The 414525-nt window shown below is 64.6% G+C and overlaps 14 protein-coding genes and 1 pseudogene across 65 annotated transcripts; 8 read left to right on the forward strand and 7 right to left on the reverse strand.

Moving 5' to 3' along the window:
* Window positions 1-3031: 3031 nt before the first annotated feature.
* Window positions 3032-25328, reverse strand: GPAA1 (glycosylphosphatidylinositol anchor attachment 1). Its single transcript, XM_065054711.1, has 13 exons — window positions 25107-25328; window positions 24734-24866; window positions 21313-21492; window positions 18805-18916; window positions 17197-17344; window positions 14758-14859; window positions 14494-14690; window positions 12159-12355; window positions 11937-12090; window positions 10964-11047; window positions 10017-10213; window positions 7805-7975; window positions 3032-5264 (listed from the first exon to the last, which is right to left on the reverse strand). Exons 2-13 carry the CDS (start codon window positions 24805-24807, stop codon window positions 5021-5023), a joined length of 1860 nt encoding a protein of 619 aa, XP_064910783.1. The 5' UTR covers window positions 24808-24866; window positions 25107-25328; the 3' UTR covers window positions 3032-5020.
* Window positions 25329-30101: 4773 nt separating this feature from the next.
* Window positions 30102-30220, forward strand: LOC135578920 (5S ribosomal RNA; annotated as a pseudogene).
* A 782-nt stretch (window positions 30221-31002) lies between these two features.
* Window positions 31003-70833, reverse strand: EXOSC4 (exosome component 4). Its single transcript, XM_065054722.1, has 3 exons — window positions 70521-70833; window positions 68687-68893; window positions 31003-31426 (listed from the first exon to the last, which is right to left on the reverse strand). Exons 1-3 carry the CDS (start codon window positions 70689-70691, stop codon window positions 31067-31069), a joined length of 738 nt encoding a protein of 245 aa, XP_064910794.1. The 5' UTR covers window positions 70692-70833; the 3' UTR covers window positions 31003-31066.
* A 942-nt stretch (window positions 70834-71775) lies between these two features.
* OPLAH (5-oxoprolinase, ATP-hydrolysing) lies at window positions 71776-115065 on the forward strand. Of its 6 annotated transcripts, none has more exons than XR_010470829.1 (29): window positions 71776-71983; window positions 73247-73438; window positions 77475-77589; window positions 79082-79205; window positions 80073-80268; window positions 80345-80510; window positions 80572-80710; window positions 83362-83429; window positions 84412-84680; window positions 84765-84877; window positions 87251-87421; window positions 88740-88877; window positions 90495-90633; window positions 90724-90836; window positions 92098-92249; window positions 93085-93245; window positions 93318-93419; window positions 96216-96390; window positions 98470-98654; window positions 102170-102301; window positions 104999-105133; window positions 108109-108258; window positions 109207-109364; window positions 110156-110428; window positions 110551-110604; window positions 110727-110887; window positions 112262-112359; window positions 113575-114760; window positions 114831-115065. XR_010470829.1 is itself a non-coding variant. In XM_065054713.1 (29 exons), the coding sequence occupies exons 1-28, from the start codon at window positions 71810-71812 to the stop codon at window positions 113761-113763; spliced, it is 4242 nt and encodes a 1413-aa protein (XP_064910785.1). In that variant the 5' UTR covers window positions 71776-71809; the 3' UTR covers window positions 113764-113769; window positions 113800-115065. The 6 variants fall into 6 exon arrangements, 5 of the variants coding, with proteins under 5 accessions (XP_064910785.1, XP_064910784.1, XP_064910786.1 ...); XM_065054713.1 differs by having other exon boundaries at window positions 113575-113769; window positions 113800-115065; XM_065054712.1 differs by having other exon boundaries at window positions 113575-115065.
* A 797-nt stretch (window positions 115066-115862) lies between these two features.
* On the reverse strand, window positions 115863-128982 carry LOC102087601 (sphingomyelin phosphodiesterase 5-like). The gene is made up of 8 exons (XM_065054718.1): window positions 128619-128982; window positions 122754-123997; window positions 122607-122679; window positions 121093-121233; window positions 120103-120192; window positions 119355-119418; window positions 117836-117980; window positions 115863-116648 (listed from the first exon to the last, which is right to left on the reverse strand). The coding sequence occupies exons 2-8, from the start codon at window positions 123894-123896 to the stop codon at window positions 116553-116555; spliced, it is 1752 nt and encodes a 583-aa protein (XP_064910790.1). The 5' UTR covers window positions 123897-123997; window positions 128619-128982; the 3' UTR covers window positions 115863-116552.
* A 1148-nt stretch (window positions 128983-130130) lies between these two features.
* On the reverse strand, window positions 130131-134640 carry SPATC1 (spermatogenesis and centriole associated 1). 3 transcript variants are annotated; one of them, XM_065054720.1, is made up of 6 exons: window positions 134283-134640; window positions 133751-134209; window positions 132703-132969; window positions 131992-132057; window positions 130661-130791; window positions 130131-130581 (listed from the first exon to the last, which is right to left on the reverse strand). In XM_065054720.1, exons 1-6 carry the CDS (start codon window positions 134521-134523, stop codon window positions 130276-130278), a joined length of 1470 nt encoding a protein of 489 aa, XP_064910792.1. In that variant the 5' UTR covers window positions 134524-134640; the 3' UTR covers window positions 130131-130275. The 3 variants fall into 3 exon arrangements, with proteins under 3 accessions (XP_064910792.1, XP_064910793.1, XP_064910791.1); XM_065054721.1 differs by lacking the exon at window positions 131992-132057; XM_065054719.1 differs by having other exon boundaries at window positions 131992-132969.
* Window positions 134641-136922: 2282 nt separating this feature from the next.
* On the reverse strand, window positions 136923-149142 carry GRINA (glutamate ionotropic receptor NMDA type subunit associated protein 1). Its single transcript, XM_065054727.1, is given in 8 exon segments — window positions 136923-137587; window positions 138571-138714; window positions 139787-139915; window positions 141197-141397; window positions 141472-141584; window positions 142074-142275; window positions 142277-142427; window positions 148994-149142. Coding segments are annotated over 7 exon segments (1062 nt in total). The 5' UTR covers window positions 142400-142427; window positions 148994-149142; the 3' UTR covers window positions 136923-137437.
* Window positions 149077-168245, forward strand: PARP10 (poly(ADP-ribose) polymerase family member 10). 3 transcript variants are annotated; one of them, XM_065054725.1, is made up of 11 exons: window positions 149077-149577; window positions 149931-150093; window positions 157434-157679; window positions 158837-159210; window positions 159290-159894; window positions 159967-160179; window positions 160259-160397; window positions 161841-162683; window positions 162762-162895; window positions 163006-163147; window positions 167222-168245. In XM_065054725.1, exons 1-11 carry the CDS (start codon window positions 149250-149252, stop codon window positions 167560-167562), a joined length of 3528 nt encoding a protein of 1175 aa, XP_064910797.1. In that variant the 5' UTR covers window positions 149077-149249; the 3' UTR covers window positions 167563-168245. The 3 variants fall into 3 exon arrangements, with proteins under 3 accessions (XP_064910797.1, XP_064910795.1, XP_064910798.1); XM_065054723.1 differs by having other exon boundaries at window positions 149078-149577; window positions 162970-163147; XM_065054726.1 differs by having other exon boundaries at window positions 149458-149577; window positions 158977-159210; window positions 162970-163147.
* A 3428-nt stretch (window positions 168246-171673) lies between these two features.
* Window positions 171674-256639, forward strand: PLEC (plectin). Of its 36 annotated transcripts, none has more exons than XM_065054749.1 (35): window positions 171674-171700; window positions 181790-181979; window positions 217541-217602; window positions 218413-218427; window positions 218845-218934; window positions 219260-219295; window positions 220782-220859; window positions 220968-221060; window positions 221184-221350; window positions 222468-222583; window positions 222655-222761; window positions 224565-224683; window positions 225177-225276; window positions 226048-226175; window positions 228626-228719; window positions 228789-228943; window positions 230281-230575; window positions 232346-232423; window positions 233203-233364; window positions 236469-236573; window positions 237276-237371; window positions 237457-237582; window positions 238621-238773; window positions 238852-239006; window positions 240083-240209; window positions 240776-240959; window positions 241052-241209; window positions 242815-242993; window positions 243553-243691; window positions 243827-244183; window positions 244272-244355; window positions 244480-244584; window positions 244793-244891; window positions 246232-249612; window positions 250231-256639. In XM_065054749.1, the coding sequence occupies exons 1-35, from the start codon at window positions 171689-171691 to the stop codon at window positions 256561-256563; spliced, it is 13878 nt and encodes a 4625-aa protein (XP_064910821.1). In that variant the 5' UTR covers window positions 171674-171688; the 3' UTR covers window positions 256564-256639. The 36 variants fall into 36 exon arrangements, with proteins under 36 accessions (XP_064910821.1, XP_064910810.1, XP_064910822.1 ...); XM_065054738.1 differs by lacking the exon at window positions 171674-171700 and adding an exon at window positions 175732-176238; XM_065054750.1 differs by lacking the exon at window positions 171674-171700 and adding an exon at window positions 177365-177493.
* A 3-nt stretch (window positions 256640-256642) lies between these two features.
* LOC110365826 (microtubule-actin cross-linking factor 1, isoforms 6/7-like) lies at window positions 256643-298652 on the forward strand. Of its 3 annotated transcripts, XM_065054770.1 has the most exons (41): window positions 256643-257164; window positions 257635-257775; window positions 262915-262994; window positions 263513-263690; window positions 271577-271747; window positions 271846-272012; window positions 272289-272448; window positions 272793-272877; window positions 273555-273784; window positions 274027-274146; window positions 274271-274372; window positions 274858-275076; window positions 276686-276889; window positions 276980-277211; window positions 277359-277585; window positions 277890-278012; window positions 279210-279311; window positions 279979-280080; window positions 280811-280957; window positions 281549-281704; window positions 282920-283117; window positions 283366-283494; window positions 284126-284296; window positions 284366-284521; window positions 286367-286573; window positions 287565-287684; window positions 287964-288133; window positions 289178-289337; window positions 290497-290694; window positions 292409-292534; window positions 293163-293306; window positions 294824-295012; window positions 295556-295664; window positions 295738-295904; window positions 296200-296362; window positions 296523-296677; window positions 296746-296820; window positions 297131-297248; window positions 297390-297574; window positions 297638-297758; window positions 297906-298652. In XM_065054770.1, exons 1-41 carry the CDS (start codon window positions 256922-256924, stop codon window positions 297950-297952), a joined length of 6297 nt encoding a protein of 2098 aa, XP_064910842.1. In that variant the 5' UTR covers window positions 256643-256921; the 3' UTR covers window positions 297953-298652. The 3 variants fall into 3 exon arrangements, with proteins under 3 accessions (XP_064910842.1, XP_064910843.1, XP_064910844.1); XM_065054771.1 differs by lacking the exons at window positions 256643-257164; window positions 257635-257775; window positions 262915-262994; window positions 263513-263690 and adding exons at window positions 266992-267205; window positions 270379-270995; XM_065054772.1 differs by lacking the exons at window positions 256643-257164; window positions 257635-257775; window positions 262915-262994; window positions 263513-263690 and adding an exon at window positions 269644-270995.
* A 5432-nt stretch (window positions 298653-304084) lies between these two features.
* Window positions 304085-323899, forward strand: EPPK1 (epiplakin 1). 2 transcript variants are annotated; one of them, XM_065054728.1, is made up of 2 exons: window positions 304085-304227; window positions 308650-323899. In XM_065054728.1, the coding sequence occupies exon 2, from the start codon at window positions 308685-308687 to the stop codon at window positions 323832-323834; it is 15150 nt and encodes a 5049-aa protein (XP_064910800.1). In that variant the 5' UTR covers window positions 304085-304227; window positions 308650-308684; the 3' UTR covers window positions 323835-323899. The 2 variants fall into 2 exon arrangements, with proteins under 2 accessions (XP_064910800.1, XP_064910801.1); XM_065054729.1 differs by lacking the exon at window positions 304085-304227 and adding an exon at window positions 306595-307056.
* A 17144-nt stretch (window positions 323900-341043) lies between these two features.
* LOC110360539 (epiplakin) lies at window positions 341044-350244 on the forward strand. The gene is made up of 2 exons (XM_065054773.1): window positions 341044-341182; window positions 347059-350244. The coding sequence occupies exon 2, from the start codon at window positions 347112-347114 to the stop codon at window positions 350055-350057; it is 2946 nt and encodes a 981-aa protein (XP_064910845.1). The 5' UTR covers window positions 341044-341182; window positions 347059-347111; the 3' UTR covers window positions 350058-350244.
* A 7027-nt stretch (window positions 350245-357271) lies between these two features.
* LOC110360540 (chloride intracellular channel protein 6-like) lies at window positions 357272-360596 on the reverse strand. Of its 3 annotated transcripts, XM_065054775.1 has the most exons (3): window positions 358841-360579; window positions 358298-358503; window positions 357272-358184 (listed from the first exon to the last, which is right to left on the reverse strand). In XM_065054775.1, exons 1-3 carry the CDS (start codon window positions 359973-359975, stop codon window positions 358119-358121), a joined length of 1407 nt encoding a protein of 468 aa, XP_064910847.1. In that variant the 5' UTR covers window positions 359976-360579; the 3' UTR covers window positions 357272-358118. The 3 variants fall into 3 exon arrangements, 2 of the variants coding, with proteins under 2 accessions (XP_064910847.1, XP_064910846.1); XR_010470830.1 differs by having other exon boundaries at window positions 357272-358503; window positions 359568-360596; XM_065054774.1 differs by having other exon boundaries at window positions 357272-358503.
* A 4201-nt stretch (window positions 360597-364797) lies between these two features.
* NRBP2 (nuclear receptor binding protein 2) lies at window positions 364798-412144 on the forward strand. 3 transcript variants are annotated; one of them, XM_065054777.1, is made up of 19 exons: window positions 364799-365027; window positions 365058-365202; window positions 388879-389001; window positions 389916-390017; window positions 390240-390329; window positions 392017-392057; window positions 392132-392226; window positions 393369-393392; window positions 394410-394493; window positions 395581-395636; window positions 397539-397634; window positions 399221-399353; window positions 400445-400547; window positions 400667-400717; window positions 401249-401384; window positions 404444-404497; window positions 404932-404995; window positions 406207-406262; window positions 410857-412144. In XM_065054777.1, exons 2-19 carry the CDS (start codon window positions 365086-365088, stop codon window positions 410923-410925), a joined length of 1494 nt encoding a protein of 497 aa, XP_064910849.1. In that variant the 5' UTR covers window positions 364799-365027; window positions 365058-365085; the 3' UTR covers window positions 410926-412144. The 3 variants fall into 3 exon arrangements, with proteins under 3 accessions (XP_064910851.1, XP_064910849.1, XP_064910850.1); XM_065054778.1 differs by lacking the exon at window positions 410857-412144 and adding an exon at window positions 410009-410401 and having other exon boundaries at window positions 364799-365202; XM_065054779.1 differs by lacking the exons at window positions 389916-390017; window positions 390240-390329 and having other exon boundaries at window positions 364798-365202.
* Window positions 410461-412173, reverse strand: LOC135578756 (uncharacterized). The gene has a single exon (XM_065054780.1). It carries the CDS (start codon window positions 412171-412173, stop codon window positions 411133-411135), a length of 1041 nt encoding a protein of 346 aa, XP_064910852.1. The 3' UTR covers window positions 410461-411132.
* Between the last annotated feature and the right edge of the window lie 2352 nt (window positions 412174-414525).

The following is a 414525-nucleotide window of genomic DNA, read 5'->3' on the forward strand; positions in this document are numbered from 1 at the left end:
CCCCGGGACCGACCGACCGGGGAGAGAGAGACCCCCGGGACAGACCGGCCGGGGAGAGAGACCCCCGGGACAAACCCCCCCCAGAACCGGCCGGGGAGAGAGAGACCCCCGGGACAGACCGGGGAGAGACCCCGGGACAGACCCCCCGAAACTGACTGGGGAGAGACCCCCGGGACAGACCCCCCACAACCGGCCAGGGAGAGACCCCGGGACAGACCCCCCGGGACTGACCAGGGAGAGACCCCTGGGACAGACCCCCCGGGACCAACCACGCAGAGACCCCCGGGACAGACCCCCCCTGTACACACTGTCCTGGGACCCCCCGGTACAGCCTGGGGAGAGACCCCTGGGCCCAGCCCCCAGTCACACCGTGCCGGGACCCCCCGTAACCAAGCCCCCCCGGGATTTGACTGGGGAGAGACCCCCGCACTGACTCCCCCGGGACCGAACCCCCCGGGACTGACCCCCCCACACCGTAGGGACCGGGGAGACCCCCGTGCCCGCCCTGCCCCCCCAGCCTTGGCAGCCCCCCAGCCAGCGTTTCTGCAGCTCCGGCAGCACGGGGGGCGGCACCGCCCGCGCTCCCCCCACGGCCTCTCACACCCGGCACTAATTACCGAGCACACGCTGTTAATTGGGGTGACGGCTCATCCAGGGACAACGACCCGCGGGACAAACTGCGACCCCCAAAGCTGCCCCTGCCCCCCAGACCCGGTTCTGACCCAGCTCCTCAATGGGGGCCGAGCCGCCCCTCCCGTCCCTCAATTTGGGACGTTTTCCGAGGTTTGGGTTTGTTCTGCGCGGCACTAACGACGATTCACCCGCCGCTAAAGGACAGTGACACTGACCTTGGGCTGAGCTCATTGGGGATGGTGACACTGACCTTGGGCTGAGCTCACCGGGACAGTGACACTGACCTTGGGCTGAGCTCACCGGGACAGTGACACTGACCTTGGGCTGAGCTCACCAGGACGGTGACACTGACCTTGGGCTGAGCTCACCGGGACAGTGACACTGACCTTGGGCTGAGCTCACCGGGACAGTGACATTGACCTTGGGCTGAGCTCACCAGGACAGTGACACTGACCTTGGGCTGAGCTCACCGGGACAGTGACACTGACCTTGGGCTGAGCTCACCAGGACAGTGACACTGACCTTGGGCTGAGCTCACCGGGACAGTGACACTGACCTTGGGCTGAGCTCACCGGGACAGTGACACTGACCTTGGGCTGAGCTCACCAGGACAGTGACACTGACCTTGGGCTGAGCTCACCAGGACAGTGACACTGACCTTGGGCTGAGCTCACCGGGACAGTGACACTGACCTTGGGCTGAGCTCATTGGGGATGGTGACATTGACCTTGGGCTGAGCTCACCAGGACAGTGACACTGACCTTGGGCTGAGCTCACCAGGACAGTGACACTGACCTTGGGCTGAGCTCACCGGGACAGTGACACTGACCTTGGGCTGAGCTCACCGGGACAGTGACACTGACCTTGGGCTGAGCTCATTGGGGACAGTGACACTGACCTTGGGCTGAGCTCATCCAGGACAGTGACACTGACCTTGGGCTGAGCTCATCCAGGCCAGTGACACTGACCTTGGGCTGAGCTCATTGGGAATGGTGACATTGACCTTGGGCTGAGCTCACCGGGACAGTGACACTGACCTTGGGCTGAGCTCACTGGGACAGTGACATAGACCTTGGGCTAAGCTCACCTGGGACAGTGACACTGACCTTGGGCTGAGCTTATTGGGAATGGTGACATTGACCTTGGGCTGAGCTCACCCATGACAGTGACACTGACCTTGGGCTGAGCTCACCTGGGACAGTGACACTGACCTTGGGCTGAGCTCACCAGGACAGTGACACTGACCTTGGGCTGAGCTCACCAGGATGGTGACACTGACCTTGGGCTGAGCTCACCAGGACGGTGACACTGACCTTGGGCTGAGCTCACCGGGACAGTGACACTGACCTTGGGCTGAGCTCACCTGGGACAGTGACACTGACCTTGGGCTGAGCTCATTGGGGATGGTGACACTGACCTTGGGCTGAGCTCACCGGGACAGTGACACTGACCTTGGGCTGAGCTCACCAGGACAGTGACACTGACCTTGGGCTGAGCTCACCGGGACAGTGACACTGACCTTGGGCTCAGCTCACCAGGACAGTGACACTGACCTTGGGCTCAGCTCACCCAGGACGGTGACACTGACCTTGGGCTGAGCTCACCAGGACAGTGACACTGACCTTGGGCTCAGCTCACCCAGGACGGTGACACTGACCTTGGGCTGAGCTCACCTGGGACAGTGACATTGACCTTGGGCTGAGCTCATTGGGGATGGTGACATTGACCTTGGGCTGAGCTCACCAGGACAGTGACACTGACCTTGGGCTGAGCTCACCTGGGACAGTGACACTGACCTTGGGCTGAGCTCACCTGGGACAGTGACACTGACCTTGGGCTCAGCTCACCAGGATAGTGACATTGACCTTGGGCTCAGCTCACCCGGGACAGTGACACTGACCTTGGGCTGAGCTCATCGGGGACAGTGACACTGACCTTGGGCTGAGCTCACCAGGACAGTGACATTGACCTTGGGCTGAGCTCACCTGGGACAGTGACACTGACCTCGGGCTCAGCTCACCGGCTCAGTGACACTGACCTTGGGTTCAGCTCACCAGGACAGTGACACTGACCTTGGGCTCAGCTCACCTGGGACAGTGACACTGACCTTGGGCTCAGCTCACCTGGGACAGTGACACTGACCTCGGGCTCAGCTCACCGGCTCAGTGACATTGACCTTGTGCTCAGCTCACCAGGACGGTGACACTGACCTTGGGCTGAGCTCACCAGGACGGTGACACTGACCTTGGGCTGAGCTCACCCGTCTCTCCCTCCCCCTCTCTCCCTCCGTTCCGGGCTCACAGCAGCAGCACCCGGCGGGTTTTGCTGTTAAGCCCTCGCTGGGTCTTTACGCCGCAGCTGGCGGTTGTGCCAGGTCTCTGCTGTAACTGCACGGAGCTGCAGGGAATCTGGGGTTTAATGGAACCTCCCGGGCGGTTGGTGGCACTTGGTGTCCCCACAGCCACACAGGGGCTGGGACACGGCCCCTGACCAGCCCGGGCTCCCCACCCCCCCACGGGGGTCCCCACTGCCCCCCAGGGCAGGACCCGCTGCCTCCATGGGGGGCTGAGCTGGGGCTGCTGTCCCTGGCCTGGGGGATGGGGACGCTGTCAGCGGGTCCGTCTGTGGGTCTGTCCATGGGTCTGGGGTCTGTCTGTGGGTCCGTCCATGTGTCTGCCTGTAGGTCTGTCAGCGGGTCCGCCTATGGGTCTGTCCATGGGTCTGGGGTCTGTCTGTGGGTCCATCCATGGGTCTGTCTGTAGGTCTGTCAGTGGCTCTGCCTGTGGGTCTGTCCATGGGTCTGGGGTCTGTCTGTGGGTCCGTCCATGTGTCTGTCTGTAGGTCTGTCAGTGGCTCCATCTGTGGGTCTGTCCATGTGTCTGTCTGTAGGTCTGTCAGTGGCTCCATCTGTGGGTCTGTCCATGGGTCTGGGGTCTGTCTGTGGGTCCGTCCATGGGTCTGTCTGTAGGTCTGTCAGTGGCTCCGCCTGTGGGTCTGTCCATGGGTCCACCTGTGGGTCTGTGTGTCAGTCTGTCCGTGGCTCCGTCCATGTGTCTGTCTGCAGGTCTGCCAGCAGGTCCATCTGTGTGTCTGTCCATGTGTCTGTCTGTAGGTCTGTCTGTAACTCTGTCAGTGGGTCCATCCATGTGTCTGTCAGTTGGTCTGTCTGTGGGTCTGTCTGTGGGTCCATCTGTGGGTGGGTCCCTCCTTGACTCCATCCCTGGATCCATCTGAGGGTCTGTCTGTACGTCTGTCCGTGGGTCCATCTGTGGGTCTGTCCATAGGTCCGTCTGTGGGTGGGTCCCTCTGTGGCTCCATCCCTGGATCCATCTGAGGGTCTGTCTGTATGTCTGTCAGTGGGTCCATCTGAGGGTCTGTCTGTATGTCTGTCAGTGGGTCCATCTGTGGGTCTGTCTGTAGGTCTGTCAGTGGGTCCATCTGTGGGTCTGTCTGTAGGTCTGTCAGTGGGTCCATCTGAGGGTCTGTCTGTATGTCTGTCAGTGGGTCCATCTGTGGGTCTGTCTGTAGGTCTGTCAGTGGGTGGGTCCCTCCATGACTCCATCCCTAGATCCATCTGTGCGTGTCTGTACGTCTGTCAGTGCGTCCGTCTGTGGGCCTGTCTGTGTCTGTCCGTGGGTCCCTCTGTGGCTCCATCCCCAGATCCATCTGAGGGTCTGTCTGTAGGTCTGTCCGTGGGTCCATCTGTGGGTCTGTCTGTATGTCTGTCAGTGGGTCCATCTGTGGGTGGGTCCCTCTGTGGCTCCATCCCTGGATCCGTCTGAGGGTCTGTCTGTACGTCTGTCAGTGGGTCCGTCTGTGGGTCTGTCTATGTGTCTGTCCGTGGGTCCCTCCATGACTCCATCCCCGGATCCATATGTGGGTCTGTCTGTATGTCTGTCAGTGGGTCCCTCTGTAGGTCTGTCTATGTGTCTGTCTGTGGATCCGTCTGTGGGTGGGTCCCTCCATGACTCTGTCCGAGGATCCATCTGAGGGTCCGTCTGTGGGTCTGTCTATGTGTCTGTCTGTGGGTCTATCAGTGGGCCTGTCCGTGGGTCTGTCCCTCCGTGGCTCTATCCCTGGATCCATCTCTGGATCTGTCCATAGTTCTGTCCGTGGGTCTGTCCGTGGGTCTGTCCGTGGCTCCATCCCTGGGTCTGTCCGTGGGTCTGTCCATGGGTGGATCCCTCCGTGGCTCTATCCCTGGATCCATCTCTGGATCTGTCCATAGTTCTGTCCGTGGCTCCATCCCTGGGTCTGTCCGTGGGTCTGTCCGTGGCTCCATCCATGCGCCTGTCCGTGGGTCTGTCGGTGTGTCTGTCGGCGGGTGAGTCCCTCGGCGGCTCCCCGGGTGGCTCCGTGGCGTGCCGGGTGTCGGTGTGTCCGCGGCTCACCGCCAGAAGAGCACGTTCCAGAGCAGCAGCCAGCAGGGGTACGTGGCCAGCGCCAGCAGCGGCGCCAGGAAGGCCCCGTGCAGGTGGTGCAGCAGCAGCCCCTGCGCCAGCGCCGCCAGGAACAGCTGCCAGCCCTCGCCCGGCGCCGCCGGCGCCTCCACCAGCTCCCGCTGCACGAAGATGCCCAGCAGCAGCGTCACCGCCGGCGTCGCCAGCACCAGCAGCGCCGCCAGCAGCACCCTGGGGAGGGGACACAGTCAGCGGGGGCGCGGGGAGACCCTGCAGTGTCCCCACAGTGTCCCCTACAGCACCCTGGGGAGGGGACATGGTCAGTGGGGGCACGGGGGAGACCCTGCAGTGTCCCCACAGTGTCCCCTACAGCACCCTGCAGAGGGGACACGGTCAGCGGGGGCACGGGGAGACCCTGCAGTGTCCCCCCAGTGTCCCCTACAGCACCCTGGGGAGGGGACATGGTCAGTGGGGGCACGGGGGAGACCCTGCAGTGTCCCCACAGTGTCCCCTACAGCACCCTGTGCAGGGGACACGGTCAGTGGGGGCACAGGGGAGACCCTGCAGTGTCCCCACAGTGTCCCCTACAGCACCCTGGGGAGGGGACACGGTCAGTGGGGGCACAGGGAGACCCTGCAGTGTCCCCCCAGTGTCCCCTACAGCACCTTGGGGAGGGGACATGGTCAGTGGGGGCACAGGGGAGACCCTGCAGTGTCCCCCCAGTGTCCCCTACAGCACCTTGGGGAGGGGACATGGTCAGTGGGGGCACAGGGGAGACCCTGCAGTGTCCCCCCAGTGTCCCCTACAGCACCCTGGGGAGGGGACACGGTCAGCGGGGGCACGGGGGAGACCCTGCAGTGTCCCCAACAGCACCCTGGGGAGGGGACACGGTCAGCGGGGGCACGGGGAGACCCTGCAGTGTCCCCACAGTGTCCCCAGCAGCACCCTGAGGAGGGGACACGGTCAGCAGGGGCACAGGGGAGACCCTGCAGTGTCCCCACAGTGTCCCCTACAGCACCCTGCGGAGGGGACACGGTCAGTGGGGGCACGGGGGAGACCCTGCAGTGTCCCCACAGTGTCCCCTACAGCACCCTGAGGAGGGGACACGGTCAGCGGGAGCACGGGCGAGACCCTGCAGTGTCCCCCCAGTGTCCCCAGCAGTACCCTGCGGAGGGGACACGGTCAGTGGGGGCACAGGGAGACCCTGCAGTGTCCCCACAGTGTCCCCTACAGCACCCTGCAGAGGGGACACGGTCAGTAGGGGCACATGGGTGACCCTGCAGTGTCCCCACAGTGTCCCCTACAGCACCCTGGGGAGGGGACACAGTCAGTAGGGGCACATGGGTGACCCTGCAGTGTCCCCACAGTGTCCCCTACAGCACCCTGCGGAGGGGACACGGTCAGCGGGGGCACGGGGGTGACCCTGCAGTGTCCCCAACAGCACCCTGGGGAGGGGACACAGGGGAGACCCTGCAGTGTCCCCACAGTGTCCCCTACAGCACCCTGTGGAGGGGACACGGTGAGTCGGGGCACAGGGGTGACCCTGCAGTGTCCCCTACAGCACCCTGCGCAGGGGACACGGTCAATGGGGGCACAGGGAGACCCTGCAGTGTCCCCACAGTGTCCCCAGCAGCACCCTGCGGAGGGGACACGGTGAGTGGGGGCATGGGGGAGACCCTGCAGTGTCCCCACAGTGTCCCCTGCAGCACCCTGGGGAGGGGACACGGTCAGCTGGGGCAAGGGGGTGACCCTGCAGTGTCCCCTACAGCACCCTGCGGAGGGGACACGGTCAATGGGGGCACAGGGGAGACCCTGCAGTGTCCCCACAGTGTCCCCAGCAGCACCCTGGGGAGGGGACACGGTCAGTGGGGGCACGGGGGAGACCCTGCAGTGTCCCCTGCAGCACCCTGCACGGGGGACACAGTCAGTGGGGGCATGGGGGAGACCCTGCGTTGTCCACCCAATGTACCCTCAGCATCCCCCTGGCATCACCCCAGGGACAGAGCTTGGGGTCCCCTGGTGTCCCCTGGCCCTGGGGAGAGACCCCTGTGCCCCTCTGACGTCCCCCAGCAGCACCTTGGTTGGGGTGGGGGGTGACACAGGGGAATGGGGGAGACCCCAATGTAGCCCAAGCATCCCCTCAGCAAGACCCCCGTGTGCCCCCGTGTTCCCTTGGCAGTGCCCCAGGGACAGCCCCAGTGTCCCCTGTCACCCCCCACCCCAGGGACAGCCCCAGTGTCCCCTGTCACCCCCCACCCCAGGGAAAGCCCCAGTGCCCCCTGTCACCCCCCACCCCAGCGACAGCCCCGGTGTCCCCTGTCACCCCCCACCCCAGGGACAGCCCCAGTGTCCCCTGTCATCCCCCACCCCAGGGACAGCCCCAGTGTCCCCACAGCACCCCCACCCCAGCAACAGCCCCAGTGTCCCCTGTCACCCCCCACCCCAGCGACAGCCCCAGTGTCCTCTGTCACCCCCCACCCGGGGACAGCCCCAGTGTCACCACAGCACCCCCACCCCAGCGACAGCCCCAGTGTCCCCACAGCACCCCCACCCCAGGGACAGCCCCAGTGTCCCCTGTCACCCCCCACCCCAGCAACAGCCCCAGTGTCCCCACAACACCCCCACCCCAGGGACAGCCCCAGTGTCACCACAGCACCCCCACCCCAGGGAAAGCCCCAGTGCCCCCTGTCACCCCCCACCCCAGCGACAGCCCCAGTGTCCCCACAGCACTCCTACCCCAGGGACACCCCCGTGTCCCCTGTCACCCTGACCTGGGCCCGCGGGGCTGCACGGCGGCGGCGGCGGGGACCATGGTGACAGCCAGCAGGAACCCCAGCGAGAAGTTGAGCAGCGCCAGGCACGTCAGCTGCAGCGCCAGCGCCAGCAGGGCCACCAGCTTCAGCGTCATCCAGCCGCGGTCACCGCTGTCCCCCGACAGCACCCTGCGGGATGGGCACGTCACTGGGGACAGGGACATCTACCCAGGGACAGAGACACCAGCCCAGGGACAGGGACACCAGCCCCAGGCACTGCTGTCCCCCGCCAGCACCATGTGGAATGGGGACATCAGTGGGGACAGGGACATCAGCTCTGGGACAGGGACACCAGCCCCAGGCACTGCTGTCCCCCGACCGCACCCTGTGGGATGGGGACGTCACTGGGGACAGGGACATCAGCCAGGGCAGGGGACATCAATCCAGGGACAGGGACATCAGCCCCAGGCACTGCTGTCCCCCAACAGCACCCTGCGGGATGGGGACGTCACTGGGGACAGGGACATCAGCTGGGGACAGGGACACCAGCCCCAGGCACTGCTGTCCCCCAACAGCACCCTGCGGGATGGGGACGTCACTGGGGACAGGGACATCAGCTCTGGGGACAGGGACACCAGCCCCAGGCACTGCTGTCCCCCGCCAGCACCATGTGGAATGGGGACGTCACTGGGGACAGGGACATCAGCTGGGGACAGAGACACCAGCCCAGGGACAGGGACACCAGCCCCAGGCACTGCTGTCCCCCAACAGCACCCTGTGGGACGGGGACATCAGCTGTGGGGACAGGGACATCAGCTGGGGACAGGGACATCAGCCCCAGGCACTGCTGTCCCCCAACAGCACCCTGCGGGATGGGGACGTCACTGGGGACAGGGACATCAGCTCTGGGACAGGGGACATCAGCTCCAGGCACTGCTGTCCCTCAACAGCACCCTGCGGGATGGGGACATCAGCCAGGGACAGCGGGGACAAGAGCGTGACAATCAGCCCCATAGAGACAGGGGGAACAAGCAGCCCCACAGGCACTGGGGGGGACAATAAGCCCCATGGGGACAGAGGGTGACAATCAGCCCTGCAGGGATAGCAGGGTGACAATTAGCCCCATGGAGACAGGAAGGTGACAATCAGCCCTGCAGGGATAGCAGGGTGACAATCAGCCCCATGGGGACAGGAGGGTGACAGTCAGCCCTGCAGGGATAGCAGGGTGACAGCCCCATGGAGACAGGGGGATGATCAGCCCCAAGGGGACAGGAGGGTGACAGTCAGCCCCATGGAGACAGAGGGACAGTCAGCCCCATGGGGCCAGGAGGGTGACAATCAGCCCCCCGGGGACAGGAGGGTGACAATGAGCCCCATGGGGCCAGGGGGGTGACAATCAGCCCCCCGGGGACAGGAGGGTGAAAATCAGGCCCCCGGGGACAGGAGGGTGACAATGAGCCCCATGGGGACAGGAGGGTGACAATCAGCCCCCCAGGGAAAGGAGGGTGACAATGAGCCCCATGGGGACAGGAGGGTGACAGTCAGCCCCATGGGGACAGAGGGACAGTCAGCCCCATGGGGACAAGAGGGTGACAATCAGCCCCCCGGGGACAGGAGGGTGACAATGAGCCCCATGGGGCCAGGGGGGTGACAATGAGCCCCATGGGGACAGGAGGGTGACAATCACCCCCCGGGGACAAGGAGGGTGACAATGAGCCCCATGGGGCCAGGGGGTGACAATCAGCCCCCCGGGGACAGGAGGGTGACAATCAGCCCCATGGGGCCAGGGGGGTGACAATGAGCCCCATGGGGACAGGAGGGTGACAATCAGCCCCCCGGGGACAGGAGGGTGACAATCAGCCCCAAGGGGACAGGAGGGTGACAGTCAGACCCACAGGGACAGGAGGGTGACAGTCAGACCCATGGGGACAGAGGGACAATCAGCCCCATGGGGACAAGAGGGTGACAATCAGCCCCCCGGGGACAGGAGGGTGACAATGAGCCCCATGGGGCCAGGGGGGTGACAATGAGCCCCATGGGGACAGGAGGGTGACAATCAGCCCCCCGGGGACAGGAGGGTGACAATCAGCCTCAAGGGGACAGGAGGGTGACAGTCAGCCCCATGGGGACAGAGGGACAGTCAGCCCCATGGGGACAAGAGGGTGACAATCAGCCCCCCGGGGACAGGAGGGTGACAATGAGCCGCATGGGGCCAGGGGGTGACAGTCACCGGTGCGTGCTGTGGGGCAGGGCCATGCCGGCCACGTAGATGGCGATGAGGGTGAGCACGACGGCTTCGGCCTCGGACACGGGGAAGTGCTGGGTGGCCACGTGCTGCCCCAGCACCGGCAGGTAGTAGAGGGCGACGCCGGCGGCGTGGCAGATCAGCACCGGCGGCACCAGCGCCAGCAGCCCCGGCTGCGGCTCCTGCGGGAACACGGGGGGCAGGGACACGGGGGGCAGGGGACATGGGGAGTTCGGGGGACACGGGGGGTTCGGGGGACACGGCGGGGTCGGGGGACACGGCGGGGTCGGGGGACACGGGGGGGGTGGTCAGGGAACATGGGGGATTCAGGGGACACGGGGGTCAGGGACACGGGGGGTTCGGGGGACACGGGGGTCAGGGGACACGGGGGGTTCGGGGACACGGGGGTCAGGGAACACGGGGAGTTCAGGGGACACGGGGAGTTCAGGGGACGGGGAGCGGTCGGGGAACACGGGGGGGGTCAGGGGACACGGGGGGGTGGTCAGGGAACATGGGGGGTTCAGGGGACACGGGGGTCAGGGAATGGGGGGGTCAGGGGACAGGGGGGGTTCAGGGGACACGGGGGGGGGTCGGGGAACACGGGGGGGGGCAGAGAGCATGGGGAGGGGGCAGAGAGCATGGCGGGGCATAGAGAGCATTGGGGGGGGCAGAGAGCATTGGGGGGGGCAGGGAACACGGCGGGGGGGTCAGGGAGCACAGGGCGGGGGGGCAGGGAGCACGGGGTGGGGGGGCAGGGAGCACGGGGGGGTCATGGAACACAGGGGGGGTCAGGGAACACAGGGGGGGTCAGGGAACACAGGGGGGGTCAGGGGAACACGGGGGCGTCAGGGGAACACGGGGGGGTCACAGGAACATGGGGGGGTCACGGGAACACGGGGGGACCCCAGCGGCGGGGGGGTGGCGGTTCTCACCTCCCCGGGCGCCCGGTCCCCGTCCCAGAGCCGCTCGGCGCCGGCCGGCTCGCTCCTGCTGAGCTTCAGCCACAGGTCCAGCGCGTGGCCGTCAGGGAAAGCAGCCGGGGAGGCGGACACCCCCAGCCCCCCCGCGCCCAGCACGACCACAGAACCACGGAAAGCTTTGGGGCGACGGGACCCCCCAAGGTCACCCGGTGCACCCCCAGGGACATCCCACCAGCTCAGGGTGCTCAGAGCCCCGTCCAGCCCGGCCTGGGGTGTCCCAGGGATGGTTCATCTACCACCGCTCCGGGTACCCGGGCTGGGCTCACCACCCTCACCGCAACAATCCCTTTTATCACCCAAATCTCCCTGTTTCAGCTCAAAACCATCACCCCCCGTCCCATCGCTACTGAAATCTCTGTCCCTCCTTCCCCATCAAGCCCTTTGTTGGCAGCTGCTTCACCCAACCTCCAGAAAAACCCTCCAGATCCGCAATCTGGCACTAAAAGCATCAGCATTAACATCTACTAGAGGGGTGTTTTTAGGGTGATATTTTCAGGACAATACTTTTTAGGGCAATATTGTTTCAGGGCGGTAGTTTTTAGGATGCTATTGTTTCAGGGCAATATCGTTTCAGGGCAATATTGTTTCAGGGCAATATTTGTTAGGATGCTATCGTTTCAGGGCGCTATTATTTACGATGGTATTTCCCTTCCTGCACAAATAACCGCACGATTTTTCCCATTAAGCAGAACATTTGAGCAGAACAGCTCCTCTCCGGCCTTTTTGTGCGTAGAACCGGCAAACCTGCATCTTTATAATGAACCTACGATACTTACCTCGGTGCTGTTCATAGTGCCGTATGACGGCTGAGGTTGGACCTTGGGAATTCTGCTACCCAGCCTAAATCTCCCTGGTTTAGTCCGAAGCCATCGCCACTAAAACCCGCGTCCCCGTCTGCCCCCGGGCCCGTGAAGCACAAGGATATCCTGAGGATGAGGACGAGGAGCAGGAGGCCGAAGGCCGGCATGTAGATGCCGATGGAGACGAAGCGGGACAGCGAGGGCAGCAGGTAGAAGAAGTAGGACTGGTGCAGGCGCTCCAGGAGGTTGTTGAGCTTCCGGAACATTCCCTCCAGCGTCCTGCGGGCAGCGGAGCGGCCAGGGGGCTGCCGGCACCCCCGGGGCCCCCCGCGACCCCCCGTACTCACTTGCCCACGGTGGCCATGTCGTACTTGTTCTGGCGGAAGCTGTTGATGCCGCGCAGGGTGACGGCCTCGATGCGGTAGCGCAGGAACAGCCCGTGGTCGCCACGCGGCTGCCCCGAGGCCTGCGCCAGCACCATGAGCAGCAGCGTCTGCAGGCTGTGCAGGTACCCGGGCACCGAGTCCCAGTCCGAGCGCGGCAGCTGCGGGACAGGGCACCGGGGCGCTGCGTCACCGTGTCACTGAGCCACCACATCGCCGTGTCACCGCGTCACCGTGTCACCGCGTCACTGCGTCACCATGTCACTGTGCCACCACATCGCCGCGTCACTGCGTCACCGTGTCACTGTGCCACCACATCGCCGCGTCACCGAATCACCATGTCACCACGTCACTGCGTCACCGTGTCACTGCGTCACCGTGTCACTGTGCCACCACATCGCCACGTCACCGCGTCACTGCATCACCGCGTCACTGCGTCACCATGTCACCCGCGTCACCGCGTCACTGTGCCACCACATTGCCACGTCACCACATCACTGCGTCACCGTGTCACTGTGCCACCACATCACCGCGTCACCGCATCACTGCGTCACCACGTCACCGTGTCACTGTGCCACCACATCACCGCGTCACCGCGTCACCATGTCACTGCGTCACTGCGTCACCGTGTCACTGCGCCACCACATCGCCGCGTCACCGCGTCACTGCGTCGCTGTGTCACTGCGTCGCCGCGTCACTGCGTCGCCACGTCACTGCGTCACCACGTCACTGTGCCACCACATCGCCGCGTCACCGTGTCACTGCGTCGCCATGTCACTGCGTCACCGCGTCACTGTGCCACCACATCGCCGTGTCATCGAATCACCACGTCACCGTGTCACCGCGTCACCGTGTCACCGCGTCACTGCGTCACCGCGTCACTGCGTCACCGTGTCACTGTTTCACTGCATCACTGTGTCACCATGTCACTGCATCACTGCGTCACCGCATCACCATGTCACCGTGTAACTGTGTCACCGTGTCACTGCATCACTGCGTCACCGTGTCACTGCGTCACCGCGTCACCGTGTCACTGCATCACCGTGTCACTGCATCACCGTGTCCCCGTGTCACTGCGTCACCATGTCCCCGTGTCACTGCGTCACCACGTCACCGTGTCACTGCGTTGCCGCGTCACCACATCACTGGGTCACTGTGTCACCGTGTCACTGCGTCACTGTGTCACATCACCACATCACCGCATCACTACGTCACCACGTCACCGTGTCACTACGTCACCACGTCACTGTGTCACTACATCACCATGTCACTGCGTCACCATGTCACCGTGTCACCGCATCACTGTGTCACAACATCACTGCGTCACCGCATCACTGTGTCACAACGTCACCACGTCACCGTGTCGCATCACCGTGTCACATCACCGCATCACCACGTCACTGTGTCACCACGCCACCACGTCACCGCGTCACATAACTGTGTCACTGTGTCACCACACCACCGTGTCACTGCATGACTGCGTCAACACATCACTGTGTCACTGCATCACCGTGTCACTGCACCACTGTGTCACCATGTCACTGTGTCACTGCATCACAGTGTCACTGTGTCACTGCATGACTGCGTCACCACGTCACTGTGTCACCGCATCACCATGTCACTGCATCACCACATCACTGTGTCACTGTGTCACCACGTCACCCTGTGACAGAGCCCCTCAACATCACCGAGTCCAACCACAACCCGCCCTGTCCCTGCCCCACGTCCTGAGAACCTCGTGTCCGTCTGGAGGGGGCACAAGGACCCCTTGGGGGGTATGGAGGGCTGGGGGAGACACGGGGACCCCCCAGCTTGGGATGGGGGTGCAGGGGGCACATCCCTCCAGGGCTGGTGACTCCAGCACTGCCCTGGGCAGCCTGTTCAATGCCCCACAGCCCTTTGGGGAAGAAATTGTTCCCACATCCAACCTCAACCTCCCCTGGGCAACTTGAGGCCGTTTCCTCTGCTCCTGGCGCTTGTTCCTGGGGAGCAGAGCCCGACCCCCCTGGCTCCAAGCTCCTTTCAGGCAGTTCAGAGATCAGAAGGTCTCCCCTCAGCTCCTGTTCTCCAGCTGAACCCCCAGCTCCCTCAGTCTCCATCACACTTGTGCTCCAGCCCCTCACCAGCTCCGCTCCCTTCTCTCCACTCGCTCCAGCACCTCAAGGGTTTCTTGGTGTGAGGGGACCCCAGGGTTCGGGTTTGGCCCCCCAGGTCCCAGCACAGCGCTGGTCACTGCCCCGGTCCCCTGGCCACACCAGGCAGGCCACGGTGGCCCCGGTGCGTCAGCCGCAGGTCCCACCTTGCCCTGGATGGTGCAGAGCAGCCCGTTCTTCTGGCAGAAGGCGTGGAAGAGGTTGAGCAGGTCGAGGTTGGGCAGCTGCCCGTTCAGCCCCTCCACGGCCACGTCCAAGCTGGTCACCACGTCACTGCTCAGCTCCAGCGCGATGGCCGCCTGGATGGCGCCGGCGCGGCCCGGCGTCCCCGAGGACTGCACCTCTGCGGGGACACGGCGGTGTCAGCGCCGGCAGCCCCCCGGCGCAGCCGCGGCCCCCGCGCCCCTCACCGGTGAGGTTGACGCCGTGGTACGCCTCCAGCCAGGCCTCCATGCCCAGCAGGTCGTGCTCGTTCACCAGGAAGATGATGTCCTTGGCCCAGTAGATCTGGCCTGGGGACAACGCGGTGGCTGTGGCAGGCGGGACCTGGCCCGGCAAAGCCCAGTTCCTGGCCCAGCAAAGCCCAGTTCCTGGCCCAGCAAAGCCCAGTTCCTGGCCCAGCACAGCCCAGGCCCTGGCCCAGCACAGCCCAGGCCCTGGCCCAGCAAAGCCCAGTTCCTGGCCCAGCAAAGCCCAGTTCCCGGCCCAGCAAAGCCCAGTTCCCGGCCCAGCACAGCCCAGTTCCTGGCCCGGCACAGCCCAGTTCCTGGCCCGGCACAGCCCAGTTCCTGGCCCGGCACAGCCCAGTTCCTGGCCCGGCACAGCCTGGCACAGCCCCTGTAAAGCTCAGCCCATGACCCAACAAAGCCCAGTCCCTGACCCCCCCAGCAAAACCCAGTCCCTGCCCCCCCCAGCAAAGTCCAGTTCCTGCCGCAGTAAAGTCCAGTTCCTGGCCCAACAAAGCCCCAGCAAAGCTCAGCACAGCCCCAGCAAAGCCTCACTCCTGCCTACCAAGGCCTGGCAAAGCCCCAGTAAAGCTCAGTCCATGACCCAAAGAAGCCCACAGTCCATGCCCCCCCAGCAAAACCCAGTCCCTGCCCCCCCATCAAAGCCCAGTCCCTGCCCCAGTAAAGTCTAGTTCCTGGCCCAACAAAGCCCAGGCCCTGGCCCAACAAAGCCCAGGCCCTGCCCTAGTAAAGCCCCAGCAAAACGCAGCACAGCCCCAGCAAAGCCTAGCTCCTGCCTCACCAAAGCCTGGCACAGCCCCTGTAAAGCTCAGCCCGTGACCCAACAAAACCCAGTCCCTGCCCCCCCAGCAAAACCCAGTCCCTGCCCTAGTAAAGCTCCAACAAAGCCCAGTCCCTGCCCTAGTAAAGTCCAGTTCCTGGCCCAACAAAGCCCATGCCCTGCCCCAGCAAAGCTCAGCACGGCCCCAGCAAAGCCTAGCTCCTGCCTCACCAAAGCCTGGCATAGCCCCAGTAAAGCCCAGTCCCTGCTCTAGTAAAGCCCCAGCAAAGCCCATGCGCTGCCAAAACAAAACCCAGCACAGTCCAGTCCCTGCCCCAGCAAAGCTCAAGCCCTGCCTTAGTAAAGCCCCAGCAAAGCCTAGTTCCTGCCCTGACAAAGCCTGGCACAGCCCAGTCCCTGCCCCAGTAAAGCCTGGCAGAGGCCCAGCAGTGCCCAGCACATTGCCAGCAAAGCCCAGTCCCTGCCAAAACAAAACCCAGTAAAGCCCAGGCCCTGTCCCAACAAAGCCGAGTTTCTGCCCCAGTAAAGCCCAGTCCCAGCCCACCAAAGCCCCATCAAAGCCCAGTCCCTGCCCTCCCAGTAAAGCCCAGTCCTTGCTCTAGTAAAGCCCAGTCCCTGCTCTAGCAAAGCCCAGTCCCTGCTCTAGCAAAGCCCAGTCCCTGCTCTAGCAAAGCCCAGTCCCTGCTCTAGCAAAGCCCTGGCAAAGCTTAGCACAGCGCCAGCAAACACTAGTTCCTGCCCCACCAAAACCTGGCACAGCCCCAGCAAAGCCCAGTCCCTGTCCCAGCAAATCCTAGTCTCTGTCTCACCAAAGCCCAGTCCCTGTCCCATCAAAGCCCCAGCAAAACTCAGCACAGCCCCAGCAAAGCCCAAGTCCTGTCCTGGCAAAGATCAGTCCCTGCCCCAGTAAAGCCCAAGCCCTGTCCTGGCAAAGCCCAAGCCCTGCCCCGGTAAAGCCCAAGCCCTCTCTTGGCAAAGCCCAAGCCCTGTCCTGGCAAAGCCCAAGCCCTGCCCCGGTAAAGCCCAAGCCCTGTCTTGGCAAAGCCCAAGCCCTGTTCCCCCAGTAAAGCCCAAGCCCTGTCCTGTCAAAGCCCAAGCCCTGTCCTGGCAAAGCCCAAGCCCTGCCCCGGTAAAGCCCAAGCCCTGTCTCGGCAAAGCCCAAGCCCTGTCCTGGCAAAGCCCAAGCCCTGTCCTGGCAAAGCCCAAGCCCTGTCCTGGCAAAGCCCAAGCCCTGCCCCGGTAAAGCCCAAGCCCTGTCTTGGCAAAGCCCAAGCCCTGTTCCCCCAGTAAAGCCCAAGCCCTGTCCTGTCAAAGCCCAAGCCCTGTCCTGGCAAAGCCCAAGCCCTGCCCCGGTAAAGCCCAAGCCCTGTCTCGGCAAAGCCCAAGCCCTGTCCTGGCAAAGCCCAAGCCCTGTCCTGGCAAAGCCCAAGCCCTGTCCTGGCAAAGCCCAAGCCCTGTCCCAGCACAGCGCAGTCCCAGCAGAACCCTCGCCATCCTGCCCCCCAACCACCGTCCCCCAGGCCAGAGGCGGGCGGGTGCCAGCTCTCCCCGTCCCCCCCAGCCCAGGGTCCCCGGCACACGGCCCGGCAGCCCGTGCTCACCCCTGAAGTGCGCGGCCAGCGCCAGCAGCAGCCCCAGCGCCTGGTGGTTGTGCGGCCCCTCGCTGCACGGGGCGCTCAGCACCAGCGCCTCGGTGCTGGCCCCGCGGGGGGCACGCAGGATCCCGTACACGTTGGTGCCCGACACCATCTGTGGGGATATGGGGAGAATGGGGGGTCAAGGGGGCACAGGGACCCCCAGGGACCCACAGGATCCCATACACGTTGGTGCCCGACACCATCTGTGGGGATACGGGGAGAATGGGGGGTCAAGGGGGCACAGGGACCCCCAGGGACCCACAGGATCCCATACACGTTGGTGCCCCACACCATCTGTGGGGATATGGGGGGATCAGGGGGGTCAGGGACACCCTGCGGACCCACAGGATCCCATACACGTTGGTGCCCCACACCATCTGTGGCGATGGGGGATATGGGGGGTATGGGGGACAGGGCTTGGGATGGGAGGCTGGGGGGGTACGGGGACCCCCTGGTTCAGGATGGGGGGCTTGGGCCCGCAGAATCCCATACATACTGGTGTCTGACACCGTCTGTGGGGACAGGGGTCCTGTGGGCTGGGAGGGGTCTTGGGGGGGCACAAGGACCCCATGGGGGGTATGGGGGGCTGGGGGTGCACAAGGAGCCCCCCAGCTTAGGATGGGGGTGCAGGGGGACACAGGGCTCAGGATGGGGGTGCAGGGCTCAGGATGGGGGTGCAGGGGGCACAGGGCTCAGGATGGGGGTGCAGGGCTCAGGATGGGGTGCAGGGGGCTCGGGATTGGGGGGCAGGGGGGAGGCACAGGGCTCAGGATGGGGCGCAGGGCTCAGGATGGGGGTGCACAGGGCTCAGGATGGGGGAACGGGGGGAGGCACAGGGCTCAGGATGGGGCGCAGGGCTCAGGATGGGGGTGCAGGGGGGCGCAGGGGGCACAGGATGGGGCGCAGGGGGCACAGGATGGGGCGCAGGGGGCTCAGGATGGGGCGCAGGGGGCACAGGATGGGGTGCACAGGGCTCAGGATGGGGCGCAGGGCTCAGGACGGGGCGCAGGGGGCTCAGGATGGGGCGCAGGGGGCTCAGGATGGGGCGCAGGGGGCACAGGATGGGGCGCAGGGCTCAGGATGGGGCGCAGGGGGCACAGGATGGGGCGCAGGGGGCACAGGATGGGGTGCACAGGGCTCAGGATGGGGCGCAGGGCTCAGGACGGGGCGCAGGGGGCTCAGGATGGGGCGCAGGGGGCTCAGGATGGGGCGCAGGGGGCACAGGATGGGGCGCAGGGGGCACAGGATGGGGCGCAGGGGGTGCAGGGGGGCACAAAGCTCAGGATGGGGCGCAGGGCTCAGGATGGGGCGCAGGGGGCACAGGATGGGGCGCAGGGGGCACAGGGGGACACAAAGCTCAGGATGTGGCGCAGGGGGCTCAGGATGGGGCGCAGGGCACAGGATGGGGTGCAGGGGGCACAGGATGGGGCGCAGGGGGCACAGGGGGGCACAAAGCTCAGGATGGGGCGCAGGGCTCAGGACGGGGCGCAGGGGGCACAGGATGGGGCGCAGGGGGCTCAGGATGGGGCACAGGGCTCAGTGAGCCCGTCGGGGGGCAGGGGGTGCACTCACGTATCGCTCGCGCGCCTCGTCGGGGAAGGGCAGCGTGCGCGAGAAGGGCTGCGTGTGGACCTCCAGCCCCACCTGCCACATGGTCTGCTGCAGCCAGCCCACCGGCATGCCCCTGCGGACACCCACGGGGGACCCGCCCGTCACCACGGGCACCGGGACCCTGCCCTGTCACCACGGGCACAGGGACCCTCCCCGTCACCACCGCCACGGGCACGGGGACCCTCTGCGTCACCACTGCCACGGGCACGGGGACGCTCCCGTGTCACCACGGGCACAGCGACCCTCCCCTGTCACCCCTGCCACGGGCACGGGGACCCTCCAGTCACCCCCACCACAGCGACCCTCCTGTGTCACCGCTGCCATGGGGACGGGGACCCTCCTATGTCACCACAGGCACGGGGACCCTCCCATGTCACCACCGCCATGGGCACGGGGATGCTCCTGTGTCACCACTGCCACGGGCATGGGGACCCTCCCCTGTCACCACTGCCACGGGCATGGGGATGCTCCTGTGTCACCACCGCCACGGGCACGGGGACCCTCCCCTGTCACCACTGCCACGGGCACGGGGACCCTCCTGTGTCACCACCGCCATGGACATGGGGACCGTCCCCTGTTACCCCCGCCACGGTGACCCTCCCGTCACCCACACTACGGCGACCCTCCTGTGTCACCGCTGCCATGGGGACGGAGACCCTCCTGTGTCACTACAGGCATGGGGACCCTCCCGTGTCACCACCGCCACGGGGACCTTCCCATGTCACCCCCAGCACGGGGACCCTCCTGAGTCACCCCCAGCACGGGCACGGGGACCCTCGCCTGTCACCACGGGCACGGGGACCCTCCCGTGTCACCACGGGCACGGGGACCCAGAGCGGCGGGGGATGAAGCGCCCCGGCCGGGCTCCCACACCCTCCCTGCCAACCTCGGTACCGCGCCCAAATCCCCGTTTCAGCTCAAAAATTCCCCCTCGCACCCCATTTTTCCCACTCTCACCCCAATATTCCCCCACCACCCCATTCTCCCCCCGGTCCCCACTCTCACCCCATTTCCCCCCCTCTTTCACCCCATTCTCCCCCACATCCCATTTTCCCACTCTCACCCCAATATTTCCCCATTCCCCCCATTCCCCCTCCTCTCACCCCAGATCCCCCACTCCCACCCCAATATTTCCCACTCCCACCCCAATATCCGCTCCCCACCCCATTTCCCCATCACCCCATATTCTCCCCCTCACCCCAATTCCCCCCCTTGCCCCATATTCCCCCACCCCATTTCCCCATCTCCCCCCAATACTCACCCAGCTCTCACCCCAATTCCCCCCCACCCCATTTCCACATTCTCCCCAATTTCCCTCCTGGCACCCCAATATTTCCCCCCCACACCCCATATGTCCCCCCACTCTCACCTCATCCCCCTCTCTCCCCAATATTCCCCCATCACCCCCATTCTCCCCATTCCCCCCTCCTCCCCAACATTCCCCCACCCCAATTTCCCCATCTCACTCCACACGCCCCCTCCACCCCCATCCCCCCATCACCCCCCTTCCCTGCTCACCCCATTCTCCCCATCTCACCCCGATATCTCCCCCCACCCCATTTCCCCCATTCTCCCCCCATTCCCCCTCCTCCCACCCCAATATTTCCCACTCTCACCCCAATATTCCCCCATCACCCCCATTCTCCCCATTCCCCCTACCTCCCCAACATTCCCCCACCCCAATTTCCCCATCTCACCCCACACGTCCCCTCCACCCCCATCACCCCCTCACCCCACTTCCCTGCTCACCCCGTATTCCCCATCTCACCCCGATATTTCCCCCCCCACCCCATTTCCCCCATTCTCCCCCCATTCCCCCTCCTCTCACCCCAATATTTCCCACTCTCACCCCAATATTCTCCCATCACCCCCATTCTCCCCATTCCCCCTCCTCCCCAACATTCCCCCACCCCAATTTCCCCATCTCACCCCACACGTCCCCTCCACCCCCCTTACCCCCATCACCCCCACTCCCCATCTCACCCCGATATCTCCCCCCACCCCATTTCCCCCATTCTCCCCCCATTCCCCCTCCTCTCACCCCAATATTTCCCACTCTCACCCCAATATTCCCCCATCACCCCCATTCTCCCAATTCCCCCCATTCTCACCCCAATTCCCCCTCTCTCCCCAACATTCCCCCACCCCAATTTCCCCATCTCACCCCACACATCCCCTCCACCCCCCTCACCCGCTCACCCCATTCTCCCCATCTCACCCCGATATCTCCCCCCAGCCCATTTCCCCCATTCTCCCCCCATTCCCCCTCCTCTCTCCCCAATATTCCCCCATCACCCCCATTCTCCCCATTCCCCCTCCTCCCCAACATTCCCCCACCCCAATTTCCCCATCTCACCCCACACGTCCCCTCCACCCCCATCACCCCATCACCCCCACTCCCCATCTCACCCCACACTCCCCATCTCCCCCCGATATCTCCCCCCACCCCAGCCCCCCCGCGCCCCTCACCCCGCTCTCCTCTTGTGCGCCGCGAAGTCCCGCGCGTAGTTGAGCGCGCGCTGCGCCAGCGGGAACTGCTCCTCCACCATGGTGGAGCCCATGGCGTTCTCCGACATGTGCGTGCGCGGCGCCAGCGGGGGCAGCGCCAGCGCCAGGAACCAGCACAGCCCCCCCGCGTAGCTCAGGACGCTGCGGGACATGGGGGACATGGGGACACTGCGCCAGGAACCAGCACAGCCCCCCCGCGTAGCTCAGGACGCTGTGGGGACAGGGGACATGGGGGGACATGGGGACATGGGGGGACATGGGGACACTGCGCCAGGAACCAGCACAGCCCCCCCGCGTAGCTCAGGACGCTGCGGGACATGGGGGACATGGGGACACTGCGCCAGGAACCAGCACAGCCCCCCCGCGTAGCTCGGGACATGGGGGGACATGGGGGGACATGGGGGGACATGGGGGGACATGGGGGGACATGGGGGGACATGGGGGGACATGGGGACACTGCGCCAGGAACCAGCACAGCCCCCCCGTGTAGCTCAGGATGCTGCTGGACATGGGGGGACATGGGGGACATGGGGGACATGGGGGGACATGGGGACACAGCGCCAGGAACCAGCACAGCCCCCCCGCGTAGCTCAGGACGCTGCGGGGTCAGGGGACATGGGGGACATGAAGTGATGGGGGGACATGGGGGGACATGGGGGGCATAGGGGACATGGGGACACAGCGCCAGGAACCAGCACAGCCCCCCCGCGTAGCTCAGGACGCTGCGGGGACAGGGGGACGTGGGGGACATGTGGGACATGAGGTGAGGGGGGGGACACGGGGGACATGAGGTGATAGGGGGACATGGGAGGACATGAAGTGATGGGGGGACATGGGGTGAGGGAGGACACAAGGTGAGGGGGGACATGGGGTGGGGGGGGGACATAGGGGACATGAGGTGATAGGTGGACACGAGGGGACATGAAGTGATGGGGGGACATGGGGGGACATGTGGTGAGGGGGGGACACAGCGCCAGGAACCAGCACAGCCCCCCAAGTAGCTCAGGACACTGTGGGGACATGTGGGACATGGGGGACATGTGGGACATGGGGGACACGAGGTGAGGGGGAACATGGGGGGGACATGGGAGGACATGGAGACATGAGGTGAAGGGGGACACGAGGTGAGGGGGAACATGGGGGACAAGAGGTGATAGGGGGACACGAAGGGACATGAAGTGATGGGGGGACATGGGGGACATGGGGACACAGCGCCAGGAACCAGCACAGCCCCCCCACGTAGCTCAGGATGCTGTGGGGACAGGGGGGACATGGGGGACATGGGGACATGGGGGACATGGGAACACAGCGCCAGGAACCAGCACAGCCCCCCCATGTAGCTCAGGACGCTGCAGGACATGGGGGACATGGGGGACATGGGGGACATGCGGGACACGGGGGGACATGCGGGACATGGGGGACATGGGGACACAGCGCCAGGAACCAGCACAGCCCCCCCGCGTAGCTCAGGATGCTGTGGGGACAGGGGGACATGGGGGACATGGGGGACATGGGGTGGGGGGGGGACACGGGGTGAGGGGGGGGACATGAAGTGATGGGGGGACATGGGGACACAGCGCCAGGAACCAGCAGAGCCCCCCAAGTAGCTCAGGATGCTGCGGGGACACGGGGGACATGGGGTGAGGGGGGAACACAAGGAGACTTGGGGGCACATGGGGTAAAGGGGGACACGGGAAGACACAAGGTGAGGGGGGACATGGGGGGACTCCGGGGGGGACATGGGTGAGGGGGGACATGGGGGGACACGGGGTGAGGGGGGACACGGGGAGACTCAGGGAGACATGTGGTGAAGGGGGACACGAGGTGAAGGGGGGACATGGGGGGCACAGGAATGAGGGGGGGACACAGGGGAACATGGGGTGATGGGGGGACATGGGGGGCACGGGGTGAGGGGGACACACGGAGGGACTCGGGGTGAGGGGGGGACACCAGCACAGCCCCCCAGGTAACTCAGGCCGCTGTGGGGACACAAGGGATACGGGGTAAGGGGGGGACACGGGGGGACACAGGGGACACAGGGTGAGGGGGGGAAATGGGGGGACACAGGACCTCGGGGGGGCACACGGGGATGACACAGGGGGACACGGGGCCTCGGGGGGGCACATGGGGGGGACACAGGGGGACACGGGGCTCAGGGGGGGACACGGGACCTTGGGGGGGCACACGGGGGGGACACAGGGGGACACGGGGCTCAGGGGGGACAAAGGAGCTTGAGGGGGCAACACAGGGCTCAGGGGGGACACGGGGCTCGGGGGGGGCACACGGGGGGGACACAGGGGGACACGGGGCTCAGGGGGACAGGGCTCAGGAGGGAAGGACACGGGGGGCACACAGGGCCTTGGGGGAGGGGGACAGGGCGGGGGGACACGGGGGACGGGGACAAAGGGCTCACACTGAGCCTTAAGTGGGGGACACGGGGGGATGCGGGGGGACATGGTGCTCGGGGGGGGGACAGCGAGCCTCGAGAGGGGGACATGGGGGGACAGGGGGTTCAGGGGGGACACTGAGCCTCGAGAGGGGGACATGGGGGGACAGGGGGTTCAGGGGGGGACACTGAGCCTCAAGAGGGGGACATGGGGGGACAGGGGGTTCAGGGGGGACACTGGGCCTCGAGAGGGGGACACGGGGTGACAGGGGGTTCAGGGGGGACACTGAGCCTCGAGAGGGGGACACGGGGGGACAGGGGGTTCAGGGGGACACTGAGCCTCGAGAGGGGGACACGGGGGACATGGGGCTTGGGGGGGACACTGAGCCTCGAGAGGGGGACATGGGGTGACAGGGGGTTCGGGAGGGACACCAAGCCTTGAGTGGGGACATTGAGCCTTGAGGGGGGGACATGGGGAGGACATGGGGGGACGCGGTGCTCATGGGGGGACAGCGAGCCTCGAGAGGGGGACACAGGGGGACACGGGGCTTGCGGGGGACACTGAGCATCAAGAGGGGGACACAGGGTGACAGGGGGTTCAGGGGGGGACACTGAGCCTCGAGAGGGGAACATGGAGGGACACAAGGCTCGGGGGGGACACTGAGCGTCAACAGGGGGACACGGGGGGACACGGGGCTCGGGGGGGGACACTGAGCCTCGAGAGGGGGACACGGGGGGACAGGGGGTTCAGGGGGGACACTGAGCCTCGAGAGGGGGACACGGGGGGACACAGGGCTTGGGGGGGACACTGAGCCTTGAGAGGGGGACACGGGGGGACACGGGGCTTGGGGGGGACACTGAGCGTCAACAGGGGGACACGGAGGGACACAAGGCTCGGGGGGGACACTGAGCCCCGAGAGGTGGACACGGGGGGACACGGGGCTCGGGGGGGACACTGAGCGTCAACAGGGGGACACGGGTGCCGGGGTGACTCACCAGAGCGGGGTGTTGAGGCGCAGGAGCAGGCGGGACAGCGCCCGCCGGCAGTGCGGGTCCGACAGCAGCCCCATGGCGGGGGCGCCGCTGCGGGGACGCGGGGCTGGACCTATGGATGCTATGGGGGCTGGACCTATGGATGCTATGGGGGCTGGAGCTATGGATGCTATGGGGGCTGGACCTATGGATGCTATGGGGGCTGGACCTATGGACGCTATGGGGGCTGGACCTATGGACGCTATGGGGACTGGACCTATGGATGCTATGGGGACTGGAGCTATGGATGCTATGGGGGCTGGACCTAGGGATGCTATGGGGGCTGGTCCTATGGATGCTATGGGGACTGGAGCTAGGGATGCTATGGTGGCTGGACCTATGGATGCTATGGGGGCTAGACCTAGGGACGCTATGGGGGCTGAACCTATAGACGCTATGGGGGCTGGACCTATGGATGCTATGGGGGCTGGACCTATGGATGCTATGGGGGCTGGACCTAGGGACACCCCCGGGGCTGCCCACGGACCCACGGACCCACAGCCGCCTGCACCCCCCACCTGCCCCACACACCCCACAGCCCCTGTCCCTGCCCCACATGAACCCCACGGCCCAGCCCCTGCCCCACAGCCCCCAGCTCTGCCCCACACACCCCACAACCACCACTTCTGCCCCACACACCCCCACCCCACAACCACCACTTCTGCCCCACACACCCTCCAGCTCTGCCCCACATACCCCCCACTTCTGCCCCACACATCCATCTCTGCCCCAGTCCCCCCAGCTCTGCCCCACACCCCCCACAGCCCCCGTCCCTGCCCCACACGCTCCCCACGGCCCAGCCCCTGCCCCACAGCCCGTGTCCTGCCGCACCTCACCCTCCGCACCCCGCCCACCTCCCCGCGGTGCTCCCTGTCCCCCCGGTACCCCCCGTGTCCCCCCCGGTGTCCCCGGTACCCCCGGTGTGCCCCCCGGTACCCCCGTGTCCCCCCGGTGTCCCCCCGTGTCCCCCCCGGTACCCCCGGTGTCCCCCCGGTACCCCCCGTGTCCCCCCAGTACCCCCGGTGTCCCCCCGTGTCCTCCCGTGTCCCCCCGGTACCCCCGCTGTCCCCCCGGTGTTCCCCCGTCCAACCCACCTCCGGGTGCCACCGCCCGCTCAGGCCGCTCAATCGCCCGCGGATCGGGACAGGCCGGGGCGCGGAGCCCAGAGACGTCGATGGGTCCCGCCCGCCCACCGCACTGCGCATGCGCCGGAGGCTCGGGGAGGCGGGGCGGGGATTGGTGGTGGGGGGGGGGGGGGATGGGGCAATGGGGTGTGCAATGGGGTGTGCAATGGGGTGTGCAATGGGGGTGTGTGCAATGGGGGTGTGCAATGGGGGTGTGCAATGGGGTGTGCAATGGGGTGTGCAATGGGGGTGTGCAATGGGGTGTGCAATGGGGGGGTGTGCAATGGGGGGGTGCAATGGGGGGGTGCAATGGGGGTGTGCAATGGGGGAGCGTGCAATGGGGGTGTGCAATGGGGGGGTGCAATGGGGGTGTGCAATGGGGGTGTGTGCAATGGGGGGGTGTGCAATGGGGTGTGCAATGGGGGTGTGCAATGGGGGTGTGCAATGGGGGGGTGTGCAATGGGGTGTGCAATGGGGTGTGCAATGGGGGTGTGCAATGGGGGGGTGCAAGGAGGTGTGCAATAGGGTGTGCAATGGGGTGTGCAATGGGGTGTGCAATGGGGGTGTGCAATGGGGGTGTGCAAGGGGGTGTGCAATGGGGGTGTGTGCAATGGGGGTTGCAATGGGGGTGTGCAATGGGGTGTGCAATGGGGTGTGCAACGGGGGGGTGCAATGGGGGTGTGCAATGGGGGGGTGTGCAATGGGGGGGTGTGCAATGGGGTGTGCAATGGGGGGGTGCAATGGGGTGTGCAATGGCGTGTGCAATGGGGGTGTGCAATGGGGGGTGTGTAACGGGATGTGCAATAGGGGGTGTGCAATGGGGGGTGTGCAATGGGGGGTGTGCAGTGGGGGGTGTGTAACGGGATGTGCAATGGGGGGTGTGCAATGGGGGGTGTGCAATGGGGGGTGTGCGATGGGGGGTGTGCAGTGGGGGTGTGCAATGGGGTGTGCAATGGGGGGTGTGCAATGGGGGGGTGTGCAATGGGGGTGTGCAATGGGGTGTGCAATGGGGTGCAATGGGGTGTGCAATGGGGGGTGTGCAAGGGGGGTGTGCAATGGGGTGTGCAATGGGGGGTGTGCAAGGGGGGTGTGCAATGAGGGGTGTGCAATGGGGGGTGTGCAATGGGGGGTGTGCAAGGGGGGTGTGCAATGGGGGGTGTGCAATGGGGGGTGTGCAGTGGGGGTGTGCAATGGGGTGTGCAATGGGGTGTGCAATGGGGGGTGTGCAAGGGGGGTGTGCAATGGGGTGTGCAATGGGGGGTGTGCAAGGGGGGTGTGCAATAAGGGGTGTGCAATGGGGGGTGTGCAATGGGGGGTGTGCAATGGGGGATGTGCAAGGGGGGTGTGCAATGGGGGGTGTGTAACGGGATGTGCAATGAGGGGTGTGCAATGGGGGGTGTACAGTGGGGGGTGTGCAATGGGGGGTGTGTAATGGGATGTGCAATGGGGGGTGTGCAGTGGGGGGTGTGCAATGGGGGGTGCAATGGGGTGTGCAATGGGGGGTGTGCAATGGGGGGTGTGCAATGGGGGGGTGTGCAATGGGGGGTGTGCAATGGGGTGTGCAATGGGGGGGTGTGCAATGGGGGTGTGCAATGGGGTGTGCAATGGGGTGTGCAATGGAGTGTGCAAAGGGGATGTGCAATGGAGTGTGTAATGGGGGGTTAAATGGGGTGTGCAAGGGGGTGTGCAATGGGGGACACAATGGGGGATGCAATGGGGGTGTCCAAAGGGGTTGTGCAATGGGTTGTGCAATGGAGTGTGCAAGGGGGTGTGCAAGGGAGTGTGCAATGGGGGGTGTGTAACGGGATGTGCAATGGGGGGTGTGCAATGGGGGGTGTGCAATGGGGGGGTGTGCAATGGGGGTGTGCAATGGGGGGGTGCAATGGGGGTGTGCAATGGGGGGTGTGCAATGGGGGGTGTGCAATGGGGGTGTGCAATGAGGGGGTGCAAGGGGGTGTGCAATGGGGGTGTGCAAGGGGGGGTGCAATGGGGGGTGCAATGGGGGGTGCAATAGGGGGGTGCAATAGGGGGGTGCAAGGGGGGGTGCAATGGGGGTGTGCAATGGGGGTGTGCAATGGGGTGTGCAAGGAGGTGTGCAATAGGGTGTGCAATGGGGGGTGCAATGGGGTGTGCAATGGCGGGGTGCAAGGGGGTGTGCAAGGGGGTGTGCAAGGGGGGTGTGCAACGGGGGTTGTGCAAGGGGGTGTGCAATGGAGTGTGCAAAGGGGATGTGCAATGGAGTGTGTAATGGGGGGTTAAATGGGGTGTGCAAGGGTGTGTGGAATGGGGGTGTGTAACGGAATGTGCAATGGGGGGTGTGCAATGGGGGGTTTGTAATGGGATGTGCAATGGGGGATGTGCAATGGGGGGTGTGTAACGGGATGTGCAATGGGGGGTGTGCAATGGGGGGTGTGCAAGTGTGTTGTGCTCAGCCCCTCCCCCGTGGGCAGAGCTCGGTGTCCCCAACGTTCCTGCGTGGGCTGAGCTCTCGTGCAAACACGAGCGTGCAAGCTGGGCACAGAAGGGGCTCCAGTGCACCAGGAGTCCAGCGTCTGCACCAAAACCGGCACCGTTAGCGCTTGGTTACGCTATTAAACCGAGCTCATCCCAGCCCCCTTCCTCCCTTCCCTCCTCATCCCCTCCGCGTCGGGCAGCGAGCGAGTGGCTGCGTGGTCGCACCTGGGTTAAACCACGGCGGGGACGCTGTGGCACACGGCACGTGGCCTATGGCACAGGGCACGTGGCGTACGGCACACGGCGTATGGCACACGGCACGTGGCGTATGGCACATGGCACATGGCGTACGGCACACAGCACGTGGCGTATGGCACAGGGCACATGGCATACGGCACACGGCGTATGGCACACGGCACGCGGCGTATGGCACAGGGCACGTGGTGTATGGAGCACGTGGCATATGGAACACAGCACGTGGCGTATGGCACACAGCACATGGCGTACGGCACACGGCACGTGGCGTATGGCACATGGCACATGGCGTACGGCACACAGCACGTGGCGTATGGCACAGGGCACATGGCATACGGCACACGGCGTATGGCACACGGCACGCGGCGTATGGCACAGGGCACGTGGTGTATGGAGCACGTGGCATATGGAACACAGCACGTGGCGTATGGCACACAGCACATGGCGTACGGCACACGGCACGTGGCGTATGGAACATGGCACGTGGCGTATGGCACACAGCACATGGCGTATGGCACGTGGCACGTGGTGTACGGCACATGGCACGTGGCGTATGGAACACGGCACATGGCGTACGGCACGTGGCATATGGCACGTGGCATATGGCACGTGGCACGTGGCGTACGGCACAGGGCATGTGGCGTATGGCACAGGGCACGTGGCGTACGGCACGCAGCACATGGCGTATGGCACATGGCACGTGGCACGTGGCGTATGGAGCACGTGGCGTACGGCACACAGCACGTGGCGTATGGAACACAGCACATAGCGTACGGAACACGGCATGTGGCGTATGGAGCATGTGGCGTACGGCACACGGCATGTGCTGTACGGCACACAGCACGTGGCGTATGGCACACGGCACGTGCCGTACGGCATGGTGTCCTGGTTTTGGTAAAAACAAGGGTGTCTTATAGTGAATTTTCTTGTTAGCTTAATTATTCCGACCAACCGCACTGTCCTGAGAGCCAGAGACGTGTCTCACGGGCACCCAGACAAAGGGCCCTGGGTGGGCCACGCAGCAACAGGTGTGTTAGGAGTGTAAGGAGTGCAAATGACACCTCAGGTGGGTAAATCACCCCCGTATGTGTGGTGTGTGAACGCTGGGTGCGGGTTGCGGATGAGCGGGTTGAACGCTGCCCATGAGATACGCGCGGGAGAGTGGTGACAACACACACAACACGAGTGCGGGGGGTTGGGGTAACAGCGTTTGAAAGAACAGCCAGGTCTATGTCTGTAAAACCAGGTCCCAGTGTAGGCTGGGAACGAGCTGTTGGAGCAGGGAAAGGGACCTGTGGGTGCTGGGGACAGCAGGGTGACCATGAGCCAGCACTGGCCCTTGTGGCCAGGAAGCCAATGGGACCTGGGGTGGGTTAGAAGGGGGGGTCAGTAGGTCAGAGAGGTTCTCCTGCCCCTCTGCTCTGCCCTTGAAAAAGGGTTTAGCTCAGATAGTGTTAGGATATACTTTGGGAACATATATATATATATATATGTAATATATATACAGCCATACCACCCTGAGAACAGCTGGTCTCATCTGATGTGGGAAGCTAAGCAGGGTCGGGCCCGGTCAGTACTTGGATGGGAGACCAGGTGGGAACAGCGGGTGCTGTGGGCTGAGCCAGCACTGGGCCTTGTGGCCAGGAAGCCAATGGGACCTGGGGTGGGTTAGAAGGATGTCAGGGGGCGAAGGGCCCTCAAAGCTCATCCAGCGCAATCCCCCCATGGAGCAGGAACACCCAGCTGAGGTGACACAGGAAGGTGTCCAGGGGGTTGGAATGTCTGCACAGAAGGAGACTCCACAACCCCCTGGGCAGCCTGGGCCAGGCTCTGCCACCCTCACCCCAACAAGTTGCTTCTCCTCTTGCAGTGGAACCTCCTGTGTTCCAGTTTGCACCCATTGCCCCTTGTCCTGTCCCTGGTTGTCACCAGAAGAGCCTGGCTCCATCCTCCTGACACTGCCCCTTTCCATATTGATCCCCAGGAATGAGTCCCCCCTCAGTGTCCTCTTGTCCAGCTCCAGAGCCCCAGCTCCCTCAGCCTTTCCTCACACGGGAGATGCTCCACTCCCTCCAGCATCTTGGTGGCTGCGCTGGACTCTCTCCAGCAGTTCCCTGTCCTGCTGGAACTGAGGGGCCACAGCTGGACACAATATTCCAGGTGTGGTCTCCCCAGGGCAGAGCAGAGGGGCAGGAGAACCTCTCTGACCTACTGACCACCCCCTTCTAACCCACCCCAGGTCCCATTGCCTTCCTGGCCACAAGGGCCAGTGCTGGCTCATGGTCACCCTGCTGTCCCCAGCACCCCCAGCTCCTTTTCCCCTATCGATCTTGCACTCAAACCCCGACACATGGCACACGGCACAGCCCAGCGCGGCACGGCGGGGCGAGCTCCACGGTGTACGGCACACACGGCGGCGCACGGCTTGCCCCACAGCTCTTTATTGCCAAATCACCGCGTCCCCTCAGTCCCCCAGCAGCGCGGCCACCTCCCGCAGCCGCTGCCGCACCACGCGGTCCAGCACGGCGTGCAGCGCGCGGCACGCGGCCCCCGCCGCCTCCAGCACCCGCGGCAGCCGCTCCTGGTGCAGCCGGGCGCTGAGCTGCAGCTGCGCCAGCTGCCCCCCCGCCGGCAGCAGCGCCAGCGCCAGCACCGGCCCCCCCGCCGCCTCCTCGGGCACGCTCAGGTCGGCCAGCGCCGCGTCCTCCGCCAGCCCCGCCGTGCTGGCGCACACGTAGTCGCGCATGGGGATGCCGGCGTCCATCACGGCCAGCGTGGCCGCGTTCACCCCCGCGCAGAACGTGCCGCCGTCCGCCTGCAGGATCTGGGGAGAAAACATAGAAATTGGGGGCTAAGGGCTGGGGAGAGGTCGCCACGGGGACAGCGGCGCCGAGCCCGGCGCGGGGCGGGTCAGCAGGCACGCGGCCGGGCGCCCACGCCCTCGCTGCGGCACTGACAGCGCACCCAAATCGCCCCGTTTCAGCCCAAACCGCCACCCCCGTGCCATCGCCGCCGAGAGCTCTGTCCCACCGGCCCCATCGCCCCGGCGCCGGCAGCCGGTCATCCCGCCGCCAGAAAGCTGCCCATGGCCAGAGAACGGCACGCAGAGCATCGGCACCGACATGCAGGGCAGGGAACTCGGGACGACGTTTGGTTAGAACAATCTCTTTCAGAACCGTACCCGTCCGGGCAAGACTGTCCAGGGACGATGTTCCTTAAGGACAAGAAGTTTTAGGACAATATGTTGTAGGGCGGTATTTTCTCAGACAGCATTTTGTAGGACAGTGTTGGTTAGGGCAACAGTTTTCGGAAATTATTGCACCAGGCAAATATTGACCCAGAACCGCAATGACTTTTGCACCAAGCAAATAGTGAACCAAACCCATTGCTCCGAAACCGCAACAACTTTTGCACCGAGCAAATAGTGACCCAAAACCCTGTCGCTCCAAAACCGCAATGACTTTTGCACCAAGCAAATATTGAACCGAAACCCTGTTGCTCCAAAACCGCAATAACTTTTGCACCGAGCAAATATTGACCCAAAACCCCATTGCTCTGAAACCGCAACAACTTTTGCACCAACCAAATAGTGACCCAAAACCGCAATAACTTTTGCACCAAGCAAATATTGAACCAAAACCCCATTGCTCTGAAACTGCAATAACTTTTGCACCAACCAAATATTGACCCAAAACTGCAATCACTTTTGCACCAAGCAGCTACTGCCCCAAAACCGCAATAACTTTTGCACCAAGCAGATACTGCCCCAAAACCGCAATAACTTTTGCACCAAGCAGATACTGCCCCAAAACCGCAATAACTTTTGCACCAAGCAAATATGGACCCAAAACCGCAATAACTTTTGCACCAATCAAATACTGCCCCAAAACCGCAATAACTTTTGCACCAAGCAGCTACTGCCCCAAAACCGCAATGACTTTTGCACCAAGGAAATATCGAACCTAAATCCTGTTGCTCCAAAACTGCAATAACTTTCGCAGCGAGCAAATACTGAACCAAAACCCCATTGCTCTGAAACCGCAATGACTTTTGCACCAAGCAGATACTGCCCCAAAACCGCAATATCTTTTGCACCAAGCACATATTGAACCAAAACCGCAATGACTTTTGCACCAAACAAATACTGCCCCAAAACCGCAATGACTTTTGCACCAAGCACATACTGACCCAAAACCGCAATAACTTTTGTACCAAGCAGCTACTGCCCCAAAACCGCAATGACTTTTGCACCAAGCAAATATTGACCCAAAACCGCAATGACTTTTGCACCAATCAAATGCTGCCCCAAAACCGCAATAAATTTTGCACCAAGCACATACTGACCCAAAACCGCAATAACTTTTGCACCAAGCAGCTACTGCCCCAAAACCGCAATAACTTTTGCACCAAGCAAATATCAAACCTAAGCCCTGTTGCTCCAAAATCGCAATAACTTTTGCACCAAGCAGATACTGACCTGAAACCCCATTGCTCTGAAACTGCAATAACTTTTGCACCAACCACATACTGAACCAGAACTGCAATAACTTTTGCACCAACCAAATATTGAGCCAAAACCACAATGACTTTTGCACCAAGCAAATATTGACCCAAAACCGCAACGACTTTTGCACCAAACAAATACTGCCCCAAAACCGCAATGACTTTTGCACCAAGCACATACTGACCCAAAACCGCAATGACTTATGCACCAAGCAAATACTGCCCCAAAACCGCAATAACTTTTGCACCAAGCACATACTGACCCAAAACCGCAATGACTTTTGCACCAAGCAAATACTGCCCCAAAACCGCAATAACTTTTGCACCAAGCACATACTGACCCAAAACCGCAATGACTTTTGCACCAAGCAAATATTGACCCAAAACCGCAATGACTTTTGCACCAAGCAGCTACTGCCCCAAAACCGCGATAAATTTTGGACCAAGCACATACTGACCCAAAACCGCAATGACTTTTGCACCAAGCAGATACTGCCCCAAAACCGCAATAACTTTTGCACCAAGCAGCAACTGCCCCAAAACCGCAATGACTTTTGCACCAAGCAAATACTGACCCAAAACCGCAATGACTTTTGCACCAATCAAATACTGCCCCAAAACCGCAATGACTTTTGCACCAAGCAGATACTGCCCCAAAACCGCAATGACTTTTGCACCAAGCAAATATTGAGCCAAAACCGCAATGACTTTTGCACCAAGCAGCTACTGCCCCAAAACCGCAATAACTTTTGCACCAAGCACATACTGACCCAAAACCGCAATGACTTTTGCACCAAGCACATACTGACCCAAAACCGCAATGACTTTTGCACCAAGCAAATATTGAGCCAAAACCGCAATGACTTTTGCACCAAGCAGCTACTGCCCCAAAACCGCAATAACTTTTGCATCAATCAGATACTGACCTGAAACCCCATTGCTCTGAAACTGCAATAACTTTTGCACCAACCACATACTGAACCAGAACTGCAATAACTTTTGCACCAAGCAAATATTGACCCAAAACCGCAATGACTTTTGCACCAATCAAATACTGCCCCAAAACCGCAATGACTTTTGCACCAAGCACATACTGACCCAAAACCGCAATAACTTTTGGACCAATCAAATATTGAGCCAAAACCGCAATAACTTTTGCACCAAGCAAATATTGACCCAAAACCGCAATGACTTTTGCACCAATCAAATACTGCCCCAAAACCGCAATGACTTTTGCACCAAGCAAATACTGCCCCAAAACCGCAATAACTTTTGCACCAAGCACATACTGACCCAAAACCGCAATGACTTTTGCACCAAGCAAATATGGACCCAAAACCGCAATAACTTTTGCACCAAGCAGCTACTGCCCCAAAACCGCAATGACTTTTGCACCAAGCAGATACTGCCCCAAAACCGCAATAACTTTTGCACCAAGCAGCTACTGCCCCAAAACCGCAATGACTTTTGCACCAAGCAAATATTGACCCAAAACCGCAATGACTTTTGCACCAATCAAATACTGCCCCAAAACCGCAATAAATTTTGCACCAAGCACATACTGACCCAAAACCGCAATGACTTTTGCACCAAGCAGATACTGCCCCAAAACCGCAATAACTTTTGCACCAAGCACATACTGACCCAAAACCGCAATGACTTTTGCACCAAGCAGATACTGCCCCAAAACCGCAATAACTTTTGCACCAAGCACATATTGAGCCAAAACCGCAATAACTTTTGCACCAATCAAATATTGAGCCAAAACCGCAATAACTTTTGCACCAAGCAGATACTGCCCCAAAACCGCAATAACTTTTGCACCAAGCACATACTGACCCGAAACCCCATTGCTCTGAAACTGCAATAACTTTTGCACCAACAACATACTGAACCAGAACTGCAATAACTTTTGCACCAACCAAATATTGAGCCAAAACCACAATGACTTTTGCACCAAGCAAATATTGACCCAAAACCGCAACGACTTTTGCACCAAACAAATACTGCCCCAAAACCGCAATGACTTTTGCACCAAGCACATACTGACCCAAAACCGCAATGACTTTTGCACCAAGCAGATACTGCCCCAAAACCGCAATAACTTTTGCACCAATCAAATATTGAGCCAAAACCGCAATAACTTTTGCACCAAGCACATACTGACCCAAAACCGCAATGACTTTTGCACCAAGCAAATACTGCCCCAAAACCGCAATAACTTTTGCACCAAGCACATACTGACCCAAAACCGCAATGACTTTTGCACCAAGCAGATACTGGCCCAAAACCGCAATAACTTTTGCACCAAGCACATACTGAACCAAAACCGCAATGACTTTTGCACCAAGCAAATACTGCCCCAAAACCGCAATAACTTTTGCACCAAGCACATACTGACCCAAAACCGCAATGACTTTTGCACCAAGCAGATACTGCCCCAAAACCGCAATATCTTTTGCACCAAGCACATATTGAACCAAAACTGCAATGACTTTTGCACCAAACAAATACTGCCCCAAAACCGCAATGACTTTTGCACCAAGCACATACTGACCCAAAACCGCAATAACTTTTGCACCAAGCAAATATCGACCCAAAACCGCAATAACTTTTGTACCAAGCAGCTACTGCCCCAAAACCGCAATGACTTTTGCACCAAGCAAATATTGACCCAAAACCGCAATGACTTTTGCACCAATCAAATACTGCCCCAAAACCGCAATAAATTTTGCACCAAGCACATACTGACCCAAAACCGCAATAACTTTTGCACCAAGCAGCTACTGCCCCAAAACCGCAATAACTTTTGCACCAAGCACATACTGAGCCAAAACCGCAATAACTTTTGCACCAAGCAAATATCAAACCTAAGCCCTGTTGCTCCAAAATCGCAATAACTTTTGCACCAAGCAGATACTGACCTGAAACCCCATTGCTCTGAAACTGCAATAACTTTTGCACCAACCACATACTGAACCAGAACTGCAATAACCTTTGCACCAATCAAATATTGAGCCAAAACCACAATGACTTTTGCACCAAGCAAATATTGACCCAAAACCGCAACGACTTTTGCACCAAACAAATACTGCCCCAAAACCGCAATGACTTTTGCACCAAGCACATACTGACCCAAAACCGCAATGACTTATGCACCAAGCAAATACTGCCCCAAAACCGCAATAACTTTTGCACCAAGCACATACTGACCCAAAACCGCAATAACTTTTGGACCAATCAAATATTGAGCCAAAACCACAATAACTTTTGCACCAAGCAAATACTGCCCCAAAACCGCAATGACTTTTGCACCAAGCACATACTGACCCAAAACCGCAATAACTTTTGCACCAAGCAGATACTGCCCCAAAACCGCAATAACTTTTGCACCAAGCACATACTGACCCATAACCGCAATAACTTTTGCACCAAGCAAATATTGAGCCAAAACCGCAATAACTTTTGCACCAAGCAGCTACTGCCCCAAAACCGCAATAACTTTTGCACCAAGCAAATATGGACCCAAAACCGCAATAACTTTTGCACCAAGCAGCTACTGCCCCAAAACCGCAATGACTTTTGCACCAAGCAAATATTGACCCAAAACCGCAATGACTTTTGCACCAATCAAATACTGCCCCAAAACCGCAATAAATTTTGCACCAAGCACATACTGACCCAAAACCGCAATGACTTTTGCACCAAGCAGATACTGCCCCAAAACCGCAATAACTTTTGCACCAAGCACATACTGACCCAAAACCGCAATAACTTTTGCACCAAGCAAATACTGCCCCAAAACCGCAATGACTTTTGCACCAAGCACATACTGACCCAAAACCGCAATGACTTTTGCACCAAGCAGATACTGCCCCAAAACCGCAATAACTTTTGCACCAAGCACATATTGAGCCAAAACCGCAATAACTTTTGCACCAAGCAGATACTGCCCCAAAACCGCAATAACTTTTGCACCAAGCACATACTGACCCAAAACCGCAATGACTTTTGCACCAAGCACATACTGACCCAAAACCGCAATAACTTTTGCACCAAGCACATATTGAGCCAAAACCGCAATAACTTTTGCACCAATCAAATATTGAGCCAAACCCGCAATAACTTTTGCACCAAGCAGATACTGCCCCAAAACCGCAATAACTTTTGCACCAAGCAGATACTGCCCCAAAACCGCAATAACTTTTGCACCAAGCACATATGGAACCAAAACCGCAATGACTTATGCACGAAGCAAATATTGAGCCAAAACCGCAATAACTTTTGCACCAAGCAGCTACTGCCCCAAAACCGCAATAACTTTTGCACCAAGCAAATATTGAGCCAAAACCGCAATGACTTTTGCACCAAGCAGCTACTGCCCCAAAACCGCAATGACTTTTGCACCAAGCAAATATTGACCCAAAACCGCAATGACTTTTGCACCAATCAAATACTGCCCCAAAACCGCAATAAATTTTGCACCAAGCACATACTGACCCAAAACCGCAATGACTTTTGCACCAAGCAGATACTGCCCCAAAACCGCAATAACTTTTGCACCAAGCACATACTGACCCAAAACCGCAATGACTTTTGCACCAAGCAGATACTGCCCCAAAACCACAATAACTTTTGCACCAAGCACATACTGACCCAAAACCGCAATGACTTTTGCACCAAGCACATACTGCCCCAAAACCGCAATAACTTTTGCACCAAGCAAATATTGAGCCAAAACCGCAATGACTTTTGCACCAAGCAGCTACTGCCCCAAAACCGCAATAACTTTTGCACCAAGCAGATACTGACCCAAAACCCCATTGCTCTGAAACTGCAATAACTTTTGCACCAAGATACTGAACCAGAACTGCAATAGTTTTTGCACCAAGCAAATATTGAGCCAAAACCGCAATGACTTTTGCACCAAGCAAATATCGAACCTAAATCCTGTTGCTCCAAAACCGCAATAACTTTTGCACCAAGCAGATACTGACCCAAAACCCCATTGCTCTGAAACTGCAATAACTTTTGCACCAAGATACTGAACCAGAACTGCAATAGTTTTTGCACCAAGCAAATATTGAGCCAAAACTGCAATAACTTTTGCACCAAACAGCTACTGCCCCAAAAGTGCAATAACTTTTGCACCAAGCACATACTGAGCCAAAACCGCAATAACTTTTGCACCAAGCAAATATTAAGCCAAAACCACAATGACTTTTGCACCAACCAAATATTGAGCCAAAACCGCAATGACTTTTGCACCAAGCAGATACTGCCCCAAAACCGCAATGACTTTTGCACCAAGCAAATACTGCCCCAAAACCGCAATAACTTTTGCACCAAGCACATACTGACCCAAAACAGCAATGAGTTTTGCACCAAGCAAATACTGCCCCAAAACCGCAATAATTTTTGCACCAAGCACATAATGACCCAAAACCGCAATGACTTTTGCACCAAGCAGATACTGACCCGAAACCCCATTGCTCTGAAACTGCAATAACTTTTGCACCAACCACATACTGAACCAGAACTGCAATAACTTTTGCACCAACCAAATATTGAGCCAAAACCACAATGACTTTTGCACCAACCAAATATTGAGCCAAAACCGCAATGACTTTTGCACCAAGCAGATACTGCCCCAAAACCGCAATGACTTTTGCACCAAGCACATACTGACCCAAAACCGCAATGACTTTTGCACCAAGCAAATACTGCCCCAAAACCGCAATAACTTTTGCACCAAGCGCATACTGACCCAAAACCGCAATGACTTTTGCACCAAGCAGATACTGGCCCAAAACCGCAATAACTTTTGCACCAAGCACATACTGACCCAAAACCGCAATGACTTTTGCACCAAACAAATACTGCCCCAAAACCGCAATGACTTTTGCACCAAGCAAATATCGACCCAAAACCGCAATAACTTTTGCACCAAGCAAATACTGCCCCAAAACCGCAATAACTTTTGTACCAAGCAAATATCGACCCAAAACCGCAATGACTTTTGCACCAAGCAAATATTGACCCAAAACCGCAATGACTTTTGCACCAATCAAATACTGCCCCAAAACCGCAATGACTTTTGCACCAAGCACATACTGACCCAAAACCGCAATGACTTTTGCACCAAGCAGATAATGCCCCAAAACCGCAATAACTTTTGCACCAAGCACATACTGCCCCAAAACCGCAATGACTTTTGCACCAAGCAGATACTGCCCCAAAACCGCAATAACTTTTGCACCAAGCACATATTGAACCAAAACCGCAATGACTTATGCACCAAGCAAATATTGAGCCAAAACCGCAATAACTTTTGCACCAAGCAGCTACTGCCCCAAAACCGCAATAACTTTTGCACCAAGCAAATATGGACCCAAAACCGCAATAACTTTTGCACCAAGCAGCTACTGCCCCAAAACCGCAATGACTTTTGCACCAAGCAAATATTGACCCAAAACCGCAATGACTTTTGCACCAATCAAATACTGCCCCAAAACCGCAATAAATTTTGCACCAAGCACATACTGACCCAAAACCGCAATGACTTTTGCACCAAGCAGATACTGCCCCAAAACCGCAATAACTTTTGCACCAAGCACATACTGACCCAAAACCGCAATAACTTTTGCACCAAGCACATACTGCCCCAAAACCGCAATGACTTTTGCACCAAGCACATACTGACCCAAAACCGCAATGACTTTTGCACCAAGCAGATACTGCCCCAAAACCGCAATAACTTTTGCACCAAGCACATACTGACCCAAAACCGCAATGACTTTTGCACCAAGCACATACTGACCCAAAACCGCAATAACTTTTGCACCAAGCACATATTGAGCCAAAACCGCAATAACTTTTGCACCAATCAAATATTGAGCCAAACCCGCAATAACTTTTGCACCAAGCAGATACTGCCCCAAAACCGCAATAACTTTTGCACCAAGCACATACTGACCCAAAACCGCAATGACTTTTGCACCAAGCAAATACTGCCCCAAAACCGCAATAACTTTTGCACCAAGCACATACTGACCCAAAACCGCAATGACTTTTGCACCAAGCAGATACTGCCCCAAAACCGCAATAACTTTTGCACCAAGCACATATGGAACCAAAACCGCAATGACTTATGCACGAAGCAAATATTGAGCCAAAACCGCAATAACTTTTGCACCAAGCAGCTACTGCCCCAAAACCGCAATAACTTTTGCACCAAGCAAATATGGACCCAAAACCGCAATAACTTTTGCACCAAGCAGCTACTGCCCCAAAACCGCAATGACTTTTGCACCAAGCAAATATTGACCCAAAACCGCAATGACTTTTGCACCAATCAAATACTGCCCCAAAATCGCAATAAATTTTGCACCAAGCACATACTGACCCAAAACCGCAATAAATTTTGCACCAAGCACATACTGACCCAAAACCGCAATGACTTTTGCACCAAGCAGATACTGCCCCAAAACCGCAATAACTTTTGCACCAAGCACATATTGAGCCAAAACCGCAATAACTTTTGCACCAATCAAATATTGAGCCAAAACCGCAATAACTTTTGCACCAAGCAGATACTGCCCCAAAACCGCAATAACTTTTGCACCAAGCACATACTGACCCAAAACCGCAATAACTTTTGCACCAAGCAAATACTGCCCCAAAACCGCAATAACTTTTGCACCAAGCACATACTGACCCAAAACCGCAATGACTTTTGCACCAAGCAGATACTGCCCCAAAACCGCAATAACTTTTGCACCAAGCAGCTACTGCCCCAAAACCGCAATGACTTTTGCACCAAGCAAATATTGACCCAAAACCGCAATGACTTTTGCACCAATCAAATACTGCCCCAAAACCGCAATGACTTTTGCACCAAGCACATACTGACCCAAAACCGCAATGACTTTTGCACCAAGCAAATACTGCCCCAAAACCGCAATAACTTTTGCACCAAGCACATATTGAGCCAAAACCGCAATAACTTTTGCACCAATCAAATATTGAGCCAAAACCGCAATAACTTTTGCACCAAGCAGATACTGCCCCAAAACCGCAATAACTTTTGCACCAAGCACATACTGACCCAAAACCGCAATGACTTTTGCACCAAGCACATACTGAACCAGAACTGCAATAACTTTTGCACCAACCAAATATTGAGCCAAAACCACACTGACTTTTGCACCAAGCAAATATTGACCCAAAACCGCAACGACTTTTGCACCAAGCAAATACTGCCCCAAAACCGCAATGACTTTTGCACCAAGCAAATACTGCCCCAAAACCGCAATAACTTTTGCACCAAGCACATACTGACCCAAAACCGCAATGACTTTTGCACCAAGCAGATACTGCCACAAAACCGCAATGACTTTTGCACCAAGCACATACTGACCCAAAACCGCAATGACTTTTGCACCAGGCAAATACTGCCCCAAAACCGCAATAACTTTTGCACCAAGTACATACTGACCCAAAACCGCAATGACTTTTGCACCAAGCAGATACTGCCCCAAAACCGCAATAACTTTTGCACCAAGCACATATTGAGCCAAAACCGCAATAACTTTTGCACCAATCAAATATTGAGCCAAAACCGCAATAACTTTTGCACCAAGCAGATACTGCCCCAAAACCGCAATAACTTTTGCACCAAGCACATACTGACCCAAAACCGCAATGACTTTTGCACCAAGCACATACTGACCCGAAACCCCATTGCTCTGAAACTGCAATAACTTTTGCACCAACCACATACTGAACCAGAACTGCAATAACTTTTGCACCAAGCAGATACTGCCCCAAAACCGCAATGACTTTTGCACCAATCAAATATTGAGCCAAAACCGCAACGACTTTTGCACCAAACAAATACTGCCCCAAAACCGCAATGACTTTTGCACCAAGCACATACTGACCCAAAACCGCAATGACTTATGCACCAAGCAAATACTGCCCCAAAACCGCAATAACTTTTGCACCAAGCACATACTGACCCAAAACCGCAATGACTTTTGCACCAAGCAGATACTGCCCCAAAACCGCAATGACTTGTGCACCAATCAAATATTGAGCCAAAACCGCTATAGCTTTTGCACCAAGCAAATATTGACCCAAAACCGCAATGACTTTTGCACCAAGCACATACTGACCCAAAACCGCAATGACTTTTGCACCAAGCACATACTGACCCGAAACCCCATTGCTCTGAAACTGCAATAACTTTTGCACCAACCACATACTGAACCAGAACTGCAATAACTTTTGCACCAACCAAATATTGAGCCAAAACCACAATGACTTTTGCACCAACCAAATATTGAGCCAAAACCGCAATGACTTTTGCACCAAGCAGATACTGCCCCAAAACCGCAATGACTTTTGCACCAAGCACATACTGACCCAAAACCGCAATGACTTTTGCACCAAGCAAATACTGCCCCAAAACCGCAATAACTTTTGCACCAAGCACATACTGACCCAAAACCGCAATGACTTTTGCACCAAGCAGATACTGGCCCAAAACCGCAATAACTTTTGCACCAAGCACATACTGACCCAAAACCGCAATGACTTTTGCACCAAACAAATACTGCCCCAAAACCGCAATGACTTTTGCACCAAGCAAATATCGACCCAAAACCGCAATAACTTTTGCACCAAGCAGATACTGGCCCAAAACCGCAATAACTTTTGCACCAAGAACATACTGACCCAAAACCGCAATGAATTTCGCACCAAACAAATACTGCCCCAAAACCGCAATGACTTTTGCACCAAGCAAATATCGACCCAAAACCGCAATAACTTTTGCACCAAGCAAATACTGCCCCAAAACCGCAATAACTTTTGTACCAAGCAAATATCGACCCAAAACCGCAATGACTTTTGCACCAAGCAAATATTGACCCAAAACCGCAATGACTTTTGCACCAATCAAATACTGCCCCAAAACCGCAATGACTTTTGCACCAAGCACATACTGACCCAAAACCGCAATGACTTTTGCACCAAGCAAATACTGCCCCAAAACCGCAATAATTTTGCACCAAGCACATACTGACCCAAAACCGCAATGACTTTTGCACCAAGCAGATACTGCCCCAAAACCGCAATAACTTTTGCACCAAGCACATATTGAACCAAAACCGCAATGACTTATGCACCAAGCAAATATTGAGCCAAAACCGCAATAACTTTTGCACCAAGCAGCTACTGCCCCAAAACCGCAATAACTTTTGCACCAAGCAAATATGGACCCAAAACCGCAATAACTTTTGCACCAAGCAGCTACTGCCCCAAAACCGCAACGACTTTTGCACCAAGCAAATATTGACCCAAAACCGCAATGACTTTTGCACCAATCAAATACTGCCCCAAAACCGCAATAAATTTTGCACCAAGCACATACTGACCCAAAACCGCAATGACTTTTGCACCAAGCAGATACTGCCCCAAAACCGCAATAACTTTTGCACCAAGCACATACTGACCCAAAACCGCAATAACTTTTGCACCAAGCAAATACTGCCCCAAAACCGCAATGACTTTTGCACCAAGCACATACTGACCCAAAACCGCAATGACTTTTGCACCAAGCAGATACTGCCCCAAAACCGCAATAACTTTTGCACCAAGCACATACTGACCCAAAACCACAATGACTTTTGCACCAAGCACATACTGACCCAAAACCGCAATAACTTTTGCACCAAGCACATATTGAGCCAAAACCGCAATAACTTTTGCACCAATCAAATATTGAGCCAAACCCGCAATAACTTTTGCACCAAGCAGATACTGCCCCAAAACCGCAATAACTTTTGCACCAAGCACATATGGAACCAAAACCGCAATGACTTATGCACCAAGCAAATATTGAGCCAAAACCGCAATAACTTTTGCACCAAGCAGCTACTGCCCCAAAACCGCAATAACTTTTGCACCAAGCAAATATGGACCCAAAACCGCAATAACTTTTGCACCAAGCAGCTACTGCCCCAAAACCGCAATGACTTTTGCACCAAGCAAATATTGACCCAAAACCGCAATGACTTTTGCACCAATCAAATACTGCCCCAAAATCGCAATAAATTTTGCACCAAGCACATACTGACCCAAAACCGCAATGACTTTTGCACCAAGCAGATAATGCCCCAAAACCGCAATAACTTTTGCACCAAGCACATACTGCCCCAAAACCGCAATAACTTTTGCACCAAGCACATACTGAGCCAAAACCGCAATAACTTTTGCACCAAGCAGATACTGACCTGAAACCCCATTGCTCTGAAACTGCAATAACTTTTCCACCAACCACATACTGAACCAGAACTGCAATAACCTTTGCACCAACCAAATATTGAGCCAAAACCACAATGACTTTTGCACCAAGCAAATATTGACCCAAAACCGCAATGACTTTTGCACCAAGCACATACTGACCCAAAACCGCAATGACTTATGCACCAAGCAAATACTGCCCCAAAACCGCAATAACTTTTGCACCAAGCACATACTGACCCAAAACCGCAATAACTTTTGGACCAATCAAATATTGAGCCAAAACCGCAATAACTTTTGCACCAAGCAAATACTGCCCCAAAACCGCAATGACTTTTGCGCCAAGCACATACTGACCCAAAACCGCAATGACTTTTGCACCAAGCACATACTGCCCCAAAACCGCAATAACTTTTGCACCAAGCACATACTGACCCAAAACCGCAATGACTTTTGCACCAAGCACATACTGACCCAAAACCGCAATAAATTTTGCACCAAGCACATACTGACCCAAAACCGCAATGACTTTTCCACCAAGCAGATACTGCCCCAAAACCGCAATGACTTTTGCACCAAGCACATACTGACCCAAAACCGCAATGACTTTTGCACCAAGCAGATACTGCCCCAAAACCGCAATAACTTTTGCACCAAGCACATATTGAGCCAAAACCGCAATAACTTTTGCACCAATCAAATATTGAGCCAAAACCGCAATAACTTTTGCACCAAGCAGATACTGCCCCAAAACCGCAATAACTTTTGCACCAAGCACATACTGACCCAAAACCGCAATGACTTTTGCACCAAGCACATACTGACCCGAAACCCCATTGCTCTGAAACTGCAATAACTTTTGCACCAACCACATACTGAACCAGAACTGCAATAACTTTTGCACCAACCAAATATTGAGCCAAAACCACAATGACTTTTGCACCAAGCAAATATTGACCCAAAACCGCAACGACTTTTGCACCAAACAAATACTGCCCCAAAACCGCAATGACTTTTGCACCAAGCATATACTGACCCAAAACCGCAATGACTTATGCACCAAGCAAATACTGCCCCAAAACCGCAATAACTTTTGCACCAAGCACATACTGACCCAAAACCGCAATGACTTTTGCACCAAGCAGATACTGCCCCAAAACCGCAATGACTTTTGCACCAATCAAATATTGAGCCAAAACCGCTATAACTTTTGCACCAAGCAAATATTGACCCAAAACCGCAATGACTTTTGCACCAAGCACATACTGACCCAAAACCGCAATGACTTTTGCACCAAGCAGATACTGACCCGAAACCCCATTGCTCTGAAACTGCAATAACTTTTGCACCAACCACATACTGAACCAGAACTGCAATAACTTTTGCACCAACCAAATATTGAGCCAAAACCACAATGACTTTTGCACCAACCAAATATTGAGCCAAAACCGCAATGACTTTTGCACCAAGCAGATACTGCCCCAAAACCGCAATGACTTTTGCACCAAGCACATACTGACCCAAAACCGCAATGTCTTTTGCACCAAGCAAATACTGCCCCAAAACCGCAATAACTTTTGCACCAAGCACATACTGACCCAAAACCGCAATGACTTTTGCACCAAACAAATACTGCCCCAAAACCGCAATGACTTTTGCACCAAGCAAATATCGACCCAAAACCGCAATAACTTTTGCACCAAGCAAATACTGCCCCAAAACCGCAATAACTTTTGCACCAAGCAAATATCGACCCAAAACCGCAATGACTTTTGCACCAAGCAAATATTGACCCAAAACCGCAATGACTTTTGCACCAAGCAAATACTGCCCCAAAACCGCAATAACTTTTGCACCAAGCACATACTGACCCAAAACCGCAATGACTTTTGCACCAAGCAGATACTGACCCAAAACCGCAATGACTTTTGCACCAAGCACATATTGAACCAAAACCGCAATGACTTATGCACCAAGCAAATATTGAGCCAAAACCGCAATAACTTTTGCACCAATCAAATACTGCCCCAAAACCGCAATGACTTTTGCACCAAGCACATACTGACCCAAAACCGCAATGACTTTTGCACCAAGCAAATACTGCCCCAAAACCGCAATAACTTTTGCACCAAGCACATACTGACCCAAAACCGCAATGACTTTTGCACCAAGCAGATACTGCCCCAAAACCGCAATGACTTTTGCACCAAGCACATATTGAACCAAAACCGCAATGACTTATGCACCAAGCAAATACTGCCCCAAAACCGCAATAACTTTTGCACCAATCAAATACTGCCCCAAAACCGCAATGACTTTTGCACCAAGCACATACTGACCCAAAACCGCAATGACTTTTGCACCAAGCAAATACTGCCCCAAAACCGCAATAACTTTTGCACCAAGCACATACTGACCCAAAACCGCAATGACTTTTGCACCAAGCAGATACTGACCCAAAACCGCAATGACTTTTGCACCAAGCACATATTGAACCAAAACCGCAATGACTTATGCACCAAGCAAATATTGAGCCAAAACCGCAATAACTTTTGCACCAAGCAGCTACTGCCCCAAAACCGCAATAACTTTTGCACCAAGCAAATATGGACCCAAAACCGCAATAACTTTTGCACCAAGCAGCTACTGCCCAAAAACCGCAATGACTTTTGCACCAAGCAAATATTGACCCAAAACCGCAATGACTTTTGCACCAATCAAATACTGCCCCAAAACCGCAATAAATTTTGCACCAAGCACATACTGACCCAAAACCGCAATGACTTTTGCACCAAGCAGATACTGCCCCAAAACCGCAATAACTTTTGCACCAAGCACATACTGACCCAAAACCGCAATAACTTTTGCACCAAGCAAATACTGCCCCAAAACCACAATGACTTTTGCACCAAGCACATACTGACCCAAAACCGCAATGACTTTTGCACCAAGCAGATACTGCCCCAAAACCGCAATAACTTTTGCACCAAGCACATACTGACCCAAAACCGCAATGACTTTTGCACCAAGCACATACTGACCCAAAACCGCAATAACTTTTGCACCAAGCACATATTGAGCCAAAACCGCAATAACTTTTGCACCAATCAAATATTGAGCCAAACCCGCAATAACTTTTGCACCAAGCAGATACTGCCCCAAAACCGCAATAACTTTTGCACCAAGCACATACTGACCCAAAACCGCAATGACTTTTGCACCAAGCAAATACTGCCCCAAAACCGCAATAACTTTTGCACCAAGCACATACTGACCCAAAACCGCAATGACTTTTGCACCAAGCAGATACTGCCCCAAAACCGCAATAACTTTTGCACCAAGCACATATGGAACCAAAACCGCAATGACTTATGCACGAAGCAAATATTGAGCCAAAACCGCAATGACTTTTGCACCAATCAAATATTGAGCCAAAACCGCAATAACTTTTGCACCAAGCAGATACTGCCCCAAAACCGCAATAACTTTTGCACCAAGCACATACTGACCCAAAACCGCAATGACTTTTGCACCAAGCACATACTGACCCGAAACCCCATTGCTCTGAAACTGCAATAACTTTTGCACCAACCACATACTGAACCAGAACTGCAATAACTTTTGCACCAACCAAATATTGAGCCAAAACCACAATGACTTTTGCACCAAGCAAATATTGACCCAAAACCGCAACGACTTTTGCACCAAATACTGCCCCAAAACCGCAATGACTTTTGCACCAAGCACATACTGACCCAAAACCGCAATGACTTATGCACCAAGCAAATACTGCCCCAAAACCGCAATAACTTTTGCACCAAGCACATACTGACCCAAAACCGCAATGACTTTTGCACCAAGCAGATACTGCCCCAAAACCGCAATGACTTTTGCACCAATCAAATATTGAGCCAAAACCGCTATAACTTTTGCACCAAGCAAATATTGACCCAAAACCGCAATGACTTTTGCACCAAGCACATACTGACCCAAAACCGCAATGACTTTTGCACCAAGCAGATACTGACCCGAAACCCCATTGCTCTGAAACTGCAATAACTTTTGCACCAACCACATACTGAACCAGAACTGCAATAACTTTTGCACCAACCAAATATTGAGCCAAAACCACAATGACTTTTGCACCAACCAAATATTGAGCCAAAACCGCAATGACTTTTGCACCAAGCAGATACTGCCCCAAAACCGCAATGACTTTTGCACCAAGCACATACTGACCCAAAACCGCAATGACTTTTGCACCAAGCAAATACTGCCCCAAAACCGCAATAACTTTTGCACCAAGCACATACTGACCCAAAACCGCAATGACTTTTGCACCAAGCAGATACTGGCCCAAAACCGCAATAACTTTTGCACCAAGCACATACTGACCCAAAACCGCAATGACTTTTGCACCAAACAAATACTGCCCCAAAACCGCAATGACTTTTGCACCAAGCAAATATCGACCCAAAACCGCAATAACTTTTGCACCAAGCAAATACTGCCCCAAAACCGCAATAACTTTTGTACCAAGCAAATATCGACCCAAAACCGCAATGACTTTTGCACCAAGCAAATATTGACCCAAAACCGCAATGACTTTTGCACCAATCAAATACTGCCCCAAAACCGCAATGACTTTTGCACCAAGCACATACTGACCCAAAACCGCAATGACTTTTGCACCAAGCAAATACTGCCCCAAAACCGCAATGACTTTTGCACCAAGCACATACTGACCCAAAACCGCAATGACTTTTGCACCAAGCAGATACTGCCCCAAAACCGCAATAACTTTTGCACCAAGCACATATGGAACCAAAACCGCAATGACTTATGCACCAAGCAAATATTGAGCCAAAACCGCAATAACTTTTGCACCAAGCAGCTACTGCCCCAAAACCGCAATGACTTTTGCACCAAGCAAATATTGACCCAAAACCGCAATGACTTTTGCACCAAGCAAATATTGACCCAAAACCGCAATGACTTTTGCACCAATCAAATACTGCCCCAAAACCGCAATGACTTTTGCACCAAGCACATACTGACCCAAAACCGCAATGACTTTTGCACCAAGCAAATACTGCCCCAAAACCGCAATGACTTTTGCACCAAGCACATACTGACCCAAAACCGCAATGACTTTTGCACCAAGCAGATACTGCCCCAAAACCGCAATAACTTTTGCACCAAGCACATATGGAACCAAAACCGCAATGACTTATGCACCAAGCAAATATTGAGCCAAAACCGCAATAACTTTTGCACCAAGCAGCTACTGCCCCAAAACCGCAATGACTTTTGCACCAAGCAAATATTGACCCAAAACCGCAATGACTTTTGCACCAATCAAATACTGCCCCAAAACCGCAATAAATTTTGCACCAAGCACATACTGACCCAAAACCGCAATGACTTTTGCACCAAGCAGATACTGCCCCAAAACCGCAATAACTTTTGCACCAAGCACATACTGACCCAAAACCGCAATAACTTTTGCACCAAGCAAATACTGCCCCAAAACCGCAATGACTTTTGCACCAAGCACATACTGACCCAAAACCACAATGACTTTTGCACCAAGCAGATACTGCCCCAAAACCGCAATAACTTTTGCACCAAGCACATACTGACCCAAAACCGCAATAACTTTTGCACCAAGCACATATTGAGCCAAAACCGCAATAACTTTTGCACCAATCAAATATTGAGCCAAACCCGCAATAACTTTTGCACCAAGCAGATACTGCCCCAAAACCGCAATAACTTTTGCACCAAGCACATACTGACCCAAAACCGCAATGACTTTTGCACCAAGCAAATACTGCCCCAAAACCGCAATAACTTTTGCACCAAGCACATACTGACCCAAAACCGCAATGACTTTTGCACCAAGCAGATACTGCCCCAAAACCGCAATAACTTTTGCACCAAGCACATATGGAACCAAAACCGCAATGACTTATGCACGAAGCAAATATTGAGCCAAAACCGCAATAACTTTTGCACCAAGCAGCTACTGCCCCAAAACCGCAATAACTTTTGCACCAAGCAAATATGGACCCAAAACCGCAATAACTTTTGCACCAAGCAGCTACTGCCCCAGAACCGCAATGACTTTTGCACCAAGCAAATATTGACCCAAAACCGCAATGACTTTTGCACCAATCAAATACTGCCCCAAAATCGCAATAAATTTTGCACCAAGCACATACTGACCCAAAACCGCAATGACTTTTGCACCAAGCAGATAATGCCCCAAAACCGCAATAACTTTTGCACCAAGCACATACTGACCCAAAACCGCAATAACTTTTGCACCAAGCACATACTGACCCAAAACCGCAATGACTTTTGCACCAATCAAATACTGCCCCAAAACCGCAATGACTTTTGCACCAAGCACATACTGACCCAAAACCGCAATGACTTTTGCACCAAGCAGCTACTGCCCCAAAACCGCAATGACTTTTGCACCAAGCAAATATTGACCCAAAACCGCAATGACTTTTGCACCAATCAAATACTGCCCCAAAACCGCAATAAATTTTGCACCAAGCACATACTGACCCAAAACCGCAATGACTTTTGCACCAAGCAGATACTGCCCCAAAACCGCAATAACTTTTGCACCAAGCACATATTGAGCCAAAACCGCAATAACTTTTGCACCAATCAAATATTGAGCCAAAACCGCAATAACTTTTGCACCAAGCAGATACTGCCCCAAAACCGCAATAACTTTTGCACCAAGCACATACTGACCCAAAACCGCAATGACTTTTGCACCAAGCACATACTGAATCAGAACTGCAATAACTTTTGCACCAACCAAATATTGAGCCAAAACCACACTGACTTTTGCACCAAGCAAATATTGACCCAAAACCGCAACGACTTTTGCACCAAGCAAATACTGCCCCAAAACCGCAATGACTTTTGCACCAAGCAAATACTGCCCCAAAACCGCAATAACTTTTGCACCAAGCACATACTGACCCAAAACCGCAATGACTTTTGCACCAAGCAGATACTGCCCCAAAACCGCAATGACTTTTGCACCAAGCACATACTGACCCAAAACCGCAATGACTTTTGCACCAAGCAAATACTGCCCCAAAACCGCAATAACTTTTGCACCAAGCACATACTGACCCAAAACCGCAATGACTTTTGCACCAAGCAGATACTGGCCCAAAACCGCAATAACTTTTGCACCAAGCAAATATTGACCCAAAACCGCAATGACTTTTGCACCAAGCACATACTGACCCAAAACCGCAATGACTTTTGCACCAAGCACATATTGACCCAAAACCGCAATGACTTTTGCACCAATCAAATACTGCCCCAAAACCGCAATGACTTTTGCACCAAGCACATACTGACCCAAAACCGCAATAACTTTTGCACCAAGCACATATTGAACCAAAACCGCAATGACTTATGCACAAAGCAAATATTGAGCCAAAACCGCAATAACTTTTGCACCAAGCAGCTACTGCCCCAAAACCGCAATAACTTTTGCACCAAGCAAATATGGACCCAAAACCGCAATAACTTTTACACCAAGCAGCTACTGCCCCAAAACCGCAATGACTTTTGCACCAAGCACATACTGACCCAAAACCGCAATGACTTTTGCACCAATCAAATACTGCCCCAAAACCGCAATAAATTTTGCACCAAGCACATACTGACCCAAAACCGCAATGACTTTTGCACCAAGCAGATACTGCCCCAAAACCGCAATAACTTTTGCACCAAGCACATACTGACCCATAACCGCAATAACTTTTGCACCAAGCAAATACTGACCCAAAACAGCAATGACTTTTGCACCAAGCAGATACTGCCCCAAAACCGCAATAACTTTTGCACCAAGCACATACTGACCCAAAACCGCAATGACTTTTGCACCAAGCAGATACTGCCCCAAAACCGCAATAACTTTTGCACCAAGCACATACTGACCCAAAACCGCAATGACTTTTGCACCAAACAAATACTGCCCCAAAACCGCAATGACTTTTGCACCAAGCAAATATCGACCCAAAACCGCAATAACTTTTGCACCAAGCAAATATCGACCCAAAACCGCAATAACTTTTGTACCAAGCAAATATCGACCCAAAACCGCAATAACTTTTGTACCAAGCAAATATTGAACCAAAACCGCAATGACTTTTGCACCAATCAAATACTGCCCCAAAACCGCAATAAATTTTGCACCAAGCACATACTGCCCCAAAACCGCAATGACTTTTGCACCAAGCAAATACTGCCCCAAAACCGCAATAACTTTTGCACCAAGCAGCTACTGCCCCAAAACCGCAATAACTTTTGCACCAAGCACATACTGAGCCAAAACCGCAATAACTTTTGCACCAAGCAAATATCAAACCTAAGCCCTGTTGCTCCAAAATCGCAATAACTTTTGCACCAAGCAGATACTGACCTGAAACCCCATTGCTCTGAAACTGCAATAACTTTTGCACCAACCACATACTGAACCAGAACTGCAATAACCTTTGCACCAACCAAATATTGAGCCAAAACCACAATGACTTTTGCACCAAGCAAATATTGACCCAAAACCGCAATGACTTTTGCACCAAGCACATACTGACCCAAAACCGCAATGACTTATGCACCAAGCAAATACTGCCCCAAAACCGCAATAACTTTTGCACCAAGCACATACTGACCCAAAACCGCAATAACTTTTGCACCAATCAAATATTGAGCCAAAACCGCAATAACTTTTGCACCAAGCAGATACTGCCCCAAAACCGCAATAACTTTTGCACCAAGCACATACTGACCCAAAACCGCAATGACTTTTGCACCAAGCACATACTGACCCGAAACCCCATTGCTCTGAAACTGCAATAACTTTTGCACCAACCACATACTGAACCAGAACTGCAATAACTTTTGCACCAACCAAATATTGAGCCAAAACCACAATGACTTTTGCACCAAGCAAATATTGACCCAAAACCGCAACGACTTTTGCACCAAACAAATACTGCCCCAAAACCGCAATGACTTTTGCACCAAGCACATACTGACCCAAAACCGCAATGACTTATGCACCAAGCAAATACTGCCCCAAAACCGCAATAACTTTTGCACCAAGCACATACTGACCCAAAACCGCAATGACTTTTGCACCAAGCAGATACTGCCCCAAAACCGCAATGACTTTTGCACCAATCAAATATTGAGCCAAAACCGCTATAACTTTTGCACCAAGCAAATATTGACCCAAAACCGCAATGACTTTTGCACCAAGCACATACTGACCCAAAACCGCAATGACTTTTGCACCAAGCAGATACTGACCCGAAACCCCATTGCTCTGAAACTGCAATAACTTTTGCACCAACCACATACTGAGCCAGAACTGCAATAACTTTTGCACCAACCAAATATTGAGCCAAAACCACAATGACTTTTGCACCAACCAAATATTGAGCCAAAACCGCAATGACTTTTGCACCAAGCAGATACTGCCCCAAAACCGCAATGACTTTTGCACCAAGCACATACTGACCCAAAACCGCAATGACTTTTGCACCAAGCAAATACTGCCCCAAAACCGCAATAACTTTTGCACCAAGCACATACTGACCCAAAACCGCAATGACTTTTGCACCAAGCAGATACTGGCCCAAAACCGCAATAACTTTTGCACCAAGCACATACTGACCCAAAACCGCAATGACTTTTGCACCAAACAAATACTGCCCCAAAACCGCAATGACTTTTGCACCAAGCAAATATCGACCCAAAACCGCAATAACTTTTGCACCAAGCAAATACTGCCCCAAAACCGCAATAACTTTTGTACCAAGCAAATATCGACCCAAAACCGCAATGACTTTTGCACCAAGCAAATATTGACCCAAAACCGCAATGACTTTTGCACCAATCAAATACTGCCCCAAAACCGCAATGACTTTTGCACCAAGCACATACTGACCCAAAACCGCAATGACTTTTGCACCAAGCAGATACTGCCCCAAAACCGCAATAACTTTTGCACCAAGCACATATTGAACCAAAACCGCAATGACTTATGCACCAAGCAAATATTGAGCCAAAACCGCAATAACTTTTGCACCAAGCAGCTACTGCCCCAAAACCGCAATAACTTTTGCACCAAGCAAATATGGACCCAAAACCGCAATAACTTTTGCACCAAGCAGCTACTGCCCCAAAACCGCAATGACTTTTGCACCAAGCAAATATTGACCCAAAACCGCAATGACTTTTGCACCAATCAAATACTGCCCCAAAACCGCAATAAATTTTGCACCAAGCACATACTGACCCAAAACCGCAATGACTTTTGCACCAAGCAGATACTGACCCATAACCGCAATAACTTTTGCACCAAGCACATACTGACCCAAAACCGCAATAACTTTTGCACCAAGCAAATACTGCCCCAAAACCGCAATGACTTTTGCACCAAGCACATACTGACCCAAAACCGCAATGACTTTTGCACCAAGCAGATACTGCCCCAAAACCGCAATAACTTTTGCACCAAGCACATACTGACCCAAAACCGCAATGACTTTTGCACCAAGCACATACTGACCCAAAACCGCAATAACTTTTGCACCAAGCACATATTGAGCCAAAACCGCAATAACTTTTGCACCAATCAAATATTGAGCCAAACCCGCAATAACTTTTGCACCAAGCACATACTGACCCAAAACCGCAATAACTTTTGCACCAAGCACATATTGAGCCAAAACCGCAATAACTTTTGCACCAATCAAATATTGAGCCAAAACCGCAATAACTTTTGCACCAAGCACATACTGACCCAAAACCGCAATGACTTTTGCACCAAGCAAATACTGCCCCAAAACCGCAATAACTTTTGCACCAAGCACATACTGACCCAAAACCGCAATGACTTTTGCACCAAGCAGATACTGCCCCAAAACCGCAATAACTTTTGCACCAAGCACATATGGAACCAAAACCGCAATGACTTATGCACGAAGCAAATATTGAGCCAAAACCGCAATAACTTTTGCACCAAGCAGCTACTGCCCCAAAACCGCAATAACTTTTGCACCAAGCAAATATGGACCCAAAACCGCAATAACTTTTGCACCAAGCAGCTACTGCCCCAAAACCGCAATGACTTTTGCACCAAGCAAATATTGACCCAAAACCGCAATGACTTTTGCACCAATCAAATACTGCCCCAAAACCGCAATAAATTTTGCACCAAGCACATACTGACCCAAAACCGCAATGACTTTTGCACCAAGCAGATAATGCCCCAAAACCGCAATAACTTTTGCACCAAGCACATACTGACCCAAAACCGCAATAACTTTTGCACCAAGCACATACTGACCCAAAACCGCAATGACTTTTGCACCAAGCAAATATTGACCCAAAACCGCAATGACTTTTGCACCAATCAAATACTGCCCCAAAACCGCAATGACTTTTGCACCAAGCACATACTGACCCAAAACCGCAATGACTTTTGCACCAAGCAGATACTGCCCCAAAACCGCAATAACTTTTGCACCAAGCACATATTGAGCCAAAACCGCAATAACTTTTGCACCAATCAAATATTGAGCCAAAACCGCAATAACTTTTGCACCAAGCAGATACTGCCCCAAAACCGCAATAACTTTTGCACCAAGCACATACTGACCCAAAACCGCAATGACTTTTGCACCAAGCACATACTGAATCAGAACTGCAATAACTTTTGCACCAACCAAATATTGAGCCAAAACCGCAACGACTTTTGCACCAAGCAAATACTGCCCCAAAACCGCAATGACTTTTGCACCAAGCAAATACTGCCCCAAAACCGCAATAACTTTTGCACCAAGCACATACTGACCCAAAACCGCAATGACTTTTGCACCAAGCAGATACTGCCCCAAAACCGCAATGACTTTTGCACCAAGCACATACTGACCCAAAACCGCAATGACTTTTGCACCAAGCAAATACTGCCACAAAACCGCAATAACTTTTGCACCAAGCACATACTGACCCAAAACCGCAATGACTTTTGCACCAAGCAGATACTGCCCCAAAACCGCAATAACTTTTGCACCAATCAAATACTGCCCCAAAACCGCAATGACTTTTGCACCAAGCACATACTGACCCGAAACCCCATTGCTCTGAAACTGCAATAATTTTTGCACCAACCACATACTGAACCAGAACTGCAATAACTTTTGCACCAACCAAATATTGAGCCAAAACCACAATGACTTTTGCACCAAGCAAATATTGACCCAAAACCGCAACGACTTTTGCACCAAACAAATACTGCCCCAAAACCGCAATGACTTTTGCACCAAGCACATACTGACCCAAAACCGCAATGACTTATGCACCAAGCAAATACTGCCCCAAAACCGCAATAACTTTTGCACCAAGCACATACTGACCCAAAACCGCAATGACTTTTGCACCAAGCAGATACTGCCCCAAAACCGCAATGACTTTTGCACCAAGCAGATACTGCCCCAAAACCGCTATAACTTTTGCACCAAGCAAATATTGACCCAAAACCGCAATGACTTTTGCACCAAGCACATACTGACCCAAAACCGCAATGACTTTTGCACCAAGCAGATACTGACCCGAAACCCCATTGCTCTGAAACTGCAATAACTTTTGCACCAACCACATACTGAACCAGAACTGCAATAACTTTTGCACCAACCAAATATTGAGCCAAAACCACAATGACTTTTGCACCAACCAAATATTGAGCCAAAACCGCAATGACTTTTGCACCAAGCAGATACTGCCCCAAAACCGCAATGACTTTTGCACCAAGCACATACTGACCCAAAACCGCAATGACTTTTGCACCAAGCAAATACTGCCCCAAAACCGCAATAACTTTTGCACCAAGCACATACTGACCCAAAACCGCAATGACTTTTGCACCAAGCAGATACTGGCCCAAAACCGCAATAACTTTTGCACCAAGCACATACTGACCCAAAACCGCAATGACTTTTGCACCAAACAAATACTGCCCCAAAACCGCAATGACTTTTGCACCAAGCAAATATCGACCCAAAACCGCAATAACTTTTGCACCAAGCAAATACTGCCCCAAAACCGCAATGACTTTTGCACCAAGCACATACTGACCCAAAACCGCAATGACTTTTGCACCAAGCAAATACTGCCCCAAAACCGCAATAACTTTTGCACCAAGCACATACTGACCCAAAACCGCAATGACTTTTGCACCAAGCAGATACTGCTCCAAAACCGCAATAACTTTTGCACCAAGCACATATGGAACCAAAACCGCAATGACTTATGCACCAAGCAAATATTGAGCCAAAACCGCAATAACTTTTGCACCAAGCAGCTACTGCCCCAAAACCGCAATAACTTTTGCACCAAGCAAATATGGACCCAAAACCGCAATAACTTTTGCACCAAGCAGCTACTGCCCCAAAACCGCAATGACTTTTGCACCAAGCAAATATTGACCCAAAACCGCAATGACTTTTGCACCAATCAAATACTGCCCCAAAACCGCAATAAATTTTGCACCAAGCACATACTGACCCAAAACCGCAATGACTTTTGCACCAAGCAGATACTGCCCCAAAACCGCAATAACTTTTGCACCAAGCACATACTGACCCAAAACCGCAATAACTTTTGCACCAAGCAAATACTGCCCCAAAACCGCAATGACTTTTGCACCAAGCACATACTGACCCAAAACCGCAATGACTTTTGCACCAAGCAAATACTGCCCCAAAACCGCAATAACTTTTGCACCAAGCACATACTGACCCAAAACCGCAATGACTTTTGCACCAAGCAGATACTGCCCCAAAACCGCAATGACTTTTGCACCAAGCAAATATTGACCCAAAACCGCAATGACTTTTGCACCAATCAAATACTGCCCCAAAACCGCAATAAATTTTGCACCAAGCACATACTGACCCAAAACCGCAATGACTTTTGCACCAAGCAGATACTGCCCCAAAACCGCAATAACTTTTGCACCAAGCACATACTGACCCAAAACCGCAATGACTTTTGCACCAAGCAGATACTGCCCCAAAACCGCAATAACTTTTGCACCAAGCACATATTGAGCCAAAACCGCAATAACTTTTGCACCAATCAAATATTGAGCCAAAACCGCAATAACTTTTGCACCAAGCAGATACTGCCCCAAAACCGCAATAACTTTTGCACCAAGCACATACTGACCCAAAACCGCAATGACTTTTGCACCAAGCACATACTGAACCAGAACTGCAATGACTTTTGCACCAAGCACATACTGAACCAGAACTGCAATAACTTTTGCACCAACCAAATATTGAGCCAAAACCACAATGACTTTTGCACCAAGCAAATATTGACCCAAAACCGCAACGACTTTTGCACCAAACAAATACTGCCCCAAAACCGCAATGACTTTTGCACCAATCAAATACTGCCCCAAAACCGCAATAACTTTTGCACCAAGCACATACTGCCCCAAAACCGCAATGACTTTTGCACCAAGCACATACTGACCCAAAACCGCAATGACTTTTGCACCAAGCAAATACTGCCCCAAAACCGCAATAACTTTTGCACCAAGCACATACTGACCCAAAACCGCAATGACTTTTGCACCAAGCAGATACTGGCCCAAAACCGCAATAACTTTTGCACCAAGCAAATATTGACCCAAAACCGCAATGACTTTTGCACCAAGCACATACTGACCCAAAACCGCAATGACTTTTGCACCAAACAAATACTGCCCCAAAACCGCAATGACTTTTGCACCAAGCAAATATCGACCCAAAACCGCAATAACTTTTGCACCAAGCAAATATCGACCCAAAACCGCAATAACTTTTGTACCAAGCAGCTACTGCCCCAAAACCGCAATAACTTTTGTACCAAGCAGCTACTGCCCCAAAACCGCAATGACTTTTGCACCAAGCAAATATTGAACCAAAACCGCAATGACTTTTGCACCAATCAAATACTGCCCCAAAACCGCAATAAATTTTGCACCAAGCACATACTGCCCCAAAACCGCAATGACTTTTGCACCAAGCACATACTGCCCCAAAACCGCAATGACTTTTGCACCAAGCAGCTACTGCCCCAAAACCGCAATAACTTTTGCACCAAGCAGCTACTGCCCCAAAACCGCAATAACTTTTGCACCAAGCACATACTGAGCCAAAACCGCAATAACTTTTGCACCAAGCAAATATCAAACCTAAGCCCTGTTGCTCCAAAATCGCAATAACTTTTGCACCAAGCAGATACTGACCTGAAACCCCATTGCTCTGAAACTGCAATAACTTTTGCACCAACCACATACTGAACCAGAACTGCAATAACCTTTGCACCAACCAAATATTGAGCCAAAACCGCAATGACTTTTGCACCAATCAAATACTGCCCCAAAACCGCAATAAATTTTGCACCAAGCACATACTGACCCAAAACCGCAATGACTTTTGCACCAAGCAGATACTGCCCCAAAACCGCAATAACTTTTGCACCAAGCACATATTGAGCCAAAACCGCAATAACTTTTGCACCAATCAAATATTGAGCCAAAACCGCAATAACTTTTGCACCAAGCAGATACTGCCCCAAAACCGCAATAACTTTTGCACCAAGCACATACTGACCCAAAACCGCAATGACTTTTGCACCAAGCACATACTGACCCGAAACCCCATTGCTCTGAAACTGCAATAACTTTTGCACCAACCACATACTGAATCAGAACTGCAATAACTTTTGCACCAACCAAATATTGAGCCAAAACCACACTGACTTTTGCACCAAGCAAATACTGCCCCAAAACCGCAATAACTTTTGCACCAAGCACATACTGACCCAAAACCGCAATGACTTTTGCACCAAGCACATACTGACCCAAAACCGCAATGACTTTTGCACCAAGCAAATACTGCCCCAAAACCGCAATAACTTTTGCACCAAGCACATACTGACCCAAAACCGCAATGACTTTTGCACCAAGCACATATTGACCCAAAACCGCAATGACTTTTGCACCAAGCACATACTGACCCAAAACCGCAATGACTTTTGCACCAAGCACATATTGACCCAAAACCGCAATGACTTTTGCACCAATCAAATACTGCCCCAAAACCGCAATGACTTTTGCACCAAGCACATACTGCCCCAAAACCGCAATAACTTTTGCACCAAGCACATATTGAACCAAAACCGCAATGACTTATGCACAAAGCAAATATTGAGCCAAAACCGCAATAACTTTTGCACCAAGCAGCTACTGCCCCAAAACCGCAATAACTTTTGCACCAAGCAAATATGGACCCAAAACCGCAATAACTTTTGCACCAAGCAGCTACTGCCCCAAAACCGCAATGACTTTTGCACCAATCAAATACTGCCCCAAAACCGCAATAAATTTTGCACCAAGCACATACTGACCCAAAACCGCAATGACTTTTGCACCAAGCAGATACTGCCCCAAAACCGCAATAACTTTTGCACCAAGCACATACTGACCCATAACCGCAATAACTTTTGCACCAAGCAAATACTGACCCACAACAGCAATGACTTTTGCACCAAGCAGATACTGCCCCAAAACCGCAATAACTTTTGCACCAAGCACATACTGACCCAAAACCGCAATGACTTTTGCACCAAGCAGATACTGCCCCAAAACCGCAATAACTTTTGCACCAAGCAGCTACTGCCCCAAAACCGCAATAACTTTTGCACCAAGCACATACTGAGCCAAAACCGCAATAACTTTTGCACCAAGCAAATATCAAACCTAAGCCCTGTTGCTCCAAAATCGCAATAACTTTTGCACCAAGCAGATACTGACCTGAAACCCCATTGCTCTGAAACTGCAATAACTTTTGCACCAACCACATACTGAACCAGAACTGCAATAACCTTTGCACCAACCAAATATTGAGCCAAAACCACAATGACTTTTGCACCAAGCAAATATTGACCCAAAACCGCAACGACTTTTGCACCAAACAAATACTGCCCCAAAACCGCAATGACTTTTGCACCAAGCACATACTGACCCAAAACCGCAATGACTTATGCACCAAGCAAATACTGCCCCAAAACCGCAATAACTTTTGCACCAAGCACATACTGACCCAAAACCGCAATAACTTTTGGACCAATCAAATATTGAGCCAAAACCGCAATAACTTTTGCACCAAGCACATACTGACCCAAAACCGCAATGACTTTTGCACCAAGCACATACTGCCCCAAAACCGCAATAACTTTTGCACCAAGCACATACTGACCCAAAACCGCAATGACTTTTGCACCAAGCACATACTGACCCAAAACCGCAATAAATTTTGCACCAAGCAGCTACTGCCCCAAAACCGCAATAAATTTTGCACCAAGCAGATACTGCCCCAAAACCGCAATGACTTTTGCACCAAGCAGATACTGCCCCAAAACCGCAATAACTTTTGCACCAAGCAGCTACTGCCCCAAAACCGCAATGACTTTTGCACCAAGCAAATATTGACCCAAAACCGCAATGACTTTTGCACCAATCAAATACTGCCCCAAAACCGCAATAACTTTTGCACCCAGCACATACTGACCCAAAACCGCAATGACTTTTGCACCAAGCAGATACTGCCCCAAAACCGCAATAACTTTTGCACCAAGCACATATTGAGCCAAAACCGCAATAACTTTTGCACCAAGCAGATACTGCCCCAAAACCGCAATAACTTTTGCACCAAGCACATACTGACTCAAAACCGCAATGACTTTTGCACCAAGCACATACTGACCCGAAACCCCATTGCTCTGAAACTGCAATAACTTTTGCACCAACCACATACTGAACCAGAACTGCAATAACTTTTGCACCAACCAAATATTGAGCCAAAACCACAATGACTTTTGCACCAAGCAAATATTGACCCAAAACCGCAACGACTTTTGCACCAAACAAATACTGCCCCAAAACCGCAATGACTTTTGCACCAAGCACATACTGACCCAAAACCGCAATGACTTATGCACCAAGCAAATACTGCCCCAAAACCGCAATAACTTTTGCACCAAGCACATACTGACCCAAAACCGCAATGACTTTTGCACCAAGCAGATACTGCCCCAAAACCGCAATGACTTTTGCACCAATCAAATATTGAGCCAAAACCGCAATAACTTTTGCACCAAGCACATACTGACCCAAAACCGCAATGACTTTTGCACCAAGCAGATACTGCCCCAAAACCGCAATGACTTTTGCACCAAACAAATATTGAGCCAAAACCGCAATAACTTTTGCACCAAGCAAATATTGACCCAAAACCGCAATGACTTTTGCACCAAGCACATACTGACCCAAAACCGCAATGACTTTTGCACCAAGCACATACTGACCCAAAACCGCAATGACTTTTGCACCAAGCACATACTGACCCAAAACCGCAATGACTTTTGCACCAAGCAGATACTGCCCCAAAACCGCAATAACTTTTGCACCAAGCACATATTGAACCCAAACCGCAATGACTTATGCACCAAGCAAATATTGAGCCAAAACCGCAATAACTTTTGCACCAAGCAGCTACTGCCCCAAAACCGCAATAACTTTTGCACCAAGCAAATATGGACCCAAAACCGCAATAACTTTTGCACCAAGCAAATATGGACCCAAAACCTCAATAACTTTTGCACCAAACAGCTACTGCCCCAAAACCGCAATGACTTTTGCACCAAGCAAATATTGACCCAAAACCGCAATGACTTTTGCACCAATCAAATACTGCCCCAAAACCGCAATAAATTTTGCACCAAGCACATACTGACCCAAAACCGCAATGACTTTTGCACCAAGCAGATACTGCCCCAAAACCACAATAACTTTTGCACCAAGCACATACTGACCCAAAACCGCAATAACTTTTGCACCAAGCAAATACTGCCCCAAAACCGCAATGACTTTTGCACCAAGCACATACTGACCCAAAACCGCAATGACTTTTGCACCAAGCAGATACTGCCCCAAAACCGCAATAACTTTTGCACCAAGCACATATTGAGCCAAAACCGCAATAACTTTTGCACCAATCAAATATTGAGCCAAACCCGCAATAACTTTTGCACCAAGCAGATACTGCCCCAAAACCGCAATAACTTTTGCACCAAGCACATACTGACCCAAAACCGCAATGACTTTTGCACCAAGCAAATACTGCCCCAAAACCGCAATAACTTTTGCACCAAGCACATACTGACCCAAAACCGCAATGACTTTTGCACCAAGCAGCTACTGCCCCAAAACCGCAATGACTTTTGCACCAAGCAAATATTGACCCAAAACCGCAATGACTTTTGCACCAATCAAATACTGCCCCAAAACCGCAATAAATTTTGCACCAAGCACATACTGACCCAAAACCGCAATGACTTTTGCACCAAGCAGATACTGCCCCAAAACCGCAATAACTTTTGCACCAAGCACATATTGAGCCAAAACCGCAATAACTTTTGCACCAATCAAATATTGAGCCAAAACCACAATGACTTTTGCACCAAGCAAATATTGACCCAAAACCACAACGACTTTTGCACCAAACAAATACTGCCCCAAAACCGCAATGACTTTTGCACCAAGCACATACTGACCCAAAACCGCAATGACTTTTGCACCAAGCAGATACTGCCCCAAAACCGCAATGACTTTTGCACCAATCAAATATTGAGCCAAAACCGCAATAACTTTTGCACCAAGCAAATATTGACCCAAAACCGCAATGACTTTTGCACCAAGCACATACTGACCCAAAACCGCAATGACTTTTGCACCAAGCACATACTGACCCAAAAACGCAATGACTTTTGCACCAAGCAAATACTGCCCCAAAACCGCAATAACTTTTGCACCAAGCACATACTGACCCAAAACCGCAATGACTTTTGCACCAAGCAGATACTGCCCCAAAACCGCAATAACTTTTGCACCAAGCACATATTGAACCAAAACCGCAATAACTTTTGCACCAAGCAGCTACTGCCCCAAAACCGCAATAACTTTTGCACCAAGCAAATATGGACCCAAAACCGCAATAACTTTTGCACCAAGCAGCTACTGCCCCAAAACCGCAATGACTTTTGCACCAAGCAAATATTGACCCAAAACCGCAATGACTTTTGCACCAATCAAATACTGCCCCAAAACCGCAATAAATTTTGCACCAAGCACATACTGACCCAAAACCGCAATGACTTTTGCACCAAGCAGATACTGCCCCAAAACCGCAATAACTTTTGCACCAAGCACATACTGACCCAAAACCGCAATGACTTTTGCACCAAGCACATACTGACCCGAAACCCCATTGCTCTGAAACTGCAATAACTTTTGCACCAACCACATACTGAACCAGAACTGCAATAACTTTTGCACTAACCAAATATTGAGCCAAAACCACAATGACTTTTGCACCAAGCAAATATTGACCCAAAACCGCAATGACTTATGGACCAAGCAAATACTGCCCCAAAACCGCAATAACTTTTGCACCAAGCACATACTGACCCAAAACCGCAATAACTTTTGGACCAATCAAATATTGAGCCAAAACCGCAATAACTTTTGCACCAAGCAAATACTGCCCCAAAACCGCAATGACTTTTGCACCAAGCACATACTGACCCAAAACCGCAATGACTTTTGCACCAAGCAAATACTGCCCCAAAACCGCAATAACTTTTGCACCAAGCACATACTGACCCAAAACCGCAATGACTTTTGCACCAAGCAAATACTGCCCCAAAACCGCAATAACTTTTGCACCAAGCACATACTGACCCAAAACCGCAATGACTTTTGCACCAAGCAAATACTGCCCCAAAACCGCAATAACTTTTGCACCAAGCACATACTGACCCAAAACCGCAATGACTTTTGCACCAAGCAAATATTGACCCAAAACCGCAATGACTTTTGCACCAATCAAATACTGCCCCAAAACCGCAATGACTTTTGCACCAAGCACATACTGACCCAAAACCGCAATGACTTTTGCACCAAGCAGATACTGCCCCAAAACCGCAATAACTTTTGCACCAAGCAGCTACTGCCCCAAAACCGCAATGACTTTTGCACCAAGCAAATATTGACCCAAAACCGCAATGACTTTTGCACCAATCAAATACTGCCCCAAAACCGCAATAAATTTTGCACCAAGCACATACTGACCCAAAACCGCAATGACTTTTGCACCAAGCAGATACTGCCCCAAAACCGCAATAACTTTTGCACCAAGCACATACTGACCCAAAACCGCAATGACTTTTGCACCAAGCAGATACTGCCCCAAAACCGCAATAACTTTTGCACCAAGCACATATTGAGCCAAAACCGCAATAACTTTTGCACCAATCAAATATTGAGCCAAAACCGCAATAACTTTTGCACCAAGCAGATACTGCCCCAAAACCGCAATGACTTATGCACCAAGCAAATACTGCCCCAAAACCGCAATAACTTTTGCACCAAGCACATACTGACCCAAAACCGCAATGACTTTTGCACCAAGCAGATACTGCCCCAAAACCGCAATGACTTTTGCACCAAGCACATACTGACCCAAAACCGCAATGACTTTTGCACCAAGCAAATACTGCCCCAAAACCGCAATAACTTTTGCACCAAGCACATACTGACCCAAAACCGCAATGACTTTTGCACCAAGCAAATATTGCCCCAAAACCGCAATAACTTTTGCACCAAGCACATACTGACCCAAAACCGCAATGACTTTTGCACCAAGCAGATACTGCCCCAAAACCGCAATATCTTTTGCACCAAGCACATATTGAACCAAAACCGCAATGACTTTTGCACCAAACAAATACTGCCGCAAAACCGCAATGACTTTTGCACCAAGCACATACTGACCCAAAACCGCAATAACTTTTGCACCAAGCAAATATCGACCCAAAACCGCAATAACTTTTGTACCAAGCAGCTACTGCCCCAAAACCGCAATGACTTTTGCACCAAGCAAATATTGACCCAAAACCGCAATGACTTTTGCACCAAGCAGATACTGCCCCAAAACCGCAATAACTTTTGCACCAAGCAGCTACTGCCCCAAAACCGCAATAACTTTTGCACCAAGCACATACTGAGCCAAAACCGCAATAACTTTTGCACCAAGCAAATATCAAACCTAAGCCCTGTTGCTCCAAAATCGCAATAACTTTTGCACCAAGCAGATACTGACCCGAAACCCCATTGCTCTGAAACTGCAATAACTTTTTCACCAACCACATACTGCACCAGAACTGCAATAACTTTTGCACCAACCAAATATTGAGCCAAAACCGCAATGACTTTTGCACCAATCAAATATTGACCCAAAACCGCAATAACTTTTGCACCAAGCACATACTGACCCAAAACCGCAATGACTTTTGCACCAAGCACATACTGACCCAAAACCGCAATGACTTTTGCACCAAGCAAATACTGCCCCAAAACCGCAATAACTTTTGCACCAAGCACATACTGACCCAAAACCGCAATAACTTTTGCACCAAGGAAATATTGACCCAAAACCGCAATGACTTTTGCACCAATCAAATACTGCCCCAAAGCCGCAATAACTTTTGCACCAAGCACATACTGCCCCAAAACCGCAATAACTTTAGCACCAAGCACATACTGACCCAAAACCGCAATGACTTTTGCACCAATCAAATATTGAGCCAGAACCGCAATAACTTTTGCACCAAGCAAATATGGACCCAAAACCGCAATAACTTTTGCACCAAGCAGCTACTGCCCCAAAACCGCAATGACTTTTGCACCAAGCAAATATTGACCCCAAACCGCAATGACTTTTGCACCAATCAAATACTGCCCCAAAACCGCAATGACTTTTGCACCAAGCAGATACTGCCCCAAAACCGCAATGACTTTTGCACCAATCAAATACTGCCCCAAAACCGCAATAACTTTTGCACCAAGCACATACTGACCCAAAACCGCAATGACTTTTGCACCAAGCAGATACTGCCCCAAAACCGCAATGACTTTTGCACCAAGCACATACTGACCCAAAACCGCAATGACTTTTGCACCAAGCACATACTGACCCAAAACCGCAATGACTTTTGCACCAAGCAAATACTGCCCCAAAACCGCAATAACTTTTGCACCAAGCACATACTGACCCAAAACCGCAATGACTTTTGCACCAAGCAAATATTGAACCAAAACCCCATTGCTCTGAAACTGCAATAACTTTTGCACCAAGATACTGAACCAGAACTGCAATAGTTTTTGCACCAAGCAAATATCAAACCTAAGCCCTGTTGCTCCAAAATCGCAATAACTTTTGCACCAAGCAGATACTGACCCGAAACCCCATTGCTCTGAAACTGCAATAACTTCTGCACCAACTACATACTGAACCAGAACTGCAATAACTTTTGCACCAACCAAATATTGAGCGAAAACGGCAATGACTTCTGCACCAAGCAAATATTGACCCAAAACCGCAATGACTTTTGCACCAAGCAAATACTGCCCCAAAACCGCAATAACTTTTGCACCAAGCAAATATTGACCCAAAACCGCAATGACTTTTGCACCAATCAAATACTGCCCCAAAACCGCAATGACTTTTGCACCAAGCACATACTGACCCAAAACCGCAATGACTTTTGCACCAAGCACATACTGACCCAAAACCGCAATAACTTTTGCACCAAGCACATACTGACCCAAAACCGCAATGACTTTTGCACCAAGCAGATACTGACCCGAAACCCCATTGCTCTGAAACTGCAATAACTTTTGCACCAACCACATACTGAACCAGAACCGCAATAACTTTTGCACCAAGCAAATATTGAACCAAAACCCCATTGCTCTGAAACTGCAATAACTTTTGCACCAACCAAATATTGAGCCAAAACCGCAATGACTTTTGCACCAATCAAATACTGCCCCAAAACCGCAATAACTTTTGCACCAAGCAAATACTGCCCCAAAACCGCAATAACTTTTGCACCAAGCAAATACTGCCCCAAAACCGCAATAACTTTTGCACCAACCAAATATTGAGCCAAAACCGCAATAACTTATGCACCAAGCAAATATTGAGCCAAAACCGCAGTAACTTTTGCACCAAGCAGATGCTGACCCAACCCCCCGTGTTTTTGTCACCTGCACGTAGATGTCGATCTGGGAGCGGGGGAAGAGGTGCGTGAGGATGGCGGCCTCGAAGGTGTCGCGCAGCAGCAGCGCCAGCTCCCCCGCCTGCCGGTCGCCGTGCGGGCGCCGCCGCCGCTCGCCGGTGCTGAACGTGGCCATGCTGAACTGGCAGTTCACCAGCGCCCGCTCCGGCAGCGCCTTCCCGCGGGACCCCCGCATCTGGGGGGACACCGGGAGCTGGGGGCGTGGACCCCGCGGGGGGAACCGGGGGGATGGGGGGGGCACAGGGGAATGGGGGACCACGGGGAGCTGTGGGGATCCTGGGGAATGGGGGGTCGGGGGGTGCAGAGGGTCAGGGGAGCGCGGGGATTAGGGGAAGGGGGGGTCAGGGGAATGGGGGGACCTGGGGACTGGGGGGATTGGGGGGGGACAGAGGGGCAGAGGGCTGGGGGGTATGGGGGTGGGGGAAAATGGGGGGGAACAGAGGGATTGCAGGAATGGGGGGTCCGGGGAATGGGGGGTCCCAGGGGAATGGGGGTTCCCAGGGGAATGGGGGGTCCCAGGGGAATGGGGGTCCAGGATGGGGGGTCCCAGGGGAATGGGGGGTCCCAGGGGAATGGGGGTCCAGGATGGGGGGTCCCAGGGGAATGGGGGGTCCGGGCAGCAGAACTCTGGGGGGAATGGGGGGAGTGGGAGAATGGGGGGGAACGGAGGGCTCAGGGGAATGGGGGTGTCCAGGGAATGGGGGCTGGGGGTCCCAAGGGAGGGGGGATTCAAGGGAATGGGGGAGCAGAGGGAATGGGGGCAGTGGGAGAAATGGCGGGGAGCGCACGGATCAGGGGAATGGGGGTCCCAGGGGAATGCTGGGTCTGGGGGGCCAGGGGAGCAGACAGTGGGGGGGAATGGGGGGAGTGGGAGAATTGGGGGGTAATGGAGGGGCAGGAGGGATCAGGGGAATGGGGGGTCTCGGGAATGGGGGGCCAGGGGATGGGGGACCCAAGGGAATGGGGAGCAGAGGGAATGGGGAGAGTGGGAGAAATGGGGGGGAGCGCACGGATCAGGGGAATGGGGGTCCGGGGAATGGGGGGTCCCAGGGGAATTGGGGGTCCGGGGATGGGGGACCAGGGGGGCAGAGGGCTGGGGGAATGGGGGGAGTGGGAGAATTGGGGGGGAACGGAGGGATCTGGGGAACGGGGGGTCCGGGGAATGGGGGATCTGGGGAATGGGGGGTCCAGAGATGGGGGGTCCCAGGGAATGAGGGGTCCGGGGAATGGGGGTCCTGGGAATGGGGGGCCAGAGATGGGGGGTCCCAGGGAATGAGGGGTCCAGGGAATGGGGGTCCTGGGAATGGGGGATCAGGGATGGGGGGTCCCAGGGGAATGGGGGTTCCCAGGGAATGAGGGGTCCGGGGAATGGGGGGTCCAGGGAATGGGGGGTCCTGGGAATGGGGGTCTCAGGGATGGAGGAGTCCTGGGAATGGGGGGCAAGGGATGGGGAGTCCAGAGATGGGGGGTCCGGGGAATGGGGGGTCCCAGGGATGTGGGGGTCTGGGGAATGGGGGGTCCGGGGAATGGGGGGTCCGGGGAATGGGGGTCCTGGGAATGGGGGGTCCGGGGAATGGGGGTCCTGGGAATGGGGGTCCTGGGATGGGGGGTCCCAGGGGAATTGGGGGTCCGCGGATGGGGGGCCAGGGGAGCAGAGGGCTGGGTGAATGGGGGAGTGGGAGAATTGGGGGGGAACGGAGGGATCAGGGGAACGGGGGGTCCGGGGAATGGGGGTCCCGGGGGCCAAGGGTGGGAGCGGAGTCCCCGGAAGGCCCAGTGCTGGAGTCCCCGGCGCCGCTCACCTCGTGTGGCCCGTAGACCACGGCCAGCGCCTTGGTGTTGCCCTGCTCGATGTAGGCCGAGCCGTCGGCCTGCTCGAACACGCCCATGCGGGCTCGGACCTTGCGGATCTCGGCGGGCCGGCGCCCGTCCGCCCGGTACCCCTCGTCCGACAGCAGCTCGGTTGCCGCCATCGCTCCCGCTCCGGACTACAACTCCCGGCGTGCCCCGCGCGGGCCGGACTACAACTCCCGGCGTGCCCCGCGAGGGTGCTCCGCTTGCCAGAGCCCGCGTTCTTCCTGCAGCAGGCCACGCCCCCTCTCCCCCGAGGCCACGCCCCACTTCTGCCGAGTCTGACCGAGTCCTGCCGAGTTCTACCGAGTCCTGCCGAATCCCACCGAGTCCTACCGAGTTCTACCGAACCCTACGGAACCCTTCCGAACCATACCGAATCCTACCGAGCCCTGCCGAATCCCACCGAGTCCTGCCGAGTTCTACCGAGTCTTGCCGAGTCCTACCGAACCCTACGGAGCCCTTCCGAACCATACCGAGTCCTGCCGAGTCCTACCGAACCCTACGGAGCCCTTCCGAACCCTACCGAATCCCACCGAGTCCTACCGAACCCTACGTAGCCCTTCCGAACCCTACGGAGCCCTTCCGAGTCCTACAGAGTCCCACCGAGTCCTACCGAACCCTACGGAGCCCTTCCGAACCATACCGAGTCCTGCCGATTCCTACGGAGTCCCACCGAGCCCTGCTGTGTCCTACCGAGTTCTACCCAGCCCTACCGAGACCTGCGGATCCCTACCGAGTCCTACGGAGCCCTGCGGAGCCCTACCGAGCCCTACGGAGCCCTACCCTGTCGTATCGTGTCCTACCGAGCCTTGCTGAGCCCTACCGAGTCCTACGGAGCCGTGCGGGAACGGACCGAGAGCTGCGGAGCCTTACCCTACGGAGCCGTGCGGGAACGGACCGAGCCCTGCTGAGCCTTACCGGGACCTGCGGAGCCTTACCGAGCCCTACCGAGTTCTACCGAGCCTTACCGAGCCCTACGGAGCCGTGAGGGAACGGACCGAGCCCTGCTGAGCCCTACCGGCTCCTGCGGAGCCTTACCGAGCCCTACGGAGCAGTGAGGGAACGGACCGAGCCCTGCTGAGCCCTACCGGGACCTGCGGAGCCTTACCGAGGCGGACCGAGCCGTGCGGTAAAGTCCCGACCCGTGCGGAGCCCTGCTGGTCCGTACCGAGCCGTCCGCTAAGTTCCCGAGCCGTCCGGTGAAGCCCCGAGCCGCCCGGTCCCGTCCCGTCCGGCCATGGCGGCGTCGCCCGGTCCCCGCGGGTTCCAATTCGCCATCGACCGCGGCGGCACCTTCACCGACGTGTTCGCCCGCTGCCCCGGCGGCCGCGTCCGCGTCCTCAAGCTGCTCTCCGAGGATCCCGCGTACCCCGACGCCCCCACCGAGGGCATCCGCCGCGTGCTGGAGGAGGTGCGGCCCCACGACCCCCGGGACCCCCCCGGGACCCCCCCCGGGACATCCCCGGGATCCCCCCGACATCCCCGGGACACCCCTGACATCCCCAGGACATCCCCGGGACCCCCCCGACATCCCCGGGACACCCCCGGGACACCCCTGACATCCCCAGGACATCCCCGGGACCCCCCTGACATCCCCGGGATCCCCGAGACATCCCCGGGACCCCCCCGACATCCCCGGGACACCCCCGGGACACCCCTGACATCCCCAGGACATCCCCGGGACCCCCCTGACATCCCCGGGACCCCCGAGACATCCCCAGGACCCCCCCGGGACCCCCTCGACATCCCCGGGACACCCCCCCGGGACCCCCCTCAGACATCCCTGGGACCCCCCCCAGACATCCCTGGAACCCCACCCCGGGGACCCCCAAGACATCCCCGGGATCCCCCCAACATCCCCGGGAGCTCCCCGGGACCCCCCAGACATCCCTGGGACCCACCCAGAACCCCCCCCGGGACCCCCTCGACATCCCCGGGACCCCCTTGACATCCCCGGGACCCCCCAGACATCCCTTGGACTCCCCCCGAGACCCCCCCCCGGACCCCCTCGACATCCCCGGGACCCCCCCTGGGACCCCCCAGGATCCTCTTTGGGACCCCCTGGGACTGCCCCAGGGTCACCCCTGGAACCCCCCAGGACACCCCCCAAGACCCTTCCCCCCGGCACCTCCTCAGGACCCCCCAGGGTCCCCCCAGCTGGCCCAGTTCCCCCTCCCAGGGCTGGGGGTCCCGCTCGCCCTGTGCTGGGAGGGCTGGGGGTCCGTGGGGCTGGGGGTCCCTGGTGGAGCTGTGGGGCTGCGGGTCTGTGATGGGTCCATGGGGCAGGGGGTCCCTGGTGGAGCCGTGGGGCTGGGGGTCTGTGATGGGTCCATGGGGCTGGGGGTCCCAGTGGGGCCGTGGGGCTGGGGGTCTGTGATGGGTCCATGGGGCTGTGGGTCCCGGTGGGGCCGTGGGGCTGGGGGTCTGTGATGGGTCCATGGGGCTGGGGGTCCCGGTGGGGCTGTGGGGCTGGGTGTCTGTGATGGGTCCATGGGGCTGTGGGGCTGGGGATCTGTGATGGGTCCATGGGGCTGGGGGTCTGTGATGGGTCCATGGGGCAGGGGGTCCTGGTGGGGCTGGGGGTCTGTGATGGGTCCATGGGGCTGTGGGGCTGGGGGTCTGTGATGGGTCCATGGGGCTGGGGGTCCTGGTGGGGCTGACGGCGGTGCGGCAGGAGCGGGGGGTGCCGCTGCCGCGGGACCAGCCCCTGGACGCCACCGGCATCGAGTGGATCCGCATGGGGACCACGGTGGCCACCAACGCGCTGCTGGAGCGCCGGGGCGAGCGCCTGGCGCTGCTGGTCACCCGCGGCTTCCGCGACCTGCTGCACATCGGCAACCAGGCGCGCCCCGACCTCTTTGACCTGGTGAGCGCGGCGCCACCCGCACCGCGGCACCACCCGCACCGTGGTGCCCACCGTGGCCGGGATGGGCTGGCGGGTCCCTGGGGCCCATGGAGACCATGGTTGGGGTGGCAAGTCCCTGTGTGACCTATGTCATCTGGGATGGGGTGGCAGGTCCCTCTGTGACCTCTATCATCTGGGATGGGGTGGCAGGTCCCTGTGTGACCTATGTCATCTGGGATGGGGTGGCAGGTCCCTCTGTGACCTATGTCATCTGGGATGGGGTGGCAGGTCCCTGTGACCCATGGAGACCATGGTTGGGGCAGCAGGTCCCTGTGTGACCTATATCATCTGGGATGGGGTGGCAGGTCCCTGTGTGACCTATATCATCTGGGATGGGGTGGCAGGTCCCTGTGACCCATGGAGACCATGGTTGGGGTGGCAAGTCCCTGTGTGACCTATGTCATCTGGGATGGGGTGGCAGGTCCCTCTGTGACCTATGTCATCTGGGATGGGGTGGCAGGTCCCTCTGTGACATATGTCATCTGGGATGGGGTGGCAGGTCCCAGTGTGACCTATGTCATCTGGGGCTGGAGTGGCAGGTCCCTGTGACCCACAGTGTCCAAGGCTGGGGTGGCTTGTCCCTGAGGTCCCTGTGACCCATGGTGACCACGGCTGGGGTGCCAGGTCCCTGTGTGACCCACAGTGACCATGGTTAGGATGGCAGGTCACTGTGTGACCCACATCATCTGGGACAGGGGTGCCAGGTCCCTGTGACCCACGGTGACCACGGTTGGGGTGGCAGGTCCCTGAGTGACCCACGGTGTCCAAGGATGGGGTGGCCGGTCCCTGAGGTCCCTGTGACCCATGGTGACCACAGCTGGGGTGGCAGGTCCCAGTGTGACCCATGGTGACCACAGCTGGGGTGGCAGGTCCCTGTGACCCACACCATGTGGGGCTGGGGTAGCAGGTCCCTGTGAGACCCACATTGTCTGGGGCTTGAGTGACAGGTCCCTGAGGTCCCTGTGACCCATGGTGACCAGGGGTGGGGTGACAGGTCCCCATGACGCACGTGTCCAGGCTTGGCGTGCCATGTCCCTGTGTGACCCCCAGCATCTGGGGCTGGGGTGGCACGTCCCTGTGTGACCCCACCCTCTGGGACCCGGTTGCCACATCCCCCTGATCTGTGACATTGCAGCGGCATGTCCCCGTGACCCACACTGTCTGTGCCGTGGGTCACACGTCCCTGTGACCCACAGCGTCCAGTCCTGGGCTGTCACATCCCCGTGACCCCACTGTCCGGGATCGGGGGCCGTGTCCCCCGTGTGCGGGGTCCCGATGTCCCCATGTTCCCAGCGCAGGGTCCAGGTGTCCCTGTGTCCCCAGTGCAGGATCCCAGTGTCCCCGTGTTCCCAGTGCAAGGTCCCTGTGTCCCCGTGTTCCCAGCGCAGGATCCCGGTGTCCCCAGCGCAGGGTGCTGCTGTCGCCGTGTTCCCAGCGCAGGGTCCCTGTGTCCCCGTGTCCCCGTGTGCAGGGTCCCGATGTCCCCGTGTGCAGGGTCCTTGTGTCCCCGTGTCCCCAGCGCAGGGTCCCGATGTGTCCCACGTGTGCAGGGTCCCGATGTCCCCATGTCCCCAGCGCAGGGTCCCGGTGTCCTTGTGTCCCCTGTGTGCAGTGTCCCGGTGTCCCCGTGTCCCCAGAACAGGGTCTCGGTGTCCCCGTGTGCAGGGTCCCTGTGTCCCCGTGTCCCCAGCGCACGGTCCCGATGTCCCTGTGTCCCCTGTGTGTAGGGTCCCGATGTCCCCGTGTGCAGGGTCCCGGTGTCCCCGTGTCCCCAGCGCAGGGATGTCCCCGTGTGCAGGGTCCCTGTGTCTCCGTGTCCCCAGCGCAGGGTCCCGATGTCCCCGTGTGCAGGGTCCCGGTGTCCCCGTGTCCCCAGCGCAGGGTCCCGATGTCCCTGTGTGCAGGGTCCCTGTGTCCCCGTGTCCCCAGCGCAGGGTCCCGATGTCCCTGTGTGCAGGGTCCCTGTGTCCCCGTGTCCCCAGCGCAGGATCCCGATGTCCCTGTGTGCAGGGTCCCTGTGTCCCCGTGTCCCCAGCTCCTGTCCCCGTGTCCCCAGCTCCTGGCACCGCGCTGCCGCGACCGCGTGACCGGCCCGTCCCGGCTCGGCACGTGTCCCCGCGTGACCCGCACGGCCGGGCTCGCGCTGCCGCGGTCCCGTGACCGGCGGGGGCCGCGTGTCCCCGCGTGTCCCCGCGTGCCCCCCGCGCGGCGGGGCCGGCCCCGTGTCCCGTGTCCCGTGAGCAGCGCTGGGCCCCGCGCCAGCGGCACAGCCGGGTCCCAATGGCCACGCAGTGTCCCCAGTGACATCCCTGCAGTGTCTCCCAGTGTCCCTGGGGAGACCTTCCCCCAGTGTCTCCAGTGACGTCCCCATGGTGTCCCTGGGGTGACGTCCCCCCAGTGTCCCCAGGGTGACATCCCCCCAGTGTCTTCCAGTGACATTCCTGCGGTGTCCTTGGGGTCATGTCCCCCTAGTGTCCCCAGTGACATCCCTGCAGTGTCCCCCAGTGTCTCCAGTGACGTCCCCATGGTGTCCCTGGGGTGACGTCCCCCCATTGTCCCCAGGTTGACATCTCCCCAGTGTCTTCCAGTGACATCATGTCCCCCTAGTGTCCCCCAGTGACATTCCTGCGGTGTCCTTGGGGTCATGTCCCCCTAGTGTCCCCCAGTGACATTCCTGCGGTGTCCTTGGGGTCATGTCCCCCTAGTGTCCCCCAGTGACATCGCTGCGGTGTCCTTGGGGTGATGTCCCCTACAGTGTCCCCCAGTGATGTTCCTGTGGTGTCCTTGGGGTCATGTCCCCCTTGTGTCCCCCAGTGACATCGCTGCGGTGTCCCCCGGCTGATGTCCCCTACAGTGTCCCCCAGTGACACCCCCACAGTGTCCCCTGGCTCATGTCCCCTGGTGTCCCCCAGTGATGTCCCCACAGTGTCCTCAGGGTGATGTCCCCACAGTGTCCTCAGGGTGACGTCCTTGCAGTGTCCTCAGCGTGATGTCCCCCTGGTGCCCCCCAGGTGACGTCCCTGCAGTGTCCCCCACTGATGTCCCCCAGTGTCCCTGGGGTGATGTCCCCCCCAGTGTCCCCCGCTGATGTCCCCCAGTGTCCCTGGGGTGACATCCCCACAGTGTCCCCCAGGGTGATGTCCCTGCAGTGTCCTCAGGGTGATGTCCCCCCGGTGTCCCCCAGGTGACATCCCCATGGTGTCCCAAGGGGACGTCCTTGCAGTGTCCCCGAGTGATGTCCCCCAGTGTCCACAGGGTGATGTCCCCGCAATGTCCCTGGGGTGACATTCCCCCAGTGTCTCCAGTGACGTCCCCATGGTGTCCCTGGGGTGATGGCCCTGCAGTGTCCCCCAGTGACATCCCTGCAGTGTCCCCCAGTGACGTCCCTCCAGTGTCCTCAGGGTGATGTCCCTGCAGTGTCCTCAGAGTGATGTCCCCCTGGGTGCCCCCCGGGTGACGTCCCCACAGTGTCTCCCACTGACGTCCCCCAGTGTCCACAGGGTGATGTCCCTGCAGCGTCCTCAGGGTGATGTCACCCCAGTGTCCCCTGGGTGATGTCCCCATGGTGTCCCAAGGGGAAGTTCCCACAGTGTCCCCCAGGGTGATGTCCCTGCAGTGTCCTCAGGGTGATGTCCCCGCAGTGTCCATGGGGTGATGTCCCTGCAGTGTCCTCAGGGTGATGTCCCCCCGGGTGACATCCCCATGGTGTCCCAAGGGGACGTCCCCGCAGCGTCCACAGGGTGATGTCCCCGCAGTGTCCATGGGGTGATGGCCCTGCAGTGTCCCCAAGTGACATCCCTGCAGTGTCCCCCAGTGTCCCCAGGACGACACCCCTGCAGTGTCCCTGGGGTGACGTTCCCCCAGTGTCTGCAGTGACGTCCCCGTGGTGTCCCTAGGGGCGCTGTCCCCGCGCTGTCCCTGGGGTGACGTTCCCCCAGTGTCTGCAGTGACGTCCCCGTGGTGTCCCCGGGGCGCTGTCCCCGTGGTGTCCCCGCAGGCGGTGGCCATGCCCGAGGTGCTGTACGAGGAGGTGATCGAGGTGGACGAGCGGCTCATCCCGCACCAGCCCGACTGCCGCCTGCCCGGCAGCGCCAGCCTGCCACGCCTGGAAGGTGGGGACGCCACCACGGTGACAGTGGGGACGCCACCGCGGTGGTGACAATGGGGATGGCCACCGCGGTGACAGTGGGGACGCCACCGCGGCGGTGACAATGGGGATGGCCACCGTGGTGACAGTGGGGATGGCCACTGCGGGGTGACAATGGGGATGGCCACCGGGGTGACAGTGGGGACGACACCGTGGGGGTGACAACGGGGATGGCCACCGTGGGGACAGTGGGGATGGCCACTGCAGGGTGACGATGGGGACGCCACCGCGGGGGTGGTGATGGGGATGCCACCCCGGGGTGATGATGGAGACGCCACTGAAGGGTGACAATGGGGACGCCACCGTGGGATGACGATGGGGATGCCACCGCGGGGTGACAACGGGGATGGCCACCGTGGGGACAATGTGGATGCCACTGTGGGGGTGACAATGGGGATGGCCACCGCGGTGACAGTGGGGACGACACCGTGGGGGTGACAACGGGGATGGCCACCGTGGTGACAGTGGGGACGCCACCGTGGGGGTGACAATGGGGATGGCCACCGTGGTGACAGTGGGGATGGCCACTGCGGGGTGACAACGGGGACGGCCACCGGGGTGACAGTGGGGACAACACCGTGGGGGTGACAATGTGGATGGCCACCGCGGTGACAGTGGGGATGCCACCGTGGGGGTGACGACAGGGATGGCCACCGTGGTGACCAGTGGAGATGCTACCGCGGGGTGACAATGGGGATGGCCACCGTGGTGACAGTGGGGATGCCACGGCGGGGGTGACAATGGGGACGCCACCACGGGGTGACAATGGGGATGGCCACTGTGGGGGTGACGATGGGAACACCACTGTGGGATGACAATGGGGACACCACCGTGGGATGATGATGGGGAACCCTGTGGTGACAGCTGGGGACGCCACCGAGGGGTGACAATGGGGACACCACCGTGGGGTGACGATGGGCATGCCTCTGCGGGGGGTGATAATGGGGATGGCCACCGCGGGGGTGACGGTGGGGACGCCACCGTGGGGGTGACAGTGGGGACCCCACTGCAGGGGTGACGGTTGGGACGCCACCATGGGGTGACAATGGGGATGGCCACCGAGGGGTGACAGTGGGGATGGCCACTGTGGGGGTGACGATGGGGACGCCACCGTGGTGACAGCTGGGGATGCCACTGTAGGGGTGACAGTGGGGATGCCACCGTGGGGGTGACAATGGGGATGGCCACAGCGGTGACAGTGGGGACGCCACCGTGGGGTGACGATGGGGAAGGCCACCGTGGTGACAATGGGGACGCCACCGTGGGGGTGACAACGGGCATGGCCACCGTGGTGACAATGGGGACGCCACCGTGGGGTGACGATGGGGACACCACCGTGGGGTGACAATGGGGATGGCCATCGCGGGGGTGACGATGGGGACGCCACCGTGGGGTGACAATGGGGACGCCACCACGGGTGACGATGGGGACGCCGCGGTGACCGGGCCTGCCCGCAGGCACCACGGGGCCGGCGCTGCTGGTGCAGCGGCCGCTGGAGCTGTCGGCGCTGCGGCCGGAGCTGGAGCGGGTGCTGGCGCGCGGCATCCGCAGCCTGGCTGTGCTGCTGCTGCACTCCTACGCGTGAGTCCCGGCACACCGGCACCCCTGGCCCCGGCACCGCGTGTCCCCGGTGCTGTGTGTCCCCATCACCGTGTGTCCCCGGCACACACGTGTCCCCGTCACATGCATGTCCCTGTTACCTTGTGTCCCCGTCACCCGTGTGTCCCCATCACCATGTGTCCCCATCACCTACGTGTCCCATCACCCGTGTGTCCCCATCACCCATGTGTCCCTCTCACCATGTCTCCAGGTCACCGCGTGTCCCCGTCACCCGCGTGTACCCGTCACCTGCGTGTCCCTGTCACCTGCGTGTCCCTGTCACCGCATGTCCCCGTCACCGCATGTCCCTGTTGCTGTGTGTCCCCGTCACCATGTGTCCCCATCACCGTGTGTCTTCATCACCGTGTGTCACCCACGTGTCCCAGTCACCGTGTGTCCCCGTCACCCTTGTGTCCCCGTCACCTGCGTGTACCTGTCACCCGCATGTCCCTGTCACCGTGTGTCCTCATCACCCCCATGTAACTGTCACTGTGTGTCCCTGTCACCCACATGTCCCTGTCACCTGCATGTCCCATCACCTATGTGTCCCCGTCTCCTGCATGTCCCTGTCACCCACATGTCCCTGTCACCTATGTGTCCGGGTCACCCGTGTGTCTCCGTCACCTGTGTGTCCCTTTCACTGTGTGTCCCCATCACCCACGTCACCGTGTCCCTGTCACCCGTGTGACCCCATCACTGTGTGTCCTGTCACCGTGTGTCCCTGTCACCTCGTGTCCCGTCACCACTGTCATCGTGTCCCATCACCTTGTGTCCCCATCACCTCATGTCCCGTCACCATGTCCCGTCCCTGCGTGTCCCCGTCACCCCCGTCCCTGCGTGTCCCCGCAGGTGGCCGGGCCACGAGGAGCAGGTGGGGGCCCTGGCGCGGGAGCTGGGTTTCCAGCACGTGTCGCTGTCCTCGTCGGTGGCGCCCATGGCGCGGGCGGTGCCGCGCGGCTACACGGCGTGCGCCGACGCCTACCTGACGCCCTGCGTGCAGCGCTACCTGCGCGGCTTCCGCGCCGGCTTCGCCGACCAGCTGCGGGTGAGCCGCGCCGCCGAACCCCCCGCGTCGCTACTGGTGCCGGCGGCCCCGGCGTCACCGTCGCCACGTGCCGCAGGACGTGCCGGTGCTGTTCATGCGCTCGGACGGCGGGCTCACCCCCATGGAGCAGTTCGGCGGCGCGGGCGCCATCCTGTCCGGGCCGGCGGGCGGCGTGGTTGGCTACGCCGCCACCGCGTTCCGGCGCCAGGAGGGCCGGCCGGTCATCGGCTTCGACATGGGCGGTGAGCAGCGGGGGGGGCGGCGGGGCGGCACGCGCCGCGCGGTGCTGACCCCCCTCCCCAGGCACCTCCACCGACGTGAGCCGCTACGCCGGGGACCTGGAGCACGTCTTCGAGGCCACCACAGCCGGCGTCACCATCCAGGCGCCGCAGCTCGACATCAACACCGTGGCGGCCGGAGGAGGCTCCCGCCTCTTCTTCAGGTGGGTGGGGGGCGCCCCGGGGGGCTGTGGTGGCTTCAGGTGGCACCGATGGGTGGGGGCACCAATGGGTGCCATGGGCAGGACACAGGGGGACAAGGGGCTCGGTGGAGCCAGGGCTGTGATGACACACATGTATTCAGATGGGTGGGGGGCTCAGGGCACCCATGGGTGCTGCGGGTGGGCGGGGGTTCAGGGGGCTGTGGTGGCTTCAGGTGGCGCCGATGGGTGGGGGCACCTGTGGGCAGGACACAGGGGGACAAGGGGCTTGGTGGAGCTGGGCCATGGTGACACATGGGTTCAGATGGGTGGGGGGAACTGGGCACCCATGGGTGCTGCGGGTGGGCGGGGGCTTCAGGTGGCACTGATGGGTGGGGGCACTCGTGGGTGCCATGGGCAGGTCACAGGGGGACAAGGGGCTCGGTGGAGCTGGGCCATGGTGACACGTGGATTCAGATGGGTGGGGGAACTGGGCACCCATGGGTGCTGCGGGTGGGCGGGGGGTTCAGATGGCACAGATGGGTGGGGGCACCTGTGGGCAGGACACAGGGGGACAAGGGGCTCGGTGGAGCTGGGCCATGGTGACACATGGGTTCAGATGGGTGGGGGAACTGGGCACCCATGGGTGCTGCGGGTGGGTGGGGGACTTCAGGTGGCACCGATGGGTGGGGGCACCCATTGGTAGGTAACAGGGGGACAAGGGACCTGGTGGAACTGGGTCATGGTGACACATGGATTCAGATGGTTGGGGGGAACTGGGCACCCATGGGTGCTGCGGGTGGGCGGGGGTTCAGGGGGCTGCGGTGGCTTCAGGTGGCACCGATGGGTGGGGGCACCCATGGGTAGGTCACAGGGGGACAAGGGACTTGGTGGAACTGGGTCATGGTGACACATGGATTCAGATGGGTGGGGGGAACTGGGCACCCATGGGTGCTGCGGGTGGGCAGGGGGTTCAGTGGGGCTGTGGTGCCTTCAGGTGGCACCGATGGGTGGGGGCACCCATGGGTGCCATGGGCAGGACACAGGGGGACAAGGGGCTCGATGGAGCCAGGGCTGTGGTGACACACATGGATTCAGATGGGTGGGGGAACTGGGCACCCATGGGTGCTGCGGGTGAGTGGGGGCACATGGGGGCTGCGGTGGCTTCAGGTGGCGCCGATGGGTGGGGGCACCCGTGGGCAGGACACAGGGGGACAAGAGGCTCGGTGGAGCTGGGCTGTGGTGACACACATGGATTCAGATGGGTGGGGGAATTGTGCACCCATGGGTGCTGCGGGTGGGTGGGGGGCTTCAGGTGGCACCGATGGGTGGGGGCACCCGTGGGTAGGACACAGAGGGAAAAGGGGCTTGGTGGAACTGGGCCATGGTGACACATGGATTCAGATGGGTGGGGGGCTCAGGGCACCCATGGGTGCTGCGGGTGGGCGGGGGTTCAGGGGGCTGCGGTGGCTTCAGGTGGCACCGATGGGTGGGGGCACCCATGGGTAGGTCACAGGGGGACAAGGGACTTGGTGGAACTGGGTCATGGTGACACATGGATTCAGATGGGTGGGGGGAACTGGGCACCCATGGGTGCTGCGGGTGGGCGGGGGTTCAGTGGGGCTGTGGTGCCTTCAGGTGGCACCGATGGGTGGGGGCACCAATGGGTGCCATGGGCAGGACACAGGGGGACAAGGGGCTCGATGGAGCCAGGGCTGTGGTGACACACATGGATTCAGATGGGTGGGGGAACTGGGCACCCATGGGTGCTGCGGGTGAGTGGGGGCACATGGGGGCTGCGGTGGCTTCAGGTGGCACAGATGGGTGGGGGCACCCATGGGCAGGACACAGGGGGACAAGAGGCTTGGTGGAGCTGGGCTGTGGTGACACACATGGATTCAGATGGGTGGGGGAATTGTGCACCCATGGGTGCTGCGGGTGGGTGGGGGGCTTCAGGTGGCACCGATGGGTGGGGGCACCCGTGGGTAGGACACAGAGGGAAAAGGGGCTTGGTGGAACTGGGCCATGGTGACACATGGATTCAGATGGGTAGGGGGCTCAGGGCACCCATGGGTGCTGCGGGTGGGCGGGGGTTCAGGGGGCTGCGGTGGCTTCAGGTGGCGCCGATGGGTGGGGGCACCCTTGGCCAGGACACAGGGATAAGGGGGCTCGGTGGAGCTGGGGCCGTGGTGGCAAATGTGGTTTTGGGTGGGTGGGGGGCTCAGAGCACCCATGGGTGCTGTGGGCAGGGTGTGGAGGGACGAGGGCGCTCAGCGGAGCCACGGCAACACGGGTGGGTGGGGGGCACCCATGGGTGCTGTGGGCAGGGTGTGGAGGGACGAGGGGGCTCAGCAGAGCGGCGGCAGCACGGGTGGGTGGGGGGCACCCATGGGTGCTGTGGGCAGGGTGTGGAGGGACGAGGGGGCTCAGCAGAGCGGCGGCAGCACGGGTGGGTGGGGGGTACCCATGGGTGCTGTGGGCAGGGTGTGGAGGGACGAGGGCGCTCAGCGGAGCCGCGGCAGCACGGGTGGGTGGGGGGCACCCATGGGTGCTGTGGGCAGGGTGTGGAGGGACGAGGGGGCTCAGCAGAGCGGCGGCAGCACGGGTGGGTGGGGGTCACCCATGGGTGCTGTGGCAGCTGCGGTCGCCAAGCCAGGACCCTCCTGTCCCCCCAGGTCTGGGCTCTACGTGGTCGGTCCTGAGTCTGCGGGTGCCAACCCCGGCCCTGCCTGCTACCGCAAGGGTGGGTGACGGTGACACCGACGGGTCACCCCCAGCGTCCCCATAACCACCCAGTGTGTCACCCCCATTGTCCTCATAACCACCCAGCTTGTCACCCATTGTCCCCGTAACCACGCAGCGTGTCCCACTGTGGGGCCACCCTCCCTGTCCATTCGCCACCTTCGTGGTTCCACTGCAGGGTCACCCTCAGTGTCCCCATCCCCACCAGGGGTCCCACCCTCACTGTCCCCTCCACACCCAGGGGGTCCCTCATGGTCCCATCTCCCTCAGGGGGTCCCACCCTCACTGTCCCCATGCAGGGGGTCCCACCCTCACCATCCCCTCCCCACCTCGGGGGTCCCACTGCAGGGCCACCCTCACTGTCCCCATCCCCAGCCAGGGGGTCCCACCCTCACCGTTCCATGTCCCTTGGGGGTCCCACCCTGACTGTCCCCACCCAGGGGTCCCACGCTCACTGTCCCCACCTTCACCATCCCATCCCTACCAGGGGTCCCACCCTCACCATCCCATCCCCACCCAGGGGGTCCCATGCTCATGGTCCCATCTCCCTCAGGGGGTCCCATCCTCACCATCCCACCCCACCCAGGGGTCCCACCCTCACCATCCCCTCCCCACCCCGGGGATCCCACTGCAGGGCCACCCTCACTGTCCCCATCCCCACCCAGGGGGTCCCACCCTCATGGTCCCACCCCACCCAGGGGGTCCCAACCTCACCATCCCATCCCCACCCGGGGGTCCCACCCTCACCATCCCACCCCACTCAGGGAGTCCCATCCTCACCATCCCATCCCCACCCAGGGGATCCCACCCTGACTGTCCCCTCCCCACCCAAGGGGTCCCATCTTCACCCAGGGGTCCCACCCTCACTGTCCCCATCCCCACCCAGAGGTCCCACCCTCATGGTCCCATCTCCCTCAGGGGGTCCCACCCTCAGTGTCCCCACCCGGGGGTCCCCCCGCTCACCGTCCCGTCCCCGTCCCCAGGGGGTCCCCTGACGGTCACCGACGCCAACCTGTGCCTGGGCCGCCTGCTCCCCGAGTTCTTCCCGCGCATCTTCGGGCCGGGCGAGGACCAGCCGCTGTGCCGGGACGCGGCGGCGCGGGCCTTCCGCGCCATGGCCGCCGACATCGCCGCCTTCAACGCCACCAGCGGCCCCGGCCCCGGCGCCGAGCCCTCGGTGGAGGAGGTGGCCATGGGCTTCGTGCGGGTGGCCAACGAGGCCATGTGCCGGCCCATCCGCGCGCTCACGCAGGTGGGACGGGGCGCCGGGGGCCTGGGGGTGATGGCGCTGCCGGTGTCGCCGGTGTCACCCCGCGGGGTGTGTGTGTGTCCCCAGGCGCGGGGGCACGACACGGCGCAGCACGTGCTGGCGTGCTTTGGGGGCGCAGGGGGGCAGCACGCCTGCGCCATCGCCCGCGCGCTCGGCATGAGCCGCGTCTTCATCCACAAGTAGGTTTGGGGTTCGGGGACCCCCCCTCTGCCGGCACCACACAAATGGGGTCCTGGGGGGTGGGGGCACCCTCTGGGGTGGGGGGCTGGACCCCCCTGGGGGATGCGCTTGGGCTGGGGGGCCATGAGCACTGGGTTTGGGGTGTCCCTGGGGACAGATCTGGGTTTGGGGTGTCCTGGTCCCCAGGGGATGTGCTCGGTTTGGGGTGCCCTGTGTCTGGGTTTGGGGTGTCCTGGTCCCCAGGGGATGTGCTGGGTTTGGGGTGCCCCAGGGGCTGGGTTTGGAGTGCCCTGTGTCGTTCCCAGGTTTGGGGTGTCCCCAGGGTACCCCATTGTTGGGTCTGGGGTGTCCCTGGGTTCCCTGTTGTTAGGTTTAGGGTATCCTTGGGTTCCCCATTGTTGGGTGTGGGGTACCCCCAGGTTCCCCATTGTTGGGTGTGGGGTGTTCCTCGTGCCCCGTTGTTGGGTGTGGGGTGTCCATGGTGCCCTGTTGCTGGGTTGAGGTACGCCTGGGTTCCCCATTGTTGGGTGTGGGGTGTCCCTGGTGCCTGGTTACTGGGTTGGGGTATCCCCTGGATTCCCCATTGTTGGGTATGAGGTGTCCCTGCGTTCCCCATTGTTGGGTGTGGGGTGTCCCTGGTGCCTGGTTACTGGGTTGGGGTATCCCCAGGTTCCCCATTGTTGGGTGTGGGGTACCCCTGGGTTCTCCATTGTTGGGTGTGGGGTGTCCCTGGGTTCCCCATTGTTGGGTGTGGGGTGTCCCTGGGTTCCCCATTGTGGGGTGTGGGGTACCCCTTGGTTCCCCATTGTTGAGTGTGGGGTGTCCCTGCGTTCCCCATTGTTGGGTCTGGGGTGTCCATGGGTTCCCCATTGTTGGGTGTGGGGTGTCCCTGGTACCCCATTGTTGGGTTTGGGGTATCCCTGGGTTCCCTGTTGCTGGGTCTGGGGTGTCCCTGGGTTCCCCATTGTTGAGTTGTGGTATCCCTGGGTTCCCCGTTGTTGGGCTGAGGTACCACTGGGTTCCCCATTGTTGGGTCTGGGGTGTACCCAGGTGCCCCATTGTTTGGTTGAAATATCCCTGGGTTCCCCGTTGTTGGGTTTGGGATACCCCTGGGTTCCCCATTGCTGGGTGGGGTGTCCCTGGGTGCCCTGTTTCCAGGTTTGGGGTGTCCCCAGCTGCCCCATTGTTGGGCTGAGGTATCCTTGGGATCCCTGTTGTTGGATGTGGCGTGTCCCTGGGTTCCCCATTGTTGGGTTTGGGGTATCCCTGGGTTCCCCATTGTTGGGTGTGGGGTGTCCCTGGGTTCCCCATTGTTGGGTGTGGGGTGTCCCTGGTGCCTGGTTACTGGGTTGGGCTATCCCCAGGTTCCCCATTGTTGGGTTGGGGTGTCCCTGGGTTCCCTGTTTCCAGGTTTGGGGTGTCCCTGGGTTCCCCATTGTTGGGTGTGGGGTGTCCCTGGGTGCCCTGTTTCCAGGTTTGGGGTGTCTCCAGGTGCCCCATTGTTGGGTGTGGGGTATCCTTGGGTTCCCCATTGTTAGGTTGAGGTATCCTTGGGTTCCCCATTGTTGGGTGTGGGGTACCCCTGGGTTCCCCATTGTTGGGTTGAGGTATCCCCCGATTTCCCCACTGTTGGGTGTGGGGTGTCCCTGGTGCCTGGTTACTGGGTTGGGGTATCCCCAGGTTCCCCATTGTTGGGTGTGGGGTGTCCCTGGGTTCCCCATTGTTGGGTGTGGGGTACCCCTTGGTTCCCCATTGTTGGGTTGGGGTGTCCCTGGGTTCCCTGTTTCCAGGTTTGGGGTGTCCCTGGGTTCCCCATTGTTGGGTTGGGGTGTCCCTGGGTTCCCTGTTTCCAGGTGTGGGGTATCCCTGTGTTCCCCATTGTTGGGTTTGGGGTACCCCTGGGTTCCCCATTGTTGGGTGTGGGGTACCCCTTGGTTCTCCATTGTTGGGTGTGGGGTATCCCTGTGTTCCCCATTGTTGGGTTTGGGGTGTCCCTGGGTTCCCCATTGTTGGGTTGGGGTGTCCCTGGGTTCCCTGTTTCCAGGTGTGGGGTATCCCTGTGTTCCCCATTGTTGGGTTTGGGGTACCCCTGGGTTCCCCATTGTTGGGTGTGGGGTATCCCTGTGTTCCCCATTGTTGGGTGTGGGGTACCCCTGGGTTCCCCATTGTTGGGTTTGGGGTGTCCCTGGTGCCCCATTGTTGGGTCTGGGGTGTCCCTGGGTTCCCTGTTGTTTGGTGCGGGGTGCCCCTGGTTCCCAGCATCCGCTGTGCGCGGCGGTGCCAGCGGCGCCGGCGCAGCGGTGCCGGTGCGGTTATGGCGCGGCGGTGCCGGTGCGGTTATGGCGCGGCAGCGGCGGTGCGGTGTGCGGCAGGCACAGCGGGCTGCTGTCGGCGCTGGGGCTGGCGCTGGCGGACGTGGTGCAGGAGGCGCAGGAGCCGTGCGCGCTGCGCTACGAGCCGCAGAGCTTCGCCCGGCTGGACGCGCGGCTGGACGCGCTGCGGCGGCGCTGCCGGGACGCGCTGCGCCAACAGGGCTTCTCCGGGTCAGCCGCGCACCGCCACACCGGGGCACACGGGGGACACGGGGGACGCAGGGGGCAGCTGGGGACACGGGGGGGCAGCTGGGGACACGGGGGTCACCTGGGGACACGGGGGGACGTGGGGGTCACCTGGGGTCACGGGGGGACACCTGGGGACACGGGGGGTACGGGGGACACAGGGGTCACCTGGGGACACGGGGGGGCGGCAGCGTGGGGACACACGGGGACAGCAGTGTGGGCATGGGGACATGGGGACACTGCCTGGGGACACACGGGGACAGCAGCGCGGGCATGGGGACATGGGGACACCAGCCAGGGACACCTTGGGGACATGTGGGGACAGCAGCGCGGGCATGGGGATACTGCCTGGGGACAACAGCGCGGGGATGGGGACAGTCGGGGACACTGCCCGGGGACATGTGGGGACAGCAGCATGGACATGGGGACATGGGGACACCACCCAGGGACACCTTGGGGACATGTGGGGACAGCAGCACGGACATGGGGACACCGTGGGGACACACAGGGACAGCAGTGCGGGTACACACGGGGACAGCAGCGCGGGCATGGGGACACCGGCTGGGGACATGTGGGGACAGCAGTGCAGGCATGGGGACATGCAGGGTCAGCAGCGCGGGGATGGGGACACCAGCTGGGGAAACGTGGGGACAGCAGCGTGGGCATGGGGACACAGGGACACCACCGAGGGACACCTTGGGGACATGTGGGGACAGCAACGTGGGCATGGGGACATGCGGGGACACTGCCTGGGGACACGCGAGGACAGCAGCATGGGCATGGGGACATGGGGACACCACCCAGGGACACATGGGGACAGCAGCACAAGGATGGGGACACACAGGGACACTGCCTGGGGACATATGGGGAGGACATCACCCCAGAGCACAGGGGCACATGGGGACATCACCATGGGGCATGGGGACATCACCCCAGGCACAGGGGCACATGGGGACACCGCCCGGGGCACATGGGGACATCATCCCAGGGCACAGGGGCGCATGGGGACATCACCTGGGGCATGGGGACATCACCTCAGGGCACAGGAGCACATGGGGACATCACCCGGGGCATGGGGACATCACCCTGGGGCATGGGGACATTACCCTAGGGCACAGGGGTGCATGGGGACATCACGCTGGGGCATGGGGACATCACCCCAGAGCACAGGGGCGCATGGGGACATCACACTGGGGCACATGGCGACACCACCCAGGGCACATGGGGACATCGCCCGTGTCACGGGGGCACCTGGGGCCAGCAGCGGTGCCACGGGCGCCGCGGTGACACGCCGGGCCCGCAGGGAGCAGATCCGCACCGAGGGGTTCCTGCACCTGCGCTACGAGGGCACCGACTGCGCCCTGATGTGCTCGGCCAAGGGCCACCCGCCCACCGACCGCTCCTGCCGCGCCGGAGACTTCCTGGCCGCCTTCACCAGCCGGTGCGGCACCGCGCTGCCACCCCATCCGGCACTGCCACCCCGTCCGGCACTGCCACCCTGTCCCAGCACTGCCACCCCATCCAGCACTGCCACCCTGTCCCGGCACTGCCACCCTGTCCCAGCACTGCCACCCCGTCCGGCACTGCCACCCTGTCCCGGCACTGCCACCCTGTCCCAGCACTGCCACCCCGTCCGGCACTGCCACCCTGTCCCAGCACTGCCACCCTGTCCCAGCACTGCCACCCCATCCAGCACTGCCACCCCATCCGGCACTGCCACCCTGTCCCAGCACTGCCACCCCATCCAGCACTGCCACCCCGTCCAGCACTGCCACCCTGTCCCAGCACTGCCACCCTGTCCCAGCACTGCCACCCCATCCAGCACTGCCACCCCGTCCAGCACTGCCACCCCATCCGGCACTGCCACCCCGTCCAGCACTGCCACCCCATCCAGCACTGCCACCCCATCCGGCACTGCCACCCCATCCAGCACTGCCACCCCATCCGGCACTGCCACCCTGTCCCAGCGCTGCCACCCCGTCCAGCACTGCCACCCTGTCCCAGCACTGCCACCCCATCCGGCACTGCCACCCTGTCCCGGCACTGCCACCCCGTCCCGGCACTGCCACCCTGTCCCGGCACTGCCACCCCGTCCAGCACTGCCACCCTGTCCCGGCACTGCCACCCTGTCCCAGCACTGCCACCCTGTCCCGGCACTGCCACCCTGTCCCAGCACTGCCACCCTGTCCCGGCACTGCCACCCCACCCAGCACTGCCACCCTGTTCCTGCACTGCCACCCCGTCCAGCACTGCCACCCTGTCCCAGCACTGCCACCCCATCCAGCACTGTCACCCAGCACTGTCACCCCTGCACTGTCACCCTTGCACTGAAACCCCCATCCCAGCACTGTCACCACATCCCAGCACTGCCAGCCCTGTGTTGGCGCTGTCACCGCTGCACTGTCACCCTGTCCCAGCACTGCCACCCCATCCCAGCACTGCCACCCCTGCACTGTCACCCCATCCCAGCACTGTCACCCCATCCCAGTACTGCGACCCCCATCCCAGCACTGCCACCCCTGCACTGTCACCCCATCCCAGCACTGTCACCCCATCCCAGTACTGCGACCCCCATTCCAGTACTGTCACCCCCATCCCAGCACCGTGACCCCCATCCCAGCACCATGATCCCCATCCTGGAACCATGATCCCCGTCTCAGTGCCATGATCTTCATTCCAGCACCACAATCCCCGTCCCAGCACCATGATCCTCATCCTAGCACCATGATTCCCATCCTGGTGCCATGATCTTCATCCCAGCACCATGATCCCCATCCCAGCACCATGATTCCCATCCTGGTGCCATGATCTTCGTCCCAGCACCATGATCCCCATCCCAGCACCATGATCCCCATCCCCGTGCCACGATGCCTGTCCTGGTGCCACCATCCCCTCCCGGCACCACAGTCCCCATCTGGGCACCGTGATCCCTGTCTCATCACCACGATCCCTTTACCAGCACCGTGATCCCCACTCCGGCAGCACCGCACCGCACCGGCTGTGCCGGGGGGTGCCCCGGTGTCCCCTCCCCGCAGCGTCACCCCATCCCATCCCGCAGGTACCAGGCGGAGTTCGGCTTCACCATCCCGGGCCGCGCCGTGCTGGTGGACGACGTGCGCGTCCGCGGCACCGGCAGCAGCGGCGTCAGCTGCGACACCCCCCTGGAGCCCAGCGGGAAACTGCCCCGCGTGGAGACCGTGAGAGGGGGTTTGGGGGGTGCGGGCGGTCCGGGGGGGTCTGGGGACGCGGGGGTCCCGTGGACCGGGGTGACCCGCGGGGTCCCGCAGGTGACGCGGTGCTATTTCGAGGAGGGGTACATGGACACCCCGGTGTTCCTGCTGGAGGAGCTGGGCTGCGGCCACAGCATCCCCGGCCCCGCCATCCTCATCGACAAGAACAGGTGGGCACGGGGGACCAGAGAGATAATGGGGACCCCAGGGGGGTGATGGGGACACCAGAGAGCCAATGGGGACCCCAGGGGGGTGATGGGGACACCAGAGAGCAAATGGAGACCCCAGGGGGGTGATGGGGACACCAGAGAGTCCATGGGGACCCCAGGGGGGTGATGGGGACACCAGAGAGCAAATGGAGACCCCAGGGGGGTGATGGGGACACCAGAGAGTCAATGGAGACCCCAGGGGGGTGATGGGGACACCAGAGAGCCAATGGAGACCCCAGGGGGACAGTAGGACCTCAAGGGGATGGGGGGACCCCAGAGAGCCAATGGGGACCCCAGGGAGGTGATGGGGACCCCAGAGAGCCAATGGGGACCCCATAGGGGTGATGGGGACACCAGAGAGCCAGTGGAGACCCCAGGGGGGTAGTGGGACCCAGGAGGGGATGGAGAACCCAGAGAGCCAATAGGGACCCCAGGGGGGTGATGGGGACACCAGAGAGCCAATGGGGACCCCAGCGGGGTGATGGGGTCCCCAGAGAGCCAATGGAGACCCCAGGGGGACAGCGGGATCCCAAGGGGCTGATGGGACCCCAGAGAGCCAATGGGGACCCCAGGGGGACAGCAGGACCCCAAGGGGTTGGGGGGACCCAGAGAGCCAATGGGGACCCCAGAAAATCGATGGGGACCCCAGGGGGACAGCAGCACTCTGTGGGAGAGATGGGACCCCAGAGAGCCAATGGGGACCCCAGGGGGACAGCGGCACCCCAAGGGGGTGATGGGACCCCAGAGAGCCAATGGGGACCCCAGAGGGACAGCGGGAATCCAAGGGAAAGGTGGGGACCTTGGGGGGATGTTGGGGACACCAGAGAGCCAGTGGGGACCCCAGTGGGACAGTGAGACCCTGAGGGGATGGTGGGGACCCCAGGGGGCTGATGGGGACCCTGGAGGGCTGGTGGGGACCCCAGGGAGCTGGTGGGGACTTTGGGGAACTGGTGGGACCCCACGAGTCTGGCAGGGACCCCAAGAAGCTGGTGGGACCCCGGGGAGCTGGTGAGACCCCAGGGAGCTGGTGGGGACCCTGGGGGGCTGATGGGGACCCCAAGGGGCTGGTGGGACCCCGGGGAGCTGGTGGGACCCCAGGGAGCTGGTGGGGACCCTGGGGGGCTGATGGGGACCCCAAGGGGCTCGTGGGACCCCGGGGAGCTGGTGGGACCCCTGTCAACCCCGTGTCCCCATGTCGCGGAGCCGCCCCCTGTCCCCCCAGCACCATCGTGGTGGAGCCGGGCTGCACCGCCAGCATCACCCAGTTCGGTGACATCGACATCGCCGTGGGCTCAGGGACCCCACGCGCCGTGGGGCCGCAGCTTGACGCCGTCCAGCTCTCCATCTTCTCCCACCGCTTCATGAGCATCGCAGGTTGGGGGCAGCACGGGGGGCGGGGGGTACCAAGGTCACTGTCACTGTCCCAGTGAGCTCAGCCCAAGGTCAGTGTCACTGTCCTGGTGAGCTGAGCCCAAGGTCAGTGTCACCATCCTAGGTGAGCTCAGCCCAAGGTCAGTGTCACCATCCTAGGTGAGCTCAGCCCAAGGTCAATGTCACTGTCCTGGTGAGCTGAGCCCAAGGTCAATATCACCATCCTGGTGAGCTCAGCCCAAGGTCAATGTCACTGTCCTGGTGAGCTGAGCCCAAGGTCAATGTCACCATCCTGGTGAGCTGAGCCCAAGGTCAATGTCACTGTCCTGGTGAGCTGAGTCCAAGGTCAATGTCACTGTCTCCAGTGAGCTCAGCCCAAGGTCCGTTTCACTGTCCTGGTGAGCTCAGCCCAAGGTCAGTGTCACTGTCCTGGTGAGCTGAGCCCAAGGTCAGTGTCACTGTCCCGGGTGAGCTGAGCCCAAGGTCAGTGTCACTGTCCCCAGTGAGCTCAGCCCAAGGTCGGTGTCACTGTCCCCAGTGAGCTCAGCCCAAGGTCAATGTCACCATGTCCCGTGTCCCATGTCCCACGTCCCCATGTCCCCTCAGAGCAGATGGGCCGTGTCCTGCAGCACATGGCCACGTCCCCTGACCCCATGTCCCATGTCCCCTGATGTCCCCTCAGAGCAGATGGGCCGTGTCCTGCAGCACACGGCCATGTCCCCTGACCCCATGTCCCGTGTCCCATGTCCCCTCAGAGCAGATGGGCCGTGTCCTGCAGCGCACAGCCATGTCCCCTGACCCCGTGTCCCATGTCCCATGTCCCCTGATGTCCCCTCAGAGCAGATGGGCCGTGTCCTGCAGCGCACGGCCATCTCCACCAACATCAAGGAGCGCCTGGACTTCTCGTGCGCGCTGTTTGGGCCGGACGGGGGGCTGGTGTCCAACGCGCCCCACATCCCGGTGCACCTGGGCGCCATGCAGGAGACCGTGCAGTTCCAGGTGGGGCTTGGACCCCCGGGACCACCCCCTGGGACCCCCCGGACAGTCCCCAACGCCCCCGGTGCCCTGCAGATCCGTCACCTGGGCGAGGAGCTGCGGGACGGGGACGTGATCCTGAGCAACCACCCGAGCGCCGGCGGCAGCCACCTGCCCGACCTCACCGTCATCACCCCCGTGAGCCGCCGGCCGAGTGCCGGGCACCCCGGGCACGGGGACACCCTGGGCACGGGGACACCCTGGGCGTGGGGACACCCTGGGCACGGGGACACCCTGGGCATGGGGACACCCTGGGCACGGGGGCACCCTGGGGTGCAGGGACACCCTGGGCATGGGGACACCCCGGGGTGCAGGGACACCCTGGGGTGCAGAGACACCCTGGGCGCAGGGACACCCTGGGCATGGGGACACCCTGGGGTGCAAGGACACCCTGGGCACGGGGACACCCTGGGCATGGGGACACCCTGGGGTGCAGGGACACCCTGGGCACGGGGACACCCTGGGCATGGGGACACCCTGGGCATGGGGACACCCTGGGGTGCAGGGACACCCTGGGCGCAGATGGGGACACCCTGGGGTGCAGGGACACCCTGGGCATGGGGACACCCTGGGGTGCAGGGACCCACCATCTGGTTTGCAGAGACACCCCCAGGATGCAGGGACCCCCTCGAGGGCACAGAGACCACCCCCAGGGCACAGGGACACCGTTGGGGTGCAGGGACCCCCCTGGGGTGCAGGGACACCCCTGGGGTGCAGGGACCCCCCAGGATACAGGGACCCCCTAGGGCACAGGGACAACCCCGGGGTGCAGGGACACCCCCAGGGCACAGGGACCCCCCAGGATACAGGGACCCCCCCATGGTGAAGAGACCCACCATCTGGGTTGCAGGGACACCCCCAGGATGCAGAGACCCCCCCGGGCACAGGGACACCCCCAGGGCACAGGGAACCCCCTGAGGTGCAGGGACCCCCCAGGGCACAGGGACCCCCCTGGGGCACAGAGACCCCCCCCCAGGGCACACAGACACCGCTGGGGTGCATGGACCCACCATCTGGGGTGCAGAGACCCCCCTGGGGTGCAGGGACCCACCATCTGGGGTGCAGAGACACCTCCAGGATGCAGGGACCCCCTCGAGGGCACAGGGACACCGACGAGGTGCAGGGACACCCCCCAGGAATCAGGGACACCCCCAGGGTGCAAGGACCCCCACCAGGGCACAGAGACAACCCCAGGGCACAGGGACACCCCCAGGGCACAGGGACACCACTGGGACGCAGGGACCCCCCTGGGGCACAGGGACACCCCGGGGCACAGGGACACCCCCAGGGCACAGGAACACCCCTGGGGCACAGGGACACCACTGGGTCGCAGGGACCCCCCTGGGGCACAGGGACACCCCCAGGGCACAGGGACCCCCCCGGGGCACAGGGACCCCCAGGGCACAGGGACACCCCCAGGGCACAGGGACACCCCCGGGGCACAGGGACCCCCCAGGGCACAAGGACCCCCCCGAGGTGCAGGGACCAACCTGGGGTGCAGGGACCCACCCCCTGGGCTGCAGGATCCTCCTGGGGTTCAGGGACTCCCCCAGGACACAGGGACCCCCAGGCTGCAGGGACCCCCACCATGATGCAGGGACCCCCACCATGACACAGGGGCCCCGAGGGTGCAGGGACCCCCGGCGGGACACAGGGACCCCAGGCTGCAGGGACCCCGGTGGGACACAGGGACCCTAGGCTGCAGGGACCCCACCAGGACACAGACAGCCCCCCCACAGCACAAGGACACCCCCAGGGCACAGGGACCCACCCCTGGACTGCAGAGACCACCCTGGGGTGCAGGGAGCACCCTGGGGATCAGGGACCCCCCTGTGCATAGGAACCCTCCCCAGGGTGCAGGGACCCCCACCAGGGCACAAGGATCCCGAGGGTGCAGGGACCCCGGTGGGACACAGGGACCCCGTGGCACAGGGACCCCGGTGGGACACAGGGGCCCGGTGGGACACGGGCACCCCATGGCACAGGGACCTCGGTGGGGCACAGGGACCCCAGGATGCAGGAACCCCGGTGGGACACAGGGACCCCCAAGCTGCAGGGACCCCGGTGGGACACAGGGACCCCAGGACGCAGGAACCCCAGTGGGACACAGGGACCCCCTGGCACAGGGACCCCCCACAACACAGGAACCCCAGTGGGACACAGGGACCCCGTGTTGCAATGCCCCCCGGTGGGACACAGGGACCCCCATGGCGCAGGGACCCGGTGGGACACGGGCACCCCATGGCACAGGGACCCCGGTGGGACACAGGGACCCTGGGACGCAGTGCCCCCCCCAGCACAGGGACCCGGTGGGACACGGGACCCCGTGTCGCAGTGCCCCCAGTGGGACACAGGGACCCCAGGACGCGGTGCCCCCCGCACAACACAGGGACTCCGGTGGGACACAGGACCCCGTGGCGCAGTGTCCCCGGTGGGACACAGGGACCCCAGGACACAGGGACCCCGGTGGGACACAGGGACCCCATGGCACAGGGACCCCGAGACGCAGTGGCCCCCACAGCACAGGGACCCGGTGGGACACGGGACCCCGTGTGGCAGTGTCCCCCCCAGCACAGGGACCCCGGTGGGACACAGGGACCCGGTGGGACACGGGCACCCCGTGTCGCAGGGACCCGGTGGGACACAGGGACCCCATGGCACAGGGACCCCAGTGGGACACGGGACCCCGTGTGGCAGTGTCCCCCCCAGCACAGGGACCCCGGTGGGACAGAGGGACCCGGTGGGACACGGGACCCCGCATGGCAGTGTCCCCTCCAGCACAGGGACCCCGGTGGGACAGAGGGACCCGGTGCGACACGGGACCCCGCGTGGCAGTGTCCCCCCCAGCACAGGGACCCCGGTGGGACAGAGGGACCCGGTGCGACACGGGACCCCGCGTGGCAGTGTCCCCGGTGGCAGCGCGTGTGCCCGCAGGTGTTCTGGCCCGGCGAGCCCCGGCCCGTGTTCTTCGTGGCCAGCCGCGGGCACCACGCGGACATCGGGGGCAGCACCCCCGGCTCCATGCCCCCCCACTCCACCGCGCTGTGCCAGGAGGGGGCCACCTTCCTCTCCTTCAAACTGGTCCAGGGCGGCGTCTTCCAGGAGGAGGGTGCGGACCTGGGGACAGGGGGACAGGGGGACAGCGGGGATGGTGGGCACAGTGGGGATGGTGGGGACAATGGGGATGGTGGGGACAATGGGAACGTGGTGCGGACCTGGGGACAGGGGGACAGCGGGGATGGTGGGGACAGTGGGGATGGTGGGGACAATGGGGATGGTGGGGACAATGGTGATGTTGGGGACAATGGGGACGTGGTGCAGACCTGGGGACAGGGGGACAGCAGGTACAGCGGGGATGGTGGGGACAGTGGGGATGGTGGGGACAATGGTGATGTTGGGGACAATGGGGACGTGGTGCGGACATGGGTACCTGGGGACAGCAGGGCTGGTGGGGACAGCAGGGATGTGATGGGGATGATGGGGACAATGGGGATGTGGTGGGGACATGGGGACAGAGGGACACCGGGGACAGCGGGGATGTGATGGGGATGGTGGGGACAATGGGGATGTGGTGTGGATATAGGGATAGCGGGGACAGCGGGGACAGTGGGGATGTGACGGGGATGGTGGGGACAATGGGGACGTGGTGGGGACAATGGGGACGTGGTGGGGACCCGGGGACAGGGGGATAGTGGGGACAGTGAGGACAGCAGGGATATGATGGGGATGGTGGGGACAATGAGGATGTGGTGGGGACAATGGGGATGTGGTACGGACGTGGGGACAGAGGGGATGTGACGGGGATGGTGGGGACAATGGGGACGTGATGTGGACATAGGGACAGTGGCGACAGCGGGGATGTGACCGGGATGGTGGGGACAAAGGGGACGTGGTGAAGACATGGGGACAGGGGGACAGTGGGGACAGTGAGGATGTGACGGGTATGGTGGGGACAATGGGGATGGTGGGGACAATGGGGATGTGGTGGAGACATGGGGACAGGGGGACAGCAGGGATGTGACGGGGATGGTGGGGATGCAGTGGGGACAATGGGGATGGTGGGGACAATGGGGACAGTGGGGACATGATGGGGACAGTGGGGATGTGATTGGGATGGTGGGGATGTGATTGGGATGGTGGGGACATGGGGATGTGATGGGGACGGTGGGGACATGGTGGGGACAGTGGGGATATGGTGGGGACAGTGAAAATGTGGTGGGGACAGCGGGGATGTGACTTGGGACGATGGGGGTGTAGTGGGGACAGTGGGGCTGTGGTGGGGATGGCTGGGACAGTGGGGATGTGGTGGGGACGATGGGGACACAGTGGGTACATCAGGGACACAATAGAGATGATGGGGACAGTGGGGATGTGGTGGGGACAGTAGGGATGTGGTGGGGACGATGGGGCACAATAGGATGGTGGGGACAGTGGGGATGTGGTGGGGACATCAGGGACATGCTGGGGATGGTGGACATAGTGGGGATGTGGTGGGGACAGTGGGGACATGGTGGGGGTGGCGGAGACATGGTGGGGACAGTGGGGACAATGTGGTGATGGCAGGGACATGGTGGTGATGGCAGGGACATGGTGGGGACAGTGGGGACATGGTGGGGACAGTGGGGACATGGTGGTGATGGTGGGGACATGGTGGGGACAGTGGGGACATGGTGGGGACAGTGGGGACAATGTGGTGATGGCAGGGACATGGTGGTGATGGTGGGGACATGGTGGGGACAGTGGGGACATGGTGGGGACAGTGGGGACATGGTGGTGATGGTGGGGACATGGTGGGGACAGTGGGGACATGGTGGGGATGGCAGAGACATGGTGGTGATGGCAGGGACATGGTGGTGATGGTGGGGACATGGTGGGAATGGCGGGGACATGGTGGGGATGGTGGGGACGTGGTGAAGATGGTGGGGACATGGTGGGGACAGTGGGGACGTGGTGGGGATGGCGGGGACATGGTGGTGGTGGTGGGGATGGCGGGGACATGGTGGAGATGGTGGGGATGGCAGGACACAGTGGGGACATGGTGGGGACAGCAGGGACATGGTGGGGATGGCGGGGACATGGTGGTGATGGCGGGGATGGCAGGACACAGTGGGGACACGAGGGACAGCGAGGACACGACGAGCGCGGTGGGGCCGCGTCCCCATCCCCGCTGACGCGTCCCTGTCCCCAGCGGTGACCGAGGCGCTGATGGCGCCGGGCCGTGTCCCCGGCTGCAGCGGGACCCGCGCCCTGGGGGACAACCTGTCGGACCTGCGGGCGCAGGTGGCGGCGAACCGGCGCGGCATCCGCCTGGTCACCGAGCTGATCCAGCAGCACGGGCTGCCCGCCGTGCAGGCCTACATGGGACACATCCAGGTGGGGCTGCCGTGCCGGTGTCCCCTGGGGTCACCTTGAACCCCCAATGTCCCCCGGTGTCCCCCTGGTGTCCCCTTGAACCCCCAGTGTCCCCCAGTGTCCCCCTGGCCAGCACGGGCTGCCCGCTGTGCAGCCCTACATGGGACACATCCAGGTGGGGCCGCCATGGTGCTGTCCCCTTGGAGTCCCCCCAGTGTCCCCTTGGAACCCCTGGTGTCCCTCCGATGTCCCCCTGGTGTCCCTTTGAACCCCCAGTGTCCCCTGGTGTCCCCTGGTGTCACCTTGGACCACCAGCGTCCCCTGGTGTCCCCCTGGTGTCCCCTTGAACCCCCAGTGTCCCCCAGTGTCCCCCTGGCCAGCACAGGCTGCCCTCTGTGCAGCCCTACATGGGACACATCCAGGTGGGGCCGCCATGGTGCTGTCCCCTTGGAGTCCCCCCAGTGTCACCTTGGACCCCTGGTGTCCCTCCGATGTCCCCCTGGTGTCCCTTTGAACCCCCAGTGTCCCCTGGTGTCCCCTGGTGTCACCTTGGACCACCAGCGTCCCCTGGTGTCCCCCTGGTGTCCCCTTGAACCCCCAATGTCCCCCCGGTGTCCCCTGGTGTCCCCTTGAACCCCCAGTGTCCCCCTGGTGTCCCCTTGCACCCCCAGTGTCCCCCAGTGTCCCCCTGGCCAGCACGGGCTGCCCTCTGTGCAGCCCTACATGGGACACATCCAGGTGGGGCCGCCATGACGGTGTCCCCTGGGGTCACCTTGAACCCCCAATGTCCCCCCGGTGTCCCCCTGGTGTCCCCTTGAACCCCCAGTGTCCCCCGCTGTCCCCCTGGTGTCCCCTTGAACCCCCAGTGTCCCCCAGTGTCCCCTGGTGTCCCCTTGAACCTCCAATGTCCCCCTGGTGTCCCCCTGGTGTCCCCTTGAACCCCCAATGTCCCCCTGGTTTCCCTCTGGTGTCCCCTTGAACCCCCAATGTCCCCCTGGTGTCCCCGTGGTGTCACCTTGAACCCCCAGTGTCCCCAGGTGTCCCCTGGTGTCCCCTTGAACCCCCAATGTCCCCCCGGTATCCCCCTGGTGTCCCCTTGAACCCCCAGTGTCCCCTGGTGTCCCCTTGAACCTCCAAAGTCCCCCTGGTGTCCCCCTGGTGTCACCTTGAACCCCCGGTGTCCCCCTGGCCAGCACAGGCTGCCCTCTGTGCAGCCCTGCATGGGACACATCCAGGTGGGGCCGCCATGGTGCTGTCCCCTTGGAGTCCCCCCAGTGTCACCTTGGACCCCTGGTGTCCCTCCACTGTCTCCCTGGTGTCCCTTTGAACCCCCAATGTCCCCCCGGTGTCCCCTGGTGTCCCCTTGAACCTCCAATGTCCCCCTGGTGTCCCCCTGGCCAGCACGGGCTGCCCGTCGTGCAGGTCCACATGGGACACATCCAGGTGGGGCCGCCATGGCGGTGTCCCCTGGGGTCACCTTGGACCCCTGGTGTCCCTCCGGTGTCCCCTCAGTGTCCCCTTGGACCTACCAATGTCCCCCTGGCCACCGTGGTGTCCCACTGGTGTCCCCATGTGTCATGCAGGCCTACATGGGACACATACAGGTGGGACCGCTGTGTCGGTGTCCCCTGGTGTCACTTTGGACCCCCAGTGTCCCCCCGGTGTCCCCCTGGTGTCCCCTTGCACCCCCAGTGTCCCCCAGTGTCCCCCTGGCCAGCACGGGCTGCCCGCTGTGCAGCCCTACATGGGACACATCCAGGTGGGGCCGCCATGGTGCTGTCCCCTTGGAGTCCCCCCAGTGTCACCTTGGACCCCTGGTGTCCCTCTGGTGTCCCCCTGGTGTCCCCTTGAACCCCCAATGTCCCCCCGGTATCCCCCTGGTGTCCCCTTGAACCCCCAATGTCCCCCTGGTGTCCCCCTGGTGTCCCCTTGAACCCCCAGTGTCCCCTGGTGTCCCCTGGTGTCCCCTTGAACCCCCAGTGTCCCCCAGTGTCCCCTGGTGTCCTGTTGAACCCCCAATGTCCCCCCGGTGTCCCCTGGTGTCCCCTTGAACCCCCAGTGTCCCCCTGGTGTCCCCTTGAACCCCCAGTGTCCCCTGGTGTCCCCTGGTGTCCCGTTGAACCCCCAATGTCCCCCCGGTATCCCCCTGGTGTCCCCTTGAACCCCCAATGTCCCCCTGGTGTCCCCCTGGTGTCCCCTTGAACCCCCAATGTCCCCCCGGTGTCCCCTGGTGTCCCCTTGAACCCCCAGTGTCCCCCAGTGTCCCCCTGGCCAGCACGGGCTGCCCTCTGTGCAGCCCTACATGGGACACATCCAGGTGGGGCCGCCATGGTGCTGTCCCCTTGGAGTCCCCCCAGTGTCACCTTGGACCCCTGGTGTCCCTCTGGTGTCCCCCTGGTGTCCCTTTGAACCCCCAGTGTCCCCTGGTGTCCCCTGGTGTCACCTTGGACCACCAGCGTCCCCTGGTGTTCCCCTGGTGTCTCCTTGAACCCCCAGTGTCCCCCGGTGTCCCCTGGTGTCACCTTGAACCCCCAGTGTCCCCCTGGCCAGCACGGGCTGCACAGTGGGGGACACATCCAGGTGGGACCGCCATGGTGCTGTCCCCTTGGAGTCCCCCCAGTGTCCCCTTGGAACCCCTGGTGTCCTCCCACTGTCCCCTCAGTGTCCCCTTGGACCCACCAATGTCCCTCTGGCCACCATGGTGTCCCACTGGTGTCCCCATGTGTCATGCAGCCCTACATGGGACACATCCAGGTGGGGACTGTCATGGCGGTGTCACCTTGGTGTCCCCCTCGTGTCCTCTTGGACCCCTGGTGTTCCTTTGGATGCCCCAATGTCCCCCTGATGTCCCTCCAGTGTCCCCTTGGACCTCCTGGTGTCCTCCTGGTGTCCCCTTGGACCCTCCTGCATCCCCCAATATCCCTCTGGTGTCCCCTTGGTGTCCTCCCCAGTGTCCCCTCGGACCCACCAATGTCCCCTCAGTGTTCCTCTGACCACTGTGATGTCCCCCGGTGTCCCCACATGTCGTGCGGGTCCACATGGGCCACACCCAGGTGGGACCCACCATGACAGTGTCCCCTGGCCCCCAGTGTCCCCTGGCCCCCCTGGTGTCCCCCAGCCCCTGTGACCCCTATGTCCCTGGTGTCCCCCAGTCCCCGTGACCACGGTGTCCCCGCGGTGTCCCTGTGTCCCCCAGCCCCCGTGACCGCGGTGTCCCCGCGGTGTCCCCGCGGTGTCCCCCAGTCCCCGTGACCGCGGTGTCCCCGCGGTGTCCCTGTGTCCCCCAGCCCCCGTGACCGCAGTGTCCCCATGGTGTCCCCGCAGTGTCCCCCAGTCCCCGTGACCGCAGTGTCCCTGTGGTGTCCCCGTGTCCCCACGGTGTCCCCGCGGTGTCCCCCAGTCCCGTGACTGCGGTGTCTCCATGGTGTCCCCGCGGTGTCCCCCAGTCCCCGTGACCGTGGTGTCCCCGCGGTGTCCCGGTGTCCCCCAGCCCCCGTGACCGCGGTGTCCCCTCGGTGTCCCCGCGGTGTCCCCAGGCCAACGCGGAGGTGGCGGTGCGGGAGATGCTGCGGGGCTTTGCCGCGGGCGGGAGGACGACGCTGGAGGCTGAGGACCAGATGGATGACGGGTCCCCCATCCGGCTGCGGGTGCAGCTGGACCCCCGCGAGGTGAGGGGCTGGGATCCACCTGCCCCGGGATCCACCTGGCCTGGGATCTGCTCCAGTCCTGGGATCCACCTGCCCCTGGGATCCCCCTGCCCCGGGATCCACCTGCTCCTGGGATCTACTCCAGTCCTGGGATCCACCTGCCCCTGGGATCCACATGGCCCTGGGATCTGCTCCAGTCCTGGGATCCACCTGCCCCTGGGATCCACATGGCCCTGGGATCTACTCCAGTCCTGGGATCCACCTGCCCCTGGGATCCACCTGCCCCGGGATCCACCTGCCCCTGGGATCTACTCCAGTCCTGGGATCCCCCCACCTCGGGATCCCCCTGCCCCGGGATCCACCTGCCCCTGGGATCCCCCCACCCTGGGATCCCCCCGCCCTGGGATCCCCCCGCCCCGGGATCCACCTGCCCCGGGATCCACCTGCCCCTGGGATCCACCTGCCCCTGGGATCTACTCCAGTCCAGGGATCCACCTGCCCCTGGGATCCCCCTGCCCCGGGATCCACCTGCTCCTGGGATCTACTCCAGTCCTGGGATCCACCTGCCCCTGGGATCCACCTGGCCTGGGATCCACCTGCCCCTGGGATCTGCACCAGTTCTGGGATTCACCTGCCCCTGGGATCCACTCCAGTCCTGGGGTCCCCCCTGGCCCTGGGATCTGCCCTGGGATCCCCTCCCAGCACCGGGATTTCCCCCTCCCCCCCAAGTCCTGGGGTCCCCCCTGGCCCTAGGATCTGCCCTGGGATCCACCTGCCCCAGGATCCCCCCCAGCCCTGGGATCCCCCTGGCCCTGGGATCTGCCCTGGGATCCACCTGCCCTAGGATCCACCACCACCCCACCCCACCCCGGATCCACCTGCCCCAGGGATCCACTCCACCCCTGGGATCCCCCCGCCCCTGGGATCCACCTGTCCTGGGATCCACCTGCCCTGGGATCCACCTGCCTCTGGGATCTGCTCCAGTTCTGGGATTCACCTGCCCCTGGGATCCACTCCAGTCCTGGGGTCCCCCCTGGCCCTGGGATCCTGGGAATCCGCCCCCAGCCCCAGGATCCCGGAGATTCCCCCAGCGCTGGGATCTCCCCTCAGCCCCAGGATCCCCCCTGTTCCCAGGATGCTGGAGATCCCCCCAGCCCCGGGATCCTGGGGACCCCCCCATTCCCAGGATCCCCCATTCCCAGGACCCCCAGCCCCGGGATGCAGGAGATCCCACCCAGCCGGGCTTTGGGGAGCCCCCCGTTTGTGGGGGGCACATGGGACCACCCCATCACTGCTGTCCCCATTGTCCCCATTGTCCACCCTGTCCCCCGTCCCCTGTCCCCATTGTCCCCATTGTCCCCATTGTCCCGACTGCTCCCACTTGTCCCCATTGTCCCCACTGACCTCACTGTTCCCTCTGTCCCCCTGTCCCCATTGTCCCCATTGTCCCCATTGTCCCGACTGTTCCCACTTGTCCCCATTGTCCCCACTGACCTCACTGTTCCCTCTGTCCCCGTGTCCCCATTGTCCCCACTGTCCCCATTGTTCCCATTGTCCCCACTGTCCCCACTGTCCCACATCCTCATTATCTCCATTGTTCTTAACTGTTCCCACTGTCCCCATTGTCCCCCCTGTCCTCACTGTCCCCCTGTCCTCATTGTCCCCATTGTTCCCATTGTCCCCCTGTCCCCATTGTTCCCACTGTCCACATTGTCCCCACCGTCCCCCTGTTCCCACTGTCCCCACTGTCCCCATTGTCCCCACTGTCCTCACTGTTCCCACTATCCCCATTGTCCCCACTGTCCCCATTGTTCCCACTGTTCTCACTGTCCCCACTGTCCCCTGTCCCCATTGTGCCCTGTCCCCTGTCCCATGTCCTCTGTCCCGTGTCCTGTGTCCCGTGTCCTGTGTCCCCATTGTCCCATGTCCCATGTCCCATGTCCCGTGCCCCGTGTTCTGTGTCCCTGTCCCTGTCTGTGTCCCCTGTCCCATCCCGTGTCCCCTGTCTCACTGTCCCCTGTCCCATGTCCCCTGTCCCATCCCCTGTCCTGTGTCCCCTGTCCTGTGTCCCCTGTCCTGTGTCCCCTGTCCATGTCCCCTGTCCCCTGTCTGTGTCCCCTATCCTGTGTCCCCTGTGCCCTGTCCCCTGTCCCATGTCCCCTGTCCATGTCCCCTGTCCCGTGTCCCGTGTCCCCTGTCCTGTGTCCCATGTCCATGTCCCCTATCTGTGTCCCCTGTCCTGTGTCCTGTGTCCCCTGTCCCATGTCCCCTGTCTGTGTCCCCTGTCCTGTGTCCCCTGTGCCCTGTCCCCTGTCCCATGTCCCCTGTCCATGTCCCCTGTCCCGTGTCCCCTGTCCGTGTCCCCTGTTCTGTGTCCCATGTCCATGTCCCCTATCTGTGTCCCCTGTCCTGTGTCCTGTGTCCCCTGTCCCATGTCCCCTGTCTGTGTCCCGTGTCCTGTGTCCCCTGTGCCCTGTCCCCTGTCCCATGTCCCCTGTCCATGTCCCCTGTCCCGTGTCCCCTGTCCTGTGTCCCATGTCCATGTCCCCTATCTGTGTCCCCTGTCTGTGTCCCATGTCCCATGTCCTGTGTCCCCTGTCCGTCTCCCGTGTCCCCTGTCTGCATCCCCTGTCTGTGTCCCCTGTCCCCTGTCCCCTGTCCCATGTCCGTGTCCCGTGTCCCATGTCCCCCATCCCATGCCATGCCTGTGTCCCTTAGGGCAGCGCCGTGTTCGACTTCTCGGGCTCGGGCCCCGAGGTGCTGGGGAACCTGAACGCTCCCCGCGCCATCACGCTGTCGGCGCTCATCTACTGCCTGCGCTGCATGCTGCGCCGCGACCTGCCGCTCAACCAGGTGCCTGCGCGGGACCCCCGCGACACCCCCGACACGGGACCCCCGGGACACCCCCGACACGGGACCCCCGGGACACCCCCGACACGGGACCCCTGGGACACCCCCGACACGGGACCTCGCGGGACACCCCCCGTCATGGGACCCCCGGGACACCCCCCACGCGGGATCCCTGTGGGACACCCCCCACTCGGGACCCCCCCGGGACACCCCCCATCATGGAACCCCCGGGACACCCCCTGATGTGGGACCCCCGGGACACCCCCCACGCGGGACCCCCGCGACACCCCCGACACGGGACCCCCGCGGGACACCCCCCACGCGGGACCCCCCCGGGACACCCCCCGACACGGGAGCCCCCGGGACACGCCCTGACACGGGACCCCCGGGACACCCCCTGCGCAGGACCCCCGTGACACCCCCCGACATGTGACCCCCCCGGGACACCCCCCAACATGGGACCCACCTGGGACACCCCCCGACATGGGACCCCCCGGGACACCCCCCGCGCAGGACCCCCGCAACACCCCCCGACATGGGACCCACCTGGGACACCCCCCGATATGGGACCCCCTGGGACACCCCCCGACACGGGACCCCCAGGACACCCCCTCACTGTGAGACCTCGCTGGACACCCCCTGACATGGGACCCCCCCGGGACACCCCTGACTGTGACACCCCCCGGGACACCCCCTGACTGTGAGACCCCCTGGGACACCCCCTGACTGTGAGACCCCCCCCGGGACACCCCAACTGTGAGACCCTCTGGGACACCCCGTGATGTGACACCCCCCCAGGGACACCCCAACTGTGACACCCCCCCGGGACACCCCCTGACTGTGAGACCCCCCTGGGACACCCCTGATGTAGGACCCCCGGGACACCCCCTTACTGCGGGAACCCCGGGACACCCCAACTGTGGGAGCCCTGGGGCACCCCCTGACTGTGACACCCCCACGGGACACCCCCTCACTGTGAGACCCCCCCGGGACACCCCCTCACTGTGACACCCCCCGGGACACCCTCCGTGCGGGCCCCCTGGGACACCCCTAGACACGGGACCCCCCGGGACACCCCCCGCGTGGGACCCCCGGGACACCCCCCACACGGGACCCCCCTGGGACACCCCCCACGCGGGACCCGGGACACCCCCTGACATGGGACCCCCGGGACACCCCCCGCGCGGGACCCCCGGGACAACCCTGACTGTGACATCCCCCAGGACACCCCCCACGCGGGACCCCCGGGACACCCCTGACTGTGACACCCCCCCGGGACACCCCTGATTGTGACACTCCCCTGGGACACCCCTGACTGTGACAGCCCCCGGGACACCCCAACTGTGGGACCCCCCCGGACACCCCCCACGTGACACCCCCCCGGGACACCCCCTGACTGTGACACCCCCCCGGGACACCCCCTCACTGTGAGACCCTCCGGGACACCCCCCAACACGGGATGCCCCGGGGCACCCCCTGACTGGGAGGACCCCCCCGGGACACCCCCGACTGCCAGACCCCCGGCTGGGGACACCCCGACTGCGGGACCCCCGGCAGGGCCCCCCGACTGTGGGACCCCCAGCTGTGACCCCCCCTGACTGCCGGACCCCTGGCTGGGGACCTCTCAACTGCAGGACCCCCCAGTGGGACCTCCAGCTGGGGACCCCCCAACTGGGGACACCCCAACAATGGGACCCCCGGCTGGGGACCCCTGGGCTGTGCCACCCCCCGGCTGCGGGACCCCCACCCCCTGATTCATCGCGGGTGGGGGGTCCGGGATCCTGATCCTGTGGGCCGGGGGATCTGGGGTGCTGGTCCCCAGAGTGGGGGGTCCTGGGAACCTGACCCAGGGTCGGGTCGGGGGGGACCCTGCACCCCTAGAATTGGGGGGCTGGGACCCTGACCCCCTGGGTTGGGGTCCTGGGGCTCTGATTTTGTGGGGTGGGGGGCTCTGGGACCCTGATCCCCAGAATGGGGGGTCTGGGACCCTAATCCCCTGGGTTGGGGTCCTGGGACCCTGATCCTGTGGGACAGGTGGGGGTCTGGGACCCTGCACCCCTGGAATGGGGGGGCTGGGACCCTGATCCCCTGGGTTGGGGGTCCTGGGACCCTAATTCTATGGGGTGGGGGGCTCTGGGACCCTGATCCTGTGGGTTGGGGGTCCTGGGACCCTGATTCTATGGGGTGGGGGGCTCTGGGACCCTGATCCTGTGGGTTGGGGGTCCTGGGACCCTGATTCTATGGGGTGGGGGGCTCTGGGACCCTGATCCCGTGGGTTGGGGGTCCTGGGACCCTGATTCTATGGGGTGGGGGGCTCTGGGACCCTGATCCCGTGGGTTGGGGGTCCTGGGACCCTGATTCTATGGGGTGGGGGGCTCTGGGACCCTGATCCCGTGGGTTGGGGTCCTGGGACCCTGATCCTGTGGGACAGGTGGGGGTCTGGGACCCTGCACCCCTGGAATGGGGGGGCTGGGACCCTGATCCCCTGGGTTGGGGGTCCTGGGACCCTAATTCTATGGGGTGGGGGGCTCTGGGACCCTGATCCTGTGGGTTGGGGGTCCTGGGACCCTGATTCTATGGGGTGGGGGGCTCTGGGACCCTGATCCTGTGGGTTGGGGGTCCTGGGACCCTGATTCTATGGGGTGGGGGGCTCTGGGACCCTGATCCCGTGGGTTGGGGGTCCTGGGACCCTGATTCTATGGGGTGGGGGGCTCTGGGACCCTGATCCCGTGGGTTGGGGGTCCTGGGACCCTGATTCTATGGGGTGGGGGGCTCTGGGACCCTGATCCCGTGGGTTGGGGTCCTGGGACCCTGATTCTATGGGGTGGGGGGCTCTGGGACCCTGATCCCGTGGGTTGGGGGTCCTGGGACCCTGACTCTGGGGGGGGGGCTCTGGGACCCTGATCCCGTGGGTTGGGGGTCCTGGGACCCTGACTCTGGGGGGGGGGCTCTGGGACCCTGACCCCCGGCTCCCCCAGGGCTGCCTGGCCCCCGTGCGCGTGCTGATCCCCAAGGGCTCCATCCTGGACCCCTCCCCCGAGGCCGCCGTGGTGGGGGGCAACGTGCTGACGTCACAGCGCCTGGTGGATGTGATCCTGCGGGCGTTCGGCGCCTGCGCCGCCTCGCAGGTTTGGGGGGGGGGGTCCTGGGGGGGGGCGGTCCCAGGGTTGGGGGATTGGGGTGGGGGTCCTGAGGATTGGGGAGCCCAGGGGTCCAGGGTGCTTGTGGTTGGGGGTCCCAGGGGTTGGGATCCCGGGGGTTGGGGGTCCAGGGGTTGGGGGTCCCAGGGGTTGGGATCCCGGGGGTTGGGGGTCCCAGGGGTTGGGGGTCCCAGGGGTTGGGATCCCGGGGGTTGGGATCCCAGGTGTTGGGGGTCCCAGGGATTGGGGGTCCCAGGGGTTGGGGATCCCAGGGGTTGGGATCCCAGGGGTTGGGGGTCCGGGGGTTTGGGATCTGGGGGTTGGGGGTGTCGGGGGTCTGGGGTACCGGGGTCCTGGGACTGGGGGTCCCGGGGGTCGGGGGTCGGGGTCCAGGTCTCACCCCTGTGGTGTGTCTGTGTCCCCCGTGTCTCCATGTGTCCCCATGTCCCCCATGTCCCCATGTCCCCTGTGTCTTCACGTACCCTGTGTCCCCGTGTCCCCCCGTGTCCCCCCGTGTCCCGTCTCCCTGTGTCCCGTGTCCCCGTGTGTCCCCCCGTGTCCCTGTGTCCCTCCATGTCCCTGTGTCCCCATGTCCCCGTGTGTCCCCCCGTGTCCCTGTGTGTTCCCCCGTGTCCCATGTCCCTGTGTCCCGTGTCCCCGTGTGTCCCCCCGTGTCCCTGTGTCCTTCCATGTCCCTGTGTCTCCATGTCCTCGTGTGTCCCCCCGTGTCCCTGTGTCCCCGTGTCCCATGTCCCGTGTCCCCGTGTGTCCCTGTGTGTCCCTGTGTCCCTCCATGTCCCTGTGTCCCATTGTGTCCCCTGTGTCCCCGTGTCCCCCCGTGTCCTCTGTCCCTGTGGCCCTCCATGTCCCTGTGTCCCCATGTCCCCGTGTCCCGTGTCCCCGTGTCCCCGTGTCCCGTGTCCCGTGTGTCCCCAGGGCTGCATGAACAACGTGACATTCGGGGACTCCCGCGTGGGTTACTACGAGACCGTGGCGGGGGGCGCGGGGGCGGGGCCGGGCTGGCGCGGCCGCGGGGGCGTGCACACGCACATGACCAACACCCGCGTGACCGACCCCGAGATCCTCGAGACCAGGTGAGGGGGACCCCAAAACTGGGGGGACCCCAAAACCACGGGGGACCCCAAAACTGAGGGGACCCCAAATCCAAGGGGGGGACACCCCGGGGTCATGGGGGGACACGGGGTGCGGGGGAGCCCACACGCACATGACCAACACCCGCGTGACCGACCCCGAGACCAGGTGGGGGGGACCCCAAAACTGGGGGGGGACACCCCGAGGTCATGGGGGGACATGGGGTGGGGAGGAGTCCACACGCACATGACCAACACCCGCGTGACCGACCCCGAGCTCCTCGAGACCAGGTGGGGGGGACCCCAAAACTGGGGGGAGACCCCAAAACCAGGGGGGACCTCAAAACCGGGGGGGGGACAACCCAAACTCGGGGGGACACCCCGGGGTCATGGGGGGAAATGGGGTGCGGGGGGGTCCACACGCACATGACCAATACCCGCGCGACTGACCCCGAGATCCTTGAGACCAGGTGAGGGGGACCCCAAATCTGGGGGGACCCCAAACCCGGGGGGGGACCCCAAAGTGGGGGGGACACCCCAGGGTCATGGGGGGACACCCCGAGATCCTTGAACTACGGTGAGGAGGGAACCCTGAGATCATGGTGGGGACATGGGGTCATATGGGATCAAGGGGGGACACCCCGAGATCCTGGAGATGAGGTGGGGGGGACCCCAAAACCGTGTGGGGAGCGGGGGGACCCTGGGATACTCGAGCTGCGGTGACGGGGGATCCCGAGGTCCTGGGGGGTGGGGGGGACAGGGGGGTCTGGGGGTTCAGGGTCCCCTGTTCCCAGGTACCCGGTGGTGCTGGGGGGTCTGGGGGGTCTGGGGGTTCAGGGTCCCCCACGTGTCCCCAGGTACCCGGTGGTGCTGGGGGTTTGGGGGTTCAGGGTCCCCCACGTGTCCCCAGGTACCCGGTGGTGCTGGGGGGTTTGGGGGTTCAGGGTCCCCTGTCCCCAGGTGCCCGGTGGTGCTGGGGGTTTGGGGGTTCAGGGTCCCCCACGTGTCCCCAGGTACCCGGTGGTGCTGGGGGGTCTGGGGGTTCAGGGTCCCCCACGTGTCCCCAGGTACCCGGTGGTGCTGGGGGGTCTGGGGGGTTTGGGGGTTCAGGGTCCCGTGTCCCCAGGTACCTGGTGGTGCTGGGGGGTCTGGGGGGTTTGGGGGTTCAGGGTCCCCCACGTGTCCCCAGGTACCCGGTGGTGCTGGGGGGTTTGGGGGTTCAGGGTCCCCCACGTGTCCCCAGGTACCCGGTGGTGCTGGGGGGTCTGGGGGGTTTGGGGGTTCAGGGTCCCGTGTCCCCAGGTACCTGGTGGTGCTGGGGGGTCTGGGGGGTTTGGGGGTTCAGGGTCCCCCACGTGTCCCCAGGTACCCGGTGGTGCTGCGGCGGTTCGCGCTGCGGGGGGGCTCGGGGGGCGCGGGGCGCTGGCCGGGGGGCGACGGTGTCATCCGGGAGCTGCTGTTCCGCCGGGCCCTGCTGCTGTCGGTGCTGAGCGAGCGCCGCGCCGTGCCGCCCTACGGGATGGCGGGTGAGAGGGACCCCCTGAGACCCCCAAAACCCCCCTGAGACCCCCAAAACCCCCCTGAGACCCCCCACAGCCCCCACAGCCCCTGCTGCTGTCGGTGCTGAGCGAGCGCCGCGCCGTGCCGCCCTACGGGATGGCGGGTGAGAGGGACCCCCCGAAACCCCCCAGAGACCCCCAAAACCCCCCTGAGACCCCAGAGACCGCCAGAGCCCCCCAAAACCCCCCTGAGACCCCCCACAGCCCCCATAGCCCCTGCTGCTGTTGGTGCTGAGCGAGCGCCGCGCTGTGCCGCCACAGGGGATGGCGGGTGAGAGGGACCCCCCGAAACCCCCCAGAGACCCCCTGAGCCCCCCAAAACCCCCCTGAGCCCCCCAAAACCCTCCTGAGACCCCTAAAACCCCCCCAAAACCCCCCTGAGCCCCCCAAAAGCCCCCTGAGACCCCCAGAGCCCCCCACAGCCCCCACAGCCCCCATAGCCCCTGCTGCTGTCGGTGCTGAGCAAGCGCCGTGCTGTGCCGCCCTACGGGATGGCGGGTGAGAGGGACCCCCAGAGACCCCCAAAACCCCCCTGAGACCCCTAAAACCCCCCCAAAACCCCCCAGAGCCCCCCTGAGACCTCCAAAACCCCCCTGAGCCCCCCAAAACCCCCCTGAGACCCCCCACAGCCCCCATAGCCCCTGCTGCTGTCGGTGCTGAGCAAGCGCCGTGCTGTGCCGCCCTACGGGATGGCGGGTGAGAGGGACCCCCCGAAACCCCCAGAGACCCCCAGAGCCCCCCAGAGACCCCCAAAACCCCCCAGAGCCCCCCAAAACCCCCCTGAGACCCCCAAAACCCCCCTGAGACCCCCAAAACCTCCCAGAGACCCCCGAAACCCCCACAGCCCCCCATAGTCCCCTGAAATCCCCCATAGCCCCCCCAACCCCCCCAAAACCCCGCATAGTCCCCCATAGCCCCCCAAAAACCCCCATAGTCCCCTGAAAGCCCCCCGAGCCCCTGGACCCCCTGACCCCCCCTGAACCCCAATCCCCCTGACCCCCCGTGACCCCTCTGACCCCCGTGACCCCCCATGACCCCCCCGACCCCCCTGACTCGCTGTGACCCCCCATGATCTCCCTGACCCCACGACCCCCCCGACCCCCCTGACCCCTGTGACCCCCCGACCCCCTGTGACCCCTGTGCTCCCCTGACCCCGTGCCCCCTGCAGGGGGTCACCCTGGGGCGCGGGGGCTGAACCTGCTGAACCCCAACCCGCCAGCCCCCCTGACCCCTGTGACCCCCCCGACCCCTGTGACCCCCCTGACCCCTGTGACCCTCCTGACCCCTCTGACCCCCCTGACCCCCCCGACCCCGTGCCCCCTGACCCCGTGCCCCCCTCAGGGGGTCACCCCGGGGCGCGGGGGCTGAACCTGCTGCTGCGCCGGGACGGCCGAACCGTCAGCCTGGGGGGGAAGAGCTCGGTGACTGTGGAGCCGGGGGTGAGCAGCAACACACAACAACACACACACAGCAACACACACACAGCAACACACAGCAACACACACAGCAACACACACCAACACACACACACACAGCAACACACACACCAACACACACACAGCAACACACACACCAACACACAGCAACACACACCAACACACACACACACAGCAACACACACACCAACACACACACAGCAACACACACACCAACACACAGCAACACACACCAACACACACACACACAGCAACACACACACCAACACACACACCAACACACACACACACACACAGCAACACACACACCAACACACCAACACACAGCAACACACACACCAACACACACACACACACCAACACACACACACACAGCAACACACACAACAACACACACACACACACCAACACACACCAACACACACACACACAGCAACACACACAACAACACACACACCAACACACACAGCAACACACACACACAGCAACACACACACCAACACACCAACACACAGCAACACACACACACCACAGCAACACACACACACACACCACAGCCCCCCCACAGCACCACACACAGCCCACAGCACCCCAACACACACACACACACACAGCACACACAGCACCACACACCCCCCACAGCACCACACACCCACAGCCCACAGCCCCCCACACCCCCACACCCCAACACACCCCACAGCCCCCCACCCCACAGCACCCCACACAGCCCACAGCCCTCCCACCCCACAGCCCACACCCCACACACCCACCCTACACCCCACCCCACAGCCCCCCCACAGCCCCCCCAACAGAGTCCCCCCAAACACCCCCAGACACCCCATAACCCCCATCACCCCCATAACCCCCCAGATCACCCCATAACCCCCAACACCCCAATAACCCCCTAGATCACCCCATAACCCCCAGCACCCCCATAACCCCCCACACCCCCAGATCACCCCATAACCCCCAGCACCCCCCAGCACCCCCATAAACCCCCACACCCCCAGATCACCCCATAAGCCCCCAGATCACCCCATAGCCCCCCACACCCCATAACCCCCAGATCACCCCATAGCCCCCCATAACCCCCAGATCACCCCATAACCCCCAGATCACCCCATAACCCCCCAGCACCCCCAGATCACCCCATAGCCCCCCACACCCCATAACCCCCAGATCACCCCATAGCCCCCCAGCCCGTCTCTGTCTCCCCAGGACGTTTTCCGCCTGCTGACCCCCGGCGGGGGGGGCTACGGCCCCCCAGGAGAGGGGGATGGGGCCGGGGGGGACCCCCCCGGGGACAGGGGACCCCCCCGGGACCCCCGGGACCCCCCGGTGCCGCCGCGGAGCTTCCTGGAGCGCGGGAGCCTCTTCGAGTTCCGGCGCGCGCAGGAGACCGTGTGAGCGCCGCCCCACAGCCGGGGGGCAGCCCCACAGCCCCCCCACAGCCGGGGGGCAGCCCCATAGCCCCCCCGCCATGGGGCAGCCCCACAGCCCCCCCACAGCCGGGGGGCGGCCCCATAGCTCCCCCTCCATGGGGCAGCCCCATAGCCCCCCCGCCATGGGGCAGCCCCACAGCCCCCCCACAGCCGGGGGGCAGCCCCATAGCCCCCCCGCCATGGGGCAGCCCCACAGCCCCCCCACAGCCGGGGGGCGGCCCCATAGCTCCCCCTCCATGGGGCAGCCCCATAGCCCCCCCACCATGGGGCAGCCCCACAGCCCCCCCACAGCCGGGGGGCAGCCCCATAACCCAACCACACATGGGCCATGGGGCAGCCCCACATCCCAACTGCACATACAGCCAATGGGGCAGCCCCACATCCCAACCACACCATGGGGCAGCCCCACAACCCCCTATGCTATGGGGCAGACCCTCACGCCCCCCACGCGATGGGGCAGCCCCACATCCCAACTGCACACACAGCTGGAGGGCAGCCCCACAACCCAACCACACCATGGGGCAGCTCCGCAGCCCCCCCACCACGGGGCAGCCCCACACCCCCCCCACAGCCGGGGGGCAGCCCCACATCCCAACCACATACACAGCCCATGGGGCAGCCCCACATCCCAACCACACACGCACAATCTGTGGGGCAGCCCCCCAAACCCAATGCACAGCCCAAGGAGCAGCCCCTCAACTCCAGCTCTGGGGGGCTGCCCCCCAACTCCAGACACGCACACACTCCGTGGGGCAGCCCCACAGCCCCAGGTACAGACCCCAGCGCATGTACGCACACGCCGTGGGGCAGCCCCCCAACCCAGGTATGCACATTCTATGGGGCAGCCCCCCAACCAGCTACGCACACACTATGGGGCAGCCCCACAACCCAGCTACGCACATTCTATGGGGCAGCCCCCCAACCCAGCTACGCACACTCTATGGGGCAGCCCCCCAACCCAGGTACGCACACACCGTGGGGCAGCCCCCCAACCCAGCTATGCACATTCTATGGGGCAGCCCCCCAACCCAGCTACGCACACGCCGTGGGGCAGCCCCCCAACCCCAGCACTCCAAGAAGCAGCACCCCCCTCCATACACAATCTATGGGGCAGCCCCCCAACTCCACAGGCACTGTGGGGCAGCTCCCCACTCCCACAGACCCCAGGGGCACACGTGGGGCTCAGCCCCCCCAGTGGAGGGACCGAGCCCCGAATGTCGGGGGCTCCCCCCACCCCCCAATAAACGAGCCCTCGGGCCCCACCTGCGCGGACGTGAGAGCGTTTTGGGGTCCCCGTGGAGCTGCCCCCAAGTGTCCCCATGGAATGGTCCCCAAGTGTCTCCATAGAGCTGTCCCCAGTGTCCCCATGGAATGGTCCCCAGTGTCCCCATGGAGCTGTCCTCAAGCGTCCCCATGGAGCTGTCCCCAGTGTCCCCATGGAATGGGCCACAGTGTCCCCATAGAGCTGTCCCCAGTGTCCCCATGGAGCTGTCCCCAGGTGTCCCCATGGAGCTGTCCCCAAGTGTCCCCATGGAATGGTCCCCAGTGTCCCCATGGAATGGTCCCCAGTGTCCCCATGGAGCTGTCCCCAGTGTCCCCATGGAGCTGTCCCCAGGGTCCCCATGGAGCTGTCCCCAGTGTCCCCATGGAATGGGCCCCAGGGTCCCCATGGAGCTGTCCCCAGTGTCCCCATGGAGCTGTCCTCAAGTGACCCCATGGAATGGTCCCCAAGTGTACCCATGGAGCTGTCCCCAAGTGTCCCCATGGAGCTGTCCCCATGGAATGGTCCCCAAGTGTCCCCATAGAGATGTCCCCAAGTGTCCCCATGGAATGGTCCCCAGGGTCCCCATAGAGATGTCCCCAAGTGTCCCCATGGAATGGTCCCCAGGGTCCCCATAGAGATGTCCCCAAGTGTCCCCATGGAATGGTCCCCAGGGTCCCCATAGAGCTGTCCCCAGTGTCCCCATGGAATGGGCCCCAGTGTCCCCAGTGTCCCCATGGAGCTGTCCCCAGTGTCCCCAGTGTCCCCATGGGGGCTGTGGTGGGGGTGGGGGCAGCAGCAGCTGTTGCACTCGAGGCTTTTATTTCACTGCTTGGTAAAACCGCGGCTGGTGCCAGCGCTGCCGGATCGCGGCTGGATCACCACCAGATCACCGTCAGATCACCGCCAGATTTCCACCAGATCTCCACCAGCTCGTGGCTGGATCACCACCAGATCACAGCCGGGTCGCTGCCAGATCACCACCAGATCACTGCCAGATTGCGGCTGGATCACCACCAGGTCACTGCCGAATCACCACTGGATCCCTTCCAGATCACTGCCGGATCGCAGCTGGATCACCGCCAGATCACCGCCAGATCGCGGCCGGTTTGCCGCAGAATCGCTGCTACACCACATCCCGCCCCAGTCCCACGGGCCACCGGCACGTTGTGCTGCCACCAACACGCGTGGGGCACAGGAGCCGTCCCCGTGTCCCCAGATCGGTGCCGCGCTCAGGGGGACACGTCCCGCTGTCCCCAGGGCTCAGGAGGAGCCGTCCCCGTGTCCCCACGTCGGTGCTGGGGCTCAGGGGGACACGTCCCAGTGTCCCTGGTGTCCCTGGGGCTCAGGGTCCGTCCCAGTGTCCCCGGTGGGTTCTGGGCTCAGGGTCCGTCCTGGTGTCCCCAATGTCCCCGGGGCTCAGGGTCCGTCCCGGTGTCCCCGGTGGGTTCCAGGCTCAGGGTCCGTCCCGGCGTCCCCGGCGTGTTCCGGGCTCAGGGCTGGTCGGGCGCCACGCGCAGCCGCAGCGCCACGGGCAGGTGGTCGGAACGCGTGGCCAGCTGCGTGATGACCGACACGCCGGCCACCTCCTGCGGGACCCAACCGTCAGCGCCCACACGACAGGGACACGCGACAGGGACAGGGACAGGGGACACGGACACGGGACATGGGACAGGGACAAGGGGCAGGGACACGGGACATGGGACACAGGACATGGACACGGACATGGGACAGGGACACGGGACACGCGACAGGGACACGGGACAAGGGACAGGGACACGGGACACGGGACACGGGACACGGGACACGGGACACGGGACATGGACACGGACATGGGACACGGGACACGGGACACGGGACATGGACACGGACATGGGACAGGGACAAGGGACATGGGACATGGACACGGGACACGGGACAACGGACACGGACATGGGACAGGGACAGGGACAAGGGACAGGGACATGGGACATGGACACGGGACAAGGGACATGGGACATGGGACACAGGACAAGGGACGTGGGACATGGACACAGGACATGGGAAAAGGGACATGGGACATGGACAAGGGACATGGAACATTGGACACGGGACATGGGACACGGGACACGGGACAAGAGACAAGGGACATGGGACATGGACACGGGACACGGGACATGGGACAAGAGACACGGGCATGGGACATGGACAGGGGATAGGGGACATGGGACACGGACACAGACACGGGACATGGACACAGGACATGGACAGGGGATAGGGGACATGGGACACGGACACAGACACGGGACATGGACACAGGACATGGACAGGGGACATGGACACGGGACATGGACACGGATATGGACAAGGGACATGGACACGGGACACGGACACAGGACATGGGACATGGACACGGGACATGGACACGGATATGGACAAGGGACACGGACACAGGACATGGACACAGGACACGGGACACGGGAAAAGGGACAAGGAACAAGGGACATGGGACATGGACACAGGACACGGGACACAGGACACAGACACGGGACATGGGACACGGACACGGGACACAGACACAGGACATGGGACACGGGACACGGGACACAGGACACGGACACGGAACATGGGACATGGACAGGGGACATGGGACATGGACACAGGACATGGACACGGGACACGGACTCTGGACATGGACAGGGGACACAGGACACGAGACATGGACATGGGACATGGACACGGACACAGACACGGGACACAACTGGGACACGGACACAGACACGGACACGGGACTCACGGTGCGGGCGCCGCGGTGCTGCCGGTACACGATGTAATCCACGCGCCGGCCGCGCCACGGGCCGGGGGCCAGCGGGTCCGGCTCCCCGCTGGCCAGGATCGGGCCCGCCAGGTACCGCTGCCGCCCCCCCGGCTGTGACAGCGTCCTGCGGGGACACGGGGGACAGGGCACAAGGATGCGGTGACATGGGGACACGGGGACATGAGGACAGTGGCACAGGGATGCGGTGACATGGGGACATGGGGACACGGGGACATGAGGACAGTGGCAGAGGGATGCGGTGACATGGGACACGGGGACATGAGGACAGTGGCACAGGGATGCGGTGACATGGGGACGCGGGGACATGAGGACAGTGGCACAGGGATGCGGTGACATGGGGACACGGGGACATGAGGACAGTGGCACAGGGATGCGGTGACATGGGACACGGGGACATGAGGACAGTGGCACAGGGATGCGGTGACATGGGGACATGGGGACATGAGGACAGTGGCACAGGGATGCTGTGACATGGGACATGGTGGCATGAGGACAGTGGCACAGGGATGCGGTGACATGGGGACGCGGGGACATGAGGACAGTGGCACAGGGATGCGGTGACATGGGACAAGGGGACATGAGGACAGTGGCACAGGGATGCGGTGACATGGGACACAGGGACATGAGGACAATGGCACAGGGATGCGGTGACATGGGGACACGGGGACATGAGGACAGTGGCACAGGGATGCGGTGACATGGGGACATGGGGACACGGGGACATGAGAACAGCGGCACAGGGATGCGGTGACATGGGAACACGGGGACATGAGGACAGTGGCACAGGGATGCGGTGACATGGGACAAGGGGACATGAGGACAGTGGCACAGGGATGTGGTGACATGGGACACAGGGACATGAGGACAGTGGCACAGGGATGCAGTGACATGGGGACACGGGGACATGAGGACAGTGGCACAGGGATGTGGTGACATGGGGACATGGGGACATGAGGACAGTGGCACAGGGATGTGGTGACATGGGGACGCAGTGACATGAGGACAGTGGCACAGGGATGCGGTGACATGGGATGTGGTGACATGAGGACAGTGGCACAGGGATGCGGTGACATGGGGACACAGGCATGAGGACAGTGGCACAGGGATGTGGTGACATGGGATGTGGTGACATGAGGACAGTGGCACAGGGATGCAGTGACATGGGGACACAGGCATGAGGACAGTGGCACAGGGATGTGGTGACATGGGATGTGGTGGCATGAGGACAGTGGCACAGGGACATAGTGGCATGGGGACGTGGTGGCACAGGACACAATGGCAGAGCATACAGTGGATGGGAATGTGGGGACATGGGGACGCAGTGACACAGGGACATGGTGGCACAGGGACATGGGGACACAGGGACATGGGGACACAGGGCCCCCACGCTGCCCGTGTCACCCCCTCCAGGACAGGGTGTCTCGGTGGCCCTTCCCAGCCCCGTCCCCTCCCCTGTCCCCCCGTGTCCCCCTGTCACCTCCTCATCTTCTCTGGGGTGGACACGGGCTCCTCGTAGATGCGCAGGTAGTTGAGCAGGGTCCCTGTGGGGACAGGGAGGGGACACGGGGAGGGGACACGGGGGTGAGCAGGGTCCCTGTGGGGACAGGGAGGGGACACGGGGAGGGGACACGGGAGTGAGCAGGGTCCCTGTGGGGACAGGGAGGGGACACGGGGGTGAGCAGGGTCCCTGTGGGGACAGGGAGGGGACACGGGGAGGGGACACGGGGGTGAGCAGGGTCCCTGCGGGGACAGGGAGGGGACACGGGGATGGGACACGGGGAGGGGACACAGGGAGGGGACACGGGGGTAAGCAGGGTTCCTGCGGGGACAGGGAGGGGACACAGGGAGGGGACACGGGGAGGGGACACGGGGAGGGGACACGGGGGTGAGCATGGACCCTGTGGGGACAGGGAGGGGACACAGGTAGGGGACACGGGGGTGAGCAGGGACCCTGTGGGGACAGGGAGGGGACACAGGGAGGGGACACGGGGAGGGGACACGGGGGTGAGCAGGGTCCCTGTGGGGACAGGGAGGGGACACGGGGATGGGACACGGGGGTGAGCAAGGTCCCTGTGGGGACAGGGAGGGGACACGGGGAGGGGACACGGGGTGAGCGGGACACGGGGGTGACCGGGACCCCGTGTCGCTCATGGGACAGGGAGGGGACACGGGGTGAGCGGGACGCCGTGTCGCTCAGGGGACAGCGGTGCCGGGGTTTGTCCCACCTATGGCCCAGGGGGCGTCCAGCCCCGCCCCCCGCCGGCACGGGTCCTGGTACAGCTGGAACAGCTGGTGCCGCTGGTTCAGCTCGTCACCTGCGGGGACACGTCTGCACTGTCACCCCCGGGTCCCCAAAACACAAGCCACCCATTGTTTCCAAACCGCCACTACCGGTGTCCCCAAACCGCCACCCTTTTGTCCCCAAAGCCCCGCCCCCCGTGTCCCCAAACCCCCACCCCTGTGTCACCAAACCGCCACCCCTTGTGTCCCCAAACCGCCACCCCTGTGTCCCCAAAGCCCCGCCCCCCGTGTCCCCAAACCCCCACCCCTGTGTCACCAAACCGCCACCCCTTGTTTCCCCAAAACTCCTCCCCTTGTGTCCCCAAAGCCCCATCCCCCGTGTCCCCAAACTGCCACCCCCGTGTCTCCAAACCCCCGCCGCTCATGTCCCCAAACCCACATCCCTTGCGTCCCCAAAGCCCCGCCCCTTGTGTCCCCAAACCCACACCCCTTGCGTCCCTAAACTGCCAACCCCCCGTGTCCCCAAACCGCCACCCCTGTGTCCCCAAACCCCCACCCCCGTGTCCCCAAACCGCCACCCCTTGTGTCCCCAAACCGCCACCCCTTGTGTCCCCAAACCGCCACCCCTGTGTCCCCAAACCCCCACCCCCGTGTCCCCAAACCGCCACCCCTTGTGTCCTCAAACCGCCAACCCCGTGTCTCCAAAGCCCCGCCCCTTGTGTCCCCAAACCGCCACCCCTTGTGTCCCCAAACCCACACCCCTTGTGTCCCCAAAACCCCGCCCCTTGTGTCCCCAAACCGCCACCCCTGTGTCCCCAAAGCCTCGCCCCTTGTGTCTTCAAACCGCCACTCTCCGTGTCCCCAAACCGCACCCCCGTGTCCCCAAACCGCCACCCCTGTGTCCCTAAACCGCCATCCCCGTGTCCCCAAAGCCCCGCCCCTTGTGTCCCCAAACCGCCCCCCCGTGTCCCCACCCCGGGAGCAGTTGTCGAAGTTGAGGTCCCCGCACAGGACATCAAAGGCCACCAGGTCCCCGCGCTGCTCCTGCTCCTCCCGGAACAGCTGCAGCCACCGCAGCGACAGCGACAGCTGCTCCTCCCGCGTGGCGGCATCGGCTGCGGGACACGCGGGACACGCGGGGACACGCGGGGACACGCGGGGACACGGTGTCACCGCTGTGCTGGCACCGCCGGGACCCCCATACCGCCGGAACCCCCAAACACCACCGGGACCCCCCAAACACCGCCGGGACCCCCCAAACACAGCCGGGACCCCCCCAAACACCGCCGGGACCGCCAAACACAACCGGGACCCCCCAAACACCACCGGGACCCCCCAAACACGGCCGGGATACCCCTCGGCAGTGACACGGGGACAAATGCGACACCACCCCCCGGCCTTCCCTCGGCAGTGACATGGGGACACACGGGACACCACCACCCGTGCTGGCACCGCCAAGACCCCCCCCGCAGTGACACGGGGACACACGGGACACCACGGCCCAGACCCCCCTTTGCTGTGACATAGGGACACGCGGGGCATCACCGCCCGTGCTGGCACCGCCAAGACCCTCCCCGCAGTGACATGGGGACACACAGGACACCACGGCCAAGACACCCCCTTGGCAGTGACATGGGGACACGCATGACACCACCGCCAAGATCCCCCCTTGGCAGCGACATGGGGACACACGGGACATCACCGCCTTCGCTGGCACCCGCCCGACCCCCCCTGCAGTGACACCGGGACACACACGACACCACGGCCCAGACCCCCCCTTGGCAGCGACACGGGGACACGCGGGGCATCACCGCCCATGCTGGCACCTCCGGGATCCCCCCCGCAGTGACACGAGGACACACGCGACACCACGGCCCAGACCCCCCGTTAGCTGTGACATGGGGACACGCGGGACACCACCGCCCGCGCTGGGAACCCCCCGTGGCAGCGACACGGGGACACACGGGGCATCACCGCCCATGCTGGCACCTCTGGGATCCCCCCCGCAGTGACACGAGGACACACGCGACACCACGGCCCAGACCCCCAGTTAGCTGTGACATGGGGACACGCGGGACACCACCACCCGCGCTGGGAACCCCCCGTGGCAGCGACACACGGGGCATCACCGCCCATGCTGGCACCTCTGGGATCCCCCCCGCAGTGACACGGGGACACACACGACACCGCCCCCCCGGCCTCCCCTCGGCAGTGACATGGGGACACACACGACACCACGGCCAAGACCCCCCCTTAGCTGTGACATGGGGACACACATGATACTACCCCCTCGCAGTGACATGGGTACACACGGGACACCACGGCCCAGAGCCCCCCTTAGCTGTGACATGGGGACACACGCGACACCACCGCCCGCGCTGGCACCACCGGGACCCCCCCACTGCAGTGACACGGGGACACACGCGACACCGCCCCCCGGTGCCCCCCCCGCAGTGACACGGGGACACAGCCCCATCCCCGCGCTGACCTGCGGGCGCCTGCAGGTGCGTGCAGCCGATGTAACCCACGACGCGCCGCCCCCGCGCCGAGCCCAGCAGCACCTGCGGGGACACGGGACCCTCAGGGCGGGCCGGCCGGGCCGGGGGGGCCCAGCCCCGCGGGGGGGCCCGCTCACCTGCGCCACCAGCAGCCCCTTGGCCGCCAGCGCGTCCTCGCCGCGGCCGTTGGGGAAGGGGCGGTAGCGGGCGGCCAGCGGCGGGAAGCGGCTGGCGAGCAGCAGCCCGCTGCCCAGCAGCACCGGCCGCCCCCCGCGCAGCCCCCGCTCCCCCACGTCCCACAGCACGTGCGGGAACGCGCCCGCCAGCTGCCCGCACACGCGGGACGCGGCCGCGCCGTCGAAAACCTCCTGCAGGCACACGAAGTCCGTGTCGGCGGGGAAACGCTCCGACAGCACCGGCTCGGCCGCCTCTGGCCCCGCGGGGGTCACGGTGGATGTCCCCGCGGGGGTCCCCGCGGGGGTCACGGTGGGGGTCCCCACGAGGGTCACGGTGGATGTCCCCGCGGGGGTCACGGTGGGTGTCCCCACGGGGGTCACGGTGGGGGTTCCCGCGGGGGTGGCCGTGGGTGTCCCCGCGGGGGTCACGGTGGATGTCCCCGCGGGGGTCGCCGCGGGAGTCCCCGCGAGGGTCACGGTGGATGTCCCCGCGGGGGTGGCCGTGGGTGTCCCCGCGGGGGTCGCCTCCTGCACCGCCCCCGCCCGCGCCAGCGCGGGGGTGCGCAGCGTCCCCCCGTAGCCGGTGCTGTCTCGGCGCGGCTCCAGCAGGCCGGCGCGGGCCCCGGGCGCGGGCGGTGGCCGCGGGGCGAGCTGGCGGGCGATGGCGCTGGCCCGCCGCGCCGTGTCGCCCAGGTTGCTGAACTTGGCCAGCCCGCTGGGCAGCAGGCAGACGTTGGCGCTGAGGAAGGTGAAGGTGCGGGGCTGCCGCAGGTCCCAGGGCTCCGCCGCCGCCGTCCCCGCCGTGTACCGGTACCGGAACGGCCGCCGCGCCGCCTGCAGCGGCAGCCACAGCAGCAGCCCCAGCGCCGTCACCGGCAGCGACAGCAGCAGCACGGCCACCAACGCCCCCCCCGCCAGCAGCGCCCCGGTGCAGCCCCGGCACCGCCCGCACCGCCGCCGCCGCCGCCGCCGCCGCTCCGCCGTGGTCGGCCGCAGGTCCAGGAGGCCGTTGGCGGCCCAGAAGCCCGGGGCCAGTAGCCCCTCGGCCAGGCGGTCCAGGGCCGCCAGCGCCCGGTTGGGGAACGGGGAGTCGTGCGGCAGCATGGCCGGGGGGCGCGGGGCCGCGGCGGGGGCGCCCGGCGGGCTGAGCGGGATCGCGACGTCCCCCCGCTCCTGCCCGGGGGCTCCGGTGACACGGGCGTGACCTGCGGGAGAGACACCCGGGTCAGGGCGGGGAGCGGGACCCCCCCGGCCGCCCACCGCCGTTGGAACCTCCCGCGCTCGGGAGCGGCCCCGCGGCCCCGGGAGCTGCCCCGCGGCTGTGCGGGAGCGGCCCCGCGGCTGTACCGGGAGCGGCCCCGCGGTGGTGCGGGAGCGGCCCCCGCGGCTGTACCGGGAGCGGCCCCGCGGTGGTGCGGGAGCGGCCCCGCGGCTGTACCGGAAGCGGCCCCGCGGTTGTGCGGGAGCGGCCCCGCGGCTGTACCGGGAGCGGCCCCCACGGTCCCGGGGCTGCGGCAGCTGCAGGGGCAGGGGCGGCGCGGCCGGACCGGAGCTGCTGTCCTGCCGCGTCTCTGCGGGCCCCCGGGGTCCTGACACCCCCAAACCGCCTCGGGCAGGTGCTGCGGGGGGACTCCCTGGAGCCAGGACCCCCCAGCATCTCCCCCTGCGCCGCCCCCCCCCGTGTCCCCGTGTCACCGGGCTCACCTGCCCGGGGGGCTCGGGGCTGCGTCGCCCGCCGGCTCGGGGCTCTGGAGGCTGCGGGTGAGCCCGGGACCAGCCCGACGGGTTCCCCGGCGTCCGCGCCCCGAACCGGCTCCTCGGCCACCACCTCACAGCGCCCACCGGCACCTGTGGCCGCTGACTCCTGCCTGAGGCCTGCCTAGATCCAGCCTAAATATGGCCTGAGTCCTGCCTAAATACAGCCTGACTCCTGCCTGAGTCGTGCCTAAATACGGCCTAAATCCGGCCTGACTCCTGCCTGAGCCCTGCATAAATACGGCCTGAGTCCTGCCTGAGTCCTGCCTAAAGCCACCCTGAGTCCTGCCTGAGTCCAGCCTGAGTCCTGCCTAAATACAGCCTAAATAAGGCCTGAGACCTGCCTGAGTCCTGCCTGACCCCTGCATAAATGCAGCCTGAGTCCTGCCTGAGTCCGGCCTGAGTGCTGCCTAAATACGGACTGAGTCCTGTCTGGATCCAGCCTGAGTCCTGCCTACAAGCCAGCCTGAGTCCTGCCTGAGTCCTGCCTGCATCCTGCCTAAATCCGGCCTGAGTCCTGCCTGAGTCCGGTCTGAGTCCTGCCTGAGTCTGGGCTGAGTCCTGCCTAAATCTGGCCCAAGTCCAACCTGAGTCCTGCCTAAGTCCAGCCCGAGTCCAACCTGCGTCCTGCCTAAAGCCAGCCTGAGTCCTGCCTAAATACGGCCCAAGTCCAGCCTGAGTCCTGCCTAAAGCCAGCCTGAGTCCTGCCTAAATCTGGCCTGAGTCCAACCTGAGTCCTGCCTGTGTCCTGCCCAAATCCACCCTGAGTCCAACCTGAGTCCTGCCTGAGTCCTGCCTAAATCTGGCCTGAGTCCAACCTGAGTCCTGTCTAAAGCTGGCCTGAGTCCTGCCTAAATACGGCCTGAGTCCAACCTGAGTCCTGCCTGTGTCCTGCCTAAATCCACCCTGAGTCCAACCTGAGTCCTGCCTAAATCCACTCTGAGTCCAACCTGAGTCCTGCCTAAATCCTGCCTGAGTCCAACCTGTATCCTGGCTAAATCCGACCTGAGTCCTGCCTGAGTCCTGCCCGAGTCTTTCTCAACTCCTGCCCAACCCCTGCCTGAGTCCTGCCTGACCTCTGCCCTAGTCCTGCCCAAATCCAGCCTGAGTCCAACCTGAGTCCTGCCCAACTCCTGCCCGAGTCCTGCCCAACTCCTGCCTGACCTCTGCCCTAGTCCTGCCCAAGTCCTGCCCTAGTTGTGCCTGCGTCCTGCTCTAGTCCTGCTCTAGTCCTGCCCAAGTCCTGCCCAAGTCCTGCCCTAGTTGTGCCTGCATCCTGCTCTAGTCCTGCCCAAGTCCTGACCTAGTTGTGCCTGCATCCTGCTCTAGTCCTGCTCTAGTCCTGCCCAAGTCCTGCCCTAGTTGTGCCCGTGTCCTGCTCTAGTCCTGGGGTCACTGAGGTACTGGGGTACTGGGGTTCCTGGGGTCACTTGGGTACTGGGGTCACTGGGGTGCTAGGGTCACTGGGGTCACTGGGGTCACTGGGGTTCCTGAGGTCACTGGGGTACTGGGGTCACTGGGGTGCTAGGGTCACTGGGGTTCCTGAGGTCACTGGGGTGCTGGGGTCACTGGGGTCACTGGGGTCACTGGGGTCACTGGGGTGCTGCGGTCACTGTGGTGCTGGGGTCACTGGGGTCACTGGGGTGCTGGGGTCACTGGGGTGCTGGGGTCACTGGGGTTCCTGGGGTCACTGGGGTCACTGGGGTGCTGGGGCCACTGGGATACTGGGGACTCAGGGTACCGGGGACGCCGGGGTCACTGGGGAGGGCAGCCCCACACCTCTGCCCCACAGCACATCCCCCTGCCCCACAGCACCTCCCCCTGCCCCACGGAGCCTCCCCCTGCCCCACAGCACATCTCCCTGCCCCACAGCACATCTCCCTGCCCCACAGCACCTCCCCCTGCCCCACGGCACCTCCCCCTGCCCCACGGCCCCACGGGCGGCCGGAGCGGCACGTTTGGCCGGACTGAGTCACCCCGGCATTTCCTGGGTGTGGGGACACCCCGACTCCCACGGGCCCATCATTTGCTGTCACGGGAGCCTGAGCGTGCGGGGCCAGGCTGGGAGCAGTGGCCATGGGCATGTCCCCTCGGTGCTGGCAATAGCCACGGGCACTGTCCCCTCAGTGCTGGCAATAGCCATGGGAATGTCCCCATGGTGCTGGCAATAGCCACGGGCACTGTCCCCTCAGTGCTAGCAATAGCCATGGGAATGATGGGAATGTCCCCTTGGTGCTGGCAATAGCCATGGTCACTGTCCCCATGGTGCTGGCAATAGCCACGGGAATGTCCCCTCAGTGCTGGCAATAGCCACGGGCACTGTCCCCATGTGCCAGCAGCAGGAAGGCCATTGTCCCCATGTGCCGGCAACAGGAACTGGCACTGTCCCCATTGTCCCCATGTGCCGGCAGCAGGAGGCCATTGTCCCCGTTGTCCCCATGTTAGCAGCCTCACCGGCAGCGCGGGCCCCACGGGCTGTTTGCGCGGCGGGCGCGGTGGCCGAGCCCTCCCGCTGCCCGCGCTGCTGTGCCCGCAGGCCCCGCCCGGCCCGGCCTGCGCTGCCGGGGCCGCTCCCGCTGCCGGGGCTGCCGGGGCTGCCGGGGCTGCCGGGGCTGCCGGGGCTGCCGGGGCTCCCGCTGCCGGGGCTGCCGGGGCCGCTCCCGCTCCCGCTGCCGGGGCTCCCGGTGCTCCCGGGGCTGCCGGGGCTGCCGGGGCTGTTCCCGCTCCCGGGGGCCGGGCAGTTCCCGAGTCGCCTGTGCCCGATCCCTGCCCAGGATGGATCCCTGCCCAGGCTGGATCCCTGCTCAGGACGGATCCCTGCTCAGGATGGGTCCCGGCTCAGGACGGGTCCCTGCTCAGGATGGATCCCTGCTCAGGATGGATCCCTGGCAGTGCTGGATCCCTGCTCAGGACGGATCCCTGCTCAGGATGGGTCCCTGCTCAGGACGGGTCCCTGCTCAGGATGGATCCCTGCTCAGGATGGATCCCTGGCAGTGAAGTTTCCCTGCCTGTGATGGACCCCTGCTCAGGACGGATCCCTGCTCAGGATGGATCCCTGGCAGTGCTGTTTCCCTGCCTGTGGTGGGTCCCTAGCAATGCTGGTTCCCTGTTCAGGATGGTTCCCTGCTCAGGATGGATCCCGGCTCAGGATGGGTCCCTGTTCAGGATGGATCCCTGGCAGTGCTGGATCCCTGCTCAGGACGGGTCCCTGCTCGCACTCGTTCCCTGCCCGTACCGCTTCTCTGCCCGCACCTCCCGCCACCGCCACCTGTTTCTCTCCCCAGCCCACGCCACGTCCGGTGTCCCCGGTGTCCCCGCTGTCCCCGGTGTCCCCCACTCACCTCCGCGCCCCACGGCGCTGGGGGCCATCGCCGCCGCCGCCACCGGCCGCTGACCGGCAGCGTCCCCTCGGGGTGACAAACCGCTCCGCGGGTGACAAACAAACACCCCGCCGCTGGGGGTGACAAACACCCCGCCGCTGGGGACAGGCGGCACCCGCAGCCACCGCCGGCCCCTGCACCTTGCCCGGTGACACCCAGGACCGGTTCGCCCGGCGCTTTAACCCCTTGGCTGCCGCGGGGGATGAGGAGGGTGGAGCGGGCGCTCACGGCCGCGCATCCCCGCACGCTGCCCGAACCCGCCGGGCCCCGGCACGGGGGGGGCGCACCCTGGTGGGGCCCCCGGACCCCGCATCCCCCCCCGCCACCGCTGTCCGCCCCCGCCCTCCTGTCCCCAGCGTGCCCCCCCGGGGAGGCGAACACCCCCACGGGGCTGGACACGGGGGTCCCCGGCACCCCGACACCTACCCGGGTGCTGCCGCGGCCACCACCCGGCCCGGCCCGGTCTGGCGCGGCTCAGCACGCTCTGCTGCGATGGCATTTCCCGCTGGGGCGGTTTGGTCGCTTCCTGCCGCCGTTTCCCCTCCCGCCACCGGCAGACGGTGGCCCCACAACCGCAACCCAACCGGTCCCCAACCGGTGCCCAACCGCCCCAGCGCCTCCACCGGCACCCCCGGAGTCCCCGGGGGCGCGGGCGGCGATGAGAGCCCCGCCAGGCCCTGAGCGGCTGTACCGTGCGGTGCTGGGGGCACCGGCACCAGCACCGGCACCGGCACCGTCCGGCGGCGGCTCCGCCGGTGTCCGGGAGCCGTTCCCGCTCCCACTTCCGCGTCCGAGCGGCTCCTGGCCCGCGGCCGACAGGAGAGCGAGCGCGGCCTTGACCGCGGGGTGACCCGCCAGCCACCCGGAACGCCGCCTGCGCCGCCGCCCGCGCCCGGCACCGCGACCCGTACCCCGACACTGCTACCTGCACCCCGACACTGCCACCTGCACCCCGGCACTGCCACCTGCACCCCAACACTGCCACCTGTACCCCGACACTGCCACCTGCACCCCGACACTGCCACCTGCACCCCGGCACTGCCACCTGTACCCCGACACTGCCACCTGCACCCCAACACTGCCACCTGTACCCCGACACTGCCACCTGTACCCCGGCACTGCCACCTGCCCCCCAACACTGCCACCTGTACCCCGGCACTGCCACCTGCCCCCCAGCACTGCGACCCATACGCTGACACTGCCACCTGCACCCCGACACTGCCACCTGTACCCCGGCACTGCCACCTGCACCCCAGCACTGCCACCTGCACCCCAACACTGCCACCTGCACCCCAACACTGCGACCCATACGCTGACACTGCCACCTGCACCTCAACACTGCCACCTGCACCCCGGCACTGCGACCCATACCCTGACACTGCCACCTGTACCCCAGCACTGCCACCTGCACCCTGATACTGCCACCTGTACCCCAACACTGCGACCCATACCCCGACACTGCCACCTGTACCCCGGCACTGTGATTCATACCCCGACACTGCCACCTGCACCCCGGCACTGCCACCTGCCCCCCAAGCACTGCCACCTGCACCCCAACACTGCCACCTGCACCCCAGCACTGCGACCCATACCCCAACACTGCCACCTGCACCCCAGCACTGCCACCTGCACCCCAACACTGCCACCTGCACCCCGGCACTGTGATCCATACCCTGACACTGCCACCTGCACCCCAGCACTGCCACCTGCACCCCGACATTTCCACCTGTACCTCAACACTGCCACCTGCACCCCAACACTGTGACCCATACCCCAACATTGCCACCTGCACCTCAACAGTGCCACCCGCACCCCGACACTGTGACCCATACCCTAACACTGCCACCTGCCCCCAACATTGCCACCTGCACCCCGATGCTGCCACCTGCATCCCAGCACTGCAGCCTGCACCCCAACATTGCCACCTGTACCCCGACATTGTCACCTGCACCCCAACACTGCAGCCTACACCCCGACACTGCCACCTGCACCCCACCACTGCCACGTGCACCCCGACATTGCCACCTGTACACCAACATTGCCGCCTGCACCCCAACACTGTGACCCATACCCCTACATTGCTGCCCGCACCCCTACATTGCTGCCCGCACCCCAACATCGCTGCGCACGCCGGTTTCCTCCCCCAGCCGCATCCGGTCCCGGCTGTTGCCGGAGCTGCTGGAGCTGCCGCGGCACCAGGCGCTGCGGGCGCTGCTACAGGTTTATTGCCGGTGCGGGGCTGCGCCTGCCGCGGTGCGGGGGCAGGTGCCGGTGTTTGTTTGCCGGTGCCGGTGTTTGCCAATGCCGGTGTTTGCCGGTGCCGGTGTTCGCCGGTGCCGGCGCGGGGCTCAGTACATGAAGATGGGCCCCCCGTCCATCCTGACCATGAACAGCAGGCAGTCCAGCATGATGGAGGCGTCGAGCCGGGCGCGCAGCGGCACCGCCTCCTCGATGGCGCGGTTCAGCAGCTCCACGGTCACGGCTCCGAACACCGCGGGCCTGGTGGCCTCGTTCAGCGTGCCGTAGGTGTTGATCAGCGCCTCGCAGAACAGCGGGTGCATCTGCGGGTTGTAGCCGCGGCGCCGCAGCCACGGCATCATCTCCGCGTAGCGCCTGGTGGCGGCGACGTAGTCCTGCGGGTTGGTCACGGTGACCTGCAGGGACAGACGTGGCAGAGGCAGCCGGCGCCGCGGGGACCGGCTCCGCGGGGCTGCGGCCGCGGCGCGCACCTACCATGATCTTCTCGGGGATGTTGGAGACGGTGAAGCCGTAGAAGCGCTGCCGGGTGGGGAAGACGTGGGCCAGCATGCGCCGGTCCAGCTGGTAGACCATCTCCCCCACCAGCTGACAGCACAGCGGCACGTCTGTGGAATTGGGGGTTGTTCTGGAACGTGGAGCCCCCAGCATCTCCCCGCGACACCCGACATCTTCCCGTGATCCCCAAAATGTCCCCGTGTAGCCCCCAACACCTTGCCATGGAACCCCCAACATCTCCCGCGACCCCCGAGATCTCCCCATGATGGCCAACGTGTCCCCATGGAGCCCCTCAACACCTCCCCATGATCCCAAACATCCCCCCATGATCCCAAACATCTCCCCATGATCCCAAACATCCCCCCATGACTCCCAACATCTCCCCACGACCCAACATGTCCTCATGGAGCCCCTCAACACCTCCCCATGATCCCAAACATCTCCCCATGATCCCAAACATCCCCCCATGACTCCCAACATCTCCCCATGACCCCAACATGTCCTCATGGAGCCCCCAACACCTCTCCATGGAGCCCCCCAACATCTCCCCATGACCACCGAGATCTCCCCATGATGGCCAACATCTCCCCATGACCCCAACATGTCCCCATGGAGCCCCCCAACATCTCCCTGTGACCCCCAAGATCTCCCCATGGAGCCCCCCAACATCTCCCCATGATCCCCAACATCCCCCTATGACCCCCAGCATGTCCCCATGGAGCCCCCCAACATCTCCCCATGACCACCGAGATCTCCCCATGATGGCCAACATCTCCCCATGAGCCCCAACATGTCCCCATGGAGACCCCCAACATCTCCCCGTGACACCCAGCATGTCCCCATGGAGCCCATGAGATCTCCCCATGACCCCCAACAGGTCCCCATGGAGCCCATGAGATCTCCCCATGATCCCCAACATCCCCATGGAGCCCATGAGATCTCCCCATGATCCCCAACATCCCCATGGAGCCCATGAGATCTCCCCATGACCCCCAACATGTCTCCATGGAGCCCATGAGATCTCCCCACGCCCCCCGAATCTCCGCGTGTCCCCGGGCCAGGCTGGCCGCTGTGCCCACTGTGGGGGTCCCTGTGCGCTGCGCCCGCCGGGGCGGGGGCTCCAAATGCCAGCATGCCGGTGTTGCCGGCACAGCGCCTAGTGCTGCTGTGGTGTCGCCGGGGCAGCTGTCACTGCCCAGTTCTCCTGCGCGTCCCCAGCACGGGGTGACCGGAGCTCATGTCCCCCTGCCCGCGGAGCTGGGGGGCGCGGGGGTGTCCCAGGCGGGACACGGCGCTGCCCCGGCACTCACCGGAGCTTGCCACCGGCCTCAGGCCAGCCAGGGTCCGGTTGGCATCATGAGCAGACCTCTGCTGGCCTGTGGGCAGGGAGACGACCTGCTGCATGGCGTCATTGCCGGGACCGGCACCGCTGGGGCTGGCACCGCTGGGACTGGGGCCACTGGGACCGGCACCGCTGGGGCTGGGGCCACCAGGACTGGGGCCACTGGGTCTGGCACCGCTGGGACTGGCACCGCTGGGGCCACCAGGACTGGGGCCACTGGAACTGGGGCCACTGGGACCAGGAACACTGGAACCGGCACCAGTGGAACTGGGGCCACTGGGACTGGGAACACTGGAACCGGCACCGGTGGAACTGGGGCCACTGGGACTGGGAACACTGGAACCGGCACCGCTGGGACTTGGGCCACTGGGATTGGGAACACTGGAACTGGCACCGCTGGGACTGGGGCCACTGGGACCGGCACTGCTGGGACCAGCACCGCTAGGGCTGGTACCACTGGGACTGGGGCCACTGGAACCGGCACCACTGGGACTGGGGCCGCTGGGACTGGGGCCACTGGAACCAGGAACACTGGGAGCAGCACCGCTGGGACTGGCACCAGTGGGACTGGGGCCAGTGGGACCAGCACCACTGGGACCAGGGCCACTGGGACCAGGAACACTGGGAGCAGAACCGCTGGAACCGCGAACACTGGGACCGGGAACACTGGAACCCGCACCACCGGGACTGGGACCGCTGGGACCGGGACCGCTGGCAACAGCACCGCTGGGACCGGAACCGCTGGCAACAGCATCGCTGGGACCGCTGGCAACAGCACCGCTGGGACCGGGACCACTGGCAACAGCACCGCTGGGACCGCTGGCAACGGCACCGCTGGGAGCGGGACCGCTGGGACCGGGCATGCTGGGACCAGTTTCGATGCGACCAGGACAGGGCATTTCCCACCGCTGGGGGGCGTAGTAATAGTGTTTTGGCACCGGTAGGCCTGCGGGGACAGGGACACAGTGACAGCCACCATGGGGATGGGATGGGATGGGATGGGATGGGATGGGATGGGATGGGATGGGATGGGATGGGTGGGGATGGATGGGTGGGGATGGATGGGATGGGATGGGATGGGATGGGATGGGCGGGGAGGGGATGGGATGGGATGGATGGGATGGATGGGATGGGATGATGGGATGGGATGGGATGGGATGGGATGGGATGGGATGGGATGGGATGGGATGGGATGGGATGGGATGGGGATGGGATGGGATGGGATGGGAGGGGAGGGGAGGGGAGGGGATGGATGAGATCGGATGATGGGATGGGATGGGATGGGATGGGATGGGATGGGATGGGATGGGTGGGGATGGGATGGGTGGGGATGGATGGGTGGGGATGGATGGGATGGGATGGGATGTGATGGGTGGATGGGATGAGATGGGATGGGATGGGATGGGATGGGATGGGATGGGATGGGATGGGTGGATGGGATGAGATGGGATGGGATGGGATGGGATGGGATGGGATGGGATGGGAGGGGAGGGGATGGGATGGGATGGGATGGGATGGGATGGGATGGGATGGGATGGGATGGGATGGGTGGGGATGGATGGGTGGGGATGGATGGGATGGGATGTGATGGGTGGATGGGTGGGATGGGGTGGGGATGGGATGGGGACACGATTGGATGGGATGGGCTGGGTTGGGATGGGAACACGATTGGATGGGATGGGTGGGGATGAGAGTGGCCCTTTGGGGTTGACCCCCACCCCCCATACTTCTGTTGGGCGCGAAGGACTCGATGAAGGACTCGACTTCGCTGCCGCTGTCGCTGCTGCCGAAGCTGCTGTCGAAGCTGGGGCAGCTGGCGAAGCCGCTGAGCCCGCCCCAGCTGTTCAGGCTGCCGCTGCTCAGCGTGGTGTCCCCGGGGTAGCTCTGGAACAGGCGGCTGAGCCCCAGTGATGAGTCCGGGCTGCTGGCATCCCCGGGGTGGCTCTGGAACAGGCGGCTGAGCCCCAGCGACGAGTCCATGGTGCTGGCGTCCCCGGGCTGGCTCTGGAACAGGCGGTTCAGCCCCAGCGACGTCTCCAGGCTGCTGAGCCGGGTGGACTCCCAGGGGTAGCCGCGGTGCACGTGGCTCAGCCCCAGCGACGAGTCCAGGCTGCCGGTGCCGGTGTGGCCGGAGGGCTGGCTGTGGAACAGCTGGCTCAGCCCCAGCGACGAGTCCAGGCTGCTGCCTGCGGGGAGACGGGGGTGTCGGCAGCCGCGGACGCCAGCGCGGGGCTGCTGTGGCACCGGCGCGTCCCTCACCTGAGCCGGGGAAGGGGAACTGTCCGGGGCCGGGCGCGGGGAGGGTCCCCAGGATGGGCGGCGCGGAGCTGGGGACCAGGGCGCCGGGGGGGCCGCGCACGTTGTGGCGCTGGTTGCGCTGCTCCCGCAGCTGCGTCACGATGCGCTTCAGGTCCTCGTTCTCCTGCAGCAGCGCCTGGATCTCCCGCCGCAGCTGGTCGTACACGGCGAACACCGTGGGCCCCGCCGATGGCGCCGCCATGGTGGCGGTGGCCGTGCCGCTCGCTGGTGTCCTGCGGCCGGTGGTGGCGCCGGGGCGGCGGGAGGCCCCTCGCTCGCTGCCGCACGCGGGTGGCCGGGGTGACGCTGGCGGTGGCAGAAGGTTCCACGGCGATGTCACAGAGGGACCTGCCCGCACCACCAGGATTGCGCGGTCGCTGCCACCAGGACCGTGTGGTCACCGCCACCAGGAGTGTGTGGTCACCGCCACCAGGACCGCGTGGTCACTGCCACCAGGACTGCGTGGTCACCATGACCAGGACTGCACGGTCACCGCCACCAGGAGTGTGTGGTCACCGCCACCAGGACCACGTGGTCACGGCCACCAGGACTGCCCGGTGGCACCCGCAGCAGCTGTCACCCCCGCGGGCACGGCCCGGGTGGCAGAGCCGGGTGGCGATGGTGACAGGGACAGGGGCGCAGAGGACACAGCCATGGTCACCGGCTGAATAAAGCACCGTGCGTGGCTGAGCCACGGGCCAGCGGGGACAGACCCCGAGTGCCACCGGTGACAGACCCAAGTGTCACCAGTGACTGACCCCGAGTGTCACCAGTGACCCAAGTGACACCAGTGACTGACCCCAAATGCCACCAGTGTCTGACCCCGAGTGTCACCAGTGACTGACCCCGAGTGTCACCAGTGTCTGACCCTGAGTGTCACCAGTGTCTGACCCCAAGTGTCACCAGTGACTGACCCCGAGTGCCACCGGTGACTGACCCTGAGTGTCACCAGTGACTGACCCCAAGTGTCATCAGTGTCTGACCCCAAGTGTCACCAGTGTCTGACCCCAAGTGTCACCAGTGACTGACCCCGAGTGCCACCGGTGACTGACCCCAAGTGTCATCAGTGTCTGACCCCAAGTGTCACCAGTGTCTGACCCCAAGTGTCACCAGTGACTGACCCTGAGTGTCACCGGTGACTGACCCCAAGTGTCATCAGTGTCTGACCCCAAGTGTCACCAGTGTCTGACCCCAAGTGTCACCAGTGACTGACCCCGAGTGCCACCGGTGACTGACCCCAAGTGTCATCAGTGTCTGACCCCAAGTGTCACCGGTGACTGACCCCGAGTGTCACCAGTGACTGACCCCGAGTGTCACCGGTGACTGACCCCAAGTGTCATCAGTGTCTGACCCCGAGTGTCACCAGTGACTGACCCCGAGTGTCATCACTGACTGACCCCGAGTGTCACCAGTGACTGACCCCAAGTGTCACCAGTGTCTGACCCCAAGTGTCATCGGTGACTGACCCCAAGTGCCATCACTGACTGACCCCGAGTGTCACCAGTGACTGACCCCAAGTGTCACCAGTGACTGACCCCGAGTGTCCCCAGTGTCTGACCCCAAGTGTCACCAGTGACTGACCCCGAGTGTCACCAGTGTCTGACCCTGAGTGTCACCAGTGACTGACCTTGAGTGCCATCACTGACTGACCCTGAGTGTCACCAGTGACCCGAGTGCCACCAGTGTCTGACCCTGAGTGTCACCGGTGACTGACCCCAAGTGTCACCAGTGTCTGACCCCGAGTGTCACCAGTGACAGACCCCAAGTGTCACCAGTGACTGACCCCGAGTGTCACCAGTGACAGACCCCAAGTGTCACCAGTGACTGACCCCAAGTGTCACCAGTGTCTGACCCCAAGTGTCACCAGTGACTGACCCCGAGTGCCACCGGTGACTGACCCCGAGTGTCACCAGTGACTGACCCCAAGTGTCACCAGTGTCTGACCCCAAGTGTCACCGGTGACTGACCCCGAGTGTCACCAGTGTCTGACCCCAAGTGTCACCAGTGTCTGACCCCGAGTGTCCCCAGTGTCTGACCCCAAGTGTCACCAGTGACTGACCCCGAGTGTCACCAGTGTCTGACCCCAAGTGCCACCTGTGACTGACCCCGAGTGTCACCAGTGACTGACCCCGAGTGCCATCACTGACTGACCCCGAGTGTCACCAGTGACTGACCCCAAGTGTCACCAGTGTCTGACCCCAAGTGTCACCAGTGACTGACCCCGAGTGCCACCGGTGACTGACCCCGAGTGTCACCAGTGACTGACCCTGAGTGTCACCGGTGACTGACCCCAAGTGTCACCAGTGTCTGACCCCAAGTGTCATCAGTGACTGACCCCAAGTGTCACCAGTGACTGACCCCGAGTGCCATCACTGACTGACCCCGAGTGTCACCAGTGACTGACCTTGAGTGCCATCACTGACTGACTCCAAGTGCCACCAGTGTCTGACCCCGACTGCCACTGGTGCCAGACCCTGAGTGTCCCCAGTTCCACCCCGAGTGCCAGCAGTGCCAGAGCCCGAGTGTGACCGGTGCCAGCCCCACGCGCCGCGGGCCGTGCCGGCCGTGCCGGCGCCGCGGGAAGCAGAGCCGGGGCCCGGCTGAACTCGAGGGAGTTTATTAACAGCAGGAGCTGGAGCCAGAACGGAGCCGCGGCCGGGGGCGCCGGGAGCCCCGGCAGGGACGGGGCCGGGGGGCCGGGGGGCCGGGGGCTCAGGGCGCGGAGGGGACCGGGGGCCGCGCCGCGGTGCGCAGCAGCGGGTCCTGTCCCCGCGCCGGGGCCGGGGCCGGGGCCGGGGCCGAGCCTGCCCGCGCGGCCGGGCCGAGGGCAGCGCGTGCGCGGGGAGCGGGATGGGGACAAGGGACAAGGGACAAAGTGCTTCCAGTCCGCGTCGAACGCAAGGGGGGGACGGGCCGTATTCACAGCGGGGGCGGGGGGACAGGGCTGTCACCTGGGGGACCCCCACACCCCCTGTCCCCCCCCCGGCCCGGGAGGTGACGTGAGGGCCCCGGGGTCAAAGAAACTCTAACGGGAGAACCGAGGGGTGCGATGAGAACACCGAACAGAACCGGCTACGGGGGGACGGGGGGCACGAACCGGGGCTGCGGGGGGGTCGCTACTCCTTGGCGCGGCCGATGATGGCGAGGATGTAGAGGAAGATGTTGATGATGTCGGTGTAGAGGTTGAGCGCGGCGAACACGTACTCCTCGGGGCTGAGCGCCAGCTGCTTGTTCCCCAGGATCAGCTGCGTGTCCACCGCCAGGAACTGGGGACAGGGACGTCACCGGGGGGGACACGAGCGCCCCACACAACCCCACAGCCGCCCCAGGACCCCCTGCTCCCCCGTCACCGCTGTTCAGCATCACCCTGGGGAGGGTGGGACCCCCCCAGTGGATGGGGACACCCCCCCAGAGGATGGGACACCCCAGAGGATGGGGACACCCCCCAGGAGGATGGGACCCCCCCCAGAGGATGGGGATCCCCCCTGGGAGGTCAGGGAACCCCCCAGGAGGAAGGGACACCCCCAGAGGATGGGACACCCCAGAGGATGGGGACACCCCCCAGGAGGATGGGACACCCCAGAGGATGGGGACACCCCCCCAGAGGATAGGACCCCCCCAGAGGATGGGGATCCCCCCCGGGAGGACAGGGAACCCCCAGGAGGATGGGACCCCCCCCAGGAGAATGGAGAATCCCTGTGAAGACAGAGAACCCCCCAGGAGGACAGGGACCCGCCTGGGAGAACAGGGATCCCCAAGCAGGATAGGGACCTCCCCAGTAGTACAGAGGACCCCCAGAGGATGAGGACACCCCCTGGGAGGATGGGACCCCCCCAGAGGATGGGGATCCCCCTCGGGAGGACAGGGAACCCCCCAGGAGGATGGGACCCCCCCAGAGGATGGGACACCCCAGAGGATGGGGACACCCCCCCAGAGGATGGGGATCCCCCCCAGGAGGACAGGGAACCCCCAAGGAGGATGGGACCCCCCAGAGGATGGGGATCCCCCCCAGGAGGACAGGGAACCCCCAGGAGGATGGGGACCCCTTGCAGGATAATGGTGACCCCCCAGGGGGATGCAGACCCCCCCCCAGGAAGACAGGGAACCCCACAGAAAAATGGGGATCCCTCCAGAAGGATGCAGACCCCCCCGGGAGGACTGGGACCCCCCCAGGAAGACAAGGACCCCCCTGGGAGGTTGGGGCCCCCCCCCCCCAAAGACAGGCCCCCCGGCGGGCGCCCCCACTCACGCAGGTGAAGAGCAGGGCCCCCAGCGAGGCGTAGATGATGTCCAGGATGCGGTTCCGGATGAAGATGCAGAGGATGGAGAAGATGATGAGCACGACCAGGCAGATGATGAGCACGCCCCGGCACGAGGTGAAGTCGTACTTGGTCTGGGGGGGCAGATGGAGCGAGGCGGGGTCGGACGCCCGGTTCCGAGCCCCCAGACCCAGCAGGGAACAAGGGGGGGTCATACACCAGGTTTGGAGCCCCCAGACCCAGCAGGGAACAAGGAGGGGTCGGACGCCCGGTTCCGAGCCCCCAGACCCAGCAGGGAACAAGGGGGGGTCGGACGCCTGGTTTGGAGCCCCCAGCCCCAGCAGGGAACAAGGTGGGGTCATACACCAGGTTTGGAGCCCCCAGACCCAGCAGGGAACAAGGGGGGGTCATACACCAGGTTTGGAGCCCCCAGACCCAGCAGGGAACAAGGGGGGGTCATACACCAGGTTTGGAGCCCCCAGACCCAGCAGGGAGTGAGGGGGGCTCATACACCAGATTTGGAGCCCCCAGATGCAGCAGGGAGCTGGGGGGTCCTACATCCAGCCTGGAGCCCCCAGACCCAGCAGGGAGTAAGGGGGGAGTCGTACACCAAATTAGGAGACACCAGACCCAGCAATGCCTGGGGGACACTGTACACCCCATTTGGAGCCCCCAGCCCCAGCAGGGAACAAGGGGGATCATACACCAGATTTGGAGCCCCTAGACCCAGCAGGGAACAAGAGGGGGTCATACACCAGATTTGGAGCCCCCAGACCCAGCAGGGAACAAGGGGGGATCATACACCAGGTTTGGAGCCCCCAGACCCAGCAGGGAACAAGGGGGGGCCATACGCCGGATTTGGAGCCCCCAGACCCAGCAGGGAGTGAGGGGGGCTCATACACCAGATTTGGAGCCCCCAGCCCCAGCAGGGAACAAGGGGGGGTCATACGCCTGGTTTGGAGCCCCCAGCTCCAGCAGGGAACAAGGGGGGGTCATACGCCTGGTTTGGAGCCCCCAGCCCCAGCAGTGCCTGGGGGACACTGCACACCCCATTGGAGCCCCCAGGCCCAGCAGGGAATGAGGGGGTCCATACAACAAATTTGGAGCCCCCAGACCCAGCAGAGGGTTGGGGGGGTCACCCCCTTGGTTTGGAGCCCCAGCCTCAGCAGGGCCCGGGGGGGGCGCCCCCTGTCCCCCTGCCCTGACCTGCAGGGAGAAGATGACGACGGTGAAGCAGACGACGACGGTGATGCCCACGGCCATGATGACGGCGTCGGTGTCGTAGAAGCTGGCGATCATCCCCACCATGTAGGACAGGCTGACGGTCAGGATGGACTGCGGGACAGACGCACGGACACCGTGTCACGCCAGCTCGGCCACCACCCGCTGATGGTGACGCCACGTGCCCAGCGCCCTTCGTAGGATCCCAGGATGTCAGGGGTTGGAGAGCCCTCAAAGCTCATCCAGCGCAATCCCCCCATGGAGCAGGAACACCCAGCTGAGGTGACACAGGAAGGTGTCCAGGGGGTTGGAATGTCTGCACAGAAGGAGACTCCACAACCCCCTGGGCAGCCTGGGCCAGGCTCTGCCACCCTCACCCCAACAAGTTGCTTCTCCTCTTGCAGTGGAACCTCCTGTGTTCCAGTTTGCACCCATTGCCCCTTGTCCTGTCCCTGGTTGTCACCAGAAGAGCCTGGCTCCATCCTCCTGACACTGCCCCTTTCCATCTTGATCCCCAGCAATGAGTCCCCCCTCAGTGTCCTCTTGTCCAGCTCCAGAGCCCCAGCTCCCTCAGCCTTTCCTCACACGGGAGATGCTCCACTCCCTCCAGCATCTTGGTGGCTGCGCTGGACTCTCTCAGCAGTTCCCTGTCCTGCTGGAACTGAGGGGCCACAGCTGGACACAATATTCCAGGTGTGGTCTCCCCAGGGCAGAGCAGAGGGGCAGGAGAACCTCTCTGACCTACTGACCACCCCCTTCTAACCCACCCCAGGTCCCATTGGCTTCCTGGCCACAAGGGCCCAGTGCTGGCTCAGCCCACAGCACCCGCTGTTTCCACCTGGTCTCCCATCCAAGTACTGACCGGGCCCGACCCTGCTTAGCTTCCCACATCAGATGAGACCAGCTGTTCTCAAGGTGGTATGGCTCTATATATTTTATATATATATATATATATATATATGTTCCCAAAGTATATCCTAACACTACCTGAACTAAACTCTCTTTTCAAGGGCAGAGCAGAGGGGCAGGAGAACCTCTCTGACCTACTGACCACCCCCTTCTAACCCACCCCAGGTACCATCGGCTTCCTGGCCACAAGGGCCAGTGCTGGCTCATGGTCACCCTGCTGTCCCCAGGACCCCCAGGTCCCTTTCCCCTACACTGCTCTCTAATAGCTCATTCCCCAACTTACACTGGAACCTGGGGCTGTTCCTGCCCAGATTCAACACTCTACACTTGTTCTATTCCATTAGTTTTCTCCCCGCCCAGCTCTCAGCCTGTCCAGGTCTCTGACGGCAGCACAGCTTCCAGTGTCACCACTGCTCCCACCGGGCGTCCCCAGAGCCGGGGCCGCCGCCACCGTGTCACCCCGTCCCCGTCCCTCGCCGCGCTCACCAGGGCCACCAGGTTCCAGGGGTGCTTGCGGCGGAAGTCCCCGCAGCAGCTGAGGACGATGAGGGAGATGAAGAACACGGCGTAGGACACGTAGTAGGTCCAGACGTTGCGCCGCACGAAGCCCTTGACGCCCCCCACGAAGGTGAAGACGGCCACGAAGGAGAAGGTGACGCTGAGCTGCAGCGTCAGCACCAGGAACACCTGGGGGACAGGCAGCGGTGACGGGGGGACACCCCGAAACCCCGTGTCCCCCCCGGGGCCCGTCCCGTCCCCACCTTGCGGATGAAGGCCTGCCGGATGCTCTTGTCGTCCCAGTGCGCGCTGGGGAAGTCCTGGTTGTCATAGTAGGAGGGGGGCCCGTCCTCGTGGTAGGTGCTGTGCAGGGGGGCTGCGGGGACACAGGGGTCAGGGGGGGCTCAGGGGGCTGCCTGTACCCCCGAGTCCCTGCCTGTCCCCATCCTGCCGCTGGCCCAGCCCATCCTGTCCCCATCCTGTCCCTGCCGCGGTGGCCGCTCACCGACGCGGGTGACCGCGGTGCCCAGTGTCCACAGCCCGCGGGGGGGCCCGGCTCTGGCTGGGGGGGAGAGCACAGACGGGGCTGAGGGGGGGGCAGAGCCCTGAGCCCCCCAAAACCAGGCTCGCACCGGTGTCCCCACCGAGATGACAACCCCAGCGGTGTCCCCAGTGCCAGGGCCACCACTGGCACCCTGATTCAGTGAGCAGGGCCCCCCCCCAGTTACCTCATCTGGGGGGCTCACAGGGCACAACCCCCTCCGGGGGTCCCACAGCCCTGAGCTACCAGCCAGCCCCCCCCCACCCACCCCACCAGCACCCAGCATGAGGAGACACCCCTTGTCCCCCCCACCCCGCCACTTACAGTCCTGGTCCCCGGGGACCATGGGCTGCGGCTGCGCGTACGGCGGCTGCGCGTAGGGGCCCTGGGGGTACGGCCCCGGGGGGGGGTACGGCCCGGGGGGGTACGGCCCGGGGGGGTACGGCCCCGCCGTGGGGTACGGCCCCGCGGGGGGGTACGGCCCCGGCCCCTGCGGGAAGCCCGGCTGGTTGTAGGGCGCGGGGGGGGGCGAACTGGGGCTGGGGGTACGGGGCGGGGGGGTACGGGGGCTGCGCATAGGCGGGGGGGGCCGTGGGCTGCTGGCCCCCGAAGCCGTCGCTGGTCACCAGGAAGCTCTTCTCGTGGGACATCTTGGCCCCCCGGCTGCTGCCGCCTCCGCTGTGGGGACAGGGGAGAGAGGGGGGGGTCAGGTCTGGTGGCCGTCACCCCCATGGTCATCACCCCCATGGCTATCAGACCCCAATGGCCATCACACCCCATGGCCATCAGAGCCCCAGTCATCACCCGCCCGGTCATCACTCCCCATGGTCATCACCCCCCAAAGGTCATCATCTGCATGGCCATCACCCCCCAATAGCCATCACCCCCAATGGTTATCAGACCCCCGGTCATCACCCCATGGCCATCAGCCCCAATGGCCATCACCTCCTTGGCCATCACCCCCCAATGGCCACCATCCCCAAGAGCCATCACTCCCTTGGCCATCAACCCCAATGGCCATCAACCCCCAATGGCCATCACCTCCTTGGCCATCATCCCCAATGGCCATCATCCCCAATGACCATCACCCCCCAATGGCCATCATCCCTAATGGCCATCAGCCCCCAATGGCTATCACCTCCTTGGCCATCATCCCCAATGGCTATCATCCCCAATGACCATCACCCCCCAGTGGCCATCATCCCAAACGGCCATCAGCCCCCAATGGCCACCATCCCCAATGACCATCATCCCCAATGGCCATCATCCCCAATGGCCATCATCCCCAAGGGCCATCATCCCCAATGGCCATCATCCCCAAGGGCCATCACTCCCTTGGCCATCAACCCATGGCCATCAACCCCCAATGGCTATCACCTCCTTGGCCATCATCCCCAATGGCCATCATCCCCAAAGACCATCACCCCCCAATGGCCATCATCCCCAATGGCCATCACCCCCTTGGCCATCATCCCCAATGGCCATCAACCCCCAATGGCTATCACCTCCTTGGCCATCATCCCCAATGTCTATCATCCCCAATGACCATCATCCCCAATGGCCATCAACCCCAATGGCCATCACCCCCCAATGGCCATCATCCCCAATGGCCATCATCCCCAATGGCCACCACTCCCTTGGCCATCACCCCCAATGGCCATCACTCCCTTGGCCATCATCCCCAAGGCCATCACTCCCTTGGCCATCATCCCCAATGGCCATCACCCCCTTGGCCACCAACCCCAATTGCCATCGCTCCGTTGGCCATCATCCCCAATGGCCATCACCCCCTTGGCCATCACCCCCAATGGCCATCACCTCCTTGGCCATCACCCCCAGCCATCAGCCCCTTGTGGTCATCAACCCCCCCAGTCATCACTCTCACCATCCATAACCCCCCCACGGCGATAACCCACCCTCAGCCATCACCCCCATGGAGATCACCCCCCAGCCATAACCCCCATGGCCATCACCCCCCAGCCATGACCCCCCCCACAACCATCACCCCCATGGCTGTCACTCCCAATGGCCATCATGCCCCCAAGACCATAGCCCCCCCAAGGGCCACAGACCCCCCAGCCATCACCCCCTTGGCCATTAACCCCCCAGTCATCACTCCCACCATCCACCACCCCCCTTGGCCATTAACCCCCAAAACCATAACCCCCAACAGCCATAACCCCCCAACAGCCATAACCCCCAACAGCCATACCCCCCATTGGCCATTAACCCCCAAAACCATAACCCCCAACAGCCATAGCCCCCCTTGGCCATTAACCCCCAACAGCCATAACCCCCCAACAGCCATAACCCCCAACAGCCATACCCCCCATTGGCCATTAACCCCCAAAACCATAACCCCCAACAGCCATAACCCCCAACAGCCATAACCCCCCTTGGCCATTAACCCCCAACAGCCATAACCCCCCAACAGCCATAGCCCCCCTTGGCCATTAACCCCCAACAGCCATAACCCCCCAACAGCCATAGCCCCCCTTGGCCATTAACCCCCCTTGGCCATTAACCCCCCAGTCATCACCCCCACCATCCACACCCCCCTTGGCCATCACCCCCTCAGCCATCACCCCCATGGTCATCACCCCTCTGGCCATCAACCCCCAAAACCAAAACACCGCACCGCTCATAACCCCCCTGGCCATCATCCCCCCACCCCGGTCACCCCCCAGGCAGCCCCGTCCCCCGCAGTGTGGGGTCCCAGTCCCCCCGTCCCCCGCAGTGTGGGGTCCCCGTCCCCCCGTCCCCTGCAGTGTGGGGTCCCAGTCCCCCCCGCAGTGTGGGGTCCCTGTCCCCCCCCGCAGTGTGGGGTCCCAGTCCCCCCCGCAGTGTGGGGTCCCAGTCCCCCCCGCAGTGTGGGGTCCCCGTCCCCCCGTCCCCCACAGTGTGGGCTCCCTGTCCCCCCCTCAATGTGGGCTCCCTGTCCCCCCCTCAGTGTGGGGTCCCCGTCCCCCCGTCCCCCCGCAGTGTGGGGTCCCCGTCCCCCCGCAGTGTGGGCTCCCTGTCCCCCCGCAGTGTGGGGTCCCCGTCCCCCCGTCCCCCGCAGTGTGGGCTCCCCGTCCCCCCGCAGTGTGGGCTCCCTGTCCCCCCCTCAGTGTGGGCTCCCTGTCCCCCCGCAGTGTGGGCTCCCCGTCCCCCGGTACCGCGGGGGCTCCCGGCCCCGGCGCTCCGGCCCGCACAAGATGGCGGCGGGCGGCAGGCCCGTTGCCGTGGCAACTCCATGGCCGCCCCGGCACCCCCCATGGCGGCCCGGCCCGGCCCGGCCCGGCCGCGGCGCTGCCCTGGGCGCCGGCCCCGCCGCGACCCCCGGGCTCCCCCAGCGGGCTGAGCGGAGCCGCCGCCCCGGCTGTGCCGCCGCTCCGGGGCCGCGCTCACAACACCGCTGCGGAAACGGCGGCCCCGGCGGCGCTGAGCCCTCGGCAGCCGGCACCGCGGGGACACGGGGACACGCACGGAGCGGCACGGACAGACAGGGGGACAGGCAGGGACAGACAAGGGGACAGGCAGGGTCGGGCAGGGGGACAGGCAGGGACGGGCAGGGGGACAGGCAGGGACAGACAGGGGGACAGGCAGGGACGGGCAGGGGGACAGGCACGGACAGACAGGGGGACAGGCAGGGACGGGCAGGGGGACAGGCAGGGACAGACAGTGACAAGGAGGGGACAGACAGAGGGACAAGCAGGAACTGGCAGGGACAAGGAGGTGACAGGCAGGGACGGGCAGGGGGACAGACAGAGGGACAGACAGAGGGACAGACAGAGGGACAGACAGGGGGACAGACCTTGGGACAGGCAGGGACAGACAGGGGGACAGGCAGGAACTGGCAGGGACAAGGAGAGGACAGACAGAGGGACAGACAGGGGGATGGACAGGGGGACAGACAGGGACTGGCAGGGACAAGGAGGTGACAGGCAGGGATGGGCAGGGGGACAGGCAGGAGGACAGACAGATGGACAGACAGAAGGACAGACAGGGGGACAGACAGGGCCAGGCAGGGATGGGCAGGGACAAGGAGGGGACAGGCAGGGGGACAGGCAGGGGGACAGACAGAGGGACAGACAGAGGGACAGACAGGGACTGGCAGGGACAAGGAGGGGACAGACAGATGGACAGACAGAGGGACAGACAGGGGGACAGACAGGGCCAGGCAGGGATGGGCAGGGACAAGGAGGGGACAGACAGAGGGACAGACAGGGGGACAGACAGGGGGACAGACAGGGACAGACAGGGGGACAGACAGGGCCAGGCAGGGCCGGGCAGGGCCAGGCAGGGGGACAGGCAGGGGGACAGACAGAGGGACAGGCAGGGGGACAGACAGAGGGACAGGCAGGGGGACAGGCAGGGGGATGGACAGAGGGACAGACAGGGGGACAGACAGAGGGACAGACAGAGGGACAGACAGGGGGACAGGCAGGGCCGGGCAGCTGCCCGCAGGCCGGCAGCGGCAGCTCGGCCAGCCCTGCGCAGCCCGTGTCCGCAGCACGGCCGGTGCGGCAGCCCAGCGCCGCTGTCACCGGGCACGCGGCCGGGCCAGCGCCAGGCCAAGGGCCGGCCCGTGCGCAACCGGGGCTGCTGGCCCGTGGCACACCGGGCCCGCTGCCACGGCGAGGGCGGGGGCTCGGCCTGCGGCACCGCGGCCCGGCGACGCCACCAGCGCCACCGCGGCACCCGGGTGCAGGTGGCACCGGGACACACCGCGGCGGGTGCATACGACACGGGCGGCGTGGGGCACCCACCTGCGGGGCACGAGCGGTGGGGGCACGGGGGGGCTGCGGCGTGCGGGCAGGGGGGGACACAGCATGGGGGGACACAGCGTGGGGTGCAGGGGGTGACACAGCATGGGGTACAGGGGGACACAGCGTGGGGTGCAGGGGGGACACAGCATGGGGTACAGGGGGACACAACATGGGGTACAGGGGGGGACACAGCATGGGGGGACACAGCGTGGGGGGCACACAGCGTGGGGTGCAGGGGGGACACAGCATGGGGCACAGGGGGGGACACAGCATGGGGGGCACACAGCATGGGGTACAGGGGGTGACACAGCATGGGATACGGGGGGGGACACAGCATGGGGTACGGGGGGACACAGCATGGGGGGCACACAGCGTGGGGTGCAGGGGGGCACCCTGCAGGGGGCACCCAGCATGGGGGACAGGGGGGCACCCAGCATGGGGGGCAGAGGGGAACACACCATGGGGGGCTCCCTGAATGGGTGCAGGGGGGCATGTGGCACAGGGTGCACCCCGTATGGGTGACACGGGGTGCATGAGATGTGGGGTGCAGGGGTGCAGGCAGCACGGGGGGCACTGAGTACACGGGGTGCGTGTGACATGGGGTGCATGTGACACAGGGTGCATGTGACACGGGGTGCAGGGGTGCATGTGACACAGGGTGCAGGGGTGCATGTGACACAGGGTGCAGGGGTGCATGTGACACGGGGTGCAGGGGTGCATGCAGCACAGGGTGCATGGGGTGCATGTGACACGGGGTGCAGGGGTGCATGTGACACAGGGTGCAGGGGTGCATGCACCACAGGGTGCATGGGGTGCATGTGACACGGGGTGCAGGGGTGCATGTGACATGGGGTGCATGGGGTGCATGTGACACAGGATGCAGGGGTGCATGTGACACGGGGTGCAGGGGTGCATGTGACACAGGGTGCAGGGGTGCATGTGACATGGGGTGCATGGGGTGCATGTGACACAGGGTGCAGGGGTGCATGTGACACGGGGTGCAGGGGTGCATGCAGCACAGGGTGCAGGGGTGCAGGCGTGGATGCAGAACGGGGCGCAGGGAGGTGCGTGTGACATGGGGTGTGTGTGAGATGGCGCGTGTGTGACATGCGGCACGTGTGACAGGGGTGGCACACTGCGCACAGGGTGCATGTGACATGGGCTGTGTGTGACATGGGATGCAGGGGTGCGTGTGACACGGGGTGCGTGTGACACGGGGTGCAGGGGGTCCGTGTGACACGGGGTGCGTGTGACACGGGGTGCAGGGGGTGCGTGTGACACGGGGTGCAGGGGGTGCATGCAGCACAGGGTGCATGGGGTGCGTGTGACACCGGGTGCGTGTGACATGGGATGCAGGGGTGCGTGTGACACGGGGTGCGTGTGACACAGGGTGCATGGGGTGTGTGTGACACGGGGTGCGTGTGACACAGGGTGCATGGGGTGCGTGTGACACGGGGTGCGTGTGACATGGGATGCAGGGGTGCGCGTGACACGGGGTGCGTGTGACACAGGGTGCAGGGGGTGCATGTGACACGGGGTGCATGGGGTGCGTGTGACACGGGGTGCATGCGACACAGGGTGCAGGGGGTGCGTGTGACACAGGGTGCAGGGGGTGCGTGTGACACAGGGTGCAGGGGTGCATGGGGCAGCCGCAGCGCAGGCTGCACAGCTCCATGCAGCACGGGGTGCAGGGTGCACAGCTGGATGTGGCACAGGGTGCAGGGGGTAGAGGGTGCAGGGGTGACGGCTGCACAGCTGGATGTGGCACGGGGTGTGTGGGTGCAAGATGCACAGCTGGATGTGTCACGGGGTGCAGGGGTGCAGGATTCACAGCTGGATGTGGGGTGCAGGGGGTGCAGGGGCTACAGAGGATGCAGGGGTTGCGGGGGTGCAGGCTGCACAGCTGGATGTGGCACGGGGTGCACGGGTGCAAGCTGCACAGCTGGATGTGGACCGGGGTGCGGGGATACGGGGGTGTAGGCTGCACAGCTGGATGTGGCCCGGGGTGCTGGCCGCACAGCTGGATGTGGCAGGGGTGCGGGGATACAGGGGTGCAGGCTGCACAGCTGGATGCGGCACAGGGTGCAGGCTGCACAGCTGGATGTGGCCCGGGGTGCAGGGCCTGCCCCCCCGCCGGTTGTTCCCGGCGCCCGTAAGCGGCTTTGCCCTGACGCCCGGTAATGCCCCAGCGCGGCCTATTTACGGCAGCATCAATCCTAATCCCCGCAGGGGGGGCCTGCCGCGGGCCCCCCCGTGCCCACGGGACCGGGGTCCCGCCCGGAGAGGCCGCAGTGCGGCCCGGCCCGCCCGGTCCCCCCCGCCGCCCGGCTGCGACACCCCCGGCCCGGCCGCGCTGCGGAATGCGACAGAGCGCTGCGGAGGGGGGGGGGGGGGCCGCTCAGGGGCGGCGCCGAGGCCTCCGCGTCCCCCCCCCCGCACACCAGGACCCCCCCTCCGGTGCGGCGGGACCCCCCATCCCCGGACCCCGCTCACCGGGCCGGGCCGTGCGGCAGCGCTGCCTCCGCTCCGCTCCGCTGGGCGGCGCCTCCGGGAACGGGCGGGGCCTCGACGGGGGCGGGGCTTCCAGAGAGGGGGCGGGGGCACTGTGACTGGTGCTCCGCCCTTATTGGGCGGGGTCTGTGGGAGGGGCGGGGACACTGAGGCGGTGCTCCGCCCTCACTAGGCCGGGCCTGAGGGAGGGGCGGGGCTGTGCCGCAGCGCTGCGACCGCCGGGGCGGGGCTTGCTGGGATGGGCGTGGCCTCGCAGAGAACGCCCCCGTGTGGCGCGGCGCGGCGCTGCCTCGCCTGCCGCCCGTTCCCGCCCGTTCGTGCCTGTTTGTGCCCGTTCCCGCCCGTTCGTGCTCGTTTGTGCCCGTTTGTTCCCGTTTGTTCCCGTTTGTTCCCGTTCCCGCCCGCCCCCCGGGACCAGGGCTGGTTTCCCCGTGTCACGCGTGGGGCTGGTCCCGTGTCCCCCACCCCCGAGGCCCCGCCCTCGCTCCAGCCACTTCCCGTTCCCGGGTCCCCCCGCCCCGTTTCGGTTTCGTTTCGCCGCAGGGGCGGAGCCCGAGCGCTGCCCGGTGCGTGGGGGGGGGTCCTGCCCCGGGGCCTCACCCGGGGCCTGGGGGGCACCAGGGGGTCCCTGGGCCGGGGAGTGGGGGGGGCACGTGGAGCTTGGGGTCACACGTGGGTGCGTGTTGGGGGGGTCTTTGGTACAGGGGGGACAACCCGGGGTGGGGGGCACCAGGGTGTCCCTGGTTTGGGGAATGGGGGGCGGTACGTGGGGTTTGGGTCCTTGGGGGCACCCTGGGGCTGGGGGGGCAGACTTGGCCGGGACGGGGCGGGGGGTGAAGAGGGTCCCGTACCCCCCAACTCGTAGAGCGGAGGACAGGATGGGGTGTTCTGGGGGTCTCCCCAACCCGTGTGTGCGCAGATGGAGGCGGGGGCGGTGCTGGAGGTGCGGGGCGCCCCCCCCGGCACCCCCGAGGAGCTGCTGGTGCTGTACTTCGAGAGCCGGCGGCGCTCGGGGGGGGGCCCGGTCCGGAGCTGCCAGCGCCTCGGGCCCCTCCTCTTCCTCACCTTCGAGAGCCAGCGCGGTGAGCGGGACTGGGAGCACTGGGACGGACTGGGGGACCCAGCGCCACTGCGAGCACTGGGATGGGGCACAATGGGGTCTCTGTTGTCACTGGGAGCACTGGGATGGGGCACAATGGGGTCCCTGTTGTCACTGGGAGCACTGGGATGGGGCACAATGGGGTCCCTGTTGTCACTGGGATCACTGGGATGGGGCACAATGGGGTCCCTGTTCCCACTGGGAGCACTGGGATGGGGCACAATGGGGTCCCTGTTGTCACTGGGAGCACTGGGATGGGGCACAATGGGGGCCCTGTTGTCACTGGGAGCACTGGGATGGGGCACAATGGGGTCCCTGTTGTCACTGGGAGCACTGGGATGGGGCACAATGGGGTCCCTGTTGTCACTGGGATCACTGGGATGGGGCACAATGGGGTCCCTGTTCCCACTGGGAGCACTGGGATGGGGCACAATGGGGTCCCTGTTGTCACTGGGATCACTGGGATGGGGCACAATGGGGTCTCTATTGTCACTGGGAGCACTGGGATGGGGCACAATGGGGTCCCTGTTACCACTGGGATCACTGGGATGGGGCACAACGGGGTCCCTGTTGTCACTGGGAGCACTGGAATGGGGCACAATGGGGTCCCTGTTGTCACTGGGAGCACTGGGATGGGGCACAATGGGGTCCCTGTTGTCACTGGGAGCACTGGGATGGGGCACAATGGGGTCCCTGTTGTCACTGGGAGCACTGGGATGGGGCACAATGGGGTCTCTATTGTCACTGGGAGCACTGGGATGGGGCACAATGGGGTCCATGTTGTCACTGGGATCACTGGAATGGGGCAGAATGGAGTCCCTGTTGTCACTGGGATCACTGGAATGGGGCACAATGGGGTCCCTGTTGTCACTGGGAGCACTGGGATGGGGCACAATGGGGTCCCTGTTGTCACTGGGAGCACTGGGATGGGGCACAATGGGGTCCCTGTTCCCACTGGGAGCACTGGGATGGGGCACAATGGGGTCCCTGTTCCCACTGGGAGCACTGGGATGGGGCACAACGGGGTCCCTGTTGTCACTGGGAGCACTGGGATGGGGCACAATGGGGTCCCTGTTGTCACTGGGAGCACTGGGATGGGGCAGAATGGGGTCCCTGTTCCCACTGGGATCACTGGGATGGGGCAGAATGGGGTCCCTGTTGTCACTGGGAGCACTGGGATGGGGCACAATGGGGTGGGTCCCTGTTGTCACTGGGAGCACTGGGATGGGGCACAATGGGGTCCCTGTTGTCACTGGGAGCACTGGGATGGGGCACAATGGGGTCCCTGTTGTCACTGGGAGCACTGGGATTGGGCACAATGGGGTCCCTGTTGTCACTGGGAGCACTGGGATGGGGCACAATGGGGTCCCTGTTGTCACTGGGAGCACTGGGATGGGGCAGAATGGGGTCCCTGTTGTCACTGGGAGCACTGGGATGGGGCAGAATGGGGTCCCTGTTGTCACTGGGAGCACTGGGACGGACTGGGGGACCCAGCACCACTGGGAGCACTGGGATGGGCACAATGGGGTCCCTGTTCCCACTGGGATCTCTGGAATGGGGCACAATGGGGTCCCTGTTGTCACTGGGAGCACTGGGATGGGGCACAATGGGGTCCCTGTTCCCACTGGGAGCACTGGGATGGGGCACAATGGGGTCTCTGTTGTCACTGGGAGCACTGGGATGGGGCACAATGGGGTCCCTGTTGTCACTGGGAGCACTGGGATGGGGCACAATGGGGTCCATGTTGTCACTGGGATCACTGGAGTGGGGCAGAATGGAGTCCCTGTTGTCACTGGGATCACTGGAATGGGGCACAATGGGGTCCCTGTTGTCACTGGGAGCACTGGGATGGGGCACAATGGGGTCCCTGTTGTCACTGGGAGCACTGGGATGGGGCACAATGGGGTCCCTGTTCCCACTGGGAGCACTGGGATGGGGCACAATGGGGTCCCTGTTCCCACTGGGAGCACTGGGATGGGGCACAACGGGGTCCCTGTTGTCACTGGGAGCACTGGGATGGGGCACAATGGGGTCCCTGTTGTCACTGGGAGCACTGGGATGGGGCAGAATGGGGTCCCTGTTCCCACTGGGATCACTGGGATGGGGCACAATGGGGTCCCTGTTGTCACTGGGAGCACTGGGATGGGGCAGAATGGGGTCCCTGTTGTCACTGGGAGCACTGGGATGGGGCACAATGGGGTGGGTCCCTGTTGTCACTGGGAGCACTGGGATGGGGCACAATGGGGTCCCTGTTGTCACTGGGAGCACTGGGATGGGGCAGAATGGGGTCCCTGTTCCCACTGGGATCACTGGGATGGGGCACAATGGGGTCCCTGTTGTCACTGGGAGCACTGGGATGGGGCAGAATGGGGTCCCTGTTGTCACTGGGAGCACTGGGATGGGGCAGAATGGGGTCCCTGTTGTCACTGGGAGCACTGGGACGGACTGGGGGACCCAGCACCACTGGGAGCACTGGGATGGGCACAATGGGGTCCCTGTTCCCACTGGGATCTCTGGAATGGGGCACAATGGGGTCCCTGTTGTCACTGGGAGCACTGGGATGGGGCACAATGGGGTCCCTGTTCCCACTGGGAGCACTGGGATGGGGCACAATGGGGTCTCTGTTGTCACTGGGAGCACTGGGATGGGGCACAATGGGGTCCCTGTTGTCACTGGGATCACTGGAATGGGGCACAATGGGGTCCCTGTTGTCACTGGGATCACTGGGATGGGGCACAATGGGGTCCATGTTGTCACTGGGCGCACTGGGATGGGGCAGAATGGGGTCCCTGTTGTCACTGGGATCACTGGGATGGGTCACAATGGGGTCTCTATTGTCACTGGGAGCACTGGAATGGGGCACAATGGGGTCCCTGTTCCCACTGGGATCACTGGGATGGGGCACAATGGGGTCCCTGTTGTCACTGGGAGCACTGGGATGGGGCACAATGGGGTCCCTGTTCCCACTGGGAGCACTGGGATGGGGCACAATGGGGTCCCTGTTGTCACTGGGATCACTGGGATGGGTCACAATGGGGTCTCTATTGTCACTGGGATCACTGGGATGGGGCACAATGGGGTCCCTGTTGTCACTGGGAGCACTGGAATGGGGCACAATGGGGTCCCTCTTCCCACTGGGAGCACTGGGATGGGGCAGAATGGGGTCCCTGTTGTCACTGGGATCACTGGGATGGGTCACAATGGGGTCTCTATTGTCACTGGGAGCACTGGGATGGGGCACAATGGGGTCCCTGTTGTCACTGGGATCACTGGGATGGGTCACAATGGGGTCTCTATTGTCACTGGGAGCACTGGGATGGGGCACAATGGGGTCCCTGTTCCCACTGGGATCACTGGGATGGGGCACAATGGGGTCCCTGTTGTCACTGGGAGCACTGGGATGGGGCACAATGGGGTCCCTCTTCCCACTGGGAGCACTGGGATGGGGCACAATGGGGTCCCTGTTGTCACTGGGAGCACTGGGATGGGGCACAATGGGGTCCCTGTTGTCACTGCGAGCACTGGGATGGGGCACAATGGGGTCCCTGTTGTCACTGGGAGCACTGGGATGGGGCATAATGGGGTCCCGGTTGTCACTGGGAGCACTGGGATGGGGCACAATGGGGTCCCTGTTCCCACTGGGAGCACTGGGATGGGGCACAATGGGGTCCCTGTTGTCACTGGGAGCACTGGGATGGGGCACAATGGGGTCCCTGTTGTCACTGGGAGCACTGGGATGGGGCACAATGGGGTCCCTGTTGTCACTGGGAGCACTGGGATGGGGCACAATGGGGTCCCTGTTCCCACTGGGAGCACTGGGATGGGGCACAATGGGGTCCCTGTTGTCACTGCGAGCACTGGGATGGGGCACAATGGGGTGGGTCCCTGTTGTCACTGAGAGCACTGGGATGGGGCACAATGGGGTCCCTGTTGTCACTGCGAGCACTGGGATGGGGCACAATGGGGTGGGTCCCTGTTGTCACTGGGAGCACTGGGATGGGGCACAATGGGGTCCCTGTTGTCACTGGGAGCACTGGGATGGGGCAGAATGGGGTCCCTGTTGTCACTGGGAGCACTGGGATGGGGCAGAATGGGGTCCCTGTTCCCACTGGGATCACTGGGATGGGGCACAATGGGGTCCCTGTTGTCACTGGGAGCACTGGGATGGGGCACAATGGGGTGGGTCCCTGTTGTCACTGGGAGCACTTGGATGGGGCACAATGGGTTCCCTGTTGTCACTGGGAGCACTGGGATGGGGCACAATGGGGTCCCTGTTGTCACTGGGAGCACTGGGATGGGGCACAATGGGGTCCCTGTTGTCACTCGGAGCACTGGGATGGGGCACAATGGGGTCCCTGTTGTCACTGGGATCACTGGGATGGGGCACAATGGGGTCCCTGTTCCCACTGGGAGCACTGGCATGGGGCACAATGGGGTCTCTGTTGTCACTGTGAGCACTGGGATGGGGCACAATGGGGTCCCTGTTCCCACTGGGAGCACTGGGATGGGGCGCAATGGGGTCCCTGTTCCCACTGGGAGCACTGGGATGGGGCACAACGGGGTCCCTGTTGTCACTGGGAGCACTGGGATGGGGCACAATGGGGTCCCTGTTGTCACTGGGAGCACTGGGATGGGGCAGAATGGGGTCCCTGTTCCCACTGGGATCACTGGGATGGGGCACAATGGGGTCCCTGTTGTCACTGGGAGCACTGGGATGGGGCACAATGGGGTGGGTCCCTGTTGTCACTGGGAGCACTGGGATGGGGCACAATGGGGTCCCTGTTGTCACTGGGAGCACTGGGATGGGGCACAATGGGGTCCCTGTTGTCACTGGGAGCACTGGGATTGGGCACAATGGGGTCCCTGTTGTCACTGGGAGCACTGGGATGGGGCACAATGGGGTCCCTGTTGTCACTGGGAGCACTGCGATGGGGCAGAATGGGGTCCCTGTTGTCACTGGGAGCACTGGGACGGACTGGGGGACCCAGCACCACTGGGAGCACTGGGATGGGCACAATGGGGTCCCTGTTCCCACTGGGATCTCTGGAATGGGGCACAATGGGGTCCCTGTTGTCACTGGGATCACTGGAATGGGGCACAATGGGGTCCCTGTTGTCACTGGGATCACTGGGATGGGGCACAATGGGGTCCATGTTGTCACTGGGCGCACTGGGATGGGGCAGAATGGGGTCCCTGTTGTCACTGGGATCACTGGGATGGGTCACAATGGGGTCTCTATTGTCACTGGGAGCACTGGGATGGGGCACAATGGGGTCCCTGTTCCCACTGGGATCACTGGGATGGGGCACAATGGGGTCCCTGTTGTCACTGGGAGCACTGGAATGGGGCACAATGGGGTCCCTGTTGTCACTGGGAGCACTGGGATGGGGCACAATGGGGTCCCTGTTGTCACTGGGAGCACTGGGATTGGGCACAATGGGGTCCCTGTTGTCACTGGGAGCACTGGGATGGGGCACAATGGGGTCCCTGTTGTCACTGGGAGCACTGGGATGGGGCACAATGGGGTCCCTGTTGTCACTGGGAGCACTGGGATGGGGCACAATGGGGTCCCTGTTCCCACTGGGAGCACTGGGATGGGGCACAATGGGGTCCCTGTTGTCACTGGGATCACTGGGATGGGTCACAATGGGGTCTCTATTGTCACTGGGAGCACTGGGATGGGGCACAATGGGGTCCCTGTTCCCACTGGGAGCACTGGGATGGGGCACAATGGGGTCCCTGTTGTCACTGGGAGCACTGGGATGGGGCACAATGGGGTCCCTGTTGTCACTGGGAGCACTGGAATGGGGCACAATGGGGTCTCTGTTGTCACTGGGAGCACTGGGATGGGGCACAATGGGGTCCCTGTTGTCACTGGGAGCACTGGGATGGGGCACAATGGGGTCCCTGTTGTCACTGCGAGCACTGGGATGGGGCACAATGGGGTCCCTGTTGTCACTGGGAGCACTGGGATGGGGCATAATGGGGTCCCGGTTGTCACTGGGAGCACTGGGATGGGGCACAATGGGGTCCCTGTTGTCACTGGGAGCACTGGGATGGGGCACAATGGGGTCCCTGTTGTCAATGGGAGCACTGGGATGGGGCACAATGGGGTCCCTGTTGTCAATGGGAGCACTGGGATGGGGCACAATGGGGTCCCTGTTCCCACTGGGAGCACTGGGATGGGGCACAATGGGGTCCCTGTTGTCACTGGGATCACTGGGATGGGTCACAATGGGGTCTCTATTGTCACTGGGAGCACTGGGATGGGGCACAATGGGGTCCCTGTTCCCACTGGGATCACTGGGATGGGGCACAATGGGGTCCCTGTTGTCACTGGGAGCACTGGAATGGGGCACAATGGGGTCCCTCTTCCCACTGGGAGCACTGGGATGGGGCACAATGGGGTCCCTGTTGTCACTGGGAGCACTGGGATGGGGCACAATGGGGTCCCTGTTGTCACTGCGAGCACTGGGATGGGGCACAATGGGGTCCCTGTTGTCACTGGGAGCACTGGGATGGGGCATAATGGGGTCCCGGTTGTCACTGGGAGCACTGGGATGGGGCACAATGGGGTCCCTGTTCCCACTGGGAGCACTGGGATGGGGCACAATGGGGTCCCTGTTGTCACTGGGAGCACTGGGATGGGGCACAATGGGGTCCCTGTTGTCACTGGGAGCACTGGGATGGGGCAGAATGGGGTCCCTGTTGTCACTGGGAGCACTGGGATGGGGCAGAATGGGGTCCCTGTTCCCACTGGGATCACTGGGATGGGGCACAATGGGGTCCCTGTTGTCACTGGGAGCACTGGGATGGGGCACAATGGGGTCCCTGTTGTCACTGGGAGCACTGGGATGGGGCAGAATGGGGTCCCTGTTGTCACTGGGAGCACTGGGATGGGGCAGAATGGGGTCCCTGTTCCCACTGGGATCACTGGGATGGGGCACAATGGGGTCCCTGTTGTCACTGGGAGCACTGGGATGGGGCACAATGGGGTGGGTCCCTGTTGTCACTGGGAGCACTGGGATGGGGCACAATGGGGTCCCTGTTGTCACTGGGAGAACTGGGATGGGGCAGAATGCGGTTCCTGTTGTCACTAGGAGCACTGGGATGGGGCACAATGGGGTCCCTGTTGTCACTGGGATCACTGGGATGGGGCCCAATGGGGTCCCTGTTCCCACTGGGGGCACTGGGATGGGGCACAATGGGGTCCCTGTTGTCACTGGGGGCACTGGTGGGTGCTGTTGGTCCCCAGCCCCACCGGGAGCACTGGTGGCTGCTGCGCCCCCCGTTTGGCATGTGGTGACCCCGTGTCCCCCGCAGACGCCCAGAACGTGCTGTCCCAGGACAGCCACCGGCTGGGGGGGCTGGAGCTGGGGGTGCTCCCGGCGCCCCCCTGGGACCCCCGGCACCTGCTGCTGACGGGCCTGGAGCCCCGGGACCCCCCCGAGCGCCTGGAGCCGCTGCTGGAGCCGCTGCTGGGCCGGCCCCGCGGCACCGTCGGCGTGTGCCAGGGCCCCATGCCCGGCACGGCCCTGCTGAGCCTGCGGGACCCCCTGAGCCCCACAGGTGGGATACGGTGCGGGGCTGGGGGGACGGGACCCCCTCGCTCTGGGTTGGGGGCTGGGAGCACTGGGGTGATGGGTTGGGGGACTGGGAGCACTGGGGTGAGGGGTTCGGGTGCTGGGAGCACTGGGATGGGAGGTTGGGGTGCTGGGAGCACTGGGGTGAGGTGTTGGGGTGCTGTTAGCACTGGGGTGGGAGGTTGGGGTGCTGGGAGCACTGGGATGATGGGTTGGGGCGCTGGGAGCACTGGGTTGAGGTTTTGGGGTACTGGGAGCACTGGGATGAGTGGTTGGGGTGCTGTTATCACTGGGATGGTGGGTTGGGGTGCTGGGAGCACTGGGATGATGGGTTGGGGCGCTGGGAGCACTGGGATGGTGGGTTGGGGTGCTGGGAGCACTGGGTTGAGGTGTTGGGGTGCTGGGAGCACTGGGATGGGAGGTTGGGGTGCTGGGAGCACTGGGATGATGGGTTGGGGTGCTGGGAGCACTGGGGTGATGGGTTGGGGTACTGGGAGCACTGGGTTGAGGTGTTGGGGTGCTGGGAGCACTGGGATGAGGGGTTCGGGTGCTGGGAGCACTGGGATGATGGGTTGGGGTACTGGGAGCACTGGGTTGAGGTGTTGGGGTGCTGGGAGCACTGGGATGGGAGGTTGGGGTGCTGGGAGCACTGGGATGGTGGGTTGGGATGCTGGGAGCACTGGGATGAGGGGTTGGGGTACTGGGAGCACTGGGATGGGAGGTTGGGATGCTGGGAGCACTGGGATGAGGGGTTGGGGTACTGGGAGCACTGGGATGGGAGGTTGGGATGCTGGGAGCACTGGGATGATGGGTTGGGGTGCTGGGAGCACTGGGATGGTGGGTTGGGGCGCTGGGAGCACTGGGATGATGGGTTGGGGCGCTGGGAGCACTGGGATGATGGGTTGGGGTACTGGGAGCACTGGGATGAGGGGTTGGGGTGCTGGGAGCACTGGGGTGACGGGTTGAGGTTTGGGGCTGCCTGGCACCCGAGCGGTGTTTTGGGGTGCAGTCTGTGGCACTGCTTGCCACCGGGCCAGTGTTTTGGGGTGCCAGGTCTGTGCTGCTACTTGGCACTGGGACGGTGTTTAGGGGCGCAGGGTCTGTGGTGCAGCACCGGTGCCAGGACATCGTTTTGGGGTGCAGGGCTGTGGTGCTGCCGTGCACCAGGATGCTGCTTTGGGCTGCGGGGTCCGTGGCATCGCCCGGCACCAGGGCGGTATTTTGGGGCGCGGCGCCGCGGCACCGGGTGCTGCCGCGTGCCCCCAGCCCCGCTGTCCCGGCAGAGCTGGCGGCGGCGGAGCAGCGCGCGCAGCGGGGGGGCCCGGGGGGGTCGGCGCTGGCGCTGCTGCGGCTGCCACAGACCCCCAGCGTGCTGGTGTGCGCGGCGGCGCCGGCGCTGAGCCGCGACCTGCTGGAGCTTTACTTCGAGAACCGGCGCAGCGGCGGCGGCAGCGTGCGGGACGTGCGGCTGCTGCCCGGCGCCTCCGCCGCCATCGTCACCTTCCGGGAGCCGGCAGGTGAGCGGGGACGCCGGGGCCGTGCCGGGGGATGCCGGGGAACGCGCCCGGCGCCGCTGCCCGTCCCGTCCCCCCGCAGTGGTGCAGCGGGTGCTGCAGAGGCCACACCGGCTGCAGGAGACCGCACTGGCGCTCGCCCCACACTACCCATTCCTGGAGCCGCCCCCGCCGGACACGGAGCCCCCACCGGACACGGAGCCCCCAGTGGACATGGAGCCCCCGCCGGACACGGAGCCCCCGCCGGACACGGAGCCCCCGCCAGACATGGAGCCCCTGTTGGACGTGAACCCGCTGGACATGAATCTGCTGGACATGGAGCTGCCACCAGTCATGGTTCGCCCACTGGAGCCGGCACCACCACCAGCCGCGCTCCCCCCGGCACCTGCCAGGCTGGAGGCGGCAGAGCCGGCAGAGCTGCAGGCATCGAGACTGGTGCCGGAGGAGCCACCAGCTGCTGTCCTGGAGGGGCCTGGCGATGGGGACATGGCTGGTGACGGTGCAGCCAGTGACGAGGACGTGACCATCGCGGGCTGGTGCCAGGAGGGGCCGGCGCAGGACGAGGTGCTGGTGCCGGCGGAGCCGGGCGCCGTGCGGTACCTGCAGCGGCACTACCAGGACCTGCTGGGCAGCATCGGCGACGTGTCCCTGCTGCCGCTGGAGGGGGACGACATCGCCGGCTTCCGGGTGAGTCGTGGGCGGGCGGCTCCCGGCGCCGCGGTGCCCGGCGCGGAGCTGACCGTGCGGTGCCGTGGGCAGGTGCGTGGGGAGCCGGGCCGGTGCCGCGCGGCCGCCGAGTTCGTGCAGAGCCTGCTGGGCAGCGTGGGCATGCAGAGCGTCACCCTGCGCCTCCCCGGCGTGGCGCGGTTCCTGCGGGACAGCGGCGGGCAGAGCGTCCTGCGGCAGCTGGAGCGGCGCTACCAGTGCGTGGCACACCTGCACGGCGCCGCGTGGAGCCCCCCGGACCCGCAGGTACCGCCGCGGTGGGGCGGGGGGGTTGTACCGGTTGCTGCCGCGCGCGGTGACGCTGACACGTCCGCTGACACCGCAGCTGGAGCTGCTGGAGCTGCTGCCCCCAAGCTGCCAATGGGACCCCCTGGCCGCGGCACCGCCCGCGCGGCACCATGACCTGCACGATGACACCGACGGGGGCGACGGTGACGATGGGGACGCCGTTCACTCCAACATCGGTGAGGGGCGGGGGGGCTGCTCTGGTACCCGCTGTGCCAGGGCCACCGCGGGAGGGGCTGGGGGTGCTGGGTCCCCCTGTGCCGTGGTTGGGGCTGGTGCTTGGTGTTGAGGCTGGTGCTGTGGTTGACGCCGCGGTCAGGGCTGTGGGTGACGTTGCGGTGGGGCCTAATGTTGACACCATGGTTCGGTCTGTGGTTGACACTGCAGTCAGGGTTGTGGTTGACGCCACGGTTGGGTGTGCGGTTGACGCCGCGGTTGGGTCTGCAGTTGACGCCACGGTTGGGTCTGCGGTTGACGCCGCGGTTGAGTCTATGGTTGACGCCGCGGTCAGGGCTGTGACTGATGTTGCAGTGGGGCCTAATGTTGACACTGCAGTTGGGTCTATGGTTGATGCCACAGTTGGGTCTATGGTTGAACACCATGGTTGGATCTGTGGTTGACACTGTGGTCCGGGTTGTGGTTGACGCCGCGGTTGGGTCTGTGATTGATGCCACGATTGGGTCTGCGGATGACACTGCGGTTGCGTCTGTGGTTGACACTGCGGTTAGGGTTGTGGTTGATGCCATGGTTAGGTCTGTGGTTAACGCTGCGGTTGACGCTGTGGTTGACACCATGGTTGGGTCTGCGGTTGACGCCATGGTTGGGTCTGCGGTTGACGCCATGGTTGGGTCTATGGTTGATGCCGCAGTTGGGTCTATGGTTGACGCTGCAGTTGGGTCTATGGTTTACACCATAGTTGGGTCTGTGGTTGATGCCACGATTGGGTCTGCGGTTGACGCTGCAGTTGCGTCTGTGGTTGACACTGCGGTCAGGGTTGTGGTTGACGCCATGGTTAGGTCTGTGGTTAACGCCGCGGTTGACGCTGTGGTTGACGCTGCGGTTGGGGCTGTGGTTGATGCCACGATTGGGTCTGTGGTTGATGCCACGATTGGGTCTGTGGTTGATGCCACGATTGGGTCTGCGGTTGACGCCATGGTTGGGTCTGCGGTTGACGCCATGGTTGGGTCTATGGTTGATGCCGCGGTTGGGTCTATGGTTTACACCATAGTTGGGTCTGTGGTTGATGCCACGATTGGGTCTGTGGTTGATGCCACGATTGGGTCTGCGGTTGACGCCATGGTTGGGTCTGCGGTTGACGCCATGGTTGGGTCTATGGTTGATGCCGCGGTTGGGTCTATGGTTTACACCATAGTTGGGTCTGTGGTTGATGCCACGATTGGGTCTGTGGTTGATGCCACGATTGGGTCTGCGGATGACACTGCGGTTGCGTCTGTGGTTGACACTGCGGTCAGGGTTGTGGTTGACGCCATGGTTAGGTCTGTGGTTAACGCCGCGGTTGACGCTGTGGTTGACGCTGCGGTTGGGGCTGTGGTTGACACCGCACTCAGAGCTGGCATTGGTGCTGTGGCCAGTGCCGGCACTGACCCCCGTCTCCCCGGCAGAGGAGATCAAGGAGCTGCTGGCCGCTCTGCGTCCCGATGAAGCCGCCGGCGATGAGGCCGCCCCACTGCCCCCCGGCGACATGGCCATGGAGCAGGAGCCCGAGGCCGATCCCGGTGCCGGCGGTGATGCCGGGGCGGAGGAGGAGGCGCAGCTGGCGCTGGCGGTGCAGCGCTCCATGGACAGCTCGTGGCGCGAGGACGAGGAGCTGGCACGGGCCACCGCGCTGTCCCTGCGCTGCCGGCGCCGGGAGGAGGAGGAGGAGGAGGCGGCCGCGGGGCTGCTGGCGGCGCTGGAGGCGTCTTTGGAGGAGGCGGCGGCGGCAGCGGACACGGCGCAGGTGACGCTGTTCTGCGCCTTTGAGCGGGACGCATCGGCGGCGCCGCGGGAGCTGGAGCGGGCGCTGTGCCGGCGGCTGCGGGCGCGGGAGGTGGCGAGCGAGCGGCTGCGGGCGCTGCCGGGGGCCGTGCGGCCCTGCCTGGCGCTGCTGCAGCGCCGGCACGCCGTGCGCCTGGACCTGCGCGCCGGCGCCGCCACGCTGCGCGGCTTCGCCGAGTACACCGCGCCCGCCGCCCGCGACCTGGCGCAGCTGCTGCAGCGCCTGCCCCAGCGCCATCCCCCCGCCGCCTGCTGGGTGCGCTGGGACCGCGGCGGCACCGCCGTCCCCTACGGCCCCGAGGCTGCGGCGCTGCTGGAGCACGCGTGGCAGCGCCAGGAGCCCCGGCTGGAGCTGCTGCTGGATGGGCGGCCCGTCACCGTCGACCTGCGGCGCATGGAGGAGCTGGACATTGGCGCCGCCGCCGCCGCCGCCGTCTCCCGCAGCTGCCCCCCCGCCGGCCTGCTCGGTGCGTGCGGCTGCCCCGGCGCTGTCCCCCTGCCGCGGGGCGGTGCCGCGGCGCGCTCACCGGGGCCGTGTGCGGCAGGGCTGGGGGCGCCGGGGCCGGAGGACGAGGTGCGGCTGTTGCCGCTGCCTGAGGACTCGCCCGAGTTCCACGACGCCGTCGGCCACTTCTACGCCACGCTGGACGAACTCAGCGGCACCATCGCCGTGGTACAGGTGGGCGCCGGTGGCACCGGGGGCCGCGGGAGCCGCGCGGTGACCCCGGCTGAGCGCCCGCGGTGCCGCGGCAGGTGCAGAAGCTGATCCACCCGCTGCTGTACGAGCAGTACCAGCTCAAAAAGAGCAGCATGGAGCGCGCCGGCGCCGCCGGCACCGCCGTGGAGCGCGTCCTGTTCCACGGCACCACCGAGAGCGCCAGCCGCGAGATCTGCCTGCACGGCTTCAACCGCAGCTTCTGCGGCAGGAACGGTGAGCGGCCGCGGCCGGAACGCCGGGCGGGGGCGCCGGGGCTGGGGGCGCCGGCACCCGCAGTGCCGCGGTGGGGCTGAAGGAGAGGGGTTGGGGGAAATTTGGGGTTTTAGGGGATGAAATTGGGGTCCTTGGGGGTGAAATTTGGGGTTTTAGGGGGTGACATTGGGGATGTTTTCATGGGTGAAATTGGGATTTGGGGGGGGATGAAATTGGGGGTTTTTGGGGGTGAAATTGGGGATTTCTTGGGGGTGAAATTTGGGATTTTTGGGGGTGAAATCCAGGACTTTTGGGGGTGAAATCTTGGACTTTTTGGGGTGAAATTGGGATTTTTTGGGTGTGAAATTGAGGGGTTTGGGGGTGAAACTGGGGATTTTGGGGGTGAAATTGGAGACTTTTTGGGGGTGAAATTGGGATTTTTTGGGGGTGAAATTATGGGTTTGAGGGTTGAAACTGGGGTTTGGGGAGTTGAAATTGGGGGTTTAAGGGGTGAAATTGGGGGTTTGGGGGTGAAATTGGGGTTTTTTTGGGGGTGAACGTGGGATTCTTGACAGTGAAATTGGGGCTTTTGGGGGTGAAAATGGAATTTTTTGGGGTGAAACTGGGATGTTTTGGGGGTGAAATTGAGGGGTTTGGGGTGAAATTGGGATTTTTTGGGGGTGAAATTGGGATATTTTTGGGGGGTGAATCTGGGATTTTTTGGGGGGAGAAATTGGGGGTTTTGGGGGCGAAACTGGGGTTTGGGGAATTGAAATTGGGGATTTTTTCGTGGGTGAAATTGGGCACTTTTGGGGGTGGAATTGGGGGTTTTGGGGGTGAAATTGGGGATTTTGGCGGGTGAAATGGGGTTTTGGGGTTGAACCTGGGATTTTGGGGGTGCAATGGGGTTTTGGGGTGCGATGGGGTTGGGGTGCGATGGGGTTGGGGTGCAATGGGGTTGGGGTGCCATGGGTTGGGGTGCAATGGGTTTTGGGGTGCAATGGTTTTGGGGTGCAATGGGTTGGGGTGGAAGTGGTTTTGGGGTGCAATGGGTTGGTGTGGAAGGGTTTGGGGCGCAATGGGTTTGGGGTGCAATGGGTTTGGGGTGCAAGGGGTTGGGGTGCAATGGGTTTTGGGGTGGAAGGATTGGTGTGGAAGGGTTTGGGGCGCCATGGGTTGGGGTGCCATGGGTTGGGGTGCCATGGGTTGGGGTGCCATGGGTTGGGGTGGAAGGGTTTGGGGCGCAATGGGTTGGGGTGCAATGGGTTTGGGGTGCAAGGGGTTGGGGTACAATGGGTTCTGGAGTGGAAGGATTGGTGTGGAAGGGTTTGGCGTGCAATGGGTTGGGGTGGAAGTGGTTGGGGTGGAAGGGTTTTGGGTTCAATGGGGTTGGGGTGCAATGGGTTTGAGGTGCAATGGGTTGGGGTGTCATGGGTTGGCGTGCAATGGGTTGGGGTGCAATGGCTTTGGGGTGCAATGGTTTTGGGGTGCAATGGGTTGGGGTGCCATGGGTTTGGGGTGCAATGGGTTGGGGTGGAAGTGGTTTTGGGGTGCAATGGGTTGGTGTGGAAGGGTTTGGGGCGCAATGGGTTTTGGGGTGGAAGGATTGGTGTGGAAGGGTTTGGCGTGAAATGGGTTGGGGTGCCATGGGTTGGGGTGGAAGGGTTTTGGGTGCAATGGGTTTGAGGTGCAATGGGTTGGGGTGCCATGGGTTGGCGTGGGATGGGTTGGGGTGCAATGGTTTTGGGGTGCAATGGGTTGGGGTGCAATGGGTTTGAGGCGCAATGGGTTGGGGTGGAAGTGGTTGGGGTGCCATGGGTTTGGGGTGCCATGGGTTGGGGTGCAATGGGTTGGTGTGGAAGGGTTTTGGATGCAATGGGGTTGGGGTGCAAAGGGTTGGAGGTGCAATGGGTTGGGGTGCCATGGGTTGGCGTGGGATGGGTTGGGGTGCAATGGTTTTGGGGTGCAGTGGGTTGGGGTGGAAGTGGTTGGGGTGCAATGGGTTTGGGGTGCAATGGGTTGGGATGCAATGGTTTTGGGGTGCAATGGGTTGGTGTGGAAGGGTTTGGGGTGCCATGGGTTGGGGTGCCATGGGTTGGGGTGGAAGGGTTTGGGGCGCAATGGGTTGGGGTGCAATGGGTTTGGGGTGCAAGGGGTTGGGGTGCAATGGGTTTTGGGGTGGAAGGATTGGTGTGGAAGGGTTTGGCGTGCAATGGGTTGGGGTGCCATGGGTTGGCGTGCAATGGGTTGGGGTGCAATGGTTTTGGGGTGCAATGGTTTTGGGGTGCAATGGGTTGGGGTGCCATGGGTTTGGGGTGCAATGGGTTGGGGTGGAAGTGGTTTTGGGGTGCAATGGGTTGGTGTGGAAGGGTTTGGGGCGCAATGGGTTGGGATGCAATGGTTTTGGGGTTCCATGGGTTGGGGTGCCATGGGTTTGGGGTGCAATGGGTTTGGGGTGCAAGGGGTTGGGGTGCAATGGGTTTGAGGCGCAATGGGTTGGGGTGGAAGTGGTTGGGGTGGAAGGGTTTGGGGTGCCATGGGTTGGGGTGCAATGGGTTGGTGTGGAAGGGTTTTGGGTGCAATAGGGTTGGGGTGCAAAGGGTTTGAGGTGCAATGGGTTGGGGTGCCATGGGTTGGCGTGGGATGGGTTGGGGTGCAATGGTTTTGGGGTGCAGTGGGTTGGGGTGGAAGTGGTTGGGGTGCCATGGGTTTGGGGTGCAATGGGTTGGGATGCAATGGTTTTGGGGTGCAATGGGTTGGTGTGGAAGGGTTTGGGGCGCCATGGGTTGGGGTGCCATGGGTTGGGGTGGAAGGGTTTGGGGCGCAATGGGTTGGGGTGCAATGGGTTTGGGGTGCAATGGGTTGGAATGCAATGGTTTTGGGGTGCAATGGGCTGGTGTGGAAGGGTTTGGCGTGCAATGGGTTGGGGTGCCATGGGTTGGGGTGCCATGGGTTGGGGTGGAAGGGTTTTGGGTGCAATGGGGTTGGGGTGCAATGGGTTTGAGGTGCAATGGGTTGGGGTGCCATGGGTTGGCGTGCAATGGGTTGGGGTGCAATGGTTTTGGGGTGCAATGGGTTGGGGTGGAAGTGGTTGGGGTGCCATGGGTTTGGGGTGCAATGGTTTTGGGGTGCAATGGGTTGGGGTGCAATGGGTTTAAGGTGCAATGGGTTGGGGTGGAAGTGGTTGGGGTGCCATGGGTTTGGGGTGCAATGGGTTGGGATGCAATGGTTTTGGGGTGCAATGGGTTGGTGTGGAAGGGTTTGGGGTGCCATGGGTTGGGGTGCCATGGGTTGGGGTGGAATGGTTTTGGGCGCAATGGGGTTGGGGTGCAATGGGTTTGAGGTGCAATGGGTTGGGGTGCCATGGGTTGGTGTGGAAATGGTTGGGGTGCAGTGGGTTGGTGTGGAAGGGGTTGGGGTGCAATGGGATTTGGGGTGCCAAGGGGTTGGGGTGCAATGGGTTGGGGTGCAGTGGGTTGGTGTGGAAGGGTTTGGGGTGCCATGTGTTGGGGTGGAAGGGTTTTGGGGCACCATGGGTTGTTGTGGAAGGGTTTTGGGTGCCATGGGTTGGTGTGGGATGGGTTGGGGTGCAATGGTTTTGGGGTGCCATGGGTTGGGCTGCCATGGGTTGGTGTGGAAGGGGTTGGGATGCCATGGGTTGGGGTGCAATGGTTTTGGGGTGCCATGGGTTGGGGTGCCATGGGTTGGGGTGCTATGGTTTTGGGGTGCCATGGGTTGGGGTGCCATGGGTTGGTGTGGAAGGGGTTGGGATGCCATGGGTTGGGGTGCCATGGGTTTGGGGTGCCATGGGTTTGGGGTGCCATGGGTTGGGGTGCCATGGGTTGGGGTGCTATGGTTTTGGGGTGCCATGGGTTGGGGTGCCATGGGTTGGTGTGGAAGGGGTTGGGATGCCATGGGTTGGGGTGCAATGGTTTTGGGGTGCCATGGGTTTGGGGTGCCATGGGTTGGGCTGCCATGGTTTGGTGTGGAAGGGTTTGGGGTGCCATGGGTTGGGGTGCAATTGTTTTGGGGTGCCATGGGTTGGGGTGCCCTGGGCCGGCGTGGCCGCGGTGGGTGACGTTGCGGGTGCCGCAGCGGCGCTCTACGGGCTGGGCGTGTACTTCGCGGCGCGCGCGGCGCTGTCGGCGCGGGATCGCTACTCGCCGCGCGGCCCCGGCGGCTCCAAGTTCGTGTTCGTGGCCAAGGTGCTGACCGGGGCGTTCGCGGGGGGGGCGCCGGGGCTGCGCGTGCCCCCCCCCCGGCCCGGCCCCGGGCCCCCCCGGCGCTTCGACAGCGTGGTGGACAACCCCCGCCACCCCGCCATCTTCGTCATCTTCAACGACACCCAGGCCTACCCCCAGTACCTGCTCACCTGCCGGTGCCGCGGGGACCCCCCCAGCCCCCCCAAGTCCTCTGAGCCCACTGATACCCCCTGAGCACCCCCAAACCCCCCTGGGCCCCCCGATGTCCCCCGAGTTCCCCCAGCCCACCAGAGCCCCATTGATAACCTCTGAGCCCCCCCAACCCCTTGAGCCCACCTGAGCACCCCAAACCCCCCTGGGACCCCCCAAGCCCACCTGAGCACCCCCAAACCCCCCCCGAGCCCCCACCTGATGTCTCCTGAGCCCCCCTGAGCACCCCCAAACGCCCCTGGGCCTTTCCTGATGTCTCCTGAGTCCCCCCAAATCCCCTGAGCCCCCCCAAACCCCCGTGGGGCCCCCCCTGATGCCCCCTGAGCTCCCCCAAACCCTCCTGCCCCCCTAAGTCCCCCCAGATCCCCCCCAAGCCCCAATGAGTCCCCCTGGCCCCCCTTGAGCCCCCGGAGCACCCCTGCCCCACCCTGAACCCCCCCACACCCCCTGCCCACCCTGGGCCCCCCAGACCCCCGGCACCGCCAGCCCTGCTGGGGGGCACCAGGGCCCCCAATGCTCCCTGGGGGGTTTGGGGTCTGGGGGCTCCCCAATGGGCCCCGGGGGCTCAGACCGTGGGGGGGTCCCACTCTGCTCCCCCCGAGATGTGGGGGGGCTCGGGGGCGCCAGTGCAATGCGGGTGGAAGCGGAAATAAAGGTGCAGCTTTAGCCCGTATCCCCGCGGGGGGGCTGCGGGTTGGGGTCCCGGAGCTGCTTTGGGCCCTTTGGGCTCATCCCATCTTGTTTGTCCCCCACGCCGGGGTCGGTCCCTCGGGGGGTCCCCGGGCCGGCTGTGCCGGGTTCATTCCGCCCCCCCCCGGCCGCCCTTGGGGTCCCCCCTCCCCACCCCAGGAACATGTGGCCCCGGGGCGGGATCGGGCCCTTCCTGCCCCCCCCTCGGCGGGGCGCGGCCGCTCGGCTCTGCGGTTTGGCAGCGGCTTTGGCACCGGGTTTGGCAGCGGCTTTGGCACCGGGTTTGGCAGCAACGGGAACGGGCCGGAATGTTCCTTCCCCTGCTGCCGTTAACCCTGCCCGTGCTGCCGCCTCCTGCCTGCCCTGCCTGCTCCTGCCTGTTCCTGCCTGCCCCCTGCCTGCCTTGCCTGCTCCTGCCTGCTCCTGCCTGTTCCTGCCTGCTCCTGCCTGCCCTGCCTGTTCCCTGTCTGCCCCTGCCTGCCCCTGCCTGCCCTGCCTGCTCCTGCCTGCTCCTGCCTGCCCCCTGCCTGCTCCTGCCTGCTCCTGCCTGTTCCTGCCTGCTCCTGCCTGCCCTGCCTGTTCCCTGTCTGCCCCTGCCTGCCCCTGCCTGCCCTGCCTGCTCCTGCCTGTTCCTGCCTGCCCCCTGCCTGCCTTGCCTGCTCCTGCCTGTTCCTGCCTGCTCCTGCCTGCCCTGCCTGTTCCCTGTCTGCCCCTGCCTGCCCCTGCCTGCCCTGCCTGCTCCTGCCTGCTCCTGCCTGCTCCTGCCTGTCCTGCCTGCTCCTGCCTGTTCCCTGTCTGCTGCTGCCTGCCCTGCCTGCTCCTGCCTGCTCCCTGTCTGCCCCTGCCTGCCCCTGCCTGCTCCCTGTGTGCCCTTCCTGTCCTGCCTGCCCTGCCTGCTCCCTGCCTGCCCTGCCTGTTCCTGCTTGCCCTGCCTGCTTCTGCCTGCCCTGCCTGCCCCTGCCTGCCCTGCCTGCCCTGCCCGCCCCGGGCTGGCCCCATGGCGGGGGCAGCGGGCAGGGATGGGGACAGGGGACTGGGGACACCCCACGGCATCGCCCCATGGCTGGCGGGGTGTCCGTTTGGTGTGGGGGACACGCGGGGTGCGGGGGACACACGGGGGGACAGGGGACACGCGGGGTGCGGGGACACGCGGGGTGCGGGGGACACACTGGGTGCGGGGGACACGCTGGGTGCGGGGGACACACGGGGTGCAGGGGACACACAGGGCGACAGGGGACACGCGGGGTGCAGGGGACACGCGGGGTGCGGGGGACACACGGGCGGACACGGGACACACGGGCTGCGGGGGACACGCGGGGTGCAGGGGACACACGGGCGGACAGGGGACACACGGGCTGCGGGGGACACGCGGGGTGCAGGGGACACACGGGGTGCGGGGAACACACGGGCGGACAGGGGACACACGGGCTGCGGGGGACACGCGGGGTGCAGGGGACACACGGGCGGACAGGGGACACACGGGCTGCGGGGGACACGCGGGGTGCAGGGGACACACGGGGTGCGGGGGACACGCGGGGTGCAGGGGACACACGGGGGGACAGGGGACACACGGGGTGCGGGGGACACACGGGGTGCAAGGGGACACGCGGGGTGCAGGGACACGGGGGGACAGGGGACACACGGGTGTGCAGGAGACACATGGGGTGCAGGGGACACGCGGGGTGCAGGGACACGGGGACCCGGGACAGGGTGGCAGAGCCAGACAGGGTTCGGGCCGGCAGGAGCGGGGGCTTCGCGAGGGACAGCCCTGTTCCCCCCCCAGCCCTGTCCCCAAAGCCCTGTCCGCCCAATCCTGTGCCCCCCCAGCCTTGTCCCCAAAGCCTTGTGTCCCCCAGCCCGGTGTCCCCCCAGCCCGGTGTCCCCCCAGCCCTGTGTCCCCCCAGCCTTGTCCCTCCAGCCATGTGTCCCCAGCCCTGTGTCCCCCAGCCCTGTGTCCCCCAGCCCGGTGTCCCCCCAGCCCTGTGTCCCCCAGCCCTGTGTCCCCCCAGCCCTGTGTCCCCAGCCCTGTGTCCCCCAGCCCTGTGTCCCCCCAGCCCTGTGTCCCCCACCCTGTGTCCCCCCAGCCTTGTCCCTCCAGCCCTGTGTCCCCCAGCCCTGTGTCCCCCAGCCCTGTGTCCCCCAGCCCTGTGTCCCTAGCCCTGTGTCCCTAGCCCTGTGTCCCCATCTCTGTGTCCCCAGCCCTGTGTCCCCCAGCCCTGTGTCCCCCCAGCCCTGTGTCCCCCACCCTGTGTCCCCCCAGCCTTGTCCCTCCAGCCCTGTGTCCCCAGCCCTGTGTCCCTAGCCCTGTGTCCCCATCTCTGTGTCCCCAGCTCTGTGTCCTCCCAGCCCTGTGTCCCCCCAGCCCTGTGTCCCCCACCCCTGTGTCCCCAGCCCTGTGTCCCCCCAGCCCTGTGTCCCCCCAGCCCTGTCCCCCCGCTGCGGGGCCCGATCCCGGCGTCGCGCATCCCCCCGGCGGGGTTGGTCCCGGTGACAACGGGATGGCCGGGGGGTCTGTCCCCTCCTCCCCTGCGGGGGTGTCCCCAGCCCCGGGGGTTGCCGAAGGGGTGTCCCCGTGACGTCACGCCCCCCCCCGCGGGCCTGGGGACAGTCCCCCGTGACCCGCTGTCCCCCGGGGGGTGCGGTGGCGGCTGCCGGGGCCAACCCGGTGCCACCGGTGCCAAGCGAGCCGGACCTTTGTCCCCTGGCCCCGAGGGGCCCGTGGGGCCGAGCGCCACACTGAAAGGGCCCCTTTGTCCCCGCTCCTGGCGAGCGGTGTCGCTCGCCGCTCCGGTGCCGGGACCCGCACGTGACGGCGGCCGCGCCTGGGGACCCGGGGGGACATCGCGGGGCCGGGCGGGGGACACACGGTGAGCGGCGGCTACGGCGCCCGGGGTCCCCGCACCCCTGGGGGCACCGGCGGGGACAATTGCGCTGGGGGCTGCGGCGGGACATGGGACACGGGGGCGGCTGTGCCGGGGCTCCGTGGGGCTGGGAGGCACCGGCGGGCACTGGGAGACAGTGGGAGGCACCGGGAGGCACTGGGAGGCACCGGGAAGCACTGGAAGTACTGGGAGACACTGGGAGGCACCGGGAGGCACCGGTGGGTGCCAGGAAGCACTGGGAACTACTGGGAGACACTGGGAGGTACTGGGAAGCACAGGGAGGCACCAGGAGGCACTGAGGGGCACCAGGAAGCACTGGGAAGTACTGGGGGGCATCGGGAGGCACTGGGGGGCATCGGGAGGCACTGGAAGTACTGGGAGACACTGGGAGGTACCGGGAAGCACTGGAAAGTACTGGGAGACGCTGGGAGGTACTGGGAAGCATTGGAAGGCACCGGGGGGCGCTGGGGGGCATCAGGAAGCACTGGAAAGTACTGGGAGGTACCGGGAGGCACTGGAAGTACTGGGAGACACTGGGAGGTACCAGGAGGCACCGGGAGGGACTGGGAAGCACCGAGATGCACTGGGAGGTGCCGGGAAGCACCGGGATGTGCTGGGAGGCACTGGGAGACATCAGGAAGTACTGGGAGACGCTGGGAGGTACTGGGAGGCATCAGGAAGTACTGGGAAGTATTGGGAGACACTGGGAGGTGCTGAGAAGCACCGGGAGACATCAGGAAGTACTGGGAAGCACCGGGAGACACTGGGAGGCACCAGGAAGTACTGGGGGGCATCAGGAAGCACTGGAAAGTACTGGGAGGTGCTGGGAGGCACTGGGGGGCATCGGGAAGCACTGGAAAGTACTGGGAGGTGCTGGGAAGCATCAGGAAGCACTGGGGGCACTGGGGGCACTGGGAGGTGTGGGGCTGACGTGCGGGTGCGTTGGCACAGGTGGGGGAGCATCATCCTGGGCACTGTGGGGCAGAGTTTAGTCACCCGTGGGGGTGGGTGCCGTGGGGTGCCAGGCAGGTGTGGGGCGCAGTGGGGTGGATGCCGTGGGCAGTGGCAGGTGTGGAGCGCAGTGGGGTGGGTGCCATGGGGCAGTGGCACGTGTGGGGCGCAGTGGGGTGGGTGCCGTGGGGCAGTGGCAGGTGTGGGGCGCAGTGGGGTGGGTGCCATGGGGCAGTGGCAGGTGTGGGGCGCAGTGGGGTGGGTGCCGTGGGGCAGTGGCAGGTGTGGGGCACCGTGGGGCAGTGGCAGGTGTGGGGCGCAGTGGGGTGGGTGCCATGGGGCAGTGGCAGGTGTGGGGCGCAGTGGGGTGGGTGCCATGGGGCAGTGGCAGGTGTGGGGTGCCGTGGGGCAGTGGCACGTGTGGGGCACAGTGGGGTGGGTGCCATGGGGCAGTGGCAGGTGTGGGGTGCCGTGGGGCAGTGGCATGTGTGGGGCACAGTGGGGTGGGTGCCATGGGGCAGTGGCACATGTGGGGCGCAGTGGGGTGGGTGCCATGGGGCAGTGGCAGGTGTGGGGCACCGTGGGGTGGGTGCCGTGGGGCAGTGGCAGGTGTGGGGCACCGTGGGGTGGGTGCCGTGGGGCAGTGGCAGGTGTGGGGCACAGTGGGGTGGGGCCGTGGGGCAGTGTGAATGCAAGTGTGTGCGTGTGTGCATGCATGTGCATCAATGTGTGCATGGCATGTCTGTGCACGAGTGTGTGCGCGCGCATGCGTGTGCATCTGTGTGTGTGCGTGTGCACACGAGCATATGCGTGCATGCATGTGCATGTGTGCATGCAGGTGCATTAATGTGTGCATGGCATGTCTGTGCATGAGTGTATGTGTGTGCATGCATGTGCATGTGTGCATATGTGTGTGTGCCTGCACATGTGCTTGTGGGTACATACATCTATATCTGTGTGCATGCATGTGCATTAATGTGTGCATGGCATGTCTGTGCATGAGTGTATGTGTGTGCATGCGTGTGCATCTGTGTGCATGCATGTGCATCTGTGTGCATGCATGTGTGCACGCCTCTATGTGTGCTTCTGTGTGCATGCATCTATATCCGTGTGCATGCATATGTGCATGCATGTGCATTAATGTGTGCATGGCATGTCTCTGCATGAGTGTGTGTGTGCACGCATGTGCATCTGTGTGCATGCGTGTGCATGAGCGCATGCATGTCTGTGTGCTTCTGTGTGCATGCATCTATATCTGTGTGTGTGCATCTGTGCGTACATGACCATGAGTGTATGTGTGTGCATGCATGTGCATCTGTGTGCATGTGTGTTCATGTGTGCATCTGTGTGCATGCATGTATGCGTGCTTGTGGGTGCATGCATCTATATCTGTGTGCATGCATGTGCATTAATGTGTGCATGGCATGTCTGTGCATGAGTATATGTGTGTGCATGCGTGTGCAGCTGTGTGCCTGTGTGCATAAGTGTGCATGCATATGCATGCATGTGCATTAATGTGTGCATGGCATGTCTGTGCATGAGTGTATGTGTGTGCATGCGTGTGCATGTGTGCATGTGTGCATATGTGTGCGTGTCTGTACATGCGCTTGTGGGTGCATGCAGCTATATCTGTGTGCATGGCATGTCTGTGCATGAGTGCATGTGTGTGCATGCGTGTGCATCTGTGTGCACATGTGCATCTGTGTGCGTGCATGTATGTGTGCATGTCTGTGTGCTTGTGTGTGCATGCATCTATATCTGTGTGTGCATATGTGCATGCATGTGCATCAATGTGTGCATGACACGTCTCTGCATGAGTGTGTGTGTGCACGCATGTGCATCTGTGTGCATGCGTGTGCATGAGCGCATGCATGTCTGTGTGCTTCTGTGTGCACGCATCTATATCTGTGTGTGTGCATCTGTGCATACATGACCATGAGTGTACGTGTGTGCATGCATGTGCATCTGTGTGCACGTGTGTTCATGTGTGCACCTGTGTGCATGCATGTATGAGTGCTTGTGGGTGCATGCATCTATATCTGTGTGCATGCATGTGCATTAATGTGTGCATGGCATGTCTGTGCATGAGTGTATGTGTGTGCATGCATGTGCATGTGTGTGCATGCGTGTGCATGAGTGTATGTGTGTGCATATGTGTGCATGCATGTGCATGTGTGCGTGCATGTCTGTGTGCTTGTGGGTGCATGCATCCATATCTGTGTGGGTGCATATGTGCATGCATGTGCATTAATGTGTGCATGGCACGTCTGTGCATGAGTGTGCGTGTCTGTGCATGCGTGTGCATGTGTGCATGCATGTGCATGTGTGCATGCACGGCTGTGTGCTTGTGGGTGCATGCATCTATGTCTGTGTGCATGTGTGTGCATACATATGCATGCACATATGTGTGTGTGCACATGTGCGTGTGTGTGCACGTGTGCGTGTGCGTGTGTGTGCACGCGTGTGTGTGTGCACACGTGTGTGCGCACGTGTGCGTGTGTGTGCACGTGTGCGTGTGCACCTGCCCACGCGTGCAGCTCTGTTCCCCTGTGTGCACACGCGTGTGCATGCATGGGTGTGCACGGGTGTGCTCGGGCACCTGCACCCGAACGTGCCACTGGGCACCCAGGGCTCCGTGTCACCGCACCGGCTCCGTGTCACCGCACCGGCTCCGTGTCACCGCACCGGCTCCGCGCGGCTCCAGCCACTGTGGGGCAGCCAGAACTGTCCCTTGTGCCCAGCACCAGCCCCATTCCCAGCACCATTCCTGTTCCCAGCACCATCCTGTTCCCAGCACCATTCCCTGATCTCAGCACCATCCTGTTCCCAGCACTGTCACCCGGCACAGGCAGGGAGCAGGCAGGGAGCGGGCAGGGGCAGGCAGGAGCGGGCAGGGGCAGGCAGGAGCGGGCAGGGAGCGGGCAGGGGCAGGCAGGAGCGGGCAGGGGCAGGCAGGGGCAGGCAGGAGCGGGCAGGGGCAGGCAGGAGCGGGCAGGGGCAGGCAGGGGCAGGCAGGAGCAGGCAGGGGCAGGCAGGAGCGGGCAGGGGCAGGCAGGGGCAGGCAGGAGCGGGCAGGGGCAGGCAGGAGCGGGCAGGGAGCGGGCAGGGGCAGGCAGGAGCGGGCAGGGGCAGGCAGGGGCAGGCAGGAGCGGGCAGGGGCAGGCAGGGGCAGGCAGAAGCGGGCAGGGGCAGGCAGGGGCAGGCAGGGGCAGGCAGGGGCAGGCAGGAGCGGGCAGGGAGCGGGCAGGAGCGGGCAGGAGCGGGCAGGGCGCAGCAGCGGTGCCGGTAGGGGGCGCGGAGGCCGCGTGGCGGGTGAGCCGGTTCCTTCCGTCATCCCCCGCGGCTCACGTGGCCGCGGCTGCGGCACCAGCAGCCGGGAACGGTGCCGGGAACGGTGCCGGGAACGGTGCTGGGAGCGGTGCTGGGAACGGTGCCGGGAGCGGTGCCGGGAACGGTGCTGGGAGCGGTGCTGGGAACGGTGCCGGGAACGGTGCTGGGAGCGGTGCTGGGAACGGTGCTGGGAACGGTGCCGGGAACGGTGCTGGGAGCGGTGCTGGGAGCGGTGCTGGCAATGGCGCTGCCCGCACGGCCACCTGGCGCCGGCGCTGCCCGTACTGCTGCCCGGCAATGGCGCTGCCCGCAATGGCGCTGCCCGTAGTGCTGCCTGGCAATGGCGCTGCCCGCAATGGCGCTGCCCGTAGTGCTGCCTGGCAATGGCGCTGCCCGCAATGGCGCTGCCCGTACAGCTGCCAGCACGGCTGCCCGGCAATGGCGCTGCCCGCACTGGCGCCGCCCGGCAATGGCGCTATCCGGCAATGGCGCTGTCCGGCACTGGCGCTGCCCGCACTGGCGCTGCCCGCACGGCCGCCGGCCCGCGGCTCCTCCTGGCGCCGCAGCGCTCTGCCCACGGCACCGGCAGCCAGGCCTGGGGGGGGTGGGGGTGGAGCCGGCGCCCCCGCGTGCCCACGCCGTGGGGCGCTGTCCCCATTCGGCGTCACCGCCCCCGGGGCCTCCCCGCGGTGGGTGTCCCCAGCGTCCCGGTGTCCCCAGGGTCCCGGTGTGCCCAGCGTCCCGGTGTCCCCAGGGTCCCGGTGTCCCCAGGGTCCCGGTGCCGCGGTGGCGCAGACAGGCGGAGTGGGGGCGGCCGCGCCGGCGGCAGGAACCGGGTCACACGGGGGTAGGCGGTCCCGTACGGTGCTGCACGGTCCTGCACGGCGCTGCATGGTCCTGCACGGCGCTGCACGGCCCTGCACGGTCCTGCGCGGTGCTGCACAGTCCTGCACGGCCCTGCGCAGTGCTGCGCGGTGCTGCACGGCGCTGCGCGGTCCTGCGCGGTGCTGCACGGCCCTGCGCAGTGCTGCGCGGTGCTGCACGGCCCTGCGCGGTGCTGCGCGGTGCTGCGCGGTCCTGCGCGGTGCTGCGCGGCGCTGCGCGGTCCTGCGCGGTGCTGCACGGTCCTGCACGGCCCTGCGCAGTGCTGCGCGGTGCTGCACGGTCCTGCGCGGTGCTGCACGGTGCTGCACGGCCCTGCGCGGTGCTGCACAGTCCTGCACGGCGCTGCGCGGTCCTGCGCGGTGCTGCACGGCGCTGCACGGCCCTGCACGGTCCTGCGCGGTGCTGCACAGTCCTGCACGGCCCTGCGCAGTGCTGCGCGGTGCTGCACGGTGCTGCGCGGTGCTGCGCGGTGCTGCACGGCGCTGCGCGGTCCTGCGCGGTGCTGCACGGCCCTGCGCAGTGCTGCGCGGTGCTGCACGGCCCTGCGCGGTGCTGCGCGGTGCTGCGCGGCGCTGCGCGGTCCTGCGCGGTGCTGCGCGGCGCTGCGCGGTCCTGCGCGGTGCTGCACGGTCCTGCACGGCCCTGCGCGGTGCTGCGCGGTGCTGCACGGTCCTGCGCGGTGCTGCACGGTGCTGCACGGCCCTGCGCGGTGCTGCACAGTCCTGCACGGCGCTGCGCGGTCCTGCGCGGTGCTGCACGGCGCTGCACGGTCCTGCGCGGTGCTGCACGGCGCTGCACGGTCCTGCGCGGTGCTGCACAGTCCTGCACGGCGCTGCACGGTGCTGCACGGTCCTGCGCGGTGCTGCACGGTCCTGCGCGGTGCTGCACAGTCCTGCACGGCACTGCACGGCGCTGCACGGTCCTGCGCGGTGCTGCACGGTCCTGCGCGGCGCTGCACGGTGCTGCATGGCACTGCACGGCGCTGCACGGTCCTGCGCGGTGCTGCAGTCCTGCACGGTGCTACCGGCGGCCGCGGCCCCGGGAGCGCGTGCCGGGGTGCATCGCGGGGGCAAGCACCCCCCGGTGGAGATGGCGGTGATGGCGGTTACAGTGGCGCGGGGGATGGGGTGCAGGGTGAACAGGCGGGGCCCAAACCCCAATCTGCCAGGGCACTGGGAGCACCGGTCCGGTTAACCCTTCCCACGCCGGGAGCACTGGTGAGAGTCAAGCCCCCTGCTGGTGGCACTGGGAGCGCTGGGTGGGGTTAACCCTTCCCATGCTGGCATGCTGGCTGCATTGGCAGCACTGGTCCATTCCCCTCCGCTGGCTGCACTGGGAGCACTGGTCAGTTCTCCCTGCTGGCTGCACTGGGTGCACTGGAAACACTGCTCCGTTCCCCCACTGGCTGCACTAGGAGCACTGGGAACACTGGTCGGTTTCCCTGCCAGCTGCACTGGGAGCACTGGTCGGCTCCCCCACTGGGAACACTGGGAGCACTGGGAGCACTGGTCGGCTCCCCCATTGGCTGCACTGGGAGCACTGGTCGGCTCCCCCACTGGGAGCACTGGGAGCACTGGTTGGCTCCCCCATTGGCTGCACTGGGAGCACTGGTCGGCTCCCCCACTGGGAGCACTGGGAGCACTGGTCGGCTCCCCGCTGGCTGCACTGGGAGCACTGGGAGCACTGGTCCGCTCCCCATTGGCTGCACTGGGAGCACTGGTCGGTTTCCCTGCCGGCTGCACTGGGAGCACTGGTTGGTTCCCCGCTGGCTGCACTGGGAGCACTGGGAGCACTGGTCGGCTCCCCCACTGGGAGCACTGGTCGGTTCCCCCATTGGCTGCACTGGGAGCACTGGGAGCACTGGTCGGCTCCCCGCTGGCTGCACTGGGAGCACTGGTCGGCTCCCCGCTGGCTGCACTGGGAGCACTGGTCCGTTCCCCGTTGGCTGCACTGGGAGCACTGGTCGGCTCCCCGCCGGCTGCTGCGGCCCGTGGGCGGGTGCGGGTGCGGAGCCGAGATACGCGCCCCCTCCCTCCCTCCCTCCCCGCCCCGCCCCCCGCCGCTGCGGAGCGGAACCGGAGCCGGTGCGGGCGGAGCCGCCGCCGCCGCCGCTGCTGCAGCCCCCGGTGCAGCCCCGGTGCGGGCGGAGCCGCCGCTGCAGCCCCCGCTGCCGGTGCGGCCCCCGGTGCGGGCGGAGCTCCCGGTGCAGCCCCCGCTGCCGCAGCCCCCCCGGTCATGCCCGACCGGCGCGGCCCGGCGGACAGCGCGGCGCTGGGTGAGCCGGGGGTGCAGAGGGGTCTGGTCTGGGGGTGCAGAGCGGTCTGTGCAGCATGGGGGGTGTGGAGGTGCAGAGGGGTCTGTGCAGCACGGGGGGCTAGGGGTGCAGAGGGGTCTGTGCAGCATGGGGGAGTCAGGGGGTGCAGAGGGGTCTGGGGGTGCAGAGGGGGCTGTGCAGCACGGGGGGGCTCGGGGTGCAGAGGGGGCTGTGCAGCACGGGGGTCTGGGGGTGCAGAGGGGTCAGGGGGTGCAGAGGGGGCTGTGCAGCACGGGGGGTCAGGGGGTGTAGAGGGGTCTGTGCAGCACGGGGGGGTCAGGGGGAGCAGAGGGGTCAGGGGGTGCAGGGGGTCTGTGCAGCACGGGGGGGTGTGGGGCAGGCGCTGGGGGGCTGAGGCTGCTTCAGGCAGCGCGTCCCTGGGGAGAGGGGGGCAGCGTGGGGGCTCGGGTTGGGGGTGCCACGGACGCTGTGGGTCACGCCTGGGGTGCGGGGGGCTGCGTGGGGCCGGGGGCTACGGGGGGGCGCGGGGATGGAGCCGGTGAGTCCGGCCTGGCACGGGCACGTGCGGCGCTGCCGGGCCCACGGTCACCCCACAGTCACCCCACACCCGCGTGCCCACCCCCACGCTCGGGTGCTTGGCCGGGGGTCCCTGGAGACACCTGTGGGACCCGGCTGGGCTGCGGGGGGGCAGGTTGTCCCCACTCCAGTCCCTGCGCGGCCCCTGGGGGTTTTGGCTGCAATGGCCCAGCCCCCCCCGAGCCGGGAACCCGCGGTTTGCAACTTCTGCAAATGGCGCCTCGGCAGCGCCAGCGCCGGGGGGGCGCACCGGGGGGGCTCGGCGGGGTCTGTCCGCGCCCCCCGGGGCCGGCGGGGGCGGTGACGCGGTCTCGCTGCCCGGCGCTTCCCGGTGCCGAGCGCTGCGGGGCCCGGGGGAAAATAAGCGGAGCTGGTGTCACTGCGGCGGCTGGTGGCGGTGCCGGGGTGGCGGAGGCGGTGCCGCGATGGCGGAGGCGGTGCCGGGGTGGCGGTGCCGGGGTGGCGGTGCCGGGGTGGCGGTGCCGGGGTGGCGGTGCCGGGGTGGCGGTGCCGCGATGGTGGTGGCGGTGCCGGGGTGGCGGTGGCGGTGCCGGGGTGGCGGTGCCGCGATGGTGGTGGCGGTGCCGGGGTGGCGGTGCTGGGGTGGCGGTGGCGGTGCCGGGGTGGCGGTGCCGCGATGGTGGTGGCGGTGCCGGGGTGGCGGTGCTGGGGTGGCGGTGCCGGGTTGGCGGTGCCGCGATGGCGGAGGCGGTGCCGGGGTGGCGGTGCCGGGGTGGCGGTGCCGGGGTGGCGGTGCTGGGGCGGCGGTGCCGCGATGGCGGTGCCGGGATGGTGGTGGCGGTGCCGGGATGGCGGTGGCGGTGCCGGGATGGCGGTGGCGGTGCCACGATGGCGATGGCGGTGCCGGGATGGCGATGGCGGTGCCGCGATGGTGGTGGCGGTGCCAGGATGACGGTGCCGGGGTGGCGATGGCAGTGCCACGATGGCGGTGCCACGATGGCGGTGGCAGTGCCGGGGTGGCGATGGCAGTGCCGGGGTGGTGGAGGCGGTGCCGGGGTGGCGATGGCAGTGCCACGATGGCAGTGGCGGTGCCGGGGTGGCGGTGCCGGGGTGGCGGTGCCGGGGTGGCGGTGCCGGGGTGGCGGAGGCGGCCGCGCCGTTACGGGCTCTGACGTGCGGTTCCGCCCGGCACCGCCGTCCCGCTCCCCCGGCGCGGAGCTGGGGCGGCACCGCGGGGCCGGCGGTCGGTGGGCAGCGCCGAACCGGCCGGTTGGCCTGTGGCACCGTCCCCGGTTGCTTCGCTCCGGCCGGTCTGTCCCTGCCCGAGCCGCGGGGACGGGCTATCGGGTGTCACCGGTGCGGGGTGTCCCCGCAGGCGCGTTCCCGGTGTCCCACAGGCCGGCTCCTCGTCTGCCCCAGGGCGGCGGCTCCGTCCTCGGCGCGTCCCCCTCCCGGCCCGGCACCGCTGCGGCCCCTCGGCAGCACCGGCCGGCACAGCCCCCGGTTCCCCCGGTGCTTCCCGGGGCTCCCGGTGCGGCCGCAGGGCCGGGTGCGGGCGGCTGTGGCGGGAACCCGGCGACGGGTGCGAGGCGGGACGGCTGGGGCGCGCCCGAAGGGAAGGGAAGGGAAGGGAAGGGAAGGGAAGGGAAGGGAAGGGAAGGGAAGGGAAGGGAGCGACGGTGCCGCCGGGGGTCAGTGAGCGGTGCCGGGGGTCAGTGAGCGGTGCCTGGGGTCGGTTGGTGCCCGGCGGTCAGTGAGTGGTGCCAGGGGTCGGGTCGGTGAGCAGTGCAAGGGGTCAGTGAGTGGTGCCGGGGTTTGGTGCCCGGGGTTCGGTGAGCAGTGCCGGAGGTCAGTCGGTGCCCGGGAGGTCGGTGAGCGGTGCAGGGGTTTGGTGTCCAGGGTTTGGTGCCCAGGGTTTGGTGCCTGGGGTTCGGTGAGCGGTGCCGGAGGTCAGTCGGTGCCTGGGAGGTTGATGAGTGGTGCCGGGGTTTGGTGCCCGGGGGTCGGTGAGTGGTGCCGGGGTTTGTTGCCTGGGGTTCGGTGAGTGGTGCCGGAGGTCAGTCAGTGCCCAGGAGGTCGGTGAGTGGTGCCGGGGTTTGGTGCCTGGGGGTTGGTGAGCGGTGCTGGGGGTCGGTCGGTGCCGGGGGTCGGAGAGCCGTGCCCTGTGCCCGGGGGTCAGTCGGTGCCAGGGGTCAGTGAGCGGTGCCAGGGGTTGGGTCGGTGAGCAGTGCCAGGGGTCGGGTCGGTGCCGGGGGTCGGTCGGTGCCCGGGAGTCGATGAGTGGTGCCAGGGGTTGGGTCGGTGAGCAGTGCCGGGGTTCGGCTGGTGCCGGGGGTGGGACAGCCGTGCCTGGTGCCGGGGGTCGGTGAATGGTGCCGTGGGTCGGTGAGCGGTGCCGGGGCTCGGGTCGGTGAGTGGTGTCGGGGGTCAGGTCAGTGCCCGGGGGTCGGTGAGCGGTGCTGGGGGTCGGGTTGGTGGCTGGGTGCCAGGGTTTGGTGCCTGGGGGTTGGGTCGGTGCCCAGGGGGTCAGTGAGTGTGCCGGGGTTCGGTGCCTGGGGGTTGGTGAGTGGTGCCGGGGGTCGGGTCTGTGCCCGGGGTTCAGTGAGTGATGCCAGGGGTGGGGTCGGTGAGCGGTGCCGGGGGTCGGCTGGTGCCAGGGGTCGGCCGGTGCCGGGGTCCCTGACACCGTCCCTGTCCACAGGAGCCGGGCTCGGGGCGGCCAGCGGCGGGGATGGCGGAGGAGAGCTCGAGTGGCAGCAGTGGCTCCCCCGGCGCCGGGGACACGCTGCCCTGGAACCTGTCCAAGCACCAGCGCTCCAAACGCACCAAAGTGGCCGCCGGCAATGGGACGGTGCTGGACCCCGCCGAGCGGGCCGTCATCAGGATCGCAGGTAGGGCAGGCGGTGGGCTCGTGTGCCGCGGGCACGGCGGGGGGGTCCCGGTGAACTGGCAGCGTCGCGGGGGTGTCTGCACCGGGAGCCCCCAGCTGTGGGGGGACAGAGAGGACGAGAGGGGTTCCCCTGCCCCTCTGCTCTGCCCTGGGGAGACCACACCTGGAATATTGTGTCCAGCTGTGGCCCCTCAGTTCCAGCAGGACAGGGAACTGCTGCAGAGAGTCCAGCGCAGCCACCAAGATGCTGGAGGGAGTGGAGCATCTCCCGTGTGAGGAAAGGCTGAGGGAGCTGGGGCTCTGGAGCTGGACAAGAGGACACTGAGGGGGGACTCATTGCTGGGGATCAATGTGGAAAGGGGGAGTGTCAGGAGGATGGAGCCAGGCTCTTCTGGTGACAACCAGGGACAGGACAAGGGGCAATGGGTGCAAACTGGAACACAGGAGGTTCCACTGCAAGAGGAGAAGCAACTTGTTGGGGTGAGGGTGGCAGAGCCTGGCCCAGGCTGCCCAGGGGGTTGTGGAGTCTCCTTCTGTGCAGACATTCCAGCCCCCTGGACACCTTCCTGTGTCACCTCAGCTGGGTGTTCCTGCTCCGGGGGGTTGCGCTGGATGAGCTTTGAGGGCCCTTCAACCCCTGACATCCTGGGATGCTGTGATTCTGTGACATGGGGACCGTGTGCCGGGGGACATGGGGACGTGGGGACTGTGTGCCATGGTGTCCCTGGCTGTGGGGCGGCGTGTCACTGATGGGGTGCGGGGGGCTCCGTGTGCCGGGGGCCTGGGCTGTGCCGGGCAGGTGATGCCGGAGAGGGGACAGGTGCCGAGGAGCCCTGGCTGGTGTGTGCCCGTGGCCCCACAGGGGATGTCCTGGGGGGGCAGGGCGCTGCCGTAGGGCGCTGCCGTGGGGTGATGCCATGGGGCACAGGGGCCAGTGCCGTGGGGAGGGCCCCAGCACGTGCCTGGGGACACGGGTGTGACAGGGAGCCCCAGGCCAGGGTGCCACGGGTGATGCCGCGACTGGAGCCTGTGCCGTGCCAGGGTCAGAGCGGTGGTGCCGCCATGGGGAATGCCGTGCCGTGCCGCATCGTGCTGTGCCACAACACCTGTTGCCAGCAGGGACCCCGGTGTCCCCCTGTGGGGCTGGTGTCAGGTGGTTATGTGGGTGCGGGTGTGGCTGTGCCGTGCCCGTGTGCGGGTGTGGGTCTGGTAGCACCATGCCAGGGGCTGGGTCCGAGTGTGTGTCTGGCTGTACTGTGCAGGTGTGCATCCGGCAGCACCATGCCAGGGTCCAGGTGTGTGTCTGGCTGTGCCGTGCCGGTGTGTGGGTGTGCATCCGGCAGCACCATGCCAGGGTCCGGTTGTGTGTCTGGCTGTGCGGGTGTGCATCTGGGAGCACCGTGCCAGGGTCCCGGTGTGTGTCTGGCTGTGCCGTGCCGGTGTGCGGGTGTGCATCTGGGACCACTGTGCCACGGTCCGGTTGTGTGTCTGTCTGTGTGGGTGTGCATCCGGCAGCACCATGCCAGGGTCCGGGTGTGCGTCTGGCTGTGCCGTGCCAGGGCATGTGGGGCTGAGGCCTCTCGTGGCTCCCATGGGCCCCAGTTGGTGACACGGGGGTGGCCAAGGGGCCCTGGGATGTCCCCATGTGACTGTGTCTCTGTAGCACCTGGGACACGTCCCCTTGTGTGTCCCTGCATGGCCGTGTCCCCAGGGTGTCCCTGCAGCACCCAGGACATGTCCCAGGGATGTCCCTTCGTGGCTGTGTCCCCAAAGTGTCCCCACATGGCCACGTCCCTGCAGCACCTGGGACATGTCCCCTTGTGTGTCCCTTCATGGCTCTGTCCCCACAGTGTCCCCACAGCACCCAGGACATGTCCTTCTTGTGTCCCTGCATGGCCCTGTCCCTACAGTGCCCAGGACATGTCCCTGAGGGGTCCCTGTGTGGCTGTGTCCCCCATGGTGTCCCCATGTGGTTGTGTCCCTGCAGCACCCAGGACATGTCCCCAGGGTGTCCCCACAGCACCAGGACACGTTCCCAGGGTGTCTCCGCGTGGCCGTGTCCCCAGGGTGTCCCCACAGCACCCAGGACACGTTCCCAGGGTGTCCCTGCAGCACCCAGGACACGTTCTCAGGGTGTCCCCATGTGGCCGTGTCCCCAGGGTGTCCCCGCAGCACCCAGGACACGTTCCCAGGGTGTCCCTGCAGCACCCAGGACATGTTCCCAGGGTGTCTCCGTGTGGCCGTGTCCCCAGGGTGTCCCCGCAGCACCCAGGACACGTTCCCAGGGTGTCCCCATGTGGCCGTGTCCCCAGGGTGTCCCTGCAGCACCCAGGACACGTTCTCAGGGTGTCCCTGCAGCACCCAGGACACGTTCCCAGGGTGTCTCCGTGTGGCCGTGTCCCCACGGTGTCCCCACAGCACCCAGGACACGTTCCCAGGGTGTCCCCACAGCACCCAGGACACGTTCCCAGGGTGTCCCCGCAGCACCCAGGACACGTTCCCAGGGTGTCCCCACAGCACCCAGGACACGTTCCCAGGGTGTCCCCGCAGCACCCAGAACACGTTCCCAGGGTGTCCCTACAGCACCCAGGACACGTTCTCAGGGTGTCCCCATGTGGCCGTGTCCCCACGGTGTCCCTACAGCACCCAGGACACGTTCCCAGGGTGTCCCCGCAGCACCCAGGACACGTTCCCAGGGTGTCCCCGCAGCACCCAGGACACGTTCCCAGGGTGTCCCCACAGCACCAGGACACGTTCCCAGGGTGTCCCCGCAGCCCAGGACACGTGCTGGCCGGGCGGGCTGTCCCCAAGGCCGTGCAGTGACAGCGGTGGCCATCAGAGGGCCCCAGGGCCGTGTGTGTCCCCTCGGGCGGGGGGGGACACAGCGGGTGTCCCCTCGGCTGGGGGCGGACCCTCCGGTGGGGACAGTGCCCTGGCTCTGCTGCTGCTGGGGCCGCGGGGACACCCTGGGGACACCCCCAGGGACAGCGGCCAGCAGGGCGGTCCCGGGGGGGACTCATGGTCCCCCCAGCCCCCCAGGGGGGTCCTGTGTCCCCGCTTCCTGCTCCTGCCCTTGGAACGTTGTGTCCCCCCCCAGCCCCGCGTGTCCCCGACACTGGGGCTCTGTGCCCACACAGCCCCATTGCACTCCCACCCCCATGTCCCCAGCAAAGGGGCCCTGTGTCCCCCCAAGTCCCATGTCCCCAACAGTGGGGCCCTATGATGTGTCCCCCCACCACCATGTCCCCAACATTGGGGCCCTGTGTGCCCCCCCAAATCTGTGTCCCCACCCACCCCCATGTCCCCAGCAGTGGGGCCCTGTGTGTCCCCCCAAATCTGTGTGTCCCCCCGCCATCCCCATGTCCCCAGCAGTGGGACCCTGTGTGTCCCCCCTAAATCTATGTGTCCCCCCCACCATCCCCATGTCCCCAGCAGTGGGACCCTGTGTGTCCCCCCTAAATCTCTGTGTCCCCCCCACTATCCCCATGTCCCCAGCAGTGGGTCCCTGTGACCCCCCCAGCCCCCTGTGTCCCCAGCAGTGTCCCCCAAACTCTGTGTCCGCCCCCCACCCCCATGTCCCCAGCAGTGGGACCCCATGTGTCCCCCACCATCCCCATGTCCCCAGCAGTGGGGCTCTGTGTGTCCCCCCCAAATCTATGTGTCCCCCACCATCCCCATGTCCCCAGCAGTGGGGCCCTGTGTGTCCCCCCTAAATCTCTGTGTCCCCCCCACTATCCCCATGTCCCCAGCAGTGGGGCCCTGTGACCCCCCCAGCCCCCTGTGTCCCCAGCAGTGTCCCCTGAACTCTGTGTCCCCCCACAATCCCCATGTCCCCAGCAGTGGGACCCCCTGTGTCCCCCGAACTCTGTGTCTGCCCCCCCCACCCCCATGTCCCCAGCAGTGGGACCCCATGTGTCCCCCCTAACCTGTGTCCCCCCCACAATCCCCATGTCCCCAGCAGTGGGACCCCATGTGTCCCCCAAATCTATGTGTCCCCCACCATCCCCATGTCCCCAGCAGTGGGACCCCATGTGTGCCCCGAACTCTGTGTGTCCCCCACCATCCCCATGTCCCCAGCAGTGGGACCCCATGTGTCCCCCAAACTCTGTGTCTGCTCCCCCACCCCCATGTCCCCAGCAGTGGGGCTCTGTGTGTCCCCCAAAATCTGTGTGTCCCCCACCATCCCCATGTCCCCAGCAGTGGGGTCCTGTGACCCCCCCAGCCCCCTGTGTCCCCAACAGGGGGGCCCTGTGTCTCCCCCCACCCCCATGTCCCCAGTAGGGGGCCCCGTGTCCCCCGCCCGTCCAGCCGTGGCTGTGACCCCCCCAGGGCCCTGTCCCCCCCCACGGCCGGAATTGTTTCCACCACCCGTCCTGTCCCCGATTTAGCAGGGCGGCCGGTGCCCCCCCGCCCTGCGACACCTGTGTCCCCGCGGCTGGGGGGGCTGAGCCTGGGGCAGCCGAGCCCTGCAGCCCCCCGGGGGGCTGGGGGGACACGGGCTGGCCCAGCCACTGGCACCCCTGGCCACTCCGGCCCTCCATCCTCCCTGGGCAGCCCTGGGGACCGGGGGGCCCAACGTAGTGGGGAGGTCCCCATGGCCCCTCGGTCCCCACTGGTGACGGGGTCCCTGGGTCCCCTGGGGCGATGGGGTCCCCTCGGTGCAGCCTGGGGGGGTCCCTGTGGTCTCTGGGGTCCCGGTTGGTGACAGGGTCCCTGCGATGCCTGAGGCCACAGGGTCCCCTCAGTCCAGCCTGCTGGGGGTCCCCTGAGGTCCCTGCTGGTGACAGGGGGGTCAAGCACTGGTGTGTCCCCAATGTGTGCCCAGTGTGCCCCCATACGGCACCCAGCGTGTCTCCATGGGGTGCCCAGCGTGTCCCAGTACAGCATCTGGTGCATCCCCAGTTGTGCCCGATACCCAGCATGTCCCCATGGGGTGCCCATTGTGTCCCCATGGGGTGCCCATTGTGTCCCCATGGGGTGCCCAGTATGTCCCAGTACAGCACCTAGTGTGTCCCTATGGGGTGCCCATTGTGTCCCCATGGGGTGCCTAGTATGTCCCAGTACAGCACCTAGTGTGTCCCCATGGGGTGCCCATTGTGTCCCCATGGGGTGCCCAGTATGTCCCAGTACAGCAACTAGTGTGTCCCTATGGGGTGCCCATTGTGTCCCCATGGGGTGCCCAGTATGTCCCAGTACAGCAACTAGTGTGTCCCCAGGGGGTGCCCATTGTGTCCCCATGGGGTGCCCATTGTGTCCCCATGGGGTGCCCAGGATGTCCCAGTACAGCACCTAGTGTTGTGTCCCATGGGGTGCCCATTGTGTCCCATGGGGTGCCCATTGTGTCCCGTGTCATGCCCAGCAAGACCCTATGTCACATCCAGCATGTCCCCATGTTGCGCCCATTGTATCCCCACGCTGTACCCAGTGTGTCCCCATGTCACGTCCAGCATGTCCCCGTGGGTCATGCCCAGCGTGTCCCCACGTCGTGCCCATTCTGTCCCTGTGTCGTGCCCACCCCCCCCGCCCAGCCCAGCCCCCCATCTATTTCCGTGCCCCCGGCCGTGTCCGTGCCCCCCCGGCCGCGCTCGGGTTTCCCGGGGCTTTGGGCTCTATATTTAGGGCTGACGAGGCTCCGTCCCGCTGGGCTTTGTCACCCGCCCCCTCGCCCAGGGCCACCCGCGGTGTCCCCGGCTGTGGGGCCGTGGGGCAGGGCTGGGGGGCAGCCCCACGGCTGGGACGGGGCCCCGGCGGGGCGGCTCTGGAGCGGGGCCAGGGGGGCGCAGCGCTGTCACCGCGGCACTGGGGACAGTTTGGGACGGTGGCAGCTGGGGCTGGGTCGGGAGCTTTAAAAATACCCCTTGTTCTCATGGGGGCGGCAGCCGGGGGGGCCGTGATGTCCCCACGGGAGGGGACACGCGGTGGGTCCCCAGGGGCAGGACCTGGGGGTCTCTGTGTGTGTGGGGGTCGCCCCATCCGCCCCCCTGAGTGAGACTGGGGAGGGGGCACTGGGTGGGCACACGAGGGTGGGAGCCGGGGGGTCCTGTGCTGCTGGGGGGTGTCTCCAGCACCCCCATCCCATGCCTTGTCACCTGTGCCCCCAGCCCCTGCTGTCACCCACCCCCGCCTCGGGACCCCCCTGGGGCTGTCTGTGCCCCCCCCCCCAGGTGCTGTGGGGTGGGGACAGTCCCGTGTCCCCAGCATCGTCTGACCTGGCTGGGGGGCACCGGGTGCTCCCTCCCGCCCCATGGGGGCTGTGGGGGGCTGTGGTCTGGGGGTGCTGTGTGGGGCTGTGCCCCATGGGTGCTGTGGGGGGCTGTTGTCTGGGGGTGCCGGGGTTCCATTCCCGGGGGTTTCCCGGTGCCATTTTTGGGGTGCCGTTCCCAGGGGTGCTGTGGTTCCCGTTCCCGGGGGTTTCCTGGTGCCGTTTTTGGGGTGCCGTTCCCGGGGGTGCTGTGATTCCCGTTCCCGGGTTCCCGTTCCCGGGGTTCCATTCCCGGGGGTTTCCCGGTGCCGTTTTTGGGGTGCCATTCCCGGGGGTACTGTGGTTCCCGTTCCCGGGGTTCCATTCCCTGGGGTTTCCTGGTGCCGTTTTTGGGGTGCCGTTCCCGGGGGTGCTGTGATTCCCGTTCCCGGGTTCCCGTTCCCGGGGTTCCATTCCCGGGGGTTTCCCGGTGCCGTTTTTGGGGTGGGTGCCGTTCCCGGGGGTGCTGTGATTCCTGTTCCCGGGGGTTTCCCGGTGCCGTTTTTGGGGTGCCGTTCCCGGGGGTGCTGTGGTTCCCATTTCCGGGGCTTTCCCAGTGCCGTTTTTGGGGTGCCGTTCCCGGGGGTGCTGTGGTTCCCATTTCCGGGGCTTTCCCAGTGCCGTTTTTGGGGTGCCGTTCCCGGGGGTGCTGTGGTTCCCATTCTCGGGTTCCCGTTCCCGGGGTTCCATTCCCGGGGGTTTCCCGGTGCCGCTCCCGGGTGCGGTGCCGGGGGGGCGGCAGCGGGCGGTGCCGGGGGGGGGCCGGGGCGGTGTCCGGCGGTCCCTTTAAGGGCTGGGCGGGCTGGAATGTCCCGCCGTGTCCCGTGTCCCCGTCCCTGCCGGGCCGGGCCGGGCCGGGCTCCGCGGGGCTGCGTAGCGGCCGGACCCCCGGCAGCCCCCGGCAGCCCCCGGCCCCCCCCCCCGCCATGGCCGCCCCCGAGCCGGGGTGCCTGCCCCCCCAGCCCGACGAGCAGGATTTCATCCAGGCCTACGAGGACGTGCGGGAGCGATACAAAGGTACGACCCCCTCACCCTGCCCCACGGCGGGGTCCGGGCTGGGGGGGGGGGGGCGCCGGGGGGGCCTCCGGGGGAGCTCGGCCGCTCATTCCCATAATAGGTCACGTCAAGCGGCGCCGCGGCCCCCGGCACCCGGCTCACCCCCCCGGCACCCGCAGGCAACGCCGGGGCCGCGGCCACAAACCGGGGACCCCTCTGGGTGCCCCCATCCGCGGGTGGCCCGGACGGGGGGGCGGTGGCTGTACCGGGGTGTTGGTGGGGACAGGCAGGGGCTGTGTCTGTGTCCTTGGGGGTCTGTCCCCATGTCCCCCAGGGGTCTGTGCCCATTTCCCCCCAGGGGTCTGTCCCCATGTCCCTCAGGAATCTGTGCCTGTGTCCCCCAGGGTCTGTGCCCATGTCCCCCAGGTCTGTGCCCCCCAGGGGTCTGTCCCTGTGTCCCACCGGGGATCTGTGCCCGTTTCCCCCCAGGGTCTGTGCCTGTGTCCCCAAGTTCTGTGCCCGGGTCCCTGCAGGGATCTGTGTCCCCTGGGGGGTCTGTGTCCATGTCCCCCCAGGGCTCTGTGCCCGTGTCCCCCCGGGGTGTGTGACACTCAGTGTGCTGGGGGGGTTGGACCCGCTCGGTGGGCTGGGGGCAGTGCGTGCTGCCGGGGGTTTGGGTGGGCTCTGGAGGTGCCATGGGGAGGGGGCAGAGGTGACAGGGGGTCTGTGGCTGGGGGCCAGTGCTGATGGGTCACAAGCTCTGGTGCTCGGCGGTGGCACTGGTGGCACCGGCATCTCAGGGCACTGGTGCCGCTCCTTGGCAGTGCCGTGGGTGGCATTGGCACCTTGGGGCACAAGACCCGGTTCTCAGTGGTGGCATCGGTGGGATCGGCACCTTGGGGCACAGGCGCTGGTGCTCGGTGGCGGCGTGAGTGGTGCTGGCATTTCGGGACACTGGTGCCGGTGCTCAGCGGTGGCATCGGTGGCGCTGGCATCCGGGGCCCTGGCGCTAGGACTGGGCAGTGCCATTGGCATCTCAGGGCCGCTGCGTCCCCAGGGGACAAGCTCCAGTGCCCGGTGGTGGCATCATCACCTCGGCAGCTCCGCGGCTGCCCCGGGGCAGCGCGTGGCGGGGGGGGCACAGGGTGGCCCAGCGTGGGGCCGCGGCCTCCGCCAGCGTGTCCTTACAAGGGGAGGGAGAGCGAGAGCTGCCTGCCCCCTGCCTGCCCTGCCTGCCCTGCCTGTGCCCTGCCTGTGCCCTGCCTGTTCCCTGCCTGTTCCCTGCCTGTGCCCTGCCTGTGCCCTGCCTGTGCCCTGCCTGCCCCTGCCTGCCCTGCCTGCCCTGCCTGCCCTGCCTGTGCCCTGCCTGTGCCCTACCCGTGCCCTGCCTGTGCCCTGCCTGTGCCCTGCCTGTGCCCTGCCTGTGCCCTGCCTGCCCTGCCTGTGCCCTGCCTGCCCTGCCTGCCCTGCCTGCCCTGCCTGTGCCCTGCCTGCCCTGCCTGCCCTGCCTGTGCCCTGCCTGTGCCCTGCCTGTGCCCTGCCTGCCCTGCCTGCCCTGCCTGCCCTGCCTGTGCCCTGCCTGCCCTGCCTGGCCCTGCCTGGCCCTGCCTGCGCCCTGCCTGCCCCCTGCCTGCCCCCTGCCTGCCCCCTGCCTGCCCTGCCTGTGCCCTGCCTGTGCCCTGCCTGCCCAGCCTGCCCAGCCTGCCCTGCCTGCGCCTGCCCGTGCCCTGCCTGTGCCCTGCCTGTGCCCTGCCTGTGCCCTGCCTGTGCCCTACCTGTGCCCTGCCTGTGCCCTGCCTGCCCTGCCTGCCCTGCCTGTGCCCTGCCTGCCCCCTGCCTGCCCCCTGCCTGCCCCCTGCCTGCCCCCTGCCTGTGCCCTACCTGTGCCCTACCTGTGCCCTGCCTGTGCCCTGCCTGTGCCCTGCCTGCCCTGCCTGCCCTGCCTGCGCCCTGCCTGTGCCCTGCCTGTTCCCTACCTGTGCCCTGCCTGCCCCTGTCTGCCCTTCCTGCCTGCCCTGCCTGCCCTGCCTGCCCTGCCTGCCCTGCCTGCGCCCTGTCTGCCCTGCCTGCCCCTGCCTGTGCCCTGCCTGCCCCGTCTGCCCTGCCTGCCCCTGCCTGCCCTGCCTGCGCCTACCTGCACTCTGCTTGCCCTGCCTGCACCCTGCCTGCCCTGCCTGTCCCTGCCTGCACCCTGCCTGTCCCTGCCTGTCCTGCCTGCTTCTGCCTGTGCGTGGCTGAGCTGGGGGGGGCAGCCCTTTCCCCAGTGCCGGGGCACTGGGTGTCCACGGGTGTCACCGGCTGTCACCCTGGGGCAGCTGCCACGGGCACAGGAGCCGCCTGCCTCTGTGGGGTCCCTGGGGTCTGTGGGTGCCATCCCGGCACGGCCGGTCCCATGGGCCCCCGGTGCCACCAGCACCAGAGCCGCAGCCTGAGCCCCGAGCAGCCGTGGTTTGGGTGGTGGGGGCAGGTGAGCTGGTTCAGTGCCGCGGGTGCAGTGTTGCCATCACGGCCTGGCCGGTGCCGGCTGCTCTCTGCGGCTCCTGCCGCTGTGTCCTGGTGTGTGAGGGTGTGTGTGCCGGCTTAGCCATGCTGGCAGCCCCAGCGCCGGCAGGACAGGGTCCCCAGCCCGCGGGCCAGGCGGTGCTGTCGCGGTTGGTGCCGTGGCCTTGGCCAGGCGGTGCCCTGGCCGAGGGACCAGCGGTGTTGACGTTGGGTGCCGTGAGGAGCTCAGCCTGCCCGAGCCTGGCAGGGCCTGCGAAGCACCGGTGCTGCTGCCGGGGTGGCACACGGTGCAGGGAGCGTGGCCCCTGGCAGGGCCGGGGCTGGGGAACACGGTGCAGCCGCCGGCACTGCGCGGGCAGAACCAAACGCAGGAGAAGGTCCTGCCTGAATGCACTGGGCCTGATCTGTGGGGAAGGGGACAGAGGGGCAGGGGACCTGTAGGGAAGGGGATATCAGGGAAGGGGACAGAGAGGCAGGGGACATGTAGGGCAGGGGACATGTAGGGAAGGGGACACGTGGGACAGGGGACAGAAAGACAGGGGATCAGTGGGCAGGGGACAGAGGGGCAGGGGACAGGCAGGGAAGGGGACACGTGGGGCAGGGGGACAGGTGATGTGTTGGGCAAGAGACAGGGTAGCAGGGGACATGTGGGGCAGGGGACATGTAGGGCGGGAGACACAGGGGCAGGGGACAGCGGGGATGGTGGGGCAGGGGACAGTGGGGACAGTGGGGCAGGGGACAGCGGGGCAGGGGACAATGGGGCAGGGGACAGCGGGGTCTCTGGCAGCAGCTCCGCCACCCGCGGGTTGCACAGGGCTGTGGTTTGCCCGGCGGGCCCGGCAGTGCCAGGACGGAGCTGGGAAGCACCGGCCCAGCCCCGGGGCGCCGCCAAACGCGGTGACACCCCCACAGAGAGGAGACGGTTGGCGGGGAGCCCGGGGCCTGGCAGCTCTGCCAGCCCCGCGTCTGCGGAGCCCCCGGGGCCCAGAGCTGCTGTGCCAGGGGCTGAGCCGGTGGCACCCGTGGCACCGATGTCCCGCTGCAGCAGGGGCTGCCGGTGGCCGGGCGGGGGGACGCACTGCCGTGTGGCGGTGGCAGGAGGGGCCCGGCCAGCGGGGTCTTGGCTGCCGCGGTGCGCCCGTTGTGGCGGGCGGTGTCACGCCGGTTGTGGTGGGCTGTACCGCGCCGGTGTCGCCGTCACTGGGCAGGAGCGGCAGGGGGATCCAGCGGGGAACGGGGCTGGTGGAGGGGGCGGCAGCTCTGGCAGGGAACGGGGGGGCCGGGTGCCCCGTGCCGGTGACCTTGGCTGAGGTGGGTTGCAGCTGGGACCGCGGGGAGATGTCAGGCATTTGCCGGGCGTTTGCCAGCTGTTTGTTTGTTTGCGGGGCGTTTGCCGGCTGTTTGTGCGTTTGCCGGGCGTTTGCCGGGCGTTTGCCGGCTGTTTGCCGGCTGTTTGCCGACTGTTTGTTTGCCGGGCATTTGCCGGGCGTTTGCTGGCTGTTTGCCGGGCGTTTGCCGGCTGTTTGTTTGTTTGCCGGCCGTTTGCCGGCCGTTTGCCGGCTGTTTGTTTGTTTGCCGGCCGTTTGCCGGGCGTTTGCCGGGCGTTTGCCGGCTGTTTGCCGGGCGTTTGCCGGGTGTTTTCAGGGCCACCTCGTGGCTTCCCGATTAGAGACGTTATCGCGGCGCCGGGAGCGCCCGGCAGGAACCGAAACCTGGCCGGGGGCCAGAGCCGCACCCGGGGCTCTCCGGCCGCGCTCCGCTCGGCGCTCCCGGGCCGGCCCCGTGTGGCGCCTGTCACCGCGCTGGGGACAGCGGAGCCCCCAGGGACCCCCGGCTGTGCCGGGCAGTGCGGGGGGACCCCGGCAGCGGGGGGGCCGGGCCGGCCGCAGTGCGGCAGCGGTTCCCGGCAGCCCCGGCGCTGGCGCGGCCCCGCGGAGCCGGGAGGCCCCGGGCACCGAGCCGGGCGGGCGGGGGCACCTGGGGGGCCGGTCACGGGGTGCCGGTGCTCGCCCGGGGGGAGCGGGACGGGGGTCCCGCTGGGGCAGCCGGTGCTTTGCCGGGGCTGGGGGGCAGTGCTGACCCCCCCCGCACAAGGGGGTTCTGACCCCCCCCGGCTGTGCCTGGATTTGAAGTGGGCTGGGGGGTGATGCTGGAGGGTGACACTGTGGGGGGTGACACTGCGGGGCTGTGACACTGTGGTGGGGTGGTGCTCGGGGGTGACACTGCAGTGGGGTGATGCTGGGGGGTGACACTGCGGGGGGGTGACACTGCAGGGGGTGATGCTCGGGGCTGACACTGCAGGGGGTGATGCTGGGGGATAACACAGCGGGGGATGACACTGCGGTGGGGTGATGCTGGGGGGTGACACTACGGGATGGATGATGCTTGGGGGTGACACTGCGGGGGGGTGACACTGCAGTGGGGTGATGCTGGGGGGTGACATTGCAGGGGGTGGTGCTGGGGGGTGACACTGCGGGGGGGTGACACTGCGGTGGGGTGATGCTCGGGGTTGACACTGCGGTGGGGTGATGCTGGGGGGTGACACTATGGGATGGGTGATGCTGGGGGGTGACACTGCAGTGGGGTGATGCTGCGGGGTGACACTGCAGGGGGTAGTGCTGGAGGGTGATGCTGCGGGGGGGTGACACTGCAGGGGGTGATGCTGGGGGGTGACACTGCGGGGGGGTGATGCTGCAGGGTGACCTGAACCCATGTCCAGGTGGGGGGGACAGGTATCCCTTCTCCTGTGTCCCCACCCTGAGGACAGACACCCCCAACACTCCTGGGGGAGGGTCTGCTCGCTCTGTCCCCCCTTGGTCCCTTGTCCCCTGCCAGCGCGGGCTCTGAGGCCTGGTGCCCCGGTGATGGGCTCTGCTGCCAGGGCTGTGCCGGGCCAGGGCTGGGGGGCACACGGGGGGGCTGTATCAGTGGGGGGGGGCACATGGGAGCAGCAGGGGATGGAGGGGCCGAGCACATGGTGGGGCTGTGCTGTGTTGGCTGGGATGGGTGTTGTGCACATGGGGGGGCTGTGCTGGTGGGGGGGCTGTGCAGTGCTGCGTGGGAATGGGGCCCTGTAATGGGGCGTCTGGGCCGTACTGGGTACAGATGGGGGGGTCTGTGCTGATGGTGGGGCTGGAGTGGGGGGGTCCTGTGCTGTACTGGATGGGGATGGGGGGCTGTGCAGTGCTGAGTGGGGATGGGAGGACTACTGGGCTCTGTGCCGTACTGGGGGCTCTGTGCCGTGCTGGGGTCTCTGTGCCGTACTGGGGGCTCTGTGCCGTGCTGGGGGCTCTGTGCCGTACTGGGGGCTCTGTGCCGTACTGGGGGCTCTGTGCCGTGCTGGGGGGTCTGTGCTGTTACAGGGGGCTCTGTGCCATACTGGGGGGGTCTGTGCCGTACTGGGAGGGTCTGTGCCGTGCTGGGGTCTCTGTGCCGTGCTGGGGTCTCTGTGCCGTGCTGGGAGGTCTGTGCTGTACTGGGGGGTCTGTGCTGTTACTGGGGGTCTGTGCCATACTGGGGGTGTGTGTGCTGTACTGGGGGGCTCTGTGCCGTACTGGGGTCTCTGTGCCGTACTGGGGTCTCTGTGCCGTACTGGGGTCTCTGTGCCGTAATGGGGGGTCTGTGCTGTACTGAGGGGTCTGTGCCGTACTGGGGGGTCTGTGCTGTTACTCTGGGGTCTGTGCCGTGCTGGGGGCTCTGTGCCGTAATGAGGGGTCTGTGCCGTAATGAGGGGTCTGTGCTGTACTGGGGGCTCTGTGCCGTGCTGGGGGCTCTGTGCCATAATGAGGGGTCTGTGCCGTAATGAGGGGTCTGTGCTGTACTGGGGGCTCTGTGCCGTACTGGGGGCTCTGTGCCGTAATGAGGGGTCTGTGCTGTACTGGGGGGTCTGTGCTGTACTGGGGGGTCTGTGCTGCACTGGGACGGGGGTTTGCACTGGGGGGTGTGTGCGGATGGGGGTCCGCGCTGTGCCGGGCGGGGCCGGGGATGCGGGGCCGGTCGCGGCAGGTGCGGGGGGGTCGGAGCGGGGGGGGCGGTGCCGCAGCGGCGGGTGGGCTGCGGCGGGGGGGCGGGGCGGGGGCGTGGCCGGCGCGGAGCTGCGGGACCGATCGGCGGCGATCGGCAGCGATCGGGACCGATCGGGGGCGGCCATGGAGGCGTCGCGCTCCATCCACCACGAGATCATCTCCCTGAAAGGTACCGGCGGGGGGGTCCCCAAACCGCATCCCGGGGGCTCCGACAGATCCCCGGGGGCTCCAACCGCATCCCGGGGGCTCCGACAAATCCCCGGGAGTCCAACTGCATCCCGGGGGGTCCAACCGCATCCCGGGGGCTCCGACAGATCCCCGGGGGGTCCAACCGCATCCCGGGGGGTCCGACAGATCCCCGGGAGTCCAACTGCATCCCCGGGGGTCAAACCGCATCCCGGGGGCTCCGACAGATCTCCGGGGGTCCAACTGCATCCCTGGGGGTCAAACCGCATCTCGGGGGGTCCGATAGAACCCCGGGGGGTCCAACTGCATCCCAGGGGCTCTGAGAGATCCCCGCGGGTTCCAACCGCATCCCCGGGGGTCCAGCTGCATCCCGGGGGCTCCAGCCGCATCCCCGGGAGCCTCTGGCCACCGCCGCATCCCTGGAGGCCCCGGCACAGCCCCAGGGGTCCAGCCGCATCCCCGGCAGGGTCCGGCACATCTATGGGGGTGTCCAGTGCGTCCCTCCTGTGCCGGGGCTGCTTGGTGGTGCCGGCAGCTGCCTGCAGTGCAGGCAGGAGGGGTGGGGGTCCCACGTGCCACTGGGGCTGACCAGTGTCACCGAGCCCTTGGCAGCACCATGGGGCTGGGGGCCATGCCGGGGGGCCGTGCTGTGCCAGGGGGGTCGGGGCTGTGCCAGGGAGTTGTGCCGTGCTGGGGGGCCGTGCTGTGCCGGGGACCGTGCTGTGCCCGAGGGCTGTGCTGTGCCAGGGGGCCATGCTGGGGGGCTGTGCCGGGGCCCGTGCTGTGCCGGGGCCCGTGCTGTGCCGCAGAGCCGGTGCACTGGGCCGTGAGTAACGGGCACCGCGGGCGCTGGTCACGGGGCCGCCGGCCCCACCGCCCGTGTGAGCGCAGTGCCTGGCAGCCACCGCGGCGCTGGCACAGGCCCCGGTGGGGGTCGGGGTGCGGCCACGCTCGCTCTGGGGTGCCGGTGCCGCGGTGGCGCCGCCGCCGTGGTGGTGCCGCAGGCCTGGCCGGCTGAGCCCGGCTGTGCCCCCTCCCGCAGAGCCCGGGCTGCCGCAGGCTGATTGATGGTGAGAACCCACACAGCCGGGGGACCCCCGACCCCGGCCTCGTTAATAACGCGGCACTGGCCGCGGCCCCAGCACACGGTGCCCGCGGCTCTGACCGCGGTGCCCTCTGTGAACAGCCGGCCCTTTGTTCTGCTCGGCGCGGGATCCCCCGGCCCTGCCAGCGCTCACGGAGCCGGCACCGGTGCTGGTGGCGGTACCGGCGCGGGGACGGGAGTGAAGGGCCTGTGGCCAGGAGCTGCTGCCTGCGGGGCCCTGCCTGCCCTGCTGCCTGCCCCACTGCCTGCCCCGCTGCCTGCCCCACTGCCCCGCTGCCTGCCCCACTGCCTGCCCCACTGCCTGCCCCACTGCCTGCCCCACTGCCCCGCTGCCTGCCCCGCTGCCTGCCCCGCTGCCTGCCCCACTGCCCGCCCCACTGCCCCGCTGCCTGCCCCGCTGCCTGCCCCGCTGCCTGCCCCACTGCCCACCTGCCTGCCCCACTGCCTGCCCCACTGCCTGCCCCACTGCCTGCCCCACTGCCTGTTCCACTGACTGCACCGCTGCACACCTGCCCACCCCACTGCCTGCCCCACTGCCTGCCCTGCTGCCCGCCCCATTGCCTGCATTGCTGCCTGCACCAGTGCCCATCTGCCTGCCCCACTGCCTGCCCCACTGCCCGCCCCACTGCCCGCCCCACTGCCCGCCCTGCTACCTGCCCCACTGCCCGCCCCACTGCCCGCCCCACTGTCTGCCCCACTGTCTGCCCCACTGCCCGCCCCACTGTCTGCCCCACTGTCTGCCCCACTGCCTGCCCCACTGCCCTCCAGCCTGCCCCACATTCGGGCTGTGCCGCCTGCCCGGGGGCTCGCTGGTGCGAAGGCTCAGCTGTGGGTCAGCCCCCGGCAGTGGGGCGGGGGAGCCCAGCACCATGTGCCCAAGGTGCGGCGCTGGGGCGCGTGGGCGCGTGCCGGGCCGCGGTGGGGCAGGCAGGCAGCGGTGGGGCCGGCAGCGGCTGCGGCTGCGGCAGCGCCGGGATGGGCCAAGCTGGCACCGAGCGGGTCTGGGCAGCGGTGGGTGCGGGGATGGCGGCACCGCGCCCGGTGTCCCCGGCACACGTGTGGCGGGGGGGACGCTGGCGCCGGGGCTGTCACATCGCGTTGGATCACTGCGGCGGGCGCTGACTCGGCACTTCCCAGTGGGCGCCGGATGGTGCAGCCGCGACCTGGCCATGGGGCCCGGGGTGTGGGCGCCTCGTCCTGGGGGGGTCACACTCGTGTCCCTGCGCCCGCTGGCACGGGGACGGGTCCTGGTTCTGCTGGGGGGGCTGGGGGGGCAGGGCTGGGGGTCACAGCGGCGGGAGGGGCTGCACGGGGGGACACGTGTCCCCACAGGCCACAGCCATCTGTCTGCCCGTGTGTCCCCGGTCACACAGCGCGGCCCCCGCCCCTCCCTGCCCTCTGCCCCCCAGCACGGGGAGGGGGCACGGGGGGGCTGGGGGGACCCAGGGTGTCACCACTCCTGTCACCAGCCCTGCACCGGGGGCACAGCTGCCCCACCGCTGCCCCCTGTCCATGTCCCCATCGCTGCCCCCATCCCTGCCCCATCGCTGTCCCCATCCCTGCCCCATCGCTGTCCCCATCACTGCCCCCATCGCTGTCCCCATCCCTGCCCCATCGCTGTCCCCATCACTGCCCCCATCGCTGTCCCCATCACTGCCCCATCGCTGCCCCCATCCCTGCCCCATCACTGTCCCCATCCCTGCCCCATCGCTGTCCCCATCCCTGCCCCATCACTGTCCCCATCCCTGCCCCATCGCTGTCCCCATCACTGCCCCCATCGCTGCCCCCACCACTGCCCCCATCGCTGTCCCCATTGCTGTCCCCATCCCTGTCCCATTGCTGTCCCCATCACTGTCCTCATCATTGTCCCCATCGCTGTCCTCATCATTGTCCCCATTGCTGTCCCATCGCTGTCGCCATCACTGTTTCATCGCTGTCCCCATCACTGTCTCCATCCCCATCCTCCTGTCACTGTCCCCATCACTGCCCCCATCACTGTTCCCCTGTCGCTGCCCCCATCGCTGTCCCCATTGTTGTCCCATCACTGTCCCCATCACTTTTCCCCTGTCACTGCCCCCATTGCTGCCCCCATAGCTGTCCCCGTAGCTGTCCCCATCACTGCTCCCCTGTCACTGCCCCCATCGCTGTCCCCATTGCTGTCCCCATCATTGCTCCCCTGTCACTGCCCCCATCGCTGCCCCCATTGCTGTCCCAATCATTGCTCCCCTGTCACTGCCCCCATCGCTGCCCCCATTGCTGTCCCCATCACTGTCCCCATCACTGCTCCCCTGTCACTGTCCCCATCGCTGTCCCCATCACTGCTCCCCTGTCACTGTCCCCATCGCTGTCCCCATCACCGCAGGGTGCTGGTGACGGGGCCGGGTGTTGTGCTCCAGAATGCCGCGGGGGGGTTTGGCACCGGCTGCTGCTCTCGGGGGTTCCGCTCCCCCCGCATCAGCGGGAGAGGGAAGTTGTGCAAGTCCCGGTGCGGGGCCCTCCCAGCGCTGCCACCGCGGCTGCCACCACCCGTGCCAGTGCGCTGGGACAGCGTGGGGCAGACCCTGTGCGCGTCTCTGTCCCCCTGTGCCAGGGTCTCCGTCCCCTGTGCTGGGGTCTCTGTCCCTTGCGCTGGGTCTCTGTCACCTGTATCGGGGTCTCTGTCCCCTGTGCCAGAGTCTCTGTCCCCTGTGCCAGGGTCTCTGTCCCCTGTGCCAGGTCTCTGTCACCTGTAGCGGAGTCTCAGTCCCCCCCATGCCAGGTCTCTGTGCTCTGTGCCCTGTGCTGGGTCTCTGTCCCCCATGCCGGGGTCTCTGTGCCCTGTGCTGGAGTCTGTGCCACGGTCTCTGTGCCCTGTGCCGGGGTCACTGTGCCCTGTGCCGGGGTCACTGTGCCCTGTGCCGGAGTCTGTGCTGGGGTCTCTGTCCCCTGTGCTGGGGTCTCTGTCACCTGTGCCGGGGTCTCAGTCCCCCCCATGCCGGGGTCTCTGTGCCCTGTGCCGGGGTCTCTGTCCCCCATGCTCGTGAATCTCAGCCCCCCTTGCCCCTGCGCTCCCGGTGGTGCCATCAGCAGGGACGGGGGCACCGGTGCTGGTGCCACTTGTGCAGCTGACACTGTCCCCGAGGCCACAATGTCCCCCGGGTCCCCTGTCCCCCACAGCTGCCAGGGGGTCCCTCCTGTGCCGGGTGCTGTTGTGGTCAGAGTGTCCCCGTGTCCCACCATGGTCAGTGTCCCCATGTCCCAGCGTGGTCCAAGTGTCCCCATGTCCCACCGTGGTCCGAGTGTCCCCATGTCCAACCATAGTCAGTCCCCATGCCCCACCATGGTCCAAGTGTCCCCGTGCCCCACCATGGTTCAAGTGTCCCCATGTCCCACCATGGTCCGAGTGTCCTCATGTCCCACCATGGTCTGAGTGTCCCTGTGTCCCACCATGGTTCAAGTGTCCCCGTGTCCCACCGTGGTCTGAGTGTCCCCGTGTCCCACTGTGGTCTGAGTGTCCCCATGTCCAACCATGGTCAGAGTCCCCATGCCCCACCATGGTTCAAGTGTCCCCATGTCTCACCATGGTCCAAGTGTCCCCGTGTCCCAGCGTGGTCCAAGTGTCCCCATGTCCCACCGTGGTCCGAGTGTCCCCATGTCCAACCATAGTCAGTCCCCATGCCCCACCATGGTCCAAGTGTCCCCATGCCCCACCATGGTTCAAGTGTCCCCATGTCCCACCATGGTCCGAGTGTCCTCATGTCCCACGATGGTCTGAGTGTCCCCATGTCCCACCATGGTCAGTGTCCCTGTGTCCCACCATGGTTCAAGTGTCCCCGTGTCCCACCGTGGTCTGAGTGTCCCCATGTCCAACCATGATCAGAGTCCCCATGCCCCACCATGGTTCAAGTGTCCCCATGTCTCACCATGGTCCAAGTGTCCCCGTGCCCCACCATGGTTCAAGTGTCCCCATGTCCCACCATGGTCTGAGTGTCCTCATGTCCCACCATGGTCAGAGTGTCCCCATGTCCCACCATGGTCAGTGTCCCTGTGTCCCACCATGGTTCAAGTGTCCCCCGTGTCCCACCGTGGTCTGAGTGTCCCCATGCCCCACCATGGTCAGAGTGTCCCCGTGCCCCACCACGCTGGCCGGGGGGTCAGGCATGGTGGCGGTGGTGGCCCTGTCCTGTTTCAGGGCTGTGGGGCTGGGACCCCCTGGCGTGGGGACCCCGTGGGGTGGGGGACCCCCAGTGGCTTTGCCACGGGACTCTGGGGCTCCATGGGGATGTCACATGGGGACGGGCGAGTCCCCGGCACCCCGGGCTGTCCAGAGTCCCGGCTGCTCTTGGCACGGGCGCTGGCACGTGACGGCAGCAGGAAACGATCCGGGTGCCCGCGGGTGGCACCCGCACCCCCCACAGGGCCGGGTGTGCCCGCGGGTGCGGCTCCGGGGTGCCAGCAGTGGGGGGTTCTCCCCACGCGGTGCTCGGGGTCCCCAGGCTGTGGCGCAGCCACGCCGGGTCCCCGCGGTACCGCTGCGTGGGTGGCAGCAGCTGCCGGTGCCGGTGCCGCTGGGGGTGGCCGCGGTGGCAGCTGCCCCGTCCCCACCTGCCGGGCCTGGGGACGAGCGCCCGCCCCGCCGGCTGCTGCGGGACCCTGGGGACGTGGGGACATGGGGCGTGTGTCGCCCCGGGGCTGCAGCCGCCCTGCCGGCCGGGCCCCCCCCGCACAAACAGGGCAGGAGCGGAGCAAATATTGACACTGGCAGGATGGGCCCCTGGAGCGCTGCCTGCAGCCCTGCCTGTGCCCTGCCTCCATCCCTGCCTGTGCCCTGCCTCTATCCCTGCCTGCAGCCCTGCCTGTGCCCTGCCTCCATCCCTGCCTGTGCCCTGCCTCTATCCCTGCCTGCAGCCCTGCCTGTGCCCTGCCTCCATCCCTGCCTGTGCCCTGCCTCCATCCCTGCCTGCAGCCCTGCCTCCATCCCTGCCTCCATCCCTGCCTGCAGCCCTGCCTCTATCCCTGCCTGTGCCCTGCCTCTATCCCTGCCTGCCCCCGTCCCCGCAGCGCTGCCTACAGCCCTGCCTGTGCCCTGCCTCCATCCCTGCCTGTGCCCTGCCTCCATCCCTGCCTGCAGCCCTGCCTCCATCCCTGCCTGTGCCCTGCCTCCATCCCTGCCTCCATCCCTGCCTGCAGCCCTGCCTCCATCCCTGCCTCCATCCCTGCCTCCATCCCTGCCTCCATCCCTGCCTGCAGCCCTGCCTCCATCCCTGCCTGTGCCCTGCCTCTATCCCTGCCTGCCCCCGTCCCCGCAGCGCTGCCTACAGCCCTGCCTGTGCCCTGCCTGCACAGTGCTGCCTGCACTGCCTGACATCATCCCTGCCTCCATCCCTGCCTGCAGCCCTGCCTCCATCCCTGCCTGTGCCCTGCCTGCAGCCCTGCCTGCACAGCCCTGCCTGCACAGCCCTGCCTCCATCCCTGCCCGTGCCCTGCCTCCATCCCTGCCTGCCCCCCTCCCCGCAGCGCTGTCTGCAGCCCTGCCTGCACAGCCCTGCCTGCACAGTGCTGCCTGCACTGCCTGCCATCATCCCAGGTCCATCCCTGCCTGCCCCCTCCCCGCAGCGCTGCCCGCAGCTCTGCCGGCACATCCCTGCCCACATCCCTGCCCACATCCCTGCCCGTCCTCCTGCCTGCACCCAGCGAGCTGCTCCCGGGACCGCGGGGGCCACGTCCTCGGGCAGGTGGCGGCCGCCCCCGCTCCCCCGGCCCCGGTTCTCCCGCCCCTGCTCCCCCCGCTCCCCCGGCCCCAGTTCCCCCGCCCCTGCTCCCCCCGGTTCCCCCGGCGCCGGGCGGCGGCTCCGGGGCGGGGCGGGGCGGGGGGCGGGCGGGCCCGGGGGGTTCCCATGCGGAACCGGCCGGGTGGGTCGGGCGGGCGGCGCGTCCCGTCCCGTCCCCGCCCCGGAGCGGCGGTGGCAGCGCGGGGGGAGCGGGCCCGGCTGCGGCCCCCCCGGCGGGTGGCGGGGCCGGGGAGGGGCCGCTGAGTCAGGGCTGGGCCGAGCGGCGGGAGCGCGGCCTCCCCGACCCCCCCGGCCCGGGGGAGGAGCCGCCGCCGTCTGCGCCCCGCAGGCAGCCAGCGCTCGCCGGGCTGTGCCGGGCTGTGCCGAGCCGTGCCGAGCCGGGCCAGAGCAGAGCGGGCCGTGCCGAACCGTAGCAGACCGCGCCGAGCCGTGCCACACTATCCCGAGCCGTGCCAGATCGTACAGAGCCGTGCCGAGCAGCAGTGACCCGTGCCAGCCCGTACCGAGCCGTGCCAAGCTGCGGTGACCCGTGCCAGAGCACCGCGGGCCGTGCCGAGCCGTACCCGGGCGGTAGCGAGCCGAGCCGTGCGCCGCGCCGACCCGCGCCGACCCGCGCCATGGTGGCCGGGATGCTGATGCCGCTGGAGCGGCTCCGCGCCATCCTGGAGCTGCTGTTCCGCGAGGGCGTGCTGGTGGCCGAGAAGGACCCGCGGCCGCAGCGCGCCCACCCGCAGCTGCCCGGCGTGCCCAACGTGGCGGTGCTGCGCGCCATGGCCTCGCTGCGCTCCCGCGGGCTGGTGCGGGAGACCTTCGCCTGGCGGCACTTCTACTGGTACCTGACGGACGAGGGCATCGCCTACCTGCGCCAGTACCTGCGCCTGCCCCCCGAGATCGTCCCGCTGTCCCTGCAGCGCACCCGCCGCCCCGCCGCCCCCGCCCGCCGCCCCGCCGCCGCCGACACCGCTACCGGCACCGGTCGGACGCGTCCCGCCGGTGCCGACCGGCTCTACCGCAGGAAGGAGGAGGGCGAGCGGCACGTGGAGCCCGTCGCGGCCACCGCTGCGGGGGGAGTGTCACATCCGCCCCCCCAGCCCGGCCCAGCCCCAGGTACCGACCGGCAGCCGCGGGAGGGGAGCCCTGCGCCAGGTCCCCCGGGCTGGGCAGGAGGAGGGTCCGTCTGCCCTCGCCCCCAGGTGCCCCCCGGGTGCTCCCGTGGGTGGGGGCGTGCAGGGGCATCTTCACCCTTCTGGCTCCCGGGGGGGCTCAGCAGCCCCGGCTCCAGAGAGCTCCCCATGGTGAGCTGGTGCCGTGTCCCCCGTCTCCAGCCCCAGGGCAGGCGGCCCCCCCTGTGCGGCCAAGGTCAGGGTCACCTGTGCCCCGGTGCCACAGGGGTGGTCCTGGGGGGCTCGGGGGCCACCGCGGCCCCAGCATCCCGGCAGAGCTCCCGGTGGCCTGTGGGGCGGGGGGGGCAGGCCCTGCTGTACCCCCTGCCTGTGGGCTGGGCGCGGGGGGGCACACAGTGCTGGGGCTGGGGGCATCTCTGGGGGTCCCGGTGGTCCCGGAGGGGGCCGGGTGTGCCGGGGTGCAGTGGGTTGGCTCCCTGGGGTGCGCAAGGGGACACTCGGTGCTTCCGGGGGTGTCACTGCTGCCGCCCCCCGCCGGGGTCCACACGGTGGGCAGGGGGCTGCACCGTGCGGGGGCTGCGCTGTGGGGGAAGCTGTGCCGTGGGGGGGCCGCACCCCCGGCTCCCTGCTGTGCACGGGGTGGGTCCGGACGGACAGACGGACGGACAGCGGCAGCTGGGGCGGACAGGGCTGTGATGGGGAGGGGGCTGCCCGCGGCCGGGGCCTGCGGGGGTGCCCGCCCCGGCTCCCCCCAGCGACACGCGATCCCGACACACGATCGCGGCAGCTGGATCCGGCGGGGCCGCGGGGCTTCAGCTGCCCCGGGCGGGGCGGCTGCAGCCGGTGCCCGAGGCCGCGGTGAGAGACCGTCCCCCCACCGGCCGCCGGTTCCCCCCATCCCGGCCGCCGGTTCCACCCCACCCCGCGGCGGTGACTCAGTCCCGCAGCCCCTGGGCAGCCGCTGCTCCAAGTTTCCAGCCCGGAGGCGCCGGCCTCGTTCGCTGCCAGCGCCGTGAGTCACCGGCCGCCGGGGGGGGCCGAGCCCCCGCTGTCCCCGTGGCTGCGTGGTCCTGCGTGGGGCGGCCTCGCCGCGGCGGCCGCGTCTCGCTCAGCGCATCCCCCGCTCGCCCCCGGCACTGCCCCGCTCGCCTCTTCCCACGGCCCAGGGGCGCCGTGCGCCCCCCCCCACGACCCCGTCCCACGACCCGGGAGGGTCCCCCGAGGTCTGCCCTCCCGCCCGGGGGTCGCTCCCCGCGCTGGGCTGCGGGACCGCGGATGGGTGCTGCGGCGCGGGGGGACCGGCCGTGGGGCTGGGGGCTGCCTGAGACCGTGCCCCGCGTGGGGGGTCCCGTGGGGCGCGGCCGCAGAGCCCCAGCCCTTCCCGGCGCTGCGCCGTCCCGCCGCTCCGCCGAATCCGGGGCCGGGTTTTCCCTCCGCCCCGGGGAGCTGCTGCGGGAAAACCAGGCCTGGACTCCGGGCCGGCGGGGACGGGGTCGCGCCGGCGGCGGGGGGCTGCGGGGGTCCCCGCGGGGTGGAGCGGCTCCTGCCGCCCCCCCAGCTCCCCCAGCCCGGTGCCCGGCCCGGTGGGGCGCGTTCCTGCACCGGCGGGCCCGTTTGCAGTCATTAGTGCCGGTGTAATTAATTCTCCGAGGTGGCGGCCCGGTTAACCCCCCCGGCGCCGGGGGTCCGGGGGTCCCGGGGTGCCGCGGCCGCCCCGTCCCGCCCCCACCCGTGTCATGTTCTAACTCGGGCTCGGTGACGGGCCCCGGTTATTTATATCGGCGCCCGCTCCCTGCCCGCCCCCCCCTGCCCCCGCCACCGGCGGAGCCGCGTTGCACCCTCTCTCCGCGCTGCCCGCTGCTGCCTGCGCCCTGCCCGCGCCTGCCTGCGCCCTCCCGCTCCCTGCCTGCCCATGAAGGTCGTGCCGGGTAGGTGAGACCCGCCGGAACGAGGAAAGGGGGGGGCGGGGGGAGCGCTGGCGCCACCCGGACGGGATATAAAAAGCCGAGATGTGAGTGATGGGGGGGGCGGACCGGGGCGGGGGGGCCGAGGACACTTGGGGTGGGGGGAGGCCCGATCCTGCCGGTAGAGCGGTGAGGAAGGCGTCTCCCCGCCGCGGAGCGGGAGGGGTTAAGGCGGAGCAGGATCTGCCCCGGGGGGGGCGGGCGCTGCAGCGTCCCTGCCCCGCCGAGCCCCAGCCGAGCCCGAGCCGTGTCCCCATGGAGGACACCGGTCACCTCTTCCCCTCGCTGGTGGCCGCGGGACACGCAGCATCCCTGGCCCTGGTCTGGTACTGGCGCCGTCGGGCCGAACCGGGGGATGCAGGTGAGTTCGGCCCCGTTCGGCTCCGCTCGGCTCGGCCTCTCGCCCCGCCCACCCCCACCGGGGGGGTGTGGGAGGAGAGGGGGGAGGAGAGGGGGAGGAGGGACCTGCTGTCCCGCGGGGCGGGGAGGTGGCTCCTGGGGTCTTTAGGGGGTGCCCACCTGCCGGGGGGCGATGCGGCACATCCCGGTACCCGCGGTGACTCAGCGCCGTGACCCCCCCGCCCCGACACCATTGCGAGTGGGGGTACAAGCAGCAGCCCCCCCGGGGCGGAGACGTCGATGCCGTGTCCCGGCCCAGCCCCTCTCGGAGCCCCCGCAGCATCCCCAGCCCCCTCCCCATCATTTTTGGGGATCCGACAGCCGCTGTCTCGCTGCCGGCAAGCAGCAGGTGTTTCCCCGGGCGAGAAGGCGCCAAATATTTTTGGGGACAGGGATCTGGTGACATGGCGGGACGGCAGGGGCCGGGGCAGGGACACTGCGGCGTTGGTGCAGATGCCAGCACTGGCAGGCGGTGCAGGTTATTTGGTGGGTTCGTGACACCCACCCTTTTCACGCCACCATCCCCATCGGCAAAGCCGCATCCTGGGGTCCCATGAGACCCCTCGCAGCCCTCGCCCGTTTGGCCGCAGCCACGTGCATCCCTCCTGCCAGGGCCACATCCGCATGTGCCGTGACACCGGCAGCCGCGGTGCCAGCCGCTGTGGTCCTGCTCCCCCCGCCACGGTCCCGCCCCCCCCCCCAGCACTTTCCAGGGCGTTGGCTGCGGTTTCCGTCGATCTGTGCGCGGCACTGGGAGCTGTCACGCTGCCCGCATCGTGCTGCCCGCGTCGTGCTGCCTGCATCCTGCTGCCTGCATCGTGCTGCCCGCTCCGGGACGGCTCCGGCACCTCCGCCACAGCAGCCAGGCTGGGGAAGCCGCAGCCACGCACTCGCCGCGGTGAGCGGCACCGGTGGGAGATGCTGCAGCTGCCCTGACAGCGAGCGGCCTGGCCTGTGCCGCTGCCTGCGCAGGCAGCACCGCTGCCAGATAAGGCGGGCAGGGCACCTTGACGGGCTGGGGGGGCCGCTGTCCCTGGCGCCCGCCCAGCGCTGCCCGAAGGGCACCCCCAAGGTCACACCTGCCCGGGCCCGTCATCCTGCCGCGCTGTGCCGTGACCTCCCTGTGCGGGGGGCGGGCCGGGGGGCTCCGGCAGCACCGACCGGACCCGGTTCTGCGCCTCCCCGGTCCCCCCTGCGCTCCGGGGGTTTTCTGCCTGTGATCCCCGTGCCGCAGCGTGACACACGCCGGGGGGGCTGGGGTGCTGAGCGGGGGGGCTATTTCTGAGCATCCTTCCTGGAACACGCGCGGGGGGGCTGTCTCGGTGCCGGGAGGGGCTGCCCAGCTCCGCACCGCTCGTGCACATTGCAGTTTTGGCATGGCACCTGGGCGGGTGTTCACCGCAGCACCACGGCCTGGCCGGTGCTCGTGTCCGGTTTCTCCATCCCTGCGCCCAGCTGTGCCGGGGGGGCCACCCCTGCCCCAGCTGTGCCGGGGGGGGCATCCCTGTCCTGCAGCCGCTGCCGGCCTGGGGAGCAGGGCGGGTCCCTGGGGGATGCTCAGCAGAGCGTTGGTGCTGCCACAGGCACCGTGTCCCCGGTCCCCGTGCCCCAAGCAGGGACACCCCGGGGGGGCAGCGTGGGGGGAGCCCCTGGTCCATCCCCAGACGAGGCCAGGCCCCCCCCCAGCGCTCCCCCCTGGCTACTGTGGGGCCGGGATGGAGCAGGGACCGAGCAGGGTGGTGGGTCTGGGGGTGCGGGGCCAGGCGGGGCCGGGGGTGGTGGCACGGTGGTGGTGGTGGCACGGTGGTGATGGTGGCACGGTGGTGGTGGTGGCACGGTGGCAGTGGCACGGTGGTGGCAGCGCGCGGGGCGTTGCTGGCCGTGGCAGTGCTGCCGGCAGCAGGGCCAGGATGCTGCCGGCTGTTTGTTTGGGCCCCGCTCCCGTTGCCAGGGCTGCCAGAACCGTAGCCAGAGACGTGGTGGCGGCAGTGGTGGGCGGGGGAGCCCCCAGAGGTTTGGGAACCCCCCCCCGCCCGCTCCACTCAGCTTTTCCACCGCGCTGGTGGTTCCGGCTGTGCCAGCGTGGGGGCCGGGGGGGTCGGATGCTGCCGCCGGCTGCAGTTTGGCCGGTGACTCATCGGATTCATGGGAAACAGCCACAGCCCGCGCTGGCAGCAGCTGGGTCCCCCCGGCACAGCCCCCCCGGCACAGCCCCCCCGGCACAGCCCCCCCGGCACAGCTGTCGCACGGCACCAAGCCGGTGTGGGGAGACTCTTCCCCACGCTGCCCCACGGCCCCCACGGTTCTGCCCATGGGGCGAGGGGCTCCCCCGCGGGCTGGGGGCGGCCGTGGCAAGCGTGGCCAGGGCAGCACGCACATCCCGAAGGAAACATGTCCCGGTTCCAGGCGGCGTTTCCTGCTCGCCGGGCACTAACCGGCCCGGCCCCCCCGCTCCCCCCAGCTCGTTATCTGCGCGGCGCAGCTGGGCCGTGGGGCAGAGCCGTGGGTCGGTGCCGTGCCCAGCCCCCACGCCCGGCCCGGCCTGGCTAATCCCGTCCTGCGATCACCACGGCCAGTTTTGGCACGCAAGCCCCCGCTCCCCGGCTGCGCGGATGTGCCGAGCCCCGCAACTCCCCGCACCCCAGTGCTGCAAACCCCAAACTCCCCGGGCTTGGCGCTGCCCGGGGATCCCGTCCCCGCCCCCGGTGGCCTTGGGGGGTCCCAGCGCGGGGGGGTCGGTGCCTGGCCGGGATGGGGCCGGGAGCAGGAGGGGCCGCGCTGGCAGCGGCCGTGGGCTGGTTGAGTCACCGGCCGCGGCTCCGCGCCCCCCCGGCAGCGGCCCAGCCCGAGTGGGACGGGGGGAGCCGGGGGAGCGCGGCCGGGCCGGGACGGCACGATGCTGGTCGAGCTGTGCTGCTGCTGCTGCGGCCGAGGAGGCAGGTGCCGGGGTGTCCCCGCGGTGCCGTCCCCCGGAACCCCCGTCCCGCGGGGGCTCCGTCCTGCGCCGGGCCCGGGGGGGCTGCGGGCCGTGGCGCGGGGTGTGGGGTGGCAGCTGCTGCGTGGGTGCCGGCACAGGGGGTCCCGGCAGCTCCCGGGGGGTCAGTGCCGGGGGCTTCTTTCTGCGTGGGGACCCTGGGGGTGTCCCCCCGGGGCTGCCCCGCTCCCCACGCCGGGTCTGCGGCTCCCGGGGGGCGATGCCGGGGAGATTCAGTACCGGGGGGCGATGCCGGGGAGGGCTGGGGGCGCCGGGGGGTAATGTTGGGGTGTCCCGTGGCTGCGGGACTGGGGGGGCTCCCGGGGGCTCGTGCCAGGCGCAGGCAGCTGCCTGCAGCTCACAGGAGCGGGGTGCTGGGGGAACCCCAACCCTGCCTGCAGCGGCGGGAAGGAGCGGGCCGCCGGCCCTGCAGAAAGGGGGGTGCAAGTGCAGGGGTCTGTGGGTGCAGAGGGGGTCTCTGGGTGCAGAGGGGAGGGGTCTCCGGTTGCAGAGGGGGTCTGTGGGTGCAGAGGGGGTCTCTGAATGCAGAGGGGGTCTTTGGATGCAAGGGGAGGGGTCTCCGGTTGCAGAGGAGTTCTCTGGGTGCAGAGGGGAGGGGGTGCCGGTGCTGGCTGGGTCCCCAGCACACGGGTCCCGCCCGGGCGGTGCGCGGGTCCCCGGGGCCCGGGGGTGCGGGCCCGGCGGAGCGGGGCGGGCCGGGCCGGGCGGGGCGGGGCGGGGGCGGGTCCCGCTCGGGACCCGTCCCCGTTGCCGTCGCCGTTGCGGCCCCGTTGCCGTGCGGGCGGTGCGGCGGGCGCGGAGCGAGCATGGCGGGCAGCCCCCCCGGCAGCCCCGCCGCCTCCCCCGGGCCATGGCTGAGCGGCGGCTCCGAGTCCGAGCGGCGGCGGTTCCTGAGCGCCCGGCTCTGCTGCGCCGGTGCGTGGGGCGGCCCCGGGGCGGGAGCGCGGCGGGGGGGCAACCGGGGCGGCGGGAGCGGGGCGGGGCGGGGCGGGGGGAGCCCCGCGGGGCCGGGCCGGGACTCGCTCCGCGCGGGGGGAACGGGAGCGGGACCGGGGCCGTTGCGCGTCCGGGGAGACCCCGGGAACGGGGGGGAGCCCCGGGACGGAGGGGGAAGGCGGGGAGGGGCGGGGCCTGCCCGAGAGCCCCGCCCCCAAGAGCTGGGCTGAGCTGAGCCGAGCTGAGTCGAGCTGAGCTAAGCGAACTAAGCCGGGCTGAACTGAGCTGAGCTGTCCCGAGCTGAGCTGAGCTGAGCCGAGCTAAGTGGCCTTAGCCAAGCTGAATTCAGCTGTGTTGGGCTGAGCCAAGCTGAGCTGAGCTGAGCTGAGCTGGACGGTGCAGAGCCAGCCTGAACTAGGCCAAGCTGAGCTGGGCCGGGCTGTGCTGACCCCCCTCCCCAGCAGACCCCCAGCCCGATGTGACCCCGGCGCTGGCACCGAGCCCCCGGTGCCGTGTCCCCGCAGCCCTGGGCGCTGTGCCAGCGTCCCCACGCGCGGCCGCGGCCTCCCCGGCGGGGCGGGCTCAGGGTCCCCACCCGTGGGTGCAGCCGCGTTCCTCCTGCGCCGGCGGAAGCACCCGCGGCGTTTCACGGCGCTCTCGTTGCCTTGTCGGCCCAGTCGGGGCCGCGCTTTGGCTCGGTTTGGTGGGAACCGCTTCCCACCGGCTGCCCGTGCCGAACCCGCAGCGGGTGCGGGGCTGGGGCGGGCGGGGCTGCCCGCGCCGGGAACCCCCTGTGGCACTGGTGGGGGCGGCCGGGCCGGCAGCGCCCGTTTCCTGCCCGCAGGCAGCCGGTGCAGGCAGGGGGAGCCGCGCTCCGGCTGGCGGGTCTGGGTGCCATGGGGAGGGGCGAGGGTGCTGGGAAGGGTCCCGCTGAGTCCGCCCCGCGTGCCGGTGCTTTGGGGTCCCTGGGTGCCCCCCCTCGCTGTCCATCGCCCGCGGCGGTGCCGCCGTGCTCCGGGGCTGGGGCTTGGGGGGGTCCTGCGCAGGGACGGCAGCCGAGGCGCCGCGGCCCCGTCTGCTCCCGGCCGCTGGGGCGGGGCCGTGGGAGGCGGCTGTGCCGGTGCGGCCGGTGCCGGCACCCGCGGGCCTGGAGCCGAGGGCTGGGGCTGCTCCTGCCCGGCCGGCCGGGCCGGGCTGGCGGCTGCCTGCACCGGGGGCCCTGCCTGCACCGGGGGCCCTGCCTGCACCGGGGCCCTGCCCGCACCGGCAGCGCTGCCTGCACCGGGGGCTGTGCCGGCTCTTGTGCCTCTTCAGCAATTCAAAGCGCCCACGGCGCCGGCTGCCGCGTCCCCACCCACGCTGCCCGCCGGCCCCGGCCCTCCTGCCTGCGACCAGGAGCCGTGTCCCCGTGTCTGCGTGTCCCTGTGTCTCCATGCCGGGCACGGTGGCTGTTGACGAGGAGCCGTGTCCCCGTGTCCCTGTGTCTCCGTACTGGGCGCGGTGGCTGTTGGCGAGGAGCCGTGTCCCTGTGTCTCGGCACATGTGGCAGTGGTGAGGGGGCTATGGCGACGGAGCGCGGGCAGGGTCCCAGGCCGGTGCCTCACCGTGGGACGTGCTGGCTGTGCCGGGATGTGCCGGAGCCGGGGGTGGCTCCGGCCCGGCGCTCGCCAGCAGCTTGTGCTGCTCTGTCACTGCGCGGTGCCCGGGCTGCTGGCGGCGTGCCGGACGGTGCCACAGCCCTGGGGCTCAGGAGAGCTCCTGGCTGCGTGGTGCGGATCCCTGCGCAGCGGCACCGCCACGGCTCGGCTGTCTGTGCAGGTGGAGGCGGTGCCGGTGCCAGTGCCAGCGCCAGCACCAGCCCTGCTGTGCCAGCGCCCCGGCGCAGGTGGAGGAGCACGAGGTGCCCCGGGCTGGCACGGTGCCACAGTGCGTCACCTGGCAGTGCTGCTGCCCCGGCCCCGCGTTGCCCGTCGGCGGTGCCGTCGCCCTGTGTCGTGGTGCCCACGTGCCGGCCACGGTGCAGTGAGCAGCAGCTCTGGTATGTCCCTGCCCTCTGACGTGCACCGCGCCAGATGTGGCCTGCGCCAGATGTGCTCCGGGCGGAAAGTGTGCGTGTGGAGCGCGGTGCCGCCTGCATTCCTGGGCAGCCGCCCGGCCCTGCCCCGGCGGGCAGCGTGCCGGCAGCGTGGTGCTGCCTGCGCCGGGCGCCTCCTCCGGCAGTCCCTGCACACCCACCGGGGCCACCGGCTGCCTGGGGGTCCCACAGCCCCTCTGCCCCATCTCACCGCGCCCCAAATCCTGCCGGCCCCTGTGCCGCCGGCTCTCGGCCCCGGGCCTGGTCTCATGCCACTTGCCTTGGCGGGGCTGCCCGCGGAGGTGGGCGCTGCCGGCGCTCCCACGGCACGCGGAGCCTTGGGCAGGGTGCGCTGTGAGTCACCGCGGGACAACGTGCCGGCCCCGTGGCCCTTGGACTCCGCGCAAGGGTCAGGCTGCGCCCGCCGGCGCCGGCGTTGGTTGGTGCTGGCATTGGCGTTGATTGGTGCTGGCACTGGTGTTGGCGTTGGCGCTGGCGCTGCGTGGGCAGGATGTGGGCGCGGGCCGCGGCGCTGGGCTGTGCCGCGCTGGCAGCGCCCGGGGCGCCCGCGGTGGCGCTTTCCCTGGTTGCCTGTGTCCCCGTGACTGGTGACCTGGGTGCCGTGGGCAGGGGGTGGCCTGGAGCCCTGCGGGGTCCCCCTGCCACCGCGGGATCCCTGTGCCACCGCGGGATCCCTGTGCCCTCCCGAGGTCCTTGTGCTGCCCTGAGGTCCCTGTGCCACTCCAGCGTCCCTGTACCAGCCCAAGGTCTTTGTGTCACCCCAGGGTCTATGTACCACTTTGAGGTCCTCCTGCCACCCCAAGTCCCTGTGCCACCCTGATGTCCCCGAGCAGTGGGGTGCGGAGGGCGAGCAGCAGAGCGGCCGTGGGCTCTCCCGGTGCCACCACCCTGCCCAGAGGTCCCCAGAGCCGGGTCCCCAGGCAGGGACGTGTGGCCGGGTGGGGTCCCACATGGTCCCAGGTGGGACGTGTCACCTGGTGGGATGTGAGCCCTGAATCCTTCCTGCAGTCCCCAAGGCCCGTGGTGTCACTGGTCAGATCCTTCCTGCGGTCCCCAAGGCCGGTGGTGTCACCGGTCAGCGTGGTGTGTGCCGATGGCCACGCGGCAGCAGATGCTCCGTGGTGTGTCCCCCAGGCTCTGAGTGCCCCAAAGCATGGGACGTTCCAGGATGTGGGAGGTGGTTCCCCAGGTCCTGAGGACCCTGGACATGGGACTCGAGTGGTGCCAGGGCCACTGGGGACAGGGCCTGGGGGCTCATGGGGAGCCCAGCTGGGGGACTGTGGGGCTGTGTCCTGAGGACTCTGCGTGGTGGGACAAGATGTCCTGAGCTTGTGAACCTGAGGGTCCCCAGCCTCTGGGCTTGGAATCCTGGGGTTCCCTGGGTGTGGGGACCAGGGCTCCTGCAGCTCTGGGATGTGGGGACTGGGGGGTCCCAAACCCCCTAGACTCACAGACCTGGGGATCCCACGGCCTCAGGTCTGTTGGGACCAGGGATCCTGCAGCTCTGGGATGCGGGGCTGGGGGTCCCAAACCCCTTGGACTCACAGACTTGGGGGTCCAAAGGCCTCAGGTCTGTTGGGACCAGGGGTCCGGCAGCTCTGGGATGTGGGGCTGGGGGTCCCAAACCCCTTGGACTCACAGACCTGGGGGTCCTGAGGCCCCAGGGTGTGGGCACCGGGGGTCCTGCAGCTCCGGGACGTGGGGCAGCAGGTTTCTGGGTACGCCAGGACCAGGACTGGGGATCCCACACCCCCAGACTCCCAGCCCCGGGGGTCCCGCGGTCTGGGGCCGGGGGTGCCGGCTCCCCGGGGGCACCGCGGGGGTCCGGCCCCACGGCCGCGGCCCCGGGCAGGGGAGGGTTAAGCCGCGGGCCGGAGGTTTCCTGTGGGCCGGGGCGGGGGGAGGGAACCCCAGTCTCCTCCCCGGGGCCGCCCCGGCGCTCCCGGCAGCGGGCGGAGCGGCGCTGCGCCGGGCTGAGCTGGGCTTAGCTGAGCTGAGCTGGGCTGAGCTGAGTCGGGGCTCAGCGCGGCAGCAGCATGTCCCGGCAGCGGCTGCGCAGCCAGGAGGAGGCTCTGGCCGGGGGACAGCGCTCGGGCTCCGAGGACAACCTGTACCTGGCCGTGCTGCGCGCCTCGGAGGGCAGGAAAGGTACCGGACGCGGGGCCGCGGGGCGCCCCACCGCGCCCCACAGCGGGCCGAGCCCGGGCCGGGGCCGTGTCCCAGGGACAGACCCCCACGCTGGGGCGGTGTCCCCAAGGCAGGCTATGGGGCAGACCCCCACGCTGGGGCGGTGTCCCCAGAGCGCGCTGTGGGGAAGATTCTGATGTGGGGCGGTGTCCCCAGGGTCAGATTCTCATGCTGGGGCGGTGTCTCCAGGGTCAGACCCCCCCACGCTGGGGCGGTGTCCCTGGGGAGGGCTATGGGTCAGACCCCTACGCTGGGGCGGTGTCCCTGGGGAGGGCTATGGGTCAGATCCCCACACTGGGGCGGTGTCTCCAGGGTCAGACCCGCACCCTGGGGCGGTGTCCCCAGGGCGGGCTGTGGGGCAGCACCATGAGGCTGGAGCCGGTGATGGGGGCCAGGACCGGCTGCCCCCCATGTCCAGGCAGTCGGGGTGTGGGGTCCCCGTGTGGCACGCCTGTCCCTGTCCCCCCCGCCGTGCCGGCCCCGGGCGCTGCCGCCAGCCCTGCCCGCGGTGCCGCCACTTCCTCCCCCGCCCTGCCCGTCCTGCCCGCGGCGTGCCCGTGGGCCCTGCCCGTGGGCCGGCCCTCGTCCCGCCGCGGGGCGGGTGTCGCCGGCCCGGGCTCACCTGGGTGCCGGGGATTTGGGGAGCGGGTCCCGCGGGTGGGTGCGGCGGTGGGGCTGCCCGCCCCGGTGCGCACGTACCCGCCGAGCGAGCGCGCCCCATGCGCTTCCTTCCTGCCGCGCTCCCCGCGCGGTCCCCGTGGGGTCCCCGTGGGGTCCGTGGGCTCGGGGTGCCCGGGGTGCGGGGCGGGCGCCGGGCGCTGCGTGGGCGGATCCCGGCACGCTCTGGCGGGCAGGACCGGGCACGCACCATCCCGGCCCCGCCGGATCGCAGCGGCCCCGGGGGGGTGGTTGTTGTGGGGCGGCGGCCGTGGGGCTGGTGGCATCACCCCGTGTGCCCGAGGTGTCCCATGCTGCCACCAAACCCGGCGGGTGCTGGCTGAGCCTGGCTCCAGCACCGCGGTGACGCTGGGGGCGAGGGGGCGCGGTGCCCACGTGGGGATGGGGGTGCCCATTAGTGGGGTGCAGGGGATGGGATACGTAGGGGTTAGGTGCTCATTAGCGGGTTGAATATGTGGATGCTCATTAGCGGGATGCAGGGCATGGGTGCCCGTTAGTGGGGTGCACATGTAGGTGCCTGTTTGTGGGGTGCAGGGCTCATTAGCGGGATGTACAGGGTGGATGCTCATTAGTGAGGTGCAGGGGATGGACACCTGTTAGTGGGGTATGGGGGGTGGGTGCTCATTAGTGGGCTGCACATGTGAGTGCCCATTAGTGGGGTGCAGCGGGTGGGTGCTTGTTAGTGGGATGTGCAGGGTGGATGCTCATTAGCGAGGTGCAGGGGATGGGTTCCTGTTAGCGGGACATGCAGGGGATAGGTGCTCGTTAGCGGGCTGCACATGTGGGTGCTCATTAGTGGGGTGTAGGGCATGGGATGCACAAGGTGGGTGCTCGTTGGCGGGTTGCACATGTGGGTGCCCATTGGTGGGGTGCAGGGGATGGGACGCACCACAAGGTGGGTGCTTGTTGGCGGGCTGCACATGTGGGTGCCCATTGGTGGGGTGCAGGGGATGGGACGCACCACAAGGTGGGTGCTCGTTAGCGGGCTGCACATGTGGGTGCCCATTAGTGGGTGCAGGGGATGAGATGCACAAGGTGGGCGCTCATTAGCGGGCTGCACATGTGCGTGCCCGTTAGCGGGGTGTTGGGGCTGTGCCCCCTGGGTGCGGGCAATCCCAGCCGGGTGCCCAGCCCCTGTGTCCCCCGTCCCCATCCCCAGGGCCGGGCAGGGGGCACCGTGCCACCTCTCGGCCCCGGCTCTGCCTGCGCTGCCCGTGCAGCGGGGATGGCAGCCGCACCCCACATCAAATCCGGGGTGTCCCTAGAGGAGCCGCCCCAGGGCCACCCCCACCCCATAGAGCAGCCCTGGGCCTGGGGCTGCAGCCGGGGCTGTGCCGGTGCAGACACCCTCTGGGTTCATCCCGGTCCCCAGCACGTCCCACTCGTGGTGATGGGGCTGTGCCGGGGGCTGTGCCGGTGCAGACACCCCCTGGTCCCCAATGCGTCCTGCTTGGAGTGATGGTGCCGTACCAGGGGCTGTGTGTCCTGGTCCCCAGCACGTCCCACTTGCGGTGATGGGGCTGTGCCGGGGGCCGTGCTGGTGCGGACACCCCCTGGTCCCCAACACGTCCCACTTGTGGTGATGGGGCTGTGCCGGGAGATGTGCTGGTGCAGACACGCCCTGGGTTCATTCTGGTCCCCAGCATGTCCCACTTGTGGTGATGGTGCCGTGCCAGGGGCTGGGTGTCCTGGTCCCCAGCACGTCCCACTTGCGGTGATGGTGCTGTGCCGGGGGCCGTGCCGCTGCAGACACCCCCTGGTCCCCAACACGTCCCACTTGCGGTGATGGTGCCGTGCTGGGGGCTGTGCCACTGCAGACACCCCCTGGTCCCCAACACGTCCCACTTGCGGTGATGGTGCCGTGCTGGGGGCTGTGCCACTGCAGACACCCCCAGGCTCAGCTGCACCCCAGACACTGGCGGGGGGGGCGGGTGGGTGCAGACTGGCCGTGGGATCATCCCCGTCCCGTACTGGTTTGGCTGGGGTGAGGGTGCAGCACCTGCAGCTGCCGTGGGGCAGACGCCCCATGGGCCCGTGCTCGGGGCGATGGTGCTGTGCCGGGGGCCGCACCGGTGCAGACACCCCTGGGCTCGTCCCAGTGTCGTACCATGCAGCTCCTGGTGCTGGGGGCTGCGCCGGGGCGGCGCCCGGGCTCTGGGCTGCGGTGGGGGTGTCGGGCAGGGCCGGGCACCCCCGGCATTGCTCATCGCTGGCGCTGGCACCGCAGTGCCGCAGGCACGCAGGGGCCCGTCCCCGTTAACCGTTTCCTTCCCCTCGCCGCCCCGTGAGTCACCGCGCGCCGCAGCCGTTGCTCAGCGCTTCCTGCGGCCCCTCACCCTGCGCTCCGCTCTCTTGCAGATGAACGGGACCGCGTCCAGAAGAAAACCTTCACCAAATGGGTCAACAAGCACCTCATCAAGGTACGGGCACAAACCGCTGGAGAGCCGTGAGCTGGCCGTGCGCTGTGCCGGGGGCAGCACCGGAGTGTCCCCAGCGGCAAACCCAGCGTGGCAGCGCGGCGGAGACCTGGGCAGCGAAGTCCCCTGTTTGGTTGTGCCGGGGGCTGTGCCATCCCGTGGCTGTGCCATCCCGTGGCCGTCCCATGGCTGCGCCCTCCCTGTGCCAGGGACTGTGCGGCCCTGTGGCCATGGTGGGCGCTGTGCCCTCCCTGTGCCGGGGGCTGTGCCGCCCCATGGCCATGGTGGGGGCTGTGCCATCCTGTGGCTGTGCTGGCTGTGGGTCCCCGTGCTCCAGGGGGTCCGTGTCCCTGCCCTGGGCACAAGGGGACCTTTTGTGGCCTTTGGTGCCGGGATCCTGGCAGCTCCGTGGGGATCCCTGCCCTCCTGGCACCACCAGCACTTCCTTTGGGCACCGGGCTGCCCACACCCCTCCTGCCCCCCTGGCGCCCCGTCCTGCTGTCCCCTCTCCTTCCTGTGCCGGGGCCACGCGCCCAACCAAACCGCGCCAGGGCCCCTCCAGCGTGCCGGTGCCTGTCCCCTCGGCGCGGCGGGCACAGCCCCGCGGCAGCTCCTGGCACACGCTGAGGCATCTCCCCAGCCCCGCGCACAGACGTGTCCCCGCGCGCCAGCACCCGGCCCGGTGCCATCGGCGCTGTGGTGTCAGCGCCGGCTCGGGCTGCCCGGGCAGGTCCCATCCCCCTGCCCCCCCCGGCCGCCTCCTCTCGCTGCCTGTCCTGACCCCCCCGTCTCTCTGTCTCTCTCCCCCCGCAGCACTGGCGAGCAGAGGTAGGTCTGTCCGGCTGCCCCCGCTCTGCTCTTCTCACACCTTCCCCCACGCTTGGCCTGACCCCCATGGCTGCCGGGGCGGGGGGAAGTGGGTCTGACCCCCCGGCGTGGGGGCAGCGGGTCTGAGCCCCCATGGCTGCCGGGGTGGGGGCAGCGGGTCTGAGCCCCATTGCTGCCGGGCTGGGGGGCAGTGGGTCTGAGCCCCCCGGCGTGGGGGCAGCAGGTCTCCACGTGTGCCAGAGCGGTGCCGCGGCCGCCACGGTCACTGCTCCGTGGGGCGCGGGGGGAGCTGCCGTGTGCGCTGGGGGGACACGGGGCTGGGGACACCGGGCTGTGCTTGGGGCCGTGTGTGCACCGGCTGCAGGGTGGGGGTCCCCGGGCTCCCGGCCCCACGGTGACGCCGTCCCGCTCCCGCAGGCGCAGCGTCACGTCAACGACCTGTACGAGGATCTGCGCGATGGGCACAACCTCATCTCGCTGCTGGAGGTGCTGTCGGGGGACACGCTGGTAGGTGCCGCCGAACCGCCGCCGCGCCGCCCGCGCCCCCCGGCTCCGCCGCCCCCGGCTCCACCGCCCCCGGCTCCGCCACCCCGGCCGGGCCGCCCCGGCCTCCGCTCTCTCCGCTCTCTCTGCTCCCGCTTCTCCGCCTCTTCCCGGTTTGGCCCGTCCCGGCGAGCGGCCGCACCGCGCCGGGCCCCCGCACCCCCGCCCCACCGCAGCCTCTAACAGCCGACGTCTCTTTGCTTTGGTGACTCCGCTTCTCCGCTGGGCCCCGTCCTGACCGTCCCGTCCCGTCCCCGCCGCGCCGCCTCCTCCTGCTCTGCCGGGGCAGCCGAGGGAGCGCGACGTGATCAGGAACTTGCGGTTGGTGAGTGGTTCTGCCGTTCGCTCTCCGCATGGCCCCGCATGGCGAGACGTTCCTGTGCCGTTCCCCGCGGCTGCGCCGTCCCTGCCGCGCCGGCACCACGGGCCGGCCGAACCCAGCGCCGTGGGGCGGGTTCCCCGGGCCGGGCTGCGCCTGCAGCGCCGAGATAGGATGCGGCGTCACCGGGAGCTGCGCCGCGGGGCTCCCGGTGCCACGTGCCGCACGGCTCCGCAGGGATGCTCCGGTGACGGGCAGCACCGCGCCCGCCCCGGCTCTGCCACCGGGACCGGACCTGCCCAGACCGGCCACGGGTCCCTGGGGGACAGACCGAGCGGCACCGGGGGCTCCGGCAGCTGCTGTCGGGAGCAACGGCGTCACCGGGGGCTGGGGGGCCGGCAGGAGCTGCCCAGGGGACATGGGGGGAGGTTCCTGCTGGGGGTCACCCAGTGTGGGGGCTGCCGGTCCCTGCCTGCGGTGTGACCGGAGCCACGGGAGGGACCGGAGCCATGGGAGCCATGGGAGGGGCTGGAGCGTGCCGGGGAGCCATGGGGTGAGACCGGAGCGTGCCAGGAGCCACGTGCCGGCTCCAGTGTGGCCTTGCCACATCGGCACGGGCGGGACGTGTGGCAAGGAGCTGGCGAGGGCTGCCGGGGCGCCGCGGGCAGGGGCAGAGCCGGGCTGGGCTGTGCCATGGGTCTGGCTATGGCTGTGCTGTGGGTCTGGCTGTGCCAGTGCCACGGGTCTGGCTATAGTGCTGCCGTGGGTCTGGCCATGCTGGTGTTGTGAGTCTGGCTATGGCTGTGCCATGGGTGTGGCTGTGCCAGTGCCGTGGGTCTGGCCAGGCCATGCCACGGGTCTGGCTGTGCCTGTGCCATGGGTCTGGCTATAGTGCTGCTGTGGCTCTGGCCATGCTGATGTCGTGGGTCTGGCTATGGCTGTGCCATGGCTGTGGCTGTGCCGTAGGTCTGGTCATGCCATGCTGTGGATCTGGCCATGCCATGCCGTGCATCTGGCTGTGCCGGTGTCGTGGGGCCGGCGCTCCTGCATGGCCGGGCTGAGCAGGTGCCGGATCTGGCGGCTCGGCTGCCACGCTCGCCATTGTCCGGCCCGGCGGCACTTCCTGCCCGTGGCCCCAGGGACGGGCACAGGATTTCCCGGCAGCTTGGTGGGATCTGGCAGAGCCTGCGCAGGCAGCTGCCGCGGTTTGGCAGCGCTGGTGCCGGGGGTGGGGGGGTTTCCGCGGGCACCGCTCCGGCCCTGCCTGGCGCTCGGCTTCCCTCGGCAGCGCCGCGGTGGCCCCGGCGCCGTGCCGGTGGCGGTTGGGGCTGGAGGCTTTGCCAGGGCGGGTGGGGGCGTCCCCTCCCCGTGGGGACAAAGCGCGGTGGGCGTGTGGCACCGGCATGTTTGGAGCGGGGAGGGGCGGGGGGGTCCCGGTGCTGAGCACCCGGTGGTGCCGGTTGTGCCGCGGCTCACGGCTTTGTCCCCGCAGCCCCGCGAGAAGGGCCGGATGCGCTTCCACAAGCTGCAGAACGTGCAGATCGCCCTCAACTACCTGAAACACCGGCAGGTGAGGGGGGGGACACCGGGACCCCCAGGACCCCCGGGACCCCTGGTACCCCCGGTCCCCAGTCCCCGGGCTGGTGCCGCCGCACTGCAGCCGCCGCTGCTCCCGCAGGTGAAGCTGGTGAACATCCGCAACGATGACATCGCCGACGGGAACCCTAAGCTGACCCTGGGGCTCATCTGGACCATCATCCTGCACTTCCAGGTCAGCGCCGGCGCCGGCACCGCGGGTTTGGTGCCCGGTGTGGGGTGGTGGTGGGGGCCGCGGTGGGAAGGCGGCAGCGCCGTGGAGCCGTGCCCGGCGTCACCACCGCGTGTGTCCCCGCAGATCTCGGACATCCAGGTGACGGGGCAGTCGGAGGACATGACGGCCAAGGAGAAGCTGCTGCTGTGGTCGCAGCGCATGGTGGAGGATTACCAGGGCCTGCGCTGCGACAACTTCACCACCAGCTGGCGCGACGGCCGCCTCTTCAACGCCATCATCCACCGGCACAAGTAGGTGCCGCGGCGGCTCCTCGCCGTGTGCCGGGGCAGCGCCGAACCTGCCTGTGGGCACAGGGCTCGGGCTCCGTGGCAGGGACCCGGCCCCGCACCCCCGTGTCCCCATTTCCGGCAGCCACGCTGGCAGGATTTGGCGCCGGCAGCTATTGGCGGTGCCGGGTGATGCCGCGCGCAGGGCAGGTGTGAGCTCGCCAGGGCCGGCCGCCCCAATCCCACTCTGTGGTGCCGCGGGCACGTGCTCCTGGCAAGCCCCGGCCCATCGGCAGCGCCGCGGCAGCACGGGGAGCCGCATGGCTGCGCCGCCTTCCCACGCTCCCGCCGACCCGCTGCCTGCGTGGGCAGGCGCTGCTCCCCGCGGCGGCGGGCGCGGTGCCGCGCGGCGTGCCGGGGCGCGGCGGGCAGGTCCCCGCGGGCTCTGCCGGGGCCGTCGTGCCGCCGGGAGTACAAGTACGTGCCGGCGCAGCCAGGCGGGGCGGGGGCAGCACCGGTGCCGTGCGGCACTCCACACCGCGCTGCTGCCGCGGCAGGAGCTCAGCGGGCCCGGCATGGAGCGGCACGGGCGGCGTCGGGCCAGGAAGCAGCCGTGGCACCGCGGCATGGGGGGCTCGGCACCGGGGCTGGGGGCCGGGGTGGTGATGCTCTGCGAGGACGTCCCCAAGCACGCGGCGGCCACTGGCGTCACCGGCTCCTTCTACTCCATCCAGCACAGCCTGCGGCTCCAGGAGCTGTAGGCACCGGGGCGTGGGAGGACGTGGGGACACACCAGGGACATGGGGACGCCCCCTGTGCCAGGGCCCTGCATGGGGCTGCCGGGGGGTCCCTGGCTCCTGGTGCTGGTGGGTTGGGGGTGGGGGTCCCGCTGGTGCCGTGGGGCAGGGTGGGGGGCTGCAGGGAGCATGGGCAGCATGGGCAGGGGTGCAGGCAGCACGGGCAGGGGTGCAGGACCCGTCACCCCCAGGGTTCCTCCAAGCAGCCGGTGCCGTGGCTGCTGGACCCCGCGCCATGGGGCAGAGGACGCTGCCACTGGCCCCTGTCCCCTCTGTCCCCTGTCCCCTCTGTCCCCACCGTGCAGCGTCCCCACTGGGACCCTGACCCGTCCCGCTGCCCGCAGGCCGATGCTGATCGACATGAACCGCGTCTACCGCCAGAGCAACCTGGAAAACCTGGACCAGGCCTTCACCGTGGCTGAGCGGGACCTGGGGGTGACGCGGCTGCTGGACCCCGAAGGTTGGTGCAGGGGTCGGTGTCGGGGGTCACCCGCGGGGTCCACGTGCCCCCCTCACCACCCCTCTCCGCAGACGTGGACGTGCCGCAGCCGGACGAGAAGTCCATCATCACCTACGTGTCGTCGCTGTATGACGCCATGCCGCGCGTGCCCGAGGTGCAGGACGGCGTCAAGGCCAACGTGAGTCGGGGGGCCGGGGCATGCGGGTGTCCCCCCCAATGGCACATGGCCCCACGTGTCCCTGGCCCCGTCTGTCACATCCCCGCGCCCCATCCCCTCGTGCGTCCCCATCCCATGCGTGTCCCCTGTTTCCTGGGGACGTTTCCCTGTCCCCACGTATGTCCCCCTCTCCACCTGCATCCCCGTCCCCATGTGTCCCCATCCCCTCGTGCGTCCCCATCCCCATGTGTGTCCCCCTCTTCATGTTTCCCTGTGCCCACGTGGCCCCCTTCCCATGTGCGTCCCCATCCCCAAGTTTCCCTGTCCCCATGTGCATCGCCCTCCCATCGTGCATCCCCGTCCCCACATTTCCCCGTCCTCACGTGTGTCCCTGTCCCCATGTGCGTCCCCATCCCCATGTGCATCCCCCTCTTCACATTTCCCTGTCCCCACGTGCGTCCCCGTCCCCACGTGCGTCCCCCTCTTCACTTTTCCCTGTCCCCACGTGTGTCCCACGTTTCCCTGTCCCCACATATGTCCCCCTCCCCACATGCATCCCCATCCCCATGTTTCCCTGTCCCCACGTGTCTCCCACTTCCCTCGTGCATCCCTGTCCCCACGTGTCCCCCTCCCCACATGCATCCCCATCCCCATGTTTCCCTGTCCCCACATGTGTCCCACTTCCCTCGTGCATCCCTGTCCCCACGTGTCCCCATCCCCACATGCGTCCCCATCCCCACATGTCCCCCTCCCCATGTGCGTCCCCATCCCCATGTGTGTCCCCCTCTTCACGTTTCCCTGTCCCCATGTGTGTCCGCCTCCCCATGTGTGTCCCCATCCCCTTGTTTCCCTGTCCCCACGTGCATCGTCCTCCCATCATGCATCCCCGTCCCCACATTTCCCTGTCCCCATGTGCGTCCCCATCCCCATGTGCATCCCCCTCTTCACATTTCCCTGTCCCCATGTGCGTCCCACGTTTCCCTGTCCCCACATGTGTCCCCCTCCCCACATGCGTCCCCATCCCCATGTTTCCCTGTCCCCACATGTGTCCCACTTCCCTCGTGCATCCCTGTCCCCACGTGTCCCCATCCCCACATGCATCCCCATCCCCACATGTCCCCCTCCCCATGTGCGTCCCCATCCACAAGTTCCCCTGTCCTCATGTACATTGCCCTCCCATTGTGCATCCCCATCCCCACACGTCCCCATCCCCATGTGTGTCCCCCTCTTCATGTTTCCCTGTCCCCACATGTGTCCCCCTCCCCACGTGCATCCCCATCCCCTCGTTTCCCTGTCCCCACGTGCATCACCCTCCCATCGCGCATCCCCGTCCACACATTTCCCTGTCCCCACGTGCATCCCTGTCCCCATGTGCATCCCCCTCTTCACATTTCCCTGTCCCCATGTGCGTCCCACGTTTCCCTGTCCCCACATATGTCCCCCTCCCCACATGCGTCCCCATCCCCATGTTTCCCTGTCCCCACATGTGTCCCACTTCCCTCGTGCATCCCCGTCCCCACATGTCCCCATCCCCACATGCATCCCCGTCCCCACATGTCCCCATCCCCACATGCATCCCCATCCCCACATGTCCCCTTACCCTTGTGCATCCCCATTCCCATGTGTGTCCCTCTCTTCACATTTCCCTGTCCCCATGTGTGTCCCCCTCCCCATGTGTGTCCCCATCCCCTTGTTTCCCTGTCCCCGTGTGCATCGCCCTCCCATTGTGCCTCCCTGTCCCCACACGTCCCGGTCCCCACACGTCCCCATCCCCACACATGTGGGTCCCCACACGTCCCCATCCCCGCACATGTGGGTCCGCAGGAGCTGCAGCTGCGCTGGCAGGAGTACTACGAGCTGGTGACGGTGCTGCTGCAGTGGCTGCGCCAGCACACGGTGCTGTTCGAGGAGCGCCGCTTCCCCGCCAGCTACGAGGAGGTCGAGGTGAGGGAGCCGCGCCGGTGCCGCGGTGCTGGCGCGGGATGAGACGCGGAGCCGCTGCCCGGGAGCCGCTTGGCGCCGGCCCAGCTGGCGGGCGGCCCGGCTGCGGGCTGCATCATGCCCAGTGCGGGCAGCACCGGGCCAGCACGCACCCAGTACCACCGCGCCGCCGGGGACCCAGCTGGTGCTGCAGCTCTGCCGGCCCCCCAGCACAGCCTGGCCGGGAGCCGTGGGGCTCGGGGCTCGGTGCCGTGGGGCGGGGGAACCGTGCGGCTCAGTGCCGTGCCGTGGCAGAGCCGGGGCTCCCCAGGCAGGGAGGGCCCCGCTGACTCAGAGTTTCCAGGCTGCCATGAGTCACCGGTGGCAAACACCAGCTCCTGCCCGGCCCCTTCCTTCCCCGCTGCACACACATGGAAAATGGCTGGGGGGGTCACCCGAGCAGGGGGTCGCGAGGGGTCCGGGGGCTCCGCTGCCCCCCTGAACCGCCCCCTCTCGGCAGATCCTCTGGCGCCAGTTCCTCAAGTTCAAGGAGACGGAGCTGCCGGCCAAGGAGGCTGACAAGAACCGCTCCAAGGCCATCTTCCAGGCGCTGGAGGTGCGCCGCGCCGCTGGCCGCGGGTCCCGCGGGGCTGGGGGCCCGGGGACAGGGGGCCCGGGGGCTTGCAGGGGGTCGGGGGTCCCAGATGTCCAGTGTCCTCGGGTGCCTGGAGGTCCTGGAGGACTGAGGGGGCTCCAGTGTGCTGGGGGTCTCAAGAGTCTGGGGTCCCGGGGAGCTTGGGGGAGACTGGGGGTCCTGGGGTGCCAGGGCAGGTGGGGACTGGGGGTCCCAGGGGTTCTGGGATGCTGGGGGTGCTGGGGGTCACAGGGAGCTGGAATCCTGAGGGGCCAGGGTCCCAGGGCTTTGGGGATCCCAAGATGGTGGGGGGTCCAGGGTCCTGGTGCATGGGGGGGTCCTGGACTCTTGGGTTCCCAAGGGGCTGGAGGTCTCAGGGGTCCGGGATACTGGGAGGGACTGAGGGCCCCAAGGGGCTGGAATTCTGAGGGTCAAGGGGGCCTGGGATGCTGGGGGTCCCAAGGGTCTGGGGTGCTGGGGGGGACTGGGGGTTCTGGGTGCTTCTCTGGTGTGGAGCAGCCGGGATGTGGCCCCAACCCCGGGTCCTGCCCTCGCCCCCAACTCCAGGATCCTGCCCTTGTCCCCAACTCCAGGATCCTGCCCTCGCCCCCCCACTTCGGGTCCTGCCCTCGCCCCCCCACCCGGGTCCTGCCCTTGTGCCCCCACCCCCGGTCCTTCCCTCGCCCCCACCCCGGGTCCTGCCCTCGCCCCCTGGTCCCGCTCGCGCTCTGACGGGCGGGGGGGCACCCGCAGGGTGCGGTGCAGTCGGGGCAGCTGAAGGTGCCCCCCGGGTACCACCCGCTGGACGTGGAGAAGGAATGGGGCAAACTGCACGTGGCCGTGCTGGAGCGGGAGAAGCTGCTGCGGGCCGAGTTCGAGAGGCGAGTGCGGGGGGGCACTGGATGGAGGCCCGGCGGGGGGGCACTGGGATGGGGGGACCCGGCGCGGGGGGCACTGGGATGGGGGACCCAGCAGGATGTCACTGAGATGGGGGACACATCGGTCCGGGGGGGCCGCGCTGTGCTGGCGCTGCTCCCGCTCCCCGCAGCCAAACCGCGGGCTGGGCTGGGCCGGGTGGGGTGTCCCTGCCCCCCCGAGCCCCCCCGGCGGTGGAGCCGCGGGGTGAGTGAGTCACGGGCTCCGGGACGTCAGCGCGGCCGCCGGGTAGAGCGCAGCCCGGGCTGGGCTGGGCTGGGCTGGGCTGGGCTGGGCTCGGCTCTGCCGGGCTCCGCTCGGCTCGGCTCGGCTCTGCTGGGCTCCGCTCAGCTCGGCCTGGCCCCGCCCGGCCCGGGGGGCTCGCAGCGAAGCGGGGGGAGGTGGTGGCAGCGCAGGTTGGGGGGGGGGGGACAGGGTGGGAGGGGCCGGAGCCCGCCCGGGGGTGGAGCGGTGTGGGGGTGACGGGACGGAATGGGGAGCGGGACGGGGTGATGGGACGGGGATGGGGGCGGGATGGGGACAGGGAGCAGGATGGGATGGGGATGGTGGGATGGGGATGGGTCGGGGCTCCTGGCCCAGGCAGAGCTGGGATCTGGGATCCGGGATCCGGGGCTGCAGGGGCGGGATCGGGGCTGGGCGGGCACAGTCGCCGCTGGGCGTGCGGGGCCGGGTCCGGCCGGGCGGGGGCGGGATCGGGGCTGGGATCTGTGCCCCATGGGCTGGATCTGGGCAGGGATGGGATCTGTGCCCCATGGGCTGGATCTGAGCGGAGATGGGATCTGTGCCCCATGGGCTGGATCTGAGCGGAGATGGGATCTGTGCCCCATGGGCTGGATCTGGGCAGAGATGGGATCTGTGCCCCATGGGCTGGATCTGGGCAAGGATGGGATCTGTGCCCCATGGGCTGGATCTGGGCAGGGATGGGATCTGTGCCCCGTGGGCTGGATCTGAGCGGAGATGGGATCTGTGCCCCATGGGCTGGATCTGGGCAAAGATGGGATCTGTGCCCCATGGGCTGGATCTGAGCAGAGATGGGATCTGTGCCCCATGGGCTGGATCTGAGCGGAGATGGGATCTGTGCCCCATGGGCTGGATCTGGGCAAAGATGGGATCTGTGCCCCATGGGCTGGATCTGGGCAGAGATGGGATCTGTGCCCCATGGGCTGGATCTGGGTAAAGATGGGATCTGTGCCCCGTGGGCTGGATCTGGGCAAAGATGGGATCTGTGCCCCGTGGGCTGGATCTGAGCAGAGATGGGATCTGTGCCCCATGGGCTGGATCTGGGTGGAGATGGGATCTGTGCCCCATGGGCTGGATCTGAGCGGAGATGGGATCTGTGCCCCATGGGCTGGATCTGGGTAAAGATGGGATCTGTGCCCCATGGGCTGGATCTGGGTAAAGATGGGATCTGTGCCCCATGGGCTGGATCTGGGCAAAGATGGGATCTGTGCCCCATGGGCTGGATCTGGGCAAAGATGGGATCTGTGCCCCATGGGCTGGATCTGGGTGGAGATGGGATCTGTGCCCCATGGGCTGGATCTGAGCGGAGATGGGATCTGTGCCCCATGGGCTGGATCTGGGTAAAGATGGGATCTGTGCCCCATGGGCTGGATCTGGGCAGGGCTGGGATCTGTGCCCCATGGGCAGGGACAGGATCTGTGCCCCACGGGGCTGAATCCGGGCTGGATAGGGCGGGAACTGGGCTGTGCATGGATGGGATCCGTGCCAGGCAGGGCTGGATCTGTGCTGTCTGTGTTGTGTGTGGATGGGTGGAATCAGCGCCACATGAGCAGGATCCGCGCTCTGCATGGATGGGATCAGCACCACATGGGCAGGGTCCATGCTGTGCACGGACGGGATCAGCACCACACGGGCAGGATCCACGCTGTGCATGGACAGGATCTGTGCCATGCAGCGGTGGGATCTGTTCTGTGCTGGCGCAAAGTCTGTGCTGTGTGCACATAGATGGGATCTGCGCTGTGTGTGGCTGGGATCCACGCTATGCAGGGACAGGATCTGTGCCTTGCACGGGCAGGATCTGTGCCTTCCATAGGCAGGGTCTGTGCCACACGGGCAGGATCAGTGCCACACGGGCAGGATCTGTGCCTTGCATGGGCAGGATCTGTGCCTTCCATAGGCAGGGGCTGTGCCTTTCATGGGCAGGATCAGTGCCACACAGGCAGGATCTGTGCCCCATGGGCAGGGTCTGTGCTGCGTGGGGTGGGATCAGTGCTGCGCATGGATGAGATCAGTGCCATGGGTTAGCACCGTGCCGCGGGCAGGGGGGGTCGCTGCCCGGTGCTGACCCTGTCCCCGTGTCCCCCTGTCCCCGTGTCCCCCTGTCCCCGTGTCCCCCTGTCCCTATGTCCGCCTGTCCCCGTGTGCGTCCCCGCAGGCTGGAGCGGCTGCAGCGCATCGTCAGCAAGCTGCAGATGGAGTCGGGGCTGTGCGAGGAGCAGCTCAACCAGGCGGACACCCTGCTGCAGTCGGTGAGCGGGGACACCGCCGGGGGCCCGTCCCCACCGTGTCCCCCCGGCGCTGACCGTGCATCCCCCCAGGACGTCCGGCTGCTGAACGCGGGGAAGGCGCCGCAGAAGGCGGCCGAGGTGGAGCGGGACCTGGACAAGGCGGACGCCATGATCCGGCTGCTCTTCAACGACGTGCAGACCCTCAAGGACGGGCGGCACCCGCAGGGGGAGCAGATGTACCGCAGGTACGGCCGCGCCGCACCAGACCCGTGGGGCTGCCGCCCCGGGACCCGTGGGGCTGCCGCTCCGGACCCGTGGGGCTGCCGCGCTGGGACCCATGGGGCTGCCTCGCTGGGACCTGTGGGGCTGCTGTGCTGGGACCCGTGTGGCATGTCCCACATGCCATGTCCCACTCTGGGCGCCCTGGTGCTTGTCTGGCTGTGCCCCTGTCACCTGTGTCCCCCACGTGCCCTGTGCCCCCTGTGCACCCCATACCCCCCTTAGCCTCCATGTCCCTCATGCCCCACATTTTCTGTGTCCTCCACATCCCCCATGACTCCCATGTCCCCTGTGCTCCCCACGTCCCCCGTGTCTTCCATGCCCCCCATGTCCTTTGTGCTCCCCATATCCCCTTTGTTTTCTATGTCCCCTGTGTCCCCCTTTCCATCCATGTCCCCTGTGCCCCTCATGTCTCTCTATTTCACCCCTGACCTCCAATGTCCCCATGTCCCTCCAATGTCCCTCCAATGTCCCCTGTGTCCGTCTTCCTTCTATTCCCTCTATTTCCCATGTCCCTCCAATGTCCCCATGTTCCCTATGTCCCTCTTTCCTCTATTCCCCTACAATGTCCCCATGTCCCTCCAATGACCCCATGTCCCTCTTTCCTCTATTCCCTCTATTTCCCCCATGTCCCTCCAGTGTCCCTATGTCCCCTGTGTCCCTCTTTCCTCTATTCCCTCTATTTCCCCCATGTCCCTCCAACGTCCCCATGTCCCCTATGACCCTCTTTCCTCTGTTCCCTCTATTTCCCCCATGTCCCTCCAATGTCCCCATGTCCCTCCAGTGTCCCCATTTCCCCCATGTCCCTCCAATGTCCCCATGTCCCCTATATCCCTCTTTCCTCTATTCCCTCCAATGTACCCATGTCCCTGCAATGTCCCCGTGTCCCCTATATCCCTCTTTCCTCTATTCTCTCCAGTGTCCCCATGTCTCTCCAGTGTCCCCATGTCCCTCCAATGTCCCCATGTCCCCTATGTCCCTCTTTCCTCTATTCTCTCCAATGTCCCCATGTCCCTCCAATGTCCCTATGTCCCCTACATCCCTCTTTCCTCTATTTCCTCCAATGTCCCCATGTCCCTCCAGTGTCCCCATTTCCCCCATGTCCCTCCAATGTCCCCATATCCCCTATATCCCTCTTTCCTGTATTCCCTCTATTTCCCCCATGTCCCTCCAATGTCCCCATGTCCCCTATATCCCTCTTTCGTCTATTCCCTCCAACGTCCCCCGGTCCCTCCCCCGTCCCCTGTGTTCCGTCTCTTCCCCGTGTCCCGGCGCGCCCGTGCCGACGTGCGGCTGCCCGCAGGGTGTACCGCCTGCACGAGCGCCTGGTGGCCATCCGCACCGAGTTCAACCTGCGCCTCAAGTCGGGGGTGGTGGCGGCGGCGCCGGCGCAGCGGCCGCGCGCGGAGCCGGACGAGGCGCCGCTGCGGTACCTGCAGGACCTGCTGGGCTGGGTGGAGGAGAACCAGCGGCGGCTGGCGGCGGCCGAGTGGGGGGTGGACCTGCCCACCGTGGAGGCGCAGCTGGGCGCCCACCGCGGCCTGCACCACTCCGTCGAGGAGTTCCGCGCCAAGATCGAGCGCGCGCGCGCCGACGAGGTGAGCGGGACCCCCTGCGCCCCGCGGCACGAGAGCCCCGGGGCTGCCCCTGCGCCCGGGGGTCCCAAAGAGCCCTGGGGCTGCCCCCATTCCTGCGCCTGGGGGTCCCCTAGGGCTGCCCCTGCACCTGGGGGTCCCAAAGACCCCCGGGGTGCCCCCACCGTGCTCCTGGGAGTCCCCTAGGGCTGCCCCTGCGCCCGGGGGTCCCAAAGAGCCCTGGGGCTGCCCCCATTCCTGCACCTGGGGGTCCCCTAGGGCTGCCCCTGCGCCCAGGGGTCCCAAAGACCCCCAGGGCTGCCCCCACTGTGCTCCTGGGGGTCCCTGCAACCCCTGGGGCTGCCCCTGCTCCTGGGGGCCCCAAAGACCCCTGGGGCTTCCCGCACTCCTCTGCCTGGGGGTCCCCAAGACCCTTGGGGCTGCCCCTGTGCCTGGGGGTCCCCAATAGCCCTGGGGCTGCCCCCACCCCTACTCCTGGGGGTCCCAAAGGCCCTCGGGGCTGCCCCCATTGTGCTCCTGGGGGGTCCCAAAGAGCCCTGGGGCTGCCTCTGCTCCTGGGGGTCCCCTAGGGCTTCCCCTGTGCCTAGGGGTCCCCAAAGACCCCTGGGGCTGCCCCCAACTCTGCTCACGGGGGTCCCAAAGACCCCCGGGGCTGCCCCTGTGCCTGGGGGTCCCTGGAATCCCTGGGACTGCCCCTGCTCCTGGGGATCCCAAAGGCCCCTGGGGCTGCCCCCATTCCTGCTCCTGGGGGTCCCCTAGGGCTGCCCCTGCACCTGGGGGTCCCAAAGAGCCCTGGGGCTGCCCCCATTCCTGCACCTGGGGGTCCCCTAGGGCTGCCCCTGCACCTGGGGGTCCCAAAGACCCCCGGGGTGCCCCCACCGTGCTCCTGGGGGTCCCCTAGGGCTGCCCCTGCGCCCGGGGGTCTCAAAGACCCCTGGGGCTGCCCCCACTGTGCTCCTGGGGGTCCCCGAAACCCCTGGGGCTGCCCCTGCTCCTGGGGGCCCCAAAGACCCCTGGGGCTTCCCGCACTCCTCTGCCTGGGGGTCCCCAAGACCCTTGGGGCTGCCCCTGTGCCTGGGGGTCCCCAATAGCCTTGGGGCTGCCCCCACCCCTACTCCTGGGGGTCCCAAAGGCCCTCGGGGCTGCCCCCATTGTGCTCTTGGGGGGTCCCAAAGACCCCTGGGGCTGCCCCCAACTCTGCTCACGGGGGTCCTAAAGACCCCCGGGGCTGCCCCTGTGCCTGGGGGTCCCTGGAACCCCTGGGACTGCCCCTGCTCCTGGGGATCCCAAAGGCCCCTGGGGCTGCCCCCATTCCTGCTCCTGGGGGTCCCCTAGGGCTGCCCCTGCTCCTGGGGGTCCCAAAGAGCCCTGGGACTGCCCCTGTGCCTGAGAGTCCCCAATAGCCCTGGGGCTGCCCCCACCCCTGCTCCTGGGGGTCCCCAAAACCCCCAGGGCTGCCCCCATTGTGCTCCTGGGGATCCCCTAGGGCTGCCCCTGCTCCTGCTCCCGGGGGTCCCAAACCCCTCAGGTGTGCCCTGTGTTCCCCGCCCCGCTCCCAGGGGTCTCAAACTGCTCAGGGGTGCCCTGTGCCCACCGCCCCGCTCCCAGGGGTCCCCAAACTGCTCAGGGGTGCCCTGTGCCCCCAGCCCCGCCCCGCACCCACCCTCCCCGTTGTTGGGGTCTCCCCCGGCCCCCCTGGGTTGTGGGGGTGCTGGGGGCAGGGCGCCGCTGTCCCGGGGCTGGCGGGTCCCCGCTCACGCCGTGCCCCCCCAGGCGCAGCTGTCCCCCGGCCCCCGCAGCGCCTACCGCGACTGCCTGGGCAAGCTGGACCTGCAGTACGCCGCGCTGCTGGTGAGAGCCGCGCCGGGGACATGGGGGGACCCACGGGGACATGGGGGGGTGTGGGACATGGGGGGACACGGGGACACAGGGCGGGATGTGGGACATGGGGGGACCCACAGGGACACAGGGACGTGGGGGGGATGTGGGACACGGGGGGGTGTGGGACATGGGGGGACATGGGGGCACGGCGGGGTGTGGGACATGGGGACACGGGGGGATGTGAGACATGGGGGACACAGGAACACGGGGGGGTGTGGGACATGGGGACACGGGGACACGGGGGGGTGTGGGACATGGGGACATGGGGGAGTGTAGGACATGGGAACACGGGGACATGGGGGGACACGAGGACACGGGGAGGTGTGGGACATGGGGGGACTCAGGGGGGATGTGAGACATGGGGGGACCCGCGGGGGACACAGTGGGGTGTGGGACATGGGGGCACACGGGGACACATGGGTGGATGTGCAGGTTTGCGGGGTGCAGGTTTGGGGGTGCAGGTTTGGGTGCACATTTGCAGTGCAGGTTTTGGGGGTGCAGGTTTGGGTGCAGGTTTGGGGTCATAGGGCTGGGGTTGCAGGTGTGGGGTGCAGGTGTGGGGTGCAGGTTTTGGGGGGGTGCGGGTTTGGGTGCAGTTTGGGGTCACAGCCAGTGCAGTTTGGGTGCAGGTTTGGGGTGCAGGTTTGGGGGTGCAGTTTGGGTGCAGCTGTGGCTCAGCGCACCCCTCCCATGCCGTGCCGTGCCGTGCCGTGCCACGCCATGCCATGCCATGCCATGCTGTGCCGCAGAGCTCGTCGCGGGCGCGGCTGCGGCAGCTGGAGAGCCTGCACGGCTTCGTCGGCGCCGCCACCAAGGAGCTCATGTGGCTCAACGAGAAGGAGGAGGAGGAGGTGACGTTTGACTGGAGCGACCGCAACCCCAACATGGCGGCCAAGAAGGACAGCTACTCGGTACGGCCGCGGCCCCGGGGCTCACTGGCCCTGGGCGTCACTGGCCCTGGGGGTCACTGGCCCTGGGGGTCACTGGCCCCGGGGGTCACTGGCCCTGGGTGTCACTGGCCCTGGCTCCGGGGCTCACTGGCCCTGGGTGTCACTGGCCCTGGGTGTCACTGGCCCTGGCTCCGGGGCTCACTGGCCCTGGGTGTCACTGGCCCTGGGTGTCACTGGCCCTGGCTCTGGGGCTCACTGGCCCTGGGCGTCACTGGCCCTCCTGTCCCTGCATGTCACTGGCCCTGTCCATCCCCGTCCGTCTGTCCCTGTCCCTGCACAGGTCTGGCCCTGTCTCTACATGTGCTTGTCCCTGCATGTCCCTGTCCCTGTTTGTGCTTGTCCCTCCCTGTCCCTGCACAGTCCTGTCCCTCCGTGTCACTGTCCCTGTCCCTGCACAGTCCTGTCCCTGTCCCTCCCTGTCCCTCCGTGTCACTGTCCCTGTCCCTGCACAGTCCCATCCCTGGGTGTGACTGTCCCCGTCCCTGCACATGGCTGTCAATGCGCAGTCCTGTCCCTGTCCCTCCCTGTCCCTGCATGCTGTTGTCCTGTGTGGTCCTGTCCCTGTGCAGTCCTGTCCCTGTCCCTGGGTGTCCCTGTCCCTGCAGTCCTGTCTGTGTCCCTGGGTGTCTCTGTCCCTGTCCCTGTGTGTCCCTGTCCCTGCACCTGCACAGTCCCTGTCCCTCTGTCCCAGTGGTGACAGATTTTTAAGGTGCCCCCGCACCCTGTGCAGAAGATGCTCTTTGGCCACCCCAGCCTGCTGTCCCTGCCGTGTCACCGTGCTGCACTGTCCCTGCCCTGTCACCCTGCTCTGCTGTCCCTGCCGTGTCACCCCAGCCTGCTGTCCCTGCCGTGTCACCGTGCTGCACTGTCCCTGCCCTGTCACCCTGCTCTGCTGTCCCTGCTCTGTCACCATCCCTGCCGTGTCACCCCAGCCTGCTGTCCCTACCGTGTCACCCCAGCCTGCTGTCCCTTCCCTGTCACCGTGCTGCACTGTCCCTGCCGTGTCACCCTGCTCTGCTGTCCCTGCCGTGTCACCATCCCTGCCGTGTCACCCCAGCCTGCTGTCCCTGCCGTGTCACCATCCCTGCTGTGTCCCCGCACTGTGCTGTCCCTGCCGTGTCCCCGTCCCTGCCGTGTCCCCGTCCCTGCCGTGTCCCCGCGCTGTGCTGTCCCTGCCGTGTCCCCGTCCCTGCCGTGTCCCCGTCCCTGCCGTGTCCCCGTGCTGTGCCGTCCCTGCCGTGTCCCCGTCCCTGCCGTGTCCCCATCCCTGCCGTGTCCCCGTCCCTGCCGTGTCCCCGTCCCTGCCGTGTCGCCGTCCCTGCCGTGTCGCCGTCCCTGCCGTGTCCCCGTCCCTGCCGTGTCGCCGTCCCTGCCGTGTCGCCGTCCCTGCCGTGTCCCCGTGCTGTGCCGCAGCTCCAGCCCCGCTCTGTCCCCTCCTGCCGCCGGCTCTGCCCGTTCTCCCTGATCGGGCCGGAGTTCTTGTCCCCTCGCAGTCACCGACCGGAACCGCATCTGTGCGCTCAGGCTGAGCACCCTGAGACCCCCCTGTCCCCTCCCTGTCCCCTGAGACCCCCCTGTCCCCTCCCTGTCCCCTGAGACCCCCCTGTCCCCTCCCTGTCACCCCCAGCCCCCGTGTCCCCTCCCTGAGACCCCCGTGTCCCCGGCAGCCACATGGACGCACAGACATGCACGGACAGACACACAGACGTGCACGAACACACAGACAGACACACAGGCGCACGGATGGACACACAGACACGTTGGTGCACAGAGGGACGCACAGACACGGACAGATGCACAGACATGCACAGACAGACTCACAGACCACAGACAGACACACAGGTGGACACACGTGCATGCAGACACACACATAGAGATACACAGACAGACAGACACACAGACACACAGGCGGACACACACATAGAGATGGATGAACAGACACGCAGACAGATGCACAGACATGAACAGACACACAGACACAGCTGGACACACAGACAGGTGCACAGACATGTAGACAGGCAGACACACACAGACACAGACACGCACATGTGGGCACACGGACACGCACACATGGTACACACACACACACACACACACACACACACACACACACACACACACGTGGTACACACACACACACACACACACACACGCACACGTGGTACACACACACACACACACACGCACACGCGGTACACACACACACACACACACACGTGGCACGCACACACAGACACACACAGACAGACATGCACACGTGGCACACTCACACACACACAGACACACACACATGTGGGCACACAGACACACACACGTGGTACACACACACACAGACACACACATGCACACGTGGTGTACACACACACACACACACACAAAGACACACGCACACGTGGCACACACAGACACGTGGCACACACAGACACACGCACACACAGACACACGCACACGCACACACAGACACACGCACACACACACACACACACGCACACACAGACACAGACACGTGGCACACACAGACACGTGGCACACACAGACACGTGGCACACACAGACACACGCACACCTGGCACACAGACACACGCACGTGGCACACACAGACACACGCACACACAGACACATGGCACACACAGACACACGCACACACAGACACAGACACACACACGTGGCACACACAGACACACGCACACACAGACACGTGGCACACACAGACACACGCACATGGCACACACAGACACACGCACACACAGACACAGACACACACACGTGGCACACACAGACACACGCACACACAGACACGTGGCACACACAGACACACGCACATGGCACACACAGACACACGCACACAGACACACATTCATGCACACGTGGCACACACGCACACACAGACGCACACGCACACAGACACACACACACACACGTGGTGTGCACGCACACGCAGACACACCCACACCCACCCCCCCACACACATGGCCGGACACACGTCCACGGCTGGACAGACGTCCGTGGCCAGACAGATGCCCGTGGCCGGCCACACGTCCACGCGCACTGTCCGTGCCCGCGCAGGCGCTGATGCGGGAGCTGGAGCTGCGGGAGCGGCGCATCAAGGAGCTGCAGAGCTCGGCGGAGCGGCTGCTGCGGGACGAGCACCCGGCGCGGCACACGCTGGAGGTGGGGCCGGGGTCCTGGGGGGCCTGGGGTCTTGGGGGGGTTGTCAGCGGGACGAGCACCCGGCGCGGCACACGCTGGAGGTGGGGCCGGGGACCATGGGGAACGTGGGCAGCTTTGAGGTCCCTGAGGGGTCACGGGGCGTCTTTGGGGGGCTGAGAAGGGTCTGGGGGACCAGGGGGGATATGGGGGGCCTGGGGGGCCCAGAGGGCGCCTGGGGTGCCAGGGCTGGCATGGGGGGACCTGGGGGGCACTGGGGGGTCTTGAGGGTCTGAGATGGGTCTGGGGGGTCAGGGGGTGCTGAGGGGAGCTGGGGGACCTGGAGGCTCTCCTGGGGGACTGAGGGGACCCAGGGGCTCTTGGGGGACCGAGGGGGGCCAGGGGGAGCATGGGGGTCTTGGAGAGCTGGGGGGAGCCATGGGGCCTGGAGGGGCTCTTGGGAGGCCGAGGGGGGCCAGGGTTGTCTGGGTGGCTGGGTGGTGCCGGTGGTGGTGGTGATGGCAGTGCCAGTGGCAGTGGCGATGGTGATGCCGGTGCCGATGCTGGTGGCAGTGGTGATGCTGGTGGCAGCAGTGGTGGTGGCGGCGATGCTGGTGGCAGTGGTGGCAATGCCGGTGGCAGTGGCGGTGGTGGTGGCGATGCCGGTGCTGGTGCCGGTGGCAGCACGGGCAGGTGACCCTGACGCGTGTCCCGTGTCCCGCGCAGGCGTTCCAGGCGGCCCTGCAGACCCAGTGGAGCTGGATGCTCCAGCTGTGCTGCTGCATCGAGGCGCATCTGAAGGAGAACAGCGCCTACTTCCAGGTACGGGGATTCGGGGGGCATGTGGGGGGGTCCCCGGGTCACCCGCGGCCGGGTGACGACCCAGCTGACCCCCCCGGCCCCCCAGTTCTTCGCTGACGTGCGGGAGGCCGAGGAGTTCCTGCGGAAGACGCAGGAGAACATGAGGAAGAAATACTCGTGTGACCGCAGCATCACGGTGACGCGGCTGGAGGACCTGCTGCAGGACTGCCTGGTGAGGGGCCCAGCCCCCCGGGACCCCGGCTCAGACCCCCTGGCGGGACCCCCCCGGCGGGACCCCGTGGCGGGACCCCCCTGCGGCCCTGGGGTGACCCCCTGCAACCCCAGGGGTAGCACGACTGCCCCCAATGCGTGAGCCCCTCTGCAGCCCCCAAGGTGACCCCCAGACCCCCTGCAGCCCCTGGGGTGATGTGACCACCCCCAATCCCTGAGCCCCCTGTAGCCCCCAAGGTGACCCCCAGACGCCCTGCAGCCCCAGGATGATTCCCCCCAATGTGTGAGCCCCCCTGCAGCCCCTGGGGTGACCCCAGACCCACTGCAACCCCCGGGGTCACCCCCAGCCCCCCAGCAGCCCCAGGGATAACCCCCCAGCCCCCCTGCAGCCCCTGGGGTGACCCGAGACCCACTGCAACCCCCGGGGTCACCCCCAGTTCCCCAAGCAGCCCCAGGGATAACCCCCCAGCCCCCCTGCAGCCCTTGCGGTGACCCCCAGACCCACTGCAACCCCCGGGGTCACCCCCAGCAGCCCCAGGGTGATCCCCCACCAAGCAGCCCCAGGGATGACCCTCCCAGCCCCATTGCAGCCCTTGGGGTGACCCCCCAATGCATGAACCCCTGTTGTGGCCCCATGATGGTCCCCAGACCTCCTGCAACCCTTGGGGTCACCCCCAGATCCCCCTGCAGCCCCACAGTGACCCCTGTGTGCATGGGTCCCCCTGTGGCCCCCGGGGTGACTCCCCCAGTCCCTGAGCCCCCTGCAGCCCCGGGGTGATCCCCCAATCCCTGAGCCCCCTGCAGCCCCCGGGGTGACCCCCATCCCCCTGCAGCCCCCCGAGGATGATTCCCCCAAGCACCCCCCGCTGCACCCCCCACACTGCGGTGACACCCTCCCCACACACAGACCCCGCTTCAGGAGTGACCCCCCCAGTTTCCCGCACCCCACCTTGCTGCAGTGCCCCCCCAAACCCCCCACCCCGCTGCCCCCACCCCGGGGGGTGCAGCGGGCCCCCCTGACCCCCCGTTGGTGCTGCAGGAGCAGAAGGAGCAGCTGGCGGAGTACGGGGCGCAGCTGGGGGGGCTGGCGCGCCGCGCCAAGACCATCGTGCAGCTGAAGCCGCGCGGCGCCGGCGCCCCCCTGCACGGCCGGCCCCCCATCCAGGCCGTCTGCGACTACAAGCAGATCGAGGTGCGGGGATGGTGGGAGGGCCGGGGGGGGACACACATGGGGTCCCCCGCCCGGTCTGACGCCCCTGTGCCCCTCCAGATCACGGTGCACAAGAACGACGAGTGCGCGCTGCTCAGCAACGCGCAGCCGCAGCGCTGGAAGGTGCTGAGCGCCGGCGGCAGCGAGGCCATCGTCCCCTCCGTCTGCTTCCTGCTGCCCCCCCCCAACAGCGAGGCGCTGGACGCCGTGCGCAGGTCAGCGCGGGGACCCCCACCCGCGGGGACCCCCAACCGTGGGGACCTGTCTGTGTGGTTTCCCCTGTCCCTGGGGTCCCTCTGTCCATGTGGTCCCCTGTCTGTGGGGTCCCCCCTATCCATGGGATCCCCTTGTCCATGAGGTCCCCCCTGTCCGGGCAGTCTGGGGGGTTCCCTTGTCTATAGGGCCCCCTTCATCTGTGGGGTCCCCCCTGTCCCTGGGGTCCCTCTGTCCATGGAATTCCTGCTGTCCATGGGGTCCCCCCTGACCATGAGATCCCCACTGTCCGTGGGGTCCCCTTGTCCATAGGGTCCCCTTCATCTGTGGGGTTCCCCCCTGTCCCTGGGGGTCCTTCTGTCTATGGGATCCCTACTGTCTGTGGGGTCCCCCCGACCTTGAGATCCCCACTGTCTGTGGGGTCCCCTTGTCCATGAGGTCCCTCTGTCTATGGGATCCCTGCTGTCCCTGGGGTCCCTCTGTCCATGGAATCTCTGCTGTCCGTGGGGTCCCCCCGACCATGAGATCCCCACTGTCTGTGGGGTTCCCTTGTCCAGGAGGTCCCCCTGTCCGTGCAGTACCTGGATCTGTGGGTCCCTTGTCTGTGGGGTCCCCCTGTCTATGATATGCCCCATCTGTGGGGTCCCTCCTCATCCTTGGGGTCTCCTATGACCTTGGGGTGCCCATGTCTATGATATGCCCCCTGTCTATGGGGTCCCTCCTCATCCTCGGGGTGCTCCAGTCTGTGGGGTTCCCTTGTTTGTGGGGTGCCACTGTCTGTGAGGTCTCTCCTTAGCCGTGGGGTCCCCCCTGTCTGTGTGACCCCCCAGTCCTTGGGGACCCCCAGTCCTTGGGGTCACGCATGTCCTTGAGGTCCCCCCTGTCTGTGTGATCTTTCCTGTCTGTGGGGTCCCTACTCATCCATGGCGTCCCCCTTGTCTGTGGGGTCTCCCCGGACTGTAGGGTCCCCCCATCCCTGGGGTCCCTCCTCAGCCCCTGGCTGTGTGGTCACCCCATCCGCGGTGTCCCCCACCCGTGGGGTCCCCACCGCCCCCCCTGACCCCAGCACCTCCCGCAGGCTGGAGGCCACTCACCAGCAGCTCCTGGAGCTCTGGCACCAGCTGCACCTGGACATGCGCTGCCTCCTGTCCTGGCAGTGCCTGAGCCGCGACATCCAGCAGATCCAGGCCTGGTCGCACCTCACCGTGAGTTGGCCCCAGCGTGGGGTCCTGGGGGTCCCGGGGAACTGGTGGAGCCCCTGGGCACTGGGGAGGCCAAACCTGAACCCTGGGGGCAGCTCTGGGCCCCTCAAGCCAAGAAACCCCTGAGGTGCTGGAGCGAGTGGAGAGAAGGGAATGGAGCTGGTGAGGGGCTGGAGCACAAGTGTGATGGAGACTGAGGGACCTGGGGGTTCAGCTGGAGAACAGGAGCTGAGGGGAGACCTTCTGATCTCTGAACTGCCTGAAAGGAGCTTGGAGCCAGGGGGGTCGGGCTCTGCTCCCCAGGAACAAGCGCCAGGAGCAGAGGAAACGGCCTCAAGTTGCCCAGGGGAGGTTGAGGTTGGATGTGGGAACAATTTCTTCCCCAAAGGGCTGTGGGGCATTGAACAGGCTGCCCAGGGCAGTGCTGGAGTCACCAGCCCTGGAGGGCTGGGCAGACGGACACGAGGTTCTCAGGACAGGGGGCAGAGACAGGGGGGGGTTGTGGTTGGATCACTGACCCTGGGGGTCTTTCCCCCCGGGCGGCGGGGTGACGCGGTGCTCCCGCGCAGTTCCGCTCTCTGCATGCCGAGGAGTGCCGGCAGGTCCTGCGCAGCCTGGACACCCACTACCAGGAGTTCCTGCGCGACAGCCAGGACTCGCAGGCGTTCCAGCCCGACGACCGGCTGCAGGCCGAGCGCGACTACAACGCCTGCACGCACAAGTACGAGCTGCTGCTGCGCAGCCAGGAGAAAGGTGAGCGCCCCGTCCCCGCCGCCCCGGGCTGCGGGTGTCCCTGGGGCCGCAGGGAGCGGGAGGGCGCTGACCCGTCCCCGGCGTCCCCGCAGGCGAGCAGGACGAGTCGCTGTGCAAGAGCTACATCTCGCAGCTGAAGGACATCCGCCTGCAGCTGGAGAGCTGCGAGTCCCGCACCATCCACCGCATCCGCCTGCCCCTGGACAAGGACCCGGCCCGCGAGTGCGCACAGCGCATCTCCGAGCAGCAGGTGCGGCCGCAGGGGACGGGGACCCCGCAGTGCGCATGGGGATGGGGACCCCAGCACCACACAGGGGGACCCTGGCACCACACACGGGGATGGGGACCCCAGCACCACACATGGGGACCCTGGCACCACACATGGGGATGGGGACCCTGACACCACACATGAGGATGGGGACCCTGGCACCGCACACGGGGACCCCAGCACCACACACAGGGATGGGGACCCTAGCACCACACATGGGGACAGGGACCCTGGCACCTGTAACAGGGATGGGGACCCTGACACCACACATGGGGATGGGGACCCTGGTCCCTGTAACAGGGATGGGGACCCTGACACCACACACGGGGATGGGGACCCTGGCACCTGTAACAGGGACGGGGACCCTGTCACTGCATATGGGGATAGGGACCCTGGCACCTGTAACAGGGATGGGGACCCTGTCACTGCACATGGGGATGGGGACCCTGGCACCTGTAACAGGGATGGGGACCCTGTCACTGCACATGGGGATGGGGACCCTGGCACCTGTAACAGGGATGGGGACCCTGTCACTGCACATGGGGATGGGGACCCTGGCACCTGTAACAGGGATGGGGACCCTGTCACTGCACATGGGGATGGGGACCCTGGCACCTGTAACAGGGATGGGGACCCTGTCACTGCACATGGGGATGGGGACCCTGTCACTGCACATGGGGATGGGGACCCTGGCACCTGTAACAGGGATGGGGACCCTGTCACTGCACATGGGGATGGGGACCCTGGCACCTGTAACAGGGATGGGGACCCTGTCACTGCACATGGGGATGGGGACCCTGGCACCTGTAACAGGGATGGGGACCCTGTCACTGCACATGGGGACAGGGACCCTGGTGCCCCCAGCGGGGCTGGGTGTGTCACGGAATCCCCAATCACGGGACGGTTGGGGTGGAAGGGACCTCTGGAGATCCCCTGTCCAAGCCCTGCTAGCGCAGGGTCGAGAGAACAGGTGGCACAGGACACGTTCGGCGGGTTCGAGTGTCCCCAGAGGAGACCCCGCGATGTCTCATGGAATCACAGGATGTCCTGAGCTGGAAGGGACCCACAGGGACCACAGAATCACAGAGTTGGGTTGGAGGGACCTCCCCAGCTCCCCAGTCCCCCCCCTGCCATGAGCAGGGACATTTCCCAGCTCAGGGTGCTCAGAGCCCTGTCCAGCCTGGCCTGGGATGTATCAGGGATGGTTCATCCGCCACCTGTCTGGGAACCCGGGCCAGTAAATCTGGTGAAAGGTGGTTGGAAGAGCATCTCAGCAGGACCAAAAAGATGCACTCTTAGGAGACCACAAAGCAGTTTCCTGTCCCTGCCCAGGACACCCCACAGGTCACCCCGTGTGTCTGAGGACGGTGTCCAGTCTCTTGTTGAACACTGTCGGGTTGGGCCGTGACCCCTCCCTGGGGAGCCTGTTCAGTGCTCTGTCACCCTAGCGCAAAGCCGTTTCTCCTCGTGTCCACCACACGGGTGGGCTGCAGCCCCCTGCGCTGCTCCTCTCCAGGGCGGGGGTGGCCAGGGACACGGTGTCACATGGGGGGACAGTGGGAGTGAGGGACCCTCCTGTCCCCGCAGCAAACCCACCTGGAGCTGGAGGGCATCAAGAAGAACCTGGACAAGGTGAGCGAGAAGACGGAGCAGGTGCTGGCGCAGCCCGAGCAGGCCAGCTCGGCGCCCGTGCTGCGCTCAGAGCTGGACGTGACGCTGCAGAAGATGAGCCAGGTGTACAGCCTGTCCAGCATCTACCTGGAGAAGTGAGTGCCCGACCCCGCGCGGCTCCGGCGTCACCAGCCGGGATGAGCCTGCGCTGGCTGGGTGGGCTCGAGGGGTCCTGCAGGAATCGCGGGATCATCAGATGGTTTGGGGTGGAGGGACCTCCGAAGGTCACCGGCCCAACCTCAGGGACATTTCAGCAGCTCAGGGTGCTCAGAGCCCCGTCCAGCTCTGGGATGTCTCAGGGATGGTTCATCCACCACCTCTCTGGGAACCTGGGCCGGGCTCTCACCACCCTCAGGGCAACAATTCCTTCCTCATGTCCAGCCTGAATCTCCCTCCTTTAGTTTAAACCATCACCCCTTGTCCTATCACACCAGGCCCTGCTCCAAACTCTGTCCTCATCTTTCTTATTGACCCCTTGTAAGTCTGTAACGTCTGCACTAAGGTCTTCCCGGGCTGAGCCCCCAGCTCTCTCAGCCTTTCTCCCCAGGGATGTTCCAGCTCAGATCATTTTCATGGCCCAGCGGTGCTGGAGTGTCCCCCCTTCCCCGAGCTCCGTGCCGCCGGCGCCGGCTGAGCCGTCTCCTCTCCCCGCAGGCTGAAGACCATCAACCTGGTGATCCGCAGCACTCAGGGCGCGGAGGAGCTGGTCAAGAAGTACGAGGACCAGCTGAAGGACGTGCAGACCGTGCCGGCTGACCTCAAGGAGCTGGAGGCCAGCAAGGCCGAGCTCAAGGTAACGGCACCGGGACGGGCTGAGGTTCTTAGGGACGCGGGTTCGTGCCAGGGTTGGGTCAACGGTTGGGCTCGATGATCTTGAGGGTGTTTTCCAACCATTGGATGACCCCGTGACCCCCGTTCTGTGCGGCAGCGGCTGCGTGCGCAGGCCGAGGGCCACCAGCCCTTCTTCAACACGCTGGAGACCGACCTGAGCAAGGCCAAGGACGTCAACGAGCGGATGGTCCGGGGCCACAGCGAGCGCGACGTGGACCTGGAGCGGTACCGGGAGCGCGTGCAGCAGCTGCTGGAGCGCTGGCAGGCGGTGCTGGCGCAGAGCGACCTGCGCCAGCGCGAGCTGGACCAGCTGGGCCGGCAGCTGCGGTACTACCGCGAGAGCTGCGACGCGCTGCTGCTCTGGATCCAGGACGCCAAGCAGCGCCAGGAGCAGATCCAGGCGGTGCCCATCACCGACAGCAAGGCGGTGCGCGAGCAGCTGCTGCAAGAGAAGGTACCGCCAGCGGCGGGATGCGCGGGGCCGGTGCTGCCGGCTGACCGCGGCTGCGGGGCGCATGAGCTCACCCCCGCCTCTCCCCCAGAAACTTCTGGAAGAATGCGACCGCAACAAGGACAAGGTGGAGGAGTGCCAGCGCTACGCCAAGCAGTACATCGACGCCATCAAGGTGCGCCGCCGGCCCTGCCTGCGCCAGGCTGGCCGTCCCGGGGTGCTGTGGCGGGTGTGGGGTGGAGGGGCCGGGGGGCTCACTGGGGACCCCAGCTGGTGTCCTGAGCACCCTGTACCTGCAGGACTACGAGCTGCAGCTGGTGAGCTTCAAGGCGCAGGTGGAGCCCATGGCCTCGCCGGCCAAGAAGCCCAAGGTGCAGTCGGCGTCTGACAGCATCATCCAGGAGGTGAGGGGGGACCCGCGGGTGCCGGGGCGCGGCTGATCCCTGGCGGCTCCTTCCCCGGGAGCGCGGGCGGTGGCTCTCGCCGAAGGGGTGGGCATGGGGGTCTGGCACCGGGCTCGGCTCCCTTGGCCCCGGTGCCGCCGCCGTGCCGGGCAGCGGGGTGGGGGTGCTGTGGGTGCGCTGCCCCGCTGACCCCCGCCATCTGCCACAGTACATAGAGCTGCGGACGCGGTACAGTGAGCTGACCACGCTGACCAGCCAGTACATCAAGTTCATCACCGAGACGCTGCGGCGGCTGGAGGAGGAGGAGGTAGGGCAGCGGCACGGCTCCGGCCACGGTCTCTCTGCCGCGTCACCACGCAGTTTGTGGTGACTCCAGCCCCCATCACTAACGCTGGCCACGGCCTCTAACCCCGCTCTGATCGGGCTCCTGGCTCTGAAGCTGCTGGCTCTGGGCGCAGAGGGTTCCCAAGCCGAGAGGTTTGGCCGGGCCGGCGTGCAGCTGCACCGGCGGGCTCTGGCGAGACTCTGGTAGGCGGCACTTCCCAGATACACGTAGCGCAGTCGGCATCTGCCTTCGCTTGGGCGCTGGGCTCGGGCGCTGGCGCCCGCTGGTTTCTGTCTTCGTAACCTCTCTAACTCTTGGTTTCTGCCCTCGAAGTCGAGCCGCTTTGCCAGTGCTTTGTCTTGGGGGCTGGTTGCGTTGGTGGGGATCTAATGGCGGGTAAATACCCAGGATGACTCTGGCCTCCCTGCACCAGGTACTCACTGTGCGCATGTCCCCGTCCCCACCGCACCCCCCGCTCGCCCTGCGTGCCCCTCCCGCTGCTGCAGCCCCCGCTCCTGTCCGCCTCTGCCGCGGCCCCGCGCCCTCACCGCGTCTCTCGGGGTGGCACGAGGGGACCCGCGGGCCAGCTCCAGCTCCCTGGTGTGTGCCGCCCCCACCCTGCACGGCGCCGCGACGGCCTCGCTCGCGCTGCATGTGGCACCGGCGCCCTGTGGTGCAGCCCCACACCGCACACGAGCTGAGCCGGCCCTGCGGTGTGCGGCCGGCGGGGTTAGGGGTTCGGCGCAGCACGGGCCGGCGCTGGGATCGCTCTGCACCTCGTCGAGGCTTTCCCGGCGGGGAAAGCGCTGCTGGCACCTCCCTGGCCGCCCGCTCCCTCTGTGCCGCTCGCGCTGGTGCTGCCGCTGGGTCTCGCTTCTCCGAGGTGACGGGTGTCTGCGCCGGCGCCTCTCGCATGGGGAGCATGGGGGCTCCTCTCCGTGGGGACAGCGGGCACGGTGGTGGTGCGCACGCCGCTCGCGTCCGTCTCGTTGCCTGCGGCTTTGCTCGCGCTCCATCTCTTCTCTGTGGTACGTGGCCATCTTGCTTCTGGCACCACTGTCTTGGTCCTGTCGCTGTGCTGAGTGAGCCACGGTGCTCGCGTGTCCCATCTGCCACACGTCTTCTGGAAGCCGGTGTCACCGCCTCCAGCTCGTGGGGAGGCTCAGGGACCCGAAGTCATCGCACGCGCATCCTCCGCCCGGCCCGGCCCGTCTCCCGGCGGCGCGTGGTTGTGGCTGGCGCTGACGCCCCGGCTCGGTCGCATCCCTTGTGATTTCTCTCTCTCTCCCCTCTCTGTTTTCTCTGCACCCTTTGCCCTCCAGAAAGCCGCCGAGAAGCTGAAGGAGGAGGAGAGGAAGCGGCTGGCGGAGGTGGAGGCGCAGCTGGAGAAGCAGCGGCAGCTGGCCGAGGCCCACGCCAAAGCCAAGGCGCAGGCGGAGGCGGAGGCGCGGGAGCTGCAGCTCCGCATGCAGGAGGAGGTCACCCGGCGGGAGGTGGTGGCCGTGGACGCCGAGCAGCAGAAGCAGAACATCCAGCAGGAGCTGCTGCAGCTGCGGCAGAACTCGGACCACCAGATCAAGTCCAAGGTCAAGCTGATCGAGGAGGCCGAGTACAACCGCAAGAAGGTGGAGGAGGAGATCCGCCTCATCCGCCTGCAGCTGGAGAGCACCGAGAAGCAGCGGGCGAGCGCCGAGACGGAGCTGCAGGAGCTGCGGGCGCGCGCCGAGGACGCCGAGCGGCAGAAGCGGCAGGCGCAGGAGGAGGCCGAGCGCCTGCGGCGGCAGGTGAAGGAGGAGAGCCAGAAGAAGCGGGAGGCGGAGGAGGAGCTGAAGCGCAAGGTGCAGGCGGAGCGGGACGCGGCGCGGGAGAAGCAGAAGGCGCTGGCGGACCTGGAGCAGCTGCGGCTGCAGGCGGAGGAGGCCGAGCGGCGCATGCGGCAGGCGGAGGCCGAGAAGGAGCGGCAGATCCAGGTGGCGCAGGAGGTGGCCCAGCGCAGCGCCGAGGCCGAGCTGCAGAGCAAGCGGCTGTCCTTCGCCGAGAAGACGGCGCAGCTGGAGCTGTCGCTGCAGCAGGAGCACATCGCGGTGGCCCACCTGCAGGAGGAGGCCGAGCGGCTGAAGAAGCAGCAGCTGGAGGCCGAGCGGTCGCGGGAGGAGGCCGAGAAGGAGCTGGAGCGCTGGCGGCAGAAGGCCAACGAGGCGCTGCGGCTGCGGCTGCAGGCCGAGGAGGTGGCCCACAAGAAGACGCTGGCGCAGGAGGAGGCGGAGAAGCAGAAGGAGGACGCGGAGCGGGAGGCCCGCAAGCGCGCCAAGGCGGAGGAGTCGGCGCTGCGGCAGAAGGAGCTGGCGGAGGAGGAGTTGGAGAAGCAGCGGGAGCTGGCGGAGGGCACGGCCCAGCAGAAGCTGGCGGCCGAGCAGGAGCTGATCCGGCTGAAGGCCGAGATGGAGAACGGGGAGCAGCAGCGGCTGCTGCTGGAGGAGGAGCTGTTCCGGCTGAAGGCGGAGGTGAGCGAGGCCATCCAGAAGCGCAAGGAGGTGGAGGACGAGCTGGCCAAGCTGCGTGCCGAGATGGAGGTGCTGCTGGAGAGCAAGGCCAAGGCGGAGGAGGAGTCGCGCTCCAGCAGCGAGAAGTCCAAGCAGCGGCTGGAGGCCGAGGCCAGCAAGCTGCGGGAGCTGGCCGAGGAGGCCGCCCGCTTGCGCGCCCTCTCCGAGGAGGCCAAGCGGCAGCGGCAGCTGGCGGAGGAGGAGGCCGGGCGGCAGCGCGCCGAGGCCGAGCGCATCCTCAAGGAGAAGCTGGCGGCCATCAACGAGGCGTCGCGGCTGAAGGCGGAGGCGGAGATCGCGCTGAAGGAGAAGGAGGCGGAGAACGAGCGGCTGCGGCGGCTGGCGGAGGACGAGGCGTACCAGCGCAAGCTGCTGGAGGAGCAGGCGGCGCAGCACAAGCAGGACATCGAGGAGAAGATCGCCCAGCTGAAGCGCTCCTCGGAGAGCGAGCTGGAGCGGCAGAAGGGGCTGGTGGAGGACACGCTGCGGCAGCGGCGGCAGGTGGAGGAGGAGATCCGCGGGCTCAAGGCCAGCTTCGAGAAGGCGTCAGCGGGCAAGGCGGAGCTGGAGCGGGAGCTGGGCCGCATCCGCGGCGAGGCCGAGGAGGCGCAGCGCAGCCGGCAGCAGGCGGAGCGCGAGGCTGAGCGGCAGCGGGCGCTGGCGCTGGAGGAGGAGGCGCGGCGGCGCGAGGCCGAGGAGAAGGTGCGCGCCATCGTGGCGGCCGAGGAGGACGCCGCGCGGCAGCGGCGGCTGGCGCTGGAGGAGGTGGAGCGGCTGCGCGCCGCGGTGGAGGAGGCGCGTCGGCAGAAGGAGCTGGCGGAGAAGGAGTCGGAGCGGCAGATCCAGCTGGCGCGGGAGGCGGCGCAGAAGCGCCTGGCGGCGGAGGAGAAGGCGCACCTGGCCGCCGTGCAGCAGAAGGAGCAGGAGCTGCTGCAGACGCGGCAGCAGGAGCAGAGCCTCCTGGAGCGGCTGCGCGAGGAGGCCGAGCGCGCGCGGCGGGCGGCCGAGGAGGCCGAGCTGGCCCGCGGCCGCGCCGAGCAGGACGCCAGCCTGTCCCGGCAGCGCGTGGAGGAGGCCGAGCGGCTGAAGCAGCGCGCGGAGGAGGAGGCGCAGGCCCAGGCGCAGGCGCAGGCGGACGCGGAGAAGCTGCGCAAGGAGGCCGAGCTGGAGGCGGCCAAGCGGGCGCAGGCGGAGCAGGCGGCGCTGCGGCAGAAGCAGCTGGCGGACGCCGAGATGGAGAAGCACAAGAAGTTCGCGGAGCAGACGCTGCGGCAGAAGGCGCAGGTGGAGCAGGAGCTGACCAAGGTGAAGCTGCAGCTGGACGAGACCGACCACCAGAAGGGCATCCTGGACGAGGAGCTGCAGCGGCTGAAGGAGGAGGTGGGCGACGCCGTCCGGCAGAAGGCGCAGGTGGAGGAGGAGCTCTTCAAGGTGCGCGTGCAGATGGAGGAGCTGGCGAAGCTGAAGAGCCGCATCGAGGAGGAGAACAAGGTGCTGATCCTCAAGGACAAGGACAACACGCAGAAGTTCCTGGCGGAGGAGGCCGAGAAGATGAAGCAGGTGGCGGAGGAGGTGGCGCGGCTCAGCGTGGAGGCGCAGGAGGCCGCCCGGCTGCGGCAGCTGGCCGAGGACGACCTGGCGCAGCAGCGGGCGCTGGCGGAGAAGATGCTGAAGGAGAAGATGCAGGCGGTGCAGGAGGCCACGCGGCTGAAGGCGGAGGCGGAGATGCTGCAGAAGCAGAAGGACCTGGCGCAGGAGCACGCCAAGAGGCTGCAGGAGGACAAGGAGCAGATGCAGCAGCGCCTGGCCGAGGAGACCGAGGGCTTCCAGAAGACGCTGGAGGCCGAGCGCCGGCGGCAGCTGGAGATCACGGCCGAGGCCGAGCGCCTCAAGCTGCAGGTGGCCGAGATGAGCGTGGCCCAGGCCAAGGCCGAGGAGGAAGCCAAGCGCTTCAAGAGGCAGGCGGAGGACATCAGCGAAAGGCTGCACGAGACCGAGCTGGCCACGCAGGAGAAGATGACGCTGGTGCACACGCTGGAGATCCAGCGGCACCAGAGCGACCAGGATGCGGAGAAGCTGCGAAAGGCCATTGCCGACCTGGAGCAGGAGAAGGAGAGGCTGAAGCAGGAGGCAGCGCTGCTGCAGCAGAAGGCCGAGGAGGTACTGGGCTGCGGGTCCCCTTGGTGGTGGCGGTGCACGGGGACACCCTCGCTGCGGTGCACGGGGACGCCCTCACTGTGGTGCATGGGGACGCCCTCGCTGCGGCGCAGGCGGGTGCGGAGCCGGCTGCTGGCACCGACCGGGAGGAGGCGGCGTCCCTGAGCTCCCTGCTCCAGCGTTCGTCCCCCAGGTGTGGGGCAGGACCCCTGTGCGTGGGGCAGGGCGTGCGTGGAGCCAGCAGCAGGCGCAGCGAGGTGAACCCGGCCGGGAGGCGTCGGCACAGGAGCTCCCACCCCCGGCTGCTGCCATGGAGGGGGATCCACGCCCCCCATGCCAGCGTTCCGGCGCCGCGGTGTGTCCTTGTTTCTCTCTGGAGATGAGAGCCGTCCACAGGTCCCGCCGCGGTGCCGGGCAGGGAGTCCCTGACCCCGCGGGGGAGCTCATGTCCTTTCCCTGCTCGTCCCACCCCGTGTTGCTTGTCCCTAACCCGGCGCTGCTCCCCTAACTCCTGACCCTGCAGCAGAGTGGTTGAGTGACCGCGCAGCCCCGCCTGGTGCCACCGCGCTGCCTGTCCCCCCCGCTGCCGCCGTCTCACCCCTGTCCTCTCTCCCTCCCCAGATGCAGGTGGCACAGGAGGCGCAGCTCCGCCAGGAGACCCAGCTCCTGCAGCAGACGTTCCTGACGGAGAAGGATGCCCTGCTGCAGAAGGAGAAGTTCATCGAGGAGGAGAAGACGAAGCTGGAGAAGCTCTTCAAAGACGAGGTGGACAAAGCCCAGAACCTGAAGGCGGAGCAGGAGCGGCAGCAGAAGGAGATGGAGCAGGAGAAGCAGCAGCTGAAAGCCATGCTGGACGAAGCCAAGAAGCACCAGCAGGAGGCGGAGGAGAACGTCCGTCAGAAGCAGGAGGAGCTGCAGCAGCTCGAGAGGCAGCGGCAGCAGCAGGAGAAGCTCCTGGAAGAGGAGAACAAGAAGCTGAGGGAGAGGCTGGAGCAGATGCAGGAGGAGTACAAGGCCGCCCTGGCCCAGACGCGAGAGATCATGATCCAGACGGACGACCTGCCCGAGGAGGCTGCGGTGACTGCGGCGCAGCTGCCGGATATGAAGGCCATGCCCAACGGCAGAGACGCAGTGGACGGGCTGGCGCAGAACGGGGAGCCCGAGTTTGCCTTCGAGGGCATCCGTCAGAAGGTGTCCGCGGAGAAGCTGGCTGACGCCGGCATTCTGAGCAAGGAGAGCCTAGACAAGTTGGCGAAGGGCGTGGTGAGCGTTGGCGAGCTCTCGCAGAGGGAAGACATCAAGAGGTACCTGCAGGGCAAGAGCAGCATTGCCGGTTTGTTAATCAAACCCACCAATCAGAAGATGAGCATCTACGAAGCCATGAAGAAGAAGCTGCTGAGCCCGGGCACCGCGCTGGTCCTCCTGGAAGCGCAGGCGGCCTCGGGCTTCATCATCGACCCCGTGCGGAACGCGAGGCTCTCGGTGAACGAGGCGGTGAGGGAAGGGGTGATCGGGCCAGAGCTGCACAACAAGATGCTGTCGGCTGAGCGGGCGGTCACCGGCTACAAGGATCCCTACACGGGCGACAAGATCTCCCTGTTCCAGGCCATGAGCAAGGAGCTCATCGTCAAGGAGCACGGCATCCGCCTGCTGGAGGCCCAGATTGCCACCGGCGGCATCATCGACCCCGTGCACAGCCACCGGCTCCCCGTGGAAGCTGCCTACCAGCGCGGCTACTTCGACGAGGAGATGAACCGGGTGCTGTCCGACCCCAGCGACGACACCAAGGGCTTCTTCGACCCCAACACGCAGGAGAACCTCACCTACATGCAGCTCATGGAGCGGTGTGTGACAGACCCCGACACGGGGCTGTGCCTCCTGCCGCTCACTGACCAGGCGGCCAAGGAGAGAGAGCTGGTCTACACCGACAAAGAAGCCAAGGACGTCTTCAAGAAGGCCACGGTGACAGCACCGTTCGGCAAGTTCCAAGGGAAGACGATGACCATCTGGGAAATCATCAACTCTGAATACTTCACCGAGGACCAAAGGCGGGACCTGATCCAGCAGTACAGGACCGGCAAGATCACGGTGGAGAAGATCATTAAGATCATCATCACGGTTGTGGAGGAAAGCGAGAAGAAGAGCCAGATGTGCTTTGAGGGCCTCCGGGCCCCCGTGCCGGCTGCCGAGCTGCTGGAAAGCAAAATCCTCACCAAGGACCTCTACAACCAGCTGCACCAGGGCAAGAAGACCGTGAAGGACGTGGCGGAGATGGAGTCCGTGCGGCAGTACCTGAAGGGCACGGACGCCATTGCCGGCGTCCTGGTGGAGTCCACCGGCCAGAAGCTGACCTTCTATGATGCCCTGAAGAGAAACCTGCTGAAGCCAGAGGTTGCCCTGTCCCTGCTGGAAGCCCAGGCTGCCACCGGCTACATCGTGGACCCGGTGAGCAACAAGCTGCTCTCCGTTGACGAGGCGGTGAAGGCCGAGGTGGTGGGGCCGGAGTTCCATGAGAAGCTGCTGTCCGCAGAGCGGGCGGTGACGGGCTACAAGGATCCCTACACGGGCCAGACGGTTTCCCTCTTCCAGGCGCTCAAGAAGGGCCTCATTCCCACCGACACCGGGGTCCGTCTCCTGGACGTCCAGCTGGCTACTGGCGGCATCATCGACCCCGTCAACAGCCACCGGCTCCCGCTCGACGTCGCCTACAAGCGGGGCTACCTGGACCCCGAGATACACGAGGCTCTGGCCGAGCTGCAAGGCGACGCCAAGGCCTTCTACTGTCCCAACACCCAGGAGCACCTCACCTACGGCCAGCTGCAGAAGAACTGCCACCGCGACAAGCAGACCGGCCTGTGCCTGCTGCCCCTCTCCGACAGAGCCATCCAGGCGCAGCAGGAGGAGCTCTACACCGACAGCCAGGCCAAGGAGTGCTTTGACAAGGCCACCGTGGAGGTGCCGGTGGGCAGCATGAAGGGCCGGACGATGACCATCTGGGAGCTGATCCACTCCGAGTACTTCACGGAGGAGCACAGGCGGGAGCTCCTCCGGCAGTACAAGACGGGCAAGGTGACCATCGAGAAGATCATCAAGATTGTCATCACCATCATCGAGGAGGCGGAGACCAAGAGGCAGGAGAAGCTGACGTTCAGCGGCCTCCGGGCACCCGTGCCCGCCAGCGAGCTGGTGGAGTCGCACATCATCAGCAAAGCCCAGTACGAGCAGCTGAAGGAGGGCAAGAAGACGGTGAAAGACCTCGCAGAGACAGACGCGGTGAGGAGGTTCCTGCACGGCAGCGACTGCATTGCTGGCGTCTACGTGGAGGCGACCAAGGAGAAGCTGAACATCTACGAGGCCATGAGGAGGAACCTGCTGAGGCCCAGCACTGCCGTGGTCCTCCTGGAGGCCCAGGCAGCCACCGGCTTCTTGATCGACCCCGTGAGGAACCGCAAACTGTACGTCAACGAGGCTGTGAAGGCCGGTGTGGTCGGGCCTGAACTGCACGAGAAGCTGCTGTCAGCCGAGAGGGCTGTGACTGGCTACACCGACCCCTACTCGGGCAACACCATCTCCCTGTTCCAGGCCATGAAGAAAGGACTCATCGTCAAGGAGCACGGCATCCGCCTGCTGGAGGCCCAGATCGCCACCGGCGGCATCATCGACCCCGTCAACAGCCACCGGCTCCCCGTGGAGGTGGCCTACCAGCGCGGCTACTTCGACGAGGAGCTGAACCGGACCCTCTCTGACCCCACCGATGACACCAAGGGCTTCTTCGACCCCAACACGCATGAGAACCTCACGTACAGGCAGCTGAAGGAGAAGTGCATCGAGGACCCGGAGACGGGCCTGTACCTGCTGCCCCTGCGGGAGCCCGAGAAGCCCACGGTGGTGGAGACCACGCAGGTGTACACGGAGGCGGAGACACGGAAGGTGTTTGAGGAGACGCAGGTGGAGATCCCCGTGGGCAGCAGGGCTGGCTCCTCCATGTCGCTGTGGGAGATCATGCACTCGGACCTGCTGCCCGAGGAGCAGCGGAAGCAGCTCATGGAGGAGTTCCAGTCGGGCCGCGTGTCCAAGGAGCGCATGATCATCATCATCATCGAGATCATCGAGAAGACCGAGATCATCAGGCAGCAGAATCTCACCTCCTACGACTACATCCGGCGCCGCATCTCGGCCGAGGACCTCTACGAGGCCAAGATCATCTCCCAGGAGATCTACAACCTGCTGAAGCAGGGCTCCAAGTCCTTCCGGGAGCTCCTGGACGTGGAGACCATCTGGAAGTACCTGTACGGGTCGGGCTGCGTGGCCGGCATCTACATCCCCTCCTCCAAGCAGAAGCTCAGTATCTACCAGGCGCTGAAGAAGGGGCTGATCAACCCTGAAGTGGCCCGCTGCCTCCTGGAGGCCCAGGCTGCCACCGGCTTCATGATTGACCCCATAAAGAACGAGATGCTGACCGTCGACGAAGCCGTCAGGAAGGGCGTGGTGGGGCCTGAAATCCACGACCGGCTCCTGTCTGCGGAGAGGGCCGTGACCGGTTACAGGGACCCGTACAGCGAGCAGAAGATCTCCATCTTCCAGGCCATGAAGAAGGACCTCATCCCCAGCGAAGAGGCCCTCAAGCTCCTGGACGCCCAGATTGCCACCGGTGGCATCATCGACCCGCACCTGGGCTTCCACCTGCCGCTGGAGGTGGCCTACCAGCGGGGCTTCATCAACAAGGAGACGCACGACATGCTGTCCGAGCCCAGCGAGGTGCGGAGCTACGTGGACCCGTCCACGGAGGAGAAGCTGAGCTACACGCAGCTGCTGAAGCGCTGCCGCCGGGACGAGGGCAGCGGGCTCCTCCTGCTCCCGCTCTGCGACACCAGGAAGCTGACGTTCCGCGGGCTGCGCAAGCAGATCACGGTGGAGGAGCTGGTCCGCTCGCAGGTGGTGGACGAGGCCACCGCCCAGCGCCTCCAGGAAGGCCTCACCTCCATCGAGGAGGTCTCCAAGAGCATTAAGAAGTTCCTGGAGGGCACCAGCTGCATTGCTGGCGTCTTCGTGGACTCCACGAAGGAGCGGCTGTCCGTGTACCAGGCCATGAAGAAGGGCATCATCAGGCCGGGCACCGCCTTCGAGCTGCTGGAGGCGCAGGCGGCCACCGGCTACGTGATCGACCCCATCAGGGGCCTCAAGCTGACGGTGGAGGACGCCGTGCGCATGGGCATCGTGGGGCCCGAGTTCAAGGACAAGCTGCTCTCTGCCGAGCGGGCCGTCACCGGCTACCGGGACCCCTACACCGGGAAGCTCATCTCCCTCTTCCAGGCCATGAAGAAGGGCCTGATCCTGAAGGACCACGGGATCCGCCTGCTGGAGGCGCAGATCGCGACGGGCGGCATCATCGACCCCGAGGAGAGCCACCGCCTGCCCGTGGAGATCGCCTACAAGAGGGGCCTCTTCGATGAGGAGATGAACGAGATCCTGCTGGACCCCAGTGACGACACCAAGGGCTTCTTCGACCCCAACACCGAGGAGAACCTCACCTACCTGCAGCTCATGGAGCGGTGCATCACCGACCCGGAGACCGGCCTCTGCCTCCTGCCCCTGAAGGAGAAGAAGCGGGAGAGGAAGACGTCCTCCAAGTCCTCCGTCCGCAAGCGCAGGGTGGTCATCGTCGACCCGGAGACAGGCAAGGAGATGTCTGTGTACGAGGCCTATCGCAAGGGCCTCATCGACCACCCCACATACCTGGAGCTGTCGGAGCAGGAGTGCGAGTGGGAGGAGATCACCACGTCCTCCTCGGACGGCGTGGTCAAGTCCATGATCATCGACCGGCGCTCGGGACGCCAGTATGACATCGACGACGCCATCAGCAAGGGCCTCATCGACCAGTCGGCGCTGGACCAGTACCGCTCGGGCACCCTCTCCATCACCGAGTTCGCGGACATGCTCTCCGGCAACATGAGCGGCTTCCGGTCGCGGTCGTCCTCCGTGGGCTCGTCCTCCTCCTACACCGTCAGCCCGGCCCCCGCACGCACCCAGATCTCCATGTGGAGCGACCCGACCGAGGAGACCGGGCCGGTGGCCGGCATCCTGGACACCGACACCCTGGAGAAGGTGTCCATCACCGAGGCCATGCGCCGCAACCTGGTGGACAACATCACGGGGCAGCGGCTGCTGGAGGCCCAGGCCTGCACCGGCGGCATCATCGACCCCAGCACCGGCGAGAAGTGCTCCGTCGCCGACGCCGTCAGCAAGGGCCTGGTGGACAAGATCATGGTGGACCGCATCAACCTGGCGCAGAAGGCCTTCTACGGCTTCGAGGACCCGCGGACCAAGACGAAGATGTCGGCGGCGCAGGCGCTGAAGAAGGGCTGGCTGTACTACGAGGCCGGGCAGCGGTTCCTGGAGGTGCAGTACCTGACCGGGGGCCTGATCGAGCCCGACGCCACGGGCCGCGTGTCCCTGGACGAGGCGCTGCAGAAGGGCACCATCGACACGCGCACGGCCCAGAAGCTGCGCGACGTCAACACCTACTCCAAGTACCTCACCTGCCCCAAAACCAAGCTCAAGATCTCCTACAAGGACGCCATGGACCGGAGCATGATCGAGGACGGGACGGGCCTGCGGCTGCTGGAGGCCTCCTCGCAGTCCAGCAAGGGCTACTACAGCCCCTACAACGTCAGCGGCGCCAGCTCCGCCGCCGGCTCCCGCTCGGGCTCCCGCACCGGCTCCCGCTCGAGCTCCCGGCGCGGCAGCTTCGACGCCACCGGCTCCGGCTTCTCCATGACCTTCTCTTCCTCCTCCTACTCCTCCTCCAGCTTTGGCCGCAGATACGCCGGGGGCGCCGTGGAGGCGGCCGCGCTGGCGGCTGCGCTGGCCCTGGCGCTGCCGAGCGGCGGCTGCGGGCGGGAGGCGCTCAGGGGGCGCCCCGGGGCGCCGGGGACCCCGCTCCGCGTGGCCTGAGCCCCGTCCCGAGGATCCCGCCGCCTCCCGCTCACGTGTGGCGACGCTGCTGCCCGGCCACTCGTACCTTTCTTAACTTCTAAACTCCGTTCTCTTCCAAAGCAGTGCCTGAAGTTTAACCAAAAAGACTAGACTAATATATTAATATATACAATTATTCTGTCAGTATTTGTATATTAAGAGATGAGAGAGAAGACACACTACCCTCCCAGACCTGCCGCCCCGGCCCTGCCGGCCCCCACCGCTCCGACACCGCGGCAGAGCCGGAAAACCGTTCGTCTTTTTGATCTCACCACTTAGCGACTCTTTTGTAATTAATTAACCTTGCCGGCTTCATCCCCGCCCCCCGAAGGAGGAGATGACCCTTTCCCCGCAGAGGAGGACGCCACGAGCTCCGCGCCAGCACCGCACACCCTGGCCCTCCGCGCCGGCGCCAGAGCCGTCGCCTGGACCCTTCGGCGTGGCGAGGAGGGCCCTCCGCACCCCGGCCCCGAGCCACCCCGGCTCGGCCTCCCGGCTCGACCCCCCGGCACATCCCCCCGGCACATCCCCCGGCACATCTCCCGGCACATCCTGCCACCGCGGAGCCGGCGCCCCCACCGTAAGTGCTGGCGCTGCCCGGTGCTTCCGCTCCGCCGCTTCTCCCACCACCGCCTCCGCCAGCCCGCCCGCCGGGACGCAGCCGCCGCGCTCGGCTCTCCCCGGCCGCCTGGCACACGCCGGCGGCCGCGCTGCCCGTCTGTCTGTCTGTCTGTCTGTCGCTGGTGTATCTGGGAAGTGCTCGCACGAGGTTGATTTCCTGACACTGACCTGGCTTGGTGCTTTGACAGGCGTCCGCCAGAGCCCGCGCCGAGCTCGGCAGAGCCGGCGGTGCCTGCGCCTGGACCCCCCTCGCCAGCGAGGTTCTCGGGACCCTCCGGCGCGGGGGGGCCGTGGGATGCCGCAGCAGCCCGGCGCTCTCGGTAGAAACCAGGCGCATCTCTGTAAACCGGACTCCTTTTCCCGCTCCCGCTGCCGGCTCTGGTTCCCTTGCCGGTGCTGTGCCGCGGTAACGCGCTCTCTCTCTGGCAGACGTCTCTTTCCAGTCCTGCCCGCGACGTCCCCGCGCCGCTGGGCGAGTTCCTCAGCTGGGTCTCCACCGTTGGCAAGTCGTGGATGGGCGCCGGGGAAGCCCAGGACGCGGCGGCTCCGCGGCTGCACTCACCGGCACAGGTAACACCGACCTCCCTGACCTGCCCCGGAGCCGGGGATCCCCACGCCGGGCGTGCGCGGGGGCTTTGCAGGGGGGACGCTGAGGTGTCCGGGGGTGCGATGTTCCTCCAGGCGCAGTTTGGGGTGTGGTGAAGGTTTCCCAGCTGTGGTTGTGCCGGCGGGCGCAGGGCGGGCGCGCGGTGCTGCCGCTGGGCTCAGCAGCCCCCCCGTCTCATCCCGCGTCTCATCCCATCTTCTCTGTCCGCTCTGTTGTAGTGTGGCTGGATGTCCATCCCACCTCCCCTCACCGCCGGCACGGCCGGCACCGCACCTGAGGACGCTGGGACGCGCTCCCCCTCCCTTGGCACTTGCCAGATTCCCCGGGCAGGGACCGGGGGCCGCGCAGCCGAGGCGGGGGGGCTGCCCCGGTGCCCCCCGGCCCCTGCCGTGCTGCACCGGGCCCCGGGCTGGGGCTGAAGCAATAAGTGACACAGTGACGGTGACACCGCGCCGGCCCCCACGGGGCCCGGAGCCCTCAGGACCCCTGCGTGGTGGCCTGGGCCCCCTCGCCCCGTGTGTCCGCAGTGTCCCCCTCCCCAGGGACGGTGTCCGGCGCGGTGCCGCGGCTCAGCCGCGACCTCCACCGCTCCTCTCCTCCTTCGCCCGCTCTCATCGCCACGTGTCCATCGCTCATGTTACTGCTGTGCACCCATTATCATCATTATTATTCTCATTACCCAGTTTTGCTTTTGCATGACACGCTGACGCGGCGGCTCGGCACCGCGGCCCGGTGAGCCAGGGCTCGGGGCCCCGCGCTCTGCACCGGCGTCACCGGCGGGGCGGCTGGGGCCGGTCCGCCATCCAAAGCATCTTTTGGGGGCAAAACACTAAAACCTGACGTGTACATACGGCCGAGTGTTTGTGAAACCTGCGGTCTGGGCCCAGGGCTCTCCCAGCGCCGTCAGTAAAGATCTGATGAAAACAGCTCCGCGTGGTCTCTTCGCCCTCAGGCCTCCTCGCTGTGGCTGTGCCGCAGCATTGCCGCGCGGGCGGGGGCTCCCGGTGGCCTCCTGCCTGTGCCGTGGGCCGCGGGTTGTGGTGGAGTGTGCACCGGGGGTCTGACCGGCACCGGTGTGCCAGGGCACCGGGGGTCTGACCAGCACCGGTGTGCCAGGGCACCAGAGCTCTGACTGGCACCAGTGTGCCAGCGCACCAGGGGTCTCGCCAGCACCCGTTTGCCAGAGCACCAGAGCTCTGACCAGCAGCGGTGTGCCAGGGCACCAGGGGTCTCACCAGCACCCGTGTGCCAGAGCACCAGAGCTCTGACCAGCACCCGTGTGCCAGGGCACCAGGGGTCTCGCCAGCACCCGTGTGCCAGAGCACCAGAGCTCGGACCACCACCGGCAGGTCAGGCTCATGCCCAGCCCTGCCCGGCATCCCCATGGCACCGCCCGTGCCGCAGGTCCCCGGTTTGGGGATGAGCAGTGGTGGCTCATGGTGTGGCAGGTTCCATGCCTCTGGCGGTGCGGTGCCAGCTGTCCCCGGGTGCCTGTGCCGCTGTGTGCCGGGCTGTGCCCGTGCCCTGGGCTCTGCGCCGTGTGTGCCGGTGCTGCCGCGGGGCCGGGGGGCCAGGGCTGCGCTGGCCCGACAGCTGGTGGCAGGTCGGAGCGTTCAGTGGGAGCAGCCGCGGCAAAGCGGGAGACGCCGGCACAGGCGCCTGCTCATGCAGTGCCCGGCGCTGCCTTGGATGGCTCTGGAATCTCCCGGCCTGGTGAGCCAGGTGCCGGGAGCTCGGCCTGCGGTGGGGCCGGGCACCACGCCGGGGGCACCGCAGCCACGTGGGATCCTGGGGGCAGCGTCTGGGGCTGGTGGGGTCTGAGCGGGGGCTGCGGGTTGTGCCGGGGGCTGTGCCGGGAGCTGTGGGGGTGTGCCGGGAGCTGTGGGGCTGTGCCAGGGGCTGCAGTCTGTGCCGGGGGCTGTGCTGGAAGCTTTGGGGTCTGACTGGGGGCTGCAGGTTGTGCCGGGGGCTGTGCCAGGAGCTGTGGGGCTGTGCTGGGGGCTGTGGGGCTGTGCCGGGGGCTGTGGGGCTGTGCTGGGGGCTTTGGGGCTGTGCCGGGGCTATATGGGGCTGTGCCGGGAGCTGTGGGGCTGTCTGTGCTAGGGGCTGTGGGGCTGTGCCGGGGGCTGTGGGGCTGTGATGGGGGCTGTGGGGCTGTGCTAGGGGCTATGGGGCTGTACCGGGGGCTGTGGGGCTGTGCCGGGAGCTGTGGGGCTGTGCTGGGGGCTGTGGGGCTGTGCCGGGGGCTGTGGGGCTGTGCTGGGGCTTTGGGGCTGTGCCGGGGCTATGGGGCTGTGCTGGGGGATTTGGGGCTGTGCCGGGGCTATATGGGGCTGTGCTGGGGGCTATGGGGCTGTGCCGGGAGCTGTGGGGCTGTGCTGGGGGCTGTGGGGCTGTGCCGGGAGCTGTGGGGCTGTACCGGGAGCTGTGGGGCTGTGCTGGGGGCTGTGGGGCTGTGGGGCTGTGCCGGGAGCCGCAGTCTGTGCCGGGAGTGGCCGTGCCGGCCCCAGCAGCCGCAGGGCAGATGGCAGCAGCGCGGGAGCCGTTAATTAATTACATTGTGCACCTGCAATTAGCAGCAGGGCCCTGCCCTCTGGACACCGGGGGTCCCTGTTCCCCCCGAGGCCGGACGCCCCTCACAACCCCCGAGACCACCCGGAACCCTGCGGCCAGCGCCCCGCCCCAGCCCGCTCCACATCTGTGGGGTGAGGAACCCACCAGGTCCTGCCCAGCCCCACATCTGTGGGGTGAGGAACCCACCGGGTCCTGCCCAGCCCCACATCTGTGGGGTGAGGAACCCACCGGGTCCTGCACGGCCCCGGGACCAGCGCCCCTGTGCCGAGGGGACCCCCATGCACCCCCAGCCCCGTGTCGGTTCCGGCACGGGCCAAGCAAAGGGACAGGCCCTGGTGTGGGGTGCAGGGGACGCGGTGGGGAGCAACACCCCCTAAATCCGCGCTGTGTGCGGCCTGGTGCCGTGGGGCCAGCCGTGGGACAGGCCTGTCCCCCCAGGCGGGTGTCCCCCCCCGCAGAGCCGCTGCAGCCACCTTGTGCCACTTCATGTCCCCACTGGGGCCCCCAAAGCCCTTTCCTGTGGGCAGCGTCACCCCGGGCAGCAGCGGCTGGGGACGCGCGGTGGCCTCTCGCTGTCCCCAGAGCCCCCAGCGCAACGGGCGATGGGAACAGCCTGTGCCGTGTACACGCCGGCAGGACGCTTGCTGTGCCGGCACGCTGCGGCTGAGCTAGGCTGCGCCGGGACCCCATGGCCACCATCCCCGCCCCGAGCGCTGTCACCGGTGTCACCGTCAGCCGCGGGTCCCCATCCCGCTGCCGCGGCCGCTCCGAGCGCGTCGTTCCCGTGGCTACCGCCCAAGCGGGGCTGCGGCAGCCGGCTCGGCCCCCTGGCACACAGCCGTGCCAGCTCCGCGCTGCCGCCGCCCCGGGCGCTGCTGGCTCCGGCGCGGTGTGCGCTGCGCTGGGAACGCTCTGTACCGCGGCCACAAAGCCGCGGCGGCCTCTCCCACGGTCCCTCGCCAGCCCTGACCCCGCCGTGGGGGGGCTGCCCAGCGCCGCGTTCCCCCGGCACGGCCGCTGCCCCGGGCACGGAGCCCCCGCAGCGCAGGGGGCCCCACCTCGCCCCAGGGAAATCCCGGGGTGCACCAGCCAGCACGAGCTGTGCCGGGGCTGCTGAACCCCCCTGCAGGGGGGATGGTGGTGGGGACAGTGGTGCAGATGGCAGTGGGGACAGCGGTGGGGACAGCGGTGGTGATGGTGGTGGGGACGGCAGTGGGGACAGCGGTGGTGATGGTGGTGGGGACGGCAGTGGGGACAGGGTTGCAGATGGTAGTGGGGACGGCAGTGGGGACAGGGGTGGGGACAGCGGTGGGGACAGCAGTGGGGACAGTGATGCAGATGGTAGTGGGGATGGCAGTGGGGACGGCAGTGGGGATGGCAGTGGTGACGGTGGTGGGGGACAGCAGTGGTGACAGCGGTGGTGACGGCGGTGGGGACAGCAGTGGGGATGGCAGTGGGGACAGCAGTGGGGATGGCGGTGGGGACAGCAGTGGGGATGGCAGTGGGGACAGCAGTGGGGATGGCGGTGGGTACAGCAGTGGGGACAGCAGTGGGGATGGCAGTGGGGACAGCAGTGGTGATGGCGGTGGGGACAGCAGTGGGGATGGCAGTGGGGATGGCAGTGGGGATGGCAGTGGTGACGGCGGTGGGGACAGCAGTGGGGATGGCAGTGGGGACAGCAGTGGTGATGGCGGTGGGGACAGCAGTGGGGATGGCAGTGGGGATGGCAGTGGTGATGGCGGTGGGGACAGCAGTGGGGACAGCGGTGGTGACGGTGGTGGGGAAGGCAGCGGGGACAGCGGTGTGGCCCAGCAGCCTTGGAGTGCTCCGAGCTGTGGCAGCCGCGGTGCGGTGACCGGTGACCCCTCCCCAGGCACCGCGCGGCTGCTGTCAGGCGGCACCAAATGCCCTTGTTCCGCCCTCACGTCCCAGGGCGCGGTGACGGGATTTCCTGTCCCAGGTGCCACAGCCCTGTGCCGTCCCCCATGCTCCGGGGCGCGCAGGGTTCGGCTCCTCACCCGGAAAAGCCCCAAACCAGGACCATCCCCTCCCGCCTCCCGCCACGTCCCGCCTGCCCCACACCTGCCCCCCGGGCCGTGCCGGGGCACAGGGCCCGATCCTGAGCGTGGGGACAGGGCAGCTGTGAGGATGAGGCGGGTGCGCGGTGCAGCCACAGCCACGCCGGGGGCAGTTTGCCATGGCCACGGTTTGGGTTTAGCCGGGTGCCGGACTGGGCTCTGCGGGGGACCGATATGGGACACCGAAGGGGCCGAGGGGGCTGGCGGGTGCAGAGTGAGACCCGCGAGAAACCCGCGGTGAAAAGAGCAGGGAAATCCGGGAGAACCGCAGCATCCCGTGGCGCTGGTCCCGGCAGAGCTGGAGCCGCCGGTGCCCGCTGCGATGCTGGAGCAGAGGGCAGAGCTGGGGGGTCCAGTCCCCGTGGGGACATGGTGACACCTCGAGACGTCCCCTGCCCCTCTGCCGGTCCTGACGCCTCGTCCCCACCCGTCCCTCTGCTCTCCTTGCAGACCCGCGGCGTCGCGGCCAACGCCGGCGTCTCCGGAGGGAGCGCGGAGGGGTCGTCGCCGGACGGGGAGGACGTGGAGAGGTACATGCGCCATGTGCGTGCCATCGATGGGCTCTGAGCCCTGATGGTGCAGCTGCGGCGAATCCCGCACCGCCGGCCCTGGGTCCCCGCGGGACGGGGAGGGCGCAGGTCACACGTGGGGCGGGAGTGTCCCCTCCAGGGACAGCGGGGCTGGGACGGGAGCAGCCACGGGCGCTGGGTCTGGGGACACGGGGACATGGGGACAGCCTGGGTTTCTGTCACCAACTGGGCTCAGGAAGCGGCGCCAGCAGTGAACCCGGCAGAGGCCACAGCCCCGGGGCTGCTCCCCGTGTGGCGTCCCCTGCCAGGGGACACGTGGGGCTGGGGACACTCGGGGGCTCCGCAAGGCCGGGGCAGACGTGACCGAGCAGCACCGGCCACGCCGGCGGCATGGGGAGCAGGGCCGGTGATGGGGACTCTGCAAGGGGGGTCCCGGTGTCCAGACTGGCCGGGCGGCGGGGTGCACGGGTGCTCACGGCTGGGGACACCTTCGCGGTCCCCGTGTCCCTGGTCCCCAGCCCGGTGGAGCCAGCCCGGTCCCCGGCGTGTCCCCGCTCTCTCGGCAGAGCCTGGCAGCACAGCGAGCGGCCGCAGTGGAGGCTGGAGGTGCAGGAGCAGCTGCTGGCGCTGCGGCACTGGCTGGACGCGGTGGAGAAGCGGCTGCCGGCGCTGCCGGAGCCTGGCGCGGCCCCTCAGGTAACGGGCTCGTCCCCGGGTGCGCGGCAGAACCGCTTAGAGCCGGGCGGGACCCAGCCCGCGGCCCCGCTGGGGAGGTCCTGGTCACCAAGAGCGAGGATGGTGGCAGCGGGACACCGTTCGGCACGGCCCCGCGTGTCTGCTGGTGACACCCATGGGCCACACAAGGTCCCGTGTCCCCGGTTCCTGATGCCAGCCCGGCAGCGCCCACCCAGCCCGTGGCCCCCAGCAGCCCCCTTCCCCACGGACCCTCGCCCGTGAGCGCGAGGCAGCCGTCACCATGGCCTGCGGGGCGGGCGGCATCGCCGCCTCGCAGCCCCGGGGGTGACGGGGCCACCGGCTGCTGCACCGGCTGCTGCACCGGCTGCTCCACGCTCAGCCGCGGCCCTCGGCGCCGCTGTCCCCGTGGTGCGTGTGGCAGTGCAAGGGGCATGCAGCTGTGCACAGTGTGCAATAGTGCACAGAGTGTGCAGCCGTGCAAGGGGCATGCAGCCATGCACAGTGTGCAATAGTGCACAGAGTGTGCAGCCGTGCAAGGGGTGTGCAGCCGTGCACAGTGTGCAATAGTGCACAGAGTGTGCAGCCGTGCAAGGGGCGTGCAGCCGTGCACAGTGTGCAGCCGTGCACAGTGTGCAGCCGTGCACAGTGTGCGATAGTGCACAGAGTGTACAGCCGTGCAAGGGGCGTGCAGCCGTGCACAGTGTGCAATAGTGCACAGAGTGTGCAGCCGTGCACAGTGTGCAATAGTGCACAGAGTGTGCAGCAGTGCAAGGGGCGTGCAGCCGTGCACAGTGTGCGATAGTGCACAGAGTGTGCAGCCGTGCACAGTGTGCAATAGTGCACAGAGTGTGCGGCCATGCACAGAGTGTGCAGTAGTGCATGCAGTGTGCAGCCACACACAGAGCATGCAGCCGTGCATGGGGCTGTGCAGCCGTGCAGAAAGTGTGCAGCTGCGCCAGGGGTTTGCAGCTGTGTACAAGGTGCGAGCAGATGTGCACAGGGTTTGTGCATATGTGCACCAGGTTCGTGCAGCTGTGCATGGGCGTTGTGCAGATGTGCACTTTGTGCATGCTGCCGTGCATCTGGGGGTGTGCAGCTGTGCAACATGTGCGTGCAGCTGTGCATGTGGGGTGTGCAGCTATGAACCAGGTACATGCTGCCGTGCATGTGGGGTGTGCAGCTGTGCACCAGGTGTGCGCAGCTGCGCCAGGGTTGTGCAGCCGTGCATGGGGAGTGTGCAGCTGTGCACCAGGTGTGTGCAGCTGCGCCAGGGATGTGCAGCCGTGCATGGGGGCTGTGCAGCTGTGCACCAGTTGTGTGCAGCTGTGCTGGGGGTGTGCATCTTGCACCAGGTGTGTGCAGCCGTGCATGGGGGGTGTGCAGCCGTGTCCCCGACCCGGGCGTGTGCAGCGCCGTCCCCACCGTCCAGCCCCCACGTGTCCCCGGCTCGCCGTCCCCGCCTGGAGCCCGAGAGCAGCAGCGCGTCCCCCTCGGGCCCAGGCGCCAGCTCCGTCACCCGGCTGCGCCGAGCGGCAGCAGCAGCGCTGGTGCGGGGGCTGCCCCGCCGGCCCCTCCTCGCCGCCCCTGAACAGTCCCTCGCCGGCTCCTTTTGTTGGGGCCGGGCAGCACGCGGGCTCCCGCGCACACATGACGGCACAAACTGAAAGGGCCATTCATGCCGCCCGGGCGCAGACAAAGCCGCGGCCGAGCAGAACCCGCCGGCTCCCGGGATCTGAGGCTGCGGATTCCGGCCGCCGCTCTGGCCGCTGCCCCGCGCCGGGCTCCTGTGCCCGGGGCGCCCGCGCTGCCCCCAGCAGCGCCCGGGGCTGCGGAGTGTGCCAGCCCGGCCGCGGCGGCCGTGCGGGGCGGCAGGCAGCGCGGCTCCGCCAACAGCCGCCTCGGTGCCCACTGCCACGCGGTGCCGCGAGGTGCCCGGGGGGCGCCGGGGGTCCCGATCCTCGTGTGTGCCCCCATGGGGCAATGGGGAGGGGGTAGCCTGAGCCGTGGGGCTGGGGGCAGCAGGCCAGGGGAGCAGCCCCCTGTGCCAGCCCCCCATGCCAGCCCCCCACACCAGACCCCCACGCCAGCCCCTCTTTGCAGTGCTCAGCGCGGCAGCATTGCCCAGCACAGAGGCAGCCGGGAGTGCACGGGGGCTCAGCACCGCCCGCCAGGCCCAGGACCCGCCTGGGTGGCCCAGTTCACTCAGGATGCCCAGTTCACCCGGGGGGTGAACTGCACCGGGGGGTGCTGAGCCCCTCGGCAGCGTGCTGGCGTTGCGGTGCTGCACAGAGCCCGGGTTATGCTGGTTCCCCCCCAGCAGACAAAGCCCCCGGCCCCCCCGCCCGCGGCGTTCAGGGGAGCCCAGGGGAGCCCCATCCACCAGCGCCGGGAAACCGCGGCCTCGTGTGCGGCAGAACCCCGGCCCCGCAGGGCCCGGCCGCTGGGGACGGGGTCACGGCACCGGCGCCCCGCGTGGAGCAGCCCCCGCGGTCCCCGGGCTCCACAGCACCACGGCCCATCCCTGCCGCGCTGAGCCGGGCCCGGCCGGGACACCGGACACCCCGCGGCAGACGGGGAGCGGGGCTGTGACCCCTGTGACCGCGGCAGCGCCGCGACCCGGCGGCTGGAGAGGGTGTGGGGGTCAGCGCACCCCAGGGGCTGTGCTGCCGTGGGGCTGTGTCCTGTGTGTCCGTGATGCTGTGGGGCTGTGCTGCCGTGGGGCTGTGTCCTGTGTGTCCGTGCCGCTGTGGGGCTGTGCCGCCGTGGGGCTGTATCCCGTGCACTGTGCTGCCGTGGGGCTGTGTCGTGTGGGGCTGTGCTACTGTGGGGCTGTGTCCTGTGTGTCCGAACTGCTGTGGGGCTGTGTCCTGCGGGGCTGTGCCGCCGTGGGGCTGTGTCCCGTGGGGCTGCGGGACGGTCCGCAGGCGCCGCTGTGCGCTGCCGGCTCCGGGCCGGGGCCGGGCCGGTGCCGGGGCCGGTGCGGGAGGAGGTGCGGGGCCGGGGCCGGCGCGGGAGCAGGTGCGGGGCCGGGGCCGGGGCCGGGGCCGGCCGGGGGGTGTCCGGGCCGCTCCCGCGGGCAGCGCCGGGCGGGGCAGGCGGTGGGAACGGCGCCGCTCCCCTCCCCCTGCCCGGGATGGCTGCGAGTCCCCGGGGGTTTCCCCGGTAACGGCGGCGTCCGGCGCGCTAAGGGTTAACGCGGCCGTATTGTATCGGCGGGGGGTGCGGCGGGGTCAGCCCTGCGCGCCGAGCCGGGCTCTGCGGGGCCGAGCCGAGCCGAGCCCGAGGTCCCGCCCGCCCGGTCCCCCCGGGTGCCCCCGGGTCCCCCGCACCGCGGGGCGCAGCGCACAAAGGCGGCGACGGGGCCGGGGCGGGCGATGGCCGGGCGGCGGTAACGGGGACCGAGCGCCGCTCCGCTCCGCCGCCGGCTCGGCCCCGCCATGGCCCGGCGGCGCGGCCGGTAGCGGGGGCGGCGGAGCCCCCCGGCCCGGCCCATGGACGCCCGGCTGCGCCGACGGGTGAGTGCGGGGACGGCCCGGGCGGGTCCCTGCGCGGGGGGGCGGCGGGACCGGGGCTGCGGGGCCGGGGGGAGCGGCCGGGGGCGCCCCGATCGCGGTGCTGGTGTCCCCGTGGGGACCCGGCCAGGCGGGTCGAGTGCGGCTGGCGGGGCCACCGTGCGTGGGGCTGACGGGGACACTGCACGTGGGTCTGGCGTGTCAGGCCCCGTGTGAGGTGCAGCCGCGTGTGTGTGCACAGGGACAGCGTGCACTGGGGCTGCGGGGTGTGTGCGTGTGCACGGGGACTGTGGTGCGTGTGCACGGGGACTGTGGTGTGTGTGCGTGTGCACAAGGACTGTGGTGTGTATGTGTGTGCACAGGGACTGTGGGGTGTGTGCGTGTGTGCACGGGGCTGTGGTGCGTGTGCATGAGGCTGTGGGGTGTGTGCATGTGCACAGGGACTGTGGTGTGCGTGCACAGGGACTGTGGTGTGTGCCACAGTGTGTGTGCCACAGTGTGTGTGCCACGGTGTGTGCCACAGCGTGTGTGCCACAGTGTGTGTGCCACAGCGTGTGCCACGGTGTGTGTGCCACAGCGTGTGCCACGGTGTGTGTGCCACGGTGTGTGCCACAGCGTGTGCCACAGTGTGTGTGCCACGGTGTGTGCCACAGCGTGTGTCCCGGTGTGCGGGGCTGTCCGTGTGCACCTGCTCGGGGTGCTCCGGCCGGCACGGTGTCTCCCCGCTGTGGGTACCTGCGCCCGTGGAGCAGCTGCCCCCCAGCCCTGTGCGCGGGTTGGGGTGTCGTGGGTCCCCCCGTGGGGTGATGCCGGGTCTGTGCCCGGTGCCGGCTGCATTGCAGGGCAGGGTGGGTGCGCGTGGGGCGCACTGTCTGTGTGTCCAGCACGGTGTCTGTGTGTCCAGCGCGGTGCTGTGTGTGCGGCATGGTGTCCGTGTGTGCAGCGTGGTGTCTGTGTGTCCGGCACGGTGTCCGTGTGTCCAGCGCGGTGTCCGTGTGTCCAGCGCGGTGTCCGTGTGTGCAGCGTGGTGTCTGTGTGTCCGGCACGGTGTCTGTGTGTCCAGCGCGGTGTCCGTGTGTGCGGTGTCTGCGTGCGGTGTCTATGTGGGTGTCCACGTGGGTGCGTGGGGCGGGGGGTCCGCGTGCAGGCAGAGCCCCAGCCCGGGGGGCAGAGCACCGTGGGCGGGCAGTGGCGCTGTGGGGCTGTGTGCATGTGCGGGTGGGTGCGGGTGGGTGCACATGGGCACAAGGGTGGGCGTCCCGCACTGGGTGCGGGGTCTGGGTACTGGGTCAGGGTGCAGGCAGCAGTGGGTCAGGATGCAGGCAGCAGTGGGTCTGGTTGCAGACAGCAGTGGGTCCGGTTGCAGGCAGTGTGGGTCAGGGTGCAGGCAGCAGTGGGTCAGGGTGCAGGCAGCAGTGGGTCTGGTTGCAGGCAGCAGTGGGTCAGGATGCAGGCAGCGTGGGTCCGGTTGCAGGCAGCAGTGGGTCCGGATGCAGGCAGCAGTGGGTCTGGTTGCAGACAGCAGTGGGTCCGGTTGCAGGCAGCGTGGGTCAGGGTGCAGGCAGCAGTGGGTCAGGGTGCAGGCAGCAGTGGGTCTGGTTGCAGACAGCAGTGGGTCAGGGTGCAGGCAGCAGTGGGTCAGGGTGCAGGCAGCAGCGGGTCAGGATGCAGGCAGCAGCGGGTCAGGATGCAGGCAGCAGCAGTGGGTCTGGTTGCAGACAGCAGTGGGTCTGGTTGCAGACAGCAGTGGGTCTGGTTGCAGACAGCAGTGGGTCAGGGTGCAGGCAGCAGCAGTGGGTCAGGGTGCAGGCAGCAGCAGTGGGTCAGGGTGCAGGCAGCAGCGGGTCAGGGTGCAGGCAGCAGTGGGTCCAGTTGCAGGCAGCAGTGGGTCAGGATGCAGGCAGCAGTGGGTCAGGGTGCAGGCAGCAGTGGGTCAGGGTGCAGGCAGCAGTGGGTCCAGTTGCAGACAGCAGTGGGTCAGGGTGCAGGCAGCGTGGGTCTGGGTGCAGGCAGCAGCAGTGGGTCAGGGTGCAGGCAGCAGTGGGTCAGGATGCAGGCAGCAGCAGTGGGTCAGGGTGCAGGCAGCAGTGGGTCTGGTTGCAGGCAGCAGTGGGTCCAGTTGCAGACAGCAGTGGGTCAGGGTGCAGGCAGCGTGGGTCTGGGTGCAGGCAGCAGCAGTGGGTCAGGGTGCAGGCAGCAGTGGGTCAGGATGCAGGCAGCAGCAGTGGGTCAGGGTGCAGGCAGCAGTGGGTCAGGGTGCAGGCAGCGTGGGTCAGGGTGCAGGCAGCAGTGGGTCAGGGTGCAGGCAGCAGTGGGTCAGGATGCAGGCAGCAGCAGTGGGTCAGGGTGCAGGCAGCAGTGGGTCCGGTTGCAGGCAGCAGTGGGTCAGGGTGCAGGCAGCAGTGGGTCAGGGTGCAGGCAGCGTGGGTCAGGGTGCAGGCAGCAGTGGGTCCGGTTGCAGGCAGCAGTGGGTCCGGTTGCAGGCAGCGTGGGTCTGGGTGCAGGCAGCAGTGGGTCAGGATGCAGGCAGCGTGGGTCAGGGTGCAGGCAGCGCTGCGGCAGGGCTCTGGCGGGGCTGGCGTGGGAGGGTCCTGCCGGCTGGCGCAGGGATTTATGGCTGCGGCAGTGCCGGCAGGGTGGGAGCCGCCTGCCCGTGACGCTGCCTGCTGGGGGTGCCGCAGCCCCCGGCCCTCTCCCCCGGCAGCTCCCCGGCCGCCTTTGTGGGCCCTGTGGCCAGATGGCTCCTTTCTCCCGGCTCCGCGGCCGCCGGGTTAATCTAACGGCACAAAGCGCTGCCGGCCCGAGCATCTGCCCGTCTGCCGCGCGCTGCCTCCCGTGCCCCTCGTGCGCTCGTCTGCTAACGAGGCAGCGCCGGCCGGCAGGGACACACACCCCGGGTGGTGGCGACGCCACCAGTGCCTCGGGGCCCCCTCCCTCCACGTGGGTGACACCAGCGCCTCGTCCCTCGTTGTCTCCAGGCCCCAACTCTCAGCAGCCCTTTGCCCGGGAGGGCTGGGACCCTCAAAGCCCAGTCAGGGATTTGGCAGCACCAGCAGCGGCCGGGGCGCAGGCGCAGCGGGAGCGGGGCCGGAGGGCGACCCGGGCGCAGGACGGGTCCGGGTGCCATGTGGCACCGCGGTGGCTCCGATAACGTGCGTCCTCCTGGCTCGTTTCAGGCCGGGATTTGAGGGGGGGGCCCGGCGCCCGTGCCCGCGCCATGGGGAACTCGGTGAGCCGGCCCAGCTGCCTGGGCGAGAAGAGCCGACGGCCGGACGAGCTCCTCCGGGAGCTGCCGCGCCGCGACACAGGGCTGGATGCGGGGCAGCCGCCCGGCAGGAGCGCCACGGAGGCCTGGCCGGTGCTGCCGGAGAAGCCGCCGGTGGAGAACGGCTGGAGCGCGGTGTCCGGTGCGCGGAGCCGCCCGGGCAGCCCCGTGCTGAAGCGCAGCCAGTCGGAGGTGACGGTGCAGAATGGCAGCTCGGCCTGTGTCCCACTGCGGGGACAGGGACAGGGACAGGGACAGGGACAGGGACAGGCGGGGGGCGCGGCCTGGACGCCCCCCCGGGCCGGTGTCCCCCGCGGCGCCTGGTCCTGGAAACCCGTCACCACGCGGGAGGTGACGGAGGTGACGGAGGTGACCGAGACCATCGTGACGGAGATCGTGGAGGTGACCGAGTACCCCGCCGGCGAGAAGGGCGGCGAGCCCCTGGTCACCCGGACGGTCACGGTGCTGACGGAGCGCGCGGGGGAGCCGGCGGCTGGCGGCCGCTGCGGACAGACGGACACCGTGGAGGTGACAGCGGGCGGGGCCCTTCGCTGCGGGGACGCTGTGCCGGCCCCACGCCACGGGGTGGCCGTGCCAGCGCCGCTGTGTCCCCACATGAGTCTCAGCTTCTGTCTCCCCTCGGGGCGCCGCTGGGGACCAGCCCTGCGTGGGGGGACAGGCCTGTCCCCTCCCTGTGCCGTGGCTTGTGGGGTCCGCAGGGTGCGGGGTGTGTAGACCCCGCTTGGGGGACCCCTGGCACTGCCGGGTCCTTCGGCCCGAGGAGGAGGAGTGTGGGTCTGCGAGAGCCCGGCCTGGCGCAGCCCGGGCGAGCGGGGGACACGGGGCTGTGCGGGGGACACGGGGGACACGGGGCTGCACAGGGGACACGGGGGCTGCGCGAGGGTCACGGGGCTGCACGGGGCGCATGGGGGCTGCGCAAAGGACACGGGGCAGGACCTGGGCTGGTTGGGTCCCTCTGCCCCCTGCGTTGTGGGAACGGAGCATCACGGGGAGGACCATCCCAGCCCCACAGCTGCCCCACGGCTGCCCCACGGCTGCCCCATGGCACCCCCTGCCCCCCTGGGTGGCTCAGCCCCCTATCTTGGCAGGTGTCCCCGCAGACAGTCGCCGTCCCCGAGGAGGCGGCGGGCGCGGAGCGAGGGCAGGACACGCCGGAGAGCCTCCTGGCGTGGGTGGCTGACATGGAGGAGCTGGTGAGGAACCAAAAGCCGCCGTCGGCAGAGGTGAAGGTGGCCAAGGCACAGCTGGAGGAGCAGAAGGTGGGCGGAGAGGCTGGCACGGGGATGGGGGGCCCAGGGCGGATGGCGTGGCCGTCCCGGGTGCCGGAGGGGGTCCCAGCGCCGCCCCTGCCCTGCAGCTCCTGAGGCGGCTGCTGGAGGAGCGGCGGCCGCGCGTGGAGCTGGTGCTGCAGGACCGGGCCATGCTGCCGGCACACGGCACCGGCACCGTGGCGCCCGAGGGGACTGGCGGCCGCCACGGCCTCGGGGAGCGCTGGGACGAGCTGATGCGGGAGGCTGAAGCCAGGTGGGTCGGGGAGCAGGAGCTGCCACATCCCCACGTCCTCAGATCTCACCGGGACGCAGTGGGACCCTCAGCCTGGGCACCGGCAGCCTGTCCTTGGGTGCTCCCGGCACTGCCTCGCCCCTCGTGTTCAGGGGGGCAGATTTGGGTGGGGAGCACCCCAGATGTGGTAGGGGACCCCAGCTGCAGGAACTGCCCCCCAGCTGCAGTGCCCGGGACAGAGGGGGCGCCTGGGCCGGTGCCGTTGCCCTCCCGGCTCACCCAGCGCTCCTGGCGCAGGTACGGCCGCCTGGAGAGGATCCTGCCGGCGGCGCAGGCCTTTCAGGAGGCCGTGGACTCCTTCCAGGAGTGGCTTGGTGCCACCGAGCGGCAGCTGGCCCAGCTGTGGCACGCCAACGGCTGTGTCGGCCGCGTGCAGGACGCCCACCGGCAAACCCAGGTCTGTGCCGCGCCGGGCACGGGGGGCTCGGGCACCCATCGCGGTGGCACAGGGTGGGCTCGGGCACCCACTATGGCACAGGGTGGGCTGGGGCATCTGCTGTGGCACAGGGTGGGCTCGGGCACCCACTATGGCACAGGGTGGGCTGGGGCACCTGCTGTGGCACAGGGTGGGCTGGGCCACCCTTGTGGTGTGGGTGAGCAGGGGCAGCACGGCACAGCGGGATGGGAGAGCCACAGGTGGGGCCATGGGGAGGGCTGGGGGTGGCTGTGGGGACAGGGACGCCAGGCGTGCCGGGGGGCAGCGCGGTGGCCGTGGCTGCCACGGGCGCCTCCCTCGGACAGGCCCTGTGCGAGGAGATCCGCGGGCGGCTGGGAGAGCTGGACGGCGCCCTGGAGAGCGGGCAGCGGGTCCTGGACATGGTGACAGGTGAGTGGGCTCTGCCGGAGGTGCTGGCGCCGGGTGGGACCGCAGGCGCCCCGGGTGTCCTGGGGGATCGGCTCCCATGGTGTAACCGATGGGATCGCAGCGTCCCACGGGTGGAGAGGGGCCGGGGGTGGGGGATGGTGGGACAGGCGGTACCCACAGAGGGGACGGTGAGGAGCTGGAGTTTCAGCTCTGCTGCGGTCTCGGGGAGCAGGAGAGGGGCAGCTGCGGGGGTTGGGACAGTGGTCATCATGGGGGAGGGACAGCGTTGATGCAGCGGGTCCCTGGCCCCAGGGACAGTGTTGGTGCAGCAGGTCCCTTGCCCTGGGGATGGTGTTGGTGCACTGAGTCCCTGACCTCGGGGATGGTGTTGGTGCAGCGGGTCCCTGGCCCCGGGGATGGTGTCGGTGCAGTGGGTCCCTGGCCCCAGGGACAGTGTTGGTGCAGCAGGTTCCTGGCCCCTGGGACAGTGTTGGTGCAGTGGGTCCCTGTCCCCGGGGATGGTGTTGGTGCACTGAGTCCCTGACCTCGGGGACAGTGTTGGTGCAGCGTGTCCCTGGCCCCAGGGATGGTGTTGGTGCACTGAGTCCCTGGCCCCAGGGACGGTGTTGGTGCACTGAGTCCCTGGCCCCAGGGCCACTGGCTGCAGCGGCGCTGATGTGGCCGCGGTGCCGCCGCAGGGGAGGAGGCGCAGCTGGCGCAGGAGAAGCTGGAGTCGCTGAGGATGCGGTACCTGATCGCCGGGCAGAGCTGCGCCGACACGGAGCAGCGGCTGGCGCAGACACTGGAGGCCTCGTCCCGCCTGGGCTCGGCGCAGGAGGAGCTGGCGCCGTGGCTGAGCCGCCTGGAGCAGGAGCTGGGCTGCGGGGACGGCCGGGAGCCCCCGCTCAGCACTGGCGACAGGGAGAAGGTGTGGGACACGGGGCTCTGGGGACGTCACCCTCTGTCCCCTCCACCCAGCCCCACAGTGGTGCTGCCACAGTGGAAGAAGGGCAGTCGGGGCTGGGGGGACACGGTGCGTGGGACTCACCAGGTCACGCAGGAGCTCCCGTGCCAACCAGCGGCTGATGTGCTGGTGTCGCGGAGAGGAGTCCTGGTGGGGCTGATGTCCCTGCCACGGTGGCTGACGGCTCCTCTCCCCCCCTCCTGCAGCTGGAGCAGCTCCTGGCCTCCCAGCTGTCCCACGTGGCCGCGCTGGCCGAGCGCCTGGAGTCCATTGGGCAGGTGCAGCTGGACGCACCGGTGCTGCGCTCACAGCTCGCTGACCAGAAGGTGGGTCTGCAGCGCCGGTGCCGCCCCCCACAGGCGCCCCGTAGTCCCCCGGCGCCCCCAGGGCTCTGCTCCGCGTCCCCGCGCCGGGCTCTGCAGGACCGGCACCGCGCATTTCTCTCCGCAGCTGCTCGCGGCCGAGATCCTGCAGCAGCGTGGGCTGGTGGAGCGGCTGCTGGCGCTGGCGGAGCCGCTGCTGCCGCGCTGCCCCGATGCCCTGCACCTCCAGGTGAGCGGCCGCGCCGGCACTGCGCCGGCAGGGACGCTACGGCACCGGGGGGCAGCCGTGCCTGTGTCCCCATCACCGGGGAATGGGGAATGGCGGTGCCTGTGTCCCCGTCACTGGGGGATGGCTGTGCCTGTGTCCCCGTCACCGGGGTACAGCGGTGCCTGTGTCCCCGTCACTGCGGGATGGCTGTGCCTGTGTCCCCATCACTGGGGGATGGCAGTGCCTGTGTCCCCATCACTGCGGGATGGCTGTGCCTGTGTCCCCATCACTGCGGGATGGCTGTGCCTGTGTCCCCGTCACTGGGGTACAGCGGTGCCTGTGTCCCCGTCACTGTGGGATGGCTGTGCCTGTGTCCCTGTCACTGGGGGATGGTGGTGCTTGTGTCCCCATCACTGGGGGATGGTGGTGCCTGTGTCCCCATCACCGGGGGCAGCGGTGCACGTGTCTCCGGCCCCATGGGACACTGGGTGACCCCGTCCCCGCAGAGCTCGGTGCCGGCGCTGCGGGAGCGCACGGAGCAGCTGTTGGTGCGCAGCGGCGCCTGCGCCGTGCGGCTGGAGCACGCACAGGCCCTGCTGGCCCAGTTCGCCGAGGCGCTCGAGGAGCTGTCGCCCTGGCTGGACGAGACGCAGGGCCTGGGCGTGCAGCTCGCCCCCAGCGCCATCACCTACGAGGCCTTCAAGGAGCAGCAGGCGCTGCTGCAGGTGAGGGTGGGGACACGGGGACACGGGAACACGGGGACGCGTGGGGTCGGGAGCAGAGAACGCGGTGCCTGCGAGGGGACGGGCTGGGGCACCCGACGCACATGAGCAGCGTCCGCTGTGACCAGAGCTGGGGCACAGGGTCGGTGTGATGGAGCACCGGGTGCACCGGGGCAGAGCTGGGGCACAGGTCAGTGTGGTGGAGCACCGGGGTGCACCGGGGCAGAGCTGGGGCGCAGGTCAGTGTGGTGGAGCACCGGGGTGCACCGGGGCAGAGCTGGGGCACAGGTCAGTGTGGTGGAGCACCGGGGTGCACTGGGGCAGAGCTGGGGCGCAGGGTTGTGTGGTGGAGCACTGGGTACACCAGGGCAGAGCTGGGGCGCAGGGTCGGTATGATGGAGCACCGGGTGCACCGGGGCAGAGCTGGGGCGCAGGTCAGTGTGGTGGAGCACCGGAGTGCACCGGGGAAGAGCTGGGGCGCAGGTCAGTGTGGTGGAGCACCGGGTGCACCGGGGCAGAGCTGGGGCACAGGGTCGGTGTGGTGGAGCACCAGGGCAGAGCTGGGGCACAGAGTCAGTGCGGTGGAGCACCGGGTGCACCGGGGCAGAGCTGCGATGCAGGTCAGTGTGGTGGAGCACCGGGTGCACCGGGGCAGAGCTGGGGCGCAGGTCAGTGTGATGGAGCACCGGGTCAGAGCTGGGGCGCAGGTCAATGCGGTGGAGCACCGGGTGCACCGGGGCAGAGCTGGGGCGCAGGGTCGATGTGATGGAGCACCGGGTGCACTGGGGCAGAGCTGGGGCATAGGGTTGTGTGGTGGAGCACCGGGTGCACCGGGGCACAGCTGGGGCATAGGGTCGGTGTGGTGGAGCACTGGGGCAGAGCTGGGGCGCAGGGTCATGTGGAGGAGCACCGGGGTGCACCGGGGCAGAGCTGGGGCACAGGTCAGTGTGGTGGAGCACCGGGGTGCACCGGGGCAGAGCTGGGGCGCAGGTCAATGCGGTGGAGCACCGGGTGCACCGGGGCAGAGCTGGGGCGCAGGTCAATGCGGTGGAGCACCGGGTGCACCGGGGCAGAGCTGGGGCACAGGGTTGTGTGGTGGAGCACCGGGGTGCACCAGGGCAGAGCTGGGGTGCAGGATCAGTGTGGTGGAGCACCGGGGCAGAGCTGCAGCACAGGGTCAGTGTGGTGGAGCACCGGGGTGCACCGGGGCAGAGCTGGGGCGCAGGGTCTGTGCAGTGGAGCACTGGGTGCACCGGGGCAGAGCTGGGGCGCAGGGTTGTGTGGTGGAGCACTGGGTGCACCGGGGCAGAGGTGGGGCGCAGGGTTGTGTGGTGGAGCACCGGGGTGCACCGGGGCAGAGCTGGGGCGCAGGGTCGGTGCGGTGGAGCACCGGGGCAGAGCTGAGGTGCAGGGTCAGTGTGGTGGAGCACCGGGTGCACCGGGGCAGAGCTGGGGCGCAGGGTCGGTGCGGTGGAGCACCGGGGCAGAGCTGAGGTGCAGGGTCAGTGTGGTGGAGCACCGGGGTGCACCGGGGCAGAGCTGGGGCGCAGGGTCGGTGCGGTGGAGCACCGGGTGCACCGGGGCACGTCCCCATGGCCGTTGCTCTGTGCAGTGCCTGCGCGAGGCCATCGCTGAGCACCGGCCGCTGATGGGGAAGCTGCAGCGCGTCTCGGCGCAGCTGGAGGAGCTGAGCCCGGAGCAGGGAGCCACATTCCGGCAGCGCTGGCGCGAGGCGGAGGAGCGGTACGGCCGCATCCGCGAGCGCGTGGGGCAGGCGGCCGCGCTGCTGGAGGACGCTCTGCCGCGGTACAGCCAGGTAGGGGCCGGCACCAGGGGCCGGTGTCCTCGGGGTGTCCGCTGGGGTGTCCTCTGGAGTGCCCCTCCAATGACCGGGCGCCTTCGACAGCTGACGGAGCGCATGGACCTGCTGCGGGAGTGCCTGGAGCGGCTGCAGAGCCGGCTGCAGAGCCAGCCCCCGCTGCGCGGAGACGCGGCACAGCTGCGCGAGCGCCTGCGCGAGAACAGCCTGGTCCTGGCCGAGCTGGACAAGCTGGGAGCGGCGCTGGAGACGGTGCAGGCGCAGGGCGGCGAGCTGCTGGCCAGCATGCCGGCGGCAAACTCCGACGCTGCTGCCAGAGGTACCGGCACAGGGGTCCGATGCGTCCCGGGGGTGGCTGTGCCCTGCACGGCAGCGTGTCCCTGGCCCGGGGCGTCCCGTGGGACGTGTCCCTGCTCGGGGCTGTGTCGGGGGTCCCCAGCCAAGCCCCATGCCCCGGTTCCCGCAGGGATCCAGGAACGGACGGCACAGCTGCTGGCGCAGTGGGGCTGCCTGCGTGGCCACTGCCAGGACCAGGAGCAGCGGCTGCGGGAGCTGCTGGCCCTGGCCGAGCGCTTCTGGCACGGCCTGGCCGAGCTGGCGCTGGCGCTGAGCGACACCCAGCAGCTGGTGCTGGGGCTGGAGGAGGCCGGTAGCGAGCCCGAGGCCATCCGTGCGCGGCTGCGCACCATGCAGGTACGGGCTGGGGGATGGAGGGCAGCCCCATGGCACAGGCAGCACCGTGGCACGGGCAGCCCCACGGCACAGGCAGCACCGTGGCACGGGCAGCCCCATAGCACGGGCAGCCCTGTGGCACGGGCAGCCCTTTGGCACAGGCAGCCCTGCGCCATGGGCAACACTGCGGCACGGGCAGCCCCACGGCACGGGCAGCCCCACGGCATGGGCAGCACCGTGGCACGGGCAGCCCTGCGCCATGGGCAGCACCATGGCATGGGCAGCCCCACGGCACAGGAGCCCCACGGCACCGTCCTGGCCGCAGGCGCTGCGGGAGGAGATCGACTCGCTGCAGGGGGAGCTGGACGCGCTGGGCAGCCTGGGCGTGGAGCTCATGGCGTCCTGCGGGGACCCCGACAAGCCCGACGTCACCAAGAGCCTGGATGATGTGAGTGGCGGCGGGCGCAGCGCGGACAGGCTGTCCCTGCAGTGGGGGTGGGCGTGTGTCCCCCAGACCCTGTCCCCGGGGTGTCCCTGGGGTGTCCCCGGGCTGGGCTGGAGCGGGGTGGCTGTCCCCGGTTGCTGTCCCTGCACAAGGGGCCGTGTCCCTGCCCAGCCGCACCCCCGCACCGCTGCCCACCAGCCCCTGCACCTGCGGCAGCGCCGGCTGCTGCCTCCTGCACCTGCCACTGCTGCGCCGGCCCGTGGTGCCACTGACCCCCATGTCCCCAACCCCCATGTGGTGCCACTGACCCCCATGTCCCCAACCCCCATGTGGTGCCACTGACCCCCGTGTCCCCAACCCCCATGTGGTGCCACTGACCCCCGTGTCCCCAATGCCCGTGTGGTGCCACTGACCCCCGTGTCCCCAATGCCCGTGTGGTGCCACTGACCCCCGTGTCCCCAACACCCGTGTGGTGCCACTGACCCCCGTGTCCCCAACACCCGTGTGGTGCCACTGACTCCCATGTCTCCAACTCCCATGTGGTGCCACTGACTCCCATGTCCCCAACGCCCGTGTGGTGCCACTGACCCCCATGTCTCCAACTGCCGTGTGGTGCCCGTCACCCCCATGTCCCCAACTCCTTTGCGGTACCATTGACTCCCATGTCCCCAATGCCCGTGTGGTGCCACTGACCCCCGTGTCCCTAACGCCTGCATGGTGCCCGTCACCCCCATGTCCCCAGCCCCTGTATGGTGCCCATGACCCCCATGTCCACAACGCCCATGTGGTGCCCATGACCCCCATGTCCCCAACTCCCAGGTGGTGCTGCTGACCCCTGCACCCCTGACCCCACATGGTGCTGATGCTGACCCCTGTGCCCTTGACCTCCACACAGTGCCCTTGACCTCACATGGTGCCCTTGACCCCTGTACCCCTGACCTCATGTGGTGCCACTGACCCCAACCCTGTGCGATGCCCTTGACCTTGGTGCCCTGACTCTGTGCGGTGCCCTTGACCCCGGTGCCCCTGACCGCATGCGGTTCCGTAGACCCTGGTGCCCTGACCCCGCGCGGTGCCACTGACCCCGGTTCCCCTGACCCTGCGTGGTGCCCTTGACCCCGGTGCCCCGACCCCACGCGGTGCCGCCGACCCCGGTGCCCCGACCCTGCGCGGTGCCGCTGACCCCCGGCCCTGCCGCAGCTCTACTCCTCCTGGCACAGCCTGAGCGCGGTGTGGACGGAGCGGAGCGGCCGCCTCGAGGAGCAGCTCCAGGCCGCCCTTGGCTACCAGGACACTGTGCAGGTGGGGCCACGCGGGCAAACCCCCCCAGGGACCTGCTCCCACCCCGTCACCCTCCTGTCCCTGCTTGGGGGGTCAGGGGCTGTGAGGCCACCGCGGTGTCCCTGGGCACAGCCGTGGGGTGGCAGGGCAGTGGGGCAGGGGGCAGTGGGGCAGGGGGCAGCGGGGCAGGGGGCAGCGCGGTGGCCGTGCCTGTGTCCTGCTCCAGCGTGATGTGCCCAGATGGTGACGTGTCCCTTGGTGGGGACGGGGCTGGAGCACCCTTGACCTGTGTCCCTGCCCTCCCTGGGACCATGGCGGCTCCCGGCCCCACGTCTGGTGTGGGGCTGCAGAGCACCAGGGGACGCGGCTGCACCCCAAGGGACATGACTGCACCCCAGGGGACGCGGCTGCACCTCAGGGACGCGGCCGCACCTCAGGGACGTGGCTGCACCTCAGGGACGCGGCTGCACCCTGGGGACATGGCTGCACCCCAAGGGACACAGCTGTGCCCTGAGGGACATGGCTGTGCCCCAAGGGACGTGTTTGTGTCCCCGGGGGGACGTGGCTGCCCCCTGGGGGACAGGGCTATCCTGGACCCCGGCAAGGCTGATGTGTCCGGCGTGCGGGGACAGGGATGGGACGGGGCGGGTGCCCTGGGCCCCCGTCCCACGGTCCCTCTCGGTCCCAGCGGCTGCTGGAGTGGCTGGACGCGGCTGAGCTGCGCATCGCCGAGGAGTTCCTGGTCGGGGGGGACGCGGACATGGTGCAGCAGCAGCTGGCGGAGCTGAAGGTGGGTGGTGCCGTGGGTGGGGCAGCTGGGGGACACGGGGCCTGTCCCAGCAGTGGGGCAGCTTGGACGGTGCTGGTGACCCTGTGGCACCCGCTCTTGGTAGCCAAGGCCCGCCCGGGGTGGCTGAATCCCGCCCCCACAGGGGGCCCTGAGTGTGCAGCGCTCCCTGTGGGGAGGAGCTCTGGGCCTTCCACGCTGTGCCGTGCCACGCTGTGCCACGCTGTGCCATGCCGTGCTGTGCCACGCTGTGCCAGACCATGCCGCGCTGTGCCACGCTGTGCCACGCTGTGCCACACTGTGCCATGCCACACTGTGCCACGCTGTGCCAGACCATGCTGCGCTGTGCCACGCTGTGCCATGCTGTGGCCACACTCTGCCACACTGTGCCATGCCATGCTGTGCCACGCTGTGCCACGCCACGCTGTGCCACGCTGTGCTATGCTGTGCCATGCCACGGTCTGCCACGCTGTGCCATGCTGCGCCACACTGTGCCTAACCATGCAATTTGTGCCAGACCCAGCTGTGCTGTGCCAAAGCAGACCCAGCTCTGCCGTGCCATGCCATGCCTTCCCATGCCGTGCCAAAGCAGACCATGCTCTGCTGTGCCGTGCCAAGGCAGACCCTGCTCTGCCGTGCCATGCCATGCTGGCCATAGCCGGTGTCCCGGCGGAGCCCATCTCCGTGTGTGGGGCGGGGGGTTGGGGGTGTCGTGCTCACGGCTGCCCCACAGGAGTTCAAGCGGGAGCTGTACCAGTGCAAGGTGGATCTGGAGAGTCTGCGGCCCCCGGGGGGCACCGCTCAGGGGGACCCCCCGGCCCCGCTCCGCGACTTCCGCCAGCGCTGGGACCGGCTGGAGGAGGAGATCGTCAGCCGGCAGGTGTGGGGCTGTGCCGGGCAGGGGTCCCGGCACGGGGCAGTGCCGGGGTGCCGGGCTGGGGGTGACCTGCCGTGGGTACGAGGAAGGAGCCACGGCAGGGGGGTGCGTGGGGTGCTGTGGGGGTGCTGGATGGGGTGCGGGTGCGTGGGGTCTGTGTGGGTGCGTGGGGTGCCCTGTGGGTGCGTGGGGTGCTATTTAGGTGTTTGGGGGCCCTGTGGGTGCATGGGGTCTGTGTGGGTGCATGGGGGCCCTGTGGGTGCGTGGGGTACTATTTGGGTGCTTGGGGTCCCTGTGGAGGTGTGGGGTTCATGTGGGTGCATAGGGTGTTATTTGGGTGCCGGGTGTGTGGGCGCACCGGGGTCCATGTGGGTGCACAGGGTGCTATTTGGGTGCTGGGTGTGTGGGTGTGTGGGGGTGCATGGGATGTGTGGGGAGCTATTTGGGTGCTGGGTGCACGGGCTGTGCAGGCACGGGGCGCACGGTGCCCGCGGTGCCCCGGGCACGGTGTGTGTGTGCGGGGCCGTGGGGTCCCGGGCGCATGGCCGGGGCTGCCGGGGCTCCCGCCGACGCGTTGCCGGTTCCGCGGGGCAGCACCAGCTGGAGGCGGCGCTGCTGGGGCTGGGGCAGTTCCAGCACCAGCTGGAGGAGCTGCTGCAGTGGCTGCAGCGCACGGGCGAGCAGCTGCAGGGCCCCGCGCCGCTGCGCCCCGACCTGCAGAGCTGCGAGATCGAGCTGGCCAAGCACAAGGTGAGGGCGGCCGCGGGACGGGGACGGGGACAGGGACGGGGACAGGGTGGCCTGCGTGTCCCCCTGCCTGCGTGTCCCCCCTGCCTGTGTGTCCCCCTTGTCTGCATGTCCCCCTGCCTGCGTGTCCCCCTGTCTGCACGTGTCCCATCCTGCCTGCACATGTCCCTCCTGCCTGCGTGTCCCCCTGCCTGCATGTCCCCCTGCCTGTGTGTCCCTCCATTTGTGTGTCCCTCCATTTGTGTGTCCCCCCATCTGTGTGTCCCCCCTGCCTGCATATCCTCCCTGCCTGCATGTCCCCCCATCTGTGTGTCCCCCCTGCCTGCATATCCTCCCTGCCTGCATGTCCCCCCATCTGTGTGTCCCCCCTGCCTGCGTGTCCCCCGCCTGTGTGTCCCACCCTGCCTGCGTGTCCCCCCTACCTGCACGTGTGTCCCGCCCTGCATGTCCCCTCTGCCTGCGCATTGTGTCCCACCTCACCTGCACCCCGTGTCCCACCCCCTGTGCACCCCGTGTCCCACCTCCCCTGCACCCCGTGTCCCGCGCTGCCTGCGCTCACATCCCGCGCTGCCCCGCTGCTGCCCCGTCCGTTGGGTACCCAATCCAACGATCCAACGGCTGTGTGTCCCCAGCGGGATGTCCCCTGGGGGGGACACGGCACAGCCCTGCCGTGTCCCCTCGCACAGGTCGCAGTCCTGGTTCTCCTGCTGCCCAGCCCCGTCCCAGACAGTTCGGTGCCCTCCCGCCGGCGTGGCCATGGAGCCCCGTGGTGGCAGCAGCCGGGCCGGGCAGGCTGCGGCGGGGGGGAGCAGCGTGTGAACGCGTCCCCTCCCGTGGTGCCGGCACGGAAGGAATGAGCCGTCCCGCGCCTGCGGGAGTTGGCCGAGGCCGCGGCCGACCGGCACTGCTTCCCGTGCCCGGGCACGCTCGGGTGTGACGCACGCAGGGGCCGCGGCGTGCGGGGCTCCGGCCTCCCGTGTGCCCCGTCCCAGCCAGTGCCGCGCGTTTGGCGCCTTCACCTGCCCCGTGCCACGCTCAGGACGAGCTGTGGTGCTGGCTCTGGGGGTCCCCAGTGTGGCAAACCCAGTGCTGCAGGGCTGCCGGCACTGCGGTGGCAGCGCTGACCTGGGCAGCAGAGGTGCCCGGGGTGCGCGGGGCGAGGGGCTTTGCGTGGCCAGGGACGCGGGTGACCCGGTGTGACCGCGGCGCCGTCCCCAGGTGCTGCGCAACGACGTGATGTCCCACGCACGCACGGTGGAGTCGGTGAACGAGGCCGGGCAGGGGCTGCTGCTGTGCAGCCCCGGGGAGAGCGCGGAGGGGCTGCGGCGCAGCCTGCGCCAGCTCAACCAGCGCTGGGACCTGGTGCGCAGCGAGACCGAGAGCCGCCAGCTGGAGCTGGAGAACAACCTCAGCCAGGTACCGGCACCACGCTGGCGTGCCAGGGCTGCTGCTGCGGCGCTGGGCCCTGCAATGCTGAGCCCCCCGGTACTGAGCCCCCAGCGCTGAGCCCCCCATCACTGAGCCCCTCAGCACTGACCCCCCAGCGCTGAACCCCCCAGCACTGAGCCCCCAGCGCTGAGCCCCCAGCACTCAGCCCCCAGTGCTGAGCCCCTCAGTGCTGAGCCCCCATTACTGAGCTCCAGCACTGAGCCCCCCGTCCCCAGGTGCAGGACATCACGCTGGAGATGACGGAGCTGCTGCAGTGGCTGGAGCAGGTGGAGCTGCAGCTCTTCTTCTCCAAGCCGGCCTGGGGCCACCCCGACACCACCAAAGAGACGCTTGCGGCACATCTGGTGAGCACCGGGGCTGTGCTGGATCCGCTCGCTGCGGGGACATCCCTGAGTGTCCCTTGGGGGTGTCCGTGTGCCCCAAATCAGCCCCTCTGAGGTGCCAGGACCCCTCTCTGCTTTCTCCCCTCCCTGACCGGGTAGAGCCCTCCTGCCCTAGGACAACACAAGAGCCATCTCTGTCCCTGTCCCCATCCCCATCCCTGTGCCCATCCCTGTGCCCATCCCCATCCCTGTCCCCATCCCTGTCCCCATCCCTGTCCCTGTCCTCCATCCCCATCCCCGTCCCCATCCCCGTCCCCGTCCCTGTCCCCGTCCCCGTTCCCATCCCTGTTCCCATCCCCATCCCTGTCCCCATCCCTGTCCCATCCCCATCCCAGTCCCTGTCCCCGTCCCTGTCCTCGTCCCTGTTCCCATCCCCATCCCTGTCCCATCCCCATCCTCATCCCTGCCCCCATCCCCGTCCCTGTCCTTGTCCCTGTCCCCATCCCCATCCATGTCCCATCCCCATCCCCATCCCTGTCCCTGTCCCCATCCCTGTCCCCGTCCCTGTCCCCATCCCTGTCCTCGTCCCCGTCCCTGTCCCCATCCCTGTCCCCGTCCCCTGCGGGCTGTGACCCCAGCTCCCTGTGGGCAGGAGCTGTGCAAGGAGCTGGAGGCCAGGCAGGAGTCGTTCTCCGGCGTGCGGGAGCGGCTGCGGCGGCTGCTGGGCGCGTGCGGCGCGGGCCGGCCCTGCGGCACCGAGCACAGCCTGCGCATCCTGCAGCACAAGTGGGACAGCGTCAGCGCCGAGGCCCAGGAGCGGAAGGTGCGTGGGGCGGGGGGGTCCCAGCGCCGCGGGGCGCTGCGGGACCGTCACCGGCTCCCCCGCCCGCAGGAGCGCCTGGCCGAGGGGCTGACGGTCACCGCCGAGTTCCACGGCAGCGTGCAGGAGCTGCTGCGCTGGGTGGCCCACGCCGAGGAGCTGCTGGCGTCCCCTGCGCCGCCCAGCTTCGTCCTGGACACCGTCACCACGCAGCTCCAGGAGCACAAGGCAAGCGTGGGCTGAGCCGTCGCCTCCCGGCCGGGGGTCCTGCCCGGGGTGCCCCTGCACCCCCAGAGCCGATCCACGGGCCGGGGTCGCCCGCAGGGTCCCGCGTGGCAGCGGCGCGGGCTGGGGACGTCCCTCCTGCAGCCTCCGGTGGCTCTTGGCATCTGAAACCACGGCAGGAGACAAGCCAGGGGGGTTGGGGTTGGATGTGGGGAACAACTTCTTCCCCAAAGGGCTGTGGGGCATTGGAAGAGGCTGCCCAGGGCAGTGCTGGAGTCACCATCCCTGGAGGGCTGGACAGACGGACACGAGGTTCTCAGGACAGGGGGCAGGGACAGGGTTGGGTTGTGGTTGGACTTGAGGGTCTCTTCCAACTGGAATGGTTCTATCATTCTGTTCTATGATTCTACTGTCAAACCAGCCCAGTGTTTGCTCCCAGCTCAGGACGAGGTCCTGACCAAATTCACGGGCAGCACGTGGTCGCCCACCAAGATGAGGGAGATTTTCTTTCCTCGAGTCTTCTCAGCCACAGCTGAGACAATATAGACAATATGTGACAATATAGAGAATCCTCTTCCTGCCAGCGCCATGAAGGTCGGTGCGTTGGCGCACGCTGGGAAACACGGCGACCCGGCACACGGGGGCTGCTGCTCCGAGCCAGAACCTTCCCCAGGATCCCATGTCACAACACCATATCTCTAGAAACCGATTTACCAGCTGTACACGTGCTGCTAACGAAGCGAAGTGACACGTGGGAGCCGGGTCCCGGCGTCCCTGGTGTGACCCGTGGGTCCCTCGGTGCCGAGCGGTGCCGTGGAAGAGCCGGGACTTCCCGGGTGCCGAACGTCCGCCCCTGGAGACCAGAGCAAAACACGGCAAAACACCCGGGCAGATGTCAGGAGACAAAACACCGCGAACACCGCAACGCCTGCAGATGTTCCTACAGATATTCCCCGCTGCAGCACTAACCCTGCAGCAGCGCTCGGGATGTAGGATCGTAGAACCCTTGTGGTTGGAGCAGACCCTCAGGATCATCAGCCATAAGCCGGCACGGAGCCGTTTGTGCCGTGCCAGGCCGGCAGCTGTCAGCTGGACAGCCAAAGGATGGTCTGGCACGCTGCGCCCGAGCGCGGCCGCGTTTGCCGGCGCGGGGCAGATTTCCTGAGGAATAGCGGATAGAGTCGTTAATGTAATTGAGGTCAACGTTGGGAGTGAGGTGGCACCCCGGAGACTCCACTGCGGCCCCAGGGCTGCCTGTGTGTCCCTGTCCCCAACCCTGTGTGTCCCCATCCCCAACCCCACACATCCCCGTCCCCAACCCCACGTCCCCATCCCCAGCCCCATGTGTCCCTGTCCCCAACCCCGTGTGTCCCTGTTCCCAACGTTGTGTGTCCCTGTCCCCAACCCCGCACATCCCCGTCCCCAACCCCAACCCCATATGTCCCCATCCCCAACCCTGCACATCCTCATCCCCAACCCCACGTCTCCATCCCCAACCCCATGTGTCCCTGTCCCCAGCCCCACACGTCCCCATCCCCAACCTCGTGTATCCCTGTCCCCAACCTCATACATCCCTGTCCCCGGCCCCATACGTCCCTGTCCCCAACCCCTCACATCCCCATCCCCGACCCCGTGTCCCTGTCCCCAACCCCTGTCCCCAACCCCACACGTCCCTGTCCCCAACCTTGTGTGTCCCCATCCCCAACGCCACATGTCCCCATCCCCAAACTCACACATCCCCAACCCCACACGTCCCTGTCCCCAACCTTGTGTGTCCCCATCCCCAACGCCACATGTCCCCATCCCCAACCTCACACATCCCCAACCCCGTCCCCACGCTGTGTGCAGGCGCTGGTGAAGGAGGCAGCGGCGCGCGGGGAGCAGCTGGGCAGCCTGGAGGCCACGGCGGCGCGGCTCAAGGAGTTCAGCGGGAAGCAGGATGGAGCCGCGGTGCAGAGCCAGGTGCTGGCGGCGCGGGAGCGGCTGGGCCGGCTGCTGCAGCAGGCCGGGGAGCGCGGCGCCGCGCTGGAGGAGGCCCGGCGGCGTGCCAAGCAGGTGCGTGGTGACAGGGACACAGGGGCGCGGGTGCCATGCCGGTGTGGGGGCGTGCGGCGGTGAACGGGGACTGTGCCGTGCTAACCCGGGGCTCAGAGACCTTATTGTGGCCTTTCTGCACTTAAAAAGTGCTGCCGGGAAAGGCTTTGAGGTGCTGGAGTGAGTGGAGAGAAGGGAGCGGAGCTGGTGAGGGGCTGGAGCACAAGTGTGATGGAGACTGAGGGACCTGGGGGTTCAGCTGGAGAACAGGAGCTGAGGGGAGACCTTCTGATCTCTGAACTGCCTGAAAGGAGCTTGGAGCCAGGGGGGTCGGGCTCTGCTCCCCAGGAACAAGCGTCAGGAGCAGAGGAAACGGCCTCAAGTTGCCCAGGGGAGGTTGAGGTTGGATGTGGGAACAATTTCTTTCCCAAAGGGCTGTGGGGCATTGAACAGGCTGCCCAGGGCAGTGCTGGAGTCACCAGCCCTGGAGGGCTGGACAGACAGACACGAGGTTCTCAGGACAGGGGGCAGGGACAGGGGTGGGGGAACAGTTGGACTCAATGATCTTGAAGGTCTCTTCCAACCAAAACAATTCTGTGATTAAAAAGGGCTGATAAGAAAGATGGGGACAGAGTTTGGAGCAGGGTCTGTTGTGACAGGACAAGGGCTGATGGGTTAAACTAAAGGAGGGAGATTCAGGCTGGATATCAGAATGTTTTACCCTGAGGGTGGTGAGAGCCTGGCCCAGGTTCCCAGAGAGGTGGTGGCTGAACCATCCCTGAGACATGCCAGAGCTGGACAGGGCTCTGAGCACCCTGAGCTGGGAAATGTCCCTGAGGTTGGACCGGTGGCATTCGGAGGTCCCTCCACCCCCAACCAGCTGTGGCTCCGTGTCCCTCGCTCTGTGGTGGCCCCAGGCCGTGCAGCTCTGTCGCGGGGCTGCTGTGGCTCCTGGCTCAGGTCACAAGGACCCCCCCCCAGCTCTGCCCCCCCGCCCCGTCCTGCGTTTCAGTTCAGCGAGTCGCGGCGGCTGCTGCTGGACTGGATGGACGAGGTGGAGCGGAGCCTGGAGGAGCTGCAGGACGTGGCCACCAGCCAGGACGAGATCAAGTGCCAGCTGGCTGAGCACAAGGTGGGGCTGCCCCCGGCCCCAGAGGGGGTCCCAGAGGGGGTGCCCGGCCATGGGGAGCAGAGCTGGGGGTGGCCAGGAGGGGGCTCCGAGCTCCCGGCACAACACCCGTGCCGCGATGTGCCACGGCGGCGGGGCCCTTTCCAGGTCCATCTCTGCGGAGTGGGGACACTGGGGGTGGGGGAGCCCTGGCTGAGCGGCATCGGCCCCCCCGGCTGCTCCGGGGCTGCGGAGTCCCTGGGCCGGCAGCCACCGCGGGGGGTCGGGCCCCTCTGCCTGCAGGCGTTCCAGAAGGTTCTGCGCTCCAAGCGGCCGGTGTACGAGGCGACGCTGCGCAGCGGGCGGGCGCTGCGGGAGCGAGCGCGGCTCCCCGAGGACCTGCAGCCGCTGGAGGAGCTGCTGGGGGAGCTGCGCCAGCGCTGGGACGCGCTGTGCGGCCGCGCCGTGGAGAGGTGGGGGGGTGGATGGGGTGGGGTGGATGGGATGGAATGGGATGGGATGGGATGGAATGTGGTGGGATGGGATGGGATGGGATGGGATGGGATGGGATGGGATGGGATGGGATGGATGGGGTGGGATGGGATGGGATGGGATGGACTGTGGTGGGATAGATGGGGTGGGATGGGATGGATGGGGTGGGATGGGATGGATGGATGGGATGGGATGGGGTGGGATGGGATGGGATGGGATGGGACGGGATGGGACGGGATGGGACGGGGTGGGATGGGATGGGATGGGACGGGGTGGGATGGGATGGGATGGGATGGGATGGGATGGGATGGGATGGGATGGGATGGGTTACTTATCCCCTGCTTGCCATGCGGGACCCAGGCAGGGGTCATGGAATTGCCCTTCATCCTTGGGCATCCTTGGCTGAACATGAGCCAGCATGCGCCCAGGTGGCCAAAAAAGCCACCAACATCCTGGCTGGTCCCAGCACTGGGGTGGCCAGCAGGCCCAGCACAGTGACTGTCCCTGTGCTGGGACCTGGGGAGGACAAACCTGAACCCTGGGGGCAGTTTTGGGCCCCTCAGGCCAAGAAAGGCCTTGAGGTGCTGGAGCGAGTGGAGAGAAGGGAGCGGAGCTGGTGAGGGGCTGGAGAAGGAGGTTGAGGTTGGGTCTGGGGAACAATTTCTTCCCCAAAGGGCTGTGGGGCATTGAACAGGCTGCCCAGGGCAGTGCTGGAGTCACCAGCCCTGGAGGGCTGGACAGACGGACATGGGGTTCTCAGGACAGGGGCAGTGCTGGGGTGGGTTATGGTTGGATCGGTGATGTTGAGGGGCTCTTCCAACCAGCACAGTTTGATGATTCTCTGATCCCGCTCCCTGTATCGGGACCCCCTGCCCCAGCTCCCCGGTGCAGCCCGGGTTTGTCGCTGGCACGAGCTGGGCATGTCCAGCCGTGGTGCCAGGCGGCCACGGGGTGGCCGTTCCCGCGCCGTGGGGCTGAGCCACGGCACCGCGCGCCGCCGGCACTGCCCGCGCCGTTCCTCACAGGCAGCACAAACTGGAGGAGAACCTGCTGTTCTCGGGCAAGTTCACGGACGCGCTGCAGGCGCTGATGGACTGGCTGTACCGCGCCGAGCCGCAGCTCAGCGAGGACGTGCCTGTCGGGGGGGACCGCGACCTGGTCAGCGACCTCATGGACAAGCACAAGGTGGGTGTCCCCAGCGCCAGGGGGGTGTCCCAGCACCAGGTGGGAATCCCAGTGCCAGGTAGGTGTCCCCAGCACCAGGTGGGTGTCCCAGCACCAGGTAGGTGTCCCCAGCACCAGGTGGGTGTCCCAGCACCACGCGGGTGTCCCCAGCACCACGTGGGTGTCCCCAGCACCAGGTGGGTGTCCCCAGCATGAGGTGGGTGTCCCAGCACCAGGTGGGTGTCCCCAGCGCCAGGTGGGTGTCCCCAGCACCAGGTAGGTGTCCCCAGCACCAGGTGGGTGTCCCAGCACCACGTGGGTGTCCCCAGCATGAGGTGGGTGTTCCCAGCATGAGGTGGGTGTCCCAGCACCAGGTGGGTGTCCCCAGCACCACATGGGTGTCCCAGTGCCAGGTGGGTGTCTCCAGCACCACGTGGGTGTCCCCAGCACCAGGTGGGTGTCCCAGTGACGTGGGGGTGTCCCTGCCGTGTGTGGCCCTGGCGAGCCCCAGCCGTGCCACCCTCGTCCCGGTCTCCTGCCCTGGATTTACTGCAGTGTTGCAGCGGTCATAGCCCGGTGTTACGGCTGCAGTTCCTCGGTTGTGGCAGCCTGGGGAATCTGTCCTTTTCAGCATCCTGACGTGTCGGTGTTTGTTTTTAACTCTTATTCTGAATCCGGCTGTTCTGAAGTTGTGAACAACCTGGAGTTCATTCTGAAAATAAGCAGATTCCCCCCCCATTGGTTTCAGTTGCTTTGTTGGTGGCAGTTTGCCCTCTACCATCAGTTTCTGACCGTACCAAGCTGAATAACGGGTGGGAACAGCCGGTGGGGCTGTGTCCGCCGGAGCAGCCCCTGCTCCCCGTCCCCGTGCTCCCCGTCCCCCCTGCTCCCTGTCCCCTCTGCTCCCCGTCCCCCGTGCTCCCTGTCCCCTCTGCTCCCCGTCCCCCGAGCTCCCTGTCCCCCCTGCTCCCGTCCCCGCACTCCCCGTCCCCTGCGCTCCCCATCCCCCCTGCTCCCGTCCCCCCTGCTCCCCGTCCCATCTGTTCCCCATCCCCCCTGCTCCCCGTCCCCCGCGCTCCCCGTCCCGGGTCAGTGCTGGGACACACGGGGCCCTGGGGCGCACACCGGGGGTCCAGGAAAGGTGTCAGCCCCCAAAACCGCCCCCACGCCCCATCCGCAGGTGTTCCAGAAGGAGCTGGGCAAGCGCGCCAGCTGCATCAAGATGCTGAAGCGCTCGGTGCGGGACCTGACGCGCGGCAGCAGCAGCGTGGACTCGCAGTGGCTGCAGCGGCAGATGGAGGAGCTGAGCGCGCGCTGGGACCTGGTCTGCCGCCTGTCCGTGGGCAAGCAGGCGCGGCTGGAGGCCGCGCTGCGCCAGGTCCGCCGGGGGCGGCTCGGGGTGCGCAGCCCCGCGGCCTCGGGGGAGGCTCTGCCGGCGGCTGCGGGTGTGCGGGGTGCCCGGGGGTGTGCGGTTGCAGTGTGGGGTGCAGTGTGGGGTGCTGTGCAGGGTGCCCAGGGCTGTGTGCGGCTGCAGTGTGGGGTGCCGCAGTGTGGGGTGCAGTGTGGGGTACCCAGAGCTGTGTGTGGCTGCAGTGTGGGGTGCTGCAGTGTGGGGTGCTGTGCAGGGTGCCCGGGGGTGTGCAGCTGCAGTGTGGGGTGCCGCAGTGTGGGGTGCTGTGTGGGGTACCCAGACCTGTGTGTGGCTGCAGTGTGGGGTGCTGCAGTGTGGGGTACCCAGAGCTGTGTGTGGCTGCAGTGTGGGCTGCTGTGTGGGGTGCCCAGGGGTATGTGGCTGGGTTGTGGGGTGCCCAGGGCTGTATTAGGGGGTGCTGCAGTGTGGGGTGCTGTGTGGGGTACCCAGAGCTGTGTGTGGCTGCACAGTGGGGTGCTGCAGTGTGGGGTGCAGTGTGGGTTGCCCGGGGGTGTGCGGTTGCAGTGTGGGGTGCTGCAGTGTGGGGTGCTGTGCAGGGTGCCCAGGGCTGTGTGCGGTTGCAGTGTGGGGTGCCGCAGTGTGGGGTGCTGTGTGGGGTACCCAGGGCTGTGTGCGGCTGCAGTGTGGGGTGCTGCAGTGTGGGGTGCTGTGTGGGGTACCCAGGGCTGTGTGCGGCTGCAGTGTGGGGTGCTGCAGTGTGGGGTGCAGTGTGGGTTGCCCGGGGGGTGTGTGGCTGCAGTGTGGGGTGCCACAGTGTGGGGTGCTGTGCAGGGTGCCCAGGGCTGTGTGCGGCTGCTGTGTGGGGTGCCCAGGGGTATGTGGCTGGGTTGTGGGGTGCCCAGGGCTGTATTATGGGGTGCTGCAGTGTGGGGTGCTGTGTGGGGTACCCAGGGCTGTGTGCGGCTGCAGTGTGGGGTGCTGCAGTGTGGGGTGCTGTGTGGGGTGCCCGGGCCTGTGTGGCTGCAGGGTGGGGTGCCTGGGGCTGTGTTACGGGGTGCTGTTTGGGCTGCCAGGGCTCTGTGCCTGTGGCCATGTATTGCATGGCTCTGTGTGGGGCTCGGTGTGGGGCTGTGGTGTGTGGGGCTGCGTGGGGCTGTGTGTGGCAAGGTGCCGTGGCCGGCTGCCAGGCCGGGTGGCGCTGGCACTGCTGTGGGTGTGCACGTGTTGCGGTGCTGCCCGGGGTCACATCCCTGGGGAGGCACTGGGGGTTCCGGGAAACCGCGTCCCGGGTCTCCAGCTGGGCTGAGGAGCAGCCCTGTGTCCCTCAGGCCCCGTGTCCCTCACCCCCCCGTGTCCCTCACCCCCCCGTGTCCCTCATCCCCCGTGTCCTCATCCCCCGTGTCCCTCATCCCCCGTGTCCTTCATCCCCCGTGTCCTTCATCCCCCGTGTCCTTCATCCCCCGTGTCCTTCATCCCCCGTGTCCTCATCCCCCGTGTCCTCAGCCCCCGTGTCCTCAGCCCCCGTGTCCCTCAGCCCCTGTGTCCCTTATCCCCTGTGTCCCTGATCCCCTGTGTCCCTCATCCCCCCGCCAGACTCGGGGGCTGGGTCCTGGGGCTCGGGGCTGGCAGGGGCTCAGTGCCGGGTCCTGGGGCTCGGTGCCGGGTCCTGGGGCTCGGGGGCTGTGCGGGGTGCTGAGCGGGTCCCCGTGGTCCCTGGCAGGCTGAGGAGTTTCACACCCTGGTTCACGCCTTCCTGGGCCGCCTCTCCGAGTCGGAGAAAACCCTCAAGTACGGCGTGTTCCCCGAGGAGGAGCTGGCGGTGCAGGAGTGCCAGAGCCAGCTGCAGGTCCGTGCCCGTCCCCGCTGTCCCCGCTGTCCCCGCTGTCCCTGCCTCCCGGGTGGCTCCATCCTTGTCCCAGGACATCCTGTTGCTGAGATTACCCGGCCCCAGTGGACCCTGCCGGGGTGTGGGGCGCCCCACACTGAGACGTGGGATGTGGGGTCCCGTCACACCAGGAGCACAAATGGGGAGCGGCTGAGGGACCTGGGGGGGTTAGAAAGGAAACGGCCTCAAGTCGCGCCAGGGGAGGGTGAGGTTGGATGTGGGAACAATTTCTTCCCCAAAGGGCTGTGGGGCATTGAACAGGCTGCCCAGGGCAGTGCTGGAGTCACCAGCCCTGGAGGGCTGGACAGACAGACACGAGGTTCTCAGGACAGGGGGTGTTATGGTTGGACTTGGTGATCTGAAGGGGCTTTTCCAGCCCAAAGGATTCTGTGATTCTAAGACGTGGCCCAGGCACCCTGAGGAAGTTTGGGGTCCCAAGCACCCCGTGTCAGCGGCCGTGCTCACCCACAGTGTCCTCCCCCCAACACCCGGCTGGGCGCAGGCCGGTCCCCGTGGCACTGGGGGTGCAGGGGGTGCAGGGGTGCCCTGGGTGAGCCCCCTCCGTCCCACGCTCTGCGCTCGCCCCCAGGAGCTGCTGAAGTCCCTGCAGTGCCAGCAGCTGGAGCTGGAGTGCATCACCTCGCTGGGGGAGGAGATCCTGTCCACCTGCCACCCCGACTCCGTCATCACCATCAAGTCCTGGGTCACGGTTGCCAAGAGCCGCTTCCAGGAGGTGAGCCGGGCGTCCCCTCTCTGTCCCTTCGTGGGCTGGAGCAGAGGATGAGTGTGTCCCCACGGCTTTGGCGCAGCGCTCCTGACCAGCACAGTGCGGGGACCCAGGGACACTCACCCCGTCCCTGAGCGGTGCAGTGTGAGGACCTGGGGACACTCATCCCATCCTTGACCAGCACAGTGCGGGGAGCCGGGGACACTCACCCCGTCCCTGCCCGGTTCTGGGGACACTCATCCCATCCTTGACCAGCACAGTGTGGGGACCCAGGGACACTCACCCCATCCCTGAGTGGTGCTGGGGACACTCATCCCGTCCCTGCCCGGTGCTGAGGACACTCATCCCGTCCCTGACCAGTGCTGGGGACACTGGTCCCGTCCCCGAGCGGCACAGTTGGGCTCGTCCTGCCGGTGACCCGCGGCGAGCAGCTGGCCGTGGCTCGGCTCCCGCACAGACCTGCCCGTCCCGACCCGCCGGGAAGCGCCGCCCCGGCCATCCCTGCGCTCCCAGTCCTGCTCCCCATCCTGGGGCGCACTGGGCTCAGCCGGGGCCTCCGCGGTCCCACCATGCTGGTGGTGGCTCATTCCACAGCCGTGAGCTGGCAGATGCCGAGCAGGGAGTCCCCGGGATCCCCATCCTGACCCTGCTCCCACGCCCGGCTCTCCCAAACGGGTCTGACGGGTCCAACCCGTCCCTTGCCCACCTGCACAAAGCCCGTAGCGAGCAGATACCATCAGTGTCTGGTCCGGAGCTGCTCCGGGATCCCACTGCCCGCAGGGAGCTGTCCCGGCCCCGCATGGTGAGGCCGCGGCTCAACCACAGTGAGGGCGGCCGCACGGCCACGGCGGTGCAGACCCAGTACCGGAGCATTCGGCCGCTGCCGCAGGGACCCACTGGCGCTCAGAGCGCCGGCAGCCTCGGCCAGGAGCCCCGCGGCACATGGGGCAGAGCTGTGACCCCTGCCCAGCTGCGCCATGGGGACTCGCTCCTGCCCCGTGGTCAGGGTGGGCCATGGAGCCCCATGTTCCTGCCCCACGTCCCTGCTGCTGGCCGGGGGGTCTGTGTGCTGACCCCATGGAAGGGGGGCCCTGCCTCCTCGTGCAGAGACTCGTCCCCACAAAAAGCGCTGACCCCGCTGTGCCCTGTGGGACGGCAGATGACGGGGTCCACAGCAAAGCCACTGGCCCTGTGTCCCCACCAGCCCTGTGTCCCCACCAGCTCTGCGTCCCCACCAGCCCCGTGTCCCCCACCAGCCTTATGTCCCCACCAGCCCCGTGTCCCCACCAGCCCCGTGTCCCCACCAGCCTTATGTCCCCACCAGCCCCGTGTCCCTGCCAGCCCTGTGTCCCTCTGCAGCCCTGGGGTCTGCAGCAAAGCCACCGGCCCTGTGTCCCCAATCATCCCCACCAGCCCTGTGTGCCCCACCAGCCCCATGTCCCTCCAGCCCATGCCCCCAGCCCATGCTCCAGCCCATGCCCCCGGCCGTGCCCCCGCCCCGGCCCAGCCGCGCCGTGCCGCAGGTGCAGAGCTGGGCGCAGCAGCAGGGCGAGCGGCTGCAGGTGCAGGCGTCCCGGCTGGCGGCCGAGCGGGAGGAGACGGCGCAGCTGCTGGACTGGATCGCGGCGGCCGAGGAGGCGCTGAGCCTGCGGGACCAGGAGCCGCTGCCCGAGGAGGCCGAGCAGCTGGAGGAGCTGAGCGCCCAGCACGCGGTGAGACCCCGCGCCAGCTCCCCCTGCCCGGGCTGCGCCAGGACCCCATCCTTCCCGGTCCTGGCTGCGCTCAGCCCCCCAGGATTTGGGCGCTGAGGCCATGGGTGCAGCCGATGCAGCAGCAGCTTCTACACACCAGCAGCCACAGCCCCAGAGCGTGGGCTCTGCTGCAGGGGCACGAGGAAACGGGCTCAAGTTGCCCAGGGGAGGTTGAGGTTGGATGTGGGAACAATTTCTCCCCCAAAGGGCTGTGGGGCATTGAACAGGCTGCCCAGGGCAGTGCTGGAGTCACCAGCCCTGGAGGGCTGGACAGACGGACACGAGGTTCTCAGGACAGGGGGCAGTGCCGGGGTTGGGTTATGGTTGGATCAATGACCTTGAGGGTGTCTCTCTTCCAGCCAGAATGATTCAGTGGTTCTAAGGGTTGGTGGTGCAGGAGGGTACCAGGGAGGGGGGTCTGCACTCCCGGCTCCAGCCCCTTCCCGGCTGTGCCGGGAACCCGCTGGTGCGGCCGGTGGGTGCTCAGCACCCTGCTCCACGCAGGTGTTCATGGAGGAGCTGAACCGCAAGCAGCCCGACGTGGAGCAGGTCACCAAGAGCTGCAAGCCCAAGCTGGAGCTGGGCACGCCGGCCGCCCGCCGGCTGGCCACACGTAAGGGTCCCGTCGCCCCCGCGCCGTGCCCCGGCACCACGGCCCTGCCCTCACCCCCGTCTTGGTGCTGCAGGGCACCGCAGCACTGGGAAGGCGCAGGGATTGCCGGCGGTGCCGCTCGGGGGGCTGGAGCCCCAGACCCCGCTGATGGCGCAGCTCCTGCACCGCTGGCAGCAGCTCTGGCTGCTGGCGCTGGACCGGCAGTACCGGCTGGAGACGGCCCTGCGGCGCCTGCGCGAGGTAGGGACGGCTGGTGGCCTGCAGTGCGGGGGCTCCTCTCGCCTTCTGCCCCGGGGTGGGACATGGATGGGGACGGCCCCAGGGGTCGGCGGGATGGAGTGGGGTGCCGGGGGTCCCCATGTGTCCCCTTGCCGGGGGCCCTGGCAGAGACCCCTGTGCCAGCGCAGCAGGGTCAGGGCTGGGACAGGATGCGGCCGCGGGGCTGAGCCCCAGCGCAGCTCCTGCGTGGGCACCGCGTTGCCAGGCTGAGGGTCGGGGTGTCCTGCGGCGCGTTAACCCCCCTGTGCCTCCCAAGCTGGAGGAGTTCGCTCACTTCGACTTCGGGGTGTGGAGGAAGCGCTACATGCAGTGGATCAGCCAGATGAAGTCGCGCGTCCTGGACGTGTTCCGCGGCATCGACCGGGACCAGGACGGGCGCATCAGCCAGCGCGAGTTCATCGAGAGCGTCCTCTCCTCCAGTGAGCACCAGGGGCTGGGGCTGCGCGCCCCGGGCGTCCCCTCCTGGGCCTGGGGAGCGAGGCTGGGGGTGCTGGCACCCGGGGGAAATGGGCTCTGCTCAGGGCACCGGGGGTTGGTGCCGACACTGGCGGGGGGGCTGAGGATCCCTGTCCCCGCCAGAGTTCCCCACCAACGTCCTGGAGATGACGGCTGTGGCCAACATCTTCGACATGAACGGCGACGGCTTCATCGACTACTACGAGTTTGTCAGCGCCCTGCACCCCAACCGGGACCCGCTGCGCCGAACCGCCGACGCTGACCAGATCCAGGATGAGGTACGGGGGGTCCGTGGGGCTGGGCGGGGGGTTCCGCCGTGGGGCTGAGCCCAACCTGCCCTCCCCAGGTGAACAGGCAAGTGGCCCAGTGCAACTGCGCCAAGCGCTTCCAGGTGGAGCAGATCAGCGCCAACCGGTACCGGGTGAGTGCCAGAGACTGCCTGGGGTCCTGGCCACGCTCCCACCCCTGCACCGTGCAGCAGCCCCACAGCTCCCCGGGTGTGGGGGCTCCTGCCCCAGACCCTTCACAGTGATTGGGGACACGTCCCCGTGTCCTATGGGGTCCCTGGGTGCAGCCACTGCGGTGCCACAGCAGGGAGGGCAGCGCTGGCGAGGACAGAGGGGCCACCGGGGACCGATGGGCTGGTGACAGGGACATCCGGGTGCTGGTACCTGCTCCAGCTCCCCCTCCCCATCCCCTGCCCCCCCTGCCCTGACACCCCCTCCCCGCAGTTCGGGGAGTCGCAGCAGCTGCGGATGGTGCGGATCCTGCGCAGCACCCTGATGGTGCGGGTCGGGGGGGGCTGGATCGCGCTGGACGAGTTCCTGGTGAAGAACGACCCTTGCAGAGGTGGGTGTGGGGGTCCCGCACCGGGCACGGGGCGCCCGTGGCACCGCGGTGTCAAGCGGGTCCGTGGTGCCCATGGGGCTCCCAGGGTCTCGCACCCCCCGGGGCCGCGGGACCCCCCGCTCAAGTCTCTGCCGTCGCCAGTGAAGGGAAGGACCAACCTGAAGATCAACGAGAAGTACTTGTCCACCGACGCCTTCGGGGCCGCCGGCAAGTGCGCGGGGAACCCGTCGGCCGCCTCCTCCAAAGCGCTGTCCCCCAGCCGCTCCAGCTCCAGCCTCAGCCTCTACAGCAGCGCCTCGGCGCCCAGCAGCCCCATGGCCAGGAAGGTGAGCACCGGGCCCCCCCGCGGTTCCGACCCCCCCACGGGCGCTGATCCTCTCCCTCCCCAGTCGGTGCTGCGGAGGACGCGCTCCGGTGACCGGTGTCCCCGCTCCCGTGGGTCCCTGCTGCCCGATGGCGCGGAGCTGCAGTTCACCGCGGCCGAGGAGAGCACGGCCATGGCACCCCCAGGTGAGGGCTGGGGGGTCTCTGCCCCCCCGGAGCCTGCTATGGGGCCATGGGGCTGTGGCCGTGTGGCGCTGGGCCGTGGGGCTGTCCCCCACCCCAGAGCGCCTGTGCCGGAGGGCAGGCGGCTCCAGCGCCCCCGTGTCCTCGCAGAGCCGCCCGAAGGGTCCCCCCCGGAGCGCCGCAGCCCCTGCCGCTGACCCCCGCCCGCCCCGCGCCCGGCACCGTGGCCACCCCACTCAGGACTCTCCTTGCCGGCGGCCCCGCGGCTGGATGATGGCGAAGCTGCCGGCCCCGTGGTCTCCAGCCCGGAGCTGAAAGCCGAGCTGTCCGTCTGTCTGTCCCCGACCCCGCGGGCTTGGCCCCGCTGGATATGCAAGTACCCCAGACACAGCGAGCCCCCCGGCCCTGGCTGGCGCAGCCCCGTCCCCCTCCCGATGCCCCCGCCGAGCGCCCGGAGCACCCGCAGGGGTGGGGTCAGCCCCAGCCTGGCCCCCCAGCACCGGCTCCCGCGGTACCCCCGGCACTCAGCGCTGCTGGCGGGGGGTCCCCCCACCCCCGTCCTGCCGCCTGTGCCCGGGAGGTGGCTGGATTGGTACCCGGGTGCTGGGCCCCTCGCCAGGTGCAGAGCCCCGATTCTGGTGCTACCCCTCCCCTCGGGCCTTCGGTGTGCGCGGGGCCCTGGCACAGCCGCCCCGGCAGGGAGCGGTGCCACGGGTGGGGGTTCCTCGCCCCCCCGCCAGCAGCCCCCGTGGGCAGCGGGACCCCCCGGCTGCCGCATGTTCCGTCACCCGCTAACCGGGCAGCAGTAGCGCTGAATGTAACCCCGGCCGGGCACGGCCCCGCCGGCCGCCAGAAAGAGTAGGTTTGGTTTTCTATGAGCACCCGGGCCTCGCTGCACTCTGTCTGTCTGTCTGTTTGTCTGTCCGTCCCCGCGCTGTCGGGATGAGGGGCTGTCGGCCGGGCGGTGCGGGGGGATGTAGCACGGGCAGAGCTGGCACACACGAGGCCTGGCTCGGCGGTGCGCGGTGGCCGGGCTCTGCTGGGTGTGCCGCGCTGGGTGCCACCGGCAGAGCCGCCCGGCGCCGCAGCGGGCGAGCCCGGGGCGGTGCGGTGGTGCCAGCGGGCAGCGTGCCGCGGTGCCTCCTTTCCGAGGAAAGCGATGCTGAGATTCCTGCTGTGCCCCACGCCCACAGCGGCAGCGCCAGGAGGTGCCGGGTCCCCGTCCCCCTGTGCTGGCTGCCCCTCTGCCACCTGCAGCCCTGAGGACGCCGGGAACGTCCCCGCGGTCCCTGCCCAGCAGCCACCTGCCCGCCTGGCCCATCCCACACCAGGACACACATCTGGCACCCCCGATGTTCCCCGCTCCAGGAGGGGGACACCTCATGCTCGGGGACTGTCCCCAGTGTCACAGCAGCCGGGCCCTGACCAGCCCCTCCCGTCTCAGGGAGTCCAGCCCCCCCGGTACCAGGGCCGGGGTCTGACGCCCCAGGGCCGGGCTGTGTCCCGGCGCCTCCATGTCCCTGCGGCCCCTCCGGCCCTGCCTGCGGCTCTCAGTCCCATTTCCCCACCTCTGTCCCTCTGTCCCCTAAAGCCGTCCCCACACTCATGGCACCTCTGAACAAACCCCGCATGGGACAGCAGCCGGGGGGGACAGCCTGGAGATGCCAGCGAGTCTGTGCCGGGACATGTCCCCGCAGTGAGGAGCCTGAACGCCCAGCGTGGGGCCGGGGCCCCTCACCGCTGGCACCACTGGCACCGCTGGCACCGCTGAGAGCAGCGCTGAGCCCCCTGCGCTCCACAGGCTGAGCATCCACCGACAAGTCCTGGGACAGTCCGGTGGCACTGCTGGCACAGGCTGGGGCTGCCGACACCGGTTGCGTTGCACATTCCGGAGAGAAATCTCACCCACCACTCCCAGCCAGGGAACACACCCGGCACCACCGGCACCACCGGCCTGTGTCAGCCGCATCGCAGCCCCGGGCGGTGGCGCTGGCCTGGGAAGCACCGACAACAGGCGCGGGGTGGCCGGGACGCACACACAAAGTGTTTGCACAATGTTTGCACAGCTGTGCGCACCCTGGGGATGCGGCTTCACCGCGGCTGGATACGAGGATGGGGGTGACGTGAAGGACAGACACACAGACCCGCAGCACCGGGGTACGGACACAGGTCCCGGTGACACTGCACCGTCCCCAGGGAGACGCAGTGCAGGGGGAGGCCCGGGAGAGCCGCCGCGGCTCACAGCCCTGGGCAGGCTGGCACAGGGGCGCCCGCGGCTGCCGGCATGGTGCTTTGCCGCAGGAGGGCTCCGGGGGCAGCGGGGGACCCAGGTGGAGCCTCAGCCCCAAACGGGCACCATCACACGTGGGCACTTGGCCCCATGGCCGTGCCGCCCCACCACAGAGCAGCCACCCTGGAGCCACCGGCCCCACTGCAGGGACGGGGAGGCAGCAGGTGCCGCCCTGTTGCCCAATCGCCCCAGCGCTTGTCCCACTGTGGGAACCTGGGAGCGGGACTGTCCCCACCCTGCACCCACACACCAGCACGCACCAGCATGGAGCCGCACACAGGCACACAGGGCCACGCACCGGCACACGACCCCACAGCCCAGCACCCTCCGAGGCTCATCCTGACCCGTGCAAACCACCACCAGGCACGGGGTCAGGACGCCGAGGGGACAGCGGCAGTGTCACGGTGGGGACAGAGGCAATAGAGTGGTGGGGATGGCAGCAGTGTCACGGTGGGGATGGTGGCAGTGTCATGGTGGGGACAGAGGCAGTGGCACGGTGGGGACAGAGGCAGTGGCGTGGCAGGGATGGTGGCAGTGGCACCGTGCGGTGGCATGGTGGGTATGGGGGCCGGCAGGGCCGGCGGCTCCAGAGTGGCACGGGTACCTGCCGTCACACCCGCTCTGCTCCGGGCTGTGTCTGGCACGTCCAAGCACAGTGTGTGCAGAACCACTTGCACGGCAGATGTGCGTGCCCAGCCGTGCCCGTGTGTGCAAGCGCCGGCGTTCACCATGTGGCATGGGCGGCGTGTTGGGCTGCGGAGCCCCAGCCGGCATCTCCTGGCGCTGCGCTCAGCGTCCGGGCTGGCGCTGGCACGGTCTGTCCTGGGGACATGCCCGGAGGGACGGGCAGTGCGGTGATGGCACCTGAGCCTGCCCAGCCTCCTCCTGCTGCTGCTGCCGTGCCACCAGTGCCACTCCGGGCCCTGGAGCACCCAGAGCCCCTGGCGCCGTGGGGCTGTGCCCTTGGGGCAGGGGCTGGACCTCAGGGGTCCGTGGGCCCGGACTGCCCGCAGCTGGGACAGACAGACACGGTGCAGAGAGGACACGCAGCCAGTGACACCAGGGGCTGCCTCATGCGGGGGCTGTGCTGGGGGTGTCGGACAGTGTGTCCTGGTGGGTGGCAGCACCGTTTGCCATGGCAAGAGGGCAGCCACTGGGCCCGGTGACGGCATCGCACGGTGACAGCACCGCACAGTGGGGACAGTGAGTCCCCTCCTCTGGGATCGTTCCTGTGGGACCCCTCATCCGGGACCCCTCGCTGGGCTCTGCCAGACCAGCCCCATCCCTGGTGTCCCCGCTGCAGCGTTCCCCGTGACAGCTGGCTCAGCCGTCCCCACCAACCCCCACGGGGGTGTCCCACCGCGGGACGGCTCCTGCAGCACCCGCGACCGCGGCCCGTTGCCTGCGCCTCTGGGCTTTCCCTGCCCGCAGCCAGCGGCTCCGCGGGCTCGACCGGCACAGCGGGGCTGTCACCGCGGCCAGCAGCCACCTCCAGCCTGGCCGCGGCCGCCCACGGGCAGGGAGAGGTGCCCAGGCCGGTCGCTCCCGGTCTCGCTGCGTAGCTGAGATGCTTTGGTGAAACCGCGTACGGCGAGTTGAAGGCGTTCGCGGGAATTGCAGCCACACGTTACCGCTAATTACTGGAACCGGACCCGTCCCCGGCCTCTGGGCACGGCGCCCAGGAAAGCAAAACCAAAACAGCGTTGGCAGGCGTAGCAGCAGAACAGCCCCGCACGGCCCAGCACAGCCCAGTTTGGCCCAGTTTGGCTCAGCGCAGCACACCGGGCTGTGTGATCATGGGCGCGAGGTCCCTCCTGCCCGTCTCTGTGGTGAGGCAGGGACACTATCCCCCTTGGGCCGCCCATGCCAGGCTCCCTGTCACCAGCCATGCCCATGCCCGGCCCCGCTGTGTCATCAGGGCCACCCTTGTCCCCAGCGTGGGCTGGTGGGGCCGGGGCTGCACAGGGACCACGGGCCCAGACCTGCCGGAGGGCGAGCAGGTCGGGTGTCCGCGGCATCGCTGCCGGGAAGCTCTGCAGTGACGGCACCGCTCCAGCACGCTGGGGCTGAGCCCTTGGTGGTGGCACCAACACTCATCCCTGGTTGCCTTGGGATTAAGGGTTCTCAGCAACTCCGGTAAGAGACACCTCTGCAAAAACCGCTGACAACGCCTGTGCAGCCACCGGAAACCCGCATGGTTCCTGGACACAACCTGGTGCCATGTGCCACAGAACAGGCACCGGGATGGGGCAGCTGCCAGCCCGGCCGCCTGATGCGGCCCCTGCCCCTCGCACCATTCAGATATCGCCCCATGGGTCCAGAGCTGAGAATCATCGAATCATCAAATCATTGAGTCATCAAATCATCAAATCATTGAGTCATCAAATCATCGAATCATTGAGTCATCAAATCACCAAATCATTGAGTCATCAAATCACCAAAGCATCAAATCACAGAATCACCACATCATCGGATCACAGAATCACCAAAGCATCAAATCCCAGAATCACAGAATCCCTTTGGTTGGAAGAGCCCCTCAACATCATCGAGTCCAACCACAACCCACCCCGGCACTGCCCCCTGTCCTGAGAACCTCGTGTCCGTCTGTCCAGCCCTCCAGGGCTGGTGACTCCAGCACTGCCCTGGGCAGCCTGTTCAATGCCCCACAGCCCTTTGGGGAAGAAATTGTTCCCACATCCAACCTCAACCTCCCCTGGGCAACTTGAGGCCGTTTCCTCTGCTCCTGGCGCTTGTTCCTGGGGAGCAGAGCCCGACCCCCCTGGCTCCAAGCTCCTTTCAGGCAGTAGAGATCAGAAGGTCTCCCCTCAGCTCCTGTTCTCCAGCTGAACCCCCCAGGTCCCTCACTGCCAGGCCAGCGCCTCTCTCAGCCCCACAACTCCGGTTGCTCGGGGGTGACACCATCCGGAGGGTCCCTCTGCCCCCCGGGACCACCATCCTGGTGCTGCCCGAGCAGCAGGGGCTCCTGCCGGGATACTGGGCCGAGCCGTTCCCAGGGACGCCCCTCCACATGGTGTCACCACACCGGCGCCAGGGCTGTGTGCCCGCCGGACCGCGCGGTGCTGTGCCGCGCCGCAGGCTCCCTGGCCATCCCCTGCCTGGATACCGGCAGCTCTCCAGACAACACACTCCTACACGCCACAAACATCTTGCCCAAGCGGTGCCGCCCCTTCCCCAGCACGGTACCCACGGGCTGGTGCCGCGACGGGGCTGCAGAGCCCCGTGGCCACAAAGGGATCCTTGGCCACGCGCGGTGCTGCCGCCCTTTGGTGCCCACCGAGCACTCACGGCACCAGGGAGAGCAGCGGGGCAATCGGGGCAGAGAGGAGCTGGATGTGGGGCTGGATGTGGGGCTGGCGACACAGACAGGGGTATTTGGGTGACTCACATGGCAACAGGGTGGCTTGGCCTTGTTTTGGGCAATTCAGGCTCCACTTGCTCACCCAGGGATGTGGGCAAGGCTGGGGGGGTGGGGGGCAAGGCTGCCCCCCAGCTGCCGCGGTGCCAGGTCAGAGTCAGGTCGGTCACCCTGCGGCTGCGGCCCGAGGCTGGGCACACACAGACGGTTCGAGGGGACACGGCGATTCGAGGGGACAGACACAGCGATTTGAGGGGACATGGCTGATTCGAGGGGACATGGCCGATTCGAGGGGACATGGCTGTGCAGGAGGGTTGGGGACCAGGGGTGGCAGGGGCTGCCTGGGGAGGGAGCTTGGGGGGAGCTGCCTCCAGGCCGCGGTGCTGGGGCGGTGCTGGGGTGCTGGGGGTTTTTGGGTGATGGGAACAAGGCCAGAGGCTGCCGGGGACAAGAGCAACGCAGGCACGCTGGCCCGGCCGAGATCCGTCCTTTGCAGAGGGCACAACGGCCGCTCTGGGGACAGGGCCACCTGCCCGCCCTGCAGCGCGTCCCTCACCTGCTCACAGCTGCCCCTGGGGACACAGCGCAGGGTGACGCGGCTGCAGGACCCCGCGGCTGGACCCCCGGCACGGCACGGGGGGCGTGGGGCGGGCTGGCCCACATTTGGGGCAGGGTTGGGCCGGTGTGTCATCCCAGGGGCGGGGAAGGGAAAGGTTTTAAACCTGCTCGTGTCCGGGCAGGAAGCGGCGGCGAAGCTGCGGGACTGCGGCAGCGCCGGGGAGCTCGTCCTGCGACCACCAGAGCAGGTAGGCGCGGTCGGGCCGAGCGGGGCCCGGCGGAGCATCGCGGGGCTGCGAGGGGCCGCATGGCACGGAGGCGCATGGGCGGGTCTGGGTATGCGAGGAATGCGGCGCTGCCGGCGCTCGCCGGGCTGCCCGGGCCGCAGCTGGTGCGGGGGTGGGACAGCGGGCACAGGGCGGGGGCGGTGCGGTGCTGTGGCACGCCGGGCACCGCGGGCATTGCGGCTGAGCGCAGCCTGAGGGTGCTGGGCCCGGGTCCTGGCTTGTCCTGGGAGCGGGACGGAGGGTGGTGGCTGCCGGGCAGGACCCTGCAGGGGACGGTCTGCGCTGCCTGGGGGCTGCAATGGGCACAGGGGGCTCCGTGTGACCCAGGAGAGGGCAGCGGGTGACATGGGTGGGATGGTCTGTGCTGCCTCGGGGTCTGAGGGGCTCGGGGGCAGTGGGTGACGTGGGTGGGACGGCTCCTGTGCGAGGTCTGTGCTGCCTTGGGGTCTGAGGGGCTCGGGGGCAGCAGGTGACATGGGTGGGATGGCCTGTGCTGCCTCAGGGTCTGAGGGGCTCAGGGGCAGCGGGTGACACAGGTGGGACGGCTCCTGTGCTGCCTCAGGGTCTGAGGGGCTCGGGGGTAGCGGGTGACATGGGTGGGACGGCTCCTGTGCTGCCTCGGGGTCTGAGGGGCGCGGGAGCCGCGGGAGGGCAGGCAGTGGGGCAGGGCACACGGACCGGCAGCACCGCGGCGGTACCCGGTGGGGTGGGTACGCGGGGCGGGGGGATCGTCCCCCGTGGGCAGGTGTGAGCCCATCCCACGGAGGAGCAGCCCCATCCGGCACCTGCCCGGCAGCTGAGGGGCAGGAGCCGTCGGTGGGACCCATCACCGCAGCCCCTGCTCCGGGGCAGCTAGCGCTGCCCAACAGGAACGCTGGGCGTCCGCGAGTGCCCCAGCACCCTGCTTGTCCCTGTCCCTGTCCCGTCCCCCTGCTGCCACGGCCCCAGCCAACTTCTGTGCTGCTCCCCCTCCCCCTGAAACACCCCCAGCCCAGCCGGTCCCACCAGAGACCCCACAGACTCCCCCGGCCCCACCAGGCTCCCACCCGCAGCCCCAGCCCTCCCCAGCTCTGCTGCCCCCTCCTCTGCCACCCCCTCCCGAAACCCCACCAGTAAAACCTGTCCCTCCTCCCATTCCCTCCCCAGGGCCCCCAGCAGCCTCTCCCTCCCCAGGCAGGGGCACACTGTGGGTGCAGGTGTGGGGTGTCCACGGGACATGGGGCAGAATGGGTGCAGATCTGCACGGTGTCCACGGGACATGGGGCAGAATGTGGGTGCAGATGTGCAGGGTGTCCATGGGATGTGGGGCAGATACGTGGGTGCAGATGTGCGGGGTGTCCGTGGGAGGTGGGACAGCTGTAGGAGCAGATGTGGGGTGACCCATGGGATGTAAGGCAGCTGTGGATGCAGATGCATGAGGTGTCCATAAGACATGGGGCAGCTGTGGGTGCAGATGTGGAGGGTGTCCATGGGACGTGGGGTAGCTGTGGGTGCAGATGTGCGGGGTGTCCATGAGATGTGGGCAGATATGTGGGTGCAGTTGTACAGGGTGTTCACGAGATGTGGGGCAGATATGTGGGTGCAGATGTGCGGGGTGTCCATGGGACGTGGGGCAGCTGTGGGTGCAGATGTGCGGGGTGTCCATGGGGTGTGTGGGAAGAGCCTCGTACCGTGATTCACACCCAGGAGCTGCGCGGCCGCACGGTGCCGGGGGGTGAAGGGGCCGTGCACACGCGTGTGGCACATCCGGGCTCACACCAGCACATTCCCTGACGCTGACAGAAGCTGAAGGTGCGGAGCGGCGGTGCCACTGCCAGGGCGAGCTGCCCGCGTCAGGGAGAGACCGTGGCCACGGGGAGGGGTGCGGGTGCCAGCGCCTGAACCTGTGCCAGGAGCTCCCCGGCTTGGTAGGCAGAGTCGGTTACTAAAAGTTTCCATGGGGCTGACGCCTGCTGACGAACGGGAGCAGAGCCCTCTCCGTGCTGCACGCCCGCTGCCTCCTCCCTGCCCGCGGTGGGCAGGGGGCTCCACCTCAGCCCCGGGGGTCCTGCCGCGGCGCCCAGCCCTGCCGGGATTGGGGTTCCAAGCTGTGCGGTGTTATGAGCAGCAGAGCCCAAATCCCCTCTGCCCACCGGTGCCCGTGGCCAGCCCGGGTCTGGGACGTGTGGGAGCTGCCCAGGGTCCCCGGTACCGCAGCCCGCCCAGCACTGCCCACCCGTTGCCACAGCACAGCCGGGCTGAGCTCAGCTCCGGCCACGCGCGGCACGGCCTGCGCCATCCAACCCGGCATCCCTCTGCCAGCATGGGGCTGCGGCACCGGGAGCAGCTCTTCCAGCCCTGCGGGGTGGCACAACCCGGGGCCGGGTGGGCAGAACCGGGTGAGGGGCTGCCAGCCCCACCACGGGTGAACATGTGCACGGGCTGCCCAGCGCCAGCACCGCGGGCCCGTGTGCCCAGCGTGAGCCTGCGGGACAGAGGGGACAGAGCGAGGCAGGGACCCCCTGCTCCACCACAGCCCACGCACAGCCCCTTGCCGTCCCCACCAGGCAGAGACCCCCGGCCCCAGCCCCACTCTCCTCCTTGGCTCCCCCAGCACGGCTCAGGACTGTCCCGCCCGCCGTCCCCACCTCTTGGCACTGGGTGCAGCCCTGAGCCTGCAAACACAAACACCTTTGCCTGGGCAGATCCGCTCGCACTGACATCACAGGGCGGACGGCGCCGTTGGGCCCTTTCCCCGGGACGGGCAGCGACGCTGGAGTGCACTGGGACAGGAGCCGGGCTGAGGAGGAGGTGCTGGGCCGGGCGGGGGGCGCGGGACGGGCTGGGGCACACGGGGCTGGGCTGGGGCACAGAGCCCATGGAGAGGCTGGTCCCGAGGGGAGCAGGGCCCTGGCATGGCACCACCAGCACTCGCATGGCACTGGTGGCACTGGCACAGCACCGCCAGCACTGGCGTGCTGCCCTGCATGCCCCGGTGTTTACTGTGGCAGCACAGGGAGGGACGTCAGTCTGTGAACCCCAGGCAGGATCTGTGCCCCAGAGATACGGCTGGTCCCCACCGTCCCCGAGCAGAGCCACCGCCGCAGGAGGGTCAGTGTGGCACTGGCACTCCCTGGAGCTGCTGTGCCAGCGCTCACCAGCTCTGTCTCCGTGTGCCGGACAGCCCAGCTCTGGCCGTGTCCTGGAGCTGGGACCGGAGATGCTGGCGGATGAGGCCTCGTCAGCTGGGCCTCACCTGCCTCCGCAGGGCTGGCACACCCCCGGCACAGCCGTGCCACACCAGTGCCACAGGTTCTGTTAAGGGATGGGGCTCAGAAGGGAACAGGAGCCACGTCTGCAGCCCCGCACAGCAGGGCCGCCCTCCCCCCAAACCTCAAACCCCGCTCCCAGCTGCAGGAGCCGCCGCCAGCCCCAGGGCCCAAGGTCCCAGGCACAGGAACAGTGTGCTGCAGGAGCCTCTGCGGCGTGTGCCGCAGCCATGGTGCCGTGGAATAACAGGAACATTTGGGTTGGAAAAGCCCCTCAATATCACCGAGTCCAACCATAACCCACCTCTTGTCCATCTGTCCAGCCCTCCAGGTCTGGTGACTCCAGCACTGCCCTGGGCAGCCTGTTCAATGCCCCACAGCCCTTTGGGCAAGAAATTGTTCCCACACCCAACCTCAACCTACCCTGGCGCAACTTGAGGCCATTTCCTCTGCTCCTGGCGCTTGTTCCTGGGGAGCAGAGCCCGACCCCCCTGGCTCCAAGCTCCTTTCAGGCAGTTCAGAGATCAGAAGGTCTCCCCTCAGCTCCTGTTCTCCAGCTGAACCCCCAGGTCCCTCAGTCTCCATCACACTTGTGCTCTAGCCCCTCACCAGCTCCGCTCCCTTCTCTTAACCTGCTCCAGCAGCTCGGCCCCGGCAGACAGACCAGCCGCTGCTTTTCCCGGTGCCGGCACCAGCAGCAGCCCCAGCGCGCCGGTGCTCCCTGGGGGTCCTGCTTTTGGCTGGTGCTCTGCCCCAAGCCCAGCTCCATCCAGACCTTGAGACAAGCCATGCACAGGCTGTTGGCCACACGTGTGTGACAGCTCGTGGGGACTCTGCGTCTCACCAGAGCCAGCCCAGTGCCCACTGGTCCCACGGGTGCCTCTGCTCCAGCCTCTCATGGTGACGTGTCCTCATGCACCCAGCAAGCCCAGCTCAGGAAGCAGGGGCTGCTCGCCTCTGCCCGGCCTGGCTCAGCATGTTGGGGACACACACAGTGCCCTGACCGTGCCCAGCCTTTGGCTGTTACGTCCTCCTGCCTCAGAAGTGTTTCTTTGTCTTTTTCCCCCATATTTCGCATGCAAACCACACAAAAGCTGATTTCTCACTGGGCTTTCCCATTCTCTCCCCTCTCCAGAGTCTTGAGAGCTGTGAGAGGAGCGCAGTGCGAGGATGGAGAGCCAGCCAGCGGTGAATGGCCACACTGTCCCCATCGCTCACCAGGACAACGTGCCAGGAGCAGACTGTCTGCGCCAGGACAGGCTGCCTGGAAAACAGAAGCAAGCAGCTGGCGGGGATGTGCCGGTGATGGAAGCTCCCGGTGAGGCAGCTGGCAGCATCGCTGGAGTCTGCGTAGGGGCTTCAAAGAAGATCATGAGCTTTTATGATGCCACCAGAGAGCATCTTCTGAGTCTGGATCCGGCACTCTTTCTTCTGGAGGCCCAGGCGGCCACGGGCTCCATCGTTGACCCGGTGTCGCACCGGCAGGTGTCCGTGGCAGAAGCCGTGCAGCTGGGGTTGGTGGGGCTGGAGCTGAAGGAGAAGCTGCTCACCGCTGAGAAAGCGGCCACCGGCTTCCTGGACCCCTACACCGAGGAGAAAATCTCGCTGTACCAGGCGATGCAGAAGGAGCTGCTGGGGAGGGAACAAGGCTCCCGGCTGCTGGAGGCACAGGTGGCAACCGGAGGTGTCATCGACCCGGCCACTGGCCAACGGCTCCCGGCAGATGTTGCCTGCGAGAGGGGGTATTTAGATGAAGAGATGAGACAGGTCCTCTCTGACCCCAGCAATGAGGAGAACAAAGGGTTCCTCAACCCCAGCACTATGGAGAGGGTCACCTACACGGAGCTCATGAAGAGCTGCGTTGTTGATCCGGCCTCGGGCTTCCTCCTGTTGCCCCTGCAAACCACGCTGGCGGGGCTGGGCGGGAGGGTGAGCAGCAGGGAGCTGCTGGACGCCGGCATCGTCAGCCCCGACACGTTCCGAGCTCTTGAGGAGGGAAGAGTTTCTGCCCAGGAGGTGGCAGAGAACCCATCCGTTGGGCGGTTCCTGCGTGGGACGAGGAGCGTGGCCGGCGTCGTCCTGCCCTCCGGTGAGCGGAAAAGCCTTTACCAGGCGCTGAGAGAGCATCTCCTCCTGCCTGGGGCTGCCCTGGCGCTCCTGCAGGTCCAGGCATCCACCGGCAGCCTGGCAGACCCCATAAAGAACAAGAGCTACTCGGTTGACGAGGCTGTCAGGGTGGGTCTCATTGGCCCAGAGCTTCATGAGAAACTGTCTTCAGCAGAGAAGACCATCACTGGCTACAGGGACCCCTCCACTGGAGAAATGCTCTCTCTGTTCCAAGCCATCGGGAAGGGCTTTGTCCCCAGAGATCACGGCATTTGCCTTCTGGAGGCTCAGATGGCCACAGGGGGTATAATCGCTCCAGGCAGGCACCTCCGTGTCCCCACGGAGACAGCCTGCAGGTGGGGGTACCTGGATGAGGCCACCAGACAGCTCCTCTCCAGCCCTACCGAGGACATGAGGGGGTTCTTCGACCCCAGCTCCAAGGAGAAGCTGCTCTACGCAGAGCTGCTCAAGCGCTGCGTCACCGATCCCAACACCGGGCTCCTGCTGCTGCCACTTGGTGGAGACAGCAGAGAAGGATCTGAGGGAGCCCAGCTCTTCTTTGACCACAGGAGCCAAACAGCTCTGGAGAACACGAAGGTATCCGTCACTGCAGGTAAATTCAAGGGAAAGTCAGTGTCCCTCTGGAATCTCCTCTTCTCAGACTACATCCAGGCCCAGCAAAGAGCTGCTCTTGCCCAGCAGTACCTCGCAGGAACTCTCTCCATGCAAGAACTGGGTAAGGTGGTCAGTGCCACCATCGAGGAGATGGCTTCCACCGCTAACGTCACCTTCGAGGGACTGAGGGACCGGGTGACAGCCGACCAGCTCCTGAGCTCTGAAATCATCAACCAGGATTTGTTCAAGAAACTGAAGGAGGGAGAAACGTCAGCCAAAGAGGTTGTCAGCATGGACACGGTCAAGAAGTACCTGCAAGGGACCGGTAGCATTGGTGGGCTCCTTCTTCCTGACTCCCAGGAGAAGATCAGCATCTACCAGGCCAAGCGGAAAGGACTTTTGAGGCCAGGAACATCTCTGATCCTCCTGGAGGCACAGGCTGCTACGGGATTCATCATTGACCCAGCTGCCAACAAAAGGTATTCTGTCGATGAGGCCTTAAGAGCGAACGTCATTGGCCCAGATGTTTACGACAAGCTACTGACCGCAGAGAAATCCGTCACTGGCTACAGAGATCCCTACACGGGCGACAAGATCTCCCTGTTCCAGGCCATGACCAAGGAGCTCATCGTCAAGGATCACGCCATCCGCCTGCTGGAGGCCCAGATCGCCACCGGCGGCATCATCGACCCCGTCAACAGCCACCGCATCCCCGTGGAGGTGGCCTACCGGCGCGGATACTTTGACAAGAAGATGAACGTCATCCTTTCTGACCCCAGCGATGACACCAAGGGCTTCTTCGACCCCAACACCCACGAGAACCTCACCTACCTGCAGCTGAAGGAGAAGTGCATCACCGAGCCGTCCACCGGGCTCTGCCTCCTGCCCCTGAACAGCAGGAAGCACCAGTTCATTGACGATGCCACCAGACGGGTGTTCAGGAGCTCCTGGCTGCCCGTCAGGTTTGGGCGGCTGCGGGGGGAGAAGGTCTCTGTGTGGGACCTGCTCAACTCCGAGTACTTCAGCGAGGGGCGGCGCCGGGAGATATTCAACCACTACCAGCTGCGGAAGCTCACCCTGGAGCAGATTCGAGACATGTTAGAGGAAGAAATGAAGAAATGGGCCCCCATCAAGTTCCAAGCCATGCGGGGCAGCGTCAGCGCCTACCACCTGATGGAAACGGGAGTCATTGACAAGGTCCTGTTTGAGAAGGTGCTGGAGGGCTCCGTCACACCAGAGCAAGTCCTGCACATGGACTCGGTCAGAAAATACCTCTATGGCTCCGGCAGCATCGGGGGGATCGTGCTCCAACCATCAAACCAGAGGATAAGCATTTATGAGGCCATGAAGAAAAACCTCATGGTGCCAGGAGTGGCTCTCCCACTGCTGGAGGCCCAGGCTGCCACGGGCTTCATCATTGACCCTGTGAACAACCAGAAACTCTCTGTGGATGACGCCGTCAAGGAGGGAGTCATTGGGCCAGACGTCCATGAGAAGCTGCAACACGCAGAAGGGGCTGTAACAGGCTACAAAGATCCTTTCACGGGCAAGAAGATCCCTCTCTTCCAGGCAATGAAGAAGGGCCTGATTGCTGACAAACAGGCCATGCAGCTGATGGAGGTGCAGATGGCTACAGGAGGCATCATCGACCCAACATGTGGCCACCACATCCCCACAGAATCCGCGCAGAAGCGAGGGTGCCTGGACGAGGACACGAGCAAGGCCCTTTCTGAGCCCGGTGATGACAACAGAGCCTTCTGCGTCCCGGACAGCAGGGAGACCGTGACCTACGCCGAGCTCATCAAGCGCTGCCAGAAGGACGAGATCTCCGGCTTCCACCTGCTGCCTCTGGCACAGGCGGCTGCCCCAGCCCACACCGACGAGCAAATCCAACGCATTTTTAAGGAAACTGTGGTGAAGGAAAAAGGAGTGTCCCTCTGGGAGCTGATCCACCTCGGGTATTTCACTGAGGAGCAGAGGAGCGACTTTGTGGAGAGGTTCCGCTCTGAGGAGGTGTCGCTGCAGCAGCTGGTTGCTCTTGTCCTCCGGCTGGTCAGGGAGATGGAGATGCAGGCCTGCAGCCACATCACCCTGGAAGGCTTGCGGGGCAGCGTCCCTGTTGTCTGGCTGCTGGATGCCGGCATCATCACTGAGAAGGTGTTTGAGGAGCTGGCTCAGGGCATAACAACTCCCGAGGAGGTGGCTGCGATGGAGAGCGTGAAGAGGTACCTGCAGGGCACAGGCAGCATCGCCGGGGTGTTTGTAGAGGCATCCAAGAAGAAGATGAGCTTCTACGATGCCATGAAGAACAATCTCCTCCTCCCTGGGGCTGCTCTGCGGCTGCTGGAAGCTCAGGCAGCCACCGGGTACCTGATGGACACGGCCACCAACCGCAGACTCAGCGTGAGGGATGCCGTGAAAGCCGGTGTGGTTGGTGAGGAGCTCACCGAGAAACTGCTCCTGGCTGAGAGGGCAGTGACCGGGTACACAGACCCCTACACCGAGAGCTCCATCTCGGTGTGCCAAGCGCTCAGGAAAGAGCTGATTCCCCTGGGAGATGCTGTTCCCCTGCTCGAGGCCCAGCTGGCCACCGGAGGGGTCATCGATCCCGTCCACCACCACCACCTTCCGCTGCAGGCTGCCTGCAGATACGGCTTCTACGACGAGGACCTGAACCAGACCCTCTCTCAGCTGAATGACACCACCAAGGTCTTTTTTGATCCAAACACCAAGGAGAACGTGACCTACCAGCAGCTGAAGGACAGGTGCACCCAGGAGGCTGAGTCAGGCCTCTGGCTCCTTCCTCTGTCAGAAAACGCCGTGTTTTGTGTGGATGAACAGACCATGGAGGTGCTGAAGTCTGTGACGGTTTGTGTCAACATAGGGCGGTTCAAAGGACAGACCGTGTCAGTCTGGGACCTTCTCAACTCTGAATACCTCTCAGACAGCAAGAGAAGAGAGCTGGTGCAAAAGTACAAGGATGAGAAGGCTGAAGTACTGCATGAAATCGTAACCATTGTCACCACCATCATCAAGGAGACTGAGACGCAAGGCAAGAAGTTTGCATTCCAGGGCCTGCGGAAAAGAGTGTCTGCCAGTGACCTCTTCCAGTCTCAACTGATAGACAAAAAAACCCTCGATGAGCTCAACCAGGGGAAGAAAACGGTCAAAGAAGTCACTGAGATGGACTCTGTGCGCAGGTACCTGGAAGGCAGCAACTTCATCGCGGGGGTTCTTATACAACCGAGCAATGAGAAGATGAGCATCTACCAGGCCATGTGGAAGGGCATCCTGCGGCCAGGGACAGCCCTGGTGCTGCTGGAGGCACAGGCGGCCACCGGCTTCATCATCGACCCGGAGCAGAACAAGAAGTATTCGGTGGAAGAGGCATTAACCGCTGGTCTGATTGGAGGGGAGATTTTTGAAAAGCTGCTCTCTGCAGAAAGAGCCGTGACGGGCTACACCGACCCCTACACGAAAGCCCAGATATCCCTGTTTGAAGCGATGAACCAAGAGCTGATTGTGAAGAGCCACGGCATCCGCCTGCTGGAGGCCCAGATCGCCACCGGCGGCATCATCGACCCCGTGCACAGCCACCGCATCCCCGTGGAGGTGGCCTACCGGCGTGGCTACTTTAACCAGGAGATGAACCAGGTGCTGTCCGACCCCAGCGACGACACCAAGGGCTTCTTCGACCCCAACACCCACGAGAACCTCACCTACATGCAGCTCCTGGAGAGATGTGTCCAGGATCCAGAGACTGGGTTGTACATGCTACAAGTTGTACAGGAAGGAGGAAAGTACTTCTACATTGACGAGCTTACAAAACAGGCTTTGCGCTCAACGCCTCTTGAAGTCCGAGTTGGGAAGTTTAAGGACCAAAGAGTTTCTGTCTGGGAAATCCTCTGTTCTCATTACATCTCTGAGCAGAAAAAGAAAGAACTAGTGATGCAGTACAAATCCAAAACCCTCACACTGGAAGAGCTTATAGCGCTCATCCTCAAAATAATTGAGGATACAGAGCAAAGAGCTGAAGCCCTCAAGGTTAAAGGACTCCGGGGGGATGTGTCCGTAGCGGAATTATTTAACTCTGAGATAATTGACAAGAAAACTCTTGATCAGCTGCAGGATGGGAGTCTCACGCTCGGCAGCCTCACAAAGAGGGAGGCCATCAGAAGGTACTTGGATGGCACTGGATGCATTGCTGGGGTTCTGCTCCCATCAAGGAAGGAGAAGATGAGCATCTACCAGGCGCTGGAGAAGGGTCTCCTCACGGAGCAGTGTGCCCTGGGGCTGCTGGAGGCACAGGCTGCCACTGGTTTTCTCATCGACCCGCAGAAGAACAAGCAGCTCTCCGTGGACGAGGCCGTCTCCTGCGGGCTGGTGGGCAGCGAGCTGCACGAGAAGCTGCTGTTGGCAGAGAAAGCTGTGACAGGACACACAGACCCTCGTGCAGGAAATAAAATATCCCTTTTCCAGGCCATAAAGCAAAAGATAACGGGGAAGGAGGACGGGATCCGCCTGCTGGAGGCCCAGATCGCCACCGGCGGCATCATCGACCCCGTGCACAGCCACCGCCTGCCCGTCGAGGTGGCCTACCGGCGCGGGTGCTTGGATGAAGATATGTTTCTCCTGCTTTCTGATCCAGATCATGGTAGCAAAGGTTTTATAGATCCAAACACTCACGAGAAAATCAGTTACAGTCAGCTCCTGCAGAGGTGTTCCAAAGACAGAGACACCGGATTGTACCTGCTGCAGGTCATGGAAAGAGCGGCTGACTATTTCTACATCGATGAGCAAACAAAAAATGCCCTATTATGTACAATGGTACAAGTACCTGTTGGAAAATACAAAGGACAAGTACTGTCACTGTGGGAACTGCTCTGTTCTGAGTACATCACAGAAGAGAAGAGAAAAGAGCTGGTGAAAAAATATAAAGAGGAATCCCATCACATTCTACAGGGAATCATTGACACGATACTAAAAATCATTAAGGAAAAAGAAGAGGACAGAAGTGATGTCTGGTTCCAAGGACTCAGACAACAAGTGACAGCATCAGAGCTTCTCAGCGCTAAGATAATCACAGAAGAAACAATGGAAAAACTCCATGAAGGAAAAGAGTCGGCACAAGAAATAGCCCAAATGGAGACTGTGAGAAGATACCTTGAGGGAACTGGGAGCATCGCCGGCGTGCTGGTGCCCTCCAAAGCCAACCCTGGCAAGATGGAGAAGATGAGCATCTACGCGGCCATGTGGAAGGGCATCCTGAGACCAGGGACAGCGCTGGTGCTGCTGGAGGCGCAGGCGGCCACCGGCTTCATGGTCGACCCGCTCACCAACCAGAAGCTCTCTGTGGACGAGGCCGTGTCCTGCGGGCTGGTGGGCAGCGAGCTGCAAAAGAAACTTCTTTCTGCGGAGAAAGCCGTGACAGGGTACACCCACCCCTGCACGGGGCAAAAGATGTCCCTGTTCCAGGCCATGAAGAAGGAGCTCATCGTCAAGGAGCACGGCATCCGCCTGCTGGAGGCCCAGATCGCCACCGGCGGCATCATCGACCCCGTGCACAGCCACCGGCTCCCCGTGGAAGCTGCCTACCAGCGCGGCTACTTCGACGAGGAGATGAGCCAGGTGCTGTCCGACCCCAGCGACGACACCAAGGGCTTCTTCGACCCCAACACCCACGAGAACCTCACCTACATGCAGCTCCTGCGCCGCTGCGTGCCCGACCCGGACACGGGGCTGCTCATGCTGCAGCTGATGGACAAGGGCTCCGTGCTCTACCAGCTGAGCGAGGACGCCCGCCAAGCCCTGCAGGCCGCCCGCACCAGCCTCAGCGTGGGGCTCTTCCAGGGCCAGAGCGTCACCGTCTGGGAGCTGCTCTTCTCCCGCTACGTCCCCGACCACCGGCGCCAGGACCTGCTCCGCAGGTACAAGGTGGGCACGCTCACCATCAACGAGATGATCACCCTCCTCAGCGCCATCGTCGCCGGGGCTGAGGGACATGGCGCCACCCCGGCCGACACACAGACACAGCAGGAGGCGCTGGCACCGGCCCAGAATGGCGATTCCTTGAGCTCCCGGCGTGAGCGGGAGCTGGAGGCGGAGCTGGAGCTGGAGCGGTCCCTCAAGTCCTACAGCGTCCAGGTCTCGGTCGGCAGCTTCCAGGGCAGGAAGGTCTCCCTGTGGGAGCTGCTCTTCTCCAAGTACGTGTGCGAGGCCAAGAGGCTGGAGCTGCTGGCGCAGGTGAAGTCCGGCGGTCTGGCGCTGGAGCAGTTGGCCGGGCTCCTCACCGGCCTTGTCCAGGAGGCAGAGAAGCGCAGCAGCACCGTCACGTTCAAGGGCCTCAGGAGGCAGGTGACGGCCTCGGACCTGCTGGACTCGGGCATCATCAACAAGGACACGCTGGCCGACCTGGTGCAGGGCTCCAAGACGGTGCAGGAGGTGACGCAGATGGCCTCCGTCAGGCGCTACCTGGACGGCACGGGCTGCATCGCCGGCGTGCTGGTGCCCTCCAAGGCTGACCCCAGCAAGATGGAGAAGATGAGCATCTACGCGGCCATGTGGAAGGGCATCCTGAGGCAGGGCACGGCGCTGGTGCTGCTGGAGGCGCAGGCGGCCACCGGCTTCATGGTCGATCCGCTCACCAACCAGAAGCTCTCTGTGGACGAGGCCGTGTCCTGCGGGCTGGTGGGCAGCGAGCTGCACGAGAAGCTGCTGTCGGCAGAGAGGGCCGTGACGGGCTACACCGACCCCTACACGGACGCCAAGATCTCCCTGTTCCAGGCCATGAAGAAGGAGCTCATCGTCAAGGAGCACGGCATCCGCCTGCTGGAGGCCCAGATCGCCACCGGCGGCATCATCGACCCCGTGCACAGCCACCGGCTGCCCGTGGAAGCTGCCTACCAGCGCGGCTACTTCGACGAGGAGATGAGCCAGGTGCTGTCCGACCCCAGCGACGACACCAAGGGCTTCTTCGACCCCAACACCCACGAGAACCTCACCTACATGCAGCTCCTGCGCCGCTGCGTGCCCGACCCAGACACGGGGCTGCTCATGCTGCAGCTGATGGACAAGGGCTCCGTGCTCTACCAGCTGAGCGAGGACGCCCGCCAAGCCCTGCAGGCCGCCCGCACCAGCCTCAGCGTGGGGCTCTTCCAGGGCCAGAGCGTCACCGTCTGGGAGCTGCTCTTCTCCCGCTACGTCCCCGACCACCGGCGCCAGGACCTGCTCCGCAGGTACAAGGTGGGCACACTCACCATCGACAAGATGATCACCATCCTCACCGCCATCATCACCGGGGCTGAGGGACATGGCACCACCCCGGCCGACACACAGACACAGCAGGAGGCGCCGGCACCGGCCCAGAATGGCGATTCCTTGAGCTCCCGGCGGGAGCGGGAGCGGGAGTTGGAGCCGGAGCTGGAGCGGTCCCTCAAGTCCTACAGCGTCCAGGACTCGGTCGGCAGCTTCCAGGGCAGGAAGGTCTCCCTGTGGGAGCTGCTCTTCTCCAAGTACGTGTGCGAGGCCAAGAGGCTGGAGCTGCTGGCGCAGGTGAAGTCCGGCAGCCTGGCGCTGGAGCAGTTGGCCGGGCTCCTCACCGGCCTCGTCCAGGAGGCAGAGAAGCGCAGCAGCACCGTCACGTTCAAGGGCCTCAGGAGGCAGGTGACGGCCTCGGACCTGCTGGACTCGGGCATCATCGACAAGGACACGCTGGCCGACCTGGTGCAGGGCTCCAAGACGGTGCAGGAGGTGACGCAGATGGCCTCCGTCAAGCGCTACCTGGACGGCACGGGCTGCATCGCCGGCGTGCTGGTGCCCTCCAAGGCTGACCCCAGCAAGATGGAGAAGATGAGCATCTACGCGGCCATGTGGAAGGGCATCCTGAGGCAGGGCACGGCGCTGGTGCTGCTGGAGGCGCAGGCGGCCACCGGCTTCATGGTCGATCCGCTCACCAACCAGAAGCTCTCTGTGGACGAGGCCGTGTCCTGCGGGCTGGTGGGCAGCGAGCTGCACGAGAAGCTGCTGTCGGCAGAGAGGGCCGTGACGGGCTACACCGACCCCTACACGGACGCCAAGATCTCCCTGTTCCAGGCCATGAAGAAGGAGCTCATCGTCAAGGAGCACGGCATCCGCCTGCTGGAGGCCCAGATCGCCACCGGCGGCATCATCGACCCCGTGCACAGCCACCGGCTCCCCGTGGAAGCTGCCTACCAGCGCGGCTACTTCGACGAGGAGATGAGCCAGGTGCTGTCCGACCCCAGCGACGACACCAAGGGCTTCTTCGACCCCAACACCCACGAGAACCTCACCTACATGCAGCTCCTGCGCCGCTGCGTGCCCGACCCGGACACGGGGCTGCTCATGCTGCAGCTGATGGACAAGGGCTCCGTGCTCTACCAGCTGAGCGAGGACGCCCGCCAAGCCCTGCAGGCCGCCCGCACCAGCCTCAGCGTGGGGCTCTTCCAGGGCCAGAGCGTCACCGTCTGGGAGCTGCTCTTCTCCCGCTACGTCCCCGACCACCGGCGCCAGGACCTGCTCCGCAGGTACAAGGTGGGCACGCTCACCATCAACGAGATGATCACCATCCTCGGCGCCATCGTCGCCGAGGCTGAGGGACACAGCGCCGCCCCGGCCGACACACAGACACAGCAGGAGGCGCCGGCACCGGCCCAGAATGGCGATTCCTTGAGCTCCCGGCGTGAGCGGGAGCTGGAGGCGGAGCCGGAGCTGGAGCGGTCCCTCAAGTCCTACAGCGTCCAGGTCTCGGTCGGCAGCTTCCAGGGCAGGAAGGTCTCCCTGTGGGAGCTGCTCTTCTCCAAGTACGTGTGCGAGGCCAAGAGGCTGGAGCTGCTGGCGCAGGTGAAGTCTGGCGGCCTGGCGCTGGAGCAGTTGGCCGGGCTCCTCACCGGCCTCGTCCAGGAGGCAGAGAAGCGCAGCAGCACCGTCACGTTCAAGGGCCTCAGGAGGCAGGTGACGGCCTCGGACCTGCTGGACTCGGGCATCATCGACAAGGACACGCTGGCCGACCTGGTGCAGGGCTCCAAGACGGTGCAGGAGGTGACGCAGATGGCCTCCGTCAAGCGCTACCTGGACGGCACGGGCTGCATCGCCGGCGTGCTGGTGCCCTCCAAGGCTGACCCCAGCAAGATGGAGAAGATGAGCATCTACGCGGCCATGTGGAAGGGCATCCTGAGGCAGGGCACGGCGCTGGTGCTGCTGGAGGCGCAGGCGGCCACCGGCTTCATGGTCGATCCGCTCACCAACCAGAAGCTCTCTGTGGACGAGGCCGTGTCCTGCGGGCTGGTGGGCAGCGAGCTGCACGAGAAGCTGCTGTCGGCAGAGAGGGCCGTGACGGGCTACACCGACCCCTACACGGACGCCAAGATCTCCCTGTTCCAGGCCATGAAGAAGGAGCTCATCGTCAAGGAGCACGGCATCCGCCTGCTGGAGGCCCAGATCGCCACCGGCGGCATCATCGACCCCGTGCACAGCCACCGGCTGCCCGTGGAAGCTGCCTACCAGCGCGGCTACTTCGACGAGGAGATGAGCCAGGTGCTGTCCGACCCCAGCGACGACACCAAGGGCTTCTTCGACCCCAACACCCACGAGAACCTCACCTACATGCAGCTCCTGCGCCGCTGCGTGCCCGACCCGGACACGGGGCTGCTCATGCTGCAGCTGATGGACAAGGGCTCCGTGCTCTACCAGCTGAGCGAGGACGCCCGCCAAGCCCTGCAGGCCGCCCGCACCAGCCTCAGCGTGGGGCTCTTCCAGGGCCAGAGCGTCACCGTCTGGGAGCTGCTCTTCTCCCGCTACGTCCCCGACCACCGGCGCCAGGACCTGCTCCGCAGGTACAAGGTGGGCACGCTCACCATCAACGAGATGATCACCATCCTCACCGCCATCGTCGCCGAGGCTGAGGGACACGGCGCCGCCCCGGCCGACACACAGACACAGCAGGAGGCGCCGGCACCGGCCCAGAATGGCGATTCCTTGAGCTCCCGGCGGGAGCGGGAGCTGGAGGCGGAGCTGGAGCGGTCCCTCAAGTCCTACAGCGTCCAGGTCTCGGTCGGCAGCTTCCAGGGCAGGAAGGTCTCCCTGTGGGAGCTGCTCTTCTCCAAGTACGTGTGCGAGGCCAAGAGGCTAGAGCTGCTGGCGCAGGTGAAGTCTGGCGGCCTGGCGCTGGAGCAGTTGTCCGGGCTCCTCACCGGCCTCGTCCAGGAGGCAGAGAAGCGCAGCAGCACCGTCACGTTCAAGGGCCTCAGGAGGCAGGTGACGGCCTCGGACCTGCTGGACTCGGGCATCATCGACAAGGACACGCTGGCCGACCTGGTGCAGGGCTCCAAGACGGTGCAGGAGGTGACGCAGATGGCCTCCGTGAAGCGCTACCTGGACGGCACGGGCTGCATCGCCGGCGTGCTGGTGCCCTCCAAGGCTGACCCCAGCAAGATGGAGAAGATGAGCATCTACGCGGCCATGTGGAAGGGCATCCTGAGGCAGGGCACGGCGCTGGTGCTGCTGGAGGCGCAGGCGGCCACCGGCTTCATGGTCGATCCGCTCACCAACCAGAAGCTCTCTGTGGACGAGGCCGTGTCCTGCGGGCTGGTGGGCAGCGAGCTGCACGAGAAGCTGCTGTCGGCAGAGAGGGCCGTGACGGGCTACACCGACCCCTACACGGACGCCAAGATCTCCCTGTTCCAGGCCATGAAGAAGGAGCTCATCGTCAAGGAGCACGGCATCCGCCTGCTGGAGGCCCAGATCGCCACCGGCGGCATCATCGACCCCGTGCACAGCCACCGGCTGCCCGTGGAAGCTGCCTACCAGCGCGGCTACTTCGACGAGGAGATGAGCCAGGTGCTGTCCGACCCCAGCGACGACACCAAGGGCTTCTTCGACCCCAACACCCACGAGAACCTCACCTACATGCAGCTCCTGCGCCGCTGCGTGCCCGACCCGGACACGGGGCTGCTCATGCTGCAGCTGATGGACAAGGGCTCCGTGCTCTACCAGCTGAGCGAGGACGCCCGCCAAGCCCTGCAGGCCGCCCGCACCAGCCTCAGCGTGGGGCTCTTCCAGGGCCAGAGCGTCACCGTCTGGGAGCTGCTCTTCTCCCGCTACGTCCCCGACCACCGGCGCCAGGACCTGCTCCGCAGGTACAAGGTGGGCACGCTCACCATCAACGAGATGATCACCATCCTCACCGCCATCGTCGCCGGGGCTGAGGGACACGGCGCCGCCCCGGCCGACACACAGACACAGCAGGAGGCGCCGGCACCGGCCCAGAATGGCGATTCCTTGAGCTCCCGGCGGGAGCGGGAGCTGGAGGCGGAGCTGGAGCGGTCCCTCAAGTCCTACAGCGTCCAGGTCTCGGTCGGCAGCTTCCAGGGCAGGAAGGTCTCCCTGTGGGAGCTGCTCTTCTCCAAGTACGTGTGCGAGGCCAAGAGGCTGGAGCTGCTGGCGCAGGTGAAGTCCGGCGGCCTGGCGTTGGAGCAGTTGTCCGGGCTCCTCACCAGCCTCGTCCAGGAGGCAGAGAAGCGCAGCAGCACCGTCACGTTCAAGGGCCTCAGGAGGCAGGTGACGGCCTCGGACCTGCTGGACTCGGGCATCATCGACAAGGACACGCTGGCCGACCTGGTGCAGGGCTCCAAGACGGTGCAGGAGGTGACGCAGATGGCCTCCGTCAAGCGCTACCTGGACGGCACGGGCTGCATCGCCGGCGTGCTGGTGCCCTCCAAGGCTGACCCCAGCAAGATGGAGAAGATGAGCATCTACGCGGCCATGTGGAAGGGCATCCTGAGGCAGGGCACGGCGCTGGTGCTGCTGGAGGCGCAGGCGGCCACCGGCTACATGGTCGATCCGCTCACCAACCAGAAGCTCTCTGTGGACGAGGCCGTGTCCTGCGGGCTGGTGGGCAGCGAGCTGCACGAGAAGCTGCTGTCGGCAGAGAGGGCCGTGACGGGCTACACCGACCCCTACACGGACGCCAAGATCTCCCTGTTCCAGGCCATGAAGAAGGAGCTCATCGTCAAGGAGCACGGCATCCGCCTGCTGGAGGCCCAGATCGCCACCGGCGGCATCATCGACCCCGTGCACAGCCACCGGCTGCCCGTGGAAGCTGCCTACCAGCGCGGCTACTTCGACGAGGAGATGAGCCAGGTGCTGTCCGACCCCAGCGACGACACCAAGGGCTTCTTCGACCCCAACACCCACGAGAACCTCACCTACATGCAGCTCCTGCGCCGCTGCGTGCCCGACCCGGACACGGGGCTGCTCATGCTGCAGCTGATGGACAAGGGCTCCGTGCTCTACCAGCTGAGCGAGGACGCCCGCCAAGCCCTGCAGGCCGCCCGCACCAGCCTCAGCGTGGGGCTCTTCCAGGGCCAGAGCGTCACCGTCTGGGAGCTGCTCTTCTCCCGCTACGTCCCCGACCACCGGCGCCAGGACCTGCTCCGCAGGTACAAGGTGGGCACGCTCACCATCAACGAGATGATCACCATCCTCACCGCCATCGTCGCCGGGGCTGAGGGACACGGCGCCGCCCCGGCCGACACACAGACACAGCAGGAGGCGCCGGCACCGGCCCAGAATGGCGATTCCTTGAGCTCCCGGCGGGAGCGGGAGCTGGAGGCGGAGCTGGAGCGGTCCCTCAAGTCCTACAGCGTCCAGGTCTCGGTCGGCAGCTTCCAGGGCAGGAAGGTCTCCCTGTGGGAGCTGCTCTTCTCCAAGTACGTGTGCGAGGCCAAGAGGCTAGAGCTGCTGGCGCAGGTGAAGTCTGGCGGCCTGGCGCTGGAGCAGTTGTCCGGGCTCCTCACCGGCCTCGTCCAGGAGGCAGAGAAGCGCAGCAGCACCGTCACGTTCAAGGGCCTCAGGAGGCAGGTGACGGCCTCGGACCTGCTGGACTCGGGCATCATCGACAAGGACACGCTGGCCGACCTGGTGCAGGGCTCCAAGACGGTGCAGGAGGTGACGCAGATGGCCTCCGTGAAGCGCTACCTGGACGGCACGGGCTGCATCGCCGGCGTGCTGGTGCCCTCCAAGGCTGACCCCAGCAAGATGGAGAAGATGAGCATCTACGCGGCCATGTGGAAGGGCATCCTGAGGCAGGGCACGGCGCTGGTGCTGCTGGAGGCGCAGGCGGCCACCGGCTTCATGGTCGATCCGCTCACCAACCAGAAGCTCTCTGTGGACGAGGCCGTGTCCTGCGGGCTGGTGGGCAGCGAGCTGCACGAGAAGCTGCTGTCGGCAGAGAGGGCCGTGACGGGCTACACCGACCCCTACACGGACGCCAAGATCTCCCTGTTCCAGGCCATGAAGAAGGAGCTCATCGTCAAGGAGCACGGCATCCGCCTGCTGGAGGCCCAGATCGCCACCGGCGGCATCATCGACCCCGTGCACAGCCACCGGCTCCCCGTGGAAGCTGCCTACCAGCGCGGCTACTTCGACGAGGAGATGAGCCAGGTGCTGTCCGACCCCAGCGACGACACCAAGGGCTTCTTCGACCCCAACACCCACGAGAACCTCACCTACATGCAGCTCCTGCGCCGCTGCGTGCCCGACCCGGACACTGGTCTTTATTTCCTCAATATCGTTAGAAAATAATTTTATAACCTTTGGCATTTTTTCTTTATTATGGCATTGCTGATGAATTAAGCTCTTGTGAATAATTCTTGTGCTGGTGGTATTTTTCCTTTATTTTTTTTTTAACTCCTCTTTTTTATATTTCTGCTTCTATTCAGAGAATCTCTGTACTGTTTTCTTTCCTTTTCAGTAACCTACCAACATCAGGTTTAGCTTTTAAGTGGCTCCGCAAGCACTCCGCTACAGCCTATTCAGCCTCTGTCTTTAGCGTTTCTGAAGGCAGGAGTCAGCCCGGCATATCTGACATCATTGCGGTGAAATGTTTTGTCCTATTTTCTCATCCAGGTTTAAATGAAGTATGGATTCTGTGGTGTGGGAGGTGTAGTGAGAATGGTATTTTTATTCTTTTTCTAGTCTGTTTTCTAATGCCTCAGGAACACTGACATACAGAGTCAGAATCATCTTGGTTGGAAGAGACCGTCAGGATCTGCCCTCCATCCTGGAGGTGGTTACAGGGCTATAGACGAGCTGCTTAGGCACATGGTTTAGTGCTAGAGTGAGGTTATGGTTGGGCTTGATGACCTTGAGGGTCTCTTCCAACCAGAATGATTCTATAGTTCTGTGTTCAAGTCCAACCATTAACCCAACACTGCCCAGTCCACCACTAACCTGTGTCCCTAAGCACCGCATCTCCACGTCTGTCCAGCCCTCCAGGGCTGGTGACTCCAGCACTGCCCTGGGCAGCCTGTTCAATGCCCCACAGCCCTTTGGGGAAGAAATTGTTCCCACATCCAACCTCAACCTCCCCTGGCGCAACTTGAGGCCGTTTCCTCTGCTCCTGGCGCTTGTTCCTGGGGAGCAGAGCCCGACCCCCCTGGCTCCAAGCTCCTTTCAGGCAGTTCAGAGATCAGAAGGTCTCCCCTCAGCTCCTGTTCTCCAGCTGAACCCCCAGGTCCCTCAGTCTCCATCACACTTGTGCTCCAGCCCCTCACCAGCTCTGCTCCCTTCTCTCCACTCGCTCCAGCACCTCAAGGGTTTCTTGGTGTGAGGGGCCCAGAGCTGCCCCCAGGGTTCGAGTTTGGCCTCCCCAGGCCCAGCACAGGGACGGTCACTGCCCTGTACACTCACTTTACTCACACGCCGTGCTTTCCATCCCTCCAGCTCCCCATGGAGCTTCCATAGTCTCCATGTGTTGTGGGACCCACATGGCACTGGCCATGTCCATGCTGTGCCATATATCCATCCACACACCCACCCACCCATCCATCCACCCGCCCACCCGGGGTCGGGGGAGCCGGCAGCCGAGTGTCCCCTCCCGCTCTCCGCACGTTCCTCAGCTGCTTTGTCTGTCCCGTGTCCTGAGCTGACTCGGCCCACGTGCCACCACCCGGAGGGGCGGCAGCCCCGGAACCACTCAGCCATAGCGTTCAGGTATGAATAAGTCTACCGCCGTTTAATATGAGGAAACTTACTCCCCTTAAATGCCTCACCTGGGGCTATTTGCTTTCATTAACCTCGTAATGTCCTGGAAAATGGATTTTTTGCCACAGCTTGTTTCTCTGATAGCTGGAAACAAGTGTAGATTAACTGTGGAAGCACTTACCATAACCTGCCGTGTAGCCTGGAGATTTGCAGGGGCTCAGAAAGCGAAGGGACAAATGACATGGAGAGAAGTCCACCCGGGGCTGTTAAATGCAATGATCTCTGTCTCAGGAGGCCCCTCAGCCACAGGTGACTACAAGATGGGCCCATGGATTTGTGGATGCCCACTTTGCCTAAGAGATCTTCAACCTGATCCTCCTCAACCAAGGGAACCTCTTCCATGCTCCAGACTTCTTCTTCTGTCTCTACAGTCCAGGATTCCTGAGGGCTGGTCTTAGCAGTAAAGATGGAAGCGAAGAGGGCATTCAGTGACTCTGCCTTTTCTGTATCATCCGCCACCAGGACACCCCCCTCATTCAGCAGTGGACCCACATTTTCCCCAACCTTCCCTTTGCTGCTGATGTACTCGGAAAAGCCCTTCTTGTTGTGCTTGACATCCCCGGCCAGACTTGCCTGCAAGGGGAGCTTGGCCTTCCTCACCACGTCCCTGCACACTCCACCAGCCGCCTTGTGTTGCCCCCAGGTGGTCTGTCCCTTTTCCCATGTTACATTAACATCCTTCTTCCACTCGAGTTTTGACTGGAATTCCTTACTTATCCATGCTGGCCTCCTACTCCCTTTACTTGATTTCTTCCTCATAGGGATGCATCGGTCTTGAGCCTGGAGGAAGCGATGTTTGAATATCAGCCAGCTCTCTTGGACCTTCTGGAGCCCTATCCCATGGGATTCTTCCAAGCAGGCCCTTGAAGAGGCCAAAGTTTGTCTTGCTGAAGTCCATGGTTTTAGTCCTACCTATTGTCCTGCTTCCTCCACGCAGGGTCCTGATCTCCACCATCTCATGGTCGCTGCAGCCGAGGCTGCCCCCAACCATGACATCTTCAAGCAGCCCTTGGTTTGTTAGGAGTAGGTCCAGCGGCACACCCCTCCTCGTTGGCTCCTCCACCATATGTGTCAAGCTGTCACCAACGACCTGCAGGAACCTCCTGGACTGTGCGTGCTCGGCTGTGTTGCCCAACCAGCAAATGCCAGGGTGACTGGAGTCTCCCATAAGCACCAGGGCATGCAATCGTGGGGCTACTCCCAGCTGTCTGTAGATGCCCTCATCAACTTCCTCTTCCTCATCAGGTGGCCTGTAGTAAACACCCACAACAGTGTCCCCCTTGTCCCTTCATTTTTACCTGTGAGGACTCAACTCATTCTTCATAGCCCCCCAGGGAGAGCTTGATACAATCCCACACAGAAGTGCAACTCCTGCACCTCGCCTTGCTGAAGAGCAGAGAGCCCTCCATGACAACATTCCAGTCGTGTGAGCTGTCCCACCACGTCTCCGTGACAGCAATGAGACCACGGCCCTTTGAACACACAGAGATCTCTAATTCTTCCTGTTTATTCCCCACGTTACGCGCTGGTGCACTGTCGAGGGTTTAGATTGCGGGGTGACAATAAAACCCTGGCAGATGTATTGTCAACCCCCTCTCTCCCCCACTTCCCCCCTTTTGCCCCTCCCTCTCCCCCCTTCCCACTCAGGACAGGCGATCGGGAGGGAAAGAAGGACAGAGAGAAGAGAGTTGGAAAAATTAACAATGTTTTACTAATGCTACTAATAAGAATAGAGAAAATAATACAAAATATACAAAACCAGTCTTGAAAATCTCAGCAACTGCAGAGCCGGCACCTGAAGTCCTGGACTGGACTCTGCAGCCAACCGGAGCTGGATTCAGTCTCTCAGTAGGCCTCAGTTCGCAAGGACGACTAGCAAGGTCCTCTCCTAATGTCACCATAAGCAGAAGGGAAAAGGGAAAGGGAAAAGGGACGAGATCCTCGTGATCTCCCACTTTTATATGCAGTATTCACGTGAATGGAATGTTATACACAGTTGGTCAGTTTCTTGGTCACCGGTTTCTCGTTGCCCCTCTCACGAGATGTCCATCCGTGCTTATCAATAAGTTTGCATTCCATTGCTATGTTTACCAAAACACGTGTCTGGTTCTCCAGGAAAACGCAGCTAATATGAAGCTTTAGCTGACAGGCAAAATCACTAAAAGAGAAACTTGTTTTTAGCAAAACCAGGACATGCACAGGCACTTCAGAACAGCACTCAAGCGTGCGGCTTTCTCACGGGGCGCAGAAGGATCCGCTGCAGCCACGTGTGCCCTCGGGGTGGTCGGCCTTCTGGTTCTTGTCCTGGGAGGCAGCTAAGGAATATTTGTCGCTGCTGTGCTTGATCTGGCACGTTCTCTGGTTGGATGTGATTGCATGAGCATTGCCACTTCAGATCCCACCCTCCGAGCTCACCAGTTGAGAGGCTGCTTCACCAGGACGCTTCCCGCTGCGAGGAACGTGAACTCCGCCCAGCGCCAGCAAACGCGGTGCTGCGGAGGCCACCCCATGATCAAAAAAGCCAAAATCGTGGTGCTGACACCAGCCGCAGGGCTGTGTGTTAATAGGGTGCACCCGTCTGTTTCTAACATCACTGCCCACAACTGGAAGGAGAGAGGAGAAAAAAACCTGTGTTCTCAAATCCCCCACCACCCACCCAAGGCCCCGAAGTCTCTTTTAATTGCCCTTGGACTACAGGTCGCATCTTCATCACCACCACATGGAAAACCAGTAATGGGTGGTGGTCCGAGGGCCGTGCCAGGCTGGGAAGGTTCCTGGTGATGTTCTTCACCTGGGCCCCAGGAAGGCAGCAGCCCGCTGTCCGGCAAACTGGACCCTCCGCTGTCCTTGCGCCATCTCCAGAGCTCAGGGCTCTGCTGCGGTGCCAGAGAACTCGCTGCCCCCAGCTGCACGGGACAAAGCACCCGCCTGGATGGGCTCTTGTCCTGCGCCATCGGCCATTCTGTACCTGCCCGCGCCCCTTGCTCTCCAGCCGTCTCCACTCAGTCTCTCATTTCTTTAAGATCACGCAGTCCAGCCATAACCCACCCCGGCACTGCCCCCTGTCCTGAGAACCTCGTGTCCGTCTGTCCAGCCCTCCAGGGCTGGTGACTCCAGCACTGCCCTGGGCAGCCTGTTCAATGCCCCACAGCCCTTTGGGGAAGAAATTGTTCCCACATCCAACCTCAACCTCCCCTGGCGCAACTTGAGGCCGTTTCCTCTGCTCCTGGCGCTTGTTCCTGGGGAGCAGAGCCCGACCCCCCTGGCTCCAAGCTCCTTTCGGGCAGTTCAGAGATCAGAAGGTCTCCCCTCAGCTCCTGTTCTCCAGCTGAACCCCCAGGTCCCTCAGTCTCCATCACACTTGTGCTCCAGCCCCTCACCAGCTCCGCTCTCTTCTCTACACTCTCTCAGCCTTCTCATTTATCAACCTCCATGATGCTTTTCACCTCATCTCCAAGTGTCCCGTTTCCAGCCTTCGCATTCCTTAGCTCGTTTTCTTCTGGCAAAGCCCTGGAGACCCAGCAGGAGCAGGATGGACGTTGCCACCCTCCAGCTGGGGCTGAGCCCTCCCCCTTGCCAGGGTCTCTGTTCCGGGGATAAGTTCCGCCTGTGAGCTGCCCCAGGTTTGTTGTAAACCCAACCTCTGCAAGGCCATTTCTTGATAGGATCTTTGGTCCGATACTCCCGAAGCGCAGGAGCAGCTCTGCAGAGTTGTCCTGAGGCTGGAGGAGCCATCCCAGGTGGCACAATGGCCTGGCCAGCCAGTTCTTCCCCGGGCAGGGGAACAGGGCCCTCCATGGCTGTATGGACATCAGGTCTTGGTTCAGGGGTGATGTTGGACACCCACACACCCGAACAGATAGGAGTATATCTAAGAAATCCCTGTCCCGGGTCAGGCAGCAGAGCCCAGCAGGGACCTGGTAGTGGTGACGGTCCCTGGTGAGGGACCCTGCGGGTGACCTGGGACAAAACGGACGTGGGGGCTGTGATGTGGAACCACATTGTGACCCGTCTGCAGGGCGTGCGGTGCCCAGATCCCAGGAGGTTTCTGGAAAGGCTGGTGATGGGTGCTGGGGAGGAGATGGGACCGTGGGCCAGTGCGGAGGAAGATGGAGGAAAGAGGTTCTGGCGTTGAGGTGGAGGCCCCAGGCGGGAAGGTGGAAACCAGGCCCTCCATGGCAGGATTCCCTGAAGTGGCCTGCGTGCCACGTGAGGTCAGATAGTAACACAGACATGAATTCATGAAACACCTCTGAGAAGCTGGAAAGATATTGTCATAAAAGTTTTGCATCTGCAAGTAAAGGAGAGGCCAAACTTGCACCATTCCAGCATGGTGAAAACCAGCACAGAGAAAAGGGAGGAGCAGGTTAAAGCAGCAGAATCCTATTTAAAAACAGTAGAGTGGAGAACCAAGATAAACATAATACACATAATACACAGGTCCGAGGAGCTGGAATGGCGATGGCACGCCAGGGCCTGCCGGGGGACACCGTGACACCCGGGACGCGGCGGAGCCGGACAGGAGGGTGCGCGGGTGGCAGTGGGGCTGTCATCGGGTGCTCAGAGCTGGGTCAGGGCCACCAACACACCAGCAGAACCCGGGACCCAAACCCCAGCTCCAGGAGCCGGGCGGGCGAGCAGACAGACTCACGGGGCATGAAATCATAAATTATAGGGGCGAGGCAAGCGGGGATGAATATTTGCTATTGTCTGTAAGAGCTGGATATGGGGAAACAGAAGGGAAGATTTTTGCACGCAATTAAGCTGCTTGCTGCCCGGATGTCGTGGAGGAAAAAGCTGCAAATGCTCAAAGGAAAGAAAAGGCAAGAAAAAAACATAGGCCGTTCGGAGCGAGGGGTCACGGGTGGGCCCGAGGGACACGCTGGGGCTGGGCTGCTGTGCCCCGCAGACACGGCCCGGGAAGCGCTCTCAACAGCCACGGAGCAGATGGTGTTAAATTATTCAGCTTTGCAGTGAAAGCGCCAGCTGCAGAAGCTGCAGGAAGGCCAAGCGACATACCGCGTCTGGAATAAAAGCGGCAGGAGATGTCCAGGGCAGGCAGGGAGGCACACGGTGGGAAGCAGTCCCGCGTCCACGCACCCAGCTCTCCCCGGCCAGCAGGAGCCGTCGTGGGTTAACTGATGTGTGCCCAGCGGATCAGACGTGTCCAGGCAACGCACGCCACGTCCATCCAAAGGCACCAGATGACATCCCCAGAGGAGACCAGGCTCCTTGGCGGGGCCTCAACCGGGATCTTGGCAGTGGCCCAGCCTCGGTGGCCACTGTGGATGGAGAACACCTGAGGGACCTGCTCAAAGGGGCCATCGACAGGGACAAACCAGGTACCTGCTCAAAGGGGCCATCGACAGGGACAAACCTGGTACCTGCTCAAAGGGGCCATCGACAGGGACAAACCTGGTACCTGCTCAGAGGGGCCATCGACAGGGACAAACCTGGTACCTGCTCAGAGGGGCCATCGACAGGGACAAACCTGGTACCTGCTCAAAGGGGCCATCGACAGGGACAAACCTGGTACCTGCTCAGAGGGGCCATCAACAGGGACAAACCTGGTACCTGCTCAGAGGGGCCATCGACAGGGACAAACCTGGTACCTGCTCAGAGGGGTCATCGACAGGGACAAACCTGGTACCTGCTCAGAGGGGCCATCGACAGGGACAAACCTGGTACCTGCTCAGAGGGGCCATCGACAGGGACAAACCTGGTACCTGCTCAGAGGGGCCATCAACAGGGACAAACCTGGTACCTGCTCAGAGGGGCCATCGACAGGGACAAACCTGGTACCTACTCAGAGGAGCCATCGACAGGGACAAACCTGGTACCTGCTCAGAGGGGCCATCGACAGGGACAAACCTGGTACGTGCTCAGAGGAGCCATCGACAGGGACACACAGGGACAACCTGACTGACAGATGATGCGGGAGGTGGTGATGGAACCAGCCTGGCCAGTCCCAACAATGGGTCAGGACCTGTGGGGTGAGAGGATGTTCCTTGTTTCTGTTGAGATAAAGAAACAGAGGGAGGCAAACACAGAAACATATAACCTGACCAATTAGTGTTAACGAGGACAATAACCAGCCTGGTCAGGGGCACTAATTGATGGGCTATCAAGGGCGGCTGGCACAACAGCTGGTGGGGGTGTGACCCTGGGGGTCTCAGCAGCTGGAGGGGCCTCGGCTCTGGCCCCACTGACCATGTCCCCAAATCAGCTGCTGAGGGGACATGACGAGCGAGGGGCTGCCCACTGGAGTGGGACCGAGGGTCACAGCCTGTGTGCCAGTGACCTCCCGCCTCTGCCAGCCCCAGGGAACACGGGACGCAGCTGCCCGAGCTGGTGTCCCACGCAGGTCCTGTGTGGGTGCTCCTGGTGGCAGGGTCTGTCTGTGTCCGCCTGTCTGACAGCCCTGTCAGCGTCCTCTGCCTGTGTCTGGGCACTGCCCCCTGTCCTGAGAACCTCATGTCTGTCTGTCCAGCCCTCCAGGGCTGGTGACTCCAGCACTGCCCTGGGCAGCCTGTTCAATGCCCCACAGCCCTTTGGGGAAGAAATTGTTCCCACATCCAACCTCACCCTCCCCTGGCGCAACTTGAGGCCGTTTCCTCTGCTCCTGGCGCTTGTTCCTGGGGAGCAGAGCCCGACCCCCCCTGGCTCCGAGCTCCTTTCACGTAGCTGGCTGCTGGGCAGGACCACACTGGTGGTACTGGTCTGCGCTGGGCACTGCTGGGCTCCAGGGGCCGGGCAGGAGGTGGTGGTTGCTCCAGGTGTCCCTTGGCAGGTGCTCGGTGCCAGGTGGGGCCATTGGCAGGACCCTGATGGTGCTGGTTCCACCGGTGGTGCCGTCTGTCTGCACAGCCGTCCCGGTCCTGTTCCCACTTGTACCAGGCTCTGCTGGAGATGCAGCTGGCAAGGATGCAGCAGCAGTCATGGCAGTGCCCGGTGTCCGTGCTGAGGGCTTCCTGAGGCCCCGCAGGAACGTCCTTGGTGCACTGCAGGACACGCTCCTGCATGGGCTGGTGCTCGTCCCCTCGGCACCGTGGAGGCCTCAGCCCAGGGCACAGGAGGTAGATGCTGCTGCCATAGTCCAGAAAGGCTGGGAGCGCTGGGGGCACTGTGCAAGAGCAGGGAAAATGAGGAGGAGACCAACAGGGTCTTCACAGGGTCCTGGGCCAGGACCTGGGACACTGCAGAGACTGGGAAGGTTTGTCCAGGCCCAGACTCTGAGCACCGAGGACACTGCTGGGGCGGCCCTGAGGATGCCGACAGTGGCTGCCGAGCTCTGGGAGCGAGGACTTTGCATTTCCCTTGGCTGAATCCCAGAGAGGAACCCCGTGGAGCTGAACCGGGGGAAATCCCACGCCCTGGCCCTGGGGAGGGCAGCGGTGCCGGGGTCTGGCCTGCCGGAGGGTGGTTTTGCAGAAAAAGCCTTCCGGTGGACAGGAAGCCAAGGATGAGCCAGCAACGCGCTCCCGCGGCAAAGGCGGCTGCATCAGGCCAAGTGTCTCCAGTGGGTCACAGGGTGATCCTTCCCCTCCAGTCGGCACTGGTGAGGCCACATCTCAGTACTGGGTCCAGTTCTGGGCTACCTGGTACCACAGACAATGGACACACCGGAGAATTCAGCAAACGGTCATGGAGGTGATGAAGGGACTGGAGCTCTGTCCCCCGAGGACAGGCTGAGGGAGCTGGGCCGGTCGTCCTGGAGGAGAAAAGGCGCAGGGGATCCCATCACACATATCAATACCTGGAGGAATGGGGTGAAGATGGAGCCAGGCTCTTGTCAGTGGTGCCCGGTGATGGGACAAGAGGTGAGACAGGGCAGGAGGTTCCCTCTGAACATCAGGACACACGTTTTTGCTGTGAAGGCGGTCAAACATTGGCACAGGTTACCCGAAGAGCTTGCAGAGTCTCCGTCTTTGGAAATACTCCAAATCCAACTGGACATGGACCTCAGCAGCCTCAGGACCTCGGGCGGGTTGTGGCTGCCCCTGGTTTGAGCAGACGGGTGGGTCTCCAGAGGTCCCTTCTGTCCCCTTGGAGGTGACCAACTGACCCAACGCAGCCCTGAGCACCCTGACCTGACGGGACCCGCGCAGGGTGGGATCAGACTCGTCCCTTCCAGCCTCAAGTGGCCTCTGATCCTCCTTTTCTGTCGGATTATTTCTAAGAGCGGAGCGGGCTGTGTGGGCCCGGCAGCCGCAGCCTCTGCTCGCCAGGCTGGCCCAGCGCCTCACAGAACACACTCCACCCGGGAACATGCCCAGGCTGTCATTAATGCTTATTGTGGATAATTAGGCACCAAAGCCACGGAGATGAGCATCACACCCACCTTCCTGCCACATCCCGCTTGCCCCAGGGCATCTTGTCTGGGACCTCGATGGAAGCTGGGGGGCCCTTCTCAGGGGCAGCTCCCCAGACAGTTCTGGGGGTGCCTGTTCGAAGCCTCCCCCTCCCTTTTTGCCCATTTTACCCTTCATGGAAACTCGACATCCTTCACGGCGCCAACAGGAATGGCCGGTGTCACGCTGCACTTCTGGGGGCAACATCCAGCACGTTGGCAGCAGCACCGTGTCCCATGGCCAAGTCCACCCTGCGATGTCCCCACAGCCAAGTCCACTCTGTGACATCCCCACAGCCAAGTCCACTCTGTGACATCCCCACAGCCAAGTCCGCTCTGTGACATCCCCACAGCCAAGTCCGCTCTGCAATGTCCCCACAGCCAAGTCCACTCTGTGACATCCCCACAGCCAAGTCCGCTCTGTGACATCCCCACAGCCAAATCCACTCTGCGACGTCCCCACAGCCAAGTCCGCTCTGTGACATCCCCACAGCCAAGTCCGCTCTGCGATGTCCCCACAGCCAAGTCCACTCTGTGACATCCCCACAGCCAAGTCCACTCTGTGACGTCCCCACAGCCAAGTCCGCTCTGCGATGTCCCCACAGCCGAGGATGCTCTGCACAGGCTGCAGCACATCGGGGGCCCTGTGGCCCCTGGGGAGCAGGAGATGCCACAGCAGAGCTGTCCCTGTGCCCCCGCAGAGCTGTCCCTATGGTGGAGCACAGCTGTCCCTCTGCCACCACAGAGCTGTCCCTGTGCCCCCGCAGAGCTGTCCCCATGTCGGAGCACAGCTGTCCCTGTGCCATCTCCTGGTGTCCCCTCAGGGGAAGGCAGGAGCGTGGGGGTGACCAGGCCAGGTCATCGTTGTGTGTCCCCCTCGCTGTGTCTGGAGCTGCAGATGGAAGCGCTTCTGGCAGGAGCCAAAGGGCGAGCTGGTTCCCTGGCAGGGGTGGCAGGAGCAGTTGCTGTCCCTGTCCCCACCCCTGACCCGCTCATCACCCCCCGTCCCAGTGCACGTCCTCCCTGAGGCACCAGCGCAGGTCTGTGATCCCAGTTCTCCAGGAACCGCGTGTCGGGGTGGACGATGCTCGGAGCTGCGTTCCCACAGAGATCAGAGCTGTGCAGTCACGTGTCTCCAGGCCAGAACAAAAGGATTTTTGTATTTTCTGTGTGTCCGCGGTTCCCTGCCTGTGCCCCTCCCTTGGGTGCTGGGCTTGGCGGGCTCATCGTGGGTTTTGACACAGGACATTGTTGTTTTCCTTCCCTTCAAAAGCACATTGCGTTGCTCGGCTCGGCGGAGCCAGGACAGTCGGAGCAGGTGTGGCAGCAACAGGGACCCGCGGTGGAGGTGACATTCCCCCTCGGGTCCAGCACCCTGGGACACGGCAACCTGGGCTGTACAGACAGACTGGGGGATGAGATGCTGCAGAGCAGCTCTGGTGAGAGGGATCTGGGGGTTCTGGTCTATGGCCAGTGGAACACGAGCCACCAGTGTCCCTGGAGCCGAGAGGGACCCGTGTCCCGGTGCACCCAGCACAGCACGGCCAGCCGGGCAGGGGGGATTGTCCCGCTCTGCGCTGGCCTCACCCGCAGCATTCACTGTGTGCGGGGCTGGGGACACGGGATAAAGGAGATAAAGCTGCTGGAGAGTGTCCAGAATAGGGCACAAAGTTGGTGAAGGGTTTGGGGGGAAACTGTATGAGGAGCAGCTGAACTCACTGGGTTTGTTCAGACTGGATAAGAGGCTAAAAGGAAACCTCATTGCGGTCTGCAGGTTCCTCACAAGGGGAGGAGGAAGGGTGGGTGCTGAGCTCCTCTCTTTAGCGACCAACAACAGAGCCCAGGGAACGGCAGGAGCTGTGCCAGGGGCAGTGGGACACGAGGAAAAGGTTCTTCCCCAGAGGTGCTGGACACTGAACAGGCTCCCCAGGGAGGGGTCACGGCCCAACCTGACAGTGTTCAACAAGAGACTGGACACCGTCCTCAGGCACACGGGTGACCTGTGGGGTGTCCTGGGCAGGGACAGGAGCTGCAACCGACGATCCTGTGGGTCCTGCCAGCTCAGGACACTCTGGTTCTATGGACACTGTGTCCCACAGGGCTCGGCGGGTCCCGGAGCACCCACCCACCTCGGGACACCTCGGCATCCCCGAGCGCGGCTCCACGCCACGGGTACGGCAGGACGCTGGCTGCTGCCATTCTCTCTGGTGAATGTCGTCCCGCCGCCGGGCGCCGGGGCTGCTCACACGGGGCTGTCCCGCGGGGGTGGCCCAAGCACGGGGTGTCTCTCCACAGCAGGCAGGAGCTGTCCCTGCCGCCTGTGTCACCCTCGGCTGCCACCGCCAACGCCAACAGCCAACGCGCCACCGCCGATGCGCTCGTGCCAGCGTCAGCACGTCCAGGGGCTGCTCCGCGGGGACTGACGAGCCCGGGACTGGCTGGAAGGGACACAGGCCAGCGCCCGGCTCAGGCACAGGGCTCCCAAATCAGACACTGAGGGAAAACAACTTCCCCATACCCCTGGTGCGGAAGCATCCCTGGGAAAGCCGTTTGATACCTCCCACCTCCCACCGCCCACCGCCCATCTCCCACCGCCCAGTTCCCACCCCCCACCTCCTACCTCCCCCTCCCATCTCACATTTCCCACCTCTCACCTCCCACCTCCCCCTCCCATCTCACATTTCCCACCTTCACCTCCCACCTCCCATCTCCCACTGCCCAGCTCCCACCTCCCACCTCCCATCTCCCACCTCCCACCTCCCATCTCCCACCTCCCACCTCCCATCTCCCACCTCCTACCTCACATTTCCCATCTCCCACCTCTCACCTCCCATCTCACATTTCCCACCTTCCATCTTGCATCTCCCAGCTCCCATCTCCCAACACCCACCTCACATTTCCCATCTCCCATCTCCCATCTCCCACGTCCCATCCCACATTACCCACCTCTCATCTCCTAGCTCCCATTTCCCATCTTCCAGCTCCCATCTCCCACCTCCCAGCTCACATCTCCCATGTCCCATCCCACATTTCCCAGCTCACATCTCCCACGTCCCATCCCACTTTTCCCATCTCCCATGTCCCATCCCACATTTCCCATCTCCCATCTCCCAGCTCCCAACTCCCAACTCCCAGCTCCCATCTCCCATCATCTCCCATCTCCCACCTCCCAGCTCCCATCTCCCATCTCCCAGCTCCCACCTCTCATCTCCCATCTCCCATCATCTCCCATCTCCCACCTCCCAGCTCCCATCTCCCAGCCCTCTGATGTGGTTGGTGGGGGCAGCCAGGACACCCACACCTTCCGGCAGGTGCGGCCGGGCCACCAGCCTGCAGAGAGCTGAGCGCAGGTGTCTGGGTGCCGGCGTGCCGGGACGCGGCAGGACCAGCTGGTGAGTCACGGCACGGCGGAGCACAGCGGCATCCTCGCGTCTGCACCCCGGCTCCGCTCTCCACGCAGCTCTGGCGAGGGGTGCTTGGAGGTGGGGGCAGCACATGCTTCATTTCAGACACTCCTGGAAACCTGCACACCCCTGATTGCTCTTTATTTATTTTTAGCGTGAAGCATGTCTGCTCCTTTAATACCCAACAGCTTCGGGGCCACACAGGTCCGGCTGGCTGCGGCGGGGCAGCAGCCCGGCACTGCGCTGCCACATGGATCCTGAGCTGACACAAGTGTCACCAGAGAGTGACGCTGAGCACAGGGTGTGCAGCCCCCCCAGACCCCACACCCCAACAGAGGGTGACACTGAGCACAGGGTGTGCAGCCCCCCCAGACCCCACACCCCAACAGATGGTGACGCTGAGCACAGGGTGTGCAGCCCCCCCAGACCCCACACCCCAACAGAGGGTGACGCTGAGCACAGGGTGTGCAGCCCCCCCAGACCCCACACCCCAACAGAGGGTGACGCTGAGCACAGGGTGTGCAGCCCCCCCAGACCCCACACCCCAACAGAGGGTGACGCTGAGCACAGGGTGTGCAGCCCCCCCAGACCCCCACACCCCAACAGAGGGTGACGATGAGCACAGGGTGTGCAGCCCCCCCAGACCCCACACCCCAACAGATGGTGACGCTGAGCACAGGGTGTGCAGCCCCCCCAGACCCCACACCCCAACAGAGGGTGACGCTGAGCACAGGGTGTGCAGCCCCCCCAGACCCCCACACCCCAACAGAGGGTGACGCTGAGCACAGGGTGTGCAGCCCCCCCAGACCCCACACCCCCATGCATGGGGTCACCGAGCGCTGGCAGGTGCTGCAGCAGCAAATTTGGGGCTGATACACGGGTACTGGGTACTTGGATACAACAGAGCTCGGCTTGCTTAATCCATCTCCAAAAAGCCTTTGGCAGCGCCTTAGAGGTGGCCCTGGAAGAACGAAGCTGCTTCGGAGTTGAAAAGGTTTAGTCACGTCCCAGAAACAGGCCGGGAGACAAGGAGCGAAGAGCCGGATTAAACACGGGGTCCTTGTTGAAGCGGGACCCCTGTTCCGTGCTAGAGGGGACGATCGGGGAGGGGGTCGCGGTGAGGCGCCAGCATTCCTGGCACGGTGCAGCTCTGGTGGCGCCAGCAGTGCCCGTGAGGGCGGTGGGGACGCTCAGGGACCGGCACGTGCGGGAGGAGGTGACGCTGACTCACCGCGGGCGACGTTTGTGTGCAGCGCGGGTCACCCCGGCCGCCCCGGCAAGGTCCCTGCGGTAGCGGCTGCTCCGCGGACACGTCCCACAGCAAAGTGGTCGGAGGAGTCGCTCTGGGCTCTGGCGAACGTCCCAACGTGCTTTCCAGGGCTGTAACGGGACTGGGCTCCAGCGCAGCGGATGAATCCGCTGTGGGCAGATAAATCACAGCCTCTGTTTTGACAAATGCAAAGTAACACACCTCAGAGGGAAGCCACCAACTGCCAGCGCCGCCGAGCTGTCTCAGTGGGCTGGGGCAGCTCCAGAGCATGGTCAGTGTCACCGGTGCAGCTCGGAGGAGTGTCCTGCTCGGCCCAGTCTGTGCTGTGCCGTGCCCGAGGAGCAGGACCGAGGCGCAACAACCCGATGCCGATGGCGGGGGCTCGTCTGGCCAGGCCGGTGCAGGGTCTGTGCGGCACAGAGCCGGCTGTGGGAGGAGAGGGGGACGGGACCCCCTGCCCGGCCAGGCCAGCTGCCCCGGCATCCCCTGCACTCTGCTCCCGCCCAGGACAGACCTTGTCTGCAGCCCAACCAGAATAGCTGAACCTACGGTGAAGTGCAACCAGCAGTAAATCTGTGGCATCAGTGACTGGCCAACAGACATCGGGCAAGGAAAGGCTTCTGAGGGGGAGCAAAGGCACCAGGAGCGGGTCCTGCGTCCCCCTGCCCTGTGTGCGCAGAGGGACCGGCTGCCCAGGGGTGTTCCCCAGAGCCACCCCGGCCTGGCTGAGTCAGAGGGAAAACGCCGCTGCGTGCGGATCATCCGGTCCGGCGAGCGCCCACGCAGCCAGGAATGTGCACCCGCAGCAGGACACGCGGGCAGGGAGCGCGGGACGGCGGCGCCTCTTCCGCACGGGGACACCGTGCCACCACACCGCGAGGGACAGTCCGCCAGCGCCGGGCCGCACACATGGGTGTGCACAGCCCACCCGCCATACACACGGGTGTGTACAGCCCACCTGTCACACACATGGGTGTGCACAGCCCACCCGCCATACACACGGGTGTGTACAGCCCACCTGTCACACACATGGGTGTGCACAGCCCACCCGCCATACACACGGGTGTGTACAGCCCACCTGTCACACACATGGGTGTGCACAGCCCACCCTCCGTACACACGGGTGTGTACAGCCCACCTGTCACACACATGGGTGTGCACAGCCCACCCTCCGTACACACGGGTGTGTACAGCCCACCTGTCACACACGTGGGTGTGCACAGCCCACCCGCCGCACACACCGTCACAGCCGTGCACACGCGCGGTGCAGCTGCACAGGTGTGTACAGCCCACCCGCCACACATACCGTTACAGCCACACACCCGCACGGTGCATCTGCACAGGTGTGTACAGCCGACCCACCGCACACACCGTCACAGCTGTGCACACGCGCGGTGCAGCTGCACAGGTGTGTACAGCCAACCCAACACACACACCGTCACAGCCGTGCACACGTGGGGTACAGCTGCACAGGTGTGTACAGCCCACCTGCCGCACACGCCGTCACAGCTGTGCACACGGGGGTACAGCAGCACAGGTGTGTACAGCCCACCCGCCCCACATACCATTACAGCCACACACCCGCACGGTGCAGCTGCACAGGTGTGTACAGCCGGCCCACCACACACACCGTCACAGCCGTGCACACGTGGGGTGCAGCTGCACAGGTGTGTACAGCCCACCTGCCGCACACACCGTCACAGCCGTGCACATGTGGGGTGCAGCTGCACAGATGTGTACAGCCCACCTGCCGCACATGCCGCCACAGCCGCACACCCGCGCAGTCACCCGCTCGCAGGGTCACGCGAGCGCACGCAGACTCGTGCAGGCTGACAGGAGCAGGTGCCATCACAAACGTGGTCACCCGCAGCACGGTCACCATCCGAGCACACACACAGACACACAAACCGTGGCAAACCAGAACAATCCACCCAAACCAGCCGTGCCCTGGGAGCGGGCACCGGGCCAGCCTGTGGCTGCGGCTGGTGGGATGTGGTTCGTGCTGCACCGACATGAAAACGGACCCGAACGTGGGACTGAGCTTCAGCCCAAAGCTGACCAGAGCCACCGCGCTGTCCCTGCCAGCTGGGCCACCAGCACAAGCCTCCTGCAAGCCAACAGCCTACCGGGTGCTTTGAGCTCCTGGTCGATACTGGCCATGGCACAGGGCTGGCTCCCCTGGTCACCAGCAGCATGAGAGGTTTCCATCTGTGGGGCACGAGCCAGCAGCCAGCACAGGTCTGGCACCCGCACGGCCACAGTGAGGGACACGCTCGTCTGCGTCCTGGCTGGGGAGCAGGGACAGCTGCAGGGGGCGGCTGCAGACCCCGTCCCAGCCCGGGGCTTGGCCACAGCAAGGGCTGAACAAGCCCAGAGCTGTGGAGGTCTCCACGGCAGCCGGGACCGCGGGCAGGGCAGCCCAGGGGCGGCCGAGCTGGGCGCTTGGCAGAGGGTCCAGAAGCTTCGCTGTGCCTCTGCACCCCCACAGCCATCGCCGGCCCCAGCTCCACAGAGGGACGTGCCCCACGTCTCACAGCAGGGCCGGTCACTGTCCCCCAGCCCCCGCTGCCCCCAGCCCCCGTGCTGCCGTGGTCGGTGTCTGTATTTCAGCTCCGCTCCTGTATCTCAGCGCAGGGCAGGGCTACCGTGCCATCCCCGGGGCGGGGAAGGGAAGGATTTAAATTCGGCACTTGCCTCAGCTGCTCATCCTGGCGGAGCTGCGGCTGGAGGAGGAGGAGGAGGAGGAGGAGGAGCAGGACCAGCACCCGCTGGGAGCCAGCCGCTCCGGGTACGTGTCCAGCAGGTAGGACAGAGCCCATCTGGAGGGGTCACCGTGCAGCCCAGCACAGCTTTGCCGCGGCAGGTACCGGGGGCCCAGAAGGGATGCGGGGACCTCACCTCCACCCCAAAAGCAAGCAAGCTCTTGGGGGGCTGAGCCCGGGGACTGACGGGCAGGAGGGCTCCAGGCAGGACTTGGTCTTTTCCAAGAAGGGACAAAGTGACAGTGGCAACAAGGCTGGATGGAGCTGCTGCTCCACGTGATGCACTTTGTGTCCTCAGCGCTGAGTCGGTCGGGATGTGGGGACACAGGAGGGCAGCGAGAGGAGCTCTGGGACCTGCGGCCCTGGGGCAGGAGGTGGTTGAACTGCATGGGGTCCCGGCTGGGAGGCAGAGCCCGGCTGGGGGTGACACCTCATCACCCCCGGGGAGCAGGCAGGGCTGGGGACCGCGGCACCGCGGGGCCACGCTGCTCGTCCCGGCTGGAAACCGATTCACCGGGACCTCCAGCTGGGCGGCTGCCACAGTGTGAAGGGACAGGCAGTGTGGAGGGACAGGCAGGGTGGAGGGACAGGCAGTGTAAAGGGACAGACAGCGTGAATGGACAGGCAGTGTGAATGGACAGGCAGCATGAAGGGACAGCCAGCTCTGAGGGACAGCAGCGTGAAGGGACAGGCAGTGTGAACAGACAACCAGCTCAAAGGGACAGCCAGCATGAAGGGACAGGCCGTGTGAAGGGACAGGCAGTGTGAAGGGACAGGCAGTGTGAAGGGACAACCAGCACGAAGGGACAGCCAGCTCAGAGGGACAGCCAGCATGAAGGGACAGCAGTGTGAAGGGACAGGCAGTGTGAAGCGACAGCAGCGTGAAGGGACAGCAGCATGAAGGGACAGCAGCGTGAAGGGACAGCAGCGTGAAGGGACAACCAGCTCCTGGCCCGGGAGCCGCCTGTGCCGCCAAGCCCCAGCATCAGGAGCTCTGATTAGAGACCAGCTAATGACAGCTTGCAGTTAGCAAATGTCTTTCCAGTGCAGGGTGTTTACATGACACCCCTGTCCTACATGGGTGTCACCCGCTGCAGGGTGTGACACAGCCCTCCGCTTTGTCCCCGACCCAGTGCCACCTCCCATCACCTCCCCGGAGGTTTCGGCTGCGGGAGGGCAGAGCAGCTCTCGGGGCTGGGGCCACCAGCCGGACCAGAGCCACTGGCTGTGGCAGAGCCTGGGGCCGTGGGCAGGGTCCCCGAGGGGACAGGCCTGTCACCTCTCCTCCCACCCTGATCCATCCGCACCAGCAGCAATCCAATATTCAAATGATCAAAAGCAGTGACTCAGAGACTCTTAGATCAGTTAGGTAAACAGCCGGGCTGTGATCCTGATAATGAGTTGAAACCTATCATTACCATCACTCACGGTAGTTTATGGGAAATGGGTGTTCCCAAAGAAACGTCGTGTGTGTTGTTTTTGCTGTTTTTACGAGGATGTGGGCTCATCACCACAGTGTTGTAGATGCTGAGAGCTGGCAGGGAGCCGGGTGACCGTACCGGAGACATCCTCCGGGATTAGACACGGCCCAGAACGCGCCCCTCGCAAAACCCGCCGAGCTGAAAACAGCCAGAGGTTGACACAGAAACCGGGGAAATTCTGCACACGTTGCCCTGTTCTTCATCCTTCCCTTGTTGTGCACTTGTGGCTCGAGATGGAAACAAGACCTCGGCCTGACTCCGTGTGGCCGCGGCGGTGCCGGCTGCGGTGGTGCTGGCTGTGGTGGCGCCAGCTGTGGCAGTGCCGGCTGCGGTGGTGCCAGCTGCGGTGGTGCTGGCTGTGGTGGTGCCAGCTGTGGTGGTGCCAGCTGTGGCGGTGCCGGCTGTGGTGGTGACAGCTGTGGCAGTGCCAGCTGCAGTGGTGCCGGCTTGGGAGCGCAGCATTTTCCACTGGGACGCTTCAGACAGTGACCCCGGTGCCACGGCTGAGGGTGCTGCGGTTGTGTGGGCGAGGGCACCGCTGGAGTGACGGTGACCGGTCACACCGATCGCAAATCCGTGCCTGAGCGGGTGAGACCACTGCCAGCAGCACCCCCAGCAGCGCCCTGAGGTGCCCGCTCTTAGTCCCTTGCTGCCGCCTAATTTTAATTTATATATCTATAATTTAATCTACCATTTTACCTACATAACAATTAGCTAGTAACTAAGAGTAACCATTCATGACTTACCGCAGCACAGGAGCCAGAAGCTCCAGTGGAAGTTCTTGCCCTGCAAAGTGTGGGTAAGTTACAGGCGCTGTACCCGCAGGCTCTGCAGCTGCCGCCAGCCCTGTCCACGGTGACATGGCCGCGCGGGTCCACGCGGGACAGCCCGTGGTGGCCACGGACGGTGGCCCAGGGATGGCTGGAGGGATGAGTGCCCGCAGGGCTTGCCAGAGCGTCTCCTTGATCACCCTGTTCCTAGAGCAACTTCCCGAAATACCTGCAGAGAGCACCTGGGCCCTGCTGCGGGGAGGAGGTCAGAGCAGCCCTCTCGTTGGCTCTGCCCCGTCCCCGGCTGCTGGAGCTGTGAGCGTCCCCAGGCTGGTGTCTGGCACCAGGTGACCGTCCCTCCCACGGCTGATGCCCGTGGTTCAGGAGTCACCAGGGGCAGGAGCGGTGGCAGCACGCAGTGGCAGCAGACCCCGGGTCTGGAGGACAGGACGGGATGGGGCTGAGGGCTCTGCCAACCCGGTGGCCTTAGAGCAGCGGAGACCCCGACACCTTTCAGCTGCACAGACGGTCTCTGCCAGCGCTCTGCTGCCGGTGGGTCTCACTCCGTCACCTCGTCCTGTGTCGTGCCAGGCTGGGATCTCACAGCAAGAAGAAAGATGTCACTGCAGAGCCAGGAGCCGCCCTGCCCGGGGCGGGCCGTGTCCCACCACGCTCACAGCCTGCCCGGGAACTGCACAAGCCGGGCAGCCGGTGGTCTCAGGGACAAGGGCAGAAGGTGCCGTGCAGCTCCACCAGCGCCTCCCTGCAGCGGGGTGGTCGCTGGTGGCAATCACACCAGGAGGTCACCGCTGGTTCTCGGCACGACCTGTGCTTGTACTTGACACACCAGCGGCTGCGCTGCCACGCTGAGACCTGGCCAGGCTGGTCTGGGCGAGAGGAACCCGATGGAGTTCAACAGGGGCAAGTGCAGGGTCCTGCAGTGGGGAGGAACAACCCCCGGCACCCGCACAGGTTGGGGTGACCTGCTGAAAGCAGCTCTGCAGAGGGACCTGGGTGTTCTGGGGACAACAGGGTGACCGTGAGTCACCAATGTGCCCTTGTGGCCAAGAGGCCAATGGTACCTGGGGGCATTGAGAAGAGTGTGAGCAGCGGGTCAGGGAGGTGAATCGTCCCGCTCTGCTGTGCCCTGGGGAGGCTGCATCTGCAGAACTGGGTCCGGTGATGGGCCCCCTGGTTCAAGAAAGACAAGGAATTACTGGAGAGAGTCCAGTGGAGAGCTATGAAGACGCTGAGAGGTCTGGAGCATCTTTCCTATGAGGAGAGACAGAGAGAGCTGGGGCTGTTTAGCCTGGAGAAGAGAAGCTGAGAGGGGATCCCATCAGTGTTTCTAAATATCTGAAGGGTGGGTGTCAAGAGCATGGACCAGACTCTGTCCAGTGGAGCCCAGTGATGGGGAAAGGGGCAATGGGCACAGACTGAAGCATAGAAGCAAAAGCCCCATCTAGACAAGCTGGCCCAGCACCTGTCCAGCTGAATCTTAAAGGTGTCCCATGCTCAGGAATCGACCGCTTCCCTGGGGAGATGATTCCAATGGCTGATCGTTCTCATCATGAAAAGTTTCCCTCTTGTGTCCAGCCAGAACATCCCCTGCCACCCGTGACGTGGCCCTCAGACCTCAGCTGCCCACGAGGCACAGGAGCTCCTGGGGACAGTCACAGAGCCCTCTGCACCGCTGTGCCAGGACAGCCGGCTGCAGAGACGTGTGAGCCGGAGATGTGCCACCACCCACACCGGCGGCACCGCTGCACCAGGACAGCCAGCTGCAGAGACGTGTGAGCCGGAGATGTGGTGCCACACCGGTGGCACCGCTGCACCAGGACAGCCGGCTGCAGAGACGTGTGAGCCAGAGATGTGCCACCACCCACACCGGCGGCACCGCTGCACCAGGGCAGCCAGCTGCAGAGACGTGTGAGCCGGAGATGTGGTGCCACACCGGTGGCACCGCTGCACCAGGACAGCCGGCTGCAGAGACGTGTGAGCCAGAGATGTGGTGCCACAGCAGTGGCACTGCTGCGCCAGGACAGCCGGCTGCAGAGACGTGTGAGCTGGAGATGTGGTGCCACACTGGCGGCACTGCTGCGCCAGGACAGCTGGCTGCAGAGACGTGTGAGCCGGAGATGTGCCACCACCCACACCGGCAGCACCGCTGCGCCAGGACAGCCGGCTGCAGAGACGTGTGAGCTGGAGATGTGGTGCCACACCGGCGGCACCGCTGCACCAGGACAGCTGGCTGCAGAGACGTGTGAGCCGGAGATGTGCCACCACCCACACCGGCAGCACCGCTGTGCCAGGACAGCCAGCTGCAGAGACGTGTGAGCTGGAGATGTGCCACCACACCGGCGGCACCGCTGCGCCAGGACAGCCGGCTGCAGAGACATGTGAGCCGGAGATGTGGTGCCACACCGGCGGCACCGCTGTGCCAGGACAGCCGGCTGCAGAGACGTGTGAGCCAGAGATGTGGTGCCACACCGGCGGCACTGCTGCACCAGGACAGCCAGCTGCAGAGATGTGTGAGCTGGAGATGTGGTGCCACACCGGCGGCACCGCTGCGCCAGGACAGCCGGCTGCAGAGATGTGTGAGCCGGAGATGTGGTGCCACACCGGCGGCACCGCTGTGCCAGGACAGCCGGCTGCAGAGACGTGTGAGCCAGAGATGTGGTGCCACACCGGCGGCACTGCTGCACCAGGACAGCCAGCTGCAGAGATGTGTGAGCTGGAGATGTGGTGCCACACCGGCAGCACCGCTGCGCCAGGACAGCCGGCTGCAGAGATGTGTGAGCTGGAGATGTGGTGCCACACCGGCGGCACCGCTGCGCCAGGACAGCCAGCTGCAGAGATGTGTGAGCTGGAGATGTGGTGCCACACCGGCAGCACCGCTGCGCCAGGACAGCCAGCTGCAGAGATGTGTGAGCTGGAGATGTGCCACCACACCGGCAGCACCGCTGCGCCAGGACAGCCGGCTGCAGAGATGTGTGAGCCGGAGATGTGGTGCCACACCGGCGGCACCGCTGTGCCAGGACAGCTGGCTGCAGAGACATGTGAGCCGGAGATGTGCCACCACCCACACCGGCGGCACTGCTGCACCAGGACAGCCGGCTGCAGGGATGTGTGAGCCGGAGATGTGCCACCGCACCGGCGGGGCTGTCCTGCCGCTCCAGGAGCTCTGGTCCACCTGGACAAGGGCACCCATGGCCCTGGGGTTGCTGCAGCAGAGGGGACGGCAGCAAAGCCCCTGACCCCACTGCCCGCTGGGCTCCTGCCACCACAGCCAGGGACACAGTTTTCTTCGCACCTGTTGGAGCAAATAAAGGACCCTGCGATCTGATTCAATGTGAATCATGCTAGAGCCATTTATTACGGAAACAAGCCTCCTTATATATGCAGCTCTTCTTTGATCACACATCCATGCTCCAAGCATGCATTCACTAATTGGATATCATCTATGTCCACGAGCTGTCCAAGCGCCCGAGTCTCACTGCTGACAGGTCTGTTGGTTTACGTCTTGTTGAGGCCCTGTTATTGTAGAAATGCCTCTCTCCCACGGCAGGTCCTGTTTTCAGCTTTCTGAGGTGGCCTTGTAATTCCTTTGGGCCTGGCTACTTCAATAACAAATGTCCATCTAATAGAAACCCACCCACACACACACACCAAAAAAACTGCACAAAACCCCATGTCTTACCGAGTCTTTTCTTTTTCTCTCCTCAGACAAACGTGGTGCCCCACAGCAGCAGGACTGTTCCCCAGAGACGAGGCAGAAGATGAGTGGACATCCTCAGAACAACGAGGGAAGCAACATGGGCAGCAACCTGATTGCAGGTGGACACAAAGAGATGGGTGGTGGTGGGAGTAGCTTCATAGCTGGAGTCTTCATCCAGGCCAAGAACAAGAAGATGAGTATCTATGATGCCATGATGAGGGGCATTCTGACGCCAGGGACAGCCCTGGTGCTGCTGGAGGCACAGGCTGCTTCAGGGTTCCTCACCGACCCCGTGAGGAACGAGAAGCTGTCGGTAAAGGAGGCACTGGCTGCAGGACTCATCGGCAGAGATTTTTATGAGAAGCTGCTGTCAGCGGAAGGAGCTGTGAGAGGGTACACCGAGCCCTACACGGGACACAGGATCTCCCTTTTCCAGGCCATGAAGAAGGAGTTTATTGTCAAGGAGCACGCTATCCGCCTGCTGGAGGCCCAGATCGCCACCGGTGGCATCATCGACCCTGCCAACAGCCACCGGCTCCCTGTGGAGGTGGCCTACCAGCGCGGCTACTTCGACCAGGAGTTGTACCAGTTTCTTTCTAACCCAAAGAACCAAACGAGAAGTTGCTTTGACCCCAACACACATGAAAACCTCACTTACACACAGCTGCTCCGCCGCTGTGTCCCCGACGCGGACACGGGGCTGCTCATGCTCCACGTGCTGGACAAGGGCTCCGTGCTCTACCAGCTGAACAAGGACGCGCGCAAAGCCCTGCAGGCCGCCCGCACCAGCCTCAGCGTGGGGCTCTTCCAGGGCCAGAGCGTCACCGTCTGGGAGCTGCTCTTCTCCCGCTACGTCCCCGACCACCAGAGAGAGGAGCTGCTGAGGAAGTACAAGGCGGGGACAGTGACCATCCCAGAGCTGATCACCCTCCTCACCACCATCATCACCGGGGCAGAAATGGAGAACGGGGATCTGGGCTCCTCCACAGTTACACCCAACAACGAGGTGGGAACATCACAACCAGTTCCCGACACGCACTCCCAGGAGCAACAGCTGAGAAAGTCCTTGAAGTCTGCAACCATCTGTGTCACCGCTGGCGAGTTCCAGGGGCAGAACGTTTCCTTGTTGGATCTGCTCTTTTCCAAATACGTCCCTCAAGGGAGGCGGCAGGAGCTGCTGGAGCTGTACCGGGCAGGGATACTGACCACGGAACAGGTGGCCACTGTGGTCACCACCATCATCAACAGAACAGAAGCTGCAAATGCCACGCTCGTGGCAAACGCCCGAAGTCCACACAAGGCAGGGACAAGGGCAGGGGAAAATGGAGACGACTTTTCAACACAAGATGAAGAACTAGATAACATCTTGAAGTCTACCACCATTGACATGGCAGCTGGTGAGCTCCAGGGCAGGCAGGTCGCCGTGTGGGACCTGCTCTTCTCTGAATACATCCCTGAGGAGAAGAGGCAGGAGCTCCTGCAGCTGTACCATGAACGGATCTTGACTTTGGAGCAAATTATAACTGTTGTCACCGCTGTCATTAAGAAAAAAGAATCTACAAGCAGAAAATTCCTGATTTCAGTCAAGACTTCCAACAAGGACACTGTGTCAGAGGCAGGAGAGAAGGGTGATGACTCCGCCAAAGAAGAACCATGGGAAACAGCCCTGAAAACCACAGTCGTTGACATGGAAGTCGGAGACTTTCAGGGCCAGAAGGTCTCAGTGTGGGACCTGCTCCACTCCAAGTACATCCCCGAGGAGAGCAGAAAGGAGCTGCTGGAGCTCTACCAGGCAGGAGAGCTAACCCTGGAGCAGGTGAAAACTGTTGTCACCACCATTGTTACCAAGACAGAAGCGGCAAAGGCAGAGGAACTGACAACCACGAGTAGTCCACGGGCAGTGTCACCAGTCGCTGAGGCTGAGGACACCAGCCTGCAGGAGGACAGGACCTGGGAAGACACCCTGAGGTCCACCACAGTGGAGGTGCCGGTGGACGGGTTCCAGGGCAGGCAGGGCTCCGTGTGGGACCTGCTCTTCTCTGACTATGTCCCTGAGGAGAAGAGGCAGGAGCTCCTGCAGCTGTACCGGGCAGGGACACTGGCCTTGGAGCAGTTAATAATTGTTGTCACCACCCTCGTTAAGAAAAAAGAATCTACGGACAGGAAGTTCCTAATTGCAGTCAAGACTTCCGACAAGGACACCGTGTCAGCGGCAGGAGAGAAGGATGATGACTCCGCCAAAGAAGAACCATGGGAAACAGCCCTGAAAACCACAGCCGTTGACATGGAAGTCGGAGACTTTCAGGGCCAGAAGGTCTCCGTGTGGGACCTGCTCCACTCCAAGTACATCCCCGAGGAGAGCAGAAAGGAGCTGCTGGAGCTCTACCAGGCAGGAGAGCTAACCCTGGAGCAGGTGAAAACTGTTGTCACCACCATTGTTACCAAGACAGAAGCGGCAAAGGCAGAGGAACTGACAACCACGAGTAGTCCACGGGCAGTGTCACCAGTGGCAGAGGCTGAGGATGTGCACCTGCAGGAGGACAGGACCTGGGAAGACACCCTGAGGTCCACCACAGTGGAGGTGCCGGTGGACGGGTTCCAGGGCAGGCAGGGCTCCGTGTGGGACCTGCTCTTCTCCAGGTACATCCCTGAGGGGAAGAGGCAGGAGCTCCTGCAGCTGTACCGGGCAGGGTCACTCTCTGCTCAGGAACTGGCCAGCACCGCCAGCAGCATGGTGACAGGCAGCCAGGAACAGCACCCCGCGCCCCTTGCCCAGCACACAGTGGATCTCCTCCAGTCCGACGGCTCCTACATCACCTTGGGCCCATTCCAGGAGAAGAGGGTGTCGGTGTGGGAGCTCCTCTCCACCAAGCAAGTCTCTGAGTACAAACGAGAGGCCCATCTTGACACCTACGGCACAGGAGGGCTGACCGTGAACAGGATCACCATCACCACCACCGTCATCACCGGCCCGCAGCGCCAGAAGAGGCACCACCGGGACCACTAGCACCATGCACGGCGGAGCAGCGAGCTCTGCGTCCCGGGGCGGCTCGGGCGCCGGGGCGGGTTTGCTCCCCACATCACCCAGTGGGAGGGTTTGGTCCCCACATCACCCGGTGACAGGCAGGAAAGAGCGGTGACAACCCGGCGTGCGGGACGGGGCCGTCCCCTGGTTAAACTCTTCACTGTCTCAACTCCGACTCTGCTGAGGTTTCTTTTGCCCACGAGAGCTTTCCCGGGGCTGTGGGGCGGGCGCGGGGGGGCTGGTGACTGCGGCTCTGCCGTGCACACGTGGGCATTGACCAAGAGCCAGGAGACGCGGTGCCGGCAGCCTGGGCAGGCGGGATGGAGGCTGCACCAAGGGGAGCGGGCAGAGACCCCGGGCAGGAGCTGCCACAGCACAGCCGGCAGGGACGGACAGACAGGGGACAGCGCAGGACAGCTGGGACAGCAGGGACGGCGCGTGTGGCTGCAGCCGCCCATGGGACACGTAGCCCTGACCTGTCCTTCAGCTCTGCTGGGTGCACAGGTGTGTCATGGAGCTGCACATGCATGTGTCACAGAGCCCTGAGCTGTGGCCATGCATGTGCCACACAGGTGTGTCACACATGTGTCACAGAGATGTGTGCACTGGCCATGCATGTGCCACACAGGTGTGTCACACATGTGTCACAGAAATGTGTGCACTGGCCATGCATGTGCCACACAGGTGTCCCACAAAGCCCTATGCTGTGGCCATGTATGTATAACACACCTGTGTCACACGTGTGTCACAGAGCCCTGAGCTGTGGCCATGCATGTGCCACACAGGTGTGTCACACATGTGTCACAGAAATGTGTGCTGTGGCCATGCTGTGCCACGCAGGTGTGTCACACGTGTCACAGAGACATGTGTCGTGGCCATGCGTGTGCCGCACAGGTGTCCCACAGAGCTGCACACACGTGTAACATCATGTGCCCCCGCAGAGCTGCAGTCACGCACACACGTGTGTGCAGAGCAGGAGTGGCCGTGTCCTGCCCTGGGGGTGCTGGGGCACACAGGGCACAGCCTGCAGGTGTGCGCCACTGTCACTGTCACTGCTCTGTGTCTGTGTCTGCGTGTGACACGGGACTCCTCTGGCTGTGACACCAGCGGTGGCACGGCTGCTGCCCCCTGCCGGTGCCATGAGCTCCCACTGGGCCCTCAGCCCGTCCCTCGCAGAACCAGAGTGTCCTGAGCTGGCAGGACCCACAGGATCGTCGGTTCCAGCTCCTGTCCCTGCCCAGGACACCCCACAGGTCACCCCGTGTGTCTGAGGACGGTGTCCAGTCTCTTGTTGAACACTGTCAGGTTGGGCCGTGACCCCTCCCTGGGGAGCCTGTTCAGTGTCCAGCACCTCTGGGGAAGAACCTTTTCCCCATGTCCCACTGACCCACCCCGGCACAGCTCCTGCCGTTCCCTGGGTCTGTCACTGTCACCGAGCAGAGCTCAGCCTGCCCCTCCTGCTCCTGCTGAGGAACCTGCAGCCCATGAGCTCTGCGCTCAGTCTGCTCTGCTCCAGCTGAGCAAACCCAGGGACTGCAGCCGCTGCTCACACGGCTTCATCTCCAGACCCTGCACCAGCTCCATGTCCCTCCTCCGGACACTCTCCAGCAGCTTTATCTCCTTTATCCCGTGTCCCCAGCCCCGCACACAGTGAATGCTGCGGGTGAGGCCAGCGCAGAGCGGGACAATCCCCCCTGCCCGGCTGGCCGTGCTGTGCTGGGTGCACCGGGACACAGGTCCCTCTCGGCTCCAGGGACACTGGTGGCTCATGTTCCACTGGCCATCAACCAGAACCCCCAGATCCCTCTCACCAGAGCTGCTCTGCAGCAGGACCAGGCCCTCAGCCGGATCTCAGCCTCACCGAGGCCTCAGCTGGGGCCTCGCGCCGCTCTCTGGGGCAGAGCCACTGCGCACCCTGCACCCATCCTGCCTGGTGTGGCCGTGCCAGCCCCGTCTCACAGCCCTCAGTGCTGCTCAGCCATGGAATGCGGCTCCATCCAGACACAGTTCGTGCAGCCTGAGGAGACGGGACGGACTCAGACACCCGTGACACTCACGAGCTGCCCCAGTCCAGGTCCCGGGGGAACCCCAGCACGGTCACCTGCAGATCAGCTACTCCTGGCCTGGGCCCCCCCGAGAGCCGCCTGCCACAGCCCAGCCACCCCGGGTTGGGTCCCCCAGCCCAAGGCACCCCAAGGCCCAGCAGGGTCCCACAGACATACATGTGGCCTTTGGGGCCACACCGAGCACAGCACACAGCTCAGCCCTGACCCGGGCACCCCACGGGTCCCCACAGAGCCCTCCCGAGGAGCCCTGGCCATGGGCTGGTGCTGGGCACGGCACGGCCTCCCCGCTGTGCACCCCAGTGCCAGGGCTGGGGCTCCCCAGACCCCCTGCCACCCACACTGTGCCGTGGCACTGAGGCCAAGGGGCTCCACGGGCTCTGGCACACATTGGTGTCCTGATGGAGAGGGGCAGCAGCACCCCTGCACCGCAGGGCCCCGCTCTGCTCCGGAGCTCACACGCCACACTGTGCCCATGGCCGCACCAGCCCCTGCTCACAGGGGACAGGGAGCCCGCGGGTCCCTCCACCAGGGACAGACCTCCCAGGGTGACCCCAGTGCCAGGTCACACTGCCCCGGGGATGGCGGCTCATTACTGGGGCTGATCAGGTCCCGGGAGCTGCAGGGGCTGCAGCCTCGCCCGGGGCCGCGGGCACGTTCAGACACCGCGCTGGGCACAGTGCTGCGGTGTGGTGAGAACACTGCCGTGGTGTGGTGAGAACACTGCCATGATGTGGTGAGAACACTGCCATGGTGTGGTGAGAACACTGCCATGGTGTGGTGAGAACACTGCCGCGGTGTGGTGAGAACACTGCCACGGTGTGGTGAGAACACTGCCATGATGTGGTGAGAACACTGCCATGGTGTGGTGAGCACACTGCCGCGGTGTGGTGAGAACACTGCCATGATGTGGTGAGAACACTGCCATGGTGTGGTGAGAACACTGCCGCGGTGTGGTGAGAACACTGCCACGGTGTGGTGAGAGCAATGCCACGGTGTGGTGAGCACACTGCTGCGGTGTGGTGAGAACACTGCTGCGGTGTGGTGAGCACACTGCCGTGGTGAGGTGAACACACTGCCGTGGTGTGGTGAGAGCAATGCCATGGTGTGGTGAGAACACTGCCATGGTGAGGTGAACACACTGCCATGGTGTGGTGAGCACACTGCCACGCTGTGGTAAGAACACTGCTGCGGTGTGGTAAGAACACTGCCGTGGTCTGGTGGGTGCACTGTTGTGGAATGGTGAGCACACTGCCGCAGTGCGGCTGGCACACGGTGAGGATCACGCCCCAGAGCAGCCGTGGGGAGCCCTGGCTGTGCCCAGCACGGCTGCGGTGCCGCTGCAGGGTGATCCCCATGCACGGAGCTCCGGAGCCGCGGGAGGGCCTGGGACAGCCAGGCTCATGGGCTGTCCCTGTGCGGCTGGGTGACCTTGTGCACAGAGCTCCGGAGCCATAGGAGGCCTTGGGATGGCCAGGCGCATGGGCTGTCCCTGTGCGGCTGGGTGACCTTGTGCACAGAGCTCCGGAGCCATAGGAGGCCCTGGGATGGCCAGGCGCATGGGCTGTCCCTGTGCGGCTGGGTGACCTTGTGCACGGAGCTCCAGAGCCATAGGAGGCCCTGGGATGGCCAGGCGCATGGGCTGTCCCTGTGCGGCTGGGTGACCTGTCCCCGCCACCCTCACGTTCCACAGGTGCACAGCCGCAGAGCCCCAGGGGTGACACACAGCCTGCAGCCCGGGGACACGGTGCACGGCAGGAGCGCCCGGCCCTGCCGGGAGGTGAAGGAGGAGCTGGCGGGGGATCCCAGGGCAGCAGAGCCGCTCTGTCAGTGGAAGCTTACTGGAAAAAGACCAACACAGGGCAAATACGGGCATGTGGCAGCAGAGACCGCCCAGACTTGTCCACTCCACAGTGGGACCGGAGCTGCTGGAGGTTCCAGGAAGGGAGCAGAGAACAGGTACCGTCTCCTGAGCTTTCATCGTCCCTGTCTGTCCCAGCTGGTGAGGACTCAGAGAAGTGCTAGAATGATGAAACATGGGGAGGGAAGAGGAAGGGCTGCGCAGGCTCCACAGATGGAGAGGTGCCCAGGGTGCATGGCATGGTAGTTGGGATCGGGGAGAGGAATTCACCGTCTTTTCCAACACAAGGACTGAGGGTTATTGCAGAATCCAACACGAATCCAACTCAGGTCAAAGGAGGCAGGACCTGGTTTAGTGCTGGAGTTGGGTTATGGCTGACTCGATGATCCTGCGGGTCTCTTCCAGCTGAAAGGATTCTGTGATCTAAGTAATTCTGCTGGGCAGCTGAACTGAGAACGACCTGCTGCAGGGCATCCTAAATGCTTCAAGTTTCCACGGGTTCAAAAAGCATTCGGAGCAAGGCACAGAGGAAAAGCCATCGAGGGCTACTAAACAGCAAGAAAGGCAGTTGTTTCAGGAGCTACCAGAGGCACAGACCCCTGGGGCACCGCAGAGAAGTCCCGAATTACGCTCGCCTTGTTCTCCCGCTCTCCCGGCACGCTTGCCGTGGCTGTGCCCGGTTACGGCGCTGGACAGGCCGTGCAGACACAGCCGCAGCCACAGCCGCAGCACGTCCTCGCTTCTCGCAGGAACGGGCAGCAGCTTGTGCACCGGCTCGGGTGGGCCGGGATGGTGCGGACAAGCAGAGCACCGGGAGCAGAAGCGCCTGAGCAGCCGGCACGGCGAGGCTGCCGAAAGGAGCCGGCGCCCCCTCCAGCCGGGCCCGGGATCGGGGCTGGGAGGGCTCCGGCGGCTCCCCGGGACTCACGCTGCAACTCCCACAGGAATTTCCAAGAAAGAAGCTGAAAGAAACCAGGACATTGTGCAGAGGAAAAGCTGCATACATTTGCATAGTTAGAAGCTGGTTGCATAACTGGATGCATGTGAACAGCATCTGAATCCTCTTTGGAGGCACGGGGGCACTGGGTGAAGAGAAAGCGCCTGTGCCCGGTCCCTGCGGGAACGTCGCACACACGCTTCGTGGGAGAAGATTGGGGTTGAGAGCAAAATCCCCGAGACCTGACGTGCTGGAAGAGGAACGGGAAACCGGCAAACCAGCAAACCCACCCCCGTGTCCCCGGCCGGCGGAGCCGCAGCCTCGAGCCGGGAAGCAGGTGCAGAGCCCAGAGCGGGTTCCCTGCCCAGTGATGGTTTTCCCCACCCATGGGGGCTGTACACCATGCGCTGCTGCCCTCAGGTGTGGGACATGGAGCCAGCCCGGCCATCACCAGCCGGAGCCCCTCGACCCGCCCAGCACAGCAGCCGAGGCCGGTGCAGCACTGCGGGGTCAGCGTGTCGGGCAGCGGTTCCCATGGAAGTCACAGAACCACAGAGTGTCCTGAGCTGGAGGGACTCACAGGATCATGGGTTCCAGCTCCTATCCCTGCCCAGGACACCCCACAGGTCACCCCGTGTGTCTGGGGACGGTGTCCAGTCTCTTGTTGAACACTGTCAGGTTGGGCCGTGACCCCTCCCTGGGGAGCCTGTTCGGTGTCCAGCATCTCTGGGGGAAGGTTTCTGCAGTACACAGGATACAGGACATGGGACACAGGACACGGGACATGGGACACGGGACACAGGACATGGGACACAGGACATGGGACACAGGACGTAGGACGCAGGACACAGGACATGGGACACAGGACACAGGATGCGGGACACAGGGCACGGGACATGGGACACAGGACACGGGACACAGGACACAGAACGCAGGACACAGGACATGGGACACAGGACACGGGACACAGGACACGGGACACAGGACACAGGACACAGGATATGGGACACAGGACACGGGACACAGGACACAGGACGCAGGACACGGGACACAGGACACGGGACATGGGACGCAGGATATGGGACACAGGACACAGGACACAGGACACAGGACACAGGATGCGGGACATAGGGCACGGGACATGGGACACAGGACATGGGACGCAGGATATGGGACACAGGACACGGGACACAGGACACAGGACGCAGGACACGGGACACAGGACACGGGACATGGGACGCAGGATATGGGACACAGGACACAGGACACAGGACACAGGATGCGGGACATAGGGCACGGGACATGGGACACAGGACATGGGACACAGGACACAGAATGCAGGACACAGGACATGGGACACAGGATATGGGACACAGGACACGGGACACAGGACACAGAATGCAGGACACGGGACACAGGACACAGGACATGGGACGCAGGATATGGGACACAGGACACAGGACATGGGACACAGGACATGAGACACAAGACGCAGGGCACGGGACACAGGACATGGGACACAGGACATGGGACACAAGACGCAGGACACGGAACACAGGACACGGGACACAGGACATGGGACACAGGACATGGGACACAGGACACAGGACGCAGGACACGGGACACAGGACACGGGACACAGGACACAGGACACAGGACACAGGACGCAGGACACAGGACGCAGGACACGGGACACGGGACACGGGACACAGGACGGCTCTGCTCTGGAGTTGTTCCAGCAGACAGAAACAACCTCGCTGTGTTCAGCCACCTCAGCCCAGTTTCCTCTTACGCAAACCCCACGCATCGGTCCGAGCAGATCTGCTCCTGCTCCGTGTTTTTCACTGATAAAGCTGCCCTGAGCAATCTTATCTGTCCTCAGCGCCTGTTTTGACGCGCGGGGCTGCTCTCGGCTCCGCTCTGCGTCCCCGCAGCCAGCCCAGCTGCTCTTCTTGCACCTTTTCCACCGAGTTCACGCGGTTTAGCGCGGCTGCTGAGCCCCAGGGCACGGTCTGTGGATAATGCTCTGTACAACAGCATTGCTGCTATCGGCCCTTTCTGGAAAGACATCCCAACAGAGTTAGGAACGCACCGCACCCTGCAGTGCGTTACGTGGCTCATCCTGCACTGCTGAACGCATGCAGGCCTTTTCCTCCTTAATCACTTCCAAAACGGGGGCCTAATTTATGGCACAAATGTTTGCTCACTGACTCCAGGGCATGACTTTGCATTTTGTACCATTCCACTTCCTCCCACGGCTGTTGGTTCAGCCTTCAATGTCACCTGCTGCCCCCAACGCGCCTGAGATTGTATGACAAAGTCATTGTTAGAAGTGTTACATTCATTTGGCTCTTAGGGCCCATACCCTCACTTGTAATTCCCCCTTCGGCACAACCTGGTCTCCTGGAGGTGGACACGCCGTGGGACGTGCCCGCTGACACGCTGTGGGACGTGCCCACTGACAGGCCGTGGGACGTGCCCACATCCACTCAGCAGCCGGCTCCCCGAGACACGACCCCCTCCTTGGCACCGCTGCTGTCGTGATCTGCTGCCGTGTGCAATCGTCTTGGGTTCGGCTTAACAGCACAAAGACGGGTTTCAGCAACACGGGGTTCCAGCAACCAAGCTCCGGGTGCCTCCACTACCGTTGTTCCGCAGGCCCAGGAATGGGAGCTGGCATCACCTTCATACCCAGCCGAAAGTCTGCCCACTTCTCCTAGGGAAAGGTTTTACCTCAGAGACGAAAAGGAACAAAAGATATTGTTATGAAAGCTTTGCTTAATTCTCCACTTAACTGCTTCTACTTCTTTTTCTTAGTAAAAGGTTAGAGAAGTGTTCAAAGGCTGTTGGGACGGGGAACTCCCCAGCTATAACATGGTAACCCAGGCTGCGCATAATTCCAGACCACTGTGATGGCAAAGATGGTTATTTACCCCTGAGCCCCCAGGCTGGAGCCCCCCGGTTGGCAGCAGAGCCTCCTCCTCACCTGCACGTGGGGCTGCACGTGGGGCTGCACGTGGGGCTGCACGTGGGGCTGCATGGGGCAGATCCCAGGTCGCTGTGTGTGCGGCAGATGCCATGGGGCAGACCCCATGGGGCAGACCTCAGCTCACTGCAGGGCTGTGTATGGGGCAGATCCCGTGGAGCAGATCCCATGAGGCAGATCCCAGCTCACCACAGGGCTATGTATGGGGCAGACCCCATGGGGCAGATCTCAGCTCACTGCAGGGTTGTGTATGGGGCAGATCCTGTGGGGCAGATCCCAGCTCACTGCAGGGTTGTGTGTGGGGCAGATCCCGTGGAGCAGATCCCGTGGGGCAGATCCCGTGGGGCAGATCCCATGGGGCAGATCCCAGCTCACCGCAGGGCTGTGCGTGGGGCAGATCCCATGGGGCAGATCCCGTGGGGCAGATCCCAGCTCACCGCGGGGCTGTGCATGGAGCAGATCCCATGGAGCAGATCCCGTGGGGCAGATCCCATGGGGCAGATCCCAGCTCACCGCAGGGCTGTGCGTGGGGCAGATCCCAGCCGGCTGCAGGGCCGCAGCAGCGGCAACATTCCACTGCTCTGTCACAGAGTCGTAGAATCACTTTGGTTGGAAGACGCCCCCGGCCATGGAGAGCCCCCGCACCTCGGTGCTGCAGCTGCAGCGACCGCCGTCCCTGCTCCTGCATCCCGCAGCAGCCCCAGCTCTGCGCGAGACTCGGCTCCGTCGGGGGCCCTGGGGAGCCTGAGCGAGACGGGACGTGGGGGGACCAGAGGAAACTGCGCCTGGAGAGCAGGAAACGCTGGCGGCCGAGCGCAGAGTCCGGGACACGGGGACGCGGGTTGGGGCCATCTGGGCCGCACGCAGTGCAGGGCGTGCTGCTGCACGGAATGCACTGTCCCGCGCCCTCAGCCCTACCTGCAGCTTCAGGGGAGGGTCCAGGAGCCAGGAAAATCTGCTCGAGCCGCTGCGGAGCATCACTGAGCCCTCCAGCGGCCAACAGAGCATCACCGAGCCCTCCAGCTGCTGGCAGAGCATCACTGAGCCCTCCAGCTGCCGGTAGAGCATCACCGAGCCTTCCGTCTGCTGGCAGAGCATCACCAAGCCCCCCAGCTGCCGGTAGAGCATCACCGAGCCCTCCAGCTGCTGGCAGAGCATCACCAAGCCCCCCAGCTGCCAGTAGAGCATCACCGAGCCTTCCGTCTGCCGGCAGAGCATCACCGAGCCCTCCAGCTGCTGGCAGAGCATCACCAAGCCCCCCAGCTGCCAGTAGAGCATCACCGAGCCCTCCAGCTGCCGGCAGAGCCTGCCAAGGCAGGGCCAGCAATGAGGTCTGACAGAAACCCGGTGCCCTTGGTGCGTGAGCAGCCACCAGCGCGAAGCACCATCGGCCTCTCCAGGGTGCGGCAGCCCCAGCACCCGCTGCCACAGCTGACGGTGCCCCCGGGGCTTGGCCCCAAACCTCGCTCTGCCAGCCCTGCGCTGGGCCCTGGGCCCTGCTCCCTGTCACCTCTCGCTGCCCCTCGTGCCACAGCTCCCGGCTCCCCCTGCACCCCCCGGGGCAGCAGGGACCCTTCCTCCCCCCGACACGCTCCTCTGCCTCCGACCAGTCCCACCACCACACGCAGCCCCCGGCCGCGCTCACATCTCCAGGTGTCACACAGCCGCTGTCCAGCCTGTCCCTCTGCTCTGCCCTGCGCATCCGCCTGGCTGCCGTCCCTGCGTCCCCTGTGCCGCCGGGCACGCCAGCCTTCCCAGGACATGCCGGCCATCCCGTTCTTAGCTGCGGCCGGGACCGGTTCCAGGGAATGTCCTCATCCCAGCGCACGCCCACGCACCGCCCCGTCCCCCCGGCCGGCCGCGGCTCCGCGCTGCGGTTACACACGCTGCGCTGCTTTCCACTTCTGGAAGCACTTAGGGAAGAGCCGGGTACGTGTGTCCTGCGGTGGGCGGAGCTGCGGGGGGAACACGGGCAGAGCTGGAGCCAGCAGGGCTCCATGAGCGCCGAGCTCCCCATCCTGAGCCTCACCCCGAGCTGTCTGCAGGTTTCCATCCCAGGGCTGACCGTGGAGATGCGTTGGGCAGTAACAGCCGAAGCTGCTCTGCCGTGTCCCCGGGAGCGCTCTGACCCCGCAGCGTTAAATGTGTGCTGGTCTGGCCTCCCGTGAATTCACACGTCGGAATCCCGTGCTGACACCAGCAGGTTACACGCTTGTGTAGGTCGTGGGTGAGCAAAGGACGCGTGTGGGGAGCCGCGGACGGGAGGTCGGAGCCTGATGTACCGAGTCAGTACACAGTAACAGATCGCTGAGGAGCCGCGTGCTGGCCACGTCCGCCCCGCTGGAACCGCGCACGGGCGTGCTGAGAGGAGACAGAGCAGCGGGAAGATGTTTGTCGGCCCCGCAGAGCCCGTCTGGCACGCAGGCTGAACCTTAAACCCTGACAAAGTGCACGTTGTGCAAAAACACGTGACGTCGGCACATCCCAGCCCAACCATCGGGTGCGGATAAAAATAGGCAGCAAGGCAAGAGGGGCCTCCACGCAGGGGGAGACGGGGAGCTCCGGCCCAACCGCGGCACCGGCAGCGCGGCGGGAGCCTGGCCCTGCGCCTGCGGGCAGGGACCGTGCCCCCTGGGCTTCCCTGCAGAGCGCTCTGCAAAGGAATAGAGGCAAACCAACCCTGACAGGGGTTAAAACCCCCTCAGACTCTGCCAATCCGGAGTTGGAGGGCACTCAGGGTGACACATACCTGCACCGCCGTGAAATACAAGCGGGAGCTCCTGGCTGGCTGTGCACCGCTGCAGGATGAACCCCCGGGACGCTGTAAAGCACCTTTCAGACCCTCTGCCCCGTCCAGTCGCACCGCGGTTAAAAGAACAGCGTGCGGCTCAAACCGCAGTCCTGGGGCAGCAGTGCCCAGGGCACCTGGGATGGGGACGGAAAGGAGCCCCGGTCCCACACCCCCCGGTGCCCCACACCCCCCGGTGCCCCACACCTCCCAGTGCCCCACACCCCCCGGTGCCCCACACCCCCCGGTGCCCCACACCCCCCGGTGCCCCACACCTCCCAGTGCCCCACACCCCCCGGTGCCCCACACCCCCCGGGGCCCCACACCCCCCAGTGCCCCACACCCCCCGGTGCCCCACACCTCCCGGTGCCCCACACCTCCCAGTGCCCCACACCCCCCCGTGCCCCACACCTCCCAGTGCCCCACACCCCCCGGTGCCCCATACCCCCCAGTGCCCCACACCCCCCGGTGCCCCACACCCCCCAGTGCCCCACACCTCCCAGTGCCCCACACCCCCCGGTGCCCCACACCCCCCGGTGCCCCTCTCCCAGGGCCCGCTGAGCAGAGCTGCCCATCTGCCCTTCCGGAGCGGAAAAGGAGAACTGCCCCCGAGCAGCAAGGCCTGTCCCACCTCCCGCACGCAGGAGCCCCGCACGGACACCAAAGCCCCTGAGCCCCCAGACCCGTCACCTCTGTGGAGCCCCAGCACTCGGGCTCACACAGCCCGGGGCTCAAGGGAGGAGGGTGAAGGGCGAGGGCAGCCGCGGCCGCACCGCGGCACCGAGTCGCGGCACACACGGCCTTCCCAGGGTCCAAACTGCGCCGGGATGGGGCACTGAGCAGGGGACCCGGCCCAGGGAGCCCTGGCAGGGGGACGGGACACAGACCGTGACTCGTGCCTGAGAATGAACAGGTGAGACAAATCCACCGTATGTCATCTGGTAAAGGAAAAGGAAAAGGAAGCCATAGGAGGAAGATGAAATGCTCATTCCTCTGGTGGGGATGAGGCACTGGGGATGGGGTGAGGCGGACGCAGGGGGGTGCAGGGGCATTGTCCGGATGGGGATGCGGGGGTGATGATGCAGAGGACGATCGCTGCCAGGGAACATCCCCCATCCTGCATCACCCTGTCGTGGCCAAAGAAGTGCAGGGCGTCACACGCCGAGAACGCTGCTCTCCCAGCGACGGAGCTCAACAGAGGTGCAGGAGCCAGCCAGCTGATGCCGTCCGATGGGATTTATCTGCCCCAAAGGTCTGTGTGTGAGCTGCCTGTGCGCAGCGTGGCCGCTCCAGGGACACGGCAGCGTCCCACATGTGTGGAACGGCAGCAGCAGAGCTTTGCAAACAGCACGCGGGGCCAGAAGCGCTTCCTGCCCACAGCCGCGGAGCATCGGGCAGATCCCCGTCCTGCAAACCCCTCCATGCGTGTCCGCGAGCTGCGGCAGCGGATCCCAGGAGGAAGAGCACAGGGACCAGCACAGCGAACGAGCACTACCTCATCAGCTGCAGACGCGCGCAGCTCGGAGCCCTCTGGAGCCGGAGGCTGCATCTGCCTCCTTGTGTTTAATGGCCCTCAATCAATTTTTCTCCCACAAATTTGCCTAATGGCTTTTAAAATCCTTTTCTGTTTTGGCCGCTGTAAACACCCTACGGCAATGAATTCCACAATGTGTCACCCATGGACATTTTAGCCAAGAAACACTCAATAAAATCTAGTCCCGTTCAAGTGTTTTACAGCTTTTGCGTTGCCTTTCCATCAAGACCACAACCCCCGTTTTACGGGAACGGTGAACATCCATTCCTCGCGCTCTCTCGCTGCCGCTCACGGAGCTCGCTCCAGCGGGGCTGCTGCTCCCGTCTGAGCAGCCTCGAGCGGCAGCTCCTGCCCCCTTCCCCGGCCACCAGAGCCCCCGCCGCTCCACCGGCTGCAGAGCCGGCTGTCCCGAGCGCTTTCGTGTCATCAGCAAACTCATTGTTTGTTCTTTTCTGGATCCTTTCTGAACGTGTTGGAAAGCAGCGCCTGGCGCTGAGCCTGCCCTCGGTACCCCCTCTATCCTCCGACCGCTTCACATTCGAGTTCCTCTGGACCTCTTGGGCAAATGTTTCAGCCCGGCAATTTGCCGCCGTTCATTCTATTGATTGGTTACATAATCTGTTCTTCTGTCACCTCATTTTGAGACAATTCCTCTGCCTTTCCTCTTGTCAATAAAGCTTCCTAACAAGTAAATGCTGCAGCAGAGAACAAACTTTGCCTTCTTACTATCGTCCTGTCTCTCCAGTGACTCCATTTAGACCCGTCACCCTTGGGCTGAGCTCATCTCCTGCTCTGGTTCCTGCCTCCGGTGTTTTTCGGCACTGCTTTCTACCTTTTGGGCAGGTATTGATCAGCTTCCCTTTAGGTGCACATTGGACAGAGCTCGTACTTGCGGAGGATCTGCTAAAACTGGCAGGTCCCCCCCGTACAGGCCACCCCCATCACACACACCTGAACCCGGAGACAAGCGGCAGAGCTGTGACGGGGAACCAGCGTCCGCAGGACACGGGGACTGTCACGGAGTGACACAGGGACTGTCACAGAGCAACATGGGGACTGTCATGGGAGCGACACGGGGACTGTCACGGAGCGACACGGGGCTGTCACAGAGCAACATGGGGACTGTCACGGGAGGGACACGGGGCTGTCACGGAGCGACACAGGGACTGTCACGGGAGCGACACGGGGACTGTCACGGGAGTGACACGGGGACTGTCACGGAGCGACATGGGGACTGTCACGGAGGGCCGCGGGGCCCGGGGACGCCAGCAGACGGGAAAGGCGCTGGGAGTGCGCTCTGTATTTCATATTTGGTTCCAACCTCGGCATTCCTCGTCCTTGTACCTATTCCCAGCTGAATTGCCTTTGGGTCTGATAAGAACCAGCGGCTCGCTCTCCTGCAGGTGCTCTCTGGTGGGACGAGGTCACCAGGGGAGCTGTGGCACCTGGCAGCAGGTGGAGTGACCGGGGGCGCCGGAGGTGGCCCGGGATGTGCTCTCGCAGTCCCGGAGGTGCTGACGGGCTCTGGCAGGGCCAGCACGGTGCTCACGGTGACAGCTGGCAGGACTGAACCAGGCGGGCTCCGCCACAGGGAGCTGGCAGCTGTCCCTGCCGCTGTGTCCCCGGCGGTGCCACGGGGCTGTGGCTGGTGGCACCAGCCGCGTCGGCTGCCAGGCAGGAACTGCCAGTGGTCACACAAGGAGACGCCGCCTGCTCCATTGTGCTGTGTTCAGGGAACAGGGTGTTGTGTACGATACCTGGCGTGCACCATCGGTGCCTGCTTGTGCAACAGCCGCCGTCACCGCGGCCCCTCTTGGGACCACACCAGCTAAAAGGAGTAACGGTCTGGAGGGAGAGGACGTCTGCCAAAGCAGCGAGCAGGCACCGGCGCTCGCACGGAAACAGGGTGGAACAAATAAACGTGCTGAAAGAAGCCGGAGGCTGCCAGAAAGAGAAGGAAAACATCGAATGAGCCAGGAACTTTCCAGGGGAATGAAAACATCTGCAAGACGTCTTGTTGGGAGCTGATGAAGCAGTTTCTGGGTGCACAGTGGGTGTGGGAGCCCAGCAGCTGCTCCTGCCAGGGGTGCAGCCCTGGCACCCAGCACCCAGCACCTGGCACCCGGTACCTGGCACCCAGTACCCGGCACCCATCACTTGGTACCCATCATCAGGCACCCATCGCCCCACACCCATCGCCCCACACCCATCACGGAGCCGGGCCCTGCGGGGGTAACGGGAACAGCTGCTGCGGGGAGAGGGGGACCCGGAGGCCCAGCCGAGAGGCGCCGGGAAGGGCGGCAGACGCCCGCCCGGAGGCCGGGGGCGGCGGGGCCAGCGGCGGGGCTGGGACGGGCCCCGAGCGGGGAACAGGCCCGCGAACCGGGGCTCCGGGGCGGGCGGGACGAGCTCGGGAGCCGCGCCGGGCAGGGGGAGGTGCGGGGAGCAGCGGGCTCTCGGCGGCGCATCCCGCAGCCGGGCTGTGCGGGGCCCCCCCGGCGGGGCGGGAACGGCCGGGGCGGGGCGTGCGCATCCGCACGTCCGGAGCGGGGCGGGCTGAGCCCGGGCCGGCCCCCGCGGCGCTGTCAGCCCGCGGCGCGGCTCGGCTCAGCTCGGCTCGGCACAGCCCGGCGCGGCTCTGCTCGGCTCGGCTCGGCAGGGCGGCTCGGCGCGGCTCTGCTCGGTTCGGCACGGCTCATCGCGGCTCGGCAGGGCTCAGCTCGGCTCGGCTCAGCTCGTCTCGGCTCGTCTCGGCAGGGCTCGGCTCGGTTCTGCGCAGCTCGTCTCGGCAGGGCTCGGCTCGGTTCTGCGCAGCTCGGCTCGGCTCGGCTCGGCTCGGGGATGGCGGTGCCGGAGCCGGACGCGCGGCTGGCGCAGGAGAAGGAGGAGGAGAGCGAGGAGGAGAGCGAGATTCTGGAGGAGAGCCCCTGCGGCCGCTGGCAGAAGCGCCGCGAGCAGGTGGGCGCTGCGGGACGGGGCTGCCGCTGCCGCTGCCGCCGGGCCCGGCGGGGCCGCGGGCTGTGCGGGGACCCAGCGCTGCCCGGCCCACCGAGCTCCCCGCCGTGTCCCGCCGGCCGGGGCCGGGGCTGGGGCGGCCGCACCCCCGGGCACGGGCAGCCCCGCCGAGACCCCGGCGGCTCCCGCAGGTGCCCGGAGGCCGGTGCGGGAGCTGCCCCGAGGGCGGAGCGAGCCGCCAGGGCCGGCCGGAGGCGCCGGGAGCCCCGGTGCGGGGAGCCCTGGTGCGGGGAGCCGGGCTCGCTGTGTCCCGGTGCGGGGAGCCCTGGTGCGGGGAGCCGGGCTCGCTGTGTCCCGGTGCGGGGAGCCGGGCTCGCTGTGTCCCGGTGCGGGGAGCCGGGCTGGCTGTGTCCCGGTGCGGGTGTCCTGGTGCGGGGAGCCGGGCTCGCTGTGTCCCGGTGCGGGGAGCCGGGCTCGCTGTGTCCCGGTGCGGGTGTCCCGGTGCGGGGAGACCCGGTGCGGGGAGCCGGGCTCGCTGTGTCCCGGTGCGGGTGTCCCAGTGCGGGGAGCCCTGGTGTGGGGAGCGGGGCTCGCTGTGTCCTTGTGCCGGGGGCCCCGGTGTGGGGAGCTGGGCTCAGTGTGTCCTGGTGCGGGTGTCCTGGTGCAGGGAGCCGGCCCGTGCTCCGGGGGCACAAGGCAGCCCGGATCACAGCGGAGGGCACTGACACCCCAGGACCAGACGTGCTGGGCCGCCTGCTTGCTGCCGGTTCGTGGGCCCTGTCAGAAGGAGACCGGGCGCTGCTGGAGCCGGCGCTGAGCCCAGTCCTGGAGGCATTGGCTGGGCTCAGTCTTGGAGCTGCGCACAGTGACAGGTCGGAAGCCACGGGTCACTGGCCGGGCAGCTCCTGCGGGAATGAGGACTTGGCTGGATGAATTGCAGGGCATGAGGGTGACAGGGGCTGTCCCCCGCACCGCTGCCTGCAGGGCTGGAGAACTTGGTGCCTCCTCTCCGGGCAAGGAGTTTGGATCACTTCAGCTTATCTTCCCAGCCCAGGGGCTCGGCACAGCCCTCCTGCAGCGTGTCCAGGGGGTTTTGCGGCGCTCCCGTCATCACCCCCTGCCCTCTCTGCTCCATCGCTCGTATCAGTGTAATGACCATCTGCCCTGGAAGCGGAGCCTGAGCCGCTCAGCCTCTGTCAGGGCACCCAGAAACAGGGCCCCAAGTCGGTGGGTTAATCCTGACCCCGGACCGGTGGGGACAGCACTGACAGACACACCCCAGGCTCTGGCAGCTCCTGAAGGGTCACGGGGCCCATCCAGGGCCACTCCTGTTCTCTGTCTCCCACGGTCACAAGCCAGTGACCTCTTGGCTGTCTCTAGCGCTCTGGTCTGGCTGCAGGCTGCCCGTGTTTCAGGCTGTTTTCCCAGTCTGGGCTTTGCCAAGATCTTGCCAGCCTGCTAATGTCAGTGCTGTCAGCGCCTGCCCTTCTTGTGTCCCTTTGTCCTTCTGGTGCTTCCACACCCACGCCGTCGCCCTCGGTCCCCGTTCCCGGAGCAGGGAGCAGGTGCCGCGGCGCTGGTGCCTGAGCCTTGTCCCGTGGTGCGCATGGGGACCTGACGCCACATTCAGGATCCCGTGGCTCCTTCCCCGGCTTGTCCTTGGTGCTCCCAGCCTGTCAGATCCCACCCGCGTGGCCCATCGCAGGCGCTGGAGGCAGCTGGAGCTGCGTCTTGGGGGTTTCCCGTATCTTTTTGGGGACGGGCTCTGGTGGCACCCGTTGTCGGCCGCGTGCCCCCGTCTGACCGAGCTGCGGCTGCTGGCGCAGGCAGCGCGGCCCTCGAGAGGCGCAGCGGACAGACGGACGGACAGAACTACCCCTGCCGCCCGCGGTCCCTGTGGCAGGGCGGCTCTGCGGGACAGCTGAGGCGGTGTGGAAAACTGAGGAAACGAGCTTTGTAGCTGAGAACACCCTGATGCTCCTGTAATTAGATCTGCAGACTTAAAATGACCTCCGGTGTGTGCTGGAAATGAGCAACAGGGTGGAGACGTTTGGTGTAGGCACTGAACAAGGCCCGTAATTCAATCCCGTCCGACCTGTAGCTGCATTCTGTTTTTCGCAGTTCTTGGCTGATGTGTTGGTCTGCGACCCACCAAAACAGCCCGAAACCTCCAGTTGTCCTTGGCAAGGAAACGACTTGGAGGTCATTTCTCATTTGAACAATCCCCGTCTATTTCGACCTAATGATGACATTTAATGATGTGTACTTAGCTTGGTTTCGACACGGGAGTGTCCTGGAGCGGAGCTGCAGCGCTGGCCCTGGCCCTGGCCCTGGCCCTGGAGGTCTGTCCCGTGCAGCACGTGGCGAAGTGCAAACAACCGCGAGCGCTGACACCTCCCCGCGCTGACACCTCCCCGCGCTGACACCTCCCCGCGCTGACGCCTCCCCGCGCGTGCTTCGGGAGCTGGCGGCCGTGCCGCCCGTCCGCGGGGGCTGGGAAGGCGGAGCGGCCGCTCCGAGCGCCGCAGGGGTCTCACCAGCCCCGGGGCTCTGGTGCGGTGGCAATTCACAGCCGTGAGGTGCGGTGCGTCAGTCCCACCGCTGGCATCGCCAGAGGCTGCCGGCAACAAAGATGCTGAAGGGAGTGGAGCACCTCCCTTATAAGAAAGGCTGAGGGAGCTGGGGCTCTTTAGCTTGGAGGAGACTGAGGGGTGACCTTGTTAATGTTTATAAATATATAAAGGGTGAGTGCCATGAGGATGGAGCCAGGCTCTTCTCGGTGACAACCAGTGACAGGACAAGGGGTAATGGGATCAAGCTGGAACACAAGAGGTTCCACTTAAATTTGAGAAGCAACTTGTTCCCGGTGAGGGTGGCAGAGCCTGGCCCAGGCTGCCCAGGGGGTTGTGGAGTCTCCTTCTCTGCAGACATTCCAACCCCCTGGACACCTTCCTGTGTCACCTCATCTGGGTGTTCCTGCTCCATGGGGGGATTGCACTGGATGAGCTTTGAGGGCCCTTCCAATCCCAAACATACTGTGATACTGTGCTTGCCGGGGCCGTGGTGCCGCGTCCTGGGGACAGCAGCGCCAGGTGATGGTCCCCGGGGACACCAGCACCAGGTGATGATCGCAGCGGGTGCAGCTCCAGCGCTGGGCTCCGCCAAGCTGTGCGGCCGAGCGCGCGATCCGAGGGGCAGGGCCGCGCTGCCCCGGCTGCGGGGCGACGGAAGTTCCGTGTGACCGGAGAGGTTGTTGCAAATCTGCAGATGCCGACTTACGTAAGAGAAAACACCGTTTGCAGTCCGAGCTGTCGATACCGTCCGGCGTCAGCCAGCAGCCGTTCTCTTTAACACACATTCCGATTGCCGTAAGCACTCTGGCTATTTTTACCAATAGATTTTCCCTCAGTATCCTGATGATTCATTATAATTGTTTATGCTCCTCAATTCGCTTTTGCCAGGACAGTGGAGCCCTGTGTGGGATCCGTTTTGAGGACGGGCCCAGGGAGGCGGGAGAGCCGCACGAAGGCTGAGAAGCCGGTGGTGATCAAGTGCTATGTGTATGTGTGAGTTACACGGGCACAAGGACGACACCCCTGTTTTCGCACGAGGCCGTTGCGGGGGCAGCTCCGGCCCCGTCCCTCGTGGCGCCCCGTTCCGGCGCAGACGCGGCAGCTCCAGCGCACCGCGGTGCCGGCTCCTGGTGCTGGGTCTGGCCGTGCCCACCAGGGCAGAAAACCTTCCCGTAACGACTTCCCTGTCCTGTTTGTGCTGCGTTTATTCACGGTGGGTGTGAAGTCACAGGTTTCCGTGAGCGGTTCAGGAAATAAAAGCTCTTACGTTAATCTCTGCAACGTCCGTGGAGAAACAGCCCCGCGACCTCACGCTGGGTGTGAGCACGACCGCGCTCTCCCTCGCCCCCTCCTCCCGGTGGGGAGAGGCGGCAGCACAGGAGCGCTGCTGCAGACCTTTCCTTTCGGAAGGCGCGCTGTTCCAGCCTTGCGCTGATGACTTCATGACTTTTTCCACCCAGTAACAGCAGCAATGCAGAAGAAACTTGGTTTACAGCCTGTGTCTGAAGTTTTGCAACTTGCGGCGTGTGAGCCATTTCTCCAAGGGGCCCAGCGCCTCGTCACTCAGCACAAACCGGTTCTGTCCGCGCCGCTTCGCTTTTGCCAAACCGTCACCCCTTCGGGGAGGGGCCCGTTGGGACCGGTGGGTGTTTGTGACCCTGCTGGTCACCGGTGCCACTGCGTTGACCCGTCGTGCTGGTTGGGCTGTTATTGCCGCTCCGCAGCGTCTGTCCGTCCGTCCGTCCCGGGGTGTCCGTGCGCTCTGCCCATCAAGCCCCGTTCTGCTCTGGGGGCTCGAGATCGGCGCTGCTCCCCCTTTGATCACAGGGTTGGTAACTGGGTAGTGATATGGGGCCCTCGAGCTGTGAGCTCCGACCCCCGAAACCAGCAGGATGAAAGGAAGGAAAGAGGGAAACGGGAAGAAAGAGAAAACACATGAAGCAAAATGTAAAGAAAATAAAGTAATATTAAAAAATCTGCAGGAGCGGTAGAGTTTGGAGTCTTGCTACAGGTTCCCAGAGATCAGAAAATGAGAACTTAATATGGAAAAAATCTCAACATTTGAACGCGCTGAGGTGCAGGGGGTTTCCCTTTTTTAGGTATTACTGAAGTTTGCAGTGAGGATAACCAGTTCCGTGACAGGTTAGCTGGAGAGCATCCAGCTCTGCAGTACTTGCCACCAGGGTTATTTCTGAAAGCCGCTTTGCTGCCAGCGCTCCCAGGGGAGCAGCAGGAGGACTTGGCTCTTTCTTTTCATGCCCTCTGTTTCCTTTCCTGCCCCTTACTGGTTTTATGGCCTTTGTTTGCTGGTGTTCAGGTTTCCAGGATGAGCGCCAGGTCCTGCACGTGGGCCGGGCAACCCGAGCACAAACGGGCCGGGCGGAGCCGGGGGTGAGGGAGGCGCTGGGAGCAGCGCTTGGGCTGCTGGGTGATGAGCAGCTCAACACCACCGGGCAACAGCCGGCAACAGCCGGCCCAGAACCCCACGTGTCTCAGAGCCCAATCCATGTCCCAGAGCCCAATCCATGTCCCAGAGCCCCCCATGTCCCAGAACCCCCCGTGTGCCAGAGCCCCCGTGTCCCAGAGCCCAATCCATGTCCCAGAGCCCAGTGTCCCAGAACCCCCCCGTGTCCCAGAGCCCAATCCATGTCCCAGAGTCCCCAGTGTCCCAGAGCCCCCGTGTCCCAGAGCCCCTGTGTCCCAGAACCCCGCTGTGTCCCAGAGCCCAATCCATGTCCCAGAGTCCCCCTGTGTCCCAGAACCCTCATGTCCCAGAACCCAATCCATGTCCCAGAGCCCCCGTGTCCCAGCGCCCCCGTGTCCTGGCTGCACCCAGAGCCATGTGAGCAGCACTGGGGGGATCCTGCCCCTGTGCCCCCTGTGCTGACCCCCTGAGCTCTGCGGCCAGCCCTGGGGTCCAGCACCAGCCAGACATGGAGCTGTTGGAGCGGGACGGAGGAGGGACACGGGAATGGGCCGGGGGCGGAGCAGCTCTGGGGAGAAAGGCTGAGACAGCTGGGGGTCAGCCTGGGGAGAAGCTCCGGGGACACCTTAGAGCCCCCAGCAGCACCCAAAGGGACCTGCAGGAGAGCTGGAGAGGGACTTTTCACAAGGGCACGCGGTGGCAGGACAAGGGGTGGTGGTTTAAACTGAGAGAGGGGAGATTTAGATGAGATCTGAGGAGATCCTTCCCCGTGAGGGCGTGAGGCCCCGCACGGGCTGCGGAGCAGTGTGGACGCTCCGTCCATGGAGGGTCCCGGGCAGGCTGGACGGGCTCGGGGCTGCTGGACGGTGTCCATGGCAGCCAGTGGAACCGGGTGAACTAACGTCCTTTCCAACCCAAACCGCTCTGTGCGCTGACTTGTGACCCTGCTGGGCTCAGCTGATCAGACGGGTTCGTATCGTCAGGCGTTGCTCTGTGCTCCAAACAGCAGCTGGGGCACCCACATGGTTTTAGCTGGGGATATTTGTGAAAGCAGGACAAGCGGTTTGAACTCACTGATGATAAACCTGGCTGGGCAGACAGTGAAATCCTCCTCTCAGCGCGGTCCGTGGGTCTGGCAGCAAACAAAACTTTCCATGCCGGATTTAGTGCCCTCCTCATTCCTCTTGCAGCCTGTGTGGGCGACGTGCAAGGGCTGTTTCGGCTCTGCCGTCAGGTCCCCTTTCCCTGTGCCACCTTCTCCATTGCAAGGATCCTTTAACCCTCTGCGATCTAACCCGGTCTCAACAATCCTCCGCCTTGTTGTGTGCCGGGAGGGCCCTGACGTCAGCGCAGCGGCACAGGCTGGTGCAACTCGCCGTCTCTCGTGCGGTGACGCGCTCCCTGGTGTCCGCCCGCGTCCCCGCGGCGATGCCGGCTGCCGCTGCTCCGGCCGTGCTCCGGGCACCGCGGCCGCTGGGCTCCTCCGGCGTCCGTCCGCCAGGCGCCCCTCTGCACTCCCTGCACGCCCCACACGCAGCCGCATCACAATTGCTGGCGCCCTCCATGCTTTGTTCCCTTTCCTGGTTTTGACCGAGCGTTTTTTGCCCGTTGGTTGGTTTCCCATTCAGGCATTATCGTTTGCAGCGGTCAGACATCGTGCCTGGGTCTCGCAGCCTCGTACACCTTTCGTGTCCCTCGTCTCCTTTCTCCTTTCTCTCTGATGTAACCAGAGAAGCGCACACAGCCCCAGAGGCCTTTGTGTTTTATCTCTGGGACAAGGGTGGTGTCCCACGGTCGTGTTACAAAATGCATTAAAAGATGATCAAGTGCTCGTTTGACACTGAGCAGTGACGGGTGTGTTAGCGTTCCTGGCCGCAGGCGGATGCTGGTCAACAAGGCGGTTTTGTCAGCGTTGATGGAACCTGCACCGCTATTCGCTTGGGTTCGCTGTGCCACCAGGTTCCTCCCAAGGGGCTGTTCATTCCGCTCGCTGGTCTGCCCGCGGCACAGAGGGCTGCTGGCTGCTGTTTCCCAGCTGGGCTGGATGGGCTGCTGGTCGTCGCTTCCTGGACCAGCTCTGCAAAGCGCGTCCCTGGGTGTTCGTCCCCGCCTGGGACTGGTGGGCACTGGGACCTGCCCGCCCAGCCCGTCCCTGGGTGTTTGTCCCCAGCTGGGACTGGTGGGCACTGGGACCTGCCCGCCCAGCCTGTCCCTGGGTGTTCGTCCCCGCCTGGGACTGGTGGGCACTGGGACCTGCCCGCCCAGCCTGTCCCTGGGTGTTCGTCCCCGCCTGGGACTGGTGGGCACTGGGACCTGCCCGCCCAGCCTGCCCATGGGCACATCCTGCTCCCAGCTGTGGTTCAACTGAGAGCGGGGCAGAGCTCGGCTCAGATCCATCCCGGGGCAGAGCTCAGCTCAGATCTGTCCTGGGACAGAGCTCGGCTCAGAGCTTGGTTCAGAGCTCAGTTTAGAGCTCAGCTCAGAGCTCAGTTCAGAGCTCGGCTCAGAGCTTGGTTCAGAGCTCAGCTCAGATCTGTCCCAGGACAGAGCTTGGTTCAGAGCTCGGTTCAGAGCTCAGTTTAGAGCTCAGCTCAGAGCTCGGTTCAGAGCTCAGCTCAGAGCTTGGTTCAGAGCTCGGCTCAGAGCTCAGTTTAGAGCTCAGTTCAGAGCTCAGTTCAGAACTCGGTTCAGAGCTCGGTTCAGAACTCGGTTCAGAGCTCGGTTCAGAGCTCGGTTCAGAACTCGGTTCAGAGCTCGGTTCAGAGCTCAGCTCAGAGCTGCATTTCAGAGCTCAGCTCAGAGCTCAGCTGAGAGCTTGGTTCAGAGCTTGGCTCAGAGCTCGGTTCAGAGCTCTGCTCAGAGCTCAGTTTAGAGCTCAGCTCAGAGCTCGGTTCAGAGCTCGGTTCAGAGCTCAGCTCAGAGCTCAGTTCAGAGCTCGGCTCCAGCTCTGTCCCGGGGTGTGCGGTGCCCCGGGGTAAATCAAACCGCGTCCAGCCCCCCGCAGCCCTGTCCGCAGGCCGGTTTGTGTGCAGTGGGTTTGCGTGCAGTGGAATGTCTGCTGGGAAGCAGCATCCCCTGTGTTGCCCTCCGTGTGCAAGGTCTCCCCGGCTCTTCTCGGGGCGGTGGAAAAATACCCTTCTGTCCGCTTTTCTCGCAGCGGAAGGAGAACAGGGCTCGCAGTGTTCGCTCGGCAGCTGCTGGGCAGGAGGGACGGGCACCCGTGGGCGCGGGAGGAAGGACGGACAGACGTCCAGCTGCCCCGAGGCTGCTGGAGGAGCCCTGGGCCACGTCTGCTGGGAGAGGCTCCTCTGGTGTCCGTGGGCACTGAGCAGTCACCTCCCCACTGTCACCAACAGGACCTGCTGGGATGGACAGGGAGAGCTGATGGGGAACGGGCTGGATGGCGCGGGGTCCCTTGAGCCCCGGCACGGTGCAGCTCTGCCGCCGCACGGCCTGACATGGTGACCGCGAATCCGGTTCCCTGCCTCCGTGTCCCCTGCCCGCGGTGGCTTTTCCTGGGTGGCTGTGGAACCTCAGTTCTGCTCTGCCTGTGGCTGTGCCCTGTTCCCCTGTGCCCACTCCCCTCTGCCCGCTCCCCTGTGCCCCTGGCTCTGCCCCACTCTCCTCTGCCCCAGTCCCCTGTGCCCACTCCCCTCTGCCCGCTCCCCTCTGCCCCTGGCTCTGCCCATGGCTCTGCCCACTCCCCTCTGCCCATGGCTGTGTCCCGCTCCCCTTTGCCCACGCCGCCGCCTCCAGCTCATCCCTATCCCCATCCCCATGCCCATCCCCATGCCCATCCCCATCCCCGTGGCTCCGCTTGCAGCTGCTCCGAGTTAGCGCTGAGCAGACGTGCAGGGGAGAGGCAGCATCAAATGCTTCACTGGAACCAAAACGTTTTCCGTCTCATGTGTTCCCTTCACCTGCTGATTGTGTAACACGAGCACGCGGAGAGAACAGGTTTGTCTGGCACGGCAGAGCCCACGTCCTGCCCCTGCACAGTCACGGGACATCGCGGGCCTGAGCTGTTCTGCTGGGGACGGCGGGCGGGGTGGATGTCCCAGCGCTGGCCCCCTGCTGGCCCCCCGCTGGCCCTGCTGGCCCCTCACTGGCCCTGCTGTCGCCCGCTGGCCCTGCTGGCTCCTCACTGGCCCTGCTGGCCCCCTGCTGGCCCTGCTGGCTCCTCACTGGCCCTGCTGGCCCCCTGCTGGCCCTGCTGGCCCAACCCTGGCCCTGCTGGCCCTGCTGTCCCCCACTGGCTCTGCTGGCCCCCACTGTCCCCCGCTGTCCCCTGCTGTCCCCTGCTGGCCCTGCTGTCCCCCACTGGCCCTGCTGTCCCCCCGCTGTCCCCTGCTGTCCTGCTGCTGGCCCTGCTGGCTCAACCCTGGCCCTGCTGTCCCCCCGCTGGTCCTTCTGTCCCCCTGCTGTCCCCCCACCGGCCCTGCTGGCCCCGCTGGCCCCCCACTGGCCCTACTGTCCCAGCCTTGGCCCCGCTGTCCCCCAACTGGCTCCGCTGTCCCCCCACTGTCCCCTGCTGTCCCAACCATGGCCCTACTGTCCCCCTGCTGTCCCAGCCTTGGCCCTGCTGGCCCCCCACTGGCCCCGCTGGCCCCCCACTGGCTCTGCTGGCCCCCGCTGTCCCCGCTGTCCCCTGCTGTCCCCGCTGTCCCCCGCTGTCCCCGCTGTCCCCGCTGTCCCTGCTGTCCCCGCTGTCCCCGCTGTCCCCGCTGTCCCCCCGCTGTCCCCTGCCAGGGGTGCAGGCGCAGCCCAGCCGGGCTGGGAGCGGATTGTCTGTAAGTGCTCGGGGTGCTGTCCCGGCCTCCCCCGGGGACAATGGGACGTGTCAGCGCCCAGTGATGGTTAAAGGTCACGTTTTGTTGTCTGCTTATGGCAAGGAAAAAAACCCGAAATCCAGACCTAAACCATTATTATCTTCTGTTGGTTTAGTTACTGGTGAAGGAGTTTGTGAGGTTCAACGTCGCCTAATGACAGATGCTGACTTGCGTTCCTCTCCCCAGTAAGGTCACAGAGCGGGTCTCACCGCTTTGCCAGCACTAATTCTGAAAAAATGCTTGCTTTCTTTTTCATGCTTGAAGCTCTTGATCCAAACACAAGCTGGTTCATTGACACAACTCATTTTACTACCTGCCACCGGTTAGCGGCAGGTCCAGTGCTTAAAACGGAGCCCTGGAAGCCCAGAGCTGGGATCCCGTAAACCCAGAGCTGGGGATTCCATAAACCCAGAGCTGGGGATTCCATAAACCCAGAGCTGGGGATTCCATAAACCCAGAGCTGGGGATTCCATAAACCCAGAGCTGGGGATTCCATAAACCCAGAGCTGGGGATTCCATAAACCCAGAGCTGGGATCCTGTAAACCCAGAACTGGGGTCCTGTAAACCCAGAGCTGGGGATTCCATAAACCCAGAGCTGGGATCCTGTAAACCCAGAACTGGGGGTCCCATAAACCCAGAACTGGGATCCTGTAAACCCAGAGCTGGGGGTCCCTTAAACCCAGAGCTGGGATCCTGTAAACCCAGAGCTGGGGGTCCCGTAAACCCAGAGCTGGGATCCTGTAAACCCAGAGCTGGGGATTCCATAAACCCAGAGCTGGGATCCTGTAAACCCAGAGCTGGGGGTCCCGTAAACCCAGAGCTGGGATCCTGTAAACCCAGAGCTGGGGGTGCTGGAGGCCCAGAGCTGGGGATGCTGGAGGCCCAGAGCGCGGAGCCGCTGTGCCCAGCCCCGGGCGGGGAGGTCCCGGCGCAGGAGCGGGTTTGTCTCCCCTGTTCACGCACAGGATCATGGGTCGCAGCAGGACCGCGGCTGAGCCCCCGGTCCCCTCGGTGCCGCTGCTGCTGCGGGACCTGCTGCAGCCCCTGCCCCGCTGCATGGTGACCGTGGGCTCAGCCGCTGCCCTTTGCTGTCCCTGTCCCCCGGTGATCTGAAGGAAGCAGCGCAGGTGCCACCATGGGGGCTCAGCCTTCTTAGCTCATTTTTCTTTCCCTTTACGTGTTTTTAAACATTATTTCCACGCTGCAGCAGTGCCCCTGCCCTGCACGTTCTGCAGCACGGGGGGTGGAGGGTGCAGGGAGCGCAGCTCCAGGGCCAGGGGACACGGGCTTTGGGGACGGCGGGGGACCCGGTCCCAGGCAGGGCTGGGAAGGCGTCCCGGAGACGCAGCTCGGAGAGGCCGCCCTGCTGCCCGGGCGGTGTCCCCGTGCCCCAGCAGCACCCCCCCGCTGTCACCTGCCTGGCCAGGAGCCCAGACGCAGCCTCTGCTGTTGCCCGCACTTATGAGACCTGGAGCAGAGGGCCAGATCGGGATTTACTCTGCAAAACTGCTCTCCCGGGCACATTCTGTTCCCTGCTCAGCCTCGTGGCCCAGCAAATCCTGCCAGCTTCCAGTGCCAAAGGGATAAGGTGCTGATGTGTCGGGAGGAGTCAGGTACGCTGTGCAGTTGGTGACCATGGCTGTGCCCGTGCCCTGCGGCCCTGCTCTCAGTACCGGCAGCCGGGGCTTCTGTTCTGCGGCACAGCAGCCCTGGCACTGACGATGGCCCCACGGTTGGGGCCTGTGGCGTCACACGTGTCCCTGGTTGCTGCACAACACCGTGGGTCCCGGTGCTCTCACGGTATCACACAGTATCACAGTATGTTTGGGGTTGGAAGGGCCCTCAAAGCTCATTCAGTGCAATCCCCCATGGAGCAGGAACACCCAGCTGAGGTGACACAGGAAGGTGTCCAGGGGGTTGGAATGTCTGCACAGAAGGAGACTCCACAACCCCCTGGGCAGCCTGGGCCAGGCTCTGCCACTCTCACCATGAAGTTTCTTCTCAAATTTAAGCGGAACCTCTTGTGTTCCAGCTTGATCCCATTACCCCTTGTCCTATCATTGTTTGCCACCGAGAAGAGCCTGGCTCCATCCTCATGGCACTCACCCTTTATATATTTATAACCATTAATAAGGTCCCTCCTCAGTCTCCTCTTCTCCAAGCCAACGAGCCCCAGCTCCCTCAGCCTTTCTTCTGGCCAGCGCGGCACGGCTGGTCCGGGGAGCGGGTCCCTGCAATCCGTGTAACCGCTCCTCCTGGCTCAGCCTCCCCTTGGGCGCCTCCTTGGCTTTGCCGCGTCCTCCGGATGGTGCCATTTCTTACATCCTGGCTGCCCGTCCCCAGGGCCATCCGCAGCACCGGGGACGACTCGGCAGCCGTGGGCCCGCGCCAGGGCCACGGGTGCTTCAGGGCTGGACTTAGGCTATGGTTGGACTCGATGATCCTGAGGGTGTGTTCCAACTGAAATGACTATGATTCGGTTCTATGGTGGGGAAGGCTCCATCCCAGCAGGCTGCAGCCCCCGTGTGTGCAGGTACAGAGCGCTCCAGTGGCCTCACTCGCCTTCATGGGCCTTCGACTCCCCAAGCTTCACCTTTTCCCCAGTCTCTGGCTCAGCACCAGCCCAGAGAACCCCTGAAGAGGTGTTGTGCTCTCCCTTCCACCCTCGGGCTGCCCGGGGCCTGTGGCTCAGGCTCCGGGCGCGTCCTCCAGCCGGTCAGGTCTCTGGTGGCCTCGCTGGCAGCCCCTCAGTGTTCCTGCTGATATGGGCTTTTTGGGATGGTTCCGCGGTGGCGGCGCCTGGGCTCAGGGTGTGAGGAGGAAATGTGCCGTCTCCCTCCCCTTCCCACTGCTGCTCCGCATCTCAGCCCCCGGCACCGGCAGTGCTGTGGGGCCGAAGGGACCCCGCAGGAGCGGGGTGAGGGCTCTGTGCCCCGCTCCTCCCGCAGCCTCCTGCCTGGCACCCCCTCCCTGATACCATCAAATCGGTTCATTGAAGAAACCTCTGGACCCAGCCTGCCCGCCCTTCCTGCCTGCCCCTGCCTGCCCCTGCCTGCCCCTGCCTGCCCTGCCTGCCCCTGCCTGCCCTGCCTGCCCCTGCCTGCCCTGCCTGCCCTGCCTGCCCTGCCTGCCCCTGCCTGCCCTGCCTGTCCCTGCCTGCCCCTGCCTGCCCTGCCTGCCCTGCCTGCCCCTTCCTGCCCTGCCTGCCCTGCCTGCCCTGCCTGCCCCTTCCTGCCCTGCCTGCCCCTGCCTGTGCCCTGCCTGCCCTGCCTGCCCCTGCCTGCCCTGCCTGCCCTGCCTGCCCCTTCCTGCCCTGCCTGCCCCTGCCTGCCCCTTCCTGCCCTGCCTGCCCCTGCCTGTGCCCTGCCTGCCCCGCCTGCCCCTGCCTGCCCTGCCTGCCCCTGCCTGCCCTGCCTGCCCTGCCTGCCCCTTCCTGCCCCTTCCTGCCCTGCCTGCCCTGCCTGCCCTGCCTGCCCCTGCCTGCTCCTGCCTGCCCTGCCTGCCCCTTCCTGCCCCTGCCTGCCCCTGCCTGCCCTGCCTGCCCCTTCCTGCCCTGCCTGCCCTGCCTGCCCTGCCTGCCCCTTACTGCCCCTTCCTGCCCCTGCCTGTGCCCTGCCTGCCCTGCCTGCCCTGCCTGTCCCTGCCTGCCCCGCCTGCCCCTGCCTGCCCTTCCTGCCCTGCCTGTCCCTGCCTGCCCTGCCTGCCCTGCCTGCCCTGCCTGTTCCCTGCCTGCCCCTGCCTGCCCCTGCCTGCCCTTCCTGCCCTGCCTGCCCTGCCTGTTCCCTGCCTGCCCCTGCCTGCCCTGCCTGCCCTGCCTGCCCTGCCTGTTCCCTGCCTGCCCTTCCTGCCCTGCCTGCCCTGCCTGTTCCCTGCCTGCCCTTCCTGCCCTGCCTGCCCTGCCTGCCCCTTCCTGCCCCTGCCTGCCCTGCCTGCCCTGCCTGCCCCTTCCTGCCCCTGCCTGCCCTGCCTGCCCTGCCTGCCCCGCCTGCCCCTGCCTGCCCCTTTGCACTGCCCCTGCATGTTCCTCTGACAGTGCCTGGGCTCCTGCGCTGGCTCCTGTCCTGGCTCCTGCTCCTACCCTGGCTCCTGTCCTGGCTCCTGTCCTGGTTCCTACTCCTGCACTGGCTCCTGCGCTGGCTCCTGCGCTGGCTCCTGCCGTGGCGGCACAGCCTGCGCTCACGTTTCCAGCGGCCCGTGCCAGATGGGCAGCGGGAGCTGCTTTAGCTCCTTTGCCTCGTTTCTGAGCAACCCCAGAACATCCTTCCCCACGCACCGAGTGCCGGGTCCAAACCCGGGTTTGCGGGCAGGGGCTGCTCTGGGTGCTGCGGTCCCAGGAGCCGGCGCTGGTGACGTGACCCGCTGCCACTCGGCATTAACCAGCCCCGGGGCTGAGGCTTTGCCTGCGCAGCTGCCTGGCACACAGGGCAGTGAACGTAGCCAGACTTTGGCAATTATCTGGGTGCAAAGGGGCTGCGCTGGGGCTGCGCTGGGGCTTCTGCCGCTGATGGAGGGTGCAGAGAAACGCGTCTGTGCTGGGGGCTGGGGACACGGGACGGCGGCTCGGGCACAGGAGGCTGCTCGGGGGTGGGGGCGGGTCCCCAGGGCTGTGGGGCGGTGCTGGGCTCGGCCGCTTCCCTCGCCACAAGCCACCTGCCCTGGTCCTGCCCCCGCGATGGGGCCCCCAGCTGGGGCTGCTCTGTCCCCTGTGTCCCGCGGGTGACGCTGGGGCTGCTCTGTCCCCCGTGTCCCATGGGTGATGTTGGGGCTGCTCTGTCCCCCGTGTCCCATGGGTGGCTGCTGGGGCTGCTCTGTCCCCCGTGTCCCATGGGTGGCCGCTGGGGCTGCTCTGTCCCCCGTGTCCCATGGGTGACGCTGGGGCTGCTCTGTCCCTCGTGTCCCATGGGTGGCCGCTGGGGCTGCTCTGTCCCCTGTGTCCCGCGGGTGACGCTGGGGCTGCTCTGTCCCCCGTGTCCCATGGGTGATGTTGGGGCTGCTCTGTCCCCCGTGTCCCATGGGTGGTCGCTGGGGCTGCTCTGTCCCCCGTGTCCCATGGGTGGCCGCTGGGGCTGCTCTGTCCCCTGTGTCCCGCGGGTGGTCGCTGGGGCTGCTCTGTCCCCTGTGTCCCGCGGGTGGTCGCTGGGGCTGCTCTGTCCCCCGTGTCCCGCGGGTGGTCGCTGGGGCTGCTCTGTCCCCTGTGTCCCGCGGGTGGTCGCTGGGGCTGCTCTGTCCCCTGTGTCCCATGGGTGACGCTGGGGCTGCTCTGTCCCCTGTGTCCCATGGGTGGTCGCTGGGGCTGCTCTGTCCCCCGTGTCCCATGGGTGGTCGCTGGGGCTGCTCTGTCCCCTGTGTCCCGCGGGTGGCTGCTGGGGCTGCTCTGTCCCCTGTGTCCCATGGGTGGTCGCTGGGGCTGCTCTGTCCCCCGTGTCCCATGGGTGGTCGCTGGGGCTGCTCTGTCCCCTGTGTCCCATGGGCGGCTGCTGGGGCTGCTCTGTCCCCTGTGTCCCATGGGTGGCTGCTGGGACTGCTCTGTCCCCTGTGTCCCATGGGCGGCTGCTGGGGCTGCTCTGTGCCCCATGTCCCGCGGGTGGCCGGGGTGCGCTGGCCCGGGTGACATGGGCTGCTCCGGGGGACACGGGGGGGCAGCGGGATGTCCCTGTTGCAGGATGGGGACAGCGTGTGTGTCCTGAGGACGCGAGTGTGTGGTTTCCGGGGAGAAGGAAAAGACAGGCAGGGTGCCGTCTGCTCCGGGCTCCTTTGCCCCTGACTCGCAGAGCAACCCCAGGGAGGTGACAACCCGCTTGTCCTTATTCTCAGCCTGCGTCTTAATGCCCATTCCCTGCTCTGCCGCCTCGTCTGGCAGCTGCTCCGCCCGGCGCGGAGCTGTAGCACGGAGCCTCTTTCCATGGGCTGGTTCAGTTCTTGTTGACGTGCAAAGCTCAAAAGGGAGCGCTTTATTGTAAGGTGCAATCTGATCTTTGGTAAAGCTCCGCTTACATCCCCAGCGACCGGTGCGGGCTGGCTCGGGCCTGCCAAGGCCTTTCTGGAAGAGCTGAGCGGAGCGTCTGCCCGTCCGGCCCTGGAGCTGTGCCCGTCCCACGCGGTGCCGCGTCCTCGCACGCGGAGCTGCCGGGAACCCACGGCTGGAGCCATCCAGGACCTGTGGCCGGTTCCCTTTGTCTCCAGTCACCTCTGATCGTAACGCAGCAGTAATGTATTTCTGCGGCCTCGGAGCTCGGGGTGCATGCCGTTCAGTACGAGCTTTACTGCCATTCAGCACAAGACTGAGCATGTTGGTGTCCGCAGGGAACAGGCGCGTTCCTCCCGCAGGCCGGTCTGACGCTCCTCACCGCGCGCTGGAGCCGCCGGACACCAGCAGATCCTCTGTCCGCAGCACAAAGCACCGCATCTCACCGGGCTCCGAGGTCGGGCTGTTCAGAGCCGGGGCTGTGGCAGGGGGGCGGCGCTGCACTCCTGCTCTGGGGCACCCCCGGCGGCCGGTCCGATTCACCCGGGCTGCTGGTGGCATTGGGCAGGGACAGGGGTGGCATTGCACAGGGACAGGGGTGGCATTGCACAGACAGGAGGTGGCATTGCACAGACAGGGGTGGCATTGCACAGACAGGAGGTGGCATTGCACAGGGACAGGGGTGGCATTGCACAGACAGGGGTGGCATTGCACAGACAGGGGTGGCATGGCACAGGGACAGGGGTGGCATTGCACAGACAGGAGGTGGCATTGCACAGACAGGAGGTGGCATTGCACAGGGACAGGGGTGGCATTGCACAGACAGGGGTGGCATTGCACAGACAGGGGTGGCATTGCACAGGGACAGGGGTGGCATTGCACAGACAGGAGGTGGCATTGCACAGACAGGGGTGGCATTGCACAGGGACAGGGGTGGCATTGCACAGACAGGAGGTGGCATTGCACAGACAGGGGTGGCATTGCACAGAGACAGGAGGTGGCATTGCACAGACAGGGGTGGCATTGCACAGACAGGAGGTGGCATTGCACAGACAGGAGGTGGCATTGCACAGACAGGGGTGGCATTGCACAGACAGGAGGTGGCATTGCACAGACAGGGGTGGCATTGCACAGACAGAGGTGGCATTGCACAGACAGGAGGTGGCATTGCACAGACAGGGGTGGCATTGCACAGACAGGGGTGGCATGGCACAGGGACAGGGGTGGCATTGCACAGACAGGGGTGGCATTGCACAGACAGAGGTGGCATTGCACAGACAGGAGGTGGCATTGCACAGACAGGGGTGGCATTGCACAGAGACAGGAGGTGGCATTGCACAGACAGGGGTGGAATTGCACAGACAGGGGTGGCATTGCACAGACAGGAGGTGGCATTGCACAGACAGGGGTGGCATTGCACAGACAGAGGTGGCATTGCACAGACAGGAGGTGGCATTGCACAGACAGGGGTGGCATTGCACAGACAGAGGTGGCATTGCACAGACAGGGGTGGCATTGCACAGACAGGGGTGGCATTGCACAGACAGAGGTGGCATTGCACAGAGACAGGAGGTGGCATTGCACAGGGACAGGGGTGGCATTGCACAGACAGGGGTGGCATTGCACAGACAGGGGTGGCATTGCACAGGGACAGGGGTGGCATTGCACAGACAGGAGGTGGCATTGCACAGACAGGAGGTGGCATTGCACAGGGACAGGGGTGGCATTGCACAGACAGGGGTGGCATTGCACAGGGACAGGGGTGGCATTGCACAGACAGGAGGTGGCATTGCACAGACAGGGGTGGCATTGCACAGACAGGAGGTGGCATTGCACAGACAGGGGTGGCATTGCACAGAGACAGGAGGTGGCATTGCACAGGGACAGGGGTGGCATTGCACAGACAGGGGTGGCATTGCACAGACAGGAGGTGGCATTGCAGAGGGACAGGGGTGGCATGGCACAGACAGAGGTGGCATTGCACAGACAGGAGGTGGCATTGCACAGACAGGGGTGGCATTGCACAGACAGAGGTGGCATTGCACAGACAGGGGTGGCATTGCACAGACAGGAGGTGGCATTGCACAGGCAGGGGTGGAATTGCACAGACAGGGGTGGCATTGCACAGAGACAGGGGTGGCATTGCACAGACAGGGGTGGCATGGCACAGACAGAGGTGGCATGGCACAGGGACAGGGGTGGCATTGCACAGACAGAGGTGGCATTGCACAGACAGGGGTGGCATGGCACAGACAGAGGTGGCATGGCACAGGGACAGGGGTGGCATTGCACAGACAGAGGTGGCATTGCACAGACAGGGGTGGCATTGCACAGACAGGGGTGGCATTGCACAGAGACAGGGGTGGCATGGCACAGACAGAGGTGGCATGGCACAGGGACAGGGGTGGCATTGCACAGGGACAGGGGTGGCATTGCACAGACAGAGGTGGCATTGCACAGACAGGGGTGGCATTGCACAGAGACAGGAGGTGGCATTGCAGAGGGACAGGGGTGGCATTGCACAGACAGGGGTGGCATTGCACAGACAGAGGTGGCATTGCACAGACAGGAGGTGGCATTGCACAGACAGAGGTGGCATTGCACAGACAGGAGGTGGCATTGCACAGACAGGGGTGGCATTGCACAGACAGGAGGTGGCATTGCACAGGGACAGGGGTGGCATGGCACAGACAGAGGTGGCATTGCACAGACAGGAGGTGGCATTGCACAGACAGGGGTGGCATTGCACAGACAGGGGTGGCATGGCACAGACAGGAGGTGGCATTGCACAGGGACAGGGGTGGCATTGCACAGACAGAGGTGGCATTGCACAGACAGGGGTGGCATTGCACAGACAGGGGTGGCATTGCACAGAGACAGGGGTGGCATGGCACAGACAGAGGTGGCATGGCACAGGGACAGGGGTGGCATTGCACAGGGACAGGGGTGGCATTGCACAGACAGAGGTGGCATTGCACAGACAGGGGTGGCATTGCACAGAGACAGGAGGTGGCATTGCAGAGGGACAGGGGTGGCATGGCACAGACAGAGGTGGCATTGCACAGACAGGAGGTGGCATTGCACAGACAGAGGTGGCATTGCACAGACAGGAGGTGGCATTGCACAGACAGGGGTGGCATTGCACAGACAGGAGGTGGCATTGCACAGGGACAGGGGTGGCATTGCACAGACAGGGGTGGCATTGCACAGACAGGGGTGGCATTGCACAGGGACAGGGGTGGCATTGCACAGACAGAGGTGGCATTGCACAGACAGGGGTGGCATTGCACAGAGACAGGAGGTGGCATTGCAGAGGGACAGGGGTGGCATTGCACAGACAGGGGTGGCATTGCACAGACAGAGGTGGCATTGCACAGACAGGAGGTGGCATTGCACAGACAGAGGTGGCATTGCACAGACAGGAGGTGGCATTGCACAGACAGGGGTGGCATTGCACAGACAGGAGGTGGCATTGCACAGGGACAGGGGTGGCATGGCACAGACAGAGGTGGCATTGCACAGACAGGAGGTGGCATTGCACAGACAGGGGTGGCATTGCACAGACAGGGGTGGCATGGCACAGACAGGAGGTGGCATTGCACAGGGACAGGGGTGGCATTGCACAGACAGAGGTGGCATTGCACAGACAGAGGTGGCATTGCACAGACAGGGGTGGCATTGCACAGACAGGGGTGGCATTGCACAGAGACAGGGGTGGCATGGCACAGACAGAGGTGGCATGGCACAGGGACAGGGGTGGCATTGCACAGGGACAGGGGTGGCATTGCACAGACAGAGGTGGCATTGCACAGACAGGGGTGGCATTGCACAGAGACAGGAGGTGGCATTGCAGAGGGACAGGGGTGGCATGGCACAGACAGAGGTGGCATTGCACAGACAGGAGGTGGCATTGCACAGACAGAGGTGGCATTGCACAGACAGGAGGTGGCATTGCACAGACAGGGGTGGCATTGCACAGACAGGAGGTGGCATTGCACAGGGACAGGGGTGGCATGGCACAGACAGAGGTGGCATTGCACAGGGACAGGGGTGGCATTGCACAGACAGAGGTGGCATTGCACAGACAGGGGTGGCATTACACAGACAGGAGGTGGCATTGCACAGACAGAGGTGGCATTGCACAGACAGGGGTGGCATTGCACAGACAGGAGGTGGCATTGCACAGGGACAGGGGTGGCATGGCACAGACAGAGGTGGCATTGCACAGGGACAGGGGTGGCATTGCACAGACAGAGGTGGCATTGCACAGACAGGAGGTGGCATTGCACAGGGACAGGGGTGGCATTGCACAGGGACAGGGGTGGCATTGCACAGACAGAGGTGGCATTGCACAGACAGGAGGTGGCATTGCACAGACAGAGGTGGCATTGCACAGACAGGAGGTGGCATTGCACAGGGACAGGGGTGGCATTGCACAGACAGGGGTGGCATTGCACAGACAGGGGTGGCATTGCACAGACAGGAGGTGGCATTGCACAGGGACAGGGGTGGCATTGCACAGACAGGGATGGCATTGCACAGACAGGAGGTGGCATTGCACAGACAGAGGTGGCATTGCACAGGGACAGGGGTGGCATTGCACAGGGACAGGGGTGGCATTGCACAGACAGGGGTGGCATTGCACAGGGACAGGGGTGACATTGCCAGGGACAGGGGTGGCATTGCACAGACAGGGGTGGCATTGCACAGACAGGAGGTGGCATTGCACAGGGACAGGGGTGGCATTGCACAGGGACAGGGGTGACATTGCCAGGGACAGGGGTGGCATTGCACAGGGACAGGGGTGGAATTGCACAGACAGGAGGTGGCATTGCACAGACAGAGGTGGCATTACACAGACAGGGGTGGCATTGCACAGACAAGGGTGGCATTGCACAGGGACAGGGGTGGCATTGCACAGAGACAGGAGGTGGCATTGCACAGGGACAGGGGTGGCATTGCACAGACAGGGGTGGCATTGCACAGACAGGGGTGGCATGGCACAGGGACAGGGGTGGCATTGCACAGACAGAGGTGGCATTGCACAGACAGGAGGTGGCATTGCACAGACAGGAGGTGGCATTGCACAGGGACAGGGGTGGCATTGCACAGGGACAGGGGTGGCATTGCACAGACAGGAGGTGGCATTGCACAGGGACAGGGGTGGCATTGCACAGACAGGGGTGGCATTGCACAGGGACAGGGGTGGCATTGCACAGACAGGGGTGGCATTGCACAGGGACAGGGGTGGCATTGCACAGACAGGGGTGGCATTGCACAGACAGGAGGTGGCATTGCACAGACAGGAGGTGGCATTGCACAGGGACAGGGGTGGCATTGCACAGACAGGGGTGGCATTGCACAGACAGGGGTGGCATTGCACAGACAGGGGTGGCATCGCACAGGGACAGGGGTGGCATCGCACAGGGACAGGGGTGGCATTGCACAGACAGGGGTGGCATTGCACAGACAGGGGTGGAATTGCACAGACAGGAGGTGGCATTGCACAGACAGGGGTGGCATTGCACAGACAGGAGGTGGCATTGCACAGGGACAGGGGTGGCATTGCACAGACAGGGGTGGCATTGCACAGACAGGGGTGGCATCGCACAGGGACAGGGGTGGCATCGCACAGGGACAGGGGTGGCATTGCACAGACAGGGGTGGCATTGCACAGACAGGGGTGGAATTGCACAGACAGGAGGTGGCATTGCACAGACAGGGGTGGCATTGCACAGGGACAGGGGTGGCATGGCACAGACAGGGGTGGCGCACGGGTGCCCTGTGACCAGCAGACCCCCGTGGTGATGGGTGCTCACCCTGCAGACCCCTGTGGTGCACAGGTGCTCATTCTGCAGACCCCCGTGGTGATGGGTGCTCACCCTGCAGACCCCCGTGGTGACGGGTGCTCACCCTGCAGACCCCCGTGGTGACGCGTGCTCACCCTGCAGACCCCCGTGGTGACGCGTGCTCACCATGCAGACCCCCGTGGTGCACAGGTGCTCATTCTGCAGACCTCCGTGGTGACAGGTGCTCACCCTGCAGACCCCCGTGGTGACGGGTGCTCACCCTGCAGACCCCCGTGGTGCACAGGTGCTCATTCTGCAGCCCCCCGTGATGATGGGTGCCCTGTGACCAGCAGACCCCCGTGGTGCTGGGTGCTCGTCCAGCCCCCTCCCTCCAGGCGCAGCCCCCCGGCCCTGCCCAGCCTGGCGCGGCTGCCGCGCGCTGCTGCCGCGGCCGCTGTTCCCCGGGCCGGGTGGTCCGTCCTGCTGCAGCCCACCAAGGCTGCCACACCAGCAGCGTCAGCCTCTCTGGCAGGACCACGGCTTGGGGTTCACAGTGTGTGCGCTGGAGGCATCGGGGTGAGGGCTGAGCCCCGGCAGCCGCTCGCCCGGCAGCCGCTCCCCCGGCAGCGCCCGTGCCGGGTGCTCCAGCGCTGGCTGTGTTTGCACCGGGGCACTGGGAGCTGCGGGACTTGCTGGGGAAGCCAGCTGGCCGCATCGCCGGCTGTCCGCACTGGGCTTTGTGCGAAGCACGTGGAGCCTGCGAGCGCCGAGAACAAGGAACAGAGGTGCTTTGTGTGTCCGCAGCAGGAACTGGGCCACGAGCTGCCCGTCTGTGCCCCGCTAATGAGCCGGGGTGCTGCGCGCCCGCGCCTGCGCCCACAGCTGCCCCGCGCCGTGGGATGCTGCGCACCGGCCCGCAGAACAATCCGGCTCTTCATCTGGCTGCCAGCGGCTCCACCGAGCCACGGGGCTGGAGGGGGACACGTGCCTGTTCCCACCCCACAGTGTCCCCAGGCTGTTCCCCTGCTGTCCCCAGGCTGTTCCCCTGCTGTCCCCAGGTTGTTCCCCTGCTGTCCCCATGCTGTCCCCAGGCTGTTCCCCTGCTGTCCCCAGGCTGTTCCCCGTGCTGTCCCCATGCTGTCCCCAGGCTGTTCCCCTGCTGTCCCCGTGCTGCCCCCAGGCTGTTCTCCTGCTGTCCCCAGGCTGTTCCCCTGCTGTCCCCGTGCTGTCCCCAGGCCGCTGGAGCAGGGAAGGGGCAGGTCGGGGGCTGCTCCCCGCAGGGAGGAGCGAGGGCAGCGGCTGCGCAGGGCCCAGGGCAGAGGCAGAGTGGAACATAACAGGTCCTGGGGTGGGGGGGTCTCCGGGCTGTTGAGCCCCGGCCAGAACCAGGTGCCTTTTGAGCAGGTTTTACCTGGGCTGGAGCCAGGGTCTGGCAGTCCAGGCTGGCCTGGGGACCCGAAATGTGGTGCTGCCCTCGCGGCAGGGTCGGCAGAGCCCAGCACAGGGACGGGGCTGCTGCGGCGGGGCCTGGGCTGGATGTGGCCCACAGGGGTGATGTCTGCAGAGCTGCTCTCCGTGGGGTGCTGGACACAGCTCCGTGACCGCTGGCATGGGAAATCACCCCTGCAGGGATGGGAAATCACCAGGGGCTGCCCCCAGGCTCCTTGGGATGTGAAAAGAGATGATGTTACAGCTTCGTTTTGTCTGGACCTTCTCATTTGCCCTGTCCAGCGTGAGTGTGACCAGCAGCCACGGGTGTTTTGCTCCCCCGTGGCTGCTGGGAGGTGGGGTCCACGTTGGGGTCCCACCCGTGTGCAGGAGCGGGGTGCAGGTGACTGTCACCGCCAGCTTCTCGCTGGGGCTGGCACGGGACCTGCTCGGGATCGCTGGCTCCCCATGCCCTTGTGTCCTGGAGAAGCGGCACCGCTGCTGGGCCGGGCAGGCAGACTCGCTGCGCCGGGGCTCGCTGCACCACCCTGCGCTGGAGCCGTGGGCAGGAGCGGCGGCAGTGACCGCCATGTCCCCGTAGCGCGTTCCCCGTGCCGGTGGGGCCAGGAGCCATGGGCCGGGCCGTCTCACCCTCCCCGTGCCTTGCAGGTGAACCAGGGCAACATGCCGGGCATCCAGAGCACCTTCCTGGCCATGGACACCGAGGAGGGCGTGGAGGTGGTGTGGAACGAGCTGCTCTTCACCGACAAGAAGGCCTTTAAAGCACACGAGGTGAGACCCCCTCCCTGGGGGTCCGTGCCCACCTCCCCTGGGACACCCAATGCACCCTCCGGTCCAGCAGCACCGGTCCCTGCAGCACCGGTCCCTGCAGCTGCACCAGTCTCTGCAGCTGCACTGGTCCCTGCAGCACCGGTCCCTGCAGCTGCACCAGTCTCTGCAGCTGCACTGGTCCCTGCAGCACCAGTCCCTGCAGCAGCACTGGTCCCTGCAGCACCGGTCCCTGCAGCACCAGTCCCTGCAGCAGCACCGGTCCCTGCAGCACCGGTCCCTGCAGCACCAGTCCCTGCAGCTGCACTGGTCCCTGCAGCAGCACCAATCCCTGCAGCAGTGCCGGTCCCTGCAGCAGTGCCGGTCCCTGCAGCTGCACCAGTCCCTGCAGCAGTGCTGGTCCCTGCAGCAGCACCAATCCCTGCAGCAGTGCCGGTCCCTGCAGCAGTGCCGGTCCCTGCAGCTGCACCGGTCCCTGCAGCTGCACCGGTCCCTGCAGCTGCACTGGTCCCTGCAGCAGCACCGGTCCCTGCAGCAGTGCCGGTCCCTGCAGCTGCACCGGTCCCTGCAGCTGCACTGGTCCCTGCAGCAGCACCGGTCCCTGCAGCAGTGCCGGTCCCTGCAGCAGCACCAGTCCCTGCAGCTGCACCGGTCCCTGCAGCTGCACTGGTCCCTGCAGCAGCACCGGTCCCTGCAGCAGTGCCGGTCCCTGCAGCAGCACCAGTCCCTGCAGCTGCACCGGTCCCTGCAGCAGTGCCGGTCCCTGCAGCAGCACCGGTCCCTGCAGCAGCACCTGTCCCTGTGGCAGCACCGGTCCCTGCGGCAGTGGCAGTCCCTCTGGCAGTACCGGTCCCTGCGGCAGTGCCGGTCACTGTGCCAGTGCTGCTTCACCTCACCTGTTGTCTCTGTGCCCACAGGAGAAGATCAAGACCATGTTTGAGCAGCTGGTGCTTGTGGATCACCCCAACATCGTGAAGCTTCACAAGTACTGGCTGGACGTGAAGGACTCGAAGGCGCGGGTAGGGAGAACCCGGGGACACGAAGTGTCCGGCTGTCCCAGGCTGGGGAGCGGGGGTGCTGGAGCCGGGGGATCCCAGCTCTGCTGCTCACCCTGCTCCCCGACACCCCGTCCCTCCCTTCCCCGGGCGCTGCTGCCGGCTGCCACTGTCACCCGTGCACGGACCCTGCGTCCCGCGGGCTGCTCCGCTGGCTCTGCGGGAGCTGACGCCTCTTCCCTCCAGGTCATCTTCATCACAGAGTACGTGTCCTCGGGGAGCCTGAAACAGTTCCTGAAGAAAACCAAGAAAAACCACAAGGCCATGAATGCCAGGGTGGGTTCTGGGGGCAGGCAGAGGGTGGAGGGGGCAGATCTGCGTGATGCAGGACGCTGCTGCATGGTGCAGGACGCTGCTGCATGGTGCAGGACCCTGCTGCACAGTGCAGGACCCTGCTGCACGGTGCAGGACACTGCTGCATGGTGCAGGACGCTGCTGCACGGTGCAGGACACTGCTGCATGGTGCAGGACCCTGCTGCACGGTGCAGGACCCTGCTGCACGGTGCAGGACACTGCTGCATGGTGCAGGTTGCTACCATGTGATGCAGGACACTGCTGCATGGTGCAGGACCCTGCTGCACAGTTCAGGACCCTGCTGCATGGTGCAGGACGCTGCTGCATGGTGCAGGTTGCTGCCGTGTGATGCACGTGTGATGTCCCCACCACCTTCAACAAGGGACAGTGGCTTGTGGCTGGTCACCATTTGCCCGTAGGAGCCGTGTCCCACGCGAGCCCACCCGCTCTGGGTCTGCTGAAGGGTTTTGCGGGCAGGTCTGAGCTGTGCCTGAGGGGCAGGGTGACGGTGCTGGGGGTCCTGAGCCTGAGCTCAGCACCACACCAGCAGCTGGGCGCCGCCAGCACAGGCTCGCTGGTGCTGTACACAGCAAACCGACCGCACGGACCACAGCCGCAGCTGGCTCTGCCCCTGCCATGCGGTGTCTGTCCGTGCTGCACTGCGGTGTGTCTGTCCATGCTCCATTGTGGTGTGTCTGTCCATGCTCCATTGTGGTGTGTCTGTCCGTGCTCCCCTGCGGTGTGTCTGTCCATGCTCCATTGTGGTGTGTCTGTCCGTGCTCCCCTGCGGTGTGTCTGTCCATGCTCCATTGTGGTGTGTCTGTCCATGCTCCGCTGCGGTGTGTCTGTCCATGCTCCATTGTGGTGTGTCTGTCCGTGCTCCCCTGCGGTGTGTCTGTCCATGCTCCATTGTGGTGTGTCTGTCCGTGCTGTGCTGCGGTGTGTCTGTCCATGCTCCATTGCGGTGTGTCTGTCCGTGCTCCATTGTGGTGTGTCTGTCCGTGCTCCATTGTGGTGTGTCTGTCCATGCTCCATTGCGGTGTGTCTGTCCGTGCTCCATTGTGGTGTGTCTGTCCATGCTCCATTGCGGTGTGTCTGTCCGTGCTCCATTGTGGTGTGTCTGTCCGTGCTCCATTGCGGTGTGTCTGTCCGTGCTCCATTGTGGTGTGTCTGTCCATGCTCCACTGCAGTGTGTCTGTCCGTGCTGTGCTGCAGTGTGTCTGTCCGTGCTGCGCTGCGGTGTGTCTGTCTGTGCTGTGCTGCGGTGTGTCTGTCCGTGCTCCATTGTGGTGTGTCTGTCCATGCTCCACTGCGGTGTGTCTGTCTGTGCTGTGCTGCGGTGTGTCTGTCCGTGCTCCATTGTGGTGTGTCTGTCCGTGCTCCCCTGCGGTGTGTCTGTCTGTGCTGCGCTGCGGTGTGTCTGTCCATGCTCCATTGCGGTGTGTCTGTCCTTGCTCCCACCGGCGTTTGGGGCGCGGGGAGCTCTGTCTACCGTCCAGGATGAGTTCTCAGCTTTGATGCTGCTCTTTGCGCGGGGTCGGAAGGGAGACGGTTGGTCAGTGGGACAGTGTGTGTGACAGGGCAGGGCTGGTGGGACGCATTCCCGGTCACTGCGGTGGGAACGAGCCGGTGCAGGTGGCTCTGACGGGCGCTCTGGTCTCTGCCCTAGGCCTGGAAGCGCTGGTGCACGCAGATCCTGTCCGCTCTCAGGTGAGCTCCATCGCCGTCCCCGTCCTCCCGGGGCCGGGCGCGGGGCCCGCGCTCAGCGCGCTCTGTGTCCCCAGCTTCCTGCACTCCTGCGAGCCCCCCATCATCCACGGCAACCTCACCAGCGACACCATCTTCATCCAGCACAACGGGCTCATCAAGATCGGCTCAGGTAGGACACGGCAGCCCCGCGGGCCGGGCGCTGCGGAGGAGGCAGCGGGGGGAGGGGCTGGGGGACAGTTGTGGCCCCTCAGCTCCAGCAGGACAGGGAACTGCTGGAGAGAGTCCAGCGCAGCCACCAAGATGCTGGAGGGAGTGGAGCATCTCCCGTGTGAGGAAAGGCTGAGGGAGCTGGGGCTCTGGAGCTGGACAAGAGGACACTGAGGGGTGACCTTATTAATGTTTACAAATATATAAAGGGTGAGTGCCACAAGGATGGAGCCAGGCTCTTCTTGGTGGCAAACAATGATAGGACAAGGGGTAATGGGATCAAGCTGGAACACAAGAGGCTCCACTTAAATTTGAGAAGAAACTTGTTGGGGTGAGGGTGGCAGAGCCTGGCCCAGGCTGCCCAGGGGGTTGTGGAGTCTCCTTCTGTGCAGACATTCCAACCCGCCTGGACACCTTCCTGTGTCACCTCATCTGGGTGTTCCTGCTCCATGGGGGATTGCACTGGATGAGCTTTGAGGGCCCTTCCATCCCAAACATACTGTGATACTGTGATACTGTGATACTGTGATAGACACGGGGATGGGGTTGGGGGGCAGAAGAGGCGAAAGCTGCAGATCCTGCAGGGGTCACCCGTGCAAGGCTTGGAGTTACAGAGATGATCAGGGGGCTGAAGCATCTTTGTGCTGAGGAGACTGAGGGAGCTGGGGCTGCTCAGCTGGAGAAGCTGAGAGGGATCTGATCAATGGATGAGTATGTCAGGGTGGGTGTCAGAGGATGGACCAGACTCTGTTCAGTGGTGCCCAACGCCAGGGTGAGGGGCAACGGCCACAGACTGAGACACAGGAGGCTCCATGTGAACATGAGCAGAAACTTGTTTGCTGGGAGGTGCCAGAGCCTGTCCCAGGCTGCCCAGAGCAGGAGTGGAGTCTCCTGCTCTGGGACATTCAAACCCAGACATGATCCTGTGTGATCTGCTGTGTGACCCTGTGTGATCTGCTGCGTGACCCTGTGTGAGCAGGTGGGGCTGGGAATCTGCAGAGCTCCTGCAACCCAACGCGTCTGTGATTCTGTGTTACCTTCTCTTCTTTTGTGTCCCCTGCTCCACGCCCGCTCGCTCGTCCCTTCGGCTCGGCACCGGTGCAGTCTGGCACAGGGTGTTTGCGAACGGTGAGTGTCCCTCTGCCACCTGTCCCCGCACACCCGTCCCTCCCCTGCGGCCTGAGGCACCGCGGCACAGCGGAGCTGACCCCTCTGTGCCCTGCTGTTCCATCCTGGGGGCAGAGGGGTCCCCGGGGCAGCCCCCCGGGTGCTCTGCAGGGACAGGGGACACACAGAGAGCCCGTGACCCCGGAGGCCCGGTCTGTGCTCCCAGCCCTGGGAAGCAGCGCAGCAGAGCTCAATGCAGAGCTCTATGCAGGGCTCCATGCAGGGCTCCATGCACAGCTCCATGCACAGCTCCATGCAGGGCTCCATGCACGGCTCCATGCAGGGCTCCATGCAGAGCTCCATGCAGGGCTCCATGCAGGGCTCCATGCAGAGCTCCATGCAGGGCTCCATGTACAGCTCCATGCAGAGCTCCATGCAGGGCTCCATGCAGGGCTCCATGCAGGGCTCCATGCAGAGCTCCATGCAGAGCACCATGCAGAGCTCCATGCAGGGCTCCATGCAGGGCTCCATGCAGAGCACCATGCAGGGCTCCATGCAGGGCTCCATGCAGGGCTCCATGCAGGGCTCCATGCAGAGCTCCATGCAGGGCTCCATGCAGGGCTCCATGCAGGGCACCATGCAGGGCTCCATGCAGGGCTCCATGCAGGGCTCCATGCACAGCTCCATGCAGGGCTCCATGCAGCGCTCCATGCAGAGCTCCATGCAGAGCACCATGCAGAGCTCCATGCAGGGCTCCATGCAGGGCTCCATGCAGAGCACCATGCAGAGCACCATGCAGGGCTCCATGCAGAGCACCATGCAGGGCTCCATGCAGGGCTCCATGCACAGCTCCATGCAGGGCTCCATGCAGGGCTCCATGCAGAGCACCATGCAGGGCTCCATGCAGGGCTCCATGCAGAGCTCCATGCAGAGCACCATGAAGAGCACCATGCAGGGCTCCATGTACAGCTCCATGCAGAGCTCCATGCAGAGCTCCATGCAGGGCTCCATGCAAAGCGTTCCTCCTCCCCACCGCAGCCCTCCCGGACGACTTGCGCAGCCCCATCCGCATCGAGAGGGAAGAGCTCCGCAACCTGCATTTCTTTCCCCCGGAGTACGGCCGTGAGTGGGGGTCTGTGTGCCGGGTCCTGTGCGCGGTGCGGGCGCGGGGCGCTTGCAGCAACAGGGATTTTCAGTGCATTCACAGCTGAAGCTGCTGGCCATGAGTCACAGAGATCTTGTGATCGTGAATGACTGCGATAACGCTGTAGGCAGAATTTAGCGTTGGTTAGTGCAGAGCTATGCACGTGGGGAAAACACCCGCGCCTGCGTGGGAGCGGGCTGGGCATGACCATTGCTGGTAGAGCAGGATCTCGGCACGGCCACACGGAGCTCCGGAAAGGCCAGCGCCTGGTCAGGAACACCCACAAGCGCGTAGAGTGTTACAACACTGGGAAAAGGGAGTGGAGAATCCTGGTGCCCTCTGAAAGCTCAGGATGTGATTCCGCTCAGTTCCAGCAGGACAGGGAACTGCTGGAGAGAGTCCAGCACAGGGCAACAAAGATGCTGGAGGGAGTGGAGCATCTCCCTTATAAGAAAGGCTGAGGGAGCTGGGGCTCATTAGTCTGGAGAAGAGGAGACTGAGGAGGGACCTTATTAATGGTTATAAATATATAAAGGGTGAGTGCCATGAGGATGGAGCCAGGCTCTTCTCGGTGGCAAACAATGATAGGACAAGGGGTAATGGGATCAAGCTGGAACACAGGAGGTTCCACTTAAACTTGAGCAGAAACTTGTTCCCGGTGAGGGTGGCAGAGCCTGGCCCAGGCTGCCCAGGGGGTTGTGGAGTCTCCTTCTGTGCAGACATTCCAACCCCCTGGACACCTTCCTGTGTCACCTCAGCTGGGTGTTCCTGCTCCATGGGGGGATTGCACTGGATGAGCTTTGAGGGCCCTTCCAACCCCAAACATACTGTGATACTGGGATACTGTGATACTGGGATACTGTGATACTGTGATCTTGACTATTGTGGGGCAAATTTGACGGGGAAAAAGTGGGAAAGGTTTGTGCAGAGAACTTCGAGACAATGTGCTGGCGGGGGGAAGGCAGGCACGGGCAGGGCTGAGTGCTGGGCACGGGGGTCTGCGTCCCCGTAACGAGCGGGGGGTGCCCCGCACTCCTGGCCTGACCTGTTCGGGTGGTTTTGCAGAGAAGGCTGACGGGACGGCTGTGGACATCTTCTCCTTCGGGATGTGTGCGCTGGAGGTACGGAGCAGGACGCTGCGGCCGCGGGGCCGGGGAGCATCCCGAGGCAGCTCCTTGTGCTTTCCCAGACATGCATTGTCCCTGCTCTGCACTGTCCCTGCTCTGTGCTGTCCCTGCTCTGCACTGTCCCTGCTCTGCGCTGTCCCTGCTCTGCACTGTCCCTGCTCTGCGCTGTCCCTGCTCTGCATTGTCTCTGCTCTGCACTGTCCCTGCTCTGCGCTGTCCCTGCTCTGCATTGTCCCTGCTCTGCGCTGTCCCTGCTCTGCACTGTCCCTGCTCTGCGCTGTCCCTGCTCTGCGCTGTCCCTGCTCTGCATTGTCCCTGCTCTGCACTGTCCCTGCTCTGTGCTGTCCCTGCTCTGTGCTGTCCCTGCTCTGCATTGTCCCTGCTCTGCATTGTCCCTGCTCTGCACTGTCCCTGCTCTGTGCTGTCCCTGCTCTGCATTGTCCCTGCTCTGCGCTGTCCCTGCTCTGCATTGTCCCTGCTCTGCGCTGTCCCTGCTCTGCACTGTCCCTGCTCTGCGCTGTCCCTGCTCTGCGCTGTCCCTGCTCTGCGCTGTCCCTGCTCTGCATTGTCCCTGCTCTGCACTGTCCCTGCTCTGTGCTGTCCCTGCTCTGTGCTGTCCCTGCTCTGCATTGTCCCTGCTTTGCATTGTCCCTGCTCTGTGCTGTCCCTGCTCTGCATTGTCCCTGCTCTGCATTGTCCCTGCTCTGCATTGTCCCTGCTCTGCACTGTCCCTGCTCTGCATTGTCCCTGCTCTGCATTGTCCCTGCTCTGTGCTGTCCCTGCTCTGCATTGTCCCTGCTCTGCATTGTCCCTGCTCTGCACTGTCCCTGCTCTGCACTGTCCCTGCTCTGCATTGTCCCTGCTCTGCATTGTCCCTGCTCTGTGCTGTCCCTGCTCTGTGCTGTCCCTGCTCTGCATTGTCCCTGCTCTGTGCTGTCCCTGCTCTGCACTGTCCCTGCTCTGCATTGTCCCTGCTCTGCACTGTCCCTGCTCTGTGCTGTCCCTGCTCTGTGCTGTCCCTGCTCTGTGCTGTCCCTGCTCTGCATTGTCCCTGCTCTGTCCTGTCCCTGCTCTGCATTGTCCCTGCTCTGCATTGTCCCTGCTCTGCATTGTCCCTGCTCTGCATTGTCCCTGCTCTGCGCTGTCCCTGCTCTGCGCTGTCCCTGCTCTGCATTGTCCCTGCTCTGCATTGTCCCTGCTCTGCGCTGTCCCTGCTCTGCGCTGTCCCTGCTCTGCATTGTCCCTGCTCTGCATTGTCCCTGCTCTGCGCTGTCCCTGCTCTGCGCTGTCCCTGCTCTGCATTGTCCCTGCTCTGCATTGTCCCTGCTCTGCACTGTCCCTGCTCTGCGCTGTCCCTGCTCTGCATTGTCCCTGCTCTGTGCTGTCCCTGCTCTGCATTGTCCCTGCTCTGCGCTGTCCCTGCTCTGTGCTGTCCCTGCTCTGCACTGTCCCTGCTCTGTGCTGTCCCTGCTCTGCGCTGTCCCTGCTCTGCACTGTCCCCCGTGTGTGTGGTGCCCAGGGAGCAGCTCCCGTGTCTGCAGGGCTGTGAGCAGCCGGGAGCACCGGGAGGGCAAGAAACGGGCCCCGAGGGCAGGGACCCGGGGGACGTGAGCCCTGGGGAGCCCAGCGGACGTGGAGCCCAGCGGACGTGGAGCCTGGCCCGGCCGTGTGTCCCGTGAGGAGCGGCTCAGCTGCCGCCCTGCCAGGAATGTCCCTCTGGGGGCCCTCCAGGACCATCCAGGCCTTGGCCACGGGCTGACACGTCCTGGGCCCTGGACACGGGCAAACACGTCCTGGGCCCTGGACACGGGCAAACACGTCCTGGGCCCTGGACATGGTCTGACGTGTCCTGGGCCTTGGACACGGGCTGACACGGCCACACTCCTTCCTCCCCAGATGGCAGTGCTGGAGATCCAGAGCAACGGGGACACGCGGGTGTCGGAGGAGGCGATCGCGCGAGCACGGCACTCTGTGGACGACCCCAACATGCGGGTGAGCGCAGCCGCCGAGCGCTGGGGACAGGGAGGCTCAGCCGTCCCTCCCGGGCGTGAATGTGCCCACGAGCATCTCCCGCTCGCCGGTGTCTGGAGCGGCAGCGCCAGCCTGGCATCCTGCCTGCTCCAGGTCACACCGCGGCTGGGGCAGGCGAGCAGGGACAACGACCTGCTGGGAACCCAAGGGCAGCCGGAGCTGGAGGGCTGAAGGACGTGGGGATTCCCCCACCCCTGGGCTGGTCGTCATGAGGGGCTGGTCCCCAGCCCTGTGTGCCAGTCCTGCCGGTGCTAAAGCAGAATTCCCAGTAGGTGCGTGTGTGGACACGTGCACGCTCGTGTGCTCCGCACACACGTGGCCACCACAGATGGTTCGACACAGAGCAGGCAGCACCGAGTTCACGGGCACGGGCAGCACAAGCAGCCGGATCCTGCGCTGGGCTCGATGCCCAGGGCAATCCCGTTCCCAGGTCACCGTGGCGTCCGGCCCCGTCCCACAGGTCCCCCCGTGTCGCTCAGACGGTATCTGTCTGTTCCACACCTGCTCCCGCGCTCTCCTCCCTCCAGCCGGTCCAGCTGACATCTGCCAGAGGGCCGCAGGCACTCACAGGGAATAGGGAGCGACCTCACACTGCACGCAGAGCAAACACACTGCAGATACTTAGGAATCGAACCACTAAGTGACGACAGACCGAGGTGAGGAGGCGCAGGGCTCAGCCTGACACGTGCACTCACCAGGAAGGCGCTTACAGGCAGCTGGTCCCCTTCATCCCCCTCCGCTTTCCTTCTGACCCACCTCAACCCTGCCCTTGCCGTTCTTTTAGCCAGTCTCCAGAACACCCCATAAGAAGCTTGTGCATTCTGCAGATTCTCTTGTTTGATCTCAGAATTCCCCAGGCCTCCCACGGCGAATCCTCCCCTCTCTGACGCAATCACCCCCTGTTTGCATGGTGTCCCCAGGCTTTCCTCGTGGAGCAGCAGGAGCGAAGGTGGAAGGTGTTGCTGCTCGCCTCTGACAGCCTCAGGGGTAGCTGAGCAGGGGTTGGGTTGTGTGGGTGTCCTCCATCTCCTGATCGCTGCTTGGTCCCTGCACCTGTTCCGAATAGCCCCAGCCCCAGCTCAGACGCTGTCCCGAGCAGCTGCAGGGGACAGGCCCCAGGCTGGAGCACACAGGCGAGGCAGGGTCTGGTTTCTGCCGTCAGCGAGCAGAAACAGGCGGATGCCGTGGCCAGGAGTCCCTCCCGCTGGTCCAACCTGCCCTTTCTCGGGCGCTATCACCTCCTGTCCTGGTGGGCTGCTGCTCCCAGAGCCCACCCTGGCTGGCTGCGGGCCCCCCCCGCCTGCTCCCGCAGCCCTTTGCCGGGCTTGCGTTGCACCCCCTTGCTGGCCGGAGGAGCAGAGGTCCCGCGGGTCCCGACAGCCCCTGTTGGCCCCGAGCGCGGCTGCCTCCCTTGGGTCGGGTGCTCCGTGCCCTCCCGGGGCTGCCCTGGCGAGCGTGATGGAGCCGGGGCTGGCAGCGCTGGGGACGGAGCTGGGGAATGAATGTCCTGCTTTGCCTCCAGCTTACGCCTCATCTTGCACCCTCAGGAGTTCATTCTGTCGTGCTTGACGCTCAACCCCGACAAGCGACCGACAGCCAACAACCTGCTCTTCCACCGCGTGCTCTTCGAGGTCCATTCCCTCAAGCTGTTGGCGGCACACTGCTTCATCAACAACCAGTGTGAGTGACCGTGAGCCCACCGGCCCCGCCGAGCTCTAGGGCTGCCCTGTAGAGCTCTAGGGCTGCCCCACTGAGCTCTAGGGCTGCCCCGTTGAGCTCTAGGGCTGCTCCATCGGGCTCTAGGGCTGCCCCGTCGAGCTCTAGGGCTGCTCCATCGGGCTCTAGGGCTGCCCCGTCGAGCTCTAGGGCTGCCCCACTGAGCTCTAGGGCTGCCCCGTCGTGCTGTAGGGCTGCCCTGCTGAGCTCTATGGCTGCCCTGTCAAGCTCTAGGGCTGCCCCACTGAGCTCTAGGGCTGCCCCGCCGAGCTCTAGGGCTGCCCCACTGAGCTCTAGGGCTGCCCCGTCGAGCTCTAGGGCTGCCCCGCCGAGCTCTAGGGCTGCCCCGTCGAGCTCTAGGGCTGCCCCGCCGAGCTTTAGGGCTGCCCCGTCGAGCTCTAGGGCTGCCCCACTGAGCTCTAGGGCTGCCCCGTCAAGCTCTAGGGCTGCCCCACTGAGCTCTAGGGCTGCCCCGTCAAGCTCTAGGGCTGCTCCATCGGGCTCTAGGGCTGCCCCGCCGAGCTCTAGGGCTGCCCCGCTGAGCTCTAGGGCTGCCCCGCCGAGCTCTAGGGCTGCCCCGTCGATCTCTAGGGCTGCCCCGTCAAGCTCTAGGGCTGCCCCACTAAGCTCTAGGGCTGCCCCGTCGAGCTCTAGGGCTGCCCTGCTGAGCTCTAGGGCTGCCCCACTGAGCTCTAGGGCTGCCCTGTCAAGCTCTAGGGCTGCCCCACTGAGCTCTAGGGCTGCCCCACTGAGCTCTAGGGCTGCCCCGTCGAGCTCTAGGGCTGCCCCACTGAGCTCTAGGGCTGCCCCACTGAGCTCTAGGGCTGCCCTGTCAAGCTCTAGGGCTGCCCCGCTGAGCTCTAGGGCTGCCCCACTGAGCTCTAGGGCTGCCCCGCCGAGCTCTAGGGCTGCCCCGTCGAGCTCTAGGGCTGCCCCGCTGCGCTGGGATGTGGAAGAGCCTGGGAGGAAGGTTCACAGCCCGGCCCTGGGGCGGGCGCTGCAGAGCCCGTGTCCCAGACCCTCCCCGCTCACAGCCCCTTCTGCCTTTGCCCTAGATCTGATGCCAGAGAATGTGGTGGAGGAGAAGATAAAGGAGCTGGACCTGAACATGGTGATGGCAGAGATACGGCGAGAGGGTCGGCCCGGAGCCCAGTGGAGGTGAGGATTAGTGGGGGACTTTTCGTGGCCGTGAGTCCAGGACGCGCGTCCAGCCTGGGGCCCCCGGAGCCCCTCACACCGCTCTGCCGCCCCCCGCTCACCGGCCCGTCTCTCCCCAGGTACTCAGAGGTCTCCTTCCTTGAACTCGACAAGTTCTTAGAAGACGTCAGGTGGGTTGAAGGTGCTGCTGGCTGACCCCGCGCTGGGCCCCGGTGTTTCTGTGCCCGCAGCTCCGCAGGCAGCGTGGAGCCGGGTGCTGCAGGAGCCGGGTGCTGCAGCGCAGAGCTGGGTGCTGCAGTGCGGAGCCGGGTGCTGCAGTGCGGAGCCGGGTGCTGCAGCACAGAGCCGGGTGCTGCAGTGCGGAGCCGGGTGCTGCAGCATGGAGCCGGGTGCTACAGCGTGGAGCTGGGTGCTGCAGGAGCCGGGTGCTGCAGCGTGGAGCTGGGTGCTGCAGGAGCTGGGTGCTGCAGCACGGAGCTGGGTGCTGCAGCACGGAGCTGGGTGCTGCAGCGTGGAGCCGGGCACTGCAGGAACCGGGCACTGCAGCGTGTGGCGTGTCCCGGTCACACAGCAGCGCTGGCCGTGCGGTCGCTCTGCGGTGTCCCAGGGCCAGGGCGGCTCCACGGCCGCCCCCTCCCCGCGCTGCCAGCCGGGTGTGACTGCGGCCTCAGCTGTTCCTGCTCCCTCTGTGTCTGTACCAGGAACGGGATTTATCCCCTGATGAACTTCGCCGTTTCCAGACCCCACGCCCTCCCGCGCGTGCTCTCCCAGCCCCAGGAGGACCCGCAGAAAGCCAAGACGCCCACCCCGGAGCCCTTCGATGTGGAGACCAGGAAGGTAAGGCCAGGTCGAGGCGGGGACAGACGCTCCCTGGCAGCAGGTGTTGGTGTCTGTTCCCAACACGGCAGGAATGCCCCTCCCTTGGGCCATGCGCCAAACTCCAGCCCGGGCGAGAGCTACCCCGGGACGGTGGCTACACCTGGGGAGACCCATTTCACACGAGACCTCCTGGAGTAGCCCCATTTTCCCCGTTCTGTGGCTCTGCATTCCCCGCCGCATGCGGGTCTGTGGCGCGGCCTGTCCTGCGCCTCGGTGCGGGGCGTGGGTGTGAAATCCCGGCACATTTGGCACCGACTGTGCCGTGGCCGAGGTGCCAGCGGGATCAGGCCCTGCTCTGCCGGGCACCGCACGCCCCAGCGCTGGAGCCGCGAGCAGGAGCGTCATTGCAAGGGGTTTATGGACCCGGGGAGGGGAGGGTGCCAGGCAGGCGGGCAGGGAAGGACGACACAACATGAGGGGATTGAGCAGAAGTGAAGCCTTTCGACCCCATGGTGTGACCCCTCATGGAGCAGTGCGGCCTCTCAGGGTGCGGGAGCTGCCATCGCACCCCAGAGGCCTCCCTGTTCACAGAACCACAGTGTCCTGAGCTGGCAGGACCCACAGGACCATCGGTTCCAGCTCCTGTCCCTGCTCAGGACACCCCACAGGTCACCCCGTGTGTCTGAGGACGGTGTCCAGTCTCTTGTTGAACACTGTCAGGTTGGGCCGTGACCCCTCCCTGGGGAGCCTGTTCAGTGTCCAGCACCTCTGGGGAAGAACCTTTTCCTCATGTCCCACGGACCCCCCCGGCACAGCTCCTGCCGTTCCCTGGCTCTGTCACTGTCACCGAGCAGAGCTCAGCCTGCCCCTCCTGCTCCTGCTGAGGAACCTGCAGCCCATGAGCTCTGCGCTCAGTCTGCTCTGCTCCAGCTGAGCAAACCAGGGACTGCAGCCGCTGCTCACACGGCTCCATCTCCAGACCCTGCACCAGCTCCATGTCCCTCCTCCGGACACTCTCCAGCAGCTTTATCTCCTTTATCCGGTGTCCCCAGCCCCGCACACAGTGAATGCTGCGGGTGAGGCCGCCCCAGCGCAGACTGCAGCGCTCCCGGGCTCTTCCCAGCGCACAGGCGCTCCAGCCCAGGACCGTCCTGATGCCGGTGCTCCAGTTTGTCAATGTCTGTCTTGTGTGGGGCCCAAAATGAGATGCAGTATCCGGATGTAGTTTAACAAGCACTGAACGGAGGGCAGTGCTGATCTCCCTGGACGTGCTGGCTGTGCCCCAGGACGCTGCTGGTGTCCGTGCCTTGCTCGTGTCCCGCTGTCCCCATCGCCCCCAAGCGCCCCAGCAGAGCCAGCACAGCGCTCCTGCCAGCCAGGGCCCCCCCGGGGCAGGAGCTGCCATTTGTCCTTTGCTGGCACGTGTATGGCGCACGGCTGTTGGCCAGCACCACCGGGGCATCGCGCCGGCACGGCACGTCTCACCACGGCCCCTGTCCCGAGCTGCCGTTGGCGTTGGGAGCAGAGGAGCTCGTCGCGCTGCGTGCACCTCCCTTTCTGAAAATCCCCTTTTGTACCCAGTGTTTCCCTGGGCGGGCATTGCCCTGTAATGACCCTTCTGGTCGTTACCGCTAATCACCTGTGGCACCGTCTGGGTGGTACCGTGGACGTGGACGGCGTGAGTGCAGTTTCACACTTGCGTTGAACTGATGTCAGAAATGGCACGTAGGGCTAAACCTCATCCTTACTCCTGCAGATCCTGTGCAATGCCTCCCCTCCCTTCAGAGAGCACATCCGCAGGGGTTAATTCGTATCTCAGAATCGGCTTTCGGGGCCTCAACTCATGCTTTGTTCATACTTCCCAGTGCTTATTTTTAGTGAGAGTGCCGTGGTGATCAATCGGATACGTTAGAGCAATGCAAATGTTGCATCTTTTCCCCTCTGCGTTTGGTGTCTCCTGCCGTTTCACCCAGTGCCCCGAGGACAGCTCTGCCAGCCTGTCTGTCTGAGAACGCGTTCAACAGCCCGTTTCTCACCCAGTCTGACAAAGGACTCGTAGTCTCGGGAGCACTAAGTTTCTGCAGGTTTCTTGCAAGCTTGCGGCCGGACCGGCCGGCACAGGAGTGCAGCTGCGGCGCAGACTCTGCTCTGCGAGGCGCCGGCATAGGGACCCAGGCATGTTTATTTAATGGTGAGGATGGATAAAGAGGGGACCAGGGGCCCGGAGATGTGATGGGATCTCCTTGGAGGCTGCAAACCAGCTCCAGACAGCCTGGTCTGAATTCACTGCCTGCCTGGGTGTTGGCAGCGGCTGGACTGACACTCCTCGTGTCCCTTCCCACCCGGGTGATTCCGATCATGGGCGCATGCTCGCCTCTGAGCATGAGCTGGAAGTGGAGGCATATAAATGAGACCCCTCAAACTCCGCGTGGAACAGGCTGTTGACCCCTCGCTGGGTTTCCTGTGTTTTGGGCCGACCGGTTCCATGTTCTCCCTGGATTTCTGGATCTCCTTCGCCCAGACACCACAGCTTCTGGTGGGGACCGTTTTCACGGGAACCTGAAGCTGACCCATTAGTAACATAACCCATTTATCCCACACATTGGAATGTCCCGCGGTGCAATGCAGGGCTTCCAAAAGAACATCCACGTGCCATGTTAATAATGCTCAGGATTCCAGTTTTGCTCTTTTGTCTGATTCAAGGATTGGTCATCCATGAGTGGGTACAATATTAGAACAGAGCCTAGAGTTTGGGCAGAGCTTTGGGGCGCAGCCTGCCCCTGGCAAACGGAGCAGGGGAATCCACGCTGGCTGTAGAGCTTCCCCAGCACCTTGCGCAGGGCGCCCTGCCCAGCGCTCGGTCCCTGGCGGCGGCTGCAGCTGGAGACGGGGCTGAACTAACCAACTAACCCCCAGCTGCTCCGCCCAGCGGCTCCCAGAAACGGGGCAGGCGGGCACGGTCGGGCTGGCAGGGGAATTGAGGGCTGAAGCAGGAGTTTGAGTCGTGTGGAGAGCAGCAGTAACGCAGGAGCCAGAGGGACGGTGTCCAGGCTGATGCTGGTTTTGGCCTCTTGTAGGTGGTGCAAATGCAATGTAACATGGAGCTGAACGAAGACAAGAGCCAGTGGCACGTAAGTATCAGCTCTGCTCTGCTCGAGGCACTGGGGCAGACCTGCCCTCTGTTCCCGTCTGGTGTCTGGCGGGGAAACGGTTTGGTCTCAGCTAGTTCGCTGTGGTACCCAAAGCTCTCTTGTCCCCTTACAATAAAGAAGCCCAAAGAACCAAGCCACCGTCCCCTATGGCTGAAGGGCAGGAAGATCTTGATGTCTTTGTCTGGACATCCTTTAACTCCGCTTCTCTCTAGTCCAGCAGTCACAGGTTGGCTGTAACTGCTGAGACACGTTCCTCTCAGACACTCAGACCACCGCAGACACGCGGCATCTCGGCAGTTGCCAGCGTCCCCCTGCTCACCGCGCCGGCGGTTCTGGCGCTGATGGAGGAGTCAGCGCCTTTCTGTCTCACGGAGGAACTGCTGTTTGCAAAGCGCGCTCTCTTCTTTCCGCAGCTCACGCTTCTGCTCATCCTGGAGGACAAACTGCATCGACAGCTGAGCTACGACTTGCTGCCCAGTAGGTTCCCTCGCCAGTCAACGATTGTGTGTGAATGCAGGAGTGTTGCGTGGCGGCCTGGTCGGGGTTAGGCTCAGGTTGTGTTAGGCGCAGCTTGTGTACAGCCAGCTTTCCTTTCCTCCTGGTACTGGAGAGCAGACCGAGCCCTGAGATCTTTGTGGTACCAGCTGTGTCTGCTCAGTCCCTGCGCTTACAGCATGTGGCGGTGGCTGGCGCTGGAGTGCGCACGGGGAGCCAGTGGGTGGCCACCGGGGACGCGGGTCACCTGGGACACGTGTGGTGCTGTTCTGGGGTGACACCAGCAGACCGCTCGCCCTTGGTGGGTCACCTGGGACACGTGCGGTGCTGTTCTGGGGTGACACCAGTGGACCGCTCGCCCTTGGTGGGTCACCTGGGACACATGCGGTGCTGTTCTGGGGTGACACCAGTGGACTGTTCGGCCTTGGTGGGTCACCTGGGACACGTGCGGTGCTGTTCTGGGGTGACACCAGTGGACCGCTCGCCCTTGGTGGGTCACCTGGGACACATGCGGTGCCGTTCTGGGGTGACACCAGTGGACTGTTCGGCCTTGGTGGGTCACCTGGGACACGTGCGGTGCTGTTCTGGGGTGACACCAGTGGACTGTTTGGCCGTGGTGGGTCACCTGGGACACGTGCGGTGCCGTTCTGGGGTGACACCAGCGGACCGTTCCCTCGTTGCCAGCAGTGGTGCAGCCTTGGCCATTCTTTTCAGAGCAGGCTCTCTCTGGGGAGCCCCGTGGCTCTGTGCTAATAACGTCCAGCACCACACGCTCCTGCCTAAAACACGCAGGAGCCCCCTGGCCCTGAGTCCCCTGACTGCCCGACACCCAAAACTAACACATAGAGCCTGGAAATGAACGCTGGGGAGTTGTTGCTCCACCGGCTCCTGTGTTTCCCGCCTGCAGGCAGTGCCCACCGAGCCAGACACCAGAAACACCTCCAAGCTGCCCAGACTGCTGCGCTTTGTGCACTTGGGACAGGAGCTCGTTGCGGCCCCGTTCAGCTCCCGTCTTGCCCCTCTCTGCTGTTTGCCCCAGGATCACTTAGCAATCAGCCACCCCAAAGCAGGCAGCGTGTCCCCAAAGCGGGTGACACGCAGCGCGGTGTGCTGCGCGTTGGGACGGGACGCTGGCGGGCAGGAACCAGGGGGTGGACGGACGTCCGTGTTCTCAGCATCCCTTGTCTCTGCAGCTGACAACTCCAAGGACCTGGCCACGGAGCTGGTGCACTACGGATTCATCCACGAGGTGAGCTGGAGCCTGCCGCCCCTCCTCGGCTGCGTGTGCATGGCGCTGCCGGGCACTGTCCCCAAACAGCAAATTTTGTCCCCAAACAACCAAATTTGTACGAGATAGGCATTTTGGGGCTGTAGGCAAAGTTTTGGAGAATTCCTCCTTCTGGATGCTGACGTTAGACAAGGAGGGGTCAGCTTGGCTGAGCGAGAAACTCTTGAGAGGGACCGGGAAGGAAGTACCTTCAGACCCTCCTTCCTCCTCCTCGGGAGTGCAGTGAGCGCGGTGAGCGTGAGAGCGTGTGAGTGTGGCAAGGGTGTGAGCCTGTGAGTGTGTGAGCGTGAGAGCGTGTGAGCGTGGCAAGTGTGTGAGCCTGTGAGTGTGTGAGCGTGTGAGCGTGGCAAGTGTGTGAGCCTGTGAGTGTGTGAGCGTGAGAGCGTGTGAGCGTGGCAAGGGTGTGAGCCTGTGAGCGGTGAGCGTGAGAGCGTGTGAGCGTGGCAAGTGTGTGAGCCTGTGAGCGTGGCAAGGGTGTGAGCCTGTGAGTGTGTGAGTGTGTGAGCATGGTGAGCATCTGAGCGTGGTGAGCGTTGCAAGTGTGTGAGTGTGTGAGCGTGTGAGCACGGTGAGCATGGTGAGCATGGTGAGCACGGTGAGCGTGGTGAGCATGGTGAGCATGGTGAGCATGGTGAGCACGGTGAGCGTGGTGAGCATGGTGAGCATGGTGAGCATGGTGAGCATGGTGAGCATGGTGAGCATGGTGAGCACGGTGAGCACGGTGAGCACGGTGAGCATGGTGAGCATGGTGAGCACGGTGAGCATGGTGAGCACGGTGAGCACGGTGAGCACGGTGAGCACGGTGAGCGTGGTGAGCACGGTGAGCACGGTGAGCACGGTGAGCGTGGTGAGCACGGTGAGCATGGTGAGCATGGTGAGCACGGTGAGCATGGTGAACATGGTGAGCATGGTGAGCACGGTGAGCGTGGTGAGCACGGTGAGCACGGTGAGCATGGTGAGCATGGTGAGCACGGTGAGCACGGTGAGCACGGTGAGCACGGTGAGTGTGTGAGCACAGTGAGCACGGTGAGCACGGTGAGCATGGTGAGCATGGTGAGCATGGTGAGCATGGTGAGCGTGGTGAGCACGGTGAGCGTGGTGAGCACGGTGAGCACGGTGAGCATGGTGAGCACGGTGAGCACGGTGAGCACGGTGAGCACGGTGAGCGTGGTGAGCGTGGTGAGCATGGTGAGCGTGGTGAGCACGGTGAGTGTGGTGAGTGTGTGAGCACGGTGAGCATGGTGAGCACGGTGAGCATGGTGAGCATGGTGAGCATGGTGAGCATGGTGAGCACGGTGAACATGGTGAACATGGTGAGCACGGTGAGCATGGTGAGCACGGTGAGCACGGTGAGCACGGTGAGCACGGTGAGCACGGTGAGCATGGTGAGCACGGTGAGCATGGTGAGCACGGTGAGCACGGTGAGCACGGTGAGCACGGTGAGCATGGTGAGCGTGGTGAGCACGGTGAGCATGGTGAGCATGGTGAGCACGGTGAGCACGGTGAGCATGGTGAGCATGGTGAGCACGGTGAGCATGGTGAACATGGTGAGCATGGTGAGCACGGTGAGCGTGGTGAGCGTGGTGAGCACGGTGAGCACGGTGAGCACGGTGAGCGTGGTGAGCACGGTGAGCATGGTGAGCATGGTGAGCACGGTGAGCATGGTGAACATGGTGAGCATGGTGAGCACGGTGAGCGTGGTGAGCACGGTGAGCACGGTGAGCATGGTGAGCATGGTGAGCACGGTGAGCACGGTGAGCACGGTGAGCACGGTGAGTGTGTGAGCACAGTGAGCACGGTGAGCACGGTGAGCACGGTGAGCGTGGTGAGCGTGGTGAGCATGGTGAGCGTGGTGAGCACGGTGAGTGTGGTGAGTGTGTGAGCACGGTGAGCATGGTGAGCACGGTGAGCATGGTGAGCATGGTGAGCATGGTGAGCATGGTGAGCACGGTGAACATGGTGAACATGGTGAGCACGGTGAGCACGGTGAGCACGGTGAGCATGGTGAGCACGGTGAACATGGTGAGCACGGTGAGCACGGTGAGCACGGTGAGCATGGTGAGCATGGTGAACAGGGTGAGCACGGTGAGCACGGTGAGCATGGTGAGCACGGTGAGCATGGTGAGCATGGTGAGCATGGTGAGCACGGTGAGCATGGTGAGCACGGTGAGCATGGTGAGCATGGTGAGCACGGTGAGCGTGGTGAGCACGGTGAGCACGGTGAGCATGGTGAGCATGGTGAGCACGGTGAGCGTGGTGAGCACGGTGAGCGTGGTGAGCGTGGTGAGCACGGTGAGCACGGTGAGCATGGTGAGCACGGTGAGCATGGTGAGCGTGGTGAGCACGGTGAGCACGGTGAGCATGGTGAGCATGGTGAGCAAGGTGAGCATGGTGAGCATGGTGAGCACGGTGAGCACGGTGAGCGTGGTGAGCACGGTGAGCGTGGTGAGCGTGGTGAGCGTGGTGAGCACGGTGAGCACGGTGAGCACGGTGAACATGGTGAGCACGGTGAGCGTGGTGAGCGTGGTGAGCACGGTGAGCACGGTGAGCACGGTGAGCACGGTGAGCGTGGTGAGCGTGGTGAGCATGGTGAGCACGGTGAGCATGGTGAGCACGGTGAGCGTGGTGAGCGTGGTGAGCGTGGTGAGCACGGTGAGCACGGTGAGCACGGTTAGCGTGGTGAGCACGGTGAGCGTGGTGAGCACGGTGAGCACGGTGAGCACGGTGAGCGTGGTGAGCACGGTGAGCACGGTGAGCACGGTGAGCGTGGTGAGCGTGGTGAGCACGGTGAGCGTGGTGAGCACGGTGAGCGTGGTGAGCACGGTGAGCACGGTGAGCGTGGTGAGCGTGGTGAGCGCGGTGAGCGTGGTGAGCATGGTGAGCACGGTGAACATGGTGAGCGCGGTGAGCGTGGTGAGCGTGGTGAGCACGGTGAGCACGGTGAGCGTGGTGAGCATGGTGAGCACGGTGAGCGTGGTGAGCATGGTGAGCACGGTGAGCGTGGTGAGCGTGGTGAGCATGGTGAGTGTGGTGAGCATGGTGAGCACGGTGAGCACGGTGAGCGTGGTGAGCATGGTAAGCACGGTGAGCACGGTGAGCACGGTGAGCATGGTGAGCACGGTGAGCATGGTGAGCACGGTGAGCATGGTGAGCACGGTGAGCACGGTGAGCACGGTGAGCATGGTGAGCATGGTGAGCACGGTGAGCATGGTGAGCACGGTGAGCATGGTGAGCACGGTGAGCACGGTGAGCATGGTGAGCACGGTGAGCATGGTGAGCATGGTGAGCATGGTGAGCACGGTGAGCATGGTGAGCACGGTGAGCACGGTGAGCAAGGTGAGCACGGTGAGCATGGTGAGCACGGTGAGCATGGTGAGCACGGTGAGCATGGTGAGCATGGTGAGCATGGTGAGCACGGTGAGCACGGTGAGCACGGTGAGCATGGTGAGCATGGTGAGCATGGTGAGCACGGTGAGCATGGTGAGCACGGTGAGCATGGTGAGCATGGTGAGCATGGTGAGCATGGTGAGCATGCATCTTGCACAGAGACGCAGGCGCTTCATCCTGGCAAACGGGCGGCGCTGGGGCAGCGTGGTGCTGCGGAACATCCCCCGGCAGGTCTGTGCTGCCCGGCCTGCACAGCCTCCTCTCCCCCAGCAGACAACCTCCTCCTAACACCTCGAGCTTCTTCTCTACTGCACCACCAGCTACTTATCTCCCAGATGTTGTAGCCCATTCACACCTCCTTCGTGCCCGAGCCACGTCCTCAGCCCGTGTTCAGCGGGGAGGGTGCTGCTGGTTCCCACCCGAAGGACCTCTGCCCCGCTGCAGCGGCCGCTCTAACGCGGGCTCCCCCGTGCCTTTCAAACCTGCCTCCCGGGGCTTTTCTCACCAGGAAGGTGGTAATTCAGCAGCCCCGACAAACAGCAGGAAAACAACTCATTCCGCATCTTTGATTGGACCCAGAGTTCTGAGTTTGCTTCTGGCAATTCCAAAAGCCGTGTGTGATACAAGGCGGGGGTGTCTTACATCCTTTACACATCGCTGCGTATTTCGGTCATTGCTTTCTTAAGGAATAAACATTCTAATTGTGTTAGAAACCACCTACTCCTGAATGTGTCAGAAAAGATTCCTGTACAAAATAGCTGCCAGACCAACAGAAAGTGACATTAATCTTTATTTTCTTAGCAGTGAGCATATTATAAAACAGACGGCCACAGAAAATAACGTTAGATTCAGTGGTTGGATAATTAAGTTGAAATCAAACTAAACAGAAGAATCTGGGCCTGTTATATTCCTTCAGACGGGAAGCTCCACAGAACTGTCTGCTCTTTGGCCTTTATATTGCTCCTGACACAAAGAGGCTCCGATCTTGCGTTGCTCGGTACATATGGTGATTATTAGCGGTGTGTTCCAGAAGTGCTTGCGAGTTGTTCTCTTCCCGTATCAGAACCCAGCTGTGAGCTCGGTGGCTCGGGACAGGGTCACGGAAGGAGGGAGGTGCCCACGGTGGCCACGCCAAACCGACCTGTTGTCATTTCTTGTGTTCTTGCAGGACGACTGTGAGAAGCTGGCGAACTTCCTGGAAAGCGCCTTCCACAAGTACCGGTCTCCTCCCTTGTGAGCGCCCTCGCCGGGGCTGGGGCGCGCAGGACCCGCGGGCTCCCGGCCCGGCCGTTGCAGGCCCCGCGCGGCGCACGCCGGCTGCGGCGCCCACGGGCACCGCCGGGGAGGAGCGAGGAGCAGACACCAAATTACACGAGCATCACAGGCAGCCGCGCCGGCAGGAGCCCGTGCTGGTCCCCAGGGCGCTGGGGAGCGGGGCTGGGGGTCACCCCCTGCAGCCCCTCCTGATGGTGTTTGTGAAGGTGCAGAGCAGCTGCAAGAAGCCCCCAGACTGATAAATTTGCCCCGGGAATGACGAGCTTTTTTCAGTGCAGGTCCCAAAGCTGTTTTTCCCTCTCCCACCCGCAGGAGGGAGGAGAGGAGCAGGCTTGGAAAGCTCTGGCAGAGTTTCTGATCCGCCACATTCCATTCTTTTCCCCAGTTTCTCCTGTTCTGGTAAGGTTTCCCCAGCACAGATGAGCCACTGTGATGCCTTGTAATTAGAACTTGGTGTAAGCTGAGGAGAGGACTGGGTGAGCTGGAGCTGATGCGGCATGAGAAGAAATTCCAGAAACCCAAACCCACCAGCTGGATCCAAACGTGGGTCAGCAGAAACCCCACTGGTGCTGAACACAACCCTCGTCGTGCCCCAGTCTGACTTACAGCCTTCCAAAATCTCCTGGCATCCTAAGGGGAAAACCCCTGATGTCTCTTCCTTCCCTCTTCCTCCTGTGCTGCTTGGAACTTCGTTCATCGGCCTGGAGAAAGGGGCAATCATCCGTGCTGCTGCGCACGTCGGCTTCAGCTGCTGGAAAGTGCAAATAGGAATTATTTGTGTCGCAAAAGCCACGTGGTGCTTCTCGAAGCTGCTCGCGCCACGCGGAGCCGGCTGCCTCGTGCTGCGCTGTGCTGCTGCTGTGCGCTCTGGTGCTCTGCGCCGCGCTGCCTGCGTTACGCTGCCTGCATTTGCTGCCTGCATTTGCCGCCTCTGTTTCGCTGCCTGCATTTGCTGCCTCTGTTTCGCTGCCTGCACTCGCTGCCTGCACTCGCTGCCTCTGTTTCGCTGGCTGCCTTCGCTGCCCGCGCCGCGCAGCGCTGCCCGTCGCGCAGCACTGGGCCGGGTTCTCCGTGCGGGACGCTGTGCGGAGCTGCCGACCGCGCTGCGTTCCCGCTGTGCTGTGCCAACTTCACAGACTGACAAATCAATAAAGCCGCCAAAAGCAGCTTTTCTCATCAGAGCACTGCGCTCGGCAAACCACTTGGTCATTTCTTAGCCGCCCTCGGGGTTAAACTGATCTGAGGTAGCTTCCCCAAACTCAGCTGGGTTACCCACCGTGTCAGGCAAGTTGGGTGGAGAAGGAATTCAGTGCAGAAAGATCATACGGCTGCTTGATGCAGAAACCGCTCTTCCTCCAGAACAAGTTTGCACTTGCCTCTGCAAACTGAGACATTCCTTCATACACCAACTGCTTCATTTCCCGAGGAGCTCGTTAGCTCTTTAGCCGAGTCCTGCATTTGGTTTCACACGGCGCGGCTGGGTTTGTGCAAGGGGTGCTGCGTTGGGCGCTGATGAGCTCGTTAGGCGCTGTGCAGTGCGTTCCCCCCAGAGCCGCAGACCCGCCAGGGCTGCACGGGACCACCAGACCTCAGAGGTCCCTTCTGCCCCCTGTGCTCACCCAGTCCGTCCCTGCTCGGGAGGGCCAGGTTGCCCAGGGCCACGTCCACTCAGGTGTGAGCGTCTCCACCGACGAGTCTCTCCGGGCACAGCCTGTTCCATGTTCAGCCGCTCACAGAAGACAAAAACGTGCTTTCCTCCTGTCAAATGGGATTTCTCATTTTTCACTTTGTGCCCATGGCCTCTTGTCGCCGGGCAGCACTGCACAGAGCCCGGCTTCCCCGCTCTGCCCTCCCACGGCTCTCAGACCGCCCGCCAGGCTGCCCCGGGCAGTGCTGGAGTCACCAGCCCTGGGGGGCTGGACAGGCGGACACGAGGTTCTCAGGACAGGGGGCAGTGCCGGGGGTGGGGAGTGGTTGGACTCGCTGGTCTTGAGGGGCTTTTCCAACCAAAACAATTCTGTGCTTCTATGATTCTATGACTGGTACACGTTGATGAGGTTCCCGTCCCTCCTCCAGGCAGCTCCCCCAGCATCCTGGTGGCCCTCCACTGCAGGCGCTCCCGCCAGCCCGTGTCTGTCGCGTCCCGGGGAGCGCAGCGCTGGATCCAGCGCTCCCGACGTGGCCTCCGCAGCGCTGGGCGGAGGAAGGACCCGTCCCCAGGGCCGGGGACGCCGCTGAGGTTCTGCCCGCGTCGCTGTCCCACAGCGCTGGTGTCTGCCAGGGCGCTCCTCGCTCACAGAGCTGGCGCACGAATGGAGATCCCGCCCTCGCGCTTGCTTTGGCGTCCTGTCCCGCAGGGGACAAGGACAGTCGAGTCCGATCAGCCCATCAGGACTGTAATTCCTGCCGTGCATTATAGTTGCGGTATTCACATCTTTTAGTAGCGTATCTAGTCTTAAAGATCGCACCATGTAGGAATCCACTATATCTCAATACCGGTGTTTTCCAGTGGTTAACTGCTGTCACTTTAATTTAGGCTAGAAATAAGGCCCATCACTTTATTTTCCAGTTCAGATATTGTACCTTTATCTACTAAATTAAAAGAACTTTTGCAAGGCAAGACTTTCGCATCATAATGGTAATTAGATGGTGTGTTTTAACCACTTTTGATAAGCTTTGTTGGCTTGAACTTTCTAAATCTTTTATCAGATAGGGTTTCAGCCCCTGTAAACTTCTCACAGATTGTCATTAGTCTTGCATTTCTTCTGTAGTGCGGCCAAGAGGCCACAACGTTCTCATGCCCGTTCAACCAATTGAGTGGAGCAGCGCTGATCTCTGTGCCTTCCTAATGGCATTTTCTCTGCAAAGCCGAACTGCTCTCCAGGCTGAGAGTTGGGCGGGGAATAACCTGATGAGATTTAACAAGGGCAAGTGTAGAGTCCTGCACCTGGGCAGAACAACCCCACGTTCCAGTATAGGTTGGGAAATTACATATTAGAGAGCAGTGTAGGGGAAAGGGACCTGGGGGTCCTGGGGACAGCAGGGTGACCATGAGCCAGCACTGGGCCCTTGTGGCCAGGAAGCCAATGGGACCTGGGGTGGGTTAGAAGGGGTGGTCAGTAGGTCAGAGAGGTTCTCCTGCCCCTCTGCTCTGCCCTGCGGAGACCACACCTGGAATATTGTGTCCAGCTGTGGCCCCTCAGTTCCAGCAGGACAGGGAACTGCTGGAGAGAGTCCAGCGCAGCCACCAAGATGCTGGAGGGAGTGGAGCATCTCCCGTGTGAGGAAAGGCTGAGGGAGCTGGGGCTCTGGAGCTGGACAAGAGGACACTGAGGGGTGACCTTATTAATGTTTATAAATATATGAAGGGTGAGTGTCAGGAGGATGGAGCCAGGCTCTTCTGGTGACAACCAACGATAGGACAAGGGGCAATGGGATCAAGCTGGAACACAAGAGATTCCACTTAAATTTGAGAAGAAACTTGTTCCCGGTGAGGGTGGCAGAGCCTGGCCCAGGCTGCCCAGGGGGTTGTGGAGTCTCCTTCTGTGCAGACATTCCAACC

Source organism: Columba livia, chromosome 2 (genome assembly GCF_036013475.1).
Source record: "Columba livia isolate bColLiv1 breed racing homer chromosome 2, bColLiv1.pat.W.v2, whole genome shotgun sequence".
Lineage (NCBI taxonomy): Eukaryota > Metazoa > Chordata > Aves > Columbiformes > Columbidae > Columba > Columba livia.

What these genes read in the sequence shown, in the direction of transcription:
- GPAA1 (XM_065054711.1), bottom strand. Translation starts at nt 24,807, where the DNA reads ATGGGGCTGCTGTCGGACCCGCACTGCCGGCGGGCGCTGTCCCGCCTG. An exon ending in TCCTCGTCCTCATCCTCAGG is followed by an intron (nt 11,048 to 11,936) that starts ATATCCTTGTGC and finishes CCTGACGGCCAC; the next exon opens with GCGCTGGACCTGTGGCTGAA. An exon ending in GGGACCGGGCGCCCGGGGAG is followed by an intron (nt 10,214 to 10,963) that starts GTGAGAACCGCC and finishes GTGTTCCCGCAG; the next exon opens with GAGCCGCAGCCGGGGCTGCT.
- EXOSC4 (XM_065054722.1), bottom strand. Translation starts at nt 70,691, where the DNA reads ATGGCGGCAACCGAGCTGCTGTCGGACGAGGGGTACCGGGCGGACGGG. An exon ending in TGGTCTACGGGCCACACGAG is followed by an intron (nt 68,894 to 70,520) that starts GTGAGCGGCGCC and finishes GTGTCCCCCCAG; the next exon opens with ATGCGGGGGTCCCGCGGGAA. An exon ending in AGATCGACATCTACGTGCAG is followed by an intron (nt 31,427 to 68,686) that starts GTGACAAAAACA and finishes TTTTCTCCCCAG; the next exon opens with ATCCTGCAGGCGGACGGCGG.
- OPLAH (XM_065054712.1), top strand. Translation starts at nt 71,810, where the DNA reads ATGGCGGCGTCGCCCGGTCCCCGCGGGTTCCAATTCGCCATCGACCGC. An exon ending in CATCGGCTTCGACATGGGCG is followed by an intron (nt 80,511 to 80,571) that starts GTGAGCAGCGGG and finishes CCCCCTCCCCAG; the next exon opens with GCACCTCCACCGACGTGAGC. An exon ending in CTGGCCGCCTTCACCAGCCG is followed by an intron (nt 88,878 to 90,494) that starts GTGCGGCACCGC and finishes CCCATCCCGCAG; the next exon opens with GTACCAGGCGGAGTTCGGCT.
- LOC102087601 (XM_065054718.1), bottom strand. Translation starts at nt 123,896, where the DNA reads ATGCTGCCGCACGACTCCCCGTTCCCCAACCGGGCGCTGGCGGCCCTG. An exon ending in AGGGGCTGCTGGTGGCGCAG is followed by an intron (nt 122,680 to 122,753) that starts GTGAGCGGGCCC and finishes GTGTCCCCGCAG; the next exon opens with GTGCTGCTGGGCTCGGCGCG. An exon ending in GCACCTGCAGGCGCCCGCAG is followed by an intron (nt 121,234 to 122,606) that starts GTCAGCGCGGGG and finishes CGTGTCCCGCAG; the next exon opens with CCGATGCCGCCACGCGGGAG.
- SPATC1 (XM_065054719.1), bottom strand. Translation starts at nt 134,523, where the DNA reads ATGGCGGCGCCATCGGCGGGGCCCACGGTGTTCGCCGTGTACGACCAG. An exon ending in GTCCTTCGCGCCCAACAGAA is followed by an intron (nt 132,970 to 133,750) that starts GTATGGGGGGTG and finishes CTGTCCCCGCAG; the next exon opens with GCCTACCGGTGCCAAAACAC. An exon ending in ACATCCCCGAGAAGATCATG is followed by an intron (nt 130,582 to 130,660) that starts GTAGGTGCGCGC and finishes CTGTCCCTGCAG; the next exon opens with GTCACCGTGACCAACCCGCA.
- PARP10 (XM_065054723.1), top strand. Translation starts at nt 149,250, where the DNA reads ATGGGCGTGGCCTCGCAGAGAACGCCCCCGTGTGGCGCGGCGCGGCGC. An exon ending in ACGACATCGCCGGCTTCCGG is followed by an intron (nt 159,895 to 159,966) that starts GTGAGTCGTGGG and finishes TGCCGTGGGCAG; the next exon opens with GTGCGTGGGGAGCCGGGCCG. An exon ending in GGAGCCCCCCGGACCCGCAG is followed by an intron (nt 160,180 to 160,258) that starts GTACCGCCGCGG and finishes CTGACACCGCAG; the next exon opens with CTGGAGCTGCTGGAGCTGCT.
- PLEC (XM_065054730.1), top strand. Translation starts at nt 180,071, where the DNA reads ATGGCGGTGCCACGATGGCGGTGGCAGTGCCGGGGTGGCGATGGCAGT. An exon ending in TGCTGTCGGGGGACACGCTG is followed by an intron (nt 218,935 to 219,259) that starts GTAGGTGCCGCC and finishes CTGCCGGGGCAG; the next exon opens with CCGAGGGAGCGCGACGTGAT. An exon ending in AGCAGCTGCTGCAAGAGAAG is followed by an intron (nt 244,184 to 244,271) that starts GTACCGCCAGCG and finishes CCTCTCCCCCAG; the next exon opens with AAACTTCTGGAAGAATGCGA.
- LOC110365826 (XM_065054770.1), top strand. Translation starts at nt 256,922, where the DNA reads ATGACCCTTTCCCCGCAGAGGAGGACGCCACGAGCTCCGCGCCAGCAC. An exon ending in CTCCGACGCTGCTGCCAGAG is followed by an intron (nt 277,212 to 277,358) that starts GTACCGGCACAG and finishes CGGTTCCCGCAG; the next exon opens with GGATCCAGGAACGGACGGCA. An exon ending in GCCAGCTGGCTGAGCACAAG is followed by an intron (nt 287,685 to 287,963) that starts GTGGGGCTGCCC and finishes CTCTGCCTGCAG; the next exon opens with GCGTTCCAGAAGGTTCTGCG.
- EPPK1 (XM_065054728.1), top strand. Translation starts at nt 308,685, where the DNA reads ATGGAGAGCCAGCCAGCGGTGAATGGCCACACTGTCCCCATCGCTCAC.
- LOC110360539 (XM_065054773.1), top strand. Translation starts at nt 347,112, where the DNA reads ATGAGTGGACATCCTCAGAACAACGAGGGAAGCAACATGGGCAGCAAC.
- LOC110360540 (XM_065054774.1), bottom strand. Translation starts at nt 359,975, where the DNA reads ATGGAAACCTGCAGACAGCTCGGGGTGAGGCTCAGGATGGGGAGCTCG. An exon ending in ACCCTCCCCTGAAGCTGCAG is followed by an intron (nt 358,504 to 358,840) that starts GTAGGGCTGAGG and finishes ACTCTGTGACAG; the next exon opens with AGCAGTGGAATGTTGCCGCT.
- NRBP2 (XM_065054777.1), top strand. Translation starts at nt 365,086, where the DNA reads ATGGCGGTGCCGGAGCCGGACGCGCGGCTGGCGCAGGAGAAGGAGGAG. An exon ending in CTTTCCCCCGGAGTACGGCC is followed by an intron (nt 394,494 to 395,580) that starts GTGAGTGGGGGT and finishes GTGGTTTTGCAG; the next exon opens with AGAAGGCTGACGGGACGGCT. An exon ending in ACTACGGATTCATCCACGAG is followed by an intron (nt 406,263 to 410,856) that starts GTGAGCTGGAGC and finishes GTGTTCTTGCAG; the next exon opens with GACGACTGTGAGAAGCTGGC.
- LOC135578756 (XM_065054780.1), bottom strand. Translation starts at nt 412,173, where the DNA reads ATGACCAAGTGGTTTGCCGAGCGCAGTGCTCTGATGAGAAAAGCTGCT.